This window comes from Sus scrofa, chromosome 13 (genome assembly GCF_054392235.1).
Source record: "Sus scrofa isolate SSC_HxYL_T2T_F1_AM1 chromosome 13, Sscrofa_HxYL_maternal_Yorkshire_Landrace_v2.0, whole genome shotgun sequence".
Classification (NCBI taxonomy): domain Eukaryota; kingdom Metazoa; phylum Chordata; class Mammalia; order Artiodactyla; family Suidae; genus Sus; species Sus scrofa.
The window spans coordinates 151,709,915-152,212,287 of NC_139395.1; the positions used below are offsets into that span (position 1 = coordinate 151,709,915).

General features: G+C 47.0%; 3 protein-coding genes, 2 long non-coding RNA genes and 1 pseudogene across 24 annotated transcripts; 2 read left to right on the forward strand and 4 right to left on the reverse strand.

The window, feature by feature from the left end:
- Positions 1 to 19,972: 19,972 nt before the first annotated feature.
- LOC146397699 (uncharacterized) lies at positions 19,973 to 21,045 on the reverse strand (annotated as a pseudogene).
- A 488-nt stretch (positions 21,046 to 21,533) lies between these two features.
- ADCY5 (adenylate cyclase 5) lies at positions 21,534 to 184,080 on the forward strand. 2 transcript variants are annotated; one of them, XM_021070242.2, is made up of 21 exons: positions 21,534 to 22,804; positions 114,158 to 114,307; positions 119,074 to 119,195; positions 132,268 to 132,379; positions 134,110 to 134,237; positions 136,191 to 136,349; positions 137,159 to 137,300; positions 139,466 to 139,606; positions 145,269 to 145,291; positions 146,455 to 146,599; positions 148,077 to 148,174; positions 151,399 to 151,486; positions 161,892 to 162,008; positions 162,450 to 162,614; positions 165,956 to 166,131; positions 168,459 to 168,488; positions 169,524 to 169,656; positions 176,101 to 176,364; positions 177,382 to 177,586; positions 179,900 to 180,024; positions 181,757 to 184,080. In XM_021070242.2, exons 1-21 carry the CDS (start codon positions 21,677 to 21,679, stop codon positions 181,883 to 181,885), a joined length of 3,780 nt encoding a protein of 1,259 aa, XP_020925901.1. In that variant the 5' UTR covers positions 21,534 to 21,676; the 3' UTR covers positions 181,886 to 184,080. The 2 variants fall into 2 exon arrangements, with proteins under 2 accessions (XP_020925901.1, XP_020925902.1); XM_021070243.2 differs by having other exon boundaries at positions 161,913 to 162,008.
- Positions 94,375 to 99,367, reverse strand: LOC146397700 (uncharacterized). Its single transcript, XR_014824671.1, has 2 exons — positions 95,021 to 99,367; positions 94,375 to 94,752 (listed from the first exon to the last, which is right to left on the reverse strand). It is a non-coding gene; the product is annotated as an uncharacterized LOC146397700 (long non-coding RNA).
- On the reverse strand, positions 178,493 to 299,091 carry SEC22A (SEC22 homolog A, vesicle trafficking protein). Of its 17 annotated transcripts, XR_014824658.1 has the most exons (10): positions 299,043 to 299,091; positions 289,188 to 289,388; positions 274,620 to 274,783; positions 273,314 to 273,508; positions 243,862 to 243,977; positions 233,613 to 233,678; positions 219,876 to 219,974; positions 217,801 to 217,878; positions 215,221 to 215,367; positions 214,223 to 214,574 (listed from the first exon to the last, which is right to left on the reverse strand). XR_014824658.1 is itself a non-coding variant. In XM_084990975.1 (8 exons), the coding sequence occupies exons 3-8, from the start codon at positions 289,367 to 289,369 to the stop codon at positions 224,711 to 224,713; spliced, it is 924 nt and encodes a 307-aa protein (XP_084847101.1). In that variant the 5' UTR covers positions 289,370 to 289,388; positions 298,198 to 298,329; positions 299,043 to 299,091; the 3' UTR covers positions 222,548 to 224,710. The 17 variants fall into 17 exon arrangements, 10 of the variants coding, with proteins under 10 accessions (XP_084847106.1, XP_084847107.1, XP_084847104.1 ...); XR_014824662.1 differs by lacking the exons at positions 214,223 to 214,574; positions 215,221 to 215,367; positions 217,801 to 217,878 and adding exons at positions 178,493 to 182,466; positions 298,198 to 298,586; XR_014824657.1 differs by lacking the exon at positions 217,801 to 217,878.
- Positions 299,092 to 348,648: 49,557 nt separating this feature from the next.
- PDIA5 (protein disulfide isomerase family A member 5) lies at positions 348,649 to 447,036 on the reverse strand. 3 transcript variants are annotated; one of them, XM_003132633.6, is made up of 17 exons: positions 446,868 to 447,036; positions 425,200 to 425,326; positions 422,046 to 422,133; positions 411,031 to 411,114; positions 410,730 to 410,775; positions 406,706 to 406,798; positions 403,919 to 403,979; positions 398,628 to 398,695; positions 391,444 to 391,535; positions 391,279 to 391,350; positions 384,653 to 384,789; positions 366,321 to 366,391; positions 365,649 to 365,809; positions 359,990 to 360,120; positions 355,790 to 355,860; positions 349,132 to 349,266; positions 348,649 to 348,876 (listed from the first exon to the last, which is right to left on the reverse strand). In XM_003132633.6, the coding sequence occupies exons 1-17, from the start codon at positions 446,910 to 446,912 to the stop codon at positions 348,796 to 348,798; spliced, it is 1,563 nt and encodes a 520-aa protein (XP_003132681.4). In that variant the 5' UTR covers positions 446,913 to 447,036; the 3' UTR covers positions 348,649 to 348,795. The 3 variants fall into 3 exon arrangements, with proteins under 3 accessions (XP_003132681.4, XP_084847141.1, XP_084847140.1); XM_084991015.1 differs by having other exon boundaries at positions 391,444 to 392,731; positions 396,258 to 398,695; XM_084991014.1 differs by lacking the exons at positions 403,919 to 403,979; positions 406,706 to 406,798; positions 410,730 to 410,775; ... (2 more) ...; positions 425,200 to 425,326; positions 446,868 to 447,036 and adding an exon at positions 402,891 to 403,065 and having other exon boundaries at positions 398,628 to 402,341.
- Positions 447,037 to 467,672: 20,636 nt separating this feature from the next.
- Positions 467,673 to 471,816, forward strand: LOC102158829 (uncharacterized). The gene is made up of 2 exons (XR_002337877.2): positions 467,673 to 467,792; positions 471,535 to 471,816. It is a non-coding gene; the product is annotated as an uncharacterized LOC102158829 (long non-coding RNA).
- Positions 471,817 to 502,373: the final 30,557 nt, after the last annotated feature.

Below are 502,373 nucleotides of genomic sequence, written 5' to 3' on the forward strand. Positions count from 1 at the left end.
GTTAACCTAATCCCCTAATTGGAGCACTGAGGGACCTTTTAAGCTGCCAGCTTGGTGCCCTAAGGGAGCACATTCCCAAGGACCAGGAGGAAGGTCTAGGCCTCTTGTTGGATTTCCCATGAACCACAGGCTCTCTGCCCCACACACTCACCCAGTGGGCTCCCAGTCCCCAGCACAGGCAAGTGTGAAGTGTCTCAGGTGAGCACGGTCCACAGGGGCTGGATGGTAACAGTACGCACTGGTCACCCATCCCCCATGTGCCACCTTAGAACATTAGTTAATGTAATCATCCTGCAGGAGTTCCCGCTGTGGCTCAGTGGTTAACAAATCCGACTGGGAACCATGAGGTTGCAGGTTCAATCTCTGGCCTCGCTCAGTGGGTTAAGGGTCTGGCAATGCCTCGAGCTGTGGTGTAGGCCACAGACACAGCTTGGATCTGGCCTTTCTGTGGCTGTGGCGTAGGCTGGCAGCTACAGCTCTGATTCGATCCCTAGTCTGGGAACCTCCATGTGCCATGGGTGTGGCCCTAAGAAAGACAAAAATAAAAGAATAAAAATAATAATTAAAAAAATCACACTGCAGGTGCCATTTATTAAGGTACTAGGATGTGCTAGTTCCCCTAATCCTGACAACAAGGAATGACACAGAACCGCCTCACCTCCAGCTGGCTTCCCCCAGGGCGAGCGAATCCAGAAAGTGAGAGAAAGCCCTCCAGATGGAAGCCACAGACTCTTTATCGCCCAATCTTAGAAGAGCATTCATTACGTCTCCCCTACTCCAGTCATTAGCAGTGAAGTGGTGAGTTCCTTGATGGTGAACTGGAGGAGGAGGGGAAGACTGGACCAGCTTAGAGGGCCTACCATGCAAGCTACTTACACACCTGAGCCTCAGTTTCCCCACCTGTAAAATGGGAATCAGAGTACTGGCCTCAAAGAGTTCTTTTAAGTCCTCACGAAGAGATCAAATGCCAATGAAGAGATCAAATGCCGATGAAGAGATCAAAACAACAGTGGCACACTGTGAGTGCTCCGTAAATGTTAGGTGCTGTCACCACCAAGGCTGTAGCTCCTTGTGGGCCGGGACACTGCATCTTTCTCCATCCCATCTGACCCTTTAGTGCCCACCTTGCTCAGCTCCAGCACTTCCTCTCACTGCACAGACATAAGGCACAGACGGCCCCAGTGCAGGAGGGAGAAGAAGGAGGAGCACGCCCTCCATGCCACTCCCAAGGCCTGTGGGAGGGGCCTCCCCAGAGCATCAGGAACGACCTCTAAGAGTGTCCAGGGGCTCCGGCTGCTCCTGGCCCTCTGCCGACTCTATCCAGAGGTGGCCAAGCAAAGCAGGTACCACAGGGGGCTGGTTCCGGGTGCACATCTGCCAGCCTGCTGCTGTAGGCCCATGGTTTGGCAGAGCCCTCAAACACAGCCCAGACTGCTCCCAGGAGAGGCTGATACAAGGGCAAGGACAAATTCCAGGATGCTAGACCACCCGTGTGTGGCGACAGTAACTGTTGGTGGCTCCCTGAGGCTTGTCATCAAGGGACAGCATGTTGCCCTCTAGGGTGCTTGGTGATAGTGGCAACTGCTGGCATTTCCCAGCCAGAGCTCGGAGCTCAGAGAAAGGGGCAGAGGGGAGGGGCCAGGGACAGAGACAAATCCTTGGCAAAGAACCACATACCCAGCCAGGCTGGAGACCAGGAAAATGACCAAGCGCAGCAGAGAAGCAATGGGTTTCTGAACGGGAAAGGCACAAGCTCTAGAGTCATGGGTTTGACTCATGACTCAACCGCTTGTCTGGAGCTGGCTTTGGACAGGCTGCGTAACTTTGCTTCTTTTTTTCTTTTTCCTCTTTTGCTGGTTTCCATGACCTCACTTCTGGTGCCCCATCCACGAAATAACCTTCCACCTTGCCCAGAGGTCATGCAAATCAGCTGCAGCATGCGCAATGCCTGGCTTGCAGTAGGTGCTCTGTAAGGAGAACGGTGCTTATTATCATAGTGGGAGGGTGTTTAGAGAAAGATTGAAAGCTAGGTTGTCTGTTTCATTTTGTAAATTTCATTAAGGTATATATGTATACCTATTAAAAGGTGTATGTATCGTAAATGTACCAGCCAGACGAAAATTCACATCGAGATACACATGTGTAACCAGCATCCCGGTCAAGAAACAAAACATGATTGACACCCCAGAAACCCGCTTTGTGTTTGCTTCCAGTTTCTATCCCTCCACAAGGAGACCCACAATGCTCTCAAGACCTGCTTCTGCCCTTTGTTAAAATGGAAACACCTGGAATGCCCTCTTTTGTCTCTTTTTTAGCTTACCCCCATCCCCCGCTGCTCCACGTGATTGTGGTCTGTCTGTTCTTTTGGCCTGTCTTCAGTTTGAGGCTCTTTTTTTTTTTTTTTTTTTTTTTTTTGCTATTTCTTGGGCCGCTCCCGCGGCATATGGAGGTTCCCAGGCTAGGGGTCTAATCGGAGCTGTAGCCACTGGCCTACGCCAGAGCCACAGCAACGCAGGATCCAAGCCTCATCTGCAATCTACACCACAGCTCACAGCAACGCTGGATGGTTAACCCACTGAGCAAGGGCAGGGACCGAACCTGCAACCTCATGGTTCCTAGTCGGATTCGTTAACCACTGTGCCACGACGGGAACTCCTGAGGCTCTTAAAAACAGTGGTGCCATGATCATTCTCATGCCTGTTTTTATTTGATATGGATTGAGGCTGTAATTACTGGTGTGGAGGTCACCTGTACTTCCAGCATCAGTAGCTGCCACCACACAGTTATCCAAGTGTCTGTGCTAACACAAAGCACTCCTGCTAGCAGCAAACAGGACCTCTTCTCCATCTGCATCCTTGTCCTCACTTGGTGTTGTCTTTTTCTTTTTAGTCATTCTAGGGGTGTGTAATGGTGATTTTTTTTTTTTTTTTGGTCTTTTTGTCTTTTTAGGGCCGCCCCCACGGCATGTGGATGCTCCCAGGCTAGGGGTGTCATTGGAACTACAACTGCTGGCCTACGCCAGAGCCACAGCAATGCCAGATCCGAGCCGTGTCTTCGACCTACACCACAGCTCAGGGCAACGATGGATCCTTAACCCACTGAGCAAGACCAGGGATCAAACTCACAACCTCATAGTTCCTAGTTGGATTCATTTCCAATGCGCCACGATGGGAACTCCGGTGATGTTAATTGTGATTTAAATTTCTATCCTCTTGATGACTAATGAGGAGAAACACCCCTTCCCATTGTTGATTGGTATGAACCTAAGTGGTTTAATTTCTGTCCTTGATGGGGCTGCTCTGGAGGGTTGACCCCATACCCAACCCACTCCCACCTCTGCTCACTGGGGAGTTTGGATCTCACATGTGAGTAAAGTGTGAACATTGAGCTACAGACTCGCAGATTGGTTCAAGCAGCCCCACCCCACGCAGCAGGCCTTAAGGCCCCAAGTGCGCACATGACCTGTCCTCTGCCTGGCAGGTGCACTGGGGTGAGATGGGGAAGGCAGACCGTGGCCAACTGTGTGATTTTGCTGCTGCCACTATTTCTCCTGGCTAGCCCAGAGACAAAGACGTTTGGTTCTCCCGGAGTGCTGGTAGAAGAGATCCCAGGCCCAGGCTCAAGGGCTAGACACAGAGCATCCCTTTTGCTGATGTGGATCACATGAACCACTGCTGTGGGTGATGTGATTCTAGAGCCGTCAGCTTGGGGCCAGAGACTTCCCGACTCCCCAGATTCCTGATCATGGCAGAGATGGCAGAGCTCTTGGCAGGCCAATTCTGGGAGGCACTCCCAGAAGCCCAGCCTATTGTTGTTCCCCCAGCCCCTCCAATGATTTTTGAAGTCCTGAATTCCGGTATTAAATGATTTTCTGCTTCAAATAGCTAGAGCGATTGCTATACTTGTAATTAAACCCTGACTGATAAATGGCAGTACACGGATACCACCATTTCATGGAAGAAAAGATATTTTACAACCAGAAAATAGGAAGAACATAATCCTGAAACCAAAGGACAGTTTTCTTAAATTTCATTAAATCAATTCCATGAAAAGCCCATTTTCCTTTTCTCATTTTGGCAGTGGAAATTTCAGCACTAGTGGGCTCTAAAGGAAGGAGTGAGTTTAGAAGAGGAATCACAAGGGAAAACATAAAGAATGGACCCTGAAATGGGACATAAGGAAGCTGAGAACTGTTGGGCTGCCTTTTTTCTCTTTTTCTTTTTACAGCTGCACCTGCAGCATATGGAAGTTCCCAGGCCAGGGGTCAAGTTGGAGCTGCAGCTGCAGCCTATGCCACAGCCACACCAGATGTGAGCTGCAACTGTGACCTACGTCACAGCTTGCAGCAACGCTAGATCCTTAACCCACTGAGCCACAACAGGAATTCCTGGGCTGCCATTTATTGATCATTTAACCACAGTACCAGAAGTAACATGACCCTGGTGTCGGCGGCATCCTGAACTCATTTAAAATGCCACAAGTAATATTGTTTCTATGGGTTTTTTCACCCTGACCCAGAGTTGGAGAGCTTTTGATGATGGGAAGTGTTGGGCAGGAGGCTCTGTAGATGTGTCTCAGAATACAGTTGGAGTGATCATTAGTAATTCTGGGGTAGTTACGTGGTATTTTAAATGGTAATAACAGCATGCAGGGGAAATAACTCCTGAGAGGAGAACAAGGAGCCAGCAGAGAGGACACGGCGAGGCAGCTCAGGTGGTGATTAGGTTTGCTGGGTATCTTGGATTCAGGTGGGTCTTTCTGCCATTCTTGCTCTGCTCAGCTGCAGCTGCGCCACGACTGCAAAGGCCTTGGTGTTGCAGCCTGATTGAGGAAGAAGATCTCTGGGTTAAAAGTTTGGGTGTGGGCTCTGGCGACAGTGACTTCCGTTTGGGATGGGGTGAGGGGTAACTTTTTTTTTTTTTTTCTTTTTAGGGCTGAACCCATGGCCTATGGAGGTTCCCAGGCTAAGGGTCCAATTGGAGCTGTTGCCTCCAGCCTACACCAGGGCCAGAGCAACGGCCAGATTCAGGCCGTGTCTGTGACCTACATCACAGCTCACAGCAATGCCGGATCCTTAACCCACTGAGCAAGGCCAGGGATTGAACCCGCAACCTCGTGGTTCCTAGTCAGATTTGTTTCCCCTGCACCACGACAGGAACTCTGGTGAGGGGTAACTCTTGATTTATCTGCAGAGTCTGGCCGGTAGGGAAGGGGAGAGGGATGGTTGCTCCCGTGAGGAAGGCTAGATGTGGAAGTGCCTGCATCATCATAAGCCCAGCGATATGAGGTGATGCTTTCTTTCTCTTCTTTTCCCTTTTTAATGGTTTATAGTGATGGAAAATTTCTAATATACGCAAAAGCAGAGAGTATAGTACAACGAATCCCCATGGACCTGTCAGCCAGTGTCAATCATCAACTCATCAGCCCAGTGATTCTTAAGCTGTTTTTTACCTCTGGTTCTCTGCTCTTGTTATGTATGTGTAGCTGAAGGAAATTATGAAATGTTTACTTATGTTTTTCTTCCTCTGCCCATCTCCCATTCAAACTGATGTTAGGAGAACTAGCAATGCCCAGGGGAACTTAAAGGGTTTGCAAGGGAGGTAAAAGAGGGAAGAAGGAATCCACATTAGTTTGCTAGGGCTGCAAACAAAATACCACAGAGGACTGAGTGGCTTAAACAACAGAAATGTATTGTACAGTTCTGGAGGCTGGAGGTCTGAGCCCAAGGTGACCGCAGTGTCAGTTCTTTCTGAGGGCCACGCGGGAACTCTGTTCCAGGCCTCTGTCCTTGGCTTGTAGATGGCCATCCTCTATCTCTTCACATCATCTTCCCCCCTGCCTACCTGGGTCCAGATTTCCTGTTTTTTGTTTCGTTTTGTTTTGTTTTTTGCTTCATAGGGCCATACCTGTGGCATATGGAGGTTCCCAGGTTAGGGGCTGAATCAGAGCTGTTACTGCCAGCCTACACCACAGCCACAGCAACGCCAGATCCGAGCCACATCTGCAACCTACACCACAGCTCATGGCAATGCCAGATGCTTAGCCCACTAAGTGAGGCCAGGGATCAAACCTGCATCCTCGTGGATACCAGTTGGGTTCTGAGCCACAAAAGGAACTCCACATTTCCTCTTCTTATAATGACACCAGTCATGGTGGACCACCATCCACCCTAATAGCCTCCTTTTAACTGAATCACTGCTTTAAAGGCCCTTTCTCCAAATAGGGTCACATTCTGAGACATTAGATGTTAGAACTCCAACATATCTTTTCTGGGGGCACAGGGACTGTATTACAGGGACTCACTGGCAGAGACTGAATGCCTAAAAGAAACACTAAAGGGAATACTCCCCGCCCACCAGACTAGGAAGAGTTTTCCCAGGGTGGAGGGTGGGCTAGAGAGAAGGGTCTGTGGGATGAGGAAGAGAAAGACAGGGGGGACCTTAGTCAGCTTCCAAAAGGCATCATGTCCCAGGAGTGGCACAAATCAGCAGTCAGCTGGATCCACAGAGACCCCTGGACAGAGACGTGGCCTGACCCAGAAATAAGGAACCACCTGAGAGAAGAATGCAAGAATATTTGGGGTGAATGTTTCATCCAGTTTCTGGGAATGGATCATGGGATTCAGAAATTAATTTAGAAACAGAAAATAGAGGAATTGATATTTTCTGCATCTCCTGTGTTCGTCAGCTGAGAGTTATATCTGCCAAACATTAAAAAAAAAAACAAAAAAACAAAAAAAAAACTGCTCAGCAGTTGAAAAACCTGACCAGGAACCATGAGGTTGCAGGTTGGTTCGATTCCTGGCCTCGCTCAGTGGATTAAGGATCCGGCGTTGCCGTGAGCTGTGGTGTAGGTCGCAAACTTGGCTTGGATCCCACGTTGCTGTGGCTATGGCGTAGGCTGGTAGCTGTAGCTCCAATTTGACCCCTAGCCTGGGAACCTCCATTTGCTGTGGGTGTGGCCCTAAAAAGCCAACTAATAATAATAATAATAATTTTTTTAAAAAGGCAGGTAAAATCAGGACTGTTCTCGGTCGAGCTCACCCCAACCCCGGCTCCCCAGGCAGTGTCCCAAGGCAATCCAAGGAGTCCTAGAGTTTAGGAAACTTATTTGCAAACACTCCTGCTATTGAATATCCAGGACTCAGAGGCTGAGAAGAGGAAAAGATGTGCCTCCTGGGCAGGTATGAGGCAGGTGAGCAGCAGAACTGGACTAGAACCCAGGGCTCCTGACTTCTACTAGGATAGCTTCTTTGGCTTCCTCCAAGATTTCCCAAGGAGGGTGAGGCTGGATCTTCCGTCCTCGCTACCTGGCGAGGTATCTTCCTGCACTGCAGGAGGCTGGGTCTCTGAGCTATCCTAGAGCAGGCCAGAATCCCCTCTTGGGAACTAAAATTTTTGTTGTTGTTTCGTTGTAGCCATTGTTATAGATGTGCAGTGTCCTGTGTTCTTTTGACACGTCCTCATTAATCTTTGACGACATCTTTCCTTTCTAGCCCAACAAGGCGTCTCAGGTTCACCTTGTTCTTTCCCTCCCCTAGGGAGTTATCCCTGGAATAAGCCATTTCTCTCTGGTTCTAAGTTGAGTTTTACTAGAAATTTCACAAGAATTGGCTTGGGAAATTATGTTGTGTTGGGAGAAAACACCATTAAAAAGGTACTTCTGTAATGTAGATTTGATTATTCTACAATCAAATCATTCCCCACATACTGAGGTAATTCCCATTTGCAGAAATGGCTGAGACAGTCCTCCTTGAACTTGTCCCCAGCCTCTTTTAAGACCTTCCTTTCTGCTTCAATTAGAGTGAATTCAGGTCTCTGTAATTAACCTTCATCAATCAAGTGATTGATTCCAGGATGGTAGCAAGCAATAGACTCTCAAGGAAATGAAGATCTGAGGTTGGATATTCGACTTAGTTGGATTCAAAGGCAATAAGGATCCTATTAAGATGAGGTGAAAGTATTCTGGTGGTGGTCCTTACCACATCATGGCAAGACAGCCATCACCTGTGGTCACCTAGGCTGAAGTAAGGCTTTGGAGGACAGGGTTGCTGATGAGATAAACCACTCGGTGAGAGTAAGGAATATAAACCTGGGGAGTAGGCTGGAGTGTTTAAAGAAAAATAATAACCTTGGGGTTTTCTCTTCCCTTAAAAAAAATAGCTTTAGGAAGTTCCCATGTGGCTCAGCGAGTTAAGCATCTGGCATTGTCACTGCTGGGGTGGATGTTCGATCCCCGGCCCAGGAACTTCCACATGCAATGGGCATGGACAAAACCAGTTTTATATATAATGTTATATATCAATTTTACCTCAATTTTAAAAATAGCTTTATTGTCAATTTAGTTATGTATATTGACATACAATAAACTGCACATATTTAAAGTGTATAATTTTTTTTTTTTTTGGCTTTTTTTGACCCCTGCCCAAAGTATATGGAAGTTCCCAGGCTAGGGGTCAAATCAGAGCTGCAGCCACCGGGCTATACCACAGCCACAGCAATGACAGATCCGAGCCGCATCTGCAACCTACACCACAGCTCAGAGTAACACCGGATCCTTAACCCACTGAGAGAGGCCAGGGATTGAACCTGCATCTTTATGGCTACTAGTCAGGTTCGTTACCACTGAGCCAAAAATAGCCTATAATTTAATATTTTGACAAATATATGTATACAAACACATACACACCTATGAAACTGTCACCCCAATTGAGACAAGGAACATCAATTACCCCTCAGCCCCCTGGCCCCAAGTTTCCCTTTCAATCAACCCTCCTGCTCTTCTGTGTCTCCCTGCTATTCCCAGGGAACATGAGCTGCTTTCTATCACTATAGATTAGTTTGCATTTTCTAGAATTTTTTATAAATGAAACCATACTGTATGTATGCTCTTTTGTCTGGCTTCTTCCACTCAAGATAACTACTATAATCATTTTGAGGTTTATTCATGTCTTCGAATAAATCAATAGTTCATCTTTTTTATTGCTGAACAGTATTCCATTACATGGATATGCCAAATGCATTTATCTAGTCACTTGCTAATGGCTATTTGGGTTGTTTTTCAACATGAGTAAAGTTGCTATGTATATTAGCATACAGGTCTTTGTGTGGACATATTCGTACATGCTTTCATTTTGGGGGGTAAATATTTAGGATTGAAATTGATGGATTATACGGTATGTGTATGTTTAACGGTTTAAGAAACCGCCAAGCAATTTCACAGGGGTTGTGCCATTTGCTAGTTCTACCAGCAACATATGAGAGTTCTAGTTGCTCCATATGCTGTCCACCACTTGGTATGGTCATTCTTTAATTTTAGCCATTCTAATGGTTTGTGGTGGTGTCTCACTGTGATTTTTAATTTGCTTTTCATGACGACGAATGATGTTGGCATATTTTCATGTCCTTTATCTGTATATTTTCACCCAGTTTGGGTCAAGTGTTTGTTCAAATCTTTTGTCAGTTTTTGTTGAGATGTTTTCTCCTTATCAAGTTTAGAATGCTTTTGTAGATGCTGCCTACAATTTTTTTATCAGATGTATTTATCTGCAAATAACTTCTCTCGGTCTGTGGCTTGTCTTTCCATTCATTTAACAATGTCTTCTGAAAAGTACTTAATTTCGGTGAATTCCTATTTATAAAAAAGCTTTGTGAATAATTTTAAAAATAATGAATTGTATTTTTGGTGTCATGGCAAAGAAATCTTTGTAAGCCAAGATCACAAAAATGTTCTTCTGTGTACTCTTCTTACAGTTTTTTGTTTTCTCCTTCTGGCCGCCTGGTGGCATATGGAGTTCCCAGGCCAAGGATCAGATCTGAGTTGCAGTTGATAGTGCCTAACCCATTGTGCCACAGCAGGAACTCCTCTTCTTACAGTTTTGTTTTCCATTTCCACCCCTGAAACTCCCTAGGCAACACAAGCAGCCCCATCCATCCCTGTTAGGTCTGCTCCTACCTTGCTTAAAGATCCTTAGTGGGAAACTGGCAAGAGGATGGCAATTTTTCTCAGGTGCCACCCCTGCATTTCTCCTCTGCTTTCAGACATGTAAGCAATGAAGCATATTCTTGTATGCCCCAGAGGACCAAGCCCAAAGTCTGGCTCAGGAAGAGCTGTCTATATGCCAGAATCTCAGGTGGACAAAGCAAACTATTAGGTCCTTTGGCTTCTTCGTCGTCTCTGCCTGCTTTGGGCTGACAATAAAAGTCACGAAGGCTAGGTCCAATTCTGCCCCTCATGCTGTGTAATGTTGATCAAGTCACTCTGCTTCTTTTTTCCTCTGTATCCCCACCTGTGTGTGGGGGGGGGGGGGAAAGGGGCAGGGGGGAAGCTGCTCGGGTCTTTCTCCCAACACTCTCATTGCTACTGAGTTGATAAGAATAAGACAATACATTTCTTACCCAATCTTGTTTACTCTCTAACAGACACTCCCAAAGCTGCCTTCTCCAGGAACAGCTTTTAAAGGATGCTTTCTTTCTTTTTAAAAGGACTCTACAAATGCAAGGTACTGTTAGAATTTTCTCTTTTTAAGTAATTCTAGAAAGCCCAGCCCTAGGATTTCACAATCTGTCACTGTCCCTTGGTGCCTCTGCCTGTTGCCAGGGAAAGAGATTATCCCAGTTTGGGGAAGGTCAGCCAGCCCCAGCACGATCACTAACACGGCTTGGCTTGCCACCCCCAGAGAGTCAGAGTCAGTGATACAGAGACTGGACAAAACCTCTCCAAGGCCAAGCAGAGTGGCCAGTGAGAGGGGACACAACACTCAACACCACTCGAGCTGCTCACAGGCCACTCTAATCACCACCCACGCCTGCGGGAGGGCGCAGCTCTCCAGGCTGCACAGCAGACAGGCTGCTGTCTGTCAGAATCCTGCAAAAGGGAAAGTCTCGGCGAACAGAGACCTCATCTGCATGGCCCTGGGGGCCCTGCTCTGAACACAGCAGAGATGGAAGAGTAGACCAGATCGTCCAGACTACTAGACAAGCTGGGACACAAGCAGCACAGACATAAAAATATTTTTCACAGTCATCTATAAATGTATGCAAGAGCCTGAGACCCAGAAAGGTACCTCATCCCACGCTAACCTCTTAAACGAACATCTGGATCTGTTGAGAATGAATTTATAAATTTGCTTTTATTAAGACTGATTCCTATTGTATATAAGGGTAAATAATTTGAAAAGGAATTTCACATCATTGTCCAGATCCTAATAACAAGTCATCAGCGTGTGTAGGAGTGCAGTTACCCTTGCTGGGGGACCGCAGTTCAGAAGAGGTGAAGTGATTTGTCGGCTATCACATAGCCAAAGAGTGGTAGGGCTGGTGTAGAGCCTTCAGGTATTCTGACTCCAGGCTTAGCACCCTTCTCTCAATCCTCCTCATTGTTGAGTGGAAAAGATTATTTTCTCATCAGATGGGATGCCTTAGTAAGGAAGCACAAGGAAGAAAAGAAAGAGAGGAAGTAACTGATGCCTAAAGCCAGCTGAATTTGTTCTGCCTACCAAGAGGGAAACAGATGATAGGACCATATTGGCCCCCTGCCCCCTACTCTTTTTTTTTTTTTTTTTTTTGTCTTTTGTCCTTTTAGTGCTGTACCAGCGGCATATGGAGGTTCCCAGGTTAGGGGTCTAATTGGAGTGATAGCCGCCAGCCTATGCCAGAGCCACAGCAATGCCACATCTGAGCCTTGTCTTCGACCTACACCACAGCTCACGGCAACGCCAGATCCGTAACCCACTGAGCGAGGCCAGGGATCAAACCTGCAACCTCATGGTTCTAGTCGGATTCATTTCTGCTGCGCCAGACGGGAATCCCCCTACCCTCTGCTCTTGATGCGTCATGTTGCCTCTGGTTTACAAAACAAACAGGTTAGTGTGTAAGCATTGTGTTTTCTTTATAAAAGGACACGTCGCAGAGAGCTTTGGCTAGCCATCTCCCCAAGGGCATCTAAAATCGGGTTCAAACTACACAAATGGTATGTAAACAGTTCGGGGGAGAGAGCAATATATTGTATAAGGTTCATATGTGTAGGTAAATACATGAACAGATTGTCATTAAGGTAATTTGAGACAGTGGATAGGACAAAATACCCTCAGAGACATAGAGGGCTGCTGGTCTCTGACTCTTTCTCTCCCCTGTTCAATAAAGAGGTTATGGACTCCCGGTATGTGTGTGTCTGTCTGTGTGTGGGTGTCTACTCGTGGAAGAAGGCATACATGGCTGGGGGCAAAGCCTGGCTTTAACACCAAAGCTGAAGTTCAATGATGCTGCTTTCCAAGAAGGTTGCCTTTGACTTTTCAAATGAAAAATTAATAGGCACTTACTTGCTGCTGCCTTTAATCACATTTGCTAGAGGCAAGTGTCTGCCAACGGCATGGCCCGGGCTATCTTCTATGCTGGATCTGCTCTCAGCAAACTCATTGGTCTGGGAGGAGAGAGGGTGCCATTTTGCCTGAACAGCTGAAGGGGCAGAAACATCATGGGAGGTGGTATCATGTTTTTTGTTTATTGTTTGTTTGTTTTTGTGCTGATGGATCCCCACCCATTGGCATTCGCCTGGCAGAGAAGCTAAAACAAACATGCCTTAGTAGAGCATGGATGAAGATCCTGAACCTGTGGATTGAAGACCGCAAAGGGCCAAGGAAGATTTTGAGAGAGCCACTAAGCCTTGTCTCTAGGCATAATAAAATGCTCCCCTACAAATGCAGAATCATTTTTCTAGCATGTCTAGATACTACTGGGATTAGTAAAGTATTACTTCATCTGCTAAATGAAAATCAATTACTAAATTTGTAGTAGCTTTTTACCATTATGTATTTTTCTTAACCAAAGGTACATTGTTGGGGTCCTTGAAAATTTTTTACCTTAAATATGAGCCTTCATACTAAGAACTTAAGACTAGGATATCCCTTCTCTAACTGAAGCAGGATTACTACAGGAATGGTCTTTTTGGACATCACGTTTCCCCATTTTCCCCCAGCTTTATGAAGATATAACTTACATTATATCTCATCTTTGTAAATCACATAATTTACAAAGTGCGAAATTAGGTGTTTTTGTTTTGTTTTTTAGCTTTTTAGTATATTTTAAGTTGTGGGACCAACTCAAATCTTAGAACAACTGTCACAATTTCCTTGTACTCCTCAGCACTTAATCCCCATCTCCCCGCCTCTGTCCCCAAGCTCCAGGCAATCATGACTCTCTTTTCCGTTTCTATAGCTCTGCCCCCTCTGGACATTTCCAATAAATAGGATCACACACTACGTGGTCTTCTATGACTAGAAGACTGTTTCAAAACCTCAAAACTCCATCCAGTTGTTGCATATCCAACTCCTACATATACCTCTGTTGCCGTCTCACCTCTCCTAGAAGTCTTGCTTGCTCCTCAGCCTAGAGGAATATTTTCTCCTACTAGTTCTCAGCCTCTTATTTGTTCAAGAAGCGTTCAGGATAAGCTGCATGGCCCATCTCTGCTGACAGGGGACTGTTCTCCAGCTCGTTCTGTGATTTCCTCACCTCTGACTTCTTGGAGGTGGCCTCTTGCTGGCATACTTCCTGGGTTCACTCCACTCAACCCTGGCCAACATAGTTTTCTGCTTGAAATGGGTAGTCTGTTTATGTGTGTTGAAAGAATAAATGACTCATGGGGATGTTCCCATATTTTTAGGAAAAAAAGGATGCAGGAGAAAGTGCAAGAAAGCAAAACAAAAAACAGGAACAAAGATAAATCATGGAATGCAGGCATTAGAATCCAAAGGATTGGCAGCTGCAGAGCAGGCATGATCTCCTCATGTTGTGCCAGAGGGCATTAAAAAGCCCTTGGCCACCACAGGTCTCCCATTACCTCCAGCAGCAATTGAGAGAACGTGTTCGTCACTCCTTCAGCTGAAGGCATTAACCGCCTCCATTAAAATGCAAATGTCAACACCTGGGAGAGCGGCAGATCGAGCTATTATCAGCCATTTCCTACTCAGCTACAATCTGAGCTCTTTGAATGTTTCCCTGTTCCCTGAGGCCCAGAGGTCTGGAGGTGAGAGAAGTGTCTGGAAAAACCTAGGGCCTGGTTCCCTCTGGCCAATTGCAAACTTCCTATCATCCTTGATTTCCCAGCCAAGGAACCCAGAGATCAAGAGGAAGATGTCCTCGGTTCTGGAGTTCCCATTGTGGTGCAGGGGAAATGAACCCGACTAGGATCCATGAGGATCGGTGTTCGATCCCTGGCCAAGCTCAGTGGGTTAAGGATCCGGCATTGCCATGAGCTGTGGTGTAGGCTGCAGACATGGTTCGGATCCCACGTTGCTACGGCTGTGGTGTAGGCGGAAGGCTACAGCTCCGATTCAACCCCTAGCCTGGGAACCTCCATATGCTGCAAGTGCAGCCCTAAAAAGCAAACAAACAAACAAACAAACAAACAAAACCAACAACAAAAAAACCACAAATGTCCTTGGTTCCTCCTCAGAGATCCTAGTGGGGATGGGCTGGAGCGGAAAAACCTCCGAGGATGACCTACCTTCAAGATGCCCATGCCGTCCTGTTAGCTTTTCTCTGACTCGGGGATATCAGTTCTTCGAAGGAAAGGTAAGTTATCGAGTTTGCGGCATGGGATTGCTCTCAGAATGCCAATATCAGGGGAGGTTGACACACCTTTGGGAACTGGATGATCTTGAAGATTCTTTCACCCTTGAGGGGGCCTAGGGTTCTTAGCGTGCTTTAATTCCCTGTGAAGAACTCATTACCAGGCGGGGCTCTCCGAGGCAGTAGGGAAAGTTCATTTTTGAGCCCCCAATTCCTAACTGGCTTTCATTTCTGCCACCTTCCTTCCCATTCCTGGGCATCCATGCCCTTTTCTGGTTCCATGTGCTCCAGGAAATGCTCAGTGGTGTCGAAATGTTCTCTCCTGCTTCTCCCTAACTCATCCCTCCTTCCGTATAGCAAGCATCCATTCTCTTGGTGCCCGCAAACTTGTTTTGGCAATAAAGGGGGAAGCGTGCTGATTAAACTCATCCACACTAACTTAATAACGACTGGTGGTCTTGGCATAAGTCCTTCATTCTACCACATACCAGTGGTATCTGCATTCCCTTTTTTCAACCACTTTCTTGAGATATAATTATATACCATGAAGTTCACCTGGTTGGGTTCAAGTGTGCAAGGCAATGGTTTTTAGTATATTTCTCAAGTTGGGCAATCATCGCCATAATCTAATTTTTGAACATTTTCATGCCCCTCCAAGACATTTTGTACCCATTAGCCAACACTCCCCATTCCTCCCCCTCTCCAAGCCTAAGCAACCACTGATCTACATTCTCTCTGTAGATTTTCTGCATTTATTTTTAGGGTATGATTGTCATCCTAAAGCATGACTATCTAATTGTAGGATTTTTTGGTTGTTGTTGTCTTTTTGTCTTTTTAGGGCTGCACCCGCAGCATATGGAGGCTCCCAGGCTAGGGGTCACATTGGAGCTGTTCCTGCCAGCCTACACCACAGCCACAGCAACATGGGATCCAAGCTGCGTCTGTGACCTACACCATAGCTCACAGCCATGCCAGATCCTTAACCCACTGAGCGAGGCCAAGGATCAAACCCTCAACCTTATGGTTCCTAGTTGGATTCATTTCCCCTGTGCCATGACGGGAACTCCTAATGGTAGGATTTTAAGCATTGTAGGGGAAGGAATTTTCAGGTACAGGAGTATTACTAAGACCCATTTCTACAAATATTTCTAAACAGTCTAAAATATTAATAATCGAATTTCCCAAATAGAACTATGTTTCCAAAAAGAAGCCTGGGGGAAATGACGAATGAAGTCCTGAAGGGTAACCGGGGTACAGGGGGAAGATGGCTGGCGGGGGTGGGCGGTCCTCAGATCTCCCAAAGGACCTGCTGTGCCAGAGGTGCATAGCCACCTCCCCTCTGCAAACCAAGTGCTCACTTCAGAGAGAGGCCCCAGGTGGGCTTTGGGTCAGCCCCTCTCTAATGACAACAGCCAGGCACATGTCCTGGAGGTGGTCTTCAAAACCTCTGCCTTGTGTTCCTGTGACTCCCGTCCTGGTTTTCATGTGACCTCTTGGACTCTTCCTCTAAACAGCAGTTGACCCCTGGATTTCCTTGTCTGCCCTTCACAGGGTTCCTCCAGCCAATGGCATCATTTCCATCCCCATGTCACTTCTGGGCTCCAGCCGCATCTGCTCTGCAATAGCTTCCTGACTGGTCCTCTCTGTTCTTGGATCTTGCTTGTCTAATTTCATGACAACATTGCTAAGAGTTTGCCTCGCAAAACATAAATGGCTCAGGACACTTCTATCCCCCTGTCCAGGGACCCTTCATTGTCTTTAAACTGAAGCCCACTCTCCTCCACATAGTGCTAAAGAGCCCAACCTACCTTTCCATCTCCATCCACAGCGGCCAGTCAGTCCCCTGAACTGCGCCCCACCCCATCTCACCCCTCAGACTCCATTCCCACCACTTTCCCCTAGAGGTTACCATTTGCTTATCCAACAAGCAAAGGAGGGAAGGGCACTTCCTGTGTGCCAGGTACGGGGCACAAGAAAGAGTAAGATCCCAATTCTGCCCTCAAGGAGTTCAGCAGACTGTGGAGACAGTTCTGAAAAAGTCAAGATAACACAGCGTGACAATTGCTATAATAGAGAGAAAAGCAAGGTGCGCGGGGAGCTGAGGAGGAGGGTGTGCTTAGCAGCCTGGGGGAAGGGGAGGGAGAGGAGGGCATTAAAGAGGCATCCATTTGAGTTGTGCTGGGGGTGATTTCTGCAGAGGTTTAGAGGTTCAGGGCGGCCTGACGACCTGGGGAAGGGGTGGACAGTGAAAACCTGCAGGTAGGAAGAGGCCATTTTGCGGAGGGTTTTCAGTTAGCGTGTAACATGCATGATCAGATGGGGACAAAGTAGAGGACAGATCCGAGAGCAAGGAGAAAGTGTTGGTCACTGTCCAGGCAATGAGAAGGGAGGATCTGGGTGAAGGTGGTACCCAGAGAATGGAAGAAGAGACAGATATGAAAAGAGCAGGGCATGGCAGCAGGATCTGAGAGCTGGGTTGGGAGGGCTCACCACTCTAAGCTCAGGGAGTTGGGGGTGGTAATAACACCAGTGGCGAAAATACAGAGGGAGGAGCAAGCTTGGTGAGAGATGACTTTAGTTTTAGACAAATGGAATCTGGGGTGCTGGTGGGTACCAAGGAGCATCCATGGGGAGCCTACCAGTGGACGGGGGTAAGCTTGGAACTGGGAAGGGAGGCAGGTGCTGGAGATGCAGATTTCAGAAATACCTTAGGCGAAAAAATGTTTATCCTTTGGCTCAGCAGTTCTACTTGTAGGAATTTCTCCTAAGGATACAATTAAAGTTGTGTGTGAAGATTTATCTACAAAAATGCTCATTGTTTATAACACTAAGAGAGTGGAAACTTCTTATAAACTGCTATGACAGTGAAAAATATCCAATGGTAGGGGGTTAGTTAAATAAATGATGCTATATTCATGCAATGGAATTCTATTCAAACAATAAAATGGATAATGTAGATGGATGCCTATTGGTATTTTTAAAAATCCACATTTTGCCTAGAAAAAACAGAGTCTAAAACTATTAGAGTGAAAGTCCCATTTTTGCTTAAGAAAAAAAATTAAGATGTGAACGGTTCTTTCTAGGTGCTGTGATTATGAATGTGCTTTTTTGGGTCTTTTTTCTAGGTTTTTCACATTTAATCATACGTGGTTTTTGTTATAAGATGACGGTTATTTAAAATTTTTGAGGCATTCCTGCTGTGGTGCAGTAGGTTAGGAATCTAACTACAACAGCTTGGGTCGCTGCAGATGTGCAGGTTCAATTTCTGACCCAGCATGTAGGTTAAAAGATCTGGCATTGGCACAACTGCCTCGTGGGTCATAGCTGTGGATCAGATCCCATCCTGGCCCAGGAGCTTCCATATGCCGCTGGTGTGGCCATAAAATAACTAAGTAAATAAATAAATAAAAAGAAAAATTTTCAATAAAATGCAAAGGAATGACCCAGAGAGAGCTCAGAGAATGAGAAGGGGATCAAGGATGGAACCCAATCACCTTGATACTTCAGGCCATCTGGCTGCTGTCTGTGCAGTCGCATGCCTGGGTGTTCCTCTCCTGGCATGTGTGCCACATGGCTGTGTGGTAGAGTACAAGTAGCAGACCGGACTTGGGTTCCATTCTGCTATAAACTGCAAACCTTGGGCAAACTTTGATTCTCTAAGTCTCAGTTTTCTCATCTTTACAGTAGGGAGGATCTTCCTCAAAACAGTTACGGGGAGTTCCCGTCGTGGCGCAGTGGTTAACGTATCCGACTAGGAACCATGAGGTTGCGGGTTCAGTCCCTGCCCTTGCTCAGTAGGTTAACGATCCGGCGTTGCCGTGAGCTGTGGTGTAGGTTGCAGACGCGGCTCGGATCCCGCACTGCTGTGGCTCTGGCGTAGGCCGGTGGCTACAGCTCCGATTCAACCCCTAGCCTGGGAACCTCCATATGCCGCGGGAGCGGCCCAAGCAATAGCAACAATAACAACAACAACAACAACAACAAAGACAAAAGACAAAAAAAGACAAAAAAAAAAACAACAAAAACAAACAGTTACGGAACTGTAAGATTCACAAACATAGAGATGTTGCTTAATAAAAAGCAATCCATCCTCTTTTTCTTCTGACTCCTCCTTCTCTTCTGGCCCCAGATTCAACCTTTGGAGTCTTTTTGGCCCTCACAGTGGGAATTAATGCCTCCTCTCTCTGTTTGGACCTCTGATGAGCCCTGACTGAATTGTGCTCAGAACCGGAGTTATCGGCTAGCTCCTCTCCCTCTGAGAGGAGGGTCACCTCTCTATCCCTGAGGCACCTAGCACAGTGCTTTGCACATAGGGGGTGCTCTATGAATGCTGACTAAATTCATGGTGCTTTTAATGACTTCACTAATCATGGATTGATTTCGAAAAGGCTGGGCTACTCTAGGGCTAGTTTATTCAGACCTCTTGGCATGTTTCTCCCATTTTGTAACCTTGGTGAGGTTTATCTTACAAGTTGCAAAGAGATGACCAACAGAAAAAGAAAGGGAAGCTCACCCCAACTGCTAGCCTCTGTCAGAAGCTCTGCAGAGAGAGCTGGAGGAAGAAGAATAAAGTCAAGGTTGCTTTTCCCTCCCCGAAGTAGAGGTGTAGTGGTCCTCATCTCTCCTAGTGTTTAGACTGCAGGAACATCCAGCGGGACAGCTTAGGGGCAAGAGGGTAGGTACATCATTCCACAGATCTGGGTCCTCTCTGACCCAAAGTCAAGTCGTCTCCTCTCCTGCTTCTTTGCCGCTGGGGCGATGCAGGACTATCGGGTCCTTCTCTGTCCTCTCCCCCGCCCCACTCCCGCCGGGGCTCTCCATCCTGCTCTGTTTTGCATCCTTCCCGATAACACCTTGCTAGGTAGGGAGCCAGCCTGGCGCTGGATCTTTCGGTTGCCAAGTCAGGAGACGTGTGTGGCCCAGGGCAAGTTGAGTAAGCTCTGAATCTTCAGTGTCCGCATTTATAAATTGGAATTAATCACATAGGCCCTGCCTCTGTCACAACTCCAGGGTGGTTGAGGGAAATCAAATGAGATTCAATAGCAACAACAACAAAAGTATGAACAGGAAAGGCTCTTCACAAATGCCAGGTGTTCCTGGTGCTGTGTGCGGGGCTCCCTCTCGTTAACTATCCACCAAAGCGTTCCTGTCCGCCCCGCCCTGGCTGCAGCCGCCTCACCCACTGCATCTCCATCTTTTCCGTCACTGTCTTCCTGCGCCTCTGAGATCCTCAGTCTCTCCATCTCCCCTGTCCATTTCCGGGTCTGGCTCTCGGGCCCCTCCAGCCCTCCAGGGACTCTGGTCTTCGTCTCCCTGCGGCAGTCGCTGCCTAGGCGCCCCCAGCCCGCTGCGCCCTCCTTTGGCACAGCCGCCCGGCCAGAGAATCGCCCAATAAGAGCGCCGAACTCAAGTCTGACAGCTCAGGAAGCGGCCAATCGAGCCGGACCAGGAAAGGGGGGCGCAGCGCGGGGGCTGAAGTTGGATAGAATGGGGGGATGGGGATTAAAGGGGGATACAAAAGAGGGGAGCTAGGACTAGGGGCGCAGGGACCCAAGCAGGGGGTGGGGGAGGACCGCAAGCCACTCAGGTCCGGCGAAGGGACCGCGGGCTGGACGCGGCTCCAGGCGCCAGGGAGGGAGGGGGCGCGGTGAGAATTTTAGGTGGGGAAGGGGAGCTGGGGCCCCCACGGCCCCGGGCGCCTCACGAGGCCGGGCTTGAGGATGCCTGCGGGGCGCCGAGGCGGGGGCTGCGGCCCGGTCGGGGGCGGAGGCGGCCGAGCGCCGCTGTGAGCCGAGGCCCGAGCGGCGCGGGGGGCGGGGAGGCGGCGGGAGGAGGGGATGCGGAGGGCGCTCCGGCGGCGGCGGCGGCGGCTAGCGGGCGAGAAGGGAGGAGCGGCGCGACCGGCCGGAGCGGCGCAGGGCCGGAGGCGTGCATGGCGCGCCCTAAGCCTGGCTTCCGCGGGCCCCCCCGGACCGCCCCCGGGGCGCAGCGGCTCTTGGGCCGGCCCCTCTCGGCCGGCTGCATTTGAGCCCCGGCCCTCGATCTCTGGATGCCGTGCTCCCCGGGAGAAGCCCGCTTGCGTTGGGGCAGAACGGCGGCGGCGCCGCGCCGGATTCCGCCCTCCGCCTAGTCCTCCAGCGCCCGGCCGCGGTGGGCCGGCAGCCGGTGGCGAGGATCCTGGGGCTTTCGGAGCCGGCGCGACAGCCCTCCTGTGCCGGCGGGTCCGGGCCAGCCCCGCTCCGTTTTGGGGGAAGGGAGAGGCGAAAGGGGAAGGGCCGCTCTGCAGGAGCGGGTCCTCGCCGCCGCCCCCTGAGCGGACGCGCTGAGGCTCGGCTCTGCTTTCGCCGGGGCCAAGCTCCCAATCTCGCCGCGGGAGGTGGGGGATGCGGGCGACGGCCCCCTTGGGCTACAGGACCCTCCCCCCAGGGCTCCGGAGCTGTTGCTCCGCCCGCCGCCCCCTCCCCCGTCCTCTCCACCCCCCATCCCACCTCCCCACCCCTCGTAAGAAAATAATGCTGGCTGGCGCCCGCACCTCCCAGTCGCTCCCAGTCTGCCGTGAGGAAAGGGTGCCCGCTTGGTTTCCACGCCGGGACCCCCGCCGAGCCGCCCTAGCTGCCTCGCCTCGTGTGCGGCTGGGCTCCGCTTAGGCAGAATCTGCGAGCGCCGCGCCCGGGCATTGCCAGCTCCGGGGAGGCGCCGCCCGCAAGGACACCTCGCCGTCCCGCCTCGTCCGCAACTCCGGTCCTTGTCGAGCTCGACGCGAGCCAGGAGTCCGGACGTCCCTCTGCGCGCGGCGCAGCATCTCGAGCAGTCCCCGCTGCCCCAGCTTGGAGCCAACTCCATCTCGGACCTGGGACTCCTGACGCGGATTCTCAGCCACTTCTCACCTCGGGGCTGTAACTGCCTCCCACTCTCTCTCCCGCTGCCCTCCTTCTCCGTTCAGCACGGGGGTGCCAAGATGCCCAGCTACTGCCCAGGGCCCAGGGCCGCCCCCGTCGTGTGACCCCAGCCTGGTCCCCCTGCTCGGCCGTCCGCCCTCCCCTTGGAGACCCCCGGCCCGGCCCCCGGGGGGGGAGGAGGAAGAAGACGACGAGGCCGAGGGGGGGATGTCCAGCTCCAAAAGCGTAAGCCCCCCGGGCTACGCGGCGCAGACAGCTACGGCGCCGGCGTCCCGGGGAGGCGCGGAACACCGCTCCGCGTGGGGCGAGGCCGACTCCCGAGCCAATGGCTACCCCCACGCCCCGGGGGGTTCGGCCCGCGGCTCCACCAAGAAACCCGGGGGGTCGGTGACCCCGCAGAAGCAGCAGCGCCTGGCCAGCCGCTGGCGCAGGGACGACGACGACGATCCCCCGCTGAGTGGCGACGACCCTCTGGCTGGGGGCTTCGGCTTCAGCTTCCGCTCCAAGTCGGCTTGGCAGGAGCGCGGTGGCGACGACTGCGGTCGCGGCAGCAGGCGGCAGCGGCGGGGCGCGGCCGGCGGGGGCAGCACCCGGGCGCCCCCTGCGGGCGGCGGCGGCGGCTCCGCGGCAGCTGCGGCCGCAGCCGGTGGGACGGAGGTGCGCCCCCGCTCGGTGGAGCTGGGCCTGGAGGAGCGGCGGGGCAAGGGCCGCGCGGCCGACGATCTGGAGGCCGATGCCGTCGAGGATGACCAGGGGTCCCGGGATGGCGGCAGCTCAGAAGGCTCGGGCGCGGGGCCCGGCGCGGTGTTGTCGCTGGGCGCCTGCTGCCTGGCACTGCTGCAGATATTCCGCTCCAAGAAGTTCCCGTCGGACAAGCTGGAGCGACTGTACCAGCGCTACTTCTTCCGTCTGAACCAGAGCAGCCTCACTATGCTTATGGCTGTGCTGGTGCTCGTCTGCCTCGTGATGTTGGCCTTCCACGCAGCGCGGCCCCCGCTCCAGCTGCCCTATCTGGCCGTGCTGGCGGCCGCTGTGGGTGTGATCCTTGTCATGGCAGTGCTCTGCAACCGTGCCGCCTTCCACCAGGACCACATGGGCCTGGCCTGCTACGCGCTCATTGCTGTGGTGCTGGCGGTCCAGGTGGTGGGCTTGCTGCTGCCCCAGCCGCGCAGCGCCTCGGAGGGCATCTGGTGGACTGTGTTCTTCATTTACACCATCTACACTCTCCTGCCGGTGCGCATGCGGGCCGCGGTACTTAGTGGGGTGCTCCTGTCTGCCCTCCACCTGGCCATCGCCCTGCACACCAACGCCCAGGACCAGTTCCTGCTCAAGCAGGTAGGGGCCCACCTGGGCACAGGGACTGGCTTGTGGGGTGGGCAGGTCTCAGCCCGACTCCAGAGAGAGGCAACCCGCCTTCACCCTTTCAAGTGGTGAAATCCATAGAGACGCGGCTGTGTCGGCTGTGTGGTGTCTTCCAGCCTCTGAACCCCTTCTGAGCCCCAGCATCTTTGTTTACAAAGAGTGCTCTTGTATATAACGTTCTTGCTGGTGGAAGACATAACTAAACCGTAGCCATTATTGTAAGGATGCTAATGAGGTAGGAGTATTGGAAGAGAAAATTCAATGGAGAGGTCCCCTTCTCTTCCCGTGCTTCTGTCCCTGTATATAAAAGCCTCCTGACAAAAGTTTCTGGACCTTGTCACCGTCTCTTTCTCCTGAGAGCCACTGACCATTTGTTAACTGAGTCCTGGATAGAGGGTTGGAGAGGGAGACCCTAGGCGCCCCTTGCCCAGCCTTAGGGAGCAGAAATGATAGCCCCGCCCATTGTCTGAGGCTGGGGTTTGGGAGCTGGAGATATCTCTGAACTTGAGGGAGGACTAACAAGTTTGTTTTGTTTGCAAAACTGTCCCAAGCCAAAAGGCTGTTTTTAGCAAAGGTGGGAAGGAAGGCTTGAGGGTGCCGGCGGTCCAGGTGGTGGGCTTGCTGCTGCCCCAGCCGCAGAGCACCTCGGAGGGCATCTGGTAGACTGTGTTCTTCATTTACACCATCTACACTCTCCTGCCGGTGCGCATGCACCATCTGAGCAGAAAGCTAATGTTGGATGTTATGACCCCTTGACATGGGTGCCCCTGGTTATTGCTTGTAGTGGAGGCTTCTTATCCTTCCTGGGATTGGTTAGGTGAGCTTTGAACAGTGGGCTCAGGAGGAAATAAAACTCCTGGTTTACTGGCAACTTCTGTGAAGGCTTGTGGGAGAGCAGTGTGCTTGCCATGGTGACCTTGGGTGAGAGCAGCTCCTCTGACGTGCACCTCTTCTCGCCTTAGCAGCCCCCTTGTCTGTGGCTCCATGGGCCTTATCTCTTGGCTCCTGCTGAGCCTACCTGGTGGCCATGCACTTTGGCTGTGAGAGTAAAGTGGGCCCTTGCTGCAGGCTAGTCTTTTGACTGTGGACTGTACTCCACCCACCCCCACTCCCAAAGCTCTGTCCAGGCACCTGCATCCTCTAACAGAACTTCTTAGCCATATTCCATTATCATTGCCTTCCTCCTCCCCATTTCTAGTGCCTTTCCTCAGACTTCCATCCTGTTGAGTACCACGTTTTTCTTGAGAGGCTCTCCTGGGCCCCCTGGCTTGCTGGGTATCGTACTCATCCTTAGGGAATAAATAGCACCAGTGTAGGCTTCCTGGCGCTGCACCTCCAAGGTGCTCTGTGACGGAGCGGGGGGGGACCTGCAACCTCTCTGGGCCTCGGGTTCCTTGTCTAGCCATTGAGAGGGTTAGTCCCTCTGTGCCAAGCCTCACCTTCTGCCAGGAGCCCTTCCTTCCCTTCCAGCTATCCTGGCCTCTCCCTCTTCTGCATGGTCCACTAAGGAGTCAGAGTCACAGAGTGGGGCCCTTACTTTTTCTCCAGTGCCTATTGGTTAAACTCCTTGGCTGCAGGAATCCTGAGGTGTATGTTTTTCCTTCTCTCCCTTGTCTGGGACAGTGTAGGGGACTTAGGAGGGATTTAATAACTTTTTAACAACTTGATTGTGTTTCGGTGAGTAAAGTAGGTGGGGTTGTTGATGCTGAGTTAAAAGTTTTCTGATCTGGAATTAGAAGGAAAAAAAATCTTTAGACATCAGCTTTGAACTTGAGAGAGAAACCTATTGAGAGCTGGTTTTAAAAAAAAGTTAACTATTATTGTTAGTGCTTATAAAGGCTTCTTCCTGGGGACCCAAGCTATCACACGGGTAGTATATCTTTGGGGGTTGTTCCTGCCTTGCATGGGAGGCAGGTTGCTTGGGTGAATATAGCTTTTCTGCAGAGGGAAAGGCATGACATCCACATAGAGCAGCAGAGATTTCAGAATTTTTCGGGGTATTTCCAAACCAGACTTGGGACTAAAGTCTGCCAAGGACCCAGCCCCAGGCAATCCTGGATGATTTCAGGAGGTTGGAGTCAGAGCCCAGGACAGGAGTGCTGGACCTGGGGTGCACTGTCTCCCGCTTAGCAAGATGCATTGCAGTAACAGAGTAGTTGACTGACTTTCTTTTCCAGTTCCACAGGCCAGTCCCTCTCCCTTCTCTCCCCACCTCCACCACCTCCCACCCCATGCTTCTTGTACCCATTGCAGTCTTCAGACCTTCCCTGGTCTGTAGGCTTTGGGGTGGGTTTGCACTTAACTTTTCATGACCTTCTCTGTTGAGTATGGCAGAGCTTATTTAGAATAGTCCCCACTAACAGACTGTGAACATTTTTCTATGTGGCTTCAGAGGAATCTGTATCTTTTTGTGTTTGTATTTGATTTACCTTTCTGATTACCTCTGATGGAAACTTTGTATTTCTGAAGCAAACCCTTTTGGATGGTGGGGAAATATTAGTGGCACAGTCCAGCATTACCCTCTGCCTCAGGTTACCCCAGAGGGGCAGGTGTCAAAGGATGGTTTGTGTTTGATGCTTTGTTCTTTTCTTTGATAAAGATACACATCCTGGGAAATGCGGCAGCAGTGTGCGGTTTCTAATGTTGTGGCTTTGGGAATTTCTCTCCACGGTGCCTTGGACACACAGTAGGCCCTCAGGAAGCTGCATTGGCCTTTTTCACTTTTCCTGAGGGGCTGGCCCTCTTGCTTCCACAGCCCGGGTCTTCAACATCAGTATCTGATGTGGTATTTTATTCTTCCCCAGCCCCTTTTGCGTTTGGAGCTCTGCCCTTTGCTCCAATGGGGAAGAGAAAGATTTGGTATCTTCTCCGGTGCCTCCTGCTGGTTTCTACCCGAGAAGGGGCTGAGAGGCAAGGTGGGGCAGCCCTTATGGGGCATGATGTTTCTCCCTATCGTTACATCGCCTGCTCCAGCCCTTCCCCTGGCGTCCCCCTCCCCTGCTCTTTCTCTCTCACTTCCTTTCTCCAGCCCCCTGTTGCTCTCTGCCCACCTCTCCTCTCTGCCTGCCTGCTTTCCTGCTTCCCCAGCTCTCACTCCCCATTTGCAGCCTCTCAGCCTCGCCTTCTGTCCTCCTCTCACTGTCGTCTCCTTGTCTCCTCAGCGGGGTACAGTAAGAGCGGCGCGGGGTTGTTTTTTCCTCCTTCGTTGCCTGTTAGAAGTCCCTCTGCTACACCCAAACCATAAATAACACTCAAGCATCTGCCAAACACATTCCTCACTTGTGTTAATAGGCTGCAGTGATGCCGGAGCCTGTTGCCATGGCAACCTCATTTTTGTTTGACTGTATCCCACTCTGCTACATAAAGCTTCTGCACGCACTCACACACAAACAAGTACACTCACACAACTATTACATATGCTTGGCTATTAGAGATTATTTTGGAGAAAACATCTTTGGGCCCCATGGGGACGGGCAGTCATTTGGCCAAGGAGATGAGTATCTCTGCTTGTCCACTGTTACTCTAGGAGGTGATAATGGATGGAAGACCTCTTTGAAACGTAGAGAGTTTGGTTCAAATGTGGGGTTTTATTATTCTGCAGCCACATGAAACCCACCTGAAATGGTTTCGGAAAAGAAGATCCTGACGCCACGTGGGTCCCTGTGAGCTTGGGATAGCTGTCAGAGGTTGCCCTTGCCGTGTGGGCTGACCATTACCAACCCAGCCTGCCTTCAGCTCCTTCTGCTCTGCCCCCTAACCCTTTGGGAGAAACTCAGTGGTATCCTGCATTTCTTCCTTTGTGCCTGTTTGAACCCCCAACTGTTACCACTTGTTCCAAAGATCAGAAAGGCACAGGCTCTGTGTGGGTGATGTTCTGTGGCTGTGAGCACGTGTGAATGTCTGTAGTCAGGAGTCTGGGGATGGATGGGGGATGGGGAAGCAGACCAGGAACTGACTGCTGTGGCTGCTGAGGGGTGGATGCCTGCGTCCATGCCTGGGTGTGTGTCCTGTAGGCTGGTCCCAGTATGTGCTTGTATGTGTGTGTGTGTATGTGTGTCTGTCTGTCTGTCTGTCATGTGGGCTAGCCTGGGTGATGGAGGTGGGCCCAGGGAAGCCTTTGTGTTGACTTGGAAAGGAGAGCATCACAGCTCTGTCCTGTTTATTCCTGGTTGGTGGCTGGCTTCCCATGGCTGTTTGTCTTTCTGATTCTGGGCCTTGATTGACCTTCTTACCTTGACCTCTGGCTCCTCGGGGTAGTACTCTGGATGCACACGCCTCCTCCCCCCTTTCCATAATGAGGCTGGGGCTAGACTTGCGTGGTCAGTTCCCCTGACCCCAGGGAGTCCTGCCCTTCCCTTTCAAAAACCCGAGCTGCCCACCTACTCGGCCATCCGCTAAATCCCATCAGAGCTGCCGCCTCACTCTGGAACCTGTCCCAGAGGCCTATATGGTGGGTCACTGTGGCTGCCCCCTAGAGGATGGTGGAAGGGGATACACACTTTCACCACAATCCTGGGGCTCATCTGCCACCTGTTACTTACCCCATCGTATACATTTCTGGACAGGAGAAATCTTGCTGTAGTGAACCTCAGCAGCAACAGCAGGCTGGCCTGGGAGGCTGGCTCCGAGTTTGTAGCCGGGGAGGGTCTGCTCATCTTGGCTCATCACTAATTGTATCTGCCAATTATATTTGCTAATTGTCTTCAATTATGTTGCCTCTTTCTCTGTGCAGCAAGAAGGGGCTGCTGGGAGGGGAGCAGAGCCTCAGGGCCGGGGGTCCAGCAGGGCTGCTGGATAGGGAATAGGGGGCTGTTTTTGGATCCCATGGGTGTCCCAATGCCTGTGGAGAAGACTTGAGTGGCAAAGACCCACCCGAGGAGCAGAACCATCAGCTGCTGTATCTGCGGGAATGTTGACCATTAATATTCAAAATTTAAGTTTTGATCTAGAGCAAGAGTGTGAGATGTGTGTGCTGTGGAACACAGGACAGTGTGCTTGTGTTTGTCTGTAAAGAGGACACATGCAATGTATTAAACCCCATCGTGGAAATCTGCCCAGCCTTACAGAAGGGCTTTAAAAATCAGCGTAAAAGGCCTGGACAGACACTCTTCTGGGTAGACAGGTCCTGGCCTTGAGTTACTCTGTCAGGGAGCAGCTGGCAGCTAGAGCAGGGCTGTGGCCTGCTGGGGCAAGCCTGTTCTCCCGAGAGGTGCAGATGGAGTGCCCACTTTGGTCCCAGCCAGGGATGGGTGGGTGCTTGGGAAGGAGGACCCAACGGGGGAATCCTCCCTGTGATAGCACCAGCCTATCAGGTAACTTCCAGTTGCTGGGTAACTTCCAGTTCGCAGCTGCCTGCTTGGCACCTCCATTAACTTTATGTATCTTGTGGCGGGTCCAGTTCCTGGTCCGGTACTTCCCAGGAGCATCGCTTGTGTTAGGAATGAAACAGCCTGCTCCGGGAGCTCCGGACCTGATCATGCCCCTGAATCCTTTGGGTACAGTTACATAAGTTCCACTTTAGCATATCCTTCGCTCATCCATGCTCATCAGGTGGTGGGAGTTTGCTAGCAGCGGCCAGATCGGTGTTCATTTTTCTCTGCCAAACACAAACTCCATAAAGGTATTTGGAAAGCCTGACTCCTTACCCCTTTCTCCAGGCAGTGTCCAAATGCAAGATGGGGACCATCTCTCTTTACAACACTGTGAACAAAATTTCTCCTTTCTAGTCAATGGACCTTGATCATGGGAAACTGTGTTCTGATTTGGCTGTTAGGAAAACATCCAGTGGGGTCTTGGTTAGGCTTATGGGCATCTCCACTTTATAGGCAGATTGAGACCCCACCTGGAGTACTGTTTGATTCTAGAATTGAGACGAGGGTACCAGTTTGCTAAGGGCATTGGGAACCTTGACTTCTGAGAGAATACTTGAAAGAATGGGCGGTGCTTAGCTGGGAGGAGAGCAAGGTAAGAAACCAGAGACATGGACAAGGCATTATTTACTGCTGTGATCCCTGCTGGCAGATGTTAGAAGAGGGACTAAATTTATTTTTAGTTGCTCCAAAGGGCAGATTGGGGGCAAATGGGTGGAAACAGTAGACAGATTTCATCTCCAGGTAGGAGATACCTTTCTAGCCTTTGGGGTTGTAGCCAACAAACCAGATGCCTCTTGGAGTCACCAGCTGTGTCAGTGGAGGTGTTCAAGGGGAGACTGGATGGCTGTCCACCAGCATGTTACTGAGGAGATGGAAGGCCCTGCTTCCAAAAGAACTGGGCTGGGTCCCAAGAAGGGATATGTCTTTTTTTTTTTTTTTTTTTTTTGTCTTTCGAGGGCTGCACCCTCGTCATATGAAAGTTCCCAGGCTAGGGGTAGAATCAGAGCTGCAGGTGCTGCCCTACGCCAGAGCCACAGCAGTGTGGGATCTGAGCCATGTCTGAGACCTACACCCACAGCTCAAGGCAACACCGGAACCTTAATCCACTGAGCAAGGTCAGGGATTGAACCTGCATCCTCATGGATCCTAATCCGATTCATTACCACTGAGCCACAATTGGAACTCCAGGGATCTGTCTTTTGAACAGCTTGGATCTAGTTTTCAAAGCTCTCCAGCTGAGCTTGATGACCAACTGTTAGGTTTGGGGTCCTTGAGCAAGATAACGGCTCAGGTCACACCCACCCCTCAGATTCTGTGGTTTCGTGTCTTGCCACAGCACGACTGCCTGTTGCAGTCTGTTGGGGGTCCCATTTCCATGTTTCACAGTCGCAGAGTCACTGCAGAGCTGCAGCCCAATTTGGAGTGTCCTGATGTAGGATGCAGAGCTGGAAGGTGATTGGAGATGGTGGAATAGGACAGGAAGGAGCGCCCAGACCTGGACCCGAACCCTCCTCTCATCCTGCTGTTCCCATCCCTGCACTCTGGTTTGAGGCACAGCAATGCGTGGCTCACCCTTGGTGGAGGCAGTGGTCGGAGGGGCGGTCAGCAGGAAAATGAACCGCAGTTTACGTCCTGGTTTATTCATTCGTTTGTATGAAGTGAATATGACAAACACCGAGGATACCCCAAGTCCAGAATGGATGGTACAGAAAGCGGAAAATGAGATCAGGAGACAGGCAAGAGGTGGGGAGTTAGGAGATGGTTTGAAGGAGGAGGCGGCGGCTTGTGAGGAAAGGCAGAGGAGATGAGCTGTGGGGAGGAGAAAAGCTTGAAGGTGGGGGCAGGGATGCTCTCTGGGAACAATGGGATATAGTCACAAGAAAAGGGGGGTAAACAAACAAACACTGGGAGACAGTAGTGGCTTTATTCGTTTGGCCAGCCTCCTATGTCAGCCCGCACTCCACCCCCACCCGGCCCCCTGCACACACACACTTCTTGCTCCGGGAGGGTTATGAGTCTTCCTGACCTCACACTTGGGTGGCGCCCTCTCCATCCCTCTTAGGGGCTCCCTGGGTGTTATCACACAGCTCGATGGCATCCCCCCTTGGCTCTTGGAAGGGGTCCTGAGGGACCTCAGTGCCTGGCATGTAGTAGGTGCTCAGCGAGGGTGTGAATGAATGAATGAACGGGCGGTGGGGTGGGTGGACGGCTGCACGCAGACTCTCGGCTCTGCCGAAGTGCTAGACCAACACCTCCACAGAAGGAAGCGATGCAGCTTGGCTTGGAAGCCTATTTTGGTGGATTGTTATCCTAAACTCTGAGCAGGGCTTCCAGAATCCCTCCTGCTGCAATTTAAAACGTGTGCCTTCTTGGAAACAGAGATCTGTTGCCTGGCACTGCCGGTACTATATGCCTTCACAGATTTGAAAGCCATTATTAAGTCATTCTTTCAGCCTTCTCCCCATTCATTCAGACAACAACCATTTATTAGGTGCCTACTGTGTACCAGGCACAGCACCCAGCCCTGCCTTTGGCCCAGATGCTCCTACTGACTGTCCTTTGGAGGGAGCTTAATAGGTATTTCACATATACATACATTCAATTTTGTCAGGTAAGTTTAGGAAATACTGGATTAAGCAAAATTCTTTATTGTAGAACCTTAAAACTTTGACTAGGTTAATGTGCAGTAGAATTTGCCAAGAGGGGCTATTTCATGAAGTCTTTAGCGCACATATTGGACCCCAGCCCCTGTTTTTGAAGGAACATGACAGAGATGGTCAGTGTTTGTTGGAACTTCCCTTAGGCCACACTGCTTCAGGGACTGGGAGAATCTTTGCAATTTCCAGGGTCCAGCCCCCTGCCTCTGGGGTAGGCTAGCCAGAGTCATCCAGATGGGAGCATTTCTTTGTTTGGGGGCCTTCCTCCCTCAGGAAGGAGATGGCCCGGTCTGTGTTGGCTGGCTGCTGGTTTTATAGTCGCATGCCCCATCTGCATCCAAAATCTTTATAAAATAAAGTGGTGGGGCTGGAAGGGACCAGGGAGATGCCTCCTTTATCTAGTTTCAGTTTCCTTTAGAGGTCTCCTGCTGTCATCAGACATTGGAGCTGGTTGGGCTTCTCTATAAGGACCTCTGATGGGCCTGGGGTCCATGCGCTGCGTGGCCGTCCACAGGGAAGGAGTGAGGGGCCATTTCAGAGCATTCTCTCCCACACCCCCAGATTTTATGTTTGTTTGTTTCCTCCCCAGCCCTTCTCTCCAAAAGGAGGAAGCCCTTAAAGAGTATTGATCATAAGCAGTGAGTATATATTGTTTGTATTGCAAGTCTGGCACTGGGCTACTCCCTTACCTACCTGATCTCATATAATCTTAATATCTACCCTACGAGAAAGGCATTTTTATCTCCATTTCAAGGCTGCAGAAAATGGGATAAGAGAAGGGATGTAACTTCCCCAAGGTCACTCAGCGAGTAAGCATGGCAGATGGTTCAGCGCCCGCCCAGATTCCCTGGGCATGTACCTCTCTGCTCTTGCCAGCCAGACTGCCAGCTGTCAGCACCTGAGGGCTTTCTCTGGCCCTGAGCCTCTCTGCCTGCTTGTCGGCCAGGTCAGAAGTGCTGGGGACAGAGTTCCCATCCCCAGCGCGGCTCTCAACCAAGGACTTTTGGACGCTGGTGGACAAAGAGCCCAGCTCCCTTTACGGGGGGCAGGTGCATAGCTGTGAGACAAGCCTTCCCTGTGGCTCCCGGTCCTGCAGGATTCAGTGCTGGTTGCCCACAGTGGTAACAGGCTTGAACACATTCCTTTCCTTCCTTCTTCCCTCCCTTCCTTCCTTTCTTTTTCTTTTCTTTCTTTCTTTCTTTCTTTCTTTTTTTACTTTCTTTCCTTCTTTATCTCATTTCTCCACTCCCCATCTAATGTTTTCTGGGATGACCTCTCAGGTAAACCATTTCTTTCAAATCTTGTCCGAGGATCTTTTTCTAGGGGAAATCCAAATTGAGGGTCAAGAAGCTGGGATTCTGGGAGTTCCCATCATGGCTCCGTGGTAATGAAGCCAACTAGTATCCACGAGGACTTGGGTTTGATCCCTGGCCCTGCTCAGTGGGTTAAGGATCCAGCATTGCCCTGAGCTGTGGTGTAGGTCACAGACATGGCTCGGATTCTTTGTTGCTGTGGCTGTGGTGTAGGCAGGCAGCTGCAGCTCCAGTTCAACCCCTAGCCTGGGAACTTCCATGTGCCCCAGGTGAGGCCCTAAAAGATAAACATATGAACACACACAGAAAGGAAGGGAGGAAGGAAGGAAGGAAGAAAGAAAGAAAGAAGAAAGAAAGAAAAGAAAAAAGGAGTTCCCATCGTGGCGCAGTGGTTAACGAATCTGACTAGGAACCATGAGGTTGCGGGTTCGGTCCCTGCCCTTGCTCAGTGGGTTAACGATCCGGCGTTGCCGTGAGCTGTGGTGTAGGTTGCAGACGCGGCTCGGATCCCGCACTGCTGTGGCTCTGGCGTAGGCCGGTGGCTACGGCTCCGATTAGACCCCTAGCCTGGGAATCTCCATGTGCCACGGGAGCGGCCCTGAAGAAATAGCAAAAAAAGACCAAAAAAAAAAAAAAAAAAAAAAAAAGAAAAGAAAAAGGTAGGATTCTAAACTGGGTTTGACTTGAATGTTGGGAGGGGAGTGGCCACTTACTGGGGCAACAATGCATCAAGTGCAGGACTCTATGGCAGACTCAGAACCCCTGCCTGGCCCCTCATTCCTCTCTGATGACATTCGTTTGTCACCAGTAGAGTGGTTTCTGGACTATAGAATGATGTGAAATCTTAAAAATGTATGTACATATATAGAGTTTTATACATACATATATAAATCTGAATTTCTGCTTCTTAAAAATGTATAGCTTTCTGTCCCCTAGACAGTAGCTCAAATATCAGCCGAAAGGCTCAAATACTCTGACATTTGATTAGCATTTTATAGATGACAAAGGACTTGTTCCCCCTGTGTGATCTTACTTGCTTCTCATGACGGCTCTGAGGAAGTGATGAGTTAAGAAGGCACAGACTGGGCTTTGGGGTCCAGAGGCCAGGAGCAATCCCTGGTAATATGATCCTGCTTGAGTTGGCTTCCCCTTGCTCAGTCACTTCCCTCTCTGTAAACTGAGGATAACAGATTCCTGCCTGACAGGGTCTGTTGTTGGGCGCCCAGACAAGGTAATGCACGTGAGGGCACTCAGAGTTACAGACCTGTGCCGCCGGTGTTGTGTTGGAGAGGAGGAAGTAGGTAGTTCAGAGAGGTTGAGTGACCTCATTCAGGTCACACAGCTAGTTAGTTAGCTTTGGAGCTGCTATACAAATCCAGATCACTGACTCCCCAGCTAGTGCTCTTTTCAGGCTTGGTTGGTTGTGGAACCTGTGGTTTCTTATTTGTGATGCCTGCCTTGCTGTGTGGTATCTGGCTCAGATGAGCATTAAATGATTTGTCATTTCCTGAACCTGCGGTGATACTGTGAGAGCAGGCAGCACTGAAGTGTTTAGGGGCACCTGGGATCCAATCTTTACCCATGAAGAGCCTCTGATTGGTCTTCTGGATGCATGAGGAAGGACTGAGACCCAGGAAAGGGGTCAGCTGTGACACTGGGACAGCTTACATCTAGGTGTGAGACTGCCTCATATCCAGGCTTCTGGTGGCATAGGTGGAATGGGCGGGAAGGGGTAGGTAGCTGGGGACACATCAGGAGGGCTTCCTGGAGGTCAGATATGGGTCTTTCTGTAGAGTTACATCCAGTAGATGAGCAGTTTGGCTCTTGCTATAGAATGCCTTTAAAGTCCAACTCACCACAAACCATCACAACATCCTAAAAAGTACCCCAAACATCCTGCTTCAAATCCATTTATGACCTTGGAAAATGTAACTCCTGTTCAAGTGCCTTTCTCTTTCTTTTTCTTTCTTCCTTCCTTCCTTCCTTCCTTCCTTCCTTCCTTCCTTCCTTCCTTCCTTCCTTCCTTCCTCCTCTCTCTCTCTCCTTCTTTCTTTTTTGGCTGCCCTACGGCATATGGAGTTCCTGGGCTGGGGATCCAAGCCGCAGTTGCCACCTATACCACAGCTGCAGCAACACAGGATCTTTGACTAAAAGTCCACAGTGCCAGGCCAGGGATTGAACCTGCGTCCCAGTGCTCCAGAAACACTGCCCATCCATTGCACCACAACGGGAACTCCCCAAGTGCCATTCTTTTGCTGAGTGTGTTTTCAAGATTTTATTTTCACATTTTCTTTTGTGGACAGGAAGGCTATTTATTTGTTCATTTAACATACCCAAGTCCCCAGTCTTCCTCTGGCCAAGTCCCTTTTCCTGTAAGCATTTCACTGCACTGCCTGGCTGGGAGGGACCTCTCCATCCCCTAATGGGCTCCCAGTGGGTAACCCAGCTGGGAAGTGCATGGGCCCTGATACCCCTGAGAGGGAGAAGCCAGCACTGAATCCTTGTACCCCTCCTGCTGAGAGAGACGAGCCTTGCCTTTGCAACATCTGATACTCTGCAGCTAACGCCTGAGTCACTCTGAAACATCCTCTTCTTTTTCTCTGTAGCATTCATACTGGTTTGTCATTTCTTTTGTTCTGTTTTCTGTTTTTTAGGGCCACACCTGTGGCATATGGAAGTTCCAGGCTAGGGGTCGAATTGGAGCTGCAGCTGCCAGCTTGCACCACAGCCACAGCACCACCAGATCAGAGCCTCGTCTGCAACCTACACCACAGCTCATGGTAATGCCGGGTCCTTAACCCACTGAGTGAGACCAGGGATCTAATCTGTGTCCTCATGGATACCCGTGGGTTTGTTACCACTGAGCCAGGATGGGAACACCCTGGTTTGTAATTTTATCATGGTAGGTTTATCTCTGTCTTTCTGCTTGACAGCTTTCTGAAGACAGGGGCCTTGTCCGTTTTAATAATCAACTATTTACCAAATGTGTCTGACCTTCTGACCCCTACTGCCCAGCACTGGGGGGAGAAGGTGGACAGTTCCCATTCTTGGGTTCCACACGGAAGGCTGACCCTTGGCAGTGAGGGGTCCCTTAAGGTGCTCCCTCCCCAGAGCAAGGCAAGCTCATCCTCCCCTGGCAGGGGGCTCTGGGCCTGGGGGTCTGGTCTTGGAAAGTGCTGCTTTCCATCTTTGCCTTTCCTCTCTGGGCTTCCCCACTGGTCTGTCACATGATGTCAGGAGGGGTCCCTGTTGCCCCCACTCGCCTCTCCTCCCCACTCTTGGCCCCCTCTCTTCTTCTCAGCTTCTTCCTGGTGTCTTTTCCTGCTGTCCCTTTCCAGCTGTAAGAGGTGGGAAAGAGCTCCAAGATTCTCCAGGAGGCAAGTTCAACTGTAAGGACAACAAATATGAGCGTGGATAACTACCCAAATGCCAAACAGTGCTCTTCATTCTTTTCAAAGCAACCCCCTGAAACAGTAGTTGTCACGGTGTGTTATAAACTTCCTCATAGTTGATTGCCCTGTATTACCGTGCATGTGTCAGGCTCTGTTTTTCACCTCCAACGCCCAGGGCTGAGACGTCAGCTTTCTGGGTGGGTTAACCGCCAGTAATCCAACAGGGCTTACGGCGTGGGAAGTGAAGGCATATCTAGGAGTTTTGCCATAACCTCGGGTATGCAGGCTTATGTAAGGTGGGCCTGGGCACCAGCATTTTGGAATACTCCTGGTAATTCTGACATGTGCTAGGGATGAAAACGACTGCCCTGAGCCTCCCTTCATCAGTGGGGGGATCACAAGGATGATGCTGCGTCTGATTTATGGCTCTATGGAAAGGCAAGTTGTTTCTATCCAAAGGGTTTATTGTAGTGATTCAGGAAAAAGTGATGGCCACTAAAAATTATTGCAGGCGTGTAATAGGGGAAGAAAACTTGGTTGGTGGTTGGTGTATAAAATCCTGTCAGGCAAGGCTGTGGCTCAGTATATTTATGTTGCTCTTATCACCAGCAATTAGCCCCAAATGTGGCTCGATAAATGGCTTAGTGCGGTGCTATTATAACTGCAAGGATATTTTAGAAAATGACTGATACCCCATGTGCTCGATGGAGCCATCTTAGCAGAACAGCAGATCTCACTCAACATTCCCGGTGGCCTGTGAGCTACAAACAAATGCCTTGTGATCCATGTTAACTCTTCCCTATTCTTTCTTTCTTGCTTGCTTGCTTGCTTGCTTTCTTTCTTTCTTTTTTTTTTTTTTTTTTTTGTCTTTTAGGGCCGCACCTGCTGCATATGGAGGTTCACAGGCTAGGGGTCGAATCGAAGCTATAGCTGCCGGCCTACACCACAGCCGCAGCAACACCAGATCTGAGCCACATCTGCCACGTACACCACAGCTCACGGCAATGCTGAATCCTTAACCCACTGAGCAAGGCCAGGGATCGAACCTGCGTCCTCCTGGATACTAGTCAGATTCATTTCTACTGAGCCACAAGAGGAATGCCCTTGCCCTCTCTTCAAGGTGGTATTTCCCTTTTGTTTTTTTATTTTTATTTTTTTGTCTTTTTGCCTTTTCTTGAGCCACTCCCACGGCATGTGGAGGTTCCCAGGCTAGGGGTCTAATCAGAGCTGTAGCCACTGGTCTACACCAGAGCCACAGCAACACGGGATCCGAGCTGTGTCTGCGACCCACACCACAGCTCACAGCAACGCCAGATCCTTAACCCACTGAGCAGGGCTAGGGATTGAACCCGCAACCTCATGGTTCCTAGTCGGATTCGTTAACCAATGTGTCATGACGGGAACTCCGATATTTCCCTTTTGAAAGGGAGAAGTTGTCCATCAATCTTTGGGAGTCTCCCTCCAACTAGAGTGTAAACCAGAACAGTGTCTGTAGTAGATGCTCAACAAATATTTGTTAAATGAATGAATGGATTTGCTCAGAGTTACACAGCAGGTACACAGCAATGAGTCCAGCATTGACATGGCCATTACTTTTTCTTTGGCTCTTAACTTCACCAAATATAGGAATGATATAATTAGAGGCTCCCCATCTGCATGTATTATTATTGGCGTGTGTGGCAAAAATAGAGTAGAGAAAGGTGACATGCAGGGCGAGGAGAGATGGGGTTTGTGCCCTGAAAGGATTGCCTTCCTGTGCGCTGTGAAGCTTCTTCTTTCCTAGCACCTCTGGCTAGCAGTACAAGGGTCCTGCCTCAGCCCTTGTGCTCTGGAAGGACTGGGAGATGCACATGAAACTGGGGTCCATCTGAGAATGGGGAGGGTTGCAAAGTACCAGATGTGTGGGGCTGAGGCCTGGAAGTGTCCCTATCCGGGACAGGAAGATGGCCTCGGGTTAAATCCTCCATCAGGGGCCACATGTGGATTAGAATGTGGTCTTTTTTGGCAAGGGGTTATCTGGGGAGAGTTAATTTTGGATTTCGCTTTACATTTATTTTTAAAGTGGAATATTTCTCCAGTGTTGGTGGCAATGGCCTAGAAAAGCCAGCTAGTCCCCACCTGACATCGTCCCCGAGTGGGGTGTTTGTGGCCCCGGCTTTTCCCCACCTGATGTTTGCAAGGCTGACTTAAATCCTCTCCCTCGGAGGCCTCTGGGGTGATTTCAGTGGCAGACACTCTGTCGGGAGGTCCTGCTGGATCTGAAGTGGTGTCATCCTCGGCTCTGGCCCTGTGGCGCTGGGGAGCCGTCCCTGGCACTGCTCTTTGCTTCTCCTTGGAAGAGGCGATGGCATCCAGGGGAGCCCTTGCCCTGCCACATCCAGGTCCTTAAGACTGGTTCCAGCCTGCCTTCCCCCACAACCTTTCTTTAATTTTGTGTCTTCTGGAAATGAGAGGAAAATCACCTGAAGCCTTGATTTAAAGAACAGATCTGATTTCTCTTAAGGGAATGAAAAGATATGGCCTGTCCCATTCCCCTTCCCCTGGGATTGTCTCTGGTTCCTCTATGGAGCGGGAAGAGGGTCTCAGGGCTAATTCTGGAGCCTCTGTGCTGGGAGGGGTGGGAGAAGGGAGGAGGCACCGGGGGAGGTGGCAGGGTGGCACTGACCTGCCAAGGTGGTAGGAGGAGGGCCAGGCTGGCTGCGGAGGGATGTGCCGGACAGTGGCTCTATAGGTGGAGCTGCCAACTCTGAGACTCTCGCTGGGTCTTCACACCCCCGGCTAGAATGAACCTAAGGGGGACAGTTCAGAGGGATTGGGACAGTGGCTGTGAGCAGGTGAGCTCAGAGGACCTGTTGCAGTGGATGAGGGATGAAGTTCTCAGAGACTTGAGATCTTGGCCCCTGGAGCTGGCTGGGGTGGGGGCTCCCAGGTTCCAGAGGGAAGAGGAGCTAGGAGGTTGAGGGTGCTTGATAAAGGCAGACCCCTGGGGATTTCTCTTCCCCAGGGAAGAGTGCAGAGGCTCAGAGCCTTGGGTTTCCCAGAAGCTGAGGAGCCAGAGTGGCTGGCCACACACAGGTGGCTTTTGCCATCATGACTTCTCCCAGCTGCTCCCCGCTCCTCATCCAGGACCACCCTTCCTGGAAAGGGTATCAAGTGGTCTTGGAGGTGTCTCTCTCTGTGTTTATGTGAACTCTGACCTCTCCAGGCCCCCAGAGTGAAAAGCCTGGGGAAGCTACCTGGCTGGCAGGTGGGAGTGGGTGGGGCCAGGTGCCTTCTTAGGCTCTTGCTCTGAGGAGAGGAGGGCTTTGTGATCGTGCTCCCCCTCCCCACTCCCTGGGCTGGGGAGGGGCTGAACACAGGTGCTCACTGCTGGGGGTGGGGGGGACTCCTTCCACCTTTCCTCCAGGCCCCCCTCTGGATTTGGCAGTGTCCTGATAGCCTGCCTGGTATGGGGTGGGCTGTCCTTTGGGAGCAGCGTCCCTGTCTCTTTTCCATTCACCAGCCTTCGCTGCTGTCCTGAAGATGACCTGGGGCCCTGGGCCTGGGGAGGGAAGAGGGGGCCTTGTCCTTTCATGGACAACTTCTGCCTTTCTGAGATGCTGGCCTAAAGATAGGACACTGCTACCCAACCCTACCACTCATCGTGCACTTACTGTGTGCCAGGCATAGCGCTGAGCACATGGTAATTTAGCTGACCCTTGTATCTCCTTTAGGTAGATACTGCTTTTTTTTAAGGAGAGTATTTTGTAGCTGAGAGAATTGAGACTCAGAGAGGGTAAGAGACTTGGAGGAAGTTGCTGTTTAGAGAGGGGGCCTCAAGGCTCCAGACTGGCATGTATGTCTGTGTGTCTGTGTGTCTGTGTGTGTGCGGTAAGGATTCCCTACAATGTTTTTTAAAAATTCAGTTCCTGGGCCCCTTGTCAAGAAAGTCTGATCCAGCCAGTCTAAGGTGGACCCCAGGAATCTGCATCTTAAGCAGGCACCCCCAAAATTTGAGGCATGGGCCCAGGGATGCTTTTTCACCTTCCAGTGCCTGTCCAGGTGGAGAAAGGTTTGAGGCTCCCTTCCCTGAAGTGATGGGGGGGGGGGCGTGCCCAGCCCCCTGCAGACAGATGAAGGAAGCAGCTGGGGAAGGCAGGATGGGAGGCTCAGACTGGGGCAGGGGGGCTTTCTGCTGAGTCTGTGCCTGGTGGGTCTCCGGGGCAGAGCTGGAGGGGGCTTTTGGGGAGACTGTAAGCTGGAGGGCATGAGCTGGGGAGTGGTCTGCGAGCAGAACACATGTGGACGGCCAGAGAGAAGAGGCAGACAAAGGGATTTGCAGGTGACTGCAGGGACACTGCTGTGACACTGCAGGCCCAGTAGTTTTGGCCAGGAGACAGACACCTGCCTCAGTTTCTTGGTATTTGAAAGTCCTCCCAGTGTGTACCTCACCAGAGCCACAGGGGCCAAATAAGAAAGGACTTCACACCAGAGGTCTGGATGGGGTGTGCCGTGGGGACAAAAATGACAGAACACTGGGGGGCCCGAGAGTAGCACACCAGACAGTGCACAGTCCCCAGGGGTCCAATTGGGTCAGTGTCCCTCCAGCTCCTTGAACGCAGCGTGTCCCAAGACAAAATTCGTCATCATCCCTAAATTGGCTTTATTTTTGTCACGTCAGTTCTCTCTTTGCCTATGTACTGGTGTTAGATGTTTGTTGGGATGAATTATTTAATAAATAGCTACCATGCGTCAGGCATTGGGAAACCAAGATGAATAAGCTGCAGCCCCCGCCCAAAGGGGCAAACCCATGCATCGTGCATCCTGCGGCGCGACACTAAGGGCGCTTTATTTTGTTCTCCTAACTTATTGAGTCCCCACAGCTGTCCTGTGAGGTGAGTGCGGCTACTGTCACCCCCATTTTGCAGACGAGGACACTGAGACTGGCAGGTTAGGTAACCGGCCCAGGCTCACACAGGGAACTGGGCAGCCTGCCTCCAAGTCTGGGCTCTGACCTCCCAAGCCTGTGGACAGACGGGCACTGATGCCAGCGGGGCGCAGCATGATGCTTGCAGTTTTAGCAGCAGACCAAGTGCGCAGCCTGGGCCAGGCAGAGCATGGGAAGGGGTGCATGGCAAAGGCGGGCCTGCTCATCCATGGGACTAGGTTGCGAAGAGTATAGATTTTTGGGCCGAGGTGGTTGTGTTTTGTGGAGGCAGGGGGACTCTAAAAGGTTCTCATGCAGGAGAGTGAGTGGACATGGCCCCGTCTGCATTTGGAAGGGTGGCTCTAGTGTATGGAGCCGAAGGGAGCAGCCTCCAGGAAGAGAGAGAGCTGGTGCTGAGAGGCAGGCCACTGCCATTCTGCCGGGGGGTGGGGGGGCGGCTGGAGAAGGCCCGGGTGGGGGTGGGGTTGATATTCATGACCTTCGGACCAGAGATGGCAGGGTCACTGGGCATTTACCTATGAGCGTCTCCTTGGTTTGGTTACCAGTGGTGCCAAACCCACCCCTCTGTGTTCTCTAAGCAGGAGGCCAGCTCCACAGCCTCTGAGGAACTAGATGCCCCCTTTTTCCCCCAGGTGACCTGGGATGGGTCCTAAGGGCCCTCCTCCTTACTTTTTCTTGGGCCTCCCAAGCCTCCTCCCCTCAAATTCCTAGGGCTCTGCCGTTATCTAGGTGTTTAGCACCCAAACCTTCAACCTCCTAGCTCCTCCTCCCTCTGGAACCCAGGAGTCCCCACCACAGCCAGCTCTGGGTGCTCAGATCTCAAGTTTCTGTGAACTTCATCCCTCTGAGACCTTGGCATCCTGGCCCCCTGACCCCCGGCAGAGCTCCTAGTGCTGCTGCAGGCCCAGTATGCCACCCTCCACGCACTGTCCCTTCTTGGGGGCCATTTGACTAAGTGCCTCTTTAACCCCCGGGTTCATTGCTTGCTGTTAGAGTGTCAGCTTTCCCAGGCAGGGACTCTTCATGCTCGTGGCTGTGTTCTCTGTTTGTACATGGTTCCAATTCCTGCGCCGCCGTGTCCCAGCTGTTTCTCCTTGGCAGGCTCCTTGCTCTTTCTGAAGCGAAGTGCAACTCCACAAAGTGGGATATAATCAGAGTGGCTGCCCTGAGGGCTGTGTTGAACATTCTATGTGATGATGTATGCAGAGCACTTAGCGCAGGGCCTGCCAAGGAAAACGCCTTCCGTAAGTGACCCGGGGTCGGTCCTGGCTGCGTATAAGTATTGAAATGCCCACACATGGCAGGAGCGCCTCATGTTTCTCTTGAAGGTCTGTGTGTTTGGACAGCAGTAAACAGGGTAGAAGAAAATTACATTACGTCCAAAAAGAAGGCCAAGTGGACGAAGGGCTAGGTCCTGGGTCCTGCGCTTTCCCCTTACCCCTGCCCCATTCTTTTTTTTTTTTTTTTTTTTTTTTGGTCTCTTGTCTTTTTAGAGCCAGACTTGAGGCATATGGAGGTTCCCAGGCTAGGGGTCTAATCAGAGCTGTTGCTGCTGGCCTACACCACAGCCACTTGGGATCCGATCTGTGTCTGTGATCCACACCACAGCTCACGGCAACGCTGGATCCTTAACCCACTGAGTGAGGCCAGGGGTTGAACCTGCAACCTCAGGGTTCCTAGTTGGTTCGTTTCTGCTGCGTCACAGCAGGAACTCCCCTGCCCCCTTCTCAATGCTGGCTGCTGGGCACCAAAAGTGACCAGCACAGACTCTCAGAGTGAGGTTGCTTTTAGAACTAACTGAGACCAGCTTGGGAGCTGGAGCCATGACTTTCCTGGGTAAGTGTGAATGGGGCATGGGTCCAGCCAGGTCTCCCTGAATTTGGGGGTGACTGTAGCTGAGGGGGGCTGCAGGGATGTGACTAGCATCCTCTCCAAGGACCATTCTAAGAGAGGCCAGGAAATAAATTGACAATGGTTTTGAAAGGATTGGAGCCACCGGGGAGGAGAGCAGGCAAACATCTGCGTCTCCCAGATGTGCTTCCTTCTATAACTTCAATAAGATATGCACACCTGCCTCGAAGGACAAACAGAAGTTCCCATGAGCCACTGGAGGCCTCGGGGTGGAGAACGCTCTGAGCCTGTGAGAGAAGTCGATGAAACACTTGAGGCATCTGGCCAGGGTCTGGTGACAACCAGGACATCGAGTCAAAACCCTCACCCCCAAGGGAGTGTCCAGGTGTGGCAGGGTCCATGCCCAGGGCAAGAGACTGTGATGATGTCCAGAATATTGCCCTAGCTGGTTGGACCTTTGGGACTAAACACAGGGCTGGCCAGCTGAGTGGACCACTGGAGGACTGCTGGGAAGCAGCCTGCCCGTTTCCTGTCCATCCATAACCTTGTGTGCCCCTGACTGGGCCCCTTCTCTCCAGGGCTGTTACCTTCACACTGAGCGAGGGGCCCCCCATGCCTGGGCTGCACTTAGAATGCATGGAGAGGGGCTCTGCCAGAGCCAGAAACCACATCAGCCCCTGACCCTGGCTAATGGAGGCGGTCTTGAAATGGACATTTTTTTTTTCCTTATGGCTAAATTCACATTTGGCATTTCAGGGTGCTGGCACCACGCCCGGCCACTCTGGCCTTCTGCCTGTCAGCTCCTTTGAGGCTATTTTTGCCGTTCACTTATTTATTAACTGTTATTGCTCCCCAAGACAGATGGGCACACACACACACACACTCACACGCACTCACACCCTTTAACCCAGAGCCCATTGGAAAAGCCAGCCTGCACCCACCAGGATGAACATGCAAAAGGGGCAAGTGACCAAAGGGATGGTCTCTCTGAGCCAGGATGGAGGAAGGGCTGTAGGGTTGTGGGAGACAGTGACTCCCCATGCTTTCTAGAGAAGTCAGCCAGGGGACCTGGGAGATCTAAGGACCCCTTGCTAGGAGGCAGGAGAACCCTGCTTCCTTCCTGCAGGAGGCTTGCTTCTCTACCCTGCTCCACCAAACCCCCATCTTCCAGAGGAGGAAAACTTGTCACTGTGTGGGGTACAAGGGTGAGATGGTCCCCACACTTGCTTCCAGTCTCCTTGCTTGGGGGGCAGCTGATCTGCTCTGAGGCTGGGGCTCCACCTTGTTCCCCTCCCTCCACAGCCTGGATCCTGGGGCTCCCAAAGGCCAGCATGGAACCAACCGGAGAATAGAACGGGCAGTGGGGTCCCTCCTGCATCCTTAGGCTGCCCGGTGCTTTTCATCCAGCTTTGGTTTGCACATGGGAGAATAGGGAACGATGCTTCTGCCACCTCCAAGGACCCGAGTGAGGGAGATTGTGCCCCTTCTTAGGGCATGTGCCATCTGCTTACCTTATTACTGAGGCCCCTTCCTCTGCCTCCAGAAGACTCCACATCCCTGGGACTAGATACTTACTTCAGAGGGACTTCCAGCTGCCAGTCTGTGTCCTATGGGGCCTTTGTGCCCTGGAACTCAGTGCCAGCCCTTCTCAGAGTCAGGGAACTCTGTGAGGGCAGGGAGCCTGCCCCTTCCATCAGACTGAGAGCTGAGGGCAGGGGCTGCACTTCCATGGGCAAGACTAGGAGCTCCTGAGGACAAGGACCATGCCTCCCCCATCAGACTGGAGGCTCCCTGAGGGCAGGGGCTGAGTCTGTCCCCACCAGATTGGGAGCTCTCTGAGGTCAGAGATGTTACCTCCCCCTTCTGACTGGGTTCTGCTGAGGGTGGGATTAAGACCCTTTTGCTGCTCAGGACTCAGTTTCTGGCTGTGGGACACAAAGGAACTTGGTCCTTGGCACCTGGAAAGCCTAGAAAAAGAGGAGTGTGCTGGAGGCCACATGGCCATAGCTGGGGGTGTGGAAGAAACTTCCCACCTCCCTGTGGGAAGTCAGAGCCAAGAATTCTGTCCCCTTTATCCGGAGCCCTTTTCCACTTCCTCTTCTCCCCAGGGGTGGGGTAGGGATGGGTTTTACAGCTGGGGTGAGGGGTTGGGGCAGGACATCACAAGCCTGAGAGCCAGTTGAGCACTAAAGATTTGCACTGCTCATAAACTCAGGGCGTGAGTCTGGGAGGCAGGTGCAGGTGTGGGACAGGTGGGCACAGGGAGGGCTGGTCTGGGGCCCCCCGTGGCCTCAAGACCAATGCCCTCTTGAGCTGCTGCCACCTGTGACCCACTCCTGAGCCTAGGGCCAGGGAAGCCCCGGTACCTGGCCTGTCCCCTCCCTGTGAGGTGCAGGCAAGTATCATCTTCTTGCCCTTAGTTCCGTCAGCCTTGATGCTTCTTCCCAGGAGGGATGGTTGGGAGTCCTCTGCTGTCTGTGCCTCCCGATCGTGCCCGCTCCTGACAGACTGTGAAGTCTCCGTGTCTTTCTTTCTCCCCTGCCTGAGGAGGGACCATCTCATTCATCTGTACGCTTACCCCTCTCCGGGAAGGGCCACAGCCCTTGACCTCTTCTGGAGAGTGATGGTGTCTCAGGGCTCCCAGCAGCGGGAAGAGGGCCTTGATGAGAAGGGGGACCAAGCTTGCTGCTGTGCCCGGCCTGGAAACAATGGTCCTAGGATCTGGGGAGAGGTGGGACCTCCCGGCTGGGCATTCTGGGGGTGGGTGGGAGAGGGGCACGTGCACCCCCCAGGTCATGAGCTGAGCTCGCTGCCCCTGATGTACACTTGGGACTCCCTCACCATGTGGTTTCATGGAAGGCGCTTGGATTTGAAACCCAGCTAGGCTGTCTACTCACGTACGAGTTACCTTGGATGAGTGACCACTGCTGTGTGCCCCTCGGTGTCCCCAGCTGACTGCTTGGAGCTTTTGCTCTCCATGACGCAGTGCTGCTCTGAGACTTGTGCACTGGTCTGTATAAAACACGCTGACCTTCCCCACGCCTGTGGAACTCCCCCGGACGGACCGAGAGAGGACGTGAGTCAACGAAATGTCTAGTTCCTTGGCCACTGTACCACCCTCATTTTTCCATAGTCTTGTGTACTTTAATGTCTGGCCGCTTTAACTGCTCATCTAAATCTAGACTTAGCTTTGGTGCCACTTTGCCAAGTGAAGGGGAGAGAGCGTGGCCGTATTAGGAGCTGGGCAGAACCCTTTGAGGGCCCCTTTCTGCCAGGGAGAAAGCTGGCAGTCCCAGCGCCTGCACGGTTTTCTGCCTCCCAGTGAAGACTGCATTATTATGAGCTAATGTCTGTACTGTCCCCGGAGTAGCCGGAGAAGAAACATGGAGTAATAGGATTATTACAACAGTAGTAATAACAGCAACGACATTGACAAGCACACACAATTATGGAGAAGGCTGAGACTCGAGGACCTGCAGGCCAGGGCTGTGGTCAGGGGCCGTATGGCTTGAAGGCAGCAGGTTTCAGGGTTTTCATGCTCAGCTCTCTCTCCCTCAGCCTTCCCCTATTAAATAAAAAGGCTTTTGGACGAATCAATAATTCCCTTCCACTATGGCACAGCAGTTGGCTTTGATGTGGTGTGATCTTATGCCCATCTCGCGGCAGATGGAGAGGTCCCAGAAGGGGAGGCAGAGGACTCCATTTGTCCTGTGTGACTCCTGCCACCACTTAGAATGCCTCCCACCTGGGTATTGCCCTGAGTAGGCCTGTGCCCTCTCTTGAGTGGCAACTTGAGCCAGGGTACAGGGGAACAGTTGCCTTGTGAGAATTCTTGCCATGGTTCCGTCTGGACAACCCCCAGGCTCTGGATTTAGGACAAGGTGTCGTAGTTGAAATGGTATCTGTGTTGCCCAGAACTGGCACAGATGCCTGCATCGTAGGATGTGATTATTATAGTGCAGAGGCTAAGGACCACCTGCATTCAAATCCTGGCTTTGTCGTGCATACACTCCATGACCTTGGGGAAGTTCCCTGAACTCTCTGGGCCTCAGCTTCCTCATTAAGGAGTGGAGACAACAAAAATAACTTCCCAGTGTTCTTCTGCATGCTTATGTGGCACATGGTAAGCCCACGAGGGTGTGCTCTTATGCAGTTACTATTCTTCCAGTAGGAACAATTAACAGTACTTTAGCAGCTCCCACCCTTAGGATCTGTTGTGTGTTAAACTGTCTTCCAAAAAGATGTTGAAGTTCTAACTCATGGTACCTTTGACCTTATTTGGAAATAAGGGCTTTGCAGATAATCAAGTTAGATGAGACCATTAGGGAAGGCCTAATGCAATATGACTGATGTCCTTATAAAATAAGGGGAGGAGTTCCTGTCGTGGCTCAGCAGTTAACAAATCTGACTAGCATCCATGAGGACACAGGTTCAATCCCTGGCCTCGCTCAGTGGGTTAAGGATCCAGCATTGCTATGAGTTGTGGTATAGGTTGCAGATGTGGCTTGGATCCTGTGTGGCTGTGGCTGTGGCGTATGCCAGCAGCTACAGCTCTGATTTGACCCCTAGCCTGGAAACCTCCATATGCCATGGGTGCAGCCCTAAAAAGCAAAAGAAAAAAAGGGGTGAGATTTGGGGAGTTCCCATTGTGGCTCAGTAGGTTAAGAACCCGACTAGTATCCACCAGGATGCAGGTTCGATCCCTGGCCTTGCTCAGTGGGCTAAGGATCTGGTGTTGCCGTGAGCTGTTGTGTACGTTACAGACGGGGCTCGGATCTAGCGTTGCTGTGGCTATGGCGTAGGCTGGGGGCTACAGCTCAGATTTGACCCCTAGCCTGGGAAACTTCATATACCATGGGTGGGGCCCTAATAAGACAAACAAAACAAAACAAAAACAAAAACAAACAAACCCCGACTAGTATCCATGAGGGTGCAGGTTCGATTCCTGACCTCACTCAGTGGGTTACTGGCTCCAGCGTTGCTGTGAGCTGTGGTGTACTCCAGCAGCTGCAGCTCTGATTTGACCCCAGCTCAGGAACTTTCATATGCCACAGGTGCGGCTGTAAAAAGGAATTGGGGGGGAGCAGATTTGGACCCAGAGATAGACGTACATTGAGGGGAGATGATCTGAAGACACAGAAAGTGCACCATCTATAAGCCAGGGACAACTTAGGCCACCACAGGCTAGGAGGGAGGCCTGGGCTCTCAGAGGAACCAACCCTGCTGACTCTTGATTCTGGACCTCTGGCCTCTAGAGCTGTGAGACAATTATTTTTTGTTGTATGAGCCAAGTTAATGGTTCTTTGTTAAGGCAGGGTCTGACAGGGGCATGGCCCACTGCCTCCACTGCCACCTGGAGCCACCAGGGCAGAAGAACAGGGGGAGCTGAACAGGCAAGCGTCTGGGGCCCGCCCTCAGGCTTTGGCTGGCCTCAGGCCTTTGGGGTCTGTCTGAGATGATCTGGGCTTTTGGCCACGCAGGTAAAGTGGAACCGGAGCCATGTGCGGGGCCTGGGGTGCAGAGACCCCAGCCCTTGCCTCCCACCCTGCCTTCCCGCCCCTTGGCTCTGCTTCTTGGAGCGCTCCCTACTGCCCCCCTGCTCCAGGCAGAAGGAAATGGAGAAAGGGCATCACACATCCCTGGAGAGGAGACACCAGAGTGGGATGTGGGCCTGAACATCTCTGCCCTTCTCGCCCGTCTCCTGGAGCCCTAGCTCTGATCTCTAGGTGGGAAATGGTTGGCCTGTCTGATGTGTGTGTGTGTGTGTGTGTGTGTGTGTGTGTGTGTGTGTGTCTCCTCATTAAGCTGCTGTGGGCCTCGTGACCATGACTCATAAACGCACAATCAGACTGCTCTGGACGGAGGAGACCTGTCCCCGGGTTGGAGGATGAGGGCTCCCGCTGCAGCAGCCAGCGCCAAGGCCCTCGCGGCGCACCTTGGCAGCCCGCCCTTGCCTCCTCCCTCCAGAGAACGGGCTGTGCAGCATCGTTTGAGGGAACAGATAGGTCTTGTGTGTCTTGGTCTGCAGGGCAGGGGGATCCAGCGATGAGGAAGGTGCTGGCCTCACCAGCAGAGAGCTTGTCATTTGTGTAGAGCGGAGGGGCGGGTGGGCATCTTAGACAAGCACAAAATAACTCTTTATGCAAGGGAAGTAAAACGAAGCTCGGAGAAGTGCACGTTGCGAGTCGGGGTCAGGGCTGGGGAGGAGGAGCTCAGTGCAGGCAGGCCTGTCCCATGGGGGAGGGACACGGGGGGGCTTCCTGAAGGAGCCTCTTAGGCCCTGGCCCAGTTGCTATAGGGCGCAGCGCAGAAGCAAGGCGTGGAGCTGGGGCTGGCAGGGCGTGTCTAATACAGAATCTTCCCCGTGACCCACGTGCAGGGTCCTCTCTGGGGGAGGTGGGAGGTGAGGAGGCACACACAGGCGTGAGGCGTGTCTGTATAATGTAGCTATCAGAGGGGTCCTCTGGGGTTTGTGGGCACGAGTGGCTTAGGGTGCACCTTAGAAGAGGCTGGACAGGGAGAGCTTGTAGGGTGGGGAGCACGTGGGTCTGGGAGAGTGGGATGAGGCCTGATGCAGTAGGGCGGCAAAGGGAAAGTGGGAAGAAAGGGCGAAGGGAGAGACTTTTCTTTTTTTCCTTTTTACAGCTGCATCTGCGGCGTATGGAAGTTCCCAGGCTAGAGGTCGAACCAGAGCTGCAGCTGCCGACCTTCACCACAGCCACAGCAATGCCCCTGAGGGAGGCCAGGGATCAAACCCGAGTCCTCATGGATACTAGTGGGGTTCTTAACCCACTGAGCAGGGCCAGGGATTGAACTGCATCCTCATGGATACCAGTTGGGTTCTTAACCCTGTGAGCCATAGCAGGAACTCCAGGGAGAGACTTTTCTGTTGGGAAAAAGATGGAAAGAAGAGGCTTGGAGGATGAGCCAGGGTGAAGGAATATGTTGCCATTCAAAGAGAAACTGAGCAGGGCAGCACTGCCTCCCTGGCCTTGGGACCCTGTGCCATCTGCCTTTGCTCAGGGTCAGCACTGGAGCCTTTGGTGTGGCAGAGGGAAGGTCTCTGGGGAGTCATACTGGGATGATGGTGGGATGTAGGACCCTCTCTGGGGTACCTGAGATGGTGGGAGCACAGACCAGTTGGTGAGGTGGGATACTTTGGTGAACATGTGCCACTGGCCTTTGCAGGAATGAGTGACCAGCATGAGTCCTGGCTCCTGGCTCCTGACTCCTGGGGCCCTGGGTGCTTTGTAGCTCAGACCTGCCAGTGGGCCTAGTGGCCAGGGCTCCCTAGGGAAATGATCCACTCTGATTCCTGAGAGTGGCTGTCTCCTTGACCACCAAAGACTTGGTGGCCATGGCTGGTCCAGGGTCTCACCGTCCTGGAGGACTGCTCTGGGTCCTCCTCCAGCAAGTTTCAGGCATCTCAAGCCATCTTACCCTACAAGTTTTCATTTATATTATTTTCAGAGTTTCACTCATGGAATTCTTTTTTTTTTTTTTTTTTTTTTTTGATCTTGTTGCCTTTTCTAGGGCCACTCCTGTGGCATACGGAGGTTCCCAGGCTGGGGGTCTAATTGGAGCTGTAGCCAGCCTACACCACAGCCACAGCAATGCAAGATCCAAGCCACATCTTCCGACCTACACCACAGCTCACGGCAACGCTGGATCCTTAACCCACTGAACGAGGCCAGGGATCGAACCCACAACCTCATGGTTCCTAGTTGGATTCATTAACCACTGAGCCATGATGGAAACTCCCACTCATGGAATTCTAGAATGTCCAAGTTGGAACAAACTTTAGCTATCATCTCCAACTCTCTCCTTTTCAGTGGAAAAAATGGAGGCCCAGAGAAGTGCAACCACCCAAGGTCACAGGGCTAGTCCATGGCTGACTGAGACCCATCTAAATCGATGGGACTTTAGACCTAACTTCTGACTTGAGACACCATCCTCTTTCTCAGGTCACCTCTTTTATTTTTAGATTTCTGGCCTCTTCAAAGCCTGGAGATCCATGTGCTTCTCCAGCATTCAGCAAAGTGGACACTTAATACACATTTGTTGCCCGAATGAAAGCAGGATGATGCTTCGCAGGTTCTTAGCAAATATTTGTTCAGTGGGGAGTGGTGGGGCAAGGGCTTAAGGATGTGTCCTCTCTAGGGCTGGCTGTCCAGGGCCTGCAAGGGAGGAGGGCTCACTGGTTCTGGCCGGCTTGGCCAGCAGGCGGTGGTTTCCCTCACGGCCCTGTGGGGAGTCTGGGAAGAGGAAGGAGGAGGAGGAGAGGGTGGGGGCCTCTCCTTGGTACCAACTCCTTTCCTTCCCTGGAAAGGCTGACCCTAACTGTAACCCTAGCCCTAACCCTAGCCCAGATCATGAATGGCAGGGCAAGGAGGAAGGAGGGATCCTGTACCTTTGGAGATGCTAGGAAATCAAGGGCAACCTGAGCCTGACAGGTGTGCTCATTGGGTCCAGTGGAACCGCCAGGCACTTTTGGGGTTCATGTGTCTGAAGGGAAGGGTTAGTCAGTTTGGGCGGCTGTAACCAAATACCACAGACTTGGTTTAAACAACATATCCATTTTCTCAAAGTTCTAGAGGCTGGAAGTCCAAGATCATGTTCGGTTTCTGCTGAGACCTCTTCCTGGCTTGCAAATGGCTGGGCTCTCAGGTGGCCTGTCCTCTGTGCATCAGCTCAGAGAAATCTCTGATGCCTCTTCCTCTGGTTATAAGGGCACCAGTCCTATCGAATGAGGGCCCCACCCTCGTGACCTCTCCAACCTCTCCAAGTCCCCATCTCCAAATACAGTCACCTTGGGGGACCTAGGAATCTGGGGGGATACAGTTCAGTTCATAGCAGAGGGGGTTTGCAAACGTGAGCTGTGGGTTTGCATCTTCCTCAGTATTAAGGCGCCCTGTCTGTGGAAATTTGCTCCAGATCTCGAGGTGTCTCCAAGGTTCTCTGAGAGAACTGTCATGTCCTGACGTTTCCCTCCAATGAAGGGGCGGAGTCTGAGTGTCCCTTGTCCTTACAGCTTCCTCCCCCACTTCCCCATCAGATGGGGACCAGGGAGGGCCTTGCGAGGTTGGCTAGGCCACTCTCTGTGGGTGGCCTGGTGTCTTCCCCAACCCAACTGACAAACGCTCTGATGATGAAAGTTCCGGAGGAGGAGATTCTTGCCATTAGCCCCTCTGGGGGAAGAGTCTGGAAGTGAGTCCTAAGAGTGAAGGCTCAGAAAGAGAGCTGTTGGGGTGGAGGTGACCTGCCCAACAGGACAGCGGGTCCCAGAGAGCGCCACCCCCTCGAGGTGACATCACCATCACCCCTTGCACCACCTCTTCCTCCTTCCCTCGGCCTCCCTTTCCCTGTGCCCTCACTGGGCCCCTTACCTGGGTCCTGCATTTTAACATCCCACCCCTGGGTGGGGCCTTTGTCTCAGATTTTCCAATAAGAAACATGGCAATGCAGAGTGGATAATATTAAACTCCCATATACCCATCATTCGGCTTCAACACTTGGCATGGCTTTGCCCACATTTGCTTCATTTATTTATTTTTTCCTCTTGAGGTCTATTCAAACAAATTCCAACCATTGTGTCCATTTACCCGTATGTACTTAGTATGTCCGAAAAAAATGTGCCCCCAAATTTGCCTCTCTGTGCCACCCCAGGTCAGTTGGCGGAGCCCTCACTGCTCAGTTTCTTCACTGCGCATTTTTCCCCAAGGGTGTGGTGTTTGGTAAAATAAAGGCACACTTAAAAGGAGCACAGCGGAGTAAGGTGGTGTAGCAGATTAAACCCGACGGACGTCTGGGCTTGGTAATTAAGCGGCGTTCTCCCTGGTTGGAGCTCCTCCCTAAGGCCCCAGAAGCACGATGGGACATGTCACCCCTTCTCTCTGGGTCGCAGGAAAAGTAATCATTTTCTAAACGGTCCCACAGACACTGAAGAGAGGCTCATTAGCTCTCCCAGGGGCCGCCGTCCATCCCCCCGCTCCCCCGGGAGGACAAGTGGCCCAGCTCGGAAAGAATCTGGGTCATTTTGTCTTGTACCACAGAGGTCTCCCTGGGGCTCTGGTGAGAAGTGGCCCGACCAGCTGACCGCAAGCGCTCTGGCACAGAGGTGTCCTCATGCTTGGCAGGGCTGGGGAGAGGCTCGTTGGGGCTCTGTCCAGGCCTGGTTCCGCCCTCTCCCCCGGTCCCCGGCTGAGTCAAAGGAAGTTTAATGGTTGCATCTCATGCCTCTCTAACAAATGAATTTCTCTCCCTCTCTTGGCAACCCAAGCCATGTTTACAGAAAATATCAGAGTCTAGAATAAACAGTTCCTGTCAGACCCGAGGGCCAGTGGGGACCGTGGGAGAACCCATGGGTCTCCTCCCTGGTGACCAGGAGGGGGCTTTCGGGCCCTGCTGTGCCTCACCCCTCGGCTCTTCTCTCTGGGGGTCCCAGAGGCTGATGTGGGGGAAGCTTTGGGGTCAGACAGCCTCACGCTGAAATCCTGCTTCCTGCCTTGTTTACCCATGTGACCTTGGGTAGGTCACAGAGCCTCAATTTCCTCATTTGTCAATTCTCAGAAGGGTTGCTTTTAAGATAAGTTGCCAAGTAAAGTCCCTAGCTCGGAACTGGTCCTCAGAAATGCTGTTTTCTCCCCCCCACCCCCCCGCCCGACCTAGAGCTCCCATGTCCCTCTGGCCTTGAGTACTGGATACAGGGAATCACTAGCAAAAAAAAAGGGGGGGAGTTCCCGTTGTGGCTCAGTGGTGATGAGCCAGCCTAGTATCAATGATAATGTAGGTTTGACTCCTGGCCCAGCTCAGTGGGCTGGGGATCCGGTGTTGAGGTGAGCTGTGGTGTCCGTTGCAGATGCAGCTTGGATCCTGCGTTGCTGTGGTGTAGACTGGCAGCTACAGCTCTGACTCAATCCCTAATCTGGGAACTTCTATATGCTGCAGGTGTGGCCCTAAAAAGGCCAAAAAAAAAAAAAAATCTTGTTACAGTTTCTGAGGAACGTTTCCCATACATTATCTCATTAATGTGTCAGTGAAGTAGGAATTATTATCATACCCATTTTGCAGATGTGAAAAGTGAGGCTCAGAGAGGCTAAGAGGATTGTATAAAGCTGCACAGAAGGTGTAGAGGTGGAGCTCAGCTGTGGCACAGACGAGTCGGTGGAATTGTGGAGTGGCCAAAGGGCTAAGATTGTCCACCTGGGAGCAGAGAAGGCTGGGAGTGGAATGAAAGGTGGTTTGGTGTCCCCGCTAAGCCTGTCTTCACTCACCCATCCCGGGCAGATCCCCCAGCAGTTTATAGGCCTTTAGCTCACAGCGTACTGTCTGGACCACTTTCAGTCTCTCTCTCTTCCTCCCGGAGTTCTGTTTTATTTGAATCAGAGCTGGCAGGGACCTTCAGGGACACCTCCCCTAGCTCTGTCTGAGAGTGAGGCTACGTGCACAGAGGTGAAATGACCTGCCCAGGGGCACAGAGGCCGCAGTGGGGCTGGGACACGACTCCCAGGCATTGCTCTGTCTGCTGCCCGGGCCTGCCGCTCTTGGTCTTTGCTGCTGTGCGCTCCTTCAGGGTTTCTATCTTGGGTACCCAGCATGATCATGTTTAATAAATACTCATGCAACAAGTCAGAGAGGAGGGGGAACTGCTTTCTGTGACTTTCCTGTTTTGAGGCGGGAACAAGAGGTGCCTCCAGTTGCCATCAGACACATTTGGGTTAGACTGACAGTGGGTTCCACTGGACCAGCTTTCTGTGTAGCCCTGAAGCTAGAGTCTCTGGGGACTGCGGGCTCATTTGTCTCCTCTGCTGAGAGCCACAGAGGCTTGGGATTTGTTTGGAGGAATCCAAAGCAGGTCTGGATGCAGAGCTGACTCCTGACCTGGCCTCCCAACTTCAGGCCTCAAGTTTCTAAAGGGAGGCCCTGGCCACCTGCATTTTCCTGGGGTTCTGCTGCATAAATTCCATCTGGGAGGGAGCCTCTGCCCCCATCCTTGGGCTGAGATCAGATGCCTCCCAGCAAAGGATAGCCATCCTGGGGCCCCAGCCCACCCATGGGCCTGAGCTCATAGCTCAGGGATCTCACCAGGGACGGGGAGTGTGCCTGCTGCCTGAGATGAGGGTTTGGGGAAATGGGACATGTTTTAGGCACACTCAGCACCTGCCTTCGGAAAGGTTGCCGCTTAAGAAAACAGCCTGGTCCTCTGGGCTTGGCCATCTGCTGGGAAGCAGGGTCCACAGCTCTTCTCCGGTAAGCCGGCAGCGTTTCCCAGATGAAAACGGGATAACACAACAGGGGAAAGAGGCTTTTCATCTCCTAGATGAGCCTGTGTCGTGAAGTCTGCTTCTAACACCAAGGATGTCTCCAGGGGCTCCGTGATTTCTCACAAATTTAGATCTCACCAGGAAACAGAGTCCAAGCCTGGGCTGTGACGCCTGCTCTGGAGGCATGGCTGCACCTCTGTACCTGGTGGGGCACGGTCCCCAGCCATTGCGACAGGCGTGTTCGTAGACAGGACTATTTAGGGCAATCATCAGCTGAGCACGTGACCATGACTGCCTTTTTCTCCGTTGTTTGTTTGTTTGTTTTGTTTTTAGCCTGAGGCAGGATCCAGATGTTTCTAGTTTTCCAGATATTGTTTTAATGGTAAAGCTGAAGACCAGAGGTAGGAAACGAGAGAGGCAATGGAGGTGGATCCCAGAGCCCACTTCACCAGTTGGTGATCTGTCCTCCACGGGGGCTCAGTTTCCTTCCGCCCTGGACCCTGAACATTCAGCCTGTTGAGCACATTCCCCTCTTTGGTTTTGGTGTCCACCTTCTCTCAGTGCTCTTTGCCTCCAGCGCTGCAACTGCCATCTCTGTTCCCTGAACCCTGTCACCTTAAGGACCATCCCTGGGGCCCCGGCCCCTAGGGGATCTCTCTTTAAGGATGCTGGGAGACCTGTGGTTGCATGACTTGACATTTATTCGGAGTCAGAGGGAAACACCCAGGGACAGTCCTATCAGGTTGTTTTTCGGTCACTCTGTCCTATCCCCCCCATCCCACCCTAATTACTAGTGGCAAAGATGCCTTCTCTAAGGGCAGCCTGGGGGCAGGAATCTGAACTAAGACAGGGCTCCCAGGCCAAGTTCAATAGGGCCCGTAGGGGACGATGCCTTTGGTCAGGAGGCCTCGCTGAAGTCTAGCCCCCTTCCTCCTGTTGTCTCTTCTGATCCCCCTACGTGGAGGGAGATTTTGTGAGGGGGGCCTTGCTGGCACCTTCTAGAGGGGAGGCCAGGTGTCCTGAGCTCCTGGCTGGGTGTTCTGAAGCTCTGCTGGCCTGCACTAGGGGAGCAGGCATGCTCCAGAAGCTGGGAAGTTCTGTTTGGATAGGGGGGTTGCTAAGTGGCCCACAGGCTGCAGGGCCAGGAGCTGGGATGTGCATGGGGAAGGGTGATGAAGGCTGCAGTCCATCCACCTGGGACTCTGTTGTTCAGTCAACAGGAGCAGAAAGCTTTGCATGGGCTCCCTCACCTGTATTGACATGTCAGCCCAGCTGTCCTTTAGGTGGAGCCATTTGGGGGCAGGGGTGCCAGAGGCCTGGGTCCCCAGGCTGCCCTGGCCTCAGAGTCTGAGTTCAGGAGCAGCTTTAACCCCCTCCCTGCTTTGCTTTTAGGATGGGTGGGGGCTGGGTCCTGGGTCCTGGGGGTGGAACTGGTCTTGCTGGGAGGGCACACTGTGGGGGGCTGGAAGCACCTCTGGGTGGTGGGTCTCAGCCCGGGGATGAGAAGAGCAGGCAGGTGCTGGCATCCTGGCCTGGGCTCAGGCCTTTGTCCTCTGTCCCCTGAGGGCTGGGTCAGCATCTGTTATCTCTGCAGATTTCTGTCGCAGGCTGGGAGCTCTGAGGACACGGCCTCTCAGAACGTGACCTCCCTCAGGTGCCCACCACAGGACCCCTAGCGTGATCACCTGATTGCTTGGACAGCGACGGGGAAGGACAGGCCAGTGTCCACTTGGTCCCTGCTTATTTAAGGCTCTGCTTTCTCTTCGGAACTTGGAAGGATTCCATTCAGTTTTCCAGACATCTGCTTTCCTTGCTCAGCCCTCTGTGAGGGGACCCCACGGTGGACAGCAGCCCCTCCTGAAAGCAGACACTTAGCACTAGAAGACCGGGCAGAAGGCTGGGAGTGGGCAAAGGGGCTCTGGGGGCAGCGAAGCAAGCTTTCTTGCCAAAAAGGACAGGGACAGTCACGGAGGTCAGGCTTGATAGGGGAAGGCATATTTGACAAATGGAGAGGGAGACAGTCTTTGTGTTGCTGCTGGTTTGGAGGTGCTTGGGAGCCAGAATGGCTGGGGCTGAGGAAATCTGAGCTTTTCACAGTAGGTGACCATCAGCCATTGGAGGGGTCTGAGTGAAGGACGGATGTGACGGCGTGTTTGAGCCCTTCCTAAGTGTACTTGGTGTGGTGTGTCTTTTGATTTTGTCCTCATTACAGCCCTTTCTAAGGAGGGTATTGTTACCCTGGTTTTCCAGAAATCTGAGTCTCAAAGGTCACGGAGGAACTCGTAGGTAGGCGGTGGAAGCGTGGGTTCCAAAGCCCCACCGGTGCAGGGTGTGGCCCGGGACCTTGGAATAAGGGAGGGTGACCTGACATCTGGAAGGCGGGGATGGTCCCAGGCTGCTCCCTCCAGGAGGAGGAGATGCCGTGGAGAAGCCCCCGGAAGGGAGTCTTTGTGGCCCATTTCCGGGGGAGTTCTAGAAAGGAAACTCCCAGTCACCCTGCCACCCTTGAGAGTGAGGAACTGAGTTCCCAACCCTATCCCTCCCTCCCTCAGCCTCCTGGCTCTGGAGGGGGCCCTGGGGGCGGACAGGGGCTTCCTGCTGGGATGATAGGATCCCAGCACCCGCTGTGTGGGGAGAACAGAGGGAGGTCCCTCTGCCTTCTCTGATTTGAGGACATCCGGGGCTACAGGGCCACCCAGCACAGGTCTGGGTGTGGGGGAATGGGTGTGGGAGGGGCTGTGAAAAAGGCTGGGGCGCCTTCGGCAGACAGATTTATTAGGGCTCTCCCTCTAGGTGTTTGCCTTTCCCAGGCCAGTGGGCTGATGACGAGAGGGAAAGTTAATCTCTGTCTAGGGGATCGATTAGCTCCTCTGAGCCCAGGAAACTCTCAAGTTCAGCCAACTGGGGCCTGGCAGGCGGGCGGGTCTGGGCCCTGAAGGAGTGTCTTTCAGGGCAGTTTCCACTGTTAAGGAAGCAGGTGTTAGGGCAGCATATTTTAACCACCCGCAGGGCTCCAAGAATTTGAATTTCTAGCCAGTTCCCAGGTGATGCTGCTGCTGCCAGCTTAGGGACCCCTCTTTGGGAACCTTGGTGCTAGGGATTCAAATGAGAGTTTATGGTGACTCTTCCATCACTGGGCCTGCTGCTTGGACAAGTCTGTGGCTGGGAACTCCCCCTGTCCGCCTGAGAAGGCTGTGTCCTGCCTTGAGGCCCTGGTTCAAAGCATACCTTCGCTGTGGCCATGTTGAAAGCCCCATGTGCTGGGCCATCTGTTCTCTTTTGCTCATTCTGCCTGGTTTTACAGTGGTGTTGCATGCTCTCTGTTGCATGCTCTCACTAATCCCCAGGGACCCTGTGGTGCCTTGAGCAGGCCCTGGCATGTAGAGGAACTTGGGGCTGAGGAGGTCTGGTTAAACTGGGCCATTGTCCTGGTTAAGCCCTTCTCAAGACCAGGAAATTGAGGTTCAGATTGGGAGGGCATTGCACAGAAGCCTCACAGGCTGGTTAGGGGCAGAATTAGAACTAGAGTCCAGCTTCCTGGACTCCTTACTATATTCTGTCTAGATAGACAGTTTTACCAAAAAAATTAAATTAAAAAAATCCATAAGGTGGAGTTCCCGTCATGGCTCAGTGAATAACGAATCTGACTAGGAACCATGACGTTGCGGGTTCGATCCCTGGACTTGCTCACTGGGTGAAGGATCCAGTGCTGCTGTGAGCTGTGGCATAGGCCGGCGCCTACAGCTCCAATTAGACCCCTAGCTTGGGAACCTCCATATGCCACGGGTGTGGCCCTAAAAAGACAAAGAGACAAAAAAAAAAAAAAAATTCCATAAGCTTAAAACCCTTAAAAAAAAATCTGTAAGCTTAAAACCCTTAAAAAAAAAAAGGAGTTCCTGCTGTGGTGCATCAGGATTGGTGGTGTCTTGGGAGTGCTGAGATGTAGGCTCAATCCCCGGCCTGGCACAGTGGGTTAAGGATCTGTCGTTGCTGCAGCTGAGGCTTCGGTTGCAACTGCGGCCTGTATCTGATCCCTGGCCTGGGAACTCCATGTGCTGTGGGGTGGCCAAAAAAGAAAAAAGAAAACAAAAACAAAAACCCTAGCTAGTTCTCTAAGTCTTTCCTTTATCTGCAGAAATGTATTGTGCATCTGTAAATGCAGTCCATATAGCTAGAATTTTGTCTGTTGGTTTTTTTTTTAAATTAACATTTGGATACTAATTTTCTTGCTGAGTGTACAGATGAGTGTCTTTCCTGTGATGGCCCTGCATTATCTCGTTTAATCCTCACAACAACACTGCAGGTAAGTATTGTGACTGTATTCATGGGGTATCCCAGGGAGGTGATGGTTCATGGTTTGCATAATACAAAATTAACCATTTCAAATCGTACAATTCAGTAGCACTTAATATACTCATGATGCTGTGCCATCACCCCTTCTGTCTAGTCCCAAACTTTTTTTTTTTTTTTTTTTTTGGGCCCTGCCCACGGCATGTGGAAGTTCCTGGGCCAGGAAAAGAACACATGCCACACAGTGACCACTGCCAGGTCCTTAACCTCTAGGCCACCAGGGAACTCCTAGTCCCAAACATTTGTGTCACGCCCCCACCCCCCAGGAAAACCCCATACCTGTTAGTAGTCATTGCTAATTCTCCCCTCCTCCAGCCCTTGGCAACAACTAGTCTGCTTTCTGTCTCTATGGACCTACCTATTCTGGATAGTTCATATAAATGGAATCATGCAATATGTGTCTTTTTGTGTCTGGCTTCTTTCACTTAGCATAAGGGCTTTGAGGCTTGTTCTTGTTGGAGCATATGTCATGTACGTCATTCCTGTTTATGGCTGAATAATATTCAGTTGCGCGGATAGGTCACATTGTGTTTATCCAATCTCATTCTTCTTGGTAACTAGGGAAATCCAAGGACTAAGATTGGATGCTGAAGGGTGATGCCAATGCTGGAGAAGGGGTGGGGTCTAGGAGAGGGGTTTATTGATGGGGCTGCATGGGACATAGAGAGTGGTCAGGTGTCTTGAGAAGGTAGTTGGTGGTCAGAGTTGGGACTGGGTATGTGGCCTTGAGGGAACCAGCGGGCAGAGCGGGATGATGAAGTTTGGCAAGGATGGGCAGCTGAGGGGGTGTCGCATTCCTAGAACAGAGGAGCGGTCAGTTCAGGGAAATGTGGTGGCTGAACGCCAAGGATGTCCCCAAGCCTGCATGTGAAAGGCTTCAAGTTGAAGAGTTTTGATCCAAAACCAAGGCGTGACCTGGTGCCCAGATGGAAAAGGTCATGGATTTCCTGGGAAACAGGAGCAATAGCCGTGGCCTGGCCTGCAGGGCAGCTGTGTGAGTGACAGGCTGGCTGAGCATGGTAGCATGTCCCTGAGAGGAGCTGGTGTGGGACAGGAGAGGAGCGGGCCTGGACACTGTCAAGAGCCTTATAAGGAGCCCAGCTGGGCGGAGCTGTGGGAACGCCAGCTCGCTCAACCCCAAGTCACCCGAGCATCCTTGTCCTTCCCAGCATTACAGCAGGCAGTGTTCATTAGACCATTGTTTGTGCCGTAGGAGCGATCATGGGAGAAATGAAAGGGAATATCTCTGAGTCTCAAAAGCAGTTTTAGGAGGAAAAAAAAATCCCTTTCCTCTCATCCTCGCTCCCTCCAACTCAAATGAAAGACCACTTTGCTGGTCCTTGGCACCAGACAGCTATCTTTATAACTGACTGGAGAACCCTAGGCTGACTGTTTTAAAATGTAAGTGTTATTATTATCCAGGTATGGTGAGGCCAACAGATTCGGAGATGGCTGCCATTGAAAAAGATCGTTAGGAGTTCCTGTTGTGGCTCAGCAGATTAAGGACCCGATGTTGTCTCTGAGGTTGTGGGTTCCATCCCTGGTCTTGCTCAGTGGGTTAAGGATCCAGCATTGCCGCAAGCCACAGCGTAGTTCTGCAGATGCCGCTCAGATCCAGCGTTGCTGTGGCTGTGGTGTAGGCTGGCGGCTGCAGCTCCGATTCGACCCCTAGCCTGGGAACTTCCAGATGCCACAGGTGCGGCCTTAAATAGAAAAAAGAAAGAAAGAAAAAGATTGTTACAGTTCCAAGGAGGAAAGGGAGAAAGGGAGGGGGCGTCACACAGGGAAGCATGGCTCAGTTGGGAAGAGCCATGAGGGGAAACGTGGACACGAGCCTCCATTGTGGTTTCTGCAGGAGGGCTAGACGAGGAGGGGTAAGCAAGCTTAGAACTGGCCAGTGTGAAAAATTTCAGGGGGCTTTTGAGCATAGAACTGTTCCTGGGGTGATGAGGGCAGGGGAGTGGTCCTGGAGTGTGGGAGTGAAAGTTGATAAAGAGGGTAGCTGGGGCAGGGGCTCTGGGTGGGCTGATTTGCGTATGGAAGGCTCTCATAGGCAAGAGGTAAATCATTTTCTAGCTCTGGGAATTGACTAGAGCCCAAGGTGTGAAAGCATCCGAAATAGAGAAAAATAAAAAGGCGTGCTTGCCAGAGGGGCGAACCACAAGGACCTTGTTCTTAGCATGGCACCACTCAAGCGTGGAAGGGGCGCGTCTCCCCTTCTTGCCTCTCGTCGCTCCCTTGGGTCCCAAAGGACAGAACAGAGCTGGAGTCCATCTTCTCTGATTGGATGGCCTCTTGGAAGCATTTGCCGTCTAAGAAGAAGGGGACTTGGAACATGTCCACACTCTGGCCCGAGATGACTTGTGCCTGTCCGTCCATCTCTGTCAGCTCTACGCTGGCTCCCGGGGCTGGAGGGAGGAGTGCTCAGGGATGGGGCCGCTGTGGCCATTGCAGGTCTGGGTCTTGGCCACAAAGTCAAGGCCACAGCAGCAGGAGGGCAGGCCACTGGTTGGCCCAAGGCCTCCATCAGGCAGCTCTGCTTCCATTCACTGCTCCAGCCAAATGGCAGCAACAATCATGTTTCTGGTGGTTCTGGCATGCTCGTTCCCCACTGTCTTCCCTCTGTCATCTCCGTGTTGTCCCAGCAGCACCCCGAGGGCAAGGGAGAAGTCTCTCTAGTTCTTCCTGTGTACAGGGGAAAACAGAGGCTCGGGGAGGCCAGAGTGGGGAGCTTGAACCCCAAAATAAGTGCATTTACCAGCCCCTCAGACAGGGATTCTCTTTGAGAGCTGATTGAAGATGGAGTGTAAAAACACGGAATAAGACCCCTTCCCTTGTAGTGGGGGTGGGGGGAGGGGGTTGGGAGGAGGTGAGGGAGTGGGGGATGTGGAGGCTCGTGCTCAGACAATTCCAGGTTTAGCTGGCTCTTCCAGGGAGCCCTTGGTGACTTTCCCACCATGCTCCATCTGGTCTGAAAATCCCCTAGAGCTGAACTCTGGCGCTGGTGACACACGCAGCTCACAGAGCTGCCAGGAGCTCTTGTCTGATGGGGGTGGAGGCTCCCACTTTTCCGAGCTGCCTTCCCACCCAGGAGGCCTGCGCGAGTGTTTGTTCTGGGCATAGTACACATTCTTCTCTCCAGAGCACAGCTGGAGAGAGGGGCCAAGGCGGGGCCCAGGTCCCAAACACAGGCAGGGGATGTGGGCCGACTGCCCGCCTTCTGGCCCCATCCTTCTGACCTCTCAAGAGCGTGAAGTCCGGGCTGAGGGGTGTGAGGCCAGTGGCGAAGCTACCAGGGGGCACTCTGCGTGATGCTCAAGGGTAACCATGTCCATCCGCTGGGTTTGCCCAAGGTCAGGTGCTGGGGGCAGAGGAACCCTGTCTTTGCTGGGGTCTTGAGTTCTCAGCATGTGGGTGCTGGGTGTTGCTTCTTCACCCGCCATTTGTGCTGTGTTGAAAAGTCCCCTCCCAGAGCTGGCAGGCAGCGCCTCTGCTTGGCTCTGCTTGGTTGTGATGCAGACGCAGTGCCGAGAGCGCTGCTTCTGGGGGTGCTTTGCCGTTGGCTGTTCTGCCGTATTCCCTGTTTCCTGGGTGGCCATATTGCTGTTCTTCCTCACTGCATTTCAGGTTCTTTGAGGGGCAAGGACTTGGTCTTACTCCTTTCTCGCAAACTAACCACACGCAAACCGCTAGGTCAGGAAGATGAGCTGCTCCACATAGCTGACCACAGCAAGCAGCGTGGAGGGAAAGTGGTGGGGAGAGAGAGGTTCCTTCTGGCTGGAGTGTCAGAGAAGACCTCACGGAGGAGGGTCTCTACGTGGATATGGATTCCATGGAGAGATGGGATTGACAGCAGAAGGGATACAAGGAGGAATGTGACAAGGACACACAGGAAGGAAGGACCAGGGCCCATGAGAGGGGTTGTGTGAGGAGAGAGGCCCCAGGTGGGCAGCGAAAGGCTGGCTCCAGGGATGATTCTTTTTTTTTTTTTTTTTTTTTTTTTTTGCTTTTTAAGGCCACACGTGCAGCATATGGACATTCCCAGGCCAGGGGTCGAATTGGAGATGCAGCTGAAGGCCCACACGCCACAGCCACAGCCACATGGGATATCTAGCCCACGGAGTGAGGCCAGGGATTGAACCCTGGATGCTAGTTGGGTTCATTACCGTTAAGCCACTTTGGGAACTCTGTCTGGGGTTCATTCCTAATCTCACGGACGGGAGCTCTTGGGGAGCTTCTGACTGAGGCGGTTGGTTCAGTTACCTGGTGGTGGTAGCAGGGCGGGCTGGGAGGAGGAGAAGGTGGCGACCTTAGGAAGATGCAGCTGAGAATGGGTTCCTCATTGCCCTGGTGCGCCCAGGAACACTGCCCAGGCTTTTTCTCGTGGTGATTCTGGTAGGTGGATGTTACCACCCCTTCTCACTGATGAGAAAAGGCGACCTGGCTCACACATGCTGCAAGTGGTGGAGCCAGCATTCAAAACCCAGTTTCTCTGGCTCTCAATGTGTGCTTTTCATGCTACTTAAGATTCTGCAGGACATGGAGGTCCTGGTAAAGACATCTTTTGATTTCACTGTCCATCACATCAGTATTGTGGGATGCTTTAATGATTTCCTTCTTTACAATTGTCAGTCTTTAATTAGATAATAAGTACATCCTCCTGCCAAAAAGGAAAAACTGTCGATGTGACTTGAGTCCCATTTGAACACTTTCCCCAACATGGTCCTATGAGCTTCTCTGTCTTGGGATGGAGAAGTTAGAAGACACCCTTGCTGGTACTATGAGCCCCGCACCCGCCTTGCCTTCTAGCATTCTACCAGTGTTGTCAGTCACACTGTCACCAGGCTTACCACAAGTCTGGTGCTGTCAGACAGCCAGATTTGGTCCCAAGAATAGTAACTCTGAGTTAGAGCCATGCTCTGCAGCCCCGGCATTCCACCTCTGGGCCTGGCCCAAGCCGTATGTTTGGAGAGTGGAGGGCTGTCCTCCTTGCCATCAGCCTTAAAAGGTCCTGCTTGTGGTCCAGGCATCCCTCATGTCCCTTGATAACCAGTCGTGCTGGTTCTGCCTTCTCTTAATTTATCTGAACCCTCCACCAGCCTGTTCTCAGCCTATCTCAGCTCGGAGAGAGATGGGGGCCGGGGGTGCCCATCCAGCTTGGCACAATGCACTTACTTCTTGTGTCCTGTGTTTCTCTAAGCTCACGGGGTGTTTAGCACTGGTCTTGGAGGAGCTGGTGCACAGTAGGTCTGCCTTGTCACAGCCTTTGTCTATGCGGCTCTCCCCTTTGGACCTGCTCCAGCCTGGCCAGGCCTTGTCTGAGGCGTTGCCTGTGGATTCTGGCGGGGGCCGCACCCTGGGGTCATCCGGGGTCATCTCGGTCTCCTGATGTATTTCTAAGGCCCTTTCTGAGACAGTCCATGTTCTCTGGTGGTTGGTTTGGTCCTGGCTCTGTGTCACAGCAGGGGCCTCAGAGAACAGCTAGGAAGTTTGGAAAAAAGTTGTTTCTGCCATGATGAAGGCTGCCCAGGGAGAGAGGTCAGGCTCAGGATGATCCCAGCTTTCTTCCCCACCCACTCAGGAAAAGCTGCCTTGACCTTGCCCCCAATGTGTCAATGAACTCTTACGTAGATGTCCCTGGGCAAAACACAGTCAGTGGTCACTTCGGTCACCATCTCCCCTTCCTGTGCCCAGCTCCCTCACCTTGACCCCAGCCACTGACTGCTCCAAGGAGCACAGGTTGAAAATCATCTTCTCTAGGCTTTGGGGTCATCAGACACATGCTTGTTTTTACCGTAAGTGCCAATAGCCACAATTTTTTTTCTCTTAAGTAGAGTGAAATTGGGATGATCATTCCGCACTCGCATGTGGATTACGCTGGTCCCTGCTCTCCTGATGTTTTGCTTTTCCTGAGTCCTCAGGTGCTTGGTGTTTCACTGAGCGCCCTAGGCAAGCGCCTGGGCTTAGCATCAGAGCCCCCTCTTTCCCACCTATCTGATCCATCCACCTGTTGGAGCCATGAGTACTCAGATCAGGCCCCTCATTATGTATTTTTCCCAAAATTATTTATGCACATTTAAAAACTGAGGAAAAAAGAAAACCCAAACACCCAGAGTCCCATCACTCTGAATAGTCACCACTGGTGTTACAGTGAATTTCCTTTGAGTTTTTGTGAACATGTAGGTGTTACACCCCCATGTAGGAGTGCAAACTGCTTTTATGAAAGATTTTAATTGCAATTACACAGTACCAGCCTTTGAATATCCTACTTCTTTCATATGGCCCAAAGCACCCTCTATGTTGATGCTTTGTTTTTTTCAAATAACTGCATAATATTTTATTAAGGGGACTTGCCATATCATAGGTTAGCCATTCTCCTACTATTAGACTTAAGCTCATTCCCCGTGTTCTAGTGTCATAAGTAGTGCTGAGATGAAGGTCCTTGCCCATAGAGCTTTTTGCTTATTTAGGATTATTTCCCTAGGATTCTCAGAAGTGGAATTACTGGGTCAAAGAGTTTGAAAGTTTCTAAGGCTCTTGACACATATTGCCAAATTGCTGTACAAAAGGATCGAGCTGGTTTGCATTCCCATTAGCAGGGTAAGCAAGTGCCTATCCAGCTGGTTCTTGAAGCATCTAGCTCCTGTGTTACATGTGAGGAGACCAAAGTGCAAAAATCCAAAGGAGTGGTGATCCAGGGGCATACCGTTCCTTGAGAGCAGAAGTGATTCTGGAACTGAGGCCCACAGACTCCTACTTTAGAATTCTTAAAGGCCTCCCCTCTTTAGACCTTACCACCAACGCCTATTTTAATAACATTTCCTTTCCTTTTATTTGAGGTGTGTCCCAGTCTTTCCTATGAGAGCAAGAAAAGCATATAATTCTGCTCTTTCTAAACCATATCCACTGCACGTGTGCAGTGGAAGGTGTCTGGGTGTCAGGGGTTTGGGTCCTGGTCATGACACTGCCTTTGCACACTTGACTTAACCTCCCTGAGCTTCTGTTCCCTTAACTCTTCAAGGCCCGACCTGCCTGCTTCACAGGCTCACCATGCAAAAAGCACCATATTACAGTTAAGGAGCAATCCACAAGAAGCGTGCTATTATGATTATGGTTATTCGGAAAGTATTCCTGAGATGGGAAATTCAGCATTAGGACCCTAAAGGTCTAAATTAATTAACTTGGAGTTCCCATTGTGGCTCAGTGGGTTAAGGAACCCCGTGTAGTCTCTGTGAGGATGTGGGTTTGCTCGCCGGCCTTGCTCAGTGGGTTAAAGATCTGGCATTGCCTCAAGACGTGGCATAGATTTCAGATGCTGCTCAGATCCGGTGTTGCCATGGCTGTGACACAGGCCTCAGCTGCAGCTCCAGTTTGACCCTTGGCCCAGAAACTTCCACTTGCTGCAGGTGCAGCCATAAAAAGAAAAAGTTATTTAATTACGAATGAGTTAATTAATTAATTAGAGGGACTGAGGCATCTACCAGAGAGATATACACCAGGAGAAATAAAACTAAGAAAAGTGATGTTGTACAACAAAGTACATAAAGTTAACAATGCGGTGCCCTGTTAAATTTTTGTTAAAATGGTAGATTTCATGTTATGTGGTTGTTTTTTTTTTTTTTTTTTTTTTTGCTGCATTAAGCAATATGGAGGGAGAGCAAAAAAAGGTGAGACATGGAGACAATTCAAAAGGGACACTCATGGCACCCTTCAGAGGTGAGGGAGACTATTTTAACGAAAAGGTACAGATCCGTGGCTACACTCAGAGCTCTCAGGACTGCCACTGTTTAATAGGGACATAAGCCACACGTGTAATTTAAATTTTTTTGCCAGTAGCCGCATTTTTAAAAAATGAAAAGAAGCGGGTAAATTTGTGTGAGCACTTTTATGCAACCCAGCATATCCAAAGTATTAGCATTTTAACAGGTAGCCAATATAAAAAAATCATTAAGATATTTTGCGTCTTTACTAAGTCTTTGAAATCTGCATCTGTATTATGCTTACAGTACATGTCACTTTTTCTTTTTCTTTTCTTTCTTTCTTTCTTTTTTTTTTTTTTGCTTTTTAGGGCCACACCTGTGGCATATGGAGGTTCCCAGGCTAGGGGTCCAATCAGAGCTACAGCCACTGGTCTCCGCCACAGGCACAGCAACACAGGGTCTGAGCCGCATCTGTGACCTACACCACAGCTCACGGCAACACCGGATCCTTAACCCACTGAGTGAGGCCAGGCATCGAACCTGCAGCCTCCTGGTTCCTAGTCGGATTCGTTTCTGCTGCGCCACCGTGGGAACTCCCAGTACATCTCACTTGAGACTCATCACATTTCAAGTGCTCGATAGCCTCATGCCACCGGTGACCACTCCAGTGGGCAGCTCAGCTACAGAACATTTCCAGCATTACAGAACTTTCCAGTGGATGACACTGCCCTACACTTCACCCTTCAACTTGCCTTGGAAGCTATAGCTGTGGTGGAGAGAAGCCTGTGAGTGGCTGAGGCCTAGGGGAGGCAGAGGGATGTCTCCCCCGCCTCTGTCCCCAGGAATTCTAATGGGGAAGCTGGTTATCTAGTAAGTGCCTAGTCTGATGGAGGAAGATCCATCATGGGTCCTCTGGGAGCTCCCAGTCTAACAAGGAGAGCTCACAGCCCAATGAAAGAGAAAGATCCCCCTTGAGGAATTTGCAATGAAGTTAGAAATCTGGAACCCACAATCAAATGGTCATTTCTATATCACAGCAGATACAGGTGCCTATAGTGACAGAATATAGCATGATTTGTTGAGGGATGGGAACATGAACCAGGACACAGGACGTGGCAGGAGAGGGGGAATGGCATGAGTAGAGAAAAATGTGGGCGTCCTCTCGGGGCTCAGTGGGTTAAGGATACGGCCTTGTCACTGTTGCAGCTTGGGTCGCTGCTGTGGCATGGGTTCTCTCCCTGGCCCGGGAACTTCCACATGCCATGGGCCTGGCCAAAAAAAAAAAAAAAAAAGAAGAAGAAAGAAAGAAAAAGAAAAGGAGGCGTGGCAGGGACAAGAAAATTGGGACAGGGAAGAGATGTATGTGGCCCGAATGGTGAAAACCTGGATGTGGGTTGGAGTGTGTCGGGATGCCAGTGCTGTAAAGGTTTAGATATGATCTGATAAGCTGGGGTGAGCTATTTCAGGCACTTGAGCTGAGGAGCGATTGGATAAAAATGGCATTTGAAGAAGATTATCCTGTGGTAGTGGCCGTGAGCGTGATGGTTTGGGGCAGGGGAGATGGGCCTGGAATCTGGACTAGAGGTTACCGGGGGGTGGAGGATGTGGCAATGATGGATGGTAAGGCATATTTGGATCCATCCTTCAAAGTCTCAGAGAACTGAGCACCTCCCAGTGTCCCTGTGTCACCTCTGCCTAGAGGTCCCCGAGGCAGAGCCCCAGACCCTATGATGGCCTGTGTGACTTGCCTGAGTGGGGGCGCACACTGGCCTCCCAGATCACTCTGGAGCTGGGATGTGCGAGTCCTAGCTGAAAGGTGGGTGAAGGGAAGGGGGCTTTGCTAGAGGTCAATTGGGGGCCTCTTTGCTGCTGAGCCCCGCTCTCCAGGGGCTGGGAGAACTGGTTGCCATGGCAATGGGCACAGGTTGGCTGTGCTCTGAGGAGGAGAGCAGCAGATGGCTGCCTGGGTGCTGCAGGGCTGAGAAGGTGGGGCACCCGGACAAGGGGGTGCCTGTCCCCCAAGATACCTGTGAGTGGCTTTGTTGGTGTCCGACAGTCAGCTAGACTTTGCAACAGGAATTTAAACCTTAAGCTTCCTTCTTTATCATCTCCTGGCTGCTCCTCTTCCCTCTCCACAGTGGCTTCTCTGTGCTCTGTTTCCCCCACACACTCCCCTCATTGTTTTAGCCCTAAGATCAAAAAGAGCTTGCGCCAGCGGTACGTTTAACTAAGGCTCCCTCTTCCTCATCCCTCATCCTCTCAGGTTTGAAATGTCTACCACTTAGATCAGAGGAGGGAAAAATGGTTGAGTGTGGGCACAGAAGATCCTTCCCCCAGAACCGAAGAAGGGGTTTTAAGCTAGACATCAGGAAGAACTTCCAGCCCTGAAGATGAAGGGCTGGAATGGATAAGTCATTTGTTCCTCCCCTTGGCAGTCTCTGAGCACAGGGGAGACTCCTGCCTGGTCAAGTGGGAGAAAAGAGGGACCGAGTGATTCTGGATGTTTCTGTGCCACAGCAAAGGGTAAGGGAAAAGTCAGTTAGGCAAGGCACAGAGGAAATTGTTGGCAGGCCCCCCTCCCCTTCCACCTAGTTCCACCCATTCTCAGGAACACCAGGACAGTGACAAATTTAGCCCTTCTATTTTTTAGAGTTTAATGGAGGAAAAAATTAGCATAAAATCCGTATTGGGCAAGAGGGAATTCCTTCCCAGCTGGACCTCCTTTCATCCTTCCCCAGTCCCGGGAGATCACATCCTCTGTGAGTTTCCTCAGAGTGGTGGTGGAAGGCACGTGTGTGAGGGTACCTGCCGGTGTGCACGCTTGTGCCCCAGAAGGCCTGTGGCGTGGACACGGGTCTTCCAATTCAGCGCAAGTTTACTGAAAGCCTTCTAGGTGCTGAGTGTGCTCTTTACTGTGGGGAACCAAGTTGGGCGTGTATTGTCTGCACACAGCTTTCTGTCCAGCGGAGCAGGGGGAGTGGGTGTGCAGGCAGCTCCAGTCAGCATGGGAGGGGAGGGAACTCAAGGGACACCAGGGGTGGGGCCTGCCTGAGACGGGGAGGAAGATTTCAAGGGTAGATGGGGACTTTGATGGGGAGAGAGGTGGCAGGCCCCATGAGAGAACTCCACGGGCAGATGAGACCAGCAGTGTGAAGGTGGGTGGGCCTGGCTAGGAGGAGGAGGCCGATTGGGAGTGTGGTATGTATGGGGGAGCTAAGCCATCGTGGGGCCTCAGTGGTGCCCGGTTTGGGGGTATTGCTTGCCCTGGTGGCCCATTGTCAGATGATTGGCTCCGGGGATGCTGGCCCCGAGATTCCGGCCTGGACAGTGGGTATTGGCCTGATGCGTCCTTTGAGTGGGGTAGAAGTCTGTGTTATGTCCTAGAAGTCTGTGTTATGTCCTTGAGGGTTGGGAGCCCTCTGCCCATCGCACAAGGCCACTCAACGTGGGAAAAGTCTGAAAGGTAATTCACTTAAAAAATGAAGTTTGGGAGTTCCCGTCGTGGTGCAGTGGTTAACGAATCCGACTAGGAACCATGAGGTTGCAGGTTCGATCCCTGCCCTTGCTCAGTGGGTTAATGCTCCGGCGTTGCCGTGAGCTGTGGTGTAGGTTGCAGACGCGGCTCGGATCCCGTGTTGCTGTGGCTCTGGCGTAGGCCGGCAGCTACAGCTCCGATTGGACCCCTAGCCTGAGAACCTCCATATGCCGCGAGAGCGGCCCAAGAAATGGCAAAAAGACAAAAAAAAAAAAAATGAAGTTTGAACAAGTAACCCCCTTCTCTCCAGAACCCTTGGGGAACAGGCCATTCTGTGTGGCCTGCTTTTCTAGATAATTAAGAATTTATGCTGGCATTTATTACTGTAACTATTTCTGATGGAAGTCTTCCTAAAATATGTCCTTTGTCCACTCCTTAAATAGTCACTGATATAATATAACCTTTTCTGGATGATTCAAGCCATCATGGTATAAGTTAATTATTGTCTTCTGCTTAATACAGGCCAGACCTGGAGAAGGGGGCAGGTTTGGGGACAGTTGCAGGTATGTTTGCTCCTACATGAAGGAGTTCAAGTTCTGGGTTTTTTTTTGATAACATGTGCTTACTTAAAAAATCACTTTCTGCCTTCTTACTTGGTTAGTAGACTGTCACTTGTCATTTCTCAAAGCTATCACAGCGCCTGCCCAAGCAGTCCCTCACCTCTCCACCCCCACCCCACCTCCACTTCTACTTTGCTATTTCTAAACTGCATGAGCTGGGCGACGATATTATTAGAATTTGTGGAAACTCACAGTTATCAGGTACTTAGTGATAACCTGAGATGATCACTGACGGGTAAAGTTCATGACTGTGAGTGCATAGTCTAGGTGACATCTGTTTTGTCCCATATGGGATATCTTTTTGGCTATTTCTGGGTTCTCAGCTGTGCTATAGAAGGCTAGCGGAAATACGCATTCTCTTCATTTATTTCAAAAACAATCAGCTTCCCAGAAGGGAACAGAAAATATTTGATTGGTTAGGTATTGGAGGCAACATCCTTTATTATTTCTGTTTTAGCTGAGAAAAAAAATTTTTTTTGTTTTGGCTTTTTTTGGCTTTTCTTTCAGGGCCACACCCGCGGCATATGGAGGTTCCCAGGCTAGGGGTTGAATCGGAACTGTAGCTGCTGGCCTACATGAGAGCCACAGCAACATGGGATCCGAGCTGCGTCTGCAACCTACACCACAGCTCACAGCAACACCGGATCCTTAACGCACTGAACGAGGCCAGGGATTGAACCCACAACCTCATGATTCCTAGTCGGATTCGTTTCTGCTGCGTCACGATGGGAACTCCAAAGATGTGTACTTTTCAAAGTTAGAAAAATACATTTCAAACTGTACCATCCTTAAAGTAGTTGTATTGTACATAGTCTCTGAGGATCCTTAGCAGCGGGGGCTGAAGGGAAGGAAGGGAAACTGGGAGAGGGCCAGCCTGGGCCTGGGGCTGGTCTGGGGTGGGCAGTGGGCCTGCAGAAGGTTCAAGTTCATGACTACAACAGCTGCCAGTTAGGGAGCACTTGGCACATGTTATCTGGTTCTCAGGTGATACTGCACCCCTAGGAGGTAATATCTGGGTCCTCATAAGAACCACAGCCCTCAGCCCTGAGTGAAACTGCATGAACCAAGGCCCCTGTTTGTACATGCAGGTGGGGAGCAGGGGTTTCTGTGCCTGGCCACTCGGTTATCTGCCTGGTATGTGGCCTGATTACAGGGACTGAAGTTGAGAACTGCTACTGGGTACCATTGTCTAGGTCCAGTGCATTTAGAGTCACACGTCTCTTGAGCCACTTGGGGTTGGGAAGACAGCTGGCCTCCCCCCTACACCAAAAAAGAGCTTGTCCTATGGGGGAGGATGGGATAGGTAAAGGTAGTGTGTGTGTGTGTGTGTGTGTGTGTGTGTGTGTGTGTGTGTCTCAGTGGGAGAAACAGACAGAATAATGCATAACAGGGTAACAACAATGTCCTCTGCCTGGGATTCGAGAGGCCGGGGCTTCAAAACTCCACTTGGCCACGACCCCCTAGCTAACTGGCCTTTGCCCAGCCTCATGCCTCTGAGCCTCGGGCCACCGGTCTTGAGCTGAGCCAGGTGGCAGGGGTTTCTCACTCTAACTCTGTGGTTTCTAAGAATCTCAGGGAGCACGCCCTCACCTCTGATACCTGCACTGTTCCTCAGACTTTCTAAAAATCCGACAGGTTCTGTCTTAACCTGGAACTCACAGAATTTTCCACTCAAGGAAAAAAAAAATCTTTATTGCATTCATAGCCCTCTTTGTCTGATGATAAAAGCTATATATAATCTTGGAAGAGATCTGGAAGATTCCAAAATATGTATAAAGGAGAAAATGTGAAATTACCCTTAATTCAGCTACATTTGGATTTTTCCTTCTAATCATTTAAAGCTGAGATCAGTATAAGACAGGATATACTGTTCTGTGACTTGCTTCCCCCACCCCCTGCCACCGCGAAGTTCATTTTTCTTCATTACGTAAAGTAAATTAGATGCGAAGAGGGGGCGCTCACTGGAGCGGGCTGCCTGCCCTTCAGCAGCTCTGGAAACTGTGGCCCTGCTCTTACTTAGCCTTAGGTCTTGGTCTGATGGGGAAGCCGTGACAGAGGTGCCGTGGCGGGGCACCGCAGCCGCTCCTGGGATCAGAGATGACACTCTTGGGTTCAGCAGCCCCCGAGGGACAGCTCCCTGTGTGGGAGCTGGGAGCAGGGAACAGATGGCTGGGAGAGCTGGTTGTAGAATGACCGGCCACCCCAGGATCTGGCCACCCGTTAGCCTTGGGGCTGTGGCACAACAGGGGGTGCTGTTCACATGGAGTCTGCATTACGAGTGGCGCCCCCTGGAGTTGTGCAATGAGAGGTGGTGCCAAAGCCTGAGGGACTGTCTGTGTCACCCCTGTGAGTTAATAGGAGCCCTGGGCCCTGGAAATGGCTCAGCATATTTCACGGGGTGAGGTTATTTTGGGTGTGTTTCCATCCTGTGGCATTTGGACCTTGGGAAGAGAAGACAGTGGGGGCTGGGTTGGAGCAAAGACCAGAGATAGTGCCAGGAGTATTGTTGCTTCCCAGCCTCCTGGGCGGGGTCGGGGGGCTACCCCCCAGGAAGGATAGTACCCATTGTCCACCCTCAGTCCTCAGCCCCGGGGCCTCTCCCTCCTTCTGGGTGGGAAGTCGTAATTGTAATTTATAGCATCTCTTTCCCAAGAGATGATCTTTCACTTTATTTTGTCCCAGCTGCACTTGCTGTCCCCTGCATGGCCCTCAAGGACATCTGGAAGTGTTTAAACAGTCTGTGGTCATCAGGCAGTGGCCCCGCAGAGTGGCTGGGAAGGGTGGGTTTGGCCTACTTTAGTGGCCCAGCGGCCTCAGGGATGGCACGTGTTTTGAAATTCTCAGAATGTAGCTCGCTTTTCTCATCTCCGACCCACACAACTTTCGCTTCCTTTCCCGTTCATCTCCTCCCACCCCGCCCACCTGGGGATCATGTGCCTGCACATCCTTCAAGCTTCCGGGCATCCCTGGCCAGTCTGTTTGGGCAGCTGGTCCTTGGGTGCAGGTGCGCTGGGAGGCCCCCAAGCGCTGGAGGGGAGGATGGGATGTGTACTGGCCCCAGCCCAAAGCTGGATCAGCGCAGTGCGCCTCAGTGTTTGCTTCTGGTTTTCCAAAGTCATTCTAGGAAGGAGAGACACCTGGAAATGCCATCTTCATGCCCCATGAGTCTTTGTAGCACAGGATTGAAGGTTTTGCACAAATACTCTGTTTTCCCATGGAGATTTTGCAGAACACACCACAGATATGAACCTTCATGGATGCCGTCCTGAGCAGGTGAAGGGGAGCGAAGGCGCAGAGGTGTGATTGGCTGGTCTGACCTCCTCCACCATGGGATTACGAGGAGGGTGCTTCCCCGACACCCATGGGAGTCCAAGCACAGCCCTTGAGCCTTATTCCACGGCACCTCATAATCCTCTAAAGCAACTTTTCATTCTCCTCCGTGTCTCAGTCCCTCTGGAAATTTGAGGAAAGCTATCAGCCCTCGCCACAGGGAAATGTACCATTTTAGGGAGACCTGGGCTCCTGAAGACCATCTATAGAAGCCTAACGTGGAGCTCCTGAGAACAGAGTAAGCACAAGACTAACACCCCACGGGTGAGCCCGCAGATTCAGAAGCCTGCTCTGCCATGATCTTAGCATTCAGGAACCCCCAGTTCCCTCTTTTTTCCCCCTTTTCCACAAGCAGGGAAAAAAAAAAAAAAAGCTTGGCTCTGAGCTGTACTGGGGAGGAGTAGTATGGGATGGGTTCTGTTTTCTGAACTATCATCTAGCTTCCCAGCCCAAGACCGAAGCTGGGCTCCTAATGGTCCAGGGATTGGCAGCCACCCTCATCCCCATACCCAGGGCCCCCTGCTCCGTGCTGCTGTCCAGCCAGGCGCAGGACCACTCCCCAGACCCTCTCATGGCTCTGCCACTGTTGCACGCCCTCCACCACAAACCCTGCTCTTGAGGAGGGACACGGGCCCTGTCAGCCATCTGTGTTCTCTCCATTCAGTTAGGTTCTGATCACACACTCGTCGTTCTGGGCTGTATCCTGCTCTGAGCCGTGGCCTGAGAAGCACTTCTTCGGGGAGAGTTGATTGACCCTGTGGTCAGCGAGGGGGAAAGTTATAGGTTTTTCTAACCTCAGGGTTAGTGTCCCTCTCATCTGTTTGTCACATGCCTCTCTGCACGTGGTGCTCTGCTGGGGGCTGCACCGAGAGCAAGAAACAGATGTGGGCCTGTGCTGGACCAGGAGTTCTTGGCTGTGGTGTGCAGGGAATGTGTCTGCGAGTGAGTGAGTGAGTGTGAGTGTGTGTGTGTGTGTGTGTGTGTGTGGAGGAGGGGGTGGTTGGCTCTCTTTTGTGAAAACTCTTCACGAGAAAGAGGACCCTGTTGGTACTGGGGAAAAAGGGACTCAAAGATATAAGAACAGGACTATAAAACTTAGCCCCGAGGAAATGCTTGAAGCCGTGTTCCTAATTCTTCTGAAACCAGTTCCCTACCCATCCACAGCCAGAATTCCTTGCAAGGATTTTCTAATGAGGCTGGCAGTTTTATTCATATCCTCTTCCCTGGTGTGGCCAGCTGCAGTCCTTACCACTGTCTCTCTCTGGCTTCCAGTCCTATGTCACCATCCAGCCCTCGCTGTTTGCGGATGAACTTCCTGTCTTACTGAGGACCCCCCAACCCCTGTTGCATGAGACCTTCTGGACGTCCTTCCCAGCGTCTTCGAGCCAGCCTGGACCTCCTGCCCAGCATGCTCCCTGCGTTGGCCTGGCTTCTGTTCTGTCCCTTTCAGCCCCTTCCTCCCCCACAACCCCCCTTCCCTCCATCACTTCTGGCGCTATTCAGCCTCTCGTCCCTCAGATGCTGAGTGAGGACACAGGTTCTCCTGTATTAAACCCAGTCTCTCCAAGGCCCGCCTCTAACCCTCAGGCTCTCTGTCCTCTTGGTCCCCACCAGCCACCTCGATAGGGTATCTCTCTCTCAACTCACGAGTGTCCCCATAATGAGAACAGCCCTCGCTGCATATGCTGGCGTCTCCTGGCTGCCGGGTGCTCCAGCCTCCTCAGCCCCTGGCCTCCTGCCTCCTTCCTGACACTCCTGGTTGTCCTCTCCAGCTGTTCCATGCCCTGTCTTGGCCCCCTGTCCTCTCCTTCCCCCTTAAGCAGCGAAGTGCTCCCCAGGTTCCATATTGGGCTCGCTTCTTCCAGCTGATCTTCCCCCCCTCTAGGATTCAGTGGCTCTGTCTCTTTGGCCCAGATCTCTCTGGAGAGCCGCCTGTAGCTTTCCACCTGTCTGTGGCTCCCAGGGTCTTTTGTCCCTGGGAGTCCCTCAAACCCATCATGTGCCCGGCTTGATTCGTATGCCCCATGGTCGCCGGCAAGGCCAGCTTCTCTTCCACCTCTCTTCTCCGTCTTGTTCTCTGGCGTCATCATCCCCTGTGGCCCAGTTAAAAACTGGGAGTCACCCTTGATGACTCCCTCTCCTTGCCTCCCACTTTCAACTGGTCATCTGCGCTAATGGTTTTGACTCTGAAACTCCCTCTCCATTCCTTCACCTCCCGTATCCCTTCCCAGACCACCCTGGTGAGCCCTCATCATCTCTTACCTACTCCACTGCACAGCCTTTTAACCGGGCCCCCTGCCTCGGCCAGCTCGCTCCCTCTGGTGCACCTGCCACACAGCTGTAATGCTCTGTTTCCGTAACTCAGGCCTGAGCACATGGCTTCCAGGCCATTCTGGCTCCGCTTATTGGCTTTCCCCCATCTGCCCTATATGCCTGCACAGCTGCCTCTCCAGTCTTTCTTAGAAGGCTTTTAAGTCCCTCCAACTGCTTCCCACTCTGCCACCACCCATCTGCATTCCAGAATCCAAGTCAAACATCACCTCCTCTGTGGAGTTCCCATCCATAGCTCAGTATCCGACTAGTATCCATGAGATACTTGGCCTTGCTCAGTGGGTCCAGAAGCTGGTATTGCTGTGAGCTGTGATGTAGGTTGCTGACATGGCTCAGATCCTGCATTGCTGTAGTGTAGACACCTAGCCTGGGAACTTCCATAGGCCCTATAAAGCAAAAAAAAAAAAAAATAAATAAAAAAATTAAAAATCACCTCCTCCAGGAAGCCTTCCTGGGCCATGCCACAGCATTCAGGGATGGGCTCTTTCTTTCCCTCTTTGAGGTTCCTCTGTGACCAAACTCACCTGGCTGTTGTGCCCTCCTGGTTTTATTTATCTTTCTCCCTGGACTGGTTGTATCTCAAGATCGAAGATCAGCCTTATTTGATGCTGATTTCTCCAGCCCTAGCAGAGTGCCTGGCCTGCCACTGGCCTCAGTATACATGTTTGTCTAATTAAAGTTGAATGAAGATAAATTCTGTCTTTCATCTGCTAATAGGCCTTTTAAAGAGAGGTTATTGTGTCACTTGGTTTGAAGGTCCCATGTCTGTGACTGGGTTGGGCCGAGATGAATGTCCTCCCGAGCAGGAAGCAGGCTTCTCTCTGCAGGCTGTCAGAGTTGAATGTTTTTTTATTCTCACCTCATGTTTCCATGTGGTTTACGCTCAGCCTCCTGCATGCAGGTCACATCGTGGGCAATTAAAACATACTTCCAGACTGATAAATTTGATCAAATTGATTTTTCCCCATGGCCTGCTTCCCCAAACTTTGGCATTTTCTGAGAACATAGAAGAGGTCTCAGAATCCAGGCTCATTTGAATAACAATGTAGTATCACAGCTAAAACATCACAAGGAGATAAATATATTGGAAAAAATCCCTAATGCATTGCAAAGCCTGATTCTAGTGATTTTCAGATTATTCCTGGGATAGCTCATGACTCACAAGGACAAATAACTAAATCTGTGTGTGTGTGTGTGTGTGTGTGTGTGTGTGTGTGTGTTATCTGCATCCAAATTTCTAGGTTGTATATATACTTTAATCTTGTGGGTTCTGGTTCCATGGACCATAGGATATAGCCTTGAGCCTGGTTGATATTTAACCAATTTTTGTTGAATGAATGAACAGACTAGAGCTTAAGGGAGAGTATGTTTCTCTTCTTGAGGATACAGTGACTCCTCTCGGATTCTGATCCATCCATGAGCAGTGCTGGGTGATACTTCTGGCTTCCTCCTTTCTCTCTCCTGGAGTGGCTGTTTTCTGTTGGCTCATGACCTTTGGTCACTTGTGCAACGTTGAGAAGACCCAGCTGGGCCCCTTCTAGAAGTCACAGGCATGGGTGGTTGGCAGGCAGTGTGGGAAGAAAGTTTCTACAGCCTAGAGAGTCAGGGAAGCTGGTCAGGAGCATTTCTTGAAGGTTCTTGGACCTGCCCAGGGAGGGTGGGGTGTCCACCTTGGTGACAGATTTGGGCCCAGGGCTCAGGAGCTTTGAGAAGGTCAGATTACATTGAGCACATAATTTAGTATCAAAACCAGGACACTTGGGGCAGTGAAAGGGGAGGGGGCCCTGTGAATAACTGCTCTGGGACATCAGCCATTAACCAGGACTGCCCTGGGCCGATCAGAACAGAAGGTCCCCTGAATGGAAGACGGGGCCTGCTCTGGGAGCTCCTCAGTTCTGCCCGGAGGGTCTCAGGCAGAGAGCTGGGGCCTCACTGGCAGCATGCCAGGAAGATGAGAGGCTGGGCTGGGGGTCCTTCTCCCTGGAACTCGGGGTCCTGAGGGTGCATGGCAGGTCTTCCCTCCCACCCTGCGCATACCTCTGTCTCAGCAGCTACGTCTCCAGAAAGTAGAGGAGCCAGGATTTCTGGCACTGACACTGCATGTCTGGCTGGAGCTAAGTGGGACTTATTTATAAAAGGTTTTAATAAAATAAGCCTTTTGGCTCTATTGATATTCTCTCTGTCCTTTCTCCACTGCCCCCTTGCCTCCGCCTTGGTCCCTTCATCCCCCTCCCCCCAATCACACACCCACACAGATTATAGCCCTGGTTGTGAGTGCGTGTGTATGTCAGCAGTGGACATTCTTTGCCCCTAGAAGGACGTGCTTGAGTGGAGTTCAGCGTGGACTCCAGGGTGACCTCTGCAGGAAGGGCAGCTCGCTCGGCCCCAGTGGCTTGCTTGTTTGTTTACCGGGGGGAGGAGGGGTGCAGAGCTTGAGGAGAGGGGGCTGTGTTCATATTGTTCAGAGACATCTGCTGTTTGCAGTAACTTGCCAGCCAGGCGGAGCTGTGGGGTGGCTGGCTTTGCAGTGTTCCCTGTAAATATTATGACTTTGAGGACGGGGGTGGGGTCCCAGGGACTTCAAGGAGACTGAAGGGCTGGTCCTGCACTTGGTGCCTGCATCTCTCAAGTCCCGTTGTGCCCTCCTTCCCTGAGCTGAAGGCCACAGAAGGAGGGGTGGCTTCAGTAGCAGCAAGGAGACGACAGTGGTACTCCTCAAATGAGAAGAGTTGGGGCTCAGAGATTGTCCCAGAGCCAAGCATCAGAGTGGGAGCATGGGAGAGAAGAGGTGTCCTCGGGCTTTGGGCCAGCTCCTCTGTTTCATGGGAAGGGGCAGCGAAGGACCAGTTTCTCAGGCAATGAATTGAAATGGCCCCTGGAGCTTGGTCCTGGGGTCAGAACAAGGGCAGTGCATGTGATGGTGGCTTTACAAGGACACACCTGGCTTCAAATCCCAGCTCCGGCCCTTACCCACTGTGTGCCCTGCGCCAGGCTCTCAACTGGCTAGGGTTAGGGTTAGGGTTAGGGGCTCTCTCAACAGGCTCACTCCCTCTGGGCCTGAGGGAGTGTATCAGAGGCGTATAGCCAGTGGCAGTGCAGATACGAGCTGGTGTTGTCGAGGGCTGCACAGCATAAGTCACCCCTGGTCTACAGGTGGGCCGCACGTGACTTGGCCCAGAGGGAGAGGCAGCCTTCTGTGCCGCAGTCATGTTCCGGGACCGGACTCCGTGACTCCGTGTTTTAGCTTTCCCTTGGTTGCAAGGTTCATCCTCAAGTCCAACCAAATGCCTTGATAATGTGTCCTGTTGCGCCGTCCTGCTCCCGTCCTGCTCCGTTCTCAGAGGAGACAGCTGGTCCCATCTGCAGCTGGGGGCTTAAGGCTGTTTATTATTAAATCTCCCTCAGGGCCTTTTCTTGGGATCCAGCCACCTCAGGCCCTCTGACCTGGGAGTCAGGAGGTCACGTGGCTAATAATAGCTGGTGGGGCCTTCCTGGGTTCAGAGCTGCAGGGAGTAAAGGACAGACGGATTCCCTCCCCCTTACAGGGCAGGAAGGAGCATTCACCAGGCCTGCTGGGAGGAAGGGTGTGTGTGTGTGTCCGTGTATGTCCGTGTGTGTGTGTGTGTGTGTGTGTGTGTGTGTGTGTGTGTGTGTTTTCTTGCCCTTCTGGGTGGCCCCATAGTGTAAACCTCCTTAGCTGACTTTCAGAGGGGCCTATGCAAGAGGAGCTGCCTCTGCTGCTGTGGAGCCTAAATTTAGCCCCGTGGGCGGGCACTTTTCCATCTGGCTTTCTTCTCCCTGAAGAGCTTGTCCATCTCCGGAAGGTGGGAGCCTGGAACTCAGCTGGGCAGCCCCACCCCACCCCACCCTGGTGTTAGGGCAGAGCTGTGAGCCTTGCAAACTCCCCAGGACAATCAAGAGAATCTCCTCCCTCTTGGCCTGGACCAATGACTGGTAAAGCCAGTGGGAGACCTGAGAGCGGGCCTGCAAGCTTGCCTAGCGCGGGGGCCACCCTGATCCACTTCACATTCCTGCAGAGCCAGGCTGCGGAGGGGACAGGGGCCTCTGTCTTTCCTCTTGTCACACACTTCGGCAGGGCCTACCCCTGACTTGGCTTTACTGCCATCCACAGTCCTTGAGGCAGAATCAGAGTCCCCCAGATGCCTCACCAGCAACTCCCTTTCCCTTTGCACTGTTTTTTAAGTTTTATTGAAATATAGTTGTGATAATTTCTGTGATAAATTCTTTGCCCTTTCTACCTATTCACAAAGCTCCATCTCTTTGGCAAGAGACTCTTTTATTTAATGGCCACACCCACAGTATATGGAAGTTCCTGGGCCAGGGATTGAATCCAAGCTGCAGCTGCCACCTATGCCACAGCTGAGGCAGCATCAGATCCTTCAACCCACTGTGCTGGGCCGGGCATCGAACCCTTATCTCCGCAGCAACATGAGCTGCTGCAGTCAGATTCTTAACCCACTGCGCTATAGCGGAAACTCTGGCAAGAGACTTCTTTTTCTGTTTTTTTTTTTTTTTTTTTGTCTTTTCTAGGGCCGAACCTGTGGCATATGGAGGCTCCCAGGCTAGGGATCTAATTGGAGCTGTAGCCGCTGGCCTACGCCAGAGCCACAGCAACACCAGATCCAAGCCGTGTCAGCGACCTACACCACAGCTCATGGCAACGCTGGATCCTTAATCCCCTGAGCGAGGCTAGGGATGGAACCCGAAACCTCATGGTTCCTTGTCAGATTCATTAACCACTGAGCCACATCGGGAACTCCCAAGTGACCTCTGTGTATCGGTGCCTGAGTGCTCCTCACTCATTGTCACTAGGGGGCACAGCAGACTGGGACCACCCCCTTCCCTCTCCAGGATAGGGAAGGCCACTTGTTGTGCAGGGACCCTGGTAACAGCATCAGACACTGGGGTGGGGGTGGGGGAGGCTGAGGGGGCCGGGAGGAAGTGCAGGGGCCAGGGTGGATTCCATATGCTGTTGAGTCTCCTGTCCTCAGGCTTTTTTCTTTCTTTTTATTTTTTTATTGTAGCAAAATATACATAACAGAAATTTTATCTTTTTAACCATTTTTAAGCGTAGGATTCAGTGACATAAAGCACATTCCCTGTGCTGTGCAACCATCACCCCTTCCATTGCCAGACCTTCTCCCGTACTCATCAGAAACACGGTACCCATTGAAGTGGCCTGGTGGCTCAGCAGGTTAAGGATCCAGCATTGTCACTGTTGTGGCTCAGGTTGCTTCTGTGGTGCGGGTTCAATCCCTGGCCCCACAACTTCTGCCTGCTGTGGGAGCGGCCAAAAAAAAAATTAATAAAAAAAAGAAACTAGGTACCTATTGAACAATAACTCCCCTACCCCCACCCTCAGCTTCTGGTAATCATTATTCTATTTTCTGTCTTTGTGAATTTTTCTATTTCAGGTACTTCATATAAGTTGAATCATTCCATATCTATCCTCACGATACCCGCGCCTGACTTACTTAGCATAGTGTCCTCAAGGTTCATCTGTGTTGTAGCATGGGTCAGAATTTCCTTATTTTTAAGGCTGAATAATATTACATAATGTATATACCGCATTTTGTTTATCCATTCATCCGTCCATGGGCTTTTGGGTTGTTTCCTCCTTTTGGCTATTGTGAATAATGCCGATGTGAACATGGGTGTACAAATATGTGTTTGAATCTTTGCTCTCAGTTCTTTTCAGTATATACCCAGAGATCGAATCTGTGGGTCAGGTGGTATGCTCTGTTTAATTTTTTGAGGAACCACCCTTCTATTTTCCACAGTGGCTACACTGTTTGACATTCTCACCATCATTACACAAGGGTTCCAATTTCTTTTTCTTGCTTTTTTTTTTTTGCTTTTTCTGACCGCACCTGCGGCATATGGAAGTTCCCAGGCTAGGGGTCTAATCGGAGCTACAGCTGCCGGCCTTCGCCACAGCCACAGCAACTCAGGATCCAGCCACACCTGTGACCTACACCACAGCTCACGGCAACACCAGATCCTTAACCCACTGAGCGAGGCCAGGGACAGAACCCGCAGCATCATGATTCCTAGTCAGACTCGTTTCTGCTTCGTCACGCTGGGAACTCCAACGGTTCCAATTTCTCTACATCCTCAACAACACCCTCTACTTTTTAAACCTTCCAGTCCAGTCCAGCTTGGGGACAGTCCAGCTTGGGGACAAAGGGATAGATCTGACTTTGGAGGACTTTTCTGGCTTGAAAGGGATGTTTGGTCCTTTGTTTAGGGTAGGATATCTGGGGTAAGAATATCCTGTGCAGAAGGAACAGCCAGAGCAAAGACCCTGGGGCCAGAATGTGTCTGGCGGCCTGTTGGCAGAAGAGCAAGGAGGCCAGTGTGGCTGGAGCAGAGAGGAGGACCTTGGATATGTACTGGTCATCGAGGGAAGCAAAGGGTACAGAGGCTGAAGGGCCTCAAGACCACATCATGACTTAGTCCTTCCTTTCACTCAGAGTGGACAACATGCTCCAACCCTGGAGCAGGGATAACATGATTCCGGGTCCATCTCTGTCCAACCCTTCCTCAGATGATAGTAATGTTGGTAACAATATTTATTAGCACTGTTAACGCTTTTTTTTTTTTTTTTTTTTTTTTTTTTTTGCTTTTTAGGGCCACACCCATGGCATATGGAGGTTCCCAGGCCAGGGGTCTAATTGGAGCTGTAGCTGCCGGCCTACACCAGAGCCACAGCAACGCAGGATCTGAGCTGCGTCTGTGACCTACACCACAGCCGACGGCAACGCTGGATCCTTAACCCGCCGAGCAAGGCCAGGGATCGAACTTGCAACCTTATGGTTCCTAGTTGGATTCGTTTCCACTGCACCTGACGGGAACTCCAGCACTGTTAGCACTTTAAATGTAATCACTTATTTAACCATCACGCCAACCTAGAGGGTGTTTCCATTTCACAGGAGAGAAGACTGAGGCTCAGTCCCTTTGCCGTGGATAGAGGTAAAAGCTTATAAGACAGGGCACTGTGCTGTTTACACTTCTCCTGGGGGAAGAATGGGATCTAAGGAGAGCCCATGGTGGTGACCCCAAGCCTGGCACTGTGCATGTGTGCCCACCCTGATTTTAGGGAGGCGGGCCCTTACAGGCAGCCCGACTCCAAGGGAGGGAACCAACAGTGCCTGGGTTTATAAAGAGGGCAGGCGAGGGCAGTGCGCAGCCCATGGCTGAGGTCGATGAATACACTGACAGGGCTCACCCAGGTCTTGCCTCTTCTCTCCACACTCTCCACTCTGGGGCCCAGGTTCCATGGACCCCCCCAAATGCCAGCTGCTCAGAGCTTGGCTTTGCTTGATGGGACCAGAGTCCATTTGAGGGCACAGGGTAATAGAGTCATTTTCCCACCCACCTCTCCTCGGCTTGTTCCCCATTTACATGGCTCCCTGTAAATGCTCATGGTTGATAATCATACTGGGATATTGGTAGTTGTAGCCAGGATTTTTCTAGCTTATTTTTTTCCTGGAGACCAAAATGCGCTCAAATCTGAGCTCACTGTTTCTGGGGGAGTCCTGTAGTAACTTCTAGGGGTTTTTTTTGTTTGTTTGTTTTGGGGTGTGTGTGTGTGTGTGTGTGTGTGTGTGTGTGTGTGTGTGTGTGTGTGTGTGTGTCTTTTTAGGGCCACACCTGTGGCATGTGGAAGTTCCCAGGCCAGGGGTCGAATCAGAGCTACAGCTGCCGGCCTACGCCACAGCCGCAGCAATGTGGGAATCTTAACCCACCGAGTGAGGCCAGGGATCAAACCGTCATCCTCATGGATACTAGTGGGTTTGTTACTGCTGAGCCATGACAGGAACTCCTGTAATAACTTCTAATGGGGAGGTAGCCCTCACTAGGAGAGTCTGGCCTCTGGCTGGGAGGCGAGTTCAGACCCAGAGATGTCTGGCTGTGTCTTTAAGGGATAAAAGCACCTGGATTTGTAGCCTCCGCTTTATTTAATATTTCATCCATGTATCCTTGGGTTGAGTTGGTTTCTCCTTTGCGTCTCAGTTTCCTGTTCTGTAGAAATTAGGATAATCTGCCCGAGCTGGTGTAGAGACCCCCGCATGAGATGCTTACAAGCAGGAGAAATGCCATCCTGGAAACTCTTTTAGTTTGAAGTCTGTCTGCTGTTCAAAGTCTGATCAGAAGTTGACTGAGACTTGGGGGCTCCAGTTGGGTTTCTTAACTTTGCAATCGCTGACCCCCGCCAGGTCCCCATGTCTCGGAGCTCCGGTGAGGCAACCCCCCCCCAACACATGCCCTTCCCACACGCTGTGCTGTCACAGAGCCCTCCTGACAGCCTCCATTGTCTGCCTCACCCACTCTCATCTCACACCTTCTCCCCCCGCCACTTCCCATCGCCCCCACTTCCGCACCATCCCCCCACCCAGGCAGCAGTTGCTGTCCTGGATTCTCTCAAAGTTCTCGCAGAGCCACCTGCTCTGTGAGCTTGAAGCCTCCCTCTCATCTCCTGCCCTGTGTCTGTTCCTTTCTCCTCTCACAAGCCTGCCGTGCTCTTTCACAGTGGCCGGGAGGATGGCCTGAGAAGTCCTCCAGGAGGTCTCGTCCCGGGAGGCCAAAGTGGCCCCAGGCTCAGCCTCCTGGTGCTCATGACCATCCCCCACCCTGCCCCCCATCCTCTGTCCTCCAACTCCTGAACCCCTGCCTGCAAAAGACCAGGCATCACAGTGAAGTGCTGCAAGTGGTCCCATGTCCCTCGGCTGGAGATGGTGGAACCTGTATGGGAGCAGGAGGGCGGGCAAAGCGTGTAGAAAAGTAAGCATTGTTGCCTGCTGCTCTTCCCAAGGACCACAGCACAATAGGCAGTACCAGGAATTCACTTCACTTGGAGCATTCCAGCCTGAGCTCCTGGAAACCGGGCTCGCGCACTCTGAAAATGGGAGCATGGACAGGGCATCGACAGAGTCAGAGGATAGCTGAGGAGAAGGAGCTGCCTGAGAGCTTTTAGTGGACTTTCTCTCTTCGTAGTAATGGATGTCACTTTTGTCTGAACATCATCTCTCATCCGTCCTCTTGAATCCACCCACTAACCCCGAGCTATGACAGTGTCTTACCTTTGGAGAATCAAAGGCACAAAGAGGCACAACCAAAGACATTTGGCCAATCAGAGCTGGGGCTTTGCTTAGCTGGGGCTCCTTCCCAGCCACCCTCAGCATCCCTGGCAGATGGCCGAGGTAAGAGCCTTCAGTTTCAGCATGGTAGTGAGGCTGACCTAGGACAGTGTCACCCTGTTCTCCTGCAGGACAGGACCAGCTGGACCTTCTGCAGCCTCCAAGGAGTGAAATCAGAGTAGTTGGAACCAGCACTGCGGTCTCCCTATCACCTCGGTCTTGTCCTTCCTCTGCAAATCCTACACCCGCTGGTCTCTGCCCCAGGCCCTGTGCTCTGGGAAACTGGGCTCCATGTCATCTTGGCCTAAGGGGCTTTGTCCTGCCAGCAGGGACATAGGGCCCCTAGGCCAATGGAGGCTGCAGGATGCTTCAGGACTCTGGACACAAATAGCCCCAGTTGGAAGCAGCACAGAGATGTGCTGGCCACACCATTCCCTCTTTATGGTTCCTTGGGGAGAATGAGTCCCTGAGCCCCCCTCAGCTACTTTGGGGCCACATGACTGAGTTGTAGCCAGTAGAATGTGGGCAAGAGCCATGCATACCTTGATGTGTACCCCCTCCAGTCCTGGCCCATGAAATGCCCAGTGTCTTCTCTTCTCTCTTCCACAGTGACCCGACATGGACCCTCCACATGGTCCAGAGGGAGCAGAGCCCCTTACTTGGCCTGTATCCCATTTTTAGGAGCCAGAACTAGTATGGAGCTAAGCCATGGAGTTGTCAGGGTGTGTTTGTTATGCAGCATAGCCTGGCCTGTTCTGACTAACCCAGCAGCACATTGAATCAGCGACCTGATATGGCTCTGCTGTCCTTCTACCTGAATTTGTGATCTCAGGCACTGAACCCATCTCCTCTTCTGAGAGAGTAGAGCCTCAAGCCCTCTCCGGGTCTGAACTTTGGGGAGGGTGTGAAGGTCAGAGCTGAGTAAACATGCTGGAGAAGGAAGGGTTCCTGGGCTCGGGGTGAAGATGCAGGGCAGGTGACTGCTATGCCAGAGCTGTGTCTCAGCCTTGTTCTCAAGGGGAATAATGTCTCCAGCTTTGGAAAACACCCAGCTCATAACTAGTTTGATTTTCTTGTCCGTGTATTTATTCATTCTTATGCTCATTCATTCATGCCAAGTTTCTTGAGCATTTTATTGTATGGCAGGCAGGTGTCTAGGTGCTGATGTTTCACGAGTGGGCAGACAAGTTCTGCCCTTATGGGGCTCTCGGTCTGGTGGGGAAGTTGTACACTGATTAGAAATCCAGGGAGTTCCTGTCTTGGCTCAGCAGCAACGAATCTGACTAGTATCCATGAGGACATAGGTTCGGTCCCTGGCCTCACTCAGTGAGTCAAGGATCTGGCGTTGCCATGAGTGAGCTGTGGTGTAGGTCACTAGACACAGCTCAGATCTGGCATTGCTGTGGTGTAGGCCAGCGGCTCCAGCTCCGATTCAACCCCTAGCCTGGGAACCTCCATATGCTGCGAGTGCAGCCCTAAAAAGACAAAAATAAATAAATAAAAATAAGTAAATAAATAAAAGAAAAGAAATCTACTGGTCATGGTAAGATGTTGGCTGTACTCAACACAAAAGAGAGAAAGAGATGGGCCTGGGGTAGCTGAGGGGGTGGGGGAAGGTGGGGAATGTCACTTTCGGAGGTCAGAGAAGACTTTTCAGAGGAATTGGATATTTGGCTGCCATCTAAAGGAAGACTAGGAAGTAATTGGGTGAAGAGGGGTGGGAATGGGGTTTTCTTGAGAGATGCACCAGCATAGGCAAATGTCCTGAGGCTGGACGGAGTAGGAATGGAATTCAAGGTAGTGATAGCAGAGGTGATGTGAAATGAGGTTGGAGTCAGAGAAGGAGGCAGAGGACACAAGCCCAGGGAGCTGAGTTAAGGAGAATGGATTTTATTCCAAGAGACTTGGAAGTTATCAAAGTTTGAAGTGGGAGAGGATGTGTAGTTTATATGATTCAATTTGTGTTTTGAAAAGATCGTCTCTGCTGCTATGCAGAACTCCAGTTCTTGTCTGCTCTGCCCTCGTCAGCTGGAGGTGGACAGGTGTGTGAGTTTGTGTGGGGGAACATGTGTACGATATTAGAAAGGCCATGATATGAGGTTGCCTGCTTCTTGCTGGGGGCACGTCGCTTCCTTGGCCTGCCTCAGCACAGATGAGAAAGTGCTCCATGCTTGGAACACCAGAGGAGAAAACTTCCCCAAGGGATGATGGGAATTCGCCAGGTGCAAATCCTAATGTTGGGAGGATGGCTGGTAGAGAAAGGAACTGTTGTCTAAAATTAGGCTTTGTGGGTAATGCCCATCATGGCTCTGCGGTAATGAACCCAACTAGCATCTAGGAGGACGAGGGTTTGATCCCTGGCCTTGATCAGTGGGTTGAGGGTGCCATAAGCTGTAGCGTAGGTCTCAGACATGGCTCGGATCCTGTGTTGCCGTGGCTGTGGTGTAGGCTAGCGGCTGCAGTTCCACTTCAGCCCTTAGCCTGGGAACTTTGATATGCTGCGGGTGCAGCCCTAAAAAGACAAAAAAAATTTTTTTTAATTAAAAAAAATAAAATTAGGCTTTGGGAATATCTCAGTGAAACATCTTCTTCTGCCCTTCCTTGCTAAGGGCTTGGCACTTGTTCCTCCCTCCTGCCTGCCCAGACTTCTCTTCTCTGGTGTCTCTTTGTGGCCAGTTCATCCTCCTTAGCCCACCCGGCCCCCTCTGCTCTGGGCAGCCCCTGGGACCAAGGTTGAGGGGTTCACTGTTATCTATTTTAGGTCTCCCTGGGCGCAAACATGGTGGGCAGACCGGCTGTTGGCTGGCCACGATTTCTACTTAGCAGGTTGTGTTCTGAAGCTTCAAGTGGAGGAAGGGCCTCTGGAAACAAGTGTCCCCTCCTCCTGATGAGACATTTCTCAAAAATATATCGCTTGGACTGAGAGGCCCCAGGCAGAAAGAACTTACAGTCCTCAGGAGACATCCTGATTTCTCTTATGGACGTGCCAAGGTCCAGAGCCTGCCCTTGACCCCTTGGCTTCACTGTGACCACCCGGGCTACCCTCTTGGCATTTCATTGCTCTTCAGTCCCCAACCAAGTCACAAACCAAGTCACAAGTCCTGATGAGACAGAACTGTCAGGCAGTCCTTGAGTCTTCCCTCACCCTGCTGCAGCCCCTTGCCTTGGAGAGCAGGCAGATTGAGGACTCCCAGGTCTGTTGCACTCATGCCCTCCATTGGCCATGAAAGAACTTGACTGTTGGGTTAAAACCCCCCATATCACCATCACCACGACTCCCACCCACATTCTGAAGTCTTGTGTGGAGCCCAGCTGTGGGACTCTGCTAGACTTCCATACCAAGAGTGCCTAAGAATCATCAGGGCAGATGCTGACAAGGTGCTCACTTCTCAGGGCTAAACGGGGCCTCTAGCCATCCACCTGCTGTGCGAGCGCCCTGTCCAGCATCCCCAGATGCCAGAGTGTCCAGCACACACGCCGAAGGATGAAGCCAGCCCTTAGACTGGCTTGTCTGCCTGAAGCCTCATGTCTCCCTGACCCCTCCTGCATTCTTGGGGTAAACTTTGAGAGGCAGATATTCTTTCTCAAGAAAGCAAGATGGCACCTGCCGACCTTGGCTTGTAAATATCCTTTGTTCTCCAGATTGCTGTGAAAACTGGGAACAGAGGGACCTGTCTTAGATGGGTGGCTGAGCCCAGAGCAGGGTAGGCTGGGTTGTTGGCATGATGCCTTGATGCTTGACCGTCAGGGCCCAGAGTCTCCAGGAAGGACTCCCTGTGGGGAGACCTCTTGCCTAAGATTACTGGCAGCAGGACCCGGGAAAGCTCAGCACCTGGTTTATGTCTGTTTGTCACCCACTGAGGAAAAATGAGAGTGTGCTTCCTTCTTGGAGGCAGAGCTGTTTATATCTGCAGGATCTTGACACACGCGTGCATGCTTTCACATGCACAGGCTTGGAAATAATAAGTCCCCCACTTTGGACTCCATGGCAGTGAACAGACACTAACCAGATCCCATCTGTTTCCCCGAGGAACAGATGTGCTTCCCTGGAGAAGGGACTCTGGTAAGGGTGGATGTGTCACTGGGAGATAGGGCCTGTGGAGGGGATGAGGGTAGCTTGTGAAGACCTGAGCTGCAGGAGGGAGAAAAACTCAACGAGGAGAGAATGACAGTGTCCACACTGTGGACGACACACAACTCCTCAGATGGAACTCATCATCTGCCCCATACTTGGTGCCCTTCTCACCTTTTCCATCTCTCTCAAGAGTCCTCTAAACAGTTGAGTCTCTGCAAACTACTGCCTTTGGATTGGATTAGCAATGAGATCCTGCTGTGTAGCACTGGGAACTGTGTCTAGTCACTTACGATGGAGTATGATAATGTGCGAAAAAAGAATGTATACATGTATGTGTAACTGGGTCACCTTGCTGTGCAGTAGAAAAAAAATGTAATGGGGAAATAACTATTAAAAAAATAAAAACAAAAATAAAAATAAATAAACAGTTGTGTCTCCTCAAGCTTGGGGTGAGTTAGTCCCAAACTTTGTGAGTAGTTTCCTCATGGCATCTCTTGACTTCATCTCTCCTTTCCAGCCCCAGCCTCTTCCTCATCCCCCTAATGCAACCGTATTCCTGGTCTGCAGACCCAGCCTCCTGATGGATGCTGTGGTTCCACCCTTTTGCCGGCTCCATGCCTCTCTGCAACTGCAGACAACATATTCTTCCTTCTTGGGGACCATTGTAGCCTAGTGGTTAGCCACTTCCTAGCTGTGGGGACTTGAGCTTGTGGCCATGCCTCACGAGTTTCCTTGTCTGCAAAATGGGAATTCTCTTTGCATCTGCCTCTTGGGATTGTCATGAGGATTAAAGGAGGTTATGCTTGTACATGGTAGGCATTCAACAGGCAATAGTTGCTATTAAATATCATTTCACCATGAAATTCTTCTGCCCCCACTAACTTGCTGTGGCTCCTTATTCTTGTGATCCTAAGCCAAGCTTCTCATCCTGGTGGACAGCGTTTCATGTCTGGGCAACACCTGGGTGCAGCGTTGTCACCTGTCACCCTCTGATCCTGCCATGCCATGATTTCTCAAGGTTTGTCACTTTCATCTGAAAATTTCCCTTCCCCATCCAAATCCTTGCCAGCTCCTCACCGAAACTCACCCCCTCCCTGCAGCCTGTCTTGGCCTCCGTGGCGTATGGAGGCACTTGCAGTCTGAATCCAGCCATCTTGCTCACCATCAGCTCTTTGTGTGGTTTCTTCTGTGTCTTCCCCCTAATGGTGAGCACCTTGAAGGCAGGGGCCACGTCTCGGGTGCCTCTAGCCTGTCTCATGAAGCCAGTCACTTACTGATTTGACTCCTCTAACATGGAGAGTTGGGAGCTGACTATAATGATTGGTAGAAACGTCTCCATCAGATACATTTGATAGGAGCCAAGGGTCAAGAGATGTGTCCTAAGGTTCCCAAGCAGCTGTGCAGATGAAATGGGACTGGACTCTTTCCAGGGCCTGGGCTCCCTCAGGCCTGATCCCCTGCTACCTGGCAGAGGCTCTTGGCCAAAATCCATAGCTCAGCAAGTGGCAGTGATGAAAGCTGGGACCAGCCCTGCAAATGCCTGCAGTGGTCTGTTTTGACCATGTAGCTTATAAGGCACTTGAGATGCTCACCCGGACTCCTGCCCCAGCTCCCTCTCCACGGCCCTTTAGGGCAAGGGGCCTGCTACTGTGAGATGGGGTGGGGAGAATCTGTCCCCTCCTCAGCCCTCAGTCTCCAGTCCCATTCTGGTTCCGGGAGCAGCCTGGCTGAGACTGGTAGCCTCCAAGAGAGTCTTCCATCCCTCTGGGTGTCCCTCCACTGAGCTGCATTAAGCTGGGAAGCCAGAGGCATGGCTAATACCAATCGGCAGAGGATTTCTAAATGCATGTGATAGTTTGGAATGCACTGGGTGATTTGTAGCAGACTTCCTCTCTTAATTATTTTGGGCTCATGCTGAGGTCAGATCCATCTGTATTCCTTATGTATATATCACTGCCTGGAAATGGCCATGGCGAGAACGGGCAAGGACGAGCCAGGCATTCCTTGACATGCTTGCCCATTCTGCTCTCCCAGCATTTAGCAAGTACCTATAGCATGCTGCAGCGTGTTGCGGGGTGCTGAGGCTCCTCGAGATGTACTCCCTGTGCCAAAGAGCAGCCTGGCTGACCCCAGATAGCAATCTGCTGTGGATAATTCCCACAGTGGATGAGGACCTGAACTGACCAGGAGAGAATGGGCAGCTGAGTGGTGCAGTGCCCAACTTTCCGAGCCCTGCTGCCCCTCCTCTGCTTGTCAGGGTTCTGGTTGCCTGGGGCCCCAGGTGGCTTTGCTGGGCTGACAGCATTCTGCTGTAGCTGTGGCCTCTTTAAGAAAGCCCAGATGACAAGCATCTATATTTGCAAAGCTGCTTTATTAGGGGTGTGGCTACTTGCTTCTTCCGATAGCATGGGCCCTGGGTTTCCTTTCCACAGCAGCTCCCTTGGTGCAGACTTTAAATCACAGTGGACTGTCAGGTGGCTCTGCTCCCAGCCATGAGCCGGGTCGGGCTTTCCTGCCCTCACTGTAGCGTTGGGCAGGGTGCCGGGTGGGGGTGGGGGTTGGCGGTGGTGAGGCGGGCTGCTGTGTTCCTCTCCGCACTTGTTCTCATGCTCTGCCACTCCAGGCACGTGCACGGGGGAGGACATCTGGCGTGGCTGGCCTGAGTTCCACTTCAGTCTCCTGGCTGAGGATTCGGGCTCTTTCCACTTAACCTCTGAGCCCTGGAAGGGACCTGCTTCCCCAGGTAGGGAGAGAAAGGACTCTCCCGGCTCCTCTGCCTTGGGTGCTCTCGAGATGGGTTGGTGTCCTTCCCCACTGGGCGTCACGATGCTTCCCTGGGTCTTACGGCTCTGCCTGTGTCCTGGGGGGTGGGGCGAGTGCTGCCTGCTGGTCTTGGGGGAGAGGAAGGAAGACCTGGGCCCGGGGCTGGGATGGATGTGAGCAGCCGGCACCAAGAGGGGTCAGTGTTCTGGTGGGGAGCATGGGAGTAAACCAAGGCAGGAGAAGAGGCGTTGGGCTGGCGTGGAAGCTCACCTTTCAGGAAGAGACAAAGGCTCCCAGACGTGCCCCGGGACAGAGGGGCAGAGAGGTGAAGAGCCTGCAGGAGGGGCTCATCCGATGTGGCGCTGGGGTACTCGGGACACCTCTAGGCCCAGGCAAGGGCTGAGCTTGAGTTCACTTTTCTCCAGCAACTCAGATAATTTTTCTAAGATCGAAAAGAACTTAGATTGTAGAAGAGAAGGAGGAAGAAGGGCCCAAGGATGAGAGGGGAAACTCTGGGCCAGGGATCCCAGGCCCTCTTTTTGTCTCACTGCAGACCTCAGCAATTTGGCTGCTCCTGAAAGCCCCCCACTCTCCCCCAAACCTGGCTGTTCCTGAGGCGGGGCCTCCAGCACCTTTTTGCTTTCCTGTGCTTTGCTGTTTGGAAACGCTGAGGGACCATCAGATGGGAAGCTAAGGTTTGAACACCTGTGCTGTCCCAAGCAGCTTGCTGAGGTCCCCAGAGAAGCTTGGGTTTTTGCTTTCACTCCCAGCAAAGGCCTAGCATCCCCAGGCTAGAGTCCGCAGAAGCCCCTGGACAGGGGAGAGGAGCCCCCTTCTCCAGCAGGGATGGTCCCCATCTTTGGAGGCCTCTGCCCCCAGGGCCGTGGGAGCGGCAGCCTTGCCCCAGCCCCAGCCCTGTCCTCCAAGCCCGAGTTCACAGGGTCCCAGGGCTCCAGGCTAGAACCCTCAGAGGTTTGGTCACCAGTCCCTTCCCCTGGGAGATGCTCTGGCCAAATCCTCCAGCCCCATTCCTGGTGCTTCAAGACACCTGACAAATACTGTTCTTATCCTCTGTGCTCCACTCCCCACCAGCACTGGGCGTAGATTGGTTGGGGTTCTCAGTTTCTTATTTTCACTATATCCAAACCCAGATAAGCGGTGGGAGAATCATTGCTTTTCTGACATTTTATATTATTGCCCTATTTAGTTTAGCAACTGAACTTGAGAAGTGGATAGTATCTCCCTATTTCCTAAATGAATCCGAGGCTTACGAAGGTGAAATTACTTGCTCAGTCCACACCACTCATCCAATAAGTAGCCGAGCCGGGACCTGAACCAGGTCTTCTGACACCAGGGCCCATGTTCTCCCTGCCACCTCCAGTGCCGTGCTTCGTGCATTACTGTTGAGATAACGCAGAGCCCTCGCCTTCTTTCCTCTGGGCCTCCGTTTCCCAGCTCGTGGAGTGCGGCTACTCCACTTCCTTCCACCCTGGAGAATCCAGCCAGTCTGTCTGCTTTGTCTCTGGTCTGGTTTCTGGGCTCAGGCCCAGTTCTTGTCAGGACCACTGCCTCGGAAACCTTCCGCTGTTTTTGAAGTGGGCTTCCCATTTTCACACCTCCCGCCCCATCCTGCCTTCCATCATCATATACGCTCTGCGTGTTGTGGTTTCTCCCTTTTGCACCGGAGGAAGTGATGGGAGTGGAGGAGGCAGGATGGTATCAGGCTCCCGTTGGACGCTCTGATCCAGAGACCTCTGCTGTCTGTAGGTTTGTGAGTGTCACAAAGAGACACCACGATAGACTGACTTTCAGGAAATGCAAGTGTCTTTTTCTCTCCAGTACTGGTCCCAGAGTGACCTAGGCTGGTCCTATGAGGCTTCTCCACTGCCCACAAGGCAGCGATATCCTCATCTGTAGCGTCAGACCTGGGTTTGGGGGCTATCTGTGCTCCAGCCCCGAAGATAGTAAAAAAAGGTGCTGTCCCAGGTAGGACCAGGGACTCTCTGATGACGGAGAGGGAGGGGGCATGGAAGTCGCACACATCCCATCTCTTCACCTCTCTTTGACCTGAGCGTAGCCACATGACCGGACCTAGCAGCAAGGCTGGCTGAGCAGTACACTAGCTGGGCAGCCACTGTGTAATGTTTTGGAAAGAGAATGGATTTAGGTAGATGATTAACAGTCTCGGTCACAGCCTTTAAAATTATTTTTTCATGGGATTTCTTATGGTGGCTCAGTGGTAACAAATCCAACTAGTATCCATGAGGATACAGGTTCGATCCCTGGCCTCACTCAGTGGGTTAAGGATCTGGTGTTGCTGTGAGCTGTGGTGTAGACGTGGCTCAGATACTGCATTGCTGTGGCTGTGGTGTAGGCTGGCAGCTACAGCTCTGGTTGGACCCCCTAGCCCACGAACCTCCATATGCCGCACATGTGGCCCTAAAAAGTAAGTAAGTAAGTGAATAGATAAATAAATAAATAAAATCATTTTTTAAATAAAAAGGTAATTTTTTTTTTTTTGGGTCTTTATAGGGCCACACCCGCGGCATATGGAAGTTCCCAGGCTAGGGGTTGAATCAGAGCTGTATGCAGCTGCTGGCCTACCCCACAGCCACAGCAATGCGGGATCCAAGCCAAGTCTGCAGCCTACACCACAGCTTACAGCAATGCTGGATCCTTAACTCACTGAATGAGGCCAGGGATTGAACCCACGACCTCATGGATGCTAGTAGGATTTGTTAACTGCTGAGCCACAAAGGGAACTCCTGAAAAGGCAGTCTTCATTATCAGCTCTAAAGGGATGTGGTGGGAGGTGGTAGTGAGATAATCTGTAGTCCACCAGATGGCCTGCGAGCTGAGAGTATGTCTCTGGGGGGTAGGGGGTCAACCTGCAAATGAACATTTACTGCACTCTTCCCACTGGTTGCCTTTTATAGACTTGTATCAGTAATGGTTGTGTTTAATGGTTCACCTCTCAGCACCCAGGTCATGTCTCTATTGGCTCTGGGGAAGGAGACTTAATTCTTGTGTCCCAAGAATTGAGCCCTTAGTCTCCGGGCCAGCCTGGTGGGCCTTCCTACCCTTTGTTACCAGGACAGCTGGGAGTGAGTGGTGACCGGAGCCAACTCTTGGATTACTCTATGGGAGGTTGTCATGTCACAGAGAAGGCCCCCAGAGTCCTAGGATGTCAGGGCCCTTCGGAAGCAGCTGAGAGATGTGCTGTTTTACATAAGAAGAAACCTCATGGGACCCTACAGACTTGCCAAGGTGGCCCAGCCTGTGAGGAGAAGGGCCAGCCTGTGCTGATCCAGGTCCTTGCCCTTCATCAAGCCTCATTTCCACATGCTCTCATTCCTCCTCACAGGCCTGGCCTCTGAGGATTTCCCAGTGATCTGCTCAGGGCCAGCCAGCCCATCAGGACTCACTGAGACCACACCCAGGTCTCCCAGGTCCCAGCCCAACAGAGGCGCACCCACTCCTGGGGACACCTAGACTTACCTCCTGGCTCACCTCCAGTGGAAACCATCCCCAAGCCCATAGCAGCCACGGCAGCAGGCACTACATTCATTTATCCACCTTTCTTGGCCTCATCTGCATTTTATTTAATTCTGGGCTTTGCATGCCCATGGATGGGGGTCCTGTATCCCCCTCTCCCACCTTTGTTTCATGCTCAGTGCCAGAGGCAAAAACTGCTGGGGGTGTGGACTGTCTTCTGAGGCAGGCTGGAACATTCAAGGCCTTGAAAGTGCCCTGCAGCCCTCAATGTCCTTTCCATCCATTTATTCATTTAACGAGCATTTGTTGGTACGTGCTCTGTGTCAGCCTCCATCCTGGAAGATGAGGATGGAATAGTGAGCAGACGGAGGCCTGGCCGGCCCTTGGGGGGCTTTCATCTAGTTCTCACCCTTCCCAGCCACTCAGGGCATCACTAGGCCAACCTGTATTGCTTTACACCTGTCATGTGTTTGCATTGGTAAGATCAGCACGTGTCCAGAGCCCCATTTCAGAGCTGGCTCTCTAGGTTATGTCACTTGCCCAAAGTCACAAGGCCAGCACCTAGGCCCCCTGATTCCCAGCATAAACCTCCTTCTGTTGTATTTTCTTCCCTCTCTCCCCAGATAACCTCGGGGGGAACCTCAGGGACCCCAAATCCCTGCTGAGGTGCTAGACAGAGCTGGGCAAGCCTGTCTTGACCTGAGCAGCCCCAGGGGGCCCCTCCATTCTGGGTCATTCGCGGGTGCCCAGACACAGCCCCACACAGGTTCTGTGCTCCAGCTGAGGTTAGGTAAGCGGCTTGGTGGCAATTTCACTTTCCCTTTAGCATTTCTTTGTTTCCTTCCAAATTCGGCAGACTTAAAATGGGTCCCTGGAGGTGAGGACGGGTGGGAGGGAGGAGGAGGTATGGGTGGGGAGGGCACAAGGGAAGGCCGCGCCTCACCTGTATAGGGTGGGAAGCCGAACCCAGTGTTGGGGTGGAGGCTGCTCTTTTTCCTCCCCCTGGCTCTGCTTCCAGCATTTTGTCAGCCCCTTCCAGCCACCTACACAGCCCAGCATCATCCTCAGCTGTCACCACTGCTCACCTAGAACAATGAAGGCTTGTCTGCCTTTCCTGGAAAGGGGAGGAGGGCGCTGAGGGTGGGGGAACTTGGGGAGGTGGGGCTGGATAATTGTTCTCCAAGATGAGATTTTTGGAGGAGAGAAACTTCATTTGCACAGAGCTTATAAATAAACTTCTAGCCCACAAAACTTCTTGCCAGGCCACATAGCAACCTCTCCCTCACCACAGAAGTCTGAGAAGCCCCATCCAGCTTCTCTAGAAAGCTTTTGCACCGAGCCAACCTGGCCATCACCCCCGTCCCCTCTGCCCCAGCTCCTGTCCTTGTGTGGGACAACTCCTGCCTCTCCGCGCTGCTTTGTGCGTGTGATTCCCACATCTCAGAGGTGCCTGAGGGGAGCCGTTGCCTGGCATAAATTCGGACGGACTCCAGCTTCCTCTGGGATTCCCCACGAATCTGGGATGGGTCAGGTGGGAGACCTTTTTGTGACTTCCAGGTGTGACCAGCTGCTCTTAAAGCTGCAGCTTCTTAGCCAAAAAGATGAGCATTTCATTGCATTTCGGGGGTGGGGGGGAACGACAGAATATTTGAAGTCAGATTTCCCAGGAAGTCCTGTGAGTGGTGTCTGCACTCACAGCGGTATGCTCAGGATGGTTGTGGTGCCTGAGCTGCCAGCAATCCAGGCTGGTTTTATGGATGAGGAAGCAGAGATCCACAGAGGAAAAGCGACTTGCCTAGAGCCATGCTGCTATTTTTTTTTTTTCCCAAATCCAGGATGACCCTCTAATGACTCCCTAAAGTCCTAGCACTTTCTTTACACTCTGCTGCCTACAGACATTTATTTATTGCTCTTAGGCTGCCCCTTCTCCCCATGGTTTTAAACTCCTCTCCTTTTCCAAAGCCCCAAGTTTCATGACATACTAGAAACGCTGACATCCTAGCTGGTCCTAACACCTCAGTTTGTACTTGAGTCCCTGTGCAAGACATTCTGGTCCCTTGGGTGCTTAGGGTTAAGCCTCAGCCTGCAGACACTCATCTCTTTTCTCCTACACCTTCCATGCTCCCAAAAGCCAGGGAGTGGCTTTTGTGGGGTACACCATCTGAAGTCTGCTCTGAGCCTGGTGGATGAATGAATCTGAGTCTTCAGAAAATGACTCCCTAAAGGGCTGGGAGGGAGGCCAGTCTCTCTGTGGCCCAAAGGTGGGGCTCTAGGTCAATTCATCAATGGTCAAATTTCCCAAAGTACCGGTTTGATAGTCTGCAACTCAGCTCGTGGTCTTCCTCATGTCTCCCGTGCTCCAGGTGGCTTTTTGCTTTGCCTCCCCTTTGTCCTATAGCTGCATCATCCAGCAGGAAAATGATGAGAGCCACATACATAATTTTAACTTTTCCAGGAGCCCAAAAAGTTTTTTTTTTAAAGTGGACAAAATTAATTTTAGCAATGCATTTTTATTTCACCTAATATCTCCAGAATATCATTTCAGCGTGTAATTACAATACAAAATTATTTCCAACGCTGGTGTGTGTTTAGAGCACGTCTCAGTTCAGACCAGCCGCCTTTCAAGTGTGCATAGCCACATGCGGCTGGCGGCTGCCATTGTGCACAGCGCTGCCCTGTAGCTCGGTGGAGTTCTGTCTTCCTTTGCCCCTGTAATCCTCCCCTCCCTCTGCCTTTGGATAAATCAGGTTTTCCTTCACGCTCTCTCCCAAGCATCCTAAGAAAGAGTCACCTTCATGCACTGTCCCCTCACTGCCCCTCTGAATTAACCCCTTGCAGTCTGGGCCCTTCTTCTCCTTATCTCCCTCAGAGGTCCCCCATGGCCCCCTGACAACCTTTGATGCATGCTGTCTTTTCAGCCTCTTCTACAGACTTTACCTGGTTGGTCCTCCAGCTCTTCCTTTAACCTCTCCCTTCCAGTTAGCCTTCGAGATGCTGTCCCACTCCACTCACCCTGGAACCTGCCCTTCCTGGGACCTCCCTTCCCCTGGAGAATCACTCCTGGCAGATGTCTTGCTTGGGACCTTCAAATGCTGCTCCCCCCTCCCTTTGCAGCCCCCCAGCCCCGCTCAAGCCTGGTCCTTCTCATATCTGCCACCTCCCACCTCTCTTTTTGGTCTCTCCACTTCTACCACCATCCTCTTGACTACCTCTTTTCCAGCTGCTTAACTCATCTTCCCAAAGTGCAGCTCTGATCACATTTCCCTGTTGAAAACCTGCAGCACCAGAAGTTGTAATAACGGGGGAACATGCTTATGTTATAATGTTGGGTGAAAAAAAGTAGCATACCAAATTGTAGAAACAGTAAGATCCCAGCTTCATGAAAGCAAAAGCAAAGAGTAGAAAGAAAGAGAGAAAGAAAGAAAGAAAGAAAGAAAGAAAGAAAGAAAGAAAGAAAGAAAGAAGGAAGAAAGGAAGAAAGAGGAAGGAAGGAAAGAAGGAAGGGAGGGAGAGAGAGGAGAGGGAGGGAGGAAGAAAGAAACCAGTTTATATTGGTTGTCTTTAGTGGGTAAATTGATTTTTTTTCTGTGATTTTGAAATTTTCTCTAATGAATGCCCATTTTATAAATTGAAAAATTAATATACTTTTTATTTTTGGAAATGCCATTTTGAAGTTTTAATGCTTCCTGACAGGAATGTCCTTCGTGGTCCAGCTGTGACCGCCCCCCCAATCCCTGGCCAGCCCCCCTGGCTGCTCTGTCTCCGTTCAGCATGGACTTCCTTGCATTCCCAGACAGCCTTGCTCCTTTCTCTCTCTACCCCTTTATTCAGGTTGTTTCCGCCCCTGGATGCCCCTCCCCTGTGATGCCTGATCCAGATCCTGCCCACGTGCAAGTTCCATCAACAGTCACTTCTAGCCTTCCGAGGCCCCACTGCCCAGCTGTGACTTCTTTCTCATCTTCAAATCTCTTTGCATTTGACTTATTCTGGCTGGTTTTCTAGGCAATTGAATTCTCATCTCTCCTCTTTAGACAAGAAGTTCTTTCAGCCTTCCATGCTCAGAGGAAAAGCATGGATGTTTTTTCCTCTTTTTAATATAAATTTATCATTTTCCTCTTTTAAGATTCATAGTTTGATAGAAAAGTAGGAAGATATTCAATGGTCTAAAGAAAAAGGTAGGAGTTCCCGTTGTGGCATAGCGGAAATGAATCCGATTAGGAACCATGAGGTTGCTGGTTCGATCCCTGGCCTCACTCAGTGGGTTAAGGATCCGGTGTTACTCTGAGCTGTGGTGTAGGTTGCAGATGCGGCTCGGATCTTCGCTGCTGTGGCTGTGATGTAGGCTGGTGACTATGGCTCTGATTCGACCCCTAGCCTGGGGACCTCCATGTGCCACGGATGTGACCCTAAAAACACACACAAAAAAATAAGAAGAAGAAGAAAAAGAAAAAGGTAAAAAATACTTATAACCCTACCACCTGGAGACATTCTGTCACTGTTAACATACATGTATTTTTAGATTGGGATCGTGCTGAATATGCAACTCTGTATTCTCTTTTTACCCCCCCCCCCACCTTTTATTTTGTAATTTTCCCCATGATGTGGAATCTCCTTCAAATAAAACTTTCTAAAGGGCTTGGCATATTCCAGGGTATTGAAGCACCATCATTTATTTAACTGTCCTCCCGTTGTTCAACATTTAGGCATTCCCTGTTTTAAAATTTTCTAATTACCCTTGGATAGAAAGTCCTATCCAAGCTACGGACTTTCTGATGAGCTACGAGTCCAGATTCCTAGGCGCAGCCTGAATCTGGGTCAAAGAGTCTGAACATTTTTAAGGCTCTTCACACACATTGCCAAAGTGCTTTCCAGAAGGGTTGTACCGTCCCATCCCCGCTGATGGTGTAGAAGGGCCCCTGTTCTGTAGGATGCTTGCCAGCCTTACTGCCATGAAAAAAAAAAAAAAAAACTGTGCCAGTTTCATAGGCAAAATAGTGTCATCATGTTTATTTCTTTGCTTACTAGTGAGTTTCACATTTTTCATGTCAGGTGTTTAGAAGTCATTTGTAGTTTTACTTCTTTGAATAGCTTCTTTATCTGCATGGCCCCTTTTTCTGTTAAAGGTTACTCATTCCTTGTTAGTTTGTAAATCACTTCATATAGGGAGAGGATTATGTCCTCTGCTATATTTGTTGAGAGTTTGCAGAACTTACTTGGGGTGAGCGACTGCAAAGGCTGCAGAATTGGTGTCCTCACAGCTGCTTCTCTACATATGCCTCTTCCTCCCCCCACCACACCTGAAGTCCTGGAGGGCACAGGGGCTCCGTGACCAGGCTCAGGGTGCCCCCTGCCCCCCCCCACAACCCAGTGCCCGAGCACAGTGCTCTGCGTTGGTTGTTCAGCCAGTGTTTGTTGAATGAATTAAGAGGATGTCCTGTTTGGAGTTCCCGTTGTGGCACAATGGAAGTGAATCTGACTAGTATCCATGAGGATGCTGGTTCCACCCCTGGCCTCACTCAGTGGGTTGGGAGTCCCGAGTTGCTGTGACTGTGGTGTAGGCCAGCAGCTGTAGCTCCAATTTAACCCCTAGCCTGGGAACCTCCATATGCCACGGGTGTGGCCCTAAAAAAAAAAAAAAAAAGGATGTCCTGTTTAAGTAACTACGGTTATATGAAAGCGGTTTTTTCTCTCTGGCTGCATATACAAGGTCTTGGGTCTTCCTAGGAATAACTAACCAAAGATGACAAAAATAAAGTGTACAGTGTGGCCATGTCTAACTAAAGGCACAGCTCTTCAAGTTACAAAATAAACTACCTCACTTGTTTGTCACAGTCTGCTTTAAAATTTAAGGGAATCAAACTCACAATGAGATTTGACCTCACTCCCACAAGGATGGCTATTAAAAAAAAAAGGACAGACAAAACAAGTATTGGGAGGATGTAGAAAATCATTGCTGGCTGGGATGTAAAATGATGCAGCCACTTTGGAAAACAGTTGTGCATAGAGTTACCATGGGACCCGCTGTCTTAGTCCATCCAGGCTGCTGTATGAAAATCCCATAGCATGGGCTATATGACACTTATTTCTCACAGTTCTGGAGGCTGAGAAGTCCAGGTTCAAGTTGTCAGCAGATGTGGGTCGGGTGAGAGCCCACTTCTTGGTTCATAGATGGTCATTTTCTCACCGTGTCCTTACAAGTTGGAGGGAGATTAGAAAATTCAATGAGATCTCTTTTGCAAAGGCACTAATCCCACTCCTGAATGCTCCACTCTCATGACCTCATCGCCTCCCCAAAGCCATCTAATGCCGTCACCATGGGAGTTAGGATTGTAGCAAATGCCTTTGGGGACGGGGACACAGACCCTCAGTCCACAACATCTAGTGGTTCCACTGCCAGGTATATACCCAAGAGAATTAAAAACATAAGTCTCTGCAAGTAACTGTACATGAATATTCATGACAACAGTATTCATAATAGTCAAAGAGTAGACACAGCCTAGTTGTCCTCAACTGATGAATGAATAAACACACTGTGGTGTATCTGTACTGGGGACTATTATTTGGCCATAAAAAGGAATGAAGTACTGACACCTGCTATGGCAGAGATGAATCTTGCAAGTATTATGCTCAGTGAAAATAGCTAGACGCAGAAGGCTGTTACATGACACCATTTCTATGAAATGTCTAGAAGGGGCAAGTCCATCAAAAAAGCAGGTAAATTACTGGTTGACAGGAGCTGAAGGTGAGGGTGGAGGTGGGAAGTAAGACATGATGAATGGGTGTGGGATTTCTTTGGCGGATGTTCTGGGATTAGATATGGTGAAGGTTGCATAACCTTAAGAATACATTACAAGCTACTAAATTGTATACTCTAGAAGGAAGAATTTGATGGTACAAGATGTATATCTCAATGAAAAAAGTAAGTCGTGTCCGGAAGCTGCACTGGGGTAAGGCTTGGCCTCAGGAGACAGGGCCAAGTTCCTTGGAGCGAGCTGGGGGGGAGGTGGCGGCTGGGAGGAGGTCCCTAATCAGCAGTAGTTTATGTGTCAGGATCTATGAAGGCCTGGGGCACCCAGGATGAGGGTGAGAGAAAGTTGAGTGTTTCTTTATTAAATAGAATAAAGCAAAAGTGGACTTAAATTAAGTTGGGATAAATAACAGCCGAGTACAGTAGAGTGAGATGGGCTCTGAACTCGGAATGAGAATCTGATTGAGTTCTGCCACCACCTCGCAGTGTAACTGCCTGAGGGGCTCCTGCCTTGAGCCTTAGCTCCCTCGGCAGCAGGAGGGGGTGACACCCCCCAGCTTGCTTTGCTTAGGAGGTGATGAAATATTGCCTGGGAGTGTGTTTTGAAGGCTGTTAAGTGGCTGCTCCCAGTAGACACCTGTCTTTTTTTGCCTGTTTTTAGTCTCTTTTGTCTTTCCAAAACAGATTAAGCAGATGTTAACAAATTACTGATTTGTTTTTAGTAATAGTAAAATTGTATTAAAGAAACATCATACTTTTAGAATCATTTTGGAGAATGGTGTTTTTGAGTCAGTGAGTAGCCCCTGTGGTTGGGGTAGGTGAAGAGAAGGACGATGTGGCCCAGGATGAGACTTGTAAAGTCTTTTTTTTTTTTTTTTAGGGCTGCCCCTGCAGCACCTGGAAGTTCCCAGGCTAGGGGTCTAATCAGAGCTGCAGCTGCCGGCCACAGCCACAGCAACGCAGCATCCCAGCTGTGCCTGTGCCCTACACCGGAGCTCACAGCAACAATGGATCCTTAACCCACTGAGCGAAGCCAGGGATTGAACCTGACACCTCATGGTTCCTAGTTGGATTCATTTCCCCTGCGCCATGACAGGAACTCCGAAACTTATAAAGTCTTAATGCCAGCTTTATTCTACTGGTAATAGGGAGTCGTGGTGGGAGTTTCCATTGTGGCTCAGAAGGTTAAGGACCCAATGTTGCCTCTGTGAGAATGTGGGTTTGATCCCTGGCCTTGCTCAGTGGGTAAAGAATCCAGAGTTGCCACAAGCTGCAGCATGGGTCGCAGCCACGGTGTAGGTCGCAGCTGCAGCTCTGATTCCACCCCTATCCTGGGAACTTCTGCATGCCACAGGTGCAGCCCAGAAAAAGAAAACAAAGGGAGTCATGGCGGCCTTTTACGCAGGAAAGTGTCATGAAGTAAGGAAATGTGAGGATCTCTGGCATAGAGGACAGTTGTGCAGAGGGTTTCATTGCAGGAGAGACTGATCCTAGCTAGAATGGGGAAGAAGGAGTGCCCTCTGGGTAGGACCCTCGTAGGAAGGAAGTGAGCTGAGAGCCTGGTCTTATTTGTCCAGAGCCATTGAGATGGACCCACTGCCTCCATGAAAAAGGACCTCCTCACAAAAGCCCCCGGGCAGAGATAATGTGGCTTTGATCATCAAAAAAGCATACAGCAGTTTTTAGTCTTTGCAAAGGAAAAAAAAAATTTTTTTTTTTTTGGTCTTTTTGCCATTTCTTGGGCCACTACCACAGCATATGGAGGTTCCCAGGCTAGGGGTCGAATCGGAGCTGTAGCTGCTGGCCTACACCACAGCCACAGCAACGCGGGATCTGAGCTGCATCTGCAACCTACACCACAGCTCACGGCAATGCCAGATCGTTAACCTGCTGAGCAAGGGCAGGGATCGAACCCACAACCTTGTGGTTCCTAGTCAGATTCGTTAACCATTGCGCCACGACGGGAACTCCTTATTTTATTTATTTATTTATTCTTTTTGCAGCCACACTGGCAGCATATGAAGTTCCCAGGCTAGGAGTCAAATCAGAGAGCAGCTGCCGGCCTACGCCACAGCTATAGCAACACTGGATCCTAGGCACATCTGTGACCTACACCACAGCTTGCAGCAATGCTGGATCCTTAACCCACTGAGCGAGGGCAGGGATTGAACCCCCATCTTCACAGACACTATGTTGGGTTCTTAACCTGATGAGCCACAACAGGAACTCCAGGAAAATTTTTAAAAAGGCATTGCTATCATGAAAAAAGCTAAAATATGTAATATTTTTAAAAAGGCATTTAGCACCTAATTGAGCATGGTACAGTATACAAGGAACCCTGCCGATATGCCTTCTGAGTATATAATTTAAGAGAAGCCTTCTTTGACTTATTTTATTTTCTATCGTAATGGAATTCCACCAAGGTCCCCCCCCATCCAAGTACCCCATCAGCACCGTGTAGGACAAGTGAAATCTGGGGCAGCCAGAAGGAACCCTTGTCAGGTTTGGCAGCTCCTCTTGTTTGGGACTCATTTGGTTACTAGTTTTGTGTGTTTGTAAATAGAAGGACTAGGACAGAAGGGGTTCTGCCTGTTTTTAGGGCTGCGGTCCCAGGTCACACCTGCAGAGTACAAGGAGCTGGTCCCTAGCCGCTGTGAGGTGGACTAGCCCCTGTGGCCAGGTTGGTGGATTTAGAGAATCAGATCCCAGCTTTGGCTTGCACTTAAGTAATTTCAGACCCTGATGTGAAGAGAAAGCCCTGGGGTCCGTCTGTTCAGGAGCCACAGAGAGTGGGATGGAGTGGGAGCTGGGTCACCCTTGGTGTGCGTGGAGGCTCAGCCAAGGGGAAGGGGGTTGTCAGAGCTGAGAGAGAGCAGGTTTGAAAAGGCTCGCTGGTAGGGTTTCTGGGAAAAATAGGTTGCCCAGTTAAACTTGAATTTCAGGTAAACAACAAAATTTTTTAGAATAAGTATGTTCCCAATATTGTACAGGGCATACTTATACTAAAGAAATTATTTTGGGGGGCCATACCCATGGCATGCAGAAGTTCCCAAGCCCAGGGATCGAACCTGTGCCATAGCAGTGACCCGAGCCACAGCAGTAACAGTGCTGGATGGATCCTTAACTGCTAGGCCACCAGGGAACTCTTAAGAAATTATTTGTTGTTTATCTGAAATTCACACCGAGTCGAACATCTTGCCTTCTTTTTCCCCCATCATCGAATCCGGCTTCCCTGGGGGAATTCTGATTCCCTCTCCTGCCACCACCACCACCAGACACATCCTGTGAACCCCCTTCATATTGATTTCAAATTCATATTGCAAGGGAGTCTTACCTAGTTCATTTCCTTCTGTTCCAAACCCGTTCATTCCTCATTCCTCTTTGCCTTGAGCCTCCCCTGGGACTGGCAAATAGCCAGCCTATGGCAAGGGACCCATGGAGCCCCCTGAAACCTCAGAGGAGAGGCAGCGAGGATGGCAGTGCCCAAGGCAAGCTCCTGGGAGTCCTTTCAGCCTTCACCACAGAGACACTGCACACACCGAGCACCGTAACCTCCCTTGTGGCCAAATCAAATCCGCAGCCTGCTGAAGGCAGAGGTTGGGTTTCGGAGGAGGTTTAGAGATGCCGACAGAGCTGTAAACATGCACAGGCATCTCCTCTGAGTTTCCACTTGGAGACCACGATTCCAAACATTCTCCTCTCGTAGGGGTTTCTCCTGGTGTGGTCCTGGGACCTCCTGGACCCAAACCATCTGCAGGGCTGGTTTTAAAAGCTGCTGCTGAGGCCACTGCCAGGGCCAAAGTTTGCTGTAGTTTCAGGTGTTCATGTTACTCCACCTGGTGAAATGTAGGTAGCCCTTCACATACACGCATGTGGGTGCGCGCGCGCGCACACACACACACACACACACACACACACACACACACGTTCCATGTCGTTGGCTCTGTCCCATGAGATCAGCACAGGGAAAACCAACAAACCCTTAATGAGACCTTGTGTACCTGTTGTTGTGAATGATACCTGGGATTTACTAATGAAGTATTTTACACACAGACATATGAAGAGGCTCAAGCGTTGATGACTTTTTAGTGGAGAGAGGAGCTGGTCAGCATTTGGACCCTTGTCCCTAAAATGTGAGATCATTTACAAGCTACACCCTCCTTTCTGGAAGGCTGTAAGCAGGATTCCATCAGTTTTACTGAGGCTCCTCTCCATTCATAACAGCAGTGTCTGCCCTGGGGCCTCAGCATCTATTAAGACCGGGTGTACAAATTCCTGTTTTGGTGGTAGGTAGCCTGTGTGTCTGTGTACGTGGTTGATGTGTTGATCTCTTACTTTTTCACTCTCAGGTCGAACTAGTTGAAACCCCCCTCCCAACGGGCCCTTGCCCAAGACCCCCATCTCAAACCCAGCCCCCTCTTCCTGCTCACTCCACTTTGGGTTCAGTGGATGGGAGAGGGGGAGGCTGACATACTAAGCTTAGCAAAGCCATTTGGACCCTCTTGGGTTACGGCGCATCATTTTACTTGGATTTGCACCGTCTGTTGCTATTGGCCTTGTGGCCACAGGAGGAGTCCGATTACAGCAGGAGAGGCTAGGAGGCTTAGGACACAGATACAACAGCGGCCCGTTGCTAATTGCCTTGGAGGTCACGTCTCAAAATAGACTCTGGTCCCTCTTTCTGGCCTCCGAGAGAGGAAAGGCTGTCCTTTCCCTGTCCAGCTGGCTCCCCATATTCTCTACTAGACCCTCCTGGATCTTATTCCTGTTCTTTTTATTACACTAGAATTTACATACAGTAGAATCAAAGTTCCCGTGGCGCAGCAGAAACAAATCCAACTAGGAACCATGAGATTGCAGGTTCGATCCCTAGCCTTCCTCTGTGGGTTAAGGAATCAGCATTGCCGTGAGCTATGGTGTAGGTCAAAGACGAGGCTCAGATCCCATGTTGCTGTGGCTGTGGCATAGGCCGGCAGCTGTAGCTCCGATTCGACCCCTAGCCTGGGAACCTCCATATGCCACAGGAACAGCCCTAAAAAGCAAAAAAAAAAAAAAGGTATATACATATGTATATATATACACACACACACATATATACATATACACACACACACACACACATACACCTTCTCTGGTGCGTAGTTCTGTGGATTCAACAAAGGCACTTAGACATGTAACCATCAGTACAGTCAAGATATGGAACAGTTCGGTCACCCCAAAAGATTTCCTCCTCCAGCCCCTTTTAGTCAACCTCTCCCCCTACCCCCTGGCAACCACGGATCTGTTTTCAGTCCCTACAGCTTTGCCTTTTCCAGAATGCCATATAAATGGAATCATACAGTATGTAGCTTTTTGTTTGTGGCTTCTTTCATTCAGCATAATGTGTTTAAAACTTTTCCATGGTGTTGTGTGTTATCATTAGATTGCTCTGTTTTATAGTTGAGTAGTATTCTGTAAACATTCTGGCACAGATTTTTATGTGAATGTAACTTTTCATTTGATTTCGGCAGATCCTGGGAGTGAGGTTGCTGGTCGTATGGCAAGTGTACGTGTAACTTTATGAGAAATGCTAGACTGTTTTCTTTTTCTTTTTTCTTTTTTAATTTTTTATCTTTTTAGGGCCACAGGTGTGACATATGGAGGTTCCCAGGTCAGGGGTTGAATTGGAGCTGCAGCTGCTGGCCTGTGCCACAGCCACAGCAATACAAGATCCAAACTGAGTCTGACCTACACCACAGCTCATGGCAATGCCAGATCCTTAGCCACTGAGCAAGGCCAGGGATCAAACCTGTGTCCTTATGGATACTGGTCCGGTCCATTACCGCTGAGCCACAATGGGAACTCCTGTTTTCAAAAGTGACTGTACCATTCTTCATTCCTACCAGCAAGGTATGAGAGTTCCAATTGCTAAACACTCTTACAAGTACTAGTGTTGGCAGTTCTTTCTTCTTTTTGTTTTTAAAATTGAATATATATATATGTATATATATATATATATATATATATATTTTTTTTTTTTTTTGGTCCTTTCTAGGGCTGCACCCATGGTATATGGAGGTTCCCAGGCTAGGGGTCGAATCCGAGCTGTAGCCACCCACCTACGCCAGAGCCACAGCTGCATCTGTGACATACACCACAGCCCACAGCAACGCCGGATCCTTAACCTACTGAGCAAGGCCAGGGATCGAACCTGCAATCTCATGGGTCCTAGTCGGATTCATTTCCGCTGAGCCACAACGGGAACTCCTAAAACTGAATTTTATTTTAGTCATTCTAATAGTGTTTAGTAGTATCTCATTGTTTTTCAATTTGCATTTCCCTAATGACTAATGATTTTGAGCAGCTTTCTATGTGCTTATTGGTCATCCTTGTATCTTCTTTGGTGAATTGTCTACTCAAATATTTTTCTCATTTACAAATAATTTCTTCCATTTTGCGGCTTGTCTTTTTATTTTCTTAACAGTGTCTTTGGAAGGCAAATGCTCTTAATTTTGAGAAAGTTTATTGATCACTTTGTCATTTCTTTTATGGAGCATGTTTTGCTGTGATGTATAAGAAATCTTGGCCTAACCCAATGTCTTGTATTTTCTTCTGGAAGTTTAATAGTTTTAGGTTTTGCATTTAAGCCCATGAACTGTTCCAAGTAAATTTTTGTATATTTGGTGAGGTTTGAGTTAATCGTATGGAGAACCAATTGTTCTGGCACCATTTGTTGAAAAGATGATCCTTTTTCCATTTAGTTGCGTTTGTATATTTGTCAAAAATAAAGGTGTAAGAAATGACTTGCAGTTACTTCCATTCTGTGGGCTGTCTTTGCACTTCCTTGATTGTTCCTTTTGAAGCACAAAACTTTTTAATTTTGATGAAGTGCAGTTTATCTTTTATCATTTGTGCTTTTGGTGTAACATCTAAGAAATCATTGCCTAATCCTAGGTCGTGAAGATTTAAAACGCCTGTGTTTTCTTCTAAGAGTTTTATAGCTGTAGCTTTTATATTTAGGTCTCTGATCCATTTGAGTTAATTTTGTATCTGGTATGAGGTACAGGGTCTAACTTTATATTTTTGTGTGTATATAACGAGTTAACCCAGCGACATTTTCTGAAAAGACCATTATTCTTTTCCTATTGAATTGTCTTGTTCCCTTGTCAAACATCCGCAAGCCATAACTGTAAGGATTTGTTTCTGGACTCTCACTTCTATTCCATTGATCTATATTTCTACCCTTAGGCCAGTACTGCAGCAGCTTAATTACTGTGTGGCTTTATAGTAAGTCTGAAATTGAGTAGCACGGGTCTTCCAACTTGGTTCACCTTCTTCAAAAATATGTTGGCTATTCTAGTTGCTTTGCTTTTTCATATACATTTTAGACTCAGCTTGTCAGTTTCTTAAAAAAAAAAACCTGCGTGGGTTTTGATTATGATTGTGTTACAGTCTGTACTTCAGTTTTGGGAGAATTGACATCTGAACAATATTGAGTTTTCCATTTATCGAGGTCTTTTAAAATTTCTTTGATCGTGGAGTTGCTGTTGCGGCCCAGTGGTAATGAACCCAACTGGTATCCATGAGGACATGGGTTTGATCCCAGGCCTCGCTCAGTGGGTTAAGGATCTGGCATTGCCGTGAGTTGTGGTGTAGGTCTCAGATGTGGCTCGGATCCCAAGTTGTTGTGGCCGTGGCATAGGCCGGCAGCTGTAGCTCCGGTTCGACCTCTAGCCTAGAGGGAATTTCTATATGCCGCAAGTGTGGCCCTAAAAAGATTAAAAAATAAAATAAAAAAATTTCTTTGATCAGGGTTTTGTAGTTTTCAGTGAACAGGTTTACAATATTTCATTAGATTTATACATAAATATTTTATAGCTTTGGTGATAAAGTTCACTTCTGATTCTCGTTGCTCTCTTAGAGAAATACAGTTGCTTTTTTGTATATTGACCTTGTATCCTGTGGTCTTATTATCTTTGTATTTATAAACTTGCTTATTAATTCTGGTAGCTGTTTTGTACATTCTTTGGGATATTCTGCATAGAAAATCCTGTCATTTACAAATGTAGACAGTTTTATTTCTTCCTTTTCATCCTATATGCATTTTATTTCTTTCTCTTGTCTTATTGCATGGCTTAGAACCTCCAGTATGATGTTGAATACAAGTAATAAGAGGGGACTATTCTTCTTTGTTCCCAGTCCAGAGGAAAACATTGCATTTTTCACTCTAGGTTTTTATATATACCATTGATCAGATTGAGGAATTTCCCTTCTAATCCTAATTTGTTGAGTTCTTTTAATCTTGCATTGATGTTAAACTTTGTCAATTACTTTTTCAGTAGCTATTGAAATAACCACATGGTTTTCTATTTAGTCTGTTAATACGGTGAATGACACTGATTTTTGGTGTTGAACCAGCCTTCCACTCCTGGGCTAAACCCCACTTGGCCTCTTTGAATTATCATGTTACAGGATTCCGTCTTAGGGTCACTTCTCATATTCTCCTTTCCAGTTCCTTGGGTCTCACTCCTGTTTTTTCTTTTTCTTTTTCTTTTTCTTTTCTTTTCTTTTTTCTTTTACTTTTTTTTTTTTTTGTCTTTTGTCCTTTTAGGGCTGCATCCATGGCATATGGAGGTTCCCAGGGTAGGGGTCTAATCGGAGCTACAGCTGCTGGCCCACGCCACAGCAACATGGGATCTGAGCTGCATCTGCGACCTACACCACAGCTCATGGCAATGCGGGATCCTTAACCCACTGAGCGAGGCCAGGGTTCGAACCCGCAACCTCATGGTTCCTAATCAGATTTGTTTCCGCTGCGCCATGACGGAAACTCCCACTCCTGTTTTTTCATCTGGCACCTTCCTTCCTCCTCTCAAAAGACACCCTCTAATGAGAACCGTCTTCAGAATTCCCTGTCGTCTGCACCTTCATCTCATTCTCCCCTGCTCATTTCATCCTCTCTCCTCGGCCTCAGTGGTCCCCAGGGACATCCAGGAGGCATGTCCTCCAGTCACCATCACTGCATTGGTTCACACCATGGGCCTTGGTCTCTATCTTCCCTGTTCTGAGGGGCTCTTTTTTCCAAGTCAGCTCTGCCTTGCTGGCCCCCGGCCTCATGCAGGTCTTTGTTCTCTTGCACTTTGGGCTTCTGCGGGAGCCTCCCGACCCAATGCTTGACTCCCTGTACCGCCCTCACCGTGATGACTCTTCCTGGAGCTGCGTGCTCATCCTGCCCTTCTTGGGTTCCACGTATTCGTGGCTCCTGGTATAGAAAGACTGTGCCAGGCTTCTCAGCCTGACATTCAGATGCTTCCTTAGTGTGGCTTCCGTCTGCCGTTCCGACTCCATCTTCTCTCTGTGGACGTCCTCAGGATCAGAGAGCCTGCCTGCGTTATTTCTTCAGGGACTTGCAAGCCTGAGTTTCCTGGATCCTCTCTCCTTTCTCAAGTCTGCCAGCCTCACCAAACCTGCCCCTGACCTCAGGGCCAGGGAGCCCAGCCCTGCCCTGGGGGCTTCTCTCATCGCCCTGCAGGAGTCAGTTTCTGCTTCCTGTGGCGGGTTCTCTCTTAGTCTTGACCAGTTATTTCCGTAGCTGGATTGTAAGCTCCTGTAGGGCAGGGGATCTTTGCTTGTGAGAAATTGGCTGGGTTTTCCTCTGTGAAATGTTCCCATAAAATGGCAATGGTAGGCTTCTGGAGTGATGGGGTTGGCGTGGGGGTGTGAGTCATCAGCAGAGTTGGTGGAGCTGGTGATCTGAGTTTGCCCCTTCCCTGGAGGCATCAGGGAGTTATCAAGGAGGTATTTCAGGGGGGTTCACAGTGTCCCTCAGCCAGAAAACTGGAATTTACTCTGCAGCCGAGGAGCGAGCAAGACTGCAGTGGGGAAGGAAAAGTCTCTGTATCTGTGGACTGGGACAGACACAGAATAGGATGTCTCCAGGGAAAGGTGGCACCACATCCAGCATGGAGCCCACGTGGCCTCCACGCCTGAGAGCCTGGGTAGAGGTCAGGACTAGGGTTAGGGCTAGGGGTTAGGGTTAGGGAAAGTCTTCAGGGCTGGGGTAGGGAAAGTCTTCAGGTAGAATGCAGATCAGAGCCAAGGACAGAACTTCTAGGTCTGCAAGCAAAGAGCCCTGGGAAGAGAGAATGGGAGCTGCTGCTGGTCACTGCCAAGCAGGTGAAGTCCCAGAGGAAGGCTGTTTGGGATCCAAATGGACAAGTAGACTGGGGACCAACGCAGGGCTCCCAAGGGCTGGGGGAGCCACAGTGGAAGGTGAAGAGGTCAACCTGGGTCCCCCTTCTGCAGGTGGGACTGAGAACGAAGTGAAAGGGAGTTCCTGTAGTGGCACAGTGGAAATGAATCCGACTGGGAACCATGAGGTTGCGGGCTCGATCCCTGGCCTCACTCAGTGGGTTAAGGATCTGGCGTTGCCATGAGCTGGGGTGTAGGTGGCAGACGCGGCTTGGATCTGGCATTGCTATAGCTCCAATTAGACCCTTAGCCTGGGAACCTCCATATGCTGCGGGTGCAGCCCTAAAACAAAAGGAAAAGAAAAAAAAAAAAAAGAACTAAGTGGAGAGCGTGATTGGGGGTCTAGAAAGCTGAGCGCGGCTTCCATCTTGCGTGGCCTGAAGTGAGGGCAGAACCAGGATCCATTTATCCAGATACCCCAGGAGCTGTACCTGCCAAGAGAAGTTCTGCCTAGATGGCACCTGTGGCGGGATCTGGAGGTGCCATGTCAACCTGCTTTCGTGGGTTGTGTTGTGTTTTCCATAAGCTTTTCAGTAGGCGTTGCTTTCAAAAGAATTCCAGGCTTGTCTCTGTGACCTGAGGGATGGGGGTACTTCTCCATACTAATGTCCCTGTCAGCACAGAGGAGGGCATGGGTAAGGAGCAGGGCGTGATGCTCGCCAGGGGGTGTGGTAGTGGGGCTGTCAGGAGGCCCTGGTGCTGAGGCAGAGAAGGAGATGAGACCCAGATCTCTGCTGGCTGGGGGTCCTTCTCTCAGTCCCTGGAGGACTCTGCACAGTGCTGGGTGTTGGCAGGAATTTGTTTCGTTGGAGCTGATCCTTGGGGAATGGCCAGCTCAGGCCTCTCTCTAGAAGAGCAGTCCTTTGTCCTATATGGCCCCTATCACACTTTCAGGGAAATCCTACCCACCTCAAGGGGCCTTTCTTGCAGTGCCCTTGCTGCCCCCATCACACAGCTCTGTCACACCATCACCAGCCCACCTGACCTCTTAACCCTTGGTACTATGGACAGCAGGATTATTCGGTGACTCAGCATCCTTAGGGCCATTCGCCGTCCCAGGGCAGCCAAGCTTTGGGCTTTGAGGACATCAGAGAGCCTAACTGATTACACTTGGCTACTCAAGGGGTGTGTGGGGGTGCCCTTGGCCTTTGTTTGCTGGCAGCTGGGTGTGTGTTTGCTCCAGTGAGGCCCTGGGCTCTGGGGCCAGGAGGGTTGTGGTTGGGGCTCCAGTACCTGGTGCCTGAGCTCCACGTCCTCGTCTTTCCCTCCGCAGCTCGTCTCCAATGTCCTCATTTTCTCCTGCACCAACATCGTGGGCGTCTGTACCCACTACCCAGCTGAGGTCTCCCAGAGACAAGCCTTCCAGGAGACCCGGGAGTGCATCCAGGCGCGGCTCCACTCGCAGCGGGAGAACCAGCAGCAGGTGAGTGAGGGACCCTGCCTCAGCCCAGCTGCTGCCTTGCCTCCTGCCAGCTGCACTCAGGGCAGCTGTCCAGCCCCGCCGGAGGCCAGGGGCCATGGCCCAGCCGGTGGGGAATATCTTCCCTGGAGGGATCGCAGCATTCCTGGCTCTGTGGGAATATGCTGTCGGGGAGGAAGAGCTCTGGCCTTGCCCTCGCCTGCTGCCTCCTCAGCGTCTCCCTGGGGTGTGCAGGCAAACCAGGCAGCCAGGCCTGGGCAGCAGGAAGCCCGGCACCCCTTCCCAGGGGCTGACAAGAATCCCCTCCTGGGACTAAGGCGCTCCCTGGGGAAGGGGGAGCAGGAGAGGAGATCAAGCTGTCAGCCCCACTGATGCCCTCATTAGGCACTTCCTCTGTGCTGAGTTCTGGGGTTTGATGGGTTCAGGAAAAGGAAGCCGGGTGACTTACCCTAAATCTGACCCTCAGAGGACTCCTGAGTGGGAGGCAGGCCATTCACACAGGCCACCAGCTGGGGGGCTTCCCCCTACAAGCCCTGCCCTGCACCCCACCCCCAACCTCTTGTGCTCCTCTGGCTGAGGATGGGGTTGGGGCTGGGGACTTGGCAGGATTCTCATCCTGTCCTCCTGACCTCCTGTGGGCATCGTGTTGGGGGTTCAGGTCTGGCTGAGTCACCACTGTATCCTATCCTGCATGTGAACCTGATAGAAGCCTAGGAACTAAGACTGTCCAGAGGGCATGGCTCCCGGACAGCAGGCCTGGAGGGAGGCCCCAGGAGGGGAGGGGTGCAGGTCAGCGGGATGCTAGGGCTCCCACTGGACTGGGACTAGTCCTGCCTCTCAGAGATAAGGTTACTCCAAACCAAGGGGCCTCCCTCTCGTCTTCTGTTAGCATCTCCCCAAAACCTGCACCAACATTGGTGGAGCCCTGCTCTGTGCCACAACTGTGTCAAGTCAATGGCAGGTGTAAACATGCAAGGTCTGCCTTTGAGCATGAGGACAGCGAGACAGAAGCCTGGACAGCAGTCAGGTCATCATCTGTGCCCTGCCCAGCACAGCGTGGGCACTGTGGCCACCGCCACAGTCTGAGGGCATCTCTGCCTCGGTCTGGATTCAGCCTAGGGAGTTACAGTGATATGGCTGGTGGCATCCAGATGCTGAGCCAGGGGGAGAGCTCTGCAGGGCCTCTCTAGGCCCTCCCCAGTCACCACCTGTCCCTGCTTCCCTTCCAGGCCTGGACCATGGCTGCTGTGCCAGGCCAGGCCCCCAGCTCATGCCATCCAGTCTGAGGTCAGGCCTTCCCATGTGCTCTCCTGGCCCCATCTGGGCTCCAGGTGCAGCCTCTTCAATGAAATCCATGCCCAGGCGTATCCCTGAGTCTTCCCACTGTCTGTTCTTGAAAAGCTTACCTCACCTCGGAGTTCCCACTGTGGCTCAGCACATTAAGAGCCCAACTAGTATTCATGAGGATGTGGATTCAATCCCTGGCCTCGCTCAGTGGGTTAAAGGATCTGGCATTGCTACAAGCTGCAGTGTAAGTCACTGCTGCCACTTGGATCCTGCATTGCTGTGGCTGTGGCTGTGGTGTAGGCTGGCAGCTGCAGTTCTGATTCAACCCCTAGCCTGGGAACCTCCATATGCTGCAGGCGTGGCCCTAAAAGACAAGAAAGAAAGGAAGGAAGGAAGGAAGGAAGAAAGGAAAGAAGGAAGGAAGGAAGGAAGGAAAGAAGGAAAGAGGAAAAGCTTGCCTCACCTCTGCACCCTGCCCACCCCCAACCCCCCTACCTTGGTCAAAAGCCCCCTCTCTCATCCCTCTTCCAGTCCACAGCATCTCTCCCTGAGATCAGGACATCTCCTTCCTGTCCCGATTTAGGTTTTGTCCCCTTTCACTTCTAGACATTGTCCCTTCTCTAGTAACATTAGCATTCTACTCTCCATCACAGTTTACTGTGCTGGCCCTGGACAGGCTGGACATTCCAGTGAACCCACAGGGATGTGGGGGAGAAATACGTTTGCCATACCATGTTCCAGGCCCAGGCATCAGGGAGGGGAGGCATACTTCTGGGGGACAGGCCCTCCCCACCAGCCAGGGCCCAGAGTCAGGCTCTCCTGCCCTCTACAGAAAGGGATGCTCTTTATCCAGGGCTGCTCCTAGGTGCCACTTGATGAGGGGACTCAACATTGTTCCCTGGCCACCCCTTGCCTGCTCCACCTGGCCCTCAGCCCTGAAACTAATTGTAAATGTAGGAAAGTCTCTCATAAACCTAAACAATTTGTCACACACTTTCTTCCACTCATCCTGTATTTCCACAGAATTGCCCTTTAGCTTGTATTTCTTTTTCTTTTTTTTTTTTTTATCTTTTTTGCTCCCCCCCAACTCCCCAGCATATGGAACTTCTGGGCCATGGATCAGATCCAAGCTGCACATCGGATCTTTAACCCACTGTGCTGGGCCAGTGTCCCGGGGCTCCCAGGACACTGCCGATCCTGTTGCACCACAGTGGGAGCTCCTCAGCTTGTCTTTCTATCACCAGTAGCTGTTTACTGAGAGTTCAGTAAATAGGAGATGGCATTCAATGGCCATGTCCACTGATGCCTGGGGAGACCAGGTTGGCCCACAGAGGGCACCCTCCCTCACTGGTTTACCAGTTTTCCATGTATAAGGCTGTCAGCAGTGGAGCTGAGCAAGTCGCAGCTCCCATCCTCAGGGAGACGCTGGCACCAAACCATTGAAACACCAAGTGATCTCTAAGAAGGCCTGGCTGGCGAGGGGATGCTGGCAGCCAGAGCCAGGACCCTCCTCCAGGCAAGAGGGTGCGCCTGAGGAGGGTTAGCTGCAGTAATGAGGATGGTGAGTCTAGCTGAGGAGCTTGTGGGCAGAGGCAGGAAAACATTACCAGAAGCTTGAGAGGTTCTCGTGGTTCACCGTCTGGAGCAGAGAGCGGACTTCAGTTTGGGGCTGCTGGGTGGGGAGGAGCCAGATCTTGGAACCCCTTGGAGGCCAAAGAGAGGGTGCGCCAGCCCTTGGAAGCTGCAGGAGGGATAGCAGGGCTGACGCCGGGCAGCGAAGCGCTCAGGTGGCTGTTTTGGGAAGACCACTCACTGGCTTGCATGTGGAGGATGAGTCAGAAGCGCCTGACAGAGGAACCAATTTGGAGACTGCCCTGGTCACCCAGTCCTGACCTGAAGGAGCCTAAACCTGCTAGAGGCTGAGAGTGGGATGATGGAGAGGAGAATGGCAGCCAGGCCCAGGTGGGTGGGAGCGGGCCTGGCACAGGGAGGGGGCAGATGGAGTGAGGGAGTTGGGCTGCTGTGGAAAATATGGAGTAAACCCAGTGGGTCCAGAAGAGTCTGGTGGAACCGAGGGAGGATTTACCAGTGCTGGGCAGGCCTGAGGCTGAAGGGAGAGGGATGGGTCTTGGGGGAAAAATTTCCGAAAAGCAAGAGCAGTTTACATGGGTAAGGTCTTGACCTTGGTGACCAGGAGAACAGAGTGGGGACGTGTCATGGGCAAAGGCAGGAAACGTGAGAAGAGCCCTCGGGAGGGTGAGTGTGCTGTGGGCGTGATGGCAGGTGGTGGCGGCAGGACATCTGGCAGGCAGCTGGAGACTCAGGGGCGGTATGGAGGAGACTGGCGAGGTGCTGGCAGAAGCCTTGCTCCAGAGGGCAGGAGTGAGCAGGAAGAGGACAGAGATGGGGCCAGGAGGAGGGAGAGAGACACCAGGCAGATTCAGAAGCAGGTGAAGGGCTGAGGGCCATGGGGGCAGATGGAGGGGGAGGACGGCCCAGCTCCTGGTGCTGAAGGACAGGAGAATGAGGAGGGCTGGAGGCAGCTACAAGGACAGGCCCCAGAGATCGGTCATGATCCAGAACCTCCAGAGCGCCTGGCGTTGGTGGGGCGTGGACTACGGAGGGCGCCGCTTCAGGGGCAGCTGGACCTCTTGGAGCAGGCAGGCCCTGCAGGAGAATGCAGAAAGGGGGCAAAGTCAAGACCCCACCAAGGGCTGACATGACCCTACCCCACTCCACAGGGTGGCCCCGGCTCCTCTCCCTGCTTCCCTCCAACCTCCCTTTCAGCCAGTCTTAATTTCTCAGTTACTCAAAATGGGGCAGCTTTCCCGTCCTCCTGGGCCACCGTGCCCTACCTAGAAAGGGAGCTGCCTGCTCCACGGGTCATCGTCTGGTCCCTGGGAAGCCTTCTGTGACCACCCCACTTCTCCCCAGCCTCGGTCAGGTCCCCCTGCTCAGTGCCCCCTGGTACCTGTACCCACAGGAGACGGGATTTTTGAAGGAGGGACCATGCCTGAATCCTTCACACTTCTAGCTCCTGGCAGTCAACATGATGCCTGCCGCACAGGAGGTGCTCGGTGAACAGCTCATGACTGAATCCGTCTCCTCTAAGGGTCCCTACAACTCCATCCCTATTTACAGATGAGGAAGCTGAGGCTCAGAAAAGTCCAGTCATTGGCCCAAGGTCTCAGATGACACCCAGGATTCTCACCTAAGATGCTCGGTGCTACAGACAGATTCACCAGGAGTGCTTTTTCCCATGTTCACTGAAGACACGGGAGGTGTCCCAGGGAGATGGGGGTGGGGGTGGGTCAGGCAGCCCTGAGACACGACCCTACCCCCCAACACATGCAAGGAGAGCCTGAGAGGTTTTCCAGGCCCCTGTGGGTGGGGGCACAAGTAGGGGGAGTGAAGCCTGGCGAGGAGAGGGGACTGCCAGCAAGGGGAGGAGCTGTGACAAAAGCATCTGTTTCCCTCCCCAGGAGCGGCTCCTGCTGTCTGTCCTTCCCCGCCACGTTGCCATGGAGATGAAAGCAGACATCAACGCCAAGCAGGAGGATATGATGTTCCATAAGATTTACATCCAGAAACATGACAATGTGAGGTAGGGGTGACATTGGGGTGGGGGCGAGGGCAGGGTGGGAACACTGAATCCCAAAGGAGATGACACCCCCCCCTTAAGAACAGGGTGGTCTGGTGGCTTTGGGACGTGTGTTGTCTAGGGTGCCCCAGCCCTGCCCCTCTAGGTCTTTTAAATGAATTATTATAGCAGAGAAGGAGGTGAGGCCGCAGAAGGAAGGAGGAGAAAGGAGAAAGCTGTTGGGGAAACTTCTAGCCTAAAAAGGGAGGTGGAAATCATAGACGTGGTACCCAAATGTCACCATCATTGTCTCAATCTTCCCCACCATCCAGCAGCTTCCATGTGGTCTAAGCCAGTGTGTGCCAGGCACTGTACCAGACTTGATTCACCTTATTGCTAATCCTTTCAGGAAGCTGACAACCCTACAGGGTGGGAGCCCTTAACAGCATCCTTTGTTTAGGGACTGGGTTCAGAACGGTGAAGACCCCTGCCCAAGGTCACTCAGCCAGGGGTGGTAAAGCGGGGTGCACCCAGATCGGCCACCCCGAAGCCCATGCTCCTTTGACTGCCTGTTTGCTGCTTCCCTATAAACAGAAGTGCTGACAGCAGGGACATGTAAACAGATGTAGATTAATAGAGTGCAAAATCTGCTTCTGTGTTCCGTGGGGACACCAACGATACAGTGGCCTTTATCCAGCATGGCTTCCTGGAGAGCCTGATAATCCTCCCATATGCCCAGAAAAGGAGCCGCTTGTTTGCCTTTGAGAGAGTTCCTTTCTCTCTGGGCGAGTTTCCCTAAGACCCAGGAGTCCTCTAAGGTTGGTGTGAAGAGACGCTCTTGAAGGTTTACACTGAATTTTCAATAAAGGGGTTAAACAGAATAATGTAAATTCTTGTGCCTGGACGCACTCACACAAAGACGTACACACACCCCCTCATACGTACATTCAAGATGAGGCTGATGGCAGCAGGGCTGGGCAGGGCACTGGGCTGGCATGTGGAACCGGCAGAGCCGCCCAGTTCCTAGTGTGTCCTGGAATCTGAGACTGTCGATTCGCCTGCATCCCCCATCCCTTCCCCAGAGCAGGCTTTAAGCCTTTGGGAGAGAAAAGTATCTGTACAACATATTTGTCCCCAGTTTTCAGGGTATCTTCCCCCTATCAACCCCCGACACCCCCAAAGCCCACCATCACTCCACCGTCAGGCAGGGACAGCGCGGCCAGTGTGGACTCTCAGGGGAAAAGATGCCCTGGCCGGGGCTCCGTGCCTGGCAGGTGTCCTAAGGGGCTGCGGGCTCGGCAGAGCCGAGCTCAAGGGGGAGGTGGGGTGGGGGCCTCAGTAGGTGCGAACTTCCCTGCTGGTCTCCTCCAGCCGCCTCTGTCCTCACACTGGTGAACAATAGCTAATGCTTGTCCAGAGCTCTGGTTAATCCAAGCACTGTTCCAAGCGCATTCGCCTAGTCACTTAATCCCCACAGCAAATATAAGAGTCTGGTACTATTATAATCCCCATTTAACAGGTGAGGGAGGGAGTTACCGTTGTGGCACGGTGGTTAGCGAATCTGACTAGGAGCCATGAGGTTGGGGGTTTGATCCCTAGCCTTGCTCAGTGGGTTAAGGATTCAGCGTTGCTGTGAGCTGTGGTGTAGGCCGGCAGCAACAGCTCTCATTAGACCCCTAGCCTGGGAACCTCCATATGCTGTGGAAGTGGCCCTAGAAAAGACAAAAACAAAAAACAAACAAAAAAAACAGATGAGGGAATAGGGCACAGAGATTAACTGGTCCCAGATGCATTACTGGTTAAGTGAGGGAATTGCCCCCAGAAGGCTTTTTGATTTCGGAGTTTGTACTTGGCCCAACTGCTAGACAGATGTTTTTGTTTTGTTTTGTTTTGTTTTGTTTTGTTTTTTGGTGCCCAGCAGGTTTGTAGGGTAATTCTGTGGGAAGCAGGCTTGAGGAGCCCTCGAGAAACGGAGGCTTCAAAGAAGAGGTTTGGGGGTTGGCTTCCTATCTGTATGTGTGACTCAAGAGCCACAGGGGCCTTTCCTGTCTGATGGCTACCCCTCAAATCTGGGGCTCCCTATCTTGGGACCTGTAAAAAAACAGCCTTCTGTATCAGAACAAATCCCAGAGGTCCAAGGTTCAGGTGGGAAGAAGTGACCCACCATGTGGTCCCCACACAAATGAGCCCCTGAGCTCCATCCTTCTGGAACTTTCTCCCTTGGTCCTGTCTTCCCCACCTCACTGGCTCCAGCACTGCTCTGTTTCGGGCAGAGAAGGGATAAGATGTACTTGCTTCGATCGTCCTTAGCACAGCAGAGCTTTCCGAAGATTTACTAAACTATAAAGTGGAACACAATGGAAATCCAGAAAATTCACTGCTTAGAAACAGTCCGGTGTGCAGGGTGCGGATTCTCAGCCTGGCTTGACAGGCACCCCCAGCTCATCCAGCCACCCCTGCATCAATGCCCATGGTGGGCATCGTCTTACTTCCCATCCCTCTTTTGCTGGCTCTTGGGCCAGCCCTGCAGCAAAGAGGTTGGGCCAGAGGAGCTGACTCAGGTCTCTTCCATAGAGACTACCCCACGGGGTGGCCCACCCTCTGGGGGGGCCACCACCTCACCCCTCCTCTCTCACAGAGGCTGTGATTTTGGGTCAAGAAACGAACAGGACCCTCATTACAGAGTGCCTGGAGGATCCGCATGGCAAGCATCAGACCCCAGCCACAGCGGGGGCATTTCTGTTCCCGAATGTGCTCAGGATCAATGACAGCAATCAGCAAGATGAAAGGAGAGACGAACTAAGATGCCATCATTTTCATCGGGACAGACATAATTCTGACTCTGAAATTGCCAGGACTAGGGCTGGCTGGTACACATCAGATCCTAGCCGCAAGCAATCATATGCAAATTTCCGGCTGGGGCCCCTTTCCCTGTTTCATCAGCCACTGCTCTTGATGGAAACACATCCCTCGCCCTCGTCTCCTGTTTGGGGCTGAACCTTTGGCCTCAGGTGGGGATTGAGTCCTGGCTGAAGGGATGACATCACAGCATAGACATGCACTTTGGGGCTTGGCTCAAGGTTCAGTGATTAGCCCTGGGGACCCTAGGTTAGGCAGCCCTTGCTGTTATCCCAGCTCTGCCGTGTGACCAGGGCGAGGTACAGGCTTTGAGCCACTCGGAACCCTCATCTGCATGTTAAGACAGAAAGATCACCTGCTTAGCAGGGTTGTTAACGAGTAAGTGAAATAATGTGAGGCAAGCGCTTAGCACCATATCTGGCACAGAACAAGTGTTTGGTAATTGGGAGCAGCTATTATTGTTGTTACTGTTATTATTATGATTATTATCACACTCCCATCAACAGAGAAAGGCCTGGGGATGCTGGAGCTGGAGTGCAAGGGTGATGAGTCACATTTGTCAATTCTCTGGGGAGCTGTAATATTTAGAGAGGGTGATGACATGCTATTCTCTAACCCCACCGAGAGCAAGGCCACAGGAAAAATAAATCAGCTCTGCAGTGTGACCGCTTGGGCCTGGATCTAAGAAGAGGGAGAGACGAGTAGGTGGTAGCAGAGGCTAGAAGGAAGAGAAGAGGAAGAGACTAGAAGAGACCCAGGAGCAGGCCTGGGCAGGAAAGGTGACAGTCAGGCGCCCATCACTCTCTGTGACCTTGTTCCCCCGCCCCCCTGCCCCCAGCCCCAGCCCCAAGCAGAATCATTGCACAGCATACAATTCCCAGGATTCTCAGGAGCCTGTCAGGTGCTCTGGTGCTGAGCCACCACTGGCCGTGGGTTGAGGCAGGCCAGAGGCCAAGCAAGACTTGAGACCGGCATGGACCTCCCCTCAGATGCCTCTCCAGTCTGAGATGTGGTAACAGTTGGAGTTGTTTCAGCCTTGCTGGCTGGACAGGTCAGTTGGGGCCAGGGCTCCTGCTGGATTCAGACCTGAGGCTGGGGAGCCCTCCGGCCTACCTCTCCTCCCCCTAGACACAGTGCCAGGGTCAGAGCAGGGCCGTGCTGTCCCCACTCCTGGGACAAGGGACTCCAGGATGTGCTCCAGGTTGGGGGCTTCTGGTGCTCTGCCTTGGGAGGAGGGACATGGGGGTTGGTGCCACCCGGGGAAGGCACCACATCAGGGAGACAGAGTAAAGGTACTGATGCAGCCAAAATCCGGGTACTGCCAGCTCACCCTTGCCAAGCAGTCACCCTTGTGGAGGAAAACGAATGTCTGTGTTGAGCAGGTCCCAGGCTAGGGGCTGAATCACAGCTATAGCTGCCGGCCTACACCGTAGCCATAGCAATGCAGGATCCAAGCCACGTCTGTGACCTACACCATAGCTCACGGCAACGCCAGATCCTTAACCCACTGAGTGAAGCCAAGCATTGAACCCGCAACCTCATGGTTCCTAGTCAGATTTATTTCCTCTGCACCACCATGAGAACTCCCATTCAGTAAAGATTTAACTTCTGCCTGCATCACCAGGAACCACTACTTAGCTAGAGGCAGAGACCATGGTGGGAATTGAGGGGGACACTGTCCTGTCACTGGGAAGCTCGCCTTCAGTGTGGGAAGACATACACTAACAAAGGATTCATCATTAGTAAAGTGGGGATGTGTCACACAGGGAGCAGGGCTAGGGACCTGTCGACATGGACTGTGCGTTCTAGCGGGGTATGGTGCTAAACGGCGCACTGCTCAGTCACTGATGAGCAGAGCCTGTAAGAGGAACTCTGGGGCTTCTTGCAGGGGTGCTGGGAGGGTAGGGGAGGTACAGGGTGCAGTGTGTAGCCCCTGGCCTAGGAGATGGCTGCAGACTGTTCACCCTGCTGAGGCAGAGCCTGCTCCTGGGCAGGCTACCAGATGAGAGTCAAGGTCAGGGAACCCCATACCCAAAGGCTTCAGGGGGCAGGGAACACCCCACCAGACCTGAGCAGGTACTCAAGGGTTCCCTGCTTCCACCAGGGTCCCTACTAAAGGAGGATGGCCCACACCTGATCGGTCCACACACCGGAGCCCTGAGGTTTTACAGGTTGTAGGGGGTGCGATGGATCTTTCCAGAGACTCTGCTATCTGTGGGAGTGGAGAGAAGGCCCCCTCCTCCAGGAGGTGCCAGTCGTCTGCTAAAGAAACCCCTTCCTCACAGGGCTTCATCTATTTGGATGCTGGGGGGAGTTCAGGATGATGTGCTGTGCTTGCCAGGGGGTGGGGGTCTTGGTACATTGGCCGGAATGAGAGCCTCATTCTCAGAGACCCAGGAGCCTTGGAGGGGCTGGAGCTGGGGGTCTGGCAGAGGGGCTATTGACCCAGGAGTGGAAATGAGGTAACACTCCCCCCTCCCTGCACAGGACAGGTGCAGCTGGGTCTGGGGAGGGCTGTGCTGCCCCCCGCCCTCCTCCCTCCCTTCCCATCTCTCCCCAGCACCCCCCCCCCTTTAAGGTTATCATCTCCTCTCCCGTCTCCTTCAAGGACTTGGCTGTGTCCCCAGGTCACTCTGGCGTCTGGCTCAGCCACGGCGTGGTTCTGAATTATAATGACCACGCGACAGTGTCCGCGATGCTCAGATACCCGTGGGTGGATTGTGCACTCTGTGGGCAGAGAGGGAAATGTCTCGCTCCCCACATCCCCAGCCATCGGACGACCGAGAGGTGTGGTCCACAAACACACAGCATTCCCGTCTCGAACCTGAGATTAAGAAAAGTGTTCTTGGGAGTTCCTGTCATGGCTCAGTGGTTAACAAAACCGACTAGTATCCATGAGGATGTGGGTTCGATCCCTGGCCTCGGTTAGTGGGTTAAGGATCTGGCGTTGCTGTGAGCTGTGGTGTAGGTCACAGACACAGTTCAGATCCCGCGTCGCTGTGGCTGTGGTGTAGACCAGCAGCTGTAGCTCCAATTTGACCCCTAGCCTGGGAACCTCCATATGCTGCAGGTGTGGCCCTAAAAAGACAAAAGACAAAAAAAAAGAAGTAGTATTCTTTTCTTGCCATATATCACATCAATTATAGATATAAAGGGCTTTTGTATTATCATCTCATTCATTCCACAAATTTATTGAGCGCTGCTAGGTGCCAGGCATGACTCAGAGTAGATGGAAAAGACACTGTGCTCACCTTTTAGGGAATATCCGGCCCTCGCCAGTGAGCTCGGGCTGAGCCCCGCGCTGTGGGAACAGCAGCCTCACAACCCCTCTGGTAGAGCTACTGGGGTTGGGTCTTTTAATTAATCAATTGTTTTAATTGTGGTTAAGATACATAGTACAAAATTTATCGTTTTAACCAATTTAAGTGTACCGTTCAGTGGCATTAAGGACCTTCACATTGTCGTACAACCGTCACCCCCGTCCATCTCCAGAAGTTTTTTAATCTTGCAAAACCCAAAATCTGTACTCACTGAATCCTAACGCCCCCAACCCTCCTCTGGCTCCCATCAACCACCATTCCACGCTCTATGAATTTGGCTCTTCCCAGGGTCCTCATACGAATGGAATCCTACCGTGGATGTCCCTTCGTGTCTGGCTTACTTCACTTAATGAAGTGTGCGGACACACCCACTGCGTTCAGCGTCCTCCCCTTGGCCTTCCTCTTTGTTTCTTCCAGCCTCTGCTGTTGGATGGTCCCCCAGCTGCTCTTGTTGCGATGCCCCACCTTAACCATTTTCCACCTCCCCTTGGAAAACGCCCAGGTCCGGTGCCCACTTTCAGCCAGGTGTTGATAAGACCACACCTGACTGCACTGCTCACCTAGTGCCTGTGAGAGGCCCATCCCCGCTCCTTTGTCTGACAAGGGGCATGGACCTAGGTGGCTCTCTGGGTTGTAGGGCTTGGAGCAAATGGAGAGATGCTGAGGGGGCAGCCCTCTCAGTCCAGAAGAGACCCCTGGCCTGTGGCTGGGCCTCCAGGGTGCTTCCTGCCCTGATTCCCAGAACCTTCAGTTCCCACTGGGCCCACCATCCCTAGAGTTGGGCTGAGACCTTGCCATGCTTCCTTCCCGGCCCCCACACCATGACCTCTGTCCTCGGGCTCCTACCCCTCCTGGGCAAACAGAGGGCTTGCCTCTTGGCATTTCTCAAGTTCCCTCTTTGTGCCAGATGGGGGGCGGGGGGGGGGCGATGCAGGAGCTCAGAGGAGCAGGTCCTCATGCTGCCCCCTGCCCAGCCCCCTAGCTTTTAGCTGTTCAAAGATGCTGCAGGATGTGGCTTCTGTGCAGGAATAGGATCAGATGTGGCAACTCTATCTGGTCCTGGGGCCTGTTGGCAGTGAGAGGGGGAAACAGTGAAGAAACTCTCTTAACCAAAAATGCACCTGGCGAGGCTGCGCTGAGGCTGTGACAGAGAGCTGAAGGGCCTGTTGTGGTAACTGGGGTGCAGAGCCTGCCTGCTCTTGCCTCTGGAGTAGAATGCAGGCGACCGTGAGTGATGGATGGCAGGCAATTAGGGAGGAGTGTGCAGCCAGAGCGGGCCTGCCCAGCTTCTGTGCGCCCACCAGGAGGGCCTGATCGCGTTGCCAAGACGAGCTCTCAAGTGGGAGCTAATCGATGAATTAGTACCTTTCTGCATGTCTGGGCCCTGTGCTGGTGTAAAATGGCCTTTGGAATTGCCAAGGAGCAGATCAGGAAATCTTGGCCAGCAGAACAGACAGCTTGCCGTTGGGTAGACCTCGTAAAACAGAGGAGCCTCCAGAAGTGACAGCCACTCTGCAGCATCCTCCCCCGAGGCGGCCCAGGAGTGTGACTTCACCTCTGCCAGGAGGTGGGGGGACGAGGAGGTGGCAGGGTTTCCATCAGCGTGGAGGCGAGGCTGCAGGGTTCAGACTTGGGACCTGTCCAAGCTTCTGTGCAAGTTGGAGCCTTGCTTTGCGCCATCTCCTCCCTGGCTGCTGGTCACCGTCACACCACCTGAACAAAGGGAGCCAGCAACCTGCCCATCCAGGATTCCTTGGCACCCGCAAAAGAACTGCTCGAGAAAAGTAGATCCCTGCAGACTGGAGGGGGCCAGGCTTTCTAAAGCACCCAGCCCCTTGCACACAGGTATTGTTTCCCCTGTCCCCTGGCACAGACCGCAAGCTGCCTGGCCACCGTTCTGCTGTTAGTTCTGTGAACACTGCTGGGTATCTGCTGGGTGCCAGGCCCCGGGCCCTCTAGGCTCCTAAAATGACATGCCTGGGACCCCAAGAGGCCCAGTGGGTAGAAGGAAGAGCTATGGACTTATGGGTCCGGCTTCTTCCTTGCTTTACTATGAATAGTCTCTTCTATTCAGCAAATATATATTAGACCCTGTGTGGATTGAATTGTGTCCTCCTCAAAGATATGTTGAAGTCCTAACCCCTGGCACCTGTGTATGTGACCTTGTTTGGACATAGAGTCTTTGCAGATGACACAGGTTAAGATGAGGTCATGCTGGAGAGGGTGGGCCCCGATCCAATGTAAGTGGTGCCCTTATAAGAAGAGAAGAATGCCCTGCGAAGATGCACATATGCATGGAGGACACCTTACGAGGACACAGGCAGAGGTTGGAGTGACACAGCTGCAAGCCAAGAAGCACAAGGATTGACAGCCACCACTGGAAGCTGGAAAGGGCCAGGAAGGATTCTACCCAGAGACACACAGGGAGCAGGGCCCTGCCGACACCTTAACTTCAGACTTCAAGCCTCCAAAACTGGGTCAGAATAAATATCTGGGGTTTTTTGTTTGTTTGCTTGCTTTTTAGGGCCGCACCCTAATTTCTGCACGTATGGAAATTCCCAGGCTAGGGGTTGAATCGGAGCTGCAGCTGCCAGCCTACACCACAGTCATAGCAACACCAGATCCAAGCTGCATGTGGCACCTACACCGCATCTCACGGCAACACCAGATCCTTAACCCACTGAGTGAGGCCAGGGATGGAATCCACACCCTCATGAATACTAGTCGGGTGTGTAACTTGCTGAGCCACAATGAGAACTCCCAAATTTCTTTTTTTTAAGCCACCCAGTTTGTGGTGCTTTCATATAGCAGCCTTAGGACACTAACACAGGTACCTACTATGTGCTAGATATTATCCTAGGGGTGTGCATGTGCGTGTGTGCGCACGCGTATGTGTGTGTGTCTGTGTGTGTGTGTGTGTGTGGAGGGGGATGGAGAGAGCAGAGAGCCAGGTGGATATGACCTGTCCTCGTTCATTCAGTCATTCCATTGAAGATTTTATTGAGCAATTACTCTGTGTGCCAGACATTGTACTGGAGGCTGGGATGTAGTGTTGAATGAAGTAGATCAAAATCCCTCCTGGGATGTAGGGAAAATACAGACAGAAGCATAATGATAAATAACAACTACAGTAATAAATTATATATTGAATGGTGGAAAGTTCAATGGAGAAAATTTAGTAGGGAAGGGAGATAGACATATGAGAGGGATTGCAAATTTTTTTTTTTTTTTGTCTTTTTGCCTTTTCTAGGGCTGCACCCCCGGCATATGGAGGTTCCCAGGCTAGGGGTCGAATCGGAGCTGTAGCTGCCAGCCTATGCCAGAGACACAGCAACTCGGGATCCGAGCCATGTCTGTGACCTGCACCACAGCTCACGGCAACACCGGATCTTTAACCCACTAAGCAAGGCCAGGGATCGAACCCACAACCTCATGGTTCCTAGTCAGATTCGTTAACCCCTGAGCCACGACGGGAACTCCGAGAGGGGTTGCAGTTTAAATAAGGTGGTGAAAGCCTTGAGAAGGTGACCTTTAAACTAGCACAGTGGTTCTCAACCCTGGCTACATATAGAATCACCCAGGAAGATTAAAATAAAACAAAGCAGAACAAAAACAATCCATGGCAGAGCCCCACCTCCGGCCAACCAAGTCAAATGCCTGGGGATGGGACTTCGGGACCTCTCCATATAAAACTGTCAGGTCTGAGAGCCGCTGGTCTAGCGAGGTGAGAGCTGCAGTGAATAGTGCCATGCCGTGTAAGGCCCAAGGAGGCCCCCGAGGAGAAGGGGGGTGGCCGCAGCCCTGCAACATCCCTCCTGGCCTGGCAGGGCTGCAGGTAAGCTCACGCACCTGCAGGGCTCAGTGAAAGGAGGCCTCCTGAGCCCTGGTCCACACACTCTGCCTTGTGCTTTAAGGGCGGCCCATTCTTCTTTCTCTCCTCCCTTCTCCTCTTGGCGCCTGGGTCACCCTGCCCATCGCAATCCTGCCTCTGCCAGGTTTGGGGGATTTTTTTCCCTTCCCACTTTGAGGTCTCATCAGCCCCTCCAAGGCTTCTGCTGTGGAACCACTGGGCCGGGTGTCTGCTGGCTTTGCCTTTGAAATACTGACTCTTGCTCTGAAGGTGTTTCTTGACTGAGTAGCTGATTTTGACTTCGGCTTCTCTCAGCTTTGATTTCTTGAGCATTAAAGAAGAATTTCCAGAACAACTGTGGAACCATGCTTTTACACAGACTGGGAGAGACCATTTCCTTCTTCCTGGGTGGGTGGAGTGGCGGCCTGGGGGACTGGCAGCCAGGGAGGTGGCAGGGGGTCCATGGTGGGGGGGTCTGCCCTTCCTTAGGGAGCAGGGCTCAGCATCTGGAGCATGGCCGTGTCCCCGCACACACCCTCTCTCTCGCCCACCGGCAGCGGCGTGGATGTCCACAGACTCCCCCAGGCAGGGTGCCCAGCCTATGTGCCCACACTAGGCATCAAAGCCTGATGGAAGAGTTCCTGTCATGACTCAGAGGAAACAATCCAACTGGGAACCATGAGGTTGTGGGTTCGATCCCTGGCCTTGCTCAGTGGGTTAAGGATCCAGCTTTGCTAAGACCTGTGGTGTAGGTTGCAGACGCAGCTCGATCTGGCATTGCTGTGGCTGTGGTGTAGGCCAGCAGCCATAGCTCCTGTTCAACCCCTGGCCTGGGAACCTCCATGTGCTCTGGGTGAGGCCCTAAAAAGACGAGGAAAAAAAAGCCTGCAGGAGACACTGGCTCCCTTTCATCTCTGAGCCCCTGGCCCACGGGCCCCTCTGGAGCAACTTGTCTAATTTCTGAGCCCTGCGGGCTGATGGGTAGTCTCCCTCCCTCTGTTCCTCCTCCTCCCGTTTTCTTCTTTCCCCTCAATTGTCTCCTCTTTCACCAGCTCCCCACATTTCTCCTGCTCTCTTTGGCTTTCCTGCTGCGCTCGTCTTCGCGGATCTGGGCTGGCATCAGAGTGGCTAGAGGAGCCGGGAAGCTGGGAAACAGCACTGGGCTGGGGGCCTGGGGGTTGCCTTATTGTGCTTTTCCTGGGAGGTGACACAGCCTAGCCTGAGCCCCAGGGTGTGCTCCCTGGTGGCCCAGCCTGGCTGCCCGGTGTCTTCCCTCTTGAGGGAGTCCTGTACTTGCCTACCTACTGCAGCCCCCATGTGCCGCCTTCACCTCCCTCTGCCCCGTAGACAGTGCCAGTCCAGTGAATTGTGCTTTATTCATTTTAGATGTGTCTGCGGAGCTGACAGACAGCATGATATGTATTGGCACAACTCTTGAACTGTGTGGCCTCGGGCAGGTGACTTGACCTTTCTGGGCCTCAGTTTTTCTTAGCTCTGTAAAGAGGATTCCAACCTTATAGGTTGGTTGCGAGGCTTAAATAAGTTAATCCATGTAAAGGGCTTAGAACAGTGTCCAACTGTTTTAAAATGTGTTATTATCCAGGTATGGTGAGGCCAACAGATCAAGAGTGGCTGGCATTGGCAAGAGAGCTTGTTACTCAGAGTTCCCGAGAGGAGAGGGCACACCATGCCTTTGGCGGTGGTGGGCACATGGAGAAGCATCAGGGTTTGTCAGGAGGCAGAGGGAGGAGAAGGGTGGGAGAGAGCCTATACCGTGGCTTCTGCGGGAAGAAGCAGGAAAGGGAGGGTAAGCAGGCCTGGCATTGGCTTGTTTGACTAACGTCAGCGGGCTCTGGGGCATAGGACTGTCCCGTGTTACCTGGCACCTGTCCCTGGGGTGATCAGGGCAGGGGCGTGGTGCTGGGGGGGTGAGGGCCTGGCTAGGCTGCGAGGTGAACTCTAAGGTGAGTGCATGACTCTTTAGGAACCAGCTGGCCTGGGAGGGGCGGGCTCCCCAGGTGAGCAAGGGCCCAGATGTCATACATCAGGCATCAGAATGAAAAGACATACTTAATGCACCAATGCACTTTGTCCAAATAAAATGACAAGGTACAGCTTCAGTCCTACATTCTAATTTCAAGTGAGACTGTTGGTCCAAGCTCCGGGAGCTCTGGGGAAGGAAGAGGCCCCAGCTGCCATCCACATCCCTGCCCCCGCCCCAGGCTCAGCCTCCCCTCTGTGGGACGGGTCACCCAGCCCTCTTTCAGGGCCCCCAGCCCTGCGCCTGGCCACCAGGAGCATCTGTGTTCACAAGAGTTACTACATTTTTGTGTTCATTTGAAGAGAAAGCTCTAGGGGCCCTCCCACGTTCTGGCCCTGGGGCCTCACCTCTGGTAGAGTCTTGAGAGACCAGAAAGATGTGTTCAGTCTCCAGAATGAATAAGCAATCATGGAGCAGCCTGCAGGGACCAGCTGGTGCACCTGATGGGGCCTGGGACAAGGCTGAGGGAGCTGGCAGGGACAGGGTCGGGGGCTGCCACAGACACTCTGTCTCCGCCTCTCCCCCCCTCCCCGGGCCTCTTTGGACTGTCCTTCTAGAGGACTCCCTCGCAATGGAGGGCCTGGGCTCGGATCCCCTGTGTGTGGAGCTGGGACATGAAGCCTTTATAGGGCTGCCATTGGGGCCTGAAACACTTTCCAAACCAGAGGAATCATAGACCCTTCTCCTGAGCCTAACCACCTTGAGAGGGCTGCTCACAGGTCAGACAGGGCAGGTCTGAGAAGATGGCGGGGAGTGGGCCTGTCTGCGTGACTCCGGCAGCCATATGCTTCCAGGCCTCATGTGCCCCTTTTCCACCAGGAAATACAGAAAGGAGGGCCGGCCTGGCCTTCCCCCTGAAGCTGGCGACCCCCTCTCTGTGTCAGCTCTCTCTAACCCCTCCCCAGCAGCTGTTTGGAGCCCCCCAGCCTCTTGCTGGCCAGCAGCCCTCCCGAGGCAGAGGGTGGCCCCTGCTGTGTGCCTCTGACCTTCCTCCCTCATGAGGGGCTGCCCTGCCTGTCTCCCCAGCATCCTGTTTGCTGACATCGAGGGCTTCACCAGCCTGGCATCCCAGTGCACCGCCCAGGAGCTGGTCATGACCCTCAATGAGCTCTTCGCCCGCTTCGACAAGCTGGCTGCGGTGAGTCACCCTGCCCTCGGCCCTGGGGCCCCCATGAGCCCAAGCCAGGCCTGCAGGGGTGGCCTGACCTGGGTTGTGGGTTGAATGCAGTGATGGAGGACTCACCGGACCCAGGCCCAGGCGCTGTGCCCTGCCCACAAAGATGCTTTCACTGTGTCACTGGTCACAAGGGAGCAAGCCCTCCATCAGTGGATGAGGGTGGGGAGGCCAGCAGGTGTCACTGCCCAGACCCCCAAGTTTGTGGAATTTGTGTTGAGGGGAGTGGCCGCGGAGCCAGTTTCCTGATGAGATTGGCCAGAGTGAGAAGAGAGTGCGTCTCAGAGTTCCCATTGTGGCGCAGTGGTTAACGAATCCGACTAGGAACCAGGAGGTTGCAGGTTTTATCCCTGGCCTTGCTCAGCGGGTTAAGGATCCGGCATTGCCGTGAGCTGTGGTGTAGGTCGCAGATGCAGACACGGCTCAGATCCCAAGTTGCTGTGGCTCTGGCATAGGCTGGTGGCTACAGCTCCGATTAGACCCCTAGCCTGGGACCCTCCATATGCCGCGGGAAGCGGCCCTAGAAGAGGCAAAAAGACCAAAAAAAAAAAAAAAAAAGAAGAGAGTGAGTCTCGACCCCAGGTAGCCTGCCCACCGCTGTGTGTCACCCCCAGGGCTTCTGGAAAAGGGACTCTGCTGCTTTGGGACAGATGGGAAGTGCCCCACCCCAGGCATGGAGTGGCAAAGGACACCTTGGTCCCTTTGTTCCCGTTTACACTCTGCCATTGTTCCTCAGCCTTTGTGGCTTTGAGTAATGCTCTGGGCCTTTGTCGAGTCCTATGTCCTGGCCACCTTCTGCAGTGTCCACCAACACATGGACATGTCCCCTGAGCTGTCACAGGATGGCAGACCAGATCGCGGATGGGAGGCGGTGTCAGGCCTCCGAGGGCATTGACAGCGGCCCTCACACCTCACTGATTCTCTCACTGACCATGGGCAAGGTGCACAGGCTCATGCTTGGCCCTTGGGCATCAGAAGGGCCTTAAAGGAGAGTCCAGGGCACACAGACACTCGGGTGCCAGCATCCCGGCTTCATGAAATAACTCCTGGGAGCCACACTCGACAGCTCAGAATTGGCAATTAGCAATGGTCCGTCTCAATCCCACTCACGCGTGGGTTGCCGCCGCCCGGGATGACCTGGGGCTCTGGGCATTCTCGGCGCCCGTGCTTTGCTGACTTAGCACAATGCTCTCGGATGGATGAAAACCTCAGTCTGAGAGTCAGGCGAGCTTTGGTTATGTCTCATCTCTGCCTCAGTCTTTTCATAAAGGGAGCATCAGAAAACTGTTCACAGAACCTTAGGCCAAGCATCCCAGCGAGCCCGGGGCTGGGGGTGGCGTGGGCGCTCCCTGTCAGGGTGGGGCCGCCCTCACACTCATGGGTGGACCCCAGTCGCTGCCACCTTGGACCCACTGCATTCTTCTTGGGCCTCCGCAGCGGCCACACGAGTGAGTCCCTGAGCCTGGGACTCACCTGCTCCTCTCCTGCCACTCAGCCTGTCCTCTGTCCCCCATGGCTCCCCATAAGCCTGTCCCTGGGGCTGGGGCCACACCTCATGCTGGCAGCTGGGTCTGTGCTCGCTGCCCTAAAAGGCAAGTTATTCCAGGCATGGGGTGAATCTGCTTGCTTCCTGTTTCCTTCCCTCCCACTTCTCTTTCCTACTATTTTTAATTTTTAATTAATTTGCTTTCCAGGAGAATCACTGTTTACGTATTAAGATCCTGGGAGATTGTTATTACTGCGTCTCAGGGCTGCCTGAAGCCAGGGCGGACCATGCCCACTGCTGCGTGGAGATGGGCATGGACATGATTGAGGCCATCTCGTAAGTGCCTGTCTCCAGGGTGACTGCCTGCCTGTTGGGACATGGTCCATCCCCAGGGGACTGCCTGTCTGCAGGGGACTGTCCCACAGCCCGAGTAACTTGACTGATGTTGAATCGATGGAGGCAGGGAAACAGTGGGGCAGAGCCGCCTCCCAAGGACCCCGGCCTCATGGAGGGTTGATTTACAAGCGCTGGCTTTGGGCTTTTTCCTGAGCTGCTCCCTCTGCAGCAGCCTGGGAAGCCCTGCCCAGAGGGACGTGTCCTAGAGGAAGGGAGGGCTTTGCAGACCCCAGGGCAGTGGGAGGTGTGGTGCCACCTCTCCCGGAGAGGAGACCGGCTGGCAGCTGTGCTGTGCCCCGGACCGTCCTTCAGGTCTCCTCACAACCACCCAGCCAGGGGTTCAAGCCACCGGCCCCACTTCCCAGATGAGAAAGGTTGGGCTCACAGGGGCCAAATAGCTCCCCAGAGCAATACTGCAAGTGGATGCAAACACAGATGTCCCCAGTCAAGCAAGTCCATCCTTCCTGGGAGCAGTTAACCTACAGGATCTTTGGCCAGTCCTTGGTTCCTGCTGACCATACAAGGAGTTCTGGTCTTTAAATGACATGCACAAGCCAAGCTTCCATGTCAGCCAAGGGAGCAGGTCAGAGTTTGCCCCATTGTGGGTTCAGTAACTGAGCTTTAGAAGTGGCCCGAACAGGGCAAAGGAAAAGCCACCGTGGGCAAAGTCAGAGTAGCTAACCCAGAAGGTGGCCAGGCCACCCTGTTTGGCACAGTTCCTTTTGGCAGTCTTTGCCGAATGCCCCTGCGTGCCTGGGCTGGACGGTGAGTCCCTCTCCTGGAAGCATGGAGTCTGTTAGGGGAGAGAGGCCAGGACTCCCATTGCTCTAATACAGGCACTCCCGGTGGACACCATCAGGTAAGGGAGGGCCCGGGAGAGGGCATTTGTTCCCACTGGGAGGACCAAGACAGGTTTCATGACGGAGGTGGCCTTGGAATTAAGCCAAAAAGGTAGACTGAGAGATATCCACCTGAGCAAGTGGCCAGAAGCCTCGTGGATGGAAGGCACAGCTCCGGCAAAAGTATTTGCAGAGTTGATCCCAGGACAAGAGAAATGATGGGTGATGCAATATTCCCTCTGGTGGGTGTCAGCCTCTCACTAAGTGGGCTGGGGCGAGAGCTAGAGTCCACCTAGTGGTCCTGATTGTCACGCCAGGCTCAGATTGCCGGCTGGCTCCACAGCTGCTGGTGGAAAATGCACGCTGGGTTCCTCCCGCCAGAGCACCGGCTTCCTCCTCCACAAAGCTCGCCCCACACACATTCCCAGAGCTGTAGAGCTTCCATTCCACTCCCCCTCCTACGGGCGGCCCACCCACCTACTGGGAACCCCCCGGGGGATGTGCGTGGTGCATGTGGCGGGGATGAGCATTGTCTTCTAGCGTGTGGAATGCCCCTGGTCCTCTGCACCTGCCCCGGCTCCCTTCTTTCCTGGGCAGGACGTGTGTCCTCTTTCCATTATCCTGCTAATGAGGAAGAAACAGCAGTGTGGATGGATCTGAGAATTACATGCATGGGGTCTGGAGTGGCTATAACTTCCTTGTCCACTCAAGTTGGCACTTATGTACTTGCATTTTCAGAGCACAACTTAATTATTGGCTGAGGGTAGCGCTGGTTCAGGTGCCCTAGCTGGGCAAGGAAGCTGTGGGGCCTGGGTTTTAGTGTGAGGTGCTGCGCCACCTTGTGGGAAAGATGAGAAACAGCACCTGAGTGCCAGGGCCCGGCCCCTGCCCTTCAGGTTGAAGTCTCAGACTCCGGATTTGGGCTGGGCTGGAGAGAAATGACATTTTGACCCCCGTGCCTTCTCACACACCCTGACCCCCTGCCTTCCAGCCACTCCCACTCTATGCGCCTGGCCCTGACCCCCTCCCAGCCTTACCCCTGCTCCATCCCCAGGCTGGTCCGGGAGGTGACAGGTGTGAACGTGAACATGCGTGTGGGAATCCACAGCGGGCGAGTGCACTGCGGTGTCCTTGGCCTCAGGAAGTGGCAGTTCGATGTCTGGTCTAACGATGTCACGCTGGCCAACCACATGGAAGCTGGAGGCAAGGCGGGGTGAGTGAGGGGCTGTCATGGGGAAGGGGGCGGGGTGGGTAGGACGACCGGCTAATCACAGCACTGACACCACACATGGCAAGTTGTAAGGGGCATGATCAACCAGAAGATATTTACACAACCTGCAGCCTGTTGTGGGATGTGGGAGGTGGGGTAGACTTCTAAAGGAGGGAAAGGACCCCGGATAATTTTGAGGGTGGCCAGGACATAAGGAGGTGGGGGGTGAGCTGGCCAGGCAGGTGGAGCAGCATGGGGGCAGGTGAAGAAGGTGGGCGTTGGGGGAGGGTGCCAGGCTGAGTGAGCAGGCTGAGGACAGGCACAGGTAGAGGGAAACAGTACTTCCAAGGAATGGAAGTGGAACAGATGGCCTTTTAGGAACCAGGGGGAGAAACAGTGCCTGTGTTAAGAAAGACATTTGTGCCAGGCTGGGGGACTTGGACACAGTCTTGTAGTCAGCAGGAGCCACCGCTGGATTCTGAGCAGGTTTGCAGTTTGTGAGGCTGGAGGCCGTGTTCTCCCAGCACGAGGATGGTGTATTATGTTATTATAGTAACAGGATGTTGATGCGATAGGGTGTGGTCGTGGAGGACATGAGCTGGGGAGGGGCCCACCTGAGCCATCCTGATGATGCTGGAGGGCTACCGTCCACTAAGGTCGGCATCAAGGTCGGGGTTAGCATTTGAGCCAGAGTTCGGAGCCCTGGGATTTGAAGGATGGTTGAGTCGGCTGCAGTTTGGTTCTGCCTGGGAACCCGACTCTTGGATTCATACCTGCTTCGCTCCTCTCCCTGCTTCCTTCCCCACCTGTAGACGCATCCACATCACCAAGGCCACCCTCAACTATCTGAACGGCGACTACGAGGTGGAGCCAGGCTGTGGGGGCGAGCGCAACGCCTACCTCAAGGAGCACAGTATCGAGACCTTCCTCATTCTGCGCTGCACCCAGAAGCGGGTCTGGGGCCAAGGGCTGGGGCTGGGCCGGGTGGGGGACAGAAGGGCTTCATTTTGTCAGAGAGGACGTTTCTTTACCTTCTCTTTTCACACTCTCCTTGAGTCAAGTCCTGAATTCCTTAGGCAGTTGCTCCTGCGCCTCGGGAAGAATGGGAGAGCTGCAGAAGCCTTTTGAAGGCTGATGGCAAAGTGGGGATGTTTTCATTTTGCTTCTGTTGCAAAAATGCAGCAAACCTCAAATCAGTTAGCCACAGTTCAGCAGAAAGGCCATGAGATGGAAACGAAGCATCAGGGAGCTGCGTGTTTACCAGGTTCTATTTGCATCTGGTTTCTTATCTGCTTCCTAAACTAGGGGAACCCCACCACCCCACCCTGCCTATACTTACTTACCTTTTTTTTTTTCTTGAAACTCTTGTTCCCCTCTTTCCCTCTCTAGTCTGTCTTCTTTCTTCTTTTGTCTCAGCCCACACTTGCCAAAATGTGAAACGGAATTATTAGCAGACTTCAGGCTTCTATTTTTAATAGTATCATGTTCTATGTTCTTAATTTTTAAAGCAAATCCTCATTTTATATTTTACCCATTTTCTATTTCTCCCTAGATGAAGGTACCTTTGACCGATAAATCTTTTCAATTGAATGTATCCACTGGTCACAGCCTTTTGGTAGAAAAAAGCTTCCCTGTTTCTTGCCTAAGAAGTTAGACAAAATTAAGCTGTGAGAAAAGTTCAGAGAGTATCTTGGGGACAGCAAAAGGAGGTCTTTCAAGGTGGGCAGAGACCTTTGAGGCAGCCGTCCCCCCTGAGAGGGACTCAGAGGGGCGCACTGTCCGCTGTAGCAGCACAGCCCAGCACACGGGTCCTGGCCGAGGGGCTCGGAGGGAGCTGTGTCAGGCCCACCATAGACACCGGCAGAGGCATGGCAGAATTTAGGCACTTTGGGGGACGTGCTTGGTAGCTTGATTGAGTCATTTTAAAACATTTGCCTAGAGTTCCCATTGTGGCTCAGTGGCGAACCCGACTAGTACCCGTGAGGACGCAGGTTGGATCCCTGGCCTCACTCCTTGGGTTAAGGATCCGGCGTTGCTGTGAGCTGTGGTGTACTGGCAGCTGCAGCTCTGATTCGTCCCCTAGCCTGGGAACTTCCATAGGCCATACCTACAGCCCTAAAAGCAAAAATTAATTAATTAATTAATTAATGAAAAATGAAACATTTGCTTGTTATTTGGCCATAGTATAAAGGCACTGGAATCCCCCCAGCCCCTCCTCCTACATCCACCTGCTGGCTTCACAGGACCTCTAGTCTTGCCCCCCTGCCCCACCCAGGCTGAAGGCTGACCCTCTGCCCTGGGTTCTCTGGGTCTTTGTTCTTCTGTCTTGACACATGGTCCAGGAAGATGAAATGAAGCCAAAAAGGGACACGTGCCCCCCTTGCCCCCCAGCCCCGGCCCAGAGCAGTGTCTGCTAAGCAGGTTGTGTTCCCTCCCCTTTGCCTCCCTGATCTGACCCGCTTCCTTCCCAGGCTCAGGGAAGGAGTTGAGGGGGAGGCTGCCCGAGGTCTCCCCCGGCCTCTCCAGCCCTCTTCCTCGTGCTCCTGGGGATGGATGGACAGACAGACTGTGGTTGGCACATGGATAGTTGGCTGAGGCTCTGTTTGTGTATGTGTACAGTGCACGTCAGCCCTCGGATCTCTTGTGCTAATGACCCAAACCTCCAGAAGCTGCCTTCTGAGCAGCAGGGCCTGTCCAGCTGCCCGCTCTGCTAGAATGTCCCTATTTTGGGGTGGAGATTGGAATCTCAGGTTTCCTCTCCCTCCATCACCGCCAGACACCTTCAGACCCAAACTCTGCCCATCCCTAAAATTCTCTGCCAACCACAGATATTCCCAGGCCTCTCTGCTTTCTCGCAAGACAAACCTCATCATCCTGTGCTGCTGCTCCCACCTGGGCTGGCCAGGGCTGGTGCTGGGGGTTTGGTTGGATTTAGGATGCTTAAGTAGGTGAGCCTTAGCATCTCAGCATACCTCTGGGCTCAAGGCTGTGCAGGGAAGAGAGGGGCGGCTTCCTTAATTCCTACCTGGCCAGGCACCTGGGAGGAATGAGAAATTCCTTCCTTGGGCTCACCTGGTGGGTCCTGCCCTCAGGCTGATGCATCTGTGTTGTTCTCCCAGAAAGAAGAGAAGGCCATGATTGCCAAGATGAATCGCCAGAGGACTAACTCCATCGGGCACAACCCGCCGCACTGGGGGGCTGAGCGTCCCTTCTACAACCACCTGGGCGGGAACCAAGTGTCCAAGGAGATGAAGCGGATGGTGAGTGGCTGGAGGGGCAGTATGTGGGCAGCACTCTCCAGGGGTAGGGCCTTCAGTGGGTGACAGGGTTGGGCTAGGTCCCTCGTGTCACCCAAGGGACTCCGGAGAGCCACAGAAGGGGAGCTGGGAGGGGTCTTGGTTCTGACTTTGGACCAGGAGCCAGAGCACCTAACTTCCAGCCCTGGGCTTTCTCCATGAGCCCCACCATCTCTGGGCATGCATGCCAGATTTGGCTTTGGAGCAGGGTGGCGACACCCCCTCCTCCCTCCCCTTGACAGAGCTTGCTGGGTGCAGGCTGGAAGCAGGCCCGTTGGGCTGGACTCAGGGTCCAAACAGAGCCTCCAGAGGTCTCTTGGCAGTGTCTGGGGAGCCCTAGGGAGTTGGGTGGGTACCAGCTTGTCAGACACCTTCCAGCATCTGCTGCATTTCCTAGGCAGTTGAAACACATCTCTTGGCCCAGTTGCTCAGAAACCATCTCAGCACTCTTTGGCAAGTGCCAGATAATGGTCTTTTTGCCCTCTGCACTAAAAAACACCCCGCCAATTCCAGCCTTCCAGTGGGAACCTGCAGGCTGAGGGAGCAGAGGCCATGGTAGGGGTGCTGCCTCCATCTCAAAGGACCCTGCCTGCCCCGGGGGACGGACACCCTTAGCTGCTTCTGCACATGTCAGGGTTGGGCTAAGTCAGGGTGCGCTGCCCCATTCGGTCAGTGATGCTTGTAAGGTGGTGGGAGGAAAGGGAAGAGCGATGACGAGACGTCACGTCACAGCAGTAGTGTTTTCTTTCTTTTTATCTGAGAGCTTGGCTTCTACATCTGAGCTCAGTCTGTAGCTCAAGGGCAGCCTGGTTCCCAGGAAGGGGTTGTCCACCCTGGGAGGGGGCAGGAAGCCGTGTGTGTGTGTGTGTGTGTGTGTGTGTGTGTGTGTGTGTGTGTCCCGACTTTATTCCCACAGAACCAATTAGAGGAATTGGGGGGTGGCATTGCTGGCACTTGGATCCCCACGTTGGGGGTCTGTGCATCAGAAAGGGTTTAAGTTGCAACTGCAGGGATTAGAGAGACTCCATGGGGATCCAGCTGAGTCAGCAGATAGAGCCTGGGACCTGGGGGAGGTGACAGGCTGGGGACCGAGTCATTCTCCTTGCCAGCTAGCACGCAGCAGGTGACAAACTTTTCAGGAAAATGTACAAGAGAGAAAAGTGAATTGAGTCAAGACCTCCATTTTAACTTGTAATAGTAAAGAAGCAACGTGCAGGACACCAAGTTTATAAGGGACAGAATGGGAGAGACCAGCCTTCCCCAGGGCTGAACTTAGACATCCCAGACCTGGCCAGTGCCACCCAGGGCTCCAGACACCACTGCCCCACTCAGGGCTTGCTGGACCCTCCCACCTTTTCCCCCAGTTCTTTTTTTTTAGGGCTGCACCTGCGGCATATGGAGGTTCTCAGGCTTGGGGTCCAATAGGAGCTGTAGCCCCTGGCCTACACCACAGCCACAGCAATGCGGGATCCAAGCTGCATCTGCAACCTACACCACAGCTCATGGCAGCGCTGGATCCTTAACCCACTGAGCGAGGCAAGGGATCGAACCCGAGTCCTCATGGTTCCTAGTCGGATTCGTCTACCACTGAGCCACGACGGGAACTCCCTTATCCCAATTCTTTAATCATCTCGTGCAGACACCGTACCCACGTGAGAGGAAGCTAAGAGGATGAGAGGAAAGAAGAGAGACTGAGAGTGGGGTGCAGAGGGAGGCTCTCATCCAGGTGGGAGGAAGAAAGGGACAGGGAAGCAGGGAGAGTGGAGAGAGGACCGAGAGGGAAGGTGGGAGATGGTGGGGAAGCAGGAGACATGAGGAGCGGGGAAGGGAAAGGTGGGCCAGGACAGGGCGGGAGAGGAAGAACCAACCAGCAGACAGGAAAGGGGCCTGCCAGTGTGGTCTCCGTTTAAAATCTTTGAGAGTTTTTGTCTTTAGTGATGTTTGGGATAAGTGGACTCTTTAGTTATTGCAGCATCTCAAAGGAGGCAGTCTGGCCCTCTAAGCACTGGTTTGGCAGACGCATTAATCATTGTTAGGACGAGGAACCTTAGAAGAATTAGCAGATGGGCTGTAATGGGGAAACAGTCTCACGGGAGATTAGCTGCTGGAAAAGCTCCTCCGTGGTGTTAATTGCTTCACCCATCGGGGAGGGAATGGACAGTGAGCAGGGACGCCTCTGGAGAGGGAGAGAAGAGGATCCCCGTCCCCCTCCTGACGGGACAGAGTCACCTGAGGGGCTAGCATCACTGGTCAGAGTGTCTAGGCGGGGATGGGATGGGATCCAGCAGCCACCAGGCACACCATTGGCTTTTGGTGCTAAACTTGCCCAGAAATCTTTGAGAAAGAGATGCATAATGAGACCTCCTCCCCTGACTTCCACTACAAAGGGGGCGGGGGTGGGCGATGAGCTGCAGCAGGGACTGAGCAGTGAGAGAGGTTCTCACTCATAGTCAGCAGTTTCTTTCTTTCAGTCTTGTTCCAACTTTTACTCAGCTTTTAAGATGTAGTGATGAGCTGTGCCAGTTTATGTTTAGGCATGAGTGTTATTGGGTTGCTAAGGTTATTTATGAATAAAAAGGTGGACGGGGGAGGGCACATGCATGGACATCTGCTCATCTAACCAGGCATCAGGAAACTCTGCCTTCTCCGGGGGCGGCAGGCTGAGTCCAAGTGCCAGGGCAGACAGGCAGACTGGAGGCTGCCCCTCAGTGTGGACGTGTGGGAGGCCTGGCCTCCGCTCTCACGGTAGGTCAAGGGGAGAGGACTCAGGGACCAAACAAACACGGAGCTGAGCTGCTGCCCAGAAGTGCTGAGACGACTGCAGGAACCCACCTGAGGGTGTTCCTCCCTGGGCTGGAGACCATTGAGCTAGAACAAATAAGCAGGTGGGGGACTGGAATCAGCCTGCTGGACTGTTTGTTCTTTTTTTCCGTGTGTGTGTGTGTTTTCCTTTTCTAGGGCCACTCCCACGGCATATGGAGGTTCCCAGGCTAGGGGTCTAATCGGAGCAGTAGCTGCCCGACTACACCACAGCCACAGCAATGCAGGATCCGAGCCGCATCTGTGACCTACACCACAGCTTGTGGCAACGCCAGATCCTTAACCCACTGAGCAAGGCCAGGGATCGAACCCATAACCTCATGGTTCCTAGTCGGATTTGTTAACCACTGAGCCACGACGGGAACTCCTGGACTGTGTTCTTAAAGGCCCTTTGCCCAGGTTTCTCCGCCAGAGTGTTTTCTGACCCCAGCCTGGCCCCCATCACCAGCCCCAGGAGTCAGAGACGGGTGTACGAGAAACATTTCAGGTGTGGTTTTGAAACTGACAGCACTAACAGCCCAAATGTAGCCAGAACACGGACCTAGACTTGAACCCACGAGCCGGAACTCGAACCCAATCTAAACCCAGATTGGGACTTGAACCCACGGTTTTAAATTAGAATCACTTTCCCAGGGTCTGGACTCACTGAGATTCAGCTTCTTCATGTCTCCGCGCAGAAGGAATTCAGCAAGAGACAAAGTAACAGGCAAGAAATAGATTTAATGGGATAGGACACTTGTGAGAGATGCAAGCAGGCAGGCGAGGCGTCTTTGCCCCAAGGATCCGGTGGGCTACAGTTTTATCATCCAAGGGGAGTGGGCGTTGGAAAATACCACCTCTTCCTTTCTGGGAGTCGCAGCTCCTCCTTAGTATCTGGTAAGGCCTGTATTCAAATCAGCAGAAGGGCAGTCCTCAAACTCCCGCCCTTGGTCTGAACCTGAATGCAGGTCTTACCCCATCCCCCACCCAACGACCTGAGGTGTATCTCATGCTTCCACTAGTCAAGCAAGCCTGCCTTGTTCTGAAGGCTTTTTTTTTTTTTTTTTCCCCCTTGTCTTTCTGCCATTTCTTGGGCCGCTCCTGCGGCACATGGAGGTTCCCAGGCTAGGGGTCTAATCGGAGCTGTAGCCACCGGCCTACGCCAGAGCCACAGCAACAGGGGATTTGAGCCGCGTCTGCAACCTACACCACAGCTCACGGCAACGCCGGATCCTTAACCCACTGAGCAAGGCCAGGGATCGAACCTGCAACCTCATGGTTCCTAGTCGGATTCGTTAACCAATGCGCCACGACGGGAACTCCCTGATGGCTTTCTTGAACAGTTATTAACTTACAGTGATCTCCTAAAGTCCCCTAGGCCTCCCTCTTTATCTATGGTCCTTTATTGGGACTTCTACACCTACCTGTGCCTACTCCATCCCTATCAGTGTGAGCTGTGGAGACCATCATGGGCAAACCATGGCACAGATGTCCTCCAGGTAAATCATTGCCAGCCCCCTAGCATGATCCGTGGAGAGCTGGCCTCCGCTGCCCGCCCAAGCTGGTGCCCTGACAGAGCACATCCACAGGTGCCGCCACCTTCCCAAGGGATGGGGACGGTGAGGTGGGCCGGGTCCAGCAGCCTGGACTGAGGGCTTGATGCTTCTCAGAGGACAAGGGGAAGGGAACACAGCCACCAGGCAGCCCAGGAGGAGCTCAGAGCCCACAGCTGGGCACTTGGATGTGACACTAGGGGCGGCAGAGGCCCCTGGAAGCCCTGAGCTTGGGGGGAAGAATAGACAGCACCTCAGTAGCCATGGGCCCCATGTCTGCTTTGGAGCCCGGCAGCTCTGGCTCCAACATAAAGCCCACTCCTCAGCAGGAATGAAGAGCAGCATGCTCATTTGGGGTTTGGGTTCCCCCGATATTTGCCCCCCTGCCCCGCCACCGTCTGCCCAGCAGTGTGCTCCACGCTGGGCGGCAAGGATGAGAGGTCACCCTCTGTCCCTGTCCTGGCAACCTGAGCCTTACCTGAAACTGCCTGGCCTGGGATGCTTGCACCTCCCCCACTGCCTCCTGGATCCCACTCTGTCCCATCTGAGGGGCCTCTCCCTCCCTGCTGCCACAACTGCTCAGACCCTGACACACTCCTACCCTTGGTGGACTTTATAGGTGAACTCTAGATAGGGCCTCAAGTTTGGCAACCAGTCAGGGCCTTTCCCACCCTCACCCCTGCCCTGTGTGAATGGACATCAGAACAGTAGGCCAGCGGGGGCAGGCAGGCGCCTCGCCTCCTGGGTCCCAGCCAACGCCAGCCTTACAAGAACGCATTGGTACTCAGACACCAGAAAAGCAGTTGCAGGTAACCAGAGTTTCATTTTCTTTAGCTCAAAACTTGTAAACTCCCAGGAGCTTTTATGTGTGCTCGGCGGAGATAGGGCATGAGTGTGCATGAGTGTGTGTGTGTGTGTGCACTAGATGGGCTTAGCAGTACCCTATTTCCATCTGAATGAGTGGCAGAATTGGGAGGGGGACAAGGAATTGGGTGTGAGGACAGGAAGAGCTTAGACACATGGATTTTGCCAGTGGGGGACGTGAAATCACAGTGTGCCCAGGCATCTAGCCAGGAGCCTGACCCAAACCCAGCTGTATTCTCCAGAAGAAGGGAGGCGGGGACCCCGGAGTGACAGTGCTCCTCATGTCCAGGCTCCCTGGTAAACTGTGGTGAGAGGACAAGCCACAGCCTCCCCACAGCCCCGCCTCTGGAAGCCTCGGTTTGCATCCCCTCCATCCTCATACTCCTCCTCTCTCTGTGTGTCTCTTTCAGGGCTTTGAAGACCCCAAGGACAAGTGAGTAGCTTCTTCACTCCTGCTCCCTTGGCCCAGGGGGGTGGAAGGCTCCAAATCTGCCTGGAGCTCAGTTTTCCACACCCCATGGAGGACAAGTCCAGGGCACAAGCCCACTGCACCTGAGACAGCAGCCCAGGAGTCCAGGCCCCCGGCAGAGGCTGGGCCTCCACACCGCCCATTCGGCATCTCCTCCCCACACTCACACACATGCATATGCACACTGGCACACACGTATGCATGCACACGCACACACACGCATACACATGAAGCTTCCAGGAAAATACAGGCTTAGCACCCAGGTCGCCAGCACCTGGCCACATCCCAGCGCCCTAAGGAAGTGTCCCCCTTGGCTCCTCCCCTTCGCAGTCTCCAGAACTGTCCAAAATCCTACTTTAGGGCTGGGCTTCACTCTGGGAAGTAGGGTGTTTCGTTCAGCACCCAAAGGTCATGAAACCTCCTTCCCAGAGAGTGCCCCGAGCCAGGTGACAGCAGCCAGGTGATTCCCAGTCCCTGCCGCAGAAGGCTTGCCATCTGGTCTGGGCCTTTGATTCAGGATGATTTAACCGCTGCAGAGGGAAGAGCAGAGACTGTTGCCTGCAGGGGAAAAACAAATCTTCAATAATAATTCATATTGTCATTACCATGTAATGATACATCAATAGAGTCAGAAAAGCCTCATTGCCAGTGAGGCCCCCCCAAGCCCCTGGGTCTGACTGGGGCAGCTTTCTGTACAAGTGCGCAGTAGTTAAGAGGGAGCCCTAGAGGAGTTTCCACTGTGGTGCAATGGGATCTGCCACAGCTAGTGAGCTGGGATGCAAGTTTGATCCCCAGCCTGACAAAGTGGGTTAAAGATCCAGCCGTAGCTGTGGCTTTGGTCACAACTGTGGCTCAGATCTGATCCCTGGCCGGGGAACTCCATATGCTGCAGCAGAGCCAAAAAAAAGAAAAAGAAAATTTGGGAACACGAGCTTTGGGCTGTCCTGGTGTTAATCCCAGCCTCCCCACCCCTTATTAGGGCTGATTTTAGCAGCTGGGTGGGGAGGGCCCCTAGGGTTGGAGTGGGGGGAGGGGTTGTCCCTCTGATGGGTCTGGAGCAGAGCCAGCCCTCTAATGGCGCCCCCTGGTGGTCAGCCTCTCTTGTGTCTGCACCCCTTGCTCCCTAGGAACGCCCAGGAAAGTGCAAATCCTGAGGATGAAGTGGATGAATTTCTGGGTCGTGCCATTGATGCCAGGAGCATCGACAGGCTGCGGTCCGAGCATGTTCGCAAGTTCCTGCTGACCTTCAGGGAGCCTGACTTAGAGAAGAAGGTACAGCCCCCTGGCTGGGAGGGGGCCCCTTGGGCAGAACCAGGACCAAGAGGAGGGGGACAAGGCACCAGAATGGTTCCCTCGCCCGTCTTCATCACAGTGGAAAGGGTTACTTCCTGTCACCTCCATTTCCCCAGCTCTGATACTGCCCTACCTAGGAAATGGGGGTTTTAGGGAGACGTCCTTGGTTGGGAGGGATGAATCCTAATTTCCATTTCCGGAAAATGGGGGTATTTAACACACTTTCCACACAGCGTCCTCATGAGGATTAAACAAATCCTTATGTGTAAAACACATAAAACAGGAGTTCCCGTCATGGTGCAGTGGTTAATGAATCCGACTAGGAACCATGAGGTTGCGGGTTCAGTCCCTGCCCTTGCTCAGTGGGTTAAGGATCTGGCGAGCTGTGGTGTGGGTCGCAGACGTGGCTCGGATCCTGCATTGCTGTGGCTGTTGTGTAGGCTGGCAGCCGTAGCTCTGATTCGACCCCTAGCCTGGTCACCTTCATATGCCGTGGGAGCGGCCCTAGAAAAGGCAAAAAAAACAAAAAACAAAAAACGCATAAAACACTATGTCACATAATGGATGTTCAATAAACATTAATTGCTCTTTGAATTATTAGTATTATTAGTATCTATTATCATTATCATTACCAGTGGACCATCCAGCTGCCGTTGGCACCCTGGAAAGTCCAAGTATTAGAGTTGGAAGGGACAATCAAGAGCTTGTCCCATCTCTCTACATTATGACTGAGAAAGTAAAACTCAGAGTAGCTGCGTGACTTGCTCAAGGCCACCTGGTGAAGTTGTGGCAGAGCTGGAACCAGACCCTGTCCAGGGTCTTTGCTCCATGTCACAGGGTCTCCCTGGTGTTCAGTCAGCATGGGCTCATGTGAACTCATGTCCTGGTCAGATGAGGCACCCCTAACTAGGAGGGTAAAACCATGGGAAGGAACCTCAGTCTGTTTTCTGGCATAAATGGAGCTGACTTGTGGCTCATCCTCTCTGGGTGACTCTGCCAACATGGCCATTCATGCAGCCGATTGGTGTCACAGGAGGAGCTGGGGCTGGGATCGGGACCTCAGATGTGAGTTCTGTGACTCTTAGCCTCTCTGAGCCCAGCTGGCTCAACCATGAAGTAGAAACAGCGGCAGTCCTGTGTCCACTTCCTGGGGCTCCTGTGAGGATGCGAGGTGATAATTGCGGACCCCAGCCCGTGTCCTGGCCTGTAGTTGTGCCCAGGAATGTGGCCCACAATCATTATGAGTTACTCTCATGGTAACTCGGCCTGCAGAGCTGCTGGTTTACACAATTCAACTGCCCTCCCTATAGGTATGGTGAGTGGACTAGTGGCTTGAGAGCTATGGCTAGTGCTGGTTCTTGGCCAGGTCTTCAAGGTCTTGGAGGTGGGCTGGCCCAGGTGTGTCTGGGGTGGAGTGGGCTGCCTGCACCCCCTCACCCTGCCCGTGTCCTCTCAGTACTCCAAGCAGGTGGATGACCGATTCGGTGCCTATGTGGCATGTGCCTCGCTCGTCTTCCTCTTCATCTGCTTTGTCCAGATCACCATTGTGCCCCAGTAAGTACCCATCCCTCCCGGGCTCCCTCCTCTGGCTACAGGGGCCCCAGGAGTGGGAGGGGAGGTCATGTAGGAGAGCAGAGGTGGAAGTCGGGACTGAACTTGCTCCAGGAAGGAAAGAAGTTTCTAACCATGTCCTCAGTGGGACCGGGAAGCCAGGAGTCTGCCTCCTCCTTGACAGGGAGGCCATGTGCTCATTGCAGGTGGAAGACATCTGTCTGGGCACCACCCAGGGCACGGGAGACCCCTTCTCTCCACTTCATCCTCTCATTCCATTTTAACCACTGCTGCCCATCGCATCACCCAAACTATTCACCAGGCTTGTTTCTGCGTGACCTTTGGTTCTTGCAAAAAATCAACACCTCTTCAAAAGATAAGGGTTTTCTTTTCTGGATATTTAAAGAATGGATTTTAGGTTCTGATGGCTTTTCTCAAAGAGGTGTTCTTGAGCTCTCCTGAGGACTGGCTGTATTGCTGAGAGAAGTCTATGGCTTCTGAGGGGACTTCTGAAGCAGGCGGGCTTTTGGAAGTGAAATACTCATTAGGTAGTCAGGCACAGTAGGGCCACACATAAGTGAGGTACTTCATGTATATATGTGTGTGTGTATGTGTAGATATACATTTTTTACTTTGTATTATACAATATTTCCAATATATTGAAAAGTAAAGCAATTAATATAATTGACACCCACACCCTGGATAGAATAGTTGTTGGTATTTTGCAATTTTTGTTTCATTTTTTTCTGATTTTTAAAGTAAATTTAAGACCCAAGGATATTTTGCCCCTAATGCCTCAGTATATACCTATTTTAAGGGCATTTTGTTTCTTTTCCTTCCTTCCTTCCTTTTCTTTCCTTCCTTCCTTCCTTCTTTCTTTCTTTCTCTTTCTTTTCTAATCACCTCACCCACAACATGTGAAAGTTCCCAGGCCAGGGACTGAATCCAAGCCACAGCTGCAACCTGTGCCACAGCTGGGGCAGTGCTGGATTCTTTAACCCACTGCATCAGGCTAAGGATCAAATCCGCACCTCTGTAGTGAACTGAGCCTCTGCGGTTAGGTTCTTAACACACTATGCCACAGCAGGAGCTCCAGCATGAGGCTCCACGATGCCTCATATACCAAACAAAACTAACACTGGTTCTCTCATCTAATACCAAGTCCATGTTCAAATCTCCCAAATTGCCCCCCCCCCCCACCCAAAGGTCTTCTGCTCTTAGTTTATTTATAGCCAGAATATACTCAAGATCCACTGGTTGCGTTTATGTCTCATGAATCTTAACTTCATCTAGCAGATGAGTCCCCTCACCCCAGCACCTTCTGTCTTTCATTTTGAAGTAACGGTAGGCTTCCAGAAAGATCACAAAAGTACCACGGAGGTTTTCTGGACATCCTTCATCTAGTTTCCCTTCTGTTGACAACTTCCATAACTGCAGCGCAGTAGTCAAGATGAGGACATCAGTGCTGCAGTGAGACTATGAATGAATCCACTGACTGTATTCTAACCTCATCAGCATCCCCCCCAAAGGGCCTTTTTTGTTCCAAAGGCTGGACCAGGATCCCACATTGGCTTTATCAGCTGTATCTCCTTAGTCCTCACCAGTCTGTGACACTTCCTCTGCCTTTCCTGATCTTTCATGGCCTTGGCACTTTTGATGAGCCCTGGCTAATGAATGCATAGGCTGTCTCAATTTGGGGGTATCTGATGCTTCCTCGTGGTCAGATTGAGGTTATGCATGTTTGACAAGAATCCCACAGAAATGACGGTATGTCCTTCCCGGTGTATCCAAGAGGTACACAATGACGTTGACATGTCTTACTGCTCAATGACTTTTATTTTAATGGCAATCATTGTTGAAGAGATGGCCCTGCATTTGTGTCTGCTGTGACCCTGTCAGGTGAATACCAGCCGCCAGCTGCTCCCTGGTTATGCAGCTCAGGTCTGTGAGGCCGTGCAGAGCAGGTGGCATGGTGGGCTTTTGCTGGCATAGGACCTGTCTTCAGTATTGAAATGGAGCTCTAGGTATATAAGCAACCTAGACTTACTGTCTTGTTGCAACAGAGTCCCCTTCACCTGGGTGCTTAATCCCGACTCTTTGCTGCTTCCCTTCTCTGCAGCATTGCTTGGGACTGGGTTATCCCACTCCCCTCTCTGCCTGCCGTGGCTTCACTCCCTCCTCTGGCCACATCTCTGAGTTTTTAAGGTATTGACAGAGGTCGTTCTCTGGCCGTCCTCACTCTAGGGAAGCTTTAAAAGCTGCTAGAAAGGTCTGTCTTCCCTCTGAAGAGAGCTCGCTCCCTTGTTTGTTTGTTTAAGGCAGCTAGGTGCTGGCTTCTGGGGGATCCCGGAACAAGGACCCCTTTAGACCAACCTCCCCGGAGGTGTTGCCTGTATCCTCAAGTCTTCCACTTGCCTTTAACCTGCCAGCAGCTTCACATCTCAGGCCGTCTCCCTGGGTCTCAGGCCATCTCACTCCCTGAAAGGGCGGAATACCTGGGGCCTCCTGTGCTGTGTCGGGGCGTGCTGTACTTCAGCCAGCCCCTGCCCCAGGATGGCCACAGCAGGCTCCAGGTGGAAAGTCACTTGCAGTTCTTTTGCCCAAGGCTTCTGGCCTATGGTCTGCCTCCGTGAGGAGGGGCAGTGGGAGATCCTTGCCTTTCTTATGATTGCTGTTGGACTGAGTGGGAACAGGGGAGCACAAATGAAGAAGGACCTCTTGAGGGGCCTAGAAGTGGGGAGGGGACAGGGTTTAGGGACACTGCCCTCCAAAGAGACATGTCACTGCTGTTTCTCAGAGTGGCTGGTTGGGCTGTTGACACATGCATTTCTGTAAACGATGGCCATTTATCAAATCAATTGTCAGCCTTCAGAGTTACTTGTCAAGCCATGAGCAACTACCTGGAGGGAATGACCAGGTGCTTTTTAAAACGAGTCCTTCCAAGCTCAATGAAGTAACTCCTTGGAGAGCGAAGACTTCAGCAAAATATTGGGCAGGGGTCACCTGGCTCTCCATTCGGCTCCCATGTGGGCTTTGGCTCCCCACCCCACCGGAAGGTGCCAGGACTAGCGGGAGGGGCAGGAGCCAGACTGCTGTGGAGGGTCCTGAATCAGTTCACCAGGCTGTGAGTCTGGGCAGGGGCTGCAGGGGAAATGGAGGAGGCAAATTCTGCTTCCTTCTCGGGGCCTCTCCGAGCCCCGAATGCCCCACCTCCTCTCTCCTTCCAGCTCCGTGTTCATGTGGAGCTTCTACTTGACGTGTTTCCTGCTGCTGACCTTGGCGGTGTTTGTGTCTATGATCTACTCCTGCATGAAGGTGAGTCCTGCTGACACCTGAGGCCCAGCCCATTGAGAGGACTCCTCCCAGGAACCTGGGCGTCACCCCTGGGATCAGGGTGCCTGATGCCGGGTCACAGGTCTTGACTGGCATTGGAATCAAGCCAGACTGGTGGGGAGGGGAGGGTGCGGGGAGGGAGGTAGTTTGTTGGGGGAGCCTTATTTTTTATTGGCTGTTTTGATTTGCCTTTGCACACCTCTACAACAAGGAGATACTGTTACTGCCTCTTCCATCTGTCCCCTTGGTGTGGGGTAGGCGGAAGGAAGGGCACCTAGCCCAGTGCCTGGCACAGAGCAGTGGTCAGTAAACATTTGCTGAACAAATGGGAAAGATTGCTCTCGACACCCCTTCCGTGTCCTCATGTGCTCTGGAAACAGCCCTGGAGGGTGCACCATAGAGATGATGGCTTTTTTTTTAATTTTTATTTTTTTGTCTTTTTTGCCATTTCTTGGGCCACTCCCGTGGCATATGGAGGTTCCCAGGCCAGGGGTCGAATCGGAGCTGTAGCTGCTGGCCTATACCACAGCCACAGCAATGTGGGATCCGAGCAGCATCTGCAACCTACACCACAGCTCACGGCAATGCCGGATCCTTAACCCACTGAGCAAGGCCAGAGATCGAACCTGCAACCTCATTCTTCCCAGTCGGATTTGTTAACCACTGAGCCACGACAGGAACTCCAAGATGATGGCTTTTGAGCTGTCTATCAAACAGATGAGAGGGAGACCTAGAGTGGTCCATTGTTTCAGACACAGGTAGTAATAAGGGCATGAGACCCTGTCCTGTGTTTTTTTCCCCGCATCTCCTCTTCGGCATGCTGGGTCGCCATCCAAGCTGTGTCCTTCAAAGGGGCCTGCCCCCAGCCCATTCTGTTGTAGAAATCACTCAGGTCCCCATTTGCCTTGCCCACCAAGCCTTTCCCTCAGTTCCTTCCGTACTGGCTTAAGAATTCCCTGCCCGGGCCAACCTGGCTCCTGAAAGCTCTCTACCCCAACAGGTACAAGCCCTCTCCCACCTCGTCTGTAACCATTTCTCTGCTCCTCCCTGACACACATGTGGGGCCAAGCCCCTGAAGGCTCATGCTCTGCCATCACCTCCTACACACTCTGCAGTGAGCACCGTGTTCACCTTCCTGGGAGATTAGACCTTTGTCACTTCCAAAGTCCCCTTCCTTGCACCACCCTCCAAACAGCGTCCTGCATTAGGCTGTTACCTGTTTAATCACCTAGTGGTTAAGATATTGATGGACTGATTGTCAGAACTGAAGGGACCTTGGAACCATCTGGTTGCTGCAGCCCTGCCCTGAGCAGGTGCAAAGTGGACGCACAGAGAGGGGCAGGGTCGGCCAGGGTCACTTGGCAAGTTGAGCCATGAGCTTCCCAGCATCATAAAGGTTAATCCTGGCCCCCTGCCTCTTCACCAGCTCCTTCTTCAAGGCTCTGACCTCCCTCTTTCCCTGTGTTCAGTCCCTCTTTCCCTCTGGTCTTGCCGTGGTCAAGCTCCCCAGCCTGCTTTTCCCAATGGACAATTCCACTTTCTTCATCTCATGGCTATAAAAGCACACTGTATATTCACAAGAGCCAAAACATGGAAACACCCAAGTGTCCACTAACAGATGAGTGAATAAACAAAAGTAGGGTATCCATATAACGGGATATTATTCTACGATTAAAAGGACTGAGGTTGTGGGAGTTCCTGTCATGGCACAGTGGTTAAGGAATCCAACTAGGAACCATGAGGTTGCAGGTTCAATTCCTGGCCTTGCTCAGTGGGTTAAGGGTCCAGTATTGCCGTGAGCCATGGTGTAGGTCGCAGACGTGTCTTGGATCCCGTGTTGCTATGGCTCTGGTGTAGAACAGTGGCTACAGCTCTGATTTGACCCCTAGCCTGGGAACCTCCATATGCCACGGAGTGGCCCAAGAAATGCCAAAAAGACCAAAAAAAAAAAAAAAAAAAAAGGACTGAGGTTGTGACACTCGCTGCAACATGGATGAACCATGAAGACCTTATGCTAAGTGAAAGAAGCCAGACACAAAAGGACATATAGTGCATGACCCACTTATATGAAATATCTAGAACAGACAAATCCACAGAGACAGAAGGTAGACTAGAGAGTACCAGGGACGGGATGGAGAGGAGAGTTGTTCATTGGTAAAGAGTTTCTGTTTGGAGTGATAGAAGGGCTTTGGAAATAGATAGCCATGATGGTTTCACAGCATCGTGCATGTAATTCATGCCCCTGAATTGTACGCTTAAAAATGGTTAAACTGCAGGCATGGGGTTAGCAGATGCAAACTCTTATATTTAGAATAGATGAGCAGTGAGATCCTACTGTATGGCACAGGGAATGGTGTCCAGTCTCTTAGGATATAAACTGATTGGGGATGATATGAGAAAAAGAAGCGTGTGTGTGTGTGTGTGTGTGGTGTAACTGGGTCACTTTCCTGTACAGCAGAAATTGGCATAATATGGTAAGTCAACTATACTTTAAAAAAGCAAAACAGGAGTTCCCATTGTGGTGCAGCAGAAACAAATCCGACTAGGAACCATGAGGTTACGGGTTCGATCCCTGGCCTTGTTCAGTGGGTTAAGGATCCAGCGTTGCTGTGAGCTGTGGTGTAGGAGCCAGATGCAGCTCAGATCTGGCATTGCTGAGGCTGTGGTATAGGCCAGCAGCTGTAGCTCCAATTCAACCCCTAGCCTGGGAACCTCCATAGGCCTCAGGTGCAGCCCTAAAAAACAAAAATAAATAAATAAATAAAAATAAAAAGACAAAACAAACAAACCAAAAGAAACAAACAAAATTGGTTAAACGGGCAAATTTTGTTATATTTATTTTACCACCATCAACCTAAAAAAAGCATATCATAACTAAAAGGGCTTCTTAAATGTTCTTTTGCTGAAACCCTCAAAAGAATCTTTTTTAGGTTATAAGATGAGGCAAAAAAAATCATTTTTTATTTGTTCATCTGAGACACTTAATTAGCCTACTCAAATCAGAATCAAAGCTGTATGTTGTTGGAGTTCCCTTTGTGGCTCAGCGGTTACAAACCGGACTAGGATCCATGAGGATTCGGGTTCAATCCCTGGCCTCTCTCAGTGGGTTGGGCATCCGGTGTTGCCATGAGCTGTGGTGTAGGTCACAGATGTGGCTCAGATCCTGCGTTGCTGAGGCTGTGGCATAGGCCAGCGGCTGTAGCTCTGATTCAGCCCCTATCATGGGTACTTCCATATGCTGCAGGTGCAGCCCTAAAAAGCAAAAAAAACCAAAGAAGAAAAACAAAACAAAAAACTGTATGTTCTTTACAGTTTTTAAACTGGAACCTAGATTTCTCTCTTTTCTGTTAGCTGCTTTGGTAAACCTGAGCTATACTGATTTCATTTGGTTTGAGTTCTCTGATTTTAATGTGTACCTGATGGTGGGGGAGGAGGAGGCGCTGGGGGTGGTGGGGTGGAGAGGAGAGGGCCACCTGACTGGCCATTTTCAGTTAGTTCTTTGGTCTAGTGAGTTCTTTTTGCCACTGTTAGGGGTTATTTATAAAAGTCATTCCTGCCTCCTTGTGTTTATTGAATCTCTCTATTTTGTAATCAATGTCACATTCAATGTGATCAATGTCAGAAGCTTGTTCTCAGTTCCTTCATCCAGCCCAGTGATTCTTCTGACTGCTCTGAGGAGGCCTCAGTGTCCTCAGAGGAGGCGGGTGGAAGGGACCACCCAGCTCCCCACCCCTCTCCACCCCTCCCCCACACCTTTCCACCAGGGAGCCTGCTTCTTCCATCTTGCAGATCTAGAGCTTCTGCATAGACTTTGTTTAGAAAAAAAAGTGCTCTGTGACTTATCAAGCCTGAAACTTGCTGATCTGAGCCAAGATCAAATAGACGCTAATATCCATCTTGGGATGCTCACTGCATTCTTCTTGCACTGCCTCTCACATGCAATTTATCCTCCAGACCCCAACCTGAGCGATTGCTTGTGGTATGAACTCCTCTTCCAGTTAATCATTCTTCTTTCTTCTTTATGCTGTGGATTGACTGCACAGAAAGATGTAAAAGGATCAAGTCCCCCTTTGGGCATCTCTGCCGCAGGGCGGGCTGGCCCTCCTTCCCCGCCACTGCACCTGCAAGGTGGTTGTACCACCTTTTCTGGTATTGCCATGAAGCTGACTGCACTGGAACTCCAGTGTCAGTCCCTGTTTTCCCTGCGAAAAGGTCTGCCAGAACTCAGACATCTTTTATCTTATTTCCACAGTTTCTCAGAAGTCACGGCCAGTGGCTTTCCAATGAGGTCCAGCAGTTCCTGAGTCACCCCCGCCTGGTATAGGCTTCAAAGGTCCACAACCAGGCAGTTCTGTCCGACACGGCCTCTTTCTCTATTTCACTTATTTTGCCATTTCCCCAAAACAACTTGGACTTTCTTTCTCTTTTTTAGTTTGGGGGTTTTGACTTTGGTTTTTGGCCACCCCACGGCATGCAAAAGTTCCCAGGCCAGGGATTGAACCCAAGTCACTGCAGTGACAACATCAGATACTTAATCCACTGAACCACATGGGAACTCCCTGGACTTCTTTTCACACTCAGACAGGTCTCAGATTGGAGGGGCTCTGGACAGTGAGACAGCCCAGGCACCCACCTGAGGCTGGAACCCCTTTGCGATGGCCCTGCCAGGGTGGGCCAGCCCCTGCGGGCTCGCTTACCCCTCCTGGGGACAGCCCCTTCCCTCTTTGGGCTGCTGTGTTCCGTCAGTCTCCCTGTGGCTTCTGCCCCATCATCCCGCAAAGCAGCCCAGGCCCAGTCGTGACAGTGCTGGCACTTCACCGCCACCGCCCATGTGGGTGGAAGAGAGTGGCTCCCTTCCGTCCCCACGCTTGACCTGGGGCCCGCTACCCGTGTTGTGCTCATTAGCGCATTCTCACTCAGAAGGCCAGACTCTGCTTTTGCCTACAGTCTGGGAGTTGGGTACAGACAGGCCCGGAAGGCCCGCTCAGCTGCAGAGCCGTGTGTGTGCTTAAATTTCCTTCATCTTCCAGGCTGCGGGCTCCCTCTTGGTTTGCATCCCACTGACCCGCTGGACCTGATTGTCTGGGCTCCTGGGCAACTGGACCAGAGCTTCCTCAAGGCCCTTATCTGCTCTGTGCTGTCACCACAAAGCCTCCTCTCATCTCCCTGCATCCTGACTGTCACTAGGTCCCACCTTGCCTGCTCTCCTTCCTCCCACGCCCCCCTGACTCCTGCCCACAGCTTCTAAAATGGGGTCTTACTCCGCAACCACCACCTCTCACCTCTGGCCAGCCTCCATCCCGTGAGGACTTCCCACAACTCACCTTTCAGATGGTCAGGGTGATACTTTGTCTACTTAAAGAGGATGTGGAGGAGGCAGATCTTAGGTTCCTCCCATGCCTTTTTTTTTTTTTTTTTTTTTTGGCCACACCTTTGGCATGTGGAAGTTCCTGGGCCAGGGATCAAACCCGAGCCACAGCAGCGACCCAAGACCCTGCAGTGACAATGCCAGATCCTTAGCCCACTGTGGCTTTTAAGTCAGGGTATCTAGGGTCCAGAGCCCAGCCGTGCCACCTGGTGCGGCATTTCCCAAGCCTCTGAGGGAAATGGCTTTTATCACATCCACGTTGCAGATGAAGAAAATGAGGCTCTAGCGATGAGATAGCTTTCCCTAGGTCCTGGAGCCGGGAAGTGGTATAGTTGGGATTTCAACCCAGAAGGCTCTTGACTGCAGAGCCCACAACCCTTCCCCCCGGGACACTGCCTTTTGTTCATATGTTTCATTGACCCCGAAAGGCCAGGTGATGACAGCAGTAGTGTGGTACCTGGTTAGTGTCTTCCCGCCTTATTCTGAAGTTTTCATATCTTTTTAAATCTTTTTCTGAAGTAGGAGCCACTGCTTCTTTTATTAGCTCCTTGTCAAAAGTCTGTTTTCTTTTCTTTTTCTTTTTTTGCTGTCACACTTCATCACCTTCTTCCATTCCTGCAATACCCTGCCCCCGCCCCCCATCACAGGCAGGGAACCAGGACCCTGGGAGGTCATCGATTTGCCTGGAGACTTTCAGCGAGGCCAGGATCAAAACTGCCCTTCCCACCCCAGTCACGGTTTATTAATTGTGTCCCCACACCCATTCTTCATGTTGAATTGATCTGAATTCATCAGATTGGGGGTGTACTGGGTTGGAAAATTGGTTCTTTTCCTGAGCTCTGATGGTGAACAGGCAGGCACTGAGCAACTGGTTTGCACAGACACAGCCAGAAAAATGCCCCTCCAGGATCTGCTTGCAGCTATAGAGCAACCCAGCAAGAAGATTGTACTCCAGGTGCAGAATTTTATCGTCCACGCCAGGGTCAGTCAAGGTGAGATTTAGGGTCAACATACAGGTGAACTTTTTGTTACAGGAGATGAGATACTATATAAACCATTACCACGGAAGGATGTCAAACCTTCTGGAGACCTCCGAAAAGCAGCAATTCCTGGGTTCCCGCTGAGGTTTTCAGTCAAGAGCAGCTCTTTTGAAAAGATGACAAGGGAAATCAGTTTGTAGCAAGCCAGTGCATTGAGGTTGTTCTTCATTGGATGTTGGAGCTGTAGTCCAGGTTGCATTTTGTTTAATTACCTGCAGTTGTTCTCCTGGCCTCTGGGTGGCCCCAGTGGGACTCCTGGTCCCACGTTCACCAGAAATCCAGAGCCACTATACTGTTCCCCCCAACCCCTTCTGTAAAAGCTTTAGCATCTACTCCTAACTTTTGTCTAAATCAGTCATTACACTGGTGATTGCAAAATGGTGAAAGAAGCCATTCAATTGATAGGGTGATCAGAACTGAAATGGCTTAGCAACATGGGAGGGGGGTGGTGAAATAGCAACATTTTAAGCAGACAAAGATTAGAGACCATTTGTCATACCGTATCAGAGTAAGATCCTCATGCCAGTGCCAAACGCTTTCTGCCACTGTGAAGCCAAAAATTCCTTTAATGGGAAATAAGGCCTTTTGGTCTTACTGGCACCATAGCTCTTTAAAATGCAAATATTAACTAAATTTTCTGTTGGATTTAGCAGCTTACAGAGCACTTTCAAATGCATCATTTCAGTGGGTCTTCATACCCACTGTGGGAGGTAGTTATTCCCTGTCTAGTGATAAAGAAAAATGAGTCTGAGTGCCCTTAATGCCCTCCCCTGGATCACACAGTAAGAGCCTGAGCAGGATTTTTTAAATGAGCACTTCATTGAAAAATAATTCATGTACCATAAAATTTGTCTTTATAAAAGTCATGAAGTTATAATTCAGTCATTTTGAGTATATTCAGAAAGTTCTGAAACTATTACCACTACCTAATTCCAGAGAGTTATCATGATCCCCAAAAGAAACTCCATACCTATCAGCAGTCACTCCTGATTCTGTTTTCTGTAGCTCCTGGTAACCGCAGATCTACTTCCTATCTCTAGGAATTTGCCTATTCTGGACATTTCACATAAAAACAGAATCATAAGGAGTTCCCGTCATGGACAGCAGAAACAAATCCAACTAAAAACCATGAGCTTGCGGGTTCAATGCCTGGCCTCGCTCAATGGGTTAAGGATCTGGCATTGCTGTGAGCTGTGGTGTAGGTCGCAGACGTGGCTTGGATCTGGCGTGGCTGTGGCTGTGGCATAGGCCGGCAGCTGTAGGTCCGATTTGACCCCTAGCCTGGAAACCTCTGTGTGCCAGGTGTGGCCCTAAAAAGACAAAAGACAAAAAAAAAAAAAAAAAAAAAAGAATCACGTGTGGCCTTTTGAGATTGGCTTCTTTGACTTAGCATATTTCAAGGTCCATTCACCTAACAGCACTCTGTTCTTTTTTATGGCCAAATAACATTCCATTATTATTTGGCCATTACTATTATTATCCATTATTATTATCTGCCAGCCTAAGCCAGAGCCACAGCAACACCAGATCCGAGCCACTTCTGTGACCTACACCACAGCTCACGGCAACGCCAGATCCTTAACCCGCTGAGCAAGGCCAGGGATTGAACCAGCAACCTCATGGTTCCTAGTCAGATTTGTTTCCACTGTGCCACAATGGGAACTCCGATTTCCTGTCTTTTTGATTTGCACTTCCCTGATGACTAATGATGTCAGATATCTTTGCCATGTGCTTATTGGACAGTTGTATAGATTCTTTGGGGAAATGTCTATTCAAATCATTCGCCCATTTTTATTTTTTTTTTTAATTTTTTATTTATTTATTTATTTTTTTTGTCTTTTTGTCTTTTGTTGTTGTTGCTATTTCTTGGGCCGCTCCCGCGGCATATGGAGGTTCCCAGGCTAGGGGTTGAATTGGAGCTGTAGCCACCGGCCTACGCCAGAGCCACAGCAACGCGGGATCCAAGCCGCGTCTGCAACCTACACCAGAGCTCACGGCAACGCCAGATCGTTAACCCACTGAGCAAGGGCAGGGACCGAACCCGCATCCTCATGGTTCCTAGTCGGATTCATTAACCACTGCGCCACGACGGGAACTCCTTTTTTTTTTTTTTTTTTTTTTTTTTTTTTTTGTCTTTTTGTCTTTTGTTGTTGCTATTTCTTGAATTCGCCCATTTTTAAATTGAGCTATTTGTCTTATTGTTAAGTTGTAAGAGTTCTTTGTTTATTCTAGTTACAAGATCTTTATTAGATATGTGTTTAGCAACAATTTTCTCTCCTTCTGTGAGTTGTCTTTTCACTTTCTTTTTTTTAATAATCATTTTTTAAAGTATGGCAAGATACACATAATATGAAATTTTCCATTGTAATTATTTTTAAGTCTGCAGTTCAGTGGCATTAAAAACATTCATATTGTTGGGCAACCAGCACCCCTGTCTATCTCCAGAACTTTTTTCTCTTCCCAAACTGAAACTTTATACCCATTAAACAATAACTTCCCATCCTGCCTTCACCCCCTGGCAACCACCGTTCTGCTTGTAAGCAGAGTAAAACCAAACCTCAGATCCTTCGCAGTTCTTGACACTTAAGATAGTGCTCAGCCTTTGGTCTTAATAAGTTAGCTTGGAGCTTTTTCATGGGTGCAGGCAGAAGTCACATGACTCCTGGCAGAAGTCAGCGACAAGAGACTCTATTGCTCTCAGCATGCAGAGCAAGCAGCAGAGGTATGAGCATATTTGTGTTGATTCCCTAAAGTCCCCTGTGGGAAGCCAGATGGGCCCATGTAGACCCCCTGCCTCTAGTGAGTTTGGGTCACAGCTGAGGAACACTGGACCAAGGACCTGGCACTTGCTAGCCTTAATCACTATAGCGCACAAACCAGCCCTTGCCACACTGGGAAGGAGCAGTCACGCAGTGGTCACACTTGTCCCCTTGCCTGTTTAGCTGTCTCTGTGACCAGCTGTAGAAACTCCCAGTATCAGAGGGTGGTTAAGCCTTGCAGCCTAGCATCCTCAGCCAGAATGTGTAGGTGTGCTCAGGGTCACACAGGAAAAGCCACCCCTAGAACCCAGGCATCCATGCTCTGCTCCAGTGGCTTTTCCATCACCTTCCTCTGCCTCAGGGGTTTCCATATGATACCTGCCATGCTTACAACATATCAGCCTCACCAGGAGGCATTCAGGTGGGTAGAATGGGGAAGCCCAAATCCACCACTTTGTCCCACTAGGTTTGCCAGCTTCTTTTTCAGTTAAGATTGATTGGGAGATGAAGAGGACATGGTGGCCAAGGTCAATTGCATCGGGTTTGGTAGGCCAATCATTTAATTACCAACACTGCAGTGGGCCTATGAGTGGACATATAGTTTGTCCAGCTGAAGGAAACAGAGGGAGGGTAGGTGAGGGGAAAGAGCATCCTACTGAAAATGGCTCACTTAATTCACAGGTGCAGAGCCCCGCCCTCTGCTCCCACGCTGCTCCACCCCCATCCACACACCCATCCCCTTCCTCCAGGCAGCAGGTTCCCTCCCAGTCCTCAGACCCACAGCTCACTCCTAAGCCTTCTTGACCCTCCCTGGGAAAGTTCTGGGCCCCTCCATGACTCCTCCACTGCCTCCTCCTGCCCCTCCCTGATTGTGGCTCCCAGTGGCCCAGCATTCCCACCGGTGGGTACCAGTGCTTTTTCCTCTGCTTTCCTGTGGGGGTGAAGGTAGCATCTTTCCTTTCGTCCTGTCTCTCTCACCTGTGAGCTCCCCAGGTGGTCCCATTCCCGGTCAGCTGCAGAACCTGGGCTATTGTTCCGGAAGCAGGGGTGCAATGCTGTGGAGATGGAGCCTTGCACGCAGGGAGGCGGGTCAGGAAAGCCTCTGCTGAACTGCTGACCAGACAACGGGGGACGAGGGCTGGTTCCACTGAGCTCCTCTGGCATGTGTGGAGCCCCCACCGAATTGTTTCATCTCCCCTCCTCCCTCTGCCCTGAGACAGCTTTTCCCGGCCCCGCTGCAGACCCTCTCCAGGAAGATCGTGCGGTCCAAGATGAACAGCACCCTGGTGGGCGTGTTCGCCATCACCCTGGTGTTCCTGTCGGCTTTTGTGAACATGGTAGGAGGCTCCACCTCCCTGACGTCTCCCTGGCCCCTTGGCTGAAACCCAGGGGAGTCCTATGCCCCACACGCACGGACCAGGGGGAGACTCCCCCCCCGCCCCGCCCCCAGGCCCGACGTTCTCCCTCCCCAGAAATTCTTCTTTGGGTCTCGCCTCCGGTCGGGGATCAGATTTAGCTTCTAAAGCCTCTCATGCAGGCTCTAGTTCTCCCTCCCAAGGCTGAAGGAGCCATGAAGACCCAGGGAAGTTCACCCCAGGGAAGGTTTACGAGCCCCGCCCTAGACAGTGTAGCTGGTTCCTCACCCTCTTCCAGGCGCCTCTCCTGTCCTGGTCACTGTTGGGCTGCATCTGGGACAGCGTAGCGATGGACACCCTCTGCCCTGTGGAGATGGGCTGGCCCGGCCTGGCCCCATGGGCTGACCCTCTTCTTCCCCCTAGTTCACGTGCAACTCCAAGGACCTATTCAGCTGCCTGGCGGAGGAGCACAACGTCAGCACCAGCCAGATCAACGCGTGCCACGTGGTGGAGTCAGCCTTCAACTACAGCCTGGGTGATGAGCAGGGCTTCTGCGGCAGCCCCTGGCCCAACTGCAACTTCCCCGAGGTACTGGGCAGGGAGGGGCTGGATGCAGGCGGACACCCCCCCACACACACACCCCTCTCTGCCCTCGACTGTTCTGAGCGAGTCTTGAGGGCTCTCAAGCTCACTGCCATCCCAGAGACCTTCTTCTCTCTGAGGTCTTTATCATGTCATATGCCAGACACCCGTGAGTGAGGCCAGCCTCCTCAGGATAACAGTGATGACACAAATAGCATAGCTGTTGTTTATATGGTTCTTACATGTGTCAGACACTGCGTTAAGTGCTTCAGTATATTTACTCATTTAAGTCTCACAACAACCCTATGACATAAATACTATTATTATCTCCTTTATAGAGATGAAATTGAGGCACAGAGAGTTTAAATAACTTGCCTACGGTCACACAGCTAGTAAGTGGCAGATCCAGAGTTCCCACCCAGGTCATCTGGTTCCAGAGTTCTCACTCTTAACTTGTAGGCAGAGCTATTTCTGGACCTTCAGCCTCAGCAGCATACCCGTCCTGCCTCAGGAGGACCTGTCTGACCCCCCTGGCTTGGGTCAGAGAGCAGAGGGGAGCAAAGGGAACCTAAACTCAAACCAGTACTGCCACCAAGTTCACCCATTCAAAGCAAACAGTTCAGGAGTTCTCATCATAGTACAGCAGAAAGGAATCTGACTAGGAACCATGAGGTTGTGGGTTCAATCCCTGGCCTCACTCAGTGGGTTAAGGATCTGGCGTTGCTGTAAGCTGTGGTGTAAGTTGCAGATGCTTCTTGGATCTAATGTTGCTATGGCTGTGGTGTAGGCCGGCAGCTACAGTTCTGATTAGACCCCTAGCCTGGGAACTTCCATATGCTGCAGGCGCGACCCTAAAAAAAAAGACAAAGTGAACAACTCAGGAGCATTTAGTATATTCACAAATGTGTGCGGCCATCATCATAATCTAATCTTAGACCTTTCCATCACCCCCCCCCCAAAGAAATCATGTACCTACAGGTTATTGGGTTTAAGAAATAGTACCAAGAACCCTTAGAGTGCAGCCAGCATGCATTAGACGCCTGTGGCATGCCAGATGCTTCCTTGGAGAACAGTTTTCCAGGGAGCAGCAGGGCCAGGCTTCTGGCCCAGGGTATCCGCTCTGGGCACTGAGTGATTTGCACACCACAGCTCCCTAAGGGGGCTCACATGAAACCTATAAGATGATGGCAGGTTTTGCTCTTTTCTGGGGAGAGGGCACATGCTTTCATCCAACCCCAAAGCACCAATGAGTCAGAACAAGGGTCCAGAACGGCAGTGAGGGCCCTGTGGGCAGTGACAGCGCCAGCCTCCCTCCCGAGCCCCAGGGAAGGGGCCTGATCCAACATTTCTCCTCCACCTGGCCCTGGACCCTGGCTGGGCACTCCCTGGGCCCCGGGCAGCCACACTCCAGCAGCAGACCCAGCAGATAGGGCAGGCACCTGCCCTCCACTCCCACCTCCGTTTCCTCTCCCATGTGGCCTTGAGAGCCCACAGGAGCTGCTGCCTATGGGCTGTTTGCTGAGAAGAAGAGGCTGGTTTGTTCCGTGGCGCTGTCCCATGGGAGAGTGAAGGAGTAACGCAGTGGTGGCTGGCCTGTTCAGGTCCCTCGTTGGCAATGGATGGTTGGGCCCAGTTCGACCAGTTTCAGGCTGCAGATCCCAGGCCCTGCCAGCTCCAGACCTCACAGGCCGACCCCACCCCACAAGTGTTGTACTGATTCAGCAGCTTCTCACAGTCCCCGAGGGGGGCCTCAGTATTAAGCTTTGGCCTCCTGGATGTCTGGGCTCAGGGTCTGAATGGGAACCCAGGCTGGCTCTGAGTCCCCTTCCCCATCCCCCAAGGATGGGATTATTATCCTTGGGGCTGATGGAGCTGCTGTGTCCTCCCTACTCCTGCCTCTGCCTGCTTCCTGCTGGTGAGCCGAGGGTGGTCTCCCCCGTTTCAATTATCCGGGGCCTCTGCAGGCCCTCTTTGGGTTCCTAAAGGCCTAGGGAGGCAGAAGGTCCAACCTAGGGGCTGCCCCCACTGCCAGCCACAAATATTTGGCCTCTAGCCCAGGGCAGAGGGAGAGAACAATGAGTCGCAATGCCTGACACAGAAACAATGGTGCTAAGTTTAAAAGAGAGAACAAAGTAAGAGATGTTGATGTGGGGAGTTCTTGTTGTGGTGCAGTGGAAACGAACCCAACTAGGAACCATGAGGTTGTAGGTTTGATCCCTGGCCTTGTTCTGTGGGTTATGGATGTGGCATTGCCGTGAGCTGTGCTATAGTTTGGATTTGGCGTTGTTGTGGCTGTGGCCTAAGCCAGTGGTTACAGCTCTGATTTTACCCCTAGCCTGGCAACCTCCATATGCCGCAGGTGCAGCCCTAAAAAGCAAAAAAAAAAAAAAAAAAAAAAAAAAAAAAGAATAGATGCTGGTGTGTCTGGGATTAGCATCTGTTATCAGGGGATAACAGAGCAGAAGGGGAACTCTGAGGCCACCTGGTTCAGCCCCTTGTTTATCAGAGAAAGAAGCTGAGGCTCTGAGACCAGAAGGGATCTCCCCAAAGCACAGGGAGGGCCGCAATCCCTCATCTGAAACCTTCCGAGTCAGAGAGGTTTTGGACTTTGGAATTTTCCAGCTTTTTAAAATGTTACCTCAAATTAAAAAAAAATTAAAAAAAAAACTAAATGTTACCTCACACTCCAGTGGAGTCTGGGAAGCACTTGATAATGAAATGCAGAAATATTTCTGCAGCAAAATGTATACCTAGTCTCAGGAAGCAGGATACAGATGATAATTCACATCACACGAGTAGGTCAGTTTTGCCACCAAATAAAGGTCAGTTCAGATGTTGCCACCATGTCAGTTATGAAAACACTTTCAATTTTCAGTTCTTTGGATTTAAAGGTGCAGATCAGGGGCTGGGGCCTGTGCTCCCACAGTTATGGAAGGCACCAGGCACTGTGCCAGGGGGCTTCTTGTTGTGTAATTGTCACAGTAAGCCCATGAGAGAGGAGGCTTTGCATGTGCAGAAACTGAAGCTTAGAGAGGTTGAATGAATGGCCTAAATCATACAAACAGTCCCTGATGAATCAGGGCTGAAACTCAAGTCTGCCTGAGCCTGGAGCCCCGCTCTAACCATTGGGCCCTACTGCTGGCACTGGCCACTCAGCCTGGAGACCCATCTCCTGGTTCCTTCCCAGGGCCCTTCACAGCACAGCGCAATGTTACATGAGGGAAGCATCCCTAGACCTGCATCAGTTCAGGCTGGAGGCGGCAGGGGGCCTGGGGTGGGCGGGGCCCGGGGCGGGGCTGCGGGAGGGCGGGGCCTGGGGCGCTGAAGCAACTGCCCTCTTTCCGCAGTACTTCACTTACAGCGTGCTGCTCTGCCTGCTGGCCTGCTCCGTGTTCCTGCAGATCAGCTGCATCGGGAAGCTGGTGCTCATGCTGGCCATTGAGCTCATCTATGTGCTCATCGTCGAGGTGCCCGGTGTCACGCTCTTTGACAATGCTGACTTGCTGGTCACCGCCAACGCCATGTAAGTGGCACACACTTCGCTCCTTACACGGGGTCGGGGGTGGGGGGGGTGGCATTGCAGAGAGGCAGGAAGAGTGGGAGGCTGGGGTCCTGCGCCGCTAGGGGCTTGCCAGGGGAGGGCGCTGTTGCTCCCAGCTCTGAGCACCTGGGCAAATCAGTACAATGTCTAATTTCCCTCCTTCCTTTCCTCAGTGGTGGGAGTGACCTCAGGGCTACTAGAGCCCCTGTCCTCTGTGTCCAGTTTCCTACTCCATCCTGACCTCAGGCCTCAGCGAATTATTCCTCATCTGTCCAAGGCAACCTCTGATGAGCTATTTTTGCCTAACCACCCTTGTGCCTTAGGCCCAGAGGGGTCACAGTCAAACAGAGCTGGAAAGCAAGGTGTATGGGAGCAGAGGAACAGCCTTTGTTGTTCATGGGCTCTGGTACCGTTTTGAGCCAGGCACTTGGACACACATTATCCCTTTCATCCTCATAGCAATTTAGCAAAGTAAGCAGGGCCACCATGGACGGTTGAGTAGTTTGTGCACTGCTCAAAGGCTCCTGGCTATGATGGTGAGCAGTTAAGTCCCACAGCCAGGAGGTGGCATGGGGGTGGTGCCCCAGGCTATCAGGCTGGCAGTCAGCCTGGTCTTATAATTACAGATGTTAGATTCCCTAGGGAGGTGGCTCCTTGAAGGGAAAGAGCTCTGGTTTGGGGTTCAGTTGAGTTTGAATCTCAGCCTCAGACACATTTGGCTATTTTTCCTGAACCTCATTATTTTTTTCCCAACACAATGGAAATAATAATACTCATTGTAGTAAAGTGTATATCAAGTGCCTAGTTCCCTTTTCTTCCCATTCCCACCCCCCTCCACACGCACACACACACCAAGAAGTGCAAAACTTGTGAGTGACAGGCCTGTGCTCTGAAAAAACGCGACAAACAGTGCTTTCTCTGAGTTGGATGAAAAGATCCATTCATCCATCTATTGATTCATTCCAAAATACTTCTCGAGGGCCCACCCCGTTCCAGGCAGTGGAGGTATAGTCATGGATAAAACAGGCAAGAACCAGAAATGGTCTTTGTGTGCAGAGAGTGTCACCTGAGCAAATGAAGATGTAGTGAAGGATCTATGTCAGAGGCAAGGAAGGACTTCTCGGTAGCCGTGCGAGCTGTGGGCAGATGACAGAGAGACACTGTAGCATCGGGAGTGGGGCATCCTGCAGCCCTGGAGGGACAGGAGAGGGAAGAGGTCAACTCTTCTCCCCGTGGATCAGGGTGGGACAGGGAGCTTTGCCTCCTCCTTCCCACCCACCCCACCCTTCCCCACAGCCCCCCCACTCCTCCTGCTGAAGAAGCAGCAGAGGATGAAGGTCTTTGCTGGCTTGGGAGACCCTGGCGTGGCTCTAAGGCAGCTCTGTCCACTAGACAAATCATGCAAGCCACAGCTGTCATTTAAAATTTCCTAGAAGCTCTGAAGTTTCCTTGGTGGCTCAGCGGTTAATGAACCCCACTAGGATCCATGAGGATGCGGCCTTGCTCAGTGGGTTACGGAGCCGGTGTTGTCATGAGCTGTGACGTAGGTCACAGACACAGCTTGGATCCTGAGTTGCTGTGGCTGTGGTGTAGTCTGGCAGCTGTAGCTCTGATGTGACCCCTATCCTGGGAACCTCCATATGCCACGGGTACAGCCCCCGCCCCCAAAAAAGCAAATAAAATTTTCTGGAAGCTCTATTAAAAAGGCAAAGCATGCAACTAATTTTAATATTTGTATTTAACCAATAAATTCAAAATATTATTTTCATAGGTAGTCAGTTTTAAACTACTAATGAAATATTTGACATTTTTTCCATACTAATTCTTTGCTAGTATATCTAGTTGATACTTATAGCACACTCTCACCTGTACTACCCACATTTTAAGCTCCATGGCCACACAGGCTGGTAGTTACCATACTGGACAGTGCAGGTATAGTGTTTCTCCCACCGGGGTGGCATCGACTGGCTGTGGTGGGAGAGGGGACAGGCTTCTGCCCAGGTGGGTATGCTGGGGGACCCCAGGGTCCCAGGTAAGGGCTAAGTGATTTGGGGTCATGGTGACTAGATGCTTTCTGGGGTCGGGTCCTGCAAGCCTCCTGTCCTGAAAGTGCCCTAGGATGGAGAAGAGGGAATGCCGGGGCAGGGGGCGAAGGAGCAACAGTCGTGGGGGGCAGAAGTATTAGGTGTGGGAAGCAGAGCTGGGCAGGGGGCATGGTGGGGGTGGGCAGCAGAGCAGGCGGCAGTGAGGGCAGAGGCTGCCAATGCAGAGAGCGGCCCTGAACAGCTTTCCCCAACTCCTGTTCACAGAGACTTCAACAACAACGGGACCTCCCAGTGGTGAGTGGAAGCTCCTTCTCCAAGTTCTCTGAAAGGGGCCCTGCCTGCCTTTGGCACTGAGCAGCCACAGGCCACCAGCCCGGCAGAGAAGGCAGGGGTGCCCAGGCGGGAGGGGGCCTTGGTGGCAAGGCGGGCGGTAGAGGAGGACACCCTCCCCTCCCTGGCTACCAAGGGGGCCTCACTAGGTTGACACCCTTCGTCTGTGATCCTACCACCTCCAGAGGATCTCCAGACACGGTGGCCAGGGTCCTCAGAACCCTCATGTCATTCCATAGCTTGTCTTAGAGCATTTAGCTTCAAGCTCCTCCCCAGGGGCAGGTATGAGGCTCCAGGCACAGGAGGACAGGTACCCCTCTGCCCCCGAAAGGTGGAGCAGAGGCAAGGCCTGCAGGGTGAGGGTTAGGCCTGGCCTCAGGGCTGTAGTTGGGCAGGGAGTCTATGCAGCCTTCTTTACTGGGACAGGAGCAGAGATTGGGACTGCTGCTTTTGTTAAGGGTATGAGCAATGTCAACAGAAATATGAAAATAACAGCTACCAGTTTTGGCGTTTGTCAGATACTGTACAAGGAGTCTGCCCACGGTATCTCTAGTGCTTACCACAATCTGGAAATGTGGCTATTGTTATCCCATTTTGAAGATTAGGTAACTAAGGTTCAGAGGGTTAGGAGACTTGCCCCGAGTTGCCCAGAGACAGGCAGTATGGCCTGCCTGGCTGCCTTATAACAACCCCTGTCTTGTCAACTGAGAAAGACCTGGATGTCCACGCTGTCTTTTACAAGGGCCTTGTTTGTCCCCTGTTGTGACCAGAGGGAGGCTCCCCAGGGATGGGGGCGAGTAAGCCATCAGGAGAAGAATAATAGCTGCTGAGCTGCAGGGTGAGCAGGGGCTGCCCACCAAGGAGCCGACCTGGAGGGGGTACAGCTCAGGCACAGTCAGAGTAGGAGAAGGGGGAGCTGAAGTGGGAGGGAGAACAAAACGCCTGAGAGGGCCTCAGAGCCTGGCATAACGTGCCGGGGTGTCCACCTCCTGCCTGCAGCCCTGAGCACCCGACCAAGGTGGCACTGAAGGTGGCAACGCCCATCATCATCTCGGTCTTTGTGCTGGCCCTGTACCTGCATGCCCAGCAGGTGGAGTCCACCGCCCGCCTGGACTTCCTCTGGAAACTGCAGGTGGGTGGCCCGGGGCTGGGGCGGGGGCAGGGGAGACGCTTAGAGACTGAGCAGCTCCCCACCTGGGCTGGGCTGGACCTCTGTTCTGCACTGACGCTGTGTCCTGCTCAGGCCTCATCCCCCTGACTGGTGCCCCATGCGTGTCTCAGCACGTCTGCTCCCCACTCTCTAGGGCCAAGAGGGCAAACCCAGGGCGGCTTCAGACAGATCCACCCTCCGTGGTGCTGGGACTCGGATGGCCTCCAAGGATGTGCTCTCAAGTCACAGAGCGTGTACATCCAGATGCTGGGAGAGGGGAGGCACGGCAGGCCCGGTTTGTGGTGGGGACAAGATGGGGTCAGGAGGGCAGGGGGAGACAAGAGTGGCAGAGGAGAGGAGGGAAGTAGGAGCACGTGGTCCTGGGCTTCCACAGGCCTTAGTGCAGGAGCTGGCACCAGAGACTTCTGAACAGGGCTCGATGTGACCGGAACTGGGCTTGAAGACTCCTCCTGGGGAAAATGGATGGGAGGGGCATTGAAGTGTCTTGACAAAAAGTCCAGCCAAGTGGCCCAGGCAGTGGGTGCTGGGTGCCCAAATGGGGCTGAAACCAGCCCGCACCCTGCTCTCCAGGTTCCCTGCCCTGAGCCCTGATTGTGTCCACCTGGAGAAGGAGCTGCTGCTGGGCCCCACACGGGGTGCTCCAGGTGCTAGTGGCACCACTGTGACCCCTCAGGACCTGCAGGACCACCTCAGGGTGCAAGAGAGGGCACCCAAGGGCACCCGCCATGAGAAAGCCCTGTCTTAGATGGGAGTCGGGGTGGGGCTCAGACTGGAATTCCAGTCCAGCCCCTTGGGGGGTGTAGCTTAGCCCAGCCTTGCCTCCCTTGGCCTGGCCCCTGTGTGCAGACTGCTTCTCTAGCTCATCAGCCGCTTGCTCAGGCCTCCTCCACCCTCAGCTTCTTCGTAACATTGAGATTAAAGTCTTCAGGCTGAGGCAGGAGGCCCTGGATTTTCGCTGGATGCTGACTGAAGATGCGGGCATCTGGCTGCCCCTGCTGTTGGGTGTTTGGCATGAGGTCTGGCTGAGGCACCTGCTAAAGCCTGTGGTGGGGATGCCCTGAGGTTGGGGTAGCATATTTTCCACGTGGAGTACCCCTCCTAAGCCCTAGCTATAGAGGGGCCTCAGGGGAGCCAGAGTGAGGCTGCACCTTCTCAGAGCCTCCTCCTGGCTCGCCCACACCCCTCCCCTTGGGGAAGCTCCCAGGAGGCCCCAGCTCTCTCCTGGGGGCTGACCAGGCTCCATGGGGCCAGGGACCAGTGTCCCTCCACGCCTCTGCTCACAGCCCCACCTCCCCCGTGAGCCTCTGAGAAGCCCCTCTCAGGATGGTTGCTGTCCTGTAACTCAGTTGTGTTGTGAAGACCCAGAGACCGGTGGAAGGCAGGGAAGTGAGCCCATCACTCCGCCTCTTTGTGGCCGCAGCCCCTTTGCCCTCACCTCGTGGCCTTGTCCAGCTCCTGAGTGCACAGAGTCAAACTGAGGCTGCCTGCCAGGCAGAGCAGCACAGCCTGGAGCTTCCCTACAGGCAACAGCAGCTTCCCCGCAGCCCGGAAGACATGGATGCGCCACCAGGCGGGCACCTGTCTCTCCCAGCTCCCAGCCTCAGTGAACCTCCCAGGCCAGAAATAGCCAGGGCTGCAGGGTCTCTGCTGCAGGAAGGGGTGCACTGAGGATGAGGACAAGACCTTCTCCAGATCCCTTGGTTTGAGCCCTTGACGCGACTCGCAAAGCATTCCCGTTGCCTCCCCCAGCCTGGACACCCGAGGCCACGTGGGGAGGTTTGGACCCAGTTGTCACTGTCAGTCACCCCCCGCGGCGTCTTCAGCCCCAAGAACCACTTGTCTCATTCATGTGTCTCTCCACATGTGGCTGCGGAAACAAGCTATTTTCACTCCTTTATCTTTCTTCCCTGACTTCCTACCTCACACCCACATACCCCACCCCGCTTTGTGTCTTCTTTTATGGGAGGACATTTTTAAAAGATAATTTTAAACTTCCAGAAAAGTTAAAGTACAGTGTCAGGGGCTCCAGCAGTCCCTTCACCAGATTCCCCAACCACATTTCTGCATTTGCCCAATCCCCCTCCCCTCTCTTTTCTAACGGGATGCCCCATCACTCCCTAAATTCTCCAGCGTCTACCCCCCAAAAGCACGGCATTAGCCCCGTGCACACTCCCAGTCAGGGGTCAGTTCCATCTACCCACAGAGCCTCTTCTTGGCTTGTCAGCTGTCCCAGTTCTGGCCCACAATCACGTCCAGGTACCATGTGCATTTAGTTGTTAGGTCTCCTCACTTTGCCTCTTGGTCTTTACTGTCTTAAGGAGGGTCTAGGACCCTCCATCTAGGGCCCTTCGTGTTTCCCATGTCCAGACCCAGGCCACACCTTCTTGGAGTCTCACTGTGGAAATGACCCTGTGTCCTCAGAACATCACTGTGGGAACTCCTCTGTGTTGGCCTGTCCCACCCCTGGTGATGGTCACCTGGACCTGCTCAAGTGGGTGTCTGCCAGATTTCATCACTGTTGGGTCCCTATCTTCCCTTCTGCACCCAGGTAGCATGTTGTACAAAGATACTCTGATGTTTCACCAGTATTCTGATCCTCAGCAGACCCCACCCACCCGCTCAGCATCCATTGCTGCCTCCTGCCTGCCAGGTACGGGTGACCTATGTCTGTATTCCTCCTGCATTTGTTAACCGGTGTTCTCTAGGAAGCCAGAGCTCTCCTCTCCCTCTTACCTGTGTATTCATTTATCTACATCAACAAGGATTCAGAGATTCTTATTGAATGCAGTGGGGTTCACTCTGCTCTCCTTATGATTTAATTGTCCTGGCCTTGGTCAGTGTAAGTGTATTCAGGTTGGTGTCTGTGTTCTTTGAAAAGTCTCCACCATTCTTTTTCCTTTTCTATTCTTTCCTTTCCTTTCCTTTCTTCTTTCTTTCTTTCTTTCTTTCTTTCTTTCTTTCTTTCTTTCTTTCTTTCTTTCTTTCTTTCTTTCTTTCTTCCTTTCTTCCTTTCTTCCTTTCTTCCTTTCTTTCCTTCTCCTCTGTCTTTTATCTTTTTAGGGCCGCACCTGTGGCGTACGGACATTCCCAGGCTAGGGGTAGAATTGGAGCTGTAGCTGCCGGCCTGCACCACAGCCATAGGAACACGGGATCTGAGCCACGTCTGTGACCTACACCACAGTTTACGCAACACTGGATCCTTAACCCGCAGAACAAGTCCAGGGATCGAACCCAAGTCTTCCTGGATACTAGCCGGGTTCATTAACCACTGAGCCACGACAGGCACTCCGAAGTCTCCACCATTCTTTGAACATTTTCTTACTTTCTGGCTCAAGAAGATGTCTAGGGCTCATTATGTACTTTCCCTTCAAAGCGCCTCAATTCCTTTTAGTGACGAGTGGTATTTAGAAACCCAGATCAGGGCACTCAGGGTGCTCACGGTTCTAGACCCTCTCTGTGGACAAAGCTAGGAAATGATGTACGTGTATATGAACATAGAAAAAAAAAAAGACACACGTACACACATACGTATGCATGGATACTACTCCAATACCTGTCTATTCATATTTAAAACCCTGAGCTTATACCAGCACCCCCATTTCCAGTGCAACCCCTCAGGCTTCTTTCTAGCCTTCCCCCTGCCATGCATGCAGATACCATCACTGGTGGTGAGAACCTGCCCTTCCATTCTTTTCATGTATTTACTCATTTTCTTGATGGAACCAACCTCCTAACCACCCCCATCCCTCTCTCTGCCCCAGCGTGCCCTCTCCCCTCTTCATTGCCCTGCTTCCTTGCACGCTGGGCATACCACATGTGGCCCCCCTTCCTCTGATCACCTCCTTCCTCAGGCACCAAGGCCTCTGCAGAGGGGAGGAAGGAAAGAGGAGGGAGGGAGGGAAGATCGGAAGGGAAGTGACTGACAAATCCCCTTTTTGAAAACAAGAAGGCTGTGCACATGTGTGCACGTGTGTGTGAGTGTGTGGGTGAGCATGTCTCTACCTGCCAGGCATGGCAGCCTCTCTCCACGGAAGCCCTCTGACAGTCTCATGATTCTTCCACATCCCTCCATCTTCTGTCCTGCTCCAGGGCTTTGGGGGACAAATGATCACCTGAATGCAGGTCTTAGGATGGGTAGGTGATGGTTGCTGCCCTGCCCTCAGTCACCTCAGCAGCCCAGCTTGCTATTTATTGGATCTGTGGTCTCGTTGGCCATGTGTGGTGCTGACAGGGGGTGGGGAAGCCTGAAGCACCTGAACGAGGAATTTCCCTGCAGGGCCCCTCCAGTGGGCCTCAGTTCTTGGGGGAGCCCATTCTTGTCCCCACCCCGCACAGTGTTGACCTTGTTAGGACTAGCACGCAGCTGTGGACCCCTGAGCCTTGCTGCCTGGGCAGAGCATAGCCCTAGAAGCAGTAAGCTGTGAGGGTAGCTGCCCCACACGTCTTGGACAGAGTTCCCCAGTTGTGGCCTGTGCACCTGTCCAGGGCCCTGGGACGCTTGGCTTCTGTTTCCAGCAGCAGCTGTGTTCCTGGCATCCCCACCTCCAGCCTCCACCGGCACCCTACCTGACACCTTGGTCAGATGCCTTCTGGGAAGGCTCGTGGCACATTTCTGTCACCTGTGGGCTGATCAGAGGGGCTCCTGGGTCCCCAGGCATGTGGTCTCGGTGGGCAGAAAGAGCAGGGCTGGGGGGTAGCCTGAAAACGCACCAGCTGGGGCTCCTCCATGGGACAGCAGGTGACAAGTATAGGGATTCTCACCCCAGCCTTCTCCCTCTGGCACCCCTGTTCCAGACAGGAGCAGATGGCCCTTATCCATGGGGAAGAGGGTGATCAGAGTGTCCCACCTCCCAGGAGCAGAGGTCACATGGCAGGAAGACAGAGCATGCCCTCTGTACCCCCACACTCCCCACACCTGAGGGTCCAGGAGCTTCCTTGGGTGTGACCCACCCCCACCCCATCCTCGTGGCCACATTTCCGATGACTCCAAAAGTGAGGTGGGTCCTCTCCCCTGAGGAGAAGACTCAGCCCCTGTGCCTTGGGGTCCCTGAACTTTCTCCTTTCTTGCTGGACAGAATCTTGTAGCCTTGGTAGCTGTGCCAGCTCCTTCCCCACAGGCGAGCCAAAGCCGAGAAACACTCCTGATCCTTCTGGAGGTCCTCATTGCAGCAAATAGAAAGGCTTCCATGTTTAGTCTGGGAAAGTCCAAGGAGGCTGGCCAGCTCTTTAGACAGCCCTGCTCATGATCCTTTGCCTGCCTGCCTGCCCTTCCGACACAGTCACCTCAGTGCAAGGGGCCATTTGGTTTGCCTTTGAGAGGAAAGAGCCACCAAATTCCACTCTGTACCCCTGTGTTCCTTGAACACTCTGGTCAGCTGGTCCCTTGCCTGCTGTGGTGCAAGATGACCTCTGTGCTGAGCTCTGGGTTGCTGGTGGCCTCTGACCCAAGGGCTGGGCACTGCCCCTTTAACCTGGAGGGTGAGCTTGTCCCAGACCCAAGACCCAAGTTGGGAAAGAACCAAAGTCAACGGTGGTGTCTCTGTCCTGCCCAGGTGGCACCTTGGAGCACCTGCGCTGTCTGGCCCTGGGGCGAGTCAGCTCTCAGGGAACCGGGAGACCAGGCAGGGCTTCAAGGCGTTTTCCCTGTGGTCCGTCTGCTAAAGTGATTCTTACCAGACCACCTTTCAGATTGCATTTCATGATAGGAAAGGAAAATAGAAAGTCGAGGAGTGCTTGGGGTGGCTGGAGGGCATTTGGGTGGGGCTCTGGACCCCTCTGTGTTCTCCTGCCTCCTCTTTGTCTGGGGCAGACAGGATCCTTCCGGCCTCTCCTCCAGGACCTGTTTCCACTCAACAGGAACAACACTGTCACAGGCGTCGCCTTCCCAGAGGCAGGTGGGGAGAGGTGGCTACTTACAGATCTCTCTCTTCTGAGGGTCAAAGTAATAGATGCTCTTTGTAGAAAACCTGGAAACAGAGATGGTGTCGAGGATGCACAGCTGGTGCTTGCTGAAACCCTGGGCCCCGTTGGCACGTGCATGGGTTTCTCTGCCTTTTTCTTTCTTTCTTTCTTTCTTTTTTTTTTTTTTTTTTTTAAATATTTTTGCCTCTTCTAGGGCTGCATGTGCAGCACGTGCAGGTTCCCAGGCTAGGGGTCAAATCAGAGCTGTAGCCACCGGCCTACGCCAGAGCCACAGCAACGCAGGATCTGAGCTATGTCTGTGACCTACACCATAGCTCACAGCAACGCCGGATCGTTAACCCACTGAGCAAGGCCAGGGATCGAACCCACCACCCCAAGGTTCCTAGTCGGATTCATTAACCACTGTGCCACGACGGGAACTCTTCTGCCTTTTTCTAAGCGGTGCACCACCTGCTCTCCCTCTGACCGGGTCATCTGTTCCAGGCCACCGAGGAGAAGGAGGAGATGGAGGAGCTGCAAGCCTACAACCGGCGGCTGCTACATAACATCCTACCTAAGGATGTGGCTGCACACTTCCTGGCCCGTGAGCGTCGCAACGACGAGCTCTACTACCAGTCGTGTGAGTGCGTGGCTGTCATGTTCGCCTCCATCGCCAACTTCTCTGAGTTCTACGTGGAGCTGGAGGCCAACAACGAGGGCGTTGAGTGTCTGCGGCTGCTCAACGAGATCATTGCCGACTTTGACGAGGTGTGTGGCCGGGCCCTCACCCCCTTCACATCACCAGATGGCAGGCACCCTGAGCCTGTCCCGGGCACTGTCCCAGGCACCTGCATACATTTCCTCCCCATCAACATGTTCCAATGGGGAAACCGAGGCCCACAGACATTAAGTGTCTTGCTTGGGGTCACTGCCTGTGAGCAGCAGAGCCAAATCCAGGCCCGGCTATTTGAACTTGAAGTCTGTACACCTTGTCTGCCCCATCGAGGACACACCCACTGACTTGCCAGCCGCTCCCCATCAACCGCTGGCCCTCTCTTGCCTTCTAGGGCTGGCCAGGGACTCAGCCTTGGAGAGAGTTCAAGGGAGGAGGAATCTCCAGGCTAAGGGAGGAGGCAGGACTAAAATGCAAAGCAGAGACAGAAGCAAAGACATTTTCTTCGTTTGTTTGCTCCCTTGTTGAGCACCTAGTATGTGCCAGGCTGTGGGACACTTGGCCCAATAGGACAGTCTCTGGTCCTGGGAGCTCACCACGTAGTGAGTGTGGGAGGGGCAACCCCAGCAGGAAGACAGGGCTGGGGCACGGAGCGCAGGGAGCATAGCGGTGATGGAGCTGGAACCAGGCGGTGTCAGCAGCAGCCCTGAGACCCCTGGGCAGTGGGGTAACTGGAGTTGGCTGACATGGGTGTGGACAGGCTTCCTGCAGGCCCTGGAAAGAAGAGAAGCGTGTCCTGCTGGGCACAATGAGGACGTGTCCCTGGGAGAGAGGGGACGTGAGCCAGCAAAGGGGAAAGAGGTGACTAGTGACCTGGCACTAGAGGCTCTTGTGTGGGGTTGGGCTCGTGGCCCACAGCCACTAGACAGCCAGCGAATGAGTGTGGGGAGAACTGACTGTTGGGGAACATCAGGGCTTTGCACTGAGCAGGTCCTGGAGATGGGCCCCTCTGTGTGAATGGGGGAAACACGAGGGCCTGTGCTGCTGCACTTGCCTGTGGGTCTTGGTGCCCCAACTTGGGGGTGACACAGCTTTGGCCTCCTTCTGTCCAGATCATCAGCGAGGATCGGTTCAGGCAGCTGGAAAAGATCAAGACCATCGGCAGCACCTACATGGCCGCCTCAGGCCTCAACGACTCCACCTACGACAAGGTGGGCAAGACTCACATCAAAGCCCTGGCCGACTTTGCCATGAAGCTGATGGACCAAATGAAATACATCAATGAGCATTCCTTCAACAACTTCCAGATGAAGATCGGTGAGCTGGGCCCGGAGCGCTGAGGGCTTGCAGAGGCTCCCTGCCACCACCCCCCTTCCCGTCTCCGTGACTGGGTCCAAGCAGAGGCTGGCATTATAGTCATTCCTGCTCTAGGGGTGGGGGTGGGCGCCGATCACACAGCAGAGTTCTCCTAGGGCCAGTGTTGGTGTGCAGGGGACATGGACAAGACACCCTCTCTCAGAGTTCCTGCCTCCCCCACTCACTGCACCTGCCAGAAAGGCTTTGTGGGGGATGCTGTGTGCCAAGGGCTGCCTCACTGGCAGATGAAAGAATAACACAGGGAAAACCCATGTTCATCAACACATTTGGCCCATTTTCTCCCCTGCTGTATCCACAAGATGATCTCAGAATCACAACTGACAGTGTTGCTCTATAAGGTTCAGGGTATCTCAGCTGCTCATTTTGTCCTCAGCATGTATCTTGCCAAGGATGCCCAGGCTTTCTGAGTAAGAGTCACTTTTTCAGCAGAAACTTTGCTTTGTCAAGCACCTCTCTCTCCTCCTCTTGAGGAAGGTAGAGGTAATGAATGCTCTCCGAAAGAGGAGGCCTTCATTCTTAGGCAAATTTTAAGGCATTATGAACTGCCTGGGGATGTCTCAGGCCATAGATGATTCAGATGTTACCTTTTTTTTTTTTTTTTTTGGTCTTTTCAGGGTTGCACCCATGGCATATGGAAGTTCCCAGGCTGGGGGCTGAATTGGAGCTACAGCTGTCGGTCACAGCCACAGCCCCAGCAACATGAGATCCAAACCGCGTCTGAATTACACCACAGCTCACGACAACGCTGGATCCTTAACCCACTGAGTGAGGCCAGGAATTGAACCCGTGTCCTCATGGATACTAGTTGGGTTCATTAACTGCTGAGCCATGACAGGAACTCCCAGATTTCACATTTTGAGAAGAGGATCAGTAATTCATTAACAAAAATACTGGCGTTTGGTTTCTCAAAATTAGCACATTAAACCGAAATCTTAGATTCCTAAAAATCAATATTATGATCATGAATGTCCTCAGGAGAACTCTTGCTCTGGCCCAAGCGTCGGGAGCCAGACTTTCCCTGAGGAGCTGGCTGTGTCACCTGTGGGCATATGCCTGTGGACTGGCCCAGGCTTTTGTTTTCACATTGGCTGCTAGAAAGCCAGACCAGAGCCAGCTGGGGGCCTCTTTAACTGACAGGCAGCCTGTGTTTCTGTATTAACTTCCTTCTTGGTTTCCTGTGATGTTGCCGTTCTTATTTTCCTTTCACTCCATCTCCCCCACCTCCGTTGACTTGTCCTTTTCTCCTGGTGTGTATTTGTTCCTCTGAGCTGCCCCAACTCCTTCCGTGGACCAGGACTGGGGACTGGGTGGAAGGCAGACAAGTAGCTGGCCAGGCAGTAGGGAGCCTTGTGTGACAGATCCCTTCTTACAGACCCAGCAGTGTCTTCCCCAGGGAGCGCGGCTTCTGGCCAGTGAGGGTGAAGTCAAGCCTGGGAATAGCCCGTGGGGTAAAAAGCTACTTGTGGCTTGATGGGACCAGAGAGGAGGGTCGTGGAAGTGTTTTGAGGACTGATGACATTTCTGACTTAGTAGCAGAGGGGTGTGTGGGGGAGGAAGGACATTAGAGGTAGAGACCAGCACAGCAGAGGTCAGGGCAGGCTTGCTCAGTGTTCTCCTGGGTGGGACTGGGGAAGTGGACAGAGTGGAGCTGAAATGTGATAGGCAGATGAGAGCCCACGTGGATGGTGGCAGGTTGCTTCCTGGAGTCGGTTGCCACAGCATCACTGCCCACCTCCAGATGCCTGGGGCAGGATTATGTGTAACAAAGAGAGACGGGGGGCAGGGAGGTGGCTTAGGAGCTCAGTTCTAAAAATAAGAATGGTGGCGTCTCTGAAACAGTGGTGGAAGGAAGAAGAAAATGGCGAGTCTGGTGTGTTGAGTCTGAACTGAAGGTAAAATCTTAAATACCACTAAGAGAGGGATGACTAAGGAAAGGCAAGGGGACAATACAGGAAGTCAGTGGACACCTCAAAGAGGGCAGAGGATGGATTTGCAGGAGCTGAGCCTTGCCTGTGTGGCAAGGACACAGGAGCAGTGGCTTCTGGTGGTCTCCAGTTAGGAGGCATGTGGTGGCAGCAGAGCAGTGGCAGCTGTAGGGTTAGGCACAGCCTCAGCACTGGAGCACCCTGGGTGTCTCAGGTTAAGAGGCAGGGGGAGAACCTGCCGACTGTCAAGGTGGGGATGGTGGTGAGGGCAGGCGGGGCACGCGTTGGTCTGAACTCTGATGAGCATCCTGACTTCTGTCTCCTGCAGGGCTCAATATTGGTCCCGTGGTGGCAGGGGTGATCGGGGCCCGCAAGCCTCAGTACGACATCTGGGGCAATACGGTGAACGTGGCCAGCCGCATGGACAGCACCGGTGTGCCCGACCGCATCCAGGTGAGTGCAGGAGCATCCACCAGCTGCCTCCCTCACATGGGACCTCTGTGCTATTGATGCTAAGCCATATTCCAGCAGGCCACCTGCAGTTCCCCCAGCCAGAATATCTACAGCCAGATTTGAGGGTGATGGGGTAGTTGGTGCTGTCTTGGAAGCTTGGAGAACACCATTGTGTCTCAGGCCCTCAGTACCTTGGACAGATCTTCTGTCCTGTGCAAAGCCCTCTAGTGGCCACAGAAGGAACTGGGGTGAATGAGGGCTGCGGCTGCCAATGCCAAGGCAGGATCTCGTGCCACCAGCGAGGAACCAAGAGCAGACACAAGACTGCTGCAGGGAGCAGGGTCTTGCCAAATAGAGCCTGAAGCACTCAGGGCCTGGTTTTGAGAGCCAGACAAGGTTGCTGGTCCCAGGATGGAGTCCCCACCATCCTCAACAGCCAAGGTGGGCTGTCCAGAGACCCGGAGACTTTCTCTCTCTTCATCCTTTACAGGCTGTTGCATGTGATTCCTAGATCTGCTGCTCTTCAGATGCTTTTGTTTTTCTCAGGCCTTGCTTGCTTCTTTCTGTTCCAATCTGACACAGAGAAGCCCTACACTGGGCTCTAGTCTGGCCCACTGGGTCCCTGGGAAGCTGTGGCAAGTCATTTAGCCTCCCAGGCCTCAATTTTCCCAAGTACAAACTAGCCATTTTTCAGGACCTGTGCTCGCACTGACACTGCCTAACTGCCCCCTGACTTCTTTCCCCTGTGGGGGGGGGGGCAAACTAAGGGGCTGACCCAGCACAGCCCTGGCTGCCCTGTGGGTGCTGCCTGAGGGGCCTGGCCATATGGCCTTCTCTCACCTCCTTCCCTGTGCCAAGGTGGGGAGGGACAGCAAGACAGGACGGGGCCATAAGGGGAGTCGGAGAAAGAGGATAAGCGTTTACAGAGCTTCCAACTCCCCCCACCCAGAGGCAAGGGACTGTCAGAATCCTCTGGACAATTCAGCACCGTGGCCTAGAGCTTACCTTTTGTGGAACAGACTTCATAATGTGCATCCCACCCAGCGACTCCTGCCCACTCCTCCCTGGCCTGACAGTAGGTCATGGTGGCTGTGCAGGCAGGGAGTGCTGGCAATACTCAGAAATGGCTCTTGGATCACCATGTGGTGAAGCATGGATTTGTACTACTACTCCTGTCACCTCTGCTCTGGCCCTTTGCCCTGCAGTAGGATTATGGCATTACTGAAACCAGCCATGCGTTCTCTTTGTTCCAAAAGCTAAAGCAGAGATGGGCAGTGTAGTCTGGTGTGAATCAGGGCTCTGCCATTTATTAGCTGTGTAACTTCAGGCAAGTGACTCAGATTCTCTTAGATTTGCTCAGATCATAGTTCTTGCCTCTTAGAAAGATGAAATGAGATCAGCCATGGTTCTCCAACCGTCCGTGGTGAAAAACCAGTTTCCAGAACTGTTTCTGATCAATCAGGGGTGAGACTTTGGTAACTGATTGCGGGGAGTCCGACTGCTGTGAGCTCCCGAGCGCCTCCCCTCAGCTTCTGCGTTTCTCTCCTTGTGCACGATGACAGGCCTTTGGGGCGGCAGGCACGTAGTGGGTGCTGAGGTCTTTCCGGTCTCTGAGGCCCTTCCTCGGAGGGCCGCCCGCCCTCCCGCATCGAGGGCAGCCAGGCGGCTCTGTCTCGCCGGCAGTCGGGGCTCAGGTCATGCATGACCTGTCCAATCCTCCTTTGCCCCCTAGGTCACCACAGACATGTACCAGGTGCTGGCCGCCAACACGTACCAGCTGGAGTGCCGGGGTGTGGTCAAGGTCAAGGGCAAAGGCGAGATGATGACCTACTTTCTCAACGGAGGGCCCCCGCCCAGTTAGCAGCTGCCGGGCCGCCAGGGAAACAGCGGCAGCCCGGCTCCAGCCCACGAAACCGCCCTGAGATTTTCCACTTTGACTCCAGAAGCAGCTTCCGCCTTTGCGGGCGGGGCGGGCGGGCAGCCTCCGTCCCGGGCCCCGGGGTGCCAGCGTCCTGCGAGCACCAAGCTGACCAAAGATGCCTCCCCCTGTAGAAGACGCCGCCACACCCGGTCGGAATCTCGAGTTTTCGAGCGGGTGCTGCTGCCGCGCGGGCGGAGAGGAGCCGCTGGAGGGACGTGGGTGCGCGGCAGCCCAGGCGCGGGCAGGGCCGAGAGCCCGACCTCGGGAGGGTGGGGAGGCGGTGCGGCTCTGGCCCCGGGGAGCCTGGGGATCCGGGGTCCCCTTTTCTACGAGAGCCTTTAAACTTGAGACAGAGGCCGCGGCTCTGCTCCGTGATGGAGGGGCCCTCGGCAGGAGCGCTGGCTTTGGAGGGACCTTCGTCGCCGTCTCCTCCCACGACCTACACTCTCAACGGTGCCCCAGCAGGGGCAGAACTAACTGCGAGGGGGAGGCCAGAGGACTCTGAGCAAGGAGTGCTGGTTCTGAGAAAAAGAAAATATTTATTAAATAAAACGAAACACGTTTCTGTGCCCTTCTTTAGACTATGCTAGTTGTATGCGTGTAAGAGCCCCACAAGCAAAACCACGGAGCCACAAGGGAGGGAGGGGGGGATCCCAACCTGTCTTTTTGTATTTTTATTTTGTATTATTGAAAACCTTGGAGATCTAACAAATATACCAAATTCTATATTTTGTAAATTCTCTATATTAGAAAACAGCTGTGCACAGCAGGGCATTTGTGCTCATTTGTACTATACGTATGTGAATGTGTGTCCTGGAGTGTGTGTGTCTGTTTACGCTGTGGAACTGGTCTCATTCAAAACATGTGTTTCCCTCACTTCAGATTTTCCCAGGTCCAACCAGCCCAGTGAGCGTGTCCTGTGGGATCCCACACATTCAGCTTAAGTAGGAAGATGCATGCACACATTACCCCATTTTGCTCCCTCCCTCTCTCTTACGTTCACTCGCTCATCACTTCCCCTAAGTAAAATGCAAACAGAATGAAAAGAACACAAAAAGCTTCTTTCCCATCTCAGGCCAAGTTGAAACCGAGGGAAGCAGCCTCAACCTGCAGCAGACAGCCTGGCCACCATCCACCCTTCAGCTCCCTGAGATGCCAGCTGTTTGCTGCCTGCAGAGAGGCAGCTGCTGCAACTCTGAGCACAGGGATGGCTCCAAGTGCTCAGCTGGTGTGGGGGTGTGATGAAAACTCAGACTTGGGGATGTGATGTGCAGCCCTCAGGCTCAGGGAAGGGCAGTGGCCTTGCTCTCCACCTGTAAACCAGACAGGAAAGAGTAGACGCCAGCTTCACAGTCCATGGGGCAAAGCTAGCAGAATTTCATTTTGTCTGGTTTTTGTTTGGGGATGGGGAGCAATTAAATATACCAAGAAAAAGTTTTATTTTTTATACCCTATGAGGGAGGCAGTTGGAAAATGGTATACCATCATAGAGATATATTGCATAAGAATCCTTAGGTCCTGTGCCCAATCTTTTTATTGCTTCTCAGGGCAGGATTATTCTCGATTCCAACATAAGCTTGAAGGAGGTAAGGAGGCAGCTATATGCCAGCTGCAAAATGTTACTTTGATGCCCACCTACACCAACCTCCCCTTTCCACACAGCATCTCCCACCCCAATTTGAACACAGCTTTGAGAAGCAAAGTTTATGGCCCTAAAACTGACAGCCTTGGTCCGAATGCGCTTTAGCTCTTCTGTCCTCTGAATTCTGCATCACCCCTCTTGCATATGTCTCGAGGGGCCGGCTCTCTCCACAGTGTTGTATTCAAGTCCCCGACCCCTCCACAGGGCCCGCCAGTGGTGCTGGGTTTTCTTTTTGCTTCCAACCTGAGTAGCGTGTGTGCTGAGTTTCCCCTGTGTCCCCCTTGTTGGTCATGGCCTCCCTGGCCTTGTGGGGGCCCATCCTTCCCATCCCGGCAGTGACTGGTGACAACGTGCAGTGCTAGCTCTTCATTCCCTCCAAGGGGTGTGCACTCTTTTTATCCCTGCTCTTGCAAAAACAGATACAATTATGATTTCCCATGGAAATTGAAAAGTCTATTTAAATAATTTAACTATTAAACACTTTCACTGGTAACGTGTCCTGGTCTGATTTGTATCTTAGGCCGTGGGCCTGATTCAGAAGAACAGTGCATTCAGCACATATGGGCACCACTGAGGGAGCCTCAGAGGGCAAAAGGGTCCCCTGAGTAGGGGCAGAACTTTGCTGTGGACAGGATGTCTGCTAAAGATTGCAGTCATTGTAGCAGCAGTTGGAAGAACACTGGTGACCTTGGACTGAGGAGCACATGCCAGGATGCAGGAGGCTAAGGAATGATGAGGAGAGGGACCAGGGGTGAAGAGGACGAGGGATGGAGGATGGAACCAGAAAAGATCCAGGGTGGAGAAGAAGATGTTTTAAAACAGGCGAGCCAAACATGTTTCTATGCTAAAGGAATGAAAGTTGAAAATACAAGAGGGAACATGGATCATTAAAAAACCCAGGGAGTTCCCGTCGTGGCTCAGCAGAAACGAATCTGACTAGCATCCATGAAGACACAGGTTCGATCCCTGGCCTTGTTCAGGGATTTAAAGATCCCGTGTAGCCATGAGCTGTAGTGTAGATTGCAGATGCGGCTCAGATATGGCGTTGCTATGACTGGTGAAGGCCAGCAGCTACAGTTCAGATTTGACCAACCCCTAGCCTGGGAACCTCCATATGCTGCAGGTGCGGCCCTAAAAAGACAAAAAAAAAAAAAGAAAAGAAAAGAAAAGAAAAGAAATAGGGGAGTTCCCATCGTGGCTCAGTGGTTAACAAATCCAACTAGGAACCACGAGTTTGTGGGTTTGATCCCTGGCCTTGCTCAGGGTTAAGGATTCGGCATTGCCATGAGATGTGGTGTAGGTCGAAGACGCGGCTCGTATCTGGCATTGCTATGGCCAGTGACTACAGCTCTGATTAGACCCCTAGCCTGGGAACCTCCATATGCTGTGGGTGAGGCCCTAGAAAAAGATTAAAAAAAAAAAAAAAAAAAAAGGCAGGAAGGAAGAAAGACTAGAGTAGGTGGCAGAGCAGGAGATGCAGGCAGGAGGTGGATGGGTAGAAACAACGGCTACTATTCACCAGGCAGTCTCTGCATGCCCGACCCTGGGGTAAGGACTCTACAAACCTGATCTCATTGAATCCCCCTGGCCAATGCATTTCACCCATGGCGAAACAGACACAGAGAGGCTGTTATCTGCCTAAACCCACACAGCTGGTAATTAACAGATGCAATTACAGTGGGCCTGTCTGCGAGGCTCATGCAGGTAAGCAACTTCACATGGGCCTGGGACCCCTCCTCCCCCAAGAGGAAGGGGACCCTTTTCAGTAGGTCCTAGCGGCTACACCCATCAAATGCAAGGTTATATTTGGGTTCAGGAAATTAAACCACAGGGGCTTGGTCAAATTAAACTGAACACAAATGAAAAGGAACCAGTGAAAGAGACTGCATGGGGGTTCATTACCATAATAGCTACCTGGGGACACAGATGTAGTAGGTCATGGGCAGGTCTCCTGCCCCAAAGAGAATAGACATCATTAGGAATTCAAATACGCTTGGCGAAGGATGTAATTGAATAGAACTAAAGTTAACTTTAGCTTTAGTTCGACAGGCTGGGGTGAAGCCATACATAATCATTAGTTAAATCCATTTTCACCTGTAACCTGCCTTCGCTAATTAAGTTCGATTTAATTGTTGCCACAAAAGATGTGCCTGTTCTTCAAGGACATGTGGCCTAAACAATAAGACACCGGCCTAAGGTGTTTTCTACAGACTTAGGGTCAGCCTCGACTTGTTCCAACCCAGCTGGTTAAGACGCGTAACTACTGACCCTTCAACTGGGTATGCGCAGAGGCCTGTTGCTTAGTTTCTCCTGCGCAGAATGAGGAGTTTTTCCCACCTTTTCCCAATCACCTTCCTCGATGTTCCCCAGTCCTTAGATCGCCCTGCCTCATTGGTTATTCTATATAAATACGAGCCCCTTGTGTTTCTGGAGGCAGATTTCCGACGTTTCACTTGGTTGCCTTGCAAGTAAACCGCCTGCTGCAGTCCTCGGTCTCAGCGTTTTGGCTTGTGCATGGGAGAGAACGAGCCTGGTTTTAACAAATTGCCAGCCAGAAGGTAAGTCCAGACAGAGATTTTGCCCATGGTACTCAGTGTCTGTGGAATCCAGGCAACTGTCTGGTCCCCTTCCAAGACACACACACACACACACACACACACACCCCACCACACACCCACACCCACCCCATTTCCTGTCCGCTCCCTTTCCAAGACACACCCACCCCATTTCCCTAGAGAGGTGTCACTGGCCTCCTCCAAGACGTACACACACACACCCATTTCCCCAGGGAGGTGCCATGGCCCTTAGTTTCATTTTGCAGTGAAGAATTGGTTTGGGGGTTTTGAAGATGTCTTTTGGGTGAAAACCCTTGTTAAACACAGCTGTGCAAGCCTGACCAGATCATGTTTGGAGGCCTACCAGGTGGGATTTTGGCATATGATGGTTACAAAAGGATACAGCTGCTAAAGTACTCTGTGCCTGGGTGAAAGGCTCAGGGCTCTGCGGTTTTGTTGTTGTTTGATTTTGTCTTGGTCTTTTTAAAAATTTTTTTTAAATTTGTTGTTGTTGTTGTTGTTGCTATTTCTTGGGCCGCTCCCGCGGCATATGGAGGTTCCCAAGCTAGGGGTTGAATCGGAGCTGTAGCCACCGGCCTACGCCAGAGCCACAGCAACGCGGGATCCGAGCCGCGTCTGCAACCTACACCACAGCTCACGGCAATGCCGGATCCTTAACCCACTGAGCAAGGGCAGGGACCAAACCCGCAACCTCATGGTTCCTAGTTGGATTCGTTAACCACTGCGCCACGACGGGAACTCCTGTCTTGGTCTTTTTTGTCCATATCTATGTTGGGTCCTTAGTTAATTCACTACTGGGGGCTGAGTTTCTTGGTGACTGTAGCAAGGACTGAGGGATTTCATGGCTGCAATCACTTGGAAGGAAAGCCCCTTCAAAACTGGAAATGTTAACTCAGTTCCCTCTTGCAGCCTCCTAGGCTGCATTCTCCAAAATTGGGGAACTTTCAGTTATGAATCCATGGAAAAGAAAAAGAGGGTGATTTTTGGTAACACTGCAGGAACATAATTTCCTTTAGACTCAAGAGCAAAATGGCCTGAAAATGGATCCTTAAATTACAATACAGCTTTGCAACTAGATCTTTTTTGTAAACAGGAAGAAAATGGGGATGAAATATCTTTATGTACAGTCTTTATGCTGTTGTATCAGAGTAAACCTGTGCGAGAAAATGCAAGATGATGGTCCAATAGCGAAGGGAAGGCAAAGAAACCTGTTTTGCTTGATCCTAATGAAAAGGAGGATGACTTGCTCTTAATTCACTCAAACACTCTGACTGCTCCCCCTCTACCCTCATATAGTGGGGCTGCTGGCTCCTTCACTGCTAGCACCTCAGGCTCAGCACTAGCCATCCCCCGCCCCAGCCCATCTCTAAGAAATAGGAATGGCCTTCCTCTCTCATATCCACCAGGGAACTACAAAAACTCAGGGCAATCCAACCGATAAGGCGAATACCCGTTGGGGGTGGGAATGCTGCGACTGAGCAGCCAGTGGGAATGATTTGGGTTCATTCCCGCCTTTTTCAACTTGATTTAATTAGAGGAGTAATATACTAATTTAGACATGACCCACAGAACATGAAAAGTCTTTTTGATTTCTGCAACCCACAACCCAACCTGGGCAGTGGTTGAAATTTTATTAAACACCTTCTGCGCTTAAGTAGAATGTAGGATGGTGGTGGATAAAGCTAGGGAGGAGGCAGATGAACTTCATACAGAAAACTCTGGTGACCTAGCATAGGCTGCTGCAAGCATAGCTATACTCGTTGAAACTGCCTTCAAAGTTTTTAATGGCAGGGACCAGGTTCAAGACAAAAAGGAACAATGCAGAATGAAGCAATTGGCCCACTCTGTAGGGACTTCCTCAACACAGGGGAGCGCTAGACCATGAGAACTGTCACAAGTGACTTGTAAAAATGTAGGAGGCCTCAAACCCAAACTTCCACTCAATAGAGGGACTCAATAATGAGCATATTGCAAACAGGAAGGACACTGGAAGAGACTGTTACACACTAAATAAGACTCTTGAGGGTAAACAGGTGGCACATCAGATGCCAGAGCTGAGAATGACAGTGACCAAGAATGACAGGGCCCAGGGGCTCCTTTAATTTCCACATCCATCAGTATCGCCCATCTGGAAACTTGGGTTATTGTGATGGTGAGAAATCAACTTTTGGATTTTCTGATTGATACCAGGGCCACTTGACTCAACATACCCAGCTCTCTAAACTTTCTTCTGAGACTGTTAGTAACTGGGGTGTTAAAGAAACCTTGAAAAAGCCTGTTCTCCAGCTGCTAGATTGTCAGATGGGGAAGACTTGCTTGAACCATGGCTTCTATATGTGCCTGAATGCCCCGTTACCTTCTGGGATGAGATTGACTAAGTTAAATGCCAAGGGTACCTTTGCACTTAGACAAATGAACATTAAACTACCACCAGAGCAGACTTGCAACCTCTATTGCTCTGACCCTGAAGGGAACAGCCAGCAACCACCATGGGAGAGATAGAGCAGAAGATGAGTTCAGAGATCTGAGCAGATGGGAAGCCGGGGAGAACAAAAGAGCCATGCCTGTACAGGTCAGGCTTCACCCTGAGGTGCAGACTCCAAACTTAAAGCATTACCCATTAAAGGAACAGGGAAAGCATGGAATTCAGCACCTGCTGATGGCCTTCCTTTGAGTATGATTTAATAAGCCCTACTGGTCACCTTCTAATACTCTAATTTTACCAGGAAATGGGCACAGATGAATATCATTTTGTGTAAAAGTTAAGAGCAATTGATGACATTATAGAGCATTTTCATTCAGTGGTGCCTAATCCACACACTCTTTGGAGATTTTTGTTGGTTTATTTATTGTTTGAAGGATACCTTTTTGGGTATACCTTTTGAGTTTTGAATCCCAACAGTTGTCTGCTTTTGAATGGGGAGATCAAGATACAAAAATTAAACAGCGGTACTGCTGGGCCTCCTCAGGGATATAAAAACCCTCAAAATGGGGGGGGGGGGCGATCCTGGCAAAAGTCTTGAGTCCCTTGACTAAATGAGGGAGCCCTGCTCCAGTATGTGGATGATACTGTTTGCTAATAATGATCTCAGAGAGACAGCAGTGAATGATGGCTTGAAGTGAGATTGTAATTTCCTGTTCAAGAATTGAACTTGGGCAGCCTAGGTGAAAAACCAGAATCCTAGCCACTGGACTACCAGGGGCTAGAAGCTAAAAGCAGCATTACCCTGATCCTTGCCCCTGTTGAAAGCAAGAATATTTTAAGGAGGCAAAAATGATAAATAAAAAACAGGTACAAAGTTTATTAAAGGCACAGCACATGTGGGAGAATACACAGGGAAGCAGTTTAAAGAAAAACAGCACCCTCAGAGGAGTGGGAAGTGTGCAACAAGGGTGATTTAAATCAAATCGCTTTGGAGTTCCCATCGTGGTTCAGCGGAAATGAATCTGACTAGCATCCATGAGGATGCAGGTTTGATCCCTGGCCTTGGTCAGTGGGTTAAGGATCCAGTGTTGCCATGAGCTGTGGTGTAGGCTGGTAGCTACAGCGCCCATTCAACCCCCTAGCCCAGGAACCTCCATATGTTGTGAGTGTGGCCCTATTAAAAAAAAAAAAAAAAAAACTTACAAAGGGGCAATTCTTCCAATTATCTTGCTTTGTTTTCCACACCTTACTGAACCCAGGGTCCTCCCTGATATGTGTGTGTATATCTTTTTAGCCAAGATGGATTCCAGAGCAAGGGCCTATGGGAAGATAGATACCACTTATGGGGTGGCACCCCCTCCCTTTCTGATCCTAAGGAGTCTTTCTGTGCATGGGGTCTCCCTGACCCTGAGGATCGGAAATTGTGACCTCTTGACTTTTTGCCCAAGCAAAAAGCCCCTCTCTGCCATTACCATTGTTTAATGGTGTCCAAAATAGTCCAGTTATTTACCTTTTTTTGTGGTTATTTCTATCTCAGAGTATAAACAGGAAGCTGGTTGTAAATGTTTATCCTAGAGCAACCTGTCTCCTGTCTCAGTAAGACAAAGGAAACCTCAGACCAAAATATGGTTTTGACTTAGAACTTCTTGGCTGAACCAAGAACCAAGGTATTTAATAAAAAGGCACAGATTGCTCAACTTTCTGTTAAAGACTGTGTTTTGAAATTTCACAAGGACAAAGACTTATTCTCTGACGGAAAGGAAGATCTAGCCAAGGTTGCATTTCTACTAACAAGAGATAATTATGGGGATTTCTGGGAATGGTCAGGTTTTGCTACATTTGGATCCTTCACTTTGGACTCATAGCAAAAACCCTTTATGCAGGTCTTAAATGATGAGACAGTGAACCTCTAAACCGGACTAGGAAATACCATTAGGCATTCCAGGTCATCAAAGAAATTTCTAACTTCCAGTATCATAGGTCTTACAGATATTATAAAGCCCTCTGACTTAGCTGTTCTTGAGAAACGAGAAATCTGCCTTGGAGTCCTCAGAACCTGGGCAGCATAAGGAGGTCTGTTGTGTATTTCTCAGTGCATCTAGGTACAGTCACTAAGAGATGGCTATTTTACTTCCTGGCCATAGCAGCTACCTGTGATCTTTTATAAGAATCAAAGAGGAGTTCCCGTCATGGCTCAGTGGTTAAGGAATCTGACTGGGAACCATGAGGTTGAGGGTTCGATCCCTGGCCTTGCTCAGTGGGTTAAAGATCTGGCGTTGCCATGAGCTATGCTGTAGGTTGCAGATGCATCTTGGATCTGGTGTGGCTATGGCTGTGGCCTGGGCCAGCAGCTACAGCTCTGATTAGACCCCTATGCTGGGAAGCTCCTTATGCCAAGGGTGTGGCCCTAGAAAATAGACAAAAAGACACAAAAAGGGGGGGGGCAGAAATTTACACTAGGACAACGTACCACTGTGCATACCCCTCTCTGTGAACTTTCCTGGGACAATACTGGTTAACTTCAAGAAGATGGGGAAGATAATCAGTCTGTATTTTCATCCTAATGTTATTATATTTTTCGCTACAGTGTGCAGCAACTTGATGTGGGATCTCAGTTCTCAGTCCCAGGATTGAACCCCAGGCTGCAATGGTGGAAGCCCTGAGTCCTAATCACTAGACCACCTGGCGACTCCCTCCGCATTTCCTCTGAAAGCAGTATCTACCTTGGACAAAGAATATCACCTGCCATGTCAGTGAACAAAGGATGTGGCCATCAGCCACTCTAGCCACCCCTGATAGTGCATCCTGAGGGGATTCACGGTGGAAAAAACCAGAATACTGGCCCTAGAGAGTCAATGGTGCATATCGAAGGAATAACTTCAGTAAGTCCAGACTCTTGCATCTTCCCATGTATAGAAAAGCAGTAAGTTCATTAACTTGAGATTTATATTTCTTTTCTTTTAAAACTATATACATATATATTTTTTAATTTTATTATTTGTTTTTTTTTTTTTTTTTTTTTTTTTTTTGCTTTTTTTGCTTTTTAGGGCCACACCCTCAGCATATGGAAATTCCCAGGCTAGGAGTTGAATCAGAGCTGCAGCTGCTGGCCTGCACCACAGCCATAGCAATACAGGATCTGAGCCACATCTGTGACCTGCACCACAGCCACAGCAATACAGGATCTGAGCCACATCTGTGACCTACACCACAGCTCATGGCAACACCGGATCCTTAACCCATTGAGCAAAGTCAGGATTGAACCCTCATCCTCATGGATATTAGTCAGATTTGTTTGTGCTGAACCACAATGGGAATTTCCTGTCTGTTTCTTTAATTAGCAGTAAGCTTTTGATGTTTGACAACTTGGGTTTTTGTTGTTACTGTCATTGCTGTTCTAACAAAAATTCCTATATATCCTGGCTTTCCCCTTACCTCTTTGGTACAGTCCTTCAGAGCTGTCCAAGAGGCTGTGTCCTGGGCTTATGTCCTCACTAATGCCCCAGATAAATGTAATTGCCAACTTCTAGGTTATGCAGGTTTTGTTTTTGTTTTGTGTGTGTGTGTGTTTTTTTGTTTTTTTTCAGTTGACAAGATGTTCACAGGTGGGAGCAGCTTTAGGGACCAGTGCCAGTGGAAGGCTGGGTATGTGGTGCTAACTCATCAAAAGACACTGGAAGCCAAAGCCCCTCCGCCCCCACCCCCCAGGTATCTTTGCACAAAAGGTGGAACCTAATAGCCCTGATGACAGTCTGCCATCTAGGTGAGAATGAGAGACTAATTATTTTTTGCTAATTCCAAACTGCTTTCTTCCTGGGCCATGCCCATGGGTCCATTTGAAGAAAGGACTGTTAATTACAAGAAAGAAGGAAACTAAAGATGGCAAAGAAACTTTAAACTTATTAGAAGCTGTCCTGGAGTCAAAAGAATTGGCTGCTGTCCACTATCTAGGACATCAGAAATCAGGTTGACTGCTTGAGGGAATAATCCAGCAGATCAAACAGCAAAGCTAGCATCCAGGGCTAAAACACCTGAATCCCGGACTTGGCTCTGAGCCCTCTTGGGGATTTGACAAGATGCTGTTCAAGGTTATCTTCCAAAGACTTAGAAATGGCCAGTGAATGGGGACTTGACTAGAGTCCTGTCCATTTTCAGGAGGCTGAAATATATAGGTACACCAAGGAAGGTGCTTGTACCTGAATACCTTATGGAAAATCTAGTAAATTAATTTATAAATGATAATTTTAGATTACTAAGTTATTTATACCCATGTACCCACCATGGGAGAGATGCCACCCTGCGGTGGACGCAGAAATTCACTCTAGCACCAAACACGAAAAGGATGATTCCGAAGGTGATAAAGAAATTCATGGTATGTGCTAAAAATAACTAAAACTGGGCCACTGCTAATCAAAGACATTGAGACTGGAGGGGCTAGACCCGGGAAGATTGGCTGACTGACTTTACTGTGGTGCCAAGAGCCACTGAAAATCATAGGTACTTACTAGTATTTGTGGATACTTGCACTGGCTGGGTAGAAGCATTCTACTGCTGGACCGAAAAAGCCTCTGAGGTTGTAAAAACCCCACTAAGAAATAATTCTTAGGTTGGAGCTAACTATGTTCATTAAGAGTAACACAGGTGGAGTTCCCATTGTGCCTCAGCAGTAACCAGTCTGACTAGTAACCATGAGGTTGCGGGTTCGATGCCTGGCCTCACTTAGTGGGCTAAGGATCTGGCATTGCTGTGAGCTGTGGTGTAGGTCACAGATGCAGCTCAGATCTCACGTTGCTGTGGCTGTGGTGTAGGCCGGCAGCTATAGCTCCGATTCAACCCCTAGCTTGGGAACCTCTATATGCCATGGGGGTGGCCCTTAAAAAAAATAAATAAGGTAACACACGTATAGGCCTTTATACAAAGAATAACTGGGGAAGTATCTGGAGCTTGAAACCTTCATTGGAGTTTCTGTGGAGCATGTAATTGCCAATCTACTGGCAAAACAAAAGATAAAACACAATCTTAAAAAGACTAGTCTCTTGACAAATTTTAGCTGTAGTTTAACCTGGGTTAAAGCCTTAACAGTTGCCCTGCTTGGAGTGAGGGTGGCCCCTTAGAAACAAGTTCCAATTGAGTCCCTATGAACCGTTGTATGAGAGACCATTCCTATTCTGCAGACATGGTTTAGGAACCCTCAGAAGGAATTTGAATCAAGAAACCAGATGTTGTCAGATATGTACAATCATGGGAGCTACTGAAACTGCTAAACATGTGTCTCTCTAGCAGGTTAATGTTTCCTACGGCTGCTCCCCAGCACCACTCTGTTCTGGAGACTGAGTCCTACTGAAATCTTGGAAAATAAACAACACAAGTACTATCCTCATGGGACCAGAACTTATGGAGCGCTACTTGGTGATGGTGAAGGGAATTAAGGCATGAGCCGTCACACTCAAGTTAGGCTGGGCCTGCAGAGATCAACGGAGCTGCCACATCCTGGAAAGCAACAGGGAAAGGAAACTATGCTGCAGAAGAGGGTCACAGTCAGGATCACCCAAACCGTGGCTGGTTCTGGACTCTGACACTGGCTTCTCCAAGTGGGCAAGTGTGCCCCTAACAGATTTTAAATTCCTTTTCAGAAGGAAGTCACAAGAAAGAAATGCAAGTACATAGGATTGCTGCAGCGGTGACTTAGTAAAACAAAAAACTCTTCAGAAGGCAATTTGTCTTTTTAGGGCCACACCTGAAGCATATGGAGGTTCCCAGGCTAGGGGTCTAATCGGAGCTGTAGCTGCCAGGCTATACCACAGCCACAGCAATGTGGGATTCAAGCCGCATGTGCGACCTACACCACAGTTGATGGCAACAGCGAATCCTTAACCCACTGAGTGAGGCCAGGGATAGAACCTGCAACCTCATGGCTCCTAGCTGGGTTCGTTTCTGCTGGCCACAATGGGAACTCCCAGAAGGCAATTTAAATAGCTTGTTAGGTTACTAGAATGATTGGTTTTTTTCCCCTTTTGTTACGTTTTTGTTTCTAATCCCCCAGGCCTGGAAGAACCTGATGTTGGGATTTCCCAAACTTTGGCAAAAGCAGGTAATCTCTCTAGCCAATAGATGTGTCATCCCAAACCAAGTGTTTGGTTGGTTGGTTGGTTAGTTGGTTGGTTTTGGTTTTGTTTTGTGTGTGTGTGTGTGTGTGTGTACGCCTTTTAGGGCCACACTCCTGGCACATGGAGGTTCCCAGGCTAGGGGCTGAATCAATAGCCGTAACCGCCAGCCTATGCCATAGCCCCAGCCACACCAGATCCAAGCCAAGTCTATGACCTACAGTTCATGGCAACACTGGATCCTTAACCCACTGAGTGAGGCCAGAGATTGAACCTGTGTCCTTATGGATACTAGTCAGATTCGTTTCTGCTGCGCCACGACAAGAACGCCCCAAAATGTTTTCTGTATTTAAATCACCATGACCCCTCAGCTATGCCTGTCAATTTTCTGACCCTCCTTAATGTCACTGACACTTAGGATAAAAAGCCCTCAGATGTAACTGGGTTCGGCTAATTAACAGAATTCCACCCCCCCCACCCCCCTGCTTTTCCTAACCAAACTGAAATTTGGTTCTCTCCTTCTGTCTTCAAAAAAAAAACAAACAGAAAAGACCGTGATGTCTACCTTTTGTCAAAGTTTTACTTGGTCAGGATATAGTAGAAACAGTACTTATTTCCCCAGACTATGTCCCTTCCATATTTAATATCCAAGTGTTTTTGCCAAACTGATAGTGATCAAGACATTCCAATATGTAAAAAGGTTAGAAAAAGAAAAAAACATACTCTCGAAGGCTGCCTATACCGCTATTTGCAAATTAGATCATTGCTCATGAATATTGCCTTACCCAGATCCCTGGTCTGACCATGTCCTGGATAAAATGCCTGAGTGTGGCATACATTTTAACAGTATGTCCAGCATTCTGTGTCCCCTTCAGGGTACATCTTTGTGGTATTGATTACTAATCTTGGGCCAATGAATGCCTTGACAGCTGGTGCACAGGTGGCATCTGTTTATTGGGATACTTTTCTATCCATAATCCACATAAATCCAAACATTGGACCAGTTCTTTAAAATTGTTCTCTAGAATGAAAAGGACCACTACTTGCTTGGACCGCCTATGTGTTTGGCTATCAGGAAGATGAATTTTGGTACATGATTGATAGAGTACTTTTGGCATGGTGGGGAGTCTGATCACACGAGTACAGGATCAAAAACACACCTAGGGTAGTTGAAATAGCCAATGAAAATGTAGCTATGACTGGCCTACAAAGGAAACTGACTCATCCAGTAGTCCTGGAAAAATATATATTGCTCTAGATTATAAACTGGCTGAACAGAGTAGCATCTGTGCTATTGGTAACACCTCTTATGTATACACTAATGCTTCTGCTGGAATACAAAACCATAGACAAAATCATGCAACTCGCTGTAAGTATCCCTGGAAGAACTGGGTCCAGACAGGTTTTTATTTTCCTGGATTCCCCAAGAGATCTGTACATCAGGGACTCTTAAAACTTTGGTTGTTGATAACTTTTTATCCGGATATTTAAGCTATAAGCCATGTTCTTAAATACTGTACTAAGACTTGTTAAACTTGAAACCAGGAACCAGAGTGTTTTCAATGAGCACTGAACAGTTTCATTCCTAAAGCCCTTGTTAGGGCTGTGCTACTTAGCAAGATGAAGCCAGAGTGGTCCTAACCCCTCTTCCCTCCAGACTGAGGAATAATCAAAAGATGAGGGGGACTGAAACAGTGGGTAGTCATTAGTTAATTCCATTTCACCTGTAACCTGCCTTTGCTAATCAAAGTCGTTCTACTTGTTGCTACAAGACTTGCACATCCTCCAGGCCACATACAGCCTGAAGAGTAAGACGCTTGCCCAGACTTTCCAGGAACTTGGAGTTAGCTGCATCTAGATCAGCTGAACTGTTTAGGTAGAGCTGATCTGGTTGAGACTAGATGGGACCACCAACCCTTGAACTGGGCATGTTTGAGAATCCTCTCTGTAACCTTTTGACATCAGAGGGCCGGAAACTACCCTCAGACCATGCAGAGACCTGTAGCCTAGTTCCACCTGCACAGAACGTGAATTAACCACATCTTTGTCTAGTCACCTTTCCCCGGGCTCCAGACCATGCTGCTGCTTTATTCTTCATCCCACAATTACCCTGAACCCCTTGCCCTCACAGAGGCAGACTTAAGATGTATTCTCCTGTCTCTTGACTGCCTTGTGAATAAACCCTCTGCTGCAGACCTTGTCATCTCAGCATTTTGGCTTGCTGTGTGATGAGCAAAACAAACCTGGCTTGGTAACAAATTTGGTGAACCAGCCTGAAGGTTTAAGTTCAGATGGAACTTTTACCTGTGGTTTGTTGGCCCCTTACTGGGTATTCAGAGCCTGTGGACAAGTCCAAGCAACTGGCTGGTCTATGTGTTCCAGGGACCGTCCCCTGGATTTCCCCAGGGAGGTGCTGCAGACCTCCAGCACTTAATTTGCTTTTGTAGTGAAGAAACAGTTTTGGAGTTTGGCTTGGAAGGTGTCTTTGGAGTGTTTCATTAAAGAAACACACCTGTACCTAGACTGTTTGGCAGTCTGTCTGGTCCAGGTCTTGGTTGGAGGTGTAGCTGGCAGGATTTTTGGCAAATAATAGAAAAGGTTACAGCTGCTGAGGCAATCCAAATGTGGGTTAAAGGCCCAGGGCTCTGGATTTTGGTTTGATTCTGGCCTTGTTCATGTCCATCTATGTCAGATTGTTGTAGGAATTGGCTCTTGGGAGTGTGTGTGGTGGTGGGGGCTGAGTTTTTGCAACAGTAGCAAATTGCTTTGAAGCTGTGGCCACCTGGAGGCAAAACCTCTTCAAGGTGAGAAATGTTAATTCTCTCTTGCAGCCTTCTCCAAAATTGGGAAACTTTCAAAGGAAAAATACTTTTTTTTTTTTTTTTTTGTACCACTGTGCGGCCACAACAGTCTATTTTATTCCCTCCCCCAACCCCCCGCAGCATATAGAAGGTCCCAGGCTAGGGGTCTAATTGGAGCTGTAGCCACTGGCTTATCTCACAGCCGCAGCAGTGCCAGATCTGAGCTGCTTCTGGGACCTACAGCACAGCTTATGGCCACGCCAGATCCTTAACCCACTGAGCGAGGCCAGGGATCGAACCTGCAACCTCATGGTTCCTAGTCGGATTCGTTTCCACTGCGCCGCAACAGGAATTCCCACAATACTCTTTAGACTCTGGAGAAAGATGTCCAAGATGGGGCTCTTTTGAAATTCCTAACCTGGGTTTGTGCATGTGTTGGAGAAATCTGGCTTGATAAAACATCTTTTCAGAGTTCTGACCTTAAGGAACCAGTCTTTCCAGGAGGAGCTTGCATTTCTCTCCCTGCGCCTTTGAGAGGTCAGTGTTCTACCAGGGTTTTGTCTAGATGAGAGTAAGATCAGCCTTCCCATCTCCAAGCCCTGAGAGGAGAGGAAAAAAAGGTAACAGGCATTTTTAAGCTAAAACAGAAAAACTGAGATCTGTGGATGTGTCTGTGTGGATGTATAAATCTATGTGTACAAATATCAATGTATGCCTATGGATGATTTTATCAAAACTTTTAAATGAATGCTTGTTAATAGGCTTAAAGAAAAATAAGAGCTTATATAATTTTTCAAGCACAACAGAAACCCCAAAATTGAAAAGATCACATGATCTCTCATTAATCTTTAATGAATAACAAGTTTATACACATATTGACAACTTAGTCATCAATATTGAGTGTAATATTTGTGTTGTACCCAGGTTTACTAAAATTCAAGTCCATATTAAGAAAGTGCAACACTAATGATATAAAACTTAAGTAGATTAAATAGGTTTTTAGGTAATCTCCTTATGAATAACTGGTTTAGGAATGTCTACATGAATCTAGAAAGATTGGTAATTTAACAAAACTCTTAAGTTTCAAGTTAAATGATGGGGAATTCATTGACTATCCAGATGATTTCAATAATACTGATACATTAATTGCTATAGGAGTCTGTATACACCGGAGTTCCCGTCTTGGCGCAGTGGAAACGGATCCGACTAGGAACCATGAGGTTGTGGGTTCGATCCCTGGCCTCACTCAGTGGGTTAAGGATCCGGAACTGCTGTGAGCAGTGGTGTAGGTCACAGATACAGCTTGGGTCTGGCATTGCTGTGGCTCTGGTATAGGCCAGCAGCTGCAGCTTCGATTGGACCCCTAGCCTGGGAACCTCCATATGCCATGGGTACAGCCCTAAAAAGACAAAAAGAAAAAAAAAGTCTGTATATACACATGAGATGGTTTTCAGTTGTTGGTCTCTTAATTGCAAGTGCATCTCCAGTGTCCTGCAGTTGTACTCTCCTCTTCTCATGATTTCTGATTTTGGTAGCATATTTGTGTGTGGATGATTTCCTACCTTTACTGTATGTATGCCTTTACTGGTGAGCCTTGTCATGTGTGGTATTTTTGTTTCTAGTTGTGGCCTTTACTTTTCTGTCTAGAGAAGTTCCTTTACTATTTGTCGTAAAGCTGGTTTAGTGTTGCTGAATTCTCTTAGCTTTTGGCTTATCTGTGAAGCTTTTGATTTCTCTTTCAAATCTGAATGAGAGGTAAAGTAATCTTGGTTGGAGTTTTTTTCTTTCATCATGTTAAGTATATTATGCCACTCCCTTCCAGCCTGCAGAGTTTCTGCTGAAAAATCTGCCAATAACCTTATCGGAGTTCCCTGGTATGTTATTTCTTTTCCCTAGCTGCTTTCAATATTTCCTGTCTTTAATTTTGGTCAGTTTGACTAATATGTCTCTTGGGGTGTTCCTCCTTGGGTTTATTTTATATGGTACTCATTGTGCTTCCTGGATTTGAGTGAGTGGTTCCTTTCCCACATTAGGGAAGTTTTCAGCTATTATCTCTTCGAGTAATTTTTCTGTCCTTTTCGCTCTCTCTTTTCCTTCTGGCACCCCTATAATACGGATGTTGGTGCATTTAACATTGTCCCAGAGTTCTCTGAGATTCTCTTCATTTGTTTCCAATCTTTTTTCTCTTTTCTGTTCCACATCTGTGATTTCCACTAGTCTGTTCTCCCACCTAGCTTATTCATTCTTCTGCCTCCTGTATTCTGCTGGTGGTTGCTTTTAATGAATTTTTTATTTTTTAAAAAAATTTTTATTGTATTTTGCATCTCTGCTTAAGTTTTAAATCTTGTATTTCTTTTTTTTTTTTTTTTTTTGTCTTTTGTTGTTGTTGTTGCTATTTCTTGGGCCGCTCCCGCGGCATATGGAGGTTCCCAGGCTAGGGGTTGAATCGGAGCTGTAGCCACCGGCCTACGCCAGAGCCACAGCAACGCGGGATCCGAGCCGCGTCTGCAACCTACACCACAGCTCACGGCAACGCCGGATCGTTAACCCACTGAGCAAGGGCAGGGACCGAACCCTCAACCTCATGGTTCCTAGTCGGATTCGTTAACCACTGCGCCACGACGGGAACTCCTAAATCTTGTATTTCTTTGCTCAATATTTGCTGTAAATTATCAATCTTTGCCTCCGGTTTATTTCCAATGTCTTGCATCATCTTCAGCATCATCAGTCTAAAGTCTTTTTCCTGGAGGCTGAGAATCTCCAGATCACTTAGCTGTTTTTCTGGGGTTGTTCCCTTATGTGAGTTATAGTTCTCTGCCTTTTCATTTTTATAGGTTTTTGGTGTGGTCTCCTTTTTGCAGACAATAGAGTTGTAGCCTCTCTTACTTCTGATGTCTGCCCCCCTTGTGGATGAAGTTGGTAAGGGAACTTGCCATAGGCTTCCTGATGGGAGGGACTGGTGCCTGCCCACTGGTAGGTGGGGCTGATTCCTATCCCTCTGGTGGGTGGGGCTTTGCCTCTGGGTGAGAGTAGATGTGGCTGTGTGCCTGGAGGGTCTTTAGGCAGCCCGTTTACTGATGGATGTAGCTGTGATCCCACCTGGATTATTGTTTGGCCTGGGGTTCTCAGCGCTGATGGGTAGGGCCAGATTTTTCCAAAATAGGCACCTCTAAAGGAACACACACTGAAGAATATTCCTGAGAGCTTTGCCTGCAATGTTCTTCCCCCACAATGAGCTAGTCATCCCCTGTTTTCCCAGGAGATCCTCCAAGAACTGCAGTGAGGTTCAACCCAGATTCCTTTGGAGCCTCTGCTTTGCCCTGGGACCCAGTGCACGTGAAAGTCTGTATGCACCTTTCAAGAATGGGGTCTCTGTTTCCCCCAGTCCTGTGGAGCTCCTGCGCACAAGCCCCACTGGCCTTAAGTGCTGGATGCTCTAGGGGCTCTTTCTCCCAATGCCAGATCTCTAGGTGCAGGGACCTGACATGGGGCTCAAAACTCTCATTCTTGTAGGTCTCTATGATACAGTTACTTTCCAGTCTGTGGGCTTCCCACCCAGCAGGTATGGAGTTGCTTATATTGCATAATCACCTCTCCTACCTCTTAATGTGGCCTTCTCTTTGTCTTCTGGAGTAGGAGATCTTTTTGAAAGTTTCCAGTCCATTTGGTTGAAGGTTGTTCAGCATTTGGTTGTAATTTTGTTGTTTTCGTGAGAGAAGGTGAGCTCCAGTCCTATTCTGCCATCTTAATCCTGTCTCTGATACATGAATTGCTAAATGAGTAAGTTTTGTTTCTCTTTAATTAAGAGGACAGGAGTTCCTGTCATGGCACAATAGAAATGAATCTGCCTAGTATCCATGAAGATGCAGGTTTGAGCCCTGGTCTTGCTCAGTGGGTTAAGGATCTGGCATTGCCATGAGCTGTGGTGTAGGTCACAGATGCAGCTCAGATCTGGCATGGCTGTGGCATAGGCTGGCAGCTACAGCTCTGAGTTGACCCCTAGCCTGAGAACCTCCATATGCTGTGGGGGTGGCCCTAAAAAAATAAAGGGGACAAAATGTAAAGATTTTTAGTTTTAGACACTTCTTTTACCACATTGATAAAAATTATGCTGTGAGAAAATGTTTGTAGAGGTTAGAGATATTCATAAGTTTGTCATACCAGCATTCCCTGATGAGCAAACAGTTCAGTTTCTTCTTGGTTTTTGTTAGAGACTAAAGGTTTTTGAGTTTTGAATTATAATTAAAGCTATTAGAAATAAGGGAAATATCTCAGTATGCAAGGAAAGTGGGATGTGTGTCTAAAGGCAAAGAAAGTATAAAGAATAAAAATGCATTGTGTTAAGGGGGAAAAAGTAATTTTGTTCTAAAGCTGGTTATTTCAAAATGGGAAAGAAAATAAGGGATAAGTTGACACAGAAAGTTATAAAGATTTGTAGGGGGAAAAAAGACCTTGATTGTGCATGGCCAGGACTGGTTAAGATTAGATTGGACTTAATAAGGTAGATGAATTATTACAAAAAGGTAGCTGATGCAAGACTGGCATTTGTTCTAACAGAAGAAACTAAAGTTTTCTTGGAACACTGAACTGCTTTTGATAATAGATTGGAGGTGTCTTTACCTTTTTAAGTGATCTGTTATAACTTTGTCTTTGAATTTTTTGTTGTTGTTGTTACTGGTTAAGTGAGTAAGTATTGTTTCACAATGACCTATGATCCTATATGACCAAGTGTCTTAAAGCCTTTTGATACTTTTTGATAAACTTCTCATGGATCAAATTCTAACTAGAGGTTGACAGTAGCAAAATTTTATTTAGGTTTTCCCAGAGGGGCTCTGGGATACCTCCAAGACATTTCTTTTCTCTATATGTCAAAGAACAATACTGAAGTAAATCAGGATTATTTGGTAAGTTAAATTACATGGGAACCAAATCAGTGGTAAATCTCTGGCTATGTTATATGGGTAAATGTCATTAATATGTTATCTTAAATTATGGCACAGAAATAGCCAAATTTCCTTGACAGCTGCATTGTAATCAGGTCTTTAACTGTGCCTTTAAGTCTTTGCATTCATAGACAGTTATTAATCTGATGCTTTCACAAAAATGCTTATAGTTGACTTGCTTTTTACAACTGAAATATACTTAATTTACAGTGTGTTTCTGTTACATAGAAGTGATTCAGTTATACATATATTTTTGTATTTTCCATATGGTTTATTATAGGATATTGAATATAGTTCCCTGTGCAATACAGTACGACCTTGTTTTTCTATTTTATGTACAGTATTTTGTACCAGCTAATCCCAAACTCCTAATTTATCCTTCCCCTACCTACTTTCCCCTTTGGTAACCATAAGTTTGTTTTCTGTGTCTTTGAGCCTGTTTGTTTTGTAAATAAGTTCATTTGTACCATATTTTAGATTCTAGATGACTTGATTTTATGCTCCAAAACTAAATTAGAATTATGAGCAAAAGGATTACACCTTGCATGAGGGTTTGCATCTTACAAAGACTCTTAGGTAAGGCTACTCCAGAACTAGGAATAACCTCCCCATCTCACACCTCCAGGGTACTCAGTTTGGCCAGAGAGCTCTCCAAACCCAGGTGGGGCAATACCCCTTAAGACAAGTCCCACTGGAGTTGTGAATGCTGAGACTGTTTAGCTGATGGAATTAATTTTGGTTCACTCTTTTTCAACTTTGGGTTTATTCATTTGGAAAAACCAGATGCCAACTTATAGAGACAATCCAAAGAGAATGGAAAATTTTCCAACCTACAAACCCAACCTGTGCTGATATCAAAATTTATTAAACATCATCCTCACTTCAGAAGAACATAGAAGAGGACTAGGAAAAACTAGGGAGGAGCCAGATCTGCTTTAGGTAGACGTCCCTCACCACTCCAGAAGGGCTGTAGCAGGAATGAATGTACCAACAGCAGATCCCAATTGGGATGTGAATGCTGAGGATAGGCCAAAATTTGAACATGATCAAGACTGCATTTAGGTAACTGACAGATCTATTTCAGATGTCCTGACCCAAGGGACCTGCCATTGGAGGATCCAGACTTTGAGATCGATGAAGGGATGGAAGGGATGGAAGAAACAAAGGAATTTAGACTCAAAGATTATTGGCAGATTTGATTTTACTATGATGCTGAAGATCCACTACAGACCTCAGGTACTTAACTAGCATGTGTAGACACTTTTTACTGGTCAGGTAGAAGCATTTACCTAACCAGCATTTTTCGGTCTGAAAAAGCATCTTCAGTTGTTAAAGCCCTACTGAAAGAGATAGTTCCTAGGTTTGGGCTGCCTATGTCTATTTCAGAGTGACAAAGGAGGGGCCTTTATAATAAGAATAATTGAAGAAGTATCTGGAGCTTTAAACCTTTCTTGGAAATTGCATGCTTCTTAGTGACCACTTCTGTCCTGGAGACTGGGTCCTGATGAAAACTTGGAACAAAAAATATCCAGAAGACCAGCACCATCCTTATTTGACCAGGCCTGACAAAGTACTACTCACAGTCCATTCCTCAGCGAAGGCTGAAGGGAATTAAAACATGGATCCATCATATTCAAGTTAAGGCAGTCCTGCAAAGATCACTGGAGCCACCACATCCTGTCGACAGGAACATGACAGGAACTAGAGACCATGCTGCAGAAGAAGACCATGATTGATATTATCCAAACTTTGGCTGGTTCCAGTACCTGACACTGACTTCTGAGTGGGCAAGAGCCCTAACAGATACTAAGTTCCTTTTCAGAAGGAAGTTATGATAAAGAAACTGAGGTGAATAGGATTGCTGCAGTAGTGACTTCAGTAAAATAAAACTCTTCAAAAGGTAATTTAAATAACTTGTTAGGTTACCAGAATGATTGTTTCTTTTGTTAGGCTTTATTTTTCTTTCTAATGTCACAGGCTTGGAAGCACAATTCAAAAATTAGAATTTCTCAAACTTTGGAAAAAGCAAGTAATCTCTCTAGCTGTTGGATATGTCATCCAAAACATTTTCTGTGTTTGACCATGCTGACCTCTTGGTTATGTCTATGAATTTTTGCAGCCGCTTGTAATGTCACTGTGACTTATGATAAATGCCCTCTCATGTAACACACCACGTTATGGGACAGGAAATTCTATTGAATGGTTTTTTGGTTTTTTTTTTCCCCCTTGACTAAATCAATTTGGCACTTTCTTCCTTTCTTAAAAAGTTCCTGTTGTGGCTTAGTGGATTTAGAACCCAACTAGTATCCATGAGGATATGTGTTCGATCCCTGGCCTTGCTCAGTGGGTTAAGGATCTGGCATTGCCATGAACTGTGCTGTAAACCAGCAGCTGCAGGTCTGATTTGACCCCTAGCCTGGAAACTTCCATATGCTGTAGGTGTGGTCCTTAAAAAAAAAAAAAAAGACCCTGATGCCTACTCCTGTCAAGTTGTACTTAGGATATTGTAGAAACTTGGCTGAAAGACTTCAGGAAAAGTGATAGTGATTGAGACAGTCCAATATGTAAAGGTGAGAAAAACTGATCCTTGGCTTGACTGTGTCTGAAAGTTTAACAATATCTAGCATTCTCTTTTTTGTTTGCAGTTTTGATTACCAGTTTCAGGCGTGTGAATACCTTCAACAGCTGGCACATAGGTGGTATTTGTTTATTCAGATTGTGGAAAAGGAATGTTGTCTGCCATTCCAGTTCTCCAAGGATTATGGCCACCAGCCACTGCAGTCACCCACCCCACTCCCCCCATGATACACCCTGAAGAGAATGTAGTATGGAGAAAAAAACAAAGCATTTTGTGCTTTGGATATTTGACCCTGTATAATTAAGATGCATATCTAAGGAATAGTTTCAAAGAGCCTAGCTCTTGCATCTAGACATAGAAAAGCACTAAAATCATTAACTTGATCTATTTTTTCGTGATCAGCAATAATTTTTTTGATGTTTGACTACATTTTTTCCTACATATCCTGGCTCTTCCCTTACCTCTTTTGAGCTGTTCCCCAGCTATCATCTGAGAGGCTGTCTGGGTCCTGAGCTTATAGTCAGTCACTCTGTAAGGGCCCCAAATCTTTTAACTTTTAGCCTGTGTGTTTTCTTCAACAGTTTTGGTGACCGCAAAGACACCCAAAGCAGATTTAGCCTTCTCCTGACCTCTGCTAGGATTGGGAGCTGTGGTACTACCAGAGACCCCTTGGGCCTGTCCACCTCCTCAGAGTACAGATGAATTCGGGTGAACCTCTCCTGGTTTTTGGATCTTCTGATTATTGGTTGATCCTGAGTTTTATTTGATGGTGCACATAACAGGACCTTGGCCCCCCAGTTGAAGCACCCAGGGAAGATTTTTGCCTAGTGGAGGTAGGAGATTAAGAAGTACAAAGATTATATATACATAAAATAACGAGAATACATAAAATAAGCAATGAGGATACATATTATACAAAGGGAATATAGCCAATATTTTATAACTAAAAACCTTTTAAACTTGTGAATCACTGTTACATACCTGTAACTTATACTGTAAATAAACCCAACCTTAAACTAATAAAAGCAGCAAAAGAAAAGCAGGTAGCTAATATTTCAGCAACACTGCAGGTCATAAGCACAATATATAATAAAGTGATGAAATGGTGGAAACTACAACCAGGAATACTTTCTACCAAGAATACTCTCTACCTGAGAAGCCTCTCATTCAGAGTGCATAGATCAAAAACTAAGAGTTCAAAACCACCAAACCAGCTGTGTAAGAAATATTAAAGGGACTTCTTTAAGTGAAAAAGAAAGGCCACAACTGGAAAGATGAAAACTACAAAAGGAAAGAGCTCATGGGTAAAGGCAGGAAACCATGTACAAAACTAATAGGAAAGTTTAGACAAAAATGGTAAAATCATCTTATAGCTATATAATAAGCAATTGAGGCTACATGAAATAAATGCAAAATGTGATGTTAAAATGAATGATTATGAGGGAGGAGAGTAAAAATCCAGGGTTCTTAAGGTGTGGGTCTTTGTTTCTTTTTCTTTTTATAGCCACAGCTGGGGCATATGGAAGTTCCCAGGCTAGGGGTTGAATTGGAACTGCACTTTCCAGCACCAATGGATCCATGCTGCATCTGTGGCCTACACTGCAGCTTGTGACAACACCAACTCCTAAACCCACTGAATGAGACCAGGGATTGAACCCACATCCTCACAGACACTATGCTGGGTTTTTAACCAGCTGAGCCACTATAGAAACTCCTTAAAATGTGTTTTAAACAATTTTTTAAAAATCTCAGATTGCTATGTATAGACTTTGTGGTAACCACAAACCAAAAATCTGTAATAGATATAAATATATATGACAAACTAAACTGAACATAATACTTGTCATCAAATCATAAAGGAAAAGACCATAAAAAGAACTATTACAAAAACAACAAAATGACAGTAAGTATATGCCTATCAATAATTTGGAAAACAAATACTGTGGAGTATTTATTCCATTTATATCTCATGAAAAAACAGAGTGAATGATGTAAAACTAAGACCCATATAAATGTTGCCTACAAGAAATGCCAGATATAAAGACACACTGGGGGGGGGGAGGGGAGTGGAATAGATATTCCATAAGAAAAAAATAATAAAGCTCGGGTACAGCAATACTTATGTCAAACAAAATTGATTTTAAAATAGACTGCAAGGCAGTTCCTGTTGTGGCTCAGTGGTTAGTGAATCCAACTAGGAACCATGAGGTTGCAGGTTTGATCCCTGGCCTTGCTCAGAGGGTTAAGGATCCAGCGTTGCCTTGAGCTGTAGTGTAGGTCACAGCTCGGATCCCACATTGCTGTGGCTCTGGCATAGGCTGGCAGCTACAGCTCTGATTGGACCCCTAGCCTGGGAACCTACACATGCTGTGGGTGTGGCCCTAGAAAAGACCCAAAAAAAAAAAATAGACTGTACGAGTTCCTGTCATGGCTCAGCAGTTAATGGTCCTGACTAACATCCATGAGGATGTGGTCTTGATCCCTGGTCTTGCCAAGAGGTTTAAGGATCTGGCATTGCTGTGGCTGTAGTGTAGGCCAGCAGCTACAGCTCTGGTTTGGCCCCTGGTCTGGGAACCTCCATATGCCACAGGTGTGGCCCCAAAAAGACAAAAAATAGACTGTAGCAAGAGACAAGGATACTACATATTGATCAAGGGGTCAATCCAAGAAGAATTACAACTATTGTAAATAGATATGTACCCAACTTAGGAATACCTAAATACATAATTCAAACTATTAACAGAAAGGGAAAAACTGACAGCATAATAATAGTAGGGGACTTTAACACTCCCTTTTATGAATGGACAGATCATATAAGCAAAAAATCAAGGAAACCTTGGCCTTAAATAACACATTAAATCTGATAGACTTAATAGCATTTCATCCAAAAGCAGCAGAATACACATTCTTTTCAAGTGCTCCCAGGACAGTTTCCAGGATAGATCGCATGCTAGGCCACAAAACAACCTTTGGTAAATTTAAGAAAACTGAAATATCAAGCATCTTTTCCAATCATGACATAGAATAGAAATCAACTACAAGGAAAAAATACTGCAAAAAAGAACAAACATGTGGAGGCTAAATAATATGCTATTAAACAACCAATAGATCAATGAAGAAATAAAATCTGAAGACAAATTACAAAAGCACAACGATCCAAAATTGATGGTATACAGTACAAGCAGTTCTAATAGTGATACAAACTTTATCTCAGGAAATATCTCAAGTAGCCTAACCCTACACAAAGGAACTAGAAAACAAGCAAAACCCACAATTAGTAGAAAGAAAGAATTCACATAAAGATCAGAGCAGAAATAAATGAAACAGAGACTAGAGAAAAAGATCAATAAAATTAAGAGCTAGTTCTTAGAAAAAATAAACCAAATTGATAAACTTCTAACCAGACTCATCAAGAAAGAGAGGGCCCAAATTAATACAATCAGAAATGAGAAAGTTACAACCAATAGCCAAGAAATACAAGGGATCATACGAGATGACTACAAACAACTATAGGCCAATTAAATGGACAATCTAGAAGAAATAGACAAATTCCTAGAAATGTGCAATTTCCCAAAACTGAAACAGGAAGAAATAGAAAATATGAACAGACCAACCACCAGTAATGAAACTAATTTTTAAAAAAATCCCGGTAAACAAAAGTCCAGGACCAGATGGTTTTATAAGTGCATTCTGCCAAACATTTAGAGAAAAGTTAATACCTATCTGTCTCTGCAATTTATTGCAGAGGATAGAACACTTCCTAACTCACTCTATGAGGCCAGCATCACCCTGATACCAAAGCCAGACAAAGATAATCACAAAAAAGAAAATTTTAGGCCAATATCTCTGTTGAACATAGATGCAAAAATCCTCAACAAAATATCAGCAAACCAAATCTGACAATATATTGAAAGGATCATACATTATGATCAAATGGGATTTATCCCAGGGATACAAGGATGGTTCAGTATCTGAAAATCAATCACTATGATACACCACATTAACAAATTAAATAATAAAAGCTATAGAATCATCTCAATAAATTCAGAAAGCTTTTGACAAAATTCAACATCCGTTTATAAAAACTCTCCAGAAAGTTGTTATAAAGGGGACATACCTCAACATAATAAAGTCCATATATGAAAAGCCCACAGATAACATTATACCCAACAGTGAAAAACTGCAAGCATTTCCTCTCAAATCAAGAACAAGACAAGGATGCCCACTCTCTCCACTTTCATTCAATACTGTTAAGTCCTAGTCACGGCATACAGGAAAAAGAAAAAAAGACTCTAAATTGAATAAGAAGTAAAACTTTCACTTTCTGCAGATGATATGGTACTATACATAGAAAATCCTAAAATGCTACCAAAAAACTACCAGAGATCATCAATGAGGTCTATAAAGTTGCAGGATACAATGTTAACATACAGAAATATGTTATATTTCTATATGCTAACAAACTATGAGAAAGAGAAATTAACAATCCCACTTACAATCACATCAAAAAATAACATACCTAGAAATAAATATACCTGAGGAAGTAAAAAACGTGCACTCAGAAAACTATAAGAACTGATGAAACAAATTTCAGAAGACAGAGACAGATGGAAAGATATACTGTGTCCATGGATTGGAAGAATTAATAGTATTAAAATCACTGTACTATACAAGGCAATCTACATATTCAATACAATCTTCATCAAAGTACCAATGGGGTTTTTTAAAGAACTAGAACAAATAATTTAAAAATCTGTATGGAAACACAAAAGACCCTGAACAGTTAAAACCATCTTGAGAAAGAACAGAGCCAAAGATATCGCTCTCCCTGACTTTAGACTCTACTACAAAGCTATAGTAATCACAACGGTATAAACAGATACCCCAGATCAGTGGAACATATTAGAGAACTCAGAAATAAACCCATGCACTCATAGTCAATTAATCTATGACAAAGGCAAAAATATACAATGGAAAAAAGACAATCTCTTCAATAAGTGGTGCTGGGAAAACTAGGCAGCTACATGTAAAAAAATCAAATTAGACCATTTTCTAAAACCGTATACAAAAATAAACCCCAAATGGATTAAAGGCCTAAATATATGACCTAAAATCATAAAACTCCTAGAAGATAACATAGACAAAACACTCTGATATCAATTTCAACCGTATCTTTTGGATCTGTCTTCTAAAGCAAAGAAAACAAAAGCAAAAGTAAGTAAATGGGATGTAATTAAACTCAAAGGCTTTTGCACAGCAAAACAACCACTGACAAAATGAAAAGACAACTTACTGAATGGCAGAAAATATTTGTAAAGATGTGACCAAAAAGAGGTTAAGATCAAAAATACATAAACAGCTCACTCAACTCAGTATTTTTTTAAAAAATCAAAAATAGGAGAGGAGTTCCCGTGGTGGCTCATTGGTTAACAAATCCGACTAGGAACCATGAGGTTGAGGATTTGATCCCTGGTCTTGCTCAGTGGGTTGAGGATCTGGCGTTGCCGTGAGCTGTGGTGTAGGTTGCAGACGTGGCTCGGATCCTGTGTTGCTATGGCTCTGGTGTAGGCCACTGGCTACGGCTCCGATTAGACTCCTAGCCTGGGAATCTCCATAGCCATGGGAGCAGCCCTAGAAAAGGCAAAAAGACCCCCCCCCAAAAAAAAATAGGCAGGAGACTTGAACAGACATTTTCCAAAGAGGACATACCAGTGGCCAATATGAAAAGATGCTCAACATTGCTAATTATCAGAGAAATGCACATCAAAACACAGTAAGATATATTACCTCACACTTGTCAGAATGGCCATCCTTAAAAAGCCTAAGGAGTTCCCTGGTGATTTAGTGGTTAGGACTTGGCTCTTTCTCTATTGTGGCCCAGATTCAACCACGACGGCTAATGACTAAGTTCCTGGTCTGGGAACTAAGATCCTACATCAAAGCACTGCTCACTGTGGGGGAAAAAAAAAAAGAAAGTCTACAAATAACAAATGTTAGGAAGGATGTGGACAAAGGGAAGCCTAACACCCTGTTGGTGGGAATGTAAATTGGTGCAGCCACTATGGAAAACAGTATGAAGTTTCCTCAAAAAACTCAAAATGGAACTATCATATGACCCTGTGATTCCACTTCTGGAAGAAAACAAAAATACCAATTGAAAAGACACAAGCACCCCAGTGTTCAGAGCAGCATTATTTACAATAGCCAAGAAGCTAAAATATGGAAGCAGCCTAAGAGCCCATCAACAGACCAAAGGATAAAGAATATGTGGTATACAATGGACTACTACTCAGCCATATAAAAGGATGAAAGATTGCCACTTGCAACAACATGGATGGACCTGCACATACTGTATGGTATCACTCATATATGGAATTTAAAAAATAAAACTAGCAAATATAACAAAAAAATGGGGAACTATGTCTAGTCACTTATGGAGCATGATAATGTGAGAAAAAAGAATGTATACATGCTGCACAGTAAGAAAAAAACTGGGTCACCATGCTGCACAGTAAGAAAAAAAATAATGTATTGGGGAAATAAAAATTAAAAAAAAAAGAAATGGAGTCAGGGATATAAGAAATAAACTAGTGGTTACCAGCTGGGGGAAGGAAGGGAGGGAGGCAGGGAAAGACAGGGATAGGGAATTAAGATGTACAAACTACTGTGTATAAAATAAGCTACAAGGATATATTTTATAGCACAGGGAATATAGACAATGTTATATAATAACTATAAGTGGAGTATAATCTATAAACACTTCGAATATTTATGTTGTATATCTGAAGCTAATATAATATTGAATCAACTATATCTCAAAATATACAGACATGTCTTACTTTTATTGTACCTAGGTTTACTAAAAGTCAAATAAGTTCACATTATCTGTTAAAAAATTTATCAGCAAAAGTAACTTTTGGAATTAACAGTTAGCTAACATGGTCTAATATCTCATGAAGTTTTCATAGGTAATCTAAACATAATTATACTTCAGTAGACCTAAATGGGTCAACAGCTTTTAGGTAAACTCTAAAAATTATGTTTTATGGTATGTTTACTTAAAAGTAATTACTCCAGGAGTTCCCGCTATGGTGCAGTGGGTTAAGACTCCAACGGCAGCCGCTCAGGTCAGAAGTGCAGATTCAATCCCAGGCCCGGCGCAGTGGGTTAAAGGATCTGGTGTTGCTGCAGTTGCAGTGTAGATCAAAGCTGAGGCTCAGATTCAATCCCTGGACCAGTAACTTCCATATGCCGTGGATGCAGCCATTAAAAAAAAAAAGTTTCTCCAAATTTTTGATAGCTTGAAACTTTATAGAGTTTTGCTAAGTTAAATGATGGAGACTTGTTAAATATCTAGATCATTCCCAAATAAGACACTGAAACATTTCATATTAATTATATGCTTTTTATAGAGAAAAGATATTTAGGTTTATTAACAAAAATGTTTGGTGTGACAGAAATTTTCTATTAAAAGCACATTTTTTGGAAATCATCAATAATATTTATAGTTTTGCCAATCCACCAAATGCTAATGTAAAGGACAATTTATAATTGCTTAATTTTTAGTTTTCACTAGAAATTAGGTTTTTAAAATTGAGAATTCTAATTAAAATATATAATGAAAACTGCTAAAATTAATAAGAAACATCTTTGTATATAAAGAAAAGGTATAAAATGGAAATATATTCTGTTAGGAGAAAAAAGTATTTTTTGTTTTGGAGTGAAAAAAAAAAGCAAACATAGGACAAAATCTGAAAGTAAAAAAGTTATGAGGGTTTGTGGAAAGAAAAAACCCTGAAAAGAGTTCAGTGCATGGTTAGGACTAAGATTATGAAAATTTAATTAAATAAAATTTAATATTAAGAGTTGGTATGGGAGTCCCCGTTGTGTTTCAGCAGTAATGAACCTGACTAGAATCCATGAGAATGTGGGTTTGATCCCTGGCCTCGCTCAGTGGGTTAAGGATCTGGCATTGCTGTGATCTGTGGTGTAGGTTGCAGGTGCAGCTCAGATCTGGCATTGCTGTGGCTGTGGTGTAGGCCACCAGCTGCAACCCCGATTTGACCCCTAGCCCAGAAACCTCCATATGCCATGGGTGGGCCCTCAAAGCAGAAAAAAAAAAAAAAAAAGTTGGTGCAGAAACTTGAATTTGATTTTAAAAGAACATATTTTTCTTGAAATAATGATATGCTTTTAGATAAGAGATTGTAAACTTTTTAAACCTCCTTTTTAGTAATCTGTTGTAACTTTCTGTATTTGCCTTTAAAATCTTATTGTCAGTTTGGTTGAATACGTTAAGTATTGTTTCAATAGCCTATGAACCTATTTGATCAAGTATTTTAAAATTTTTTGATATCTTTACACTTTTCCTAAGTCAAATACTAAATGAAATTTTTTTGACTTCTAGCTAACTTCAAAATACTTCAAAGGGCCTCTAAAACATCCCAAAGAGAGATATTAAACTTATTAGGTTTATCTGCTATGTTAAATTATGTATAAAACATTGTCAAATAAGCGGTGTTAAACCTTTTTAGGTTATATTGTATGGGTAGATGCCATATATTTTAACAATTATATGGAATCCCTAAAAATCTGGTATGTCCTAGTATATCAGTCATAAATAATTCGAGTTATTATCTTAAAATGTTTTATGTCACAGAAGTAGCTGAGTTTCTTGTCAATTACAATGTATTCAGATCTTTAACCTTGCCATTTAAAGTCTTTTGTCATTTATAGTCAATTGTTCTTCTCTGACGCTTTTATAAAATGATGTTCAAAAAGATTCATAAAATGGGACTTTTGGACAAGGTTTCTGATGACTTCTTTTTTTTTTTTTTTTTTTTGTCTTTTCTAGGGCCGCACCCGAAGCATATGGAGGTTCCCAGGCTAGGGGTCTGATCGGAGCTATAGCCGTCGGCCTACACCAGAGCCACAGCAACTCAGGATCTGAGCCAAGTCTACGACCTACACCACAGCTCATGGAAATGCTGGATCCTTAACCCCCTGAGTGAGGCCAGGAATCGAACCCACAACCTCATGGTTCCTAATCGGATTCATTAACCACTGAGCCACAACGAGAACTCCCTGATGACTTTTAGATCATACTGCTGAACAGTAAGAATTTACAAAACCAATGGAAAACCTGAAGGTTTCATCCAGATCAACAGGAATCAATTACATGGGAGTAAGTGAACTGATAAATTTATGATTTTATAACTTACTGAAATATTATTGGCTTTAATCTTTGTCTTATAGAAGATTTTTTCCTCTTACACTAAACTGTGATCTACAACTTGATAAACTGTAAACAAAGATGAAACATTATTTATCTTTTTCTCTCTGAGTGGCGTAGAGAAATCATGCCCAGAGCTATAGTCTAAACATGATAAGATATGAGTGTTTCTATATGCAGTCTGGCCACTAGCTGCTAATTGGTAGAAAGGGAGTTTCCCAGAGCCTGGAATCGATGCTGAGCTCACATCCTTGCAGGGTGGGAAGGCATTCTTAGGCACAGGATGTAGATGCTCAAAAAGTAGTGTTGCACAGACTCTCACTGCCACCTGAAGAAGAGAACAGTACTGGTAAGGACAAGCACACTGTGAAAACCCACTGCTTCTGAATTTGCCTACATTGAAACAACTCCCCCATGAAGAGAACAAACACTGTACAGGTTGTCATCTCCAGAAGGGAAGACTGAAGTGGCGGTCAGGCAAGTAGCATGGAGCACAGGTGTCAGGAGGAAAATGGATGGCACTGGCATTATCTGTGGAGCTGGGGGTGAGGTGAGGGGACAGACGATCAGAGGATACCATGTCCCCTCATTTGGATAAACTTCACAGTGTATAAAGAGCCTTCATGTACATTTTCTCCTGTGCTTCCCCTCAGGCCTAGGAAGCAGCGGGAGAAATTGGCGTAGCTTCTGCAGTGGCTCAGATACTTGGGGATGAAAGCTTGGCGTTAACCCAGGGGCACTTCTGTTCATTGTGCCCACCTGGCTGAGTACCAATGATCTTGGCAGGAACAGAGGGCTTGCCACTCTTGAAGGCTGACAATAGATGAAATGAGATCCAATTATCATAGTACTATATAGCTTTCCTTATCTTCCCAAATTTTCAAAAAAGCCCTTTGGTATTTTTTTTTTTTCCTCTTTATCTTGGGAGGAAAAATGTATTTGCTGTCCTCCTCTTGCCTGTCTTTCCCCCTTACCTGCAAGGTCATTGCTTCACAAGACAGACACAAGGATAACGCCAAGTGAGGCCACTGGAATGGCTGACCTCCAAGGTTTCTCCCTCCTCTGGCATTCCCTGACCCCAGATACTTGTGCAGCTCTTTATCCAATCTTCAAGTGCCAGACTGCATGGATCATGCAAACATAAACACAATCAAATCAGAGTTTTAAGATTTGAGAGTCAAAGGCAGAGACAAGTGAGATGACAGCAAGTTGCCAAGGGGGTCTGTGGGAAGATCACCTTCAAACCAAAGTCAGAAGCAGCCTTTGTTTCATCCTCCTCATGACAACCCATTGGCAGCAGCAGCCACGCATGATGGATGCCCTTTTCCGTCAAGGGCCCTGATCCATAGAGTGGGGAGAGGTGAGTGGAGGTCAGCCTGGGTTCACGGAGTAAGCAGAGGGTTCCAAGACAGGGTGATGTGATGACAAAGAGAAGGAGAGGGATACTTTGGGGCTGAGGTAAAGTAGGTATCCTGTCCTCACTGGCTTGCCAGCCCCAAACCTCACCGTCGGCTTCTTGAGAGAAGAGCTGTGCTACCTCTCCCTTGGTGAGTGTATATTTATCCCTAAGGCCCCTTTTGTACTGCTGGTCTAGGAGGCCTGTGAATTTAAGATGTCTCACTGGAATCCAGTAGGAGCCTCCTTTCTTTTTCTCCCTCAGCCAATTTCCTATTTAGACCTGCCCGGAATCTCTAGTTTCTCAGCAGCTCTGGTTATTCTTAGACTATCTTCCAATTTTGCAAAATTTGCTTCTCTGCTCTGGCATTCTCATTTCCCTGGCTCACCTGTTTTTTATTTTTTATTTTTGGAGGAAGGGGTACATTTCGCATTGGATTACTCTCTTAAGAGCCATGTTGCATTTGTGCTAAGACTGCCTTAGGCTCTTATATCCCTGGTATTTGTATATTTCCATACTGTGAAAGGCTGCTGGCTGCCTTCCCCACCCCTCACTCCCATCTGTGCACAGACCACATGCACAAACACACCCCTGGGAGCCCCAAAGAGTGGAGGACACTAGGCAGCAGCTATCCAGGAGTACTCGATAGACCAAATTAGGATGTTCAAAGCAAAGGATGATGGGGCCAAAGTGCCAGCACCACACTGGATAAGGCGGCGTTCCCAGAGACACCTTCCCCATTTGACAGCAGTGATCCAGTGCCTAGGAGACTGCGGGTCCTGGAAAGCAGTCTCCTTCTTCCAAGCCGAGTGACACTGGATTAAGTGACAACTTAATCCTGTTTACTTACCTCAGATGGATTTTGTTAAGCTCACGTGGATGCTGCATGGAAAATACCTGATATACAACAGGCATTTGGCAATACCAGGCCCCCAGTTCCCATCTCTGTATTTGGATGTGTCCCCATTGCCCTGCCCACAAGTCTGCACACAAAAGCTTGCCAGGACAGGGCACATGACTACCAAATATTTCAACAGGATTCTCACTTAATTCACAATTTCTGCAAAGCTATAAGCAATGATATATTTGGGGGCATTTGCTATTTAAAAGCCTCTTATTATCTTGAAAGTAATAGTAACACTAATCAGAGAGACCACAACATGAGGTCCTAGCACCCACCATCCCAGGTTCTAAGAGCTTCTATTTATTGACTCATTCAATCCTCACAGTACTTGCTTAAAGTGCTGTTATTATCTCTACTGCTCAGACAAGGAAACTGAGGCAGATAGGTTACATGATCTGCTGAGGTCACAATGCCAGTGGCAGAGAAGCCAGGGGTCTGGTTCTATACTCATAATCACTGTTCTATACTGAAAATAGTTGCCTTCTATTTTTTGTTTAATGTTTTCAGATCTAGGGACTACTTAGAGCAGAATTCTCATGAAATTACTTCCTATCAAAGAACCAATCTCTGCTGGCCTTCGGCTAGAAAAAAGTCAATGTTTGTAACATATGAATCACCAGGGAAGCTTTACCATTCTATATCAGGAATCATTAATTCATGAATTAGATTTGAGAAAGACTAAACTTTATACCCCTTGCCTTAAAATCTAAAGCACACCTAAGGTTCACCATACTTCTGGCAGCCATCTGTCCTGTCACTGTAATAGGCATAGGAATTTTAGGAAATGATTTTATTCAGTCTAGGACATCTACACTGTAGGAATTAGCAGTGACCCAACCTCTTTTAAAAATAACGTAGATCAGGGAGTTCCCACTGTGGCTCAGTGGGTTAAGAATATGACTAGTATCCATGAAGATGTGCAGGTTCAATCCCTGGCCTCGCTCAGTGGGTTAAGGATCTGGAGTTGCCATGAGCTATAGAGTAGGTTGCAGACACGGCTCAGATCTGGTACTGCTGTGGCTGTGGGGTAGGCTGGCAGCTGCAGCTCCAATTTGATCCTTAGCTTGGGAACTTACATATGCCACGGGTGTGGCCCTAAAAAAAAAAAAAAAAAAAAAAAAAAGACAAAAGAATAAATGTGGATCATTTATTCCAACACATATCCCTTATATATTTCAACACATTGTGCATATGTTACCTAGCTTAATAAATATTTCAAGGTGGTTAAGAGCATAAGCTCTGAGTAAGACTGACCTGGATTGAAATCCTGGTGACCACCACATAGGTTAGATTGTGACTGCGGCCAAGTCACTTCTTTAGGCTTCAGGTGCTCTGTAAGACAGGAAGCCTTCATAAAAGCTTCCTTGAGGATGCTTAGCACACGCAGTGCCATTTCCCCTCCATGGTGGCTTCATCTGTTCTAACTGCTGCTGTAACAGTTAATAGCCCAGTGTTGTCAGAAACACACATGTGAAGAACTTTTTTTTCGTGAAAACCTCTGTGGCACGGAAGAGTAAGCACCAATTTTTGAGTCCTTTAGAACTCAATCCCAGGTTTGAACCTGAGTCTTCTTTTCCTCAAGTAAACATAATATAGTGCCCACTCCCATCTCCCAAGGCTGCCATAAAGATTAACTATGTCGGAGGTCCTGCACTGGCCCACAGAAAGTGCTAACGAGCATCCTTGCGTTAGTTCTGGGTATGAAGGAGTTCAAAGTGCAAGGGTGAAATATTCTTTTTTTTTTTTTTGCCATTTCTTGGGCCGCTCCCGCGGCATATGGAGGTTCCCAAGCTAGGGATCTAATCGGAGCTGTAGCTGCTGGCCTATGCCAGAGCCACAGCAATGCCAGATTTGAGCTGCGTCTTTGACCTACACCACAGCTCAAGGCAACACTGGATCGTTAACCCACTGAGTAAGGCCAGGGATCGAACCTACAACCTCATGCTTCCTAGTTGGATTCGTTAACCACTGCGCCACGACGGGAACTCCCTGAAATACTCTTTGTTCACCTTTAGGCAAGGTTTCTTGGACAATCCAACCTCGAAGGAAAGCACTGGTACAGAGGAGGCAGGTGACCAGTGCAGAGCTGGGGAGGGGCTGCTGGGACCAGACAGGAAACAGAACGTATGAGCCCCGTTCCCTACTGTCAGATGGAGCCTGAATGTGCTTCTGTGATGACACTTACTCGGCTATGTTGTGGGATACAGGAGAGAATGGCAAATGTAAACTGTGGATGCAGTTGGGCTGAAAATGCCATTTGTTGTCAGGGAAACATCAGAAACAATTTATAAGGCCAGGGAACTGATTTCAGGAACTCCTTTAGACTAAGCCTGTTTCCTCCTTCATTTTCCTAAAGGCTCCACTGTGCTGAGACTTTTCATTATACACTGGCACCACCAATGCAGATGAAAACGAGTACACACATGTCAATATCACTTGCTGTACACAGCAAGGATACAAGCCACATGGCTTCCAACCATACAGGGCTGTGACACTGTGATTTCACCTGCTAAATAAAGTAACCTAGAAAGCCTGGCTACCCAAGGAAGAGGTGTTACAAGAGTGGCAGCCACAGATACAACTTCTCTTTGCTCCAACAGAAGGCTGCAATACGCCAGCATTCAACAGCAGTCCCAGAACAGTGATGATCAGATGTATCCAATCCTAATCAGTAAGACTAGAAAAGTTAAATCCTCAGCTATAAACACAACTCATCCATAACCCTTGGAGTTGGAAGGGTTTCTTCTGTCAACTGTAGGCTAGGATAGTCCTAAAGCCAATTTAACCCCAAAATCATGTCTGATTTACCAGAGCATTCTTAGGTAGAATGATTCTATTTCTATAGAGATAATAAAGCAGAAAAATGCAAGGAAGTCTTGACCACAAAGAATGCAGCCCTGAAAACCCATAATGTGTGATAAAACTAGGTATTTAATTTGGTCTGAGTGGTGACTGATTTTGAAATAATGTTTTTTTTTTACTAATACTCTATTACAGCTCTAACTTTTATAATGAACAAAAAGTCCTGTTAAAAACAGCAAGAGGAAGAGTTCCCTTGTGGCACAGTGGATTAAAGATCCAGTGGGTTAAGGAACTTCCACGTTACAAGTGCCCCCCCCCCGCCAAAAAAAAAAAAGAAGAAGAAAAGTGAAGACACACACATATGTGTGCATACATAAACTTTGTTGTATCTCTTAGAAATTCAACAGCTTTGCATGGGTCCTTGGTTACTCAGTAAACCTTTTGGAATAAAAGCTAAGTGACAGCCTTTTGGGAAGGCAGCTAACCGCAGGAGGAAGCACTTCTGTGACATGGAGATTAAGGCTCACCTGACAAATCTGGTCTCTGTGGAGCCTTGACAAATCAGAATTCTATCCAGACATAGGCCAACAGAAATGGAAATAGGCATTTCTTCAGACTGCATTCCACTGTGAAAAAGACCACATTTAACTGAATAAATGTGCAACCCCAGGGCAGCACATTCACTTTTAGAAAATTGCAAAGTTGGGTAAAGGTTTTCCATGTCTCAAGGCATTTGTCTCAAACAGATTTTTTTCTTTTTCTTTTTTTTTTTTTTTTTTTTCTTTTTGTCTTTTTGCCTTTTCTAGGGCTGTTCCAGTGGCATATGGAGGTTCCCAGGTTAGGGGTCTAATTGGAGCTGTAGCCACTAGCCTACGCCAGAGCCACAGCAGTACCAGATCCGAGCCGCATCTGCAGCCTACACCACAGCTCACGGCAACGCTGGATCTTTAACCCACTGAGCAAGGCCAGGGATCGGTCTTGGTTCCTAGTCAGATTCGTTAACCACTGCGCCATGACAGGAACTCCCTCAAATAGATTTTCAGACTTTAACAAGGATACTGATTTTTAGCTTAGGAGAAGGATTCTTATGGGAACAAAATCCTCTATTAACCACACAAAAAAACCCTGAAATGAAAGCCTTTGAAAGCTGGTATAATTTGAGGATCCAAGGCACAACTGTAATATGGAAATGTATATAAAACAACTGAGGGAGTTCCCGTGGTGGCTTAGTGGTTAACGAATCCAACTGGGAACCATGGGGTCTTAGGTTCCATCCCTGGCCCCGTTCAGTGAGTTAAGGATCCATTGTTGCCATGAGCTGTGGTGTAGGTCACAGACGTGGCCCAGATCTGGTGTTGCTGTGGCTGTGGCGTAGGCCAGCATCTACAGCTCCGATTAGACCCCTAGCCTGGGAATCGCCATATGCCACAGAAAAAGGTCCGAGAAAAAGGCAAAAAATTAAAAAAAATTTTTTAAAAAACACAACTGAGGATTTTGTTCATTTTAACATTTCAAAGGACCTCAATTGCAAATATATTTTTTTTAACCAGAATTCATCAGGAAGACATCTCCTCTGAGAAACATGCTTTGACTTATGAATAAAGAGTAAGGCAAAACTTGTTTTCCTTCTTCTAGCCTTGACTTACAAGACTTAAGAATCAAAATTTATATTCAGTAATATCAACATGTTCACCCTTCCTTCCAGTTTCATTGATCTTTTCTCCCCTTAATGATCATATTTTAACAATATTATTGTATATGTCTTTATTTTTGCTTTTTAGAGCCACACCCACGGGATATGTTGGTTCCCAGGCTAGGGGTTGAATCCGAGCTACAGCTGCCAGCCTATGCCACAGCCACAGCAACATGGAATCTGAGCCTAGTCTGCTTCTTATACCACAGTTCACGTCAATGCCAGATCCTTAACCCACTGATTGAGGACAGGGATCAAACCTGCAACCTCATGGTTACTAGTCAGATTTGTTTTCACTGCACTACAAGGGAAACTCAATGTGTTTTCTTGGTATGCTGCTTCATTCTTCTGGGAAAGAGGCCAGGTATAAATACATTTTAAATACAGACCAAAAAAAAAAAAAAAAGCAAGCAAATATTGTAACTACTTTTAGGATATAACAGGAAGTATCTTTGCCTTCATAGCACACCTTAATCAAAAAGTAATATTTCATGGAGTCCCGATTGTGGTTCAGCAGGTTAAGAACCCAAAATAGTTTGTAAGGATGTAAGTTCAATCCCTGGCCTCACTCAGGGGGTTAAGGGTCCTGCATTGCTGCAAGGTAAAGCATAGGTGGCAGATGCAGCTCAGATCCAGTGTTGCTATCACTGTGGTGCTGGCTGGCAACTGCACCTCTGATTTGACCCCAAGCTCTGGAACTTCCATATGCTGCAAGTGTGACCTTAAAAAGGGAAAAAAAAAAAAAAAAAGTAGCACTTCAGAATTATCTTATGTAACGTACACCTAGATTTGACAATAAGAGGCTAAAAAGCTCATTATTTTAAGACGTCCCCAGTAGCTCAATTTTACCAAGAACAGACATCTTCCCTGAATATAATCTTAGTTATCTTCATTAGTTTCCACTCTTGTGTAAAAACCTAGGGCTCAGGGAGTTCCTGTTGTAGCTCAGTGATAACAAACCCCACTAGAATTCGTGAGGACTTGGGTTCAATCCCTGGCCTTGCTCAGTGGGTTAAGGATCTGGTGTTGCTGTGGCTGTGGTATAGGCCGGCAGCTTAGCTCCAATTCGACCCCTAGCCTGGGAACTTCCAAATGCTGTGAGCGTGGCCCTAAAAAGCAAAACAAAAACAGAAGCAAAAACTTGGGCTAAGAGATTGGAAATCATGTATGCTTTGCTCTTAACCCTAGATAAGTCATTAACATTCGATCACCTTAGTTTCCTCTTTCCTAATGAAGGCATCTACTATCTCCCCTATACCACAGACCCATTACGATTAGATAAGTAAATGCAGACTTGCTTTTAAAAGTAAAATTGCAACATAAACAAACCGTATTATCATCAAACACATAAGGGGCCTAAGTGATTCTTTCTGAAGAGCTTAAAAACTTCTTTACATTCATGGCAAAAACTTTCCAAACTCACAGTCTTTTTGGCAGCAACATGACAGAGGCAGGGAAAGTGTATAAACACTCAGAGATCCAGGCACCAAATAATGAAAGAAAGCATTTCTATACATAAATCATTATTTATACCTGTTTTCATTTTTTACATTAAAATGTAAACATCCCCTTATCGAAAATACCTCATGAAAAAAACAAACAAAAAAACAAATTATGCCTTTAAAGATAGCTGGTGAGTTTTCAAGTATCCTTGCTGAATGGATCCAAATACCAAACATTATAGTTCAATAATGCAGAGAACCGAACTGGTAAGAAAGCTATAAAATATCAATATACAGCAAAATCACAATTAACCAGAATATTCCAATCTCCTGGTTAACTGACTATGTACAAAAAAAAAATCTTGTTGTAACCATTAGTTTAGAAAAAACTTTCTAAATTGAACCACTTTACTTTCCTGGCTCAGTAAGTACAAAACACCAAACATAAATCAATTTTATTTTGATGATTTAGGATCATGTGGTACCTTGGGATATTTCTCAGAATATACATTAATTTCTGTGCACTTTTGTTAGCTGCAGAAAATTGGAGGAACTGAAGTTTCTTGTATTAAATAAACCCCCAATATCATAAGCTTATTGTCTTTCTCTTGCCTCATTCTCCAAAAAGGAGAGCATAGCAAAAAGGTCCCAGTTAAACAAGATTTCTCATTGTAGACACACTTTAGGTATAGCGGTTCTGCAAACAATGTAATTCAGTGATGCTACCCCTCTGGACTATTTCTTTTGCTGAATCAATATGCCCAGTAACATGAATGCTATGTAATAGGTCCACTGTTTTTCTGGAGATCAAATTTTAGTACCTCATGAATTCTTTAACTGGAATAATTTCTCAAGAAAATCACTCATGAAAATGACTTCAAAACCAGGAGAGCTGTATATTTTGCTAATGGAACCAAACTATGCCTTGTCTATTAATTCATGACTGCTTTAACAATCTTTATAATGTTACCAAAAAGCAAGTAAGTTACCTAAGACAGTAGGTACTTAATTAATCAAAGCCTTAAAATAATGAGGCACTGAGAGAAGAGTCACCTTCTGATTCTCTTGGAGCAGTTCAGTGTTTCCATAGTGCAGGATCCATACCACTGGGTGGCATGTAAGATGATTTTCGGTGGTACTCAACACAGAATTAAGCCATGCTGAACCATGGTGAGGATGTCATTCCCTTTGCAATTTTCTTTTAGACTTCTGATAATTCCACAGAGAGATCCCCATTTTGGTGCTGGGTAACATCTCTCACTGCAACAAAAGAGCAGGCTTCTTGGATTCAGAGCCTTGACTTGCACTGGTATTTAGGTAGAATTTAATAACATTTTTTGTTTTAATTGTATTTATTTTGTTGTTATCTTTTATTTATAGCAATCTGATGCTGGTTTTCCACTTGGAGTAGAGTTTCTTTTTGAAATATTTTAAAATTTAAAAGATGAATATTAAGTAAATCATAGCATGTATAATACTCAAGTGATTGAAGTCTGGGAAACAATGGTTATGGTCTAACAAATCATATTTTCAAAAGTTATTCCAAAAGAAAGTATAAACATGGTCTAAGAAAAAAACATGTGTCACTGTGTTTTCAATACTTGTGAAAGGAAGAGTATTCAATACTTGTGAAAGGAAAGCCAAGGATGAGCTTACCACAGCCTTCTTCTACACTGGGCAATTTCCAGAGTTTAGATTCAAGCAAAAGGAAAAGGAATTAACTCCACACCAATTTAGACTTCATAAACTCATGGTACCATAAATGTGCAAATAATCTGATATTCAGCAAGTCATGTTTTACACATAAACTTTCTAATTCACTGCAGCATCTTTTTATTTGGTCTACACTAATGCCTCACAAAGGCAAACTGGGGTTGTAGAGCTCCTGCTTGGTTCTCAGAGAAAGTACCACACATACTTTTTGACTCAACCCTCCAGCCACGGCTGCTGGCCAAGTCTTCCAATGGTGACTGACTATTCTTCCACTGCCATGGCGTCTCCTCATCTTCCAAATGATAACCTCATGGCCAACATTCTGCTGAGAGAAGTTTGCCTAACAGGTAATGCATGCTCACAGGCATGCTATGCTGACTTAAAGCAAAAAAGACAGTTGGAGAGAGAGAAAACAGAGCTTCTTTGTGGTGAACAGGTTCTTCATCACAGTGGTAGTTAAGATATGCTCCCTCCTCCTTCCCCTGAAGCCAAGGCAATAGTCTGAAGGATGGTGTCAGACATCATAATCAGGAGCCTTGCCCTGGGCTTGCCTTAGCCAGATCTGTAGTGTAACAAATGCTCCCACAGTCACATGAAAGAAAAGCTGCCAGAGGTTGCGCAGTTCATAGAGATACATGTTGCATAGACAGATTAAGCCAAAAGTCAAAAAAGATTTGACATTCCGCCAGCCGGTGTAGTAGACAAGTAAGTAACACTGTTGAAAATATAAAAATGAAAGATGATTAGGGTTATAGGAAAAGAAATAGATGCTTCTACTATAAAACTCTAATAAGTCACAGGGTAAAATATGAGAGTGGAATAAGGGGATTTTTCAACTACAGATAAGATAATGTAACATCTTTAAGACATTCAACTATGAAAGCTCCACACCTTAAAAGGGAAATAGATTTTTCCTTTTATGTTTTTCATTTTTCAAAAGAAAAAGCATTTTGTATCACATTTTAAATGGATAACTCCCTTGCAAACAGGCTAAACAAATTCTTCAAGATGACAGGCAACTAAGAAGCATTCTCAGGGTCAAGGGGGTTCTATTCCAGAAAGCACAAAAAACTCACGCCAGCTATTTAGCAAAATGGGCTCATATAACTTGAATCTGAATATTAATGAAATTAATAAATATTTGCCAATCCCCCATATTGAAAGAGCTCAGCTAGGATCTGAGTGAACATTTGAGAGAGAATTCATTCAATGGATATTTATTGAATGTGTGCTACAACACAGGCATTGTTCTTTAGTTTGCTTTAGTTTTTTTTTTTTTTTTTTCTTTTTTTTTAGGGCCGCACCTGCAACATATGGAAGTTCCCAGGCTAGGGGTCGAATCGAAGCTACAGCTGCATCTATGACCTACACTGAACCTCACAGCAACACTGGATCCTTAACCCACTGAGCAATGCCAGGGATTGAACCCACATCCTCAGGGATACTAGTTGTGTTCATTATCACTGAGCCACAATGGGAACTCCTGTTCTTTAGCTTTAAGTAAACAAGTACTCACTCACATGGAGCTTACATTCTAGTGGGGGAGACAAACACACACATATATAATCAAGTAGCTATACTCTGGAAAAGGTAAAAAGACTGAAAAATAGAACAGAGGAGATAATGAGTGGTAATTTAGATAATACAGCAAAGAAAGTATTCCCCTGCCCCACAAATCCTCGCCACTTAGGGTGCGGTCCTAAAAAGTCAAAAGACAAAAAATAAAATTAAATTAAATTTAAAAATGTCAATATTATGAAAGATAAAAACAAAACAAAATAGAACAAAAAGGCCAGAAAATGGCATTGTTGATTAAAAGATATATAATAACCAAACACAATGCGCAATCTGGAATTGGAGGAAAAGAGCTATAAAGACCATTTTGGAGACATCAGAATCTGAATCTGAATCCTATATTAGATAATTTTATATCAATGTTACATTTCCTGGGTGTGATAAAGGTTATCATGGTTACGTAGAAGGATGTCTTTGTTCTCAAAAGAAGCGTGCTGAAGTTTATAGAAGTGAAATATTTGCTGCTTGTAATTTACTTTTTTTTTTTTTAAGGGCTGCACCTGCGGCATATGGACATTCCCAGGCTAGGGGTCAAATCGGAACTACAGCTGCTGGCCTATGCCACAGCCACAGCAACACGGGATCCGAGAAGTGACTGGGACCTACACCACAGCTCATGGCAATGCTGGATCCTTAACCCACTGAGCGAGGGCAGGGATCAAACCTGCAACCTCATGGTTACCAGTCGGATTCATTTCTGCTGCACCATAATGGGAACTCCTTGTAATTTACTTTAAAAACAACCATGTAGAAACTTCTGCTTCTGGGAAGATGGAGTTGATGTACTTTCTCTTATTCTTCCCACTGGGCACAACTAAAAACCCTGGACATTATTTATCAAACAAGCAAAAGATGACTCTGGATGATGGAGAGAAGAAGGCAGACAGGCTAAGGACCTTGAGATCCAAGGAATGACAGAGGTAAATTACCTAAAGTTTTCCTTTTTTCTTTTTCTTTTTTTACCTCATATATCCCACACTTGAAGCTGAAGAAGCTGGCAACCAGAAATACCAATGGGTGCACACCAAAAAAACCCAAAACAAAAAACACTCAATAAAAATCTTGCTCTCTTTAGCCAAAAGACCAAGAAAGGGGCACCTTACCAAGATAGAGAACTTATACATAATAACTATCTTACTCCAGCCAAACATACCAAAAACAAAACAAAACAAAACCTGTGACCACCCACACTCACCCTATCGATGCCTATATGGGAAACCTATGATGCCGTAAGGAGATGTTCTTACCCTCCAGGGCTTCAGGGAAGGCAAGTGGGAAGCCAGAACTTTAATTCCATTCAATAGTAGTGACTCCCTCATCCCAGCCCTGCAGTGTCAGTGGAGACCAGGTGAGACTCTGGACATTCACCTCCACTTGGCATTAACAAGGCAATGGATTTCTCATTGGAAACCATGACGGCCAGCAAAGAGTGGAGCAATATTTTTCAAATGCTGAAAGAAAGCAACTGTTAATCCAAAATCCTATATCCAGCAAAAATATCCTTTAGGAATGAAGGGGAAACAAAGATATTCTCAGATGAGAGAAGACTGAGAGAATTTATCACCTACGAATGTACTTTAAATAATGGATAAAAGGAGTTCTATAGACAGAAAGGAAACAGTGTTCAGAAGGAATCTTAGAACACTGGCTAGAATAGGATCACAGAAAAAACACGGATAAATACAACAGGCTTGGCTTTTTAATTTAAGAGCTTTCTAAAATTATGTTTGATGGTTAAAGTAAAAACTATAACAGTGACGTGGTTCTACATATATGCAGAGGAACTATTTAAGACAATTACATTAGGAATAGAGGAGGACAAGGTGACAGAAAGGAAGGTATAGTTCCTATGCTTCACTTGAACTCGTAAAATGATGACACCAGAAAACTGAGATAAGCAGGTAAAATGAAATACCTAGAGCAACTATTTAAAAATATGTGCAAAGAGACACACTCAAAAACATCATAGAAAAGCAAAATGAAGTTCTAAAAGTTTGTTCAAGTAACCCACAGGAAGACAGGAAAGAGAAAACAGAAAAACGAAAAACTAAAAAGTATGATGGGAGACTTAAGTCCTAACATATCAGTAATTACACTGAATAGAAATGGCTTAAATACAGCAATCAAAAGAGAGAGATTGACAGGATGGATTAAAAAACATAAATGAACTCTATGTTATCTACCAGAAATTCACTTCAAATGACACAGCCAAGTCAAAAGGATGGGAAAGGATATAAATGCAAATATTCATCAAAGGTAAGCACAAGTAGCTATATTACTATTGGATAAATATAAAATATTTCAAGAAAGTAAAAAACAACCAGGGACAGAGAGGGTTATTATATAATTATAAATGGATCCATCAATCAAGAAGACACTGCAACCCTAAATGTGTATGAGTCAAATAACAGAGCTGCAAAAAACTTGAGGCAAAAACTGACAGAACTGAAAAGAGAAATACATAAACACAGATGAAAGCTTCAATACTCCTCTCTCAACAACTGATAGAACCAGCCAGAAAATCAGCAAGCATATGTAAGAACTGAACAACAGCATCAACTAACATGATCTAATCAACATTTAGAGAACACCCACTCAACAAAGCAGAATACACGTTCTGATCAAGTGCCCATGCAACATATACCAAGACAGACCATATTTTGGGCCACAGAACAAACCTCATCAAATATAAAATAACTGAAAGCACACAGAATATGTTTTCCACCTACAATGTAATCAAAGTAGAAATCAGTAATGGAAAGAATCAGAAAATATCCAAACACTTGGAAACTATGCCACCCAATTCTAAATAATTCATACATCAAAGAGGAAATTGCAGGGAATTTTTTTTAAATACACTGAATTAAATGAAAATGAAAACATACCATCTCAAAATGTATGGAATGCAGTTAACAAATGCTGAGGGAAATTTATAACACTAAACATATATATTACAAAAGAGAAAATTCTCAAATCAAATCATCTAAGCTTCTATCTCAAGAACCTAGAAAAAGAAAAGCAAAATAAACTCAAAGCGAGCATGAGGAAAGAAATAATAGGGAGTTCCCACTGTGGCTCAGTGGGTTAAGAACCCAACATTTTGTTTGTGAGAATGTGGGTTTAATCCCTGGGCCTGCTCAGTGGGTTACAGATCAGCACTGTCACAAGCTGTGGCACAGGTCACAAATGTGGCTCAGATCTGGTATTGCTGTGGCTGTTGCATAGGCTGCAGGTGCAGTTCCAATTTGACCTCCTAGCCCAGGAACTTCCATATACCACAGGTGCAGCCATAAAAAGAAAAAAGAAATAATATAGGTTAAGTGCAAAAATCAATAAAATAGAAAATAGGGGAGTCCCCTCATGGCGTGGTGGAAACAAATCTGACTAGGAACCATGAGGTTGTAGGTTTGATCCCTGGCCTTGTTCAGTGGGTTAAGGATCCGGTGTTGGTGTGAGCTGTGGTGTAGGCCGGCAGCTGTAGCTCTGATTCGACCCCTAGCCTGGGAACCTCCACATGTCACCAAGTGTGGCCCTAAAAAGACAAAAGACAAAAGACAAAAAAAAAAAAAAAAACTTGTAAAACAAAATGCAGGCTCAGTGAAAAGATCAATGAAATTAACATGTAAGACTGATAAAAGAGAATATACAAATTATCAGTATGAGGAATGAAATGGAGTATCACTATATATCCTACTAAGGGAAAGTTGCAACCAACTTGACACACGGAATCTGATAACTTAAGTGAAATGGACCTTTTTCTCATAAAACACAAACCACCATAATTCAATCATTATAAAACATTATTTGAATAGTTTTATAACTATTTTTAAGATGTATTAAATAGTGCAGTAATCAAGACTACATGGTACTGGCAGAGGGAGAGACACTTAGATCAATGGAACAGAATACAGAACCCACAAACAGACCCACAAAAACACACTTAACTGATTTTATTTTTAATGCAAAAGCAACTCAGTAGAGAAAAAAGGGCTTTTCACCAAATAGTGCTGGAGAACTTAACCATTCATGCAAGGCAAAAAAAACCAAAAACCAAAAAATCTTACTTATTATACAAAACTCTAAATGCATCACGGATTTAAATGTAAAAAAAAAATATAAAACTTTCAGGGAAAAAAACACATAAGAAAAGATCTTTAGGATCTGGGGGTGGGCAAATAGTTCTTAGCCTTAACACTATAAGCAAGATCCATAAAAGGAAAAAAACTGATAAATTTAACTTCATAAAAATGTAAAATATTTGTTCTGCAAAAGACCCTGTTAAGAGGATGAAAGACAAGCTAAAACTGGGAGAAGATGTTTGCAAAGTATGTATCTGACAAAGGACTAATATCTGAAATATATAAAGAACTCTCAAACTCAACAGTCAACAGTAAAAGACAAACAATCCAATTAGAAAATAGGCAAAAGACACAAACAAACATGTTCATGACAGATGACACACAGGTGACAAACACATGAAATTACATTCAACACCATTAGCCATTAGTGCAAATTGAAACCACAATGAGCTATCACTACATACCTATGAGAGCGGCTAAAATAAAAAAATAGGAGTTCGTGGGAGTTCTCATTGTGGCTCAGTGGTAACAAACCCAACTAGTAACCATGAGGATGCGGGTTCAATCCCTGGCCTTGCTCAGTGGGTTAAGGATCCAACGTTGCCATGAGCTGTGATGTAGGTCGCATATGCGGCTCAGATCCTGAGCTGCTGTGGCTGTGGCTGCTGTGGCTGTGGCGTAGGCCAGCAGCTGTAGCTCTGACTCAACCACTAGCCTGGGAACTTCCATATGCCACAGGCATGGCCACTAGAAAAAAAAAAAGAAAGAAAAAAAAAGGGGGAGTTCCTGCTGTGGCTGGGCAGAAACAAATCTGACTAGTATCCATGAGGATGCAGGTTTGATCCCTGACCTCGCTCAGCGGGTTAGGGGTTAAGGATCCAGCACTGACATGAGCTGTGGTGTAAGTCACACACGTGGCTTGGATCTGGCATTGGTGACTGTGGTGTAGGCCCACAGCTGAAGCTCCAATTCAACCCCTAGCCTGGGAACTTCCATAGGCTGTGGGTGTGGCCCCCAAAAGACAAAAAATAAATAAAAATAAATAAAATAAAAAATAGCAACAATACTAGATGCCGGTAAGGATGCAGAGAAACTGGATCGCTGACACAATGCTGGTGGAAGTATAAAATGGTACACTACTGTGGAAAAGTTTGTCTCTTAATAAACATGCAGCTACCATGCACTATCACAACTCAGCAATTGCATTTCCTGGGCATTTATCTCAGAGAAATGGAGACTTATGTTAACACAAAAAACTGTACATGAATGTTCACTGCAACTTTATTTATAAGAATCAAAAACCAGAAACAAATTAGATGTCCTTGGAATGAGTGAATAATCAAACTGTGATACAACCATACCACAGAATACAATTCAGCAATAAAAAGGAACAAACCACTGATATATACAACAATTTAGATAAATCCCCCAAAAATTATGCTGAGAAAAAAATGCCAATCACAAAAAGTTATATACTGTATGTTTCATTCATATAACATGCTCAAAATGAGAATATTATATTTTTTAACATGGGTTTTTTTTTTTTTTTTTGGCTTTTTGCCTTTTCTAGGGTCACTCCCACGGCATATGGAGGTTCCCAGGCTAAGGGTTGAATCAGAGCTGCATCCGCCGGCCTACACCAGAGCCACAGCAATGCAGGATCCGAGCCGTGTCTGCAACCTATGCCACAGCTCACAGCAACGCCGGATCGTTAAACCACTGAGCAAGGCCAGGGATTGAACCTGCAACCTCATGGTTACTAGTCAGATTCGTTAACCACTGCGCCACGAGGGGAACTCCAGAATATTATATTAATGGAGAACACATTAGTGGTTGCCAGAGATTAAGGAGGGATTGGGGCAGGAGGGAAGTATAAAACGCAATATGAGGAGTCTTCACGGTGACAGGATTGTTCTATACCTTGATGGCATCAACATCAATATCCTGGTTGTGGTACATATTACAGCTTTGCAAGACAGTACCATCCGGGGGAAACAGGTAAAGGTTATACAGGACTTCACATGAGTCTATAATTATCTCAAAATATTTAATAAGAAAAACAACTTTACACATTCATTTTTCCCTGCAACTTACTTTATAAACAATGCCTACACACATTATATGCACAAACATACAAAGTGAGAGAGAAAGCAAATGTTGCAAAATGTTAACATCTGGTGATTCTGGGTACACTAGTTTTTCAACTTTTCTATAAGTTTGAATGCTTTCAAAATGAAACACTGAGAGAAAAGTAAGTGTCTACTTTCTTGAGACTTCCTCTGATTTCCTAATTTAAATGCTCCGTATCAAGATAACCTCTTTCTGGCTGCACTCTGGGATTCCATAAGTACCTAAGTCCTGGAGGAAAAGGCAACAAACCATGTATATAGGAGTTCCCATCATGGTGCAGCGGAAACGAATCCGACTAGGAACCGTGAGGTTGTGGGTTCCATCCCTGGCCTCGCCAGATCAAGGTTGAGGATCTGGCATTGCTGTGGCTTTGGCGCAGGCCGACAGCTGTAGCTCCGATTGTTTTTTGGAGTTCCCGTCGCGGCTCAGTGGTTAACAAACCTGACTAGCATCCAACAGGACTCAGGTTTGATCCCTGGCCTCGCTCAGTGGGTTAAGGATCTGGTGTGGCTGTGAGCTGTAGTGTAGGCTGCAGACACAGCTTGGATCCTGCATTGCTGTGGCTGTGGCGTAGGCCGGCGGCTACAGCTCCGATTTGACCCCAGCCTGGGAACCTCCATATACTGTGGGTGCAGCCCTATCAAGACCAAAAAAAAAAAAAAAAAAAATCTTTATTTTTTTCCATTATAGTTGCTTTACAGTCTTCTGTCACACACACACATACATACACATTCTTTTTCTCACATTATCCTCCATCATGTTCCATCACAAGTGACTAGACATAGTTCCCTGGGCTATACAGCTAGATCTCATTGCTTATCTAAAATTTCTAATACATCGTCTTTTTATTTGAAGTCCTGAATCTTTCTAATGTTTTTCTATGCAAAACAAAAAAATGTGTTATTTACAAAAGTTATGTCAAAAGGCCTAGATTATTCTAACACATTTTAGAAAAGACATTCTTGTGTCTGGGTAATTGGTATGGTGACCTCTCCCTTCTCGATAAATCTATGCCTCCTCTGGCCTTGGAAATGGGAGTACACGTCTCCCTATCACTTGGGTGCAAAACTTCCTCTTCCTAAAGTCTCAGATCTATTCTGTCTTCGAGAACTGGTGAGTCGTCCTTCTCAGCATCCTTTTTCTTCCTATCCCTACTGCCATTATCAGAGTTTAGGTTTTCATTATCTTCTGCCTAAAGTAATGTAATCACCTCTCATCTAATTTCCTCACTTCTAGTCTCTCTGCTCTGATAATTCATCCTATTCATCACTGCTAAATTAAATATTCTGAAAGCCCGCTCTTGCTATCCCCTATTCAAAGACTTTCCCAAGAGTACAAAATCCTCAGCCTGAAGTAAAAGTAGAGTCTGGAAGCTGAATAAGTCACCAGAATTAGCCTTTACTGCCACGGGTAGATGACATGCTACCACTGAAGCCCTGGCACAGGAGAGGGTTAACACTAGTTCACTGGGATCTATGTCCATTCAAAAGGATCACAGAAGCTCAAATTAAGGGAGAGGCAAAGAACACAGACATTATTTTTATTTATTTAAAGTATACAGGAATTACCAGAACTGATACCTGAAACAGGCAATGATGGGAATGTGTTTCTTAAAAATAGGAGAGAACCTACCTGATAAAGGCAGGCTGCTGTTCCAAGGAAAAATGCAACAATGTAATTAAAATCCTCACCATCACTCTGCAAAAACAAAATAAAAAATTACTTTCTCTTTTTCTGGTGGAAGCCCATATCCAAAAACAATCCATCAGGATAGGTTATGACAACATTTACACACAGTCAAAAAGCCAGTGGAAACAAGTTTCGATGGAATGTAAAAAGCCTCTTCTCTCTACTAAAGAAACCATACAAAAATATACAACACCCAACAGCCTAATTAGGCCTACTGACTAGCCTTACTACTTGACTCAAATCAATATTGACAAATTTTACCACCTAACAAGCACATCATTGAACTGTCCAATAAAGTCATTTGGCATGATGTAAAAAAAATTTTTTTTAAAAGTCACAACCCAAACTGAAAAGCTGCTGTCCACTAGAGTGTGCTAAAGCTCAATGAGGAGATAGTCATTCCTGATATTACTAGAAAAAGAGCCACCCAGAGGAAACCTGAGATGGATCATGCATAAACTATTTCTTAAAAAAAAAAAAGTAATGGAAACATGTAACAATCCATTTTTTCTATTACTTTTTAATTTCTCTTAAGTATCAATATTTATAATTTCTTTCAATGTTTTTATGGAATAGAAAATAAAGCCCAGGCAGGAGCATTAAATTTCTTTCTTCTGGCAGGAACATTAACTTCGGTCCTTATTATAGAAAAAAAAATCTCTTTATACAATAAAAAATTCCCACAAGACATGGGATGACCATGTTTTTTTGTTGTTGTTGTTGTTTTTGTCTTTTTAGGGCTGCACCTGCAGCATATGGAAGTTCCCAGGCTAGGGGTTGAACTGGAGCTTCAGCTGCTGGCCTACACCACAGCCACAGCAACACAAGATCTGAGCCACATCAGACCTACACCACAGCTCATGGCAACACCAGATCCTTAACCCACCAATCGAGGCCAGAAACTGAACCCGCATCCTCATGGATACTAGTCAGGTTCATTATTACTGAGCCACGACGGGAACTCCCTCATGACCATGTCCTCATGAAATAATATAAAGAGAAAATTCCTTTTCCTTTTGCTATTGAGCAAAGGAAGTACCTGTAAGGCAGAGGGAAAGGCTTGTCTAGTGAGATGATCTTAAAACAGAAACCATTAATCTGGCTGGGGTGGTTAGGCCGGTTCTATCCCAGAGACAAGAAAAATCAACATAAAACCTTTCTACTTTAATCATTCTAAGACTTTTAAATAAGTTCGTCTTGTTTTTTCTTTAGTCCTTTAAATGACCTTTTTTCATAATAAAAGTTTACCTTCACTGTAAAAAATTTGGAACAGATAGTTACAAAGAAGAAATTCATATACTCCACGATATCACAACTTTGGGATAATTCTCCCAAATGCTAACCATTTATGTACTTCCTTCCAATCCTCTCTGTATAAAACTATATGCATATTAAAAAAATGGAATCATACTTTTATATTTTTTAGTATTCCATATTCTCTAGATACTAAATATTTCTTAAACACTTAATTTGCAATAATTATATAACCTTTAATTGTGGGGATATACACTGATTTGATTGCTGTCTTACAACTGAATATTATATTTTCCCTAAATTTACATTCTCACTTTATAACTCTCTTAATTGCCTTTGGAACATTTAAGAGTATGTTTCTGGGGTTCATCAGATCTGGATTCAAATCTTTAACAGCTGTACGATTACGGACTATTTAACTTCAGTTTCCTTTTTTTGAAAAAAAACTTGTAAAGATTCAATGAAATAACATTTGCAAACAAATAGAACATTAAATGAAAAAATATTTTCTAACTTCCCTCTCTCAGAAGTTATTATCTGCATCATCCAATGGATAATAAGTAGGATTACCTTTCAGTATTGTATAAACCTCTAATGTACTGGCCTTGTCTTCTCAATGAGATCCTAATCTTTCTTCAAGGCAGAAAATAAATTTTACTACTTGCACAAAACTGTTCTCATAGTAGAAATTCAACAAATGCATGCCAAATTGAGCTGAGCTTTGAAAAACTTTATTTTAAATTGCTAAAGAGAATGTCTATACACATAATCTTCCAATCAATAAAAGATTCATTCATTAAACACTTATGGGCCAAGTACTGTGTTACGAGACCAAGGACAGAAAACAAGTCAACATAAACTCTAGAAGCTCACCCTCTAATTAGGAAGGCAGATACAGAAACCAACAATTCCTATCCGAAGTGGTAACTAATGGGATAGCTGTGCGTATAGGGTACTAAGGGAAACTACTTGGAATTCTCTATAAGTAATTCTGCTTGGAGAAAAAAAGGACCAGGAAAGGTTTGCCAGAGGAAGTGAAGCTTAATCTGCATGCTGAAGGATGAACTCGTAGGAAGAGAATTCCAGGCAGAGGGAGTAGCTTGCACAGTTTCAAAGAAGACACTAGGATGTCTCCAAGGTCTCCTATTTAGAGAACATTTGAATAATACCGTTTACTAAGTTGGGAATATAAGAGGAAAAATAGGTTTGAGAACATAAAATACTGTGTTCATTTTGGACATACTATTTTGGAGTTGCTAGTGGGATATCCAAATAATTATGTTTAGTAGACACCTAAGTCAGCTTCAGGGCAGAGTTTAGCCTAGAGATCTAGTTTAGTAGTCATGTATTTAAATACCAGTTAAATGAAATAAAGGACTATGACAATCAAATGGCTGATAGACTGGAGTGAGGAAAAAAATATATATAAAGTAAATTTGGAGTTAATTTTTAATTGTGAAACCGGAATATAGATTTTATATTAGATAATATTGCATTGATCTTCAATTTCTTTGGTATAATAATGGTATTGTGATGATACATATTGAATAATTTCAGAATACACTGTTTTAATAACTATGATTTTAATTTCAAATGACTCAGAAAAAAGAAAATAGAGAAAGGAAGAAAGGTAGGTAGGTATACAGGTAGATGTTAACTGTATTATTTGTATTGGTTTTGTTTGTTTTTTTGGTTCCAAGGCATGTGGAAATTCCCAGGCCAGGGATGGAACTGTGTGCAGTTGCAACCTGTTCCACGGCTGCAGCAATGCTGGATCCTTAACCTGCTGCACCATAAGGGAACTTCCAAGTATACTGTTTTTTTTAATCTTTCTGTAAGTTTGAATTCTTTCAAAATAAAATGTTGTATGGTAGGGGAAAATGGGGGTACAAATAAAAAAAAATGCTATGCAGTCACTAAAAAGAATGTCTATATACTGATATGAAATGATACACATATTTTTAGGTAGAAAAAGATATGAATCTTCAGTATATGAAGAGTATACTGCCATTTATAACTGAATAATTTTTGAAGGATAGTATATAAGTATACACATATAAATATATACGTAGTAGCATATGCACATAATCTCTCTAGAAGGATATACCAGTGGTTGACTGTGGGGAAGAGAAATGGAATAAGAATTATTTATTGTGAAAATTACAGGCTTTGAAGTTTACCGTGTACACCTTTTACTGTGTGTATGAATGACTGCGGATTGTCTGTGGCTATGCATGTATTAACTTTTTTAAAAAAGTCATTATAAATATATCCAAGGAGAAGGTGTGGAGTTAGACAAATATAAGCTAAGAACAAGACACTGGAAAATGCTACTATTTAAAAGACAGGTCACAAGGCATGTGGAAGAAGAAAGTTTACCACGTAAACTGAGGAAGAGGAAGACAGAGGAAAAACTACAACAGGAGAAAATTGTTTCATGGAACTGAAGGGATGAGATAATGTCAAGAAGAATAAGGTAACACATCAAACAATTAATAGTGATCTATTTTATTTGCTTCTGTTTTCTAAAATAAATATAATTTTTAAAATTAAACGAGTTTTTTAAAGAGGAAGAACTGAACAGTGTGTGAGATGGGGCAAATGGAACACACAAAACAAGGTCTCAAGAGTGGCTGCAATATTTGGCAACAAGAAAGACACCAGTGAACTTCATGGTCAGTGTGTGAAAGAATTATGAGGGCAGAAAGACCTCACAGTAGACTAAGAGAATAGAGTTAAGGGAATGGGGGCAACAAGTGTAGTGTACGTTTTCAAAATATTAAAAGGGAATGTACACTGAGGGGTTTTTTTGGAGACTTTTTTGTTAGTTTTTTAAAGATCAGTAGGCCATAACATGTTTATGAGGTGAGAGAAAAGAGCCAGTGAGAAGCAGCAGATGAAATGTAGGTGAAGGAGTAGCTAGAAGTTGGGGAAACACTGAGCAGAGATGGGGAGAGAGGACAGAAGTGGGAGCGGGGTGGGGGCCAGGTGGACAGGAAAAGGAGTGAAGGTGGGGCAGAGGTACATAGTTTAAAATTTTGAAAATCACATTCACCTTCAGAGTTGCTAGGATACCAATACATTGCTTTGAAAACTAACACATAAAGGAAAAGAACATCTTTTTTTAAGGTGAGGATGAAGAGGTAAGCAGAAGCATCATTATATAATAGCACGAATGCATTAGGATGATACTATTTAAATGTTTGTAACTGGGAGACATTCACTTTTTAATCTTAAGCGAAAAAAAGGACACAAAGTTATATAATGGATATGATGTGCATACAAGTATATGTATGTGCGTGTATGTATTAATATAATACAGGGAAAATTGGGGGATGATTTTTCTTTTCTTCTTTATATTTTCACCCAGTTCTTTAACAATAAGCATAGAACTCAGGAAAAACACTTTTATTTCTTTTGAAAGCAAGCAAGCACTGAGCGTAGACATTATACCACTAAATAAATAAAAACTTCCATTTAACTTTGATATGTAATTTCTTGAAGAGGTAGTAACAAATCTATGGAAAATAAGGAACGCAAGAAATAAAGCAGGTTGATTACTTCCTCTTTGTAGTAGCTATTACAAACAATTTTAGAAGCAGAGGGGTTTAGAACCTTAGTATTAAAGTGGTCCTTGAGCCTATATAGTTTAAAATTTTCCTCTTACAGAATAGGAAAATGAGATTCAAGAAGGTAAAATAACCCATCCAAGGTTACAAAGTTAGTTACTGGCAGATGGGGCTGAGTTATTCTGACTTACAGGTGAGCATTTCTATTGCTGTATCAGAATACTTAAGTTTTTTTTAACGCACAACATGTAAACTAGGTTGGCCTCAACTTAATGAATACCACTGTTTCAAGGCTGATCCTTAAAAGAAAACAGGCAATATAAGTCCAATGTGATAAAAGCTAATGCATTCGTGAGGTGCCAATTCACAATAAACTTATTAACAACTCTAAATTCAGAACAAACTGCAAAAATTAGTGAAAATAATCTCATTTACACTTCACTACGAAGACTAAATCAAATTTCCCAACTTAAAAAAAAGTCTTCATCCTAAACCACCCTGGTCTGAACTTAAATACCAAAGAAAAACTTCAGTACTTGGTGTTTTAATAAATCTCTCACATCACCCTAAGAGTCAGTTACTAATCTAGAAGAAATGAACTTGTGCTGAATCTTCAAACAACATTAACAATACATAGGAATGTTGATTCATATGGGTTCTCAAATTTAAATGTGCCTCAGGCACCAAGTTACATACTAGAAGTTAAACGTGGCAATCATTCTTAGCATTTGAAAGAATATTTAGAATGCACAGCCTTAAAAAAGCAAACTTTCGATCAATACTGATATATTGCTCACACTCAGGAAATATACTACCAGTTTTCAGCTAGATCTACAGCAACTCTAGAGATTATTCCTAACACAAAATACAATGATGAGCCGAGAGAAAGCTAAGAAGAGTATGTATCAAGTTCAATGGCATTAGTGAGAATAAAAAGGACCTTTTAATCAATACAAGTCAAAACAATGACAAAAATAGGTGCTAATGATAGAAACTAAAAGGGAGAGTTGTTTTAGATTAAGAGAAAATTAAGCAGATAGTGCAGAGCTCCCATACACCCCTTCTTTCCCCCACTCAGTTTCCTCTATCATTAACATCTTACATTAATATGATACATTTGTTACTACTGATGAGCCAACAGTGACACACTAGGGTTTATTTTAAAGTCCATGGTTTATTTTAGGGCCACTTTTATGTCATACAATCTGTGGGTTTTGACAAATGTATAATGACATAACCACTATCACAGCAACATAAACAACAGTTTTATTGCCCTAAAAATCCCATGCTTCTACTATTTATCCCTTCTTCCCTCCCTCCAAGCTTCTGGCAACCACTAATCTTTTTACTTAATGCCTTTAGAGTTTTGCCTTTCTCAGAATGTCATATAATTGGAATCATATAGTATATAGGCTTTTCAAACTGTCCTCTTTCATTACGCAATATGTACTTAAGGTTTAGCCGTGTCTTTTTGTGGTTTGATAGTTCATTTCTTTTTATTACTGAATAATACTCCATTGTATGCCAAAATTTGTCTACCCATTCACCTTTTGAAGGACACATGTCCAGTTTTTTCAAATTACGAAAAAAGAAAAAAGCAGATATAAACATTCATGTGCAAGTTTTTGTGTGGATTTAAGTTTTCTATTCATCTGGGCATATAAGACCTGAAGTATGACTGCTGGATCATATGGTAAGTTTATGTTTAGCTTTGTGAGAAACAGCCAAACTGTTTCCCAAACTGTATGTATCATTTTGATTTCCCATCAACAATGAATGAGAGTTCGTATTGTTCCATTTTCTCATCAGCATTTGGTATTGCCAGTTTTTTTTTTGGATTTTGGATCCATTCTAATAGACGTTTAGTGGTATTTTACCGTTGTTTCAATTTTCATTTTCTTAGTGACATGATGTTGAGCATTTTTTATGTGCTTATTTGCCACCTGCATATCTACTTCTGTGAGGTGTCTGTTCAGTTCTTTTGCTTTTTGTTTTTGTTTTTCGTCTTTTGTCTTGTCTTTTGTCTTTTTAGGGCCAAACCCAGTTCCCAGGCTAGGGGTCCAATCCGGGCTGTAGCTGCCAGCCCACGCCACAGCAACAGCAACATCAGATCCGTGCTGTGTCAGCGACCTACACCACAGCTCAAAGCAATGCCGGATCCTTCACCCACTGAGTGAGGCCAGGGATCGAACCCGCAACTTCATGGTTCCTAGTCGGATTCATTAACCACTGCGCCACAACGGGAACTCCAATTTCAATTTCAATTGTTCCCTGCTGATATATAAGAAAGCAGTTGATGTTTATATATTAACCTTGGATCCTATGGCCTTGCTATAATCACTTACTAGTTGTAGGAGTTTGTTGATTCTTTGGGATTTTCTACATAACAATCATGTCATCTGTGAAAGAAGACAGTTGTATTTCTTCCTTCCCCAACTGTATACCTTCTGTTTTCTTTCCTTGTCGTACTGCATTAACTAGATCTTCCAATGTTGAAAGGGAGTGGTGATAAGGGGTTATCCTTGTCTTATTCTCCATCTTAGGAAGGAAACATCTAGTTTCTCATCAAATATGATTGGAGTTTCTCTAGATATTCTTTATCAAGTTGAGGAAGTTCCCTTTTATTCTAGTCTGCTGAGTTTTATCCTGATTCTGTCAAATGCTTTTTCATCATCTACTGATATGATCATATGATTTTCTTCTTTGGCCTGTCGATGTAGGGATCACATTAATTGATTTTCAAATGTTGCATTGGCCTTGCACAACTGGAATAAAACCCACTTGGTTGTGGTGTGTGATACTTTTTATACACTGTTGGATTCAATTCGCTAACATTTTGTTGAGGGTTTTTACATCTATGTTCATGAGAGATATTGGTCTGTAATGTCTTTTAAAAACATAAGTAGACTGAGCAATTTCAGCGTTATCGTCAGTTACACATAAGCAGTAATTAGTTTAATTAAGTTACTGTTCTTCTGAAAACTTCAACTGTGATAAGGCAAAAACACTGATCAGAGGGAGGACATGCAACACTCAGGAATAGAGGCAGGTATGGGTCAAGGATAGCAGCTCAGAAGCATGAAAAGCTGTAGTTTATACTACTTGCTTAGTTCTCAAGTTGTGAATCAACAAAAAGAATCAGTCCAGGAAGAGGAGGGATAGGATATTTGAGTGCCTGAAAAAATTACCTTTTAAAAGGTTTTGTGAGATACAACAGGCCTGCCGAATATTAACTTAGAAGTAATGTGGCCTAAACTCCAGATTCTACAACTTATGTACTGTCTTCTAAGTCACGGATGGAAAGGCCCTGCTTTTCTCTATCCAGGCCTGCTCCTTCCCCTTATTTATTAGTTTGCTAACTTCAAACAACTACAGAATTTTTTTTTTTTCTTTTGCTATTTCTTGGGCCGCTCTCACAGCATATGGAGGTTCCCAGGCTAGGGGTTGAATCAGAGCTGTAGCCACTGGCCTATGCCAGAGCCACAGCAACGTGGGATCCGAGCCGCATCTGCAACCTACACCACAGCTCACGGCAACGCCGGATCATTAACCCACTGAGCAAGGGCAGGGACCAAACCAGCAACCTCATGGTTCTTAGTCCGATTCGTTAACCACTGCGCCACGACAGGAACTCCTTTTTTTAGAATTTTTTTAACAATAGAATTTTAGCCTTAGAGTACCACCTTCACAATTTTGCCAATTTAAATACTAATTATATCATTATTTACTAATACATTTCATAAAGGTGACTTTTTATTAAAATTTATATCTTTTAAAAGGAAATTTTTATATGTCTACCATTAATAGAAATTAGTATTCCTTACCAAACAGACACTATACATTAATAAACATTAAATACATAACTCTTAAGATTAAAAATGTTTGTCCCTCTACCACCTAAAGTCATCTGTTGTGTAAGCAGGTGTAAATGTGTCCTATATTTAGAGAAATACTCATCAAATCCACTTTCCTCCTTCATTTCATAAGCAATGAAACTGAGGACCAGAAAGGAAGGTGAGCTATTCAAGGTCACAAGCTAATCAGTAGCTCAGCTGGAGGCGATGCTCTCTCTCTCTTCCACAGACAAAAATCAACTCAACTTTTCACACACCTATGCTACTGTTCTCTTTCCACTACATCAAGTTTAAAAAAAAAAAAAAAGCAAGAGAGGATCTTATTTATTAGCTTTTTCAATCAGCAGTCTCCAAATTGCCTTTGTTTCTTTCTGGCAGGTTGTTTACCTGGCTCGAAATTAAACTTTTCCTGGAATAAAGCTGAACTGGCTAAGGAACAGGGGCAGGAATGCCAAGGGATAGTAGCCAGCTGTCCTATGCCTGAATGGGAAGAGGGGCTTTACCTGCAGGCCCAGGATGTTTGGGAAAGGAATCGGGAAGTCATGAGAAGACCCTGGACTCCTGGAGGGACAGCTCAGCTGCCTGGAACCTGTGATGTCCTCTGCTATTGGTTTCATATGACTGAGGACATTCAGAGGGTACTCAAAATGGCACTCTCTTGAGTATTCCCCAAGCTAACAGCAATTTAAAAACAATATAAGGTGCCTTCAGTGGATTTTTACAAATGATATTCTTAGCGTAATGCTGGCTAAAAAAAAGAGAACGAATTTACAATGTGGAAATGCTAAAAAAAACTTCAGAGAAAGTGAGTAGAAATAGGGGAAGAAAAGCTGAAATGTGCTTAACTTTAAGAAAGGAAGTTTTTCAAAAGTTTACAAAGAATAAAAGAAAAAGTATAACCTGATATTTTCTGATAGCTATAGTCTCTGGAAGAATTACACAGGAAAACAAAACAGGTGACAATATCTAAAGAACTTAGTGATTTCACAAGTAGCCACCAGCAGAAAAAGGAAAAAGAGCAGAAAACTCAGTTGGAATACCCCAAAGTGGGATAAAAACCTGCCCACAAATGCCTTCTTTTTTCCACTCCTCTCTGTCCAGATTCTTCCACATCTCACTCACCCTTCCTCCACGGAGCTTCTTCTCCTATCCTAACTCAAACTGACTGCTCCTCCTGCAAATTCTCTGTACTTGACATTATTTGTGCACTTCTTTGCCTCCCCAATTCAACTCGATGCGATCTGAGACTGCAGGGCCCATGTCACACATAGCTTGGTGACCCCATAATACTTTTAAACAGTGTCCCCTACAAGTAGGTAGTAAATAAATATGTGTTAATTAAGTCAAAGAAGCCAACTAGAAATTAGTGTTTTTAAAGGAAATGGAAACTAGAGTAGGTATAAAGAATACAAAATCTGAATATGCACTGGTAACATCCAAATCAATTTAAATCAATAGTGTAACAAGCAGAATTAATAGGCACAGTCACCTGAAACTGCAAAAATAGCACAGTACCTGCAGGAGACTTTCTATGGCATGAAAGCCTCGAATTAAATTCAGAGCTGCACATAAAAGACTAAGGATAAATGCCACAATCCCTGACAGAGTTGCTGGTTCTAGTCGCTGGTGAGCTGGGGGGAAAAAAAAAAAAGATTAGAAATGAACATCAACGTCTCACATCAATACTTACGCTTAAGTAAAACGAAATTTACTGCTCAATTTAAACAAGTTACATATAGATGAATCTTCATAAAATTATTTCATAATGCAACTTAGAAATAAAAATTTTTTTAAATGCAAAACGTCTGACATGACAGCTTTATTCCTCTGAACTCAATTTAAATTAACTTCTTTTTCTCTACATTTTCAACAGACACCTAACTTGCATTTGGGTATACAGTGCTAAGGAGTGCGCACACCTGGCAGTAAAAATCATATAAGAAAAAAACATACCGCCTATATATGTCTACCACTTGCAAGCAGATGCAAATATTTGCAAAGATGGCTTTGCTTAGAAATTCACTGCATAATTCCCACTTTTCTGAAAATGCTTAGAAAACATTTTAAAGGACAAACATAGCTTGCTTTTTTTTTTGTCTTTTTGCCTTTTCTAGGGTCACTTCTGCAGCACATGAAGGTTCCCAGGCTAGGGGTCGAATCAGAGCTGTAGCCACCTGCCTACACCAGAGCCACAGCAACACAGGATCTGAGCCGCGTCTGCAACCTACACCACAGCTCACGGCAACGCCGGATCCTTAATCCATTGAGCAAGGCCAGGGATCGAACCCGAAACCTCATGGCTCCTAGTCGGATTCGTTAACCACTGAGCCACGACGGGAACTCCCAAACATAGCTTGCTTTTAAGCAAAGCCCTTCTTTATTTGGGTTCCAGGGTCATAAATACCATGGGATATATGTGAAAGCACACACACACGCAATCGGGGTCATAAATACCATGGGATATGTGTGAAAGCATACACACACACACACACACCCAATCTGAACTCTACAATAGAATGGACTCTTAGAAGGTTCCTGGTCTCCCAACACCACTTGAAGATAAAAATGCTAAAACAACAGTTTAAGTAGTGACTAGTTTATTTTACAAACACATTCCCCTATCTACCAGGGCTCTGCAGCAAGACATTTAGCTATATAAGAGCTTCTCTTCATCATTATCTTGCAGTTAACAGAATCAACCATAGAGTCTAAATGAAAACACAAAACTAAATACGTAACCATCGAGACCTCAAAAGGGAGAGAGAGGGAAAGAGAAGACAAAAGAACTACATTTAGATCATTTTATTTAAATCACTGAAGCGTAAAAGCTCTAACAATGAAGTTAATGAGGTGGAGCATTAATATAAGGAAGGATTTAAATCTCTGCAACTTATATTCAAAGCAGAAAAGCTTTCCGAAACAATTCATAAACAGAAAATTCCACATTTCACAAAAAAGTATTTATTCTTTAAGTTCAGCAGAAAATGCTAATAGAAAATCATAAAAAAAATATACATATGTATATACATGTACGGCTGGGTCACTTTGCTGTATAGTAGAAATAGAATACTGTAAATCAACTATAATGAAAAAAAATCATAAAATAAAAATGAAGAAAGAAAGAAAATGCTAATAGAGGATAACATTCTCTTAAATTTTTTTTGTGCCCAAGCTTACTGCTTGGTCTCCCAATCAATTTCCTTTAGATTTTAAAGTGAAAACAAAAAAATTAAATGTCTTGTAAAGTAATGATACCAAACTTTCTATCACTAGAGAAAACAAATCTCACAATTTAAAAATCTAGTTCTCTTATGGTGCAGTGGGTTAAGAAGCCAGCATTGCCACTACAGTGGCTTGGTTCACTGCTGTGGCATAAGTTCAGTCCCTGGCCTTGGAACTTCCACATGCCAAGGGCATTGCAAAACAAAACAAAACAACAACAACAACAAAACACACCTAACTGATCTACCAATTAGTCATGTTTTAAATCCCTCCTGCCATCCTCCCCTACCCCTCCTCATAAGGGGGAACTGGCCTCTAAGTAAAAAAGAAATCTTTAGCATGGGCCTCAAGTATAAAACCATCTGATAACCGAATAGATTATAGAAAAAGCACTTCTAAAGTATACGAGGTTACCTTACAAAAAGGCCAAATAATATTCTGTATTAAAATTAAAAACCTTCACTTTTTACTAAAATTAAAAACCTTCACTTTTTATGGTCAAGTAAAGGATGCCCATTCTCTCTCCCTCTCTTTTTGCTCTTTTAAGGGCCGCACCTGCAGCATATGGAGGTTCGCAGGCTAGGGGTTGAATCAGAGCTGTAGCCACTGGCCTACACCAGAGCCACAGCAACATGGGATCTGAGACACATCTGCGACCTAGACCACAGCTCATGACAACACCGGATCCTTAACTCACTAAGCGAGGCCAGGGATGGAACCCAAATCCTCATGGATGCTACTCAGGTTCACTAACTGCTGAGCCACAAGTAGAACTCGAAGGATGGCCATTGTTGAATGGAAAAATATTACCATTTTTATGTGTTGATGAATACCTATTTAAGAAATAAATAATATGTCTATACAAATTAAATATTTACTAAGTTTCTAACACTTGCCTCTTGCCCTTAGAGCACTCTCTCCATAATGACAGTATACAATGTATAAATTATTTCAAAATGACCAGAAGTATTTTAAAGCCATGAAAGCAAATGACAAGTCTTCTTTAACAAGGGCAAGGCATGCATTAGGACAGGCTGGAGATGTGCCAAATCACTTCAAGAAATAAAATCCTCAAGTGGAGATTCCCTGCTCCCATCCGAGCCCTTTCTTGGACCAGAGGGTATGGTTACCAAGAAAAATCTGCACACAGTGAGGGTGACACTTCCTAAGGACACTTTCTCATTTTAACAAACTGAATGAGATATTTAATCACACTTTAATGTATTACATTATATATATATTTTTTTTCACTAAAACAGATCTTAGATTGTTATCCACAAATACTTCACACTTCAATGTGGCACCATGGTAGGTACTGTTAGGTAGAGCAAATTTGGAACAATAAGACATGAAGAAATGAGAGGCAATGTAGAAAAAATAAAATGTATAGAATCCAAAATAGTGTCACCATGGAGTTCCCATTGTGGCGCAGCGGAAATGAATCTGACTAGGAACCATGAGGTTGCGGGTTCTATCCTTGGCCTTGCTCAGTGGGTTAAGGATCCACCGCTGCCGTGAGCCGTGGTATAGACACAGCTTGGATCCCATGTTGCTGTGGCTGTGGTATAGGCCAGCAGCTACAGCTCCTATTAGACCCCTAGCCTAGGAACCTCCATATGCCACAGGTGCAGCCCTAACAAACACAAAAAGACAAAATAGTGTCACCTGGTCACAGTTTTTGTTTTGTTTTACTATTACTGCCTTCTGCTACAATGCCTTTTCTTTAATTAGTCTCCTTGAGCCCATATGGCATTTTCATGACAAAATTAAAATTTCTATATACCTAGGGTTAATGGAGAGTTTACAAAAGTTCCTAAAGAAATAAAAATAAATCCTTTGGAATAAAAGGACTATTGTTTATAGTGAATTAATATATTCAGCAAATACTTTTCGGCATGTTTCTCCAAAAGATGCTGTGCTTTATTTAGAGGATGAATTACACAATCTGCCCTCAAGGCACTTTTAGTCTTTTAAAGAGAAATGGACAGATAAGCACATGAAAGCAAGAGCATTCTAAACAAGAAGAGTTAAGGAATTCTGAAGAGGAAAGATAACTAGGGGAAAGGTGATGACACAGGAGTTGTAAGAGAACTAAGGAAGATCCTTAAAGATAGTTAAAATTCAGACAGGCACAAATGAGAAGAACTGCATTCCGTGCAGAGTAAAGAATATGAGGAGCCTGGAGCCGGAAAAGGGAGAAGCAAGTAATAACAGCATCAACAAAAACTATTACTACTACTTCTACTAACTCTTTTATTAGTGGCTGCTCTCAACGTGCTGGCACTGAGTGCTTGACAGACATGAACTCATTTCATCCTTCCAAGAACCCAATGCAGTAGGCACTATAATTATCCCAGTTCTTTCAGACAGAAACTAAGGTTGAGGGAGCTTGAGTAATTTGCCCACATTAAGTAAAGGAACTGGGATTTAAATCTAGGTAGCTTGACTCTAGAACTCATGCCCTTAACCACTTTGCGAATGGGCACTGCTACTGGTTTTACTTTGCTCAAAAAAGATGTTTAGAAGAGTAGGAAGAAATAAGGTCAGAAAGGAAGGGTGAAGTAAATTACAGTCTGAAATATGAGGCTAAAAATTATAGGCAAATTGGACTGGGAAACACAGAGGAGCAAGAGATTGATGATTAAAGATGTGTTTTAAAAATATTACTCCATTAATGAGTTGTAAAGAGATTTAAAGAAAGGAGAGATAAATAATATTCCTCAGTGCCTTCTCACTAGGTATACACTGTCCCATTTATCCCTCAAAATGGGGTACTTCATGAGGTGGGAAGACTAACTTCTCCGTGTCTGATTTTTCTCATCTAGAAATAATTTGCTCTAAGGCAGACAGCTAGTAAGTACCATCTTCACAATTAGCACTTGGGTCTGAAAAGCCCATGCTCTTTCTACATTTCTGCATTAGGAAGTTCATGCGGGAGTCACAGCAAAAAAACAGACTGAAATGAGAGCCTGAACTAGGTTAGTGACAGGAGAACTGGAAAAGAGGTGAGAGAGATTACAAAGGTTACAATCATTAGAATTGGCAACTAACTAGATGGGGAAGCAACAGAGAAAAAAAAAATCATGGAAAATCCCAAGGTTTGAAGGATGGGGGACTGGAAAGATAAGGGCGTTACTAACAGACCCAGTGGGAGAAATTCAGGTTTAATAGAAAGTGGGGACATTTTACACACGTCAAACTTGAAGTGACAGTGAGGCATGTGCAACTGAATGTAAGTGCAGCAGAGCTGGAGAACTTAAGATGAGGTCTGCATCCGAGGGGAAGGGTTTGGATGAGATTACCAAGTCAAGAAGGGGGCCAAAGACATATCCTGGTAAACACTTCCTTCACAGGGAGGGTGAGGAGGTGGGGGAGGCAGATGTAGACCAACCAGAAGAGGAAAGAGTCACGGAAGTCTAGGAAGGAAAGGTGATCAAGAAAAAAGACGTGGCTTACAATGCTTGTAGATAGGCCAAAGACAATCTGAACTGAAAAAGAAAAAACAAATTAGACTTATTGACTAAGAGATGGTTTCTGACCCTTTATAAAGTAGTTTCATGAGAGTGGTTGAAGGCAAAATTCAGACTGTAAGAAGTTAGTAACTCATGAAGGAAAGAGACAGAAGCATTAAAGGAGAGGAAGACAGAATGATGGCTTGACAGATACAACAAGATTGAAAAATAATTATTTTTCCCCTGTAATAGGGTAGATGAAGGAGATTTTAATGCATTTATAGGTGGAACAACAAAATTCAGTGAAGAAGACTTAAAGAATCAAGAGAAGGGAAAAATAATTGATGAAAGAGAGTATCAGAACAGTCACGGTGAGGATTCAGAAAGATTCTACCATTCTAACCCTCAAACCTCATCGCAATACCAAAGTGCCTATGCTCTGAGTCAAAGACAAAGTTCAGAAGGTGCAGTCATTCACTGATGCCCAAAATACCTGGAGAAACAGGTTTGGGAACATAAAGAGAGACATTTCAGGTCAGTTCCATCTAAACGAGCATTAACTTGTTACTAAATTATGACTGAGACTCACTGTAGGTACAAACACACTATTTTTTCACTATGAGGCCCTTTCCTATCATCTCCTGTTCAAAGCCTGCATGTCCTTCAAGATTCCAAGGCCTAAAACTGTTACTTCCTTTTTCCCTCTTTTGGAGCATGTATAATATTCTACCTAGCATTTTACTTACAGGCTTGTGTTTGCTTTTCCCATCTTGAAAGCAGATAATGTGCTTACTGTCTTTATAAAATGCCCTACACAAGTTCCTGTTATGGCACAGTGGAAATGAATCCAACTAGTATCCTTGGGGATGCAGGTTCGATCCCTGGCCTCACTCAGTGGGTGAATGATCCAGTGTTGCCATGAGCTGTGGTGTAGGCCGAAAATGAGGCTCGGATCCCTCGTTGCTGTGGCTGTGGTGTAGGCCAGCAGCTGTAGCTCCAATTCAACCCCTAGCCTGGGAACTTCCATATGCTGAGGTTGTGGCCCTAAAAACAAACAAACAAAAAACCCTTAAATGCCCCACAATATAAATATTGTATATTTGGGGAGAAAAAAGGCAATAAATACCTGTTAGATTGTGAAGGGTGTGTGTGTGTGTGTGTGTGTGTGTGTTTAAGAGAAAGAGACTGGGAAATCTACTTGTCTTGCAGGGCACTATGTGAATACAGCAGCATTTTTCAGGCAAGTGAGAAATTGTCTGGAAAACTACTAGACTGAAAAAAGGCTGAGGAATTCCCATCATGGCGCAGTGGTTAACGAATCCGACTAGGAACCATGAGGTTATGGGTTTGATCCCTGCCCTTGCTCAGTGGATTAAGGATCTGGCGTTGCCGTGAGCTGTGGTGTGGGTTGCAGACGTGGCTCGGATCCCACGTTGCTGTGGCTCTGGCCTAGGCTGGCGGCTACAGCTCTGATTAGACCTGTAGCCTGGGAACCTCCATATGCCGAGGGAGCGGCTCAAGAAAAGACAAAAAAAAAAAAAAAAAAAAAAAATCTGATTAACCAAGTATTTATTCTAAAAATAGAGGTGTCAAAGAAATAGAAAAAAAAAAGTATATTAAGTTTAGGGTTCTGTGAAGGTTTTTTTTTTTTTAAAGGACACAAACTTTTAAAAATTAACAACATTAAATGTTGGTGAGGATACAGAACAATCAAAACTCTTATCCATTGCTTGTGGGAATGTAAAATGGAACAACTTTAGAAAACTGGCAATTTCATAAAGAGTTAAACATGCACCTTAACCCAGCAATTCCATTCCTAATACTACTCAAAAGAAATGAAAACATTACGTTAACAAAAGGTGAATGTTTGTAATGGGTTAATTTACAATAACCAAAAACTGGAAACAAACTAATGTCCAGTGTGGATAATGTCCACACAATAACAACTACTCAGCAATAAAGAGGAACTACAGAGACATGCAACATATTACATATGACATTGTGTTGAGCAAAAGAAGCTCAATACAAGAATCACACTATGCAATCTTGTTTATATAAAGTTGGAGAACAAAAAATAACTCAAGTGAAAAGTTTAAACAGTGGCTGGGGTAGCCTGGGAAGAGACACAAAGAAACTTTCTGGGGAGATGGAAATAGTCTACATCGTGGGTCGGGGGCATGAACTAATCACTGGGGGTTTTTTATTCTTTATTTTTGATACTTTGACATCTTGAGGCCTTGTGAACATCAGAGGACTGCCCCTCCCAGGGCTATTTAATTCCTAGACTAGAGATAGCAAACAACTCACCTGCAAGAGTCCCTTTCACAAGCAAATCCTCTAATCCAGAGCCTGCACTCCTAACTACTTGCTCTATTGGGCTCTCATACTCAGGATCACTATTCTCCTGCCTAAATCACCCCAGGTTCAGGTTTCAGACAAAGGGACAGCTAACTAAATGGATTCAAACTAGTCTATCTTGCCTTTTTTGTTGTTGTTGTTGTTGTTGTTGCTATTTCTTGGGCCGCTCCCGCGGCATATGGAGGTTCCCAGGCTAGGGGTCTAATCGGAGCCGTAGCCACCGGCCTACGCCAGAGCCACAGCAACTCGGGTTCCGAGCCGCGTCTGCAACCTACACCACAGCTCACGGCAACGCCGGATCGTTAACCCACTGAGCAAGGGCAGGGACCGAACCCGCAACCTCATGGTTCCCAGTCGGATTCGTTAACCACTGCGCCACAACGGGAACTCCTTGCCTTTTTTTTTTTTTTTTTTTTTTTTTTTTTTTTTTTTTTTTTTTTAGGGCCATGGTGCGGCATATAGAGGTTCTCAGGCTAGGGGCCTAATCGGAGTTACAGCTGCCAGCCTATGCCACAGCCACAGCAAGGCCAGATCTGAGCCACACCTGCGACCAACACCACAGTTCATGCCGGATCCTTAACCCACTGAGTGAGGCCGGGGATCAAACCCGAAACCTCATGGTTCCTAGTCGGATTTGTTTCTGATGCGCCACGATGGGAAACTAGTTTAAGATAGACTAGACCACAAACTAGTCTATCTTAAACCTGCTTACTCTGCCTCTCCAGTTCCTTCCTTGGGAAATCACAACCAAGTCTCTTGCCCACACTGCCCTCCTGCTCCTTTACCCCTGACAGTCACTGGCACTTCCCCATGTGGCTGCTAGGGGTCTGTTCCCTTCTCCTGGGATAGAATATAACAAACTATCTTTTCAATGGTAGTGCCTCCTAATCTGTTGGCCTTGCCATACTTGAAAAATAATAAAATCTGTATTTTGGAAGAGTGTGGTTTATTCAACTGTATCCACTTACTGAAACCATACAGCAAAAGATCAATGCATTTCAATAGTGCCAATTTCCTTTAAAAAACAAAGAACTGTGGGAGGTATAAACTATTGGGTGTAAGACAGGCTCAACAATTAATTACACAACATGGAGAACATAGCTAATATTTTGTAATAGCTGTAAATGCAAAGTAACCTTTAATATTGTATAAAAATAAATAAATTAAAAAAAAAAGGAAAACAAAGAAAGAACTGGAGAAATCATCAAGTGGATAAGCGGAAAGTGGGTGGAGGTACAGTTGAAACAAGAACGTCAAAATGTTGATGCAGTTGTTATTGTTGGGTGATGGGTACATAAGGGTTAGTTATACTATTCTATTTACTGTACATTTGTTTAAATTTCCCTAAAATAAAATGTTTAAAAAAGAAAATTTTAAATGTAAAAGTAGGTCACAGTATTTAACATATTGACTGGAGCAGAATATCCACAGCCTTCAGAAAAAAATTATATGGAAAAAAAAATTCATACCAGACTGTGGGGAGACAGGTCACAAGGTTAGGAAGAGAAAAAAAAAGTCAAGAAATACAAGAAAAAGAAATCAAAAGTAAGATGCTATAACAGAGAAAAATACATGCAAAATAATGTTTATCAAATAACTACTAACTAGATTCCAAAATAAAGTAAATTTATTCAGGAAGGAAAACTGCAAAACAGGAAAATACACTTAAAACTGGAAGCCTACAGAAAATACTATGCAGGCTTGATCTGAATTAAAAGCAAATTTAAAGTTAATATTAAAATAATTTCTAATCATTAAAATGCTTAAAGTTTTTCTTTCTCTTTCTTAAAACCCAATTCTCCCCATTTTCCAAGTATCTCGTATTTGGTTCTATCTCTTATCTTCTTATTGCAGAATACCACTGCAATCTACAGGTCAGAGAGAAAATTTATGAAAGTCCAGTAATACAGAGAGTTTCTAATAGAGTCTGCCTCCTAGTAGGTTAAGATGGACCCCTATTCCTAGATAAGATGATTCTCCTGGATCCTAAGTTCGAAAATTAACGGACAGATATTCTTAGCAACTGTTGGACCTATGGCATTAAAACTATTAGAGAAGGAGGCCAATGGAAGTCTTAGAGCTCACCCAGCCCAAATTTCACCAAAACATTAATCTCTAGGTTAACTGCAAAGATCAGTGCTACCATCAAAGCTTGCTTAAAAAGATGCATAGATGGTGATTCCTATTATATTCCTTTCTAACTCTCCAATTTGTCTCCAAAACATGCGCATCTTAGAGGATGACAACAGATTACTGTAGATTCCAACTGTTCATGCTTTTCTAGATGTGGTCTCCATGTGGAACAAATCAATTAACGCCCTGGCATGTAGGTACTAATTTTCAAATACTTTTTTTTTCTATCCTAATAAACAGAGAGAATTAAAAGCAGTTGGCTTTTACCTAAGAGAGATTCAGTACATTTACCATACTGCTACTAGGTTATATCAACTGTGTGCCACTAATTGGTCTATACCAGCAGGTGACAAACAAGCCAAATCCAGGGTACCACTTCTTTTTGTAAATAAAATTTTACTGCCACCCAGCCTCACCTATTTTTTTACGTATTACCTGTAGTGGTTTTCATAGTACACCAACATAGATAAGTAGTTGTAATGGAGACCATATGGCTTGTAAAACCTAAAATATTTACTACCTGGCCTTTTACAGAAAAAGTCTGCTGACTCTTGGCTTACAAGGACCTAACGTCTTAACACCTGACAAAATATTATATTTATTCTATTGATTACCTCATGCCAATAGGATCTGAAGAAGAGACTGTATATACCTTAGGTTAGATACCTTAGAATGATACATATATGCCAGAGAGTGAAAAATAATTAAAAATTATAGAAGCCTACCACCTTAGTCAAGTTTCCAGTGGTTAAAGATCTAGAGTACATTGAAAGTAAAGATCAAGTTGCACTAAGAAAAGATACACTGCTTAGTATGCCTTTCTAGATTTGGGTATGCTGCTCCAACATGTTTTACTAAATGACAATGGTTGAGGAGGACCCAAAGCAACAAGGATCCAAACTTCCATGCAGGACATTCTGCCACTCAGGCCTTACAACCTATGGATCCAATGGTGCTCAAAATATCTGTGGAAAAATTGGGATGATGTTTTGAGCCTATAGCAAACCTGTAAAGAAAAATCATAAAAGAGGCTGCAGGGGTTCTGAAGCGACAACATTGCCCTCAGGCAAAAAGTATTTCCATTTTGAGAAGTAGTTCTTGTCTTGCTTATTAGCCATGGCAGAACCTACTGACCCCACCATGAATAATCAGATATATACTGTGAAACCCAAAGCAACCACAAAAACAAACAAGTGAAACAAGAAGAAATAATAAGCCAACAAGGAATAGAAAATGGGTCAAAAGTAATCAATACAAAAAAACTCAGAAAAAGAGAAGAGCGATCAAAACCAGAGGGGACAAAAAGAAAAAAAAGCCAAGAGAGTAAACCCAGTCTTATCAATAACCACATTAAATGTAAATGGTATAAATATCTAAATAAAACAGCAGATATTGTCAAACTGGATTTTTCTCCAAAAGACTGAACTACACGATACTTATATTTAAAGAAATCACTTTAAATATAAAGACATAAAAAGGATAAAAGAAAAAAGATGGTAAAAGACACACCATTCCAACACTAATTTTAAAAAAGAAAATGTAACAGCTATGGTAATAAGTTAGATTGCAGAGCTAAGAATATTACTAGTTGTAAAGAAAGCAATTTCAAAGTGTCAAAGGAGTGCATGCATCAAAAGAACAAAAACAATCCTAAATATTTAATAAGATTTAAAATATGCAAAATAAAAACAGTAGACATACAAGAAGAAAAACATAAATTTATACAAATATAGTCAGAGATTTCAATAACCCTCTCTCAATAACTGATGGAAGTAGACAGAAAATCAGAAAGATATAAAAGACTTGAACATTATCAACCAACTTGGTCTAAATGATATTGGTCACTGATACTGCTATTGGGGGACCATTACCCAATAACAGTAGAATATACATTCTTTTGAGGAGTTCTCTGGTGGCTAGTGGTTAGGATTTTGTGTTTTCACCACTGTAGCCTAGGTTCAATCCCTGTCTGGGAACTAAGATCCTGCATCAAGTTGCTGCATGTCATGGCCAAAAAAAAAAAAAAAGAATATTCATTCTTTTCAAATGAACACAGGAAAATTACTAAGATAAACCATGTTCTCAATAATAAAACAAGTATCAATAAATATAAGAGGATTAAAATCATACAAAATTTGGTATATGGCCACAATGAAATTAAATTTGAAATCAATAACAGAAAGATATCTGGAAATCTCTAAATATTTAAAATTATGTAACATTCCTAACAAACCAATGGATCATGAAAGAAATCAAAAGGTAAATTAAAAAGCATTTTGAACAGAATGAAAATACATGGAAATGTATGAAATACATTTAGAGAGAAATAAATGTCTGTATTATAAAAGAAAAGAAATAAATGACCTCAACTTCTACCTTAATGGCCCAGAAAAAGAAAAGCAGGGTAAACCCTAAGGAAGCAGAAGATAGGAAGTAATAAAGACCAGAACATAAATCATGAAATAGAAAACAAAAACAATAAAAAGTCAAAGAAAGCAAAAACTGGTTCTTTAAGAAAATCAATAATAATTATAAACTCTAATAGTACTGATGCCAAACATCATGCCAAAAAATTCAATAACCTAGGTGAAATGGACAGAATTCCTTGAACTACTAAAACTCACTCAAAAAGAAAGAGATAACTTGAAAAACCCTTCATTCACCATAGAAACTGATTCATGGTTAAAAAACCTTCACACACAAAAAACTACAACCTTGAAAAGCTTCATTGTACTAAACACTTAAAGAAGAAAAAATTAAAATTCTACAGAAACATTTCTCTTATTTTGAAGAAGAGGGACTACCTCCCCGTTTATTCTATGAGGCCAGTTTTATCCTGATAATAAAATCAGAGACAACCCTCACAAAAGGGGAAAACTACAAACCACTTCCCTCATGAACACATATATAAACAAAACTTTAGCAAACTGGATCTCATGATACATAAACAGAACAATATATCATGACCCAGTGGGGTTTACCACAGAACTATAAGGTGGATTCAACGTTTGAAAAGCAATCAATGTAACTTACCACATAAAGACTTTAAAAAGAAAAATTACACAATCATCTCAATAAAGGCAGACAAAATATTTGACAGAATACAACTTCAGTTTCTGATAAAAACCACTCATCAAACTGGGAATATAAGGGAATTTTCTCAACCTAGTAAAAAGGCCTCAATACAAGCCCTAAGTTAACATCATATTTAACTGTTTTAAAAAGGAATGCTTTCCCTGCTAAGATAAGAATTAGGAATAATGCAAGGATATCCACTCTCACTACTTCATTCTTTCAGGCTATTCTTATTAACCACAGAATTCTACACTTGCAGTTATTTTCTTTTATCCTTCAGGAAATAATGTTTTCTGGCTTCCATGGTTCCCGAGACTGTATGTGTTTTTAATGGTTTGCATTCACATAGTCTACCTCTTTAGAAGCCTGGTTATTTATGACTGTTTGCCATTCTATTTTCAAAATTCTGTTGTAGACATAATTTGAAGTTTGTGAAACTATTTCTTCCAGAAAACGTCTTTGCTTCTGCCAGGATCTTTGGAGCAAAGCACTGTGTGATCAGCTCAATCCAATTTTAAAGACCAATATGATTCAAAACTAAGCTGCAGTCCTGATGAAAGCCTGTCTCCTTTATATTCCTGTCTACCCATATTCCTAGAGTGCACACATGCGAAATCCTAACCCAAAGCTGAAGGACTGCTCATGAGATTCACCACCTTGGTGGGCCCAGCTCTCTAATCCCTGTCTCTCAAATCTTGAGAGGCTGTCAACAGTTCCTTCAGAACTGGTAAAAAGCCCCAAAGAGAAAAGTCACTCCAAACACTGGGCTCATCTCCTTGATCTTCCATCCTCTCCCGTATCTTAAGAATTCTTAATAATTATGTTGGATCTCCAAAGACTTTAGGAAGATTATATTTTATTTATTTATCTATTTATTGTCTTTTTAGGGCCACACCCACAATATATGGAGGTTCCCAGGCTAGGCCTACACCACATCTCACGGCAACGCTGCATCCTTAACTCACTGAGCAAGGCCAGGGATCAAACCTGCGACTTTGTGGCTCCTAGGCAGATTCGTTTCTACTGTGCCACGACAGGAACTCCAGGAAGATTATATTTTAGATTAAATTCTAAAATATATTAGACCTATATATTCTATATAATATTTACAATTCCATTTAGATTTTCTACATGTTTTCTACATGTAGCAGGACTATTTGTCTGATCTATTCCGTCATTATTGGAAGTCTTCAAAGTAATAACCCCTTCATTTATTTCTGATTCTAAAAATTGAAATGTAATTCCAAATACAATTTGCCCTTGTAAAGTTTACAATTCAGAAGTTTTTAGTATATTCACAGGTTGTACAACCATCACCATCATCTAATTTCACATTTTTATCACCCTAAAAAGAAACCTCATAACCATTAGTAGTAGTCATTACCTATTTCCCTCTACCTCCCATCAACTGCTAATATACTTTCTGTCTCTATGGATTTGCCCATTCTGGACATTTTGTATACATGCATTACAAACAAGTGACCTTTTGTACCTAGCTTCTTTCACTTAACACAATGTTTTTAAGTTCATCCATGTTGTAGCATGGATCAACACTTCATTCTTTTTTTATTAATAATATTCCATTGCATAAATATGCCATATTTATTCATTCATCAGTCGATGGATGTTTGGATTATAACTACCTTTTAGTTGCAATGACTATTCATGTACAAATTTCTCTTTAGACATACATTTTCAATCTCTGGGATAAGTACCCAGAAGAATTGCTAGATCATATGGTAACTCTCTACCCTTTTGAGAACTTGCAAATTACTTTCCAAAGCAGCTGCACCATTTTACAACCCCACCAGCAGCTTGTAAAAAGGTTCCAATGTCTTCACATCCTTGCTAGAGCTAGTTATTGCCTGTCCTTTTTTTTTTTTTTATTATAGTCCTCCTACTGGGTGTTAAGTGATATCTCACTTTGCTTTGCATTTTACTAATGACTAATAATGTTTAGTATCTTTTCTTGTGCCAATTAGCCAGTAGCACATTTTCTTTGTAGAAATGTGTATTCAAATGTTTTTCAAATTTTAAAATTGGATTATTGTCTTGTTACCTGAATTGTGCTAATGCATATCCTGAACACAAGTGCCTTAAAAGAGATATGATTTACAAACATTTTCTCCATGTCTGTGAACTGTTTTTTCATTTCTTGAGTGTCTTTTGAAGAACAAAATTTTAATTTTGATGAAGTCCACATTATCTTTTTCTTTTTTCACTGTGTATTTGATGTCAAATCTAAAAAAAAGCAATGCCTAATACAAAGTCACAAAGATTTAAATCTAAGTTTTCTTCTAAGAGTCTGATAGTTTTAGCTGTTAAATTTAGATCTTTGGTCCTTTTAAGTTAGTTTGAATATATTTTGTGAGGTAGGGGGTCGAACTTCACTCTTTTGACTATTTCATTTCCACTTGTCCCAGCATGATTTGTTGAAAAGACCATTCCTTTACCACTGTCTTGGCATTTTTGTTAAAAATGAATTGATCATATTGTAAGGGTTCTTTCTATATTCTCAGTTCTATTCTGATGATCTGTATGTCTACCCTTACATAAGAACTACATAGGAGTGGGAGGACAAGATGGCGGAGGAGTAGGGGGACACACTCGCCCTCTCCCACAAACACAACAAAAAAAGCACATCTACAGAATAAATGACTCGCACAGAACAGCAACCAATCGCTGGCAGAGGAACCTAAACTCCAATAATGGCAAGAAGTTCATGACATTACTGGGCAGAACGGGAGAAAAGAGGAGAGTGAGAGAAGGTGAATCCGAGCGGGACGGGCGCTCCCGAAAGGGAACTGCGGAGGAGAAAGGGGTCCCGCACCCTAGAAAGTCACCTACACGGGGGAAAGATCAAATGAACTGGAGGAATCTCCAGATGCAGAGAAGAGTGTAGCAGTAAGTTGGAGTACGGAAAAGCCAATCAAGAACCAAACGGACCATCTGAACTACGGGCACAGTCACCAAAAATTGAGATGCCTGGGTGGGGGCTGGGCACCGAATCTCGGCTCCAGAGGTTAGTCCCCGGGAAAGGGCCGGGGGACGCCTGGGTAGGGGCTGGGCACCGAGATCTCGGCTCCAGAAGTTAGACCCTGAGAACGGGCTGGGGGGCGGGGCGGAGCGGAAACTGCTTGGGAGGTCTAGAAACCATTTGACAGGGCAGAGACTGCCTGGGAGACTAGAAAACAAAGCTGTCGCAGAGGAAGGGAGCAATGCTCTAGGGGCGGGGAAGTGGAAAGCCGCATCAGAGGGAACCTGGGAGAAGAGCCTGGTCTGTGCCCGTGCTGGGGAGGGGACAGAAGAAGGGGTGGGTCCCCATAGAATACCCCCCACACCACAGCAAGCTTACAGGCCCGCTAGCTAGCTGAAAGCTGTGCTTCCCAGTGCATCCCCTCCCCCCACCCCCACCACCACCTACGCTCTCGCTGAACCAGGGGCTGCCTGCCATCCAGGAGGGCTGGCCTCAACAATTGCCTGAAGCCTACCACCATAGGGGCTGTCCCTGCACAGGCCTGCTTGCCCTTTGGAGGGGCTACACTTCCGCAGAGCAGCACCAAACACCACCAGCCCCTGAGAAAAGGCCTGCAGCCCAGAAAAGCTAGAACAAGCCTAGCCAGGCCGTGAATAGATCTGCCTAAATCTCGGACGGTTTTTCTGAGTTGGGCTGCCCCGGGGAGGAGCCTCTTGGATTTCCAGCGGCCCTGCTACCCGCCCAAGCCCCCAGGGGGTGCCAAGCTCTAGAGGATCAGCTGCATAGGACTGCCAGCTCCAGGCAGGACCCCCTGCAGCCCAGAAAAGCTGCAACAAGCCTGGCCGAGTCGGGAAAAGATCTCAGACGGTTTTTCAGAGTCAGGCTGCCCCGGGGAGGAGCCTCTTGGATCTCCAACGGCCCTGCTACCCGCCCAAGCCCCCAGGAGGTGCCCTAGTGGATCAGCTGCATAGGACTGCCAGCTCCAGGCAGGACCCCCTGCAGCCCAGAAAAGCTGCAACAAGCCTGGCCGAGTCGGGAAAAGATCTCAGACGGTTTTTCAGAGTCAGGCTGCCCTGGGGAGGAGCCTCTTGGGTCTCCAACGGCCCTGCTACCTGCCCAAGCCCTCAGGGGGTGCCGAGACCTAGTGGACCAGCTGCATAGGACTGCCAGCTCCAGGCAGGACCCCCTGCAGCCCAGAAAAGCTGCAACAAGCCTGGCCGAGCCGGGAAAAGATCTCAGACGGTCTTTCTGAGTCGGGCTGCCCTGGGGAGGAGCCTCTTGGGTTTCCAGTGGCCCTGCTACCTGCCCAAGCCCTCAGGGGGTGCCCCACTCCCGTGGAATAGCTGCTCAGCACCACCAGCCCCCTGGAAGAGCCCCTGCAGCCCAGAAAAGCTGCAATAAGCTCGGCCAGACTGTGAAAAGATCCGCCTACATTCTCAGGCTGTCCTTCTGAGTTGGGCTGCCCTAGGGAAGAGCCTCTTAGGTTCTCAGTGACCCAGATAGCTGCTCCAGCCCCCAGGGGGTGATGCACCCCTGAAGAGCAGATGCCCAACACCGCCAACCCCCTGCAAGAACCCCACAGCCTAAAAACACCAGAGCAAGCTCTGCATGACAAAGTGAAATCTGCTACCATCGTGGTGTGGACCTCCCAGTCCTGTCTGCCCTCAGGAAGTCCTCCTTTGCTTCAAAGAAAGACTGTTAGCCCCATCAATACTCCAGAAAAGCCACACTGCCTCAAAAAAGATTGACCAACAACGCCAGCCCTCAGGAAATATTCCACAGCAGTGACAAGGCAAACATTGCCCGATCACGGAGAGTACAACTCCCTCAGGAGAAAGAAAACAACAAGCAAGATGAAGAAGCTGAGAAACCACCCCCAGTCAAACCAACAGGAGGACTCACCTAAAACAGTCAACAATGAAACAGATCTCTGCAGTCAGACAGACCTGGAGTTCAAAAGAGAAATAGTGAAAATACTGAAGGAATTAAGAGAAGATATGAACAGTAATGCAGATACCCTCAGAAAGGAACTAGAAAATATAAGGAGGAGCCAAGAAAAACTAGAACATTCATTTGCAGAGATGCAAACTGAACTAGGGGCAGTAAAAACCAGAATGAATAATGCAGAAGAACGAATCAGTGATATAGAAGATAGAATAATGGAAATCACTCAATCCAGTCAACAGACAGAAAACCGAATCAAAAAACTGGAAAGCAATATAAGAGACCTATGGGATAATATAAAGTGGGCCAATCTACGCATAATAGGAATTCCAGAAGGAGTAGAAAAAGCTAAGGGGATGGAAAATATATTTGAAGAAATTATTGCTGGAAACTTCCCAAATCTAAAGGATACTGGATTCAAGATACAAGAAGCACAGAGGGCCCCAAACAAACTGAACCCAAACAGACCCACACCAAGACACATCATAATAAAAATGGCAAAAGTTAGTGATAAAGAGAGGATCCTAAAGGCAGCAAGAGAAAAACAGAATGTTACCTACAAGGGAACCCCCATAAGAATATCAGCTGATTTCTCTACAGAAACACTACAGGCCAGGAGGGAATGGCAAGAGATATTTAAAGTGCTCAAAGGAAAAAATATGCAACCTAGAATACTCTATCCAGCAAGAATATCATTTAAAATAGAAGGGGAAATAAAAATTTTTTCCAACAAACAAAAACTTAAAGAATACAGCAACACAAAACCCAGGTTAAAGGAAATATTGAAAGGGCTTCTCTAAACCAAAAAGAAAGGAAGGAAAGGGAAGAAAAAAGAAAAGGAAAAAAAAAAAGAAGAAGAGGAAGAACTAGGACTGAGGAAACCCCAATCAGAGAGCAGTCACTCAAATAAGCCAGCATACAGATTTAATCATGAACATGCTTCAAACAAAATAAAATTAAAAAGAAAAAAATAAAAAAGAGTCATCAAAACCATAAAATGTGGGCAAGGGATGTTAGGAAGTAAATAACCCTTTTTGTTTGCTTGTATGTTTCTCAATTTTAATATAGTAATGAAGTGTTTGAACTTACAGGACCATCAGGCTAAAACACACAATTATGGGAAGGGGTTAGCATACTTAAAAAACACGGCAACCACAAGCCAAAACCAAATATTGCATTTGCAAAAAATGAAAAAAAAAATACACTCAAGCAGATAACACAGGAGACCATCCAACCAAAAAAAAAAAAAAAAAAAAAAAAAAAAAAGAAAGGAAGAATGGAATGGAGAACCATAGAATCAACTGGAACACGAGGTTCAAATGGCAATAAATAATCATCTATCAATTATCACCTTAAACGTCAATGGACTGAATGCCCCAATCAAAAGGCACAGAGTGGCTGAGTGGATAAAAAGGCAAAAACCTTCAATATGCTGCCTACAAGAAACTCACCTTAGGACAAAAGATACATATAGATTGAAAGTGAAAGGGTGGGGAAAAGTATTTCACGCCAATAGACATGACAGAAAAGCAGGAGTCGCAACGCTCATATCAGACAAAATAGACTTTAAAACAAAAGACATAAAGAAAGACAAAGAAGGACACTACTTAATGATTAAGGGATCCATCCAAGGAGAGGATGTTACTATCGTCAACATATATGCCCCAAATACAGGAGCACCCAGATACATACAACAAATATTAACAGACATAAAGGGAGATATTGATGAGAATACAATCATAGTAGGAGACCTTAATACCCCCCTCACATCAATGGACAGATCCTCTAGACAGAAAACCAATAAAGCAACAGAGATCCTAAAGGAAACAATAGAAAAGTTAGACTTAATTGATATCTTCAGGACACTACATCCAAAAAAATCAGAATACACATTCTTCTCAAATGCTCATGGAACATTCTCAAGAATCGACCACATATTGGGACACAAAGCGAATCTCAATAAATTTAGGAGCATAGAAATTATCTCAAGTATCTTCTCTGACCACAATGCCATGAAATTAGAAATCAACCATGGGAAAAGAAATGACAAAAAACCTACTACATGGAGACTCAACAACATGCTACTAAAAAACCAATGGGTCAATGAGGAAATCAAGAAGGAAATTAAAAACTACCTTGAAACAAATGATAATGAAGACACAACCTCTCGAAATCTATGGGATGCTGTGAAAGCAGTGCTCAGAGGGAAATTTATAGCAATATAGGCCTTTCTCAAAAAAGAAGAAAGATCCCAAATTGACAACTTAACCCTCCACCTAAATGAATTAGAAAAAGAAGAACAAAAAGGCCTAAAGTCAGCAGAAGGAAGGAAATTATAAAGATCAAAGAAGAAATCAATAAAATAGAGACTCAAAAAACAATAGAGAAAATTAATAAAACCAAGAGCTGGTTCTTTGAAAAGGTAAACAAAATTGACAAACCCCTGGCCAGACTCACTAAAAAGAGGAGAGAAAGAACCCAAATAACCAAAATTATAAATGAAAAAGGAGAAATCACAACGGATACTGCAGAAATACAAAAAACCATAAGAGAATACTATGAACAACTGTACAGCAACAAGTTTGACAATCTGGAAGAAATGGACAATTTTCTAGAATCTTACAGCCTGCCAAAACCGAATCAAGTAGAAACAGACCAACTGAACAGACCGATCACTAGAAATGAAATTGAAGAGGTCATAAAATCACTCCCTACAAATAAAAGTCCAGGACCAGATGGCTTCACAGGTGAATTCTATCAAACATATAAAGAGGAATTGGTGCCCATCCTCCTTAAACTCTTTCAAAAGGTTGAAGAGGAAGGAATACTCCCAAAGACATTCTATGAGGCCACCATCACCCTCATTCCAAAACCAGACAGAGAAACCACCAAAAAAGAAAACTATCGCCCAATATCATTGATGAATATAGATGCAAAAATTCTCAACAAAATCTTAGCCAACCGAATCCAACAACATATCAAAAAAATTATACACCATGACCAGGTTGGGTTCATCCCAGGTTCACAAGGATGGTTCAACATACGCAAATCAATCAGCATCATACACCACATTAACAAAAGAAAAGTCAAAAATCATATGATCATCTCAATAGACGCAAAAAAAGCATTTGACAAAGTTCAACATCCATTCATGATCAAGACCCTCGCCAAAGTGGGTATAGAGGGAACATTCCTGAATATAATCAAAGCCATTTATGAGAAACCCACAGCAAATATAATACTCAATGGGGAAAAACTGAAAGCCTTCTCACTCAAATCTGGAACAAGACAGGGATGCCCACTCTCACCACTGCTCTTCGACATAGTTTTGGAAGTCCTAGCCACAGCAATTAGACAAACAAAAGAAATAAAAGGCATCCATATAGGAAGAGAAGAGATAAATCTGTCACTGGATGCAGATGACATGATACTATACATAGAAAACCCTAAGGACTCAACCCCAAAACTCCCTGAACTGATTAATAAATTCAGCAAAGTGGCAGGATATAAGATTAACATTCAGAAGTCAGTTGCATTTCTGTATACCAGCAATGAAACATTAGAAAAGGAATACAAAAATACGATACCTTTTAAAATTGCACCTCACAAAATCAAATACCTCGGAATACACCTGACCAAGGAGGTAAAGGACCTATATGCCGAGAACTATAAAACTTTAATCAAAGAAATCAAAGAAGATGTAAAGAAATGGAAAGATATTCCATGTTCCTGGATTGGGAAAATCAATATTGTAAAAATGGCCATACTACCCAAAGCAATCTACAGATTCAATGCAATCCCTATCAAATGACCCATGACATTTTTCACAGAACTAGAACAAACAATCCAAACATTTATATGGAACCACAAAAGACCCAGAATCGCCAAAGCAATTCTGAGAAACAAAAACCAAGCAGGAGGCATAACTCTCCCAGACTTCAAGAAATACTACAAAGCCACAGTCATCAAAACAGTGTGGTACTGGTATCAAAACAGACAGAGAGACCAATGGAACAGAATAGAGAATCCAGAAATAAACCCTGACACCTATGGTCAATTAATCTTTGACAAGGGAGGCAAGAACATAAAATGGGAAAAGGAAAGTCTATTCAGCAAGCATTGCTGGGAAACCTGGACAGCTGCATGCAAAGCAATGAAACTAGAACACACCCTCACACCATGCACAAAAATAAACTCCAAATGGCTGAAAGACTTAAATATACGACAGGACACCATCAAACTCCTAGGAGAAAACACAGGCAAAACACTCTCTGACATCAACATCATGAATATTTTCTCAGGTCAGTCGCCCAAAGCAATAGAAATTAGAGCAAAAATAAACCCATGGGATCTCATCAAACTGAAAAGCTTTTGCACAGCAAAGGAAACCCAAAAGAAAACAAAAAGACAACTTACAGAATGGGAGAAAACAGTTTCAAATGATGCAACCGACAAGGGCTTAATCTCTAGAATATATAAGCAACTTATACAACTCAACAGCAAAAAAACCAATCAATCAATGGAAAAATGGGCAAAAGACCTGAATAGACATTTCTCCAAAGAAGATATACAGATGGCCAACAAACACATGACAAAATGCTCAACATCGCTGATTATAAGAGACATGCAAATCAAAACTACCATGAGACACCACCTCACACCAGTCAGAATGGCCATCATTAATAAATCCACAAATAACAAGTGCTGGAGGGGCTGTGGAGAAAAGGGAACCCTCCTGCACTGTTGGTGGGAATGTAAACTGATACAGCCACTATGGAGAACAGTCTGGAGATACCTTAGAAATCTATACATAGAACTTCCATATGACCCTGCAATCCCACTCTTGGGCATCTATCCGGACAAAACTCTACTTAAAAGAGGCACGTGCACCCGCATGTTCATTGCAGCACTATTCACAATAGCCAGGACATGGAAACAACCCAAATGTCCATCGACAGATGATTGGATTCGGAAGAAGTGGTATATATACACAGTGGAATACTACTCAGCCATAAAAAAGAATGACCTAATGCCATTTGCAGCAACATGGATGGAACCAGAGAATCTCATACTGAGTGAAATGAGCCAGAAAGACAAAGACAAATACCATATGATATCACTTATAACTGGAATCTAATATCCAGCACAAATGCACCTCTCCTCAGAAAAGAAAATCATGGACTTGGAGAAGAGACTTGTGGCTGCCTGATGGGAGGGGGAGGGAGTGGGAGGGATCAGGACCTTGGGCTTATCAGACACAACTTAGAATAGATTTACAAGGAGATCCTGCTGAATAGTATTGAGAACTTTGTCTACATACTCATGTTGCAACAGAAGAAAGGGTGGGGGAAAAATGTAATTGTAATGTATACATGTAAGGATAACGTGACCCCCTTGCTGTACAGTGGGAAAATAAAAAAAATTATAAAAAAAAAAAAGAGTGACTTGAACACACACACACACACACACACACACACACACACACACACACACACACACACAAAAGAACTACATAGCCTGGCAGTTTGGAAGTGTCAGTCCTCCAATTTTGTGCTTTTTCAAGATTATTTTGACTATTCTTGGTCCTTTGCATATTTATATGAATTTCAGGATCAGCTTATCAATTTCTGGAAAAAAAATACAGCTGGAATTTTCATAGAGATTTCACTAAATCTGTGTATCAATTTAGGCGTACAGCCATCCTAACAATACTGTTTTCTAATCTGTGAACACAAGACTACTTTCCATTAATTTAGGTTTTCTTTAAGTTCTCCCTGTTTTGTAGTTTTTAGCATATGGGATTTTCTTTCCTTCTTTCTTTTTAGTCACAGACAACAGAAAGTACAGTCTGTCTTGCTTTGGCCAGTAGTTGCTAGGATTTTCCTAATTTTATTCTCAGATTGTTCACTGCTAGTATTTATATTTTTGATCTTGTACCCTACAACCTTGTTAGATGCATTAGTTTAATAGTTTCTAATGGATTCTTTAGGTTTTCTACATATAAGACCATATCATATGTGAATAGAATTATTTTATTTCTCCTTTTGAAATTCGGATGACTTTTTCTTTTCCTTGTCCTGTCTAGAACCTCCAGTACAATGTTGAATAGAAATAGTGAGAGTAGATATCCTTGTCTTATTCCTGATCTTAGGGAAAAGCATCTGGTCTTTCATTAAGTATGAGGTTAGCCGTGGGGTTTTATATCAAATTGAGGAAATCCCCTTCTATTCCTAGTTTGTTGAGTGTTTTTATCATGAAAGGCTGTTGGATTTTGTCAATGCCTTTTCTTCATCTATTGAGATGATCATGTGGGTTTTTTTGTTGTTGTTGTTCTAGTTATATCTTGTATTACATCAATTGGTTTTCAGATGTTAAACCACCTTGAAGCACTAGAATAAATCCCACTTGGTGACAGTGTATAATTGTTTTTATATATTGCTGGATTTGGTATGCTAGAAACTTTAGTGAGGATTTTGGTATCTCTGTTCACAAAAGATACTGGTCTATAGTTTTCTTGTGATATGTTTACCTGGTGTGGGTATTAGAGTAATACTAGCTTCACAAAATGAGATGAAAAGTATTCTCTATCTTCTATTTGTTGAAACAGTTTGTAAAGAATTGGGAAATTATTTAACTGATAAAATTCACCAGTAGAGCTGTTTGGGTCTGCAATTTTCTATTACTTAGTCTCTATCTTTTTATAGGTCTATTCAGATTATCTATTTCTTCTAGAGTCAGTTTCTACAGTTGTGTCTTTGTAATAATTTGTCCATTTCATCAAAGTTGCTTAATTCATTTGCATACCATTGTTCATAGTATTCCTTTAAAATCTTTTATTCTGTAAGGTCAGTTGAGGTGTTCCCTCTTCCATTTCTATATTTAGTAATTTCTTGTTTTCTTGATCAATCTAGCTAAAGGTTTGTCAATTTTATTAATCTTTTCAATGAACCAGCTTTTGATTTCAGTGATTTTTCTATATTGTCTCATTTCCTATTTCATTTATTTCTGTTCCAATCTTTAGGTTTGCTTTAGGTTTGTTCTTCTTTTTCCAGTGTCTTTAGGTGGTAGGTTAAGTTATGAATTTGAGGTCTTTCTTCTTCTTTTACATTCCCCCTTTTTTGGCACCCTGTGGGATATGGGCCAGGGATCAGATCCAAGCTGCAATAGTGACCCACACTGCAGCTGTGGCAGCAGGGGATCCTTTAAATTACTATGCCAGGCCGGGGGATCAAACCTTCATTCTGATGCTGCAGAAACCCCACTGATCTCAATGTGCCACAGCAGGAACTTCCTTTCTTCTTTTTTATGTAGGTATGTATAGCTATAAATTTTCCTCTAAGCACAGCTTTAGCTGCATTTCATAAGTTCTGGTATGCTGTGTCTTCATCTTCACTTACCTCAAAATATAAATTCCCATTCATTATTTATGAGTGTACTATTTAATTTCAACATATTTGTAAGCTTCCCAATTTTTATGTTATTAATTTCTAATTTCATTCCATCATGGATACAGAACTTAATTTGTATTATTTCCTATCCTATTAAATTTATGAGGTGTTTTGCTTTCACTGCACCAATTTAGCATGAGGTCTATTCTGGAGAATGTTTCATGTGTGCTGGAGAATGGACTTCCCATGTGGCTCACAACATGTGTGCTGGAGAAGAATGTATTTTCTAATGGTGGATGGAGTGTTTTACTGATGTTTGTTAAATTTAACTGGTTTATGGTGTTAAGTCTTCTATTTCCTTGTTTATCTTCTGCCCATTAAGTCTTCAACTATCACTGCTTAATTTTGTCTTGCTCTCCTATTTCTGGTAGATTTTGTTTCCGTTATTTTGGGGCTCTGTTGACAAATGTATATATGTTTTTAATCATTGTACCTTAACAGGTGGATTATTTTATCATTTATGAAATGTCCTTTGTTTCTAACAGCAATTTCCGTTTTTTGCTTTTTTTTTTTGGTCTTTTTAAGGCCACACCTGCAGCATATGGAAGTTCCCAGGCTAGGGGGTCCAATCAGAGCTGTAGCTATACAGCCTACACCACAGCCACAGCAACACCAGATACTTAACCCAGAGTGAGGCCAGGGATCAAACCTGTGTCCTCATGGATATTGGTCGGGTTCATTACCAATGAGCTGCAGGAACTCTGAAATTTTTGTCTTAAAGCCCATTTTGTCTGATATCAAAATAACCACTCCAGCTCTCTTCTGGTTGCTGTTTGTATCACATATCTTTTTTTTTTTTTTTTCCCTTTTACCTTCAAACAATTTGTATCTTTGGGTTTTAGGTTTTTTTAAATTCATTTTTAAAACCTCTAAGCTCTTGACTGGAATGTTTCATATATTCACATTGTTAAAATCTATTTACATGTGATTATTGAGGTAGCAGATTTACATCTTCCATTCTTATTCTGATATATTTTTTTTTGCTCTATTCCTCCTTTACTACTATCACTACAAATAATTTTATACTGCAGTATTTTAATTTCCTTAGTAATTTTTCACTATTTTTTGCGTTATTTAGTGGATGCTCTAGGACTCACCATATACAACTTAGTTTATCAGAAACAGCTTCAGATTTATACTAACTTAATTCAAGTGAACTATAGAAACAGTTCTCCTACATCTCTCTAATCCTTTTCTCCCATTTTTGTGGCATTGCCATATATACATTACATTTATAAATGTTATGAACCCAAAATACATTGTTATAAGTATTTCTTTACATAATTTTATGTCTTTTAAAGAAACTAAGAGAAAATAAGACAGGAACTAAATTTTTGCAGATTTCATTAACATGAATGCTTATTTCTGGCTTTCTTCATTTGTCCTTGTGGAATCAAATTACCATCAGGAGTTACTTCTTTCACCCATTGCAGCTTTGCTCCAATCCACCTCCTTTGTGCTGCTATTAGAAAACATTACATTTCTGTATGACATAGGCACCAAATAATTATATTGTTTTATATAATTGCTTTTTAAATCATTTAGCAAAGAGTGAAGAAAAAACGTATTTTTACTGTTTTCTAGAATTACTTTTACCCAGTTCTCTGATTTTTTTTTTTTCTTTTTGGGAGGGGTATGGACTCAAATTATTGTCTTGCTTTCAAATACTAAGAACTTCCTTTAGTATTTAAGGTGAGTCTTCCAACAAACTCTTATCTTCTGCTTATCTGAAAATATCTTTATTTAACCTTCTTTTTTTTTGGCTGCGCCCATGGCATGTGGAAGTTCCTGGGCTAGGGATCAAACGTGAGCCACAGCAGCCACCAAACTGCTGCAGTGACAACTCCAGATTCTTAACCTACTGCATCTCAAGGAAACTGTTAACCTTAACTTTTTTTTGTTTTGTTTTTGTCTTTAGGGCCACATGCACAGTGTATGGAGGTTTCCAGGCTAGGGGACAAATCAGAGCTGTATCTGCTGGCCTACAACACAGCTACACAGGATCTGAGTTGCGTATGTGACCCACACCACAGTCACAGCAACACTGGATCCTTAACCCACTGCGCAAGCCCAGGGATCAAACTTGTGTCCTCATGGATGCTAGTTGGGTTCGTTACTGCTGAGCCACAGTGGGAACTCCCTGTTCACCTTCATTTTTGATGGACAGCTTTACTGGATACAAGATTCTTGGTTGAGTGTTTTTATTCCTTTTTTTCCCTTGAGTATTTTGGACATATTATATGAATCACCTTCTTGTCTCCATTCTTTCTGTCAAAAAGCCATCTGTTAATCTTGCTGTGGTTCCCATGTAAATGACAAGACGTTTTTCTTTTGTTGCATTAAAGATTTTCTCCTTGTCTTTGTCTTTCAACATTTCTAATGATTCATCTATTTGTGGATCTCTTATATGTATCCTATTTGAAGTTCCTGGAGGAGTAGATTAACATTTTTGAGTAAGTGGAAACTTTTTAGTCATTATTTCTTCAAAACTTTCTGCTCTTTTCACTCTCTCCTTTACATCTGGTTCTCCCATCATGCATATGTTGCTTAATACTGCCCTGTATTTTTCTGCAATTCTGGTCGTTTTCTTCATTTACTTTTCTCTCTATTCTTTGGATTATATGATCTCTACGGATCTTCAAGTTTGCTAACTCTTTCTTCTGCCAGTTCAAATCTACTGTTGAGACCAACCAGTGTATTTTTTCAGTTATAATTTTCCTCTAGAATTTCCACTTGGTTCTTTTTCTTTATAATTTTTATGTCTTATTAATACAGTGTATTTGATGTTGCATCATCATACCTTCCTTACTTCTTTAATCATGGTTTCCTTTAGTTTCTGAAGATAATTATAATGGCTACTTTGTTTTTATTTTATGGCCACATCCACAGCATATGGAAGTTCCCAGGCCAGGGACTGAATCTGAGCCACAGCTGCGAACTACGCCACATCTGCATCAATGCTGGATCCTAATAACCCACTGCGCCAGGCTGGGGATCAAAACTGCACCTCCATAGCAACCCAAGCTGCTATAGTCAGACACTCAACCACGGCGCCACTACAGGAAATTCTAGAATGGCCACTTTGAGGTCTTTGTTAAATATGACATCAGATCACTCTCACAGGCAGTTTCTATTCCCTGCCTTCCTCTCCCCTCCCCCCACTTCCAGTGTATGGATTATATTATTCCTCTGCAGGTCATGTAATTTTTTTCACTGGAAACTAGAATATTTAGTAACATATTTTAACAACTATGGGTGGTGATCTACCTCCTCTTCCCCAGGGTTTGTTACGGTTATTTGCTAGTTTGCTTGTTTTCTGACCAGCTGGATTATTTTAGTGAAATCTGCTTCCCTTTTTCTCCCGTAATTTATATTACTCAAACCAAATATGAAGTGTTGTGTTCAGTACTAAATGCCACATTTGAAGAATACTAACAAACAAAACATATACAGAGGAAGCTTTCAGGATGATGAAGGCTTCAAAATACCATAGACAAAAAGGCTAAGGGAACTGAGGATATTTTATATGAAGTCAATCAGACTAGTAGGATAGAAAGGACACAGAGTTGCTGACTTCAAAGTTCTGATACAGCAGAAAAGAGGGAAGGAGAGGTCACAGAACTTAGGCAAATGTAGCATTATGGGAAACAGATTTTAACTCAAAATACAAGGAAGGAATTTTTTAAACAAATATTTCAATAATGGACTATGTTATCATATAAAATAACAAAGGTCCCACTGTTAAGCAGAAGTTTTCAACATGCCACAACTGTTGAGGATGGTATTCCTTGTTTTGGAGGGGATGTCTGAGTAGATGATCACATTTTCTGTGACGGTCAAGAACCCTAACCTTAATTAAATGTAGGCATTTTTACATAATGCAAAAGCACTTTACATGCCTATAGGTCTATATTACAAATAAACTATTATTCTTTTCTAGAAAAATATACACAAAGAAATCTTCTTTAATATTCCCCTAACAAAGAGTGCTTTTGAGATTGCTATTTAAAGTATTTTCCTGGGAGTTCTCTGGTGACCTAATGGTTAAAGATTCAGTGTTGTCACTGTTGTGGCTGGGGTTCAGCTGTAGGCCTGGGAACTTCCATATGCCCTGGGCCACACACCTCCCCATCCCAGCACCATCTGCCAAAAAAAAAAAAAAAAAAAAAAAAAAGGCATTTTCCTGATTAGTTACACATTTGAGAGATGATTGTATAAAACACTGGGAGAAATTATTACTGTGAACTTCCACATTCTTTCATGTACTTACTTTAAAATTTTAGAATAATTCATTTTTAAGAGTTCCTTAGTCCTTAGTAAATATTTTTTTAATGAAGTAATTGAGATCCAGAACTCACCAGAAGAAATCTTACCAGCACCTTTATAGTCAACAGAAAATGCAGATGTTACTCCATTGGCTGACCCCAGTTCACCCATGGAAATTTGATAAGGGGGCCTCAGCTTGATTTCCATCTGCATGTCAGACAGATTTATCTTTGTTGAAAGAGACCTGGGATTATTATATCGCTGCTTGGTCCTCTGAATGAAGTTATCTATGTAAAATAAAAAATAAATTTCCTTGCGGTCATCTGTTAATTAAATCATTTGAGAGTGCTATCTATGTTTATGGACAGTAAATTTTGCAATAAACAGTTTAATCAGTTATCCCAAACTGTTCAATCTGCCAGGGAATGTCCTAATATTATTTGTATTTAATGGTTAATATATCCTGGTGCCATCAGTTTTTCCCACTAGAAATTATACTCTAGAAATTAATAATTATAAATACAGATTTAACATTACATGACTGAGACTATTTCTATTATATCCACTTAAGGGAATTACTCCAAACTTCTACAAAAAAAAGCCAAAAACAGCTCCCTTTAAATTTAAACCAAAGTCTTAAGTTTTATAGACATTCTGATCTTATAAAATATTAAGTCTGACAGTTATTTACCAGTTTAATTACATTAAAACATATACTGTAAATTCCATATTAATATAAATCTGTTTTCTTGTTTATTGCTTATACCATTAAAACAAATGTTTTAAAGAATAAATGTTATTTTCACTATTTACACTTTGGATTTATTTTTTCCCTTCTACATCAGGAGTCATGCAAACTAATGTCCACAGGCTAAATATAGCCTGATTTTTTTGTAAATAAAATTTTATTAAAACATAACTATACTCATTCATTTATCTATAGCCTATGGCTAATTTAAAGGCTATAATAGCAAGCACTGAGTAGCTATGACAAAGACTAGATAATCCCTCCTAAAGCCTAAAATTGTACTATCTGGTCCTTTCAAACCAATGTTTACCTACCTCTGTTCTACATTAGGCAATCTAAAAATACTATCATATAAACACAAAACTCTCAATCTCTGGCTTACAAATTTCTCATGGAGAAATTGTCCTCTGGGATTAATTCTTTGCACCAATAATCGCAATTCCCTATAAAGCTCAAATACATTTTTTCCAATAGGCACCTAAATGATTAAGTTGCCATAATTTACAGAAGATGTGTCAAATTATCCTATCAAAAGCAAAGTAGCAGAATTTTCTGAATTATTCTCTCTATCCCTTAGTATTAGATGAAAAATTGCTTATGACTGGATGGAGACAGGATAATGAAAAGGAAAAAAAAAATCAGGCCCTTACCAAATTCAATGAAACAGTATGGTCTGACAGCAGTATTTGTCTTCATCATGTTATAAGTAGTAATGAACTCCTTCTGAAGCTCATCCAGGAAAGAGAAGGCCAGAACATTTGGGTAATTTTCAGTGCACAACATCATGTAGCTCACGCCCATAGAGCTAATAAAACTACAGTGTAAAAAACATTGGGTTTAAATTTTCAAATTAAATAACGGTAATTTGTTGCTTCACAAGACTGGCTCTATACACCATAAACTGCTGAGGTAGAGGCAGTGAAGATATTAACATTTATTACATATTTCAGAAAAAAAAAATTTAAAGGAACCAAAATATAACACTAGTTTCAGTTGTGGTTTAAAAACAGTAGACAAAATAATAAAATGTACCTAAAGAGGTTCATACTATGGTCCTAACACTTCAGTTATTTATCACTTGGGGTATATAACACAGGAGAAAGACTATACAGAAATATAAGGGTTACAGAGAGCTTAAGGTTTCAACCCCTCAACCTAGTGGAACTTAACACCATTTGAATCAAGAATTTTTCATTGGTTCTGATAAGTTATGGACACTCTCTCCAGAAACAACATAGAACTTGTTACACAATTTCAAGGTATGGCGTTTCCATCATGGCTCAGTGGTTAACGAATCTGACTAGGAACCATGAGGTTTCGGGTTCGATCCCTGCTCAGTGCCTTAACCCACTTAATCCAGCATTGCTGTGAGCTGTGGTGTTGGTCACAGATGCAGCTCGGATCTTGTGTTGCTGTGGCTGTGGTATAGGCCAGTGGCTACAGCTCCGATAAGACCCCCAGCCTGGGAACCTCCATATGCCGTGGGAGCAGCTCTAGAAAAGACCAAAAAAAAAAAAAAAACAAATTTCAAGGTGATTACTGATCTTCTGACATTATCCACTGACCCGAGAATTAAATCTTGCACTTCATATAGTAATAAATTATGAATCACTGGGGGAAAAAAGATAATTTATAACTTTATAACAACAAATAAAAGGGAAAAAAGGAAGACTCTTGTTCATAGCAGAATGCTGAGTAACAACTGATAAATGTGGAGATAGTGCTAGAATTGGAAAAATCAGCATTTTGCAACCAACATAGTAAAAATTAGATCAAGCAAGGATAATCAATGGATGCTAAATCTAAGTGGATATTTTGAAGAAGAGCAGGAAATTTTGCATGGTTTTAAAATGTCTTCTCATAGATTGCTTATTGGCTTCAAGGGAAAAATATTTATTATACAGTAGAAACTAGACAACATCTTGACCAAGGATTCTCACATCACTAATGAGGGGCTCATGGGCTTCCTGTGCCTCCACATATGATATCCTTATTAAGACGTATTAGCTAATGTAGAATTCTGGCTAAGAATGCATACTCTGTATCTAATCATGAAGGAACATCAGGATGATCAACATTCTATTTTCTTTAAAGCAGGGGGTGTTTTTTAAAAACCTCAAAGTGGAGTTCCCATTGAGGCACAGCAGAAATGAATCTGACTAGGATCATTAAGGACACAGGTTCAATTCCTGGCCTCACTCAGTGGGTTAAGGATCCACCGCTGCCGTGAGCTGTGGTGTAAGTCACAGACCCGTCTCGGATCTGGCGTTGCTGTGGCTGCAGCATATGCCAGTGACTACAGCTCTGATTAGACCCCTGGCCTGAGAACCTCCATATGCTGCGGGTGCAGTCCTAAAAAGCAAAAATAAAAAATAATAAAAAAAAATACAAATCTCAATCTTGTAAAAAAGCAAATAAAGGCTGTGGAAATGTTTCCAAACACAGGAGGCTTAAGAGACACAACTAAACGTAATATCTAGCCCTATTCCAGATTCTGTGCCAGAAAGGGGGAAAAATGCTTTAAAGGACATTCCTGCAAAACAAGCAGTGGATTAGGTAAATGTATGGTATCAGTGTTAAATTTATTAGACCCAAAACTGTACTATAGTTAAGTAAGAGAATATCCCTAATCTTAAAAAATACGCTTTGAAGTAGTCAGGAATAAAGGGGCACGGTACTTATAAGTTTCTCTCAAATGGTTTGGACAAAATTAAATCAGACAGGTAGGTAGATAAATGAAATAAAGCAAATGGGGTAAAATGTTAACAAACGTTGAGTCTTAGTAAAAGGTATTGTAATTTTTTCATTTGTACAACCTTCTGAAAATTTGAAACTATTTCTAAATAAGTTAGAAATTAAAAACAAAAAACTTCTACTTTTGCAGTAAAATGTTTAAATTGACCCATCTTCTATTAAAAAACTTTATTTTATAAAATAAAGTATATATTCCTCTATAATAAGCAGAGCATGAGACACAAATGGACCCTTTTTAATGAGTCTCTTAAACATTCTTTTATAGTACTATCAACATATGGGCTCGATCAAGGGTAGCAAATAGAACATACAGGCTATAACTCCCACTCCAGTGCCAGACACTGAATCTATATCAGTAATTTTTATTGCCCTGATCCATAATGGCATCCCCCTCTCATTTTTCTCTAATATTGTAGAAGCAAAATTTATTATTTTAAATTTCACTTTCAGGATACAGATATTCACATCTCAAATTTTAAAAAGATGAAAAATGAAAGTAAATACTATCTATCCTTAGTATCCTCTGCTCAAAGATACCCAGTTCTAGATCCCTCAAGCAACTTATGTTATTATTAATTTTGAATGTACTCCTCCAGGGAGAGTTTATGCATATACAAGTAGATATATGCATATCTTTCTTTTTTAAAAGATCATCCAAAGCAGCCAAATGATGCGGGGTTGGCACCTATTAAGCATCTATTATTAATGATGTGGGATACACTACATTCCATTTAATATAGTCATTTGATGCAATGTTTTTCCAACTGCAAGTTGTCACCCACTAGGTCATAAAGTTAGCTTAGTGGAGTTCCCATCATGGCTCAGTGGTTAACAAATCTGACTATGAACCTTGAGGTTGCAGGTTCGATCCCTGGCCTCAGTCAGTGGGTTAAGGATCTGGCATTGTCGTGAGCTGTGATGTAGGTCACAGACATGGCTCAGATCCTGAGTTGCTGTGGCTGTGGTGTAGGCCGGTGGCTACAGCTCCAATTATACCCCTAGCCTGGGAACCTCCATATGCTGTGGGTGAGGCCCTAGAAAATAAAATAAATAAATAAATAAATAAAAGTTAGCTTAGTGAATTACACACAGTATTTTCTTAAAAGTTGAAACAGCATAACAGAAAATATTTGATTGCATATTGTTTCCTAAAAGTTTTGTTTTAATTTCTTATTTGTACATAAGTAATGACAAAGTAAAATGTATCTTTTCTTATGGGTCATGGCCAAAATTTTAGTTATAATATACTGCATTTTTCTACAAAATTGACAACTAAATCAAAAGTCAAAAGTATGACTTGACCTGACCCCCTTGCTGTACAGTGGGAAAATAATAAAAAAAAAAAAAAAAAAAAGTATGACTTGCCAAGTGCTTTTCTCTTTCCAAAAAAAATCTGCACTGTCATTATCAAAATTCTTTGACATGTCATTAGCATTCAAACATACTCCACGAAAACTTGAATTGGGATAGAATATAATTGGTTACTGGCTTCCACACTGGAAGTTACCCAGGAGTTATTTCACTATCCTCCAATAATGTGACTGAAGCATTCAGTCTCCATTTTTTGTGTTATAACAGGGTTTTACTGTATTTCCATATTACTAACAGTCAACCACAGGTACTCACATGAGTTTATCTCTAATAGTTTCTCTTGCTTGTGGTCAATTAAACTGGAGGATAATAACTTATGAAATAAAGGAAATTCTATGTTTTTAAGATCTTATGTTAACATTTTCAGAGTCTTGATTCCAAAGTCTTTATTTTACTGTAAGTGCATGATACTCTGAATATGCTACAAAGTTTTCTGTAATATTATGACTTTTTATAGTAAATGTACCCTTACAATGCGGTCTTTATTTAAAATGCAAAGCCAGTTTTCCAAAAGTACATACAGCTCTGTCGATCTACCTTTCTTTTAATCAGAAGTTCTGCTTTTTCATATTACTAGGACAAACTGAAAGACTCCTACCATGGCACCGAGCACTACTCACATGAAATAATCTAAAGTCACTAGAGGCATGCCAGTTTGTGGAGGCTTTAACCTATTAGATTCATTTAGCTCACTTTTTATAGACAATCTGGCTATTGTCCTTCTGTCTTAAGGAGGAGGAAAAAGAGAAGTGGCAGTAATAATAACAGTAGCAGGAATGGTTTACTGACCACTTAGTATGAAACAGCCCTCTGCTAAGTGCTTTACAAATTTTATCTAACTCCATTCTTACAATTCAGGGGCACTACTACCTCCATGTTGCAGATGAAGGAACAGAGGCTCAGGGAGGCTCTGTAATTCACCCAAGGCAATACACCATTAAGAAGCAGGCTAGGAATAGCTTAGTTCTAACTCCCAAGCCCAGATTCCTTCTACAACAAAATGCCAACTTCCCTATGGTACAGATAAACTAACTATGTTCTAATTCACCAAAAATTTTTCACTTTTTCCAAGCCACAAATCAGTCTCCATTTTTCCTGTAATTAAGAGTAATAAAATCTGAGGATTTGTGAATTCGTATCAAAAGAGTATGTGGGAAGCCCTACCAACTTCTCCACTTCATCTTGTCAAACTTTACCCTTCCTGCTCTGCATTCTATCCACACCAGTCTTGTTTCAGATCCTCAAGGATTATCAACCTCTTACCCCCATCCTCTAACTCCCAATCTGAGAAGTTTCATGAATTTTATCTTCCCCCTTGCAACATTTCCAACCCTACCTCATGCTCCAATTCTGACCTGGCTATTCCTACTCATCCTTCAGTTTTTAGATTAAAAATTCCTTCCAGAGCAAACCATCTAAATTGATCCCACCCCCATGGTTATATCATAGCACTTGTTATTCTTCTTCAGGTAACTAATCCAGTTTGTACTTAGTTTATAAAAGTGCTCAATAAGTTAGCAAATAGGAGTTCCTGTCGTGGTTCAGTGGTTCACGAATCTGACTAGGAACTATGAGGTTGTGGGTTCCATCCCTGGCCTTGCTCAGTGGGTTAAGGATCTGGCATTGCCACGAGCTGTGGTGTAGGCTGCAGACGCGGCTCAGATCCTGCGTTGCCGTGGCTCTGGCGTAGGCGGCGGCTACAGCTCCAATTAGACCCCTAGCCTAGGAAACTCCATATGCCGCGGGCGTGGTCCTGGAAAAGGCCAAAAAAAAAAAAAAGACAAAATAAATTAGCAAATAAATGAGTGCAAAGATGGCATTATTCAATTACTCATTTATACATAATTTGTTCGGCATATTGTGCACAGATAATTTATTAATTCGTTTGGCATATTGCACACAGATAATATTGTGCACAGCTCAGCAGTATCTACATAAAACACAGGTTCAATAAATACCTGAATAATGACACAGACAAGAGTCAAACTTCCCCTGCTTTTCCAGGTCAGTGCTCCCAAAGGCTTGAGTTCAGGTCACTGAGTCTCCATCATCCCCCTACTTTAAATAGAGGGCTGTTCTCATTGACCATGTAGAGTCACTCACCTCTGCAGTGCATACCTCCAGATGGTTATAAAGGTCTAACAAGTATGTCTGCTTTTCTTTTATCACAGTCATCACCAACCCTTACAACAACAAAAAGTCCTCTTTTCTCCACCTTGAGCACAATTCTTAAATTGCCATTGTTTTCTTCCTACTTTGCTCTAATTTCCTTTTTCTTTTTTATTTCCTTCCACTTTTGGGCTTTGGGACCAACAGGATTTGATCTCCATAGCTACTTTCTTCTGGCCAAGGAATTGATCTAACGTCCTTATATCTCGGGTTCTGTTCCACAATACATATGCTAGGAACTTCTTTAGGGCCTTCCAGGATCAGGTGTGTCTTGAAGAGGTAAGGCTGGCGGAAATTCAAACTTCAAAAAGGAAGATTTACTTCTTCTAATCACTTTGTTTAAAGGCTGATTTTATCGTATACTCAAGCAGGCCATACCTCATTACTAAGTCCAATAAAATGATTAAGTGGTTTTAGACACTGAACTTTTTCTGGTATCCTAATTTTATTTATGAAACTTCAAAGGAATTTTAGGCATCACGAATTAAACACTAACATTATTAGAACAATGCTGGCTTGCTATACCAAACTAAGCAATTAGGGGAAACCACCACCTTCACCACAACAAATAGAGCACTTAGCATATGCCTAGCATTCTATTCTCTAGGTTCTGATGTCAAAGTCCCTGCCCACAAGGCGCCTGCAATTAGGTTCTAGGAATAACTTAAAAAGATAAACAAAACAAGATTAAAGAAACAAAACTGTATTATGTAGTATGCTAAATGACAACATATATAGCAAACTATTTATAAATTGAAACATTAATAATTAATATTTGCATTACAATTTTTATTCTGCCACTGCACATAGAAAATCTGTTTATCCTTTGTAGCCATCTTTGCCCCATAGATAGCTTTCCCGGGTGAAGAAAAGTTCTCCAGTACGATATGAAATCTCTAATCTACTCTTAAAACTGCTAAGTATAAGAAACATGTTATTTCCAAAATCAACCTTCCACACTGAATTCTATTCTCTAAAATAAAGCATTTAAACTTTCAACATTAAAAAAAAGGTTTGAGGGAGTTCCCGTCCTAGCACAGTGAGTGGTTAACAAATCCAACTAGGAACCATGAGGTTGTGGGTTCAATCCCTGGCCTTGCTCAGTGGGTTAAGGATCCGGCATTGCCGTGAGCTGTGGTGTAGGTCACAGACGCGGCTTGGATCCTGTGTTGCTGTGGCTCTGGCGTAGGCCAGTGGCTACAGCTCCAATTAGACCCCTAGCCTGGGAACCTCCATATGCCGCGGGTGTGGCCCTGAAAAAGGCAAAAAGACCAAAAAACAAACAAACAAACAAAAAAAAGGTTTGATGTTGGTGTTCCTGTCATGGCACAGCAGAAATGAATCTGACTAGGAACCAGGAGGTTGCGGGTTCAATCCCTGGCCTTGCTCAGTGGGTTAAGGATCCAGCATTGCCAGGAGCTGTGGCATAGGATCGGCTCGGATCCTATGTTGCTGTGGTTGTGGCAAAGGCTGGCAGCAACAGCTCCAATTCGACCCCTAGCCTGGGAACCTCCATATGCCACAGGAGCAGCCCTAAAAGAAAAAGCAAAAAAAAAAAAAAAAGTTTGATGTTATCAAAGTTAGCATACTCTGTGAATTTACTGTCACCAAATAATTCTGATAAGAAACAAAATGAATACAAGACCTCACCATCAATGAGACAGTACTGTGTAAGAATCAGAAAGAGAACTGAGTAACACTGAGTATCTATCTGCCATGTGCAGGTAGAATACCACCAAGAACTTCATCTTTTCTCACTTCCTCCTCTCTTAGGTAGCCAACCTTCAATTATCCTCCATTGACGAAGAGCTAAATCATAAATACATTATGCCGTGATAAAAGACCCCGTTTAGTCACTAATTTAAAGCTCATTAAATAAGAAAATACATATTAATATATAATATGCCAGGTGACAGCATCTTTTAACAGTAAGCTAAAGGAGAATCAGATGATTTTAAGTGGCCAAGGGTGATTATACCATCAGAACCTTAGACACAAAACTAGCCCCTGACATCCTTCAATTTTTCTTCAGAGTTAATCTCCTGATTCACCCTTTCCCGCTTGACCCTAACACTTTCACACCTTCACACCCCAGAAAATAAAGATCCTTACTTTCTTTAGATAACCAATCATAGATAGTCCCTAATTTGACTATTAATTTTATTCCAGGAATTTACTGCACCTAGAACTAATTTTCCTACAGAAACTGTATTTTAAGAGTAATTAAGTTCCCAACTCAGTGCATAAGAACCTATTTAACATATATGGTGCTGAAAAGCTGTGGATTTTACCCTATTAAACAGCAGAAAAGTAGCATGATGCTATTAATGAGACAAAACACAGGATATCTTCTTCTTCCAAGTGGTCTGGTAGCTACTGGTGGGTTGAATTCCACTGCCCCATCCCCTTCCCCCTCAAATAGCTATCTCCAATGAAACAATGTTTTCTTATCAATTTTAGACTTCACACATACTCTGATCCTTATCATTTCTCAAACAACAAAAAAAAAAGGGACGGTCATTTCACTTAATTCTCTACCTGATTTCTCTTTCCATAAAATGAAAAGAATTAGGAGAATGAGGAATGCACCCGTCAAGAAAGAAGGTAAGAGCAATGTGAATGCTGAAGCCAAAAGACTGTATGTCAGATACACCACTTATTAGCTTTGTGACTTTGAACAAGTTTCTTTACATCCCTAAGTCTCGGTTGCCTCATCTGTAAAAGAGGGGTGGGGATAATATAAGAGCCATCTGCCCAGCATTCTTCTCTCCTTCCCTTTGGGGAACTATCTCCAGCCCCATTACCTATTCTTTTCAGCTTTGATAAAGTTGCCCATCAAATTGGTGGGCATGTAATCCAGGCCAGGCCAATTCAGTGTACCTCAGCCCCCTAACCACAGTATTACTCCAGAAGTGAGCCATGACACAGCGAGGCCAATTAAAATCCTTTTCTTGAAACATGGACAAAGCATATTGCCCAGTTGGAGTAAAGGAAGCCTGGAACTACCTGTACAGTGTTTCCAACATGTGCAGAATATTCATCTGCAAAAGAAACGACTGGAAAAATGAGAGAAAAGATTCTTGATAATATCTGAGTCCCTGGCTCCAGCCAACACAGAAGCTGGTCTACCTTTCACAACACGCTTTTTCTGTGTATGCTGGTGTAAGTTGTGTTTCTGCCCTTGGCATTGGGGAAGAGCTCTATGTAAAAGCCATTCACAGAACTGCTGTAAAATTTAATGCTAAGTGGAGTGCCTGGCGATTGCAGGCACTTAGTAACTGGGTCATTGTTGAAGCTGTTACTCCTGTAATCAGAAAATACCACCACCAAGTGAAAGGAAAGTTAGAAACAAAAACCAGGGAGCTCCCATTGCCCAGTGAATGAAAAACCTGACTAGTATCCATGAGGATGCGGGTTCGATCCCTGGCCTTGCTCAGTGAGTTAAGGATCTGGCATTGTCATGAGCTGTGATGTAGGTCACAGACAAGGCTCAGATCCTGAGTTGCTGTTGCTGTGGCTGTGGTGTAGGCCAGCAGCTACAGCTCCGATTTGACCCCTAGCCTGGGAACTTCCAAATGGCCCAGGTGTGGCTCACTAAAAAAAAGAAAGAAAGAAAGAAAGAAAAAGAAAAGAAACAAAATCCAAAAGGCAGTAAGTCTAAAAGAGCATTCCTGGCTAAAGGTAGCAGTTTGGGGAAGTGACTCCTTAGGTAAAGGGAGAACCTGCAAAGCTCACAGCCATTATAAGACCTCAAATGAATTTTCTGCGAAAGAACTAGGAAATTTATTTCTTGCACTAAAACTAACAATAGAGCATGACTGACCTCCCAAATGGTTTGTCTTTTAATTAAGATTAGTGCTTCAACATTTAAAAAGACCTCAAAATGTACAACTATTAATTTTTAAAGACCTAAACCAATCTTAAAGTTTTAAGATTTAATAAGACAAAACTTAATTTCCATATGGTTCATAATTATTGCTTTAGTCATTTTTGTTTCCTAAGTAGTAACATAAGTGCATATATTAAACGTTCATTACAATTTAAGGAAAGTATGCTTCAATTAATGAAACAGATGATTTCCTTAAAATTTTATACACAGAATTAAAATGTCACTATGTAATGTGAAAAGAAATCACAAAACTGGATTACGCAGCCCCCACTCTCCAATCAATAAGTCCAGTTGGAGTTCCCATCGTGGTGCAGTGGTTGACGAATCCGACTATGAACCATGAGGTTGCGGGTTCGGTCCCTGCCCTTGCTCAGTGGGTTAACGATCTGGCGTTGCCGTGAGCTGTGGTGTAGGTTGCAGACGCGGCTCGGATCCCGCGTTGCTGTGGCTCTGGCGTAGGCCAGTGGCTGCAGCTCCGATTGGACCCCTGGCCTGGGAACCTCCATATGCCGCGGGAGCGGCCCAAGAAATAGCAACAACAACAACAGCAACAACAAAGACAAAAAAAAAAATAAATAAATAAGTCCAGTTGAAGAATTTTGGAGAAAATGAATACTTAACTCCATGGCACTTTGAATGTTACCACACCCCACAAACAAACAACCCTCATACAGCAGCTACTATATGTGCAAAGCATTGTGCCAGCACAAGCCAGACTCCACAGAGGTGCTCCATTAGCTGAACTGAAGCATCCAGCTACTACAATCTGATGAAGTTCATCATTTTCCCAAGTCCATAAGGGAAGAAAATTAAAGGAATTTTAAATGTTACCTATTTTTTTTTTTCTTAAAACTCTGGTCTTCCTCTACCTATTCAAGCAGAATTTAATGTGAGGTAACAACTGACTTAAGTACATAATTATAAACTTAATTTTGCTTCTCAGTGATACTCAGCAAAGAGCATCTCAATTTCTGTATAAATTTTAAAACCACAATGCTGAGATGAGGAATCAAAAATAATATAAGCCAGGGCAGATTAATTATCTTGAGGAGTTACAGTCTTGTTATAGAGAGCTGATCTAGAAATTTTAAAAAATTTTAAATAAGAAAAAAATGATGAATAAGTCAGTTAACAAATTCTACAGATGATTTGTGAAGAAATGAGATCACTAGAGAAATTAAATAATACTAATGAGGCAGAGGTGATTCAAAAGATGTAGGCTATAAGCCAAGCTTTAGAAGAAAGAAAAGCATTAGACACATGGCTACGAAAGCAGACTGGTGTCAGTTTCATGCTGCGCTACAATACTACTACTGCAGATCTATGCGTTTATCTGACAAATTCATGGTGGTCAGAAAAAGAGGTATCATATGAGAATCTTAAGTAGGTCAAATTAACATACAAATTACCAATTTTCTAATATTTCAGGCTAAATTTACTCTCATACAGAATAAAAACTTCAATAAACTAGAATCCAATTAACACCACTTCTAATCAATTATAGAAAATATATGAAATCCAGATGCTTTAAGAAACTAAAAAAAATTCCGTTCTTCAATCTTTTTTAAAAAACTTGGCTACAAAAATAACACACTATGTGTGATTCTGAGGGCCATGTAATCTATTTACTCCTTTAGACATTTCTAAATGATATTCTTAGATCAGGCTGATTAGACCTGTGCTGATTCATCCCACTCCTAAACTTGCTCATAAAATTATTTTTTGCATCAAGCCATTTGCTTACATTAAGGAATATTACAAGAAAAATCATAAAAATCTCATTGTTATGGCTGGTGGAAGGATGCTATCCAAATACTGTCTCTCTTTTATGTACATACATCAGATTTCAGTAACATGAAAAGCAATGTTTTTATCCAGTGGATACTGTGAATTCTATAAATGACCCATTATCCCCTTTGTTTTGACCCCAGGGAAGTTCAGAACAATATTTGTAGCCCTTTTCTAAAAAAGGAACAGATTATATAGTTTGCATCTCCAGAAGGAAATGTTACTTCAGTTTATTATTCTATCTTTATTTTTTCCTTCATCTGATTCTCTTACCTGAACTCCTGAAAAAAAAAAAATATATATATATATATATATATATATATATATATATATATATATTTATGGCTGCAGCCATGTCATATAGAAGTTCCTGGACCAGAGACTGAATCCGAGCTACAGCTGTAGTAACGCCAGATTCTTTATAACCCCCTGTGCTGGGCCGCAGATCAAACTCAAGCCTCCACAGCAACCTAAGCCGCTACAGTCAGATTCTAAACCCAGTGAACCATAAGAAACTTAAACTTTTTTTTTTAACTTGCCTCACATCCTTTGTGGAATAACATAGAGTACAAATAAATAATACAAAATCTACAACAATTAAACAGCATTGGGGGGGTTAAAATTTTACTACATTCTAAAGACAGTAAGATAGAAGAACAAAAAATATGTGCAAAAGGTTTTTTTTTTTTTTAAGTCCAAGATATTGGTCAGAATTAATATATATTCAAGGCGATCTTATGTAATGTTGATAATCTGTTTATAGCACTATACAACAAAAACTGAAACTCAGAATAATAACCTCGGGCACTAAAAGAGCCTGACTGTTCAATATTAGAATGTTTCAGGCTTTTTCTTCAAAAAATAAAAGCGAAGACATTATTTTAGATATATTTTAACCACCATGACCATCACCACATTTTCCATTTAAAACTCTCAGAAAGCCCAATTAAAGACAAAACTGCTCATTATTCCACGTGACCCAAGTAAATATAGACCTTCCCTAAAGTTCTATTCTGAACCTCTCAGAAACGCAGTGAGCATTTCTACCCTCACACTTTCAATTCCAAGTGAATGATTCCAAAATCTCTATCCCACCCCAACTGGACCATCTTGTCAAAACCTTAATTAAAATGCTCAAAATGGAGCTTCACCCTCTGCCTCTTTAAGCAACCCTTTCCAAAGATCTCAATCTATCCAATTCCGAGACATTTTCTGTCCCCTCCTTCTCTTCATTTCTGGTGTTTGAGCTTATTAGGTTTTACCACTTCTTCCTCTGAAGTGTCTTTCTGGTTGGCGTTTTCTTTTTCATTTGCACTTTATCTTACTAGTTCAGGCCCTAACAATAAGTTGGCTTCTCTCCTCTCTTCAGACTTTCCATTTCACTCTATATTTCACTCTAGCATTACTTTTTATCAAGTCACTTCCCTCAAACCTACAGTGACAGTTTCCTGTAACCTATTACATCATCAAAGGGATATCCCTCAATCTGAACTTTCAGGGAAATCCAGGATCTGGCCCCACACTAATCATCTCACATTTTCCATAACTATCCTTGAATCATCATTCACAGTACCAGGACAAGCAGGTTAATGCACCTAACCATCTAAGACACATTCTTGACTTGTTCTGCCTCCTCCCTACACCTGGAATGCCCTCCTCTCTGCTTTAGCCAAATCTTACTAATTCTTCAGGACATGGCTCCTCTCTTCTCTGTAATAACGCCCTCTCCTTATTATATCCCATATCAATCTTGTTCTTAGCTGATTTCCCACTGTAGGCACAGTCAGTATCAAACTGCTCAGGAGTTCGTTATTCTCTAACTGTTTCATGTGTATGCTCTCTGAGGTAGTCTCATCTATTCCTATGATTTTTTTTGGCTACACCCATGGCATAAGAAAGTTCCTGGGCCAGGGACTGAACCCAAACCACAATGGTGAACCAAGCTGCTACAGTGATAATGCTGGATCCTTAACCCACTGAGCGACAAGAGAACTTCCCCTATTCCTATGATTTTAATTATAAACTGTAAGCTGACCTCCAAATCTATCTCCGCATCTGTTCTTCTCTTCACTAAACTTCAGACTTATACATCCAACTGCCTGCCTCAAAGTGCCGCTGGGATGTCTAACTGACATCTCAGAGTTAATAGTCCAAAAAGAACTCTTGATTTTTACCAGTGAAACACACATTCTCCAGTCTTGCACATTTCAGTCCCCTTATCCAAGTAATTATGGACATTCTTTAGGCCAAAAAAATACAGAGGTAACTCTTAATTATTCCCTCTCCCACACATTCCATTTCAATCCATTAGGAAAATTTGTTGGTACTACTCCCAAACTATAGCCCACATCCAAGCCCTTCTCATCATTATCACCCTCATTTTAAGTTACAAGCCATCACCTCTACCTAAACTTCTCTTAAGTATCTCCTAAATGACCTCGCTGCCTCCACTCTTTCTCCCCTAGAGCCCATTCTCCAGAGAGCAGCTAGGATGATCTACTCAAAACCAAAATCAGACTACATAACTCCCCATCTTAAAGCTCTCCAATGGTTTCCTATTACATTAGGCTCAATCCAAACTCCTTATCACAGCCTAGAAGGCCCTATGTAACCTGTCCTATTCCTACCTTTCTAGTCTCACCTCTGTCACTCTATCAATTGTCTATATTGCTTCATCCTCTTGGTTTTCTTTCCATCCCTTGATCTGTACTGAAGACCTTCTGCACTGGCTGTTACCTCTGCCTTGCTCTTCATTCACAGCATCCTTTAGGTCTCTGTTCAAATGTCACTCTCTCAGAAAGGCCCTTGAGCTCTGTAAAGTCACTCTCTATCCCACTGCCCAGTTTGGTTTTCTTTACATACAAGAAATAGTAATGAGCACTATCCCCTCTCACTGGGATGTAAAATTCTTAAGTTCTTTAAGGACAAGTATCATGTATGACTTTTTATATTTTCCATTACAGTTTTTCTGGGCATGTGAGAATACCAATAAATACCTAACAATCAACTTTTGCAATAACTGTGACCTGCAAAACTATAAAATTTGCTAAAGCCAGACATAAACACAAAGAAATTGCAAAAAGGATGATGACATGAGGAATACTTTTAGTATAAGTTCAGAACCACAAGATTCTTGACTTGAACAAATTCTTAGTCAAACATTAATTTCTATTTAAATTTCATTTAAATTTCATTAAAATGACAACCACAATGCAAATAATTCTAATGGAACAAACTGAAGTCTTACTTAATGTTATAATGTCCAGTTTTCAGTGTACATCTATCAGGAAGCTGAGCAAGTTTCCTCGAGAGTATCTTAAAATACTTTCTGCACTCCTGCATGCCTGTGCCTTGTTCATAGTCAGTTGAAGCAGAAAGTGGCAGTCCATCTCTGACACGAATGACTGAAGCAGATAAAATCATAGACATTTCAACCGACAGAGAAGACCTAAAACAAAATGAACAATTTGGGTTAGGTATGAAATTAAAGCCAAAGCTGATAAACACAGTGCAAAAATGTGCAACTCACTAATAATCGAAGACATATTAATTAAATCAATAACATACTATGCTTTTCTTCACAAATTAGCTATTTAAGAAAACACCTGCTTTATCACAACACTGTAAATTATACTCAATAAAACTTTAAAAAATGAACAAAAATAAAATTTAAAAAAATACCTGCTTCTTTCCAGAATTTCCACAGGTATATGTGGAAGTAAATATTGGAATAAACACCATTCCCAAAACAATTTAGTGATATTCAACAAGAATTTTAAAATATTTATGATCTTTGACCACAATAAATTTAAGTACATAGCCCTATCCTAAAGAAAATAATGATTTAGACAAAATTTTAAACAGAAAGACATTTTCCTCATAGAAATAACAGAAAACAATCTAAACTTCAACAATAGGCGAATGGTTAAATAAATTATGATACACCTCTATGATGAAATATAATGCAACTAAAAGTTACATTTGCGAAATAGTTTAATGTGGTAAAACGTTTCTACTTTACGTAGAAAAAAAGCTGGATCAAAACTGCATGTGTTAAACCCAAGCACCTATGGCCAACTAATCTGTGACGAAGGAAGCGAGAATATACAATGGAGAAGTCTCTTCAATAAGTGATGCTGGAAAAACTGGACAGCTGCATGCAAAAGAATGAAATTAGAGCACTCTTTAACACCATACACAAAAATAAACTCAAAATGGATTAAAGACCTAAGACCGAACACTATAAAACTCTTAGAGAAAAACACAGGCCGAACACTCTTTGACATAAACCACAGCAGTATCTTTTTAGATCCACCTCCTAGAGTAATGACAATAAAAACAAAAATAAACAAATGGGACATAATTAAAAGGTTTTGCACAGCAAAGGAAACCATAAACAAAAAGACAACTCACAGAATGGGACAAAATATTTGCAAATGAAGCAACTGACAAGAGATTAATCTCCAAAATATATAAGCACCTCCTGCAGCTCAATATCAAAAAAAAACCAAACAACCCCATCCGAAAATGGGCAGAGGATCTAAATAGGCATTTCTCCAAAGATGACATACAGATGGCCAAAAAACACATGAAAAGATGTTCAACATCATTAATTACTGGAGAAATGCAAGTCAAAACTACTATGAGGTATGATCTAACACCAGCCAGAATAGCCATCATCAGAAAGTCTACAAATAATCAATGCTGGAGAGGGTGGTGAGAAAAAGGAATCATCTTACACTATTGGTGGGAATGTACACTGGTGCAACCACCATGGAAAACAGTATGGAAGTTCCTCAAAAAACTAAAAATAGAACTATCACACCATCCAGCAATCCCCCTCCTGGGCATCTATCCAGAGAAAACGGTAATTCAAAAAGATACATGTACCCTAATGTTCATTGCAGCCCTATGTACAACAGTCAAGACATGGAAACAACTAAATGTCCATCAACAGAGGAGTGGATAAAGAAGATGTGGTACATATATATAATGGAATATTACTCAGCCATAAAAAAGAATGAAATAATGCCATTTGCAGCAACATAGATTGACCTAGAAACTATCATACTAAGTGAAGTTAGACAGTGAAAGACAAACATCACATGATACCACCTATATGTGGAATCTTAAAAAAAAAAAAAAAAAAAGGATACAAATGAACTTATTTGCAGAACAGAATCAGACTCTCAGACTGAAAAACTTATAGTTTCAAAGGGGACAGGTGGGAAGGCATGGGAGGGATGGACTGAGGGTTTGGGACTGATGATATATGCACACTGAGGTATTTGGAATGAGTGGACAATGGGGTCCTGCTGTACAGCACAGAGAACTCTCTCTATGGGAGAGAATGGATATGTATGTCTGGGTCACTTTGTTGTAGAAACTACAGCAGAAGTTATAACAGCCTTGTAAATTAACTATACTTCAGTAAAAATAGTCTCATGAGAAAAAAATGAGTATGTTTTCCATAAAGACACAGAGAAGGGAGAGATAAATGAAGAAATAGATTCTACAAGGAAACATGACAAAATTAGAATGCTTATCTCTAGGAAATAGTATTATGGGTAACTGCTATCATTTTATAATTTCCTAAATTTCTATAATATTCCACAATAGGCACATATTCCTATTATAATCAGAAAAAAATAAATCTTAATGCTAAAGGAATACTAGTTTTAATATTCTCAATCTTTTTATCAAAAAGAAAATCATAATGACCTCTTTTATTATATTCTAATCATGCTTTATAAAAATAGATAAAAGGACTGCATAGGCCTAGGTCTGAAAGAAATTAGGTAAGCAGTCAAACTTTGATTAAAAAAAATACACACAAGGAGTTGCCATCGTGGTGCAGCAGAAACAAATCTGACTAGGAACAATGAGGTTGCAGGTTCAATCCCTGGCCTTGCTCAACTGGTCAAGGATCCGGTGTTGCCATGAACTGTGGTACAGGTCACAGATGTCGCTCACATCTGATTTGCTGTGGCTCTGGTGTAGGCCAGCAGCTACAGCTCCGATTAGACCCCTAGCCTGGGAACCTCCATATGCTGTGGGTGCGGCCCTAAAAAGACAAAAATAAAATATAAAATAAAATAAAATAAAAATACACACACACAGTGGTTCTCAAATTTTAGCCTTTATAAAAACCATTGGAATTTTTCTTAGAAATGCAGACTTCTGGGCCCACTCTCCAAAAATTCTGATCCACTGACCATGAAGTGGGACTTGAGAATTTTCCATTTTTAGAAAATTCCCCAGATAAGTACTGTTTATTGTCTAAGGCTCATACTTTGATAAACACTGAATTAAAACATTTTCACAGTCTGAAATTAAAGTGATAATGCTCTCTTGTCAGGCCACCAGAACACAATGCCACTAAAACTTCTCCTTCACTAGCAGTAGGCACAACTGATAAAAATTGAAAAGTTTGCTAAAAATTTCATAGGCTTTTTTCAAGATATTGTATCTCAGAGATTAAATTAATGCTTATGTGCTAAACTCAACTAGGACAATATTACCTCACTCCAAAAACGAAAAACTGAGTGAGTAATGTATCAAAAAAATGACAAAATCTACTGGTACCAAGTTTGGAAACCAGTAGTCCCTAGTTTTTGTTGCAGTGTCAAATCGAAATCTGAGTGCCCATTCATGACGTTAACTGATTAACAATAAAAATTCATCTAAATATAAAGCTAATGCATTAAATTTACCTCCCTTGTTCCTTTTTTCACGAGGAAGAAAGAGGAAAAGCTAGGTATTAATGTCATTACCCTTTAATATTTTTCTCCTCCTTTTTTTTTTTTTTTTTTTTTTCTTTTTATGGCCACACCCGCAGCACACTTTGGGCTAGGGGTTGAATCACAGCTGCAGCTGCGGGCCTACACCACAGCCCCACAGATCCAAGCCACAACTTCGACCTACACCATAGGTTGTGGCAACTCGGGATCTTTAATCCACTGAGCAGGGATGGAACCCAAATTCTCACTGAGACTTGTTGGGTCCTAAACCCACTGAGCCACAGTGGGAACACCCCTCCATTTATTCAGAAGGAAAAAAACCTACCAGGAATTAAATTAGCCCTAACCATAATGGAACCTTTGAACAAAAGTTCCAACATGACATATCCAAATCATTTTTCCCCCCTTTGGCAGCATCCATGGCATGTGAAAGTTCCCCAGCCAGGGATCAAACCTGTGCCACAACTGTAACCAGAGCTAAAGCATTAACAATGCTGGATCCGGAGTTCCCGTCATGGCGTAGTGGTTAACGAATCCAACTAGGAACCATGAGGTTGTGGGTTCGGTCCCTGCCCTTGCTCAGTGGGTTAAGGATCTGGCGTTGCCGTGAGCTGTGGTGTAGGTTGCAGACGCGGCTCGGATCCCACGTTGCTGTGGCTCTGGCGTAGGCCGGTGGCTACAGCTCCGATTCAACCCCTAGCCTGGGAACCTCCATATGCTGCGGGAGCGGCCCAAGAAATAGCAACAACAACAACAACAAAAGACAAAAGACAAAAAAAAAAAAAAAAGAAATTAGAAAAAATGTCTTACTTCATACCCTCACACATTTATTATTTAAATATAAAACTTTGTCTTTCCAGAAATATACAGCAATACAACAACTACTCCTGGGAACTAACATGAGAGCAAGGTTGTGACTTAAAGTTCCCAAACATTCATATTCTTAGTAGTATTTAAAACTAGACTGCATTGGAGTTCCCTTCCTGGCTCAGTGGTTAATGAATCTGACTAGGAACCATGAGGTTGCAGGTTCAATCCCTGGCCTTGCTTAGTGGGTTAAGGATCTGGCGTTGTCATGAGCTGTGGTGTAGGTCGCAGATGCAACTTGGATCTGGCATTGCTGTGGCCCACAAGTAGGCTGGCAGGTATAGCTCCAATTAGACCCCTAGCCAGGGAACCTCCATATGCCTTGGGGGTGGCCCTCGAAAAGGCAAAAAAATTTTTTAAAAAATTAGACTGCATTCTTTATGTCTGATTTTTCTAGGATTGCAACAGAAATACTAAGAATAATCTTTATTATAGGCTGCTAACTTTCATGTAATCATCAAAGTTACGCTTTTCTTTTTTATGACTTGAAAGATATGATTCACATTTCCTAAAACATATACTGGCCAAAGAATAACAACATATATGTTCCATTCATTTAACAAACATTTACTGAGTACATACTGTATGCCAGAGGCTATATCAGACATTAGGAATAGATAGTTCCTACCACCAAGTAGCATTGGTCCAGAATTCAAGGAATTCAGATGGAAAAATCAAACACAACACAAGCTATGTTGCCTACCATTTTACCAACTGGAAAACTAGAGTTAAGCAAACCTGCCTTTCACATATTCCTAATAGACACTCTGGGGCTTGTAACCAAAAGCACAACACAGCAGTGAGATTTCCTGTCTAAATTCTTAAAAGACTGTTAGTGAATTGCTTCTATTTATCAGTAGATAAGATTTTTTTGAGGAGAAAAATTGAATTTCTTCCAGAGTCATTTGACCTAGCATCCAAACCAGTGAACTAGTGAAAGAAACTGAGATGACTGTCCAATGCACAGGGCAAGGCTTGATTATTTTGTAGATAAAACTCAATTCCCTTAGAAAAAGCAATCTCTCCTTTATCAACTCAATAAATACACCCCTTTTTTTTTTACTTTGAATTCTTAATAGTTTCTTAAAAAACAGACGCATTCCAATCTTATCTGGACTACAGTTGTAGAAAAAGGAATCTGTCAACATCAAGGCCAAGCTAGGATTAGAAGACAGGGATGCCTTAAGAGTCTAGCCAAGGGGGTGGTTGGAAAAACCAAGGAACTGAGAAAAAGAAGAAATTAAAACACTTGCATGGGAGATTCAAGATCAGTAGTAGTTTCATCGGGGCCACAGATACATTTTTAGGTCACTGGTCCATTTTCCCTCATCTTTAACACAAAAAATATAACATATACTTTTTTTTTTTTTTTTTTTTTTTTTTTGTCTTTTGTCTTTTCAGGGCTGCACCTGCGGCATGTGGAGGTTCCCAGGCTAGGGGTCTAATCAGAACTACAGCTGCCAGCCTACACCACAGCCACAGCCACGCTGGATCTGAGCTGAGTCTGCGACCAACACCACAGCTCAAGACAACACCGGATCCTAACCCACTCAGCGAGGCCACGGATTGAACTCGCAACTTCATGGTTCCTAGTCGGATTTGTTTCTGCCGCACCACGACGGGACTCCCAACATATGCCTTTAGACTGCAGCAGAAAACTGTTACGGAATCTGAGTGTTGGCCTGTATACCCTTTCCCCAACAGCAACTGCTAGAGGAAAAAGCCCCAATTAGAATCCACATTTATGTAAAGGGTAAACATCTATGTAAAGGCTGAGGAAAATAAACTCCCACAATGCCAAGCTCCTATAGCAGTAATTAATTAGCAAACTTTTAGACCTAAGATAACAAGAAGCTGATCTCTTCTTCAGAACTTTGCAGCATAATGACTGTGGGCCCAAGGTCTCAAGAGAGACAATCTCTCAAAAAGCAGTAAACGAAATCCAACACATAAGTACATTTTATATTCACTTTCCAGTAAGATGCTTTCATAAATGCCTCTTTTAAGGTAAAAACAGTGTATAATGGGTTAATCACTCATACTTTATTTTAGTCCATTATTTCCTAAACTTAGTCATCTAAGTACTATTTTCAGAGGTCTTACCACATTTGCATTCCTCCTGTACTACTGTTTACCTAATACGGGCCTCTCAGTTAATTTATTTATTTAATGTCTCTTTTTTAGGGCCACACCTGCAGCATATGCAGGTTCCCAGGCTACAGATCGAATCAGTGCTATATCCGCTGGCCTATGCCACAACCACAGCAACAGTGGATCCAAGCCCTGTCTGTGACCTACACCACAGCTCACAGCAACACCACATTCTTAATCCACTGATCAAGGCCTGGGATTGAACCTGCATCCTCATGTACACCAGTCAGGTTGTAACCATGATGGCAACGCCTATATTTATATATTTAGTTAGTTAGTTATGCTTAGCAACAGTACCTGTGAAATCAGTTTTGAGGTGTTAGGCTCCTCCCCTAATTTACTTAAAATACACAGAGAACTTCTTTTGTTTCATTCAAGTGTGTATGTAAATTTCTACAGATTTTTTGTTTTGTTTTGTTTTTTGTTTTTTTTACGGCTGCACCCACAGCATACAGAAGTTCCCAGGCTAGGGGTTGAATCAAAGCTACAGCTGTGGCCTAGACCACAGCCACAGCAACATGGGATCCAAGTTGCATCTGTGACCTACACCACAGTTACGGCAATGCTGGATCCCTAACCCACCTAGCAAGGCCAGGGATCAAACCCACATCCTCATGGATACTAGTTAGATTCATTTCCACTGCACCACACTGGGAACTCCCTAGAGAATTTTTTAAAATACAATGATTTTTTTTTTTTTTCCCATTATAGCTGGCTCTAGAGAATTTTTTTTTTCTTCTGCTTTTTCTAGGGCTGCACCCACAGCACACGGAGGTTCCCAGGCTAGGGGTCTAATCAGAGCTGTAGTCACTGGCCTATACCAGAGCCATAGCAATGCCAGATCCGAGCCACGTCTGCGACCTACACCATAGCTCACGGCAATGCCGGATCCTTAACCCACTGAGCGAGGCCAGGAATCGAACCCGAGACCTCATGGTTCCTAGTCGGATTCATTTCTGCTGAGCCATGACGGGAACTCCTAGAGAATTTTTTTTAATGTTCATCTGGTTATCATTCAAATTATCCTACCCATCCAACATTACTAATGTTTGGGAAAACACAACCTCGGTACATACTACTTTATTAAAAGTGGGTACATACTATTTTATTAAAAGTGCTAGCTGAGATCTGTGGGAATTGGGGAATAATTTGGGGAGAAAACTATACTAATTGTGATGCACAGGGTATGAACAAGATTGAGTGAAAAGGAGAAGACTCTACACAGCCACAGGTTAGCAGGAAGGCACTTAGGAGATAGCTTGAAGAGAAGGGGAAAGGGTATCAAGAACAACCAGAGTCCCTTTGGCAGCTTTGCCTGTGCCCCCATGCTATCAGCAGCCCTTTGTATTTCTATTACAGATGCTTGTATTGCACAGTATGTAAAGACTTCAGGCTCCAGAATACATTATACTTACATCTGGGAAGAGGGCCTCCAAAACCTACACAAATACGTCAACCATTTGTGTAACACCTCATAGTTCATAGAGAGTGCGTTGGTATAAACTCCATTTTACAAATGTGGAAACTGAGGAACTCTTTTGCAATGTCACACTGCTAATACATGGCAGAACTGGTGCTTAAACCTAAGTCTCTTGTATCTCTACATCAACTGTGCTCCTCCTATATCCAACCAGGGCAAGAACTCAGTAACAGATAAACTAGCTACTCATTTTGAAATAACAGCTTGTGGTTAAGAAACAATGTAATATTGTAGTTAGCATGATGAACTCTGAAATCAGATTGCCTGGGTTGGAAAACTGGTTCCAAACTGGGCAGGCTTTGTCTTTTTATCTTTAATACTCCAATCTATCAATTGTGGCTATCAAAAGTATCTATCTCACAGTGTTATTTTAAAGATATTAATGGTATATACTTCATAGGAACACATAAGAAACCCGAAACATCACCTTTTTGACTTAAAGTGCAATATTAAGTGTTTTCTATTATTATGTATTGACTGCCCTCTATTTAACAGACACTTCATACACGTTACTTCATTTAAGCTTTTCAATAAGCTACATTACCAGTTTGATTTTACCTGAGGATATTCAAACGTAGAAAAATATTTTATTCAACCCCTAAACTAGCAAGTGACATATTTAAACTCATGCATAACTCTACCCTAGAGGGATTACCTACCTCTCAACATATTCAGGCTTCCAACACATAGACAGAAAGATCACAGTCACCCCCTAGGCTCCGTTCATACATCAGTACAAAATATACTTAGATTTTTAAAGACTCACTCATGCACACAAACACATACAAAGCAATAAACCAACATCATGGTTCTCAACACAGGAAATGCTCAGATGTCCCTTAAGTTAGTGCATGGTCACAGATGTCAGATTCAAACACTCAGCTACAACCCAGAAACTGCAGATATTGTTTTCAATATAGGCTCATTCTTTAATATCTTAGCAGTAAGCAAATGCAAGTAACCTGAAATGTGATTCAGAGAGTTTAAAACAAAACAAAACAAAAAATTGGCTGTTCCACCTGTTAGCTGGGATCCCAACATCTCCCGCCTGGTGGCTGACACTTTAGCCCTGGGCTTTGCCTTTGCAGCAGAGGCATGGGAGGAAATGGTTCTCAAGCTCTCCCACTTCCCCAGGTGGATGATCCAGGAAACTAAGAAGGAGAAAAGGCCAAAGCTGTTTTCACTGGCAGAGAGATTAACGCCGGCTGGGTTTCAGCCTCCTATTTCGGTTCTTCCACCTGCCAAGGCAATTGCTCGGATCTCCTTTATGCCACATCGTTTCGCAAAGTGCCATTAACAGGGCCTTAAAAGTTGCCATGAGCCAACATGGCCAAATTTCTGGATTCAGTGCTCATTCAATGTCACAAAAGGTAAAGAAAGTAAGCCACGAGTTCAAATTCCACCTTGCCTAAAAGAAATAGGAAATGTCATGTCGAGCTCTCAGGGTCACCTAAACAGCCCAGGAAGATCCCCGGGTTTCTGAATGCCCACCTCCCGGCCCCCCTACAGCTGGCAGCCCATAGCGACTTTCTCTCCTCCTCGGGCCCCCTGCCCAAGCTGCCCCATACACCCGCGGGTCAGCCAAAGGGCAACCGCCGTCCACGCGGGCCCACGCATCCCTCAAGCTGCAGGGGACGAAGGTCCCGAGATCCCGACCCTCCAAAGCTCTGCGGCTCGGACGACTCCTGGCTCCCGCCCACACTCCACAAGCCTAGTCCTCGCCGGGGGTCAGTAAGCCTGTGTTCCCGAGGGCGAGGGCCGGGGCTGTGACAGGCGACGAGGAGAGCGAAGGGGCGGCGGGCCGTCAGGGGTTCGAGCGACCCTGAGAAGGAAGAAACAAGGACTGGGAGGGGCACGGCAGTACCTGTCGAGCCGGGACCCGCCGCTCCGAGTGACGCGACCCGCACTGCATTGTGGGGCCGGGGAGTGGCCTTTCCGCGGGGCAGTCCCGCGTGCAACGTGGCTGGCGCCCGGCGAGATCAAGCCCCGCCTTCGTTCCTTGAGCTTGCCCAGGCCAATCAGGTTCTGGGGCAAGGACACACTGACCCGCCCCCTCCAGGGCAGATTGGCAGCTTTTCAAGCTCCTGCGCCTAAGGAGCGTAAACTCAATTTAGATTAGGCTGTCCCTCACGAGTAAGGCTGATCTCTCCCACCTGCTACCTGTATCTGCAGGCAATTCGTTTTTCACGCGGCCCTACAGCAAACACCGAAGGAACAGCAGCGAAATCCCCCTGTGAGTGAATAAAAACGCCACACAGGAGCAGGAACCTAACCTTGGCAAAGAAGTGCCAGATACTGTTTCTGCGGCCCCTTCTAACTTTTGCATCAGTCATGCATTATTAAACAAGCACTGCGTACCACGTGCCGAGCGCGGTATTAAGCATTGCGTTCCAGAAGTGAACTTAACACGATGGAATCTAAAGTGTGATAGGAGCAAGAGATGTTAAAGCACAAATCTTTCCGTAATTATAAATTGTAATCAGTTCTACGAAGGAAAATTAGTGGGAGCGGTGATAGATTAATCAGGATTGTCAGGGAAGAGCGCTTTGAAGAAGTGCCTTTTAAGCTTCCGGGCATATGAAAGAGCCTTAAAGAGTGTTGCAGGTGGGGAACATTATGTTTGAGGCTGTTGCGGCAGGAAAGACCTTGATGTGTTCCAGGAACTGAAAGGAAGTCAGTATGTTTGAGGTGTAGGGTGTAAACCTGAGCCGAGTTGAGGCACAGGCCAAACCATGCGGGCTCTTATTGGCCACATTATAGATTTTAGACTGTATTTTGGAACATATCCTAAGGTCAATGGGCAGCCAAGAGAGTGTTAAGTGGGATATGATTTACATATTTAAAAGCTCACTTACACTGTTTATGGGGAACAGTTTGGAAGAGGGCAAAGGGGGTTGCTAGAAGTTCATTTCTAATGCAGTTATATTAGTCAAGGCCAGAGATGATCATAGCTTAAACTAGGGTGATGGCAGTATAGACAGAAAGAATTGGATAATTTTGAGACATGTATAAATTAGAGGTGGAACCCAAGAGATTTAATAATGGATTGGTTTGCAGGGAAGGATAAAGAAAAGAAGAGCATTAAGGATGACTCTATAAGTAACTAGATAAATTAAAAAGCCATTTACTGATTCAGGGAACATAGAAGGAGGAGCAAATAGTTTTGGATATGTGAAGTTTGAGATGCTCATAAATGGAGATGTCAGACAGATTTGGATATGTGTCTGGTGTTCAGAAGAAATGTCTGGACTACTTATATAACTTCAGTGATTATTGGGTAGATCAACCTAGCAATTCCACCACTAGCTCTATATGCAACAGAAATGTACTCATATGTTCATCAAAAGAATATATAAGAATGTTCAGAGAGTTCCTATTGTAGTGCAGTGGAAACGAATCTGACTGGTATCAATGAGGATGCAGGTTTGATCCCTGACCTCGTTCAGTGGGTTAAGGATCCAGCGTTGCATGGGCTGTGAATGAGGCTCAGATCCTGAGTTGCTGTGGCTGTGGTGTAGGCCAGGGGCTACAGCTCTGATTCGACCCCTAGCCTGGGAACCTCCATATAAAAAGCAAAAAAAAAAAAAAAAAAAAAAAAAAAAAAAAAAAAAAAAAAGAATATATAAGAATGTTCTTAGGATAAATAAATTTTAGAATATCCACATAGCTGAATAGTATAGAGAAAAGAGAATGAACAATCAACAACTACATGCAAAACTTGGATATCACAATCATAAAACTGATTATAAGCCAGACACAAAAATTGTATACTACTTTTTCCACTTGCATAATGTTCAAAAACAGACAGAAACAATATATGGCAAGAGAAATCAGGATTTTGGTTACCCTTAGATGCTATAAATATTTGGAAAGGGCCACTAGGGGGCTTCGGGGAGTTCTAATAATGTTCCTGATCTGGGTGTTGATGACACCAACATGTTCAATTAATGAAAGTCCATCATGTTGTGCTCTAAGATATATGCAATTTTTCAATATGTATTTTATTATTTAATAGAAAGTTTACATTTTAAAAGTGTTATGGTGATCCAGCCATGAATACATAACTGGTACCAGACTAATCTTCCTACCACAAACAATAGAAAACTGGACCAAATCTATGAAACAAATGTCTTCAGACATTGGGCAGTAGGCAATGTGATCCTGGAAAGAAGGGAAACAGATAAGATGACCCCAGAGAGTTCTCCAGATTTCTTTCTGGAAATATTTGCCTAAGCACAGGATAGAAGAAAGCTAAACAAAATACAGTACTCACGCTAATTGAGAATGAAATTGGAATTAGGAGAGATTGAGACAGCTGAAATTTTCAGAACAGTTACCAAAGAAAAGAGCTTGAGAAATAGGCATGAGTTCCCCTTGTATCTTTGGTATGGGTTAAGGATAGTCTCCAGGAGGCTAGTTAAATAAAAACCAGGGGAGAACTGCAAACTGAGCAACTACTAGAGCTGGAATAGAGTTTGGAAAAATTCAAGTTATGACCAGTTGGAATGGAAAAACCTTATTAAATATGCAGGGCATTTAGTAAAACATCAGAAAGGCCACACTTTAGAAGATATGGCTAAACTAGCCACAGAATAAAGGCTAGTCTAATCTCACTAAAATAAAGCTGAAAAAGCTTATCTGCAGGTAAATTAACTGCTTTCTTGAATTAAACTTAACAATCTTTAAATAGAGATAACAAAATCCAGACACTAAACCATGTGACACCTGCAATGACCAGTATCCAATGAAAACTATCATATATGTGAAGAAGCAGGAAAATGTGAACCATAACTATTATGGAGAAAAATTAGTCAATAGACATAGAAATGACAAAGAAGATGAAATTAGCAGAGAAGAACTCAAAGCAGCTATTAAAAATGTGGTTAAGAATTAAAAATATATAAATATAATGAAAGAAATGAAAACTATAAAAATAAGCAAATAACAGAGTTCCTGTCGTAGTTCAGTGGTTAATGAATCGGACTAGGAACCATGAGGTTGCAGGTTCGATCCCTGGCCTTGCTCAGTGGGTTAAGGATCTGGCATTGCTGTGAGTTGTGGTGTAGGCCAGCGGCTACAGCTCTAAGTCGACCCCTAGCCTGGAAACCTCCATATGTCATGGAAGCACCCCTAGAAAAGGCAAAAACACAAAAATAAATAAATAAATAAATAATAAATAAGCAAATAGGGAGTTCCTGTTGTGTCTCAGTGGGTTAAGGACACAATGTTGTCTCTGTGAAGATGTGGGTTCAATCCCTGGCCTTGCTCAGTGGGTTAAGATCCAATGTTGCTGCAAGCTGTGGTGGAGTTCCCAGATGCAGCTCAAATCCCATGTTGGCATGGTCGTGGCATAGGCCAGAGCTGCAGCTTTGATTCAACCCATAGCCCAGGAATTTCCATGTGCTGCAGGTGCAGCCATTTAAAAAAGCAAAAACAAAAACAAACAAACAAAAACCACATAAAAATTTTAAAGCAGAAAAATGCAATAACCAAAATGAAAACTTCATTGGATGGGCTTAAAAGCAGCTTAGACATTTGACAAAATCCAACATCCATTTATGATAAAAACTCTTACCAAAGTGGGTATAGAGGGAATATATCTTAACATAATAAAAGTCGTTTATAGAGTTCCTATTATGGCGCAGCAGAAACAAATCCGCCTAGGAACCATAAGATTGTGGATTTGATCCCTGGCCTCAGTGGGTTAAGGATCCAGCATTGCTGTGAGCTGTGGTGTAGGTCGCAGATGCAGCTCAGATCTGGTGTTGCTGTGGCTGTGATGTAGGCTGGCAGCTACAGCTCTGATTCAGCCCCTAGCCTGGGAACCTCCATACACCATGAGTCTGGCCCTAAAGAGCAAAAACAGAACAAAACAAAACAAAAAACAAACAAAAAAAGCCATTTATGACAAACCCACCATCAATATAATACTCAATGGGGAAAAGCTGAAAGCCTTCCTGCTAAAATCGGGAACAAGACAAGAACGCCCCCTTTCACCAATTTTATTCAACATAGTATTGGAAGTCCTAGTCACAGCAATCAGACAAACAAAAGAAATAAAAGGTATCCAAATTGGAAGAGAGGAGGTAAAATTGTCACTGTATGCAGATAACATGATACTATATATGGAAAACCCTAAGGGCTCCATACAAAAACTATTCAACTTACAAATGAATTCAGCAAAGTAGCAGGATACAAGATTAACATTCTGGTTGCATTTCTGTATACTAACAATGAAATATTAGAAAAGGAATATAAAAATACAATACCTTTTAATATCGCACCTCCAAAAATTAAGTACCTAGGAATAAAACTGACCAAGGAGGTGAGAGACTTACATACTGAGAACTATAAAACATTAATCAAGTAAATTAAACAAGATTCAAAGAAGTAGAAAGATATTCCATGCTCTGGGGTTGGAAGAATTAGTATTGCAAAAATGGCCATTCTTCCCAAAGCAGTCTACAGATTCAATGAAATCCCTATCAAATTACCCATGACATTTTTTGCAGAACTACAATGAAAAATCCAAAAATTTATGTGGACCCATAAAAGACCCAGAATTGCCAAAGCAATCCTGAGGAACAAAAACCAAGCAGGAGGCATAACTCTCCCAGACTTTAGACCGTATTATAAAGCTACAGTAATCAAGACAGTGTGGTACTGGTACAAAAACAAACTTAGGGACCAATGGAACAGAACAGAGAGCCCAGAAATATACCCAGACACCTAGAGTGAATTAATCTTCAACAAAGGAGGCAAGAATATAAAACAGGAAAAACTCCCTTCAGCAAGTGATGCTGGGAAAACTGGATAGCCACATGTAAATCAATGAAACTGGAACACACCCTCACACCATGCAAAAAAATAAACTCAAAATGGCTTAAGACTTAAACCATAAGAAAAGATACCATCAAACTCCTAGAAGAGAACATAGGCAAAACATTCTATGACATCAACCATAGGCAATAGAAATAAAAGCAAAAATAAACCAATGTGACCTAATCAAACTTACAAGCTTTTGCACAGCAAAGGAAACCATAAAAAAACCAAAAACAAAAATAAAAAAATTAAAAGACAATCTACAGGATGGGAGAAAATAGTTTCAAATGATGCAACAGACAAGGGCTTAATCTCCAAAAATATACAAACAACTTATACAACTCAACAGCAAAAAACAAACAACCTAATTGAGTAAATGGGCAGAAGACTTGAGGAGACATTTCTCCAAAGACATAAGGATGGCCAACAGGCACATGAAAAAAGTGTTCAACAGCACTAATTATTAGAGAAATGCAAATCAAAACTACAATGAGTTACCACCTCACACCAGCCAGAATGGCTATCATTAATAAGACTACAAATAACAAATTCTGTAGAGAAAAGGGAACCCTCCTGCACAGTTGGTGGGAATGTAATTTTGTACAACCCTCATGGAAAACAGTATGGAGGTACCTCAGAAAACTAAGTATAGAACTAACATATGATCCATCAATCCCACTCCTGAGCATAAATCTGGACAAAACTTTCATTGAAAAAGATACATGCACCCCTATGTTCATTGCAGCACTGTTCACAATAACCTAGACATGGAAACAACTTAAATGTCCATTGACAGATGAATGTATTAAGAAGATGTGGTACATATACACAGTGGAATACTACTTAGACATAAAAAGGACAAAAAATAATACCATTTGCAGCAATATGGATGGAACTAAAGATTCTCATACTGAATGGAGTCAGAAAGAGAAAGACAGATACCATATGGTATCACTTATATGTGGAATCCTAAATATGGCACAGATGAATCTATCTACAGAACAGAAACAGACTCATACTCATGGACAGCAGACTTGTGGCTGCCAAGGGGGAGGAGGAGGGAGTGGGATGGACTGGGAGCTTGGGGTTAATAGATGCAAACTGTTACATTAAGAATGGATAAGCAGGGAGTTCCTGTTGTGTGGCACAGCAGAAATGAATCCCACTAGTATCCATGAGGATGTGGGTTTAATCCCTGCCCCTGCTCAGTGGGTTGGGGATCTGGTGCTGCTGTGAGCTGGGGTTTAGGTCTCAGACATGGCTTGGATCCTGCATTGGTGTGGCTGTGGCATAGGCCAGCAGCTATAGCTTTGATTTGACCCCTAGCCTGGGAACCTCCATATGCCTCAGGTGCAGCCCTAAAAAGAAAAAAAAAAAGAGGCGTTCCCATCTTGGCACAGAGGAAACGAATCCAACTAGGAACCACGAGGTTGTGCATTCGATCCTTGGCCTTGTTCAGTGGGTTAAGGATCCAGCATTGCCATGAGCTGTGGTGTAGGTCGAAGACGTGGCTCAGATCTGGCATTGTTGTGGCTCTGGTATAGACTGGCTGCAACAGCTCCAATTAGACCCCTAGCCTGGGAATCTCCATAAGCCATGGGTGTGGCCCTCAAAAGACAAAAAAAAAAAAAAAAAAGAATGGATAGGCAATGAGATCCTGCTGTGTAGCACAGGAAACTGTGTCAATCACTTGTGATGGAACACGACGAAAGATAATAATAAGAGTGCATATTATTATGGGTCACTTTGCTGTACAGCAGAAATTGACAGAACAATGTAAATCAACTATAAAAAAAATTTTAGTTGACACGTTATTAAAAAAAGCATCTTAGACACTACAGAAGAAAAGATCTGTGAATGAAACCAACTATAATGGAAAAAATAAAAATCATTAAAAAGATAGATCTGTGAATGAAGAAACAGCACAAAGGAATTATCTATACCAAAGAATAGAAAGAATAAAAGTTGAAAAGATTATGAACAGAGACTTACAGAACAATACTAGGTTACCTAACACATGTGCAGGGATCCAGAAAGAGAGGAGAGATGATAAAAAAAAAAATTAAAGAAATAATGTCCAAAACTTTTCTAAATGTAATGAAAAATATAAAGGCACAGATCCAAGAAAGTAAACCAACCCCAAATAGGATAAACACAAAGAATCCTCACCAAAGCACATTTCATGAAACTTACTGAAAACTAATAATTAAAGAAAATATTAGGAACACTAGAGAAAAAAGCCACATTGTGTATAGAGAACCACTGACTCCATATCAAAAATAATATAAACCAATATTTGTGGGAAAAAATCTGAAAGGAGAAAGCTCTGTCAATCTAGAACTTTATATGTAGCAGAATTTTTTTCAAAAAATGAAGGTGAGCTAAAAGCATTTTCAGGTAAACAAAAGATGAATTTGTCGCTGCATATCTGAATTATAATAAATGTTGAAGAAAATTCTTTAAATTAAACAAAAATGATGCCAGATGGAAATTTGAATTCACACAAAAGAGACAAATAGTGTCAATAAATGGTAAATAAGTAAGGTAATATAAAATTTTTTCTTCTTTCAAATATTTTTATAAAATATAATTAACCAGGGAGTTCCCATCGTGTCTCAGTGGTTAACAAATCCAACTAGGAACCATGAGGTTGCAGGTTCGATCCCTGGCCTTGCTCAGTGGGTTAAGGATCTGGCGTTGCCATGAGCTATGCTGTAGGTCGCTGACGCGGCTTGGATCCCGAGTTGCTGTGGCTCTGGTGTAGGCCAGTGGCTACAGCTGCGATTCAACCCCTAGCCTGGGAACCCCCACATGCCGTGGGAGCGGCCCTAGAAGAGGCAAAACGATAAAATAGAATAGAATAGAATAGAATAGAATAGAATAGAATAGAATAGAATTAACCATTTAAATAAAAAACAGTAACAACATTTTGTGAGGCTTTAGCAAATGAAGAGGTAAGATATATGTTAATAACACAAAGGAAGAGTAACTGGATATTTAGTGCTATATGATCATTACGCCATACATGAAATGGTATAATTTGAAGGCAGATTGTGATGAGTTAGAGATACATGTTGCAAGAGAAATGACACATACAAAAAAGAGGTAACTAAAATCTGATAAGCCAATAGAGAAATTAAAATTAAAATACTATAAAATACTCAGTGAATCCAAAAGAAGGCAAGGAGAAAAAGGGAAAATGGAACAGAGAATAAATATACAAAAATCAAAGGGCCAATATGATATATTTAAATCAACCCACAATGATAATTTCATTAAATGCATTAAAAGGCAAAGAGTGTCTTATTAGATTTTAAAAATTAGGCAAGGCCTGATTCTATGCTATCTATAAGAAATCTGCTTTAAGTTAAGAGACATTGATGAGTTAAAAGTAAAAAGATGTGAGGAGAAAAATCCAATCACTAATGAAAAGAAAGGTGAAGTAACTATGTTAATATCAGACAAAGTGAACCTCAGAACAAGAAATATTATCGAGGTTAAGGAGAGACATTTTGTAATGTTAAAGGAGTTATTTCATCAAAACAGTGTAACATTCTACATAGAAAAGTATCTACTAACAGAGGTTCAAAGCGCATAAAGCAAAAATAAATAGAACTGAAAGGAGAAAGAGAGAAATCCTTAATGACAGTTGGAGATTTCAAAACTTTTCTCTCAGTAAGTGATAGAACAACTAGACAAAAAAAAAATCAATAAGGAGATAGAAAACATGAACAATACCAACAGCCAACTTGACCCCCTGACATTTATAGAACACTTTAAATCAAACAGCAGCATATTATACCATTCTTTTCAAGTGCATGTACAATATTCACCAAGCTAGAACACATTCTGGGCCATAAAGGTAATTTTTAAAAATACTATGTGCAACAAAAGAAACCAGACACTAAAAAGTACATTTCTGGGTGTTCCCATCATGGCTCAGTGGAAACGAATCTGACTAGCATCCATGAGGACATAGGTTCGATGCCCAGTCTTGCTCAGTGGGTTAAGGATTCGATGTTGCCATAAGCTGTGGTGTAGGTCATAGACACAGCTCGGATTCTGCATTGCTGTGGCTGTGGTGTAGGCTGCAGGGGAGGCCAAAAAAAAAAAAAAATACATTCTGTATTTTTCCATTTAAATGAAGGTCTAAATATGTAAAACTAGTCTCTAATGAACAAATAATTATAAAAATGGTTGCCTCTAAAGGTTGGGTTGACAAGAAAGGAACAAGGAGGACATATCTAGGGAGGTGACAATTGTCTGTATCTTGACAGGGGTTTGGTTTTCACAGGTGTATGAGTTTTTCGGAAGTCATTAAACAGTACATTAAAAAGGTTTACATGTCATTGTATGTAAATTTTACTGCAAAAGAAAAAATGGCATACAAATATTAAAGTCTGATTAATAATTCTGAAACTACTTTCGTGTTTTCTAGGCTTGAGCAAAGGAATAAGTACTTGAGGATAATGGAAGCCAAGTTTCTCAGGTCATGTTTTTTGTTTGTTTGCTTTTTAGGGCCTCTCCCAAGGCATATGGAAGTTCCCAGGCTAGGGATCAGAGCTGCAGCTTCAGGCCTACACCACAGCCACAGCAATGCCAGATCCAAACCGAGTCTGGACCCATACCACAGCTCACGGCAATGCTAGATCCTTAACCTACTGAACAGGCCCAGGGATCGAACCCACATCCTCATGGATACTAGTCGGGTTCTTAACCTGCTCAGCCAGGGAACTCCTCTCATGTCATGTTTTTAACTCCACCTAAAAGTGCAGTTAAAAAGAGAATCTCAGGAAAGTGTTCCTGAGTCACTAGACGTTTTCCTATCCAATTTTATGCTCTGACCTCTTAGATTAAGCAGCCTAGAATCCAGTCGCACATGCACTGCCCTGCTCCTTCTGGTTGGCTAGATCTTGCAGCTTCCTAGGTGTGGAGCTCCTTTCCTTTCTTACTAGGCTCCCCATGTCCTCAAAGGGGTTATGCTGTCACGTAGCCCTCATCACAGACCTGGGAGCCGAAAAGAGAGGTGAGGACAGGGGCACATATTGCCTTGTAAGGGTTGGATACTAGTGCATATTTGCTGGGAGTCGTTTGCACAGGTCTGCCTGCTGACAAAGTCCAGGAGACTGAGGAGCCCAGACTGCACAGCATGTCTGGGAAAGCGATGGTCCTGCTGCTTCTTCTCTGCCTGCTTATGCTGTTAATAAAAATTGTGAGTGCTGGGAAATTGCTGTTAAATAAAGTTCCCCGAAAAAAGACCTCAGGAAGGGTAAACTTCAGGGCTTAGTGTTTACCCACAGATTCCTACTACCCCCTTGTTCTACGATCATCATTCGCTTCTGAGTTTCCTCCCTTTTTTTTCTATAGAGACCCTAATAGAATGCTTTCATATTTAGACTATTACTGTTTAACCTGTGGAAAACCCTGGAGACAAAAGAGAGGCTTGAGGCACAGGTCTCTCCATGCTCCAGCAGGTAGTTCTTTTCTATGCTAGAGACTGGTTGATGAATAGGGTAGATATTGGGCTTTAGTTATAGAAAAACTTGTGTGGTTTGCACCAGGTGATTGTATACAGGTCAGGAAATTACCTACTTTCAATTGTATTTTGCTATGCCAGGCCTACTGGCCCAACCCTAAGAAGTGTCAATGCTGTGCTTTCTAGTTCTATAAGAATCAAAATAACCTTTGATGTATATGATTAACCTTTACTAATAGAATATAGTTTTTGGTCTTAGGTTTTAGACACATAGAAATATTTTTAATCATAAAGTTAATAAGTTCGTGCTTTTGCTACCCACAAAGTTAGATCATTAACATGAATACATTTAATTCTGAAAAGTCAAGTGGAAAGTACAAAAAAGAGCATTGTTTGTGTTCCCAAATGTACCTGGTTATGTGCCGGGTCATAAGGTAACATTTGATGGAGTGGAAAGTTAAAAAATATCACTAGATGTATGACGAATGACGTATGCCAAAGGAAAGTAAAAATTGTATGCAAGCATGGTTGGTTCAATTAATAAACGAGCAAACCTGCAGAAGCATCAGGTCTGTATCCACTCTTTCGCCGACGCTGCTCATCCTTCAGGAGGCCCTGGACCTGCTGGAGCTGGACTCTGGCACATATTGTGAGGGCTGGGCCACAGCCACTTCTGCAGGCTCAGTAAGTTCAGAGGAGACGGGAGTGAGATGGGGGGAGGTGCCAAAAGTTCAGGGTCCTTTACACGTATGACCCCTTCCCGTGTGTCTCTTTCCCAACCCACATTTCCTGACCAGGAATCTGATACTGGCCTAACGGTCTTGTCTTTTTTTGTTTTTTCTTTTTTGGCTGCCCCTGTGGCCTATGGACGTTCCTGGGCCAGGGATTGAATCCGAGCTGCAGCTGCAGCTATGGCAATGCCAGATCCTTAACCCACTGCACCACAGTGGGAACTCCCATAATAGTCCTGCTTTGATTGGTTTTTAACCACTGAAGTCCTTGTCTGCCTTCTGGGCTTTCTTGGCCCTCTTGCTTAAGATGAGATTTTTCTCTATTTACGTTATGTAGTCAGCGTGGTCCTCCAGCTTTCATACCTGGTTTTCAGTGGTCTGTTCCTCACCTTTAGCAGTTTATTGTATTTCTACGTAGAGCCTCGATGAGAGTCAGCAATAACTGTCCAGCGCCCTCCCCTCGCAGCTATTCTTTTCTCCATACATCCTGCTACATTATACCTGCTCATATAGTCCCTTCCACCTGTACACCTCCCAACTTACCACTGCTGAAGATTTTAACAAGTGGGGCTGTCAATGCTCCTTTGATCCCCAGCCAGGTGGTAAATGAATCAAACGCTTTTATTATTGCCTTTTTTTTCATTCAACATCCCATTTTGGGTACCATCACAGGATGGGTTCTTTGGAAGTAGGTGTAAGTGGCGTTTGGAACATAAAATGTTTCTTGAGGACCAACACTTGCGAAGCAACGAGAAGAAAGTACTGGCAGAGGAAGAAGTTGAACAGTGATATAGACTTAACAAAGAAGTGCTGCAGGCAGCCCAGTGGGAGTTCTGGAGCAAGTAATGCCTATTAGAGTGTCCCATGTCAGGCCACATGGCCATTTTTCTTTTTTTCTTTTTTTTTGTTTTTTGTCTTTTTAGGGCTACACCCGGTCATATGGAGGTTCCCATGCTAGTGGTCCGATTAGAGCTGTAGCTGCCCAGCCACACCAAAGCCACAGCACCGCCAGATCCAAGCTGCGTCTGTGACCTACACCACAGCTCATGGCAACGCCAGATCCTTAACCCACTGAGTGAGGCCAGGGATCGAACCTGCCACCTCATGGCTCCTAGTCAGATTCGCTGCTGCTGCGCTAAGACGGGAACTCCAACACATGGCCATTTTTCCATAGCCTTGCTTTGCAAGTCATCAGATATGGACTTCCTGAGATGGGCATGACATCACACAGTTTTCTCTTAAAGTTGATAATAAAGGAGCTGTTGGCCAAAGGCTATCTGCTTACCACTCTCCCTGCAGCTGTGTGACAAGTCCTCCTATATTAATCTACTTGAGATGCTACAAAATACCACTTAGTGGGTGGCTTAAACAATGAACACTTACTTCTCATGGCTCTGGAGGCTGGGAAATCCAAGATTAAAGTGCTGGTAGATTTAGATTTTGGCGATGGCCCCTTCCTGACTTGCGGAAGGCTGGCGGCCTCTCTCATTATATCCTCACATGGTAAAAAAGTGAGCTCTGGTGTCTTTCTTTCCTGGCCTCTTTGCAGCGTATGGAGTTCCTGGGCCAGCCACCAGATCCAAGCCACAGTTGTGACCTGCACCACAGCCGTGGCCAGGTCCTTAACTCACTGAGCTGGGGATTGAACCTGTGACCCAGTGCTCCAGAGACACTCTTCCTTTTCCCATAAGGGCACTAACCCCATCATGGGAGCACCACCTTCATGACCTCATCTAAACCTGCCTCATCGCCTCATACCATCTCATGGTTGGGGTAGGTCTTCAACAAACGAATACAGGGGAGACAAATATTTAGTCCATAACATTCAAATGCTCTCCCTTGAAGGAGGATCTGGGCAGGGAGCCTCGTGTCTACTGCAGACACACATATTTTCTGTGGGCTTCTTGCCAAAAATGCAAAACTTGAAAATAGTCATATGGAAATATCAGATGAACCCAAATTAGAGGATATTTTTCATAACAATGGGCCCATACTCTTCAAAAATCTCAATGTCTGGGAAGGCTGAGTCTATTTTCCAGATTCAAAGAGACTAAAGAGACATGACAACTAAATGCATCAGTTAAATTTAAGTTTAAATTTTAAAATTGAAGCAATGTGGAGTTCCCATCGTGGTGCAGTGGTTAACGAATCCAACTAGGAACCATGAGGTTGTGGGTTCGGTCCCTGCCGTTGCTCAGTGGGTTAAGGATCTGGCGTTACTGTGAGCTGTGGTGTAGGTTGCAGACGCGGCTCGGATCCTGCGTTGCTGTGGCTCTGGCGTAGGCCGGCAGCTACAGCTCCGATTCGACCCTAGCCTGGGAACCTCCATATGCCGCAGGAGCGGCCCAAGAAATGGCAAAAAGACAAAAAATAAAATAAAATAAATAAAATAAAATAAAATAAAATAAAATAAGTTAAAATTGAAGCAATGTGGAACCTTTAAAATTTATGCACATTTAAATCATGTTTTATCCTTCCTTCCTTCCTTCCTTCTTTCCTTCCTTCCTTCCTTCCTTCCTCCTTTCTTTCTTTTTCTTCTCTTTCTTTTTCTTCTCTTCCTTTCTTTTTCTTTCTTTCTCTTTCTTTCTCTTTCAAAGGTATATGGAAATTCCTGGACCAGGGATCAAATCCAAGCCATAGTTGCAAACTATGCTGAAGCTGCAGCAATGCCAGATCCTTAACCCGCTGTGCCAGGCTGGGGTTTGGACCCATGCCTCTGCAGCAACCTGAGCCACTGCTATCAGATTTTTAACCCACTGTGCCACAGCGGGAATTCTGAAATCAGAATATGTTAATATGTGGGTTAAAATATACAAATATTTTAATATAAAATATATTAATATAATAGTATATTATGATAATTAATTTTACATTTCTATTCCTTTTAAGGTAGCTATATGTGGCTTGCATTCTATTTCTATTGGGCAGAACTGTTTAATACCATTACTTTTTCATAACATAGAAATCAAGATTATCCCCAGCACTCTCATCATCCCATATTTAAAAAAATTTTACATGCCCTAGTTTGAAACAGCAAGATTGGTTTGTGAACCAATTCTCTGGAAGGCCTGCGTTTTTAAAACTGTAGCAAAGAAAAGAAAAATGGGATCAACGCTTTGTGTAGCCAGCCATCTAAAGGAGCCCTGGACTGCTCAAGGCTCCAGGTGGACTTGGTGGGGAAGGAGGTGCAGATTTGCATTTGGGGGAGAATGTGTCCGGGCCTTGCATGGCAGCACTGCAGAACCAGGAGTGAAGAGCTGTGGTCCGGAGAGGCTGCAGAGGCCAGAGGCCAAGGATTTCCTGGCGCAGAAGTTGCTGCAATAGTTTTGCCACTGTGGCATCATTTCTTTGCACTAACACTGCCCACCAAAAGCATCCTTAACATATAGGTGTCATAGTTACATGAGGTTATTTTTCCTTCAGGTTAGTGCTATCTTTGACAGCCATATTTCTTAGAAACAGAGAGGGGAAAGCTTATTTGTATCCTGGAAATTCTGAAATGTCATTTCCACCACCCTGCAAAGGCTTTTGCCAACTGTTATCTTGGTTTGTTGTCCAAAACTGTATTTTCATTAACCTTTCACACACTCAACAAATTCTGTGCTGTCTGTGTGCTGGCAGGGACAACAGTAAACATGATCCAGTCCTCTCCTTTAAGGTGCTCGCTGTTGGGATGGAGAGAGAAACTTGTATAAAGACAATGGTAATCTAACAAGATAAAAGTCAACAGGAGATTTCTGGTGGCATGGAAGGTTGAGGATCTGGCATTGTCACACTGTGGTGCAGGTTCAATCCCTGGCCCAAGAATTTCCCCATGCTGTGGGTGCAGCCAAAAAAAAAAAAAAAGAGAGATAAATGTCAACAACAATATGACATAAATCTCCAGGGGGATCACAAAGGAGTGACACTGAGCTGGAGAGAAACAGAACACTTTTTTCAAAAAGAGATGATAAATATACAAGAAGAAGAAAAGATTATTAGGCAAACTGTGGTCACAGACAAGTGGATCCATATTTATAAAGGCATGGACACATGGAACAGCATTAACAACTCAGGGAACTGCAAGTGGTCTCCTGCTGCTAGAGTATAGATGGGAAATGAAGCTGCAAGAAAAGCCAGATTCCAAAGGCTGATATGCCAAGCTGCCAAATTTGACCTTATCTTGAAGGTTCTGGGAAGCACTGGAGGATCTTAAGCAGAGGAGTAGTAAAAAATGCATTCTTTAATTGAAAAAAAGATAGTGTTCTAAAAATGTGTAAAAGTTTCAACTATTAAAAGTTATAGAATAAAAGAACAATAAAATAAAGGTAGATCAGGCTTTAGGATAAAGAAGGACTTCTAAGCAGGAAAGCAATGAAGAAACCACAAAGAAAAAGATTAGGAAACCATATTTCATAAAAATATAAAATGTCTGTACACGAAAGCAAATAAAATTAAAGCCAGACAATAATGGAGGGAAATATATGCCACATATGACAAAGAATGCCAACATGCCAACAAGAAAATTAGGAACACTCTCATTGCAAATAGGCAAGGGAACTGAAAAAATAATTCACAAAAGGACAAGTGGCCAATGAACAAAAATGGTAATTAAAGGGAAAAAGTCAAACACCCTGCCTTTCCAGTAGGAGATCTATTTCAGAGTAGATAAGTGATCCCGAATGATGAGACAAAGCTCTATTTAATAGAATAGTAGAAAATAAATATAGCAGAAGGAGGAGTTCCCATCTGGAGAAGTGGAAAAAAATCTGACTAGGAATGATGAGGTTAAGGGTTCAATCCCTGGCCTCTATCAGTGGTTCAATCCCTGGCCTCTATCAGTGGCTTAAGGAGCTGTGATGTAGGTTGCAGACATAGCTCAGATCTGGCATTGCTGTGGCTGTGGCATAGGCCGGCAGCTGAAGCTCCGATTAGACTCCTAGCCTGGGAACTTCCATATGCCGCAGGTATGGCCCTAAAAAGACAAAAGACAAAAACAAACAAATATATATATAGCAGAAGGAATGATAAAATTCTAAAATCATCATTTTCAACCCAAATGAAAAAACTGATTTAGATAGGAATTAACTATTGATGTTAAAGATGGTGGGTGAAGGGTGGATGGACAGCGGACATTCCTCTGGTACAAAAGTGCACTACACAGATTGCTGTGCAATTGAAAAGCAGAACCCCCATCCCCATACAATGGAGGGAGAAGGTTGCCATCACTGTCATTGGGGTCAAACTTAATATTCCTAATGAATGAGCGCAGAATGGTATCGCTCAGTCCCTGGTAAGGTGCAATGATATCATATCAGGGGTGGGACAGGACACATCCCCCGTGATGCATTCTTTCCAAAAATATTCAGCTTGCATCTGTCATGCCTTTAGATCTAGCTCTTCATTTATAAAAAATACAGGGAATGGAGGGTCAAGGTGAACAGCACTGCAGGGAAGAAAAAGCAGACAAATCTGGAAAAAAAACCATTCTGCAGACAACTGGCCCAATTTCTTCAATAAATCATTGCTTTGAGAGAGAGAGAAAGAAAGAAAGGAAGGAAGAAAAGAAAAAGAGGAAGCAAAGAAGGAAGAAAGAATGAAAGAAAGAAGGAAAGAAGAGGAGGTCCCGTCGTGGCGCAGTGGCTAACGAATCCGACTAGGAACCATGAAGTTGCAGGTTCGATCCCTGGCCTTGCTCAGTGGGTTAAGGATCCCGTGTTGCGGTGAGCTGTGGTGTAGGTTGCAGATGCTTGAATCCCACATTGCTGTGGCTGTGGTGTAGGCTGGCAGCTGTAGCTCCAATTACACCCCTAACCTGGGAACCTCTATATGCCACAGGAGTGGCCCTAGAAAAGACCAAAAAAAAAAAAAAAAAAAAAGGAGGAGGAAGAAAGAAAGAGAAATAAAGGAACTGCAAATTAAAAGAATCTTAAGATACATAATAACCAGTTTCAATGCATGGTCTTGGATTGGATTTTGTTCTGAACAAGCCAGAAAAGACATTTTTGAGACAACTGCTGAAATTTAACTAGGAAATAGATACTAGGTGATATTAAGAAATTATTAATTATGATACAATGTTTGACTAGAAAGGGAAATGTTCTTTTTTAAACTATAAACTGAAGTAAAAATATGTGTAAAAATTTTCAACTACACTAACAAGTAAATACAAATTTTAAAGAGGAAAAGTATTTTTACCCATTAAATATGTTTCTCATCACTTTGTTTCTTTTATTATTACTTATTTAAATTAGAGAGTTTGCCTCCAACCACTGGGTGGTTGAAGCTTCATTCACTTTGATCCCCTTCTGGTAAAAGTATAATTTAATTTAGCCTTTCCAGGAGCCAATTTGGCAATAAGTACTGAGTCTTTGAAATATTCATGCCAATATTACACTTTCTTTTTCTAAAAATTTATCTTAAAGAAATATAATGTATATATAATGGAATATATATTTTATATGCATATGTATTCTTTTTTTGATCTTTTTTGCCATTTCTTGGGCTGCACCTGAGGCATATGGAGATTCCCAGGCTAGGGGTCTAATCAGAGCTGTAGCCACCGGCCTACACCACAGCCACAGCAACACCAGATCTGAGCCTCGTCTGCGACCTACACCACAGCTCACGGCAATGCCAGATGCTTAACCCACTGAGCAAGGCCAGGGATCAAACCTGCAACCTCATGGTTCCTAGTCGGATTTATTAACCACTGAGCCATGACAGGAACTCCTATATATTCTTTATAATAGCAAAAAAAACCCAGAAATGACCAAAGTGTTCAACATGAAATAACTGATGTTATATAAACAACATGGTATATTCTATAATATCTAAAATTATATCAAAGGTGTTAATGGAATGGGAAAGTGCCCAGAATAAAACGTTAAATTAAAAAATTAGGAGTTCTTGGAGTTCCTGTCGTGGCGCAGTGGTTAACGAATCCGACTAGGAACCATGAGGTTGCGGGTTCGGTCCCTGCCCTTGCTCAGTGGGTTAACGATCCAGTGTTGCCATGAGCTGTGGTGTAGGTTGCAGACGCAGCTTGGATCCTGCATTGCTGTGGCTCCGACGTAGGCGGGGGGCTACAGCTCCAATTCGACCCCTAGCCTGGGAACCTCCATATGCCGCGGGAGTGGCCCAAAGAAATAGCAAAAAAAAAAGACAAAAAAAAAAATTAGGAGTTCTTGATTATCAGATTAAGATGGCTGGAATAGAAGGGCTGGAGCTCAACTTCTCTCCTAAAAACAACAAAATTCACAACTAAAAGCTGAGCAATCCCCACCCAAATGGACCGGAAACCTTAAAAAAGATACCCTACTCCAGAAGAACTAGAGGAGACCACATCAAGAGGTAGGAGGGGCAATTTCATGATATAAACAACCCCATACCTCCCGGGTGGGAAGCTCCACAAACTGAAAACTAACTGGTTCACATAGAGAGACTCACCTACAGGAGTGAGTTCTGAGCCACACATCAAACCCTCACTTGTGGGGATCCAGCACTGGGAGAAAGAGTCCCTGGAGCATCTGGTATTGAAGGCCAGTGGGGCTTGTGCGCAGGAGTCCCACGGGACTGGGGGAAACAGAGACCCCATTCTTAAAAGGCACACACGGACTTTCATGTGCACTGGATCCCAGGGCAAAGCAACGTCTCCATAGGAATCTGGGTCAAGCCTGACTGCAGTTCTTGGAGGACCTCCTGGGAAACAGGGGTGAATGTGGCTTGTTGTGAGGGAGGGACATAGAAGGCAGAACTCTCGGGAATATTCAGCAGCTGCCTTTCTCTGGAGGGGGCCATTTTGGGAAAATCTGGCCCCACCTATCAGTCAGTGCTGAGAAGCCCCAGGGCAAACAACAATCCAGGTGGGATCACAGCCCCACCCCTCAGTAAACAGGCTGTCTAAAGACCCCTCAGGCACATAACTGTCTCTAATCTCATCCAGAGACTAAGCCCCACCCAACAGAGGGATTAGAATCAGCTCCACCTACCAGGGGACAGGCATCAGCCCCTCCCATCAGGAAGCCTAGAGCAAGCCCCCATACAGACTTCAGCCACAAGGGGGGCAGACACCAGAAGTAAGAGAGGCTATAACCCTTTTATCTGTAAAAAGGTCACCACACCAAAAACCTATAAAAATGAAAAGACAGAGAACTATAACTCAGATGAGGGAGAAAGGAAAAAACCCAGAAAATCAGCTAAGCAATGAGGAGATTCTTAGCCTCCAGGAAAAAGACTTTAGATTGTTGATGCTGAAGATGATGCAAGACATTGGGAATAAACTGGAGGCAAAGATGGATAACTTACAGGAAACACTGAGCAAAGAGATACAAGATATAAAACTTAAACAAGAAGACATGCAAAATACAGTAACTGAAATAAAAAATTCACTAGAAGCAACCAACAGCAGAATACAGGAGGCAGAAGAATGAATAAGTGAGGTGGAGGACAGATTAGTGGAAATTACGGATGTGGAACAGAAAAGAGAAAAAAGACTGAAAACAAATGTAGAGTCTCAGAGAAGTCTGGGACAATGTTAAACGCACCAACATCCGTATTACAGGGGTGCCAGAAGGAGGAGAGAGAGAGAAGGGGACAGAAAAAATATTCCAAGAGATAGCCAAAAACTTCCCTAAAATGGGAAAGGAACCACTCACTCAAATCCAGGAAGTACCATATAAAATAAACCCAAGGAGGAATACACCAAGACACATATTAATCAAACTGACCAAAATTAAAGACAAAGGGAAAATCTTGAAAGTAGCTAGGGAAAAGAAACAAATAACATATCAGGGAACCCCAATAAGGTTATTGGCAGATTTTTCAGCAGAAACTGTGCAGGCCAGAAGGGAGTGGTATGATATACTTAATGTGATGAAAGGAAAAAACCTCCAACCAAGATTACTTTACCCAGCAAGGCTCTCATTCAGATTTGAAGGAGAAATCAAAACCTTCACTGATAAGCAAAAGTTGAGAGAATTCAGCAACACTAAACCAGTCTTACAACAAATACTAAAAAAAAAAAAAAAATTAGGAGTTCTTGCTGTCTCACAGTGGGTTAAGAATCTGACTGCAGTGGCTCAGGTCTCTGCAGAGGCACGGGTTTGACCCCCAGCCTGGCAGAGTGGTTTAAAGGATCTGGAGATGTAGCAGCTCTGGGTGTGGCACAGGTCTTTCATATGCCATGAGTGTGGCCATAAAAAAAAAAAATCAGTATTTGATACCATATGTATAATTCTTATTTTTTAGGATTTATTTTTAAAAGTCTGGAAGATAATTTGGCAAAATATATATACAGTTCCTTTCTAGAGAGTAAGATTAATGTTTTATTTGAAAGACTCTTCTGAATTTTTCATATTTTCTCCAATAAACAGGTATTCTTTTACAGTTAGAGGGAAAAGTCATTTATATAAAAAGTGCCTCCCAAACAAGAAAAGCACATCCAAATGAAAACATTGGCCCAGTACAACGTGGGGGATGGAGGAAGAGATAATTAAGAGTTTGCCCTTATAAAATTTTACACTATTTTAAACTATTTCAACAAAAAAAGTAACTCATACTTGTTGAAAAGTTATAAGGTAGACATACATAAAGTAAAAAAAAGTCATCCTTTAATTTTTTTTTTTTTTTGTCTTTTTGCTATTTCTTTGGGGCGCTCTCGCGGCATATGGAGGTTCCCAGGCTAGGGGTCCAGTCGGAGCTGTAGCCACTGGCCTACGCCAGAGCCACAGCAACGCTGGATCCGAGCCGCTCTGCAACCACACCACAGCTCATGGCAACGCCGGATCGTTAACCCACTGAGCAAGGGCAGGGACTGAACCCGCAACCTCATGGTTCCCAGTCGGATTCATTAACCACTGCGCCACGACGGGAACTCCTAATGTTTTTTTAACTACATTCTTCTTACTATTCTAGTAAGTATCCTCCGGACAAAGCTTTTTCAAAAGATGAGATTATATTCTGTATATCATTCCATAACCTGTTTTTATGGCAATATTTTATGGCCAGTCCCTCTTCCTACCTCACTTGTATCTGTGGATTTACTTCTTTCTTTTTTCAGTGGCAGGTGGAAATATGGATGTACTTTAAGTTATTGAATCACTTTCTATTATGGCCTTTACAAACATCATTGTCGAAAACACCATTGTATATGTGTATTTAGGTAGGAGAGACACCTTGAAGTAGAACTTCTTGGTCAAAGAGCAGGCAGATTTAAAAATCTTAGAGCTACTATCAGATGGCTCTCAAAATCCTATAGTAAAGGACACGGTCACTAATGTATGCATTGCCCCAAATCCTCCCCAAAGCTGGACTTCTATCCTCAGATGGTTTCCAGTTTTCTTCTGACCTGAAAAGTGAAAAGAAAAAAAAAAAAAGTTACCTCATTGTTTAGCTTGCAATTTTTTTGTGTTTTTTTGTGTTTTTGCCTTTTTCTAGGATTAGGGTTAGGGTTAGGGTTATGGCATATGGAGGTTCCCAAGCTAGGGGTCTAGTCAGAGCTGTAGCCACCAGCCTACGCCAGAGCCACAGCAATGCAGGATCCGAGCCTCGTCTGCGACCTACACCACAGCTCACGGCAACGCCAGATCCTTAACCCACTGAGCAAGGCCAGAGATCGAACCCTCAACCTCATGGTTCCTAGTCAGATTCATTTCTGCTGTGCCATGACGGGAACTCCTTAGCTTGCAATTTTTATAAGTGAAGATGGGAATTGCTTTATGTGTTTCTTGGCCAAATGGGTTTCCTCTGTTGTAAGCTCCCTGTTCATCTGTCTCTTTGGCTGAACAATGTATGAATATAATTAATCTATTGAAATCCTCGAATTAAAGCAGCTTTGTCAAATATCACAAACTCTGTTAACCAAGGATAAACTATTTCAGACTAAACAGGGATTCTAATTTCCCAGACTCTGTTTGCCCTGTTTGGATCCAAGAGTCCAAAAATGTTTTTGATGTTCTCCCTTTTTAAAAATAGACTCTCATGCCACACTTTCCAGATAGTTATATTATCATAATCTTCCAGGTGGAGAATCAGAGCACCAAGTGTTGTACCTGGAGTCACAAAATGATTCAGAGGCAAACAGGCATCTCAAGTCCATCATTTCATGTATTTTTCAATTATGTGCCCCACCCTTCTCTTTTCCAATCCACTCCCCACCAGTCTCCTTTGCTGGAATAAAGAGCCAGTTAGTATTCATAGGCTTTCTTCCTATACATAAATATGTAATTTCATGAAAGAATGAAATGATTGCACATAAGGTATAAATTACCTCTGGTTCCTGTTTACATATAGTGTTTTAATTACTTCTTGGCTAAAGGGGAAAAAAAGGCTTAGAAATAATTTTCACTGCAACCAAAATTCAGTAAGAAATATGTTTTAGCACAGTGGTGCTTGTGCAAAGAGAGACCTCAATGTGACATTGCTGCTGTGGTTTAAGGAAAAAAATAATAAGGTAAGCTGCAAGGAAAGAACTTTAAACTTTTATTACAGGAGAGGGTTTTAGGTGGGGGAAGTTCTCCACATCCAAAATAAGGTTTCCCTAAGTGCTATAAATACATCTGTCATTTCTTCACCACCCCCATACAGCAGTGACCTTCCAGGATAGATTGAATGGAGAGAGAAGCCTATTTCAGAAAATGAGGAGTTGACTATGTGCTATAACAACCCCTCCTCTTTAACCATTTCCTGGGGACTGGGAAATGTTCTATTAATACTGATAACAATAATTAAAAATAACTATTACTGTTTATTTTGCGCTAATTGCTTTGCACCCTTCTCCTTTAGTTTTTCTAGCAACGCTGTGCCTTAACTGTTATAATTACTATTGTTTTATCGGACTGACTCTCAGAAAACTTGGCCAAGATCCCACCATTGGTGAGTGAATGTAAGACCCAGGATTCAAAACCAAGCTTGCTGACTCACATGGTGGTTCTGTTCACTGTGATGCTTTGCTGCCACTTGCAGTTGGTGGTTCAATAGCGAGGAAGGTACACCAGCTGTGTTAGGCTTGCCTTAAGACACTTCATGTGTCTTCGGGATCCAGCTGTGCAGGGGTTTGCCTCTCAGCTTTGCAAGCTCAGAAAGCCAATGTTATATGTTGGTTCATTCCAGAGTGGAGTAAACCACTGGGCCACAAGCACCCCAAGGGAGAAGACCTAAGATCATGCGAGGGGAGTGTGAGTATGGACAAAATCCACCAAATCTTCTTCTGTGGACAGAGGAGTAGGCAAAGGACAGGGAAACTGCTGAGCCTACAGGCAGGACAAGAGGTGATGTGCAGTCCATGCCAGGCTCATAGCAGTCTCTTGGAAGCCACATAATGGGGTGGGCAAAGTTATCCAGTAGCTAGACCAATGAAAGCCAAGGGCAGAAAAGTCTACAAGAGCCTTGGCTTCTCTCACTTGGGGATAAAGTGGTCTGTACAAGTCTGGAGCCATTCTGTGAGTAAAAGACAGGCTGAGCTGGGGATGCTGGAGCAGAAGGCAGGCATGGCTCTTCGAGATACATTAACTGACCCAGCTGGGCAACCATACTAGTGACTAAGTTGTAGGTTATCCTTAACTTATCCTTTCAGCTTAAGCTTTGGACTCATATTCCTAGAAGGATTACTGTATCAATTACATGATTCATTCCCACTTAGCCACAGCCAATTGGGCCATCTGACCAAAGAAGCAGGCCAGCAACCAATCAGACTCTCTGAATTTGACCTAAGAAACACAAAGAGTGGGTTGGTCAATGCCATGTGCCTGGAGCTGCAAGGTCATGTAGAGGATGGGCCAGAGAGTCTATGACGTGCCAGATTACATAGCCCCAGATTACAGGGAAGCAGATGTTTAGAACATAGCAAAGTCCACTCTGGAGAACTGTATGGAGGTTCCTTAAGAAACTAAACGTAGAGCTACTGTATGATCCAGCAATCCTACGCCTGGGCATGTATCCAGATAAAACCATAATTTAAAAAAAGATACATGCACCCCAATTTTCACTGCAGCACTATTCACAACAGCCAAGACATGGAAATAACGTAAATGTCCATCCACAGATGAATGGATAAAGAAGATGTAGTACATATATACAATGGTACATTACCCAGGTGTAAAAAAGAACAAAACAATGCCATTTGCAGCAACATGGATGGACCTAGAGATTCTCATAGAGAAAGACAAGTATCATATGATATTACTTATATGTGGAATCTAATAAAAAGGATACAAAAGAACTTATTTACAAAATTCAAACAGGTGGAAATCCAATTTATGGTTACCAAAGTGGAAACAGCAGGGGAGGGATAAATTAGGAGTTTGGGATTAACATGTGCACACTACTCTATATAAAATAGACAACTGAGGAGTTCCCATCGTGGCTCAGTGGTTAGCAAATCTGACTAGGAACCATGAGGTTGCGGGTTCGATCCCTGGCCTTGCTCAGTGGGTTAAGGATCTGGCGTTGCTGTGAGCTGTGGTGTAGGTCGCAGACACAGCTCAGATCCCGCGTTGCTGTGGCTCTGGTGTAGGCCGGTGGCCATGGCTCTGATTTAGACCCCTGGCCTGGGAATCTCCATATGCCGCGGGAGCTGCCCAAGAAATGGCAAAAAGACAAAAAAATAAAAATAAAAAAATAAAAAATAAAAAATGGACAATGACAAGCATCTACTGTATAGCACAGGGAAATCTACTCGTCTTCTCAAATAACCTATATGGAAGAAGAAACTGAGAAAGAATGGACATGTGTATAAGTCATTCATTTTGCTGTACACTTGAAACACACACAACATTAAGTCAACCACACGCCAATGAAGTTTTTTTTTAAAAGGGGGGAAAAAGAACATAGCAAAGAAAACACGAACAAGACTGTGTCCTTAGAGAGAGATGGAGGCAGATAACTCACTTTATGGTTTTCGCTGAGGATAGGTTATTTCTCGAAATTAGATTTCTATGAGGTTCCCCTCAGTCTTGATAACAAGCCCTCTTTTGGAGTTCCCATCCTAGCTCAGTGGTTAACAAACCTGACTAGTATCCATGAAGTCACAGGTTCGATCCCTCATCCCTGATCTGGCATTGCTGTGGCTGTGGTGTAGGCTGGCAACTGTAGCTCTGATTCAACCCCTAGCCTGGGAAACTCCATGTGCCACAGGTGCGGCCCTAAACAACCAGCAAACAAAAAACCCTTTTTAAGAGTTTCTTAGAGGAGTTCCCATTGTGGCGCAGCAGAAACGAATCCGATTAGGAACCATGAGGTTTCCAGTTCAATCCCTGGCCTCGCTCAGTAGGTTAGGGATCTGGCATTGCCGTGAGCTGTGGTGTAGGTCGCAGACGCAGCTTGGATCTGGCGTGGCGTGGCTGTGGCGTAGGCTGGCAGCTGTAGCTCCAATTCGACCCCTAGCCTGGGAACCTCCATATGCCACGGGTGTGGCCCTAAAAGAAAAAAAAAAAAGAATTTCTTAGAGTGGATTTCTTTTCTTACCAACAATTTCTAACTCAGACAATTATTTATGAATAAGAATCCCATTGTATTCATGAATAATGGGACAGTCCTTTCCGATGAAAATTCTTTTGTCCACATATGAGAAAAATGGAATTATTAATCAGAATGTGGTTTTGTGATCAGGGTGTCAGAGCCCTGGTTGTTAGTCATCTCACAAGGACTTTGGCTTAGGCAGCAGCTGGAGAATTCTCCTTCCCGGGGAAACGAATAATTTTTTTTTTTTTTTTTTTTTTGTCTTTTTGCCTTTTCTAGGGCCACTCCCATGGCATGTGGAGGTTTCCAGGCTAGGGGTCGAATCCGAGCTATAACCGCCAGCCTACACCACAGCCACAGCAACGCGGGATCCAAGCTGAGTCTGCAACCTGCACCACAGCTCACGGCATCACCAGATCCTTAACCCACTGAGCAAGGCCAGGGATCGAACCCGAAACCTCATGGTTCCTGGTTGGCTTCGTTAACCACTGAGCCATGATGGGAATTCCAGGGAAATGAATAATTTTTAAGCACACATGAAGGGGACCCTTGGATGTTCTATAGAATTATATCATTTAATTCTCACAACCCTATTATTTAGTTACAGGAAGAATCTGAAGCTCCAAGAGGATAACTAAACTGCTCAACGTCAAAAAACTAACAAAATATTGGAGTTCCCACTGTGGGGCAGCAGAAACAAATATGACTAGTAACCATGAGGTTGAGGGTTCGACACCTGGCTTCGCTCAGTGGGCTAAAGATCTGGCATTGCTGTGGCTGTGATGTAGCCCGGCAGCCATTGCTCCAATTGGACCCCTAGCCTGGGAACCTCCATATGCCGTGGGTGCAGCCCTAAAAAAAACACCAAAAAAAAAAAAAAAAAACAATACTAACAAGATATAAAGTCAGGGCACTTTTGTTTTTGGACACCCTATCTCCCAGGGTCCAAAATACTAACAGACACGCATGGCAGTCCCTGCCTTCCTTGGACAGTGCGATGGTTAATGTTACGTGTCCCCTGGACTGGCCCACAGTGTTTTGTGGTTGGGCAAACATTATTCTGTGATGGTTTTTGTTTTTGTTTTTGGTGCATGAGATTTACATTTAAATCTGTGGACTTCAAGAAAAGCAGGTTGTCTTCCATATTGTAGATGGGCCTCACCCAGTTAGTGGAAGGTTTAAATAGAACAAAGACTAATCTCCTCTGAGCAAAAAGGAATTCTGCCAGCAGATGATCTCCAGATTTGAATAGCAGTATTGGCTCTCTCCTGGGTCTCCAGCCTGCCAGCCCACGCTGCAGATATATCTTATATCCATATCTATCTTTATATCTCTATCTATACAATATTTCTATCTATCTATGTATCTATCTATTTATCTACCTACCTACCTACCTGTCCTATTATTTCTGTATTTCTGGACAACCTTAACTAACAAAGGCAGTGATGGAGAACGACTGCTAGATATTCTTTCTAGTCTGTACGAGTTAGGGCCATTCCCTCTAACAGCTTGGGCTCACAGAAAAGAGCACTCGAAATCACAAAATAGGGTACATTACAAAAACTCCCTTCCCTTGTACATTAAACCTCATTAGGTTCCATGTTAGAGAGTGACTTCCCTGACCTTGTCTTCAGATTCCAGCTTAGCTCAGTGTTTCAAAGAGTAAGAATACATAAATTCACCAGGATATTACTTGTCACACTTTAACACCAGCAATAATAAGTACGGATTCTGGACCTACATTCTTCCGCGCTGTCGCAAATCTCCATAACCTCTACCCACACACAAATGTCACTGATACCTGCAAGTGCCAGAAAGGAGATGCTAATTTGAAAACTTTTATTGGCTGTAACTTGTTGGAGGATGATGAACTGAATTGCAAATCAAATGAACAGTGTGCCTCAGTGCTTCATGAGTATACAAAATTTGGAAAGATGTGGGCAGGGTGAGCCGAAGATGACCTCAGATCTGTCAGTCAATTATACATATTCTACTTTGAAACATGACTGGTTTTGTCATTCTGAAACATTATTTCCTAATTTCAACCATTCAATAACTGCTTTGGACGGAAGACCGAAGAGCAGACAGACAGTATTTATTTAAATTGTATTGTGAATCTTGTGCCAAATGACAATGATATTATTTAGACTACAAGAATGCCCTTGTTTTAATAAAATAAATTAGTAATAATAATATAATTATTGTTTCATTTATTTCAAAATAAAAGGCAATTTATAAATAATCTATGAATTAAAGGAAAAATTATAACAGAAAATATGACTGTTTCCATTGTACAACAATGAAAACACTCCTTATGAAAACCTGAGTGATGCAGTGAAATGGAACTAGAAGAAATACTATACTATCTGATGGTTTAAGTTGGGGAAAAACATTGGGGTGGTAAATTAATAAGCAAAGTGTTCAAGAAGTTAGAAAACAAGTAATAGAATAAACACAAAAAATAGAAGGAAGGAAAATTTAGTTCAAACCAGAAATTACTGAAAACAGAAAGCAAACAATAGAATGATCCACAAAACCAAAACAGAGTCTTTGAAAGGCTAATAAAAAAGACAAACCTCTTACAGTCCTGATCAAAAGAGAAAACAGAGCAAGAAAAATCACAGAAGAATAATACCATTAATGAAGAGGCTGACCTAACCGTAAACCCAATATTGATTTCAAAACACACTGGGGAATAATATCAATGAATATCACCACAGAAATTCTTCTTTTTTTGGGGGGGGGGGGGTCTTTTTGTCCTTTTTAGGGCCGCACCTGTGGCATATGGAGGTTCCCAGGCTAGGGGTCTAGTCAGAGCTACAGCTTCCGGCCTACACCACAGCCACAGCATCGCCAGATCCCAGCTGAGTCTCTGACCTGCACCACAGCTCATGGCAACAATGGATCCTTAACCTGCTGAGCAAGCCAGGGATCGAACCCGCAACCTCATGGTTCCTGGTTGGATTCGTTTCCACTGTGCCACGACAGGAACTCCACCACAGCAATTCTAAAAGCGTAGCTGAGATGATTTTTTTTTTTTTTTTTTGCCTTTTGTCTTTTTTGGGGCTACTCCCGAGGGATATGGAGGTTCCCAGGCTAGGGGTCTAATTGTGGGTATAGCCGCCGGCCTACGCCAGAGCCACAGCAACACCGGATCCTCAACCCACTGAGCAAGGATTGAACCCTCCTCCTCATGGTTCCCAGTCAGACTCGTTAACCACCGAGCCATGACGGGAACTCCTGAAATGAAAAATTTTTGAGAAAAAAAAATCAAAATTGTCTAAAGAAGCAACAGCCCACCTAGATAGATCAATAATAAAAAATTAAATCTGTGATCAAAAATGGATCCCCCACAGACATAAGACCTAGATTAAAAAAATTAATTAAAATCTTTTTGAGATAATCTTGAATTACACGGAAGTTGCAAAAATAGTAGAGTTCCTGCATCTTCACCCAGCTTCCCCTACTGCTAACACTTGACATCACTCCAGTATAATTATCAAAGCATAGAATTTAACATTGTTGCAATAACTAAAAAGCTACAGACTTATGGAGAATTGCACTAGTTTTTCCAGGAATCTCTCTCTGTCTTGGGACTCAACCCAGCAGCCCATATTGCATTTGGTAACCATATTTCCTTCCTCTCCATCAGTGGCATTTCCTCAGTCTTTTCCTGTTTTTCATGACCTTGATACCTTTGAAAAGTACTGATACATTATTTGGTAAAATGTCCCTCAACTTGAGTTTGATTGGTATTTTCTTGATCAGATTGAGCTTATGCATTTTGGGCAAGAATATCCCAGAAGACACGTTGGGTCTTTTTCAGGCTACCGTACACCCAGGGGTATGTGATGGCGACTTCTTCCTTACTGCTGCTGGGACAACTCTGGCTCTTGAGATTGTCTTGATGGCTGCAGGAGGTGGCATTCATCACTTTCCTTTGCTCTGGAAAGAGGGAAATGCTGTGATTGCAGGAATGCCTATCTCCAGGCTCTGCTGGGACCAGAGTTCTTCTTTGTCCCAACCCTCCTTCCGTGTGAGACGTGCACGCCTGAGCCTCAGTTTCTTCTTTAGATCAGGCAGTGACTGTCATGCGCTCTTGAACTTCAGCATCCCCACTGCCCATAAAGACAGCTCTAGTTTCTACTGGGCCTGGCTTGGTGCAGAAGCTGACACTGACTTGGCTTTTGGGAAGGCATCTTCCTGCCCCCTGCCTTTTTTCTTGGAATGTAGCAATTGCAAAAAATGCCCCATCTTTTTCCCTAATTTTCTTGCTCTAGGAGCCTGTTCATTTACGACTTCTGCAGGAGTTGTGTGGTCTTATTTATAGGAATCTGTGTTCTGACCTGGGCTTATGGGATACTAAAATTATGATATCAATTACATGAAGTTTAAAATCTGCTAAATGACATTATGCTTGGGGTGAATATATGATTAGTAAAAGCATAAAGACTTACATGGGAACGGGGATAAACATAAAATTCAGGATGATGATGTGGAGAGTGGAGGAATGGAGGCAAGTGGGTCAGGAAGGTACATTGGGCTGTGTGCGAAAGATCTAACTGAGGAACAGACACAGTGATGATCTTCATATTTGTTTAATGCCTTTTTATAGATGTGACATAAATTATTTTTATAGGATAAATTTAGAGGCATGTAGTTTATTATATGACTCTTCTGGAATTTGAAGTTTTTGCAAATTAATAAAATACCATATTTTGTTTATTTATTTATTTTTGGTTTTTTGCCTTTTCTTTCTTTTTTTTTTTTTTTTTTGTCTTTTTGCCTTTTCTACCGCCACTCCCACAGCATATGGGACTCCAGGTTAGGGGTCGAATTGGAGCTGTAGCTGCTGGCCTACACCACAGCCACAGCAACTCGGGATCTGAGCTGCGTCTGTAACCTATACCACAGCTCACAGCAACGCCGGATCCTTAACCCACTGAGCAAGGCCAGGGATCGAACCCGCCACCTCATTATTCCTAGTCGGATTCATTAACCACTGCACCACGACAGGAACTCCTCTTTTTGCCTTTTCTAAGGTCACACCTGTGGCATATGGAGGTTCCCAGGCTAGGGGTCTAATCAGAGCTATAGCCACCAGCCTACGCCACAGCCATAGCAACGTGGGATCCGAGCCGCATCTGCAACCTACCCCAGAGCTCACGGCATCACCAGATCCTTAACCCACTGAGCAAGGCCAGGGATCTAACCCGAAACCGCATGGTTCTTAGTCGGATTCGTTAACCACTGAGCCACGAAGGGAACTCCAAAAAACCATATTTTAATATAAACTCTACATGCATAACTTCCCCTTTCTTGTCACCTGTGTTTTACTGCTCTTACGTATTGAAAGGAAGATAGAATTATTTCAAAAGTAGTGAACCAAGGCCTTCTCTGCTAAGAACCAAAACTTGAAATAAATTAGGTTTGGTTCAGTCTGGAGTATTAATTGGATTTAATTATTTATGAACTAAGTGTCATAAGGGTCCGTGATCCTTAAAAGAACTAATTGCATTTCAAAGGGCATTGAAAACCATATAAATGTAATAAAGTTGCATAGTCTAATTATCAACACAGTACCTGAGAGTCTATGGTGGAAGTGGCCTATTTGACATTCTAGAAATTAGCCCAGAGTTTTGTGTCAGATTTTGTACAGCTGTTTAATACCCACAGAGAAGAAATAAATATTTTACACACACACATATCCCAACACATATTTCATAAGGATACGTGCATACTTAACAACATATATCAGATGTACTGGTGGATAACTATCTGGGGGGAGTGGAGATGAATGGATAAAAATAAAATGATATAAAACTAGAAAGGGGCCCTATATGGACTGATAATAATTTGCTACAAATCAGAGAGTAAGATTAATCCAGCTGTCAGCACTTGAGAATAACTAAAAAACTCAGAACACAAGCCAAAAAAACCTTAAGGACCCTTGACCTTAAGGTGCTTATAAGTTAGAGGGAAAGAAAAGATTTTGTAATATCAATGTGATAGCTTGTCAGGTGCTAAGAACCTCTGGATTCTTAGCCAAACGAATAGTATAATAATCTCTCCCTTCATGAGTTTGTTTACCCTCATGCATCAGTAATTTGGTTACCAAACATTTTTTCCCTAAAAAGGGGAAAAGACTAGCATAGTGTTTGGTGGAAGGTACCTCACAGTATACATCATTTTTCATGCATTCAAATTTTTGAACTGTTTGCATGTGGCTACAAGGGAAAAACCAAGGCACACAGTTTAGAGAGAAGCGATGGGGAGAAAAGTGTGTCAGTGAAGGAGATGGTGGCCCTGGCGTGGGTGGGCTGGAGCCCCTCTTCTAAGCTGCAGTGAAAAGGGTGTAAAGGCAAATATCCAAGTGATGCTACGTGTAACATGTAAGGACAGAGGCAGCGTGAACATCTGATCCTACTTACATCACTAAGAGCAGAACACATAAACCAAAATTATTATTCACATTTAATGTGATATGACCCCAGTCCTCTTATGGGAGAATTCGGGGGTTTCTGTGTTAAAATATAGTTTGTTTTAGACAAGACAAGGCAGGATCAGTATGATAAAGTTTCATTTGTCACTCACTCTGGGTCCCGTATCTCAGGCTGCTCCCTGAGCAGCTCCTCTTCAAAGGGGGCCACAGGGATCTTGGTTGCTTCACCTAGAACACATGGCATCTAAGGGAAGAGAGAGCTGGAGGATCAGTACAGGATGTTTTAAAAGCCAAACTGAAGGTGACTTCCACTGTTCCCCCTACATCTCACTGGGTAGAAGTCAGTCATAACTGCAAGGAAGGCTGGGAAAAGCAGCCCCAGTGCCCCACTCCTTATTCCACCCAGCCGCATCCAAGAAACGCAAAGAGAACGCTATGCTGCCTCTGCCAGACAACTGGGATCAGGAAAATTATTGAAGAAATCAGAAATTGCTCCGTTTTGATGCTTGTGACAAAAGACAGTATGATTCTGAGTTAAGTTGATCTCAACAGCTAATCTCACAATGAAAAGAGCAAAAATCCAGCCTAATTGTCCCCTAGTTGTGCCGAAGCTCAGTAAGATGGCAGAATTTATGGTGCCCCTGATGGGACAGATCTGACAGTAGTAAATAAAATGGATATTCCTTAAGGTGCATTACTCTGTATCTCTCAATTTTTTTTTTTTTGAATCCAGCAAAGTAATTTCATTTAGTTGAAAAAATTCAAAATTTAAACATTTACTTGGATGTGAATTTTAAAAAGAAGAAAAGGAACACATTAATTGTATATAGCAGCAAAATTGAAAAAAAAAAAATCACTGCCTGGCCTCCACAAAGCTCGGAGAAAAAAAAAAAAAATAACCAGTATTAGGAATTCAAAAATGCCCAGGAAACCAAAAGAATGCTTTTCTCAACATAATCGGCAAAAATAAACAGTCCTGTGAATTGGGGAGGTGCCCTCCTGGCCTTCCTCACAACTCACCAGCCTGCAGACAGAGGGCCTTGCCACTGAGCGTGGAGGCTCTTAACCCTTTTTGGCATTATGAATCCCTTAGTACTAATACCACTGGTACTAATACCTCATATTATGATTCCTATCCCTCACTTGTACTTACAGAGTTTGCCATATGCCATGTACTGTGCTCTGTACTTACACAAACTCTCTATGCTCAAGACAACTCAGGAGGGAGAAATCATGATGTCCTTTGTGCAGAAGAAGAAATTTAGGCACGGAGAGCTCCAGGTGACTTGATCAAGGTCGCATAACTAGTTATTTAGCAGCCTAGGGCGAGGACTGTGTGACCCAGCTGTGCCTGCTCCAGAGCTTGCTTAAGCTCTTACAGCTCTGACTCACTGGCCCTCTGATAGCACATAACAGTAATTACTGATATTCTCTACTACACAGTGCTCATTATGAATGCTGGTTAACACCCAAAAATTGGAAGAAAATGAAAACCACCTGTCATTCTAGTATCAAGAGGCAACAGTTTCTAATTTATTGCTGCATTTCTTTCATATCCTTTGGTCAAAAGAGAGGTGTCAGTCTTTTTTTTTTTTTTTTTTTTTTTTTTGGCTTTTTAGGGCGGCACCCGCAGCATATGGAGGTTCCCAGGCTAGGGGTCCAATCAGAGCCTCAGCTGCTGGCCTATACCACAGCCACAGCAACGCCAGATCCGAGCCTCGTCTGTGACCTACACCACAGCTCATGGCAATGCCGGATCCTTAACCCACTAAGCGAGGCCGGGGATCAAACCCGCAACCTCATGGTTCCTAGTCAGAGTCGTTTCTGCAGGGCCATGACAGAAACCCCTTTTTCTTTTTCTTTTAACTGCTTCGTTGAAATATAATTCACATACCACATAATCTACCCATTTCAACCTATGGATTCAATGGTTTTTAGTACCTGCACAGAGGTGTACAATCATTACTACCAACTAATTTTAAATTATTTTTGTCTCTCCAAACAAAGCTCTACATCCATTTCTCCTCCCAGCTCTGGGCAACCACTAAAGTAATTTCTGTCCCTATAGTTTTGCATACTCCAGACATTTCATATAATATGATATCCCTTGTGACTGGCTTCTTTCACCTAACATGATGTTTCCAAAGTTTATCCATATTGTAGCATGTCAGAACTTCATTTCATTGAATACTATTCCATAGTATGCACGGGCCACATTTTGTTTATTTAGTTCATCTGCTGAAGGACATTTGGGTTGTTTGTACTTTTTGGCTATTATGTATAATGCTGCTTTGAATACCCACATACAGGTTTTTTGGTGTGCACATATTTTCATTTCTCCTAAGAATGGAATTTGGGCTTATAAAATAACTCTACATTTAATTTTTTGAGGAACCTCCAAACTATCTTTCAAAGTGCATCATGTTGGAGTTCCTGTTGTGGCACAGCAGAAACAAATCCGACTAGGAACCATGAGGTGTCGGCTTCGATCCCCGGCCTCGATCAGTGGGTTAAGGATCTGGTGTTGCCGTGAGCTGTGGTATAGGTCACAGATGTGGCTCAGATCTCGCATGGCTGTGGCTGTGGCATAGGCCGGCAGCTACAGCTCCGACTGGACCCCTGGCCTGGGAACCTCCACATGCTGCGGGTGTGGCCCTAAAAAAAAAAAAAAAAAAAAAAAAAAAAAAAAAAAAAAAAAGCGCACCGTGTTGCATTCCCACCACCATGACTGGGAGTTCCGGTTGTTCCACATCCTCACCAGTGCTTTTTGGTTGTCTGTCTTTTGATTACAGTCAACCTAGTGAGTGTGAGGTATCTCCTTGTGGTTTTGTATTTCCCCAATAGTTAGTAAGCATGAGGATCTTCTCATAACTTTGGAGAAATGGCTATATAAATCTTTTGTCTTTTTTAAAAATTGGGTTATTTCTTTTTATTGTTGAGTTATGTGTTCCTTATACATTCTAGATATAGGTCTCATCAGATATCTGATTTGAAAATATTTTCTCCTATTCTGTGGTTCCTTTCACTTTTTTTTTCTTCCTTTTTTTAGGGCCACACCCATGGCATATGGAGGTTCCCAGGCTAGGGGTCAAATTGGAGCTGCAGCCGCTGGCCTACGCCACAGCCACAGCAATGTGGGATCTGAGCTGCGTCTGAAATCTACACTGCAGCTCACAGCAACGCTGGATCCTTAACCCACAGAGTGAAGCCAGGGATCAAACCTGCATTCTTTTGGATCCTAGTTGGGTACGTTAACCACTGAGCCACGAAGGGAATTCCTCTTTTCACTTTCTTAATGGTATGCTTCAAAGAACAAGTTTTTAATTTTGATGAAGTCCAACTTATTTTTTCTTTTGTTGCTTCTACTTTCGATATCATATATAAGAAGGTCAAGCCTTATTTTTAAAAAAAGCATCTGTAAACAAATCAGGATCATATTAGGTAAAATATTTTGTATCCAGATTTTTTTTTTCACTTTGTATTTTATCACAGGCATCATCACCTATAATTAACCTAAAAATTTCCCCTAAATTTTACTTTAAGGTTATGCTATTTAGTTTTATCAAGGCTCTTGGAGATATGGCGGGATTGGAGAAGATGCTGGAAATCATTGCAAAAAAAAAAAAAAAATCCCAAACTAGCAAATCAAATTGTTAATACAAATATTAAATAACATTCATTTTTAAAGTAATATAGTTACATCACAAAAATATAGACAGTAGAGAAAATTAACAAAAATATGCATTCTTTCATCACCCTAACAGCTTCATCATTATCATTTTAATGTATTTTTTTCTGGTACTTTTTAAGCATATATTTGAAGAACTGCAATCATACAGTATGTACAAATTTTCATTCTGCTGTTAAAATTTAACACATCATAAGATTTCTTCCATGTTTCTCTCGTCTTCATAATTCTAATTTTTACCAGCTGCAGAATATATCAAATGCATGTACTATAATTTACATAATTACCTTTTATTAGATATTAGCATTTTTTCTGGGACCTCTCCCTCCTCTTTTTTTTCCTATTATGAGTAATGCATAGATGAATGTTTTCTTGCCTATAACTCTTTCCATGCTTGGGATTATTTCCTTAGGATACATTCCTAGAATTGAGATTGCTAAATTAAAAGCTATAATTAATTTTTTTGTGTCAATATTATATTGTCAGGTCACTTTCCAAAAGGTTTCAGTCACTTTGAAATGCTACTGGTGATGACTGATGATGATACTGTGGGTACCATTATTTTAAAAATACCTTTTTTTTTTTTTTTTTTTGCTTTTTTAGGGCTGCCCCTGTGGAATATTGGAAGTTCCCAGGCTAGGGGTTGAATCGGTTGCTATAGCTGCCGGCCTACACCACAGTCACAGCAACATGAGATCCCAACTACATCCGTGACCTACACCACAGTTCATGGCAACGCCAGATCCCTGAGTGAGGCCAGGGATAGAATCCGCATCCTCATGGATACTAGTCGGATTCATTTCCATTGCACCATGACGGGAACTCCTAGAAATATTTTGTTAATTTTAGTTTTTAAAAAAGGCTGCTGATTTTAATTTGCATTTCATTTTATTACTACTTAAGTTAAACATCCTTCATGGGTGAGACCTTCTAGTTTTATTTCAAGTTAATTATTAATGTGAGGAATACAGTCAAGATTGTCATATATTACATATTTAGCTACCTATATCTATAGATATATAAATATGAATATACATTTCAGGGGATCCACTACTTTCAAGTTTTATTTCAATGGTAAATTTATAACATTGTCTAGAGATATAACTCTGATAAATTTCTTCTGTACCTGCTGAATCAGGGTCTGTATATCAGTAAGATTTTTTTCCCCCCAAGCAGAAGGCTAAGAGTGGTGAAAAGACATTAGTTAAAAAAAAAAAAAATTCACTTAGATAATGTGTTACTATGTCTTGATATTGTTCATGTTAAAATTTTATAGCCAAGTTCCCATCATTTTGTAGACATCTTTTAGTATGTAATTATTTTAAATATAGCTTATTATTTTAATTATCTCCAATTTTAAGCACTTTTACATATCAATGTGTATTGGAGTAAAAAGGAACTTTCTATTTTATAATACACTTTCTATTTTTCTCTTCAAAGTAATTTTACATGTGGCAACCAAGCCCCAAGGAGTTCCTTTGGATAAGCTATGAATTTTAAAACTAACCCATTTTTATTTTATTGTGCTACAAAAAATAAATGTTAAAGGATTTTCACTTAGTGTTTCTGTGCCTTCACTAAGTACTTTGCTCTGATTATTCGCACGCTGCTTTCAGTGAACCCTAACAACTTCCATTTGGCAATTCTCTTTCTTAGTGAGAAGGTAGATTCACCTCATCCTAACTATCATTATTAGTCCATTACCCTGGGAATTCTTGGAGACTCCAAGAATTTGTCCGGTTATTTGCAGTTATGGTCAATCATTGCCACGTGGAATTAATGCACAATTCAGTCAAGTCACGAATATCCTGATTCAGATGTCTATCTTGAAAAAAACAAAGTTAAGAAGGCATTGGGGCAATTTTCAAATATATTTTTCCTTCACTGCTTTTTAAAAGAGCCCATCAAAAGTTTAGCAAATGATACCCATTTACTTACCTCTTAACTTTGGGTTTTTTTAGACATTTAGGAAGCTCTGAGGGTGGGCACTTACTTGAATCAAAAATGAAGGCATTTCTCGGTTCCACTGCTCCTCCGTTATATTCATTACTTCCTGCGATTGGCTCCTTCTTTCTTTCCTTCCTTCTTGCCTTCCTTCCTCCCTCCCTTCCTTCCTTCTTCCTTCTTTATTTCTTTTTCTTTCTTTCTTTTTTTTTTTTTTTTGTCTTTTGTTGTTGTTGTTGCTATTTCTTGGGCCGCTCCCGCGGCATATGGAGGTTCCCAGGCTAGGGGTCTAATCGGAGCTGTAGCCACCGGCCTACGCCAGAGCCACAGCAACGCGGGATCCGAGCCGTGTCTGCAACCTACACCACAGCTCACGGCAACGCCGGATCATTAACCCACTGCGCGAGGGCAGGGACCGAACCCGCAACCTCATGGTTCCTATTCGGATTCGTTAACCACTGCGCCACGACGGGAACTCCTTTTTCTTTCTTTCTTTTTGTCTTTTTGTCTTTTTAGGGCAGCACCCGCGGCATATGGAGGTTCCCAGGCTAGGGGTCCAATGGGAGCTGGAGCCGCTGGCCTACACCACAGCCACAGCAACAAGGGATCCAAGCCACATCTGTGACATCCACCACAGCTCACGGCAACACTGGATCCTTGACCCACTAAGCGAGGCCAGGGATGGAGCCCACATCCTCATGTTTGCTAGTAGGGTTCATTAACCGCTGAGCCACGACGGGAACTCTGGTTCCTTCTTTCCCTGTTACTCCTTTATCTTAATCTAATCCCCTTATGGGTCCCCATATCCTCACTTTATTCCCCCTTTCTGGCTGCCCCTCCTTTTGTCTTGCTCTTTCTTTAAACACCACCAAATATCTAGCTACATCTCTAGTTACCTCACTTTTCATAATTCCTGTTCTTTTTTATATGAATATTTGTTGTGTTAATTTTCCTAAATTATCAAAGTAATTCATACCCATTATAAAAACTGCAAAAAAACAAAAAGTAGAAAGAAATGAAAACCACCAGTTATTCCAAGAGGAAGCCAGGGTTAATACATCATTGTATTTCCTTTGTCTTCTTTTCATTAAAAAAAATTTAAATCAGGATCTTATTAGATACATTTTGTATCTAGCTTTTCTCATGTCATAATTCATCATAAGCATTTCACCTCTAATTTATCTAAAATGTGTAATACATCACTGAAAAGAAATTGGAATTATCTAGAAAAGCAAGATGAAGAAAATGAAAATCACCCTGAGATAATCACTTTTAACATTTTGATCTATTCATTTCTGGTCTTTGTTCTTATGCATATTATTACAAAAGCTGGATCATACTCTACATATATTTTGCAAAACAGTGAATTTCGTGTGAAAATTTTCAACATGTCCTCAACAAACGCACTTAGCATGTCTGGCGTGTGGGACAATTCAAAGTAGGCAGAAAATCTTCATCCTCATAGGGTTTACATTCTAGTGAAGAAAGACAATAAGCAAACAAATAAGCATAGATATGATATCCACAGGGGTAGGTGCTACGGAAAAAAAAAAGCGAAGCAAGGGGATGGAGACCAATGAAAAGAGGAGGGTCCCCCAAGGAAATGATATTTGAACAGACACCTAAGAAACAAATAAAAAAATAAATAAAAATTGGACTTCCCATGTGGCTCACAACATAACTACTTGGCATTGCTTCTACAGTGGCTGTGACTCGACCCTTAGCTCGGGAACTTCCATGTGCCGCAGGTGCGGCCACCTGTTAAAAAAAAAATTAAAAAAATTAAAAATAAATAAATAAAATATAGTATTATTTTTCTGGGTTTTATGTTATTTGTGGTGTATTTCAGCTTAGTAAGTGGTTAACTTGAGGTTTCTCCTTTTTGTTCAATGCCTCTCTACCTTTAGTCCAAATTTTGTATTCTTTTTCTTAAAGAGGGCCCCTAAATTATGTAAGCATCAGTGCTCACAAATTGTGGATCTGTTGCTGGCAGACTCTTAAGGCGAGAATTGGGTTGGACATCAGCCCTTAGACTCTGTTATACCGGTGGGCGGTCACTGGCTCAGCAGACTGGAAGCCCAAGCTGGCAGTGGACAAGCCCAGAAGCAGATTCACATCACATAACTCGGGGGCCGTTTGAGGACTGGGGCTCCAAGTACCTCTGAAAACAAGAGAAGGGGTTGAATACACTTACAGCAAAAAGTTGCCTGCCCAGCCTCCACTGCCACTTCATGCATCACCTTGGCTGCTGGAGCTCGGTTTACCCCCAATTCATTCTCTGAGCTAATGCTATCAGCAATTTAACATCTTCAGACACCTCTTTTTCTTCAACACATCAAAGACTCCTGAAAATCCAGTGTCTGCTTGCATTCAGATAAGCCCTTCTATGCCTTCACGTGTTAGTTTATTTCTTGACAGAAGAATTTTGAAACCCAGACCAATTTGTTTCCACGCTGTAGAAAGCGGCAGGTTTGAAAGCAGTCAGATGATGACAGGAATTAAAGGCTGAGTCTGCTGAGGTTTTAGCATCCTGTTAGAAGAGACGCTTGCCTGGCAGCTCCCCAACCGAGATGCCATGCCGAGCACTCAGTGATGTGGCTGCATTTGAAACATCAAGTTCTGTATGTGCTGCTTATTTTGTGGTCTGGAAAAATAGCATAGCGGTGTTATGACTGTCACTTACCTTGCTGCCTTTGAGCATTAGAGCCAAGATATTTTAGATCCTGCATTGCAATGATAATGTGGATGGATTTATATACACAGCTCCCTAGGGAATGCTTTTTAGATACAGTTTTCAGGAGAGTTAAATGCAGCAGTAGATCATAAGCAACTTAATTACTTAATCATAATGAAAATCTACCAACGTTTTGGAGGATAATGTTGTTGGAAAGATGTCTTTCCCATGACTTTTCCATTTTGCCAGCCTTGCTTCCATATATAAGTAAGCACTGCACACTGGTAAAGACTGTGGTACTCAACCCACCATTACTGAACTTTGGCTGGACTTTAGAACAATCTGAAGGTCTTTGGAACATATCAGTGCTAAGTCCCCATCCCCAGAGACGCTGTGCAATTATCTGGGGGTGGGGTTCTCGCTCTGTTCACTTTCAAGCTCCCCAGATGGTTATGTTTAACTAGCCAGGACTGAGACCACTGCACTTGGGAAAAGATGGCCTGAAGTTGGTCTCTCCTTTTCTCAACAAATTAAGTAGCAGAAAATCCTGGTGATTGCTGGGAATTCAGCCCCTGTGGTTACCAGTTTCCAATGACCACATGCTGATATCCTTGCCTCCTTTTTCTTCATTAGTAGGTACATAGGGCTTGAGATAGGAGGATATCACCAGAGTAAGAGGTTCAAGGAAGATGTGTGCTCATAGCCTGGAGCCAATTACATAATGTTGATAGATGAGAAAAGAAAGTGAAACTCCACAACTTTTATTTCTGTTTACTTTGCCCAAGAGAATGATCACTGTACTAAAAAGGATAGGACGACCTTTGGTTAGGAAAACTGAGATCCAACACAGTGTAACTGAAAAAAGATGCCAAAACAGCTAGGAAAATTCTACTTTAAAAGTAATTAAAATGGGATTTTGAAAACAAAATAGGAACAGACCAATTTGTAGAATTGGGCAGAAAATATGGCATCTCAAAATAATTTGAAATTTACTACATGGTGAAAGTGACATTTCCATGGGGAAAAGGTGAATTATTCAAAATGATGTTGAGACAAATGGCTAGCCACTCTGAAAAACAAAAAGCTGGATTCCTACCTCATTCTATATACCAAAATAAATGAGATGTATTTTAAGATACTAGAAAAATACAAGTAAATATATAATCTTGGAGTGCAAGAGAATTTTCTGAACCTATATCAATATACACACATAACTAGCACATCACATGTTTGTTTACAAATCCAAATGTAACTAGAATAATTGTGTCATGTAATTATAGTTGACCTTTAAATAACTCAGGATTTAGGGGTGCCAATCCTCCACACAGCTGAAAATAGCATATAACTTGTAGTCAGCCCTCTGTAGCCTCAGATCCTCCATACCCATGGTTCTGCATTCAGATTCAGCCAACTGTGGACCAAACTATAGTATTTACTGCTAAAAAATCCATATATAAGTGGGCCCTCAAAGTTAAAATCTGTGTTGTTAGAGTTAACTGTATATTAAAAATAAAATATGCAGAGTTCCTGTTGTGGCACAGTGGAAACAAATCCGGCTGAGAAACATGAGGTTGAGGGTTTGATCCTTGGCCTCGCTCAGTGGGTTAAGGATCTGGTATTGCTGTGAGCTCTGGTGTAGGTCGCAGATGCGGCTCTGATCTGGCGTTGCTGTGGCTGTGGTCTAGGCCAGCAGCTGTAGTTCTGATTCACCCCCTAGCCTGGGAACCTCAATGTGCCATGAGTGCAGCTTTAAAAAAAAAAAAAAAAAAAAAAAAATCAAAGATCTTTAAAAATGCTAACTCCCAGAGCTAGCAAAAGTTGGGGTAAACAGGTTACTTCATAAATTACTGGCAAGAGTCAGAGTTCCTGTTGTGGCTCAGTGGTAATGAATCCGACTAGTATCTGTGAGGATGTGGGTACGATCCCTGCCCTCACACAATGAGTTAGGGATCTGGCATTGCTATGAGCTGCGGTGTAGGTCACAGATGCGGCTCAGATCCCTTTTTACTGTGGCTGTGGTGTAGGCCAGCAGCTGCAGCTCCAATTTGACCTCTAGCCTGGGAACTTCCATATGTTGCACATATGGCCCTAAAAAAGCAAGTAAATAAATAAATAGATAGATAGCAAGAGTATAAATGGGTACTCTGGTGAAGGAACATTGACAATATATATCACAGGCCTTAAAAGCAAGCATATTCTTTGACCTAGAAAGCCACTTCTGAATATGTGTAAAATGTATAAAATAACAAAATCAGAGATGTTCATGCCAGCATTATTTATGATAGAGCATATATAAATGAGTTAATTATTTAATATGTATAACGGCATGGATTTGTAAGTAAAGAGTGGTATTTGCCTAGGATGAAGTACTACAAAGCAGTGATTCTCAACTGGGGGTAATTTTTCCCTGCCTCGAGGGAACACTTGGCAAAGTCTGGAGACAGTTTTGGTTGTCACGCTCTGCAAGGGAGGGGAGATGCTGCTGACACTTAGGCATAGAGGCCAGGGAGTGTGATAAAATGCCTACAATACACAGCAAAGCTCCCTACAAAAAAAAAACAATTATCTGCTTCAAAATGTCAATAGTGCCAAGAAATACTGTGAAGGAACTCTGTTATATAATCTTTAAATATTATGTTAAGAAAGAATATCTTAGAGTTCCCACTATGACGCAGTGGGTTAATGAGCTGGCTTGTCTCTGTGTTGTGTTACCAGTTGGATCCTCAGTCCCCCAGCAGTGGGTTAAGGATCTGGTGCTACCACAGCTGTGGCATAGGCTGCAGATGCAGCTCAGATTTGAGCCCTAGCCCGGAGAACATCCATATGCCACGGGAGTAGCTGAGAGAGGAAACAACAACAACAACAAAAATACCTTATGATATAGGAAAATAATTAAACATTTTGTAAATTTTTTTTGTCTTTTTACGGCCACACCCGTGGCACATGTAAGTTCCCAGGCTAGGGGTGGAATCAGAGATGCAGCTGCCGGCCTACACCACACACAGCAATGCGGGATACAAGCCGCATCTGCAGCCTACACCACAGCTCATGACAACACTGGATCCTTAACTCACTGAGCAAGGCCAGGGATTGAACCCGAATCCTCATGAATACTAGTTGGGTTTGTTACCACTGAGCCATGGCAGGAACTCCCATTTTGTAAGATTTTTAAAAAGCTATAAAATACTAAGAAATTTCATTGTGTGATAAAAAATTGGAAGACGACACATCAAAGTATTCAATAGTCATTGAGTAGCAAGCCTATATATGAGTGATTTAAATTACCTTCTGCACGCTTTTCTGCATTTTAAAGTTTCTCATGATACATGTATTATCTTGAAAATCAGTAAAGAAACATTCAATGAAAATTAACTATCAAGGGTTGGTCTTTTCTGTGAACAGTATGAAAAGCGGTTTTTGTTGACAGAAACCAACAAATCTTATAAGACCTAGAATGAGGGATTCATGGCCCTCTCCCTGCTGTGCTGGCCACATCTCATCTGGACTGTTGTGTTCAAAACTGAGCACCACGTTTTATCAGAAAGGTAGAAGTTGTATATTTACACTGTGCCTATTTATGCAGAGAAAAAGTGTGTGTGTGTGTGTGTGTGTGTGTGTGTGTGTTTTCCTATTAATTGGTTCAGTGAACGTGGTGATCTCACTCTGACCCAATAAACTGAAAGTTCTCTTTTGGTAACTTGGGGTGACTTTCTAGGAAATGTCCAGTCTTTCGGAGCCCTCCTCCTTCAGGAGGTGTGGGCAAAAGATAACTTCTTCCCCAGACCCTGATAGCAAGGGAGAGGGGAGCTAGGTCCAAACCAAGTCCTGCAGATCCTTGTGCCCCCTACTGGTCAAAGCTGCACCTGCAGTGGTTGAGAGGCACTAGGTCCAGTTCTGAGATATTGTCACTGCCTGCTCCTGAAACTGGGCTCGTGCACCTTCCTTCCTTTTGTAGTTCTGGGAAGGCGCTCACTCCAGCTGGTGCTGTGGGCCCCTGAGGCTAGCTTGGTATTTCACTGCAGTGACACCCTCTGGTAAATGCATTAGCCAGACTCTCAGCCCACGTCTACATCTCTCTGTGAAGGCACAGGGGAACTCAGTCTTGGCCATACAGGAAGCAGGGCTGCCTTGAGAGAGTTAAACTTCAGGCCCTCTTTGTGAAACTGGGTCATTAAGTTTATATATTTAGCACATACTCTTTTTTTTTCCATATGTAATTTTTGGGGTGGGGAGGGAAGCATTTTTAATTTTGATGAAATTTCAAAGTTACAAAAAAATCACATATGCCCTTTACCTAGATTCACCAGTTATTACATTTTCTCTTTAGCTTTATCTGTGTGTGTTTGCATACATATATATATTTTTGGAATCATTTGAAATGATGTTAAAATTCCAGAAAAAAAATTTTGACATAGATAAGATTATTCTAAAATTTATATAGAAAGGCAAAGGAGCTCCAATAGCTAAAACAATTTTGAAAAAGAAAATTATGGGAAAAATCAGTTTACTTGATTTCAAGGCTTACAATATAGACAAAAGTCATTAAGACTGTAGAGTGTTGATGGAAGAATAGACATATACATCAAAGGAACAGAACAAAGGACCCAGAAATAAACCTCTCTAAGGACAACCAACTGATTTTTTACAGAAATGTAAACGCAATGCAGTGGAGGAACGACAGTCTTCAACAAATGGTGCTGGAACAACTGAATATTGATATGAAAAAAAAAATAAACCTTGACCTGAGTCTCACACCTTATACAAAAATTAACTCAAAATGGGTCAAATAGGAAAATGTAAAACTTTAAGAAAAAAAAAAAACAGAGAAGACAATCTTTGGGACCTAGTTGAGTTCTTAGATATGACAATAAAAATATGATGCCTGAAAGAAAAAAAATCAATATGTTGTACTTCATCAAAATTTAAAACGTTTCTCCTGTGAAAGACCCTGTTGAGAAGATGCAAAAACAAGCTATGGACTGAGGGAAAATATTTACAAGCCATGTTATCTGACAAAGGACTAGTACCTAGAATATATACAGAATTGTCAAATCTCAACAGTTAAAAGAAAATAATCCAATTGGAAAATGGGCAAAAGACATGAATAGACATTTCACTGAAGAGGGCATACAGATGGCAAATAAGCACCTGAAAAAATATCTAACATCACATCATCAGGGAAAGGGACATTAAGACCAGGATGAGCTATTACCACTCACTAGTTAGAACAGCTAAAACTAAAATAATAACAACAACGGCAACAAAAACAACAATAACAATACCAAATGCTGGTAAGAATGTAGAGAGATAGATCTCTCATATATTATTGCTGAGAAAGTAAATGATTCAATCACTCTGGGAAAATCTGATAGGTGCCTTAAGAGCTAAATACACATTTAACATATGACGCAGCAATCATACTCCTGAGTGTTTATCCCAGGGAAATAAATTTACATCTACAGAAAAAGCAGCTTTATAGTAATGACCCCCAATTGGAAACAACCAAGATACTCCATAATAGGTGAGGGGTTAAACAAACTGTGGTACAACCATAATATGGCTTATACTGCTTAGCAATAAAAGGAGGGAAACATACGCGACAACACGGATGCTTTCAAGGGCATTATGCTGAGTGGCAAAAGTCAATCTCAAATGCAACAATAGATAAACTGGACTTCATCAAAAATTTTTGTACATCCAAAGGCACTAACAAGGAAGTGAAACTACAACCCACAGAAGGGCAGAAAATATTTGCCGATCATATATGTGGTAAGGTTTAATCTCCAGAATAAAGAACTCCTCCCAGGGGCCGACAAAAAACCCCCAAACAACCCATTTCAAAAAAGAACAGAGGACGTTTCTCCAAAGAAGATATAAAAATGACCAAAAAACACATGAAAAGATGTTCAACATCACTGATCATTAAGGAAATGAAAATCAAAACCACAATGAGATACCACCTCACACCCATTAAGATGGCTATTATTAAAACGTACACACATTTCTCAGTGCCATAGCCACATTTCAAATTTTCTTTTTCTTTTTTTTTTGTCTTTTCGCTATTTCTTGGGCCGCTCCCTCGGCATATGGAGGTTCCCAGGCTAGGGGTCTAATCGGAGCTGTAGCCACCGGCCTCCACCAGAGCCACAGCAACACGGGATCCGAGCCGCGTCTGCAACCTACACCACAGCTCACGGCAACGCCGGATCGTTAACCCACTGAGCAAGGGCAGGGACCGAACCCACAACCTCATGGTTCCTAGTCGGATTTGTTAACCACTGGGCCACGGCGGGAACTCCCACACTTCAAATTTTCAATAGCCATATGTGGCTAATGGCTACTGTATTGGGACAGCCCAGGTCTAAAAGAAAGGATTTGGGGGAGGTATACATTTGGTGGAATCCTAAGAGTCATTTGGTTTTCACATGTAGCTTAAGGCTGTTTCATTAAGCTAGCCTAAACAATAATGGTAAACAGTAAGAGCTTACCTGCAGGGAGCTCAGTTCTCACCAGCAATGCCCAGGCACTCTCAAATTAGGAGCCTCTTGGGGGCAGGACTGGCCCCTACTTTGTTCTGCGTGATCTGAGCAAGTCACGTAACCTGCTGAGCCACAGGCTTTGCCTCTGATACATAAGAGGGGCTGGTGCTTCCCAGATGAGAGTCCACATCTTCTTACGTTGGTGGAGCAAACCAGTTCCTCAACCCAGAGCATCACCTTCCTGTACCTGGCACAGAACTGTTTCTGGAAGCTAAACACCTCTGGAAAGGCAGGGAATGGTGTGAGGAAGATGAGAAGGATTCGGGCACAGCTCTAAGAGAGTTGGCCAGTTCATGGTGATGGAGAACCACTGGTGGGTGACAGACACGGGGGTGCAGACTAAGGCAGACCAGTGGGGAATGGAAACAGAAGCAGTGACTCGAAGAGGGGAAACTGAAGTGAAGTCTATGCCAAAGCCACACAAATGAAGACCAGGAATCAGTTCTCTCCTAACTCACACACTTTCCTCTTACAGAAGGATCAGCCTGCAAATGCAAGATAGGAGAACAGAGGAGATGACAGCAGGTCCTTGAGTGAGGGTTAGGGAGGAGCATACACTGAAGATCAATGAACAAAGCACTGGAATGAAACTAACCAGGGGCCTTGATCCAACCACAGCCTGCAGAGAGCTCCAGAAATGGGGCATAGAGGTGAGGAGTGGGGGCTCAGGAAGAGTGGAGGAGGGGAGCTCTGTGCACAGAGGCAGCTGCCCAGAGCTGGGATGAACCTGCCCAGGTCATGCCTAAAGTCCTGGCAAGCACCAGACATTCTGACAAACGCCCCATGATTCACTAATCCTGCAAATAAAGATAAGTGATGAGGATGCCATTTCCTGATGCTTTCTAGTCCTCACATAGAAGCCAACCCAGACGGTGGAACAGATGGGAAGAAACACATCACAGGTGGGCCCCACTGGTCCTCAGCCAGAAAGTGGCTTTTATCAGGTATTATTTTAAAGACGCAATTAAAAGCAACAATGTTTTTGAAGACACAAATATGTTCCTCCCACAAATTCTCCAAATGGCATTAAGGAAGCCCATGTCCAGGTTCAATCCCTGGCCTTGCCCAGTGAGTTAAGGATCCAGCATTGCTGAAGCTGCAGTGTAGGTTGCCGTCGAGGCTTGGATCTGGTGTTCCTGTGGCTGTGGCATAGGCCAGCAGCTGCAGCTCTGATTTGAGCCCTGGCCTGGGAAGCTCCATATGCCGCAGGTGCAGCCCTAAGGAGAAAAAAGAAGAAGAAAAAAAAAAGTCCATGTGCACAGATGCTCTCAAGAGCCCCTTGCAGAAGAGGGAACATACATGATCTCAGGATTAAACGGTTCTGACAGCATTTGATACCAGCCAAACTCAGTAAACAGGAATTTAAATGTTTAAATTGTGCTTCTTTCTTTCATACTCATTCACTCAGGATGAGGCCTGGGGGCATTTAAGGAAGTGGGTGCTTTTTGGAAAAGAATGGCTGACTTGAGGGGGTGGCTTGGGAAGTTGGAACACTGCACCAAACGAGGGCTTGAAAACTTTCCATCTCACTTAAGGGAGCTGAGTGTAGAGACCACTTGTTCCTTATGCAGCTCTGATCCTCCTCTGGGGGCGGGGGGACACCAGCAGGATGGTGGAGGCTTCAAGGGAAGAGCCGGTCCTGCAAGCCACTCCCAGGCAAGGCCACCAAATGTGCTCTGAACTACCCCTGGGCTAGAATTTACAACTGGCATCAAGACAGGGGAGTGAGGTGGCTCTACTCCCCAGGGAGAAGGACACAGGGCTGGGATTATAGTCCCACAGGAAATCAGGAAGCAGGACTAGTGGGGAAGATGGTCAGAGGAGAGAGACCTAACAGAGATGGGAACGCATGTGAGATTTGGAGGCTCCTCTGGTGGGGCGAGGGGATCTGGTTACCAGACCCAGCATCTGCACCCTGAGAACATGCCACCACATCCCCCACACTGTCTCTTCCAGTCACTGGGCAGAGCAAGCAGCTGCACAAAGACCCCTCCCAGCCTGGGCCTGGCCACCGCACTCACCCCGAAAGGGATATTTACTTTTCTTTAGGAGCTGGGAGGGAACCGAGAGAGGAAGAGAAGACAGAAGTAGTCCAAGAAAGAGACATGTAAATGCATTCCAGGAAAACATACCAAAACGGAAACCATAATGATCCAGAAAAAGCACATGGTTCCCATCAGCTTCAGAGTCCCATTTTCCCTGATCACTTACTGTATTTCCCCTCAACATCAGTCATTGTCTTTTTTGACTTTTGTCTTTTCAGGGCTGCACCTGTGGCATATGGAGGTTCCCAGGCTAGGGGTCTAATTGGAGCTGTGGCTGCTGGCCTATGCCACAGCCAGAGCAACAGCTGATCCGAGCCGAGTATGCAGCCTACACCACAGGTCATGGCAACACCGGATCTCCAACCCACTGAGCGAGGCCAGGGATCAAACCTGCAACCTCATGATTCCTAGTTGGATTCGTTTCCACTGTGCCACGATGGGAACTCCAAAATCAGTCATTTTCAAACAGGATATCGTATGGTCTGACTCCCGTTCTGTTCTCCAGTGACCGACAGGGGCCTCCCTCTCCACCCACCTGCCCCCAGCAGCCTCTTCCTTGCAGACATGACAGCGGAGCGTGGCTCTCCGCCTCCCCGCAGAGGGCGTGGAAGGATGGAGAACAGCAGGCCCACCTTCCCGCACAGGCTCCGTGGAGATAACCCACACCACCAAACAACTGGTTTAATTTTATTTCAAAAGTGTACAAAACGGCCATTAGCGGCTATAAAAAACTTCGTCTTCAGAACACACGGAAATTCAAAAAGAACAAAACAGGTATATCGTTCACAGTGTAATGGAAAAGCTTCCTCTGAGGCAGAAATTACAACTCTTCCTTCTTCTTTCCTAGTCTCTCATGGTCTCCCTCCCGGAGCGTCCGAATGAAACTGGTAAATCCCAATTCCTGTAGGGAAGGGGAAGAGAATAGAAGGAACTTGCACCCCATAAGGATGTGCATCGCTGCCCTCACTCCTCTGGACGCAGAGGGCCGGGGGTGGGGTGGGGGCAGCTGGCCACGTGGGAAGGGGCCGGGCCCAGAGCCTTGCCTTCTGGGCTGAGTGTTACGGCCGTCTCTGTGCTGTCGGGGAGGCCTCTGCTGTGGCTGTGACTCTGCCCATTAGCACACAGAGCTCAGGGCAGATGAGCTCCCCTGACTCACCGTCCGATCGCTGTCATACTTTTCCGCCAGCTTCCCGTAGTGGTAGTAGTGGAACGTCGGGTAGGCCTTGACGGCCTCCTGCTGGCACAAATCCTGGTTCTTCTCTTTGATGCAATCAACGGCAGCGCAGGCAATCTGCAGGGTTGAAGAAAGGGAGGCGCTGTATAGGGGGTCTCAGTCTGAGAGCTGAGGCCTGGACCCTCTGCACCCAGGCTGCACTGGAGGCCACACCGGGTGCTTTTTGATTTCCTCCCCCAAAAGTAAGGATACGCTGAACCAAAGTATCCCTGGGCCAGCGCTCCACTGAGTCTGACGGGGCCTGCTTTTAATGCCCCAGGCAGACAGGTAAGGTTAGAGGACTTAGCTTGGAATGCCCTCAGCCTAACCTTTAAAATCAAGAGTATAACGACTGTAGGAGTTCCCATCGTGGCTCAGTGGTTGACTAGTAGCCATGAGGATGCAGTTTCAATCCCTGGCCTCACTCAGTGGGTCGGGTATCCTGCAATGTTGTGAGCTGTGGTGTAGGTTGAGGACATGGCTCAGATTTGGTGTTGCTGTGGCTGTGGTGCAGGCCGGCAGCTATAGCTCTGATTAGACCCCTAGCCTAGGAACCTCCAAATGCTGCAAGTGCAGCCCTAAAAAAGACAAAAAGAAAAAAAAAAAAAAGTATAATGACCATGAAGGAAATTATGACTTGAAAGCATCTGTAAACAGCACAGCTCTCATAATGCTTTCTGTGAGGCACTGTGGGACTCACTGATTTATCAACTTATATTTCCTGAACACCTGTTGGGGGAGGCAGTGTAGTTCCAAGGTTAAGAATAAGAGCTCTGGGGAGTTCCCGTCATGGCCCAGCGGTAACGAACTGGACTAGTATCCATGACGATACAGGTTTGATTCCTGGTCTTGCTCAGTGGGTTAAGGATCCAGCATTGCCATGAGCTGTGGTGTAGGTCACAGACGTGGCTCAGATCCCTTGAGTTGCTGTGGCTCTGGTGTAGGCCGGCAGCTACAGCTCTGATTCAACTCCTAGCCTGGGAAACTCCATGTGCCCGTGGGAAGCGGCCCCAGAAAAGGAAAAAAGACATGAAAAAAAAAAAAAAAAAGCAAGAAAGAGGTTCCCAAATTGGCCATGGGCCTCTTGCCCATTTAACAAATTCTGCATGCTGGGTAGTTTCTCCTTATTTATTGCTCTTTCCCAATAAGAGGGTAAAAGGCAGACAGGTGGAACTTGACTCCTGTTGAGGTCACAAAGCAGGGAAGGAGGGGAGACGGTCAATTCATGGCAACAACAGCTCACAAGCCGCATAGAAGACGGGTGGGCAGTTTCTGATGGAGAGGCACCATCACTGGAAGTCTTGCTAGGGGCCAAGTCTGTTCTAGGTGCTAGGACACTGGTAACCCTGACAAAGTCAGCCATCAAGCGACTGACATTCTCACTGCAGGAAGGCCGCTAACAGACACATAACAAGCAAGATGGCTATAGGGTCCAGGAGATGCTCTGAAGGATGATCAGAGGGTACTTGAACAAGCCCAGAGACAGAGGAGCTGCTTTTGCCAGGATGGCCAAGGAGGCCTTTCTGAGGAGCTAACATTTGATCTGAGACCTGAAGGATGTGCAGGCAGCCAGCTGCATGAAGGCGTGAGGAAAGAGCACCCAGGTAGGACCTGCCCCAGTGCCAGGACCTGAGAGAGGAATGGCTGTGGTACCTCCGAGCGCAGGAGCCTGCTCAGGAGCCCAGATGGAACTACCACCACCCTGGAGGTTGAAAGCTGCTGGACAGCCGTGACTCACAGAGTTCTGTGGCTGCTGGTATTCACGTGTGGATGGAGCCCCCTTTCCGGGTAGGAGAGCCCTGTAGGCCACCAACAGTCATGCTTACTGGTCACCTACCTGTGCCAGGTGAGTGGGGGCTACTGTTCCACAGCCGGAGGGCTGACAGGCAGTGAAGAGTGAGGCGTGGCCTGCACTCCTGTTACCAGCTTCTGCACTCCCTCACCCGTCCTCACGCCCCCCCTTCTGCTTCTTCAGCTATGTAACTTTCTAGATGACGAGACCGCTTCAAGCAGAGTTTGCAAACTCGCTCACACAATCTGTATCTGGCTCTCAGTCCTGTTCTATTTGGCCTGCACAGAACTTAAAAAAGAAAAAAAAAAAATTGGAATAGCTGCCAATCTAGAAAAAGAGCCAGAAGATTTTTATATAAGGTTTGGCTCTCTAGCTTCCCTTTAAAAGCCAAATTTGAGGGCACTTGCCCTGAATTCCCACAGGCAACATGTGGCTGGAGCGGAGGGGTGGCTGTCTCCTTTAGGCAAATCCACTTGCCACTGCCCGTTCCACAGCAGGTAACCCCTGCAGGCTTCTGAGAACCCCAGCTCACCGTCTAAAGCCCTTCTGGGATTGTTTAGAAACGGGAGGCAGAGGCTTCTGTGGCCGTCCTCAGGGCTCCTTTTCTCAAGGCAGGCGCTGGGGGGCCAGCTCAGAGTGCAGCCTGCACAAGGGGCAGCCTCTGCATCCAGCCCGCAGTGAGGGGCCATCGCTCCCCTGCCAGGCTGTGCAAGTGTTTGATGAGCACTGCTTCAGGCTGCTGCTCTCCCTGCATCCGCTTTAAATTATGAATTTAATTTGTATACATGCCCTGGAGCTGTGGGAAATGTAGTGTATGGTTTTATAAATCTACTAAATTAAAAATGTGTACTTATTCTGAATCCCCCTAAAATAGCTGCCAGCCACATATACCAAGTGCTACTTCTGGCTGCAAAGGCTCCTCTGCCCTCAGTTTCTAGAGAAGGGGAGGGAAGCGTGGGCCTCTCTACAGGAAGTGGCTTAGACTCTTTGGAAAGAAGGCAGCAAACAAACCTTTCCTCATCTGTCCCAATGTCACCTGTCTAAACTCCTGCCCCCATTCCACCCACTCTAGATTGGCAGTGACTCACGTACAGCACCGAACACACACTAACTTCTATTTGTTCTCAATGGTAGGTGGCTGTTGGTGCCCTGCGTGTCCTCTCGGCCCAGAACGTGCCACTGGTATCTGCAACTCTTAGCCAAAAGGAGCTAGAAGTAAGGCCAGCACTGGATTGTGCCTCCTCAACCTCTGAGGGGGATGACGCTGAGGGTGGGGTGTCCAGAGACTGAGCCTAGTTACCCACCTGCTCTGGTTCCTTCCTCTATCTCTTAGCTCCTTCCTGAGATTGCCTCTCCCAAAACCCCTTCAGGTGAACCCCAGATCTTGAGTCTACTTCTGCGAGACCTCTGCCTATGCATTCAGTTCTGATGCTGCCACGAAGTAGCTGGGTGACTGAGCTAATCACTGAACCTCTCTGAGATCCAATCTCATCTGGAAAATGAAAGACTACCATACTAGTTGATTAAGCTACCGTGAGGGCAACCTAACATAATGCTTTAAAAGTCTTAGCAGGAGAGGAGTTCTCAGGAAATATCATTTATCTAGTCAACATTTTGAGAGGTTTCAGGTGTCAAGACTGCGGAGGGTGGGGGATTCAAGGACAAACAAGGACCCTGCCCTCAGGGAGCTCTCCTTTCTGATGGAACTCAGGGACAATGCACAACACACACAAGTCAGCCTGAATTACAGTGGCCTCATCAGCAAATCACAGACGGGCCCTGCTGCCCCAGGGCCCACCCCTGTGATGACGGCTAGGAGCTGCGCTGCACAGCCGTCCCCCCAGCCTCTAACCCCAAGCTGGGGACACCTTGAAGTGTAGTGAATGACACGCCCACTTTGCCAGCCCAGGGTGCCGACCCTGCCTGCATCTGCCAGCCTTCTACCTGAGACCTTCATCCTCCATGGCCTCTTCCAGAATGCCTTCTGTTCCAGCACTAACAGTGTGCAGCCTTTTCTCCCTGCCTCCCGACATGTCAACCGCTAAAGTCCCCAGTAACCTCCTGGAGGGGGTAGAGGCTCCCTAGTTAAAATATGAGCTGCCTCATGCGGCTTTATTGATTCAGTAAAATAAATCTCTGCAGGAGCTAATATTGACTTTGGCTATGAAAATGGAAGTGAACAACCAACTGCATATTGATTGGGGAAGGAACAAGGACTAGCTTCTGGGTGGAAAAAAAATTGCAATTCTGGCTCAGAGGTGGCAGAATGGGGTGGCGGGAAGAAACTAGGAATCAAGGAGAGCCAGTTCCGGCTGTCAGTGACTCCTAGGGCTCTGTGTCTCGATCCCTCACGAGAAGGAGAGGGCCGGACTGGCCAGTGGTCCCACATACCGGCCTGTGGTCAGCAGAAGAGCCAGCTTTTAATAATCACAAATTCCTGGAACCACCCACCCTGGGGCTCTGATCTGATAGTTCTAGGATGGTGCCCAGCAATCGTGGCACCAGTATTCCAGAACAGAATACAGAAAGGAGACAGAACGCTTTCCTGCTGCTGCTGAGAGCTACCTCTAGGAGCCCCAGGCCTGCCAGCTGCCTGGGAAAGAGAAAATAGGTGTGTTCCTGAAAACGACTGCGGGTGATGCCTGGCTTTGAATGAAGGAAGCTGGAGACAGAGGGAAGAACTCTAGGAAAAGGTCAGCCCATTACTGGCCCAAGTTAAAACAATTAAGCAAAGGCATATCAGTGTTTCAGAGAAGGATGAGTCATCATGGAAATGAGAAGAGAAGGACTGGCCCTTGGCTGCCCACTGTGGGCACAGCCAGCTTGATCTTGTTGGGATTGACCCCTTTGCTGACCTGAGCATGGAAACCTGAGCAGCCAGGGGGGCAGGGAACCCCCATGCCTATCACCTGTCTGTGTGTTCAGAACAGGGGGTATTCTGGGTAAAGAATGATGGGAGTGACTGCCAGTCTAGAACTGGCCCCAGGGAGTAAAGCATCTCCAAATCAATCAATGCCCAGATGATGGGGGAGCCCTGCAGGTGGGGACTGGCAGCCTGGGAGGTGTTGGACCTCCCAGAGTGGGAGAAGCCACCCTGCCAAGGCCCCCAGTGGCAGAAGTGGGTGGAGTGGTGAGGGAGACAGAAGACAGGAGGGAGGCCCTTCTTGCCATGCCCCTCTCAATGCAGGCAGGCAGAGGAGAAAAATGTTTCTGGTCCTTATAGCCCCTACTGGTGGTGAAGGGTGCCTCAAGGGCATAGGCAGGGCTTGTGGGTGACATGGGCACTTGGCGAGTTCAGGGGAGGGGCTCAGAGTCTGAGTCCCCACACATGTGCCTGTGCCCTAGTCCAGCTTCCCCTGACTGTCTCTGGACAGCTCTCATCATCCCTTCACTGCCACTGTGTAGGGCTGATGCAAGGGGACATCTGCATCTGAACCCCGTCTACCTGGCTGCGCCTGGTTCTGCCCGGGAAAATAAGGCAGCGAGGCAGAGATGAGCGGGACTTGGGTCTGTGTGTACGTGTGAGTGCGATTCTGGGGCCTTTTGGGGGAAAGTTCCTACAATGGAACCCCAGGCTGGAAAGGGTCTTTGAGACCATTTATTTATTTATTTATTTATTTATTTATTTATTTATTGTCTTTTTGCTATTTCTTGGGCCGCTCCCACGACATATGGAGGTTCCCAGGCTACGGAGCTATAGCCGCTGGCCTACGCCAGAGCCACAGCAACTCGGGATCCAAGCCGCGTCTGCAACCCACACCGCAGCTCACGGCAACGCTGGATTGTTAACCCACCAAGCAAGGGCAGGGATCGAACCCGCAACCTCATGGCTCCTAGTCGGATTCGTTAACCACTGCGCCAACTCCCTTTGAGACCATTTAGACCAGCACCCCAACTTTATTTTATTTTTTTTTAGGGCCACACCTGTGGCATATGGAGTTTCCCAGGCTAGGGGTCGAATCAGAGCTACAGCTGCCTGCCTATACCACAGCCACAGCAATGCCAGATCCGAGCCGCGTCTGCAACCTACACCACAGCTCACGGCAACGCCAGATCCTTAACGCACTGAGTGAGGCCAGGGATGGAACCTGCATCCTCATAGATACTAGTTGGGTTCGTTAACTGCTGCGCCACAACGGGAACTTCAAACACCCTGACTTAAGAAGAGGGGAACTCAAGGTCTAGAGAGTTGATATGATTCCTTCCAGGTCGCATAGTTTAGCAGCGGCCAAGATGCACCAGCCTGAGATCAAGGTCTTCTGTCTGCCAGACTTGCCCTCAGCCTTGGAGTCTGCTCCAGCTGCTAAGTTGCCTTGGGGGCTGTGCCTGTGGCCCCCTCCCCACGCTCTAATCCAGTCCGCAGCTCTAGCTTGTTAATTTTATGCTTCATCAGTCGGCAGCTGCAGGAGCCTTTCACTCAGGCGGGAGGAGTCTCTGCACACATGGCCTTGCTCTCCTCCACCTTGGCTGCCTCCAGCTGACTTTTGTTGGATTTTTTTAATTTTCCTTTTAATTATGCAAGTAATGCATGACTACAAATCCTACCATAGAAAGATTTGAACACTAAAAAAAATATAAACGAATGACCTCCTTACCACCCCCTCCTCCAAGGAAGGGCTGTAATGGGTCAGTGTATCCCTTTTAGTTAATTCTTCCGGCATAAATGCAGCCTGCACTATTCTGTCTCGTGAAAACAATGCCCTGGTTCCCAGGAATCCCAGGTCTCGACAGAACCTATGAAGGGCACTGGTGGCCAGGCCAAGTTGGGGGCGGGACAAGAGATGAAGCGGGGTTGGGGGGTATCCTTACCTTTCGGTCATCTTTGAAGACATCAGCAGTGGCAGTAAAGTGTGGAATGACCTTCTTGCAGTGTGGGCACCCTGAATGTGAGGGGAGGAGAGAGTGTTACATACGTGGGGGAGGCTTTGGAGCCAGCCCTGGAGAAGAGCCCCTAGAGAGGCTTTCAAGGAGTTTCCACCCGGCAGACTTGGCCTTTCATCCGCCTCCCGCCCCCGGCACACCCCACCGTCAGGGCTCATGGATTAACCCCACCGATCAGGCCATTGCCGTGTGTCTGCTGCAGGCACAAGGGCTCTGCAGGGGGCCTGTGTCCGCATCAGGTGCACTCCTGCCGGGGACCTTCCACCCCACAACCTCCCGTCACACCCCCACCCACAAGCCTGGGGGTCGGGGAGAGGGACACTGCAGTCTTGCTCTATAAACTCCTTGGACAGAGGGCTGCCCTCAGGGATGGGAAGAGCCTGATCCAGGGTGTAGAAGGAGCCTGAGATTAGAAAAGGAGGACAGTGCTCAGGATTCTCCGAGCCTGTTACAAAGCCCTGTGACGACGGCAAATCTCTGCACTTCATGACTCAGAAGGTGGGACTAGGAAAGTAGGGGCCTGGGAGCAGCCACTCTAACCGATCCCCTCTGCTCATACCTTGCTGCCAATTCCTGCATTCCCGGAGCTGGCTATCCCAGAGCCAGCAGCTAAACCAGGCCTCTGGTCCTCCTGCTGTCCTTCTACCCTCTGCTCTACGATCCACCCAAACCCTGGATCCAGGAATGGGAGATTCGAGGTCAGGCTAAGAGGAGGATGAGTCACCGGGAGCCCCTGCTGGCTTCTCAGGCTCTGGGTTGCCCACCTGGGAATGAGGACCTGTAACTCAGGAGGCCCTGGATAGGACAGCGTGTGTGGGCCGCCCTGAAGCCATGCAGCTCTGATGACAGTGTCCCAGGCATGGGGCCACTTTCTCCTCCTGTCCTGGCAAGGGCGGGGCAGCATCCACTGAGGAGGAGGCCCAGGAAGCTGCAGGTCGCTCTGGTCCAGAACCACTTTCCTGGTCCTTCCCTGAGCGCTGGCCAATCAAAACCTAAGCCCACCTCTCTCAACCACTCTCTAGACACGGAACACTACTTCCAAGAGAGCAGAACTGCTTTGAGGGAAGAATTTCCCTGACTGAGGCAATTAATTCTGATCAAAACACAGGTGGGAGAGGCCAGATGCCCCATGGGGAGACCTGGCTCCAGCCAACTTCCGACAAACGGCCGTGGAGAAGCCAAGGCAGAGAACAGAGACAGCTTGTCTCATCTGCTCCCTCTCTTTTTAAAATAAGATAATAATGACTGGCATTTCAAAGGGTTCTGTGAAACCAAATTAAGGCTAAGCTACAACTCTAATCTGAATTTAGCACTCGAACCAGTTCCTGAGATGGGCAGGACCACCCATATGGCCTGGCTGGCGGAGTGGCCAGCTGGCCGCAAAGCAGCACGGACAGTGATGAGGAGGCGGCTTAGGGGGATTTTCCCAGCATTCATCACAGGAGAAGAGGAGAGGGCTGGGCTGGTTACAGCTTACACCAGAACTGAGACAAGGTACCTCAGCACAGCCTAACTCATGCAGACGCTAATGACAACTACAAGAATACTTTACTGATTTGACCGAACAGAGGGAAGAATGTCTCAAATTCATAAAAATACCACAGTAAAGGAATGACAGTATATAGCTCTTAAAATGTTCAAAGAACCCAGTGCGCTGGTTGAGACACTCGTGAAAGTATACCCTGAGGCACCCAGAAGGCCCCGGTGAATGGCACATACATGCCCATAAAGACATCAGGCTGGCCAGAAATAAGCTACCTCCTTCCCCCAAGTCTGGTATCACTGCTAATTTCTCCTTTCTAACCTCTCTATTTCCTGAAAGCATAAAGGTCACTGCTGGCCTAGTGCAAAGTCCTGCTACCATCAGTTTAAAGCATCTAGGTCTCAGATTAATGGCTTTCTGGTGCATCTCATTTCCTCATTATCCAAAAGAAAGAGCATGGCAGATGAATAACTAGAGGGGAGGCTGCTTTGGAAAGGGCATGAAGATGTTTCCCAGGGCGGTCAGGGGGGCAGAAGAGGCATGATTTTTTAATTTGGACTCTTTAAAAAGGCACCACCTCTGTGCAGCGGGAAACCAAAGCAGCCTCCCAGAGTGGGGAAAGCGGAACAAAGACCAAGGACAGGACAGAAAATTCCAATTCTAGAGACTCAGCAAGCTGGCCTAAGAAGGGCAGTCACCATGACCGGACCCAGAGCAAAGGGGTAGGGTGGGGGTGGGGGGTTGGAATAGGAGAGAACAATGAAACAGCAGGAGGAAGAGCTGTGTAGGATCTGGGGAGGTGGGATGTGAGAGAGATGAAATGCAGGGGGAGGCGGGATGTGGGAAGGGAGAGAAATGGGGGCTGGCATTTGCTTTTCACTTTATACCTACTTGTATCAGGTGTGTGACCTTTCTGTAGTATTTCGAATCTTTATATATGTGTGTGTGTGTATATATATATGTATACATTATATACTATATATATTATAAACAAGGCTATATAATTTTTATCATTGAGGAAATTTGCAGACCTTTTTGTCTCTAGTGAGTTGTCCTTCTCCGCGCCCCTGTCCAGTCTCAGGAGCTCGGAGCAGAATTCAGGACAGGAAAGGGCGGGAAGGGAGGTGGCAGACACCAGGCACCAAGCCATCTGCCAGAAGCTGAGTTGCTCAGCGATGGGCCCCGTGTGGACTGAGTTATGTCTCATCAGATCAGACCACGAGGCCCTTGAGGGTCTCCCAGGCCTCCTCCTCTCATGTCCTGGGCTCCAAACACCGCTCCAGCACACAGCAGTTATTTGAGGGAGGTCGGTGGCACCCTGGTAGGAGTCCCCACTGAGGTCAGAGGGGAGGGGGGACCATTTCTGGGGAAAACATTTAGTCTGGACTTCGTCATGTGTATCAACTGGCTGGCCGAGGACTCTTCTCTGGCCAGGTTGTCACCGCTGCGGGGAAAGTTCTTACCCTCTGAATCAGGATGGTGACAAAATAAAAGCACCCACCCAGGCTGCAGGAAGAGCTCTGTCACTAACTTGGTGCCAGGCCTTGGGCAAGTCACACATCTTGTGGGTCTCAAATTCTTACCCCTAACTCTGACCAGAAGGAAGCCAACTTCTTAAAGTCCGCTCAGTCTTCCAGGCTTACTCTAAGGACAGAGAGAAACTCTATATGGAACTGAAAGAGTGTAAGCCCACTTGCAGAAGAAAAGGCCAAACCAGAGGGAAGTGTCAGCTGCCTGAGGATGGGGTCTGAGGCTGGGGGACAGTGGGGCCAGGAGGCCACCTGCCCAGACAGTGAGGGCACGGAAGAGACTTTACGAATTACTGACACTGGAGGGTAAGGACCAGGTTGAGCTGCCTGCTTCTCTGTGGAGTGCAGCTTTGTTATCCCCACTCTATTAGGCTAAGCTGGAACCTGGAGGCGCGGGGGGCGGGGGCGGGGAGTGAAGGCTGTTGGGGGCGGTAAAGGGTGGAGAGAGAGGCTACAGGAGAGTGAGAAATTCAAGAGCCTATTCTTATGCACCAATGAACAACTTTGAAATGGGAAGACACAAAACCCAAGATCATAAACTCCCTGACTTAAGCTCTGATTAAAACAGGGCGGTGGGGGCAGCGGGATGCTGATCTAACATGACTGTACTTTTACCACAGCGTGAAGCCCATGGCTTCTGAGCCACTTGGGAAGGTCAGGGAAAGGAGGCTGGGCTGGGGGTGCTCAGACGACAAGGGAAGCAGAGGGCTAACGGGGCTGGCTGGATTTCCAGGTGCTGAGTTCCAAGGTTCCAAGATCAAGTCAGTGCCTGGAGGGATGGAGGGAGCCGAGGGGTGGAAGGATGCAGTCAGGTGGGAGGCAAGCAGCCAGGAAGATTCCAGGGACACGAGGAGACTGAATAGTTACAAGGCAGGCCCCTGCCACAGACAGAAGCAGGGGGCTTTCGGACTGATGTGAGGATAGAACCTGATAGAGTTGACGGCTGGCCCTAGATTTTGAAGGACCTCAGCCTAGAATGAAACCAAGAGCTCTGCTCACAGCACAGACGGCCCAGAGTTGCCTGCAGGCAGCTGCCCTGGGCCCTGGGGGGAGCATCTTGGTTCGAACGGGCCCATCCCTCTGCCTCACCCCTTGGCCAGCGGCCCAGCTACTTACAAGGGGCATAGAACATGACCAAGGTGTGCTTCTTCCTCTTCAGGGTCTCCCGGAAGTTGTCCCCAGACAGATGCAACACGCTGGTCTGCTGCTCTTCCCAGGTGGGGTCTGGGGGTGGAGGGGCCTCGGGGCTGCAGGAATCAGGTTGGAGGGGGCATGGTCATTAGGAGAAGCTCATGCACAGGCAGGTGCTTCCACCGCCCCTCATCCCCAATCACTCAGGAGCGCGCTCGAGAAAAAAATCCCTTTGCATCCTTTCTAAAACCGTTGTTTTTTTTTTTTTTTAATTTTCCGCTGTACAGCATGGGGACCAAGTAATACATACATGTATACATACTTTTTCCTCCCATTGTTGTGTTGCAATGTAAATATCTAGACATAGTTCTCAATGCTACTCAGCAGGATCTCATTGCAAATCTATTCCAAGAGCAATAGTTTGCATCCGTTAACCCCAAACTCCCGATCCCTCCCACTCCCTCCCTCTCCCCCCAGGCAGCCACAAGTCTATTTTCCAAGTCCATGATTTTCTTTTCTGAGGAGATGTTCATTTGTGCTGTATATTAGACTCCAGTTATAAGTGATATCATATGGTATTTGTCTTTGTCTTTCTGACTTACTTCACTCAGTATGAGAGTCTCTAGTTCCATCCATGTTGCTGCAAATGGCATTATGTCATTCTTTTTTATGGCTGAGTAATATTCCATTGTGTATATATACCACATCTTCCTAATCCAATCATCTGTCGACAGACGTTTGGGTTGTTTCCATGTCTTGGCTATTGTGGATAATGCTGCAATGAACATGTGGGTGCATGTGTCTTTTTTAAGGAAAGTTTGGTCTGGATATATGCCCAAGAGTGGGATTGCTGGGTCATATGGTAGTTCTATGTATAGATTTCTAAGGTACCTCCATACTGTTCTCCATAGTGGCTGTACCAGCTTACATTCCCACCAACAGTGCAGGAGGGTTCCCTTTTCTCCACACCCTCTCCAGTACTTGTTATTTGTGGACTTATTAATGATGGCCATTCTGACTGGTGTGAGGTGGTAACTCATGGTAGTTTTGATTTGCATTTCTCCAATAATCAGGGATGTTGAGCATTTTTTCATGTGTTTGTTGGCCATCTGTATATCTTCCTTGGAGAATGGTCTATTCAGATCTTTTGCCCATTTATCCATTGTGTGGTTGGCTTTTTTACTGTTGAGTTGTATAAGTTGCTTGTATATTCTAGAGATTAAGCCCTTGTCCACTGCATCGTTTGAAACTATTTTCTCCCATTCTGTAAGTTGTCTTTTTGTCTTCTTTTTGGTTTCCTTAAAACTGAATTTAAAATCTCGCTTTAAAAAGGAACTCATGGACTTGGAGAATAGACTTGTGGCTACCAAGGGGGAGGGGGAGGGAGTGGGATGGACGAGGAATTTGGAGTTAATAGATGCAAACTATTGCCTTTGAAATGGATAAGCAATGAGATCCTGCTGTATAGCACTGGGAACTATATCTAGTCACTTATGATGGAGCCTCATAATGTGAGAAAAAACAATGTATAGATGTATGTGTGAACTGGGTCACCTTGCTGTACAGTAGAAAATTGACAGAACACTGTAAACCAGCTATAATGGAAAAAAATAAAAACCATTTAAAAATAAAATAAAACAAAATAAAAATCTCAGTTTAAACATGAAGAAATCTGAACTATCAGCAAAGATTCCCTGTAAGGAGCTTATTAAGAAGCCATCTTGTTGAAGTTCCCTCGTGGTCAGCAGGTTATGGATCTGGTGTTGCTGCAACTGTGGTGCTGCAGCCTGGGTTCGATCCCTAGCCCGGGAACTTCCACATGCTGCAGGTGTGGACGACAACAATAACAAAGCCGATTTATGAAGGTGTGGAAGACCTGAGCCCCTTTCCTCTCTAGGTGTGTTCTGCTGTCTCCTGGCCGTGGATAGAAACCCCGGCACTTGGGCTCCCCTCCTGCTCCTTCCTGTCTCCTCTGGGACCCTGAGGCAACCTCCGTTATCTTCTGCTCCTGAGCCTTTGTCCCGATGGAGAGAGTGTGGGCTAAGGAGTTCGGTTGGTGTGGGGTCAAAGCCAGATAACTGACCAGCTGTGTGACCTCAGCTAAGTTACCAAACCCCTCTGAGCTTCCATTTTCTTTTCTGTTAAACGAGTACAATGATACCAACTTCCTGGGATCCTTATGAAGAGAAGAGACAGTAGGTAAAGCACGTGGTTGGTCCAGCAACTAATAGTCGCTAAGAGCCCATCTGCTCTAATAAACAACAGGCATTTGATAAGGGTTTATAATTTTTCAGTCTTTCTGTCCACTGGTTCCCTCCACTCTGTGCCACAATAATGCAGATCTCCAGGGTCTTTTAAAAGTCGCTGCTGCCCTTGCACCCCTTCCTACAACCACACTTCTCTCCCTTCTCTGAGAAGAGTGTCTGGGGGGTGGTCCATACCCAGTGGTTCGTACCACCCCTGCTTTCTCTCCTTCACCCCCCCGGTGGCCCCTGGCTTCTGACAGCTGGGCCTCGGGCTTCGCGCCCAGTGGGTGCCGCACCATCCACCCCACGACCACTCTCACCTTCCAGAAGCCCTCCTACTGCGTGCCAGCAGAGACCCTCCCTCGCCTTTCTGACAGCCCTCTCTCTTCTGGCTCCATCTCTGTGCCCCTGCAAATCCTCAAAAGATCTCATCCATCTATGTGGCTTCCATAATCCCCTCGGCTGAGGACAACTCGAGCCCTGACCTCGCATCTAAGCCCCCTACTTTCAGCTACTTCCACCTGGAGGTTCCCCCCACCCCCGCCGGCACCCCAATCGCCACAAGACTTAGAACGCGCCCCGCTCCTCCATATCTCCCAAATCAGCTTTCCTCTCCAACATCTTCATTTTGGTGAATGGCACCCCTGCTGTTGTGACCAAGACTGGCTTCACCCAGGCTTCTGTCTCCCCTCCTTCTTTGCCCTCCAGGTCCCCTGTCCAACACCCTGGCTCTGTGGCTGACACTGCCCACCAACATTCTGTTTTGCCCTATCCCTGAATTGTGCCTCCCAGGCTGGCCTGCTGGTGGGCCCATCTCCATCCCCCACAGCACGGCCACTGTGCATAAGCCTGAAAGTGCCATCAGCCTCATCCGATACCGACTGCTCACTCTGCTGCTGGTGACCTCATCTCTCCATCTCAGGGCATCTGCTGTTTCTGCTCTGCCTGAAGGATCCTGCCAGGCTCCCCCAAGAGTCCCTCTTTTCTTTTCCCGGGCAAGGCCCTTCACCTCTCTGAATCTAAGTTTCTTTTCTTTTCTTTTTTTTTTAATGCCCTTTTTTCGGGCATATGGTGGTTCCCAAGTTAGGGGTCCAATCTGAGCTGTAGCTGCTGGGCTATGCCACAGCCACAGCAACGCAGGATCCAAGCCACATCTGCGACCTACACCACAGCTCATGGCAATGCCGGATTCTTAACCCACTGAGCGAGGCCAGGGATTGAACCTGCATCCTTATGGATGCCAGTTAGCTTCGTTAACCACTAAGCCACGATGGGAACTCCTGAATCTATGTTTCTTCATCCAGGAAACTGGAATAAAAACTCTGGCCTTGGTAGGATTTGAGGATGGAATGGGGTCACAGCTACAAAAGCCTTCTGCAGAGGCTGGGAAGGTATTAGCACTTAGGTGGTGGTACTGTCAGTTATAGCTTCACATGAGAGCTGGAAATCAATAATAAACACAGCTTCTTTTCTTTGAGTATTTCCACACACCATGAACTGTGGTAAAGCACAATAATCCAATTTAATTCTGCAGACAAGTCTATGGGAAAAGTATTGTCTCCACTTTATGGATGGGAAACTGGGCTTTCACAGAGTCAAGTAAATGGCTTGGGGTCATGATCTGAATGCAGGGCTCTCAGATTCCAAAGTCCACGCTCTTATCCTAGGGCTTTTCAGGAGCTCAGCAGTGGTGACTATGGAAGGAAGGACAGAGACCCTCTGCACTTGCTATTTCTGTCCAGGCTCCTGGGCTGGGGATTAGCAACAATGAGTGCTCTTGATTCCCCTGGCTCTCTAACCACAGTGCAAGCACCAGGGACCTTGCCCAAATCTCCACCTTGTTCAGTTTTCCCCAGTGAACCAGCCCTGGCACCAGAGTGAGGCCAGAAAGACAGGTGTGAATAGCAACCTGACTTCTGCATCAGAAGCCTGAAGAGGGGAGTGCCTCATCGCTCTTAAACCCCTGCTCCTTTCAGGTCCCTAAGATAAAAGCCTGGCTACTCTTAGAATCCTCCCCCAGTGATAAGCAGGAAAAGTGGGAGGGGCTGAGACCTGGACCTCGCCAGCCCACTCACCTCTCGCCAGGGGCTTCTCCTGAACCTGGACGCAACTCTGCTCCCATTCTACCAGCTGGTGTTGCTCAAAGCCCCATGGCTGAGGGTTTCATTCACATCTGAATCAAAGCTTTAGGAACAAGAGCCAGGAATCTACACCTCAACACAGGGTTACACTATGTACATCTAAGTTTGAGGACCAATGTCCAAACAAAGTAACTCCATCTGGATGCTGCTATTTTGCCCAGTTCTCTTGTCACCCTGTGACTCTAAAGTCTTGGTTCTCAAGTGGGCATCATTATGCCAAGTACCAGGGGCCCCTACAAAGGCTAGAGTATGTCTTCTCACTTTCTCTCCCCGCCCAGTGCTGAAATGAGGACGTATTCTCAAATATTCAAATTATGTGTGGACATGTGTGTGTGTGTGTGTGTCAGGGGAGGGGGTAGACAGGAGAAAGCATCTGTGTGGTGGCCCCGTTAGACCCCCTCACAAGAAGGGGACATGCTAAGCCCTGTAGGTTTCAAAGCCCTCAGGGGAGGAACTGCAAAGCTCCTCAGATTCTCTGCACTTGCAGGCTGCTGTGAGCTGACTTGGGGCCCCCGCCCCAAATTTCTATGTTGAAGTCCTGAGGCCAAAGACCCTAGAATGTGATGGCATTTGGAGTTAGGGTCTTGAGAGAGGTAATTAAGTTAAAATGAAGTCATTAGGGGACCCTAATGCAACCTCACTGGTGTCCTTTTAAAAGAGAAGGGCACAGACACAGAGGGGCGACCATGTGAAAACAAAGAGAGAAGAGGGTGCAGAGAGAGGCCTCAGAAAGGTGACCCTCCTGACACCTCAGACTTGGGATCTCCAGAATTGTGAAGAAATTAACTTCTGCTGTTAAGCCGCCCAGTCTGTGTTACTTATGGTGGCAGCCCCAGCACACTCACCCACAGGCTGAGGGAGCTTTTCAAATCTTTATTCTTAACCCCAAACCACCGCAGGCTGCCCTGTGGACACGCCTGGAGGCCCAGACCCACACAAGTCGAAGGGAATGGAACTTAGTGTAGATGGTAAAACCTGGGGCTAGGACCCTGGGGAAAGGGGTCCCAAATAAAGAAACACACGGCTTCCTAGGGCTGATGAAACTGCGCCCAGAAGGGCCACCTGTGGCGGGGCTGGGTGAGGAGGACCCACAGTCAGCACACCAGAGGTGAGTCCAGGATTGAGAGGCCCAATCCGCCTTGGCTGCCGGGCCCGGAGCCAAAGTCAGCAGCTCCTAAGGTTTTCTTAGTCTCTCAAGGTCACTTCCAGGGGCCGACAGCCAGGGGCAAGATGTGCTATCACGCCCATTCGACTTACTTCCGCATCCACTCAACAAAGTTCTTCTTTGTCCTGAGCGCGGGCACTGCATACTTCTCTCCATTCTTAAAATACTTGAGTGTAGGAAACTCGGAGATGTGGAATCTTTCTGCCAGGGCCTTGTGGACGGTGGCATCGACAGCTGCAAGGACACCAGAGCTCTGGGACAGGGGAGAGGCCAACCATGCACGACAGCCTCAGATACAGTGCTGGTAGCAGAGGAGCCCAAGCGCCAGCCCTCAACCCGCCCTGGGCCTGCTGGGACTTCACGGGGGGAAGGGGGGATGTCTCAGATCCCGGGAACAACTAGACTGTGGCATGAACGTCATTCTCATTTGTGGGCTAAGATGAAGCCTTTCAATCTGCCCCACCCACCAGGGTGCACAGACTGCGGCTATTCCCAATAGACAGGGTTCCACAGAAGAGAGCCATGACCTGGAGGAAAGGTCACCTGGACAGGGGTGGGAACGTGACCCCCACAGTCTCTCTGCATCCCTCTGTCCCTGGTAGGGGTCCCACCTGTCTAAACATGTCCACTCATGGACAGAGAAGGACTGCAAGCCTCCAGGGACCGGGAGAGCTGCTGCGGAGCTTGCATTTGGAAATCCTTGTAATGATTTATATTATTGACTAGGAGAGACCAGTAGGGGAGATTAAGGAAAGGGAGCTTACGTCTGCTTCTCCATGGAGGACTTCTGCGGCATTCTCAAACTCTGGCTTCATTTTCTTACAGTGTCCACACCCTGTGGGAAGAAATCAGGGGAAACCATTTCTATGGCACAGAGGCTCCAGCAATGTCTGCTGCTTCCATAAGACAGCTGGGTCCTACTCCCAGACCCAGGGGTACCCAGGAGAAAAGAATAGCAGCAGCTCAGAGAAAAGAAATCTTTTGTCTGATCCACTGGGGTGGGTGGGTGGGTGGGGACAGAAGCAAAAAAGAAATTACTGCATTAACAGTACGGGTGATACACATATAGGCCCTGTGTGCCAGGCACTGCTCTGAGGGCTTGATATTCTCACGACAGTATGAACTACATTATCTCAATTTTACAGGCGAGAAAACTGAGGCACCTAGAAGGTGGATTGGCTGCCCAAGGCTGCAGACATAGCCACAGGTCACAGAGCTGGGCTGAAGACCCAAGCAATCTGGCTGGAAGTCATGGTCACCAGCAGCATGGGCTGCCCAGCACCATGCTATCACACCATCATCTTCAGGGCAGAAGGGGGTCTGGGTCTTGAACTGGGAATAAGAATTCAAAAATGAAATGCAAGCATTTGGGGGTGGAAAAAAAAAATCAAGTTTCAATTGTCCCCAAAAGGGAGGAGGTATGATATGACAGGCACAGAGATCTGACTTGTCATTTCCAAATGAATGGTATTTTCTTGGGATAAAGACTGCTTGGGAGTTCCCGTCATGGCGCAGCGGAAACGAATCCGACTAGGAACCACGAAGTTGCGGGTTCGATCCCTGGCCTCGCTCAGCAGGTCAAGGATCCATCATTGCCGTGAGCCGTGGTGTAGGTCGCAGACACGGCTTGGATCTGGTGTTGCTGTACCTGTGGTGTAGGCCAGTAGCTACAGCTCCGATTCAACCCCAGCCTGGGAACCTCCATATGCCACAGGTGCAGTCCTAAAAAGACAAAAAAAAAAAAAAAAAAACCCAAAAAACAACAACAACAAAAAAGCTGCTTTGCCCTCCTCTCCTTACAACCACTTGAAAGCAGTAATATGTTATGAACAATAACATGTGGTACGTTAAAAAGGAAACAAGTACTTTTATGTAGGTAATGACAGGACATTAGTAAAGTGCTTTCATTTTAGTAGATAGAGTACTTTTTGGCATCTATACTGAAGGGGCTGTGAAGTAAGTAGGACCAGATTAGCTCAGGCTAGAGACAGCTCTAAAGGGAAACCTGGCTGGGGGGAGGAGGGGCACATACAAAAGAGGCTAAGGGGATGGCAAGGACATTCCACCATCTCATGGGCTGTGCTACTGCTTGGGAGCTTAGAGCACCACAACACTACTACTGATGACTGGGATAAGGAAAGGCAAGAAAGGAAGACATGTGGAGACCAAGCAACATGCTACTAAAAAAGTCAACAGATCAATGAAGATATCAAAGAGGATATCAGAAAATACTTCAAGACAAATGACAATGGAAACACAACTTGCCAAAATCTACGGGATGCAGCAAAAGCAGTTCTAAGAGGTAAGTTTATAGTGATACAGGTCTACTTTAAGAAAGAAGAAAAATCTCAAATAAACAACCTAATCTACCATCTAAAAGAATTAGAAAAAGGAAAACAGGCAAAGTCCAAAGTCACTGGTCTTTAAAAGATAAATATAATGATAAATCTTTAGCCAGGCTCATCAAGAAAATAAGAGGACCCTAATAAATAAGAAATGAAAGAAAGATGAGAAATAAGAACTGCTGGGGTTCCCGTCCTGGTGCAGATTCAACCCCTAGCCTCGGAACCTCCATATGCCATAGGCCGTGGGTGTGACCCTAAAAAGCAAAAAAAAAAAAAAAAAAAAGATAACAAATGCTATCACATCTATACATATGTAAATAAAAAATCCTAAGAGAATACTATAGTTATAAACCAACAAACTGGACAACCCAGAAGAAATGGACAAATTTTTAGAAATATTCAAACTTCCAAGACTGAATTAAGAAGAAACAGGCATTCTGAACAGATCAATCACTAGTAGTAAAATTGAATTTGTTTAAAAAAAAAAAAAAAAAACCTTCCAGCAAACAAAAGTCCAGGATCAGGAATTACTTAGTGGCCTCATGGTTAAGGACTTGGTGTTGTCACTGCTGTGGCTCAGCTGTGGCCTGGGAACTTCTGGATGCCCCAGGCATGGTCAAAAAACAAAACAAAACAAAACAAAAAAACAGACATCTTTTCTTTTTTTTTTAATTTGTCTTTTTAGGGTCATACCCATGGCACATGGAGGTTCTCGGGCTAGGGGTCGAATCAGAGCTACAGCTAACGGCCTATGCCACAGCCACAGCAATGCAGGATCTGAGCGGTGTCTGTGACCTACACCATAGCTCACAGCAATGCTGGATCCTTAACCCAATGAGCAAGGCTAGGGATCAAAACTGTCCTCATGGATACCAGTCGGGTTCATTAACCACTGAGCCACAATGGGAACTCAAAGACGTTTTTACAAGGGAATTCTACCAAACATATAAAGAAGACCTAATACCTACCCTTCTGAAACTATTCCAAAAAACCAAAGAGAATGGAACGCTCCCAAATTCTATGAAGCCACCATTACCCTGATACCAAACCACCACTACAAAAAAAGAAAATTACAGAGCAATATCTCTGATTAATATAGCTGTAAACATCCTCTACAAAGTATTAGAGCAAACCAAATTCAACCACATATAAAGAGAATCATATACCATGATCAAATGGGATTTATTTCAGAGAGGCAAGGATGGTTTAATACCCAAAAATCAATCAACATGATAAAACTTATTAACAAAAAGGATAAAAGTCACATGATCATCTCAACAGATGCAGAAAATACATTTCACAAAACTCAACATTCATTATAAAAATTCTCATCAAAGGTTGTGTAGAGGGGAGATAGCTCAAAATAATAAAGGCTATTTATGACAAACTCACAGCCAACCTCATACTCAATGGTGAAATGCTGAAAGCCTTTCCTCTAAAATCAGGAACAAAATAAAGATACCCCATCTCACCACTTCTATTAAACAGAGGATTGGAAGTCCCAGCAAGAGCAATCAGACAAGAAAAAGAAATAAAAGGTATCCCATGTGGAAAGGAAGTAAAACTGTTACGACTTGGAGACAACATGATACTATATATAGAAAACACAAGAGTCTCAACCAAAAAACTATTAGAATAAATGAATTCAGTAAAGTTGCAGGATATAAGGTGAAATATATGGAAATCTGTTGTTTTCTGTACACTAATAATGAAATATCAGAAAGAGAACGCAAGAAAACCATCCTGCTTAAAAAAAAGAAAAAATCAAAAAGCCCCAGGTGGCTCAGCAGGTTAAGGATTTGGCATTGTCACTACCATGGCTATGGTTGCAGGTGTGGTAGGGTTCAATCCCCAGCCTGGAAATTTCCACATGCTGCAGGCATGGCCAAAAAGAAAAAAAAAAAAATTTAATTAATGAAGGAGGTGAAAGGCTTATATTCTGAAAACACTGATGAAGGAAATTGAAGCCGAGACAAAAAATCTGGAAAAATATCCCATATTTATGGACTGGGAGAATTAATATTGTTAAAATGGCCATACTACTCAAAGCAATATACAGACTTAATTTAATCCCTATCAAAATATCCATGATATTTTTCACAGAACTAGAATAATTGCAAAATTTACGTGGAATTTTATGCCAAGGCAATCTTGAGAACAAAGAACAAAGCTGGAGGTATTACCCTCCCTGACTTCAGACTTTACTACAAAGCTATACAGTCAAAACAGCACGGTACTGGCACAAAAACAGACATACAGATCTATGGAATAGAATAGAGAGCCCAGAAATAAACCCATGCACCTATGGCCAATTACTCTATGACACAGGAGGCAAAAATATACAGTGAAGAAAAGGCAGTCTCTTCAAGTGGTGCTGTGAATCTGAATAGCTAAATGTAAAAGACTGAAATTAAAACATTTTCTCATACCATATACAAAAATAAACTCAGAATGGACTCAAAACCTAAAGGTAATACCTGAGACCATAAAACTGCTAGAAGAGAACATATGCAAAACACTGACATAAATTGTAGCAAAATTTGTTTGGATCTATCTCCCAAGACAAAAGAAACAAAAGTAAAATTAAAAAAAAGGGACCGGAGTTCCCGTCGTGGCGCAGTGGTTAACGAATCCGACTAGGAACCATGAGGTTGCGGGTTCGGTCCCTGCCCTTGCTCAGTGGGTTAATGATCCGGCGTTGCCGTGAGCTGTGGTGTAGGTTGCAGATGCGGCTCGGATCCCACGTTGCTGTGGCTCTGGCATAGGCCAGTAGCTACAGCTCCGATTAGACCCCTAGCCTGGGAACCTCCATATGCCGAGGGAGCGGCCCAAGAAATAGCAAAAAGACAAAAAAAAAAAAAAAAAAAAAAGGGACCTAATTGAACTTAAAAACATTGGTACAGCAAAGGAAACCACTGACAAAACAAAAAGACAACCTACTGAATGGGATACAATATTTGCAAATAATATGACTGATAAGGGGCTAATATCCAAAATATATAAACAGCTCATACAACTCAGAAGCAAAAAAATAAAGAACCTGATTTTAAAATGGGCATAAGACCTGCATAGATGTTTTTCCCAAAGAAGATACACAGTCAACAGACACATGAAAACGTACTTAACAACACTAATCATCAGAGAAATGCAAATCAAAACCACAATGAGCTATCACCTCACATCTTTCAGAATGGCCCCCAAAAGTCTACAAATGACAAAATGTTGATGAGGATGTGGAGAAAAGGGGACCCTGTTACAGTGTTTTTGGGAATGTAAATTGATGGAGCCACCACTGAAAACGGTATGAAGGTCCCTCAAAAAACTAAAAATAGAACTACCATATGACCCAGAAATTCCACTCCTAGGTATATATTAAAAACAAAAAAACAAAACAATACACTAATTAGAAAGGATACATGCACCTCAATGTTCACTGCTGCATTATTTAAAATTGCCAAGATATGGAAGCAACCTAAGTGTCCATCAACAGATGAATGGATAAAGATGTAGTACATATATACAATGGTATATTATTCAGCCATAGAAAATAATAACATTGTGCCATTTGTAACAATGTAGATGGACCTAGAGGGTAGTATGCTTAGTGAAACGAGCCAGAGAAAAATACTCTATGTCATCCCTTATATATGGAATCTAAAATATAAAACAAGTGAATGTATATAACAGAAACAGACTCCCATATGTAGTGCACAAACCAGTGGTTACCAGCGGGGAGAAGGAAGGGAGGAGAGGCAAGATAGGGGTATGGGATGAAGAGATACAAACTACTATGAATAAAATAAATGAGCAACAAGGATATAACACAGGGAAATGTATCTATTGTTTTGTAATAGCTTTAAAGGGAGTATAATCTAGACAAGTATGAATCACTGTGTTATATACCTGAAACTAATATAATACTATATAAGGCATAAATCAACTATATTTCAACTAACAAAGAATTTGGACAAAAATTAAAAAGAAGGAAAGACAGAGAGACACACAGTAATATTACTAAAAAAAGACTTTCCACACTATCGAGAAACCACAGAGACATGGAAATAGCTTTCCTGCCTCCATCTGAGCACTTGCCTGGGACAAAAGTCGTTTCCTTCAAGGTCATTCGTACAGAGCTCAGTTTCAGTTGCCACTGAGACACAAATAAGTCCATTCCATCCCTGCCTATTCCCAGCAACCTCAGTCCATGCTCATTTTATTCCTCCCAGGGATAGGGCCCCATAGTGGCTACCTAACAACCCTACTACCACCATTGATAACAGAAAATCTAAGAGTTCGAGTTCCAGGCAAGTGCTGTCAAGCCCTCCTCTGGACAGTGCTCTGGGGGAGCCAGGAGATGACTGGGGGGAGGAAACTCACTGACAGAATCCAGCCCAAGGAGTGGACTGAGAACTGGCTACAGTTCTCAGCTGCACCAACATGTTGGTCCTTCTCAAATGGGCCCAAGGACATCTATGGGCTTGTGGTTGGACTAGAACCCACCTGGAACCCTCATGAACTGTATGGGCATCAAGGTCATCAAGATATTGAAACAAAAGAATACTCTTTTCCAGAAATGAACATTTAGCACTATCACAACTCATTTGCACTTTCCAAACTGAGTTACAAAAGGGTTTTTGTTTTGTTTTGGTAAATTTTTTGTTTGTAACTGAAAATGTGATTTCCTCACAGAAACAGCCTTATCCACAGATTCTGTGCAGACTCTTAAGAACGACCACAAAATCCCATGTAACAGGATGTACTTGGAGCATTTAGAGCACATAGTGCTATTTATTTCACAGAGCTGTGCCCCAGATGGAAAGCACGCAGCCCAGAGTCAGCTTGGGACTCCCAGCGGGCCTATCCCTGCAGGCAGTAGCTGCTCACAACAGCAAAAGGGAGAGTATTCTCCTCAGCTCAGGGGGCACTCTGGGCCTTTTGGGGTCACCGACATTCTTGAGAATAATTTTTCTTTTTATGGCCACACCCGTGGCATATGAAAGTTCCCGGGCTAGGGGTTGATTCAGAGCTACAGCTGTTGACCTATACCACAGCCAGAACAAATCGGATCCAAGCCACAGCTGCAGCCTATGCCACAGCTTGTGACAATGCTGGATCCTTAACCCACCAAGTAAGGCCAGGGATTACATCCTCACGGACATTATGTTGGGTTCTTAACCCACTGAACCACAGCAGGAACTCCCATTCTTGAGAATTTTATGAAAGCTTCTCCCATACTAATGCATATCTACTCTACAGTTATGAATAACTTCAGAGGGATCCTATCCCCTGCCTAGCTCACAGACCCCTGACTGAGGCCAAGGCAGTCACTTTCCTGCAGAGGGAGGGGATAGAAGAACAAGGAGTTGTCCTCACAGGTGTGTACGCTCAGATATCCTTCCACACGAATCCACGTCAGGATAAATCAGATATTCTAGGGGAGATTCTACTGACTTACCATGAAACATACTAACTTTGTTTTTCATTCTCACTAAAATAAAAGGAATAAATCACTTTTCAGGGCTTAAAGACAGAAGACTCTAGGAGTTCCTGTCATTGCTCAGTGGAAATGAATCTGACTAGTATCCATGAGGATGCAGGTTCGATCCCTGGCCTTACTCAGTGGGTTAAGGATCCGGTGTTGCTATGAGCTGTGGTGTAGGTTGCAGATGCAGCTTGGATCCTACGTTACTGTGGCTGTGGTGTAGGCCAGTGGTTGTAGCTCCGATTCAACCCCTAGCCTGGGAACCTCCATATGCTGCTGGTGTGGCCCTAAAAAGACAAAAAAACAAACAGACAGAAGACTGTATAATTCTTAGGAACCCCCAGGCCTGCTTCCAGTCTGAAAACAGCTCCCTGCATCTGACTCGAGGTGACCATCCATTCCCCCTGCCCCCTACCTCCCCCAGGCTGACCGGCGCTGGGTGGGGGGCTCTCCCTGCATGAAGAGACACCAAGGAAAGGAAGCTCAGAGGATCTCCTGCTGCTGATGAGTCTGCCACCCAAGAGTTCAGTCTGCCCTGGACAGGCGGAAGTAACTGGTCTGAGTCAGAGCCACTCAGCCCAGCAGAGCACAGGGGAGGACACCTGCGCAGGCCTCAGGAGACATGGGCTCAAGGCTCCAAGTGACCTCCAGAGCGGGCAGGAGAGGCAGGAAGGGGCTGCTCCCCTGATCACCCTCTCCTCCCTCAGGATAGGAATGGTGCTGTCAGGCCAGGGCCGTGAGGGCCCGTGGTCAAGGTGGGTGGTGGGACGGTGGGGAGAGAAGGCAAAGTCAAAGCTGCCTGTAGAAAACCACTACTTCTTCCCAGAATGTCCCAGGCAATGTGGCATGACCTCAGAAGATGAGAGTTCACCCTCGTACTTTCGTCAGATTCGGCCCTTTGATGCCACTGCTTGCTGGGGAAGCAAAGAGACTCCCTGTTGCCTGCCAAAGCTTCTATCAGTGGTGGGCTGGAGATAGACTCAGACAGAGAATTGCCTCACCGGGAAGAAGAGCTGTGATCGACCTGTGATGCCTGCCCACGACACAGAAGGGGCAGCTGCAGGAAATGACAGGAGGCGCCAGATTCCTTAGCTTGCACTCCTGGTTCCCTCCTGAACTTGCAGCCCCAGCTCCCAGGTCTCCCAGGGAGTAATAAAAGTGCTCACTCTCCGCACTGGCCTGCCTGAGCAGCCCCATGAGACACAGGACGGAGATCATCTGAAATGATGGCTCTGGGAGATAAAGTGATAAATCAGGGGTCCCAAGGCCACCATTAAATGAGATGGGATTAGAAGGTGGACCTTCTGTCCTCCAGCACCCAGCTCACTTCATCACAGCCCCTGCCCTGATGGACAAGGCCTCTCCACACGGAATGTCCACCTGGGCAGCGGCCCCTGCTTTGAGCCTCCAGTTCACTGGAGCCCACCAAACTACCTATTTCTCGTATACTCACAGAAGATGTCTTCTTCATATATTTCTATGGCATTTCATTTTAGAGTGCCTTGTGATTGTTATATTGCTATCTTCTGATATTGAGGGGTGGCCAGGGCATCTTTCTATATCATAAATCAGATTAAGTTCCCTTGGTCAAAACTTTCTGATGGCTCCCATCACAGAGGCTCAAAACCCAAACTCCCTCCCACAGCCACAAGCCCCACAGCATCGGACCTTCCTACCTGTCAACCTCAGCTCAGGGCACCTCCTTTCTGTCTCTATGCTGCAGCCTGTGGCCTCTTCCTGCTCTCCTATTGCACCAAGTTCATTTCTACCCACAGGGCTCACAAAATGCTATTGCCTGGAACATGACCTCCCCCAGGTCTCTGCACGGCAGACCACTTCACATCACGCAGGCTCCAGATCAAATTTCACTTCTACAGAGAAATTCCCTGACACTTAACCCAAAGGAGCCTCAACCCATCACACTCACTTCCAATAGCCTGTTTCCCACCTGTACTCCAAATAGCTAGAATAACCTTACTTGAACCTCCCAATCCCCCAACTGGGATGGAGGTTCCGTATGGCTTAGCGGTTGATCTCAATTACCAGCACAGCTCTGGTACCGAGGATGGCACCCCATGCACTTTGCCAGTGAATGACTCTCAAGGCTGCACCACTGAGGTCTACTCAAGCTTGAGGTGAACCAAATTCCTTGGGGACAAATGTCCAGCCAAATGGTTGCCAGTTTGACTAAACACCTCTACTTAGTAAAATTAGCAGCACACACCACCTCCCTTCCCCACCACCACTTACACACCTCCCCTGCTCCTTAGTAGGTCTGGAAAACATCTTCAGCAATCTCCAACATCTCTCAATGTTGTTCTGAAGTTTCCCACACATTCCTGAGGGTTCTCCTGATGTCGTTAAGTTTTAACTATCAGCGCCAATTCCCTCTGCTCCCTGAAGGAGATGCTAAGGCCAGGCAAGAAACTTCTGTAACTAGTTTATGATGAGGTGACCAGTCAGGCCCGAAGGAGGAGAGAGGTCTGGCAGAGCGAATATCTTCCTCACTGGCCCTGGCCTGGCCTGGGACTGTCCCTTGACCCTAGCCTCCTGGCCTGGCATTCAGGCTGTGCTGGCCATGTGGGCTGCGGAAGAGCCAGAGGAGGACGGTTGGAAGCAGAAGCAAGACTCCAGCTCACTTGGTTTTACTGTCCTGATTGTGATTTGATGGGCCATTAAGTTTATTGCCAAACTTCCTTGTTGGGTTTTTATCAGCTGTGTAAATGCACTGACACTGATTTTCATGACCTGGCACAGAGGCTGCCCGTCAGCTCCTGGACCACACTCTTTGCTTGGCCTCCTGTCAACCCCAAGCCTCCAGATTCCTCTGGATTCCATTAACTTCAGTTACACCTATAATTTTATTACAGGCCAGCTCTGGAGACTTTCCTGGCTCCTGGAACCAGAATTTTCCGGGACCAGATTACTCTGGAAAGCTCCCAAGTACCCGGGACTCTTCCCGCTGCCTTGCCTGGATCTTGGCTTGTGGCACGCCAGGGTGGTGGGCTCCTAAAGATGCTAGCAGATGATGCTTTCACACTGTGACGGCCCCCCAGAGACCTCTGGGCTCTTCTGAGGCCTCGAGCTGTATACACACCAAAGCTGACAAACTCTCACAGACACCCTATGGCAGACACGCACTGATGAAAGCCTCCATCTATCACATAGCCCTCTTCTTTTGCAGAGAGAAATCTGGGATTTTTTTCCCCCTTCTGTTACATTGGTGTAAAATGTAGATAACAAGCTTTAAAGATTTTTCTTCCAGGCTTCTATTCTAAGTAAATAATCTGACATGTGGACAAATATTTATGCATGAAAATGCTCTCTACAGCATGATTTATAAGGGGGAAATACAGTAAACTATTCGAACCTTCAACCTTATGGTGCTGCTTAGATAATTTATGGTGCCATTATATAATGGAATATTGTGTGACCACAAAAAGCATATAAAAATAAGCATCTTTAATAACGTAAGAAAAATACTTACAAGATGACGTTTAGAAAAATGTAAAGAAAAAAGCACAGAAATAAGAACTCAATGAATAAAATGAAACCCCTTCCTCCCACCTGGTTCAACAAACAAATGTAAAATCCAGATAAATTAAAAAATGAGGAGTTTCCATTGTGGCTCAGAGGTAACGAACCCAACTACTATGCATGAGGACATGAGTTCGATCCCCAGCCTTGCTCAGTGGGTTAAGGATCCTGCATTACAGTGAGCTGTGGTGTGGGTCACAGATGCGGCTCAGAGCCCATGTTGCTACAGCTGTGGTGTAGGCCAGCAGCTGCAGCTCCTATTCGACTCCTAGCCTGGGAACCTCCCTAAAAAGACCAAAAAAAACCAAAAAAAACAACCCCCCCCCCCCACACACACACACAAGAAAAAACCAGAAATAAGAAAAACAAAAATATTACCATACAGTACAGGACACTATCTTTACATCCTAAGGGTAGACTTCCCAAGCATCCTAGAGGTTAGGATGGGAAAAGCAGGCTTGCAGAGGGCTCAGTGGTGAGGCTGTGGCCTCTGGGACCTGGGTTTTAATCCTGGCTCTGCTTTTTTAGCTATGCGACCTTTGACATGTTTCTTGACCTCTTGGGACCTCCCTTTCCTAACCTGTAAAATGGGGATCATCATATCTACCTCACAGGATTTGCTGTGAAGATTAAATGAGTAAACATATGGAAAGTGCTTAGAACAATGTCTGATCCACAGTAAGTACTCAAGAAACATTCCAGCTATTATCTGACCACAGAAATGTAATGCTTTTGTACAATGAAAGGCAGCACAGAGAAAGTTAAAGCAAGTAACAGAGAACACCTGGAACCCAGAAAATAGATGACGATTAATATCCACGAGTATGGAGCTCTAGGTCAAATAGAAAAAGACAACCCGGTAGGAAAATGGGCAAAGGGTGTGAACATTTGGTTCACAGGAGAAATATGGAAGGCTGATTACCACACGAAGGGGTGCTCACTTCCCTGGAGGCCAGGGAGCTGCAGACAAGTTGCCCCTTTGCCTTGATTAACAGGAATAGAAATGGTTGACAGCATCCATGGCTGGAGAGGATGCAGGCTCTGCCATGCACTACAGGGGTGTCGTGACCTTTCTGGAGGGAAGTGGACAGCATCCATCAAGGTACAAGCACACTGACCCCAAGGCCCAGCAGCTTCCCCCCCAGGAGTCAGTTATTAGCATTTAGACATATTTCCCAATACATATATTTACAAATGTTCACTGCACTGTTGGATCAAAGACTGGAGAGAGAAGTCTGTAACAGGAGGATGGTTTAAAATCCATGGTATAATCCCACTCCTGGGCATCTATCCAGAGAAAATCATGACTTGAAAAGACACATGTACTCCAATGTTCACTGCGGCACTATTTGCAATAGCCAAGACATCAAACGATCTAAATGTCCATGGACAGAGGAATGGATAAAGAAGATGTGGTACATATACACAATGGAATATTACTCAGCCATCAAAAGGAACGAAATAATGGCATTTTTAGCAACATGGATGGACTTAGAAATTATCATGCTAAGTGAAGTCTGTCAGACAATGAGACACCAACATCAAATGCTATCACTGACATATGGAATCTGAAAATAAACACAAAGAACTTCTTTGCAGAACAGATACTGACTCACAGACTTTGAAAAAACTTATGGTTGCCAAAGGAGATAGTTTGGGGGGGATGGAGGGATGTGCTGGGGGTGTGGGATGGAAATCCAGTAAGACTGGATTGGGATGATCAATGTACAACTATAAATGTAATAAATTCATTGAGTAATAAAAAAATAAATCAAATCCATGGTATAGGTAAATTATAAAATACTATTTGTTAGTTTAAAAGAGTGAAGTAGATTTATCTGCTAACATCTATATTTATACAAAAACTTCTTTACCAAAAGATCTACTTACTGGTAAGTGGAAAAAAAATGCAAATCATGGAAAAGGGATAGGAAATGATTCTATTTATGTAAAAGACAAAACCCCCAAACGCTGTTGTTCAGGTAAAAGCACAGAAGGAGGAGAAAGCTAACCAACTGTCAGCAGCTGGGAAAGGGAGACGGGGTAGGGAGGGGACTTTCACTGTTTACACTATGTCCTTATGTATCCCTTGAGCCATGAACCACCAATAATAAGAATGCTGTTAATATTTTTCTTAAATTATCTGTGCAATTAAAAAATAAAAGTGATAGCATGAAGCAGTTTTCATGGTAAAACGGTTACACAAATCCACACAGGTGTTAGGGAAAAAAGTTAATTTAACTCTATGTTAATTTAGAAATTAAAAGTTAAAAACAAAAGGGAAAAGTAAGTAGAAAGAATGAGGCCAAACTGTGGAAAGCGGTTGCCTCTGAATAATGGGGTTATGGGTCATTTTTTTCCTTAATCATTTGTATCTCTCTGTACCTTCCAGATTTTCTACAGGGACCACAAATGACTTGGGAATAAGACAAGAGATGAAGTAAGAAGCACAAGGGTCTGACAGGGACCTGCTGCAGAATCCAGAGAGGCAGCCCAGCTCCTGGAGGGCAGGCCGAGCTGTGTGGCCTCCAGCACACGCCCGCTGCTGGTGAGCTGTGGCAAAGAGAACACCTCATCCCGGGTGGCCCGTTGCCCAGGAGAGGTGCCTGACCATCAAGGCCCTGGGAAAGGGCGGCAGGCGGGGCTCTGGTTCCCCAGCAGCTTCTACTCAGGCCCCGAATGGGGGAGGGAGGCTGCTCCTTAGGCCACCTATCCTGGGAGCCTCATTTTGTCCCTTTTACGTCCCTGTGCAAGTGACACTCAGGAGCATCATTACTGCATCATGTCCTTTCCTGGCCCAACACAGAGCTGCAGGGGCATGGAGAGGGCCAGCAGGTAGATGTCACTGCAGCGATATAGACAGTGACAAGAGATGACAAGTGACAATGTACACTGACTTTTCTCATTCCGAATGCTGCAGAGAGAAACAAAAGGCACCAGAGAGCAGAGGCTGCCAGTGTCCTCTGGCCTCACCCTCCTTGGACACCACCTTGTGCTCTGTGGGATCAGGGGGCCGGGCCTGAAGCTGCGGCCTTTCCCACCCATGCCAGGCCCTGCATCGAGCACCAGGTGGATGGTGAAGTGGCCCATGCTCTGACCTCACACCATGGGGGTGCACGTGCCCCTCTTGGAGCCCACTACTGGCACCACACCATCCTCCCAGGAGGCCTGGGATCCTGGACAGCAGGGTCTGGGGGTGTGCTGCTTGCAAATCCCCTAGCGACCTGACTGGGGCCTGGTCTGGTGCTCGCATATGTGGGGAGCCTTGAACCATGCTGGGCTGAGCTGATTTTCAATAACTTAGACACGGGTAAGACAGGTTGCAGAAGAATCTCTGTGGGATTTCTAAGGGGCTCCAGCTGGGAGGGAAAGGAGGGAAGAGGCGGAGGTGAGAATTAAGTAGCAGGAAAGCTGGGAATGAGTACAAAGAACAGGGGCCAAAGGAGGTGCTTGATAATATGCACCAACCAATGGCCCGGGGGGCCTTTCCTGCCAAGAACCCAGGAGTGCTGCTCGACAGGCACCCAGGACGGTTCCAGGGCAGGGGGACTCGGAAAGAAACTAACACTAACACTGAGCACTTCCTCTGTACAGAAGCAACACTGCAAAGAGAGACCATGGCTCTTTCCAGGAGTCTGTGTCAGGAATAAGGTTCGTTTTCTTCTCTATATTTTCCTATATTATCCCTGTATAAAACACACATGCACTCCTTTTTAATTAGCCAAAAGTCATAAAGATAAATTCAGCTTTTTAATTTGAGCCCCACTATTTCAGTCTGTGGGGAATGTTTTACAATCGTAATGCAATTATTCAATATTTTAACTAGCTTCCTTTTTCCAATTCGAACCCTTGCAGATTTGAAAGCATGCCGTGCTTTTTATGGTTTCAACAAAACTGCTGATTAAAAACAAGTACCAGCCTCTGGAAGGACCAGGCCAGACTCATAGCTATGAGCACCAAGGGTTCCCCTCAGGGTGGCCCCACCCCATCCAGTTCTCCCCATCACACTCAGGAAATCAGCAAGACACTTTTTTTTTTTTTTTTTTTTTTGGTCTTTCTGCCTTTTCTAGGGCCACTCCCACCGCATATGGAGGTTCCCAGGCTAGGGGTCTAATCGGAGCTGTAGCCGCCAGCCTACACCACAGCCACAGCCACAGCAACTCGGGATCCAAGCCGCGTCTGCGACCTACACCACAGCTCACGGCAATGCCAGATCCTTAACCCACTGAGCAAGGCCAGGGATTGAACCTGCAACCTCATGGTTCCTAGTCGGATTCGTTAACCACTGCGCCACGACAGGAACTCCAGCAAGTCACTTTTAATAAAAGAAAGACACTAATCCATCAACCTAGCAATCCTATCCCGAGAAACAAAGCGTGTACATCCAGCAATCCTTAGCAGAATCTATGGTCTTCTGCATTGATAGATCCCAGCTCGTTTTCCTAAGTCTCCAAAATGTTTGTTTCTTTCTTCCTTCCTCTTTAAATTATAGTTTACACTGTTGTGCCAATTCCTGCTGTACAGCAAAGTGACCCAGTCACACATATTTACACATTCCCTTTCTTACATTATCTTCCATCATGGTCTATCCCAAGAGACTGGATATAGTTCTCTGTGCTGTAGAGTAGGACCTCATTGCTTATCCATTCTCAGTGTAATAGTTTGCATCTACTATCTCCAAACTCCCAGAAAAATGGTCTGGTCTTTTTTTTAATTGAATTTTTTTTTTCTTTTTTTAGTCATATCTGTGGCATATGGAAGTTCCTGAGCTAGGGGTCAAATCAGAGCTACAGCTGCCGGCCTACACCTCAGCAACACCGGATCTGAGCCGCATCCTTGACCTACAGCATAGCTCATGGCAACACTGGATCCTTAACCCACTGAGAGAGGCCAGGGATCAAACCCACATCTTCATGGAGACTATGCTGGGTTCTTAACCTGCTGAGCCACAATGGGAACTTCTAAAACGGTCTGTTTCTTAACAGACCCTTGCCAGTCTGGGATTGGCAACTATAATACTGTGATTTCCAGATTTCACTTTTTATTCATTTGGGAAACCTGAGGCAGCACTGGCAGTCTCTGGCCTTTTCTCTGGGTCCCTCAAGCACCGCAAAAGTGCTTTCCCGATCAGTGTGGGTTCTTGGGAGCCCTCCAGCATGAGATGCCCAGCTGGGCAGCTAAGAGGGCTCTGCTGTCAGTTCACCCCTCCCAGGCTCCCAGTCCTCTTTGAACCATATGCATTCTAAAGCCCATACTCCTAACTAAGGAGGACTGTGTAGAGAGATTATTTAATACAAAGCCACAACCATCAGATGGAAACTTTAACAGGCAGTTTCTCAGGGAGCTGCACCTCGGGCTTTTGCCCTGATCCCTCTCGCTCTGCCAGTGCAGCAGTATAAATCCACACACACACACACACACACACACACACAAGCACGGGGCTGGCAGACACCTCTTCAGAGAATGTAGAGTCCCTAATAGGCAACCACCCACCAATAGAAGCCTCAAACATTTCCATTTGCTAAGTCTGAGATCAAATTCCCTGTCTGCATTGGGGTGGCATTCATAATACTCATTAACAAGGACTAATGGAGAAAACAAAAGCTGCCATCTGGTTTCTAGCTCTCATTCTCTAATTAAGCTCTCAACAACTTCATTTGTTCATTTTCTCATTCTCTAAGCCCTTACTCTCTGCCCACAGGTGACTTGGATCAGGGATGGGGGAACGAGGAGAGCGAGATGGTTCCGGTCCAGGAGTGAGGAGGGGGCAGGGAAGAACTCTAGAGCCAGGCTCCAGGGCCCAGACCCTGCAAATGTCAGCTCCTACAACGGATGGCTCACAATCTAAGACCACAGGAAGGTACACAGACAAAAAAAAGTCCAGTTTGCCACTAGTGTTCTATAAAGAAAAGGCTTAACAAACAATTATTACACAATTCCAGTCGACTAGGTTCATGTTGTTAGGGTTCATCAAAGGGGATACATACTCTTCCTGCTGGGATGCCTAAACTACAAGCACTGCTCACACCACTCTGTGCTCCTCCAGGAGCTGGTGGGCGCTCTCGATGCAGCCCAGAAGCACCAACACATGGAGGTAAAGTCAAGTCCCAGGGGGTGGGAGGGAAGTGGGGGGGACTGAAAACAGTCAGCAGGATCTGCCTCTACTGCTGGGGCAGCAACACAGGCAGGGTGATTTCAGCTCTAGATGCAGCCCGACTGCTGCAAGACTTGCTTCCGTCAGCAACCCTGAGGCTGGCCGGGAGAGCTCATCTCAGCAGGCAGTCACCAAGCCCAGGGATGGACGCCCTCACTGACAGGCCCTCGCAGGGCTGGGGCCAACGTGCTCCTAGGGCCCTCTCTGTCATTGCCCTTAATAAGGTAGCGCTCAAAACTTAGTTTTTTGGGTCACTTTCCTAGAAATTCAGAAGGAGAAAAGCCACAGGGAATACTTTTCCTTTGGATTCTCTTAAAAATTTGGAACTTAAAAGAAAGAAGGACTTGGGGAAATCCCCAGTAGGGATCTGTTTATGGACAGTTCCTAACTTATAACCAAACCCCTGTGATACTGCAGGGGAGGGCAAGGGCGGGCAGGCCAGGGGTCAGCCGTACAGGACCCACAGAGCAGAGCCATTTCTCTGTGTGACAGGCTCCTGGTCTGAAAAATGGGGCTAATCATATTTGCTTTGCAGCACTGTGGGTAAAATAAAAAGAGATGACCTCGTGAGCAGTCACTTTGTCCCCATAAAGTAATATGTAACAGACAATATAAGGACCTTTATGACTCAGACAATGAATAAAATATTCTCATCACTGAAGATGCCTCTATGGACTGGGTGACAATGACACCGATCCATATAATTATTTCTTGCTTTTTTCCTCTTCTACAATCTCTCATCCACCATCACTGGGCCAAAGAGCTAGCGAGAAGCTATAGGAGAAAAGCACCCCACCTACATACATCCTGTCCCAAGGTGCTGGGGACCTGCCTTCTTCACCCACTGGGATGGGCCTGCCTTTCCCAGGAACTGCTCCCAGGAACTCTTTGCCCTGGGGCTGTCATTGCTTTGCTCACCTTTCCAGAAGCAGCCTTCTCCCTCTTTGAAACAAATTGCAATCAATTTTCCATTCTCCATGGGAATGGGGAGGGTGCTAGCCTATAAAAGATCCTGAGCTACAGGGCTTCCAGCCAATACTGCAAACACGCTTTACAGCACTCACATATTTGCCTTCCTTGACCCACTACAGCCACTTTAGGCTGTGGGAGACACCAGGTTAAGCAGAATGAAGGCATGCTACATGCTGTGGGGTCTGAGGTTCCAGCACCAGCCTCACTGTGCCTTCTCAGCTGCTGGGCATGACACAGGCCCTCTCAGGGCCTCAGCTTCCCCATCTGTAAGTTGAGGAGTGATTGCTGCTGTTCTAGGTAGTATCTAAGGGCCTTTCCAGTCCCAATTCCTCCAATTCTGGGAAATCTATTTACATTTCCCGACTCATGTTGACTTGGAGGACGAGAATTGGTCCTCCAGGCTGAGGTTGGGGACACATGGGGCCTGACCAGGACTTTTGTGTTGTTCCCATGGTGATGCGGGGCAGTGGCACCATGAGGGCGGGGCTGCACCAGGCACAGAGGAGGCGGCGCTAAGCAGTGCCTGGGACTCTATCCCAGAGTGGTGCCCGCCCTGTGCCGCGGAAGGGGAGGTTGTGGCAGGGCAGGGAGCAAGGTCCCACTCACATGGGGCGTGGAACATGACGAGCACAGAGGAGTGTTCCTTCACAAACTGGTCAAAGTCTTCATCGGTCAGGTGATAAACGGAGCCGCCCTCATCTGCCCAGGGAGTCTCGGGGACCTGGGGCTGTGGCGGCTGTGGACTGGAAGACCAAAAACAGGCAGAGCTCAGAGCAAGGCCCAGGGCCTGCGCAGCCCTCACCCCCACTGGCTTGCACGCCTGCTTCAGGGGCTCACCAAGACCCCCCCATGGAGGAGCAGAGGGGGAGGGTCGGCCCTGCTCACCTCCTCCGTCCCCCTAGAGCCCAGAGGTGCTCAGCTGATATCCCATGGCAAACAGTGGCTTTCAGCTCCTAAGCAGATGGAGAAACCTCACCTCCTTCCAGGAACCTGGGGGTTCCTTAGTGTCTCAAGTGCTTTCAAACTTTCAATCAACAGGCAAGAAGAAACAGCAAAGAGTGACCTTTGGCAAAGCTAACTGCTGTGCTGAGTTAGCTCCCCCACAGGGCTGGGTGGGGAGGGTGGGGTGGGGGGAGGGGTGGGAGCAGGGAAAGGGGACAAGAGGGGAGAGGTGGTAGGTGAGGAGGAAAGAGAGAGCAGGTGTCTGAGAAAAACCAAATCTGGCCCAGAAAGGGGCGACGGAGGGGGGTTTGGGGAGCTCACTAACCAGCAAGGATAAGGAAGAGCGGGGGCCCAGGGAACAAGGTTGGGGACAGCATCCAGGTGACATCACAAACCCTTCCTGGAGACCAGGAACAAAGTCATCTAGTTCTCAGGCATTCCTGTTGTGGCTCATCAATAACAAAGCCAACTAGCAACCATGAGGACGTGGGTTCAATCTCTGGCCTCGCTCAGTGGGTTAAGGATCCAGCATTGCCATGAGCTGTGGTGTAGGTCACAGACACGGCTTGAATCCAGCGTTGCTGTGGCTGTGGTGTAGGCCAGAGGCTACAGGTCCGATTCAACCCCTAGGACTCTGGGAACCTCCATATGCCCTGGATGCAGCCCTAAAAAGACCAAAAAAAAAAAATAGTTATCTAGTTCTCCAGAGGCAGAGTGTTGGAGCAGAGAGGGTTGGGCTTGGAAGCCAGTGCATATCCCTACTCCACTACTGAGAGCTGCAAAACCTCAGGCCAGTGCCTAGCCTCCCTGGAGCCTGCCTCCACCTGGGACAACAATGCGCTGACATCAGTGTCACCAGCTGTTATGACAGGGGAGGCAGCTGCCCCCTCTTGCTCTGAAGTTAAGGACAAGACTGCTGGTGACACAGGCCCCCTGATGCTTTACTGCCATGAACACCTTTGCCAGAGCACCTTAATTGCTGCTTTGGAAAAAACTTTTAGGATGACAAATGTCAAAAGACAACCATTGTTTCCTGCCTTTGAGAGCCTACAGCAGAAAAAAGTGTGAAGTTCTAACAGCCAGGGTTGAGAATTCATGATAGCGATGCAGCCCACGCAATGAAATCCACCGCCCTCCCAGGTTGCCAGCACAATGAAACCTGCCACCCCTACCCCACGGCAGAGCCTGGATCTGACATCACCTTCGGAAGCCCTCTCTGGAGCTGCTGACGAAGCCCCACTGGTGGCCTCAGCCACCCTGGTCCCAAGCAATGAGAAGTGGCAGGGAGAGGGTGAACCATTCTCAGCCCATGCACGTCCAAGGTCAGTTGGGGCTGGGAGCAAAATCAAGCTTCAGAACGAGTCACCAGCCAGACAACAGGCCCAGATCAACACCAGGAAACCTAGATTCCCATGCCTGGACTCAAACACCTATCCCTGCAAACACCACCAATTCTACTTCAAGGAATTGATCTTTCCAGTACACCTGGACACAGGCAAAATCATGTACATTCCAAGGTATTCACTGCAGGTGATTTGACTCAGCAAAGACGAGAAGAACTCAGTGTCTGTTGGTAGGTGAACTGCTTAGGTAAACCACTGTCCATCCACGCAAGGGAGGGCTAAGCGGGCTCAAGAAGGACAAGGAAGCGCCCTGTGGTGTGTCTAAGTATAGACTGCTGGGTTGTACCCAACAGGCTGTATTGTGCTAACTTCTGCATAAAATAAAGATTAAAAAATACTTATTCACATTGGCTTATATCTACACAAGGAAAGTAATTAAAGTTTGTTACCTCTGGGGGTAGGAGGCAGAAAAGGATGGAGGAAACAGGTAAAAGCAAGACTTCAGTGTATAATTTTTATCTTTTAAAAAATTATTTTAATTATGTGAATGGAATCTGGCCTAAAATTAACCTAAGTTTTAAAAATCCAGCAAGAGTATACACACAGGATGGAGAAGCCACAGCTTAGCAGCAGGACAGTCATATGAACGTGCCAGGAAACTTCTAGTTAAACATGGAGGAGGACACACTCCATTTCCACCAAAATAACAGTCTAGAGTTTAAAAAAAAAAAAAAGTATGAACCCGCAGGAGCAAAAAAAGAACAGGAAAGATGATGATGGCGAAGAGAGAAAAAGAGGTCAGTGCAATTTTAGAAGCTAGAAAACTGACTTGCAAAAAACTTCTGCCTTTCTTAGAGGGTATCTTGGAAACCTGAGGTGCTGGGTGCTGAAGGGGGAAGGTGTGCAAGAATCACCCCCATGTGCAAAGGCCCCGGAGGACCAGGAGGAAGCCCTTAAGGCAGGGTTGGCCTGGGGCTGAAAACGGAAGGCCCTCAGATCCTGTCCATCTCTCCAGCAGCCAGGGGGGCGCCCGTCTCCCACCCACAGGATAATAGGAAGCTTGCTTTCTGGAGGGGCGTGCAGAGCTGGGCAGAACAGTAAGAGGGCACTACTACTAAATTGTGCTTTTTTCCCTTCTTTTTAGAGCCGCACCTACGGCATATGGAGGTTCCCAGGCTAAGGGTCATATCAGAGCTACAGCTGCCAGCCTACACCACAGCCACAGCAACGCGGGGATCCAAGTCACATCACATCTTCAATCAACACCAATGCTCATGACGATGCCGGATCCTTTAACCAACTGAGCAAGGCCAGGGATCGAACCTGCATCCTCATGGATTCTAGTCAGATTCTTAACCCGCTGAGCCACAGTGGGAACTCTGAAATTGTGCTTTGTCTCTCTCCTTAAAGACCGGGGCTGTCTCTCATCTCTCTACCTCCTGTGCCTAACACAAAGCAGATACCCAATGAACACTTTTTAAATCAATAGGGAATGAGAGAGAACGGTTAAAGGAACTGGAGGTGTCCAATCTGGAGAAGAGGAGCTGTGGGAAACACAATAGTTGTCTCCAAACACTTCAGACTGCATTGGGAAAAGAAATTTTATGGCTCCATAAAGAAGAACCAACATCAAGCAGAAGCTCCAGAGAAAGAAACATCAGCTCAATAGAAGCAAGAACCTTTTATCTACAGCAGATGAAAGGAAGAGAGCCAGACCGGGAATCAGAAGACCTGGCTTTGAGTCCTGTTTCCTCCACTTCCCAGCTCTAGGGGCTTAGGCAGCCGACTTTACTTAAAATATCCACAAGACAGAGTATCTTGTAGGCCTTTCTTCATCGGCCTTGAAGGTACAGCTAGACAGATAATGGATATGAGATATTTTGTAAATGTACACCATCCACATGTTCCTAGGTATATTCATAGGGATCGAGTGACTACATCTGTCCTAGAGGTAACACAACAATGAAAAAACTGCTGGGGGCAGGCTCACTGACTTTCACATTCCCTTCCAACCCTGCGACTCTGATTTCCCAGGCTCTCCAGGACTGGGAAGTTCACACAAAGTAGGTCCTTGCCTGAGGCAGGTGCATGTGCCACAGATGAGAAGATGCAACTCTAAGCATGACAAGTCAAGAACACTTTGTGTTTGTTTTCAGTTTGCTTCCGGTTAGTATAAAAATAGCACAGAAATGCATAGCCAGGTCAAAATGGATCGCCACTTCTATACACTCTAGCTGCCGAGCCCAACGCAGCAGCATGAAATCTGCAGAGACAGCGGCCTGAGGAATGCAGAGTTGCCAGGAGCACAAGAGGGCACAACCACCAGGATCATTACATCTATCCCAGTGCCCTGGGGCGTTTTGACACCAGGGACACCCTGCTGGCCCACTTGCCAGAGCCACGTGTTGGAGGGCAGGATCTAACCTCTCCTTTCCCCAGTTTTGAAAAGTCATCTGGAGAACCAGCAAGGCTGGATTCACCCTTGTTCTTTCACACGCAGCCTCCATAAGCTGTGAGAAGCCAACAGAGAGGCCCAGGGAAGAAGCACAGGCAGCAGGAAAGGGGGGATCACTGCCACCCACCCACCGTGATTTGGGGGAACCTGGTAAAGACTTCAAACACCTGGCCCTGGGAAAAGACACACACAGAGCTGGCTATATGTTAAGAGGGAATCTAGAAAGGGAGTTGCCAAAACATTACAACACATCATCCCTGGATAGTTGGGGAAGGGAGATGCCTGTCCCTTGGTATGTACTTAAGTTTTTCAGTAATAATAGAGCTCACTGAAAGTCAGAGAAGACTTAAAAAATTGAGCTAGCTGGCGGCAGAGAGACACTGCTAGATCTCACTGTGGTGTGAGAGGAGGCAGCTCACCAGTGGCCCTTTGGCAAGTCTCCTCGCTGCCCTCACTGTGCTAGGGGAGTGGGCTGCAGTCATGCCTTTGGAGGAGCTGCCCCTGTGTGCAGACCCCTGACCCAGAGACCACAGGTGGTTGGGGGGCTCGGGAGGTGCAGCCCAGGGGGACCTAAGTGCTGCCTTCCCTTCCCCAGAGGAGGTAACCCACCAACTCAGACTGGAGCTGGAGACCTAGGGTGAATCAAAAGCTGCTAACAAGGGCTTCTTCCCACAGAGGGTGGAGGAAAGAAGGTGGAGGTGGGAAGTGGGGAGGTGCCAGCCCAGGACAGGGATCTGGAGGCAGCCCTGGAGTGGGAGGGGGTATGCAGGACAGAGTCTGGTGGAGGAGAGGGGTGGGGGATGGAGAGGCTGGCTCCACTGGGGAGATAATAACCTGTCTCAGAAACTCCACCGACCTGCTCGCCAGGTCTAGGGTTAGCAAGCAATTTGAACACTTTCTAAAAAAATATAATAAACCTTATTCTTCCGAGAAGATACGAGTGTATTCTGAAACCAGAAAAGGTTAGAGCAGGGGGCGGGAAGCAGACAGATTTTATGCTTTGGTGACAAATGAGATTGCCATTTGTTGACACCTTCTCTCAAAGCAGAGCGAGATATGTCTGGCTAGAGAGGAGAGGACGTGCTCATTATCAAATGAAAGAGGAAAACAGGAGTGTGAAGGTTCAGGTTAAGACAATGAGTGCACGATAATGCGGAGCTGCCTTCCTGGACCAGGGCTGGAAATGAGTTAACAGATGGAGACAGAGATGCGAAAACGCTTCCAAGAAATAAAAGATGCCGTGCAAACATGGTCCTGTGTTGTGTTTTATCTCCTGGGCACCCATGGACAGAAGATTGAGAGTTTTAGCCTTTACAATCGAACGGTTTTTTTCTTGCGGGTTTGAGGGTTTTACTTTTCCTTTTCTGGGGGAGGGTACAAAATTTATCTCCCATTCTCATTCTGAAACGATAGATTTTCAACCTTCATGTCTTTGAAGAACTAATTCTTTAATCCTGTGCCCCTGTGGTAGTGATGGCAATACATATCCATGGGGCCAGCACCTGGGGGCACGGCAGGGGCTCCGGTCAGAACTAGGGGGTTTGCTGCCTGGGGCCAGCCCTGAACCGGCTGCTCGTCAGCTGTGGAAGCGTGGGCGAACTGCTTCATCACTTGGCTCAGTTATCTCATTCATGAAATAAGGGAAATAATGTCTTCCCTAAAGGCCTCTTCTGGGGATTCTCGAGAATCCACAATAAAGTACTTAGAGCAGGTCAGCCACAAAGTGGAGTCCCCAAAATGCCAGCTGCTATTATTCTAAGGACTGTGCACAAATAACCACACACGGGCAGTGACAAGCAAGTGCCGGACTGGTGACAGGCAGAGCCCAGGGCAGCTGAGTGCTCTGGGCATGAGTGCTTCTGGCCATGGAGCAGGGGTGCGGGAGACAGACTGCCTGTCCTAACACACATGTGAGGGTCGCCCCAAAGTCACTCTCCTAGCATGGTGGGGGCTCCAGCTGCAGGTGGTTTGGGTTCTAAGGATCTAATCACATTAGAAAACAGGATCACAGGTTGCCACGAGGCAGAGTCTGCGGGGAGGCCTGGTGAACGGCAAAGCACTCTGCAAATCTGAAGTATTTGGACACTTCTTAGCTTCACAACACCTAATACGACTGGTTATGTTTGAAATAAGCATTCGGCTGACAACTCTATTTTCAAAGAGACCCGCAGTGGAACCTCCCTCAAACCTGATATCCTGAGTGAGAAATACTTCTATCCGTAGGTAAAGAGTAAAGGGAAAAAAATCTACCTGAAATACAGTCATCACGGCCAATCACACAAAATCCTCCTGACCCCCACATCCTATACTCACAGACCCCCTCACCCCTGCTACCTAGAAGATACCCACTGTGAGGGAAGCACAGGGGTCCCTTCCTTCCTCCTTCTCCTCCCCACCCCCAGCCAGAGCCCTGTGACCAGGGTCGGCCTGGGGCCCAGCAGACGCCCCTCCCTCTGGACACCCCGCCCCCGCCCAGGCAAACACCAACTTACTTCTTCAGCCACTCCACGATGTCCTCAGCTGTGGACCCATAGCTGTCATACTGGAACAGAAACCGTCCTTTCCTGTGAAAGGTGGGGAGACGACCTGGGCTCAGCCAGGGAGGCAGACGCCATCGTAGAGGGCAGCGAGCAGCCATGGGGGTGCGGGGGACTTACTCAAAATAGCAGATGGTGGGGTAGCCACGTACACCGTACTCCTCCTTGATGTTTTCAAATTCCGAGGAGTAGACGTTCATCCCGGCCAGCACCTAGGCGCGAAGGCAGAGCAGACCTGTCACCCTCCTGCCGCAGACACCCTCACCTCGTCCACGCGCTGCCTGCCCAGCTGTCCCACCAGATAGGGTGACTGGGACGAAGCCTTGCAGACGGACGCACAGCCCAGGGCAGCAGGGAAGCAAGGCAAGCCGAGCCAGCCGGGAGTGAGGCCAGCACTCTGGAAGAGGCAGGCATTGGGCCCAAGGGTGCCCCCTGCACGGGCATTCCCTCCCACCTGCCCTGCGGGAAGGAACCATCTCGGAGCAAAACATTGCTCTCTGAGAGTTGCGGAACCGTGGCCTTGATACCAAGTTCAACTGGGTCCTAGAGTCAGGCCATTGCCTCCCACGTCCATACTATGCCTTTCCTCTGCCCCTAGCAACTAAGGTCATACTCTTTTCCCAGGTTATGGAATCGCCAGTCAGCCACTCCATGGCATCCTCAGCTACCTTCCCGGATCGCTCAGGCTGCCCTCCGGCTTCACAGGCAACATTCTGAGACCTCTAAGCTTTGTGTGTGTCCAAGGAGAGCGTGTGGTTCTCATGACCATCTACCTGCCTAAGTGTCCTTCTTCCGGGCCCCATCAGGCCTCCTGCTGGTGACCATCACCTCTGAAATCTGAGCATGTTCTGGTTGCAGGGGTCCACAGATGAAGGGGAGAGGAGAACTTTAGTAGCTGAGTACTATGACAAGGCTAAGTACTAAGGACAACCCAGAATGAGTCCCCTAGAACTCCTTTCCTGAAGCAGGAACTTTTTTTCTCTGGGGCAGGATCAGGTGCCCGGAAAGAGGACTTTGAATCTGTTGTCAGAAGAGAACACGGTGTGGCCAGATGCAGGAAGACTGTTCCACAAAGCAGGGGGGGGATGGAAGAGACAGGAGAGGGAGCTCAAAAGTGCCAGCTGTAGTTAAAGAAGCTGGGAGAAGAGACCAGGAAGTGGAATTTTCCTGAACAATACATAAGGTGGTGCAGGGAGAGAAAAGAGGAACTAGAAGTCTCGGTGGGCAATGAACTTGACTCAAAAGATGGCTTTGGAATTCCCATCACAGCTCAGTGGTTAATGAATCCGACTAGAAACCACAAAGTTGCGAGTTCAATCCCTGGCCTTGCTCAGTGGGTTAAGGACCTGGCATTGCCATGAGCTGTGGTGTAGGTCACAGACGCAGCTTGGATCCCGCACTGCTATGGCTGTGGCGTAAGCCAGTGGCTACAGCTCCGATTCAACCCCTAGCCTGGGAACCTCCATATGCCACAGGTGTGGCCCTAGAAAAGTCGAAAAGACAAAAAAAAAAAGATGGATTCTACTTGGTAGTCACATGACCTTGTGTGGAAGATACGGGTGATGAGACTATCACAAGGCTCTTAATAGATGACCCCTGTTCTAGCATAAAACTGGTGATCAAATTCTTTATTTCCTACAAAATCCTGGCTGATGGGAGCCAGCTGTGCCTCTGGCCGATCCATCCCTAGGGGCATCTAGACTGTCTCTTCAACCTGTTTAAGTACCCAGCACAGTGCCTGGCATACACAGGGCCTGGCAGGCACACAATAAATGCTTGCTAAATCCGATTTTTTTTTTTTTTTTTCCTCCCGGCCCATTCTGGATGCTACTAGGAATAGAGGGAAAATAAGCCTGAGACAAAACCTACTAGAAGCCTTGGAACCTTCTAAAAGTCCTTCTGCTCATTTCCCCAGACTGATTCAGCAGCCTGTTCCAGTAATAATTGTCTACTTGAAAGTTCTTTTTTTATGTCTAATTGATCTCCCCAGTGTCAGTGCACATTCACCACAAGATTAATCTTCCACATCCTCCTCTTTCATTACATCACTTCCCTGCATAAAACCTTTCAATTCCACTGAATGCAGGCTAAAGCCTAACTGCACACTCCAAGACCATATGGTCCCTATCTCACTGTTGAATTCTTCTTGCCTACAAAACCCTTAATTGTACACCTGCTAGGGTCTAGATTTTTTATTCTCCTAGGAATGAGATGGTCTGAGATTTTGACACAGGGAGGAAGCTGCACCATTCACTGTCTGAGGCCCCTTGCAGGGGAACATCCACAGTAGCTAGGAGCTTGGGCTCGGGGGTCCAGATGCTGGACTTGACGCCTAACTCCTCTATCAGCAGCTCCTTTCCTTGAACAAGTCGCAGTTGCCTCTGTGCCTCAGTTTCCCCGTCTGCAGCCCCCCTTCTGGTTGCTGTGATTAAATGAGGTAGTACAAGTATCTACAATCCTCAAAACGTGTTGGTCATTTTCACTAACGCCACCAAGAGGCTCTGCAAACCTGCTCACATTCCCAGCCCACGCTGTGCTCTCCCAGCCCGCATCTTACAGTCCCCATTGCTCAAGATGCCCACGCGCCCTCTCTTGGCTACCACCCAACACTCATCCATCCTTTAAGGCAAATCAAACCCCACCCTCCCTCGGCAGCCTTTCCAAGCCACCTTTGCTTATGATGAACTCTGGGTCCTCTGAGTTTCTGTAGCTCTTTTCACTACTTTGGGGGCATTTACTAGTTAATGAGATTAACTATTTTTTGAACAACTACTTACAAACACCTTCTGGAGTATGTGAATCTGAATGAGACAAAACTAGTCTCCACCTAAGGAGGGGTCAGGGCCACAGTGCCTGCCACTGAGCCGTGTGTGCCTGAGACTGGTGAGCTGGCCCGGCACAAGCTTCCTCATGTGCAGCCCGTGCTGTGACGGGAACCATCATGAAAACGCCACAAGCAGGAGTGTGTGAGCTGGCGGTCCCCAAGGGAACAACTTCCACAGACATTCTAGGAAGAGAAAACGGAAGCAAGACAAAGCAGGATGCAGTTCAAGAAGTGGGGACCATTTTGGGTAGACTGCATGGCACACAGGAAGGAGCAGGGACAGAAGGCTGAGCAAGGTCAGAGGTGGCTATGGACCAGGCTTTAATGCCTAAGAAACCAGGACTTCATTTGAGAGGTGCCGGAGAGCTTTGGGGGGTTTCCAGCTGCATTTGGTGAATTACAGTGGCCGGGTGGTAAGATGCAAGTTGTGGGTTAGGGAGACAGGTGTGCACTCTTTGGCAACCACCCCATGGAGAGCAGGGGAACAATGGAGGATGATGGCCTGGCAAAAAGGCACACTGGCAGAGCAGCCCATGGTGCTCAGGAGGCGTCATGAAGGAAAACGGGCCGTCTGCCAGACAGAGAGACAGTGAATTTCATTTTAGACATCCTGCATTTGAGACCCAGGGAGAAAAATGCAGACCAAGATGTCAAACAAGAAGTCTGACACGTAGCAATGGAGCTCAGAGACGCAGGCTCCGTGGAGCTGCTTTCTGTTGAAGCTACAGATGTAGATAAAAACCACTGAGGGATGGACCATGCGGGACTAGGAGAGCACAGTGCTCTCCTTGCTCCAAGGTGTTAATAAGAAAAGAAGCTGGAAAGTAGAGCCTTGGGTGCGCCCCCTTTAGTAAGTGGAAGGAGCAGTGAGCACAGAGCAGGGGGAGCCGGTGGAGTGTCAACCATCTGTATCTGTGAAGCATCTGCAGGTTACAGAGCTGTCTCCACGCACCAGCCCGTTCACTCTTCCAACAACTCAGGAGATGGGCTGGCTTTGGCGTTCTCGCCTCCGTTTTATGGGGGCGGGAAACGGAGGCTCCACGGTTATTTGCTCAAGATCTGCCAGGTGGTTAGTGACAGCCAGCGCTGGAGTCTGATCTGTACAAATCTGTCACCAAGACTGACCCATTCCACTGTTACACACCCAGATAGCCCATCATGGCCAAGGTTAATAAAAGACTCAGTGTGGACGTCGGTAACTGGCAAGGTTGGGAAGAAGAGGTAGATGGGGAGGGGCTGGTCCTGATGGCTGCTCTTCGGGAGCAGCGGCAGCTGATGATGAGGATGTCAACGAGCAGGAGTAGATGGGCCAGATGCCGATGATTCACCAGACATCAGTGATAGCAAAAAAAAAAAAAAAAAAAAAAAGAGGGAGATCTGAGCTTGGAAAATGGCAAAGGCCGTGCATCCCTGACCCAGCCTGGCTGCCGTCTGAATGACATCACCGGGTTGGACACCTCCCAAGAAATCTGCAGAGGAGAAAGGTTTCTGACCCCTGCCATGGACACGGCCGCCAGAAAGGACTCAAAGATGACAGAGATGAAGAGGACCCAAGAGGAGTGAATCTCCCCTCATTTCAGCAGTGGGGAGGGAGTGAGCTTTTGATTTCTGGAGACTAGCAGCCCATCTCTGCCCTGTGTGTGAGGACAGAAAGGAACCTACACCTCTGGCTGCCCTACTCCTGGGGAGCTGTGGCTGCACCCTGAGCCCTGGCCACCAGAAGTAGGTGGTGTGCATGGTGGCCAGGACCCTTCCCCCCTCATGGTGCTGGGAAAGGGTGAGAACTTTTCCAAAGTGTTTTCCTAAGAAAGTAGGAGAAAAACAGAACAAAACAAACCCCAAGTGGGAAAATACAGAAGCAAGGAGGAGCTCTCTCTGGCTACACCTATGACATATGGAGGTTCGCAGGCTAGGGGGTGAATCGGAGCTACAGCTGCCGGCCTACGCCACAGCCATAGCCAACACTTGAGCCCTAACCTACTGAGCAAGGCCAGGGATCGAACCCACATCCTCATGGATACTAGGTGGATTCATTTCTGCAGCGCCACAAAGGGAACTCCAAGGAGAAGTTCTCTTGTGGTGCAGTGGGTTAAGGATCCAGTGTTGTCACTGCAGTGGTCCGAATCATTGCTGTGGCGTAGGTTCGATCCCTGGCCCAGGAACTTCCAAGTGCTGTAGGTGTGCCCCCCCCCGGCCCCACCCCACCCCCCAAGAAAAGAAAAAAGAAAATACAGACACAAAGAAATAGATGAGTTCACATAACACAGATGCCTTAGGCCAAGGTAACTAACACCCAGCCAAAGCTGGGCTTGATGGCCAAGATCTCTGGGTACCTGGACAATTCCACTGACTTTTCTAAAACGTTGTCTAGGGAACCAGGAGGGTCACCTCTTATGTTTCTTGACCTGGGCTTAGGCAGGAAAAGCAGGCACTGGGTTTTCTGTTTTTCTGGAAGCAGGTGCCCTTAACAAGTAACCTTCAGGGCTAACCTTGCCAAGGGTCCTCGTGCGAACCCGGGGCCAGGGAAGAAGGTCCTTGTCCCACAAATGTCCTTCCTACTTTGCTCCGTCCTTAGTAACTAATGCTCTGGATCCCTTTAAAAAGGGAAGCATGGTTTTTACTGACAACATAGAGCTTAAAATAAAGCATACCCAGGTGGTGTGGGAAGCCACACACTCATGCATTCACACGTCAGCATGTGTTGGACACCTACTCCGAGCCTGGCCCATGCTTTGCACTGAAGAAACGGACATGAATCAAACAAAGCCGCTGCGCTCAAGTTGCTCACATCTCAGTGAGACGCTCTGATCATAGTTCGTATAAACTGGGGGACAAAGTCATCCAGAACAAAGGCAAAGACGAGCAGACACGACCACGCACGGCAGGATCAGCCTCTGGAGGAATGCGGAATTTGGCAGGTGGAGGCGGCATTGGCCGAGAATCTTCCAGAAGGTGATGTAACCTGCTTTGATGGGCTGGCCAGCTAATCTGTCACCTGATAGGGGCTGCGCGACTCCTTCTGCCACTGCACCACAATGTTTGGATGGTGAGCTGAGTACTTATCTAAGTGTATGCTGGTGCAGTTGGAGAACTCTGGGTAATTAAGTCTTTTCTCCAGGCGAAATAATCTTAAAATATGGTATCTACTGAGGCCCCAAAATGTGAAGTGAAACTTCCCCAGAGAGAGGTATGTGTGCCCCAGGGCCAAACGTCTCTAGGCAAGTCTGCTAAAAATTCACTAGTGAGAAAGAAGCAGGACCCTGGTGTTGCCCCAGAAAAGAGGTCAGAAGAGAGAAAGCACCTGGTTCTTTGCAACCCAATCCTGGCACCGGCTGGCAGGGCTGTCGCCATGCTTGGGTGCTGCCATTTCTTAAATTCAGCTTGAACCCATCACCAACTTAATCTGATGCATAAAGATCATGATGCAATTTGAAGATCTCAGGACTCTCTTAGTGGGACTTTGGCCAGCCCCACTGGCATGGCTCCTCCTGATGACTTTCATGAAAGGCATATGATTTTTCCACACTCTCTAGAGGAGCAAGCAGTTATTTTTCTGGTGCCACCAAAAAGAAAAAGCAAAAGACAAAACAAAAAACCAAACACCCACAACCAAACAAAACCCGCCAAACCGCTGTGGTTCAGAGTTTTAAGTGCAAACGTGGACAGACCTACAGCATAGAAGAGCCTGGCAGGGCAGGGGAGACACAGGACCAGGACCAGGACCAGAACCATCAGTGACCAATGTTCAGCCCTGATGAGGTCTGACTGCCTGGCCTCCCCTCCTCCCATGGAGCATCCTCAGTGCTCTACTCTGAAGGCCCGCTTCCTCAGTGGCTCCCCTTTCCCTCCTGTCTCCTAAAAGTGGGCATCCCTGAGACAGCCTTATCTCCCGTCCGGCCCCGTGCATGCTCTCCTTCAGAGAACCTGTGTGCTCAGGTCTCTGGCTCCCCACCTGGACCCCTTTCTTTTGCTGGGGTTCCAATGTTCCTCCTGCCCTACTGAGTCCTGCCAGCCTGGCAGGAGGCTGCCTCATGGACCTGTTTGGGCTTTGGGCTCACCACCGGAGTCACCGTGCCCCTTTTTCTGCCACTGGGCTCCCCGACATTGGAAGCCTCACCTGCCGTAGAGCCCAGCCCCCTCACTCTGGAGCCCTGATGGTCTGTGGCGGGCCCCTAGTCTTCCGGCAGCACCATGTGCGCTTCTTGCTGGCTCCCTAGCTATTCCATCAGGGGCCTTTGACAGGTGCCAAATACTCCAGGTCCCAGCAATTCTGGGGAGTTCTCAACATCTCCTGAGGACAGGTCTCCGAATCACAAGCCAGGGGCAGCAGGGGTAACATTAATAAAATAAGTCCTTCTCATGATTTCAAAACCTGCCTTCTCCCCGGCCTGGTGCACCCCTCCTCTGCCATCTCCCCAAGTGAGAGGGGGAAGTCCAGAGCCAGCAGCCAGCCCTGCCTGGCTCATGGCGCCTCACTTACGAACTGGCCTCGCAGCTGAGTTGCAGCCTTCTGGAAATGCGGCATTATCCTCTTGCACACGCTGCACCCTAGTCACCGGCAGGAGAAAAACCAAAGGGTTACAATGCACCCTGTGCTCCACCCTCTCTCCCCTCAGGCTGACTCTGCCAGCCAGCATTTATCCCGCCTCCAGAGGCAGGAGCACCCCAGGCTCTGGGAACACAGCAGCGGAGGTAGAGGCCCTCGCCCCCACGACCCCCAAGAGCTTACAATCTCCACTGCAGGAAAGACCCAGCCCAGCAGTCACTCCATAAACGTGAGACTGACAAGCAAACCTGATGCAGCTGGGAGAGGGCAAAGCACTGGATAATTGAGAGCTGATGATGAGTTCCCCAGGAATTCAGGGAGCCAGGAAAGCACACCCTTCAGGCACAGTGAAAAGCCTGCCCTCGCTGCCCAGCCAGGGGCTGCAGAAGAACCTGAGTCAAACGCTCTTAGGAGAAAAAATGTGCAACCAAAAATACAGTGGTTTTGGGGACTTCATGGCTCTTTTCCTTCATTAGCAAGGATAATCACGCTATGACGAGAGGCAGCCGAGCCGGCCAGGATCAGACCCTGGTCCTTATCCTCCCCTGACAGGCTGGATGGCCCCGCACAGGCCACCTCCTCTCTCTGGGCTGCTGCCCCTTCCTGGGGTTTGGGCCAGATGACCTCAGGCCCCTTCCAGCTCAGAGGCCAGGGCTGATGTCTTTGGCTCAAGGTTCTCTGGGGTCCTGAGGTCTACAACGGTCACACTCCTGCCCTGGCAAAGCCCCCAAGCCTAGGGGGTTCAGGGCCAAGATAACCAGCCTCCAAATACCCACTACTACTTTAGAGAGACTGAGTTCAACCCACCCCTCCCCTTCCACCAGAACAAGCCACACATAAGCACTGTCCCCACAGAAGACACAGGCACCCGTCCTCAGACAGGAGGAATTCTGACATGCAAGGCCCTTACACTGTCTGACAGCCGCTATGCTGCAAATCAGGCTTTGAGAGGCTTCTGAAGGCCACGGACATCAGCGCTGCCTGGAACCTTGCATCAGGCTGGATGTCAACTCAATACGGCAGAGTGGGGCCAGGGCCACGCAGCCGCAGGCTGACAAGCTCTAATCCACGTTTAGCTAATGCCTTGGAGCACAGATCAGAGAGGTGCTCTCACCCACTGGGCCAGATACAGACACTGGAGAGCCGAGCAGGTCAAGACTCCCCACGGCCCACCTGAACCACCCAGCACCAAGTCAACTGGACAAGATGTGATGTAGGATTTTGACATCAACTCTCAACATGCCCACAGCCCCCTCCTCGACATCCCTGCCTGCCAGACAGATGGACACACACACACACACACACACACACACACACACAAGCACATTAAGCCTGGACTTCAGTTGATGCCACGAGTTCGTGCTCAGACTTGGGGTGTCTGTGAGGTCAGCCTGCAGCATGATCCCATAGCTCTGCTCTCAGGGGACAAAAGGCACTTCTCCCGGGTAGCTGCCCACAGCATGATCCCCACAAGCACTGGGAAAGAAAGAATATGACACCTGACAGGGGCTTGTTCCCACTGTAGGGATTTGGGGAGGAAAGTGGAAACAGAGACAGTGATGCCAACTCCTGGGATGCCCAAGCTCCACGAAGTGGATGCCGCGTGGTAGGGATGGGAGGCTGCAGGGCAGAGACAGAGGAAGGAGCTCGGCTGTGTTGAGAACGAGACCCAGGTCTGCATCACCACTTGGCCACCTCTGCCTGTGTGACCTGGGCTGGTGATATGAGCACTTTGAGCCTCAGCTTCCCCATCTGTGAGGTGGAGGCAGCACCTGCCCTGCAGGCTGAGGGCCAGAGCCAACACCTGGGAGGCCGGGCAGAACCAGGCACCAGCGGGGAAGCCTCTGTCAACCCAAGGCCTGAGAGTCTGCCTCCCAGGCCATGGTGGGGAAACACCTGCATGGGGACGGGGATGTCAGAGGGGAAGATGAGGGGGGCACACCTGAATCCCCTCACCTACTTTCCGGCAGTGGCTTGATAAGATGGGGGAGTCTGACACCCACTGGGTCACAGGCAGCAGTCAGCTCATCACCTGTCCTTGCAGGTGTGGCTTCTCTCCTCCAGCTCTGCCTGTCTGTGGTCTGAAACACTATCCCCCACAGCCCCTTAACAGGTGGTGGTGAGTCAGCCAGCTGTCCCCATGGGTGGAGGCCAGCGGTACCAAGGGAAGAAGTTATTGGAGGGAAGAGGTGATGGAAGAGTAATAGGAAGCTTGAGGTCAAGCCAGTTGCCACTTGAACTTGACCAAAAGCAGAGCTGGTGCTGTGAGCCCTATCTGAGCTTATCTTTCAACTGATTCAACTGGGAGGCAGGGGAAGAGAAGAGACTAATTATCATTCTCAAACCCCAAAAGTTAGAGCACCGGCCCTTTTATCGTCTCATTAATATAGTCAATGAACATTTCCTGAGTCATTTGAACGTCCTGGGGACTCAGATTTCTTGTCACAACTAAAGGCTCCCACTGCCTTTGGGATCATTCACCCCCACGGTAGTCAAAGGATCAGAGTCCTGAAAGCCTCCCTGTTAGGGAACTGGTATTTCCCAGGAATAAGCTGAATTATAAGGACATGAGGGTTTGAATGGACTAATATAATAAAAGCACAAGTTTGATTCATTAAAAACAACAACTCAGTCTGGGGATACCTGGGAGCCAGGAGGCCATCCAATGTGACCCCTTAGAGGTGTAGACTTAACAGCTCCCAGTTTTCTCCTTCCCTCCCCTCTACTGCTCTGCGACACCTACAAGGAACCTAGCTTCTCCCGTCCCAGCTTTCTAGCCTATAAAGATGATAATCCTGCTCACGGCTCTATGATGACTAGAATGGCAGCCTGGGGAGTCAGGGGCGGGAGGATGTGTGTGACACACACACTCAGGTGCACACTGCTAGTGAACCTCTCTCTGTAAGTGACTACCCAGTGTCATCACAATGAACCCTGCAAGGTTATACCATGATCCTGCCTTGTGACATGTACTGTGTACCGACATCTACCCCGTCTTAGTCTCATTCAACCACTGTGTTGAGACCTGAAGGTTCTGAGATAAACCAAAGGAGGCTGTCCTCAGGGGGGTGTGCAGCAGGACGATTCCTGAAGCAATTCACAGCTGGGCAGGTACTACGACCTCTCCAAGGAGAAATAAAAAAGGGTGAAACCAAACAGTGACCTTTAATGGAGAGAATGAGCTGAGTTAAGGTGCAGACTTCCTGGGCAGAGCCAGCTCTAACAGGAAGTGGGACACCAGGGCCTCTTTCCACAGGCAGGCGCACCCCTGAGGCAGCGAGGTGCTGGGGGGAGGGGGGGGCAGGGGTCACGAGCAATCAACACAGGCTGGGGAGAGGCTGCTGTCACAGTGAACAAGCCACAGGCCCCACTTTGGCAGAACCTCCAGAATCCCGGAGAAGGGTAACCAGCTTAGGGAGGCAGGGTCACCAGGGTTAAGAAGGAAGGGGCCTTTATTGGGAGAACTTCTCAGAAAAGGGGGATTAGGAGTTCCCGTCATGGCTCAGCAGTAACAATGACTACTATCCGTGAAGACATGGGCTCCATCCCTGACCTCTCTCAGTGGGTTAAGGATCTGGCATTGCCATGGGCTGTGGTGTAGGTCACAGACATGGTTCAGATCTGGCGCTGCTGTGGCTGTTGTGTAGGCTGGCAGCTATAGCTCTAATTGGATCTCTAGTCGGGGAACTTCCATATGCCAAGGGTGTGGCCCTAAAAAGACCAAAAAAAAGAAAAGGGGGATTGGAAGAAAGCTTTCAAGAATAAATAGTACCCTGGGGACACAGCCTGTGCTACCCCCTCAAGCCACAGACACACCTGGGCACACCCACCTTCCATCACACACAGCCCCTCTCACTCTGGCCTTTGATCCTCTGGCTTCCTGAAGGCTCTTGTGTTTTGTTTTGTTTGGTTGGTTCTTTTTTTTTTTTTTAGGGCCACACCTGTGGCATATGGAGGTTCCCAGGCTAGGAGTGGAATCGGAGCTGTAGCTGCCAGCCTACATCACAGCCACAGAAATGTGGGATCCCTGACTCACTGCGCAAGGTCAGGGATTGAACCCACATCCTGATGGATACCAGTTGGATTCGTTTCTGTTGTGCCACAATGGGAACTCCTCCTAAAGGCACATGCAGTTCACAGAGATACAGCTCTAACGGCCATTCACAGGCTCTAATTCGAGGTTTTTCAATCTGTGGCTGGGGACCAGTTAAACTTCAGGGGTGGCCCAGACAGGGGAATATCTGTGGCTTTGAGGACATACTAACAACTACTCAGCTCCACAGCTGCAGCTTGAAAGCAGCCACAGACATCATGTAAATGAATAGATGTGACTGTGTTCCAACAAAAATTAATTTACCAAAAAAAAAAAAAAGGGGCAGCGAGCCCAACAGGCCATGATTTGCTGACCCTTTATTAGAGGGTGAGGAAATAGTAGGAAAAACCAATTAATTTTTAAATAAAACAGAATAAAAAAGAAAGTATCAGTGTGCATTGCATCCAGCAGAGTGGATGGCAAGTAGTAAGGGTAAACGTGGTTTTATGAAACTTTCAGCTTCGTTATATATAGTGTATGTACACTTACAGTACAGGGTTGCAATGTAAAATATGTCTAATATTACAACATGCAGCCAAAAAATTTGAAAGCCACTGCTCTGATTCAAGCCCTTCCTGCTTTTACAGAAATGGAAAAGGAGGCACAGAGTGGCAAAGGACTCGACCAAGGTCACCCAGCTTGCTGGTGGCACAGCTGGAACCAGAACCCGGGTCTTCTGGTTGTCATCTTAGTGATCCTTCTGGTGTTCCTACAGCCCCTTGCCTCCTACGGAGACGGAACCCCCATACTGGGCCCTTTCTCCCAGGTCCTGATGCCCTCAACTCTCCCAGTAAAGAGGCACACAGGAGCCAGAGGTGGGCGAGCAGCTGCCCTGAGGCTCCAGGCTCACAGGAAGCAGAGGGCGGGTAGGGTGGAGGTGCCTGGAGCAGAGACCCATGTTGCCACTGGGTGATGAGAGCAGTAGGACATGATGCCAGTGAGAGAAAAACAGACGTGGACGGTGGGAGGGGCAGAGCCAGATGCAGAGAGGCGCAGGCGGAGAGATGGAGTGAGTACCATGTTGGGTATTCTGAGTGAGAAACCCGGGGCTACTTCCCAGTTGCCCTGGTGACCCCAGCAACCCCACCCAGTCTAAATGTCTCACTCAAGCCCGAGGAAGAAAGTCACTCACAGGAAGCATAAAACATCATGAGGATCGGCTTCTCTTCCTTCTTCAGGAGCCGTCTGAAGTCCTGAGATACAGAGAACACAGCAGGTTACAGATCACACACAACACAGGACAGAGGTGACATCCCTGGGGACCCACTGGAGGGAGGACAAGGCGAGCACTTCGGAAATCCCATGGTCTGACTTGGGGACTGGGGGCGCAGTGCAGAGTCCTGGCCCAGCAGGAGCTGAAAGACCCTCAGAGACCATCTATTCTAGCCACGTTGCAGGTTACAGATGGGGAAACAGAGGGGATAAATGGCGACGTGGTGGGATGAAGCAAGCAGGCCTAGGCCACCAGCCTCACTTTGAGCTCCAGCTGAACAGTTAAAGGACTGTGAGGAGCTGTGTCCCATGAGGCTGTCTCATGGGATCTTGGCACGGTCCTGCTGTGGTGGGTGCTTGTTTTCAAGGAAGCCCGACCCGACCAGATGAGGATCTGCTCGTCCCCTAACAAGGGGTTAACCCTTCCCCCAGGAATCTTCCCTGGACCAGCCTCTCCATCATCCAGGGCCCCAGGAGAACATGCTGCACCCGGGAGCATAAGGATGAGATGAACCCCGGCCCCAGGAGGCTACAGACAAACGGAGCATGTGTACCTGTAAACCCTGAGAACAGCACCTGGCTTGTGATCAGGCAATGTATAATTATTTGTTAAATGAATACAATAAATGCAAAAAGACAAATGGTCACAGCAGTGCTAATGGAGGGAGAGACTTCATGCAAAGCAGGGGAGGAGACTTTTCTTCCAACCAGAGTCAATGATGTTCAGGAAAAAGCAGATCCATCAAGGACTGTGGAGCAGCACCATGACAGAGCATATTTTGATTAAAATAAGCTCCTCTAACCAGTTTCCATGGAAGAAAATTAGAGGTTTTCCTTTTTTTGAATAATAAGGAAAATAAGAGGACATTTCAAAAATGCAGCTCTCTGGCAGCAACAAGGCATTAGGTAAACAGATGATGGCACCTCCCGCACAATGGAACACTACTGCATCGTTAAGACCGGTGAAGAAGAATATTTAATGTCACAATAAGAAGTGTGTGTTACATTAAGTGCGGGAAGGGGGCAAGTTAAGAAAATAGCATATAAAATATAATGACACTTTTGTGAGTAAAAATATTTATGTGTGCATTATGTTGAAAGCCTGAAAAGCTACAGAAAATACTGGCAGTGGGTATCTCTCAGTGGGAGGAATGGGATGATATATACCTTTTTATAGTTAAGCTGTGTTTTCTAAGTTTTCAGCAATGAATATATATTACTTATAATTTTTTGGTCATATGAAAAAAGATTACGGGAGTTCCCATTATGGTGCAGTGGAAATGAATCAGACTAGTAACCATGAGATTGCGGGTTTGATCCCTGGCCTCACTCAGTGGGTTAAGGATCTGGCGTTGCCGTGAGCTGTGGTGTAGGTTGCAGACATGGCTTGGATCCTGTGCTGTGGCCAGCAGCTGCAGCTCTGCTTCGACCCCTTGCCTGGGAACCTCCGTATGCATGAGTGTGGCCCTAAAAAGCAAAAAGATTTCTAGTTACAAAAGAGCAATTTTTAGGAGTTTCAGGACATGAAGGTTTTAGGGGAGGGAGGTGGTAGGCAATCGCCTTCCAGAGAGGCTGAAAACATGTTATTATTACAAAATCTATCCTGGAGAAACAATCGGTTTAGGTTGTTTGTCTTTTGATGGCTCTAGCACTGGTGCCCACATTGCCTGACACCTGCCCCTCATCCTCTCCCCAAGAAGCCTTTTCAAACGGCTTCATCATCTAGCTGATGACACTGGCATGTCTATCCCAGTGATATTGATGCCCAGCCCCTTAATTCGAAAGGCTCACTTAAACAGGCCATGATCCCTCTGCCAGAAAGTATAAATGGCATCATTTTCTTCTGATCTAACAAGCATTAAGAGTCAATAATTTTAATGAGAAGGGAGAGGAGGCAGAGGAAGATAAAAGGCACATTTTTTTGTTATCAAGATAAAAACAAACCAAAAAAAAGAGAGAAAAGAACATTTTCCTTCCATTTACAAAAAAGCACCGCCTGTCTCACAGACCACTTTAAATGTGACAGAGTTCTTGCCCGCCCCAATGTGGAGGGACAGACAAGGCACACATCTGTGTGTGATACAAACACAGGTGCCCGTGGACAAAGGTGCATAATCCATCAGGCAGCGCAGGCTTCTAAACAAGGAGGGTCAAGGTTGTCCAAAGGCTGGACATCAGAAACACACTTCCACCCCCACCCCCCTGCCCCAGCCGGATCCAGAAACTGAAGAAGAAGAAAAAAAAAGGGAGTTCCTGTTGTTGCACGGCGGAAACATAATCCAACTAGTATCCATGAGGACTCGTGTTCAATCCCTGGCCTTGCTCAGTGGGTTAAGGAAAAAGCAAAAAAAAACAAAAAAACAAACCAAAAAAACCCCCCAAAAACCCTCAAAGGCAATCCTAGCAACAATCAGATAACATAATAAGGAGAAAACAGTTAAAACCGATATTCCTATAAAGAAAGTCTAAACTTGTTAAAATACATGATATAAGGCGGTGAAGAGCAGAGGAAGAGCTTGAGCAGCCTATAATCTCCTGCCGGTTCCGTCCTGGAACTGGGAAGGGGTATCAAATGTTAGGGCCCCGGCCCAGGTCCCCTGGCAGTCCCAGAGTACCCCCACTTCTCAGTTCCCTAAGCATCTCTCCTGGGAGACCCTGGCTAGGGGGAGGCTTCCAGAGCCCACAGGAATTGATAAGGGAAAATTACCTTTTCACTGTCAATGTGGACAACATCTTTGGCTCCAGGATCTTCCTCCCACAGTGGGGGCCCTTTTGGATCCTTCAAAAAGGCCACTATGGACTGAGGAAAAGAAGAGAGAAGGGAAAACTCATTTTAGCCTGGAAGAGAGGGAGGTGGGAGAATCGGGAACCTGCCCCATTTCTTGCCTGGAGACCCACGTGCCTGAAACCAGGTGTATGTAACCTAAGGGCCAACATTTGGGGACATGCCATCTCATCACCCACTGACAGCACTGCTAAGGACTCTAAAAATACACCCCACCAGGAATTTCTAGCCACATGACACCTAACGCTGGCCTGCTGATCCATACCTACTGTGCTTCTTAATGAACAAGAGAGAGGAAGCCTGAGATAGTTGGTTTATTCAAAAAAGAGGCACATGCTTCTAGTAAATCTTATCTGCTCCTCAAAGTCTCTCTGCTTGATTTGAATAAAGGTCTCCAGTCCCACACAAAGCAGATGCCTCCGGTTCACAGGTAGCCACTAAAACCATCAAATAGCACAAGCTACTAATCACCCCTGCTTGGTATTTCAAGAGCTAAACTGGTTGGGAAGTGCATTAAATCCTGATCATCCTCTGTGGGGCACAGGGGCGAGGCCCCCAGGGCAGGGTGCTCATCAACGTGGCCCCCTGGTCCCTGGACTTCTCTCCTTGAAGACCTCCTTCTAGATGGACAAAGACCCTGGGATAAAGGGTTCAACTAGCCTTTGTCATGTGGACTAGTGACTTAATCTCTGCTCCTTCGGGTAGGACACACACAGGGCGGGAACAGGGAGCACATCCCTCCGCCCCACCCCACTTCACTGGGCCAGGACAAATGAGCATTCCTTTTCCTCTCGGCCACCTGGGAAATGGTGCTCAAAGTCTCTGGAAGCCAGAAAGTGACACCAGAAACCAGCTGGAGCCTCCATCTCTCCAACCCTGGGAGGGAGCTGCTGGCCTCCATGTCAACAGACAGAGCCCACAGTATCCGCCAACTGGATGCAAGATTCTGCTACTTCTGCCAACTCTGACCGAGCTCCAGTGAGCAGATGATGAACTCGGTGTGCCAGGGGAGGGAGGAAGGTCTGCGGCGAGAAAGGAAACACCCTCTTAGCGAGGCTGCGCATTCAGCCCACCCACGGGTCACACACAGAGGACCTCAGAGAGGCTTGCTATTTCTAGAAATTTCTGTTTGGAAAGAGCTACTATGGGAGAGTGGGCGACAGCCAGGACTGTGCAGGATTTCATTCAGGTAATGCTCCCTGTTGGTACAAACAGAGCTGTGAAATGCCCGCTGGCAAGAGAAGAGGGCCGTTTCCACCAGGCAAAGGCAGACTGGCCTTTTCTTAGCCCCGTGCCAAAGCTTCCCTGTGACAATACAAGCTGAAGCAGAACCAGCAGGGCTGTCCAGAAAGCCACTCACCCCCAGCCACAGAGGCACTGGCGGACCAGCCACATGAGAAAGCTGCTTATGGGTGCCCACCTGCCTGCTGTTTCAGGACACATGGCCGTGCAGGGATCCTCAATTTAGGGTGCACAGTGGACCCCAGGAGTCTGGGCAGCCCCAGACTCATAGGGCTCACTCCCTCCATTGCCTACACAAGAACTGTTTGGGAGCAGGCCCATGGCTTTCAGGAGATTCTCAGTGGGAACAGGAACTCAAAATAGGTAATTACTGCTCTTGGGGCTCCTGTCCTAACCCAGCACGAGCCCAGTTAAAGGGTTAGCGCCCCCACCCCTGCCTTGGCATCAAGGAAAAAGGACGGGTGGGAATGGAAAAAGGGAGGAAATCACCTCTTTGAACGAAACAATCGAAACCTTCATGAGAGCAATCTTTTGCTTTTCAGGTGACGATTGCTCCTAGTTGAAGCTGGATAATCCAGCCATTGGTTCTTTCTCTCCACATCAGCCTAACTACTGACTGTGGGTGGGAGGGTCTGCAGGGAGGAGCGCCTGGGACCCGCCCTCAGCCGTCCCTGGGGTGCACGGACTCCCAGGGAAATGGCCCAACACCCTACAGCTGGGTCTTCATGGCTGGGACGCCACAGCCACAGGCTTTGGGAGAAGGTCACAGGGGGCCGTCTGAATTTTGCCTTCTGGCCACCTGTGGTCCTCACCACTCATGCACAGTAAGGATTCTGCTGGTGAGTCCGCTGACAAGCAAAACACCGCTCATACAGGAAGACCCTCTCTTTAGAGTTTCCTGCTCTTAATCCTCACTTATGTGGCCTCTGGACTCCAGGGCCTCTGCCCTAGTCCCTCTCACCAGGTCCCCACTGAGCCATACAGGGTGACAGCCACAACAGCCAGACCCTGAGCCTGAGACCATGCACCTACCCCGCCCAGGGGCTCCTCTCTTTCTGGAGATAGAGGCTCAGGAAAAACATGACAAGAAAATCAAGTGGTGATCAAGAGAGGCTTTGGTCTCAGCCGCTCCCCCAAGAAGCAGGAGCCATGAGGCAGTCATGGGGACCTCGGCCTCCGCCCTCCACCTGAGACCCCAGGGACTCTCCTTGTCCTTTTTGGCCCCTTGGGCTTGGGGGACCCTGGGACCAAGGACGCCTTCTCTCCACCCAAGACCCTGATCCTGCACGATGCTCAGCACACTTCTCCAGCTTGTTGATGCATAAATTACATCAGGTTGGGAGCAAGCAGATGCCCCTCACCTGGTTTCTGTTAAGGAGACAGACAGAGGCGAGGACTCGGCCTCCCCCACCCAGGTGAGCTCAGACCACCTGGGCTCCTTTCGTGCTACTACGCTTCTAAGCAGCTGCTCTGCCCTGCTCCACAAGCCCAGGACAGACTCCTCCAAGGGCCAGCTAACTCTAAACCGAACACAACCTCCAAACAGAAACCAAAAAGCCTTGCTACCTCTTTCCATCAGCATCTTCCCCCACCCCATCCAGCTAAGTCTTCTTCCTGGGGAGCACGTGTTCCCTTCAACGACTTCAGCTGATGACTTAACACAGCGTAAGGGGGGTTAAGTAACTCTAGTTGGTAGAATTTTCTCTAAGCATCTAAGTGGGTGTTAAGATGATGAGTCATCACGCTGAGTCTGTATAAGGCAAAAGCTGTGGCAACTTAAAAAAGAACAAGTGTTAGCGGAGAAACAAGAAATGACCAGGGAGATGAGGGGGGAGAAAGGCAGCAGGAGAGTGATACTGACAGCTGCACAGACAGATGGACAGACAGGAAAGGATGGAAGGAAACAGATGGAAAGAGAGAGACACAGAGAGAGGAGCGCAGGGTCCAACACAGTCTGGGAAGCAGGAGTCAGAGAGGGTGGGCTCAGCATGTGCTGAGAACAGCAGAGACACATGGCCGCGGCCAGGGAGGAGTGATGCCGTCTGGACCAGAGGCAGAAGGAGGCTGATTTGAGGAAGGGGATGCGCCTGTTGAAGGAGGAGAATCCAAAGGCAGCGGAAAGACTCAAGGCTGGGGGTGGAGGGGGTGGGGGCTGCTTTGTGATAACAGGATGGCACCTTCAGGTCACAGGATCTCCAAACACAGCTAACTCTAAACCGAACACAACCTCCAAACAGAAACCAAAAAGCTCCATGCTGATTTTCACCTATGCTTTTCCATCTCCTGAACTGGATTTGTAGCAGGGAGCATCTATCTCAGTGATCTCGGCATCTCATCCATAACGAGCTGCATCAGCCCCAAAGGTGTTGCCCTGCCCGGGTCCTGCATGCTGTGCTAACCTGGGCACCGCCAGCCCCCTCCGGCCTGTGGGAGACCCTGTGAAGGCTCTGAAGCCACACTGAAGGGAGCTCAAACCTTGGTGGTTGCAGGGATAGGGTGACGCCACGTGCCTCACTGGACAGCTGCCCTCAGAGGCACAATCTGTCTACAAGGCGGGTTATCCCCACTGGTTTAACAGTGACAACTTTTCCAGACGTTCTGCTGATCTGTACTCTAGAGAAGAGACTCCCGCCCCAGGTCATCTGGAAGGGCACCTCTACTCTCTGCCCTTCCTCCTGTGCTAAGAACGAGGAGGCAAATTTACCTTAAATGTCACAGCTCGGTTATATTCAGTATGAAATGCACCATCCCTGTCAAATGAGGAGAAAAAGGTGTTAACTTTATGAATGGTTGTGAAGACACTTACCTTTAGTTTCCTGCAGCATTTAATAAGATTCAGCTATTGAACACAGTTCAAGATTTTTTTTTAAGCAGTAATTGTAAACACTGGGGGGAAAAATCATTCTGAAATAAAATTAATCTCACTAAAAATCGCTGTTTGCAGAGAATACCAATGAAAGCTTTCAGCATTTGCTTGGAAATTAGAAATGCCCACGTGTACTTACTGGTAATGGAATAATTCAACCTTTTTGTCCTTTGCGCTCAGGTCAACTTTCATCTTCTTACACAATTTCCTACTCTCTGCGTCCCTGAAAGACACAAATGTGGGGACCACCTGGTACCTGCAGACCTCACAAAGGTGGCGACAGGGTAAAATCTGCTGGTGGCCAAAGAATAAAGTGGGTATCTTAGAATTCTCAATACAGGAGAGGTCGTCACTATACACAGGTTCTCAGAAAACTGGAGGAAGGAGAGAAACCACGAGGTTATGGACTGATCTGGGAAGAGGGGCAAGTAGGTGGGAAGGTTGTATCACTACCTGGAAGGAGCAACGGGATGGGTCCAGACTGGGGGAAAAAAAAAAAACCCGAAAGCTTAGGGGGCGCATGGCCCATTCTAAGAAGAAAAACAAACTCAGAACAGTGGTTCCTAGTCCTGGCTGCTCTTTAGAATCACCTGAGGAAGTTTTTTTTTTTTTTTTAAATACTGATTCCCTGGCCCATCCCAGATCGTGATTCCAGAAGCTCTGCCTGCGGCCCTGGCAAGTTTTCATTTTTTAAACCTCTGATGTGTGTCACATGCCACCAGGGTGGGAGGGAATGTCCTACGATATTGCAGAGGTTATGAAATCTGACCGGGAAGTGACAAAAGCCAAGGGAGAAAGGGAAGGGTTCAGAGACGCGCTAGCGTCTGCACTGTCAGACCCCCGCAACTCTTCTAATGAGAAACGTCTGCCGGATGCCCTTCTCTGCTTACCAAGTGCTCACGCACACCCTCCTCTAATCCTGGTTCCCTTTCTGTTAGACCAGGGATCTCAGAACGTGGGCTCTCGACCAGCAGCAGCAGCACAACCCGGGATCCTGTGACAAGTGCAAAGTCTCAGCCCCATCCCAGACCTAGTCAAAATTCCTAGCGGGTCCTCCAGTCAACTGTGTTTTAAGGAGCCATCAGGGTAATTCTGAGGCCTGCCACTGTCCTGGGCTCTTCCTCCTTCCCCTGACCTCTCTCCCACTATCACGAGGTTCAGCTTTCCAGCCCCCTCGGAGACCTTACCTGCTCTCACCCGCTCAGCCAAGTCTGCCCAACAGCCAGCCGGGGCAGCCCGCTACTTCACCCGCAGGGCCCTGCTCCGTACTCCACAGCCCTCCTGCCACATCCCAACAGACTCAGTGATGGTATCTCGGTCCCCCGATCCCCACCGGTTCCCACTGACTACCCCTCATGGGAAGCCTTGCTCTGCCAGGTAAGAGAGCCACCTGACGGAAGTCCCGTCAACTCCCACCTGTTTCCCTACCTCGCCACCTTCCACAGCCATCAGCCTCATACGGCTGTGCACCCGCCCCAAAGCAGATGGACTCATTAAACCATTCAGCTCAACTCCAAAAGCCACACTCCTCAATGGACAAGCAAAATGATGGGACCTCATTTTAAGTGTAAAGATGCAATTTGCAATTCAAGAAGCATATCTCTCAGGACTGGTATATGTGGGCGGGAAGGGGGAGTGTCGGGTGTTTTCAGGCTCCCCCCACACCCCAGGCCTAGAGCTTTCCCTCCTCATGTGGTCCTACGGATGACAGTCATCAGAGCAGCCACTGCAGCTTCCACCTCACGGCCTAGCCAACAGGGGACTCGAGAATTGCAGAATGAACTCAGGCAGGAAAAGGGTAGTGACATGGCTCTGGCTGGCCCCCCAAAGTGGGGAGGGCCTTCTAAGATAAGGAGACCAGAGAGCTGGGATAAGCTGGGGTGCAAAGGGGATCCAGAAGGGCCGAGGGCATGCATCAGGAGGCACTGGAAAGGCAGCCCACACGCCAAGTGGATCAACGCTTACCCTAAAGCCCTGTGGGGATGCCAGGCACCCCTACTGATGACGGCCACTGCAGTTTGGGTCTTCCCTGTCCCGCAGGTGCTCTGTGGTGAAGTCACACTGACAGGCAGCAGGTCTGTGTGACAACTGTGTCTGAGGTGCCCTTTCCCTGCCCCATGAGAGACGGGAGGGCTCAACTGGGACGTTTACAACCATTCCCTTGGCACTCTGCCTGTCGGCTTGGTTCTGCTGTGTGCAACTATTGCCGTGACCACCTCCTGTCCACCCAAATGTGACAACATATAGCAGCTGGGACAGGAGCCAGCTCCGGGTGCCTGCGGCCTCCCTTGCCCATGCTGACATCCAGCGGGCGTGCCCAAAAGGCAAGGAAGCCCAACGCTGGCTCTCTCCTCCCTCGAGCCTGGCTGGCAGCCTCCTCCTGTGACTTCGCAAAGCAGAGAGGAGTGCACACAGCCCAGGCATTGCAACCCCGATTCCTTCCCCCCACCAGCTTGCAGGGAGCCCACTCCTTGGGAAAGCCTCACTGTCCTGGTGAGCTCAGGCCAGACTTAGGACCAACACCGGGCTGGGTGGAGCAGGGAGGGCCAGGAGCCTCCCCAAGGGCCAGGCATGCCCAGCCCTGCCCACAGCCTCTGGCTCCACGGCAGTTCATCTCCCTCCCTGCCACAGGACTCCCTGTGGCAGATTCTGTCAACCCTCTTCCGTCCTCAGTCCTTAGGTTATGGGACATCCCGGGAGGATTTTCTCCTCTTCCCCGCCCCCACCCCTGCTCCCACATGCATATGAATGCTGCACACATTCTCAGAGGGGAGCTGGCTTCTTGTCCTCTCTGAGCACCTGTGACACAGACCCCAGAGCCTCAGGCACCCTCCTCCTGCACAGCCACATGCCCTGCCCCAATTTCTCTCCACACCTGACCACCATGTCCACTGACTATTGCCCCCATTCGAAAAGTTTGCTCCACCAAGGTGAGGGCTTTGTTTGGTTCACAGCTGGTTCCCCAGGGTTACAATGGCTGCTGGCACATAGCAGCCACTCTATAAATAGCCTGGCGAGTGAGTGAGTGAGTGATGCTGGCTTGTTGCGCTGGGACAAGGCGCTCACTGCTGGCTCTGGGCTCTGCCTACTGAGCTCCAGGAACCCTGCCAGGGGACAATTCCTCACGGTGCTCTCAGATCAGCCCCACCTCCCTCCTATGATTCTGCCCTTCAGAGTGTGTGTGTGTGTGCATACATGTGAGTGTGCGTGTGTATGTGCACTCATACCCACTAATTGTGCAGTATAGATGATAAAAGCCCAAAGAGTTCAAGAAGGGGAGAGAAATTACCCAAGCTCAGGGACTTAAAAGGATCCAGGTTGATAGATGAAGCACAATTAATTGATCTACTGGCTCCCTCCCCTCCCTGGCCAGGGACGGGGGCCCTGGGGTGAAGGAGACCAAGGCAGAGAGCAGGGAAATGAGCTGCTTTGCTGGGATGAAGCGAGGGGCAGCCAGAGAGTGGACTGGCCAGGGAGATGCCCTCACTTGTCACTCCCCTGACCGCCCTGCGGGAACCAGCCCTCTCTGCTGGGGAGGCTGGAGCCCCCCTGCCCTCTGCCCATCACCTGCTGCATTCCCCCCACCCTGGCTCTCCTCTACAAAGAATGTGGAAGAAGATCGGTGCAGCCTGGACACACCTCCCTCCCCACACCGGTCCAGACAGACACGTACACTGGGCGTTTTCATGTGACTTTGTTGTGGGTGGCTGGCCAGCAGTGTGGAGTGGCTGCAGGTACGTGGTGCTGTGTTTACTAGATCTTCACGTTCTGTGACGATCACTCCAAGGACTGGCAACCCACACTGCCGGCAGTCAGACCCAGGGATGGAAGAGGGGAGGGGGTGGTGAGAGCGAGAAGAAAGAGAAGAAATAAGGTGCTGAAGGCTCAGGAAGGGGAGGCGCATGATTTTCCAAGCAGCCCAAGTGGCAAACCCTCCCTGGAGTCACTGCTAGCTGGAGCGACTGATGGCTCCTAGATCTGGTGCTGTCACTAGCTAGCCTGTGACCTCTGGCGGGGCCCTGGTTTCTGCAGCTGTAAAATGCGGGAGTTGTCTACATGAGCTGGGTGGAGCTTTCTATTCCCCTAGAGGGTCATGTATTGCTAACACATCAAGGCAGGCTGCATTTGCAGGGGTGCTGTGTCTCTCCCAGAACTGGGGCTGGCTCCCTGACAGATGAACCAGAAGCCAGAAGCCCGGACGGGTGGTAGAGAATCACAAAGATCTGAACCTCGTCATCTCTCTCTTAGCCCACCAGCCAGATCCGGCTCAGCCGGGCAGCCTCCTGCAGTGCGTGGAAAGCAGATGACTCTGAGGGCTAGAGGCAAGGCCCCCAACCTGTCTTGGCCACTGTGTGCCCTTGGCTATCCCAGCCTTCCTAAGGTCCATTTCCCCATCAAGGAAGGGAACATCTTTCTTCCACCTGCCGGGTCTAACACAGGGAGTCTGAGCAAAAGGACCTATGACCCAAGAGAAGGTAGGAGAGAAAAGGTGGGACGTGCCCCCGTTACAGAGACGCAAAGAAAACGCAAGATGAGGCACAAGAAACACCATCAGAGTGACTGCGAGGTGCCAGATACTGAGGACTATATGCAAGGATGTGGCTGAGGACAGAGCCAAGAGCCAGAGAACAGGCCTGATGTAGCGGGGCCTTCACCATGGCCAGGCCTTGTCGGCGGGTCACTAGCCCTGCTGAGGAAGGGACTCCCAAGACACAGATCCTCCCAGGGGTGGCTGTTCCCCTTGGCACCAACCTCAAGAAGGCACATGATCAAGTATGAATTACGTAGCACAATTCACAGACGTGACGGGACTATGAGAAAGAGGAGTGTGCCTTTTGTGCTCCACCTGTCTCCCCCGCCCCGCAGTTCTGGGGGGGACACGGCACCCTCCTTCAAGTGCACGGCAGCATGCCACAAGGTGTCTGAAGCTGTTATAGGCTTCAAGTCCCCTTCAAGGAGATTAAACTCCAAAGGTCTGGCTGTGTCTCTTTGTAATGCCCCTTCCCCCACCTTGAACAACCTGGGGGCTCACTCCCTACTAGGAAAGGAATGTCACCCATTCCTCAGCCCGCCTCTATATAATCTATTCCCCATGCAAATAAGGTATCCAGCACAGGGATACAAAGGCAACTGTAAAGTGGGGCAGGCCCTCTTTTTATACGCGTGTGGGAGCTCTCTCTCTGACAATGTACTTTCACTTTAATAAATTTGTAAAAACATCCACCATTTCAATGACTTGCTAGAGTGGGGCGGGAACTGAGGAAACTGCAATTCTATCATTCTGGAACAAATTCTAACAAAGCCGTGTCACAATGTACTTGCTCTGGAAGCCTACCTTATCCCAAGGTAAGTAACTTCAACATGTTTACGTGTAGGAGTTCCCAGTGCGGCACAACAGAATCAGTGGCGCCTTGGGAGCACTGGGACGCAGGTTCGATTCCCGCCCCAGCACAGTGGGTGAAGGATCCAGCATTGCTGCAGCTCAGTCGCAGCTGCGGCTGGGATGTAATCTCTGGCCCGGGAACTCCACATGCCTCAGGGTGGCCAAAAAGAAAAAAATTTTTAAATGCCTACATATAAAGGAGCAAATGCTGGGAGGTCCCGTTGTCATGGCTCAGTGGTAACAAACCCAACTAGTATCCATGAGGACGATCCCTGGCCTTGCCCAGTGGGTTAAGGATCCGGCATTTCTGTGAGCTGTGGTGTAGGATGGAGGCCAGTCGGATCCCGTGTTGCAGCTCTGATTCGACCCCTTGCTTGGGAACCTCCATCTGCGGCAGGTGTGGCCCTAAAAGTAAATAAATAAATAAGTAAATAAAAGAGCAAATACGAAGTTCAGGTAATTTGCGGAAGAAGACACAGGCTTCAAAATGCATTATGCTTGCCCAGCAGGCCTCACATCTTGGGTCTGCAAGTAGCACTGCTCCAGGAGAAAGAGAGAAGATGGGAGAATGAGGGGGAAGAGGGAAAACGTGGTTGGGTAATGACCCTAAACCCTCAGGAAAAGAAACAGTGAGGGCCCCATAGGGCAGTCTCAGCCCAGTGAGACTCAGCCTCCAATTAGCATACCAGGCCCAGCTCCCGCCTGCTGGCTGCCACCCCGCCGCCCAGACAGCAGCCCTCCACGCCAAAGCCCAGCCGATGCCAGGCTGCAGGGCGCGCAGGGAATACCAACTCCCTCACACACAACCCACTTAAGAGCAGGACAACTACCACCAGCCAACCTGAGCGTGGGTGCTGAGGTCTGAGCCAGGAGGTGGAGCGAGGGGAAGGGAGAGCTGACAGGGCCCTGGACAGAAGCCAGACACCCTACAGACACGGCCCAGCAACAAGCTACAGTCCTGGACCTGGGAGAAAACCTGTGGGGGCGGGGGAGACCGTGCAGGCACACAGGCAGGGGTAGGGAGGAAAAGGCCAGAAAAGCAAGTAAAAGAGAAGAATATCCACACAGAGGGGAGAGGAGGAAAAAGACCGAAAGAATGGGGTAGGCATGGGCCCAAGAAGGGAAGAGGCAACAGAAACTATCAAGGGAGGCATTCTCATCATGGCTCAGAGGTAACAAAGCTGACTAGGATCCACAGGGATGTGGGTTGGATCCCTGGCCTTGTTCAGTGGGTCAGGGATCTGGCGCTGCTGGGAGCTGTGGAAGGTCACAGATGCAGCTTTGATCCCACGTTGCTGTGGCTGTGGCTGTGACTGTGGCCGGCAGCTGTGGCTCTGGTTCAACCGCTAGCCAGGCAACTTCCATATGCTGTGGGTGTGGCCCTGAAAAGACCAAAAAAAAAAAGCAAAAAGCAAAACAAAACAAAAAAACTATCAAGGGAGCAGGAACAAAGAAGGAGAGAAGCTAACAATGCGGGATGGGAGCGATTTAAGAGGCAGACACCCAGGATGGGAAGAGAAACACAAAGAGGGCAAGACACACCCTCCAACGGGTGTACCTGCACACATGCTGCACGCTGAGCCTGGCAGCTTCCAGGATGTCAGGCTGTGTAGGGATGAGAGCAACTTGCAAGACTCAACTCCATGTTCACACGAGAGTAAAGTAAAACCCAGAGAGGCAACAACTTACCATAGCTTCCACAGCTATTTGCTGTCAGAGCCTGGACTCAAAGCCAGGCCTCCTGACCTATAGGTTTAAAGGGCAATGCAAGGCACCCTGTCACTGGGCTGACGCTCACACCCGAGACTTTCTTTAGGGGTGTCCTCATAAAGTCCAAGGGATCCTTACCCAAGAAAAAGCCCCTGAGGACAAATGTACCATTCCCCCCAGCTGCCCGCCCCCCAGCCTCTTGCTGGAACGCCCTGAACAATATGGCCCAGATGAAAACGTGCACGAGCAGAATGGGGTCTCACATTTAAATTCTATTCCAGAAAGAACCTTCATTTACCTGATCCTCACCACAGACCCAGAAAGAAGGCAAAAGTATATTACTGTTCCATTTTACAGATGTGGAAAGATTCAGGGTACCCAACTGGTCCAGGGTCATGGGGCTTGTAGGCAGCGAAGCTGACCCCTCAACCCGGGCCTGTTACTTCACACACCTGTCAAGACACCTCACACCAGAGCACTGACTTCTCTCCCTCCGATGCCCCTGGTTCCCTCACTCCCTCTTAAGGGGGGAAAGCGAGGGGCCATCACCCCACCCCAAGCCCTAGCATCCCTATTCCTGCCTCCACGCCTTCACTGATAGGGCAGGAAGCAGAGGTGGGGAACCGTAGCAGAGCCCATGTGAGGCAGGTGGGCTCTGACCACCTGCTGTCCCCCTACTTGCTCCCCTGCAGACAGTGCTCGCAGGAGGGCTTCTGCCCATTCCTCTGTCCATCCCAGGGCATCTCATTCAGACTCATAAGGGTGGACTGAGAGCATTTAGGATGACACTGAGAGCTGTCATCACAGGGTCCCGAGCAACATAGTGAGTTTCCCGAATGACGACGGGGCTATTCAGAAGTCTCAGAGCAGGAGTGGCTGAGAAGGGCAGAACCAGCTCACATCCTTGGGGATCTCCTAGTGTCACAGTGACTGTCACCCAGGGTGGCCTGCATGGACCAGAGCCCCAAGTTCCACCCTTCCCCTGTTCTGGGAAGATTCAGCTGCACCCTGACTCTGATTTCAAACTTGGACTCAGATATTCCGGTTTCCGATATGATTCATTAGAGCTCCATAATCCACTACTTACCTAAACTTGAAAACACTATTTAATATTTCAGTTGATTCTTCCTCATAGAGGCATAAATTGAGTAGCAATTATGTGAACAGTCGATCCTTTTGTCTTAAGGTTACCTCTTTTAAGCTCTAAGGCAGATTTTCACTTTAGCACATCAGAAGTCACAGGATCATTTCTCCCATTGGCGCTTTTATTTTATTTTTTATTTTACTTTATTTTTTTTTGTCTTTTTGCCATTTCTTGGGCCGCTTCCGCAGCATATGGAGGTTCCCAGGCTAGGGGTCTAATCAGAGCTGTAGCTGCCAGCCTATGCCAGAGCCACAGCAACGCGGGATCCGAGCCGCGTCTGCAACCTACACCACAGCTCACAGCAACGCCGGATCCTTAACCCACTGAGCAAGGGCAGGGATCGAACCCGCAACCTTATGGTTCCTAGTCGGATTCGTTAACCACTGCGCCATGACGGGAACTCCGCTTTTATTTATTTATTTATTTTTTTGTCTTTTTGCCTTTTCTAGGGCCACTCCTGCGGCATATGGAGGTTCCCAAGCTAGGGGTCCAATCGGAGCTGTAGCCGCTGGCCTACGCCAGAGCCACAGCAACGTGGGATCCGAGCCGTATCTGCGACCCACACCACAGCTCACGGCAACGCCGGATCCTTAACCCACTGAGCAAGGCCAGGGATCGAACCCGCACCCTCATGGTTCCTAGTCAGATTCGTTAACCACTGTGCCACGACGAGAACTCCTCCTGTTGGCGCTTTTATTGATTCCAGACATCATGTCTCCAAATGAGTCCCGAATTCCACTCTCCTCTGTCTTTCACATACTAACCCTGGCCCCATTCAGTCCTGCCTCTCCAGGGAGTAGGGCAGGACCGTCGCCTCTGTGCCCATCAGCCAGACAACTCAGAGGCCCACCCATGGGGAGCTGCCTGCACAGAAAGCCTAGGCACTTTCAAGACCTGGTCCTCTGAGGTCTTTGCCCTGAACTTGAACTCTACGTCCTCTGCGACACTTTTCTCAAGCTTTCCTGGCAGTGTGAAGTGACTGTCATCAGCCGGCGCCATGTCTGCCTCCTTCCTGCACACCTAACTCCTTGAGGACACTGTTAGCCACATTATACTTGAAGCACAGAGTTAGTACTTAGGAATGTTTGCTGAAGGGACTCCGGGGGATGAAGCATCTACACAAAGCTCTCCTGCCCACTTCTGCCACCTACGAGCCTGATGAGACCCCTCTGTGACACTAGATGGGCTTGGCAGGACTCATGGCACCCTCAGGGATGGAGATTCCTGGACAAGGAGGCATCTTGTCCCCCCACTAGGTTCTGTGCCTTTGCTAGTCACACAGAGCACTCCTGGCAAAATACAGGAGACAGAGACATACCTGGAAGACAAGAACACTTCAGACCAACTATGAACGAGAGGAAACCAATGGCAATGATCTTGCCAAAATGTCTAGCGAGCCGTCTCTTCCATAAAGCTGGTGTTTGAATCACTCAGGAGGCGTGAGGCCAGACAGGCACATGTGCGTGCGCACAGCCCCTACAGCAAACACCTCTTGGCTACGACTCCTTCTCCTGGCCTCATTCAGTGCTTGGTCAAAATATGAATCTCCTTCAGTTCCCTCCAATCATGGGCAGGACCAGCTCGAGGCTATCAGCTTATAACTCAGTGTGTCCCAGAAGTTCACGTGCAAAACAGCCATTTAGAACTCAGATAGAAGAGGGAGTGGAGTGGAGCCCATAAAAGCCCACTGAACCCACAGGGTAGTATCAGGGCTTATGACTTGGGCAAGGACAGCGACATTAAAGGTTACGAAGACCTTTATGAGCCGTGTGGGAAAAGAACTGACTTTTTTCCCGGCAGAGCCCCACCCCTTCCCGTACCAACAAGACCTCAATGCTGCCTAAGCTCTTCTTCCCTCATCTTCCCAAACCCACAGTCCCGATAAACCCCAAGTCCAGGTGAGGAGTGGCCAGCCCCAGTGGCTCTGGAAACACCTGCTGTCCTCAGTCAGAAGGACGTGCAAGTACTGGTATCCATCAAGTGCAGCCGGTGCTCCACAAACGTGCAAAGAATAAACCTCTTCCTCCCGACCTTTTCCATATGTCTCACTATCTGTGTGTCTTTTCTCTGTTTTTGCCGATCTGTGCCCAACTGGGAGCTAATTATATGACAAGAGATGTGTGTATATAAATCCCAGCAGCAAAAATACTGAACACAGAGCGATGTGGCAATGATTCCTAATGACTGAATGGAAAGGGAAGCTGAGCACACCCTGGACTCAAGACTCCCAAGCGCAAAAGGATCAGAGGAATTCCAGCAAGAGGTCCCTTCATCACGCTCAGAAGCAGCTCTCCCTCCTGGGGGCCGGCAGCACTCATTCTGCCTCCTCGACACGGACAAGGACGCCTCTGGGAGGAGCAAGGTGAGGCAGGAGGAGAAGGAGCTCACAGCATTGTCACCAGGACAATGACCAGGGGTGGGGGCACGGCCAGAGTGGGGAGCTGGAAGGGCTGAGCACCTGTCCAGGACTGCCACATCTAACGGAGCCACCTCGGGAGCCAAGGCAACAATCAGGTGGGCCAGCTGATGCCACCACTTGCGCACCGCGGGAGAGGACTGGGCTGCAGGGCAAGCCGGTGGTTCTTGCTGCAGACGCCCCACAAGCAAGCCCACCAAGGACCCCCCTTGGGGCACCAAGGCCCCCTCTGCCACCCACTGGGAAGACAAATCGAGTGACAAATGACAACAGAGGAAAAAGTAACAGCACTACAAAGAAGGCAGAAGAGGGGTGGGCTGAAACAGGAGCAGGCGCCACCGTGACCCTCAGCCAGCCCACGGCGGTCCCGCAGCACTGTGCTCCGTCATCTTCCGCAGCCAACCCCTCTCCCAGAGCATGAATCAGGAACACTTCCCACCCCATGCACCAGAGCCCACCCCCCGCCCTCCAGCCACCATGCTCCCGGTGCCCGGGACATACCCACAGTCCACCCAGCAGATGGTGCCTTGTCCCTTCACTGCCTGGGCCACAGTAGACAATAACCTGAGATGACTTTCAGCTGCAGCCTCTGTAAGAGAAACAGAAAATTAAACGTCTGTACCCAAGCACACCAGGGCCGGCCCTGCCATCTTTCCTCAGGGGCAAGGAAGGTCAGAGACCAGTCCTGGAGGTGAGGTCCCGGTTCATGAGAACACCATGCCCGGGAGCAAGAGCTCATGAGAACAGCCCAGCTCTTCTCGGAAAGCCCTGTTCCTGCCATCCTCACACACACACAGAATCCCTCACCCCTCCCTCAAGCCGCAACTCATGCCTCGCTCTTCCAAGAATCTCTGGGCTGGATCCTCAACTCCCAGGAGCATCTCTGACTCATTACCTTTCTGGGACACATTTTGAAAAATCTATAACCAAACAATTACAATGTTATAACGAAAACAGGGAACGAGTCTGCTGATTCCACACACTGGCCTGTCCTGGCCTCACCTGGGAGCTGACAAGGGCGGGGACCAGAGCCTTCCTTCACTCGTGCGTCACGCACTCACCTGGGGGCTTGGTAAAACGGAATGATTTCTTTTTTTTTTTTTGCTTTTTAGGGCAGAGGTGCAGCATATGGAGGTTCCAGGCTAGGGGTCAAATTGGAGCTACAGCTGCTGGCCTACACCACAGCCACAGCAATGCCAGATCCTTAACCCACTGAGCGAGGCCAGGGATCAAACCTGCAACCTCATGGTTCCCAGTCAGATTCATTTCCACTGCACCACACCGGGAACTCCTAAAATGTGATGATTAAATGAATTTTACATGTGACACTGCTCTCTGACAGACTGATGCTGAGTGTGCCCAAGTCATTTTCACAGCCCACTTCCCCAGAAGCCACAGAGGAAGAGGCAGTACCCCAGGGGTCAGCTGCAGGACCATGAGCTATGCCTCAGGGCCCGGCGGGAGGAACATGAGAAAGAAAGAGGTGTTGGGTCAAAGGCCCTGGAAACTACTGTAAGAGGGCAGGTTCTTGGAGACGGAGCCTCTGTGGCCTGATTTTCACACTGCCAGCCTGCAGCGGGCCACTGCAGAGTGGCCGTGGCCAGGCTGTCGCCTTCCCCCACCAGAAACCACACGATACATTCCAAGGCCAGGCAGGAATGATATCTGAATTATTTGGCTCCTCAGATCTCCTTTTCTAGTGTGGATAATGGAAGCTGTTTGTGAACACAAAGCATGCTGAGCCTTTCATGGAACGAGCAGAAAGCATCCTTCAAGAGCTGTGCACGGAGCCACCCACAGGAGGCCCTCCCAGGAATCACCCCTCCAAGGCCAGCAGGAGGAGGGGGCACAGCCGAGGTGGGAAAGGCCAGCCTCCACCCTTCAGATGGGGCTCTGGGAGGTGGGGGAGGAAACTAAAGCAGAGCCTTATGAAGCCCCCTCCCTAACCCTGCCTTTCAGCCGTGGAAGAGGAGGCACTGGTGGAGGGAGGGAGGGAGGGGAGAGAATCCAGTTACTGTGCTGTTCCCAAAGCCACTGGGGGTCACCAGGCTCAGGGGCAGGCCTGGGCAGGGGGCAGGAAGGTCATGCCTTCCCCTGGATCCTCACCCAGCGGTCCAAATCAGGGAGGAGGTGGGTACATGGGGAGCACCGGGAGCTCCACTGACAAGAGGCAGAGAAGGAAGAAGCTGGGCCAGGGCAAGAGACAGGAGGGCTCCCAGCCCGCCGCCTGCCACGCAAGCCCGCGTCAGGACACCTAGCCTTCTCCTCTCTACTTCCCCTAACCAGCTCCTGGTGGCTGAGCCTCGCAACATTGCAGAATTACCATGTTCCTGCTTGCCGGAGAAAGCGAGGTGGAGGCGGCAGGGGGACTAGCTCTCCATGCACTGGCTGGTAGACCTCAGACCAGGCAGCTATTCTCCCTTTTGCTTCAATTTCCTCCCTAAACTGGACGTTACCTGACACCCCGCACTGCCTCCCTTACAGAAAAGCAGCAAATGAGAGTGTATTGCTGAAGTTCCTTGCAGGGCCCTTCTAGGATGAATGAGCTTAGAGGAGGGGATCCAGCCATGAAGAGACTGAGTGTATTCCCGGTGGGACCAATGATTGCCCAGCTTCTGGAGCATCTGTGACGGCTGAGCCACGCTTGTTCAGGGCCCTAGACCTCAGGCCTCAGAAGCAACTCTGCTTTCCCCTGCCTCGGTTTACTCCGCTTCCCAACAGCAAAGGAGTGCTAGGCACACACTGGGTTCCCAACAATGACCCAGGAGTGTGTGCCAGGCCCTCAAGTGGGCAAAGGGCAGCACGTGCCCGGGTGCTTGGAGGATGCAGGCTTCAGGAGGGACACACGCCCAAAACATCCATCAGCCCCCAGTGCCAATGAGTGTCGAGGATCAGCTGCCAGGGAGAGCTGTGCCTGGAACCCACCCAGCCAATGGCTACTGCTTCTCCAGGGCACAGGAAACTTGGCATCCTCAGGAGCAGCGAAAACACTTAACTCTGCTGGAACGGCATCAACAGTCAGATGTTCTAAGTTGCGGCCAAGAGTTGAACAAACCTCTCCCTCCTCAATGCCCTCACCAGCCTCAAGGTCAGAAGAGGCAAACCGCTGCTCCCGCCCCCACTGAAGCTGCCCTGTCCTGTGCGTGGAGCACACTTCAAATTATCTCTTGCTCTGACCCCAGAGTGGGACAGCAGGGGCTGTGCAGGGCCAGGGCTGCCAGCCTGGGTGTGTGCCCCCAAACCTGGGACCCATGCAGCTGGCTACATGCGGGCCCAGTCGATTCATCACCAGCTCCGGTGAAGTGTGCCCTGGCCGGCTGGCCGTGCCACCCAGGAAGCCAGGTGCTCACTGTCCCCCGTTGTTCTTTACACAGTCCTCTCCCCCCTGAGGTACTGAGTGGTTCCAGGGGGCTTTTCCTAAGAAACCCTGGTCAAACGGAACTGAGACCTCCCCCCGGGGATCCAAAAACAGCAGAACTAACACTCCTCTGTGCCTTGGCCCCCACTTCTGAGGAAAGCCAAGAAACCGTATGTCCGTCGGGCCCTCCCTGAGCGGTTGTTCGCCCTGGGGTCTCTGCCTCCCACCTCTGCCCCGGCTCCGTCCTCGCCAGCCCTCCTCCCTGACAACGGCCCCGAGGCCAGGACGGGCACTCACCAGATTTGGAATAAAGCACCAGTACGTTATTCCGGGTCCTGAGAAGTTTTTTCAAGTCCTTGGGGTCGGAGATTTTTTCGATGAGCGAGGAGACCTTTGTGGAGGACAGCCACGCCGGCAGGACCACCTGGGGATCAAGGAGGTAAGGACCATGAGTCCCACATCCCCGGCGGGGCTCAGAAAGAAGGGCACGCCCATCCTTCTCACAACTCTACACCTGCCTGTCACCTCGTCCCCTGGGACTCTTCCTGGCCCACTGCCAGTCTCCAGCTCACCCTGCCCTTCATCACTCTGCGAGGCCACACGGACTGTACTGGTACACAAACCCCGCTGCATGGATACACTTGCCACCCTTTCAATCAAGACCTCTCTGGGACAGAGCTCTCTTGTGGCGCAGTGGGTTAAGGATTTGGCATTGTCACTACAGCAGCGCTCGTCACTCCTGAGGCACAGGTTTGATGCCTGGCCCAGGAACTTTCATATGCCACATATGGGGCCCAAAAAAAAAAAAAAAAGCCTCTCAGAGAAGGCAAGGTCTGTACCTTACACTGCACCCAAATGCCACACACGGGAGCAACGTGGTGAAAACTTTACCCCACCTAAAAGCACCCAAGCCCCAAATCCACAGAGAAGTATGATCACCTCTTAACATGATCTCATTTAAGATGGGTATGGTTGGTTTTCCACTTTCCTCACTTAGCCAATGATCTTGGGAAACCAGCTAGCAGGAAACAAGACAATTCTCCCACAGAAAACCCTGAACGCCTTAAGCCCTGGAGGTACCAGGCACCTCCGCAGGTACGATGAGAGGTGGGCTGGAAGCAGAGGCGGGGGAGGGAAGGTTATTAAAGGTACGAACAGAGAGGAGTCACACAGCAGATCCTGTCACCCAGCCCGCACAACTGGCCAAAGGAAAACACTCCCTAGCCGTTACCAGCCAGAGAGATCGAATAAGAAAAGCTCTGCCAGGAGACACCAGGCAGAGGTGGGAGGGAGTATGGACAAAATGACTTGAGTCACCCATCCCCTGTAAGACCCTGCCCCCAGCATCTCTCTTCCTTTTCCCAGAATGTTGCCAGTCTAACTCCCCCAAGCAAGAGATGAGAGAATTCTTGGGAGTTCCCGTTGTGACTCAGCGGTAATGAACCCGACTAGAGTCATGAGGACTTGGGTTCGATCCCTGGCCTTGCCCAGTGGGTTAAGGATCCGGCATTGCTGTGAGCTGTGGTGTAGGTCACAGACACGGCTCAGATCCCACGTTGCTGTGGCCCTGGCGTAAGCTGGCAGCTACAGCTCTGATTAGACCCCTAGCCTGGGAACCTCCATATGCCGCAAGTGCGGCCCTATAAATCAAAAAATAAAAAAATAAAAAGATCTCAGATGTGAGAATTTTACCACCAATATACTCTTTCTCAGGATGCTATTGCAACTCATACTCCATCAAAACAAGAAATAAATAAAAAATGAGAAAGCTATGGACCCTAGGAAACAAAGGGTCTAAAAGAAGAGAGAGGCAAAGAAGATGATGGTGATGAGAAATCCCAGAATCCTACAGAGCAGCCAGCCCAGGATGGAACAAGGAGAGAGGATTACGGAGGAATGTGGTCAATAAAAAGAGGCAACGACAGATGATTCATTGTGCTCAATCATACCGATCAGGTAAATAATCTGACCAAAGTCACGCAGTTAAGAAGAAGCAGCGTCTGGATCTGAACTCCAGTCTCTCTAGTTGATCCCAGGCCCTCTCAAGCCACTGCCTCTTTGTAGCCAGAAGTCTTGCATTGAGTCTGAGCTCCACCACTCAATAGCTAAGATGCCCGGGCAACACCACCCAACCTTCTAGATGCTTGGTGCTTCACATCTGATGTGGAGCTAATGATACCCCGCCTCGTGGGACGGCTGTGAGGATGAAATGGGATAACTTATTGAACATGCTTTATAAATCATAAAGCGCACTAGCGGTATCAGTTACTGTAATCTATAATACCAATTTCCATCTCAGCAGAGTGAAAGACACAAATGTGGCCATAGTCTAGTGTTTCTAAATATAATCTGCCATTGGAATGAAACGGTGCCTTCTCTCCAGGGTAAAACCCTCAGGAGGAGGAGGGGAGGAATGAGTTCTCCCTTATTTCCACCCCCTCACCCCCCCACCCCCCGCAATGCTCAGGGACCCCTTGCCCTCAGGCAGGGACCTTGAGAGCTCACCAGAAAAGAAGTTCATTCCCCCTTATTATTACAGCTTATTCCACTGCTCCCAGGGAGCCAATGGACTTCAGATTAAAAAGTCCATAGCTCAATGCACACGATTAAAGGGAAAAAAGAAAAGAATCTGTGGGGAAAAACATGTTGACGCTGCTGGTTTTAATCCTCAAATAACCTGGTCAGTCAGGAAAAACAACTGCCCTTGCTCAGTGCCTCGGGACTCGGACCCAGAGACCAGCCATCCTGAGACTGGCAGGCACCTGCGCTTCTCCACTGGGGAAAAGGAAAGGGGAAGGGAGGGTGGACCTAGTGCCCACCTGCCTGGGCAGCATGGCAGTGTGCAGCTGGGCTAAGCGACGGCAAAGTGTCTACAGCAGATACCACAAGAGCACCAAGTCTCAAGGCGTAGCCAGCCACAGCTTCCTTCCTAAAAAGCCCAGCAAATCCCTCAGGTCATCTAACCAGTGGCCACCCACCGAGCAAACAAACCACTTTCCAGCCAGCTACCAAGGCCTCTGAGGCAGCGTTTACCCTCGCAGAGCAGCGAATGTCAGCTCTACCAGAAATACCCTGCTGCTGGGCTTAACCTCAGCGCTCTCTGTGGCCGGCCTGGTCAAGAACCCTTTATGGATGGTCCATGTTCTCTCCGCTTGCTCCAGCCCTACCCCAAACTCCCTAGACCAGGAGCACATGGCCCCTTGAAAGCCCTGAGGAAATGCCTGTCCAGCATAATAATAAACATGAGAAACAAACTGGTTGCTACACTGAACCTTTGCAGAGGTCTCCCCCGCAGGGAGCATGTTCCAAGGTGAGTCTCCCCCACGGCAGCTCTTGGGAGACCCAGAAGGGACCGTGGAAGCCAGACAGACCCAAGGCAGTCAGGGAGGGCCTGGGCTGGAGAGTGGTGGGAGAGGGCAGGTGGGGCCGGGCTGGGATGGGGTGTGGGGTCCTCAAAGCCTAGCTCAGAAACCCCATCTGGCTAGGATCTCAGACTGAGGAGTCGCCAAGAGGCTGGAGGGGATCTGCTCAGTGGCTGCCCAAGTGGAGAAAAATGGGTCAATTCAAGAGCCTCAAGGGAAAAACAACATAATTCAGTGACGATTCATATGTAAGCAAGGAAAGAAAAGAGGAGAGGCTAAAATGACCTCAAGGATTCTGCGCTTGGAAATGGAACAAGAGCCAGCCAAAACTGGAAGAATGGGGAAGCAGCAGCAGAAGAGGGTTTTTTGTCTTATGTTGAGAAAGGTGATGATAAGCTTAGGCACAGACCTGTGAACAAGTAGACGCCCCACTGCAGACATCCTCCAGGCTGGAGGGTGAGCCACAAGGTCAAAGAAGTCTCAGGGTCAGAGTGCAGAGGGAGAAGTCAGGAAACCCCTCAACTGAGGAGGAGGAAGGACCGAGAGAAAGGCTGGGAAGGAGGTAGGACGTAACATGTCAAAGCAGACAGGGAGGAGACACACAGAAAATCAGGTGATGGAGCTGCAGGCAAAGGCCAGGGCCAAGTGCCCAGGGAGAACTTCCTGGTGAGGGGTGGGCGGTCAGAAGCCAGGCTGCACAGAGAAGCACAGCCCAGGCAGGAGGAGCACAGGGTCAGGAGAAGAATGGGCTGCCTCCACTGAAGATAGGCACTGGTGGGCATGGGAGAGGCAGGATTTGCTGGGAGAGAATTTGAAAATTTGAGAACAAGAGGAAAACCGTTGGGACAGGTAGATCTGGAGGGACCCAGAGGACTTGGTGTGCAAAGAGCTAAGATGCTCAGCTGAACATCTCTGAGGGTGAAAGACCCCTGTGTATGGCCTCAGAGAGACCCCCGCCTTAGCAAGCAACCACGGTAGCCGCCGGGAAGTGGCCCTTTCCTGCCTCCCCTAAACCCAAGGGGACTCTCCTCCAGCCACTTAACATTCTCCTTTCTCCTCCACTCCTGTCTCTTTTAACCTTTCCAGCGAGCATGCGCCTGCCTTTTCTTAAGGTGCAGCTCCACTGAGCCCTGGGTTGCCTTGCCAAGAGCCTTCCTGCTGACTTCATAAGTCACAAGCCACAAACCTTGCTAACAACAAAAACTAAGGCAACAATAACAATGTTAATGATGCATAAACACTCTGCTTTGTCAAGTGGTGCGGTGGGGGGCGGGGGGGGGGTCGTTGGTGGGGAGATAGGGCAATGGCTTGAGAAGGGAGCCAGCCATGAAACTGTTTCTGGGTTTGGTAGGCTCCTGACATTCTAAGTCTTTTGACTTGGAGGTAGAGGAGAGAAAAAAACAGAAAAAATCCCCTTTGTTCACCAGGCAAACTCCTCTGACTTTCCCCCAATCACTGCTATCTTTTTGTTCCCAAACCCCCAGCCTTAACAGTATTTATATCAGGGCTGAACAAGGATGGCTGCCTTCCTGTGCTGGGGAATACAGGCCCCCAAAGTCAGGTCGTGCTTGCATGGCTCAGTGCGCCCCAATCAGAGTACCAGTCCCCCAGCCCCCAACCTGTCACAACACAATACCCCCCTCAGAACACCAGGCCCCTCCATCAGAATGGCAGCCCCCACCCCACCCCAAGCCCCTTCCCCCATCAGAGTACAAGGTGCTCTGGGAGAAGCACCCAGGGTGCCCGGCAGATTCCTCGCCCCCAACCTCCACTATGGCTGGAGGCAATGGGGGACACTGGGCTCTCCCCTCACCTTCCAGACTCCCTGCAGTGCTCTCCTAACAGGTGTCTGGCCATCTCAGGGCCAGCCAGACAAACCACCCTCCAGCCCAGAAGCTCACTCTCATCTCCTCCCTTTGTAGTTTCCCTACCCCTCTGCTTCTGGGGACAGAGGGACCAGGGGTCAAACCCAGGCACCGTCATCGATAGCATGATGATCGCAGGCGAACGTCATTTCCCCACCTGTAAAGTGGAGAAGTTCATCCTGATACCTGCCTTGTGGGGTTGGCTGAAGATTAAATAAGGGGGAGAAGTACATAGAGAACCTAACATAATGCTTGGCACACGGAAGTACATAATAATTATCATTAATCTGCATTAACACTATTAGCAAGACACGCCGTAGATAGAGCAAGGACACCAGTAAACAGGCACCACCTTTTCCTCTCTAGGGCCTTGCCTGCAATTAAGCAAAACAGCACGTCCAGGCAGGAAGAAACGTGCATGTACACACATCCAGCATCAGAACCTAGGATAAGCACCCATCCGCACAGCGACCCAGACCAACAGGCCATGCAGCACACGGAGGACGGTCCTCCCAGCTTTTGTGCCCATTTGCCCCTCACAATAACCTGATGAGTGGGCACTAGCCTCATCCTACAGATTAGGAACCTGAGGCTCAGTGGTTCACTTAGTTACCAAGGTCACACAGCAGGTCAAATCGCAGAGCTAGGTCTAGTGCTTGGGCCTCCCAGGTTCTGGCCAGAGGTAGGCTGCTTTCCTCCACCTCACAAGCTCCCTGGACAAGTTCCAGGGCTCACAGCAACCCAAGTGGACTACCTTGGAAGGAACACCTCCTTCCAGGCCAGGCCTGTCAAAGCAGCCAGGAAAAGCCCACATCTGCCAGAATGCCCTGGCAAGGAGGGTCCCAGCAGGAATTTACACTAACCCTCTGCTTCCTGTTTGCCCAGAGCACCCTGTTGTTGGCCACCTGTCCCAGGGTCCCAGGGCAAGTAGCCCAGAGCTGCTGTTAATGAGAGGTGTGTGCAGGGGTCCAGGTGCCTCTCGGCCTTGCTCTCACTCGCTCTAACACACCACACGCCCAGGCTCCTCTGGCTTCACTTAACCTCAACTACCATCACCACCAGGCTGGACATGAAGAGTCCTACAATTCTGGAAAATAGCAGGGAGAACAGTCCTTGCCCCATTACACCCTCAGCTTTAAAAAGCTCTGGATCTCTGGGGTGCGTGCCAGCACCTTCACATTCTCTATAGCCGGGAGGCTGTCTGTTGTTACAGACTCGCTCTTCAATGCAGATCGTGAAGCCAGAGGTATTCAATTATGTAAAAGCAACTTGCTAAAGGAAGAAGAGTAGAGGACGGAAGTTTAACATTTAGAAAAGGGGTGGAGGTGGGACTTGACCTTTTTTTTGCTCTGTCACCTGAAAAAGTTGGGAGTTGTGAAGAAACTGGTTTAATTTAGTGTAGCCCACATTTTGCTCAAAATAGTTTTGAAATGTCAGAATCTAAGTCTAGACTCGTAGGAAGCTGGTGGTAAAAGGATCCAGGAACAAGGTTAAAAACTGATGACCTGAACCCAAGGGCAGAGAACTTCAGCTGGCTGAGTATTTGAGAGCTGGAGATTTGCTTGAGAGTCCGAAGGCTGGGGAGTTCCCGTCTTGGCGCAGTGGTTAACGAGTCTGACTAGGAGCCATGAGGTTGCAGGTTCAATCCCTGGCCTTGCTCAGTGGGTTAAGGATCTGGCGTTGCCATGAGCTGTGGTGCAGGTCACAGACGCGGCTTGGATCCTACGTTGCTGTGGCTCTGGCGTAGGCCAGCAGCAACAGCTCCGATTCCACCCCTATCCTGGGACCTCCATATGCCTCGGGAACGGCCCCAGAAAAGGCAAAAAAAAAAAAAAAGTCGGAGGGCTGGGAGTTCCCTGGTGGCCTGGTGGTTAAGGATTCAGCATTGTCACTGCTGTGGATTGGGTTCAATCCCTGGCCCAGAGAACTTCCACAAGCTGCAGGTGCACCCCCCAAAAAAAAGGAAAAAAGAAAGAAAAAACAGAGTCAAGGATCCAAGTTTTGTGCTGGCTTTGATATCTACCAACTATGTGACCTTGGACAAGCCATTTTCCTTCTCTACATCTTCCTCTGTAAAAATGAAGGGGTTGAAAGTGATTTCCAAAGTCCTTTCCAATTGTAAGACTGTGCAAAGCTATTCTCATGACCACTACCATAGAAGTACTGTGAGGTAATTACACCTTGTGAAGAAACCAAAACCACTGAATTGCTTGGCCTGTGGCCATTCACATTAAAAGTCAAACCCCTGAGTCTTCCCTGCAGCAAGTGTGGCCATAAGGCAAAAATCCGGCCTCTGAAACAGCAAGTGTTATGTGGCAACTTTTAGCAAGTGTCCCTAATAGACACATGGTACGAGTCTTTAGACCCTTCCTCCTTCCTGCTGGCAAGAATGTGGAAAGATGGCTGGAACTTAAGCAGCCACCTTGTGACAATGAGGTGGAAGGACTTGCTAAAGATGTGGAGTACCAACACAGAAGGCACCTGGGTCCCTGATACCACAGAGCGACATACTGGCCCTGAACACCCCCTCTTCCAGGCTTCCATGTGAGTAAAATAAACAATCTCTTTAAGGCAATACCACTCTGGGTTTTCTGGCACACATGCAAATAGATCTTGAGTGCCTGCTTTCTTTAACTAGAAAGAAATATTAACATCTGCTCCAGTTGGAGTATCTCAAAGCATCTTTCTTCACATTCCATCTCCAGCTTCCAGGTAGCCCTCCAGAGCCAAACTCACAATCTCCTGAGGCTGCTCAATACAGTGGAGCCCAGAAGGCTGTGGAAACTAAACATGTTAATACACAGAAGTCCATGTCCTACCATTTCATCTTAGATGGCTCCAGTCATAAGAAAGTTCAAATTCCTCCCCATCCCAAGCCATTCTGCCAGCCTATCATACTCTGAAAAAAACAAACAAATTCCCTCTTAGGATTCAGCAGATGAAACTCCCAGATTCCTCATGTGCCCCCACATCTCTCACTGTCCTGAATGATCTTCCCCAGACACAGCCATACTCATGATTCCCAGAGCTATGCCAGTGCCAGGAGCAGGGTGTCAGGGCCTGAAGAGGGTAATAATAACAGTGCTATATTATACTATAATTTATTTTTGGAAATAAATACCTAAAGTTTCATAATTCCAAATGAGGCAGAATAATAATTCCAGTAGTCAGTGTGGGAACATGAGCTTTGATATATTCCCTGATTAATGTCCATGGTTTAAGATTTTTTTTTTTGGTCTTTTTGCCACCTCTTGGGCTGCTCCCTCGGCATATGGAGGTTCCCAGGCTAGGGGTTGAATCAGAGCTGTGCCAGCCTATGCCACAGCCACAGCAACATAGGATCCGAGCCTCTACACCACAGCTCACGGCCATGCCGGATCCTAAACCCACTGAGCAAGGCCAGGGATCGAACCTGCAACCTCATGGTTCCTAGTCAGCTTCGTTAACCACTGAGCCACGATGGGAACTCCATAGTTTAAGATTTGTAAAAACTAATCAAGACAAAGTGGCCTTGCTTGTTTGAAGATGAACTATTGTAAGTACATTTGTTTTACATCAACGTGGGAATTAACCTCTGACCTATACATTTGACTGTCAGCAAAAGAATGTAAAGAATGGTGACTCTTTAAGTTTAGGAGAAAGAAGAGCAAAAGGACCATAAAACTTACGGAGCATTCCCTAACTCTAAAGTCTCTCTTGAGTCAGGCCCCATAGGGGTAAACTGTACAAGGCCAATGGGAAAAAGAACTGATATCTGGACCCCACATTGGTACCCCTGTCTTTAAGAGAGAAAAACCTCCATCGAACAACAGAGAGGGGCACTCTTCCTCCCCCTTCCAGTGTGTGTGCTGGGAGCTATTTGCTTTCCTGTAATAGACTTTTGCCTGCTTGCTGACTGTGTGTTCTCGAAGTTCATTCTTTGGCTCCGTGAACAAGAACCCGGATTCCGGTAACACAAACACAGAAGAGTAATCTCAACACAAATCTTGACTGTTGGATCACAGTTCAGAAAAAAAAAAAAGAAGAAGAAGAAGCTGAGAAACACCATTAGTAAATCTCTTAAAATATGGCACCCAAATGTCATACAATGTTGGCAAAAGTCTAAACCAGTGCAATTGTTTTGGAAAGCTATTTGGCACAATTAAGCAAGTATCTTCAAAGTATTTATGCTCCTTGACTTGGTAATTCCACTTTTGGGAATGTGTCCCGAGGAAATGAGCAGATACTGACATATGACTCATACAGTCCTACTCATAAGAGTCAAAAATTGTCAACAACCTAAATATCCAACAGCAGGGGAATGGCTACTTAGAGCAAACCATGAGACAGAATAAAATAGGAATTTAAATGATGTTTCCAAAGACTGTACAATGAGAAAATATTTGTTTTAATGTTAGGTTTTTAAAAATAGAATTCGAAATGTCCCTGATATGATCACAACTATATACAAAATTATGCTCAGAAAATGGCTGGAAGACAAAATGCACCAAAGTAAGGCTTTGTCCTTAGATAGATTTTATTTTTTCCCTTTGTTTATTTTTCTAACTCGCCATAATAGGCATGCCCAACTCAACTATTTAAAGAAAAAGAAAAAACCTCCATTAATTGGCTATCGTCATGGAAATAATTGACAATTTCAAAGTATTTCCCCATGAGAAAACATAACTTTATAGTGGAGAAACCTGACAACACCCCCCCCCAAACACACACACTCAGGAACCAATGTTAACACCACCAGCAATGGGTCAAATCAACATGTCTCCTGACACATGGCCCTGAAGGGAAACATCATCCAAAACCAAACTGAGGGACATTTTTCCAAATCGTCAAGGTCCCAAAAGACAAATCTGAGAAACTGGCCCAGATTACAGGAGATTAAGTAGATGTGACAATTCAATTCAACATGTGATTCTAGATGGAGTCCTAAGTCAAATTACCTTCCTGCTTTTGACCATTGTACTCTGGTTATGTAAGAGAAAAGTCCTTGCCTTTTAGGAAATACTAAAGTATTTATGGGGCAAAGGAGGAGCACACCTGTAAACGTTATATATGCAAAGGAAGAGTATGAAAAAACAAATGTGATAAAATGTTAATATTTGCGGAATCTGGGTGAATAACAAATGGAAATCCTCTGTATCCTTCTTGCAGCTCTTCTATAAGTCTGTTTCAAAACTGGAGTTAGGGAAAGAAGACCTAAAATAAGAGAAAAAAAAAAGAGATGCCTGGAACACAACCAAATGCTGGCTGTCCCCACCTCCTTCCACAGGCCTCCCGATACCCTCAGCCATCCAACCAGTGCTCCCTGGCCCTTTCCCAAGTAGAAGCAGTGCTTATCTGCCCTTCCTCACTCCCAGCTGTCTGCTCCTCTGCTCACCCAACATTGTGTAGCTTTTTATGAGAACTATTATACAGAATCTGCAAAGAACTTTGCATGCAACACATACCGACAATGGCTTTGACGAGAGAGCGAGAGAACATTAATTTTTAAATATAGGTAATTTATGCCCCTTCAATGGGCAAATTTTAAGCATCTGTCACCAGTCACCATGGCTAAATACCACTCTTCACAAGGAGTCAAGGCCAAACCTCAAACCAAGCTTGAAGAGTTCACTACTAATACTTTCCAATGTTCAAATGTCTACCACCCAGCAGCCTTTGAAGTAAAAATGAGCACTGGGAGCTCCTGGATGGTAAGGGGGGTGGGGGAGGGGGGGCATGTGGGGCAGAGGGGGTATGGGCGGTGTGTGTGAGTGTGAGAGAGAGAGAGAGACAGCCTGGCCATATGGGTGTGTGTGCACATGTCACAGAGAGCCTGGAGCCTGGCCCTGGGATGTGGACCCCTGATCAGCTGCAGCTGAGGAGCTAAATACGCTTAAGAAAGAGAGAGAAGTAGCAAAGCCCTTAGCCTGGGACACAGCCCCAAAAGAGGATACTTTAATCCCAACATTGAGTGCCTAGGAACAAGGCCATGATAATAACAGCTACAAGTAGAGAGGGCTTGTTGTGTGACCAGGAGCCAGCTACGCAGCTATGTGACAATTCATTTATCTCAGCCAGTGAACTGGGTAGCTACTCTCCTTACACCTATTCTATAGATAAGGAAGCTGAGACAAGGAAGAGTCAGAAACTTGCTCCATGTGGTACATCAAGTAGGTGGGAGAGAGCTGTGCTATGACTCGGACCCAAGTCTGACAGACTCAGACCAGGGCTGAAACGCAAAGACGGATTCCTAAAGCCACGCACCTCACTGCTTGCTCCTATAAATGCAAAGCCAGCTGCATGGCTTATATTTTGCTTCCTTTAAAAACCACACCTTGGTGTTCTCGTCATAGCGTAGTGGAATGGAATCTGAGTAGGAACCATAAGGTTGCAGGTTCGATCCCTGGCCTCAATCAGTGGGTTAAGGATCTGGCACTGCCTTGAGTTGTGGTGTAGGTCACAGACACGGCTCAGATCCGGGTGGCTGTGGCACAGGCTGGCAGCTGCAGCTCCGATGACCCCTAACCTGGGAACTTCCACATGCCACGGGTGCGACTCTAAAAAGCAAAAAAAAATTAAAAAAAAAAAAAACAAACCAACACATCTTATACATGGGCTACACAAACTTTCCACAACACAAACTCATCTATCAACAAGGGCCAATGTCAGGGGCAGGACAACTGATCCATGAGCTTATCAAAACAGGTTCTCTTATCCTGAAATTGCAACTGCAGTGCATTTAACCAAGACTTAAGTCTCTAAAGCTTTTAATGTGGAAAACCTTTTCCAGAGCCAAGAGGGCTCTGGGTTGCTGCCAGGTCTGCTAATGAGGAAGAGCTGGTGGAGGGGACAGAGAATTAGGCAGCGGGGTCGGGGGGAGGAAGAGCAGGTGAATTCCCACTCCGGAAACCCAACCTTGCCTCAAAGCTCCATTAATTGATAAGAAAATAACAATTCAAGTGATCATGACCCATGGGCTACATCCGAGCTCTGACACACAGTATCTCATTCAATCCCTTGAAGCCGAGAGTCTAAACCAGTGTGTAACACCCCTCAGGCCTTAACCCAAGAGCAGAGTCACGGTGGGTTACCACCAGCACTTTTTAAAGCAAACATTAAATAAGAAGAGTTCCCGTCATGGCTCAGTGGTTAATGAACCTGACTATCCATGAGGATGAAGGTTCAATTGCTGGCCTTGCTTAGCAGCTTGGGGAGCCTAGCCTGGGAACCTCCATATGCCTCAGGTGCAGCCCTAAAAAGATAACAAAATAAAAATAAACATTAAATAGGAAACCTCAGTGTGTACCATAGGTAGCAAGACTATGTATTTGGGGAAAGGTGTATGTGTGCATGCTCATGCGTGTACACACTTGGTTATAATGTAAAATGCATAATTGTTCCTGCAGGAATTGCAGTAGTATGGGAGGTGGCACCATCCCCACTTCAGGACTGTGAAAACTGAGGTTCAAAGAAGTTAAGGACCTCGACTTGGGTGAAGCCTAAAATGGCAGAGCCAGGCCTCCAAGGTCTCTGGGCACAGATTAGATGCTCTTCTCTTTGTCAATGTGCCTGTTTCCCACGGGCGTCCCTCAAGTTCTATCCAGTCCCCAGAGCTCCACCCAGAACAAGCCCTGAGAGGCCAGCAGGCCTGTTCTCCCCTCCAGTCTAGCTACGGGGCGCAACCAACCAGAAAGAGCTTCAGTGACAGCCTGAGCCATCTTTCCTCTGCTTGCACTCAATTCCCTAAACACCTTCAGAGAAAAGCAAAAAACGGCACATGCTCCAGCCAGGGGATGCTTCACAGTTGTCACTGGTGTCTGTGGTTTGTGACACGGGCAGAACCCTGGCTAGCAAAATACTATCCACCACATAAAACCAATGTTGTCTTATAAATGTGTGGTTTGTAGCTACACAATAGCAGTAAGTATAAGCTTTTTGGAAATAAAGATTCCTGGGCTCTACCCTTGAAGAAAATTATCTCATGGATCGGGAGAGACCAGGAGTCCATTTTTACACATAGTCTCTCTTAAGGTGGTTTGGCTCCATAGGCAGGTTGGAAGGCCATTAATCCATCTTTTAAAAACCCCCTCTCTGGACCTCAGCCACTCCCCTCTCCTTCACAGTCAGAATTTTCCATCTCCCTCCTGCCCTCCTATCCACTCCTCAGGCCTCTCAGAGCTGCCCCCACTCCCCCAAGAGTCTCTCGGTGGAGGTTCAACAATGAACTTCACGTGGGAAACCAGACAGGGAGCTCCCCTTCTCATTTTTGCTCAGTATCTTTCTCAAACCCAGATGGCACACCCTCAGTCTCCCTCTACCTCTCTGGCCACCTGTCCTATCTTTTTTGAAAATCCTCCTCCGCCATCCCGTAAATGCTGAAGCTCTTTGGGTTCCCTCAGTCCACCTTCTCCTCCCACCCCACACTCTCATTGCACTCCCTCCAGCTGAGCAGCACCCCTAAATTAACATCCCCGGGCCCAGATCCCCCTTCTGAGGGCCACACCTTCCCATCCTGCTTGCCTAGTATCTCTTAAACTAGGATCAGGTATAATTCTCAAATGTTAAAAACCTAATTCTCGTACAAATAGAGATTGAACATATTTCAAAGTGTTCTTAACTCATTCACAAGGGACCCATTAAAATGACAAAGCCAGGTCAGAAGAGAATACGTGGAAAAAGAGTTCTCTTCCTGGCTCAGTGGTTAAACCCAGACCAACTAGCATCCATGAGGATGCAGGCTCCATCCCTGGCCTCGCTCCCAGCATTGCTGTGGGTGTGGCGTGGGGCAGCAGCTACAGCTCTGATTTGCCACCTAGGCTGGGAGCTTCCATGTGCGATGGAGGCGGCCCTAAAAAGCAAAAAAATAATAAATAATAAAAATAAATAAAAAATAAAATAAAAAGATTTTTTAAATGTTATAGGAGTGCCCATTGTGGCTCAACAGGTTAAGGACCTGACATTGTCTTTGTGAGGATGCAGGTTCAATCCCTGGCCTCACTCAGCGGGTGAAGGATCTCGCGTTGTTGTGAGCTGCGACATAGGTTGCAGACGTGGCTCAGATCTGGTATTGCAGTGGCTGTGGTGTTGGCCGCAGACTCAGCTCAGATCTGGAGTTGCTATGGCTGTGGCGTAGGCCGGCAGCTGCAGCTCCAATTCAACCCCTACCCTGGGAACTTCCATATTCCTCAGGTATGGCCCTACAAAGAAAAAAAAAAAAAACAAACAAAGTTTTGCATGTGGGTCTCTCTTCTCTACCAAACAGAAATCATCTGCATCCTTTCTGACTTTACAGAGTTCTGCTTCTGAGAAATAACAAGCAAAGCAACACTCCCTAGAGCACGGGACGCCCCTGGGTGGGCTTCCTAGACAACGGTCTGATGCAACATTAGAAAGCTACTAAATCATCTTTTATTTCCAAGGTTTTGGAATTTTTTTTTTTTTTTGGAGTTTTTCTTACACTGGGGTCTATGAATGTGGATGGGGAAACACATCTTTATTTGCATTCATCTCTAACTGAAATTTAGCCTTCCCTTCATTATGAATGTAGGTAACCAATTACGGTAGTGCTGGCAGTGCCTGTGACTTTGCCAACAGAAATCACATTTTCTCACGTCACACGATGATTTGCTGAGATAACCTGAAACACTGTCTATGCTCATCACCACTTAAAGAAGTCATCAAATCTGCCACTAGATCTTCTGACGTGATATATTAAAAATATAAATACTATTGTATAATTTGCGACAATATTTCGGTATCTGTATTTCAGTATCACTGGTTCCCTTTGTAATTCTATGCGTTCTGTTTCATACATTTAAAAACATTATTCTAAGAAAGGGTCCATAAGTCTTCAGAAAGGTCTTTCCTGACTTCTTGCAGTAAACTGGGGGCCCCTGTCACATTCTCTTACATTTCACACTTCTTTCCAGCACTTACTACCTGAATTAAATAATAAATTTGAGGCTCTCCCTCTCGGCAATGGGGGGGAACGGATGGTATCCATCAAAAGATTATGTCCCCAAAGCCTTGGCACAGTATGTATGGCTCATAAAAGACTCTCAAGAAGTATCTGTTAAAAAAAAAGAGAAAGAAAGAAAGAAAAAGAAAGAAAGGAAGGAAGGAAGGAAGGAAGGAAAAAAGATCTGTGGAACAAATGAACACAGAGACGTTGACATGTGTATCCATGATCCTTTGAAATGAGAGGCATGTAGAATACTCTGCCCGGGAGCCAGCCAGGTCAGACCCCTTGATGACAGCAAACCAGCTTGTTCCTCGGGATCCTGCCCTACTTGGCCCAACAACAGAGCTTTCCAGCCAAGGCCTTTTCGTGGCTCAGAAGCTGGACCACCTTTAGGTTTAAGCCCCAGGGTAGGGCCCTGGACCTACTAGATCTCCATTAGTACCTTCCAAGGCAAGGATTACAGGATCTGGTTATGAAATAAAGACATCTGCTTGTGCTAAGGGATTTGAGGAATGGGGGGATTCCTTGGGGCGATGGATTCTCTACCCCTGCCCCAACCACTTGTGAGGAATGGGAAACTCTGAAGCCAGGCACAGGCCACCATCAGGCCATTTGGGAACAGAGAGCCCATCCATCTAGGGGCTCAGTAGGACCTCGAGGAATACAAAGATGCAAAAAGGCTATTCTAACTCCACCCTCCCTCTGAGTGTTTAACCCCCCACCACCTGACCGTGAATTAGTTAAAGCTAATTATTTAGAAGTAGTTGTTGGCACTCCTGCTGTGGTACAGTGCATTAATGATCCAGCTTATCTCTGTGGCGTTGCCAGCTGGATCCCCAGCCTGGCACAGTGGGTGAAGGATCTAGCATTGCTGGAACTTCCATATGCTGCAGGTGCAGCCGAAAAAAGGAGCGGAAAAAAATAAAAAGCGGTCATCCAGTGGTGTTTGGAAAGAGGCCCTGTTGGACATAGGTGGTCAGGGGAACAGCTATCTAGAGCTCTGCAGGGAGGGTAATGAGAAAGCTAGTCAGTGAGGGCCTGGCTATAGCCTCTCCTCTTGTACTCAGGCCATCGTCAGGGTTACAGAGCAAGCTTCAGTGACCGCCCTGCCCCCAGGTAAGTGGCTGGTGCTGCTATTTCAGCAACCAGCCCCTGTCAAGGAGGCTGCTCAAACTTTCAGGTGCCCTTGGTTCCAGACCATACCCATCAATGGTCTCTCTTCTTGCTCTCTGTCCACCCACCCATCTCTTTCTCTCGAGCTAAGAGTACTCAACCAGCTTATCTCACCCACTTCATGTGGGACTCAAAACTGCAGACTCGAAATATGTGGAAATACTGTGCAAACTCTAAAGCCCTCTACAAAGGTACCGGGTGTCTGATAATTCTTGCTGACAGACTGAATGAGTGGCCAGGGGCTCAGGTCACTGCTGCAGGATGGGCCCAGCAGTGGCTGAGCATATCGCTCCTTCCCTCTCCCACTGAGACCTGGGACGCCAGGTCCCTCGGGGGGGCGGGGGAGGAAGGCAGAAGCAAATAAACCATCCACGTCCGGTGATGAAGGAGAACTTAGGCTCTCCTACACCCCATGGGTCACTCTCTGGCCCACTGTCACTTAGATAGCTTCCAAAACCTACCACAACCACCAAAGGCGACACAAGAGCCCCACAGAACAAAACCACAGCTGGGGCGAACCCTCCAGGGAGTCAGTGTGGTCGGTGTCTCCATTCTGGAGAGAGGATCCACTATCAGAAGAAAGGGGAAACACAGGGCGCTTAAATTCTTAACTCCTCTGAACACACACACCCACAGATAGGCAAAGGCTCTGCTGTGGCCCAGCGCAGAGGGGCAAAGAGTGATCGGGAGCTCAACTCCAAGGAACTGTGCCAGGGAGATGCCAAGCAGCACAGGCCCCCTCCCCCATCTGCATCTCACAGCCTCCACGCACACTCCTCTGGCCCTTGACTGGCTTTGGGCACCCCTTCTTCAACAACCTGAGGTCACGCTGTGGCTCCCATTTATTGGGCTGGCCCATGTGCCATGCACTGTGTGGGCTGCTTCCTGCAGTGTTTCTGATCCTTTCGACTCTGCAAGATGGATATTATCACCACCACTGACAAACAAGAAAACAGGTAGGGCCCAAGGCCACACAGCTCCTGAGTGTCTCCCTGGCTAAAAGCCCATGTTCTTTCCACAACCTCACAATGGACTTCATCTGCAGACAACAGAGAAGAAAGTAAAAGGAAGAAAGTGTTGTTTGGGGAAAATGAATTCAGTCTCTCCCACTCCAACCCAACGCCACACTGTGGCCTGACTGCTCTTGTTATTAAAAGGGCAGCTTCCATCATGTCTCTCCACTGCCTACAGAATCGGTCCCCAAAGCTTTGCCAGGCATTTAAGAGTCTTCATGATCCACTTTTCCAACCTGATTTCCCCAGTCCCAGACTCAAATCCTTCCTTCCGCCCACTCTGGCCCATCACTCCTCATGGCCCATGTTTCTGTCTTGGATTCGCTACCTATAACACTAATTCCTTCAAGCAAACATAGACTGGGGGTGACTGTGTGCCAGGTCTGGGCTAGGTACTGGGACAGGGAGGGTCCCCACCATCACAGAGTCTGCCCTCCTTGTTTTTGTTTTTTTTTGGGTTTTTTTTTTGTTTGTTTGTTTGTTTGTCTTTTTGCCTTTTTCTAAGGGCTGCTCCCCCCGTGGCACATGGAGGTTCCCAGGCTAGGGGTCAAATCGGAGCTGTAGCCACAGGCCTACACCACAGCCACAGCAACTCAGGATCTGAGCCGCGTCTGTGACCTACACCACAGACCACGGCAACGCCAGATCCTTAACCCACTGAGCAAGACCAGGGATCGAACCCGCAACTTCATGGTTCCTAGTCGAATTCATTAATCACTGTGCCACGACAGGAACTCCGAGTCTGCCCTCCTTGTGAGGCGTGAGCTGGGGCCCTTTTCTGGTTGCTCGGTGCCCCAGAGCCTGACCCTCACCCAAATCTGCTACACCATGTCTGCCACTCCTACAGTACTCAGTCATTCCCCAAGTTATGTGCCAGTTCTGTCTTCCAAACTTCCTCTGTAATGCATGTATTTCTGTGGGAAAAGTGCACTCCGGGTTCCAAACAGCATTATAAATGGCAATTAGGCCTCCAGGCCAGCCCACAAAAGCCTATTAAATATATAATGGTATAGAACCTAAATACATGTACATTAAAAGCTCTGCAGGAGACAGCAGGGCAAACATCTGCTGCTTCCTGCACCTCTGCCCATTGTCCCACCAGGTTCTGAGCTTCACGCTACCCTCAGGGGCAGAGGCCCGAGCTGTGGCTTGGGAGGAGGGAAACAGGTGGGGGCTGGGATGACAGAGATGCTGACTGTCATTCAGGAGCCTGGCTTTCATCCCAGCTCTGCCTTTACAAACTGGGTGCCCTGGAGTGGGCGTCCCTTCCGTCTTGAAGCCTCACTTTTCCCTTATAAGAGAGCTGAGTTAGGTCAGTAACTTCTGATGCTCACACACTGGTGCAATATATTTTTAAACAAAAATTTTAAATATGTGTTTAAAAACACTGTGTATTTTACATGTAAATAAACTGTATCAATTAAAGGCATTTTTTTAAAATCACAATATACTACCACTGCTTTCATTTTTTTTTTCAAAAGGACACTATAAACCACTGTCCCCCACACACCCCTTCAAAATGTTAGAGAAATGAAGTTCTTAAACTGAAAATATTTGGAATCATGAAGAAATGCCATTCACTATTGCTATTTTTCCAAGTTGTCTGTGGACCAGTGAAAACATCGTCACAGCCCAGATGACGATGGGCTCCGGTCCTTGGCCGGATGCTGGAACCTTTGAGCCGGGTGAGGTCAAATCCTCTCCAGCTCTGACACCGCTCTGACATTCTGAGCACTGGATGGAGACTAATGACAACACAGCGGATGACTCTGGGGAAGGGTCAGCTGCCAGGAGATACTGAGCAGGACAGCAGGAAGGAGCAGACAGGCCCAGGGGTTGGGACAGGACAGCCTGGCCTCCCCAGCCCCAGGCCCTGAGGGCAGAGACACCCAGCCTGGAAAGGCTGGAACCTACCTGTCCCAAGTGTTGACTGCAGCTCCTTCTACCCCAGAAGAGTGTGGAAGGGTGGGAGGCCCCAAAATAAACTTTTCAAAAAGTTCGTTTCCTAACTTTTCTAATCAGAAATGAATGTGCATTCATATAGAAAACTTGGGAAATAAAAAATAAAAAAAAAAAAGCAAAAAGTAAGCAAAAGTCACCCCTAACTCCACCTTCCAAAACAATCACTGTTAACATTTTTTGATCCATTGCTAATCCCTCAAACATGTATATGGCCATCTTCAGCCACCCTGGGATTCCCTTTTGTATTCTGCTTTTCTCCTTAATTATCCCACTCAAGTACTTTCCCATGTCTTTAGATATTCTTCACAAGCCATCATAAAATATTTTCATAATAAACCCAGCATTCTAGTAAATTCAACTATTCCTTATAAACATCACTTTCCATGGTATAGACAAAAGTCATTCAAACATGCTGCTACTGCTAAGCATTTAAGCCATCCCATATTTTTGCTATTGCAAAAAATGCGAAGGGTACACCCGCCTGTCGATGAATCTCTGTAGACCCCTTTATGCTTCTTTCTATCCCTTGGGTCACAGCCCCGCACTCTGCACATAGCAGCCCTCAGTAAATACTGAGTGAACCAAGAAACCCAATTCACTCCCAGGACCTGGGAAGCCTTTATCAGATAGACATTGAGTTTAAGTTTACAGAAGCCCAGCCTGGTGTCCACCTGCCACTCACCACTGCCCCTACACCTCAGGCTCATACCTGCTAAGCCAACCTTGGGCCTGGGGAAAGGAGAAAATACCAAGCCCTTGCTGAGGACTCCCAGGTTCCAGTGCCCTAAGCAAGCGGACCTGCTCTCCACACTGCACGGTGGAGGGCACCAGCGACCTCAACTGCCTATCGGACTCACACTCACCCTGCTCAACTGCTCAACCCACCCCTCAGGAAAGTCATGGCTGGACCTCCCTCTAAGTTAAAGACAGCTCCCCTTCACTGGAGCTCCCAGCGCTTCAGCACTGGCTGTTCTGTCTTTATTTACTCACAAGACTGACTCCCACGCCCAATACAAGGCAACACCAGCGGGCAGGAACAATGTGTGTTTTGCTCTCCACCCAAAAATCCAACCCGGTGCCAGCCAAACAATGCAGTTGATAAATAAATGTTTGCTGAATGAAACTTCTTTCAGCTCAGATTCCCACGCCTTTTATTTCCACAGCAGGGAAAGGGAGGAGAACAAGAGAGGAAAGTAGGAACAGCCCAAGAGCAAAGACCTGATAGGGACAGTCCTGGCCATGGCCCTTCTGCACAGTCCTGCAGTCCTGCCTGGCCAAATGGCTCCAGGGAAGAGAATGCAAACAGACCATCAAAGACACCTAGATTCGGGGGAGTGATACCACTCTATTCCACCCTACTTGTCTCCAGGAGGGAGAATGGCCAGATCTAGGGGGGGCAGGGAGCTTCCTTTCCTATCCACTTCCTGACAACCAGAAAATACAGGGCCTCTCCTCACTGGTGATCCCAAAGGGGCAGGGTATTGAGAGACTGAAGCGTTTAAGGCAACTCAATCTACACTCCAGTTTTTCTCTTCACGTTTTGTCCAGCATCTTGCTACACCCCCAAAATTAAAATAAGCTAAAAAACTGGAACATCTACATTGGAGAGAGTGCCAGCAGCAGGAAGTTCCCTGAAACTTCAGGGGAAAAGGAACCAAGATTGTCCTATAATAAGGGAGACCAGAAGTTACAGGAGAGGTGAGGAAGGAGGCCATATCATTCCATCAACACCCACAGCAACACCAAGACCAAACCTGGGGACCTGGGTGTTGTAGACACACACATTCCGACCTCTCTCAAGGATGCTCTGGCGGCAGCAGTGCAGGGAACTCCTCGGGAGAGCCCACGCTCCCATCACCCCGGCCCCACCCCGTCTCTACTCTAACATGGATTTGCAGTTTACAGAGCTTCCTCCTCTGATTGCTCATTTGACCCTCCTGACAACCTCTGGGGTAGTGGTGGGGAGTATCTAAAGCGTCCCCATTTCATGGATGAGAAAACTAAGTCAAGTGCATTAGACGATATGCCAAATCACAATACAGAAAGTGGCTCCCCCAGACCTTCGCGCTAGCCTCAGCTGGGTGAAGGAGCAGAACTCCCGGCGACCCCACCCAGACCCCACCCAGCCTGGCCTGCGGGGGCCCAAGTGGTGACTGGCAGTTTACCGGCTGCCCAGGGCCTAAACCAAGAACTAGGTGGCCTTAAAAGAAGGTTTAAGGCGGTGCAGGTGGCAAGCACCCCTTCCCATCCCGTACTCACACAGGTGCAGGGCCCGGAGTGTGGGGCGCGGCGCCTCCGCAAGCCGCCGGCGTCCGGCCCTAACCAGCTGTCAACCTCTGACCTGCGCCCCCTCAAAGTTGTACGTGCAGCACCAGCACCTCCCGAGCTCCCCCCACACACACCCCGGCTTCCCTCCGCGGCTCCCTCCGACCTTCGCGCCCCAGAGCACTCTGCTGGGAGGGCACCGGGGCCGCCTCCCTGCCTCCCCCACAGCCACCGGGTCCCCGCCTGCCTGGCGCGCACACCCCCGCCCAAGCGCCCCAAAGCACCTATCTCCCCGCACATCCCGGGAGGGCCGGGAGCAGGGAGCGCGGACCCGCACTCCGGGCGCACGTGCAGTCCCGGCCCGGACCCCAGCGCCACAGCTCACCCAGACCGCCAGCAGCAGCAACCACGCCGGCCCGACCCGCGCCATCCCCGCCGCCGCTGCCCACGGTCGGCTCCGGTCCCCTCTCGGGCTCCCGCGACCACAGCACCGCCGGGTGCAGCAGCCACCACCACTTCCCAGCCGCTCCCCGCCTCCGAGTTCCCGGTGCCACGTCTGCCAAAGCATGCGCACCACGCTGGGAGAGGCGGCGGGGAGAAGTGCGTGCTGGGAGTTGTAGTTTGTAGCTAGCGGAGCAGGGGCGTGGACTTCGCCCCCAGGCCACCTAGAAGCCAGAGTGAAGTGCGATGTGGTCAAGGTCAGCGAGTAAGGAAAGGCGATTAATTTGGGGGACTTACTGTGTACCTGGAACTTTAGAAAATAGTTCTCCTTCAGCCTAGAAAGGTTAGTTTTATTTTTCCCACTCTGAGGATGAGGAGGCTACCCAGAGAATTTAAGTAATTTGACCCAGATCACACAGCCTGCAAAGGTCAGAAAGCAGATTAGTGGTTGCCTGGGGCTGGGGGAGAAAGGAATGGGGAGTGACTGATAATGGGTACAGAATCTCCTTTGAGGGTGATGAAGATAAGTTGGAACGAGACAGAAGTGATGGTCGCACAAATTGTGAATGTACTAAATGCCATTGAATTGTACACTTTAAAAATGATAACTTTTTCTTTTTGTCTTTTTAGGGCTGAGCCTGCAGCATATGGAGCTTCCCACGCTAGGGGTAGAGCTGTAACCGCTGGCCTATGCCAGAGCCACAGCAACCCCACATACGAGCAGTATCTACAACCTACACCACAGCTCACCGTAACACCAGATCTCCAACCTACTGAGCAAAGCCAGGGATCAAACCCGCATCCTCATGGATACTAGTCAGATTCACTTCCACTGAGCCATGATGGGAACTCCAAAAATGTTTACTCTTATGTGAATTTTATCTCAATAAAAAAATTAAAAAGAAAACCTTTATTGAACCCATTCCATGTGCTAAAATATTCACACGTGCAATCAGTTAGTTATTCAAGAATGTTTATTAAGGGAATTCCCATTGTGGCACAGCAGAAACGAATCCAGCTATTATCCATGAGGAGGCAGTTTCTAACCCTGGCCTCCACGCTCAGTGGGTCACAGATCCAGCGTTGCCGTGAGCTGTGGTGTAGGTCACAGACGACGCTTGGATCCCGTTGCTGTGGCTGTGGTGTAGGCTGGCAGCTACAACTCCAATTTGACTCCTAGCCTGGGAACATCCACATGCCACAGGTGCAGCCCTAAAAAGCAAAAAAAAAAAAAAAAAAAAGTTTATTAAATACCTATTACAACCTGAGGCTCAAGACGTAGAGTAGTGAGATGGACAAGGAAGTACAGTATGGGGTTGATAGGTCGTAACTGAAAGATCTTTGCTCACTGTCGGGAGGTTCAAAGCTCAAAACCTAGCAATCATCCTTGATTCACTCTCACTTCTAACAAGCCCATCCAACACATCACCACATCCTGTCAGTCCTACCTCCAAAGTATATCTCCTCTGTCACCTTCTGACTCTAAGTCACCAACATGTCTCAGCAAGGGTAGAAATCTCCTGATGCATTTGCCTGCTCCTTCCTCCTTGTACCCCCTACAGTGCAGTTGTTAATGTCTGTTGGATCTTGCTAGCCACATCCTGAAACCCTCCAGTAGTTTCCCATTGCCTTTTTTTTTTTTTGTCTTTTTGTCATTTCTTGGGCCGCTCCCTCGGCACGTGAAGGTTCTCAGGCTAGGGGTCCAATTGGAGCTGTAGCTTCTGGCCTACGCCAGAGGCACAGCAATGCAGGATCCAAGCTGCATCTGCAACCTATACCACAGCTCACAGCAACGCCAGATCCTTAGCCCACTGAGCAAGGCCAGGGACCGAACCCACAACCTCATGGTTCCTAGTCAGATTCGTTAACCACTGAGCTACAACGGGAACCCCTCCCGTTGCCTTTAAAATGAAATCCAGGAGTTCCTGTCACGGCTCAATGGTTAGCAAATCCGACTAGAAGCCATGAAGTTGTGGGTTCAGGATCTGGCGTTGCTGTGTAGGTCGCAGACGTGGCTCAGATCCCGCTTTGCTGTGGCTGTGGCATAGGCTGGCAGCTACAGCTTCAATTTGACTCCTAGCCTGGGAACCTCCATATGCCACAGGTGTGGACCTAGAAAAGACAAAAAAAAAAAAAAAAAAAAAAAGAAAGAAAGAAAATGAAATCCAAAGGCTTCCCCATGACCTATGAGTCCTGCATGGTCTAGACCTGGCCTCTAGACTTCATCTCCGGCCGCTCCCCTGCGTTGTCCACTTGGCTCCTGTTTCACAGACCATCATTTCCTGCCCATCCCCCACCTTCGGAGCTGTTCCTACTGCAGGATCAGTACTTTTCCTATTATCTCTGCCCTTTCCCTGGCCCTTGGTCTGACTCACACCTTCTAATCTTTCAGGGCACTCCTAATTGTATACCCTCAGAAAGTCCCCTGAAACAACCCTTCTAAAAAAGAGTCTACCCTCTTCACCCCAAGCTTCTTGTTCTGTAGCCCAGGCTCTGTTGATTTCTTGCCAGTATTTACCACAATCTGCGATTACTCATTTAATTGGTCTGTTCATCTTCTATTGCTATAAGTGGAATGTAAGTTTCACATCTCCTTTTAGCCCCCTAACTTCAGAACCTAGCACAGGACCTGAACCTCAGGTGGTTCTCAAAAGTTCTTTTTGATGGAGTTCCCATAGTGGCTCAGTGGTTAATGAATCTGACTAGCATCTGTGAGGATGCAGGTTTGATCTCTGGCCTTGCTTGGTGGGTTAAGGATCCGGTATTGCCATGAGCTGTGGTGCAGGTTGCAGATGCAGCTCGGATCCCGAGTTGCTGTGACTGTGTCATAGCTGGCAGTTACAGCTCCAATTTTACCCCTAGCCTGGGAAGCTCTATGTGCCATGGGTGCAGCCCTAAAAGAAAAAAATTAAAAATAAAATAATAAAGATCTTTTTGATGAATAACTGAATGATTGAATGAGGTGATGTATTGGAAAGTTTCAGAAATTCCTAAAGCAGATTGGAGACAGGGCTTCCTCTGCGTGCTCTGCTCTGTGTCCTCAAGCTCAAGATCTGCATACGGGAAAGGGTGCCTTTTGGCTCTTCTCTGTGGCTCTCTAATTCTGATCTGTAGAATGAAATGGCTGATGAAGGTGTAGAGCAGCTGTACTCCTATACATTGCTGATGGGAGTGTAAATTAGTTCATCCACTTTGGACAACAATACATGTACAAAATATGTACCAACATGTTCATAGCAGCTTTATTCACAGTAGCTGTTGGGTTGAATTGTGCACCCCCACCCAAGTTCATATATTGAAGAACCCCCAGTACCTTAGAGTATGACTGTATTGGGAGATAAGGCCTTAAAGAAGTAATTAATGAGGTCATTGGGGTGAGCCCTGATCCAATGTCACAGGTGTACTTATAAAAAGAGGACACTAGGGAGTTCCCACCATGGCTCAATGGTTAAGGAATCCGACTAGGAACCATGAGGTTTCGGGTTCGATCCCTGGCCTTGCTCAGTGGGTTAAAGATCCGATGTTACCGTGAGCTGTAGTGTAGGTTGCAGACATGGCTCAGATCCTGAGTTGCTGTGGCTCTGACATAGGCTGGCAGCTACAGCTCCGATTAGACCCCTAGCCTGGGAACCTCCATATGCTGGGGGTGCGGCCCTAGAAAAGGCAAAAAGACAAAAAAAAAAAAAAAAAAAAAAAAAGGACATCAGGACACACATGAAGAGAAGGAAAGACTATGTGACAACACACAGAGATGGCCAGCTATAAGCCAAGGAGAAAGGGTCCCAGAAGAAACCAACCCTGCTGATACCTTGATCTTGCTCGTCTCGCCTCCAGGATCATGAGAAGGTAAATTTCTCTTGTCTAAGCCATGCCGTCTATGGTACTTTATTATGGCAATACTAGCAATCTCATACAGTGGCCAAACTGGAAATAATCCAAATGTCCTTGAAAAGAAAAATAGGCAAGTAAGTGATATCCTATTCTGTAACAAAACAAGAGAACAAGCTACAGATACGTACAACAACATGGGTGATTCTCAAAACCCTGATATTGAATGAAAGTAGCCAGACACAAGAAAGCGTGATACTGTTTATCTGAAGTTCAAGAACAGGCAAGTGTAATCTATGGTGATAGAAGAATAGGAGTTCCCACGGTTGAGGGGAGGGAAGGAGGAGAGATGAACGGTGAAAAAATATGAGCAAACTTCTGGACGCTAGAAATGTTCTCTATCTTGATTAAATGATGTTACATGATAGTCTATGTATGTAAAAATGTATTAAGTGAGCTGAATGCTAAGATTTGTACACTTTGCAGTATGTAAATCATGTCTCGATTGTTTTATTTTTTAATCCAGAAAATGAAGGGTCGAGTGAATCAGCTAATCTTCAGGATCCCTCGTAACACTCGTATCTCCGGAGTCCAAGACTGGCAAAAAGCCCCTGGTTCCAGAGGAAGGCTGAACTCTGCAGAAATGTAAGTGCTGAAAGGAGTACGAGTCCAAGAGAGGAAGGAAGGAAGGAAGCCCTGTGTCTATGAGCCAGAGAACCAGTGGGCAGGGGACTGAGAGGGAAAAATAAAAATTGCCAAGAAAACAAGCCATTTCATCCTGCAATTGAAACTAGCTAAAATGAGATTTATGGCCCTTCTGGGAATGTTTAACAATTCTAAGCTTCCCTCTTCTTGAAATATTAGGAGAATAGCAGAGGGCAAGTGCTGTCCCTTCTCTATTTACAGCCCTCAATGGGAACCATCCATTCTCCAGCAGCAGCCCCAGGGGCCCGGCCAGAGAAACTTGTCGTCCTGTGGTTGATTGTGAATTGTGATGTCACCTAATATTTGTGTAGCCATCTCAGCTGGGATAAGGACAAGCGTGTTGACCGTTTTCTGACATTCCAGCAAGGATCAGAATTGGCCGCAACAAAATAGGAGGAATGGTGAGCCAAAGAAGCCAGACACAAAAGAGTGGTTAACAAACCTGACTAGCATCCATGAGGATGCAGGTTTGATCTCTGGCCTCACTCAGTGGGTTAAGGATCCAGCATTGCCGTGAGCTGTGGTGTAGGTCGAAGATGCGGCTCAGATCCTGGATTGCTGTGGCTGTGGCATAGGCAGGCTGCTACAGCTCTGACTGGACCCCTAGCCTGGGAACCTCCATATGCTGCAAGTGTGACTCTAAAAAGACAAAGAGACAAAACAAACAAACAAACAAAACCCAAAAGGGCAAAAGTTCTCTTTTTCTTTAGAAGTCAAGGTTATGGGAGTTCCCATCGTGGTGCAGTGGTTAACGAACCCGACTAGGAACCATGAGATTTCAGGTTTGATCCCTGGCCTCGCTCAGTGGGTTAAGGATCTGGCATTGCCATGAGCTGTGGTGTAGGTCAGAGACAAGGCTTGGATTCCCTCTTTGCTGTGCCTGTGGCGTAGGCTGGCAGCTACAGCTCCAATTAGACCCCTAGCCTGGGAACCTCCATATGCCATGGGTGTGGCCCTAAAAAAAAAAAAAAAAAAGAAAGTCAGGGTTATGGTTGAGGAAAGGGTGTGGGTAGTCCCTAGAAGGGGTCTCTTGTGCTGCTGGGGTTCTATTACTCCCTCCTGAGTACAGGGTACCTGGGTCTGTTCACTTTGTAAAAATTCATCACACATTTTCATGGATTATGCTGTATGTATGTTATGTTAGAATCAGAAGTTCGCATTAAAGAAAAAAAAGGAGGAGGAATGAGATGGAGGGAAGGGAAAGTCAGTTCTGAATAGGGAAGGTGGAAGGAGGGGAGAAATTCCAAAGAAGAGACAGCTAGGGAATCATTAGCTGTACCTGGTGAGCCGCTCGCCCCCTGGGCCGCCCCATGCTGCTCCCAGGCCTTTGCCACTGCTCAAGTCTGCTGGCATGCGATCCACCTACACTCCTACACTGCCCTGCTTGGCTGATACCCACCCAGCTGGGGCACCGCCTCCTCCAAAAGCCTCCTCTGACACTCATCTTCCTCCCACCAACACGCCCACCGGTCTGGGCCTAAATGTCCTTTCTTTGTGCTCCCACAGTTTCCCGTGTGGAGTGTGATTCTTAAGAACATGGACTGTGACAAATTTATAGAGTCAGAAAGTAGAGCACTGATTTCCAGGGGCTGAGGGGAGAGAGGAACAAGGAGTTACTGTTTAATGGGTACAGAATTTCAGCAGGATGATTAAAAAGTTCTGGAGATTAGGAGTTCCCGTCGTGGCGCATTGGTTAATGAATCCGACTAAGAACCATGAGGTTGCAGGTTTGGTCCCTGGCCTTGCTCAGTGGGTTAAAGGATCTGGCTTTGCCGTGAGCTGTGGTGTAGGTTGCAGACGCGGCTTGGATCCCACGTTGCTGTGGCTCTGGCGTAGGCCGATTAGATCCCTAGCCTGGGAACCTCTGTATGCCTCCGGAGGAGCGGCCCAAGAAATGACAAAAAGACAAAAAAAAAAAAAAAAAAAAAAGTTCTGGAGATAGGAGTTCCCGTTGTGGTGCAGTGGTTAACGAATCCAACTAGGAAACATAAGGTTGCAGGTTCAATCCCTGGCACTGCTCAGTTGGTTAAGGATCTGGCATTGCCGTGAGCTGGGGTGTAGGTCTCAGATGCAGCTCGGATCCCGCCTTGCTGTGGCTTTGGCGTAGGCCGGTGGTTCCTAGCCTGGGAACCTCCACATGCCTCAGATGCAGCCCTAGAAAAGGCAAAATAATAATAATAATAATAATTAAAAATAAATAAAAATAAAAAGTTCTGGAGATAAATGGTAGTGATGGTTGCCCCATAATGTGAAGGCACTTAATGCTATTGTACCGTATACTTTAAAATGTTTTAGAGAGTTCCTTCGTGGCACAGTGGGTTGAGGATCTGGTGTGGTCACAGCTGTGGCACAGGTTGCAGTTGTGGCCCAGATTCGATCTCGGGCCTAGAAATTTTTTATGTGCTGTGGGCAGAGCCAAAAAAAAAAAGAAAGAAGACGTTTTAAAATGGAGGATGGTCTTTTTAACAAATGGTGTTCCGAAAGAATGAGTTTGGGTCTTTACCTCACACCGCATACGGAAATTAACTCAAATTAGTCACAGACCTAAATATAAAACTGAATCTAAAATTCTTAGAAGAAAACACAGGAGGAAACATTCATGACATAGAAGTTGGCAATAATTTCTTGCATATGAAACCCAAAGCACAGGCAACAAAAGTAAAACTAGATAAATCGCGAGTTCCCATGTGGCTCAGCGGGTTAAGGATATGGCATTGTCACTGCAGTGGTTCCAGTCGCTGCTGTGGCCCTGGTTTGATCCCTGGCCTTGGACCTTACACATGCCTTGGGTGTGGCAAAAAAAAAAAAAAAAAAAAAAGATAAATCCGGCTACATCAAAATGTAAAACTTCTATGCCTCAAAGGACACAATTTAAAAATGAATTTTAAAAAAAGGACACATGGAGTTCCTGTCACGGCTCAGCAGTGAATGAACCCAACTAGTATCCATGAGGATGCAGGTTCACTTTGGCCTTGTTCAGTGGGTTAAGGATCTGGCATTGCTATGAGCTGTGGTGTAGGTCACAGACGTGGCTCAGATCTGGAGTTACTGTGGCTGTGGTGTAGGCCAGCGGCTGTAGCTCCAATTGGACCCCTAGCCTGGGAACCTCCATATGCCACGGGTGCAGCCCTTATAAAAAAAAAAAAAAACATTGGAGTTCCTGTTGTGGCTCAGTGGTTGACGAATCCGACTAGGAACCATGGGGTTGAGGGTTCGATCCCTGGCCTTGCTCAATGGGTTGGGGATCTGGCATTGCCATGAGCTGTGGTGTAGTTTGCAGACGCGGCTCGGATCCCGAGTTGCTGTGGCTCTGGTGTAGGCTGGTGGCTATAGCCCCGATTTGACCCCTGGCCTTGGAACCTCCATATGCCGTGGGAGTGGCCCAAGAAATGGCAAAAAGACAAAAAGACCAAAAAAAAAAAAAAAAAAAAAAAAGACACATACACCAAAAAAGGACTCAGTTAACAGTTAAAAGACAACCCACAGAATGAGAGAAAATATTTTCAAATCTTATATTCAGTAAGAGGCATTAAAGAAAAGTGAAAACAGAGTCCATAGTTTGAATATACCCAGAGGCCCAACACTCATAGTCGCATAGCCAAAACTTAAGACTCTCCTGATTTTTCCAAAATGTTGACTCCTACCTTAAACCAAGCTTAAACTTTCTTCATGTCAGTGTGATCTTGTAGCTTCCTAGCCAATAAGCTACAAACAGGTGAGCTTTTTTCTTTCTTTTCTTTTCTTTTTTCTTTTTTTTTTTTTTTTACTTTTGAGGTCCACACTTGCGGCATATGGAAGTTCCCAGGCTAGGGGTCAAATCAGAGCTATAGCTGCTGGCCTGCGCCACAGCCACAGCAACTCGGGTTCCCAGCCGAGTCTGCAACCTACACCACAGCTCACGGCAACGCCAGATCCTTAATCCACTGAGCGAGGCCAGGGATCAAACTCGCGACCTCATGGTTCCTAGTCAGATTCATTTCTGCTGTACCTCGACAGGAACTCCTCAATGAAATACTTATATTAAGTAAAACTTACTGGATTTTTTTTGACAGAGGTAAATATCCAAAGTAGTTAATGGATTTCCCTGGTGGCGCAGTAGGTTAAGTATCTGCTGTTGTCACTGCTGTGGCACAGATTCAATCCCTGGCCCAGGAACTTCCACATGCCATAGACTTGGCAAAAACAAAAACAAAAACAAACAAACAAAAAAGTAGTTAAGATGTAAATTTTGCTATGTATATTTACCACAATTAATTTTTAAAATTTTTTAAAAATTTATTATTATTATTTTTTTGTCCTTTTGCCTTTTCTAGAGCCGCTCCCACAGTATACGGGGGTTCCCAGACTAGGGGTCAAATCGAAGCTGTAGCTGCCAGCCCACGCCAGAGCCATAGCAATGCAGGATCCGAGCCGCGTCTGTGACCTACACCACAGCCCACGGCAACACTGGATCCTTAACCCACTGAGCAAGACCAGGGATCGAACCCACAACTTCATGGTTAGTAGTCGGTTTCATTAACCACTGAGCCATGACAGGAACTCCTATTTACCACAATTTAAACAAAAATTACATTATAGAAAAGGAAATGTGAAATTTTCAAAAAAATACAAGACTCTTCAGTTTGAAAATAAGATGGTTAAAATGGTAAGTTTTATGTTGTGTATATTTTAACACACAGGCGTACACACAAAAGAACATGAGCCGTGACCTTAAAAAGGCATGGATTTGTGTCCTGTCTCTGCCACTTACTAGCTGTGTGACCTTAGAGAAGTCATGTGACTTCAGCTCCACATTCTGTAAAATGGGGATGATAATAATAATATTTTCCCCATGGGGCTATTATCGAGGATGAAATGAGATTTTATATCCAAAATATCTATCCAGCATTTCCATTAGATAAATATTTCCCTCCTCTTTGATAGCCCTGTTCACGATACATTACAATTCCCTCTAGTATCCAGTTCCTCAACCACCCTAACCCCTGCACCCCAGGACACCCACACATTAGATGGGAATTCCTAAGAACAAAGATTCTGGTTTACCTTATCTTTGTATCTCCCAATGGTTAGGCCTGTGCCCAGCACAGAGTCGGAGCCTCTTAAATGTTTAAAATGAACTGTAGCAAGAGGGCTTGAAAAGGCAGAAAGGAAACCTCAACATTATCATCGACAAACAGCAGAACAGGCTGAGCAAGTCATTTTAAGACCAAAAGAGAATCCTCAGAAACCTGGGTGAGAGTATATCTTTCCAAAAGCAGGGCTATAAACGAGACAGCATCCGGGTGGTTCTGTCTGCTCCTCATTTCTATGGCAGGCCTGGAAAGAGTGTGCTTGGTTATTGAATAATAATTAGTAACTCATTTTTGGACATTGATAGAACATTCATCATAGACTCATTGCAGGGCCTCCGTCTGACATCTCATTATGAAAACATCACATGGAATTCCCGTTGTGGTGCATCAGAAACGAATCCGACTAAAGAACCATGGGGTTTCGGGTTCAATTCCTGGCCTCACTCAGTGGGTTAAGGATCTGGCGTTGCCGTGGGCTGTGCTGTAGGTCAAAGATGCAGCTCAGATCCCTTGTTGCTGTGGCTGTGGCATAGGCCAGCGGCTACAGCTTCGATTAGACCCCAGCCTGAGAACCTCCATATGCCGTGCTGTGGCCCTAAAAAGCTAAAAAAAAAAGAAAGAAAACATCACATGAAAAAGCACAGTCCTCAGGCTGGTAAGAGGACTTTCTTCTTGTCCTCTCCCACATTGATCCTTAGCTTCCAACTTTCTCTCCCCATTTCCACCTGCCTGTTCTGGCTCCAGCGAGCAGGCTGCTTCAACCCAAGGCTCACAAGCCAACCCTTTGGCCTTCATTTAGAATGGTCGCCTTCCCCGTGTGACTGGGATTCCCCTAAGCCCCGGCACCTCTATCCAGCCATACCCCCAGCCTGTGATTTTTGGTCTCTTTAGAAGCCTGGAGCCTGAGTGAGACCATAGCAGCCTGAAGTGGTCCTTCTTCATCGTCTTCTTCTTTTCACGGCCGCACCTGTGGGATTTGAAAGTTCCCAGGCTAGGGGTCCAGTTGGAGCGGCAGCTGCCGGCCACAGCCACAGCAACCCAGGATCCCGGTGGCATCTGCGATACTGCAGCTTGTGGCAATGCTGCATCCTTAACCCAGTGAGTAAGGCCAGTGATCAAACCCACATCCTCACAGAGACAACATTGGGTCCTTCACCTGCTGAGCCACAGTGGGAACTCCAGTTGTGTTTTCTGACTTTTGTCCTGGTCAGTTCTCCTGGAAAGCCATATCCCTCACGTCTCCGTATGATTTTCACCTTCGCCTTTCTTCTCAGAACTTAGCTCTCTGACTTCACCTCATGAAAGTCAGGCTTTAGCTTGTGGGAAAAAAAAATCTTGGGCTTGCTAAAGCTAAATCCAGAGTTGACCTTAGATGATACCATTTTTTTCCCTTAACAATAACATTCACGTTACTAAAGACTTCAAGTTTATATCTGAAGCCAAGTGTCTAAAGCCAGGACGTTTTCATGGCATCTACCTTGTGATGTCACCCTTCTGATTCATTCATACACTTAAATGAATCAAACCCCGGTCCCACATGTGATGGGAAACCCAACACCTTCCCCTTCCAAATGCCCCGGAGAATATACCTCCAGAGTCTCCGGGGCAATCCAGGATGGGATTCGGGGATGTGCCAGGGATGAGAGCGCCAATATCTGGCTTCCACAGAAGCATTCAAATCTCATGGGCACTTGTTTCTCTCCACCCTGTGCTGATACAAGCATGATGCATCCCCCTCGCCTTGATTCTCCTAGACAAGCACAAACACAGGGAGTTCCTGTTATGGCTCAGTGGGTTAAGAAGAACCCGATTAGTATCCATGAGGATACACGGGTTTGATCCCAGGCCTCACTCGCGGGTTAAGGATCTGACATTGCCACAAGCTACAGCATAGGTCGCAGATGTGGCTCGGATCCCACGCTGCTGTTGGCTGTGGTGTAGGCCGGCAGTTGCAGCTCTGATTCTACCCCTAGCCTGGGAACTTCTATATGCCATGGGTACAGCCCTAAAAAGACAAAAAAAGAAAGACAAAAAAAAAAAAAAAAAAAGCACAAGCACAGGGATATAGCAGAGTTTAACTGAAGGATTTATTGATCACAGAAGAGAGTTACATTATTATGCAACTGCAAGGCAACAAATGGCGAAGGACTTAAATGGAATAAACGAAAAAAAGCCCATGGCACTCCAACCTGACCATCAGAGGCTTTTCCTTAGACCCCCTGCCGGCTCTGGAGCTGTGGCAAAATAAAAATATATTTGGTTTCTGTTCCTAGTTTCTGGCAAAGGGCTCCCAAAACTCTTGGAATTTCCTGAGCAGTGACAGGAGTGCCTTTTGTTATTCATAAAGAGCCTTCTGGGACTACCCTTGTGTTTATGCTATTGAGTGACTCAAGGTGGGGCCTCCAGAAAGCTTCAAAAGGGGATCTGTGTCAAGAAAGACCAAATACCTGATTAGAGGTTGGGAACTTACAGCCCCACCTAATCCTCCAGGGAGGGGTAGGGAGTTGGACCTTGAGATATAAAAACTCTTGAACAATGAGATTTGGGGAGCTTCGAGCTGGTGAACACATTGATGTGCTGGGAGGGGTGAGGAAGTTCTGTGCCCTCCCCACGAAAACCTTGGTTGTCCCAGAGTAGAACTGTTTATGATAAACCTGAAAATTAAGTACAAAGTTTTTTCTTTCTTCCTTCCTCTCTTTCTCTTTCTTTCTTTCTTTCTTTCTTTCTTTCTTTCTTCCTTCCTTCCTTCCTTCCTTCCTTCCTTCCTTCCTTCCTCTCTCTCTCTCTCTCTTTCATTTTGCTTTTTAGGGCAGCACCGGCGGCCTATGGAAATTCCCAGGCTAGGAGTCTAAATCAGAGCTACAGCTGTCTGCCTACAGCCACTGCAACATAGGATCCCCGACCCACTGAGTGAAGCCAGGGATCGAACCTGCATCCTCATGGATACTAGTCGTATTCATTTTCACTGTGCCACAATGGGAACTCCTCTTTCTTTCTTTTTATGGATATACCTGTGGTATATGAAAGTTCCCAGGCTAGGGGTCAAATTGGAGCTGCGGCTGGAGCCTAAGCCACAGCCACAGCAATGCTGGATCTGAGCCACATCTGCAAACTACACTGCAGCTTACCGCAATGCCAGATCCTTAACACACTGAGCAAGGTCAGGGATTGAACCCGAATCCTCACGGATACCATGTTGGGTTCTTCTTAACCTGCTAAGCCACAACAGGAACTCCCAGGAACTCCTGTTTTCTTGGGTTTTTTTTTTTTTTTTGGTCTTTTTAGGGCCGTGCCCACAGCATATGGAGGTTCCCAGGCCAGGGGTTGAATTGGAGCTGTAGCCACTGGCCCACACCACAGCCACAGCAATGCCAGATCCAAGACACGTCTGCAATCTACACCACAACTCACAGCAACACCAGATCCTTAACCCACTGAGTGAGGCCACGAATCAAACCGGCAACTTCATGTTTCCTAGTTGGATTCATTTCTGCTGCGCCACGACAGGAACTCCTGTTTTCTTGTATTCTGTGAGTCATTCTAGTGAGTTATCCAACCTGAGGGTGATTGTGGGAACCCCCAAGTTTGTAGTCAGCCAGGCAGAAGTGTGGTTTTCCTGGGGATTCCATTTCTGGATGGCATCTGAAGCGCGGGCAGTCTTTTAGGACTGAGACCAAAACCTCTGGGATTTGTGCTAACTCTGGGAGTTGGAGTCAGAATTGAATTATTTGATTCAGTAGAAAATCAGACAGGAGTCCTTCTGTGATGGGCATTGCTCTTAATGGGGTTTGTATGTTTAGGGATCTGCAACTACATAGGTCTTGGAGTTGTGAAGTAAAATTCATATATTTTGGCAAGACAAGGAAAAAAATTATTTTTTGGCTGCACCTGCCGCACATGGAAGTTCCCGGACCAGGGATCGAACCCATGCCGCAGCTGCAATCCGAGCCACAGCAGTGACGATGTTGGATCCTTAACCCCCATGCCACCAGGGAATTCCAAGATGAGAAAAAATTAAATGTAAAGATTCTTCTCTGCCCTTTGGCCTCTCCTCTTCCCCACTGTGCATTGTGTATCTGCATTATGCATCCATCAAATCTCCCCCATTGGCCGGAATACCTTCTCAACCATAAAGAGCATCACTCTCTCAGCATCAGTAAGACAATTCCTTGGAGTCCCTGCTGTGGCTCAATGGGATTAGCAGTGTCTCTGGAGATGCAGGTTTGATCCCTAGCTCGGCAGAGTGGGCTAGGGATCCAGTGTTGCTGAGGCGTTGCAATCGTGGCTCAGATCTGATCCCTGGCCTGGGAACTCCGTATGCCATGGGGGCAGCCAAATAACAAAACAAACAAACAACAAGGCAACTCCTTAAAGATAACATTCCTTTTTGATCTTGTAAGAGGTCTCCTGACCCACCAGGATGACACTTACACCTGGATTGTGTAAACTGTCAATAATACATAATTTGACGTTCAGCCGTCTGTCTCAAAAAACTTATGTAGGGAGTTTCCACTGTGACACAGCAGAAAAGAATCTGGCCAGTATCCATGAGGATGTGGGTTTGATCCCTGGCCTCACTCAGTCGGTCAGGGATCTGGTGTTGCCGTGAGCTATGGTGCAGGTCGAAGACACGGCTGGGATCCTGCATTGCTGTGGTTGTGGCTGTGGCGTAGGCTGGCGGCTGTAGCTCTGATTCCACCCAAGCCTGGGAGCTTCCCCATGCTGTGAGTATGGCCTTAAAAAGCAAAAACAAACCAACAAACAAAAAAACTTACGTAAAATCTGTCTCAAACTTCTAGGGAGCAGAACAGTTCTCAGAGCTTTCTGAGATGCTCTCCCGCACCTGTTGTGGCCTCTCTGGTGGCTCCAGCCATCAGGTAAGTGTGACCCCTACCCCCCACCCAAGTCTCTGCTTCTACAGCTGTTCCCCTCCTGGACCTGGAGACACACTTCTTTCTGTTCGGTCACTTGAGTTAGCTCTGTTGCTAGTACCTCAGCTCAACGTTGTTGTGTGAGAACCGCTTGTCTCTCCTGACTGCTGTCCTTCTGTGAATGGGACTATACTTCCTTCTGGAAACCAGGCTCAAATTCCCAGTCCTCTTTGACAGATCTTTCTCCTTTACTGCCACATCTCCTCAGCTGCTGAGTCCCATCACCTCCTTCCCCCACCCTCGGCATCCACCACGTCTCTCTCCAGTCACTCAGGCTCTACTCGCCTCTCAGAATGAAGCAGGAATCGGGTACCTGCTTCCCTTCCATGTTCCCCAAAGTGATCTCTCCTATGTAGAGCCTCCAGAGAAACAATCCTAAAGAACAGTTCTTATCCATTTATCATCTCACTTAGAAACCTTCAATTACGGGAGTTCCCATTGTGACTTAGCAGGTTACAAACCTGACTAGTGTCCACAGGACACAAGTTTGATCCCTGGCCTTGGTCAGTGAGTTTGGGATCCAGTATTGCCACGAACTGTGGTGTAGTTCCAGGTGAGGCTTAGATCCTGTGTTGTTATGGCTGTGGTGTAGACGGGCAGCTGCAGCTCTGATTTGACCCCAGCTGGGAACTTCCATGTGCTTCGGCTGCAGCACTAACAAACAAACAAACAAACAAACAAAAACAAAAACAAAAAAGAAAGAAAAGAAATCTTCACTTATATTCAAAAGTATTAAGTCCCAACTGCATGTGATTTATTCTGATTCTTTGCATACAAACCTGCTGAAACCAATATGCCAGTTTAAACTGGAAAAAAAAAAAAAAAGTGGTTAAACTGAAAATGGGAGTTGATAACATGGCCACAGGGAGATCTTTTGAATCCACAGGCAGGAAAGCAGCCAAGCCTCCAAACTGGAAAACTCTCCAACAATAATGGAAGAAAAAAAAAATCATTAAAAAAAACGAAAACTCTCAGAACTCGTGGTGTTCTCTCTCCATCCCCTCTCTACCTTTCTCAGCATCTGTTCCTCCATCTCCTGGGAAGCCCCCAGTTCCCTCTGGTACTCAGCCTCTTGCAGAAATTGCTGCCTCACAGGAGCCAAGGTTTCTTTTCATTCCCACTACTCAAGAGACCACTCGCCAGTGGGAAGGGAGTCTTTCAGTCCTGGTTTCCAGTCCGCAGTGTGTAAGTCAGGAATCTTCTTCCTGCACACGATAGCTAACTTAGAGGAAAGCGTAATTTATGAGCTCTGATGAAAAAGTTGGGAAAGGCAAGCTGGGGCTGCGCCTCCTGGACAGAAGACAACAGGGACTGGATGTCTTTTCTCTTTCCATTTCCCATCTCTGCCTGTGAGTATCCTTTGCTCAAGGTCCACCCGCTCCTTCCACAGGTTAAAGGACCCTAGTGAGCCCTGACTAAATCTTGCCACCTGAGAAGACTGGCTGTTTTCCACAAAATCTAATTTAGGAAAAATCCTTCAAGTGGACTCTAAATGATCCAGCTTAGGGCATGTCTCCAGCCCCAGGTTCAGTGGCAAGGACACTAGATGAGGGTAGAGAAAGCATAGACTCTGGAATCAGACTGGGCTTAAATTCTGACTGTGGGAGTCTCTGGTGATCCATGATTAGGATGTGGTGCTTTCACCATTGTGGCCCAAGTTCAATCCCTGGTCTGGAAACTGAAATCTCATGTCAGGCCATTAGCCGGGGGCGGGGGGGGGGTGGGAATCCTGACTCTGTTGCTTATTAGTCGTGTGGCTCTTGGCACTTAACCTCTGTGCGGTGCCTCACTTTCTTTGAAAACTAGGGCTAACGATAGGACCCATCTCATAGACTGTTATTAAGATTAAATTTAGAGGCGCTCCCATTGTATATCAGCAATAACAAATCCAACTAGTATCCATGAGGAGGCAGGTTCAATCCCTGGCCTCGCTCAGTGGGTTAAGGATCTGACATTGCCATGAGCTCTGGTGTAGGTTGCAGATGCCACTTGGATCTGGCGTGGCTGTGGCTGTGGCATAGGCTGGCAGCTGCCACTCCAATTTGACCCCTAGCCTGGGAATTTCCATAGGCCACAGATTTTGTCTTTTTTGGCCCTAAAAAGACAAAAAGAAATAAGTAAATAAATGTAGAGTGCTTAGGACAGTGCCTACCACAAAGTAAGGCTCTGTAAGTGTCAGCAGAGTTGATGACGATGGTGACAAAGAGGATGACGGCCACAGCAAGGGCGGGTAAGAGGAGGGTACACTCTTCCTGAACCATATGCTGGAGTTGGGAAGAGAAGTTCCATCAGAGGAGTGTGCATTCGATTTCTAGAGCTGCCGTCATAAAGTCCTGCAGACTGGGTGGCTTAGGACAGAAATTCTTGTCTCAGCTCTGGAGCATTGAAGCCTGAGGTCAGGATGTGGACAGAGTGGTTCCTGGTGTGGCCTGTGATGGAGAATGTGTTTCAGGCTTGGGTCGTCTTGGGCATTCCTTGGCTGGTAGCTGTAGAGTCTCCTGTGTCTCCACAGCTTTTCTTTGTACAACTCTGTCCCTGTGTCTTGATTTCCTCTACGGATAAGAACACCAGTGTTTTAGATTAGGGCCCAGACCAATGACCTCATCGACAGAGACTCTTATTTCCAAATAAGGTCACATTCACAGGCACTTTGACATTGTTGGGGGAGGAGGGGCACCTAATTTAATTCATAACAGAGAGGGGTGGGGCAGTGCTGGTCAGACCAATAGTAAATGTCACCTTCTTTTTTTTTTTTTTTTTTCTTTTTAGGGCGGCACCCGCGGCATATGGAGGTTCCCAGGCTAGGGGTCCAATCAGAGCTGTAGCTGCTGGGCTACACTGCAGCCGCAGCAATGTGGGATTCAAGTTGCATCTGCAACCTACACCACAGCTCACGGAAACGCCGAATCCTCAACCCACTGAGCAAGGCCAGGGATCAAACCTGGGTCCTCATGGATGCTAGTTAGATTTACTAACCACAGAGCCACGATGGGAATTCCATCCCCTTTATATCTAACTCCCAGGACTGAACATTCTCATCAGCACAGCTTGGGTCAGTCTCTCATCCCTAGTCCTATCAACAGTGGCTGGAGGGGACAGGGAGGAGTTATGCTGCACAAAATAACTGCTAGAGACAGTGGGTATGGCTCAGAGAAAGGACTGTGATGTTGGCTCACCTGCTGGACAAACATCTCAGGTGTGGTCCATTCCAGTGTTCAGAGTGCCAGTCGCCAGGAGGTTCCTGGAGATGACCGAGAAGGTGTGCATACCACAGCAAGGGAGAATGTCCCCTACAAGACCACTAAAGGCAGGTGCCATAGAATAAGTGCTCCCTTGGAAGTGCAGATGAAGCATCATAGGAGTGTGAGAGAGGATTGAGAAGTCCCCCACTGGGTGACAGGGCCGGGAGGAGCCTCTCTGGAGGAGTGATAGCAGAGCTACTCTTAGGGAAGGAGAATTGGGATGAGTAAAGAAAATGCAGGGGTGAGAGAAGAAGAAGGAATCAGCATAGCGGTCAAGGGAGTTCCCATTGGGTTGCATGCCTCAGAGAAAGGGCTGGAAACGAATCTGACTAGTATCCATGAGGCCGAAGTTCCAGTCCCTGGCCTCGATCTGTGAGTTAAGGATCTGGCGTTGCCATGAGCTGTGGTGTAAGTTGCAGACGCCGCTTGGATCCCACATTGCTGTGGCTCTGGCGTAGGCCGGTGGCTACAGCTCCAATAGGACCCCTAGCCTGGGAACCTCCATATGCCGTGGATACAGCCCTAAAAAGTTAAAAAAAAAATAAAAAAAAGAATAGTGGGTAAATAACCTACAGTGTCTGGGTAGTCAAGTGAAAAATGAGAAATGATAGCAAACATTCATGGAGTAGTAACTGGAAGGCTGCCACTGTTTTCTGCGCTCCATGTGCACGATCTCTGCTCTCCTCACCATGCTCTCTGTAGCTCCATCTATCACCATCACTCCTGTTTTACAGATGAACCTCAGCGACTTGCCCAAGTCACATAGACAGGAGATGGTAAAGCCCAGGCTCTTATGCTAGGTCTCCTATGAGAGATTAGATTGGAAAGTTGCTAACACGGCCAGTTTTGCAAAGGAATCTGAAATTTATTCTGGATGTAACAGGAAGCTAATGAGGAACTGTGGGCAGGATGACGGCTCAGTGGCAGCACGGAGGATGCTGTGGATCAGGGAGTGATTGCAGAGAAGCCAAGACTTGCCATTTCCCACCTCCTGGGGGAGGAGAAGAATTAACCAGTCATCTTCTGTATCAGACAGCACCAGGAACACCCAGCACTGTTTGCTGGCTTGTTTGTTTTAATTTTTATTGAAGCAAAACCTACATGCAAAAAAAAATGTACAAATCAAAAGTGTGGCTTGATGGATTTTTTTCATCAGATGAACACACCTTGTAGGTTCTCTCTTCACACAATAATCCTGCATCCTTCCCTATTAAACCCACCTCTGAAACCATCACTCTAACTACCCCATCCTGCAGTAGGAAATCTCCTACTGCTTAACTATGGTTCAAAACACTCCCTCAGAGAATCGCACTGCCCTTGGCAAGTGGTATGGGTAGTGGCAGGGCTGGAAGACCCTGCGCAGCTGGGCCTGGCTCCCCTTACTCTCGGGGTGGCCTTGGTCAATTCCTTTACTTCTGTAGGGCTCAGAGTCTCCATCTGTAAAGTGGAGTCAATAACAGTTAGCTTAGGAGTTCTCCTGTGGTTCAGCAGGTTAAGGATCCAGTGTCGTCACTGCAGTAGCTTGGGTCACTGCTGTGGTGTGAGTTTGACCCCTGGCCCAGGCCTGGAAACTTCCACATGCTATGGGCATGGCCAAAAAAAAAGTTAGCGTCATTTATAATTTATAGAACTCCTATAAATTCTTCTATAATTTATAGAAACATAAAATTGATAGGACAATAATAATGTGTTATATATAATACATCTAATTTATTCAGTGTTACAATTAATTAATTAATTAAATGGAATAACATTGACTCCCACCATCTTTGTTGGTATCCATTCCATTTTACTCTGATATGTATTTATTTTATTATTATTATTATTAGGGCCTCACCTGCAGCATATGGAAATTCCCAGGCTAGGGGTCAAATCAGAGCCACAGCTGCCAGCCTATGCCACAGCCACAGCCATGCGGGATCCAAGCCTGTCTGTGATCTATACCACAGGTCATGGCAATGCCAGATCCTTAACACACTGAGCAAGGCTGGGGATCGAACCCGAGTCCTCGTGGATCCTAGTCGGGTTAGTTAACTACTGAGCCATGAAAGGAACTCTCTGATATGTATTTATAGAGGAGTTCTATACAACCAGCCAGCAAGGTGCTGCAGAGAACACAGAGGTTAGGAAAGTGCATCCCTCCTGCTTCCCAAGCAGCCCAGATTTGGTGAGGGGAGGTAAAGAGGTTACAGTGTCGAGCCAGGTACACAAATGTCCTTTGAAAGATTCTCTCGCGAGTTCTCTGTGGCTCAGTGGGTTAAGAATCTGTCCTGGTCCCTGCTGTGGCTCTGATTACAGCTATGCCTCAGGTTTGTTCCCTGGCCCAGGAATGTCCTCATGCTGTGGGCGTGGCCAAAAAAAAAAAAAAAAAAAAAGGAAGAAGAATGAAAGATTCTCTCTTAGGTTTTTTTTTGTTTTTTGTTTTTTGGTTTTTTTTTGTCTTTTTGCCTTTTCTTGGGCTGTTCCTGCGGCATATGGAGGTTCCCAGGCTAGGGGTCTAATCGGAGCTGTAGCCGTCGGCCTACGCCAGAGCCACAGCAACACAGGATTCGAGCCACGTCTGCAGCCTACACCACAGCTCACGGCAATGCCAGATCCTTAATCCACTGAGCAAGGCCAGGGACCGAACCCACAAACCTCATGGTTCCTAGCCAGATTCGTTAACCACTGCGCCATGACAGGAACTCCCTCTTAGGTGTGTTTTATGGGGCTCTGATGGAGTGTGTGAGCTATGTTTTCTGCCTCTCTCTATGTCTCTCTCTTTCTCTTCCTTGCCCTGATGGGCTCTGCCCCTGACTTAAGGGAATTCAGGCTCAGACTCGGGTGGTGCTTGGATGGGGTTGGGCTGGCAGCCCGGTCGTGGCTCCCTAAAGTGCTACCAGGAAGCTTGGAGGTTCATGTTGCATTTTCGGTTCTCACGATTCTATTTCCTCTTTCCCCACCCCTGCCACAGTTCCAGCTAGCTCACCTCAGACTGCCTCTCTCCTCTGTTCAATACACCCTGGGAGGCAGAGGAGCAATAACAGTAGACCCTCCAAGGGAGGGTCCTGCTTGCCTTCATCCTCTATCTCTGCCGTTGACCTCCTGGAAGGTGAGCCACCCACTCTTCCTGACCTCCCATCTCCTCTGGGAGCTGGATGCTGGGGCCCCCTGAGATGCCTCCTCTGAGCTCCGCTATATATAGGGTGGGAGCAGGACAAGCCATGGCCCATGGAAATTAGTGTTTTCTGGGGCAGCAAAAATCCTCTGGGATTTATTTCTGAAGTATAGAAATGTAAAAGTCCAGAGCCCTAGTCTTCCATCCACTTCTTCACACGTCCTGATGCTGTTGCTATTTCTTTACTTCTCTGAGCTTCATTTTCTTTGTGTATAAAATGGGAATAATACTCACCCAACTAATCTCAAAAGGGTTAGTTGTAGTACTTTTTAAACTAATGTACCATGAGGAATGCAAGAGAATATTATTCTTACTATTGCTGGCTCGGTTCTCTGCGACTTTGCTATTGGAAAACCTTACAATATTTTTCTTTTCCTTTTTTTTAGGGCCATACCTGTAGCATATGGAAGTTCCCAGGCTAGGGGTTGGATCACAGCTGTAGCTGCCGGCCTACACCACAGCCACAGCAATGCCAAATCCAAGCCACAGCTGCAACCTATACTGCAGCTCACAAAAACACTGGATCCTTAACCCACTGAGCAAGGCCAGAGATTGAACCCACGTCCTCATGGATACTAGTTGGGTTTGTTACCACTGAGCCATGACGGGCCCACTGAGCCACGACAGGAACTCCGGAAAACCTTATATAATATTTTTTGAAATAAAGTTGAATGTGGGGAGTTCCTATTGTGGTGCATTGGAAATGAATCCAACTAGTATCCATGAGGATGTGGGTTCGATCCCCGGCCTGGCTCAGTGGGTTAGGGATCTGACGTTGTCATGAGCTGGGGTGTAGGTTATAGATGAGGCTCCAATCCCATGCTGCTGTGGCTGCGGTGTAGGCCCGCAGCTGTAGCTCTGATTTGACCCCTAGCCTGGGAACTTCCATATGCTGCTGGTGTGGCCCTAAAAAAAAAAAAAAGTGATGCATGTCACATAATACAAGCAGTATAGAAGGGCCTAAGGTGAACAGCTCAACTCGCCTTCAATCTCCCCATCCCAATGCCCCCAATCCCACCCTCCTAAGACCCCCCCATTCATTTCTTATGTATCTTAAATACATTCTGTGCTCATGCAAGGGAACATGCAGGCAATAGGTTCTTTTTCTCTCCAAATCAGAACATACTGTACATCTCATCTGGCTTTTCCCCTTAGCATTTTGAAGATCCTTTTATTTAGCATAAATATACTCTTGTTTGCTTTTTAGGGCCACACCCGAGGCATATGGAGGTTCCAGGCTAGGGGTCGAATCAGAGCTATAGCTGCCAGCCTACACCACAGTCACAGCAACGTCAGAGCTGCCTCTGCAACCTACACCACAGCTCACAATGCGCCACAACGGGAACTCCAAACACAAATACACTTTTTAATGGCTGAATGATACTCCATGATGTGAAAGTACCATGACATATTTACCAAGCCCTCAGAGTTGGACATTCAGGATTCCTGTCCATTTAAGGCCCTTCAGGCTGGCAGGTTGGAGATTCAACAGTTGTCCCTGATGTTGTGCTCTTGTGTGTTTCTTCCTTGCTGGAATCCTGGGCCTCCAAAGTCAGAGCTTGTGGGAGCTGGACGCAGCCAGGCACATCCGGCCTCAGGATGGGAGGAGCAGTGGGAGACTTGTCGGCACCCTGGGTTGACGTCTCCTTGGGGCACAGGAAGCAGAGAAGGAAGTAGGTCTTGGGACATCACTCAGGGTCTTTGCCTCTGTTGACCTCCTCAGCTGCTCGGCCTGTGTCTGGGTCCATGCAGGGAAGCTTGCTCTATTAGAATCACCCAGGGCACTTCTATAGTCTCAGAGCTGGACCGCACCCCAGGCCACTTAAACCAGAATCTCTGGGAATTGGCCCAGGACATTTGATCATTATTTCAGGTGAGTCTACTCTATACGAAAACTACAGCCCAGAAGCCTGAAGATAAAAATCACATGGCAAACCTGAGGGCTTTGACTTTCTCCTTGTTTCAATGCTATGAAAGAGATAGGACCATCCCACAGCATACAACCTGCAATGCATTCACCCAGCATGCGTGCAAGGTGCCTACATGGAGTGGTTCTTATTCATTCCTGGCTAAGTTTTTATTTGGTCACCGTTTTGACTCTTCTTCAAAATTGTTTATGCAAATTGGTAAGAAACTTCTAGCAGGCAATTTGGTAATATGTATCAAGAGCCATAAAACAGTTCAAAATCCCTGGCCTACTTATTCCACTTTTGGAATCCATCCTAAAGACATAACATAAATAGGAGGAAAAGCTATATGCATAAGATGTTCATTGCAGCATTGTTTATATTAATGGAAAACTGGAGACACCTAAATGTCCGATGACACAGGTACAGGTAAGTAAACTATGGTACATCTATTTGCTAGAATATTAAGTAACCCTTAAAGTTATGGCCATGAAGACAAAGCAGTAACATGGAAAATGCTTGTGCCTTAATATTAAGTGAATACACAGAATACAATATGTGGCTACACTTTGATCACAACTACCTGCAGAGAAAACTAAATGTAAATTTAAAAATTAGAGGCATTCCCACTGTGGCTCAGAGGATTGAGAACCTGACCAGTATCATGAAGATGAGGGTTCAATCCTTGGCCTCGATCAGTGGGTTAAGGATCCCTCGTTGCCACAAGCTGTAGCATAGGTCACAAATGCGGCTCAGTTCTGGCATTGCCATGGCTCTGGTGTAGGCCAGGGGCTGCCATGTTGATTCGACCCCTGGCCTAGGAACTTCAATATGCTGAAGGTGCTGCCCTAAAAAGAAAAAAAGAGGCAGTTTCTGTTGTGGCCCAGGGGAAACGAATCTGACAAGTATCCATGAGAACACAGGTTTGATCCCTGGCCCTGCTCAGTGGGTTAAGGATCCGGTGTTGCCGTGAGCTGTGGTTTAGGTCACAGATGAGGGTTGGATCCCATATTGCTGTGGCTATGGTGTAGGCCAGCAGCTGTAGCTGATTCAACCCCTAGCTTGGGAACCTCCATATGTTGCAGGTGCAGCCTTAAAAAAAAAAAAAAAAAAAAAAATAGAAAGAAAAAGAATAAAATGCTAACGTAGATGGTGTTAGGATGGTGGAAATAAATTTTTCTTTTCCCTACTTCCCAAGGTTTTATAATATGATTTCACTGCTACTTAGATGGAAACAAACAGTAAGAAAATTCTGCCTTGTGTATTTATTTATTCATGTCTGTCTGAGAGTGGGGGCACCTTCATGCTCAGGTCTCTACCTCCTCCACCAAGGCTTCATCCAGGACTTCATTCAACACTAAAACCTGATTACAGTGGATAAGAAGGCAGAGGATCTGGTTTTTAGCCCCTGCCCCAATTCACAGTTTGATCTTCTGCAAATCATTCCTCCTTTTTTTTTTTTTTTTTTTTTTTTTTTGTCTTTTGTTGTTGTTGTTGTTGTTGTTGCTATTTCTTGGGCCGCTCCGGCGGCATATGGAGGTTCCCAGGCTAGGGGTTGAATCGGAGCTGTAGCCACCGGCCTACACCAGAGCCACAGCAACGCGGGATCCGAGCCGCATCTGCAACCTACACCACAGCTCACGGCAACGCCGGATCGTTAACCCACTGAGCAAGGGCAGGGACCGAACCCGCAACCTCATGGTTCCTAGTCGGATTCGTTAACCACTGTGCCACGACGGGAACTCCCATTCCTCCTTTCTGAATTTCAGTCTCCTCATCTATAAAACAATGGATTCAACAGGAAGGATGCTCAGGACCCTCTGGTTCTGAACCGTGATGATCACGATACTGAGGACAATGAAGACGATGCTAACAAACCCCAAATGCATTCAGCTGCATTGAACGGGAGACGAAGAGACCGAAAAATATCTCCCTGAAATGTCTGCAGGCAGGCCGCCTCTGTCACTTATTTGCACATTCAGAAGCGCTCCCCTTCCCTGCCCCACGTTTAATCCTGAAAACGTAACTGAATAAATGTAAGGCAAATCACACACCTCTCTTCAATATTTGGTAATTTCGCTCCACATCACTCACATGTAGTCCTGATGACTTGTAAATGTAAGTGCCTCTGGAATATGCAGGAGAGTGCATGGAGCCAAACAGGAAGCCCTGCGCCACCCCCAGCCCTGACTCTTCATCTTGATAAAGTGATTTTCCTCAACAGGCAGAGGACAGGGAGCCATAAATCAGTGACAACACAGCTCCCTGGGGTCTGTGCAGCCCTCTGCTTGGGAGAGATGCCTCTCTTCTGTAATGTGGAGGCACCAGCCTGAGGCTACAGTGTAACAGGGAGAAAGGTCTGGGGTTGTTAAAAGCAGAATCATTCTGATGGGAAGGGAAATTGAAACCCCAGGATTTAAAGAGAGCAATAAAGGTGACGATGGGAAACGTGAGGCCTGGGGATACACAGCGAAGCTTGACTCTTCTGGCTGAAGGGAATACGCTTCTGGGATTAGTACATTTTCCGTGTGACTGAAGTTTCACTGTTCGAGTGGCAGGAGTTGACCTTCAACCCCATTAAGATACTTCTCCATCTTCTTAAGTGTCTGTATAGAACATACTTTAGCTTTTTTCTAAAAATACAAGGATCCCGGAATTATGTCCTATATTTGGAGGTGATTATTTGCAAATGTCTGGATTCCCCACTGGACTGTCTAGGACATGCCTGGCCCAGAGCAGGCACCCGAGACCTATTTGTTGAATGTGTGAGAACTTCTTGCTCTGTAATACGCTGTATGATGAAGGACTCCGTTGGTCATCATTAAATGACTCTTGCTAAGCTAGGCGGAAATCTGATCAGAGGGGTTTATGGGGTCCCTAATGGGAATCTGAGTGCACCAGGAATTGGCTGGGACCCCACGGGGGGCGCCTGGTACCCCTGGAAAATTTCCTTCTTCTCTTGGGGTATCTTTGCGCTCCCCCCTCCCTCATTCCCTCTCACTACTGACCAGCTTTTTCTGCTTTGCAGAACAGATACTCTTCATCTTTTGCGTTTATGCGGCCTCAGCTTCAGGACTCTTACTGAAACTAGCCCCCTTTTTTGGTTGTATCAGTTCCTAATCTTCCGGGGATGAGACTTCCCAAAACAGAGCCCTGTTGTGTTGGTGTGTGTCTCAGACCAATCAACTCTGGTCAAGGGCAGGGTTCGTAGTACCAATAGGGTGATTGCCTTGAAAACCTTGTAGATGGAGCTGGGGGGAGCCCCAGGTATGGGGGAATGGATCCACAAAACAATAGGAATCAACTACATTCACATTATCTCCTTTAATCTTTACAATAACCTTTAAGGTGGGTGGGCCTGTTATCTGCACTTTGTTTGATTTTATTTTTCGGCTGTGCCTACAGCATAGGGAAGATCCAGGGCCAGATATGGAATCCTAGTCGGAGCTGCAACCTACAGCTGCAACACTGGATATTTAACTCACTGCGCTGGGCTGGGGATCAAACATGCACCTCCAAAGAGACAAGCCTGATCATGAACCCACAGCACCACAGTGGGAACTCCCCATCTGCACTTTTGAAGTGAAAAAACTAAGGTCGAAGAAAGATACAGAATTTGCCTAAGGTCACACAGCTAGGGGTAGATAGACTGGAGGCAGGAGGGGTAGGAGCTAGGTGCCTTCAAAGCCCAGGCCTTCCTCCATGCTGTGCAGTCTCAGGTCAGCCTCCCAAACAGCGGCTGTAACCTTGCACTGTGATAATTGTGACAGACAGGATGGCCCGTGGGGTACATGATCACTGACCCCAGGAAACGCCCTGCAAATTGCTGTCTTGGAAAAGCCCCAAAGTCAGCTTGCTTTTTGGCCATTTGTTTCCCTCTCCTAAAGCTAGGTGAAGGTTGTATCCTGACTGCTCTTGGGGGCAATGGACTGCAAGTTGCCTTTCTGCAAAATTAATTAGAAAATCAAAGGTCATAGCCGCCTTCTCCCTAGGGATTGCACTGGCCTCCTGAAGAGCTTTCTTTTCTTCACTGTGGCCATCTGAATCTTTTAACCCTTTGGTGGCGATGGAAACCATCTCTGTTATCTCTGCATCTCTACCATCGTGAGCTAGATTGTGACTCCAGTGTACTGTCACATGGAGGAGATCTGGGTTTGGATGTAAAGGAAGACCATCTTTTGCTGTTGCCAAGAAATTGTGCAGAAATGTTTTGACACCAGTTTATTCAAAACATCACTGGAGTTCCTGTCGTGGCTCAGTGGTTAACAAGCCCGACTAGTATCCATGAAGATGCAGGTTCGATCCCTGGCCTCGCTCAGTGGGTTAAGGATCGATCTGGTGTTGCCATGAGCTGTAGTGTAGGTTGCAGACGTCGCTTGGATCCCGTGTTGCTGTGGCTGTGGTTTTGGCTGGCAGCTGTAGCTCCGATTCGACCCCTAGCCTGGGAACCTCCGTATGCCGTGGGTGCGGGCTTAAAAAGACCAAAAAAAAAAAAAAAAAAAAAAAAAGGAATTACCTGAAAATAAAAGATATTTAAAAAACAAACAACAACAACAACCAAAAAAACATCGCTAATGTTATCCCCCTCCTCCACCCCAGGTGACATTTTTCTCCATATATGCCACTGGTCACAATTTTCTCAAGTTCTTTTTAATATTTGACTTTCAACAGACTCTTAGACACAAGCAATATGAAAGCCCTATCTTTGATATTGTCACAAGGCTGAAGAAATCCTCTATCGTGTCTGTGTGTTAGAGTAGCTTGCTCATGACATTTGTCTTGTGACAATACTCATATTCAGAATATGCCCTTGGTCCGTAGATCAGGGAAGGAACATTGAGGAGGGAGGGTGACAGGGAGGGCAGGAAGCCAGTAAAAATATTATCACACAGTAACCACAGGGAGCATTTTACAATTGTCTAATAGTAAGATAGCTTTGCTTTCCTAGGATTTCTGTCGTTCTCCAGTAATCTTTCACATAAGGTTCAAAAGGATGTTCGTACTGTTAGAAAAGAAAGAAACAAGTGCAAAATGGAGGCATGTTAAGCCCATGTCACCTCATCGGAACCATACCTAACCTAATTGCAGTTTCAACCTCTCCCAGGAGTAATAATCTTAACTGGTCAGTCTGGAATTTCCCTACAGCAGCAGGGAGGCAATGCACCTAATAGAACCTTTTGTCCCCTAGACATTGACCAAAATAATTCTTTTTTTGTTTATGGCTTCTTCTACCCTCTCTCTGACTTTAAAATTCTTTCCTTTTCTATAGCTCTTTGGAGCTCCTTTCTATTTGCTGGATAGGATAGCTGCCCAATTCATGAATTGTTCAATAAAGCCAATTAGATTTTTTAAATGTACTTGGTAGATTTTTTTTGCTTTTTTTTTTTTTTTTTTTTTTTTTTTGCTTTTTAGGGCTGCACCCATGGCATATGGAGGTTCCCAGGCTAAGGGTCTAATTGAAGCTACAGCTGCCAGCCTACATCACCGCCCCAGCAACGCCAGATCCGAGCTGCAGCTGCGACCTACACCACAGGTCATGGCAACGCCAGATCCTTAACCCACTGATTGAGGCCAGGGATCGAACCTGCAACCTTATGGTTCCTAGTCAGATTCGTTTCTGCTGAACTCCATTGGTTGATTTTTTTTTGTTTGTTTTTGTTTTTGTGTTTTAGGGCCACACCTTTGGCATATGGCAGTTCCCAGGCTAGGGGTCGAATCAGAGCTGTAGCTGCCAGCCTATGGCACAGAATGTGTAGATGAGATATTGGGAAAACTGGCAGAAGCTGGCTAAGGATAAGAATTCTTACCAGAGTCAGCTCTTCTTGATGTCTGTCTGTAGCACCTGATAAAGGGAACACTTGATCAAGAGCAAAATAAAATCTCTTTTGCACTTTCTTGGGGACACCTCTTTAATTCAAGGGCCTATTCAATATTGCCAGAAATATTTACTGTTTGTCCTCACTGAAAACTGACAAGATATTTGAAAGGATCTTAGAGTAGCTCTGTGGTCAGAAGTCAGCCAGATATTGGAAGCTGATATTCAGAGCCTGATAAGATTTTTTTAAAGGCCTCCTCCACTAAGATAAAATAAAACTCTGTACCTATAGAGAAAGAAAAGGCTTTTAAAGCCCTTGCAAAAGGATTTATGAGTGGATCTTCTCATGATGCCATTTAAGTTTCAATCCAGTTCCTTGAGGAATTAAAAGCATTACAAGTCTTTATAAAAATAGAAATGCATCTGTAGAAGCAATTCAAAATTCACCTCTTTTTTTTTGGTTTTTAGGGCAATACCTGTGGCATATGCAGGTTCTCAGGCCAGGGGTCCAATAGGAGCTGTAGCTGCTGGTCTACAGCATAGCCACAGCAACTCGGGATCCGAGTAATGTCTATGATCTACACCACAACTCACGGCAATGCCAGATCCCTAACCCACTGAGTGAGGCCAGGGATTGAACCCGAAACCTCATGGTTCCTAGTTGGATTTGTTAACCACTGAGCCATGAAGGGAACTCCAAAGTTCACCTATTCTTTTTTTCCAGTCTCAAAATCTCCTCTATTTGTCCTTACAGCTTATAACTTGCTTTCTTTCCCATGTCTCTGAGATGTAATTGTTGAAGAACACACTTTAGGGAGGTATTTTTTTTTTTTTTTTTTTTTGGCTGCACCCATATCATGTGGAAATTCCCGGACCAGGAATGGAAACCATTCCAGTAACCAGAGCCACAGCATTGACAATGCTGCATCTTTAACCTGCTGAGCCATCAAAGGAATTCTGGTAATTCTTATTTAAAAAAAAAGTAGCAGGGCGAGGCCATTTGAAACTTAGCTTTAGCCACCGGAGCTGGTAGCCTTAACTTATTCCATCACCAGAAAAACAACTTAGATCCAACTTATTTTGTAACTAATCAAATGAAAGCTATAACATTTCTGTTTGTGTCTGGCTGTATGTTCATTTGTGTCTATATATATTTGTTGTAGCTGTACGGTATTTTCTACCTTCATATGGTATTGCCAAAATTAATTTGTAAAAGAACTCTGTTTAATTGGCTTAAAGAAATTAAGCACTTATATAAAAAGATAGTAGAAGCTATTTCAGATTTATGTGATCTGGGAAGATAACTATGCATTAAGTTTTTTAGCTTAATTAAAACAGACATGTCTTGGAGTTCCCACTGTGGTGCAGTGGGTTAAGAACCTGACTGCAGTGGCTCTGGTTCCTGTGGAGGATTGGGTTTCATCCCCTGGCCCGACACAGTGAGTTAAAGGATTCAGCATTGCTGCAGCTGCAGCATTAAGTCACAGCTCTGGCTCAGATGCAGTCCCTGGCCCAGGTACTCCCATATGCCTTGAGGGAGGGGGCATTAAAAAAACAAAACAAACAAACAGAAGAACAAGGCATGTTTTTAGAGCTCTCAGCATTAAATTTAGTACTTTTATTCTCCCTAGGTTTACCAAAGGTCAAATGAGTCAAATTTTATATCTCTTTCAAAATTTAATAGCAAGAAAAATAACTTAGGATGATGACTGATATTATTTAATGTCTAATGAACTTTTTGGTGTGTAGTCTAAACACAAAGGTTAAAAACAAGTAAATTAGGTATAATCAGGATAAAAAAGTTTTAGGTGAACTTTTTAAATAGATTCTCCAATTTTTTTCGGTAGCCTAAGCCGAAAATTTTGCCGAGTTAGGGGTTCCCGTTGTGGCACAGTGGAAACAAATCGACTAGGAACCGTGAGGTTGTGGGTTTGATCCCTGGCCGCACTCAGTGGGTTAAGGATCCAGTGTTGCTGTGAGCTATGGTGCAGGTCACAGACACAGCTCAGATCTGGCATTGATGTGGCTCTGGAGTAGGCCGGTGGCTGCAGCTCCAATTGGACCCCTAGTCTGGGAACCTCCATATGCCACAGCTGTGGCCCTCAAAAAAAAAAAGAAATTCTTTGGAAAGGAACTTCCCCTCTTCTCTGTGGCCTGCAGAAGTTCCCAGGCTAGGGATCAAACCCATGCCACAACTGTAACCAGAGCCACAGCTGTAAAAAGGCCAGATCCTTAACCCACCAGGGAACTCCCTGGAAAGAAATTTTTGTTGTTGCTGTTGTTGTCTTTTTTTGCCATTTCCTGGGCCGTTCCCACGGCATATGGAGGTTCCCAGGCTAAGGGTTAAATCAGAGCTGTAGCTGCCAGGCTACACCAGAGCCACTGCAACACAGGATCTGAGCCATGTCTTCGACCTACATCACAGCTCACGGCAACGCCAGATCCTTAATCCACTGAGCAGGGGCAGGGATGGAACCCGCAACCTCATGGTTCCTAGTCGGATTCGTTAACCACTGCGCCACAACGGGAACTTCTGGAAAGAAATTTTTAATGTGGGGTCAATATGGGTAAAATTAAAATAAATTTAATTAAGGTCAATAAATCTTAGAGTCAAAAGTAAGCTGAGGCCAAGTTATAATTTAATTTTTCTCTCTTGTAGAAGGATAAAGTTTTTTCAATATTAACTATTGAAATGCTCTTAATAAGTGATGGTAAAAGGTTTTTCTTTACCTTCTAAATAATCTATCTAGAAAACAAAGATTTTGTGTCTTTTCAAAATAATTTCCTGTGTTTTTAGCATCAGGCTTATATAACTTAAGAAAGCTAAGTCTTCTCTATTAAAAGAGCTAAGTTGTTCTTTTTTCTTTCTTTTTTTTGGGGGGTGGTCTTTTTTCTTCAGGGCTGCACTTGGGGCATATGGAAGCTCCCAGGCTATGGGTCATATCGGAGCTGCAGCTGCTGGCCTACCCCATAGCCACAGCACCTCGGGATCTGAGCCACACCTTCGACGTACACCGCAGCTCACGGCAACACCAGATACTTAACCCACTGAGTGAGGCCAGGGATGGAACCTGAGTCCCCAGGGATGCTATGTCGGATCTGTTACCGCTGAGCCACAATGGCAACTCCCTATTCTTTTTTCTTTTAACAAATATTTAGCTGCCTGCATTTGCCTTTGAAGTCTTTAATTATCACTGTGATTAAATGGATAATTAGGTATTGTTTCACAGTGACCTGTGATCCTATTTGACCAAATGTTTTAAAACTTTTTTTTTTTTTTTGGTCTTTTTGCCATTTCTTGAGCTGCTCCCGAGGCATATGGAGATTCCCAGGCTAGGGGTTGAATCAGAGCTGTAGCCACCTGCCTACGCCAGAGCCACAGCAACGCCAGATCCGAGCCGCGTCTGTGACCTACACCACAGCTCACGGCAATGCTGGATCCTTAACCCACTGAGCAAGGCCAGGGATCGAACCCGAAATCTCATGGTTCCTAGTTGGATTCGTTAACCACTGAGCCACGATGGGAACTCCTAAAACTTTTGATAACCTTGCCAAAATCAAATCCTAGGTGAAATCTTTGTAACCTTGAATTAATTTGGGGATTTTCCAGAGGGCCCTAGAACATCTCAAAAGATTCGTTTCTCTCCTTACAAGAAAGGGGATGTTAAACAAATTCAGCATATTTGATATATTAAATGACATGGGAAGCATTCTCAAATAAGATATAACACTAAGCCGGAGTACCCATTATGGCGCAGCAGTAATGAACCTGACTGGTATCCATGAGGACTCAGGTTCGAATCCTGGCCAGATTCAGTGCGTTAGGGACATGTGGTATAGGTCGCAGATGTGGCTCAGATCTGGGATTGCTGTGACTATGGCATAGGCCAGCAATTGCAGCTCCAATTCCACCCCTAGTCTGGGAACTTCCATATGTTGCAGGGGCAGCCCTAAAAAAAAAAAAGAAAAAAAGAAAAAGAAAAAGAAAAGAAAAGAAAGAATACCAAGCCTTCTTTAAGTTGTTTTTGCATGGGGATATATTGAGTGTTCCAGATACTGTGTTAAATTCCTAATGTCTAATATGACCTGGTATGATGTTACCATCATAATTCCCGTTATCATTTTAAATTGTGGTGTGTCATGGAAACAACCAGCTTCCCTTGTCAATTCCATTATAATAAACTCTCATCAGATCTTTAATGATGGGCCTTTTAAAAAAGTCTTTTGTCATTTATAGACAGCTATTGTTTTACTCTGATGCCTTTACAAAAGCATTCCTGCAAAAGTACTTCATCTTCATGGAGATGCAAGGAAAGGACTTTTGACAAGTACAGGTTTCTGATAAATGTAAGATCATAAAACAGAACAGAGTAAAAAGGTCCAGAACTAATGGGAAAAACTGGACTCAAGCAGAGCAAGAATGAATAACATGGGACTTCGTAAACTTCAGAGGATGATCATCATTTTTCATGACTTTTTGTTTGAAACTTTGCTAATTCTTATATGCTTTATTTTTCCAGATTTAATAAGAACATGTTTTTCTCTTTCTCTCTCTCTTTTTTCTGAGCGTATGCAGAATTTCCCAGGCCAGGGATCGAACCTGTGCCACAGCAATGACACTGGTGGATCCTTAACCCACTGAGTCATCAGGGAATTCCTTTTCTCTTTTCTCTTAAATCTAGCAACAAGTTGATAAGATATAACTTTGTGACAATGAGGAAACATTTCTTTTCCCCTTACCGGATCCTCTCCAAAATTTGAACACTCAAGTATTTTTTTCATGGCAACACAGTCATTTACATAAGTTCAATAAAAATCAGTAACAGAACACAATTGGGAACATTGGCTGTATTACCAAGGCTTTGACTGGATAGTCATATTTGAGAGAGCTCTGCATAGAATCAGATATGATCAATTTAGCTTGAAGGAATTAAAGTTGACTTTTTGGAGCCAATAAAGCAGCTTGGAAAATCAATCTGGTACCTTGCTACAAGGTTCCAGCAAAACCACCTTAAAAAGAACGTATATGGTCAATCATTATTCTTGCTGTATTTATGTAAATAAGCCAAATTTAATGCATACAAATTGTTTTATTATGATTATCCTTGGAAAAAAGAATTGGGCTACTTGTGGAGAGAAAAATTATGTTCACACCTTTGTCTATATTAGATTCTAGTCCTGTTGGTTGTCTTTGAGGTTTTATTATATACCTATAAACTGGACTGGATTCTGACTTCTAGTTTCCTCAAATATCAAGCTATGACTCTCCAAAGTAACGATTCCAATTTTCTCCCATCCTTCTGATTTGAAATCAGTAAAAACAAAGACTGCCCTTGCATTTTCCTGGAAGGGACCAGGCCAGATTCTCCTCACTACCCAGACGGCAGCCAAACTTCAGGGACTTGAACCTTGGATATACATCGACAGAAGGCTCCACCTGACTTGTAGTCCCACGTAAATGCTAGAGACCTTCAAATCAAATCAACTAGGAAGAGAAGTAGTGACATCAAGGCAGACTGCTTCCTCCCAAGATGTCAGATCAAGACTTCCTTCATACCTAAACTAAACATGAAATCCCTTTTTCTTTCCTTTTGTGTGTGTGTGTGTGTGTCTTTTTTTAAGGCTACGCCCTCAGCATATGGAGGTTCCCAGGCTAGGGGTCAAATCAGAGCTGCAGCCACCACCCTACACCACAGCCACAGCCACTCCAGATCTGAGCCCCATCTGTGACCTACACCACAGCTCACAGCAATGCTGGATCCTTAACCCACTGAGCAGAGCCAGGGATTGAACCCTCGTCCTTGTGGATACCAGTTGGGTTCATTACCAGTGAGCCACAACAGGAACTCCCTTTTTCTTTCCTTCCTTTCCTTTACTCTGGCATTGTCTTGGAAAGAAAATGCAGTCATCCCTATCTCCCAGGCCATTGCTAAGGCAGGTGGGAGGGGGGTCAAACTATGGAATTTAGAGCAAACTTTTATTTCAGGCTAGGAAAAAACCTAATTGACCTCTGGTTTGAATGAGCAAATGCAAAAATCCCTGTGACTGTATCCATTAACAGGGCCACCTTCGTATAAGTGGTTTGTGCCCTGACAGGATTTATCTTTGGCTGTGGTGGTTATCATTCTCCTTGGGTCTATGACTGCCTAGATGGCTGATGTATAACCAGATATCTTAGGTTATCTAACTGTGCCCCTTTTTGCATAGAGACACCTCATTGGTCAACACCCCTGAATTTACATTATCAAATTAGAAAGGACCTATCAGGAAGCTTTCATGATTCAGATTTCCCCTCCTTTGATAGGTTCCCTACTTCCCTGGGTAGGGATGAGTACAAATGAGGTTATGATCAGGAACATCTCCTTAATGTTTGAAGAACTTCAGAATCCACTGTTAAGGCAATAACTACCCCACCCCCCAAGTCCTTGGACTGTGTAGCTAAAGCTGTTCTTGATAACAGAATAGCTCTTGGTTATCCTTGAGCTGAGCAAGGAGTCATCTTCTGTTATCTACTCTTCCTACTGTACCAGGGTGAACATTTCTGGGGAAGTTAAAGCTCAGTTACATAAGATCTCTGAGGAAGCCACTTGGCTTTAAAATGTGGCTCTTTTGGAGTTCCCGTCGTGGTGCAGTGTTTAACAAATCCGACTAGGAACCATGAGGTTGCAGGTTCGGTCCCTGGCCTTGCTCAGTGGGCTAAGGATCTGGCGTTGCCATGAGCTGCGGTGTAGGTTGCGGACATGGCTCGGATCCCGCATTGCTGTGGCTCTCGCTTAGGCAGGTGGCTACAACTCCGATTTGACCCCTAGCCTGGGAACCTCTATATGCTTCGGGAGAGGCTCAAGAAAAAGGCAAAAAGACAATAAAATAAAATAAAATAAAAATGTGGCTCTTTCAATGGGGTTTTTCTTTGACTTCCTTGATTTTGATTAGTTTAGGTCTTGGGGGTTATGTCTCTGAAGAACACTCTAAACATTGGGAATTACCCTGCTTATAATAACCATAGTAGTCTCAGAGTGCTCGCTGTGGTGCAGGTGCTTAAGGGTCCAGGGTTGTCTTTGCAGCGGCTCCAGTTGCAGCTGTGGCTCGGATTTGATTCCTAGCGCAGGAATTTCCATATATTGTAGGTGCGGGGAAAAATATGATAGTACTCTCCCTGGTGCATTGAATTCTCATAAAGGCTCTAAATGCATCTTTGCAGCCACCAACCACCAAGCAAATGATCTCCCTAAGACTAGAACATTAGAAAAGAAGCCAAGAAAATGACCTGCTAGAGGATTGCTAACCTTGAGCTATGACCTGTAAATGTCACAAGGATTAACCAAAGATGTCACGACCAGAAAATAACAAAGGACCAAACAGAAGCGGTGATTAGTAGCTGTGAGTGATGCCAATGCCTTAAATTTGGATCACATCTCTCAGTTTAGCCAAGACTTTGACCACAAGAGTGGACCTGTTTAAAAAAAGAAATAACATGCCCAAGAATGGAATCACTTGTGTTGAGCTCATGTCACCAAACCAAGGCTTAATGACCAACCTAACTGCAGTTTCAACTATCCCCAGGAATGCGATCCTTTTTTTTTTTTTTTTTTTTTTTTGTCTTTATAGGACCGCACCCGTGGCATGTGGAGGTTCCCAGGCTAGGGGTCTAATTGGAGCTCTAGCCACCGGCCTACACCACAGCCACAGCAATGCCAGATCCAAGCCACGTCTGTGACCTATACCACAGCTCATGGCAACGCTGGATCCCTAACCCACTGAGCAAGGCCAGGGATCAAACCTGAGTCTTCATGGATGCTAGTCAGGTTCATTAACCGCTGAGCCACGACGGGAACTCCCCGAGAAATGTATTCTTAACCATCAGTCTGAAATGCCCCAGTCAGCTCCAGTATGGTAATCTGTCTAACAGACTATTTTGTCTCACCTTAACCAAAGTAATCCTTTTTTCCTTTATGACTTCCTAGTTTCACCCCCTCTCTGACTTTAAAACTTCTTTTTCTGCAGCTTTTATGAGCTTCTATTTGCTAGATGGGATGCTGCCTGCTTCATGAATCATTGAATAAGGACAATTAGAAAAAAATTACTTGATTGAATTTTGATTTTTGTGTGTGTGCTTTTTAGGGCTGCATCCGAGGCATATGGAAGTTCCCAGGCTAGGATTGTACTTTTCTAAGAATTTGTCCATTTCTTCTAGGTTGTCCATTTTATTGGTGTATAGGTGCTTGTAGTAGTCTCATATTCCTTTGTATTTCTGTGGTATCAGTTGTAATTTCTTCTTTTTCATTTCTAATTTTCTTGATTTGACCCTTTCCCTATTTTTCTTTTTCTTTTTGTCTTTGTGTGTGTGTGTGTGTGTGTGTGTGTGTGTTTTAGGGTCACACCCGCAGCGTATGGAGGTTCCCAGGCACGACACAGCCACAGCAGTGCCAGATCCGAGCCACGTCTGAGATCTACACCACAGCTCAGGGCAACGCCGGATCCTTGACCCACTGGGTGAGGCCAGGGATTGAACCCACAACCTCATAGTTCCTAGTCGAATTCATTTCTGCTGAGCCACAATGGGAATTCCTCCCCATTTTTCTTGGTGAGTCTGGCTAAAGGTTTAGCAATTTTGTTGATCTTTACAAAGAGCCAGCTTTCAGTTTCTTTGATCTTTTCTATTGTTTTATTCATTTCTGTCTCATTTTTTTCTGCTCTAATCCTTATGATTTCTTTCCTTCTGCTAACTTTGGGTTTTGTCTGTTCTTTCTCTAGTTGCTTTAGATTTAAGCTTAGGTTGTTTAATTGGGATTTTTCTTGTATCTGGAGGTAAAGTTGTATTGCTATAAACTTCCCCCTTAGAAGAGTTCCCATAGTGGCACAGCAGAAATGAATGAGACTAGTATCCATGAGGTTTGGGTTCGATCCCTGGCCTTGCTCAGTGGGTTAAGGATCCAGCATTGCTGTGAGCTGTGGTGTAGGTCACAGATGCAGCTGGGATCCTGTGTTGCTGTAACTGTGGTGTAGGCTGGCAGCTATAGCTCTGATTTGACCCCTAGCTTGGGAACTTCCATATGCTGAGGGTGCTGCCCTATAAAATAAAATAAAATAAATAAATAAACAAACAAACTTCCCTCTTTAACTTGCTCTTGCTGCATCCCATAAGTTTTGGATAGTCGTGTTTTCATTGCCATTTGTCTCTAGGTATTTTTTGACCTCCTCTTTGATTTCTTCAGTGATTCATTCGTTGTTTAATAGAATACTGTATAGCCTCCATGTGTTTGTGTTTTTGCAGTCTTTTTTCCTTGCGGTTGATTTCTAGTCTCGATATGTTGTGGTTGGAAAGGATGCTTCATATGATTACAGTTTTCTTAAATTTACTGAGTCTTGATTTGTGGCACAAGATGCGATCTATCCTGGAGAATATTCTATGTGCACTTCAGAAGAAAGTGTATTCTGTTGTTTTGGATAGAATATTCTGTAAATATCTATCAAGTCCAACTGGACTAATGCATCATTTAAGGCCTGTGTTTCCTTGTTGATTTTCTGTCTGGATGATCTGTCCATTGATGTAAATGGCGTGTTAAAGTCCCCCATTATTATTGTGTCATTGTCAGTTTCTCCTTTTATGGCTGTTAGCGTTTGCCTTTAATGTTGTGGTGCTTCTATGTTGGATGCAAATATATTTACAATTGTTATATCTTCTTCTTGGATTGATCCCTTGATCATTTGGTACTGTCCTTCTTTGCAAACAAAGTAACTGACAAGGAATTAATCAAAATATAAAAACAGCTCATGCGTCTTTATGTCAAAAAAAAGAAACAACCCAGTCAAAAAATGGTCAGAAGATCTAAATAGGCATTTCCCTAAAGAAGACAGACAGGTGGCCAAAAAGCACATAAAAAAGATACCCAGCATCACTAATTATTGAAGAAATGCAAATCAAAATTACAATGAGGTATCACCTCACACAAGTCAGAATGGGCATCATCAAAAAGTCTACAAACAGTAAATGCTGGAGAAAGTGTGGAAAAAAGGGAACCCTTCTACACTGGTGGGAATACAACCACTATGGAGAACAGTATGGAGATTCCTTAAAAAACTAAGTATAGAACTACCATATGATACAGCAATCCTACTCCTGGGCATATCTCTGGAGAAAACCCTAATTTGAAAAGATACATGCATCCTAAGATTCATTCCAGCACTATTTTCAACAGCCAAGATATGGAAGCAACCTAAATGTCCGTCAACAGAAGAGTGGATAGAGAAGATGTGGTGCATATATACAATGGAATATTACTCAGCCATAAGAGAATGAAATAATGCTATTTGCAGCAACATGGATGGGCCTAGAGATTATCATACTAAGTGAAGTAAGTTAGAGAAAGACAAATAGCATATGATATCGCTTATAGGTGGAATCTAATAAAAATGATATAAAAAACTTATTTACAGAACAGAAATAGACTCAAAGATTTCAAAACCAAACTTGGGACTCCTTCAGAGGGTGACACTTTTCACATTGCCAGGTCTGTTCTGGCACATATGGTTTCTCTCCCATTTGACACTTAGGATCTTTCCACGGCAAGAAGCAGAAACTGGCAATGGCTAATTCATGTGGAAAGGAATTTATTTGACAGACATGGGGTAGAATCAAAGGAAGTTCTAGAGATGTGGGTAGAGCAACCAACCACAACTGCTGGGATAAATTCACTCCAGAGTGCCATCTCTGCCCTGAAGATCCAAGAGTTTGGAGAAAGAGTCTGATTGGCTTAGCTTAAATGCATGCCCTTCTCTCTCTTTTGTCTTTTTAGGTCCGCACCCGAGGCATATGGAAGTTCCCAGGCTAGGGGTCGAATTGGAGCTGCAGGTGCCTGCCTACACCACAGCCACAGCAACGCAGGATCCTACCTACATCTTTGACCTACACCACAGTTCGTGGCAACACCAGATGCTTAACCCACTGGGTGAGGCCAGGGATAGAACCTGCATCCTCATGGATGCTAGTCGGTTTCGTTACCATGGCACTGCCTCGGGAACTCTGCATGCCCTTCTCCTAATCAGAGGGGGTGGCACTGTGATGAACATGTCCACCAAAACTGCAGCACAGGGAAGGAGTTAGTCCCCACAGGGGAAATAGAGTGCTGCTGCCAAAGGGGGCTGGCTGCTGAGCAGGCGAACACAGCCCTCCACGGCACTGGCTGAGCACTGCTGGGAAACAATGCACAATCAGTAAACAGGACTCACTGGATGTAATGACAAAACAACTTTTTTGCGAGATCCTGTTGTGGATCAGCTGTAACAAACCCAACCAGTATCCATGAGGGTCGTGGGTTCGATCCCTGGCCTCACTCAGTGGGCTAAAGATCCGGCATTGCCATGGCTGTGGTGTAGGGCGGCAGCTGTGGCTCCGATTAGATCCCTAGCCTGGGAACTTACATATGCCACAGGTGCAGCCCTAAAAAGCAAAAAAAAATTAAAAAAAATCTTTTTCTCCTGCCTCCCATGTCTCATTGAATCTGCTTAGGGGAGGAAATCTACTCCCTGTCTCTGAATGTATAAACACTCCCCACATTTAAATAATAAAACAGCCTCTGATCACTTTAAGATGCAAACACAACCTTAAAGTCAGTCATAGAATGTTAATTCTATTAGCACTTTAATCTTCATTCAAAGAAAAGACTTCCCCCCACTTCCCAGCTGGGATCAGGTGCAAGGAACCTGTCTGCCTTTGGCAAAGTGAGTGGTCAGCCTATTTTCTCTCCTCACGACCTGCTCCTTCCTGGTCACAGCAAGGGGAGAAGGGACAGAAAGGGGAAAAGAAAGTTTTACTTTAACTGGTACTGTCATAAGGTGGCCTTGTGCTCTCCTGCACAGCAAATATGTAAAGCTGACTCTTTTCTCTTTGGGGCACTTTCATGTACTTTTTGAGACTTCCCTGAATTTTTTTTTTTTTTTTTGAGGGGGCAAACCTGAAGTATATGGAGGTTCCCAGGCTGGGGGTCAAATTGGAGCTGCAACAGCAGGCCTACTCTCCACAGCCACAGCGACTGGAGATCCAAGCCACATCTGCGACCTACACCACAGCTCATGGCAACGCCTGATCCTTAACCCACTGAGCGAGGCCAGGGATCGAACCTGTATCCTCATGGATGCTAGTCAGATTTGTTTCTGCTCAGCCGCAACAGGAAATCCATTCCCTGTAATTTTTGAAATGTCCCTGCTGCGTGCCTTTGACGGCAGCTCTCCTGCTCTCAGCCCCCCAAGCAGCCAACCCACCTCTCTTGCTCTCTAGGTTCATGAGAGCAGGTAGCAGTTTCCTGTGCTCCCCTCTGCCATCTGTAGGGGTCCCATATTTGATTTTCTGAGTGGTCCTGTTGAATCCCCCTTCACCAGACTTGAGCTGAGGAATAGGCAGGCACTAACATTCTACACTTGGCGTCTCTGTGTGTGTGATTCTCAGCATAGTTCTCTCCAAAGAAGTCCTCTTAATCCTTTCCTCCTCTTAATCCTTTCCTCCTCAGTTGCCACCCCCTCAATTTCTTTTACATTTTCACAGAATGTGAATTGAAGAATTATAAATAATTCTTTTACAATAATCTTTGCCAACAGGTGATCATGGTATCTTATTTGCATTTGCATTTCTTTAGTTGATAGTGCCCATTTTTCATATTCCCTATGATGTATCGAATAATAGAAATAATTAACGCAGGAATTCTCATCGTGGCACAGCAGAAATGAATCCGTCTAGGAACCATGAGGTGGCGGGTTTGATCCTTGGCCTCGCTCAGTGGGTTAAGGATCCGGCATTGCTGTGAGCTGTGGTGTAGGTCACAGATGCGCCTTGGGTCTGGCATTGCTGTGGCTGTGGCATAGGCCGGCGGCTACAGCTTCGATTAGACCCCTAGCCTGGGAACCTCCATATGCCGTGGGAAAGGACAAAAAGACAAAAAAGAAATAATTAACACAGAGCTCTTTCCAGCTACCAGCTACATCTCTTATGCTAACTCATTTAATCCTCCCATGCACCGTACGCAGGAGGTGCTATTAGGAGTCCCATTTGGCAGATGAGGTCCAGAAGGATGGATTAACTAGCCCAAGGTCACACAGCTAATAGGTCTGGCTCTGGAATGCTCCTGCCTGGCTTTCCCCCTACTTGCTCCTCTGTTCGTTTTGCTCTACATCCTGACCTTTCTCTACTCTTTTTTTTCCTTATCTCCTCTTCTGACAGTCTTCAGCCTTCCAGGGAGCATTTTGACCTTACCAGCTGTTGTCAGCCTGTTCAGTTCAGTTCAACACACACAGAATGAACATTTAGCACATGCCAAACACTGTCTTAGGGGCTGCCAGATGGACACAACCCAGGGTGACCTGAAGTGGACATCTAATGGGGGAATTGCGTTGTACTTGTGCAGTCCATGGTGGTTTCCAAGCACATTCGCAGCTCCCTCCACAGTAGTCTGAGAGAGGTTAAATGACATGTCCAAGTTCACACAACTCAGAAGTGATGGAAGAGAGAAGAGAATATAGGGGCTTCTGGCATTCAAATCAACCAGTCTCAGCGTGAGCTTTTCAGGCCTTTTCTTCTTGTACAGTTGTCATTGTCACTCTGTGTCCAGGGACTCTTTGTCATTAGAAATAGCTTTCATTTCCTTGTGGGAGTTTTTCCTGAAGCTTAAAGCTCCTGGAAGGATGCTCTCTGGTTAATTGAGGTGTTGCTATAGCAACAGTGACAATAAAAACCAGAATAGCAGGTACAAATTTCACATCCACAGACTAGGGTGTACAAACAAGTAACTTAATTTTCTTATAACTCAAATTAATTTCTGACCTCGAGCCCCTATTCTGTTGGATGCAAGAAATGTATTCTAGTCACTTTTGAGGAAACTCAATAAGATTCAGTATTTCTTGGTCATTTTTTTTAATTTAATACATAGTCAATTCAAGATGATTTTCCCTTTCCCTTTGGAGATGGTTTTGAGTTTCTGGAGGGAGATGGGGTCCTGCAAATGTTCCCCCAGCAGTGGGGTTGGAGCTAGATGGTGTTGCCTATGCAGATTCTACATGCCTCCTGGTTGGGTTGGCTGGGGTAATATTTGGTTCTCCTTTGATTGGAGACTGCGCTGTCCTGGCGCTGGGGATGTGTGTGTTGTGGTCACATCCTCATCAATTGCTGTGGGGACAGTCCAGTCCTCATCCTCTGATACATATCCCCTCAGCTTACTAAGCTGCCCCTCCCAGGGCAGAGGCCCAGTCTGGGCCGCTCTCTCAGTTAATTGCCCCACTCATAGGACCTAGACCTGCCCTCTGTGCCACTTTCGAGGTCTAGAAAATCCAGGGGGCTTTTTCTTCCTTTGCCTTGAGGCCAAAACAAGATGGAAATGAGGGAAAAGAGGAGACGAAATCACAGTGGTTAGGAGTTCCCGTTGTGGCGCAGAGGAAATGAATCCGACTAGGAACCATGAGGTTTCAGGTTCTATCCCTGGCCTTGCTCCGTAGCTTAAGGATCTGGCGTTGCCATGAGCTGTGGTGTAGGTCGCAGACTCGGCTTGGATTCTGCATTGCTGTGGCTCTGGTGTAGCCTGGCAGCTACAGCTCCCATTAGACCCCTAGCCTGGGAACCTCCATGTGCCGTGGGTGCGGCCCTAAAGAGACAAAAGGCAAAAAAAAAAAAAAAAAAGAAAGAAAGAAAAAAGAAAAAACACAGAGGTTAGTATCTCAATTAGCATTCTGCCTCATCTGAACAAGTTACTTCCTTCAAAGCCATACTATTTTTCATTTCCAAGTTCAAATCTCTCAATGTATCTCTTTTAACCAACTTTCTACTTTCTTCTTAGAATGATTAAAGAAACACCAAGCACTCCCCCTTCACCCAGGAACTCCCACGAATGTCCCTCTTTGTTTCCAGCCCAAACACACCCGCCCGTGACATGTTCATCCACTGACAACCGTCTCTGCCCTTCCCAGCCACCCGGCCCTGCTTCTGGCGACCTGTCACTCTTCCCACAGACAATCTCCGCCTCCACCCACCTTCACTTTCTATTCTCCACTCTTTAATCACATGAACCTGACCAACCGGTGGATATATTTATTTTTCTTATCTTTCTTTTTCTTAAACGTGCTTCTTTTCTAACTTTTTTTTAACCTGCCTTTAATTCTCTTTGGAAATAGATGAGGTCTAAAGCAAAATTGTAATAAATAAAATCCTCGTAATCTTTTAAGGTTCAGTGCGTAGAACTACCCACATTATGCCAGATGTGGCTGCACCATAATTTTCCTGACTCCAAATTGCTTTCATTTCGAATCAATTTCTTTGTGTGAAGTCTTTGATGGTTTCCCCCCTTCTGAGCCAGTGATCCTAGTTAGGCAAGAGAAAGAAAAGGCATGATGGTGTTGAGTAATCTGTGATATCCCAGGCTCCATGCTGGACCCGTTTATTTACATTATTTCACTGCCTGCATCCTAGATTTACAGGATCCTAGTTGGAGCCTAAGCCATGTTTACCCTATGGTTCAGACAAGCCCATCTGGAAGCTATAGGGAGAATAATAAGGACAAGGATGCAAGGACTGGTTTGAGCCTCCTGGGGAAAAAATAATTTTCTTTTCTTTCCTTGCTTCCTTTTTTTTGGTTTGTATTTTTGCTTTTGTTTTTTTAGGACTGCACCCTTGGCATGTGGAAATTTCCAGACTAAGGGTCAATTGGAGCTGAAGCTGCTGGTCAAACCACAGCCACAGCAATGCAGGATCTGAGCAGCAGCTATAACCTGCACCATAACTTCATGGCAGTGCCAGATCCTTAACCCAGTGAGCAAGGCCAGGGGTCGAACCTGAGTCCTCGTGGATACTAGTTGGGTGTGTTACCACTGAGTCACAACAGGAACTCTGGAGGAAAAAAAATAAGTTTTCTGAGTTTGAAGAAAGAATCCACTGGAAGAGAGAAATCTGCCCATTGTTCAACAACAAATATTTATTTGCAATGTATCCAACACTGTTAGCACAAGGGACACTGCTGGGAGAAATCTGAGGGCAATGAACCAGTTTCAGAGGAGAGGGCCAATTCTGAGTGCAGCAGCGAGTATACCACTCAGCCTGTTCTCTGACCCGGACTGCAGTCCTAAGGCAGGACAGCTTCGACATAGAGTAAACAAACACAAAAAATGACTTCACTTCCCTGTTCAAGAATCCATAGGGGAGTTCCTGTGGCGGTGCCACTGAAACGAATCCGACCAGGAACCATGAGGTTTTGGGTTTGATGTCTGGCCTCGCTCAGAGGCTTAAGGATCCGCCGTTGCCGTGAGCTGTGGTGTAGGTCACAGACGTGGCTCAGATCTGGCGTTGCTGTGGCTCTGGCATAGGCCGGTGGCTACAGCTCTGATTAGGCCCCTAGCCTGGGAACCTCTATACGTCGTGGGTGCAGCCCTAGAAAGGACAAAAGACAAAAAAAAAAAAAAAAGAGAGAGAGAGAAAGAAACAACAGGGGAGTTTTCTTGTGGCACAGCGGGTTAAGGATCTGGCATTGTCACAGAAAAGGTTCACGTCGCTGCTGTGGTTCGCTCCCTGGCATGGGAACTTCCACAAGTCCCCTGCCTCAGCCAAAGGAGGGAAAGAAAAAAAGAAACAAGAAAAGACAGTGAGAGGAAAAACAAGAAAACTGAGGCCCGTGGTTTCTGCACCCTGGGAGACAATGTTTTCTACACAAACCTCAGAACACTTGCCTTGGAGATATTGTTGGACACCAGAAGGGCTCTCAAAGGGGACATTGGGAGAGGCTGAGGACATTAACCCAAAGAGCTAAAGCGAGAAGGAGGGATAAACAAGGGCAGGACTTGGGTCCAGGTCTTGGCTGAGATCCGTGCTGGGGTGCAAGGTCCAACTGGGAGGACTCTGGGGAAAGCTAAATTCCCACAGAACTAATGGACACGGAGCACGTGAAATACAGCTTGTGACTTCTGCCAAGTCTCTATTTCTACCCCCAGGCTAATGTGGCCTGGAGAGGCTTATGCCAAGTCATTCCACAGCAGCTCCAAGGAGTTAAGACACTTGCTCGAGGTTGTTGATTTAGGAATAGTCTTTCTCCAAAGTCCTTTCAGACCCTATCCTCTGCGTGGCGTAGTGCAAAACCTCAGGATTCCCACCTCTGCCCTGCTGTGAATGCATTACAGGATCTCGGGTGAGTTAATTTATCTTGAATTTTTCATCCTTTAAAAGAAGGACTTTGGAGTTCCCTTTGTGGTGCAGTGGTGCAGTGGAATCCGACTAGGAACCATAAGGTTGTAGGTTCGATCCCTGGCCTCACTCAGTGGGTTAAGGATCCAGCATTGCTGTGAGCTATGTGTAGGTCGCAGACATAGCTTGGATCCCGCGTTGCTGTGGCTCTGGTGTAGGCCAGTGGCTACAGCTCCGGTTGGACCCCTAGCCTGGGAACCTCCACACGCTGCTGGTTTGGCCCTTAAAAAAAAAAAAAAAAAAAGGAAGAAAAAAGAAAGAAAGAAAGACAAAAAGAAGGGCTTCAGCTAGAAAAGCTACAACATTCTGTGATTTTTGGACGAATTTCAGCCCCTCAGCAATGGTTCTGAGTACCCTTGATAATCCAACCCGGCCATGCATATCCAGACAAAGCCCCTTCACTTCCTGGCATGGCCTGTTGACTCCAGCCAAGCCAGTTTTTTCCCCTGTCCCTGAACATAGCACGCTCACATGCATTCCTGACCCTTAGCCAAATCCCTCCCTAGGGGCACTAAGAAAATAGGAATGTGCAGAAGCGCCATCTCCCCAGTCCCTTGTTGGAAAGACTGTGCCCACCGCCTTCACCAAGGCTGACTTTCAAGGTGCGCATATGACAGTTCCCCAGGGGCAACCATGTCATTTCTGGTTTTTTTGGGTTTTTTTGTTAGGGCCATATGCACAGCATATGGAGGTTCCCAGGCTAGGGGTCGAATTGGAGCTGCAGCTGCCGGCCTACACCATAGCCACAGCCACGCCAGATCCAAGCCACGTGTGCAACCTACACCCCAGCTCACGACACCACCAGATCATTAACCCACGTAGCAAGGCCAGGGATCGAACCTGCGTCCTCATGGAGCCTAGTTGGGCTGGTTAACCACTGAGCCAGTGTAAATGTAATGTCCATTTACATTTCTGACATAGTTTGTCCAGACCCTTGGTGGATTCATCTCCATTTCCCTCATGTACTACATCTGGGAGTAACGTGTTTCACGAGTTTATTACCCATTTCTTTTATTTGTTCTAAGTGTTCCTCGTTCATCTCCCCCTCAGGCAAGTGTCTGGGTTGAATGAGTCCTGGTTCACCCTCTCCTGGTTATTGATGAGTGTACTGCTTTCCATCGCATCCTTTTCCAGTCTGGAGAATCCTAACCTTTATGGCCTGTCTTCCCCTCGCAGCCCTTGATTTTTCTGTCTCTATTCCTTCAGTGTCGGTCAGAACATCCCTTCAGAGGTTCAGTGACCAGAACTCTCCCCAGATCAGTGAAGGGAGGAGACATGATATTTAGAGAAATGCAATGGTGTGGGCTCAGGTTTTTTTTCCAGTCTCCCCCATCCCCCCTCCACCTGATGTGTATTTTCTTGGCCTTTGGAGTGAATCAGTACAAAGTCAGGTCCTGGAAGGGAAAATGCCTCCGAAGACACAGGCCCTTTTCTGGTTTTGACAGAGACGTGAGTCACAAAGTTTGGATTTGTTTATTTTTGAACATATCTGCACATGCCATGTTAAACCCATCTGTTCCTTTTCTGCCAATTTATACAAACTCAGTCGATAACAATGATAATTAACATCTAGTGAGCTCTTAAAATGCCCCAGGCACTGTGCTAAGTGTGCAGTATGTTTCTTAATCCTCTCTGCAACCCTCTGAGGTTGGGACTACTATTACCCAGTTTTGAAGATGAGAATTTTTAAGAAACAGAGAGATTAAGTCACTTAATCATTACACTTCTGGCAGATGGCAGACCCTGGACTCAAGCTCCAGGAGGCTGAGATTTTCAGCCTGACTATTCTCTGCCTTTCACCCTGGCTGTAGATTAGAATCATCTGGAAGCTTTGGAAAAGACACCAATTCCCCAGGCCCCAGCCCAGGGCAGCTAAATCTGACTGGGGATGGTCTGGGGTTGGTTGGGGATCCAGAAACTGATACATTTGAAACTTCCCCCAGGCAACGCTATAGATGGAGGACCGAGGACCACTGCTCTGGTGCCTCCTACTGTCAAAGGCTGTCAATTTATTTCAGCTGTAATAACAGGATACATTAAGTCATCAGCAACACAGAGGTTTGTCAAGAGACTTTCCCCTCCAGAACATTTCTAAAGATGTTAAATCTGATTAGTCTTGGAATAGATCCTTTTGTGGCAGTGGTTGAATTAAAGTATACATAACATTTAGCATATTAACTATTTTTTTTTTGTCTTTTTAGGGCCTCACCCACGGCATATGGAGGTTCCCAGGCTAGGGGTCTAATCGGGGCTATAGCTGCTGGCCTACACCACAGCCACAGCCACTCGGAATCTGAGCTACATCTATGACCTACACCACAGCTCCTGACAACAACTGGATCCTGAACCCACTGAGTGAGGCCAGGGATCGAATCCAAGTCCTCATGGATACTAGTCAGGTGTGTTAACCACTGAGCCATGACGGGAACTCCTATTAACTATTTTTTTTTTAATATTTGCTTTTTGATATATAAACTGGATCCTTCTACATATATTGTGGGGTTTTTTTGTAGTGAAATACATATAACATACATTTTCCATCTTCATGATTTTTAAGTGTACAGTTCACTGGCATTAAGTTCATTCACACTGTTGTGCAACCATCACCACCGCCCACCTCCAGAAATTTTTCATCATCCCACACTGAAATCCTATACCCATTACATACTAACTCCCCATTTCCTCATCACCCTGGACCCTGGCAACCACCATTCTACTCTCCGTCTCTAGGAATGAAACTCTTCTAGACACCTCACATAAGTGGAATCATACAATGTTTGTCCTTTCGTTTCTGGTTTATTTCACTTAACATAATGTCCTCAAGGTCCATTCACGTTGTACCACGTGTCAGAATTTTCTTCCCCCCCCCTTTTTTTTTTCTTTTGTGTGTGTGTGTGTGTGTGTGTGTGTGTGTGTGTGTGTGTTTGCCATTTCTTGAGCCGCTCCCACAGCTAGGGGTCAAATCGGACCTGTGGCCACTGGCCTACACCACAGCCACAACAACACAGGATCCGAGCCATGTCTTCGACCTACACCATAGCTCACAGCAACGCCGGATCCTCAACCCACTGAGCAAGGCCAGGGATTGAACCCAAAACCTCATGGTTCCTAGTCGGATTCATTAACCACTGAACCAAGACGGGAACTCCAGAATATTCTTCCTTTTTAAGGCTGAATAATATTCCACCACATGTTTATACTATGTTTTGTTTATCCACTCTTTGCACAGATTTTTTTCTGCCTTTTAGGGGTGCACCACGTCACATGGACATTGCCAGGCTAGGGGTCTAATCGGAGCTACAGCTGCCAGCCTATGTCACAGCCACAGCCACAGCAATGCAGGATCAGAGCTGCATCTTCGACCTACACCACAGCTCATGGAAACAGGGGATCTTTAACCCACTGAGCAAGGCCAGGGGTCAAACCCGAAAACTCATGGTTACTAGTTGACTTCGTTTCCTCTGCACCACAATGGGAACTCCTGCACAGGGATTTTAATTGTGTGAAACTTGCTTCTACCTTTTGTATTTCCGGATCTAAACCATTTGCTGATCTTACTAAAAGAGACATCATTCCCTCCTTTAGCTCTGTGGAGACAAAATTTTTTTTTTTCTTTTTAGGGCCGCACCCACAGGTATGGAAATTCCCAGGCTAGGGATTGAACTGGAGCTGCAGCTGCTGGCCTGCGACCCAGTCGCAGCAAAGCCAGATCGTTAATTCAGTGAGCAGGGCCCAGGGATTGAATCTGCCTCCTCAGGGATACTAGTGGGGCTCCTTACTGCTGAGCCACAGTGGGAACTCCCCAAACCTGACCTTTTTAAAAACTGTTTCTTGGAGTTCCTTCTTGGCTCAGCAGGTTCAGGATCTGTATGGCTCTGGTTATAGCTGTGACTCGGGTTCTATCCTTGACCCAGGAACTTCTGCAACCTGCAGGCAAGGAAAACAAACAAACGAACAAACAAAAGAGTGTTTCTTAGAGAACTTTGTCAAAAGCTTTAAAAAAAAGTCAGTAGATTATGGTCGTTTCTGCCTTATATTGACTTTGTTTACTTCCACAGAGTACCCCAGTGTGTGTCTCTTCCCTCCCTTTTGCCTGTCCACACCTACATTTTCTGTGTGGTCCAGGGCAGTTCCCACCTCCTGCAAGAAGCCTTCCTGGACGCGGCTCCAGTGGGCTCTCTTGCTCTCCAGCATTTGTCTGGTGTTTATTGCCTGGAGCAGCCAATCTGGCATTTAGCTGGTATTTACTTCTTGCATGCACCTCACATTCCTAATATGCTGATCATCCCTTAAGCATCGTTCATTCTCTATCTGGGTCCTCTCCAGCCTCAGTGCAGTACTGAGCAAATAACAGGGGTGGGAAAAATCGTATTTAATTGAAATGAAGGAGCCTGCCGCCTCTTCCTGAGAATCACTGCTTCCTGGCTCACATGGGCGAAGATCCGAGCTGCCTGCAGCATCCCCAGGATGTGTTAAGGACACATCCCAACCCCCTTCATGTCCCAGGCTTGGGGCAGAGCCAGCGCTAAGCTGTATTGACAGGGGCAAACTTCTCTTCATCGGGTCTTCCCTTATTATTCACTTGGCTCACACCCCCAACTTTTCTGGGCACCCATATTCCTGCTCATATATATATATATATATATATATATATATATATATGTATATATATATATATATATATATATATATATATATATATATGTATATATATATATTTTTTTACTCCCTTTCATCTCAGTTCCCTGCTCTGTATTCCAATCCCTTAGGTTTCTACCTAAGGGTTTTCATTATTTTTGTTGTGTCTGCCCCAATCAAGGTCTCGGGAAGTTGAGGGGCTGTTGCGGTGCTCTCTTACCAGCCTCCCTCTCTCAAGTTCACCCACAACCTCCCATCTCACCATGTCAGCCTCCTGCTCCAAACCTCAGATGATTCTCTTTGCCTGGCCTATAGGATTAAATCATGGTCTTCCAGGCCTCACTAACCTGGCCCTGTTTACAGCCTAGCAGCATTCCCTACTGTATCCCTCTCTATGCTTAACCCATAATAATGTATTGAATGACTGCTCTTCACAGCCTAGGTTTCCGCTTGGGTTGTACGGACCCAGAACAGTGGTGTGTGCTCAGCAGGTAATTTGGGAGGAATTACTCTTTACCCCCATTCCTGCTAGAGGCTGTTAATTGATGGGTTGTCGGAGTTCCTGTTGTGGCGCAGTGGTTAACGAATCCGACTAGGAACCATGAGGTTGCAGGTTCCATCCCTGCCTTTGCTCAGTGGGTTAATGATCTGCTGTTGTCGTGAGCTGTGGTGTAGGTTGCAGATGAGGCTCGGATCCTGTGTGGCAGTGGCTGTGGTGTAGGCCGGTTGCTACAGCTCCAGTTGGACCCCTAGCTTGGAAACCTCCATATGCGGTGGGAGCAGCCCTAGAAAAGGCAAAAAGACAGAAAAATTGATGGGTTGTCTGGATAGGCATTATGACAGCCTATTTTTTCCCCCACCAGGACGATTTCAGAGGCCAGGCAACACCAGAGGAGAGACTTTTTGGTCAGAGACCAGGAGTCTTTCTTGACCTCTCCACCACGTGTGAGCAGTTTCCTTTCCCAACTCAGGCATCAGGTTCTCCTTCAGATGCCTCCCTACTTCCTGTCCAGAGGTCTGGCCCTGCCCAGGCACCCTAACTGCCAGGCTTGGGCCTCTTCTTTTTTTCTTTCTTTTTTCTTTTTAGGGCTGTACCTATGGCATATGGAGGTTTCCAGGCTAGGGGTCTAATCAGAGATTCAGCTGCCAGCCACAGCCACAGCAACGTGGGATCCAAGCCATGTCTGTGACCTACCCACAGCTCACGGCAACGCTGGATCCTTTACCCACCGAGCGAGGCCAGGGATCGAACCTGCATCCTCTTGGAGACTAGTTGGGTTTGTTAACCACTGAGCCACAACGGGACCTCCTTGGGCCTCTTCTTGATCACAACCTGGGATTCTCATCCTAACAAGATTCGGATCCCCATCTGGGGACACTGGTACAGGTTTTCTTGGCCAACAGCCATCCTTTCTGATCCATCAGGGACTTTTATGGCCTCACCATGGTCCTCGGAGGGAACCACAGACACAGATCTCCTGTTTCAAATGTCTTCAAGAAGGGTGGCCACACCCTGTGTCCTTCCTTGGGTCCAAATGTCCTGAGAGTGACCCCTGCCCCCCTCACCTGGAGTTGAGCACTTGGCCCTTTGTCTAGCTCATCTACCAGGAAGCCCGGTGTCATCCCCTCAACCAGCTGGGCCTCAGCTTCACACCCGCCCCATACCACGCTTCTTCCTGATCCATCCTCACCCCGATCTGATCTGACAGCCTTGGCTGGAAAGAGGAAGGGGAAGAGGTACTCAGGAGTGTTCGGGAAATGAGATGTGATTCCCCCTGGATGCCAGCCCAAGGGTAAGCTACAGAGTCAGCCTGCCTTCTCTTACCACCCCCCTGACTTAGGAGACGTGAAAATGGCATAGGTGTACATGTCTGTGTGCGTGCATGTGTGTGTGCGTGTGTAAGCATGTACGCACTTGCTTGAAGGAGGGGAGAGCAGTAGGAGATGATGTCAGAGGGGGCCTGAGGGCTAGGCGAGGGTGAGGCTTTTCCTTTAGGGAACTGGAGAGAGCCGTTGAAGGTTTCTGAGCAGAGGAGGGACCGGATCTGAAAGAGGAAGTCCGCTGTGTGGAGAACAGACTTAGGCACAAATGTGGAAGCAGGCAGAGCAGACAAGAGAAGAGAGGGGTTTGAACTGGGGTGCTGGCGGAGGAGGGGGTGAGAAGTCGTCAGATTCTGAAACTATTTCAATGGGACTTATTGATGGTATCCAGGTGGAGTGTGGGATGATCTCAAGATTTTGACCTTGATGAATGCAAAGATTAGAGTTTTAATTTACTAAAATGGGGGAGACTGAGGGAGGAGCTGGTTTGGGGCAAGGAAAGCAGAAGTTAAGTGTTGGGCATGTGAGGTCAGAGATGCCTATTAGATGCTCACATGGAGGAGGGCGGCAGGCAGTTGGATTTCTGTATCTGGGTTTCGGAGAAGGGTCAGAGCTGCAGATGGAAACTTGGATGCTATCAGTAGAGAGATGGTGTTTACAGCCACGGGGCTGGACAAGATCATCTGCAGTAGCCATGGAAAAGACCTTTGTGAACTGAGAGGTGATAAATATGTGGGAAAAGACTCAGTGCATCAATATGGTAAAGGACATAATTTAAAGAAATATCTGCAGGAAGAGTTCATCATAAAATATGGGTGCTCGGAGGACCTTAGAAATCAGTCGATCGATCCCTTCCAGTTTAGCCACAAGGAACTGAGGTCAGAGAGGTTAAGAGGCTGGTGCAAGGACACCCAGCTCATGAGTGGCCAGGGGCCGAGCTGGTCTCAGAACCCAGAAGCCCTAACTGCGGGTATGGTGCTCTTTCAGCCAGCAAGGCACCTGCTCCCATCTACTGCTTCAGCTCTCTCTGAATCTGTTCACCAGGGCCAAGCAATTCTTCCAAAACAGAAATCTAATTATATCGCCTTGTGCTTTCATACATGCTATTTCCTCTGCCTGGAATATTCTGCCTCCTCCTGCTGCTCTGTCTGGCAAATTCCTGCCTGGTCTTCATTCCCAGCGCAAAGGGCCTTTTGCTGTGAAGACCTCCTTGCCCTGCCGGGTAGAGCTGGTCGTTGGCCCTCCAGGGGTGCGCAGCGCTCTGGCCCTGCCTTTGCTGTGACTATGGCTGCCCTTCCCATCTTCCTGCAAGGCTCTGGCTTGCTCCTCTTCCTATGACCTCTCCACCCAGCATAGTGAGTGGCACTTAAATGTTCGGGGAGGGAGAGAGGAAGGAAGGAAGGAAGGTCTCTTCTCTCACATTAGCTCAAGACAATGGCAAAGCTGTCATTAGTGACACTTCAGTTCCTCTGACCTAAGTGTGCTTGTGGTTCACAAATGGACAACGACTTCTGGAGTGGGGATTTTCCTTTTTCTTTTCCGTCCCCAGGCACAATGAGCAGGTGGTTCTGGGACCAGAAAACGATTTGGACATTATAAGTGATTGCTGCCTTCTTTTTTTCACTTCTCTCTCTCCTATTGATATATGAGTGGCTGTGGCTGGTTTGTCTTTTGCTGCAAGGCTGGATTTGTGTTTATGCCTAGCACAGGCATGTGCACACACACACAGCTACACACTCCTGGGAGAGGCTACCCTCTTGTTTTTTGGAGGGAGCTAGACTCCCAGAAAATGCCCTCAGGTGGGCTCCCAGCTTTGTCACCCATGAGAACTTGGACTTACAGCTTAACCGCTTGGTACCTTAGTTGAAGGGAAGTTTGGAATTTCTAGGTCAAGAATGAATTCTAAGAACTCCTTCCCACGCCCTCTGTTCACTGCTCTTTAGCATGTTTGTTTTGGATAATTCTGCATGAATCACTGTATTTACATTCTTCTTAATTAATGCTGTTCTGGCAGGTGGAGAATTGCTCCTAATAGAAGTAATTGCTGTACAGGTTATTGCAAAGGTGTAAGGAAGGTGACACAGTGGTGATGGGGCCAACACTCCAGGTTTTGTTCCTAGTGAATGATTCAGAGATTCTAACCAGGCTGGGTTTGCCAAACTCTGGGGCTGCCTGAAGCAGGTGGTAAGCCAGGCTAGTAAAACAACTGTCCCTTTCTGAGATATGGCCTTCTGAAGCTCTCTTGTATTGAGAGCTCTTGAGTAATCACTGTTAATCAATACAATACAATAGGATGCAATTAGGTTTAATTAGCCCAGTAGCCCAAGCATCGCTGTTCCTCTGTGTCTCCTTGGGTGTCTCCCCTTCTTGGCTCCTGCTTCCCGTGAATAGGAAGGGCTCCTGGCCCGTGTCTCCAGACGTGGTCTCCCCTCTTCTCTTCCCACACAGAGCCCTCTCCCACACTCATTCGTAGTGTGGAGAGGGAGAGCCAGGAAAAGGCATAGAGTGTTCGTGGGATAGGAAGGAAAAAAAAAACAAAACAATGAAACATGGTGGGAAAGGGAGGATAAAAGAGTATGGTGAAAGATGGAGATGTTTATTGCCTTTCAGGAGGGAGCTGCTGTCCGCAGAACCACTCAGAAGGCACTTTAACTCTTGCAACCAGATAAATGGGGAGCTCTCCTGTTCATCCCTTTTCCCTGATATAAATGGAATATTTTCACATTTTTATTAATTAAAAAGTTTCTACATTTCACACATTTATTTTGCAATAACAAAAACAGTCCCCCAGTTCTGCAGGGAATGGGAATGGGTGTGTGTGGGGGTTGGGGGCAGGACTCACAGCAGTGGAAAGATTCCAGACTGGGGACCAGGGGACCTCCCCACACCCCAATCTGTGACTCCGGGACGATTGTTTTCCCTCTGGATCTCGTCGTCTGTAAAAATGATAGGTTTGGACTTGATGCCCTGCATTACCTCTTCCTACTTGATTTTCACTTCTAATGAAATGGATGGGCTCCTAGACTGGTGTGTGGGGACATGTCCCTTTTCCTACCATTTTCCTAATCTGTGTCTCTCTCCTCTTGTCCAGGTGTCTTACCTTTGCAAGCTCCTCTCCATGCTGC

Coding starts and splice junctions, on each gene's coding strand:
- PDIA5 (XM_003132633.6), bottom strand. CDS start 446,912: ATGGCGCGGGTCGGGCCGGCGTGGTTGCTGCTGCTGGCGGTCTGG. Junction 406,799..410,729: donor ACCGAGCTGTGACATTTAAG/GTAAATTTGCCT, acceptor TCTTTTCCTCAG/TCCATAGTGGCCTTTTTGAA. Junction 365,810..366,320: donor TCCTCCATGGAGAAGCAGAC/GTAAGCTCCCTT, acceptor CCCCTGTCCCAG/AGCTCTGGTGTCCTTGCAGC.
- SEC22A (XM_021070245.2), bottom strand. CDS start 289,369: ATGTCTATGATTTTATCTGCTTCAGTCATTCGTGTCAGAGATGGACTG. Junction 273,509..274,619: donor ATACTGTTTCATTGAATTTG/GTAAGGGCCTGA, acceptor TATTTTACATAG/ATAACTTCATTCAGAGGACC. Junction 224,912..233,612: donor CAGCAGCCTGCCTTTATCAG/GTAGGTTCTCTC, acceptor TATTTTCAACAG/TGTTACTTACTTGTCTACTA.
- ADCY5 (XM_021070242.2), top strand. CDS start 21,677: ATGTCCAGCTCCAAAAGCGTAAGCCCCCCGGGCTACGCGGCGCAGACA. Junction 177,587..179,899: donor CAACTTCCAGATGAAGATCG/GTGAGCTGGGCC, acceptor TGTCTCCTGCAG/GGCTCAATATTGGTCCCGTG. Junction 180,025..181,756: donor GTGTGCCCGACCGCATCCAG/GTGAGTGCAGGA, acceptor TTTGCCCCCTAG/GTCACCACAGACATGTACCA.